This window comes from Oncorhynchus kisutch, linkage group LG5, assembly GCF_002021735.2.
Source record: "Oncorhynchus kisutch isolate 150728-3 linkage group LG5, Okis_V2, whole genome shotgun sequence".
Taxonomy (NCBI): Eukaryota; Metazoa; Chordata; class Actinopteri; order Salmoniformes; family Salmonidae; genus Oncorhynchus; species Oncorhynchus kisutch.
The window spans coordinates 41,211,326-41,788,041 of record NC_034178.2 but is presented as its reverse complement, the minus strand read 5'-3'; the positions used below and the strand labels follow the sequence as shown (position 1 = coordinate 41,788,041).

Here is a 576,716-nt window from a genome sequence, read left to right as displayed (position 1 = left end):
GATTGGCAGTAGCATTGTTGACAAAATGATGGCATTGCATCAGAACTAGGAAGCTGCCTTGGGAAAAGAGAGTGGCATAGAAGGGAGTTACAAAAAACAGGATCCGTGCTCCAGTATTCCCTTAGGGAGTTCTTCACTATTCCCATGAGAAGGACTGTCACCAGGAAGGTTTACATTTCATTAATTGTGGTTGTCACCCATTTAGTGAGCTTCACCGTCCCTCCGGCTCTCTCTTCTACTGTAGCTCCAAGGCATAGTGATTGGTCTACTCCATTATTTTCTCCCACCAGCTCCTCTGTCAGAAACAGCACTCTGCCTCAAAGGGAGATGGCAAGAGGCTTTACACTCCAGAGTGGGACTCAAAGCCAACAGCAGGGCCAGGAGGTGTGAAATGGCTGGCAGCCTTCCAGCTACCGCAGACCTGCCATACTTCACTCTCTACTTGTCTGCCTCCATCACTATCAGCATTTTCAGAGGGACCTGGGACTTGGTTGGTTGGCAAGGGGTCCTAAGATTCAGGGTTCACAATGGCCACAAGTCTGGGCGGCTGCTCCTTACTGTCAGAATATGATTCCTGACTTTCAAACTCCGACTCAATTTACAAAAATATCCAGAATTTCCGCATTTGTGAGATGTCTCCATTTGAATGACATTTCAAATGCTACAGCTACATACATAAACAACAACACTGAATGGCTCCGAGGGAGTGTCAGAGGTTACATGATTGACTGCCGGCACACGTCAATAAACCATTATCAGCCAATGGTTTGTGTGGTAATAATATATTTATTTAATTTATTCTTCACGTTTTCAAGTACTGGTGACAAATCATGCATCCAGTGTCTTGCATAGATTATAATAGACACATGATGTGCGTAAATACTTTTTTAAAGGTTGTACTGATTATGATGAGCTAATGCCAAGCTAATTGCCACCTACAGTGCATTCAGAAAGTATGCAGACCTATTGACTGCTTCCACATGTTGTTATCTTACAGCCTTATTCTAAAATTGGTTAAATAGTTTTTTCCCCTTATCAATCTACACACAATTCCCCATAATGACAAAGCAAAAACAGTTTTTTAGAAAGGTTTGCATTCAAACCCTTAACTCAGTCCTTTGTTGAAGCACCTTTGGCGGCGATTACAGCCTCAAGTCTTCTTGGGTGTGACACTACAAGCTTGCACAACTGTACCTAGGGAGTTTCTCCCATTCTTTTCAGGTCTCTCCAGAGATGTCGGATGGGGTTCAAGTCCGAGCTCTGGTTGGGCAACACAAGGACATTCAGGAACTTGTCCCGAAGCCACTCCTGCTTTGTCTTGGCTTTGTGCTTAGGTTCGCTGTCCTGTTAGAAGGTGAACCTTCTCCCCAGTCAGGTCCCGGGCCCTCTGGACTAGATTGTTGTACATTGCTCCGTTAATATTACCCCTCAATCCTGACTTGTCTCCCAGTCCCTGCTGCTGAAAAACAGCCCCGCAGCATGATTCTGCCACCACCATGCTTCACCGTAGGGATGGTGCCAGGTTTCCTCCAGATGTGACGCTTGGCATTCAGGCCAAAGAGTTCAATCTTGGTTTCATCAGACCAGAGAATATTGTCTCTCATGGTCTGAGAGTCTTTAGGCTGTCATGTCCCTTTTACTGAAGAATGGCTTCTGTCTGGCCACTCTACCATACAGGCCTGATTGGTGGAGTGCTGCAGAGACGGTTGTCCTTCTGGAAGATTCTCCCATCTCTACAGAGGAACTCTAGAGGTCTGTCAGAGTGAGACCCTTCTCCCCCGATTGCTCAGTTTGGCCGGGCAACCAGCTCTAGGAAGAGCCTTGGTGGTTCCAAACTTCATCCATTTAAGAATAATGGTGGCCACTGTGTTCTTGGGGAGCTTCAATGCTGCAGACATGTTTTGGTACCCTTCCCCAGATCTGTGACTGAGACACAATCCTGTCTCGGAGCTCTACAGACAATTCCTTCAACCTCATGGCTTGGATTTTGCTCTGACGTGGACTGTCAACTGTGGGACCTTATATAGACAGGTGTGTGCCTTTCCAAATAATGTCCAATCAATTGCATTTACCACAGGTGGACTCTAATCAAATTGTCAAACATCTCAATGATGATCAATGGAAACAGGATGCATCTGAGCTCATTTTCGAGTCTCACAGCAAAGGGTGTGAATATTTATGTAAATAAATACTTTCCGAATGCACTGTATGTGTGGAGACTTTTTTAAAAATCATAAATTGTATTCTGGGTCTTGTAAACGTTTGTCAGACCAAAGAAAGTATAACGAAACGAGGTGAAGGGAGGATTCACTCGTCTTTTGAATAAACTTCCGGTAGATAATGGTAGACAACACACCCACTTCAACATGCATACTGAAAGCAGAACCAACTCATCATGTGACCTCTTCTTGTATTTGATGGACGCGAATAAACAAACATGGCGGCGAACACAAACTCTACGCCCTGCCAGTTTTCTTTCGACTTTTACTCAATCATTTCGATCACTGGTGCGCTCATCCATCGATTTGATGAATTGTAAATAGCAATTGCTATTAGCTAATTCATATTCTAGTTTCTGTCAGTTGAGTTAGTAGAATGTTCACACCCATGTTCTCGTACATTATCTGGTTTTACCGTCATCCATGGCTGTCGTTAACATTTAGTGGTCACTTTCTCCGGCTTCTCCCCGGCTAGATAGTTATCTAATAGTGGTTGATAATTGTTCTTGCTTCATCTCAGATTGCCCCTTACAGGATAAAACGCATTCTTACAGTTACAGTTGAAGTCAGAAATTTACATACGCTTAGGTTGGAGTCATTAAAACTCGTTGTCCCGAAGCCACTCCTGCTGAGATATCAACCACTCCACAAATGTCTTGTCTAAACCTCTTGGAACTACCCCTCCCGGATCTGGGAGAATTGTCATCAACTGACGTCTACCAACATAGACAGGGCTCTAACTCCTCTAGCTCCACAATGAAATAAGGTGCAGGTCAGGCAGCAGGCTGTTAGCCAGCCTGCCAGCATAGTGGAGTCTGCCACTAGCACAGTCAGTGTAGTCAGCTCAGCTATCCCCATTGAGACCGTGTCTATGCCTCGACCTAGGTTGGGCAAAACTAACCATGGCTGTGTTCGCCTTAGCAATCTCACTAGGATAAAGACCTCCTCCATTCCTGTCATTATTGAAAGAGATCATGATAGATGCAGGAAAATTATTCCATGCTTTTGTCACTTCTAGGTTAGACTACTACAATGCTCTACTTTCCGGCTACCCGGATAAAGCACTAAATAAACTTCAGTTAGTGCTAAATACGGCTGCTAGAATCCTGACTAGAACCCAAAAAATGTATCATATTACTCAAGTGCTAGCATCCCTACACTGGCTTCCTGTCAAGGCAAGGGCTGATTTCAAGGTTTTACTGTGAACCTACAAAGCATTACATGGGCTTGCTCCTACCTATCTCTTTGATTTGGTCCTGCCGTACATACCTACACGTAGGCTACGGTCACAAGACGCAGGCCGCCTAATTGTCCCTAGAATTTCTAAGCAAACAGCTGGAGGCAGGGCTTTCTCCTATAGAGCTCAATTTTTATGGAATGGTCTCCCTACCCATGTGAGAGACGCAAACTCGATCTCAACCTTTAAGTCTTTACTGAAGACTCATCTCTTCAGTGGGTCTTATGATTGAGTGTAGTCTGGCCCAGGAGTGTGAAGGTGAACGGAAAGGCTCTGGAGCAACGAACCACCCTTGCTGGCTCTGCCTGGCCGGTTCCCCTCTTTCCACTGGGATTCTCTACCTCAAATCAAATCAAATTTTATTCGTCACATACACATGGTTAGCAGATGTTAGTGCGAGTGTAGCGAAATGCTTGTGCTTCTAGTTCCGACAATGCAGTAATAACCAACAAGTAATCTAGCTAACAATTCCAAAACTACTACCTTGTAGACACAAGTGTAAGGGGATAAAGAATATGTACATAAGATATATGAATGAGTGATGGTACAGAGCGGCATAGGCAAGATACAGTAGATGGTATTGAGTGCAGTATATACATATGAGATGAGTATGTAAACAAAGTGGCATAGTTAAAGTGGCTAGTGATACATGTATTACATAAGGATGCAGTAGATGATATAGAGTACAGTATATACGTATATATATGAGATGAATAATGTAGGGTATGTAAACATCATATTAGGTAGCATTGTTTAAAGTGGCTAGTGATATATTTTACATCATTTCCCATCAATTCCCATTATTAAAGTGGCTGGATTTGAGTCAGTGTGTTGGCAGCAGCCACTCAATGTTAGTGGTGGCTGTTTAACAGTCTGATGGCCTTGAGATAGAAGCTGTTTTTCAGTCTCTCTAACCCTATTACAGGGTCACTGGTTTACTAGGGCTCTTTCATACCATCCCTAGGAGGGGTGCGTCACTTGAGTGGGTTGAGTCACTGATGTGATCTTCTTGTCTGGGTTGGCGCCCCCCCCTTGGGTTGTGCCGTGGCGGAGATCTTTGTGGGCTATACTCGGCCTTGTCTCAGGATGGTACGTTGGTGGTTGAAGATATCCCTCTAGTGGTGTGGGGGCTGTGCTTTGGCAAAGTGGGTGGGATAATATCCTGCCTGTTTGGCCCTGTTCGGGGGTGTCATCAGATGGGGCCACAGTGTCTCCTGACCCCTCCTGTCTCAGCCTCCAGTATTTATGCTGCAGTCGTTTATGTGTCGGGGGCCTAGGGTCAGTTTGTTATATCTGGAGTACTTCTCCTGTCCTATCCGGTGTCCTGTGTGAATTTAAGTATGCTCTTTCTAATTCTCTCTTTCTCTCTTTCTTTCTCTCTCTCGGAGGACCTGAGCCCTAGGACCATGCCTCGGGACTACCTGACATGATGACTCCTTGCTGTCCCCAGTCCACCTGGCCGTGCTGCTGCTCCAGTTTCAAATGTTCTGCCTGTAATTATTATTATTTGACCATGCTGGTCATTTATGAACATTTGAACATCTTGGCCATGTTCTGTTATAATCTCCACCCAGCACAGCCAGAAGAGGACTGGCCACCCCACATACCCTGGTTCCTCTCTAGGTTTCTTCCTAGGTTTTGGCCTTTCTAGGGAGTTTTTCCTAGCCACCGTGCTTCTACACCTGCATTGCTTGCGGTTTGGGGTTTTAGGCTGGGTTTCTGTACAGCACTTTGAGATATCAGCTGATGTACGAAGGGCTATATAAATACATTTGATTTGATCAACTACACTAATTAAGCATAACGCAACGGATAAAAAATCTTACTAGAAAATATTCATATTCATGAAATCACAAGTGAAGTACAGTGAAACACAGCTTAGCCTTTTGTTAATCACCCTGTCATCTCAGATTTTTTAATTATGCTTTACAGCCAAAGCAAGACAAGCATTTGTGTAAGTTTATCGATAGCCTAGCATAGCATTATGTCCAGCTAGCAGCAGGAAGTTTGGTCACGAAAATCAGAAAAGCAATACAATTAAAACGTTTACCTTTGATGAGCTTCGGATGTTTTCACTCACGAGATTCCCAGTTAGACAGCAAATGTTCATTTTGTTCCATAAAGATTATTTTTATAGCCAAAATACCCCCTTTTGTTGTTCACGTTTTGTTCAGAAATCCACCGGAAATTGTAGTCACGACAACGCCGAAACAATTACAAATTAGATCCATAATACCGACAGAAACATGGCAAACGTTTTTGATAATCAATCTTTAAGGTATTTTTCAAATATCTATTCGATAATTTATCAACCGGGACAATTGGCTTTTCAGTAGGAGCGAGTGGAACAATGGCTGCCTTTGTCTATTACGCACAAATCCCTCTGAGAGCCACCACCTGACCACTGATGCAATATTTTCGTTCACGCTTATTTTTTCAAAATAAAAGCCCGAAACTATGTCTAGTGGCTGTAGACACATTAGGGAAGCCATAGAAAAAGGAATCTGGTTGATATCCCTTTCAATGGTCAATAGGGATGCATAGGAACGCAGAGGTTTCAAAATAAGAGTCACTTCCTGATTGGATTTTTCTCAGGCTTTCGCCTGCAATATCAGTTCTGTTATACTCACAAACAATATTTTTACAGTTTTGGAAACTGTAGAGTGTTTTCTATGCTAAGCTGTCAATTAGATGCATATTCTAGCATCTAGTCCTGAGAAATAGCCTGTTTACTTTGGGAATGTTATTTTTCCAAAAATGAAAATAGTGCCCACTAGCCTTAAACTGTAGTATTGGCAAGTCGGATAGGACAACTACTTTGTGCATGACATAAGTAATTTTCAAACAATTGTTTACAGACATTATTTCACTTATAATTCACTGTATCACAATTCTGGTGGGTCAGAAGTTTACATACACTAAGTTGACTGTGCCTTTAAACAACTTGGAAAATTCCCCAAAACGATGTCATGGCTTTAGAAGCTTCTGATCAGCTTCTCAGGCTAATTGACGTAATTTGAATCAATTGGAGGTGTACCTGTGGATATATTTCAAGGTCTACCTTCAAACTCAGTGCCTCTTTGCTTGAAGTCAAGGTGAAAATCAAAAGAAATCAGCTAAAATTGTAGACCTCCACAAGTCTAGTTCATTCTTGGAAGCAATTTCCAAAAGCCTGAAGGTACCACGTTCATCTGTACAAACAATGGTATGCAAGTATTAACACCATGGGACCAGGCAGACATCATACTGCTCAGGAAGGAGACGCGTTCTGTCTCCTAGAGATGAACGCACTTTGGTGCGAAAAGTGCAAATCAATCCCAGAACGACAGCAAAGGACCTTGTGAAGATGCTGGATGAAACAGGTACAAAAGTATCTATATCCCAGTAAAATTAGTCCTGTATCGACATAACCCGAAAGGCCGCTCAGTAAGGAAGGAAACACTGCTCCAAAAACCCCATAAAAAAAGACAGACTATGGTTTGCAACTGCACATGGAACAAAAATCGTACTTTTTGAAGAAATGTCCTCTGGTCTGATGAAACAAAAATAGAACCTTTTGGCTATAATGACCATCATTATGTTTGGAGGAAAAAGGGACCCCAAGCATACTTCCAAAGTTGTGGCAAAATGGCTTAAGAACACACAAAGTCAAGGTATTGGAGTGGCCATCACAAAGCCCTGACCTCAATCCCATAGAAAAGTTTTGGGCAGAACTAAAAAAGCGTGCGCGAACAATGAGGCCTACAAACCTGACTCAGTTACACCAGCTCTGTCAGGAGGAATGGGCCAAAATATACCCAACTTATTGTGGGAAGCTTGGAGAAGGCTGCCCGAAACGTTTGACCTAAGTAAACGTTTGTAAACTTCTGACCCACTGGGAATTTGATGAAAGAAATAAAGGCTGAAATAAATAATTCTCTCTACTATTATTCTGACATTTCACATTCTTAAAATAAAGTGGTGATCCTAACTGACCTTGGACAGGGACTTTTTACTCTGATTAAATGTCAGGAATTGTATTTAAATGTAATTGTTTAAGGTGGATGTAAACTTCCGACTTCAACTGTACCTATGAAATAGTTATTTCATCTTTCATTCTCGCTGTAGTGATCATGAAGCATCAGGTTAGGCAACATCTTAGGAGTGTACTATATTTTAGGATAGTAGGTTAAGTAAGTTTATGCAAGTGGGACGCTACAGTACATGCGCTGTTCAGCAGTCAAGCAGTGTGATATCTTGTGCTAGTTGGATGGCGTCAGTCTGCCACCGGCTAAACATTACTGTATCCTTTCCATCATTTAAGCATATATTCACAGGAGTACATCCTCATTTTAAATGGATTACTGCTGCCTAACTATAATCATAATCCTTATTTCCTCAGATGCAAAATTATTACCTTGGACATTAGTGGGGAAGCTGACGCTGTATAGTCGTGCGATGACTAATCAAGGCTCGCTATAGCGTTCAGCTATGTTGGATGGGATGTTGATACTAGCATTACCTAGCATGCACTGGGCTTGCAAAACATCCACATGGGCATCAGCTGTTGGCGTGCATTGCCTCTAATGGAAATGTTTTTTTACAGAGCTATTTCAGACAGTCATGCAGGCTTATTCAAGTAATATATTGGGTATTTTCTTCTCATTATTAGGTCATCGTCTTTTCTTCTTTCAAAGCTTACACAGGGTACAGTATGCCATTAGACATAAACCTTCAGCTAGACTATATTGTAGGTCTAGATTTTTAGATTGTCACTGTGCACTCTTTGCATATGCTGCAGATGTGCCAGTTACTGTTGAGCAGAATCAGTAGGACGTTAGACTATTTACACTGGACAAAAATATAAATCCAACATGCACATGTAAAGTGTTGGACCCATGTTTCATGAGCTGAAATAGAAGATCCCAGAAACATTTTCCATACACACAAAAAGCTTATTTCTCTCAAATATTTTGCACAAATTTGTTTACATCCCTTTTAGTAAGCATCCAGTTCCTGACGATATCCAGCAACTTCGCACAGCCATTGAAGATGAGTGGGACAACATTCAACAGCCTGATCAACTCTATGCAAGGAGATGTGTCACGCTATATGATGATACTGAATGGTTTTCTGATCCATACCCCTACCTTTTTTAAGGCATCTGTGACCAACATATGCATATCTGCATTCCCAGTCATGTGAAATCCATAGGTTAGGGCCCATTGAATTGATTTAAATTGACTAATTTCCTTATATGAACTTTAACTCAGTTAAATCTTTGAAATTGTTGCATGTTACGTTTACATTTTTGTTCAGTATAGATAGTGCAGGTGGTTATGTAGCTAACATTTAGTTGTGTTTTTGGGTGTTTGTTGCTATCAGTGGAGGCTTCTGAGGGGAGGATGACTCATAATAATTGCCGGAAAAGAGTGAATGGAATGGCATCAAACACATGGAAACCAGCCATTACCACAAACAATTAAGTTGCCACCAACCTCCTGTGGTTCGTATACTGTATGTTGTTTTATGCTCTATCATGGTATGTCATGGCTGAGCTGTACCGCTCTGTAGCAGTCTATTGTCTGCTCTTCTCTATGTACAATGTCTTCTGTGTATATAACCATGCATGTCTTTTCTATTCCAAATTTCAGTCAGGCAAATACACCCTTTCTTATTATGGTCCAATAGCAGGGATTCAGTTCATATTCGGCATCCACTCTGCTCAGGAATCCATCTGTCGGCCTACTCTTTATAGCCTACAGAGAAGAAATTAACATGCATATCGAAGATTCTCTCCTCTCTCAGTATAATAAGTTTCAGTTCACGTTAAGGCAACAGAGTCCTGTGGTGGTCCGCATACTGGCTTTTATTGGTTCTTCAGTCTGTCCCTTCCCTTTAACCTTGCATTATCTCTTCAGTTTTGTTTGCACAATGGGCACTCACATGTTAACCATACTCTCAAACAACCCTAGATGAAAGAATTAGCAGGGCTTTCAAACTATCACGGATTACAAAGGGAATCCCATCCGCGAGTTGCCCAGTGACGTGAGCCTACCCGATGAGCTAAATACCATCTATACTCGCTTTGAGGCAAGTATCACGGAACCACGCATGAGAGCACCAGCTGTCCGGGATGACTGTGAGATCACGCTCTCTTTAGCCGATGTGAGTAAGACCTTTAAACAGGTTAACATTCACAAGACCACAGGGCCAGGTGGACTGCCAGGTGGACTACTTCACACACACTCAAATGATTGGCATCTTACATTCAAACAGTGAATCCTGAGCTAGGATAACTTTTTAAAACAAATGATTTGGCTTGCTCTAAAAGGATTTGGCTAAAAGGACTTTGCTGACCAGCTGGCAAGTGTCTTCACTGACATTTTCAATCTCTCTCTGACCCAGTCTGTAATACATACATGTTTCTAGCAGTCCACCATAGTCCCTGTGCCCAAGAACTCCAAGGTAACCTGTTTAAATGGCTATTGTCACGCAGCACTCACATCTGTAGCCATGGAATGCTTTGAAAGGCTGGTCATGACTCACATCAACACCAGCATCCCAGACACCCCGAACACACTAAATCACATACTGCCCCAACAGATCCACAGATGGTGCAATCTCTATTGCACTCCAAACTACCCTTTCCCCCCTGGACAAGAGGAAAACCTATGTGAGAATGCTTTTCATTGACTACAGCTCAGCATTCAAAACCATAGTGTTCTCTAAAGCTCATTGCTTAGCTAAGGACCCTGGGACTGAACACTTCCCTCTATAAGTGGATTCTGGACTTCCTGAAGAGCCACCCTCAGGTGGTGAGGGTAGTCAACAACACATCCGTCACACTGACCCTCAACACGAAGGCCCCTCAGGGATGTATGCTTAGTCCACTCCTGTACTCCCTGTTCACACGACTCCAACACCATCATTCAGTTAGCTGAAGACATGAAGGTGGTAGTCCTGATCACAGACAATAATGAGACAGCCTATAGGGAGGAGGTCAGAGACCTGGTAGTGTGGTGCCAGGACAATAACCTCTCCCTCAACGTCAGCAAGACAAAGGAACTGATCGTGGACTTCGCCCCCATCATATCGACAGGGTTGTAGTGGAGTGGGACAAGCGCTTCAAGTTTCTCTGTGTCCACATCACAAAGGATCTATCATCATCCTCACAAACCAACACAGTTGTGAAGAGGGCACGACAATGCCGTTTCCCTTCAAGAGGCTGAAATGATTTGGCATGGGCCCTCAGATCCTCAAAAACTTCTACAGCTGCAGTATTGAGAGCATCTTGAATGGTTGCATAACCGCTTGGTATGGTTAATGCTTGGCATCTGACCTCAAGGTGCTACAGAGGGAAGTGCATATGACCATATATGTACATGATTGGGGTTGAACTCCCTGCCATCCAGGACCTCTATAGCAGGTGGTGTCAGAGCAAGGCCCTATAAATTGTCTAAGACTCCTGTCACCCAAGTCATAGACTGTTCTCTCTGTTATTGCATGGCAAGCGGTACCAACAGGTGAACAGCTTTTAGCCCCAATCCATAAGACTGCTAAATATAGTTAAATAGTTAACCAAATAGATACCCAGACTATCTGCGTTGACCCTTTTTGCACTAACCTTTTCAAATATGCTGCTGCCACGGTTTATTTTCTAGCCTGTTGCCTTTATTTTCTATTCCTCAATGTGCTTTCAGTATTCATACCCCTTGTGTTACTCTACATTTTGTTATGGTACAGCCTGGATTCAAAATGGATTAAATAGGTGTTCTATTCAAAACATGTTAATGTCTAATTTGCATAAGTATTCACACACCTGAGTTAATACTTTGTAGATACACCTCTGGCAGTGATTACCGCTGTGAGTCTTTCTGGGTAAGTCTTTAAGAACCTTGCACACCTGGACTGTACAATATTTGCACAAAAAATGTTCAAGCTCTGTCAAGTTGGCTGTTGATCATTGCCAGACAGCCATTTTCAAGTATTGCCATATATTTTCAAGCCAATTTAAGTCAAAACTGTAAATACTGTAGGTGGGTTTTTTCGCAATATTTGTACATTATTTTGTACATAATGTTTCTGCAACCGTATCTTACGGCAGAAAAGAGCCGATCACTCACTTCAGATTAGACAAAGACTTTTTTCAACAACAAGCAGGACTCACACGATATTCTCCAAAGATCCCACAGGGCAGACATCCCAATTATTCGCAAAAGGAAGCGACGCAGAGGACGAAGAGCCTGATGCCTCGTCCGGACCCGCTGAAGGCGAGTAGGAAAGCTGCCGTTACCGTCAATATTACTCGCCAACGTGCAATCATTGGACAATAAACTAGACGAGGTATGATCATGAATATCCTACTAGCAGGACATCAAAAACTAGAATATCCTATGTTTCACAGAATCGTGGTTGAATGATGACATGGATATTCAGCTAGCGGGATATACGCTGCACCGGCAGGATAAAACAGCACACTCCGGCGAGACGAGGGGGGGGGGGGGGTCTGTGCATATTTGTAAACTACAGCTGGTACACTCCACCCCCCCTCCCGTTCAGCTGAAAAGGTGGCGCAGGGAATTCAAAAATTCTATTTCGAAATATTTAACTTTCACACATTAACAAGTCCAATACCTCAAATAAAAGATAAACACCTTGTTCATCTACCCATCATGTCAGATTTGTTTAATGTTTTACAGTGAAAACACAACATATATTTATGTTAGACCACCACAAAACCAAAGAAAAAACGCAGTCATTTTTTCCAGCCAAAGATAAAATCACAAAAGCAGGATTAGAAATAAAATCAATCACTAACCTCTTGAAAATCTTCATCAGATGACAGTCATATGACATGTTACACAGTACATTTATGTTTTGTTCGATAATATGCATTTTTATATCCACAAATCTCGGTTTACATTGACGCCATGTTCAGAAATTCCTCCAAAATATCCGGAGGAATTATAGAAAGCTACGCCAGATAACAGAAATACTCATCATAAACTTTGACCAAAGATACATGTTCTACATATAATTAAAGATACACTGGTTCTTAATGCAAACGCTGTGTCAGATTTTTTTTAAACGTTATGGAAAAAGCCTAACATTGCAATAATCTGAGACGGCGCTCAGACGTAACAATATTTCTCCGCCATGTTTGAGTCAACAGAAATATAAAATTACAACAAAAATATTCCCTTACCTTTGATGATCTTTCATCAGAATGTAGTGCAAGGAGTCCTAGTTCCACAATAAATCATTGTTTTGTCCCATAATGTCCAATACTAGTGTCCAAGTAGCTGCATTTGCTATCACTTTCAGCTCACGTGCCCAAAAACTGACTGCTGGTCCAAGATAACTTGCATGAAAACTTCCAAAAGATATATTCCAGGTCGAATAAACTGGTCAAATTAAGTACAGAATCAATCTTCAGGATGTTATAATCATATATATCCAAGAAAGTTCCAAACGGATCATTCGTTTTCATATGGGGCTGATTGGAACAGCCGTAGCACTCACAGAGAAATGCGCCACAGCAAAATGGCATTCTGTTGCGACACCGACTATTTTCCCTCCCATTTGGTCAAAGTTCACAGCAAATGCTCCATTACACGTTCAACTGAATGAGGACATCTAGTGGAAGGCGTAGGAAGTATTTCCCGATCCATGTCTTGTTGGGAAAGGAGGGGGCGATGACGTCAAAGTTGCCCCAACTTTCAGAATTTCAAAACTTGTTTGGAAGATTGCCTGCCCTATGAATTCAGTTATACTCACAGACATAATTCAAGCAGTTTTAGAAACTTCAGAGTGTTTTCTATCCAATAGTAATAATAATATGCATATATTAGCAATCTAGGACAGAGTTTGATGCAGTTCACTATGGGCACGCAATTCATCCAAAGTGAAAATACTGCCCCCTATCCCCAACAAGTTAAATCCGTTCTACCAAGTTTCTACATTAAATTCGCAACCAGAGGGGAAACAATTATTGATCACCTGTACTCCACACACAGAGACGCGAACAAATTAAAGAAGGAAGCACTAGTGACTCAGTCTATAAAAAAGTGATCAGATGAAGCAGATGCAAAAATACTGGACTATTTTGCTAGCACAGACTGGAACATGTTCCGGGATTCTTCCGATGACATTGAGGAATACACCACATCAGTCACTGGCTTTATCAATAAGTGCATTGAGGACTTCGTCCCCACAGTGACTGTACGTACACACATTACAGGCAACATCCGCACTGAGCTAAAGGGTAGAGCTGCCGCTTTCAAGGTGCGGGACCCGGAAGCTTACAAGAAATCCCGCTACGACCTGGGACGAACCATCAAACAGGCAAAGCGTCAATACAGGGCTAAGATTGAATCCCACTACACCGGCTCGGACATCGTCGGATGCGGCAGGGCTTGCAAACTATTACAGACTACAAAGGGAAGCACAGCTGTGTGCTGCCCAGTGACACGAGCCTACCAGACGAGCTAAATCACTTCTATGCTCGCTTCGAGGCAACCAACACTGAGGCATGCATGAGAGCATCAGCTGTTCCGGACGACTGTATGATCACGCTGTCCGTAGCCGATGTGAGTAAGAGATTTAAACAGGTCAACATACACAAGGCTGTGGTGCCAGACAGAGATTACTGACCAACTGGTAGGTGTTTTCACTGACATTTTCAACATGTCCCTGATTGAGTCTGTAATAACAACATGTTTCAAGCAGACCACCATAGTCCCTGTGCCCAAGAACACAAAGGCAACCTTTCCTAAATGACTACATACCCTTTTGCACTCACATCTGTAGCCATGCAGTGCTTTGAAAAGCTGGTAATGGCTCACATCAACACCATTATCCCAGAAACCATAGACCCACTCCAATTTGCATACCGCAGATCCACAGATGATGCACACTCCACACTGCCCTTTCCCACCTGGACAAAAGCAACACCTATGTGAGAATGCTATTCATTGACTACAGCTCAGCGTTCAACACCATAGTACCCTCAAAGCTCAACACTAAGCGAAGGAACCTGGGACTAAACACCTCCCTCTGCAACTGGATCCTGGACTTCCTGACGGGCCGCCCCCAGGTGGTGAGTGTAGGTAGCAACACATCGGCCACACTGATCCTCAACACTGGAGCTCCCCAGGGGTGCGTGCTCAGTCCCCAACTGTACTCCCTGTTCACCCACAACTGTATGGCCAGGCACGACTCCAACATCATCATTAAGTTTGCTGACGACACAACAGTGGTAGGCCTGATCACCGACAACGACGAGACAGCCTATAGGGAGGAGGTCAGAGACCTGGCCGGGTGTTGCCAGAATAACAACCCATCCCTCAACGTAACCAAGACTAAGGCGATGATTGTGGACTACAGGAAAAGGAGCACCTGACACTCCCCCATTCTCATCGACGCTGTAGTGGAGCAGGTTGAGAGCTTCAAGTTCCTTGGTGTCCACATCAACAAAAAAATTGACTGGTCCAAACACACCAAGACCGTCGTGAAGAGGGCACAACAAAGCCTATTCCCCCTCAGGAAACTAAAAAGATTTGGAATGGGTCCTGAGATCCTCAAAAGCTTCTACAGCTGCAACATCGAGAGCATCCTAACCGGTTGCATCACTGCCTGGTACGGCAATTGCTCGGCCTCCGACCGCAAGGCACTTCAGAGAGGTCCTGGATGGCTGCCTGCCTCTACACCAAGCGGTGCCAGAGGAAGGCCCTAAAAGATGTCAAAGACCCCAACCACCCCAGTCATAGACTGTTCTCTCTACTACCGCATGGCAAGCGGTACCGGAGTGCCAAGTCTAGGACAAAAAGGCTTCTCAACAGACCAAGCCATAAAACTCTTGAACAGGTAACCAAATGGTTACCCGGAATATTTGCATTGTGTAACCCCCCCAACCCCTCTTTTTACGCTACTGCTACTCTCTGTTTATCATATCTGCATAGACACTTTAACTATACCTACATGTACATACTACCTCAACAATCCTGACTAACCGGTGTGTCTGTATATAGCCTTGCTACTCTTATTTTCAAATGTCTTTTTACTGTTGTTTTATTTATTTATTTACCTACCTACACACGCACACGCACACATTTTTTTTGCACTATTGGTTAGAGCCTGTAAGTAAGCATTTCACCATAAGGTTGTATTCGGCGCACGTGAACAAATAAACTTTGATTTGATTTGAGAATATAAAAGTAGCAACCCTTTGCCTTGATGACAGCTTTGCACACTCTTGGCATTCGCTCAACCAGCTTCATGAGTTAGTCACCTGCAATGCATTTCAATTAACAGTTGTGCCTTGTTAAAAGTTAATTTGTGGAATTTATTTCATTCTTAATGTGTTTCAGCCAATCAGTTCTGTTGAGACAAGGTATGGTTAGTATACAGAAGATAAGCCTATTTGGTAAAAGACCTAGTTCATATTATGGCAAGAACAGCTCAAATAAGCAAAGTGAATTGACAGCCCATCATTACTTTAAAACATTGGCTCCCATGTAGCGCAGCGGTCTAAGGCACTGCATCTCAGTCTTAGAGGCGTCACTACAGACACCCTGGTTCGAATCCAGGCTGTATCGCAACCGGCTGTGATTGGGAATCCCATTGCGCACAATTGGCCCAGCGTTGTCTGGGTTTAGGCCGTCATTGTAAATAAGAATTTGTTCTTAACTTTCCTAGTAAAATAAAGGTTAAATTTAAAATGCTATTATTTTTTTAATTAAAAAATGAAGAACAATCAATCCGGAAAATTTAAAGAACTACAAGTGCAGTCGCAAAAATATTCAAGCGCTATGACGAAACTGGCTCTCATGAGGAAAGGAAGACCCAGAGTTTACTCTGCTATAATTCTGTTATAATCTCCACCCGGCACAGCCAGAAGAGGACTGGCCACCCCACATAGCCTGGTTCCTCTCTAGGTTTCTTCCTAGGTTTTGGCCTTTCTAGGGAGTTTTTCCTAGCCACCGTGCTTCTACACCTGCATTGCTTGCTGTTTTGGGTTTTAGGCTGGGTTTCTGTACAGCACTTTGAGATATCAGCTGATGTACGAAGGGGTATATAAATAAATTTGATTTGATTTGATTTGCTGCAGGATAAGTTAGTTAGAGTTACCAGCCTCAGAAATTGCAGCCCAAAAAATTGCTTCACAGAGTTGAAGTAACAGACACATCTCACATCAACTGTTCAGAGGAGACTGCGCGAATCAGTCCTTCATGGTCGAATTGCTGCAAAATAAACAGCAATAATTATAACAGACTTTCTTGGGCAAAGACACACAAGCAATGAACATTAGACCAGTGTAAATTTGTTCTTTTGTTTGATGAGTCCAAATTTGAGATATTTGGTTACAAACGCTGAGTAGGTGAACGGATGATATCCGCATGTGTGGTTCCTGCCGTATAGCATGGAGGAGGGGGTGTGATGGTGTGGGGGTGCTATGCTGGTGAATTCAAGGCACACTTAACCAGCATGGCTACCACAGCATTCTGCAGTGATACAATGACCCAACACACATCCAGGCTGTATAAGGGCAATTTGACCAAGAAGAAGAGTGATGGAGTGCTGCATCAGATAACCTGGCCTCCACAATCACCTGATCTCAACTCAATTGAGATGTTTTGTGATCAGTTGGACCCCAGTGAAGGAAAAGCAGCCAGCAGGTGATCAGCATATGTGGGAACTCATTCAAGACTGTTGGAAAAGTATTCCAGGTGAAGCTAGTTGAGAGAATGCCAAGAGTGTGCAAGAGTCATCCAGGCAAATGGTGGCTACTTTGAAGAATCTAAAATGTAAAATATATTTTGATTAATTTAACACTTGTTTGGTTACTACATTATTCCATATGTGTTATTTCATAGTGTTAATGTCTTCACTATTATTCTACCAGACATCAAATAGTCCAAAAATATATATAAACGAATGCGTAGGTGTGTCCAAACTTTTGAATGGTACTGTAAGTATTCAGACCCTTTTCTTTGAGACTCGAAATTGAGCTCAGGTGCATGCTGTTTCCATTGATCATCCTTGAGATGTTTCGACAACTTGATTGGAGTCCACTTGTGGCGATTTCAATTGATTGGACATGATTTGTAAAGGCGCACACCTGTCTGTATAAGGTCCACAGTTGACAGTGCATGTTCTTCCATTCTTAAATGGAAGAAGTTTGGAACCACCAAGACTCTTCCTAAAGCTGGCCGCTCGGCCAAACTGAGTTGTCGGGGGAGAAGGGCTGGGATGTTGTTCAGCTGCAGGGACCGGGAGCAAAGTACAGAGAGATCCTTGGTGAAAATCTGCTCCAGGGTGCTCAGGACCGAAGGTTCACCCTAAGCACACAGCCAAGACATTGCAGGAGTGGCTTCAGGAAGAGTCTCTAAATGTCTTCGAGTGGCCCAGCCAGGGCCAGGACTTGAATCCGATCGAACATCTCTGTAGGGAAATAGCTGAACAGCAACGCTCCCCATCCAACTTGACAGAGCTTGAGAGGATCTGCTGTGAAGAATTTGAGAAACTCCCCAAATACAGATGTGCCAAGCTTGTAGCGTCATACCCAAGAAGACCCGAGTCTGTAATCGTTGCCAAAGAGGCTTCATCAATGTGTGTTGCATCTGAATACTTATGTAAATGTGATATTTCCATTTTGTTTTTAACCTGTTTTGTTATGTCATTAGGGGGTATTGTGTGATAGGTTTAACTCATGCCCTCGTCCTTGAATTTTCCTAAATAGGTCTATTTAACACACTGCCATTTGTTAGAATCATAATACCACAAACAGAACTGGAGTTATAACCAGTTTTATGAGAGCTTGTCATTTTTTAAACGTTTTTTCCCCTCCTTCTCCCGACAGTAGGGCCTGCTCCGCTCCTTCTCCCGACAGTGGAATGTGCCATGCCCAGTTGATAATCATCCCGATAATTGCCTCGAAACTGAACCTAAACTTTATCTAAACTAATTTCACACATATAACAACAGATTAAATAAATTAAGTAAAGTTTGATGGGGAGAATGGGTGAGTTGATAAGCAAGGGGAAGCGAATTATGCATAATTATGTAACCACCAGTGAATGAAGAACAGGGTGTGCCATTTTATTGCATTGGTATATTCAAATTATAATCTGAGAATGGTATGTGCCCTATATCAGTCCACCAAATCCAAGCAGTTTTATCAGTCTACTTGGAGTACACAGTGAGAGCATGTGTAATTTGGCAAGAAGAACAAGACGAATGGATGCGCATGCTGCTTTAGCGCAGCTACAAGATACAAGCTACAAAAATAAATGAATCATGACATCTCTGATTATTATTCTTCTGATTCTGAGCCTCAGCCTGAATAACCTACACCTACGAGGCCTAAGAGCAAAAAAGCCAAAAACGGTGAGCACTGAGCAGGTGCCCGCACCACTACCAATTGAAAGAGTGATTCAAGAGAGAGGAAGGGGTACCAATTAGATAAAGCAAGCAACTGAAAATGCGAAAGGACCAATTATCAGCACAAAATATGATCACAACATTAGCAATGCACTCACAAGCTTTTGATGTTTATATGACAGCATTCAGGGACTGTACTGTGGCTAGGCACGCAAGGAGACACTGTCAGGGATCTGTCTGTTGATGAGTTGGAAGCATTTATTTCAACCCTGTATGTCCGTGGAGCATTCAGTAAAAAGAGTGTGTATATGGAGAGCTTCTGGTCAGATATGTATGGCATACTTATCTTTGGAGGAACCATGTCACAGGATCGCTTCAGAGAGATCATATATTACCTCCACTTTGATGACAAAGAAACAGACACATTTGTCATGGAATCTGGCGTATAAATAGTTTACTATTTTTTTACTGCTGTCATATTGACACTTATATGAATTTGAATGCCATTATTGCTTTTGTGCTGAATTTCACTATTTATCAAGCACACTTGTCACTTATAAAGATGTTTAGGCTACTGATATGTTTATCATTTGACCGCTTGTCTTGCTGCCCGTGCGTCTTGTTGGTGGTTGGGGTAAAACAAAAACAAATAGTAGTTATAAAAATAAGCTGTTACCCTGTTCCAACACATATGCTTTATGTTTCTGTTTCATAGTTATGAAAAAACTCATTCCACAAATAAAAGTGATTGAACATTTGAATTTGGGTGTTTTGTTTACATGTAGCCCACAGGAACAAACTGATAAAAATGCTATTGTCTAATGTTACCTTACCTTAGATCTTCATATATGCAACCCAAATGAATTTTTTTGCGATAGCATATATGAAATGTATTAATTACACTGTCAGTATGTTGCACTCAAATTGACTGCTCATTAGCTTGAAGGGGTGTCCCCCGAGGCCCAGTGGTTTAAGACTATTATTGCACACAGAGTGAGTCCATGCAACTCATTATGTGACTTGTTAAGCACATTTTTACTCCTCAACTTATTTAGGCTTCCCATAACAAAGGGGTTAAATACCTTTTGACTCAAGACATTTCATTTTTTCATTTTTTATTGATAATCCATTTTAAAATGCAGGTTGTAAGACAACCACATATGGAAATACTCAAGGGATGTGAATCCTTTCTGAAGGCACTGTACATACTGTATCTCAATTACTAAATTACTTCATACCCCTGCACATCGACTCAGTACTGGTACCCTGTGTAAATAGCCAAGTTATTGTTACTCATTGTTTATTTTGTGCTAATACTTTTCTATTGTTTATCTATTTTCTTTCTCTCTGCATTGTTGGGAGGGGCACATAAGGTAACATTTCACTCTTAGTCTGCACCTATTGTTTACAAAGCATGTGACAAATAACATTTGATTTGAGCTATGGGCCGCTCAATTCATGCAATATGATCATGATTGTGTCAGCTCCGTGGTCCAGTAGGTAGAATATCCTGATATACCAAACTGACAGCGCATCCTGCCTCACGAAGCCACCCGGTGGTTAAATCTATTTTGGCTAAATTCATGGCAAGCGGGTTCATACTATATACGGTTGCCTATTTAGATAGGTTGAATATTTCCCATGTATCAAGATCAATAATTCACATTTATTTATAAAGCAATTTTTACATCAGCAGATGTCATGCCTATACAGAAACCTAGACTAAAACCCCCAAAATAAATGTTGGATTGTTCTTCTCCTCAATTAGGTTGGAAAAGTAGGCTGATTGAGCAGCAGTGAGGGCTCTTCAATATTGCACGGTATTGTCTTTCCAAGCTAGTTCGAAGACTTCCAGTTTGGTGGAGTGCCATTTCTGTTGCAATTTTCTGGAATTTTCTACACCAGGGAGCAAATTTTTTGTGACAATTTTTGCTGTTGTTGTTTTTAGGGAAGCGACTGCATCTAGGGTATTATGCAAGATTAAATTTAGATCCTCAGTTAAGTGGTTAACTGATTTTTGTACTTCGATGTCCTAGGGTAGGTGGAGGGAGTCCAGAAGGGCAGAAGATCAATACCCGACATGTTGCCGTCTTTGCTGACAACTTGATATAAAGTACATGGCATGTAGCTGCAGGTGGTTGGTTGGGTCATATTGCTTAAATGGGCCATCTGCAGTTGCTACATCCATTTTTGGACTAAAAACTAAAATAGTGCTATGTACCAATTGATTCTTGAAGAATATAATTTATAATTCCTCCTGTGCTTAGCAGTCAGACGTCTTTGTCCTGTCGTGTCCCTTGTATATATAGTTTTTTACATATTTTTCTTCTAATATCTTTTAAAATATTTTGCTAAACCTCAACATCTAAATTACTCTCCTGCAACCCGCCTCACCCAATGTAGCGTGGATCTGCTTTTTTTTCTTCCAAAGTATCTATATTTACTTCGGATCTGGAATCCCTCAACTGAAGCTAGCCTGCTAACTACCAGCTATCAGTCAGCAAACCATTGCCAGTGGTCATCAGCTAACCTTCAGCTCGAATAGCTCTCGCCAGTTCGAACAACGTGACTCTAACCAGAGCATAACGGACCTATTATTTTTATCCCCAGATTCCCACCGCAAACTGAACATTTTCATCTGGATCTTCACAACTAGCTAACCGCAACCCTGGATGACTACTCCTGGCTAGCGTTTCCATCCACTTAGCTTGAAGCTAGCTGTGCTACCACCGAAGAATACTCCTGGGCTACAATATCCGGACCCCTTCTACTGCCGGTACGGGGTAGCACAGGAGCTCCGCAGATACCCTACGACTGGAATACCGACATAATCTGCCCGAGGACTCCAACAGGCCTCGCAGGCATGACGCCAGCTGATAGCCAATTATGCTAACCAGCTAAGCCTGCTAGCTACCTAGAGCTACTACTGCTAACTGTCTGAATCGCTGTGTCCCCAGCCAGCCCAACCACTCACTGGATTTTTTTCTTTTTTCGATTATACCTTCCATTAACCTGCCTCACCCAATGTGATATGGAATCGCTATTATTTTAAATTTTAGAATACATTCAAGAACCTCCAGAAGCTACAAGCTGTTTAGTCATTGTTAGCCACTGCTAGCGGCTTTTACCTTCTGCACAGCCAGCCCTGTTTTTAGCCTGGATAATACTCGCCAGTCTACCAGTATCGAATTGTCTCTCCACAACAACGCCGGATTCCTGCCGTAATCCCTGGACCACTACTTCATATATTCACAGCTAGCTTGCACCCAGCTAGCTTGCATCCAGTACCGAAGCTATCCCTGAAGCCCACCTCCCCACCTCCCGGCCTACTCAGCTGTTCACCCGAACCCCACTCATACACGGCTAGAGCCCGATACTCCACCGGATCCTTGCTGTAAACTCTGGACCTTGGCTAACGCCACTGCCACGAAGCTAGCACCAGTTAGCCGTGAGCCAGGCACATCTCCCTGCTAGCAAACTAAATTCTACAATACCTCTTTCGCCATCTGGCTTGGATTCTCTGTCGACATGGCCCCCCGCCGCACCACCACGACTGGTCTGTCGACGAATACTCCATCCGCTGTGCCTTCAACCGGCCTCCGTCTGAGCAGACCCCCCCCCCCCACCACCCCCGGCCTACTAACTTTAAACGCTGTGTCGCGTGCTAGCGTAGTGGCGACTTCCCTGTTCCATCTACTGCTGCCCCCTGGACACTATGAGCACTTGGCTACATAGCTGATGCCTGCTGGACTGTCCATTAATCACGGTACTGCATTCTGTTTATTTATGTTTTATCTGTCGGCCCCAGCCGCGAACTCAGGCTCTGAGTGTAGTTAATCCGAGCCTCTCTGCCTAGTCATCACCATTTTACCTGCTGTTGTTGTGTTAGCTGACTAGCTGTTGTTGTCTCACCCGTTGTTTTAGCAAGCTCTCCCAATCAAGACATGCGATTACTTTATGCCTTGCTGTATGTCTCTCTCAAATATCAATATGCCTTGTATACTGTTGTTCAGGTTAGTTATCATTGTTTTAGTTTGCAATGGAGTCTCTAGTTCCACTCCTCACACCTCTGATAGCTCCTTTGTCCCACCTCCCACACAATGCGGTGACCTCACCCATTATAACCAGCATGTCCAGAGATACAACCTCTCTTATCATCACCCAGTGCCTGGGCTTACCTCCGCTGTACCCGCACCCCACCATACCCCTGTCTGCACATTATGCCCTGAATATATTCTACCACGCCCAAAAAGCCTTGGTTTCATGCATGTCAACATCAGAAGCCTCCTCCCTAAGTTTGTTTTACTCACTGCTTTAGCACACTCTGCCAACCCTGATGTCCTTGCCGTGTCTGAATCCTGGCTTAGAAAGGCCACCAAAAATTCTGAGATTTCCATACCCAACTATAACACTTTCCGTCAAGATATAACTGCCAAAGGGGGAGGAGTTGCAATCTACTGCAGAGATAGCCTGCAGAGTTCTGTCATAATTTCCAGGTCTATGGCCTAACAGTTCGAACTTCTAATTTTTTAAATCTCTCACTGTTGCCGCCTGCTACAGACCCCCCTCAGCTCCCAGCTGTGCCCTGGACACCACCTGTGAATTGATCGCCCCCCATCTAGCTTCAGAGTTTGTTCTGTTAGGTGACCTAAACTGGGATATGCTTAACACCCCGGCAGTCCTACAATCTAAGATAGATGCCCTCAATCTCACACAAATCATCAAGGAACCCACCAGGTACAACCCTAAATCCGTAAACATGGGCACCCTAATTGACATTATCCTGACCAACTTGCCCTCCAAATACACCTCTGCTGTCTTCAGTCAGGATCTCAGCGATCACTGCCTCATTGCCTGTATCCGCTACGGGTCCGCGGTCAAACGACCACCCCTCATCACTGTCAAATGCTCCCTAAAACACTTCTGCGAGCAGGACTTTCTAATCGACCTGGCCCGGGTATCCTGGAAGGATATTGAACTCATCCCGTCAGTCGAGGATGCCTGGTCATTCTTTAAAAGTAACTTCCTCACCATCTTAGATAAGCATGCTCCATTCAAAAAATGCAAAACTAAGAACAGATATAGCCCTTGGTTCACTCCAGACCTGACTGCCCTCGACCAGCACAAAAACATCCTGTGGCGGACTGCAATAGCATCGTATAGTCCCCGCGATATGCAGCTGTTTAGGGAAGTCAGGAACCAATATACGCAGTCAGTCAGGAAAGCAAAGGCCAGCTTTTTCAAGCAGAAATTTGGATCCTGTAGCTCTAACTCCAAAAAGTTCTGGGACACGGTAAAGTCCATGGAGAACAAGAGCACCTCCCATACAAATTGGCTGGGCTTGACTATCTGGAGCCTCTATTTCTGAAACTGTCCGCCGCCATTGTCGCAAAACCCCTATTACCAGCCTGTTCAACCTCTCCTTCGTATCATCTGAGATCCCCAAGGATTGGAAATCTGCCGCGGTCTTGAAGAGGGGGAGACACCCTGGACCCAAACTGTTACAGACCTATATCCATCCTGCCCTGCCTATCTAAGGTCTTCGAAAGCCAAGTCAACAAACAGATCACTGACCATCTCGAATCCCACGGTACCTTCTCCGCTGTGCAATCCGGTTTCCGAGCACCTCAGCAAAGCTCAAGGTACTAAACAATATCATAACCGCCATCGATAAAAGACCTTACTGTGCAGCCGTCTTCATCAACCTGGCCAAGGCTTTCAACTCTGTCAATCACCATATTCTTATCGGCAGACTCAGTAGCCTCGTTTTTTCTAATGACTGCCTTGCCTGTTTCACCAACTACTTTGCAGACAGAGTTCAGTGTTTCAAATCGACGGGCATGTTGTCGGTCCTCTGGCAGTATCTATGGGGGTACCTCAGGGTTCAATTCTCGGGCTGACTCTTTTCACTGTATATACACTGCTCAACAAAAATAAAGGGAACACTTAAACAACACAATGTAACTCCAAGTCAATCACAGTTCTGTGAAATCAAACTGTCCACTTAGGAAGCAACACTGATTGACAATAAATTCCACATGCTGTTGTGCAAATGGAATAGACAACAGGTGGAAATTATAGGCAATTAGCAAGAAACCCCCAATAAAGGAGTGGTTCTGCAGGTGGTGATCAGACCACTTCTCAGTTCCTATGCTTCCTGGCTGATGTGTTGGTCACTTTTGAATGCTGGCGGTGCTTTCACTCTAGTGGTAGCATGAGACGGAGTCTACAACACACACAAGTTGCTCAGGTAGTGCAGCTCATTCAGGATGGGACATCAATGCGAGCTGTGGCAAGAAGGTTTGCTGTGTCTGTCAGCGTAGTGTCCAGAGCATGGAGGCGCTACCAGGAGACAGGCGAGTACATCACGAGACGTGGAGGAGGCCGTATGAGGGCAACAACCCAGCAGCAGGACCGCTACCTCCGCCTTTGTGCAAGGAGGAGCAGGAGGAGCACTGCTAGAGCCCTGCAAAATACCTCCAGCAGGCCACAAATGTGCATGTGTCTGCTCAAACGGTCAGAAACAGACTCCATGAGGGTGGTATGAGGGCCCAACGTCCACAGTTGGGGGTTGTACTTACAGCCCAACACCGTGCAGGACGTTTGGCATTTGCCAGAGAACACCAAGATTGGAAAATTCGCCACTGGCGCCCTGTGCTCTTCACAGATGAAAGCAGGTTCACACTGAGCACATGTGACAGACGTGACAGTCTGGAGACGCCGTGGAGAACGTTCTGCTGCCTGCAACATCCTCCAGTATGAACGGTTTGGCGGTGGGTCAGTCATGGTGTGGGGTGGCATTTCTTTGGCCCTCCATGTGCTCGCCAGAGGTAGCCTGACTGCCATTATGTACCGAGATGAGATCCTCAGACCACTTGTGAGACCATATGCTGGTGCGGTTGGCCCTGGGTTCCTCCTAATGCAAGACAATGCTAGACCTCATGTGGCTGGAGTGTGTCAGCAGTTCCTGCAAGAGGAAGGCATTGATGTTATGGACTGGCCCGCCCGTTCCCCAGACCTGAATCCAATTGAGCACATCTGGGACATCATGTATCGCTCAATCCACCAACGCCACATTGCACCACAGACTGTCCAGGAGTTGGCGGATGCTTTAGTCCAGGTCTGGGAGGAGATCCCTCAGAAGACCATCCGCCACCTCATCAGGAGCATTGAGGAGCATGGGTGGAGATTATAACAGAACATGGCCAAGATGTTCAAATGTTCATAAATGACCAGCATGGTCAAATAATAATAATCACAGGCAGAACAGGTGAAACTGGACCAGCACGGCCAGGTGGACTGGGGACAGCAAGGAGTCATCATGTCAGGTAGTCCTGAGGCATGGTCCTAGGGCTCAGGTCCTCCGAGAGAGAGAAAGAAAGAGAGAAAGAGAGAATTAGAGAGAGCATACTTAAATTCACACAGGACACCGGATAGGACAGGAGAAGTACTCCAGATATAACAAACTGACCCTAGCCCCCCGACACATAAACTACTGCAGCATAAATACTGGAGGCTGAGACAGGAGGGGTCAGGAGACACTGTGTAAGATCACATCAGTGAATCAACCCACTCAAGTGACGCACTCCTCCGAGGGATGGTATGAAAGAGCCCTAGTAAGCCAGTGACTCAGCCCCTGTAATAGGGTTAGAGGCAGAGAATCCTAGTGGAAAGAGGGGAACCGGCCAGGCAGAGACAGCAAGGGCGGTTCGTTGCTCCAGAGCCTTTCCGTTCACCTTCTCACTCCAGGGCCAGACTACACTCAATCATATGACCCACTGAAGAGATGAGTCTTCAGTAAAGACTTAAAGGTTGAGACCGAGTTTGTGTCTCTCACAAAGGTAGGCAGACCATTCCATAAAAATTTAGCTCTATAGGAGAAAGCCCTGCCTCCAGCTGTTTGCTTAGAAATTCTAGGGACAATTAGGAGGCCTGCGTCTTGTGACCGTAGCGTACGTGTAGGTATGTACGGCAGGACCAAATTAGAGAGATAGGTAGGAGCAAGCCCATGTAATGCTTTGTAGGTTAGCAGTAAAACCTTGAAATCAGCCCTTGCCTTGACAGGAAGCCAGTGTAGCGAGGCTAGCACTGGAGTAGTATGATCACATTATTTGGTTCTAGTCAGGTTACTAGCAGCCGTATTTAGCACGAACTGAAGTTCATTTAGTGCTTTTTCTGGGTAGCCGGAAAGTAGAGCATTGCAGTAGTCTAACCTAGAAGTGACAAAAGCATGGATACATTTTTCTGCATCATTTTTGGACAGAAAGTTTCTGATTTTTGCAATGTTACGTAGATGGAAAAAAGCTGTCCATGAAACAGTTTTGATATGTTCTTCAAAAGAGAGATCAGGGTCCAGAGTAATGCCGAGGTCCTTCACAGTTTTATTTGAGACGACTGTACAACCATTAAGATTAATTGTCAGATTCAACAGAAGATCTCTTTGTTTCTTGGGACGTAGAACAAGCATCTCTGTTTTGTCCGAGTTTAAAAGTAGAAGGTTTGCAGCCATCCACTTCCTTATGTCTGAAACACATGCTTCTAGGGAGGGCAATTTTGGGGCTTCACCATGTTTCTTTGAAATGTACAGCTGTGTGTCATCCGCATAGCAGTGAAGGTTAACATTATGTTTTCGAATGACATCCCCAAGAGGTCAAATATATAGTGAAAACAATAGTGGTCCTAAAACTGAACCTTGAGGAACACTGAAATGTACAGTTGATATGTCAGAGGACAAACCATTCACAGAGACAAACCGATATCTTTCAGACAGATAATGGTATCAATGGTATCACAAGCAGCACTAAGGTCTAGGAGCACGAGGACAGATGCCATTAAAAGGTAATTTACCACCGTATACATTTGTTTGTTTTCAGGAAGGCAGTGAGTTGCTGCGCAACAGCCTTTTCTAAAATTTTTGAGAGGAATGGAAGATTCAATATAGGCCGATAGTTTTTTAAATATTTTCTGTGTCAAGGTTTGGCTTTTTCAAGAGAGGCTTTATTACTGCCACTTTTAGTGAGTTTGGTACACATCCGGTGGATAGAGAGACGTTTTGTATGTTCAACATAGGAGGGCCAAGCACAGGAAGCAGCTCTTTCAGTAGTTTAGTTGGAATAGTGTCCAATATACAGCTTGAAGGTTTAGAGGCCATGATTATTTTCATCATTGTGTCAAGAGATATAGTACTAAAACACTTGAGTGTATCTCTTGATCCTAGGTCCTGGCAGAGTTGTGCAGACTCAGGACAACTGAGCTTTGAAGGAATACGCAGATTTAAAGAGGAGTCCATAATTTGCTTTCTAATAATCATGATCTTTTCCTCAAAGAAGTTCATGAATGTATTACTGCTGAAGTGAAAGCCATCCTCTCTTGGGGAATGCTGCTTTGTAATTAGCTTTGCGACAGTATCAAAAAGGAATTTCGGATTGTTCTTATTTTCCTCAATTAAGTTGGAAATAGGATGATCGAGCAGCAGTAAGGGCTCTTCGATACTGCATGGTACTGTCTTTCCAAGCTAGTCTAAAGACTTCCATTTTGGTGTGGCGCCATTTCCGTTCCAATTTTCTGGAAGCTTGCTTCAGAGCTCGGGAATTTTCTGTATACCAGGGAGCTAGTTTCTTATGAGAAATGTTTTTAGTTTTTAGGGGTGCAACTGCATCTAGGGTATTGCGCAAGGTTAAATTGGGTTCCTCAGTTAAGTGGTTAACTGATTTTTGTCCTCTGGCGTCCTTGGGTAGACAGAGGGAATCTGGAAGGACATCAAGAAATCTTTGTGTTGTCTGTGAATTTATAGCATGACTTTTGATGTTCCTTGGTTGGGGTCTGAGCAGATTATTTGTTGCAATTGCAAAAGTAATAAAATGGTGGTCCGATAGTTCAGAATTATGAGGAAAAACATTAAGATCCACAACATTTATTCCATGGGACAAAACTAGGTCCAGAGTATGACTGTGACAGTGAGTAGGTCCAGAGACATTGAGTCGATGATGGCTACAAAAGCCTTTTGGAGTGGGTCTGTGGACTTTTCCATGTGAATATTAAAGTCACCAAAGATTAGAAGGTTATCTGCTATGACTACAAGGTCCGATAGGAATTCAGGGAACTCAATGAGGAACGCTGTATATGGCCCAGTAGGCCTGTATAGAGTAGCTATAAAAAGTGATTGAATAGGCTGCATAGATTTCATGACTAGAAGCTCAGTAGATGAAAACGTCATTTATTTTTTGAAAATTTAAATTTGCTATTGTAAATGTTAGCAACACCTCCGCCTTTGCGGGATGCACGGGGGATATGGTCACTAGTGTAGCCAGGAGGTGAGGCCTCATTTAACACAGTAAATTCTTCAGGCTTAAGCCATGTTTCAGTCAGGCCAATCACATCAGAATTATGATCAGTGATAAGTTCATTGACTATAATTGCCTTTGAAGTAAGGGAACTAACATTAAGTAGCACTATTTTGAGATGTGAGGTATCATGATCTCTTTCAATAATGGCAGGAATGGAGGAGGTCTTTTTCCTAGTGAGATTGCTAAGGCGAACACCGCCATGTTTAGTTTTGCCCAACCTAGGTCGAGGCACAGACACAGTCTCAATGGGGATAGCTGAGCTGACTACACTGACTGTGCTAGTGGCAGACTCCACTATGCTGGCAGGCTGGCTAACAGGCTTCTGCCTGGCCTGCACCATATTTCATTTTGGAGCTAGAGGAGTTAGAGCCCTGTCTATGTTGGTAGATAAGATGAGAGCACCCCTCCAGCTAGGATAGAGTCCGTCACTCCTCAGCAGGTCAGGCTTGGTCCTGTTTTTGGGTGAGTCCCAGAAAGAGGGCCAATTACCTACAAATTCTATCTTTTGGGAAGGGCAGAAAACAGATTTCAACCAGCGATTGAGTTGTGAGACTCTGCTGTAGAGCTCATCACTCCCCCTACCTGGGAGGGGGCCAGAGACAATTACTCGATGCCGACACATCTTTCTAGCTGATTTACAAGCTGAAGCTATGTTGCGTTTGGTGATCTCTGACTGTTTCATCCTAACATTGTTGGTGTCGACGTGGATAACAATATCTCTATACTCTCTACATTCGCCAGTTTTAGCTTTAGCCAGCACCATCTTCAGATTATCCTTAACGTCGGTAGCCCTGCCCCCTGGTAAACCGTGTATGATCGATGGATGATTAGTTTTAAGTCTAATACTGTGGGTAATGGAGTCGCCAATGACTAGAGTTTTCAATTTGTCAGAGCTAATGGTGGGAAGCTTCGGCGTCTCAGACCCCGTAACAGGAGGAGTAGAGACAAGAGAAGGCACGGCCTCTGACTCTGACTCGTTGCTTGGGGAAAACCGGTTGAAAGTTTCTGTCGGCTGAATGAGCGACACCGGTTGAGCATTCCTACAGCATTTCCCTCCAGAAACCGTGAGAAAGTTGTCCAGCTGCGGGGACCGTGCGAGGGGATTTATACTAACGTTGCTATCTGTACTTACTGGTGGCACAGACGCTATTTCATCCTTTCCTACACTGAAATTACCCTTGCCTAACGATTGCGTCTGAAGCTGGGCTTGCAGCACAGCTATCCTCGCCGTAAGGAGATCGTTCTCCTGTATATTATGAGTACAGCGACTGCAATTAGAAGGCATCATGTTAATGTTACTACTTGGCTTCGGCTGTTGGAGGTCCTGACGAATCATGTCCAGATAAAGCGTCCGGAGTGAAAAAGTTGAATGAAAAAAAAAGGTTGAGGGATAAACCAAAAATATAAACGGTAATTAAAAAGTAAAAACCGTAAAGTTGTCAGGTAGCAAAGTAAGGTTGGCAACAAAACGCTCAGCAACACGTAAACAAGTCTGATCCTATGGTTCAACAATGCATTTAGCCTTAAGATGATGCTTTTGGGAGGCCTTTCTAATCGACCCGGTCCAGGTAGCCTGGAAGGATATTGACCTCATCTGGTTATTCTTTGAAAGTGCTTTCCTCACAATCTTAAATAAGCATGCCCCACTTAAAATATGTAGAACCAGGAACAGATATAGCCTGTGGTTCACTCCAAACCTGACTGCCCTTGACCAGCACAAAAACATCCTGTGGCGTACTACATTAGCATCGAATAGCCCTTGTGATATGAAACTTTTAAAGGAGGTTGGGAACCAATATACACAGGCAGTTAGGAAAGCAAAGGCTAGCTTTTTCAAACAGAAATGTGCATCCTGCAGCACAAACTACAAAATGTAAAGTCCATGGAGAAAAAGAGCACCTCCTCCCAGCTGCCTACTGCACTGAGGCTAGGAAACACTGTTACCACTGATAAATCCATGATAATGTCGCAGAGTCAGAGTTCAGACCTGAGCCAACTCCCTCTGTTTATAGTGAGGAGCCAAGGAGGAGACCAGAACCAGAGCCTGTGTTAGAGGTGAGCGAAGCAGAGACTGTGAAGGAGTTAATGGGGAAATTGGAGGAGAGAGTAATGAGGGAGTTGCTAGTTTGGTGCTTTAGGTACGATATTCGTCCGACGGAGCGAGTCGGGGATTTGATGGCACCTGGGTCAGTGCTCCATACTCGTCCTGAGGTGCGTGTTAGTCGGCTGGTGAAAATTGTGCCAGCCTCACGCACTAGGCCTCCTGTGTACCTACCTAGCCTTGCATGTCCTGTGCCAGCCCTGCTCTCAGGCTCTCCAGTACACCTTCACGGTCCGGTCCATCCTGTGCCACCTTCACACACCAGTCCTCCGGTGGCAGCTCCCCGCACCAGGCTTCCTGTGCGTGTCCTCGGTTCAGTACCACCAGTTCCAGCACCACGCACCAGGCCTTCAGTGCGCCTCGCCTGTTTAGCGCTATCAGAGCCTTCCTCCTCTCCAGTGCTGTCGGAGTCTCCCACCTGTTTAGCGCTGCTGGAGTCTCCCGCCTGTTCAGCGCAGCCAGAGCTGCCAGCCTGCATGGAGCAGCCTGAGCTGCCAGCCTGCATGGAGCAGCCTGAGCTGCCAATCTGCATGGAGCAGCCAGAGCTGCCAGTCTGCATGGAGCAGCCAGAGCTGCCAGTCTGCATGGAGCAGCCAGACGTGCCAGTCTGCATGGAGCAGCCAGAGCTGCCAGCCTGCATGGAGCAGCCTGAGCTGTCAGTCTACATGGAGCAGCCAGAGCTGCCAGTCTGCATGGAGCAGCCAGAGCTACCAGTCTGCATGGAGCAGCCAGAGCTACCAGTCTGCATGGAGCAGCCAGAGCCGCCAGTCTGCATGGAGCAGCCAGAGCTGCCAGTCTGCATGGAGCAGCCAGATCCGCCAGTCAGCCAGACTCTTCCAGATCTGCCAGTCAACCAGACTCTTCCAGATCCGCCAGCCAGCCAGGATCTGCCGGAGCAAACTACCTGCCTGAGCTTCCTCTCAGTGCTGAGCTTCCTCTCAGTGCTGGGCTTTCCCTCAGTGCTGGGCTTTCCCTCAGTGCTGGGCTTCCCCTCAGAGCTGAGCCTCTTCTCAGTCCAGAGCTGCCCCTCAGTCCCGAGCGGCCCCTCAGTCCCGAGCTGCCCCTCAGTCCCGAGCTGCCCCTCAGTCCCGAGCTTCCCCTCAGTCCCGAGCTTCCCCTCAGTCCCGAGCTTCTACCTCAGTCCCGAGCTGCCCCTCAATCCAGTGGGGTCCTTGGTGAGGGTTATTAGGCCTAGGTCGGCGGCGAGGGTCGCCAATCAAAGGACGCGTTACAGGGGGACTAAGACTTGGTTGGAGTGGGGTCCACGTCCCGAGCCGGAGCCGCCACCGTGGACAGACGCCCACCCGGACCCTCCCCTATGGGTTTTAGTGTGCGGCCGGGAGTCCGCACCTTGGGGGGGGGGGGGGTTCTGTCACGCCCTGGTCTTAGTATTTTGTGTTTATATATTTATTTGGTCAGGCCAGGGTGTGACATGGGGTTATTTTGTGTTGTGTTGTGGTATTGGGGGTTTTAGGAGGTATTGGGATTGTGGCTGAGTAGGGGTGTCTAGCATAGTCTATGGATGCCTGAGGTTCTCAATCAGAGTCAGGTGATTCTCGTTGTCTCTGATTGGGAACCATATTTAGGTAGCCTGGGTTTCACTGTGTGTTTGTGGGTGATTATTCCTGTCTCAGTGTGTTTGTTTTCACCAGACAGGCTGTATTAGGTTTTCACATTTCCATTTGTTGTTTTTGTATTTAGTTCGTATTTTCATTCATTAAACATGTATCGAACTAACCACGCTGCATTTTGGTCCGACTCTCCTTCAACGGAAGAAAGCCGTTACAGATAATTGATTTCAATAAGCATTTTTCTACAGCTGGTCATGCTTTCCACCTGGCTACCCTACCCTGGTCAACAGCCCTGCACCCCCCACAGCCCCTTACCCAAGCCTCCCATTTCTCCTTCACCCAAATCCAGATAGCTGATGTTCTGAAAGAGCTGAAAATCTGGACCCTTACAAATCAGCAGTGCTAGACAATCTGGACCCTCTCTTTCTAAAATTATTAGCCGAAATTGTTGCAACCCCTATTCCTGTTCAACCTCTCTTTCATATCGTCTGAGATCCCCAAAGATTGGGAAGCCGCGGTGGTCATCCCTCCCTTCAAAAAGGGAGACACTGTAGAACCAAACTGCTACATACCTACATCTTACACACCATGCCTTTCTAAGATCTTCGAAAGCCAAGTTAACAAATATATCATCAACCATTTCGAATCCCTCCGTACCTTCTCCGCTATGCAATCTGGTTTCAGAGCTGGTCATGTGTGCACCTCAGCCATACTCAAGGTCCTAAATGACTTAATAAGCTCCATCGATAAGAGACAATACTGTGCAGCTGTATTCATAGACCTCTCGAAGGCTTACAACTCAGTCAATCACCACATTCTTATCGGCAGACTCAACAGCCTTGGTTTCTCAAATGACTGCCTCACCTGGTTCAACAACTACTTCTCAGACAGAGTTCAGTGTGTCAAATCGGAGGGCCTATTGTCCGGACCTCTATGGGGGTGCCACAGGGTTAAATTCTCAGGACGATACTTTTCTCTGTATACATCAATATTGTTGCTCTTGTTGCTGGTGATTCTCTGATCCACCCCTACGCAGATGACACTGTCGTATCTTTGGCTATGCCAGATTAAGTGATATGACATGCTATTCTATAAAATCCTTTCTCCGTAATTAATATTACCTGATTGAGCTAATCATGTAAATGTAATTAACTAGAATGTCGGGGCACCACGAAAGAACATTTATAGAGCCGTTATCTTCCGAATAAACTCTTAGACCTAGTAATATTTTAGATCAATAGCAGTCAATATTAATCGTCACCTTATTTCAGTCTCATCTGAAAGTTGTACATTCTTGGTTATCTTCACGAACCCTGGCTAACAAGTTGAATCAGCAATGCAAAATTGTGTTTGATTAATTATTTACCAAATACCTAACTAATCAAACCGAATTACATATACACAGAATGAATCATACCTTGATTACAAATTATGTCATAAAGCAAAACATCCCTAGCGGACGGAGCAGATATGACAGCTGGTTACACAAAGGAAAGTGGGTTGGGATTGAGTGAAAGAGCGGGAAGACTGAGGAACAAAGGGAGAAGCCGTGCTATCGTAAATACAATATCCTATGCATTCTAAATTACCGCCCATTTGGAAAAGGAAAATGTAATAAATATTCACTCTGAGCTGCGCTTCAATAGGTTGGTGGTAGATGGAAGGCCGTGTTACCAAACAGAGTCCTTTGAAGAGTGTCTCTGGTGGTGAACGGGAAATGTTGTAGTGTCGTCGTTGGGTGGTAGACGGGATACTCTGTCTGTCCTTTCCTAGCCCATGTTTTTAACTGCTGTTGATAAATCAATGACTAGGATGTCTCAATTCTTTAGTGAATAAGAGTTCAAAGTTCATACCATTCACAACCAAAGCTCACGCTGAGGTTGGCTTAGTTCTGTAGTTGACATGTTATTCCCTTTTAACGTATAGACCGTCGTCCTCACGTCCTTGGAACAGAAGGTTACATTTTCGTCAAGGGCTTATATAGTGGAGGGAGAAGGGTGTGTTTTCATAGTTTTATAACCCATGTCTCTTCACAGGTGTGGGCCACTGATTGAGCAGAGACCTAACCTTATGAAAACCCACATCTCTCATTTGGAAGCTAAAATTACATTTAATCTTTTCACTAATAATGCTATATTCAAACATTTAAATTGTGCAACAATTCCATGTGCATCTGATGACTATAATGTGTAGACTTTCCACTGTACCGTTTATGTCATCCTATCATTGATGAGAATGTCTCAGATGACAACCGAACTGACATCATATTCATTAAGTACCAACGCATATGTTCAGCTGGTTGGATTCCCAAAATCTCTGTTTAAGAGAGGTAACCTCTTGGTGTTAGGGGGCAGTATTTTCATTTTTGGAAAAAAGACGTTCCCGTTTTAAACGGGATATTTTGTCAGGAAAAGATGCTAGAATATGCATATAATTGAGAGCTTTGGATATAAAACACTCTAACGTTTCCAAAACTGTAAAGATATTGTCTGTGAGTATAACAGAACTGATGTTGCAGGCGAAAGCCTGAGAAAAGTCCAATCCGGAAGTGGCCCAGGTTTTGAAAGCGCTGAGTTCCAATGAGTCTCTATTCAGCTGTGAATGTACCATCAACGAGCTTAAGCTTTCTACGTATTCCCCAATGTGTCTACAGCATTGTGACATAGTTTTACGCATTTCTGTTGAAGAATAGCCGTAGGCGGCCACATTGCGTAAGTGGTCACATGGTCGCTCCGAGAGAGATTCTCGCGTAAAATACAGAGGTAGCCATTACTCCAATCTATCCTAGTGAAAAACTAATTGTCCCGACGGATATATTATCGAATAGATATTAGAAAAACACCTTGAGAATGGATTCTAAACAACGTTTGCCATGTTTCTGTCGATATTATGGAGCTAATTTGGAATATTTTTCGGCGTTGTGGTGACAGCAATTTCCGGGCGATTTCTCAGCCAAACGTGAAGAACAAACGGAGCTATTTCACCTACAAAAATAATATTTTGGGAAAAAATGAACTTTGGCTGTCTACCTGGGAGTCTCGTGAGTGAAAACATCCGAAGTTCATCAAAGGTAAACGATTTAATTTGATTGCTTTTCTGATTTCTGTGACAAGGTTGCCTGCTGCTATCAAGGCATAATGCTATGCTAGGCTATGATAAACTTACACAAATGCTTGTCTAGCATTGGCTGTAAAGCATATTTTGAAAATCTGAGATGACAGGGTGATTATCAAAAGGCTAATCTGTGTTCCAATATATTTCACTTGTGATTTTCATGAATAGGAAGAGTTTCTAGGAAGATTTATGTCCGTTGTGTTATGCTAATTAGTGTCAGATGATGACAACGGTCCCGTTCACGGGATGGGGTGTCCCTACAGGTTAACCAAGGATATTCAAGAGTCCCTCTGTAGAGTCAAGAGGGAGAAAGGTATTTATGGGGGGGATCATAAACCTTACCCACGGGCCAACGTCTTGACAACACCATTCTGTATACAGCTGGCCCTTCTTTGGACACTGTGCTAACAAACCTCCAAACAAGCTTCAACGCCGTACAACAGTCCTTCCGTGGCCTCCAACTGCTTTTAAATGCTAGTAAAACTAAATGAATGCCCTTCAACCAATTGCTGCCCGCACCCTCCTGCCCGACTAGCATCACTACTCTGGAAGGTTCGGACTTAGAATATGTGGACAACTACAAATACCTAGGTGTCTATTTAGACTATAAACTCTCCTTCCAGACTCACATTAAACATCTCCAATCCAAAATTACATCTAGAATCGTCTTCCTATTTCGCAACAAAGCATCCTTCAGTCATGCTGCCAAACATAGTCAGTTTTACCAGGGTATCTTACCGATCCTTGACTTCGGCGATGTAATTTACAAAATAGCCTCCAACACTCCACTCAGCAAATTGGACGTAGTCTATCACAGTGCCACCTGTTTTGTCACCAAAGCCACATATGCTACCCACCACTGCGACCTGTATGCTCTCGTTGGCTGGCCCTCGCTTCATATTCGTCGCCAAATCCACTGGCTCCAGGTCATCTATAAGTCTTTGCTAGGTAAAGCCCCGCCTTATCTCAGCTCACTGTTCACCATAGCAGCACCCACCCGTAGCATGCGCTACAGCAGATATATTTCCCTGGTCACCCCCAAAGCCAATTCCTCCTTTGGCGCCTTTCCTTCCAGGTCTCTGCTGTCAATGACTGGAACGAATTGCAAAAATCACTGAAGCTGGAGACTCATATCCCCCTCACTAACTTTAAGCACCAGCTGTCAGAGCAGCTCACAAATCACTGAACCTGTACATAGCCCATCTGTAAATAGCCCATCCAACTACCTCATCCCCATGTTATTTTTGTTGTTGTTGTTCCTTTTCACCCCAGTATCTTTACTTGCACATTCATCTTCTGCACATCTATCACTCCAGTGTATAATTGCTAAATTGTAATTATTTCGCCACTATGGCCTATTTATTGCCTTACCTCCCTCATCTTACATCATTTACACAGACTGTATATAGACTTTTTCCTATTGTGTTATTGACTGTATGCTTTTTATTCCATGTGTCTAACTCTGTGTTGTTTGTGTCGCACTGCTTTGCTTTATCTTGGCCAGGTCACAGTTGTAAATGAGAACTTGTTCTTAACTAGCCTACCTGGTTAGATAAAGGTGAAATAAAACAATAAAAAATAAAATATTCTTGCTAAATATTTGCCATCGATCCTTCCATAGTATTGATTTCCTCAAGCAGCTGAGCAGATTCTCTCTCTCAGGCTTTTGTCCTTCAGCAACAATGTTTGAACAGCACCTATTGAAACTGTAATCAAGTCAACCCTCTATGATACCACTTCCATGCCTACACTCTGTAAGGGTATGTTCTCATGCACAAACCCAAGAAAGCTGTCTAATGAGAAATATTACAGACACACCCCCTTGGGCACCATGGGTGGAAAAACTACCCAATTGTCATACTAGAGTAAAAGTAAAGATACCTTAAAATAAAAAGATGCAAGTAAAAGTAAATGTCACCCATTAAAATACTACTTGAGTAAAAGTCTGAAAGTATTTGTTTTTAAATGTACTCAAGTATCAAAAGTAAATGTAATCACTAAAGTACAAATATTTTCACATCCCTTTTATTAAGCAAACCAGATGGCACAATTTTCTTGTTTTTTAAATGTACATATAGCCAGGGGCACATTTCAACACTCAGACTTCATTGACATGCGAAACGTTTGTGTTTAGTGAGTCAGATCAGAGGCAGTAGGGATGACCAGGGATGTTCTCTTGATACGTGTGTAAATTAGACAATTTCTTGTCCTGCTAAACATTCAGAATGTAACTAGTACTTTTGGGTGTCTCGGAAAATGTAAGGAGTAAAAAATACATTATTTTCTTTAGAATGTAGTGGAGTAAAAGTAACTGTTGGCAAAAATATAAAGAAAGTAAAGTACAGATACCCCAAAAAATGACTTAATTAGAACTTTCAAGTATTTCTACTTACACTTTTTGACAATTGCGTACACATGATTTCTCTGGACTCTACACACAAAACCCCAAAACCAAGCACTTCATTCAAAACAATTTCAACTCTCTCATAATGGTGTCTAAAGACTATCTCAGTTAATCCCTACCATTGTTACAATGAGTCATCATAATGCTGCATCAAATGTACATGATCGTAGGGGCATTGGAAAACACAATGTAAGTCATTTAATTGATGTACCATAATTGCACCGAATATATTCGGTTTATCCTACAGCTATTGTAAAACGTAATCATGAGCCTATAGGGTTACACTGTTAGTACTGAGAAGGTGTGCAATAGTAGGAAGACCACTTCATGCACCTTATCCTGCACTATCAGCTCCAATGTAAATAACATGAGTATGTCTACCTCTGATAAGGTTCTCGGTAAAGCATTAAAAACAATCAAGCAACCAAGTGCTAAAAATAGCCCATATTAACATATGTAGCCTAAGAAACAAGGTCCGTGAAGTCAATAACTTGCTTGTAACAGATGACATTCATATTCTGACTATCTCTGAAACTCACTTAGATAATACCTTAAATGATACAGTGGAAGCAATACATGTTCACAACGTTTACTGAAAAGTCAGAAATGCCAACGGAGGCGGTGTTGCGGTCTATATTCAGAACCACATTCCTGTAAAGCTTAGAGACAATCTAATGTTAAATACTGTTGAAGTAATATGGCTACAGGTTCATCTGCCTCACCTAAAGCCCATTCTTGTGGGAAGCTGCTATAGACCACCAAGTGCTAACAGTCAGTATCTGGATATTATGTGTGAAATGCTTGATAATATATGTGATATCAACAGAGTATATTTTCTGGGTGATTTTAATTATTGACTGGCTATCAAGCTGCCAACTCAGGAAAAAATTCTAACTGTAACCAGTGCCTGGATCAGGTTATCAGTCAACCTACCAGGGTAGTTACAAACAGAACATTAATTAAATCATCAACATGTACGCTGCAGATATTTGCTTTGAAGCAGTATCCAAATCCATAGGATGTAGTGATCACAATATAATAGCCATATCTAGGAAAACCAAAGTTCCAAAGGCTGGGCCTAAAATAGTGTATAAGAGGTCTTTTGTAGTGATTCATATGTTGGTGATGTGAAGAATATTTGCTGGTCTGTGGTGTGTAATGAGGAGCAACCAGACCCTGCACTTGACGCATTTATGAAACTACTTATTCCAGTTACTAATAAGCACGCACCCATTAAGAAAATTATTGTAAAAGCTGTTAAATCCCCTTGGATTAATGAGGAATTTAAATGTTGTATGGTTAAAAGGGATGAGGCGAAGGGTATGGCAATTAAGTCTGGCAGCCCAACTGATTGGCAAACTTACTGCTAATTAAGAAATTATGTGACTAAACTAAACAAAAATAAACCACATTATGAAATAAAGATAAATTGTATAAATAATGATAGTAAAAAGCTTTGGGGCACCTTAAATTACATTTTGGGGGAAAAAAAGCCAAATCGGCTCCTTCATTCATTGAATCAGATGGCTCATTCATCAAAAAGCCCATTCATATTGTAAACTACTTTAATGATTTTTTCATTGGCAAGATAAGCAAACTTAGGGATGCAATGCCAGCAAAAAACACTGACACTACACTTCCAAGTATATGGGATCAATTTATGAAAGACAAGAATTGCACTTTTGAATTCCGTAAAGTCAGTGTGGAAGAGGTGAAAAAATGTGTGTTTTCTAGACCAGGTTCTGACACTCTAGATGGGAAATTACTTAGGATAACAGCAGATGATATTGCCACACCTATTTGCCACATCTTCAATTTAAGCCCCCTAGAGAGCGTGGCCTGGAGGGAAGCTAAAGTCATTCCGCTACCCAAGAAAAGTAAAGCCCCCTTTACTGGCTCAAATAGCTGACCAATCAGCCAGTTTACCAACCCTTAGTAAACTTCTGGGAAAAAATTGTGTTTGACCAGATACAATACTATTTTACAGTAAACAAATTGACAACAGAATTTCAGCATGCTTATAGGGAAGGGCACTCAACAAGCACAGCACTTACACAAATGACCGATGATTAGCTGAGAGAAATTGATGATACAATGATTGTGAGAACTGTCTTGTTAGACTTCAGTGCAGCTTTTGACTTTATCAATCATAGTCTGCTGTTGGAAAAACGTATGTGTTATGGCTTTACACCCCCTGATATAATGTGGATAAAGAGTTACTTGTCTAACAGAACACAGAGGCTGTTCTTTAATAGAAGCCTATCAAATATAATCCAGTTAGTATCAGGAATTCCCCATGATAGCTGTTTAGGCCCCTTGCTTTTTCAATTTTTGCTAACGACATGCCACTGACTTTGAGTAAAGCCAGAGTTTCTATGTATGCGGAAGACTCAACGTTATATATACGTCAACTACTACAGCGACTGAAATGACTGCAACACTCAACAAAGAGCTGCAGTTAGTTTCAGAGTGGGTGGCAAGGAATAAGTTAGCGCTAAATATTTCTCAAACTAAAAGCATTTTATTTGGAACAAAACACTCAATAAACCCTAAACCTCAACTAAATCTTGCAATAAATAATGTGAAAATTGAGTAAGTTGAGGTGACTAAACTGCTTGGAGTAACACTAGATTGTAAACTGTCATGGTCAAAACATATTGATGCAGTAGTAGCTAAGATGGGGAAAAGTCTGTCTATAATGAAGCGTTGCTCTGCCTTCTTAACAACAAGGCAGGTCCTACAGGCATGTCCTACAGGCCCTAGTTTTGTCTCACCTTGACTACTGTTCAGTCGTGTGGTCAGGTGCCACAAAAAAGGACTTAGGAAAATTGCAATTGGCACAGAACTGTGCAGCGCGGCTGGCCCTTGAATGTACACAGAGATCTAATATTAATAATATGCATGTCAATCTCTCCTAGCTGAACGTGGAGGACTGCTTGACTTCATCACTACTATTATTCATGAGAGGTATTGACATGTTGAATGTACCGAGCTGTCTGTCTTAAACTACATACATACCTCACAAGACATGCCACAAGAGGTCTCTTCACAGTCCCCAAGTCCAGAACAGACTTCAGGAGGCACACAGTATTACATAGAGCCATGACTACATGGAACTCTATTCCACAAGTAACTGACGCCATAAGTAAAATTAGATTTAAAAAACAGATTAAACAAACTGTTTATGGAACATTGAGGACTGTGAAGCAACACAAACATTGACACACACACACACACACATACACACACGCACATAGGATAGGATAACATAGTACTGTAGATATGTGGTAGTGGTGGAGTAGGGGCCTGAGGGCACACAGTGTGTTGTGAAATCTGTGAATGTATTGTAATGTTTTAAAATGGTATAAATTGCCCTTGTTTTGCTGGACCCCAGGAAGAGTAGCTGCTGCTTTGGTAGCAGCTAATGGGGATCCATAATAAATACAAATACAAAATACCTGTTAGTTTGAATGATGTGTCTAATGTAGATAAATGTGTTTAGGGTTTTGCAAAAAGTGTGTTTTACAATTGCAAACTGAGAGTAAAGCAGATAATGTGTTTGCAGTTTTGCAGACTTGGTCTGAAGATTAGGCACATGCATTAATAATGGTTTCACTGAGTGTGCCTTTAAGCGATTGTAAAAACGGTACTTTACACCACTGCTTAGCACCAATGTCAATTCAATGTCTATTCCATGTTGGTTCAATGTAATTTAATTGAAATGATGTGGAAACAACATTTATTCAACCAGTGTGTGCCCAGTAGGCAGGTGCCATATCAAATGCTGAACCAGATTTTCCAATATGAAGGGATGAGATGGAAAGGATGAGATGTTGGGCATTAAATTAAAAACAAGGAAAATGTTATTTCAGTGTGTGTTCGTTGTTTTGATTGCCATCACTTTCTTACATGTGCAAATTCCAAAGTGACTGCCGCAGAGACCATCTGGTCTTTCGTTTTTCATGTTGATTCCTCTAGGGTTTATTTGAATATCAATCAGGAAAGCATGTTTTTTCCAAACTCTTTATTTGCTTCATCTTGCTCACCTTCTTTGTCTAACTTTGATTTGGCATGAATGGCTATGAATACTCTGGAACAGCTTTTAATGAGAGAATTATCATTGTACCAGTGTTTCTATATTTCAGTGTTTTAGCTCATTAACTAACAGAATTACATTATTTATCATGACAGAAAATACATTATTGGTTACTTTATTAATTCATAACTTTATTGGTGCATAACTTTATTGATACATCACTCTTAATTAATATTATATGATCTGTATATTCCAGAAGTCTGTGTCATCTTCAATCAATCCTGGTAACTGAGTTCACATTTGCATTACTGATTTTTATTCCATTATTGTTAACATTACTTTGAAGAGGGTTTTCTGTGTAAGGTGGTCTCTACACTGTGCGCTGATAGTGAAGGTTGAAGGCAGTGGAGCAAGCAATGTTGTGTGGAATAATTGATACCTGGCTAAATAGATTTTCTCTAATATTAATAAAATATTTGGACATTGTTTGCTAACCGTGGAGCAGGGCTGTCGGCAGACATGCAGTGTGAAAAGACAGAATCATCATTTCTCAGAGGACCATGGGCAAACAAGCCATCAATTGTGCTGAAAGGAATTACGTTTTTATGCCATTGGGATCTCCACTAAATGCTGCAATTTACTTTGATTAGCAGATCATCGTTTAAGTACAGATTTTTATTGCAAGGAAGTCATCCCTAACATAAATAACATTGGTTTTTAAAGTGTGAAAACATTTGTTAGAAAATATAAATCATATCTTGACACCAAAACGATGTTTGATCTGGTGCTTTCTGTACAAGCTTTGACCCCACTGTATGTTCCCTTTTTATTTAGTGTATGTCTTTGGTTGAGTTTCCTGGGAAAATGTATCACATCACATCAAAAGAATGGCTGGAAGCCAGTTTTTCACTTCTCTGCATTAGACCTGATAACCAGAGGGATCTATTAGTTTTAGGAAAGTGAAAAGAGCAGCTGTCACGGTAAATTACGGTGACCATCTCATGCACTGCTTCTGCTAAACTTTGTTCAGTGTCAGCCCATTGGACTCTTAATTAATAATATTGGGGAGGCAATCAACAAGCTGTTGGATGTCTGCATTATGCAAGTTACAGAGCTAAATTATTACTACATTCTATTTAGCCATGAAACTAAAACTAAACGAGTAGCCTAAAGCAACTATAACTACTGGTTAGACTAATTATTGCTCATTTCATAACATTACCAGGAATAAAGACCATGGGAAAAAAAGGAGTGGGCTTTTAATATTCCCCTGTTTCTGTACATCCATGTCATTAAGCTGTCTACCCTCCATAATTTAGTACGCCTGTTTTCAACACACACTTAATTAATATTTTGGAATGAACTCCAAGACCTCCATTAGTCTGATGTGTTTTGACAGGGCATTGTGTAATAATGTCCTCCTCAACATCACAAAAGACATTCTCCTTCTCTTCTGAAATAATGGAAGCCATTGTCACCATCCATCATCGTCCAGGAGACCTGGCACTCTCTCTGGTGTCACCGTCACCACGCTTCCATTTACTCAATGGATGTGACTTTCACCTCCATTAGGGGTTTCTCTTATTGAAATACTAATGAACCATTGTTGGATGCCAGTGTCAGTAGTTAATGTACTGCATAGACATATGCTGCATAAAAGGGGCATAGGTACAACAAGACCAGTAAAACCTTATAATGAAACAACTTCTTACAACGTTTGTATTGTGCATGGAACTAGGCTATTTGTCTTGACCTGCAACACTATCACTGTCCTTGTATACCATCTCCAGTAAGTTGTGAATGACTGTGAATTGAAACCTACAGTAGGCCTCCATTTTCAATCAGCAAAACACAGATTACAACAAGTCTGTCTATGTTGCTATTTTTCACATTTAAGAACACAAAGCACTGGTTTGACCTTAAAAAAGGAGCTACACTGCCTCACCCAGTTTTCAAAACTTTAGTTATAGTTATTGATCAATCACAAAAACACATTTAGTATGGCACTACAGGGCCATACACATTGTAAATAGCCCAAGACTTACCCATTAACTGCATTTGAAATGCATCTTAAAGTGTGACATTAAATACTGCCTACTTCTACAAGCCCTACTAAAATACTAACTGTAATCAGTTACGTTACCAGCTAAAATATTGTAATCAGATTACAGATAATTTTGAAAAACGAGATGATTTCTTCTTGGATTACTAGTAAATTCAGAAAATATTTTTGCAAAAAAAAAATACATTATGATACCTTTCTGTTTTCTCAATGACATTCAATTCTGTATTGACAAAAGGTAAACGTTTAAATTTGTTCAGCTATGAGACCACTATGACGACACACCAAATCCATTTGATGGATCCTTTTTGTCTTCTTCTAATGCCTCTTAAGAGGAAATTAATTGAAAGTAACTGAAAGTAATCAAGTTACATTACTGATCAAAAATGTTGGACAGGTAACTAGTAACTGTAACAGATTACATTTAGAAAGTAACCTTCCCAACACTGAACCAGGGAATATACTCTCTAACAGACAGATTTAGTATTCTTTGTCCAGGGACCCTTTTACAGATCTGTCTCTGCACAGGCTAAATAAACACAAGTGCTTGGTAATGTACTGCAGTGGGCTAAATCATGGTCAAACAAAGTGTTTCTTGGTAGTCGTAAACAAATCTACTTTGGAACAAAAGTTTACACCTCACACACATGGTTATGGGCTTAAAAAGAAGAAGTCACCTGTGCCATGTCAGATATCGAGTTGAAATATATTCCATTTTGAGTTTGCATCCCAATATTACACTTAACATACATCACAGAAGACTGAAATATAACATAACCGTTTGACATAGAAACACTACATTCATATTTAATATTTTTGAATAATCTTAATAAATTATGACATTTGAAAAATATTAATAACATTTCACCTATTAGGCCACTAGGTCATTTGAATTCAGGAAAGGGCTACAGTCCTTCAAATAGTACAGTCATGGCCAAAAGTTTTGAGAACTTGACCACAAGTTCTCAATGGGATTAAGGTCTGGGGAGTTTCCTGGCCATGGACCCAGAACATCAATGTTTTGTTCCCCGGGCCACTTAGTTATCACTTTTGACTTATGGCAAGGTGCTCCATCATGCTGGAAAATACATTGTTCTACGCCAAAATGATCCTGGAAGGTTGGGAGAAGTTGCTCTCGGGGGATGTACCATTCTTTATTCATGGCTGTGTTCTTAGGCAAAAATGTGAGTGAGCCCACTCCCTTGGCTGAGAAGCAACCCCACACATGAATGGTCTCAGGATGCTTTACTGTTGGCATGACACAGGACTGATGGTAGAACTCACCTTGTCTTCTCCGGACAAGCTTTTTTCCAGATGCCCCAAACAATTGGCATGGGGATTCATCAGAGAAAATGACCACCCCAGTCCTCAGCAGTCCAATCCCTGTATCTTTTGCAAAATATCAGTCTGTCCCTGATGTTTTTCCTGGAGAGAAGTGGCTTCTTTTCTGCCCTTCTTGACACCAGGCCATCCTCCAAAAGTCTTCACCTCACTGTGCATGCAGATGCACTCACACTTGCCTGCTGCCATTCCTGAGCAAGCTATGTACTGGTGGTGCCCCGATCCCGCAGCTGAATTAACTTCAGGAGACGGTCCTGGCACTTGCTGGACTTTCTTGGGCGCCCTGATGCCTTCTTCACAACAATTGAACCACCCTCCTTGAAGTTGTTGATGATCGAATAAATGGTTGATTTAGGTGAAATCCTTCTAGCAGCAATATCCTTGCCTGTGAAGCCCTTTTTGTAAAAAGCAATGATGACTGCACGTGTTTCCTTGCAGGTAACCATGGCTGACAGAGGGAGAACAATGATTCCAAGCACCACCCTCCTTTTGAAGCTTCCAGTCTGTATAACAGAGTGATCTCCAGCCTTGTCCTTGTCAACACTCACAACTGTGTTAACAAGAGAATCACTGTCAGCTGGTCCTTTTGTGGCAGGGCTGAAATGCAGTGGAAATGTTTTTTGGGGATTCAGTTTATTTGCATGGCAAAGAGGGACTTTGCAATTAAATGCAATTCATCTGATCATTCTGGAGTATATGCAAATTGCCATCATACAAACTGAGGCCGCAGACTTTGTGAAAATTAATATTTGTGTCATTCTCAAAACTTTTGGCCACGACTGTACACTTCAGTGACGTGACCTGCCAATCCATCTGAAAAGGTTGACTTTCTACTAGCTTCTGAGTGATGCAAATGAATAAAAATAGTGTGCACACTGACATGTACATAATTTTGGTGCATTGCTGTCATTAGTTTACATACTAATTCAATTTTCACGTCTAGAATGGTAACAGGTAGATTACAATTGGCTTGTTCTCTGGTTCCTTTCATAGATTATGTGAACTGGCTTTTCGATTCACAATTAGCAAGTTAATTTCATGCAGGGAGATTGGAATGTTCCATTAACTTCTCTGGCCGGTCATGTGTCCAAATCAACTACAGCCATTATACCAATTCTGAACATTAGCAGGAAGGCAATTTGAAGAAAAATATCCATATATCATATGTGAAAGCTTTTAACTGTCCTTCAGGGAACACATTTGCAGGTAGGGAAAGGTGAGTTAGATTAGTTTGTGCATCATATAGAAGACGAACAACCAAGACAAGTGCCAATAGAGCTGTGCTGGAGGGATTTTAAAAAAAAGAATCTCTGTATATCCATGGTTGGTGCCTAAAAGTAACATGCGTGCACGTGTATGTGTGCACTCAAAAACATATGCATGCACACACACAGACACAAGCCGTATCCTTACAGCTCCATTAAATATGAATCCAAATAAATATTCTGAGGGAAATATTTAACCTCACAGTCAGAGACAATCTGCCATTGTTGGATATGGATGAATTAGATTTCTGATATCTTTCCGCTTGATATAGACTTTCATAAGACTTCATCAGAATGCATGTCTTTCACAGCAGATGTTACATTGCAACTTTGTTTTGAAGAAGAAAACAAAATAAGCAAAGAGAGACAAACCAACCATCTGCTTCTCAACAACACTATTTTATAAGTCATTATTCAACTCTTTCCTTGTCTTTCAATGGGGATATGAGAAGGTACATGCTTTTGGCTTTGTAGATGCTGTATTACTTAAAGCACAATAACTTGACCACAAGGGGTATTGTAAATATAGTAATGGGACTCATGGACTAAAACCAGTTTACAAAAAATGTGTGCATTTGTCTAAATCTACTATGGCACCACTCCCAAGAAGGTCTTTCAAAAACCCGGAGTATGCCTTTGTATAGTAAACAGAACACAGTGCAGGATGCCTGGATTGGATTCCGTGGGGAACAGATGGGCAAAAGAGAAAACTTCAGAGGTAATTAGATACATTCAGTCAATCACTCCCCCTCATTCGCCGTAAGGGAAGCATGCTTCATGAAACATGTTTTACAAAGGTAATGGCTGCAACAGAAAAATAACATCATTACAGTAACAACCTAGCCTGGCTGACACAACCCCACATGGCTCACAGCTAGGGTTGCAAAATTCCTGGGGCCTCATTTATCAATCATGCATAGGCATAAATCTGTGCGTAAACCATGTGTGGGATCATTTCCATGCAAAGTGTGAGATTTATCAACATGAACGTTTCCTTGAGAGTGTGGTAAATGTACGCACAGCCATTACTATGATTACGCACAGTACCAAGTGGTGAAATAAGGGAACTGCTTGTCAAGCGTAGCCTAGTGAATGGAGAAAATATACTGTATGTTGAAACATTTAGAAATTGTGAGAGCAATAACTAAATAATTTTTCGATTTCATTGTTTTGCCATTGTGAATTCGTGCAACATCTTGACAGGCTACATCTAACAATTGCACCACATCAGTGCATTTGTTACAATAGTAATCCATATAATGTACAGAAATGTGTTGAATTAGAGGCACGTATGAAAGTGAAACCAAAAGACTGAGATAATGAGAAATCGAATGAGAGGCTGATATTGCTCTGTTGGACGATTTGGCACATGCTGCATTTCCCAGAGAGTGCATTTTTAGAGACAGGCAGGTGTGATTTTTTTTTTACAGAAAGTACTGAATGGCTCATCAGATATCGTTTGCTAAAACCAATCTTACATGATTTTTGCAAGGATTTAAGACCTACTTTAGAAAGTCAAACACATGACATTTCTGTGCACATCCAAGTGCTATCTGCATCCCTCTATGAGCCTATGTTTTGGATGCAATCATCAGCAAAACGAACAGTTACATACAATTTCCATACACCATTGCACAACAGGTTGAAGTCAAGAGGGACATCAATGCCTTCCCAATTATGAACGTAGCAATAGACGGCACCAACATCACCATTAAAGCACCATCCTAAAACTATTTGAAAAGAAAAGTCTGCCACTCTTAATGTGCAGGTGATAAGTTATTGTGTAAATATGCTGCTGAAAATGGTGGCAAGGTGGCACGCACGACTCATTCACTCTGCAGAGCAGCAATGTTGGCATATAAGCCGACAGGAGGGAGCTGTTGAGGATTGATGGCTTATTGTTCTCTAATCATTGCAGTACTTTATATTTGCAATTGCTAAAGCAACTTTAATAGTCCTAATGGTCTTCTCTTTGTAGCTATGTTTTTATTTTTGCTGGAGAAACTACAACTGAGCAAGCAAAATAAAACATTTTGGTTGTACTCAACACTAGCACCTCCAGTGCATCGAGGATGTCTCTTATGACTGAAAAGAGCTTCTGGACATCAGAACTGCGATTACTCACCTCAGATTAGATAAAGAGTTTTTCATAAATGAGTCGGACGGTAGGGATATACTATTGACACCCGACCAGGCCCAGATTCCCGTCATTAGCTGGAGAAGGAAACTGAGATTTTGAGGAAAAAGATCAGGGTGCCTTGTGAGGATCAAGCAACGAGTGGCTAATCTGCCTTTGCCTTCCGTCCTGCTAGCTAACATTCAATCATTGGAAAATAAATGGGACAAATTTATAGCACGTACAGTGGGGTAAAAAAGTATTTAGTCAGCCACCAATTGTGCAAGTTCTCCCACTTAAAAAGATGAGAGAGGCCTGTAATTTTCATCATAGGTACACTTCAACTATGGCAGACAAAATGAGAAAAAAAATCCAGAAAATCACATTGTAGGACTTTTAATGAATTTATTTGCAAATTACAGTGGAAAATAAGTATTTGATCAATAACAAAAGTTTCTCAATACTTTGTTATATACCCTTTGTTGGCAATGACAGAGGTCAAACGTTTGGCTTAAATGTACTGGCTTAAACAGGGGGACACATCTGGCACTGCAGGATTTGAGTCCCTGGCGGCATAGTGTGTTACTGATGGTAGGCTTTGTTACTTTGGTCCCAGCTCTCTGCAGGTCATTCACTAGGTTCCCCCGTGTGGTTCTGGGATTTTTGCTCACCGTTCTTGTGATCATTTTGACCCCACGGGTGAGATCTTGCGTGGAGCCCCAGATCGAGTGAGATTATCAGTGGTCTTGTATGTCTTCCATTTCCTAATAATTGCTCCCACAGTTGATTTCTTCAAACCAAGCTGCTTACCTATTGCAGATTCAGTCTTCCCAGCCTGGTGCAGGTCTACAATTTTGTTTCTGGTGTACTTTCACAGCTCTTTGGTCTTGGCCATAGTGGAGTTTGGAGTGTGACTGTTTGAGGTTGTGGACAGATGTCTTTTATACTGATAACAAGTTCAAACAGGTGCCATTAATACAGGTAACGAGTGGAGGACAGAGGAGCATCTTAAAGAAGAAGTTACAGGTCTGGGAGAGCCAGAAATCTTGCTTGTTTGTAGGTGACCAAATACTTATTTTTCACCGTAATTTGCAAATAAATTCATTAAAAGTCCTACAATGTGATTTTCTGGATTTTCTTTTCTCATTTTGTCTGTCATAGTTGAAGTGTACCTATGATGAAAATTAAAGGCCTCTCTCATCGTTTTAAGTGGGAGAACTTGCACAATTGGTGGCTGTCTAAATACTTTTTTGCCCCACTGTATATCCTACCAACGGGACATAAAAAACTGTAATATCTTATGGTTCACCGAGTCGTGGCTGAACAACGACATTAATAACACACAGCTGGAGGGTTGTACACCATATCGGCAGGATAAAACAGCAGCCTCTGGTAAGACACGGGGCGGGGCCTATGCATACATGTAAACAACAGCTGTATCTCATGATAAGCTGTAGACCACACTATCTATCTAAAACCGCACTCAATGAGTGTCACGACTTCCGCCGAGGTTGGTCCCTCTCCTTGTTCGGGTGACGTTTCGCGGTTGACCTCACCGGTCTTCTAGCCATCGTTGATCCACCTTTCATTTTCCATTTGTTTTGTCTTGTTTTCCCGGCAAATCTCATTTGCATTCCCTCATTGCTCGTCTTGCATCTCACCCTCTGTTTCCCCCCATGTCTCTGTGTGAAATTGTTACGTGTAAATGTATGTGTGTGTTTAGTTTTGAGTGCCGTGTTTTGTTCGCCTCAATAAAGGGCTCCGTTTGCTACACATTTCTGCTCTCCTGCGCCTGACTTCCCTGCTGCCAGTTACGCACGTAACTATTTGTTATTCTGATCTCTTACTTTTTTGAGGGGATATTTTCTTAAAACTGCATTGTTGGTTAAGGGCTTGTAAGTAAGCATTTCACTGTAAGGTCTACCTGTTGTATTCGGCGCATGTGACAAATACACTTTGATTTGATTTGAGTCTTTTTGAAAGTGCTAATCTCTTATCTTTTTTTGGTTGCACCATTGTATTTCACATTACGGCATTGTATATTCCCCACAGGCTTTAAAGGAATGATTTTGACGATATATGATTAATTACGGGCGTTCTCAGCACTGATGCTGAGAACATTGGTATTTATCAATGGTGATCTCCTACCTGTGTGCGCATAACGCTCGTAGGATTTTTTTATAAATCACACTATTTATATGCTAACAAACATTCTAAATTCCATTCATATAATGTATTTTAGAAAAGTCTATATGCAATATTGATAAATGAGGCCCCTGGAAGGTTTAATAAATTCCCTGGTTTTACCGAAATCGCGGTTGGAGGGTTCCCAGAATCAAGACGGAGTAAGCAGGAAATCCAGAATACCAGGGAAAACCAGGGAATTTATTGAAAGTTAACGGAATTTTGCAACCCTACTCACAGTGCAGGGAGAGCTGTGACACACTGGTCTGGAAAGGAGGTTGTTTGTTAATGCAATATTCGCTCAGAAATTGTGCAATGGGTTTGATTGGTTCTCTAAAATGTTTTTTACTTTCTTTTGGCACACTATGGTATTGCACACGATGGAAATGTAAAGTCTGTGGGCTGGATTTATTAAGCCTTTTAAAATGATGCAACGTTTGCATATCAGTACTGGTGGGGTCATCCAGTGCTCATATGATTGTTGATTAGATTTATTTATCAACTGTTAACTCGCTCCACATAGCTGGACATGTACTTTTGAACATGGTGAATCTACCTTTCACCCAATCTCTCTGTTTCCAAAGTGTACAGACTGGGAGAATTTCACACCTGACATTAATCTGCCATTTCTAGTGCTACTAAAAGTGTCATGACAGAGATGGATAGGCTAAATAAAATAATGGTACATTCTGATAAAAGAACATCTTCGTTGACTATCAGTTTTGCTCTCAATTCCCTCTAAATGTCAAATAACTACAGGGTATGTACTGCTCCTGGTCCCTACCAAGGTACCACACTAAGAGCACAAGAGACACTTGACATCTCCTTCTCACACTCTCTGGGACACTACCAGCAGGATGCGTTGGTGTCTACCATCACTGTAAGGCTTGATGCTTAGCATCGTGAGTACTTGTTATATTAGCTCAGGTATACGCAAGAGCAGAAAAATATGGTGGAACTGATAAACAAATATCTTCTTTGTCTGTTCCAAATGTATCATCATCAAGCAGCTTAGGGAAGAGATTCTCCGGCTGCTAGCTCAGCTGCGGGAAAAACAAGATGTGCTTTCTAAGTACTTTGATGCAGCCCAGGCACACAGAATTTCAGTTCTGAATGCCTCCTACATGAAGATGGTCGATGAGTTGGATGGTACTGACCTGCTCCAATTGACTGGACAGATGGTAAGCTCAACTCTGTGGCCAGTGGAAGACAGGACACTGGCACGGCAAAGAAGGGCAGGTGGGAGGCAGTATGGTTGGCCTACATATATCCTAGAAGATCAGATCCAGCTACTAAACAGCTTTGCAGGCTGGAGGCGGATATACCAGCCCCGGTAGTCAGCTCTGATCCTGGGAGTACACGAACAGCCAGCAGCCATCCAGGGGCACCCTCCACAGCTCAGCCTGTCGCTAACCAAAGGAAACAAGGTTTTGGGACCTCCTCCATCCCCCCGAGAATTCAGACTCCATCCGCTTCTGCTGGTACATGTGCGGTGAGTCAGGCTGGCTTGGGTCGAGGCAAACCTCCTCACTCCTGCCCGAGGTCCCTCTGTTCCCCCTCTTCCTTCCCCATTGGATTCCATCACGACCACCGTCATCGTGGGCAGCTCGATGGTGAGAGATTTTGAGACCTGTGGGCCGACCAAGTTCCACTGTCACCCAGGTGCCCGTGTCCAAGACATTAACTCCCTCCAGTTAGGCTCAGCGAGGATCTCATGATGATGTGGATGTAATATTGCTGCAGGTCAATCCGCCTCACCTAAAGCCTATTCTCGTAGGAAGTTGCAATGGACCACCAAGTGCTAAAAGTCAGTAGTTGGACTATATGTGATATCAACAGAGAGGTATATTTTCTGGGTGACCTAAATATTGACTGGTTGTCATCAAACTGCCCGCTTAAAAATAAGCTCCAACTGTAACCATTGCCATTAATGTCGTTCAAATCATCAGTCAATCTACCAGTGTATTTACAAACAGAACAGGAACTAAATCATCCACGTGTATTGATCATATCTTTACTAAAGTTGCAGAAATCTACACCAAAGCACTATCCACACCCATCAGATGTAGTGATCATAATATAATAGCCATACCTTGAAAAACTAAGTTTCCGATATTTGACCTAAAATTGTGGATAAATGAGGTTTTGCATTGATTCCTAATTCCTAATGAGGAACATGCAGACACTGCACTTGAAGCATTTATGAAACTGCTTCTTCCGGTTAGTGATAGGCATGCGCCCATCAAGAAACAAACTGTTAGAACTGCCAAAGCCCCATGGATAGATGATGAATTGAAAAACGGTATGGCTGAGAGAGATGAGGCAAAGGGAAGAGCAAATAAGTCTGAAACACAGCAGACTGGCAAACATACAGTAAATTGAGAAATCATATAACAAAATAAATAGAAGAACCTGTAGTATGGAACGAAGATAAATTCTATAAAGAATGATAGTAAAAAGCCATGGAGTACCTTAAATGAAATTTTAGTCAAGAAAACAAACTCGGCTCCGTCCTTCATTGGGGCAGATGGCTTGTTCATAACAAAACCCTTTGATATTGGCAACCACTTTAATAATGTTTTAGTTCACAAGATTAACTTAGGTATGACATGCAAACAACAAATGCTGAGCCTTCATATTCATGCATAATGGACCAAATAATGATAGACAAGCACTGTAATATTACTTGAGTAAAAGTATTTGGTTTTAAATATACTTAAGGATCGGACCCTATTTTCATCGATGCACTTATTGATGAAGCCAGTGACTGATATGGTGTACTTCTCAATGCCATTTGAAGAATCCTGGACATATTCCAGTCTGTGCTAGCAAAACAGTCCTGTAGCTTAGCATCTGCGTCATCTGACCACATCCGTATTGAGAGACTCACAGGTACTTCCTGATTTAGTTTTTGCTTGTATCATAATTGGTCGTTGTGTGAGATATTGATGTATTGAAGAACAGTTTGCAAACATCAATCTTATATATTTTATTTGTTATCCCTTTTTCTCCCCAATTGGTAGTTACAGTCTTGTCCCATTGCTGCATCTCCCGTACGGACTCAGGAGAGGCGAAGGTTGAGAGCAGTGGAGGTTATAGCTTGTATGGCTCCCTGGGCGAACCCTGCCTTCACTAACTGTAATTTTTATTTAGACATTTGGAACAAAACAAATAAATAATCATAACATTTATAAATTTACAAAAATATACAAAAATAAGACTCAAATATCAAAAAGAAGTAACACAGACAAATAGAAACAAATTTGTGTTGATTTGATTTGGCACTCGAACATCAATACATTACTGTCAACCAAGAGTCAAGACTTAACCAATTCACCTTGGTGGTGTGCAGACTGGTTTTATATTGTTCTTAACTATTTCGCACAAACCAGAAATAAATGCAACAATATATCTGTGAAACTATATATTCACAGTATTATGAATAAATTGTGTTTTTTTTGGTAGCATTTTGTAATGTGACGGATTTTACTAATTGCATTAGAAACTGTACAAAGTTAGAGGTGTGCTACTTGATAGATTCCCCCGATCCCCCTACCTCGTGCTTCCAGTGGGGAGATCTGAGGTCAACCTACTCCCGCCCCCCTCCCCATCCCATACTTCTGAGTGGGAGACCTTCCCAAGCAGTGGCCTGCCTAGCTCACAAACTAGAATCAGGGCGCCCACTCCGACAAGGTAATTGTCCCACACGATGACATAATATCATTGACGTGAAGTGCAAATGAGCAATAGAAAACCAATCCCGCAAATGTCACCATTCCAATGGTTTTTGTACGGGCGCCCACGCAAGATGCCGCCAAGGGCGGCTGCCCATGTCACCTATACCTAAATCCGCCACTGGTCGAGAGACATATTTCCTCTGAAACATGAACCTGCCAAGCCACACTGCTTCGTGACACACTGCTCACTTAACCGGGAAGCTAGCCGGACCACTGTGTCAGAGGAAACACTACACAACTGTCCACTGTGTCAGCATGCATGCGCCCGGCCCACAACAGGAGTCGCTAGAGTGCGATGATGCAAGGACATCCCGGCCGGCCAAACCCTCCCCTAACCTGGACGATGCTGGGCCAATTGTACGCCCGCCTCATGGGTCTTCCGGTCGCGGCCGGCTGCGACACAGCCCAGATGGAACCTGTGTCTGTAGTCTGCGATGCAGTGCTTTAGACAACTGGGCCACTCGGGAGGCCCCATCAGTGATAGATATATCAGAAATAAGGGGATAACAGTTTGTTTAGCTCTGAAAGTCTATTACTCTATAATGCCTCATTAGGTGTGCTGAAATTTAAATGGCTACACACATTAAAAAATATGTATTCAATTGAACGAGCCTTTCAACTAAATTAATGAAGATTATGTGTGTAGCCATTTAAATTATGCTTGGGGCTTTTAACACTTTCTATTTCAAAAAGTTGTAATAAAAGCATCAATGAGCAGTTGCCATGACCAGTAAGATTACTCAGACATAGTCTAATAAAACATACAGTAAAGAGAAGTGATCAGACCTATATGGAGAACACCTGGTCTAATTCAACTCTTGACTAGTTAGTCGGTTGATGTAAGCCCCTACAGACTGACCTCTACCTCAACTCTGAGACAAATGGCAGAAGGAATGATTGTGTTCTGCCATATCCAACTTGTATGTACATACGGACACAAATCATCCAGAGATAATGCATTCCATTTGTGATTAGCAAAAAATTGGTGATAATGCCATATCTACAAGGCGATTCAGAGGCTCTTACAAGATGTCTGCATTTTGCAGAGTTTCGTTAATTGGACTGTTACCATGAATCAACAATGTCGAATCTGAGAGGGGCCATTTGAAGTACAGCAAAGGCTGCAAGGCAGGATGAACTGTCCTAGAATTGTAAGGAAAATCATGAAGTTTAATTTTACACAAATAACATGGAGGAGGTAGGAGCTTGTCTAAAGAGAGACAAAAATTATGATTTATGTTATACTTGTTGTTTGACATTCTTGATTTGTATGATTTTTAAGGGGATAGATCAGCTTTAATACTGAGATAGATTGTAAATTCCATCAATGTTATTGTCTGCATCATTTCCAATCCTCCATGTATTTTTTGGTATGTATATATATATATATATATATATATATATATATATATATATATATATATATATATATACGTGTATTTATAGTTGAAGTCGGAGGTTTACATACACCTTCGCCAAATATATTTAACCTCAGTTTTTCACAATTCCTGACATTTAATCCTAGTAAAAATTCCCTGTCTTAAGTCAGTTAGGATCACCACTTTATCTTAAGAATGAGAAATGTCAGAATAGTAGAGAGAATGATTTATTTCAGCTTTTATTTCTTTCGTCACATTCCCAGTGGGTCAGAAGTTTACATACACTCAATTAGTATTTGGTAGCATTGCCTTTAAATAGTTTAACTTGGGTCAAATGTTTTGTGTAGCCTTCCACAAGCATCCCACAATAAGTTGGGTGAATGTTGGCCCATTCCTCCTGACAGACCTGGTGTAACTGAGTCAGGTTGACCGAGACCACCAAACGTTCCATGAAAGCCGTCCACACCCTGGACGTGAACTGGGGACCCCGATCAGAAACAATGTCCTCAGACACCCCGTACTGCTGGAAGACGTGAGTAAACAAGGCCTCCGCAGTCTGTAGTGCCGTAGGGAGACCGGGCAACAACAGGACATTGAAAACCGATCCACAATGACCAGGATCGTGATGTTGCCCTGTGACGGAGACAGATCGGTCAGGAAGTCAACCGACAGGTGTGACCAAGGCCGCTGTGTAACGGGAAGGGGTTGTAACTTCCCTCTGGGCAGGTGCCTAGGAGCCTTGCACTGAGTGCACACCGAGCAGGAGGACACATAAACCCTCACGTCCTTGGCCAAAGTGGACCACCAGTACTTCCCACTAAGACATCGCACCGTCCTACTGTTGCCCAGATGACCAGAGGAGGGGGACGTGTGAGCCCACCAGATCAGCCTGTCCCGAACCTCTAGCGGAACGTACACCCGTCAAGCTGGACACTGTGAAGGAGTAGGCTCTACACGTGACTACTCTACACGAGACTAGTCTCTCGATGTCTGAGTCCACCTCCCACCTCACCGGTGCCACCAGACAAGAGGCCGGAAGGATGGGAGTAGGATCAATGGACCGCTCCTCTGTATCATACAGTCGGGTCAGTGCGTCTGCCTTAGTGTCCTGGGAACCTGGTCTATAGGAGATAGTAAATCTAAATCGAGTGAAAAACATAGCCCACCTTGCCTGACAAGGGTTCAGTCTCCTCGCCGCCCGGATGCACTCCAGATTACGGTGGTCAGTCCAGATGAGAAAAGGGTGTTGAGCCCCCTCAAGCCAATGTCTCCACACCTTCAGAGCTCTGACGACAGCCAACAACTCCCAATCCCCCACGTGATAGTTTCGCTCCGCCGGGCTGAGCTTCCTCGAAAAGAAATCACAGGGGTAGAGCTTCGGTAGCATACCAGAGCGCTGTGAGAGCACGGCTCCAATCCCAGCCTCGGACGTGTCCACCTCCACTATGGATGCCAAAGAGGGATCCGGATGCGCCAGCAAGGGAGCCGAGGTAAATAGCCTTCAGCCGACCAAAAGCTCTGTCCGCCTCAGCCGACCACCCCAGACGCACCGATCCCCCTTCAGCAGCCACCTGCCCAAAACCCTGCATAAACCTCCGGTAGTAGTTGGCAAACCCTTAAAACTGCTGCACCTCATTTACCGTGGTTGGAATCGGCCAATTATGCACGCCTGAAATGAGATACCCAAGGTAGGAGACAGCCTGTTTGAAGAACAAGCATTTCTTAGCCTTGACGTACAGGTCATGCTCCAACAGTCGCCAAAGTACCTTGCGCACCACTACGCCGTCATGGATTAAGATCCTGCAGCACACGCAAGGTCTCCCTGCTCAAGCCAGCACATGTCCAGGCCCGTCTGACGTTTGCCAATGACCATCTGGATGATCCAGAGGAGGAATGGGAGAAGGTCGTGTGGTCTGATGAGAAAAAAATAGAGCTTTTTGGTCTAAACTCCACTCGCGTGTTTGGAGGAAGAAGAAGGATGAGTACAACCCCAAGAACACCATCCAAACCGTGAAGCATGGAGGTGGAAAGATCATTATTTGGGGATGCTTTTCTGCAAAGGGGACAGGACGATTGCACCATATTGAGGGGAGGATGGATGGGGCCATGTACTGCGAGATCTTGGCCAACAACCTCCTTCCCTCAGTAAGAGCATTGAAGATGGGTCGTGGCTGGGTCTTCCAGCATGACAGCAACCCGAAACACACAGCCAGGGCAACTAAGGAGTGGCTCCATAAGAAGCATCTCAAGGTCCTGGAGTGGCCTAGCAAGTCTCCAGACCTGAACCCAATAGAAAATCTTTGGAGGGAGCTGAAAGTCCGTATTGCCCAGCGACAGCCCCAAAACTTGAAGGATCTGGAGAAGGTCTGTATGGAGGAGTGGGCTAAAATCCCTGCTGCATTGTGTGCAAACCTGGTCAAGAACTACAGGAAAAGTATGATCTCTGTAATTGCAAACAAAGGTTTCTGTACCAAATATTAAGTTCTGCTTTTCTGATGTATCAAATACTTATGTCATGCAATAAAATGCAAATTAATTACTTAAAAATCATACAATGTGATTTTCTGGATTTTTGTGTTAGATTCCGTCTCTCACAGATGAAGTGTACCTATGATAAAAATTACAGACCTCTACATGCTTTGTAAGTAGGAAAACCTGCAAAATCGGCAGTGTATCAAATACTAGTTCTCCCCTCTGTAGGTAGTGGGCCGTGTCAGCGGCACTGTATTGTCCTCATAGCGATCAAAGAAGTTGTTTAGTTTATCATGGTCTGCGACGGGGCTGGTTTTTCTTTTGTAGTCCATGATTGACGGTAGACCCTGCCACATACCTCTCGTGGCTGAGCAGCTGAATTTTGACTCTACTTTGTCTCTATACTGACACTTAGCTTGTTTGATTGTCTTGCGGAGGGAATAGCTACACTGTTTGTATTCGTTTCCGATCACCTTGCCTTGATTAAAAGCAGTGGTTTGCGCTTTCAGTTTTGTGCGAATGCTGCCATTAATCCACGGTTTCTGGTTGGAGAATGTTTTAATAGATGTTGTGGGTACAACATCACCGATGCACTTGCTAATTAACTCGCCTACCGGATCAGCGTGTTCGACGCTATGCGGAACATATCCTAGTCCACGCGATCGAAGCAATCTTAAAGCGTGGAATTCGATTGGTCGGACCAGCGTTGAACAGACCTGAGCACGGGTGCTTCCTGTTTTAGTTTTTGTCTATAGGTTCGGAGCAACAAAATGGAGTCGTGGTCAGCTTTTCCGAAAGGGGGGAGGGCCTTATATGCGCCGCGGAAGTTAGAATAACAATGTTCCAGGGTTTTGCCAGCCCGGGACGCACAATCGATATGCTGATAAAATGTAGGGAGCCTTGCTCTCAGATTAGCCCTGTTAAAATCCCCAGCTACAATAAATGCATCCTCAGGATATGTGGTTTCCAGTTTACATAGAGGCAAATGAAGTTCGTTCAGGGCTGTCGATGTGTCTGCTGGGGGGGAATATACACGACTGTGGTTATGATCGAAGAGAATTCTCTTTGTAGATAATGCGGTCGGCATTTAATTATGAGGAATTCTAAGTCAGGTGAACAAAAGGACTTGAGTTCCTGTATGTTGTTATGACCACACCATGTCTCGTTAATTATACGTGTGCTTTTACGCATGAATCATCTTCTCTTTATGATTTAGGTTCACAGTCAGGACACAGCTTAGAGGCTTTGTGTGAGCAAGCGCCACAAACAAATCAGTTGAACTGCATACTGTTTTCATGGGCCTTGTTCCGTGTGCACCTGCCGCAGGTCCCGCGTAATCTCTCTGAAGTGGTTGCGTGGTATGGTCTCTCTGAAAAAGTCCACCCCATACCTATCAGACCTAAAAGACTCAACATCCATGTCTTTCTGCCGTGTGCCCTGCGGATATACAAGAGTGAAATAAATGCTTTGAGTTCGTCCATAGACATGTCCAAAGTACTGTTTCCTTTTCAGTTCGCACGAGCAACAATACAATCTCTGATGTGTTGCAACATCTGCATGTCACATAAACTCATCACTCTTTTCTACCCAAACTGTGCCATCCCTCCCAGACTACTGTCTCATCGTGGCAGTTGGGATCACCATCTTAGTTGGCTCTGTTTTTGTTTTTCTGCGGTGTGGCTTAGGCATCAGAGGTGGAGGCTCGAAGTCAACAACCCGAATCAGATGAAGACTCTTCATCAGCAATGTCGATTTCAAGCTCAATATCCGACCATCCACCCAACTCCAACTCACCGAAATTTGTGTGTGTCAATTCGGTTGGTTCGGCTCGCCATTGTGAACAACACACATTGTATGTGGTACTCAGTGTCTTATTTGACTCTCTAAGGAGAAATTATAACCATTTCCAGCCTTTCATAATAAAATAATTGGTCCGCCCACAACACCAACAATTCTTCATCATCATTACAATATTGTTCTAAATTCAATCATCCACTTCACTCTCATCATTCAGATCAATCAAGTTAAATTGCTGTGTTCAACCTCCTTATCATTCAGCTCATTGAAGTCAAATGCACCATTATCAGTTCTATCTGGTTTCTATCGCCCCTTCATCCATTGACAACAGAATAGCATATTTCAATTTTATTATGTTACTAGTTTTTGATTAGTAGCAAGAGCAATGCTGCTGCGCGAGTGGTCATGTGGTGAATGCATAGACAGCACCGATATTCTTGGAAAAAGTAACATTTGGAAATAGAGCTGCACCTCTTGAATTTTGAGAGTAATTTGACAAAGGTAAGTTCATAGAAACTGCATAATATGCTCTTTCTCATCTTTCTCATACTACATAGAAATCAAAACGTTTTACCTACATGTGACTCTGAAGGAGAATTTGATAAAGTGATGCTCCTTTCCCTGAATCTGTCAATTACAAGATGTGCACATCTCTTCATGTACAATTTGACAACTGATAGGCCTAATATTGTCACTCATCAGATTATTGTCAATTGAATATTGTCTATAGCCTAACTCCTATTATGTGTGAAATTAGTTCCGGTATTGCTTAGATGTAGTTTTGATGGGCTGGCTGTGCAGGCTGACTAGCATCATTTGTTTCCTGCTTGTCAACTTGGATAGAGTCAAGGATATGTTTTACATTATTCTAAAGGACTACAGCAACACGTATAATGTTTCCCTTATAATACAATTAGTAATAGAGTTACAATATATAAAACAGTCAATGCTGATAAATAACCATAGCACAAGCTCATCATTACACTAATGTTGTTCTAAATTAAATCAACCTCTTCACCCTCATTCAGTTTGGCCTAATTTAAATTAGATTGTGAAGTAACTTGCACAATTATCACCCATTCCATCCATTTGTCATTCATTCAGTGGGCTCGCATTGTTTGCTTCCCTGGATAGTCAAGGATTAAGTTTTGCATTATTCTAAAGACCTACTGCAACATGTCACATGTTTTCATTTCACTTACAATACATTTGATTAGTAAAGAGTTACAGTAAATAAAATTATACCATAACAGTTTATTTTTTACATAGTAAAATACGAAAGAGAGTGGTATCAATCTGCAAGGCGTGCGGGCAAAATATCAGCTTCTGATCAATAGGCATAACACAAACTCACAATTATACTATTGTATTCCTAAATTAAATCAACCTCTTCACCCTCCTTATCATACCGTTAGGCCTAATTTAAATTTAATTGTGTAGTATGGTGCCCAATTATCACCCATTCATCCATTTGTCATTCATTCAGTGAGGAGAGAGAGATGCATTAGTGCCTGGAAGGGTACCAACATTCTACAACACATTGTCTTGGCAGGTTAAGTTGGAAATAGGTGTGAAGAAAACAGGTAAAAAGGCTCTAAATGCTTTTCTGTTTGTGATTTCAAAATTAGTGTGTAAAATACAACCATTTAGGAAAAGTCAGGGAAGGAGCAAGACACAGCTTTTTTGAGGGTCAGATGTTTTTATTTTTTTACAAAATCCAGCGTCCAGTGGCCATTGGCCTATGGCGGTTCTAGTGTAAAATCAAATGTATTTATAAAGCCCTTTTTACATCAGCAGATGTCACAAATTGCTATACAGAAACCCACTCTAAAACCCCAAACAGCAAAGAATGCAGATGTAGAAGCACGGTAGCTAAGAGAAACTCCCTAGAAAAGCAGGAACCTAGGAAGAAACCTAGAGTGGAACCAGGCTCTGAGGGGTTGCCAGTTCTCTTCTGTCTTTGCCGGGCAGAGATTATAAAAGTACATGGCCATTAATGCCAGATTGTTCTCCAAGATGTTCAAACGTTCATAGATGACCAGCAGGGTCAAATAATAATCACAGTGGTTGTAGAGGGTGCATCAGGTCAGTAAATCAGGAGTAAATGTCACTTGGCTTTTCATACCTGAGCATTCAGAGGTCGAACAGCAAGTGTTGTAGAGAGAGTGAGTTGAAAACAGCAGGTCTAGGACAAGTTAGCACATCCGGTGAACAGGTCAGGGTTCCATAGCTGCAGGCAGAACAGTTAAAACTGGAGCAGCAGCACAACCTGTGTTGCACGCTGCTGTGTTGCTGGTGGTGAAACTTCTGCAGCCTCGTACTCAGCCTAATCTTTATCATCAGCTAGTGTTGAGACACACACCAGGCTCATATCTGTGCACCTCTCTTAGGTCCTACAGAAAGATAAATTAATGCTAGAGGTGTCATATCATCTAGAGAAATGTTCATATGTGCCCTCAAAGCAGCAAGGTTTTACAGTTGCCCCTGGGGCAAAAGATGTTGAGCTTTATAGAGAAATGTTTATAGGTGCCCACAAAGCAAGTAGGTTGTACAGTTTCCCATAGGGCAGAAGAAAGATGAGCTAGCTAGAGCAGGGGTGCCCAACCAGTTGATCGCAAAGTGCTTGCCAGTCGATCGTGAGATGATTATACATCTACTAAAATTCAGCCACACAAATAAATGTCTGTAATCTCTTTCTGTTTTAATGTTCACAGCAATGTCTGAAAAGTCACATGATTTACATAAAATATGACCAGTCCCTGCCCACTTATTTACGTATGCCTGGTTAGTGCGGTCAGATGCCACCCGCCAACTCCAAGTCGAGGTAACGGTAACGCCAGGCAGGAAGCTAGCAAGCTAACTTTGTAGCCAGATTCATTCTTAAATTGTTCTTACGTTGTGTGGTCGACAGCAGCAATAATGAGTGAAGGGAAGGATACAAATAAACTGAGTGTGAGGAGGATTATTTTTTCGTCATGTCAAACTCAAAATGTGTGTGCTTCATCTGTCATAATAGCATCGCTATCCCAAAGAAAGGTAACAATTGAACAACATTTTAAAACCACACACAAAACCCAGGAAAGAGATGTTCCAGCAAAGACTGAATTACATAGAAGAAAGGTACAAGAACTAAAAAAAACAACTGGCAGCGCAGCAGTCAATTTTCACAAGGCCTGTGACCAAAGGGAAGGCAGCAACCATAGTATCTTATCGTGTGAGTCAGGTTTTTGCAAAGCATAAAAAGTTGTTCAAAGATAGGGAGATGATCAATGAACCATTTATGGAGGCTGCAGACTCGCTGTTTTGGTATTTTAAGAATAAGACTGAAATTATGGCTGCCATCAATGACATTCAGTTGACCAGAAATACGGAGACAAGAAGATGAGGGAATAGCGGAGAACCTCGAGTATCAACTGAAGAAGGATATTGACAACTACGAGTGTTATTCCCTGACGAGTCCACAGATATGATAGATGTGGCACAGATATACAACATGAGTACAAAATAAGAACTACTAGTCATTTTCAAAGATAATTCATGAAAAACCTCAAAAACTTCACTGTTTCCCATGCTTGTTCAATTAACCATAAACAATTAATGAACATGCACCCGTGGAGCGGTCGTTAAGACACTGACATGTTACAGACGGTAGGCAATTAAGGTCACAGTTATGAAAACTTAGGACAATAAAGATGCCTTTCTACTGACTGAAAAACACCAAAAGATAGATACCCAGGGTCCCTGCTCATCTGCGTAAACGTGCCTTAGGCATGCTGCAAGAAGGCATGAGGACTGCAGATGTGGCCAAGGCAATAAATTGCAATGTCCAAACGTGAGACGCCTAAGACAGCGCTACAGGGAGACAGGACAGACAGCTGATCGTCCTCGCAGTGGCAGACCATGTGTAGCAACATCTGCACAGGATCGGTACATCCGAACATCACACCTGCGGGACAGGTACAGGATGGCAACAACAACTGCCCGAGTTACAGCAGGAACGCACAATCCCTCCATCAGCGCTCAGACTGTCCGCAATAGGCTGAGAGAGGCTGGACTGAGGGCTTGTAGGCCTGTTGCAAGGCAGGTCCTCACCAGACATCACTGGAAACAACGTCCCCTATGGACACAAACCCACCATCGCTGGACAAGACAGGACTGGCAAAAAGTGCTCTTCACTGACGAGTCGCGGTTTTATCTCACCAGGGGTGATGATCAGATTCACGTTTATTGTCAAAGGAATGAGCATTACACCGATGCCTGTACTCTAGAGCGGGATCGATTTGGAGGTGGAGGGTCCGTCATGCTCTTGGGCGGTGTGTCACAGCATCATCAGACTGCTTGTTGTCATTGCAGGCAATCTCAACGCTGTGCGTTACAGGGAAGACATCCTCCTCACTCATGTGGTACCCTTCCTGCAGGCTCATCCTGACATGACCCTCCAGCATGACAATGCCATCAGCCATACTGCTCATTCTGTGTGTGATTTCCTGCAAGACAGGAATGTCAGTGTTCTGCCATGGCCAGCGAAGAGCCCAGATCTCAATTCCATTGAGCACGTCTGGGACCTGTTGGATCGGAGGATGAGGGCTAGGGCCATTCCACCCAGGAATGTCTGGGAACTTGCGGTTGCCTTGAGGGGGGGGGGTGTAACATCTCAAAGCAAGAGCTGGCAAATCTGGTGCAGTCCATGAGGAGGAGGTGCACTGCAGTACTTAATGTAGCTGGTGGCCACACCAGATACTGACTGTTACTTTTGATTTTGACACCCTCCGCCCTTGTTCAGGGACACATTATTCCATTTATGTTTGTCACATGTCTGTGGAACTTGTTCAGTTCATGTGTCAGTTGTTGAATCTTGTTATGTTCATAGAAATATTTACACATGTTAATAACCTGTTTGGGATAGGGGACAGCATTTTTGCGTTTGGATGAAAAGCATGCCCAGAGTAAACTTCCTGCTACTCAGTCCCAGTTGATAATATATGCATAGTATTATTCGATTTGGATAGAAAACACTCTGACGTTTCTAAAACTGTTTGAATGATGCCTGTGAGTATAAAAGAACTCATATGGAAGGTGAAAAACCTGAGAATAATCCAACCAGGAAGCGCCGGAGTGAAGGACAACTCCGGCAGCGCCGGACAGGCGGGAGACTCTGGCAGCGCCGGACAGGCGGGAGACTCCGGCAGCGCCGGACAGGCGGGAGACTCCGGCAGCGCCGGACAGGCGGGAGACTCCGGCATCTCCGGAGTGATGTCCGATTCTGGCATCACCGGCGTGACAGGCGGCTCTGGCAGCTCCTGGCTGACTGACGGCTCTGGCAGATCCTGGCTGACTGATTGCTCTGGCAGCTCCTGGCTGTCTAACGGCTCTGGCAGGTCCTGGCTGACTGACGGCTATGGCAGTTCCTGGCTGACTAACGGCTCTGGCAGCTCCTGGCTGACTGACGGCTCAGGACAGACTGGCGAATCTGGCGGCTCAGGACAGACTGGAGACTCTGGCGGCTCAGGACAGACTGGAGAGACTGGAGACTCTGGCGGCTCAGGACAGACTGAAGTCTCTGGCGGCTCAGGACAGACTGGAGACTCTGGCGGCTCAGGACAGATGGGAGACTCTGGCAGCGCTGGAGAGGAGGAAGGCTATGGCAGCGCTGGACAGGTGGGAGCACCTGTAGGGAGAAGACAGAGAGACAGCCTGGTGCGGGGGGCTGCCTTTGGAGGGCTGGTATGTGGAGGTGGCACCGGACAGACCGGACCATGAATGCGCACTGGAGCACTTGAGCACAGAGCCTGCCCAACCTTACCTGGTTGAATGCTCTCCGTAGCCAGGCCAGTGCGCGAGGTGAAATAGTCCGCATTGGGCTGTGCTGGCGAACTGTGGACACCATGCGTAAGGCTGGTGCCATGTACACCGGCCCGAGGAGACACACTGGAGACCAGATGCGCTGAGCCGGCTTCATGGCACCTGGCTCGATGCCCACTCTAGCTAGGCCGATACAAGGCGCTGGGATGTACCGCACCGGGCTATGCACACGCACCGGGGACACCGTGCACCTCACGGCATAACACGGTGCCTGCCCGGTCCCTCTCTCTCTCCGGTAAGCACGGGAAGTTGGCGCAGGTCTCCTACCTGCCTTCGCCCCCCTGACTTCGCCCCTACCTGCCTTCCCTCCTACCTGCCTTCCCTGACTCCAGCTCAGCCTTGGGGGTGCGATATTCTCCAGCCTGTGCACATGGTCCCTTGCCGTCCAGAATCTCCTCACATGTCCACGAGTCCTGCGATCGCTGCTGCTGCCCGTTACCATGCTGCTTGGTCCTTTTTTGGTGGGTGTGTCTGTAACGGATCTCGTCCTCCTCTTCTGAGGAGGAGAAGCGAGAAGGATCGGAGGACCAAAACGCAGCGTGGTAAGTGTCCATTATGTTTATTTTAAAACATAAACTGAACACTACAAAATACAAAACAATAAATGTGAAATGAACGAAACAGTCCCGTGTGGTGACGAACACCCACGAAAACATAGGTAGCCTTTTTCCACCTAAGTATGATTCTCGATCAGAGACAACTAACGACACCTGTCTCTCATTGAGAATCATACTAGGCCGAACACAGAAACCAAATATAGAAAAACGAACATAGACAACCCACCCAACTCACACCCTGACCATACTTAAAGAAAGATATAATAACAGAATTAAGGTCAGAACGTGACAATAATGCTATTTCTGACTAATGTTGACTCCACAACATGGCGGATATTTCTTTGGCTGGTTTGGTCTCTGAGCGCTGTACTCAGATTATTGCATGGTGTGCTTTTTCTGTAAAAATCTTTTGAAAATCTGACACAGCAGTTGCATTAAGGAGAAGTCTATCTTTAATTCTGTGAACAACACTTGTATCTTTTATCAATGGTTATTATGAGTATTTCTGTAAATTGATGTGGCTGTCTGCAAAATCACTGGATGTTTTGGAAGCAAAACATTACTGAACGTAACGCGTTCGTGACCTAACATAATCGTATGTTGTGCTTTCGCTGTAAAGCCTTTTTGAAATCAGATACGATGGGTAGATTAAGGAAAAAGCAAACCATGCAATAATCTGAGTACGGCGCTCAGAGACCAAACAAGCCAAAAAGATATCCGCCATATTGTGCAGTCAACAGAAGTCAGAAATAACATTATAAATATTGACTTACCTTAGATGATATTCATCAGAATGACAAAGGAGAAAACACAACAAAAACGAAACAGTCCTATTAGGTGACAAAACACAAAACAGGAACATGTTTGGGGCTGCCTCTGGTGCCTGTTGCCCTGCCTTTTTTGTGTCGCCAACTCCATTCTCCGGTATCTCCTCCCAAGTCCAGGAGTCCAGAACCCTCTGCTCCTGGTTACCACGCTGCTTGGTCCTTTTTTGGTGGTGGGTAGTTCTGTAACGGTTTTCCTCCTCTTCTGACGAGGAGTATAAAGGACCGGACCAATGAGCAGTGTGGTAAGTGTTGTGTTTGTTATATTTATTAAACTGAACACAAAAATAACAAAAGAGAAAACACGACAAAAATGAAACAGTCCTATTAGGTGACAAAACAGGAAACAACTACCCACAACCCATAGTGGGAAAACAAGCTGCCTAAGTATGGTTCTCAATCAGAGACAACAATTGACAGCTGCACCTTATTCATCCAAGCTACTCAATACTGCCCCCAGTCATAAGAAGCAACAACACACAACAACACACATCCGCCAACACTGTCCCTCAACATGGAGGCCCCCTCAGTGGTGCGTGCTTAATCCCCTTCTGTACTCCCTGTTCACCAACGACTGGCCACACACATCTCCAACACCATCATCAATACAGTTGTGAAGAAGGCACAACATCGCTGTAGACGACATCACTGGCGCCGAGCTCCCTGCCATCTTTAAAATTCAGGCTGTAACACAATATAATGTGGTAAAAGTCAAGGGGTGAGAATACTTTCTGACAGCAGTGTATATCTTGTACAAGGTCTAAATTTGCTCTTAGATATAATCAGAATCACTTAGGAGCCAGTTGTCTGAAATAAAAGACTTACTCATTGTCATCTTCTATTCAGTCATACCAAACATTAGGAACACCTTCGTAATATTTAGTTATTCCTTATGTTTTGTATACTCAGTGTATTTTCAGAACATTCAGTGCAATTTTTACTGTTATTCTTTTTATTATGAACATCTCAGACCAACCCATTATGTACAATAGATACTCAGCTGATGTAAAAGAAATTCAACATTTGATTTCTTTCTGTTCTTCAGTTCCAATATTTATTTTTAGGTTGACAGATGTTATGATGGGATTGTACTCTAGGATGCTAGCAAAACCATAACATAACATTTTAAATACATTTCAATGCATGAATTCCTATGCAATGTGTATTCTTAAACTTGGAATACAAATGTAATTAGAGAGGAACTCAGTATTTTATTGTTTTACGCTGTACTTAAAAAAAACATGTACTTACCAATGGGCATGTTTCTTAATTCAAACTTTCTCTCCGGGTAGTATTTATTTGTACACAAAAAAGTGCTATCTAGACAATCAAGAGTGGCTATGGAAGTCCACTCCGACTTTCACTAACATTAAACAATTGAACTGTCACAGTAGAAACAGAAGGACCAACAGTATATGGCTGCGTCTCATTATAGTGTGGGTCCAGCGGGATGGCCCAGGTTAACCTCCACTACCTCTCACTGTTCTCCACTCTAAGCTGACACTTTAATCAGTGTCACCATGTCAGCATCAGCAGCTGTAGCACCAGCAGACAGTCTTGAAACGGAGAAGTTAAACTTGCCAAATGGGGATCATTTCTTCAGTCAGGCATAAACAACTTAGTACAAAGGAATGCTCCTGCATTTAAATCTTCAATGAATCATTAATCATTCCTTTTGTATGGAACTCTCTTCCGGCCACCAAGTCATAACTTGAATCTGTAATGACCTAGTATGAATGTTTGATTTGAATTAGTATTCATCCAACTGTTTAATGTTAAAATAAAATAAAAAGCTTCTATATACGAAACAAGTGACAGATGACGGTGACATATGACAGATGGCAGTGAAGTGTTTTCTTCATTTCAGTTGATACAGTGACTAAAACAATTTTTGCGGGACTTTTACTCCTTCTGACAGATGTGTCACTGAAACAAACACAGGGAACGATGCCCAGAGGGAGAGAGCCACGTCCCTGGCTCAACTGACTCATTGATTTCCTATTCTTTTTAACTGTTTCATTTTACCTCTCAGGCCCCATGCGTTAGCTCCCTTGGCCGCACAGTCATTTCTCTGAGTCAATATGGTCCACACAGCAGCTCTGTATGGACACCAAGCCTATGTATTTACTGCCCAGGGCCAGATCTATCCCACCATCTGCCCTGTGTTCTATCACCTGACTGACGACAACAGTAGGATCACCAGTCTTGTGGGCCATTACTGATAGAGGTTGGTACATGTAATGCAGCCAAAGCTCTACAGACTCAAGACATCTCTTGCTTTAATAAAGGAACATGGATTGCTTGTTCTAGATGTTGGAAAATTCATGGATCATTCCACACTAACTCGCCTCTCTGTAGCCGATGTGAGTAAGACCTTAAAACAAGTTAACATTCAGAGCATGCACTGATCAGTTGGCAAGTGTACTCACTGACATTTCCAACCTCTCCCTGACCCTGTCTGTAATACCTACATGTTTCAAGCAGACCACCATAGTCCCTTTGCCCATGAACGCCCAGGTAACCTGTCTAAATAACTATAGCCCCGTAGCACTCACATCTGTAGGCATTAAATACTTTGAAAGGCTGGTCATGGCTCACATCAACACCATCATCGCCGACACCCTGGACCTACTCCAATTTGCATACCGCTCAAAGAGATGAACAAATTACGCATTCTCCATTACAATCCATTCTGCCCTTTTTCACCTGGATAAGAGGAACACCTATGTGAGAATGTTGTTCATTGACTACAGCTCAGCGTTCAACACCATAGCGCCCTCCAAGCTCATCACTAAGCTTAGGATCCTGGGACTGAACACCTTCCTCTGCAACTGGATCCTGGACTTCCTGACGGGCCGTCACCCAGGTGGTGAGGGAAGGCAACAACACATCCGCCAACACTGTCCCTCAACATGGAGGCCCCTCAGTGGTGCGTGCTTAATCCCCTTCTGTACTCCCTGTTCACCAACAACTGGCCACACACATCTCCAACACCATCATCAACACAGTTGTGAAAAAGGCACAACATCGCTGTAGACTACATCACTGGCGCCGAGCTCCCTGCCATCCAGGACCTATACCAGGCGGTGTCAGAGGAAGGCCCTAAAAATGTTCAAAGACTCCAGCCACCCAAGTCAGACTGTTCTCTCTGCTACCACATGGCAAGTGATACCAATGCAGTATGGAACCAACATGACCCTGAACAACTTCTACCCCCCAACTCATAAAACTGCTAAATAGTTAACCAAATAGCTATCTGGACTATCTGCATTGACCCCCTCTTTGAACTAAATATTTTGACTCAAGCCATATGCTTGTAGGAGTTTTAGTTATTGTAAGACCCCTAAGGGGAGAAGCTATTAAAAGTGGTTCAGTCAGATGTCGAAACAAAATGGGCAGATGCAAGAGTTTAACACGGAGAGGATGCTGGCGAATGTGACTGACCGTTCGGAAAATAAACTTGTTGACATTTAAGCATGTAAGTTAGGTCAGTGAGAAAAGTTATATCCTGGAGCCATTGTGTGTCCTCTAGCTGTACATATGCTGCATGTATGGAAACCTTGAGAAACTCCTTGATTTCAGGTAACAACTCACTGAATCTCGCCAGAAATATACCTTGGCTCAGCCACCAGGTCTGCAGCAGGTTTGTGTGTTCCGCTTCAGTCTCTTTTAAAACTTATTCGAGATCGGTGTCCCGGGGTATATCTTTAAGAGATTAACTTCTTAGGGCTGAGATCCCGCTAACGGGATGAATATGCCAATAGCCAGTGAAAGTGCAGGGCGCCAAATTCAAAACAACAGAAATCCCATAATTAAAATTCCTCAAACATAGAAGTATTTCACACCATTTTAAAGATACACTTCTTGTTAATGTTCGATTTCAAATAGGCTTTACGGCGAAAGCACCACAAATTATTATGTTAGGTCAGAGCCAAGTCACAGAAAAACACAGCCAAAGAGTGGAGTCACAAAAATCTGAAATAGAGATAGAATTAATCACTAACCTTTGATGATCTTCATCAGATGACACTCAGAGGACTTCATATTACACAATACATGTATGTTTATTTCGATAAAGTTCATATTTATCGAAAATAATCTCAGTATACATTGGCGCGTTATGTTCAGTAGTTCCAAAAACATCCAGTGATTTTGCAGAGAGCCACATATATTTACAGAAATTCTCATAATAAATGTTGATGAAAATACAAGTGTTACACATGGAACTTTAGATACACTTCTCCTTAGAGCAATCACTGTGTCAGATTTCAAAAAAGCTTTCAGAAATGTTTACAAATTAAGAATAAAGGAAAGGTCTTGATTCAAAAAGTATTCAACGCCTTTGTTATGGCAAGCCTAAATAAGTTCAGGTGTAATTATGTGACTTGTTAAGCACATTTTAAGGTGCATGGACTCACTCTTCAAGCAATACAAATGTTTAATAGGAGTTTTGAATGACTGCCTCATCTCTATACCCCACACATAAATTATCTGTAGGGTCCCTCAGTGGATCAGTGAATTTCAAACACAGATTCAACCACAAAAACCCGGGAGGTTTTCCAATGCCTCGCAATGCCTCTACTGTTGGTACAGTAGATGAGTAAAAATAAAAAAGCAGACATTGAATATCGTTTTGAGCATGGTGAAGTTATTAATTACACTTTGGATGTTGTATAAATACACCCAGTTACTACAAAAAATACAGGCGTCGTTCCTACCTTGGTTGCCAGAGAGGAAGGAAACTGCTCAATTATTTCACCATTAGGCCAATGGTAACTTTAAAACAGTTAGCGTTTAACCTTTTGCGTGTAGGGGGCAGTATTTTCGTTTTTGGCTAAAACACGTACCCATATGAAACTGCCTATTTTTCAGCCCCAGAAACTAGAATATGCATATAATTGTCATATTAGGATAGAAAACACTCTAAAGTTTCCAAAACTGGAAAAATATTGTCTGTGAGTATAACAGAAATGATATTGCAGGCGAAAACCTGAGGAAAATCCAATCAGGAAGTGCCTCTTATTTTGAAACCTCTCTGTTCCTATGCATGCCTATCCTCAATTTAAAGGGATATCAACCAGATTCATTTTTCTATGGCTTCCCTAAGGTGTCACCAGTCTTTAGACATAGTTTCAGTCTTTTAGTTTGAAAAATTAGCGTGAAAGGTCACATTGCGCAAGTGGATAGGTGTGGGCTCTCAGAGTGAGTTTTGCGATACAGAGTAAAGCGGCCATTGTTTCTCCCGGTGTTTTTGAAAAACCTACACACCCGTTTGATATATTATCGAATATATATTTTAAAAACAACATGAGGATTGATTATAAAAAACATGTTTCTGTGGACATTATGGATATTATTTGTCTGCTTTGTCGTGACCGCTCTTTCCTGTGGATTTCTGAACATAATGCGACAAACAAACGGAGGTATTTTGGGTATAAAAATTATCTTCATGGAACAAAAGGAACATTTGTTGTGTAACTGGGAGTCTCGTGAGTAAAAACATCCGAAGATCATCAAAGGTAAACAATTTATTTGATTGCTTTTCTGATTTTGGTGACCAAGCTACTTAATGCTTAGTGTACATAATGTTATGTTATGCTGTCGATAAACTTACACAAACGCTTGGATTGCTTTCGCTGTAAAGCATAATTTCAAAATATGAGACGACAGGTGGATTAACAAAAGCCTAAACTGTGTTTTGCAATATTGCACTTGTGATTTCATGAATATCTTTTAGTAATATTATTTGACTGTTACGCTATGCTATTCAGCGGTTGCTGACGAAAATGATCCCGCTAAAGGGATGGGTAGCGTCAAGAAGTTAACAGCTGTGATAGGTGAAAATTGAGGATGTATCAACAACAACATAATAACCTAAATGACAGAGTGAAAAGAAGGAAGCCTGTACAGAATTCAAATATTCCAAAACATGCATTCTCTTTGCAATAAGGCAAAGTAAAACTGAAAAAAATGTGGCAAATAAATTAACTTTATGTCCTGAATACAAAGCATTATGTTTGGGGCACATCCCAACACATCACAAGAGTACCACTCTTCATATTTTCAAGCATGGTGGTGGCTTCATTATGTTATGGGTATGCTTGTCATCGACAAGGACTAGGGAGTTTTTTTATGATAAAAGAAACAGAATGGAGATAAGCAGAGGCAAAATTCTAGACGAAAAACTGGTTCAGTTTTTCTCCCAGGCAGTGGGAGACAAATTCACATTTCAGCAGGACAATGACCTAGAATTACAGTTAATTACGGCCTAATTACAGTTTTGACTTCAATCGAATTAACAACCAACTTGACAGAGCTTGAAGAAATAAAAAAATAATAATGTGCAAATATTGTACAATCCACATTTGAAAACCTCTCAAAGACTTAGCCACAGAGACTCACAGCTAAAGTGTATTGACTCAGGGGTGTGAAAACTTATGCAAATGAGATATTAGTGTACCTCGCTCTCAATAAATTAGCAAAAATGTTTAAACACATGTTCTCACTTGTGTGTAGATGGGTGAGAAGATAAATCAATTTAATCCATTTTCAATTTAATCCATTTTGAATTCAGGCTGTAACAACAAAATGTGAAATAAGTCAATGGATATGAATAATTTCTAATGGCACTGTATCTGTTAAAAGATATAAGAGGGATAAAAAGGTCATTATTGTTACTAGTATGTATTATATGGGCAGGGCCATCTCCAGGCATAAGCATCATAAGCGGTCGCTTAGGGATGCAGGACGCAAGGGAGCCCAACCTCCCCCCAAAAAGAATAGTAGAATACATAAGGTGCAAGTTCGAAATGTGGTAGTGCATCAGACATTTGTATCTTGTTATGTCAGTCACTGATAATCACTCAATAACCATGCCAGCTAACAATTTTTCAAATGGTAAATTAGTCTAGCCAGCTATCAAAATTTGTAGTAATCATAGCCAAATACCAACCAGTCACGCAGGTTACGTTCCCAGGGGCCCTGGCCATCAGGGTCCCCCATTGATTCTGTTAGGCACTCTCACTCAGATATCATTAACATGGCATAAGTTATGGCAAAATGTGTAGTTTAGCTGTGCAGGAAATTTCCTTAAACTGAAAAAATGTATCTCCACCGCATGGCAAAATGGGTAGACTTGGAGGAAATTAAATGTAAAATTACAAATATTTTCTTTCTGCCCCATGGCAAAATTAGTAGAATTACATTACATTTTTTATAAAATTGCTTAAATGTATCTCCACCCCATGGCAAAATGTATAGAATTGCAGTAAATACACTTTAAAACGTAAATGTCTCTGCCATCAAGGGAGGGGGGGTGGTCACTAAAATGTTTTGCCCATGATGTGGGGAGGGGCCCCCAACCAAACCTTGCTTAGGGTAGAGCCGGCCCTGTATATGGGTATACCATTAACTTTATCAATCAAATCAATCAAATTTATTTATATAGCCCTTCGTACATCAGCTGATATCTCAAAGTGCTGTACAGAAACCCAGCCTAAAACCCCAAACAGCAAGCAATGCAGGTGTAGAAGCACGGTGGCTAGGAAAAACTCCCTAGAAAGGCCAAAACCTAGGAAGAAACCTAGAGAGGAACCAGGCAATGTGGGGTGGCCAGTCCTCTTCTGGCTGTGCCGGGTGGAGATTATAACAGAACATGGCCAAGATGTTCAAATGTTCATAAATGACCAGCATGGTTGAATAATAATAAGGCAGAACAGTTGAAACTGGAGCAGCAGCACAGTCAGGTGGAAGTTGAAACTGGAGCAGCAGCATGGCCAGGTGGACTGGGGACAGCAAGGAGTCATCATGTCAGGTAGTCCTGGGGCATGGTCCTAGGGCTCAGGTCCTCCGAGAGAGAGAAAGAAAGAGAGAAGGAGAGAATTAGAGAACGCACACTTAGATTCACACAGGACACCGAATAGGACAGGAGAAGTACTCCAGATATAACAAACTGACCCCAGCCCCCCGACACATAAACTACTGCAGCATAAATACTGGAGGCTGAGACAGGAGGGGTCAGGAGACACTGTGGCCCCATCCGAGGACACCCCCGGACAGGGCCAAACAGGAAGGATATAACCCCACCCACTTTGCCAAAGCACAGCCCCCACACCACTAGAGGGATATATTCAACCACCAACTTACCATCCTGAGACAAGGCTGAGTATAGCCCACAAAGATCTCCGCCACGGCACAACCCAAGGGGGGGGCGCCAACCCAGACAGGATGACCACAACAGTGAATCAACCCACTCAGGTGACGCACCCCCTCCAGGGACAGCATGAGAGAGCCCCAGCAAGCCAGTGACTCAGCCCCTGTAATAGGGTTAGAGGCAGAGAATCCCAGTGGAAAGAGGGGAACCGGCCAGGCAGAGACAGCAAGGGCGGTTCGTTGCTCCAGAGCCTTTCCGTTCACCTTCCCACTCCTGGGCCAGACTACACTCAATCATATGACCCACTGAAGAGATGAGTCTTCAGTATAGACTTAAAGGTTGAGACCGAGTTTGCTTCTCTGACATGGGTAGGCAGACCGTTCCATAAAAATGGAGCTCTATAGGAGAAAGCCCTGCCTCCAGCTGTTTGCTTAGAAATTCTAGGGACAATTAGGAGGCCTGCGTCTTGTGACCGTAGCGTACGTGTAGGTATGTACGGTAGGACCAAATCAGAGAGATTGGTAGGAGCAAGCCCATGTAATGCTTTGTAGGTTAGCAGTAAAACCTTGAAATCAGCCCTTGCTTTGACAGGAGCCAGTGTAGAGAGGCTAGCACTGGAGTAATATGATCAATTTTTTTGGTTCTAGTCAGGATTCTAGCAGCCGTATTTAGCACTAACTGAAGTTTATTTAGTGCTTTATCCGGGTAGCCGGAAAATAGAGCATTGCAGTAGTCTAACCTAGAAGTGACAAAAGCATGGATTAATTTTTCTGCATCATTTTTGGACAGAAAGATTCAGATTTTTGCAATGTTACGTAGATGGAAAAAAGCTGTCCTCGAAATGGTCTTGATATGTTCTTCAAAAGAGAGATCAGGGTCCAGAGTAACGCCGAGGTCCTTCACAGTTTTATTTGAGACGACTGTACAACCATTAAGATGAATTGTCAGATTCAACAGAAGATCTCTTTGTTTCTTGGGACCTAGAACAAGCATCTCTGTTTTGTCAGAGTTTAATAGTAGAAAGTTTGCAGCCATCCACTTCCTTATGTCTGAAACACATGCTTCTAGCGAGGGCAATTTTGGGGCTTCACCATGTTTCATTGAAATGTACAGCTGTGTGTCATCCGCATAGCAGTGAAAGTTTACATTATGTTTTCGAATAACATCCCCAAGAGGTCAAATATATAGTGAAAACAATAGTGGTCCTAAAATGGAACCTTGAGGAACACCGAAATTTACAGTTGATTTGTCAGAGGACAAACCATTCACAGAGACAAACTATCTTTCCGACAGATAAGATCTAAACCAGGCCAGAACATGTCCGTGTAGAGCAATTTGGGTTTCCAATCTCTCCAAAAGAATGTGGTGATCGATGGTATCAAAAGCAGCACTAAGGTCTAGGAGCACGAGGACAGATGCAGAGCCTCGGTCCGATGCCATTAAAATGTCATTTACCACCTTCACAAGTGCCGTCTCAGTGCTATGATGGGGTCTAAAACCAGACTGAAGCATTTCGTATACATTGTTTGTCTTCAGGAAGGCAGTGAGTTGCTGCGCAACAGCCTTCTCTAAAATTTTTGAGAGGAATGGAAGATTCGATATAGGCCGATAGTTTTTTATATTTTCTGGGTCAAGGTTTGGCTTTTTCAAGAGAGGCTTTATTACTGCCACTTTTAGTGAGTTTGGTACACATCCAGTGTATAGAGAGCTGTTTATTATGTTCAACATAGGAGGGCCAAGCACAGGAAGCAGCTCTTTCAGTAGTTTAGTTGGAATAGGGTCCAGTATGCAGCTTGAAGGTTTAGAGGCCATGATTATTTTCATCATTGTGTCAAGAGATATAGTACTAAAACACTTGAGCGTCTCTCTTGATCCTAGGTCCTGGCAGAGTTGTGCAGACTCAGGACAACTGAGGTTTGGAGGAATACGCAGGTTTAAAGAGGAGTCCGTAATTTGCTTTCTAATAATCATAATCTTTTCCTCAAAGAAGTTCATGAATTTATCACTGCTAAAGTGAAAGTCATCCTCTCTTGGGGAATACTGCTTTTTAGTTAGCTTTGTGACAGTATCAAAAAGGAATTTCGGATTGTTCTTATTTTCCTCAATTAAGTTAGAAAAATAGGATGATCGAGCAGCAGTAAGGGCTCTTCGATACTGCACGGTACCGTCCTTCCAAGCTAGTCGGAAGACTTCCAGTTTGGTGTGGCGCCATTTCCGTTCCAATTTTCTGGAAGCTTGCTTCAGAGCTCGGGTATTTTCTGTGTACCAGGGAGCTAGTTTCTTATGAGACATTTTTTAGTTTTTAGGGGTGCAACTGCATCTCGGGTATTGCGCAAGGTTAAATTGAGATCCTCAGTTAGGTGGTTAACTGATTTTTGTCCTCTGGCGTCCTTGGGTAGGCAGAGGGAGTCTGGAAGGGCATCAAGGAATCTTTGTGTTGTCTGTGAATTTATAGCACGACTTTTGATGTTCCTTGGTTGGGGTCTGAGCAGATTATTTGTTGCAATTGCAAACGTAATAAAATGGTGGTCCGATAGTCCAGGATTATGAGGAAAAACATTAAGATCCACCACATTTATTCCATGGGACAAAACTAGGTCCAGCGTATGACTGTGACAGTGAGTGGGTCCAGAGACATGTTGGACAAAACCCACTGAGTCGATGATGGCTCCGAAAGCCTTTTGGAGTGGGTCTGTGGACTTTTCCATGTGAATATTAAAGTCATGTTGGTAGATAAGATGAGAGCACCCCTCCAGCTGGGATGGAGTCCGTCAAGGTCCTGTTTGTGGGTGAGTCCCAGAAAGAGGGCCAATTATCTACAAATTCTAACTTTTGGGAGGGGTAGAAAACAGTTTTCAACCAGCGATTGAGTTGTGAGACTCTGCTGTAGAGCTCATCACTCCCCCTAACTGGGAGGGGGCCAGAGACAATTACTCGATGCCGACACATCTTTCTAGCTGATATGCACGCAGAAGCTATGTTGCGCTTGGTGATCTCTGACTGTTTCATCCTAACATCGTTGGTGCCGACGTGGATAACAATATCTCTCTACTCTCTACACTCGCCAGTTTTAGCTTTAGCCAGCACCATCTTCAGATTAGCCTTAACGTCGGTAGCCCTGCCCCCGGGTAAACAGTGTATGATCGCTGGATGATTCGCTTTAAGTCTAATACTGCGGGTAATGGAGTCGCCAATGACTAGAGTTTTCAATTTGTCAGAGCTAATGGTGGGAAGCTTCGGCGTCTCAGACCCCGTAACGGGAGGAGTAGAGACCAGAGAAGAATCGGCCTCTGACTCCGACCCGCTGCTTAATGGGGAAAACCGGTTGAAAGTTTCTGTCGGCTGAATGAGCGACACCGGTTGAGCGTTCCTACAGCATTTCCTTCCAGAAACCGTGAGAAAGTTGTCCGGCTGCGGGGACTGTGCCAGGGGATTTATACTACTATCTGTACTTACTGGTGGCACAGACGCTGTTTCATCCTTTCCTACACTGAAATTACCCTTGCCTAACGATTGTGTCTGAAGCTGGGCTTGCAGCACAGCTATCCTCGCCTGAAGGCGAGTACAGCGGCTGCAATTAGAAGGCATCATGTTAATGTTACTACTTAGCTTCCGCTGTTGGAGGTCCTGACGAATCGTGTCCAGATAAAGCGTCCGGAGTGAAAAAGTTGAGGAAAAAATAAATAAATATATGAACGGTAATTAAAAAGTGAAAACCGTAAAGTTGTCAGGTAGCAAAACAGGTTGGCAACAAAACGCACAGCAACTCGAAAACAAGCCTGCAAGTTGTGACCGGAAATGACGTTCCTATTTCCTGGTAGCAGACAGCAGACTTTATCCTCTATTTTTCCAGTGTTAAAGTGATGTACATTGCCAAGGGGAGGCTGACTGCTGATAACACAGACCATTGTTTGAGGGAAGAAGTATTCAACTTTCTTGTGGCATTTTAGACTCCTCGAATGTTGAGTCTCCTCTGCTGGGTGTGTTATGTAAACGTAACCTGGGACCTGGGTGGCAAAGTGATTGGGCATTGGCAATGACAGAAATACTGATTGAAAATGAAGTGCTGTTGGACCGGTAATTAAAACACTGATGGGCATTGAATCAAGTGTGTTAGTGCTCATTAGGGGTACTGGCCAGCGGTTGCGTTTACAAATGAACAAGCAACCTTCTCCAGGGGCCCTTTGGCGGAAATATTCCCAGACGCTTCAAATCAAGTTTGCCCCTCCAAAACAACAATTGCTTTTGGCACCTGTTCGATAGTTAAGCAATCCTTAGGTGTTGGCAATAAATGTGGCAATGTAGTGGTGTAAAGGACACATATCTATACATTACTTTACTATTTATATTTTTGACAACTTTAACTCCATTACATTCCTAAAGAAAATAATGTACTTTTTACTACATACAATTTCCCTGACACCAAAAAGTACTCTTTACATTTTGAATGCTTAGCAGGACAGGAACATTTTCAAATTCACACACTTATCAAAAGAACATCCCTACTCCCTCTTATCTGGTGGACTCACTAAACACAAATGCTTCATTTGTAAATGATGTCTGAGTGTTGGAGTGTGCTGCTGGTTATAAGTAAATAAATAAAAAACAAGAAAATCATGCCATCTGGTTTGCATAAAGGGATACTTTAGGATTTTGGCAATGAAGACCTTTATCTACTTCCTCAGAGTCAGATTAACTCGTGGATACCATTTTTGTCTCTGTGTGCAGTTTGAAGGAAGTTGCTAACAAGCGTTAGTCCTATTGCTAATCAGCATTAGTGTAATGACTGGAAGCCTATTGTATCTATAGCGCATTGACTGGAAGTCTATGATAACTGCTAGCATGCTAGTAGATACACTAAAAGTATGTGGACACCTCCTCGCCGAACATCTCATAATATGGAATTGGTTACCCATTTGCTGCTACAACAGCCTCCACTCTTCTGGGAAGGGTTTCCACTAGATGTTGGAACATTGCTGTGGGGAATTGCTTCCATTCAGCCACAAGAGTATTAGTGAGGTCAGGCACTGATGTTGGGCGATTAGGCCTGGCTCACGGTCGGAGTTCCATTTCATCCCAAAGGTATCTCGACAAACTATTTCTGTATGGACCTAGCTTTGTGCACGGGGGCATTGTCATGCTGAAACTGGAAAGGGCCTTCCCCAATCTGTTGCCACAAAGTTGGAAGCACAGAATCGTCTGGAATGTCATTGTATGCTGTAGCATTAAGATTTCCCTTGAATGGAACAAGGGGCCTAGCCAGAACAATGAAAACAGCCCCAGACCAATATTCCTCCTCCATCAAACTTTACAGTTGGCACTATGTATTGGGGAAGTCTCCTGGCATCCGCCAAACACAGATTCGTCAGTCGGACTGCCAGATGGTGAAGCATGATTCGTCACTCCAGAGAACGCGTTTCCACTGCTCCAGAGTTCAATGGCACTCCAGCCAATACTTGGCATTGCACATGGTAATTTTAGGCTTGTGTGCAGCTGCTCGACCATGGAAACCCATTTCATGAAGCTCTCGACTAGCAGTTCTTGTGCTGACGTTCCTTCCAGAGGCATTTTTTATTTCGGTAGTGAAGGTTGCAACTGAGGACAGACTATTCTTATGCGCTGCGCGCTTCTGCGGCCCATTCTGTAAGCTTGTGTGGCCTAACACTTTGCGTTCGAGCCGTTGTGGCTCCTAAACATTTCGACTTCACAATAACATCACTTGTGTGTATTAGGTAGTTGTTGACAATTTTTTGATTACTTGTTACATATTACTGACTAGAATATTACTGATAGATATTACGGACTAGATATTACTGAACTAGAAGCACAAGCATTTCGCTACACTCAAATTAACATGCTAACCATGTGTATGTGACCAATAAAATGTGATTTGATTTGACTTACAGTTGACTGGGGTAGTTCTAGCAGGGCAGAAATTTGTCGAACTGACTTGTTGGAAAGGTGGTATCCTATGATTCTGCCACTTTTAATGTCACTGAGCACTTCTGTACAGGCCATTCTACTGCCAATGTTTGTCTTTGGAGATTGGAAGGCTGTCTTCTTGATTTTACACACCTGTCAGCAATGGGTGTGGCTGTAATAGCAGAATCCACTCATTTGAAAGGGTGTCTACATAGTTTTGGCCATATAGTGTACCATAGACTTCCAGTCATTGCGCTAGTTAGCATTGGCTTGCAAAACTACCACTAACTTCATTCAAACTGGATGCAGAGACATAAAACGTTATCCTTTAGTTTAAGGAATTTTAAATTATTTACACTTTGATACTTAAGTATATTTTAGCAATTACATTTTTCTTTTGATACTTAAGTATATTTCAAATCTAATTTTAAAAAATGTCAGACTTTTTTGTATGACAATTGTGTGCTTTTTCCACCACTGGGCAAATGTTACTGATATGGGAAGGAACTACACAGATTGTATAACCTGCTGAGCTCTCATGTGCTTCCACCATCTCAGAGCTGGAGTGGACAGACTGCCTGAGCAGTGGGAGATTACATCACCTAGCTAATTTGATCAGGTTTAACCTCAAGCCCCTGGTCATCCATGCTGAACATATGGCTGCTCTGGGTACTCATTCGACACCTCTGCTTGTTACCCAGGGACCTTGCAATGCCTTATCTGTTTAGATAATTAAATTCAAGTGGAAAGGACCCTGCTGAATCCACACAAAATGTGCTTTCATATATATCCAGGTGTAGACAGTTCATGGGATGATATCTGTTATTTGGTGACTGTCAGTAAAAATGTAAATTCTCATTAAGCTCTATTATGGCACAGAAGCTAGCACCTCCATTGAGACAACCTTCAAGCATATCATTTCCTCATCTGACAGACACTTAATAACACAATATTAAGCTATTACTACTCAGATGATCTTTTATCCGTGTAGTTTTAGAATCATTGAGTATATGATTGACTAGAGGTATTTTGAGAGAATGGGAGCGAGATTGAGTGATTTAATGAAACAGTTGTGTACCTCTGTAACTAGCCTCATTTCAGATATGCCAACCAAGACCTCCATAGCAATTATAAATCATCAAGAACATGCGATTTGAACAGATGGCAAGGTAAAACACTACTTACTTCCATGAAAACTGAAAGCATTGCTCCATCAATCACATTTCAGTTTGTTTTCATGTAGCTCAGTGCTGATTTACATAGGTACAGTAGGCTACCTACTTAATTAAACATAGTCCATCTGCATCTTTTCAGTAACTTTGTTCTGTTTATGACTCAGATTAAACCCACCATGTAGGCTATTGTGGGTATACCACTATAGTAACGGTAATAATAATACTTTAGGAATAACTGTACAAATATAGTTTGCCAAAAAACTCCTGGTAGTTTGGCAAAACCCCACATCTGGCAAGGAACATAGCTTAGACACAGACATCATTTAACCTATTGGGGCTAGGGGCAGAATTTTCACTTTTGGATAAATAGCGTGCCCAATTTCAACTTCCTGCTACTCGTGCCGAGAATATAAGATATGCATATTATTCATAGATTTGGATAGAAAACACTCTGAACTTTCTAAAACTGTTTGAATCATGTCTGTGAGTGTAACATAACTTATGTAGCAGGCAAACCCAGAGGACTAACTGTTCAGAATATATATATATATATATATTTTCTTTCCTCTCTCTGTTCCCTGTCTTGTTATTGCCAAGGGATATTTCATAGGAACCTGTTTTCAGTTCCTACCGATTCCACTGGATGTCACCAGTCTTTGGAATTTGGTTGAGGTTATTCCTTTGTGCAATGAAGAAGTAGGCCAACTAGGAACTGGGTACACTTTTGTGAGTTGCGGCAAGACGTGAAAAGTGGCGCTGGTTTGTTTTCATTCCTGTATTGAACACAGATTGCCCAGTATACAATTTGGTCGATTATTAACGTTTAAAAATACCTAAAGTTGTATTACAATAGTAGTTTGAAATATTATGGCAAAGTTTATAGGCAACTTTTGAAATATTTTGTAGTGACGTTTTTTGTAAGCAATTTTTTTCTGGATCAAACGTGCTTTATAAATTGACATTTTGGATATATATGGATGGCTTTAATCGAACAAAAGGACCAACTGTGATGTTTATGGGACATATTGGAGTGCCAACAAAAGAAGCTTGTCAAAGGTAATGCATGTTTTATGTTTTATTTCAGCGTTTTGTGTAGCGCCTACAGGGTTGAAATATGCTAACTCCTTTGTTTACTGCTGGTGCAGATGGTGCAGGCTATCAGATAATAGCTTCTTATGCTTTCGCCGAAAAGAATTTTTAAAATCTGACATGTTGGCTGGATTCACAATGAGTGTAGCTTTAATTGAGTATCTTACATGTGTGATTTAATGAAAGTTTGAATTTTATCGTTTTTTATTTGAATCTAGCGCTGGAAGCTGTGTCTGGCATTGCCTTGTACAGGAAGATGTTGAACTTAGGGGAAGTTCACATACCTGAATGGGCAATTGATTGAACGTGAAGAGCTTGTTCGAGAAAGAGAAAGCCAACTTGTGTTGGTCACGAGGGTCGACTGTCATGGTCCAGAAACCATTCGCCTCATTGACGGTGGAGAAGTGCTTGGCATTTGCCACCTTTGGCAACTCTTGGTACAGCTGTGTAATTTGCCAACGAGACAACGGAACCAACTTGTTGAGTTGTCTATAGCCATTTACCTGTTGGTTTCAGAACTGATTATCGGTTTAGCTAATAGGGAGTCGATAACTTCTTGGACCGCTGCGTATGCTGCGTACGCTGCAAGCGGAATTTTGTATTGTCTCACAAACATAGGAGCTGCTCCAGGTGGCTTAGGAATACGCATCACATGAATGCCCGTAAGACTGTCGACCAGATCTCACTGTGTTTGTTAACCTCTCTCGGATATGTGGGACGCTAGCATCCCACCTGGCCAAAAGCCAGGGAAAATGCACACATGCAAGATAGCAAATTAAAGCTACACTTGTTGTGAATCCAGCCAACATGTCAGATTTCAAAAAGGCTTTTCGGCGAAAGCAAATGATGCCATTATCTGAGGAAAGCACCTCCGTAAACAACGATAGAAAAACATATTTCAACCCTGCAGGCTTCTTTTGATGGCACTCCAATATGTCCCATAAACATCACAAATGGTCCTTTTGTTCGATTAATTCCGTCAATATATATCCAAAATGTCCATTTATTTGACGCGTTTGATCCAGAAAAACACTGGTTCCAACTTGCACAACGTGACTACAAAATATCTCAAACGTTACCTGTAAACTTTGCCAAAACATTTCAAACTACTTTTGTAATACAACTCGTATTTTTTTACGTAAATAATCAATCAAATTGAAGACTGGGATGATCTGTGTTCAATACAGGAGGAAAACAAACTGTAGCTAGCTTTCTGGTCCCGCGCCTCTATCTAACAGTACACTTCAAGTGACCCTCGTTCAAGATGGCCGTACTTCTTCATTACACAAAGGGAAAACCTCAACCAACTTCTAAAGACTGGTGACATCCAGTGGAAGCGATAGAAACTGCAAGAAGGTCCCTTTGAAATCTGGATTCCCAATGAAAACTCAAAGAGAAAAGAGAGTGACCTCCAAAAAAAATGTGAATGGTTTGTCCTCGGGGTTTCGCCTGCTAAATAAGTTCTGTTATACTCACAGACATGATTCAAACAGTTTTAGAAACGTCAGAGTGTTTTCTATCCAAATCTACTGATAATATGCATATCTTATCTTCTGGCGATGAGTAGCAGGCAGTTGAATTTGGGCATGAATTTCATCCGGATGTGAAAATACTGCCCCCTGTCACCAAGAAGTTAAACAATTCTCTCAACTGATGTCGTTCGATGTCATTGACAAGTGCATCAGCCTCCGACAGTTGTTGTACTACCTGTGCTTGGAAACTAGGATATGGTTCGGTAACATTGTACAGGTCTTCATTGGGAGAATCATCGGTTGTTACCTCAAAAAAGGTGTACCTCACATGCAGGAGGAGATGCAATATCGTCCTCCATGATGATGGAGTATAATAACAGGTTGTTGTCAGAATCGACATAGAGCCTGAAAGCCGTTGTGTCGTGAAGTGGCAATACGGGAGTCATTGTATACCATCCTTGCCCCCTAGGTCTAGAGAGGACGGAAGAGGCCAAATCACGGGAACAGCAAGTTAAAATCATGGAAGAAGTAATCAGTCAATGTTCCTAGCTGAGTGTGCCGAGGAATGGAAATATCAGCTTGAGTCAGATTCTGTACCAGGAGGGAAGTTGATCTAGCGTTTAGTTCCAACAGCGGGTTGCCATTGATAGTTAGCTCCAAGTCAAAGAGTCGCGGAGAGGGTTGTAAAAAGGCAGTGGTGCCTTCCATCCGGTATCCGGGCGCCAGGTTCAGTCTTACAGAAACCTCTGTGGTTCTTGCTGGAATCAACATAGCGGACTCAGTTATCACCTTGCAAGCTTCAGCTATAGTCTGCCCAGATGCCATTTGCACTGGGTCAAAAGAAAGGCATGTTTGTTTGGCTGCGCCAAAGTACTTGGTGTATGGTATCGAGTTTAACACCCAATCTTACCAAAATTGTCCGCTCCCACATAGACTGTATGTGGGAGGTCCATGACAATCAGTAGGTAGTGAGATGCTTCCTTGGTTCCAATGTGGATTGATAGCGCACACACCCCTATAGCAGTGAGTGTCGTCTGGGGAGTCGTTCCCAGGGGAAATCAGAACATTTTCGGAACAAGGGGATGGCAGTTAGCCGTTTTCGAAATGAACATATCCAAACTGATTGTGGATGTTTCTGACCAGGTTTCCAGTGTGGCATCCTAAACCATAGTGCAGTTTAGGCACACGTCACCTATCAGAGCAGGGTGGTAAGTGTCGGCTGGTGAATCACCCAACCCACACAGGAAAACCTCATGCTTGGTTAAGTTCCGAGTTGAACTTGTCTCCTTGTCATTTGCCACCAATGGCGGACTCATGACTAATTTCACCGAGGTTGTATCCCACATCGTTGCACAATGTGAGGCATTGGCCTTGGAAGAATGCAGTAAAGCCAATGGAGTTGGCATAGTTATTTGTGACCAGATACCAAACGGTCAATTAAAGCTATCCCAATCAGCATCCGTTCGGTGTCAATGCTAATCACGTACACAGGGTGGATCAGTGACACGCTTTCCAATTTGAGTTTAAGTAGGAGACGCTTGGTTAGAGGTGAGGTAGCTTGAGTGAAACTTCGAAGTTTCGTATCGCAAAGTTCTGTTTTCAACAAACGTTTTGCTGGGTCCAATGCCCTTTGAGTTCATCCAGCGAAGTTTCAGATATGAGGGAAATTGTTGAACCTGAATCTATCAGAGCATCACAGGTCAAACAGTCATCCAAGACTGCTCTAAGGTATGGCCTGCTCGAGTTGGTTTTTCTTGTCATATCCCCCAACAAAGTGGAGTGGTTTGGAAGAACAGGGCAGGAATGGGAATGTTTTCCAACTTTCTCACTTGGTCTTTCTCATCCTTCATGAAATCAGCGACTTCGAGGAGTTCTGCTGTTTTTTCATCCAGCTTGGTCAATGTGTTCATTAACTGATCATCTTTGGTCTGCAGCTTTTGGAATAGAACATTATTGCTTTGAGTGGTTTAATTCAAAACCATTTGCAGGGCATCAAGTTGCTCACCCTTGTTTTTAGCTAGCTCGTCAGATTCATTTAGTTTTGCATGGACTTCATCGTATTTAGTTTTTGCTAAAACGAGTTGCTCCTTTAGAATACGGACTTGGTCAAGAGTTTGTTTGAGTTCTTTGTCATAAGAGTTAGCCAGATATTTCAGTTGATCTGTTCTTAAATGCAGTTCCTCGGCTAGCAGTAGCTTGCCTTTTTCGGCTTTTAATGCCAACTTCCTGGTTCTCTCCAGCTGTCCCTTGAACTCCACAGCTTCCTGCTCGTGCCTCTGATGGGGACTGAGGTATTGGACCACTGTCCATATCTACTGGTGGGCATAATTTAGGGTTAAACTGGAGAGAACCTTCAAAGGGCCTCCACCTGATGGTTAATGTCAGAGATCGTCTGTCGCAATGTCTGCATTTTTTTTTGCTTATGGCATCGAAATCTATCATTTTCAGCCCCTCGGCATAGTTAAGATATGCATCGCTGCTGAGGTCAGCGATCAATCATTCCGTGGGTGCAGGTTAACTTATTAGAGGGGGAATGTGTGGAAACACATCTGATAGCTTGTTCATTATTATGATTATGATTATCAGTTATTTACATTTTTCAAGTTTGGGTTTTGAGTTGGAATCTGCAAACACGATTTAAATCAGTTTATAAACGTCAATGAATCATCAAGACTGGGCCAGTAATGTGGAAGTTGGGCTATTGGTGAATTTGCAAAAGTAGATTTCATTGATTAATACATTTTAATGATAAATCAAACCTGTATAGGCTATTTGCGTTAGCTTAGATACAAGCCTTGTTGTATCTAAGTTAATGTGGAAAAGTTCAACAATGTCTCATTGGTTGGAACACATCAGTTTGTGTATTATCCCAATAAACGACCTGAAAAGGTAGTATGGCAATTTAACCTATGTAATAAATTGAACAAGACAATGGTATCTAATCCTCTGAGAATGGTTGGATACCATCCAGTGCAACCTGAATTATTTAAAAATAATACTGGCTATTCTTCACCAGAGGTCACTGGTAGAACCAGCTAAAATTGACGGGGGACCAGCAAAGGTGGGATTTCACAAAACTGTTAGTAATGTGGTCGTAGACACCAATGAGTTGGTAAAAGCAATTTTAATCAATGAATCATACCTGTCTAGGCTATTTAGGAATTAAACTTAAATGAACCTGAAAGCATTGTTTTTTTAAGTTAATGTGGAAAAGTTTAACAATGTCTCATTGGTTGGAACACATCAGTTTGTGTATTATCCCAATAAACGACCTGAAAAGGTGGTATTTCAATATCACTCAATATAAATTGAACGAGACAATGGTATCCCCCAAGGCAGTTAACCCACTGTTCCTAGGCCGTCATTGAAAATAAGAATTTGTTCTTAACTGACTTGCCTAGTTAAATAAAGGTAAAATAAAAAATAAAAATCCAATCAGTTGAGATTTGTTGGACACCATAAAGTATAACCTGAATTATTTAAAAACAACTACTGGTGATTCTCCACCAGAGGGCACTGATTGCACAAGCTGAAATCACACGGGATTCCTGCCCGGCCGGCGTTTCATTTTCAACAAAAGAGGAAAACAAAAATGACAGCACCTCTTTGTTAGCTTAGCATCCCTTTGTTAGCTTAGCATCTGGTGCAATGCTTAGCTTCACTTGTGCAGGATTTCCACTTTCAAACACAAGGAGAGTTCCCCCTCAACAAGGGAACAGGTTTACTAAGTGACGTCTCACGTTCAACCCTTGAGCTCTTCACGTTACCAAGACGCGAGAGGTAGAGAGATAATGACTGTGCTTCGGTCAAACGAATATATCTATTCAAATTCCCGTATTGGCAGGCTCATATGTCCTCTGCTCTAGAAATTGCTTATGACCGAGTCTAATCGCTCCTGAAAGCGAAAGACAGAAATAACACTACCTTGGGCACAACTAGTATTATTCTCAGAATACCTGCATCGCCTGTTACATATGCCCTAGCTCGTAGCATTCAGTAAATTCCCCCTACACACTGACTTTCGTCAGATATACTACACAGGAATGGTTCTCTCCCTACCAGTATCTGGGTGAAAAGGAAAACCACTCACATGGCCCTCTCAACAATAATCCTGCCTAGAGCTATTATTGGTATATATGTATCTTGCTACACAATTGGTATGGAATTAACCCAAAAGTGGGGCTTAGTTTTATCTTAGAATCCTCACAGGGGGTGCCATATATGTCGTAAAGTTTTATTGATGAATGTGATGACTGCTGTTCATTGAATGATTAATTGTTTATAATTACGTGATTAAATGAATCAGGTAATTATTAACTCATTAACCTGGGGCACCATGGGAAAGTTTGGATTTATTTTGTTTCTATTTAATTTAAAGAATATCAGAATATCGATTTTACAACAATCGCTAATTAATCAATTTCCTCTAAAGTCTCATTCTGAACGTTGCATAATCCGGGAATCTGCACAAGCCCAAGTGTCACTAATTAAATCCGTACCACACCAGTTGAGTTGACTATTTATTATTAACTAACAAGTTAAAATGATAATATAAGATACACGTACACAAACACACAGTCTAGGCTATTGATTAGAGCTAAGTACAATGAAATAGGTCCCTAGCGGACCAACACAATATATGTGTTACACACAATGGAGAGAGAAAGAGAGAGTGCCCGAGAGAAATGGTACACTAGGGTACATTTGTGAGCTATGCTTAGTTTAACCATAAACTTTCCCTGAACTGCCGCTCTTATGGGTCAGAAAATAATTATGTAATTACGTGTCGAAGGTCTCCGATGGGATGTCTCTTCGTGGACCGGGTTCGCCTTCTCTGATGACGGCCTTTCTTCGGTTACCCGGTGTAACTCTCTGTTTGTCCTCATGATGTCAGTGTCCTTTCTCTTTGTGTTCTGTTTCCTCGCCCTTGTCCTGAAAGAGGGGTCTTCTAAGGACAGCTAATCAGCAGTGTAGATGGTTCAAGTGTGGGAATGAAAACAGTGTAGAAACACGATTCCTTGGAGAGAATAACCGGGTGGTCCTGCTTGAATTCACTCTCTTAGACACAGATACTCATCCGTAGCATGGATTGTTAAAAGGTTCCTTTGCCTTTCTTAAGCCTCGCGTTTCATTTTGAGTTTACAACTAATCTACAACTAAACTAACATAACAAAAACTATATTCATTTTCATATTCCATCTATCGTAATTACTATCATTTTAGCTGACTAAATATATTGTCCAAAGTCCATTTATTGCATGTTACTGTTCTGAGGTAGGTTCTTCATAGGCCCACTATACATTACATTCCTCCATACTTAGAGGACAAAGTGATTTTTTTCTGCCACCTTATGTTTTACAATGGGCGGGTGGTGTCATATGAGACTCAAAATTGAGCTGAGGTGCATCCTGTTTCCGTTGATCATTCTTGAGATGTTTCTACAACTGGATTGGAGCACCTGTGGTAAATTCAATTGATTGGACATGATTTGGAAAGGCACACAACTGTCTATATAAGGTCCCACAGTTGACAGTGGATGTCAGAGCAAAAACCAAGCCATGACTTTGAAGGAATTGTTTGTATAGCTCCGAGACAGGAATGTATTGAGGCACAGATCTGCGGAAGGGTACCAAAACATTCATGCAGCATTGAAGGTCCCCTAGAACACAGTGGCCTCCGTCATGCTTAAATGGAAGAAGTTTGGAACCACCAAGACTATTTCTAGAGCTGTCCGCCCTGCCAAACTGAGCAATCGGTGGAGAAGGGTCTTCGTCAGGGAGGTGGACCATGGGGGTGGCAGCATCATGCTTTGGGGATGTCTTTCAACGGCAGGGACTGGGAGACTAGTCAGGATCGAGGCAAAGATGAACAGAGCAAAGTACAGAGAGATTCTTGATGAAAACCAGCTCCAGACCTCAGACTGGTTCACCTTCCAACACACCCAAGACAATGCTGGAGTGGTATCAGGACAAGTCTCTGAATGTCCTTAGTGGCCCAGCCAGAACCTGGACTTGAACCTAATCAAACATCTTTGGAGAGAGACCTGACAATAGCTGTGCAGCAACGCTCCCCATCCAACCTAATACAGGTGTGCCCAGCTTGTAGCTTCATACTCGAGGCTGTAATCGCTGTCAAAGGTGCTTAAACAAAATACTGAGTAAATGTGATATTTCCATTTTTTTATTATTAATAAATCAGCAAACATTTAAAAAATATTTTTTGTTCCCTTGACATTATAGGGTATTGTGTGTAGATTGATGAGAGGGGGGGGCAATGTAATACATTTTAGAATTAGGCTGTAACCTAACAAAATGTGGAAAAGGTCAAGAGGTCTGAATACTTTCCAAAGGCACTGTATATCTCCTATTTACAATGTTGGTAAAAAAAATGTGACACATCAGATTGACACATCTATGCACTCCTCATTTTTGTTTCGGGGGTTTTAATGTGAAACATTGCCAGTGTGTTGCAGAATTTGATGAATTACTAAACGTTTTAAAACAGCATAATTTTCAAGCAAATGTATGCCCCGCACGAGTTGGTCCTGTTCTTTGTCCCTGGCTTTTTCCTATAGCTTTATTGGCTCTTTCACATGCATAGTTGTTGTAGTCCTTGCTGGTGGACACTGGAGCTTGGAAATAACAGTTGTTCTCCTCTTGCGCCATGTTAATGTATGATTGCATGAATTCCTTCTCATCCGCATGTATATATCAGCACCTCCCTATGGAACCTGTTGTCTTTAATTGCTTTAGGTTTCTCTCAATTCACCTCAGCCAGTAATTCTACATTTTCTGAACATTGTAAAATATAATTAGATTGTTAACACTAATACTGCCAAAGCACTCAATGTATAATGTCATTTTGGCAAGTGGGATAATAAGCTACCATGAAAAGCAATAGGCTATTGTTAATAAGGTAGTTACCCTTTATACATTAATAAGCATCAATCTCAGTCTGCTTGCAGGGTACTATTATTCAATTTTTTTGTGTGCACACTAGGTGCCCTTAGAGGAGATGAAAGTAGTGCTAGCTAGAGAGGCATTTATAGGTGTCTTCAAAGCAGCTGGGTTGTACCAGCAGTTACCCAAGAGCAGAAGAAAGTTGCACTTGTTAGAGGTATGTTTATTGCTAGTTGCCCTCAACGCTGCAAGGTTGTACAGTTTCCCCCAGGGCAGAAGAAAGTTGAGCTAACTTAGTAGCTGTTTATATGTGCTTAGTATATGTTTATAGGTACCCTCAAGGCAGTAGGATTGTACAGTTTCCCCCAGGGAATTAGAAAGTTGAGCTAGCTTAGCTTACTTAGTAGGCAGATGTCTATGAAATGTGGAATTCCAAGTAGGAAGTCTGCTTATGGTATCTAATTTACTAGCTCAACATTGTAAACCAGAATAATGTACTGATTAGCTAGCTAATGTAACAAAAGACAGCTAGCAACCGGAGCCATTTCGTATCTAATCAATAAAAAGCTAGCTAAAACCCAGTTCAAAACAAACAAATGTGAGAACTTGCTAGCTTAACATTATAAACTTGAATATTGTAGCTAGCTAACTAGCTAGCAGCTTGCCAATGTAAGCTAGCTAGGTGCCTTCAGAAAGAATTCACACACTTAAATTGAGATTTTGTGTCACTGGCCTACACACAATACCCCATAATGTCAAAGGGGAATTATTTATTCAGACATTATTACAAATTCCTTGCAAATGAAAAGCTGAAAAGTCTTGAGTCAATAAGTAAGTTTAACACCTGCATGGTGTTAAACATGATTTTTTTATGACTTCCTCATCTCTGTACTCCGCACATACAATTATCTGTAAGAACACTCAGTTGAGCAGTGAACTTCAAACACAGATTCAACCACAAAGACCAGGAAGGTTTCCCAATGTCCCGCAAAGAAGGGCACCTATTGGTAGATGGATAAACATTTAAAAAGCAGGCATTGAATACCTCTTTGATTTGATTTGATTTGGATCTCTTTTAGTCCCCATTTGGACTAATCTTCCAAGAGTCCTTAAACATTAAAATACAATTTATAATATGAACACATTTTCACATGTAACACACTATTACAAACATACAGTGCCTTGCGAAAGTATTCGGCCCCCTTGAACTTTGCGACCTTTTGCCACATTTCAGGCTTCAAACATGAAGATATAAAACTGTATTTTCTTGTGAAGAATCAACAACAAGTGGGACACAATCATGAACTTTTTTAACAAATCAAAAACTGAAAAATTGGGCATGCAAAATTATTCAGACCCTTTACTTTCAGTGCAGCAAACTCTCTCCAGAAGTTCAGTGAGGATCTCTGAATGATCCAATGTTGACCTAAATGACTAATGATGATAAATACAATCCACCTGTGTGTAATCTAGTCTCCGTATAAATGCACCTGCACTGTGACAGTCTCAGAGGTCCGTTAAAAGCGCAGAGAGCATCATGAAGAACAAGGAACACACCAGGCAGGTCCGAGATACTGTTGTGAAGAAGTTTAAAGCCGGATTTGGATACAAAAAGATTTCCCAAGCTTTAAACATCCCAAGGAGCACTGTGCAAGCGATAATATTGAAATGGAAGGAGTATCAGCCACTGCAAATCTACCAAGACCTGGCCGTCCCTCTATACTTTCAGCTCATACAAGGAGAAGACTGATCAGAGATGCAGCCAAGAGGCCCATGATCACTCTGGATGAACTGCAGAGATCTACAGCTGAGGTGGGAGACTCTGTCCATAGGACAACAATCAGTCGTATATTGCACAAATCTGGCCTTTATGGAAGAGTGGCAAGAAGAAAGCCATTTCTTAAAGATATCCATAAAAAGTGTTGTTTAAAGTTTGCCACAAGCCACCTGGGAGACACACCAAACATGTGGAAGAAGGTGCTCTGGTCAGATGAAACCAAAATTGAACTTTTTGGCAACAATGCAAAAACATTTGGCATCAATGATGAGCTGTGATGCTTTTACGCCAAACATAACGTTTGGCGTAAAAGCATCACAGCTCATCACCCTGAACACACCATCCCCACTGTCAAACATGGTGGTGGCAGCATCATGGTTTGGGCCTGCTTTTCTTCAGCAGGGACAGGGAAGATGGTTAAAATTGATGGGAAGATGGATGGAGCCAAATACAGGACCATTCTGGGAGAAAACCTGATGGAGTCTGCAAAAGACCTGAGACTGGGACGGAGATTTGTCTTCCAACAAGACAATGATCCAAACCATAAAGCAAAATCCACAATGGAATCGTTCAAAAATTAACAAATCCAGGTGTTAGAATGGCCAAGTCAAAGTCCAGACCTGAATCCAATCGAGAATCTGTGGAAAGAACTGAAAACTGCTGTTCACAAATGCTCTCCATCCAACCTCACTGAGCTCGAGCTGTTTTGCAAGGAGGAATGGGAAAAAATTTCAGTCTCTCGATGTGCAAAACTGATAGAGACATACCCCAAGCGACTTACAGCTGTAATCGCAGCAAAAGGTGGCGCTACAAAGTATTAACTTAAGGGGGCTGAATAATTTTGCACTCCCAATTTTTCTGTTTTTGATTTGTTAAAAAAGTTTGAAATATCCAATAAATGTCGTTCCACTTCATGATTGTGTCCCACTTGTTGTTGATTCTTCACAAAAAAATACAGTTTTATATCTTTATGTTTGAAGCCTGAAATGTGGCAAAAGGTCGCAAAGTTCAAGGGGGCCGAATACTTTCGCAAGGCACTGTACATAATATACTAACATAATGACACAATAAATACTCAATCTAAAAATGCTGATTCTTCATCTACTATAGTCCCACAACATTTCTATGTATTATATTAAAATAGTTTTAAAATAATGTTTACATTTATATATTGAAAGGATTCTAGTTTGCTCAGTTAATTTATTCAATTTCTTCATTGCTCTAAATTGAAATGTTCTATTGCCTATTTCTCTTTTCTGTCTGGATAACGCATAGATGGTGGACAATCTATTCCTAGTATTTACGGAATGTCTGTCTCTTACCAACTGAATACTGTTGTGAATAGAACTTGGCCGTCTTAAATGATGTATATTGCAACAACTGTTGGTGCAATTATTAGAAAATGGAAGAAGTTCAAGATGACGGTCAATCACCCTCGGTCTGGGGCTCCATGCAAGATCTCACCTCGTGGGGCATCAATGATCATGAGGAAGGTGAGGGATCAGCCCAGAACTACACGGGAGGAACTGGTCAATGACCTGAAGAGAGCTGGGACCACAGTCTCAAAGAAAACCATTAGTAACACACTACGCCGTCATGGATTAAAATCCTGCAGCGCACGCAAGGTCCCCCTGCTCAAGCCAGCGCATGTCCAGGCCCGTCTGAAGTTTGGCAATGACCATCTGGATGATCCAGAATGGAATGGGAGAAGGTTGTGTGGTCTGATGAGACAAAAATAGAGCTTTTTGGTCTAAACTCCACTCGCCGTGTTTGGAGGAAGAAGAAGGTTGAGTACAACCCCAAGAACACCATCCGTAAGAAGCATCTCAAGGTCCTGGAGTGGCCTAGCCAGTCTCCAGATCTGAACCCAATAGAAAATCTTTGGAGGGAGCTGAAAGTCCGTATTGCCCAGCAACAGCCCCGAAACCTGAAGGATCTGGAGAAGGTCTGTATGGAGGAGTAGGCCAAAATCCCTGCTGCAGTGTGTGCAAACCTGGTCAAGAACTACAGGAAACATATGATCTCTGTAATTGCAAACAAAGGTTTCTGTACCAAATATTAAGTTCTGCTTTTCTGATGTATCAAATACTTACTGTATGTCATGCAATAAAGTGCAAATGAATTACTTAAAAATCATACAATGTCATTTTCTGGATCTTTGTTTTAGATTCCATCTCTCACAGTTGAAGTGTACCCATGATACAAATTACAGACCTCTACATGCTTTGTAAGTAGGAAAACCTGCAAAATCGGCAGTGCTTTAATTACTTGTTCTCCCCACTATATCTTCTCGATTGATGACCAACTAAGAACACTGCGCATGACTGCAACAGAAGAACCATGTATCCACCTTAAAACCATACTTGCTGCTTTGTTCTGTGCATTCTGCAGCCTCCTAACTTCAATTGATGATGCATTTTTCCAGACCACAGAACAGTAGATCACCCGACTCTCAATTAATGCTTGTTATTTGCTGAATAATTTTTCCTGGTAAGTATTTAGCTATCCTTCTGATTATTCATGCTGTTTTTTTTTTATTACATAGATTAGTTATTTGTGACAACCATGATAAGCCGTTGTCTAGCTGCACTCCAAATTGTTTGGTTTCTGCCACTTCTTCAATTTGTACTCCTCCCATACATAACTGTATCCCATGCTGTTTTGGCCTAGTTGAACAGACCAACATAACTTTGGTCTGGTTATTAATTGAAAAATGTAACCCATCAAGGTATTTTTGCCTAGCAGGAGTTTTGACAGTCTGTATATCTGTGATTGAATAGAAATGCATTAGTCATAGTAAGCCAAATAAATACCAATACACCCAGCCACTACAAAGATACAAGCGTCTTTCCTAACTCAGTTGCTGGAGAGGAAGGAAAACGCTCAAGAATTTCAGCATGAGACCAATGGTGACTTTAAAACAGTTAGAGTTTAATGGCTGTGATAGGTGAAAACTGAGGATGGATCAACAACATTGTAGTTAATCCACAATACTAACCTAAATAACAGGGAAACGAAGGAAGCCTGTACAGAATAAAAAATATTTAAATACATGTATCCTGTTTGCAACAAATGAGACAAGGATATGAAGTTTTTGCCCTGAATACAAAGCATTTTGTTTCGGGCAAATCCAGCACAACACATCACGGAGTACCACTCTTCATATTTTAAAGCATGGGGTGGCTGCATCATGTTATGGGTATGCTTATCATCTGCAAAAACAAGGGAGTTTTTAAGGATGAAATTAAACGGAATAGAGCCAAGCATATGCTAAATTCTAGATGAAAAACTGGTTCCGTCTGCTTTCCAACAGACACTGGGAGACACATTCACCATTCAGCAGGACAACAACCTGAAACGCACGGCCAAATATGCAGTGGAATTTCTTACCAAGACAACCATGAAAGTTCCTGAGTGACCTAGCTACAGTTTTGACTTAAATCGTCTTGAAAATATATGGCGATTTGAAAATCGCTGTCTAGCAATGATCAACAACCAACTTGACAGAGCTTTAAGAATTAAAAAATATATATAATTATCAAAAAAATGTTTTACCATCCTGCTGTGCAAAGCTCTTAAAGACTCACATCGGTAATCTCTGCCAAATGTGATACTAACATGTATTGACTCAGGGCTGTGAATACTTGTGTACATTTAGGTATTTCTGCATTTCATTGTCAATGAATTTGCTGCAATTAAAAATACATTGAAATGTTTTTAAAAAATCACTTCATAATTATGGGGTATTGTCTATAGATGGTTGAGAAGAAAATGTATGTAAGCCATTTTGAATTCAAGCTGTAACAACAAAATGTGGAATAAGTCAAGGGGTGTGAATACTTTCTCAGGGCACTGTAGATAGCTGGGCTATCTTGTTTCCTAGGTAGCTAATTAGCTAATGTATTAAGATATACCACAAGCAGTACATTTACCTCACTGTGCTATTAACAAGTTACGAATGCATGGGCATGAATGAAGTTCAAAGACTATATACTAACATGATAAGCAAACATATATTATGCATTTGTACTGCAAGAAGTGGTATGTACACATGTAATGTAGCCTACTCTATGTGGACCGCTCGTCAGCAATCCTTCAATGTTAAATATAGATATTTTAGCCACCCTGTCATTCATATTGGTAATTTCAGGGTTGCTCAAGGTGACCTGTGAACAAGTCAAACACTAATGAAATGAGGAAATCCATCTGCAAGCAGATAGCTTACTCTGAATGTCAGCAGGAATTCCATTAAATCCTGGCAAAGGAGACTGATACCCCATGTCTGAGTCAAAGACAAGTGGCATGAATGTTGAATGTGTCACTGGGAAAAATGTAACCCATCAAGGTATTTTTGCCTAGCAGGAGTTTTGACAGTTTGTATATCTGTGATTGAATAGAAATGCATTAGTCATAGTAAGCCAAATAAATATCTGATTTACACGTGTAATTAGATTTAGCATCATTGGATTTTTGTCTTTTCCCTTTTTGTTTATTTATCATTATTTTAGCACTTATTTGTGAATGTGCGCTTTGATAAGAACTGAAAATCAATAGCATTTATTTTAATGAATGTATTTACTGTTCTGTGAGTTCTATGCTTATCTTCTTCTATTCGTGAATATATTTACAGAACAACTCTTCTTTTTCCAATATGATTGCTTCAAATAATAAAATGTTTCAACTCTGGTTACTTTTTGCTCAACCAAGATGTGAACAGACCATTAAGACATATAATTGCATATTATACAGAACAAGATTGTGTAATTATGTTGACAGTGTAGGTAAAAATAAATAAATAATTCTGAACATGCACTACAGTATAATGCAAATCGAATTTAATACCACTCACACTATGAACATATCCTTTGTGTATGAATGGTGCGTTTTAATTATGCTTTTTGCAGAAGGGCCACTTTAAACAAGGCCTCTCCTCATGACTGTTATTACTGTATAAATAGCTTTAGCAAACTCATCAAATACACAATTTTCCTGCTTTCAATTCTTTGATATGGAGAGAGGATAAAAAACACAATTCTCATCTTGTATAACTGATTTCTATAGACTTCTCTAAACTTGCATTCAAATTATGTTGAAGTGTGTCCAATAGAGTGTCAAATAAATTCATATTTAATTAAACTCTGTTATATTAATAAGATATCGCTACAGAAGTCCACCATGTCAAGCATGTCTGGACCACGACTAGGGCTGTTGCAATGACCATATTACCGCCACATGAGTCATGAGTCATGACCGCAGTAAAATTCCATGTGACAATTGAGTCACGGTAATCTCCTTTTATGCACTCTAGACATGGTTTGGTAGTACTGTACCTAACTTGCTAACTACCATTAGGTATTAATGGCCCGGTACTCATGCTTTTAAAACTCACCTGACTGTGATGATCAATTTGAAGAAAGAAGATCAACAGCAGGTTGAAATTGAATGTAAAACATAGTTGTTGTGGATGTTGTTTCAAAGCCTAACACAACAAAAACGGACAGTGTTTTCTAAGGTGATGATTAATTCAAAACACTCATATGCATATTAGAGTTTATGCATAGGCTTATGAGCCCAAGCCTGAAAACCTCCCTGATAAAAATGTTGTTTGTGCTGCTACTGCATACAATGCATAGCCTACACATTTTTTTTTAAATAACAAAAAAAGATTTAAGATCACTTTGGTACATAATTGGTGTAGCCTATACTCCAAAATTAAACAAATTTGAGTAATTGCCTATGAGTGTGGACTGTATTTTTATTCATACTGGATGGACTGGTTACCTTATGCTAAAATTTCTATCTATGAGTCTGGGAGAGAATGTAAAACCCTAGGCATTTTAAAAATTTTCATAATTAATTGGTGACACATTATCTTTAGATATACCGAATATCTGTCACAATCGTGTGTATAGGTGGCAGGGAAGTCAGGCGCAGGAGAATTAAACTAGGTAAAATGGAGTAATTTAATGAAACAAAACAACTCCAAAACCATAAATACTGTACAAATGAAACAAATTGGGTACGAGGACCCGTCGTGCACCAAATACAAAATAACACGAACATAAAACAATCTCTGACAAAGACATGATGGGAAACAGAGGGTTAAATACACAACAGGTAAAGAATGGGATTGAAACCAGGTGTGTAGGAAGACCAGACAAAACCAATGGAAAATGAAAAATGGATCAATGATGGCTAGAGAACCGGTGACGTCGACCGCCGAGCACCACCCGAACAAGGAGAGGCATCAACTTCGGCAGAAGACAGTACCACCCTTGAAGCGCGGCTCCAGCAGCGCATCGACACCGGCCTCGGGGACGACCTGGAGGCGAGGCACAGGGCGATCCGGATGAAGACGGTGGAATTTGTTGCAGAATGGAAGGATCTAACACGTCCTCCACCGGAACCCATCATCTCTCCTCCGGACCATACCCCTCCCAGTCCACGAGGTACTGAAGGCCCCTCACCCGACGTCTCGAATCCAAAATGGATCGAACGGAGTACGCTGGGACCCCTTCGATGTCCAGAGGGGGCGGAGGAACATCCCGCATTTCAGCCTCCTGGAGCGGGCCAGCCACCACTGGCCTGAGGAGAGGCACATGGGAACGAGGGGTTAATACGGTAATTAAGGGGTAGCTGTAACCTATAACATACCTCATTCACTCTCCTCGGGACTTTAAACGGCCCCACAAACTGCGGACCCAGCTTCCGGAAGGGCAGGCAGAGGGGCAGGTTTCAGGTTGAAAGCCAGACCCTGTCCACTGGTGCGAACACCGGGCCTCACCACGACAACGACTTTCTGGCGCATGATGGCGCGCTGAAGGTGGACGTGGACTGCCTCCCAGGTTTCCTCCGCACGCCGGAACCAATTGTCCACCGCAGGAGCCTCGGCCTGACTCTGATGCCATGGAGCCGGCTGATACCCTAATACACATTGAAAGGGAGAAAGGTTAGTGGAGGAGTGGCGTAGTGAGTTCTGGGCCATCTCTGCCCAGGGCACGAATTTCGGCCACTACTCCGACCGCAGAAACCTACCCACATCCTGGTTAACTCTCTCCACCTGCCCATTACTCTCGGGGTGAAAACCTGAGGTAAGGCTGACCGAGACCCCCAGACGTTCCATGAACGCCTTCAGACCCTTGACGTGACCTGGGGACCCCGATCAGACACTATATCCTCAGGCACCCCATAGTGCCGGAAGACGTGTGTAAACAGAGCCTCCGCAGTTTGTAAGGCCGTAGGGAGAGCGGGCAACGGGAGGAGACGACAGGACTTAGAAAAACGATCCACAACGACCAGGATCGTGGTGTTACCCTCTGAAGGAGGAAGATCAGTTAAGAAATCCACTGACAGGTGTGACCACGGCCGTTGTGGAATGGGTAAGGGTTGTAACTTACCTCTGGGAAGATGTCTAGGAGCCTTGCTCTGGGCGCACACTGAGCAGGAGGAAACGTAAATCCTCACGTCCTTAGCTAAAGTGGGCCACAACTACCTCCTATCAAGACAGTGTACCGTCGGACCTATCCCAGGATAACCAGAGGATGGTGACGTGTGGGCCCAATAGATCAGTTGGTCATGAACAGCAGACGGAACGTACAGACGCCCACACTACCGGCGCTACCAAACAAGAGGCTGGGAGTATGGGAGTGGGATCCATGGACCGCTCCTCTGTGTCATACAGCCGGGACAGTGCGTCTGCCTTCACGTTCTGGGAGCCTGGTCTGTAAGAGAGGGTAAATACAAAACGGGTGAAAAACATGGCCACCTTGCCTGACGAGGATTCAGTCTCCTCGCTTCCCGGATGTACTCCAGATTGCAATGGTGAGTCCAGATGAGAAAAGGGTGTTTAGCCCCCTCAAGCCAATGTCTCCACGCCTTCAAGGCCTTGATGACAGCCAACAGCTCGTGATCCCCCACATCATAGTATTGCTCTGCCGGGCTGAGCTTCTTCGAAAAGAAGACACAGGGGCGGAGCTTCTGTGGCGTACCTGAGTGCTAGGGGGGGCACTGCTCCTATCCCAACTTCCCAGAGTATATCAGAATGTCGTCGATATACACCACTACACCCTGCCCGTGCAGGTCTCTGAAAATCTCGTCCACAAATGATTGAAAGACTGCATTCATCAACCCATAAGGCATGACTAGGTACTCATAATGCCCTGAGGTGGTACTAAATGCCGTCTTCCACTCGTCTCCCTTCTCCCACTATAAAACCAAAGTAGCCTACCCGGCATGTGGTCCCAATTCGCTAAACAGGTATTTGTTCCCCTGCTCCTGCCCATTTAATAATGGGCAATTCTAAATCAAAACTAACTTTACATATTAGCCCAGACAAGATAAAATTGAGAATAGTCTGATGTGTGAAAAGATGATCAGTTGATGAGAGAATGGTTGTGCAGACTGAGGCAAGGAACAGAGTGCAAGCTTTTTAAAAACTTTTTGCAGCCCGTATAAATTATGTTTTGATTTCTAAGACATTCTAAAGGTTTGTATAATTCACAATGAACATTGCCAAATAACTCTAAATCTAGCACATAGGACCTGTTTCAAATGATCACTTTTACGCTCAATGTAGTCACTTCATATGAGCACTCGCTCCAGAATGGGAAAAATATCCTTTCTATTTTATTCAGCTAAGTTCTACTCATCTTGATATTGTTCCCGTACCCAACCAATCACCCCATAGCACTCACTTCTGTCATCATGAAATGCTTTGAGAAACTAGTCAAGGATCATATCACCTCTACCTTACCTGTCACCCTAGACCCACTTCAATTTGCTTACCGCCCCAATAGAGTCACAGACGATACATTCACCATCACACTGCACAATGCCAAGTACCCAATTGTCATACTTGAATAAAAGTAAAGATCTCTTAACCTCTCTGCGCACCGAACCCGGTAGCGGGATGAAATTCGACAACATCGCTACAAAAATAGTCATATTAAACATTCATGAAAATACAAGTGTCTCACATGTTTCGAAAGCCTAGAATCTTGCTAATCCAACTTCGTTGTCAGAAGTTGGATTACGATGCGATTATCTGAGGATAGAGCCCCTATCTGATGATAGAGCAATAAAATAAATTGTTTACCTTTGACGATCTTCCTCTGTTTGCAATCCCAATGCTCATTGTTACACAATGAATGGTCTTTTGTTTGATAAAATCCATTTTTATAGCCTAACACAAAACATTTTGTGAACTGCTTGTGTCGTGAATTCCATCTCATTCCATTTTCGACGACACATTCGAGGTAAATACACACACAAAACGTGACTTTTCCAGTCATGTTTGGTTTCATTGCAATCAACTGGTTTGTTTGTAACACAACCAAACCTGATGGGTAATTTCGTGGGACGTATTGACTGAAAGAAACCGATTTGAAGACAACAAGTAATGCCATCATTGTGCACAAATGATTTGCCCGCTGTTTCGTTGATTGACTGTATTTTAACCCAATGACCACTGATCGTCTTGAAATCTAGCTGGGTAGATAGCCAATGAGCTGAGGTAAACGGCAATATGTAATGTTTATGTGTTGGAAGACCAACCCATGTAGTAAACTCCAGCGTAAAGAGGTTCATTCGCCATTGAAGTTTCATACCGGAAGGAGCAACGCATGTTACGCACAGCGTTGTTTTGGTAAAGCGCGTCTTCAGCTGTTTATATATCAATCAGTATGGCGACTAAGTCAGGGAAAGCTAAATCTAAGTCTAGATATACAGATGTACACACAATTTTAGAAGAAATTGATATGGAAAATGAGACAGAGATTGTTGGAGGACGATTCATTTAGCGATTCCCAAATGGAGGAATATTTTTTGAATGGAGAGGACATCGTTTTGGACTGGTGAGTTTTTCTCATGCCAATGCCGTTGTTTGAAATTAATAATATAAAATATTATTTGTGAAATGAAATAGCCTATTTGAGGTTGTTGAGGGGAGGGCAGGCCCACAACAATTTTTTTATTTATTTATTTATTTTACCTTTATTTAACCAGGTAGGCAAGTTGAGAACAAGTTCTCATTTACAATTGCGACCTGGCCAAGATAAAGCAAAGCAGTTCGACAGATAAAACGACACAGAGTTACACATGGAGTAAAAACAAACATACAGTCAATAATGCAGTATAAACAAGTCTATATACAATGTGAGCAAATGAGGTGAGAAGGGAGGTAAAGGCAAAAAAAGGCCATGATGGCAAAGTAAATACAATATAGCAAGTAAAATACTGGAATGGTAGTTTTGCAATGGAAGAATGTGCAAAGTAGAAATAAAAAAATAATGGGGTGCAAAGGAGCAAAATAAATAAATAAATAAAAATTAAATACAGTTGGGAAAGAGGTAGTTGTTTGGGCTAAATTTTAGGTGGGCTATGTACAGGTGCAGTAATCTGTGAGCTGCTCTGACAGTTGGTGCTTAAAGCTAGTGAGGGAGATAAGTGTTTCCAGTTTCAGAGATTTTTGTAGTTCGTTCCAGTCATTGGCAGCAGAGAACTGGAAGGAGAGGCGGCCAAAGAAAGAATTGGTCTTGGGGGTGACTAGAGAGATATACCTGCTGGAGCGTGTGCTACAGGTGGGAGATGCTATGGTGACCAGCGAGCTGAGATAAGGGGGGACTTTACCTAGCAGGGTCTTGTAGATGACATGGAGCCAGTGGGTTTGGCGACGAGTATGAAGCGAGGGCCAGCCAACGAGAGCGTACAGGTCGCAATGGTGGGTAGTATATGGGGCTTTGGTGATAAAACGGATTGCACTGTGATAGACTGCATCCAATTTGTTGAGTAGGGTATTGGAGGCTATTTTGTAAATGACATCGCCAAAGTCGAGGATTGGTAGGATGGTCAGTTTTACAAGGGTATGTTTGGCAGCATGAGTGAAGGATGCTTTGTTGCGAAATAGGAAGCCAATTCTAGATTTAACTTTGGATTGGAGATGTTTGATATGGGTCTGGAAGGAGAGTTTACAGTCTAACCAGACACCTAAGTATTTGTAGTTGTCCACGTATTCTAAGTCAGAGCCGTCCAGAGTAGTGATGTTGGACAGGCGGGTAGGTGCAGGTAGCGATCGGTTGAAGAGCATGCATTTAGTTTTACTTGTATTTAAGAGCAATTGGAGGCCACGGAAGGAGAGTTGTATGGCATTGAAGCTTGCCTGGAGGGTTGTTAACACAGTGTCCAAAGAAGGGCCGGAAGTATACAGAATGGTGTCGTCTGCGTAGAGGTGGATCAGGGACTCACCAGCAGCAAGAGCGACCTCATTGATGTATACAGAGAAGAGAGTCGGTCCAAGAATTGAACCCTGTGGCACCCCCATAGAGACTGCCAGAGGTCCGGACAGCAGACCCTCCGACTTGACACACTGAACTCTATCAGAGAAGTAGTTGGTGAACCAGGCGAGGCAATCATTTGAGAAACCAAGGCTGTCGAGTCTGCCGATGAGGATATGGTGATTGACAGAGTCGAAAGCCTTGGCCAGATCAATGAATACGGCTGCACAGTAATGTTTCTTATCGATGGCGGTTAAGATATCGTTTAGGACCTTGAGCGTGGCTGAGGCGCACCCATGACCAGCTCTGAAACCAGATTGCATAGCAGAGAAGGTATGGTGAGATTCGAAATGGTCGGTAATCTGTTTGTTGACTTGGCTTTCGAAGACCTTAGAAAGGCACGGTAGGATAGATATAGGTCTGTAGCAGTTTGGGTCAAGAGTGTCCCCCCCTTTGAAGAGGGGGATGACCGCAGCTGCTTTCCAATCTTTGGGAATCTCAGACGACACGAAAGAGAGGTTGAACAGGCTAGTAATAGGGGTGGCAACAATTTCGGCAGATAATTTTAGAAAGAAAGGGTCCAGATTGTCTATGGCCAAAGTGAAATGGAGACAGTAGATACAGCTGGTCTGTTGTAATATAATAAATACAGTAGATCTAGCTGGTCTGTCATAATATAATAGAGACAGTAGATCTAGCTGAAATGTCATAATATAAAATAGACAGTAGATCTAGCTGTTCTGTCAAAATATAAATGAGACAGTAGATCTAGCAGGTCTATAATAATATATTCAACCTTATGTTCCCTGTACTCTATATATATATGTTTATTATACCAGTTGATACAGGGCTCATATGTGAAACTATTCTAACTGAACATTTTCTTTCACAGTGACACTGACTCCGAATGGGAGCCCCCAGTGCCAAGGTGTCCATCCCCCACTGAAGCTGGTTCATCCAGCTCCTGCCACAAGTGGTGTTCATCTGCCCAAATGTATTTCTGCAGGCATGGATGTGCCTCAGGGCCAAAGGGCACAGCATGGAGGCGTCGCTATGTTCTTTACAAAATGAAGTCCCCCATCACCTGCACCATATGCTTGATGACCCTCTGCTTTACAGCAGAAAGAGAAGGCTATGGCACCTGGCATCAGCAGCACAATATGTAATTGTGTAGAGGACTGAGGGTCTTCCAAATATTGAAAGTGTTATAATGTAAATGTATATATATTTTTTATGTTTTTTCTCCATTTTTTTGGGGGGGGGGGGTGTTAGAATACCATTTTGGTATTTTGTACATAGTTATTCCATTGAAAATGTATAACTTCACCAATTTGGCCACTTGGATACATTTGGGTTACTTGTGTGGGACACCTGGGTGACTTCATGATAAATGTCATGTAGCACACTCATTTAGGAAGTTATCATTCTGAAACTTTGCACAAGTACTGTTGCCCTCTTATGTTTTTCACTGAAATTGTTCCCCATCATCCTATCTGTATGTTTGTTTTGTCTTTTTCATTTTAAAGTTGATATAACAACAAAACATATGTTTTTTTCATTGTATTATCTAAACCAGATCTATTGTGTTATATTCTCCTACATTCAATTCACATTTACACAAACTCGGGGTGTTTTCCTTCAAATGAAATCAAGAATATGCATATCCTTGGTTCTGAGCTTGAGCTACAGGCAGTTAGATTTGGGTATGCCTTCAGGCGGAAATTGAAAAAAGTAGGGGGTAGCTCTAAGTTAATAGAAAATGACTCAAGTAAAGTCTAAAAGTATTTGGATTAAAATATACTTAACTTTCAAAAATAAATGCAATTACTAAAATATGTAAAAGTATAAATTATTTCCAATTCCTTATATTAAGCAAATTCCCTTATATTAAGCACATTTACGGATAGCCGGAGGCACACTCCAACATGCAGACATCATTTACAAGCGAAGCATGTGTGTTTAGTGAGTCCGCCAGATCAGAGGCAGTAGGGATGACCAGGGATGTTTTTGGACCATTTTCCTGTCAGCATTCAAAATCCACCGAGTACTTTTGGGTGTTAAGGAAAATGTATGGAGTAAAAAGTACAATATTTTCTTAAGGAATGTTGTGAAGTAAAAGTAGTCAAAAATATAAATAGTAAAGCAAAGTACAGATACCCCCAAAAACTACGTAAGAGGTACTTTAAATTATTTTTACTTAAGTACTTTACACCACTGCCTATCCCATGTGGACAAGAGGAATACCTATGTAAGAATGCTGTTTATTGACTATAGCTCAGCATTCAACACCATAGTACCCTCCAAGCTCATCATCAAGCTTTAGGCCCTGGGTCTGAACCATGCCCTGTGCAACTGGGTCCTGGACTTCCTGATGGGCCGCCCCCTGTTGGTGGAGGTAGGAAACCACACCTCCACTTCGCTGATCCTCAAGGAGGCCCCACAAGGATGAGTGCTCAGCCCCCTCCTGTACTCCCTGTTCTTCCATGACTGCATGGCCAAGCATGCCTCCAACTCAATCATCAAGTTTGCAGACAAAACAACAGTAGTAGGCTTGATTACCAACAAGAATTAGACAGCCTGCAAGGAGGAGGTGAGGGATCTGGGAGTGTGGTGCCAGGAAAGTAAGCTCTTACTCAACGTCTACAAAACAAAGGAGATGATCATGGACTTCAGGAAACAGCAGAGGGAGCATCCACATCAATGGGACAGCATTGGAGAAGGTGAAAAGCTTGAAGTTCCTTGGCGTACACATCACACATCACAACCTCAGGAGGCAAAAGAAATTTGGCTTGGTACTTAAAACCCTCTCAAACTTTTAAAGATGCACAATTGAGAGCATCCTATCGGGCTGTATCACCACTTGGTACGGCAACTGTACCGCCCGCAACCGCAGGGCTCTGTAGAGGGTGGTTCGGTTTGCCCATGGCATCACCGGGGGCAAACTACCTGCCGTCCAGGACACCTACAGCACCCGATGTCACAGGAAGGCCAAAAAGGTAATGAAGGACAACAAACACCTGAGCCACTGCCTGTTCACCCTGCTATCATCCAGAAGGCGAGGTCAGTACAGGTGCATCAAAGCTGGGACCGAGAGCCTGAAAAACAGCTTCTATCTCAAGGCCATCAGACGTTAGATTGTCATCACTAGCACCTAGAGGCTGCTGCCTATATACATAGACTTGAAATAACTGTCCACTTTAATAAACTGAACACGAGTCACTTTATTAATGTTTACATATCTTGCAGTACTCATCTCATATGTATATACTGTATTCTATACTATTCTACTTTATCTTAGTTTATGCCGCTCTGACATTTCGTCCCTATATTTATATATTCTTAATTACATTCCTTTACTTAGATTTGTATGTATTGGGTATAGGTTGTGAAATTGTTAGATATTACTTGTTAGATATTACTGCACTGTCGGAGCTAGAAACACAAGCATTTCGCTACAACCGCAATAACATCTGCTAAACATGTATATGTGACCAATACAATTGATTAGATTTTATTTGATTTAATGAATTTCCTCATCTCAGTATCTCCATTAATGGGAGGTTTTAGAGCTGCACCCGTTCTTTTAGGCAGGTTGACATTTATTGTCATGAGTCTCGTCCTGGAGGCATAACTGAATGATTTTCCCTTAGATAGGCTAGCGGCAAAGTCTGTCCATAATAAAGTGCTGCTCTGCCTTCTTAATTAACAACACTATAAAAAAGGAAGGTCCTACAGGCCCTTTTGTCGCACCTGGATTACTGTTCAATGGTGTGGTCAGGTGCCACAAAGAGGGACTTAGGGAAATAGCAATTGGATCAGAACAGGGCAGCACGGCTGGCCCTTAAAAGTACAGAGGGAGCTAACATGTCAATCTCTCATGGCTCAAACTGGAAGAGAGATTGACTTCATCACTACTTGTTTTTGTAAGAAGTGTTGACAAGCTGAATGTACCGAGCTGTCTGTTTAAACTACCAGCACATAGCTCGGACACCCATGCATACCCCACAAGACATAATCTAAAAGAAAAAGAAATGCACACCTATTTAGGCGAGGTGCTGGCTAGCGGAGTAGAAAACTTGAAAATTAAAGAGAGCCGCACACTCTAGGAGCTCAGAAGCAAAAAATTAATTATTTTTTAATTACATTTTTGCATCTGAGCTCCTAGAGTGTGCGGCTGTCACGACTTCCGCCGAAGTTGGCTCCCCTGCCTGTTTGGGTGGTGCTCAGCGGTGACGGCCTACTAGCTGCCACCGATCCCTTTTTCGTTGTTTGTTTTGTCTTATTAGTTGCACCTGTGTCTTTTGTGTGTGCTTGATGGGCTTCCTTATTTAAAGTAGGTTTACCCGCCCTTGTTTTGTGCGGGAGTAATTTTGTGTTACGTGTGTACCTTAGTTAGTTGTGTTCGTGTTCTGGACCTGGTACCCTGTGTTTTTGGGTGGTCCATATATTTCCGCGCCCTGTGTTGTGTGCTTGTTTGTTTGTGCCGTATTAAAGTGCACTTTATCCCTGTGGAACTATCTGCGCCTGATTCCATTCCTCACACACCTAGTTCCCCGTGACAGCGGCTCTCTTTCATTTTCAAGTTTTCTACCCCACAAGACATGCCACCAGAGGTCTCTTCACAATCCCTAAGTCCAGAACAGACTATGGGAAGCGGCACAGTACGACATAGAGCCATGACTACATTGAACTCTATTCCACATCAGGTAACTGACGCAAGCAGTAGAATCAGATTTGAAAACCAAGTAAAAATACACCTTACGGAACAGTGGGGACTGTGAAGAGACACACACAAAGGTTCAGACACACGCATACGCACACAAGCGCTAGCAGACACACTCTACACACATCTACATTGTAATATTGTTGTATGCTGGTATTATACATTTTGTATTGTAGATATGTTGTAGTGTAATAATGTTATATGATGTACTGTTTTCTCTTTTGCATTATATGTAATGTAAGTGCCTTAATGTGTTTGGATCCCAGGAAGAGGGGTCCCCATTGGCAGCAGCTGATGGGGATCCCTAATAAATATATATATTTTAGATATATGGTACAAAAAAATTTAAACAAACATTTGCTTTTTGGTGTTAATTTAAGGTTAGGGTTTGGCATTAGGATTAGCAGTGTGGTTAAGGTTAGCGTTAAGTTTAGGTTTGTTTAGGATGTTGTGTAAGCTAATTATCACTTTGCAGTGCTGCCTCCAGAACAAGATTCCATTTTATGTCCAAAACTGAGATTTACGGAAGTGTTACATTTCTTGGAGTATTTTTATTTATTTAAATGCTGCTCACTTTCCCACTAACACAGGATGGCGATTGGCGATATGTTGCCTAGGGAGAATTGTCATGTACGGGGAAACAGCAGTGCTGATTGTGCTCTATCCTATCGTAGCAGCAGAACCTCCAGACAGTGACACAGACCTGCCCGTTAACCTCAGACTTGTTTACATAAGACAACATATCGCCAATGTTATGTTGAAAGAACACGTGGCCCCTAAACCAAGTGTTTGATAGTGATCACTCCAGTCTGCCACTGTTTTGGGCAAAATGAGAATTGAGACGATGTGCACTTGCATCCCATCTACGACTTGTCAATATTCCAACATTTGAATGTCACGTTTCTTCAAAATCGAACCCAGAAGCAGACCAGGACAAGGAGAGTAGGAAGAAGGTGAGTATTTATTTACAAGTGAATGTGAGTGGGTAGATACATCCAGGTGGCGTAGCGGGCAGCGGTGGTGAGTTGATGGGAGTAAATAGGTGGATCCAATGGGGAAGCGGAATCCTCCGATGACCAGGCGGGAATGGGGTAAATGATCCGGGTGAGTAACTGAAGACAGAACAAACGGAGGTAAGTTGAAGGCAAGCAAGACGTACAAAACAACAAAACAAATTCTATCCAACTTGAGGCTGACACTATGGCACAACATACTGTTCATGGCTAACGATCCGGCAGGGAATGGATGTCAGGTCAGAGCTTTTGAAGGGGAGAGGTGATGATCAGGACAGGTGTGCAGATTACTGATGGGATACAGGTGCGGGTGAACATCATCTCCCAACAAGCTAATCTGCCCGGCAGATTCCAGGTTCCAGGACACCGGAAACACACTCCAGGACAGAAACACAGGCAAACACAGACTCAGGAAGCGGGGTTCGTGACATTGAAACCCATTTAAGAGGATCTTGTGTCCCGCCACAATCTACTTTATAACATGATTAGCATGAATCACTGCCAGACATACGCACACTCCTGTAATCTATAGTGAGAAAGCTGGAAAAACTAAACGTACTGAAGCACATATCGCCACTCGCCTGTGACTTGATAAGCTGATTCAGCTAATGCAGCTTACCTGTTAAGTGTGCCTGCTAGCTTCTAGTTAACTTCATTGACAAAAACAGAGATTGAATTTAGTTATCTGGAAAGATATTTTGGGCACTGATAAACAGCGTGTAGTTTGTCCTTTATTTACAATAGTTTGATAGCTTGCTGATTTAAGTTGTAGACATGTTCTTAGAAATCAGTCCTTAGCGCATCAGCAGCTGACTTGATACTAGAGTTCATGCAAACAAATTACATGAGAAGTACTGCACCAAAAACCTTAACAGATGTAAAATTGTGCAATTAAGACCTCTGCAAAAACATACAAATAATACATTAATTTATCTATTTTGAAAGTGAAATGTTGCTACCATCACTCAAGAGGGACAAACAGCAATAACTTCCAGGGTACGATATAGCGAACATAACACACCGACATCCAACCACACCCCCAAGGTGTACATTATATATTTTTTTTTGATCAGCAGAAAAGCCCAGGCATAATCGATGAGTTCAGTCACCTTTTAAGGGCATTCTCTGGGGACCAACCTATGGGTTCTTTCTTCTCCGTGCTTTAGTACAATGAAGTTAACTTAGATTCAGCTTCTATGACAGGAACAAAGTAAGGGAATGCTCAGGATGAGAGAACCTCAGAAGTCACTTTGTCAGCACATCTTTCGCTTTTCAGGGTATATTGAAATAGATTTAAAACATAAACAATGGGGCAGATTTATCAAAAGTGAAACCAGAGGACATGGAGTCAATAAAGCATCTATCAGTATACAGTGTGTTATTAGTATCTATGAGTAAAGCCTTTGCTGCAACGAACACAAGATAATTGTAGGTTCTTGCTGATTGTGGAGTGTTTGGCACATAGATTAGTTGCAGTGCCTCCAGAAAGAATTCACACCACTTGACTTTTTCCCAATTTTGTTGTTACAAGTTGGGATTAAAATGTTTTAATTGTTATCTACACAAAATTCTAAAATTTGTAAAGACAAATATGAACAATAGAACACTAATATATTGTGATTACATAAGTATTCAACCCCGAGTCAATACATTGGCAGCGATTCAGCGATTCAGTATTTCTGGGTAAGTCTCTAACATGCTGACCGCTCGTGTCGCGCCGCGTGCTTGCAAAATAAATGTAAACATGCATGTTATTCAATTATTGTACCCACACTGCTCGCGTGCGCCAGCGAGCGTCTGCGTTGCCAAGCGCTAAAATAGAAGTCCGTTCTATTTGTGATGCTGAACACCTGCCTCTCCCATCTCCTCATTGATTTATAGAAGCAGAAACCCATGTGCCATCTCCTCATTGGCTATACCCATGTGGGTGATTGAAAGATGAACTGATGTTGGTCGTTGTCATGGTAATGCTATTCGATGCCAATCGTCATATAAAGTCCAGAGAAGAAAAAGCCTGGAAGGTGAGGTTGGTCGTCGTCATGGTAAAACGATTCGTTTGACCATTTCATGTGTGGATTAATTGTCAGAGTAGAGGACCTTGTGCATTTCAGGCAAAATAACAACTCAATGTTTATGTCCCAGGATAAATTAGCTAGCAACAACAAGCCAGCTAAATAGGACAAATTAGCTAGCAACTGCAAGCTAGATAGCTAAATTGCCATAAATGTTTAATGCTTTTCGATCTGTCCCCAAATTAATATAATTGATTCAGAGTTTGTTTTGATATTTTAACCTGCTTGTCATGATCGCGTTTGGTGTGGGGGAACAAAATCAATTTGCGCACAATGGCACACGCTCTCGGCCGGTTTGGGAACGGCGTAAGAGTTTTGCACACATGGATTGTACAATATTTGCATATTATTATTTTTTTTATTCTTCGAACTCTCAAGTTGGTTGTTGATCATTGCTAGACAGACATTTTCAAGTCTTGCCATAGACTTTCAAGCCCATTTAATTCAGAACTGTAACTAGCAACATCCCCATCTTGGTAAGCAACTCCAGTGTATATTTGGCCTTGTGATTTAGGTTATTGTCCTGCTGAAAGGTGAATTTGTCTCTTGGAAAGCAGACTGAACCAGGTTTCCTCTAGGATTTTGAATGTGCTTAGCTCTATATTACATGTATTTGTATCCTAAAAAACTCGCTAGTTCTTGCTGATGACAAGCATACCCATAACATGATGCAGCCAACACCATCTTTGTTTTTAATAGATACCCTTATTTGTGAGGCACTGGAAAATCTCCCTGGTCTTTGTGGTTGAATCTGTGTTTGAAATTCACTGCTCGACAGAGGGACCTTACATATCATTCATTGTATGTGTGGGGTACAGAGATGAGGTGGTCATTCAAAAATCATGTTAAACACTAGTATTGCACACAGAGTGTCAGTGTAAATTGTCATTATATCATATATTAAGCATTACTCAGATAAATTAGACATTGAACTTGAACCCTGTAGAGGTTCTTGGATCTAGCGGTAGGCCTACCTTGAAAATCAGACATTTTGTCAATTTGGTGCTTAGTTATTTGAATTATTATAGCCAATTTTATAAGTTCTCCTGCTCACTTATAATTATCCATGATTTCATTTTTTATCTGTTTTTGTGAGAGATGTTGTCACTTTTGTTTGTTTCCAGCCGCTTCAATTGAAGTGCGTTGCGCTACACTGTTGTGGAAAAACCATGTACTGTTATTATTGGCTGGAACCTGTTTTTTGGTCACTTTCTCATTATAAAAAACAGTGACGGTGTAATTCAAATGGTGAGATTAATGCTACCGCTATTCATGGCTTTATTATGTGTGCCTGCGTCGGCCACATAGTCTACAGTAAAACCGCTGTGCTTGCATCCAATCTATTTAGTCAAGCACTGTCCACATTATTCTCACATATCTTAAAATCTAATAATAATTTGAACATCAATGCATTGGCATTGATATATCAATGCATTATTCTTAGTGGTAATGGCCTCTTTTTTGTACACTTTTTTGGGGAGGGGGGGGGTTCTATATTGGGCCCTATATGTACAATTATATAAATTATACAATTGTATAACATTCAGGTCCTTGAAAATTACAATTAAGTGCTTGAAAAAGTCCTTGAATTTGACTTGCCAATGTCTGTGTGAACCATACTTAAAGGATGTACAGCATAGTCCTAGGCCTATGTTGTTATATAGTTGGAGTTATGGGCCAATTTGAATATACTCACTTTTACTCATCTAGTCCATAGTGCACAGATAATGTACCTTTTTGCTTTAATCTTCGTGTACCCGAATAAAAATCTAAGGCTCAATGTGTCCATCACATTTTCAACGCTTTTTAAACTTTTGCGTTGAATAGCAAATGAGCTTATTCTGGTCTTGGCACTTGCCCAACAGCTCACAGATACAGTGCGGATAGGCTGTGCTGGTAGGCTAGCCTGCATGATGAGATTATTATGGATATTTGTATTTTTCAAAACGGCAAGTATCGATCATCATGTCACCAGAAAAAGACACTCAATATTTACTGGAAAGGAGCATCTAGATCACCATGCAATTTCACCACCATGTGAAGTTCATCGGAACTTATTTAATCTTTAGCTTGATAAACTGCACTGCTTCCTGAGTCATAGTGGGAGAACAACACAACATGTCATCGTGTGACTCCAAGTTTAGTTGTATTTGTGCATAAAGGCTTTTCCACCACCATTTCTTGCATAATTAATATTACAGACAAAAAAAGATCTCATCATGTCCAACGAACAAAAGATCTGTTGACATTTATAGAATTCAACTGAAATGACCTGTTTCCAATACAGCTGTTGTGATTTCTTTTTTATAGGGAACAACTTTACTTGCATAAAAACTGTGGATGGAAACATGGTTTATGAGAGCTTTTAAAGAGGTTTGTAGCTAATAGGACTGTTGAGTACTACTATCTGAAGAAAGCGCCATAATTACTCATCAGAAGTCTGGCACACTCTCTATCATCCCAGGTTTGCAAAACATCCTCTATGGAAAACTCTGCCTACCACCAATCACTGTAGATCCCAGTGGAGACAGTGATACTCATGAAGATGCCCTGGATGCGGACTGTGCAATTGCCTGAAACAATTGACACCAAATTATACTGAGGGTGACTGTGTGTAGAAAGACTAATAGAGACCATCCATGAGATGATTTTATGTAGCCTAAAGACTTTGGATGATCTTGGACTGATCACATTATTACATAATGCACTAAAAATGTTCTCTTCTTTTTCATAGACATATGAGCACTGTCCAAAATGTCAATGGTGTTTTTAAACTATTGTATAAAGGATGTATTTATAAACTAAGGAGTGATAGCTATGCCTACTTGCTTCATCAGAACTCTTTATTTCCCCTGCACCTCCTCTCATACAGTAAGGCTCTATTTTAACAAACCTAAGGCAATGGTAAATCTTAGCGCTGGCGGTAGGGCTATATAGGTCTGGGTGTGTGTCAGAAATATTTTTACTGCTGGAATTATGAGCGCAATAGCTGGTGGTGGTGCAAAAGGGCTGGGTTTTAGTTAATAAATACATTTTAGGTGTGAGGAAGGCTTGGCCAATTTTCATAGCTTAATACTGCATGCCCTTGTCTCATGTTTTGTAGGTTATTTGCCGTCTTTGTGTTCTCATCAACTCCAATTCAGCTGGGGACACCAAATATTATCTTCACAGTCCATTTTGGATCGATACAGTTGATTAAATAGCTTAGGCTATAGTAACGAGTAATTGCAACAGTAAAAAAAAAAAACATCTAGTGTTTGCTTAATATGTGTGTTGACAGTCAACATTGTTGTAATTGACTTCAACAAGTATGGGCCTTTACATATCGCACTTCTCCTCAAATAAAAAAAATCAAGCTTCGGTAAATTGTATTGTATGTGTGAGGCATGTTCTCAATAAGCAAGTTATAGCCTAGGCCTACCGTTGATATGGTGTTCAGGGCTATAACTACATATAAGGACACCGACCTCTGTACTGCTCTCAACTTACTGTTTAGCGTTAGTACACGCAAGGTGCAATTTCAAAACTTGGTTGTGCATCAGCAATTTAGATATTTTTATCTGTCACTCACTGACAGTCAGTCATTGGCATTATAGGACTGAATCATTTGAATATGTTTGGAGGAGCGAGTCTTTGGTAACCAGACAAGAGGCTCTTTGGAAATGGGGCTAGATACAAGCCAAATGGAGTAGTCTATGCACTGCAGGTAGGCCTATGTGAATTGTGAATAATGCAAAAGCATGACGGCAAAGCCTCAAACGTATTATTTACGTGTGAGAAACTTAGAAACTCTTTATGGACAGGCTACTTTGCTAATGCATGGCCAGGATAAGAAAGACACCAGACACATTTCTGTTAAACCAGCTTTCGTTATAGTAGGGTAAGGATAGCCTATAAGGGTTTTTAAATGGGAGTGCCACCTGATCATCTCATCTCTTGTTATATGATGGGCATATAGCCGACATAGTTTTTCTTACGCACATCCAAAATAATAACAAGAGCTGGCTAAAATATTGTACAATAGCCTACATAGATGAAAAGGGGATGCTCCGAAACTTGATCTTTTAATAAAGCTTCGGTGATTTCACATTTTCTTTAAAGCGGTTTCATGAGCCAAAACCTTAATGATATTCTTGACTAGGCCTACTTGCATTGGACAGGACAAAAAAAAAACTTCACTGGTTTTTAATCAAATGGGGAAAAAGCATTAGTGTTTTAAGTTTCTAGATACAAGGTGTACGAGCACAAATACACATCTCTCTTGTTTCATGTGCACATGGGCTTCCGTTGTCAAAATCCATGCCACAACCAACCACGTTAGTGTAGTGTGGTAATATTTTATATGTAACTATTTATATATACTGAGTGCACAAAACATCAGAAATACTTGCTCTTTGCATGAAGGTTAAAGGGGTTCAACTCAACATTAGGAAGAGGTGTTCCAAATGTTTTGTACACTGAGTGTATATACCTCACCTGCGACCCGTAATAAGACTACGCATAATAAATATGTTTATCTGACTTCATTTACCATTACAGTAAAATATGTGCAATCAAGTATTATGCATTTAGCTGACTAAAATCAAGGAATGGTCATGAGAAGCCAATATCAAAGCAAGTATTATGAAATAACTGTCACGAATATCACCGAAGGTGGCTCCCCTTCCTGTTCGGGTGACGCTCGGCGGTCGTCGTCGCCGGTCTATGAGCTGCCACCGATCCCTTTTTCCTTTTCGTTTGTTTTTGTCTAATTGTTTTCACCTGTTCCTTGTTGGGGTTTTGGGGTGGGTATTATTTAAGTTTGTTTAGCCCGCTTGTGGTTGTGCGGGCTTGTTGTTATTGTACCCAGGTGGTATATTGTTGATTTTGGGTTTTCGCTGTCTGGTTTATGTAACAGTGGTCTTTGGGTTGTGTTTGCGCCTGTGTTTTGGCTTCACCCATTTTTGTACCTGTTCCTGTTTACTGAGGACATGAAAGAGTTTTTTCCCATGAAACTTCTGCTCTACACACCCATCACTCTCCAGACGTTACAATAACTTTGTAACATGAATGGATTTACATATAAGGCATAAAGCTTAAGTTACAGGGCAATACTAACATTAACAAAGCATAATTCTGGACATATAGATTCTAAGGTTAACTTACAAGACAAAGCATGAACTAATCAGACCTACTCAGGCCATGGGCAGCTTACAAAATAAGCTTTTCCATACAATCTTATTCCATGGGCAAGATACAGGAGAAGGCAGAACAAAGGCATTTCTTTCCATTTATAACATCTGAAGGTGTAATTCTTTCAAACCTAAACCATTTGCCAATCAAACAATACCAAGTTGAAGTAACCTGATCACCCAGGCCACATCTCCACAGGATGTCACAGCATCTAAAGGCTTGTGTGGGGGATGAGACCATTGTAAATAAGGCAGAATTCCTAAAGACAATAAACCCCTTCTGCATAAAGTAGCTCACCCTGTACAGATACAAGTTACCACAGAGATCATGCATCCATATAGGTGGCATCAGAGTCCTCCTCGGAGGTCAAGTTTTAGATACATACCAAAAATGGATGCAATAGCATCTGTTACAGGTGTTGGTTTTTCATTTATATTTACAGGTTGGACGTTAGCACAGCACGTGGGGCTCATAGATTAATGCCACCTCGTTAGTCGGAAGGTTTCTCCTGTGCTGGTCCAGTTTATATTTATTAAGAGTGGCTGGCACAGTGCTCCAGTTGTATCGAGAGATGTGGAGGGTTAACACGTTTAGTTGGCTCTCGCTATTTAATTTCTAGAAGAAAAAAAATATTATCTGATCATTCCCTGTTTTCGTTTTTGCTCCACTTTCTGGTTTGCTTCCTGTCTTCAAGTTTGGTTTGGGTTTTTCTTTTGTTTGCCTCTTCTTGGTCAAATTTAGTGGGCCCTCATGGTGGATGTAGTTTAGGTCCCAGTTGTTGTTGCTAGTCCAAATGTAAGTGGATACCCCTGTGAGTGTCTTTCAGAACCCCTCCTAAAACCTCTCTATTTCGTTTTGGTTGTTGTCAGTGACCCTTTGTTAGTTCCCCCTTCTGTTTGAGCGACATATTTTGGTTTTCTTGCTAAAGAACATAACACATCACTAGCACACATTTCAATAGTCAGTCTACTGGATACTGTTACAGAGAGAGAGAGATACAGTTTGGGAAGGTCATACTGGCCCATAAATCATTGTCCTTTCTGTCTTCCTGGGCCGTTTGCCATGCAGCCCTACATACAGTGCATTTGGAAAGTATTCAGACACCTTGACTTGTTACGTTACAGCCTTATTCTAAAATGGATTAAATTGTTTTTGTTCCTCATCAATACACACAATACCCCATAATGACAAACAAAAAGCATATTTTTCAGAAAAAAATAGAAATATTACACTTATATAAGTATTCAGACTCTTTACTCAGTACTTTGTTGAAGCACATTTGGCAGCGATTACAGCCTTGAGTCATCCAAGGTATGACAATAAAAGCTTGGCACAACTGTATTTGGGGAGTTTCTCCCATTCTTCTCTGCAGATCCTCTCAAGCTCTCAGGTTGGATGGGGAGCGTCGCTGCAGAGCTATTTTCAGACCTCTCCGGAGATGTTCGATTAGGTTCAAGTCCAGGCTATGGATGGGCAACTCAAGGACATTCAGAGACTTGCCCCAAAGCCACTCCTGTCTTAGGGTCGTTGTCCTGTTGTAAGGTGAACCTTCGCCCCAGTCAGAGGTCCAGAGCGCTTTGGAGCAGGTTTTCTTAAATGATATCTGTGCTTTGCTCCGTTCATCTTTCCCATTATCCTGACTAGTCTCCCAGTTCGTGCTGCTGAAAAATATCCCAATTGCATGATGCTGTCACCATCATGCTTCACCGTAGAGATGGTGCCAGGATTCCTCCAGATGTGATGCTTGGCTTTCATGCCAGAGTTCAATGTTGGTTTCATCAGATCAGAGAATCTTGTTTCTCATGGACTGAGAGTCATTTAGGTGCCATTTGGCAAGCTCCAAGCGGGCTATCATGTGCCTGTTACTGGGGAGTGGCTTCCGCCTGATTAGTGGAGTGCTGCAGAGATGGTTGTCTTTCTGGAAGGTTCTCCCATCTCCACAGAGAAACTGTGGAGCTCCGTCAGAGTGACCATCAGGTTCTTGGTCACCTCCCTGACCAAGACCCTTCTCCCCTGATTGCTCAGTTTGGCTGGGTGGACAGCACAAGGAAGAGTCTTGGTGGTTCCAAACTTCTTCTATTTAAGAATGATTGAGGCCACTGTGTTCTTGGGAGCCTTCAATGCTGCCGAAATGTTTTGGTTCCCTTCCCCAGATCTGTGCCTCGACACAATCCTGTCTCGGAGCTCTACAGACAATTCCTTCAACCTTTTGGCTTGTTTTTTGCTCTGACATGAACTGTCAGCTGTGTGACCTTATATAGACAGGTGTGTGCCTTTCCAAATCATGTCCAATATCAGGAATCAAGATAAGACCCAGATTCAGACACATCGAATTGACAATGGTTTAATATTCCAAACGTGGCAAGCAAAAGACAGGTCAAAGCAGGCAGTGGTAAGTAAACCAGAGGCGGGTCAACGGTACCGGCCGCCAGGCAGGCTCAGGGTCAGGGTAGGCAGAGGTCAACAATCCAGAGGTGGGGCAAAGGTACAGGTCAGCAAGCAGGCAGAGTGGTCAGGCAGGCGGGCTCAGAGTCAGGATAGGCAAGGGTCACAATCAGGAGGGCGAGAAAAAGAGAGACTGGGAAAAGCAGGAGCTGAGACACAAAAACGCTGGTTGACTTGACAAAGAAGACTAACTGGCCACAGACAAACAGAGAACACAGGTATAAATACACAGGGGATAATGGGAAAGATGGGCAACACCTAGAGGGGGGTGAAGACATTCACAAGGACTGGTGAAACAGATCAGGTTGTGACATCCATTCAATTTTGATTTACGACAGTTGGGCTGCAATCAAGTTGTAGAAACATTTCAAGGATGTTAAATGGAAACAGGATGCACCTGAGCTCAATTTCGGAGTCTCATGGGAAAGGGTCTGAATTCTTATGAAAATTAGGTGTTTTATTTTAAATACATTTGCAAACATTTATTAAAACCTGTTTCTGCTTTGTCATTATGGAGTAGTGTGTGTAGATTGATTTTAGAATAAGGTTGTAACGTCATTTGTTTTGAAGAAGAAGACTAGGGGTCTGAATAATATCTGAATACATTGTATATTATGACCGAGCCTACATTACCGTTAAGACCAGCTTTCGAATGGTCTTAAATATCCCAACCAGCACATACTGATATTGGCACTTTGACGCACGTTTTAAGCACACACCTCAGATATTGCTACCCCTCCCACCTCAGTTTAAGGAGCTCATACAAGACCGGTAAATTACAAATCCTTGCATTAGGGGGTTGAAAATAGACAAGCACCGGCTTCACAGGTCAAAATTGCAAATGAACGTGCGTTTGAGAATTGCTTTGGCTTAACGCCAGCCAAAAATAGAGCCCCCTGTGGTATTGCTGGGGTTGAAAACAAGGAGCCTGGAGGTGCCACTGCTGCTGCACTCTGACGAACACATTCCATTAATTATCTTTATAATTTATAAGCCAGGAGCTGTTTGATGTACCGTGACAGATTGTTATAATAAAGATGGAGCACAGTGGACGGGAGCTGTGCTGTAAAGCCTGTTTTATTAAAACAATGCAGGCTCCTCTCCTTTACTGTGGTAACAGCCACTTCAAAGCAGGCTTCAGGAACTTTTAAATAATAAACTATTAGCTGCTGTTCCAGAATTTATTTCTCCTCAATCTGTCAAACACAGAGTGTTTTGCCAGAGAACAAGTTGGGCTGAGAATGTACGGAAGTTCCTCAGGAAAGTAATGGCGAGGCTTTTGAGACCTGATGCCACTTGACATCTTCTGGTCTCAGCACAGTTACACCACCTGGGGTTTAGTGACTAACGGGACCTTTTGAAGGGTAAAGAGCCCATTTTGACTATGGATAACGTTCCTTTGGAAATCTGCATTGACTGGAATCACTTTCATACTTTCATCACATTTGCATTATTATCATACTCAAATGTGGCAAAATGAGACTACATTTCTTTGTATTTATTTTAAACATCCTGCTAGGATATTTATTGGACATGCTGCTGTCAGTGGTGCACATTGTCCACACTAGATTATCTATTCTAGAGTATCTTTGTTCACTGAAACTTCAGACAAAACATTAGTACAATCTGTAAATAAAGTTGATTTTAGAGCATGCTGTGCTTGCTGTTGGGTCTAGTAATAAAGACCACTCGGGGCCCACCACCACCACCTGATGAGCCTGCATCTCTAACCCTTATGACAGAGACTCACAAACACCGCTGAGCAGTGCCTCCTCCATCTCCTCCTGGCTATACGGCCAGTGCTGTCACTGGACTGAGAGAGAACCAGCTTTACTAAGCCTGTCCTGGCTTTATGTATATGTCAAAGTATCCATGCAGGGGCCATGATACATCATTGGGAGCCATTGTAGTGCGCAAAAATCCCTGCCTCAGCAGCTAACTGCCTAGAAGAGGGCAAGCCTACACTCCTCAGCTCCAAGGCTAGAGCTTGGCTACATGTCGTGTGCACAGTACATGCCTACATTTGATTGTCTCCCAGACATTTTAGGTTTCCCATGCCCTCAATGTCTTTATAACTTTATATGGAAGCTTCCATGGAGTTGAGGTTGGCACTTTATCATCCAGTCCAGATGGTACAGTGAAGACCCTATGTTCATCTATCACCACAGGTTAAACTTAGGTTGTGGGTGTCAACCCAGACAGTTCTCTGGGTGCTGGCATGTGTCACTTCATCTCATTCCATTGTCACAGCCACAAGCTGGCCACCAGGGATTACATGTACATTTGAAGTCGGAAGTTTACATACACTCAATTAGTACTTGGTAGCATTGCCTTGTTTAACTTGGGTCAAACGTTTTGGGTAACCTTCCACAAGCTTCTCACAATAAGTTGGGTGAATTTTGGCCCATTCCTCCTGACAGAGCTGGTGTAATTGAGTCAGTTTTGTAGGCCTCCTTGCTCCCACATGCTTTTTCAGTTCTGCCCACAAATGTTCTATAGGATTGAGATCGGGGCTTTGTGATGGCTACTCCAATACCTTGACTGTGTTGTCCTTAAGCCATTTTGCCACAAACTTTGGAAGTATGCTTGGGGTCATTGTCTATTTGGAAGACCCATTTGCAACCAAGCTTTAACTTCCTAACTGATGTCTTGAGATGTTGCTTCAATATATACACATCATTTTCCAACCTCATGATGGCATCTATTTTGTGAAGTGCACCAGGCCCTCCTGCAACAAAGCACCCCCACTACATGATACTGCCACCCCTGTGCTTCACAGTTGGGATGGTATTCTTCGGCTTGCAAGCCACCCCCTTTTTCTTCCAAACATAACAATGTCCATTATGGCCAAGCAGCTCTATTTTTGTTTTATCAGACCAGAGGACATTTCTCCAAAAAGTATGATCTTTGTCCCCATGTGCAGTTGCAAACCGTAGTCTGGCTTTTTTTATGGAGGTTTTGGAGCAGTGGCTTATTCCTTGCTGAGTGGCCTTTCAGGTTAATATAGATACTTTTGTACCTGTTTCCTCCAGCATCTTCACAAGGTCCTTTGCTTTTGATCTGGGATTGATTTGCACTTTTCGCAACAAATTACGTTCATCTCTAGGAGACAGAAAGCATTCTCCTTCCTGAGTGGTGTGACGGCTGCGTGGTCCCATGGTGTATATATTTGCGTACTATTGTTTGTACAGAAGCATGGTACCTTCAGGCGTTTGAAAATTGCTTCTGAATTCTGAGGACTTTGCTGATTTCTTTTGATTTTCCCATGATGTCAACTAAAGAGGCACTGAGTTTGAAGGAATGCCTTGAAATACATCAACAGGTACATTTCCAATTGACTCAAATTATTTCAATTAGCCTATCAGAAGCTTCTGTGAAGACACAGTCAACTTAGTGTATGTAAACTTCTGACCAACTGGAATTGTGATACAGTGAATTATAAGTAAAATAATTTGTCTGTAAACAAAGTTTGGAAAAATAACTTGTGTCATGCACAAAGTAGATGTCCTAACCGACTAGCCAAATCTATAGTTTGTAAACAAGACATTTGTGGATTGGTTGAAAAACGAGTTTTAATGACTCCAAGTCACGTTTGTCGTAATGATCAAACCAAGGCGCTGCATGAGTAGAATTCCACATAATTTTAATAAATTGAAACTCACTGAACAAAACAACAACCAAACAAAACGTGAACCTACTGATGTGCACTATGGCTACTATACATAGAAAATATCCCACAACACAAATGAGGAAAATGGCTACCTACATATGATCCCCAATCAGAGACAATGATAAACAGCTGTCTCTGATTGGGAACCATATCAGGCCAACATAGACATAAAAAAATCCCTAGACATTCAAAAACTAGAGTACCCACCCTAGTCACACCCTGACCTAACCAAAATATATAGTAAAACAGAGATATCTAAGGTCAGGTCGTGACAGTACCCACCCCCAAAGGTGCGGACTCCTGGCCGCAAACCTGAACCTATAGGGGAGGGTCCGGGTGGGAATCTACCCTCGGTGTTGGCTCCGGATCTGGACTCAGCCCCCCCTCCTTAGGCTGATCCCTCCGCTTCTGTGGAACCGGACCGTGGATCATCACCGGAGGCTCTGGACTGCAGCTCGTCGCCGAAGACTCTACACTGCAGCTCGTCGCTAGAGACCTCGGACTGGGACCATCGCTGAAGACCCGGGACTGGGGACCGTCGCTGGAGACCCCGGACTGGGGACCGTCGCTAGAGACCCCGGACTGGGTACCGTCGCTGGAGACCCCAGACTGGAGACCGTCTTTGGAGGTTCCGGACTGTGGACCGTCTTTGGAGGTTCCGGACTGTGGACCGTCTTTGGAGGTTCCGGACTGTGGACCGTCTTTGGAGGTTCCGGACTGTGGACCGTCTTTGGAGGTTCCGGACTGTGGACCGTCTTTGGAGGTTCCGGACTGTGGACCATCTTTGGAGGTTCCGGACTGTGGACCGTCTTTGGAGGTTCCGGGCTGTGGACCGTCTTCGGAGGTTCCGGACTGTGAAACGTCGCCGGAAGCGCTGGACTGGGAACTGTCGCCGGAAGCTCTGGACTAGGAACTGTTGCCGGATGTTCTGGACTGGGAACTGTCGCCGGAAGCTCTGGACTGTGGAGGCGCACTGGAGGTCTGATGCGTGATGCCGGCACTGGTGGTACCAGGCTGATGACACGCACCTCAGGGCGAGTGCGGGGAAGAGTCACAGGACATACTGGACTGTGGATACGCACTGGAGACCTGATGCGTGGTGCCGGCACTGGTGATATCAGGCTGTTGACACACACCTCAGGGCGAGTGCGGGGAGGAGACACAGGACGTACTGGACTGTGGAGGCGCACTGGAGACCATTATGCGTGGGACCGGTACAGATGGTACCGGGCTGTTGACACACACCTCAGGGCGAGTGCGGAGAGGAGGCACAGGACGTGCTGGACTGTGGAGGTGCACTGGAGGTCTATAGTGCAGAGCTGGCACAACCCTTCCTGACTGGATGCTCACAACAGCCCGGCAAGTGCGGGATGCTAGCACAGGACGCACTGGGCTGTGAAAGCTCATTGGAGACCTGATGCGTGGGACTGGTACAGGTGGCACAGGGCTGATGACATGCACCTCAGCACACCCGCTCTGTAGCGCTCTCAATGCCAGCACCTCTCTCCGGAATCTTGCGTCGAGCTCCTCACTCGACTCCCTGACTGGCTCCATGTGCGCCTCCCCAAAATTCTCTTGGAGTTGCCTCTTGTGCTAGCTCTGTTGAGCTATCTCCTCGTATCGTTGCCGTTCCGCTTTCACTGCCTCTATCTCCTCCTTAGGACGGCGATACTCCCCGGTCTGCGTCCAGGGTTCTTTTCCAACCAGGATCTCCACCCAAGTCCACTCCTCCTGTACACGCTGCTTGGGCCATTTTTTGGTGGGATCTTCTGTCACGTTCGTTGTATGGATCGGACCAAGGTGCAGCGTGAGTAGAATTCCACATAATTGTAATAAATTGAAACTCACTGAACAAAACAACAAACAACCAAACGAAACGTGATGCTACTGATGTGCACTAAGGCAGCTATACATAGACAATATCCCACAACACAAATGAGGAAAATGGCTACCTAAATATGACCAATCAGAGACAACGATAAACAGCTGTCTCTGATTGGGAACCATATCAGGCCAAAATAGACATACAAAACCCCCTAGACATACAAAACTAGAGTACCACCCTAGTCACACCCTGACCTAACCAAAATATATAGAAAAACAGAGATATCTCAGGTCAGGGCGTGACACTTCAACTGTGTCCAATAACTAGGTAAAGAATCACATATTGGCCATTCTGTAGAAGATTGTACTACCTAGCTTCCACTTGCTATGGAAATAATATTTTGTTTACAGCCCAAACTCCAAGGCTTATATGTTCCCAGCCTTGAGCTTCAATTACATCTGCTGCTCTACCTAAAGATCCAATAATACCACTATAATGTATTCGGGTGCTGGGAATATGAATATGAAAGCACCTCATCTCCTCTCCAACAGTTGAAAATTAGCTAATGGTCCAAACCTACTCGGATGCAATAGCAGAGATACTTTTAGTTAGAGCTGAGATGGATACTCTGAGGGTAATATAAAACATGTGATCATTTAGACTACTGAATGATGGCAGCATAGCCTAGTGGTTGGAGCATTGGACTAGTAACCGAAAGGTTGCAAGATCGAATCCCCGAGCTGACAAGGTACAAATCTGTCGTTCTGCCCCTGAACAAGGCAGTTAACCCACTGTTCCTAGGGCGTCATTGAAAATAAGAATTTGTTCTTAACTGACTTGCCAAGTTAAATAAAGGTAAAATTAAAAAAATACAAATGATTGAGGATACAGGTGGATGAGAAGAAACAATGACATACAATGTAATTTGCTGTAGATTTGCAATGTACTGGAAGTTTTACAGTAGGTACAGTATACTCTCTGGAGACAAGGCCTCCCCTGAGCTTGGCCGGCCCTTGTGTCTTACAATAAATATTTAAACGTTTGACAGAAAAGGTCTGTTTTAACTCGTGACTGAAATATGATTTAAATAAAATCTCTAAAGTACAGTGACACCACCAAAGGCTCCCCCTTGAGATTGAATTAAAGAATGGCGTGTCCCAAATATTTAATTAATCTAACAACTCAAAATGTAGTAATTATTTGACTTTATAAAATGTACTCTTACTTAATTGCTGTCACATTTTCTATGTAGTTATAAACTGTACATAACAATCAGTGGATTTTCTAAACTACAGAAGGATAAGTTGTGGTCATTTTAAGTGGGTGGAGACATAAATCTATGTTCAATTGGCATCTTCCCTGGGCCCACCTTGAATTAAACCAATTGAAGGCTTTAGGTAAACAGTATTCACTTAAATGAATCCATACTCCACCCACTTACACACACACACACACACACACACACACACACACACACACACACACACACACACACACACACACACACACACACACACACACACACACACACACACACACACACACAGACTCATACATTTGATTAATCATTTCATACATGTGATTAATCATTAATGGACTTTGATGATGATCTCATGTGTTGGTCATACTTTATCTATGCCTGCTTCCTGTTTCTCATTTGCAGAGAGCATTCTGGGCATTGCCACACCAACTATCAGTCTGATAAATAAAATATTCCTTGCTCTCCTTGTAGTACAGCCCATGTATAGAATGTATCAATGAAGTTAATTGTATATATTGCATTTAAGCCCAAATTACATCTACAATTTAGATTCTAGAAAATTGTGTCAAACTCTCAGGTCAGATCCATGATCCATCTGCTGGATTAGAAAATAAAAATAATCCAAACGGATTGTCTTTTGGTCCATTCACTGTTCTAATGAATATTCAGTGGCTATCCTCAGCCACTGTGTACTCTGAGGGGGAACACAGGTGGAAAAGGATCTTTACATAAAACACAAATGAATAAAAGTGCAGCATGATTGTCTCCAGGGCCCTATACCCCCATCTTCAGATTCAACTCTGCCCAAGGGCAAAACAACTGACAACAGCACACTGAAGTGTGCAGAGGAAAATGCAAAACGACTGAGTACATATTCAATGTTAAATTTCATCCCATCTGGTAAACATGCATTACTATACAATATGGAGGGGGCGAGAGTTGTTCAAGCTAGATTCCCTGGCACTTATTGGCCTGAGTTCTATGTTATGAACATGAATGCTTCTCTCAAATGGCATTGCACTGAGTGGTTAAATGGATGCATACATTTCCAAGATTTCACACAATAATCTGTTGGAGGTATTGTGTCTCTTTTGTCAAGATGCTGTTTTATCCATCACTTGAGATGTGTTGTATGTCCAGTATGCGAGGAATATGATACCAAGCCAGCAAGATACTTCACAATGATTTAACAGCTGCAGATTTGCATTGTAACTCGCTTACCCTTGAGCCATGTTTGATTCACGAGTGATTTTAATTTATTGGACAAAATAATACATTTGGGCTTCAAGGGCACTTGGAAACTGCCTTGATTAATTCATAATTGGTATTTTTCCCCTCAGTGTCACCTTCCATCATTCTGAAAACAGTGAACTCCTATCAACTTTCTGTTCACAGGAATGAATAATACATAATATACTGAATGTGGAGGATACTTTGTGGGTGTAATGGGAAATTATTTGATTAATTAATTTGAGTCTATAATTATCTGTTGTAACTAATTACTGATGTTCCTACCTTTTTGACCTGTTTAACTGCCAGTATCAAATGTCTAACAGTGTCGAATGTTATGGTTATAGTTTGATGCCAGACTGAACCGAGGACACACTGATATCTGTGACACTGTGTGATTCTGTATCAGCTGATGTTGTGACTTCCTACAAGCCTCTCAGGCTGGTGTTTACAAAACAAATCAAATCAATATTTTTTGGTCACATGTTGCGAATACAACAGGTGTGGACCTTACCTTGTAATACTTAGTTACAAGCCCTTCACCAAAAATGCTGTTCAAGAAAAAGAGGTAAGAAAATATTTACTAAATAAAATAAGGTAACAAAACAAGTAAAAAATAACACGATAAAATTACAATAACAAAGCTATATACAGGGGCTACCGGTACCGAGTCAATGTGTGGGGGTACAGTTTAGTAGAGGCAATTTGTAATGTAGGTAGGGGTAAAGTGACACCATCATTAAGTTGCTGTTGCAGATGACGCAACAGTGATAGGCCTGATCACTGACAACAACGAGACTATAGGGAGGAGGTCAGAGACCTGGAAGGGTGGTGCCAGAATAATAATCTATCCCTCAACGTAACCAAGACTAAGGAGATGATTGTGGACTACAGGAAAAAGAGGACCGAGCCTGCCCCCATTCTCATCGACGGGGCTGTAGTGGAGCAGTTTGAAAGCTTGAAGTTCCTTGATGTCCACCAACAAACTAGTAGAGTGGTCCGGACAACAGGCCCTCCGATTTGACATGCTGAACTCTCTCTGAAAAGTAGTTTGTGAACCAGGAGAGGCAGTGATTTGAGAAGCCAAGGCTACTGAGTCTGCTGATAAGAATGCGGTGATTGACCGAGTCGAAAGCCTTGGCCAGGTCGAAGTACCTACAACCTCAATTAGCCTGACTAACCGGTGCCCCCGAACATTGGCTAACCGGACTATCTGCATTGTGTCCCGCCACCCAGCACCAGTCAACCCCTCTTTTACGCTACTGCTACTCTCTGTTTATTATATATGCATAGTCACTTTAACCATACCTACATGTACTGTTCATACTACCTCAATTAGCCCAACTAACCGGTGCCTGTATATAGCCTCTCTACTGTTATATCCTCACTACTGTATATAGCCTCGCTAGTGTTATTTTCACTGTCTTTTTACCGTTGTTTTTTATTTCTTTACTTATCTATTGTTCACCTAATACCTATTTTGTTGCCTAAGAATTGCACTGTTGGTTAGGGCCTGTAAGTAAGCATTTCACTGTAAGGTCTACCTACACCTGTTGTATTCGGTGCATGTGATAAATAAACTTTGATTTGATGTGGTATCCAATGCCATTGGATGAATCCCATAACATATTCCATTCTGTGCTAGCAAAACAGTCCTGTAGCGTAGAATTGATTTCATCTGACCACTTCTGTATTGAGCGAGTCACTGTTCATTCCTGCTTCAGTTTTTGCTTTTATGCAGGAATCAGGAGGATAGAACTATGGTCAGATTTACCAAATGGAAGGCGAGGGAGACCGTTGTGTGCGTCTCTGTGTGTGGAGTAAAGGTGGTCTAGTGTTATTTTTCCTCTGGTTGCATATGCGATATGCTGGTAGACATTAGGTAAAACACTTAAGTTTGCCTCCATTAAAGTCTTCTGGATGAGCTTCTGGATGAGCATTTTCTTGTTTGCTTATGGCCTTATACAGCTTGTTGAGTGTGGTCTCATTGCCAGCATTGGTTTGAGGTAGTAAATAGATGGCTAAGAAAAATATAGATGAAAACTGGTAGATAGTGTGGTCTACTGCTTATCATGAGGTACTCTACCTCAGGCGCGCAATACCTTGAGACTTCTGTGCTGTGTCATTAATATATAAATGCCTTTTCAGAAAAGGGCTGTTAGACATTTGTGACTTGTTTCAGATAACTAGGCATATGTCGCACGTCACTACTTCACAGAAGCTCCATTTGAATGTTTTTTGGCAGAAATGCCTTCTGGAACATGTGAACTTCCATGTGCCTTAATATCAAATTGATGTGCCATCTGTAAATATGCAAATACAGTTTTTAAATTGCGAGCCTAGTTGGTTTAGCCACAGAAAAAAAACAGAAACCTTCCCAGTAGCCATGATTGGCTGAGATAATGAGTGGGCTGGGTATACCGAAATATGAATTTGGATTGGTCTGCCATGTAGCTCGCTTCTGTCTATAACATGAGCTGGTCAGTATGTGTAGGTAATCCTTTCTAACATGGCTTTTTTCAACGATATCACGTAGTAGAACTGCATAAGTGTTGCTCTCCACTTTCTGGAGAACCGAGTTTTGAAATCAGTGGAATTGGAGTATGATCGCTAAGGAGATGGTGAAAATTCTGGCATTTGATTGCAAATATGCAGATGGAGTTGAAAAGAAAACACACAGAGGGCTGTTGTATAAAACACCTGTCTCCAGAATACATCTACAAACTAAGGGAAACCATGGCATTCGTGACAGAGTGGGAGAAGCGTCTATCCATGTATACGGTAAGATAATCTAGCTAGCACCATTTTCAGATATTACACGTTTCTAATTTTGTCAGAGTCGTTTTCATTTCCAGTTAAAGTGCAGTGTTAGGTAGCTAGCTAGACATATGTCGCACATCACTACTTCACAGGAGCTCCATTTGAATGTTTTTTGGCAGAAATGCCTTCTGGAACATTGAACTTCCATGCTTGCTAGCTAGCTAACGTTACATGTATGATCTGTGTAGTAGTTTTATTCGTATCTCAGAGCCATTTGCATTGCTAGTTATAGCCTAATGTTAGCTAGCTAAGAGATGGGTGGGGCTAAAACTTAAGAGGGTGTCAACAATGCTGAATGGGGGTAGATAAAGAAAAGCTCTTCAGTAGGTACCAAGGGCCATTCAAGGGCCATTTTCTCAAAAGTGAGTTACAAGTTTATCAACTTCCAAAGCAGAATTACTTTCCCATTGTCTGATGTACAATTTTCTGAGTCTCTACTTGTATCCAATGTAAAAAAAACACAATTTCAAATATTTCTACATAAGACCAGATCGGTCACATTTTCTCTGCTTCTGTTCTGGAGGTGTCTCCCTGTAATAAACCAGATAGATTTTTGATTGATATTATCACAACTGCTCTCCTTTTTATTTACCTGAAAATTCTCTTTACAGTGGGTTACCATTGCATATAATGACATTTACAATACAATACTACATGGTCTAACTTGCTTTAAATAACACAGCTGGTTTCATAATTGTATTGCTGACCTCAATTACCAGCATTTATATATGATTCAATGCAAAATCAAATAATGTTATATCGACTTTCAAGAGGCTTTCAGCAGAACCAGTAACTCCCATGCTGTTAGATTCCATCCTGTTTCATTGAGCGTATTAAAACAGGGAGGGAGAAAGAAAGAGTCTGTGCTTCAGTTTGCTTTTTATTAGCTAACAGAAAGCAAAGGGCAGGGATTTTGAAAGGGATATTTGTAGTGCTATGATTAAGAGACGTAAGACTTCAGATGACTAATTAATGAGGCTTATAATTAAGTGAACATGTCATAAACAAAAATGTAATTGACCTCCCTCTCGACCACGTTATACCAGTTTACTTATACCAAATGTAACTATGCATGGTCTTTGTGCTTACTTAGTAATCACATATTGCATTCGGAAAGGATTTATAACCATTGATTTATTCCACATTTTGTTGTGTTACAACCTGGATTAAAGATGTATTTAATATATTTCTCTCAAACATCTACACAAAATACCCCAAAATGACAATGTGACAACTTGCTTTTAGACATTATTGAAAATGTATTGTAAAATGAAATACAGAACTATATCATTTACATAAGCATTCTCAACCCTGAGTCAATACATGTTAGAATCATAGCTGTGAGTCTTTTTGGGAAAGTCTCTAAGAGCTTTGCACACCTGGATTGTACACTATTTGAACAGTATTCTTTAGAAAATTCTTCAAGCTCTGTCAAGTTGGTTGTTGATCATTGCTAGACAGCAGTCTTGCCATAGATTTTAAATCAGAACTGTAACTATGCCACATTCAATGTAATTTTGGTAATCAACTCCAGTGTATATTTGGCCTCGTGTTTTAAGTTATTCTACTTCTGAAAGGTGGACTGTGTCTGTTGGAAAGCAGACTGAACCAGGTTTTCCTCTGGGATTTTGCCCATTCAAATATCCCTAGTCCTTGCCGATGGCAAGCATACACATAACATGATGAAGCCGCCATCAAGTTAGAAAATATGAAGAGTGGTAATCAGTGATGTGTTGTGTTGGATTTGCCCCAAATATAACGCTTTGGATTCAGGACAAAGTTAATTTCCTTTGCCAAATCTTTTGCTTATTTACTTTAATGCATTATTGCAAAAGGTTGCATGTTTGGAAAATGTTAATTCTATACAGGCTTCCATCTTTTCACTCTGTCATTTAGGTTAATATTGTGTAGTAACTACAATGCTGTTGATCCATCCTCAGTTTTCTATCACGGCCAATAAACTCTTTTAAAGTCACCATTGGCATCATGCTGAAATCCCTGAGCGGTCCCCCCCCCCCCCCAACTTCACCATGCTCAAAGGGATATTCAATGTCTGCTTTTCTTTTTTTACTCTTCTACCAATAGGTGCCTTTCTTTGAGAGGCATTGGAAAACCTCCCTGTCTTTGTGGTTGAATCTGTGTTTGAAATTCCCTGCTCGACTGAGGGACCTAACAGATCATTGTATGTGTGGGGTACAGAGATGATGTAGTCATTAAAAATCATGTCAAACACTAGTATTGCACACAGAGTGAGTCCATGCAACTAATTATGGGACTTGTTAAGCAAATTTCCTATTACTGAACTTATTTGGGTTTGCCATAACAATGGTGTTGAAAACTTATTGACTCAAGACATTTCAGCTTTAAATTTAAAAAACAAACATAATTCCAGTGGTGTAAAGTACATACAGTTGAAGGACCCTGGGCTAAACCAGGGGAGTGTAGCCGCCCAAGGGAGCAGCAGGAACAGAGGCAACAGAGGCAGCAGCAGCAGGAGCAGCAGCTGCAGTGGGAGAGGCTGCACCACCTGGATAAATGGACATGGGAGGAGGAACTGGACGGTAAAGGACCCTGGGCTCAGCCTGGAGAATATCGCTGTCCCAAAGAAGAACTAGAGGTGGCGAAAGCTGAGAGGCGCAGATATGAGGAAGCAGTACGGCAACGCGGATGGAAGCCTGAGAGTCAGCCCCAAAAATGTCTTGGGGGGGGGCTCACAGGGAGTATGGCTATGCCAGGTAGGAGACCTGTGCAAACTCCCTGTGCTTACCGGGGGGCTAGAGAGATCGGGCAGGCACCGTGTTATGCTGTGGAGCGCAAGGTGTCTCCAGTGCGGGTGCACAGCCCGGTTCGGTATATTCCAGCTCCGTGTATCGGCCGGGCTAGATTGAGCGTCGAGCCAAATACCATGAAGCCAGCTCTACGCATCTGGTCCCCAGTGCGTCTCCTTGGGCCGGCTTACATGGCACCAGCCTTGCGCTCGGTGTCTCCGGTTCGCCTGCATAGCCCAGTGCGGGCTATTCCACCTCGCCGCACTGGCAGGGCAACCGAGAGCATTCAACCAGGTAAGGTTGGGCAGGCTCGGTGCTCAAGAGCTCCAGTGTGCCTGCACGGCCCGGTCTATCCGTCACCACCTCCACGCACTAGTCCTCCGGTAGCAGCTCCCCGCACCAGGCTTCCTGTGCGTGTCCTCGATCCAGTACCACCAGTTCCAGCACTACGCACCAGGCCTTCAGTGCGCCTCGCCTGTTCAGCGCAGCCAGCGCTTTTCTCCTCTCCTGCGCTGCTGGAGTCTCTCGCCTGTTTAGCGCAGCTAGAGCCTTTCTCCTCTCCTGCGCTGCCGGAGTCTCCCGCCTGTTCAGCGCAGCCAGCGCTTTTCTCCTCTCCTGCGCTGCTGGAGTCTCCCGCCTGTTTAGCGCAACCAGAGCCTCTCTCCTCTCCTGCGCTGCTGGAGTCTCCCGCCTGTTTAGCGCAGCTAGAGCCTTTCTCCTCTCCTGCGCTGCCGGAGTCTCCCGCCTGTTCAGCGCAGCCAGCGCTTTTCTCCTCTCCTGCGCTGCTGGAGTCTCCCGCCTGTTTAGCGCAGCTAGAACCTTTCTCCTCTCCTGCGCTGCCGGAGTCTCCTGCCTGTTCAGCGCAACCAGAGCCTCTCTCCTCTCCTGCGCTGCCGGAGTCTCCCGCCTGTTCAGCGCTGCCAGAGCCTTTCTCCTCTCCTGCGCTGCTGGAGTCTCCCGCCTGTTCAGCGCAGCCAGCGCTTTTCTCCTCTCCTGCGCTGCTGGAGTCTCCCGCCTGTTCAGCGCTGCCAGAGCCTTTCTCCTCTCCTGCGCTGCTGGAGTCTCCCGCCTGTTCAGCGCAGCCAGCGCTTTTCTCCTCTCCTGCGCTGCTGGAGTCTCCCGCCTGTTTAGCGCAACCAGAGCCTCTCTCCTCTCCTGCGCTGCTGGAGTCTCCCGCCTGTTTAGCGCAGCTAGAGCCTTTCTCCTCTCCTGCGCTGCCGGAGTCTCCCGCCTGTTCAGCGCTGCCAGAGCCTTTCTCCTCTCCTGCGCTGCTGGAGTCTCCCGCCTGTTCAGCGCAACCAGAGCCTCTCTCCTCTCCTGCGCTGCTGGAGTCTCCCGCCTGTTTAGCGCAGCTAGAGCCTTTCTCCTCTCCTGCGCTGCCGGAGTCTCCCGCCTGTTCAGCGCAGCCAGCGCTTTTCTCCTCTCCTGCGCTGCTGGAGTCTCCCGCCTGTTTAGCGCAGCTAGAACCTTTCTCCTCTCCTGCGCTGCCGGAGTCTCCTGCCTGTTCAGCGCAACCAGAGCCTCTCTCCTCTCCTGCGCTGCTGGAGTCTCCCACCTGTTTAGCGCAGCTAGAGCCTTTCTCCTCTCCTGCGCTGCCGGAGTCTCCCGCCTGTTCAGCGCAACCAGAGCCTCTCTCCTCTCCTGCGCTGCCGGAGTCTCCCGCCTGTTCAGCGCAGACAGAGCTGCCAGTCTGCATTAAGCAGCCAATCTACATGGAGCTGTCAGTCTGCACGGAGCTGTTAGTCTGCACGGAGCTGTCAGTCTGCAAGGAGCTGTCAATCTGCAAGGAGCTGTCAGTCTGCAAGGAGCTGTCAGTCTGCAAGGAGTTGTCAGTCTGCACGGAGCTGTCAGTCTGCAAGGAGCTGTCAGTCTGTAAGGAGCTGCCAGTCTGCAAGGGGCTGCCAGTCAGCACGGAGCAGCCAGAGCTGTCAGTCTGTAAGAAGCCGCCAGAGCTGTCAGCCTATATGGAGCAGCCCAGCGCCGCCAGTCTGCCCAGCGCCGCCAGTCTGCCCAGCGCCGCCAGTCTGCCCAGAGCCGCCAGATCTGCCATTCAGCCAGACTCTTCCAGATCTGCCAGTCGACCAGACTCTTCCAGATCTGCCAGTCACAGACTCACTGTAATGTAAAAAGTAATTTCCTTTAAGCTGAACATTTAGTATTTCACACAACAATACTGTAATAAATGGAATTGTATGTTGGCAATTTATCATCACTGCATATAGCAAATTATTACAGAGCCTGGCTATTTGAACAGCCTAGAGGACCTAAAACAGATTTGCTAGAAACATAATATAAACATACAGTATGAGCAGAATAGATACATTATAGAATAAAATCAAACACCAAGCTGAAAAGGAGTTTTACTTGGACAGTGTAAGTAGTGATGTTATTATGGGACTTCAAGATGGACTCTGTGTTCTGGCAACATATGCCATTAGCCTAACTGCTGCAAATGCAATGTTTATCATAGACACTCCTCTCTCCTAGAGTCGAAGTCCACGCCCTCATTCCCATCAAAATCTGTCTGTTTAAGCTACAGATATCTGTTTTTTTGCATGGGTTGCGTCTCAATCCACCCCATCAGCCGATGTCGGCCTTCCACATCTGCAGTGGAAGATGGCAGAGCTACAGTGGTGTTTGTCAGACCAGAACAATCAATCTTCCAATGAAAACGTCTGTAGCGTGTGAACGGTTTGACCTACAAACTGATATGACCCCTCTATGGAAAGAACTACAGTACATATCGATTGATTTGATCCAGGATGCCTAAATATGGGTAAAAAATATATATTACAAATCTTATATCTCTCAAATATAGGACAGACACTTCAAAACATACATACTTTTTATTTTTATTTTATTTCACCTTTATTTAACCAGGTAGGCTAGTTGAGAACAAGTTCTCCTTTACAACTGCGACCTGGCCAAGATAAAGCATAGCAGTGTGAACAGACAGCAACACAGAGTTACACATGGAGTAAACAATAAACAAGTCAATAACACAGTAGGGGAAAAAAAAAAAAAAAGGTCTATATACATTGTGTGCAAAAGGCATGAGGAGGTAGGCGAATAATTACAATTTAGCAGATTAACACTGGAGTGATAAATGATCAGATGGTTATGTGCAGGTAGAGATACTGGTGTGCAAAAGAGCAGAAAAGTAAATAGCAGAAGTTTAAAGTTGGTGAGGGAGATAAAAGTCTCCAACTTCAACGATTTTTGCAATTCGTTCCAGTCACAGGCAGCAGAGAACTGGAAGGAAAGGCAGCCAAATGAGGTGTTGGCTTTAGGGATGATCAGTGAGATACACCTGCTGGAGCGCGTGCTACGGGTGGGTGTTGCCATCGTGACCAGTGAACTGAGATAAGGTGGAGCTTTACCTAGCATGGACGTCTGGCGACGAATATGTAGCGAGGGCCAGCCGACTAGAGCATACAGGTCGCAGTGGTGGGTGGTATAAGGTGCTTTAGTAACAAAACGGATGGGACTTTGATAAACTGCATCCAGTTTGCTGAGTAGAGTATTGGAAGCTATTTTGTAGATGACATCGCTGAAGTCGAGGATCGGTAGGATAGTCAGTTTTACTAGGGTAAGTTTGGCGGCGTGAGTGAAGGAGGCTTTGTTGCGAAATAGAAATGATATGAGTCTGGAAGGAGAGTTTACAGTCTAGCCAGACACCTAGGTACTTATAGATGTCCACATATTCTAGGTCGGAACCATCCAGGGTGGTGATGCTAGTCGGGCGTGCGGGTGCAGGCAGCGAACGGTTGAAAAGCATGCATTTGGTTTTACTAGCGTTTAAGAGCAGTTGGAGGCCACGGAAGGAGTATTGATAAATGTTTTGACTGTTTTGCCATGTATTAATATGTGGTCCTGCTTTAAATTATGTTTAGCATGTAAAAGATTCATAAAGCCTTCTTTAACACTACAGAATATGTCACAAATGTCACCATATGTCATGCTCATATGTCATAAATGTGGCATAACTGTGTGACATAACCACCAATGTAAAATGTGACATAACACACTAGGGTCAAATATGACAAACCTGTGCTTTATAAAGTGTGGCATAAGCACTGCTTAATAAAAGTTTAAATCATATTAGATTGAGGCTTCACAAAACATTTCTAACCTTGTACTGCAGCTTGGTAGAGCATTGCAATGCCAGGATAGTGGGTTCGATTCTCGGGATCACCCATACGTAAAAATGTATGCACGCATGACTTTAAGTCGCTTTGGATGAAGGTGTCTGCAAAATTGTATGTATTATATTAATCCCCAAAAAATGTAGGATGGCCTAACCTCTTTCCCTCCTGGGTACATAGCCAATATTGGACCTGACCTAAACGTTCACCAAAATGTGGTGCTGCAGGAAAAGAAGCACGCTAAAATGCAGTTATACACAGCAAAAGACATTGGTAGGACCTATTAAAATTAATTTCTTCCCAAATCCTGTTTTCTCAGTTTTGTTTTTCCAGGTTTCTGATTTCTGAGTCTGGAAGGAGAGTTTACAGTCTAGCCAGACACCTAGCCAGACACCACGTAAGTCAGAGCCGTCCAGAGTAGTGATGCTGGATGGGCGGGCAGGTGCGGGCAATGATTGGTTGAATAGCATGCATTTGCGTTTTAGAGCAGTTGGAGGCCACGGAAGGAGAGTTGTATGGCATTGAAGCTTGTCTGGAGGTTAGTTAACCCAGTGTCCAAAGAAGGGCCAGATGTATACAGAATGGTGTCATCTGCGTAGAGGTGGATAAGAGAATCACCAGCAGCAAGAGCGACATCATTGATGTATACAGAGAAGAGAGTCGGCCCGAGAATTGAACCCTGTGGCACCCCCATAGAGACTGCCTGAGGTCCGGACAACAGGCCCTCCGATTTGACACAGTGAGCTCTATCAGAGAAGTAGTTGGTGAAACCAGGCGAGGCAATCATTTGAGAAACCAAGGCTGTTGAGTCTGCCAATAAGAATGTGGTGATTGACAGAGTCGAAAGCCTTGGCCAGGTCGATGAATACAGCTACACAGTAATATCTCTTATCGATGGCGGTTATGATATCGTTAAGGACCTTGAGCGTGGCTGAGGTGCACCCATGACCAGCTCGGAAACCAGATTGCATAGCGGAGAAGGTACGATGTGATTCAAAATGGTCAGTAATCTGTTTGTTAACTTGGCTTTCGAAGACCTTAGAGATGCAGGGTGGGATAGATATAGGTCTGTAGCAGTTTGGGTCTAGAGTGTCTCCCCCTTTGAAGAGGGGGATGACCGCAGCAGCTTTCCATTATTTGGGAATCTCAGACAATATGAAAGAGAGGTTGAATAGGCTAGTAATAGGGGTTGCAACAATTTCAGCAGATCATTTTAGAAAGAGAGGGTCCAGATTGTCTAGCCCGGCTGATTTGTAGGGGTCCAGATTTTGCAGCTCGTTCAGAACATCAGCTATCTGGATATGTGTGAAGGAAAAATGGTGGGGGCTTGGGCGGGTTGCTTTGGAAGGTGCCAGGCAGTTGACCGGGGTAGGGGTAGCCAGGTGGAATGCATTGCCAGCCGTAGAGAAATGCTTATTGAAATTCTCAATTATAGTGGATTTGTCGGTTGTAACAGTGTTTCCTAGCCTCAGAGCAGTGGGTAGCTGGGATGAGGTGCTCTTTAATTCAGTGTACATGCCCAGCAATGTTGTTTGGTTAGCGGTGTTTCTGTAGCACAGTAAAGCGCACGTGATGAATTTTCAAATCAAATACCCACTTTTATTTATTGTAATATATATTTTTGTAGTAGCTTAGTATTAAATTAGATTACATAGCTACCTCAATCAGTATTTCAAATAGTTTTGTTGACTTCACAGCAACTGTTTGTTAGCTTGGTTATGAAATTTTGCGCGGCCCTTAAATTGTAGCTCGCAGTGATTTTCCTATTTTCAATTCATAATACATAACAACTAGACAATGTCAATTCAATGTGTTTAATGTAGGCCTGAATCACTAAATTGAATATATATATTCTTCCCTGGACGGCAGATAGATGGCAGTATAGCGCAACTGTTGAACAGAAAGGCCAAAATAGAACGTTTGTCGAAATCGAATTCAACTGATCAGCTACAGCGACCGACACATATCAGTTTGCTAGCTAATTTTGCAGTCTGGTAGACATGGATCAATTTATTGTAAAAAACACATGTAAATCTTTTCACAATGAAAATAAGGGGGAAGAGCTGGAAAACAACGTGACAGCTATGAACAAACAACCACCGGAGAACCAGGAAAATCAGGTAGATGGCGGCGGGGAAATGCAGCTAGCTAACGTAGCTAACGTGGCTCTGGTGGCTAAGAGAAGGATACGGTTGATTTAAGAAGAACACAGAAAGTTCAAAGAGGAATGGACAGACAAGTATTTCATTGTACTGCATGAAGAAACTAGCTCACTTTGTCTTATTTGCCAGAAGGCAGTCAATTGTTTTAAATTAGCAAATTTAGAGCAACATGTCCAGTAACACCATGCCCACTTTGACAAAACATATCCTCCACAAATCAACCTCAGAAGCAACAAAATAGCGCAACTCAAAGGACAGCTCAATGTACAACAGAGGAAATGACAGAGGCAGCATATATATGAGATTGCTTGGATACTCGTGAGAAACAAGAAGGCATTCACACACGCGGAGATTGTCAAATAATATTTTTGGGCCTCAGACGAAATATTGTATGCTGATTTCACAAACAAGGAATCTATTTTAAAGCAAAGTAAGGGACTGCAACCCTCAGACTCAACCATGACAAGATACATAGAAGACATCGGCGAGGACATCGGTAAGCATTTGATTACTGACATATCTGTCGCGCCGTGTTTTAGTATTGCGTTTGATGAAAGCACTGATGGACAGTAAGTGGCATTGGCCAATTATGTGTTTGGGTCCACTTCCCTCAAAACGGGTCATTCAGAGAGGAATTTTTATGTTTACTGACCCTACAGGGACAAACACGAGGAGAGGGTATTCTGAAAAACCTTTTTTGCTGATAATAATATTGACTGGTCAAATCTGGCATCTGTGTACACTGATGGCAACCCAAACATGTGAGGGAAGGAGAAGGGACTCAACAATGAACATTGTGAAATAAAAACATAGAAACAGACTGACCAATGCACACCTGGGTTGCCTCACAAGGATAGAAACAACAAACTATACATTTAGAATGAATTCAGTCAAGGAGCAGAAGGGACATTTTCATTCATCCAACTACTGGGGTAACCCTTAATATGGGTCGAATACATGTGATGTAGCCTATTTGATGTGTGTATGTATATATTTGTGATGTGCTGTATACAATCAATTGCATGTGCTCTATTGCTATGAATTTGCTCTCAAGTGATAACTGATAATATTGGAAGAAAACAAATTAAAGATCTGTGCGGCCCTCTGTCTCAACCCAAAGTGGCCCCCTTACAAAAAATGGTGAGTAACACTGACCTAGATACAGCCACTTTTCATAGTCATTTCATGAGATTTGAATGGAGTTTCCCATCTCCCCATTTACAGTATTTGTGGCGCAGTATAGAAATTCCCTCATTGCGATGGTGTGACAAAGGCATTTCCTAACAGATCTGCTAACTTTTTTTGTTTTTACTTTTAAGGTTGTAACCAACATGCAGTACCTCCAGTGGGCAGAGAGGCAAGAACGATTAGTCCGCCTGTGTAATGTACAATGTAATTGCTGTCACGCCCTGAGCTTAGTTATTTTTCTTTTATTTATTATTTTGGTCAGGTCAGGTTGTGACTAGGGTGGGTGTGTTAGTTTTGCATTGTCTAGGGGGTTTTGTATACAGTGGGAGGAACAAGTATTTGATACACTGCCGATTTAGCAAGTTTTCCTACTTACAAACCATGTAGAGGTCCGTCATTTTTATCATAGGTACACTTCAACTGTGAGAGACGGAATCTAAAACAAAAATCCAGAAAATCACATTGTATGATTTTTAAGTAATTAATTTGCATTTTATTGCATGATATAAGTATTTGATCACCTACCAACCAGTAAGAATTCCAGCTATCACAGACCTGTTAGTTTTTCTTTAAGAAGCCCTCCTGTTCTCCACTCATTACCTGTATTAACTGCACCTGTTTGAACTCATTACCTCTATAAAAGACACCTGTCCACACACTCAATCAAACATACTCCAACCTCTCCACAATGGCCATGACCAGAGAGCTGTGTAAGGACATCAGGGATAAGATTGTAGACCTGCACAAGGCTGGGATGGGCTACAGGACAATAGGCAAGCAGCTTGATGAGAAGGCAACAACTGTTGGCACAATTATTAGAAAATGGAAGAAGTTCAAAATGACGGTCAATCACCCTCGGTCTGGGGCTCCATGCAAGATCTCACCACGTGTGGCATCAATGATCAGCCTAGAACTACACGGCAGGAGCTGGTCAATGACCTGAAGAGAGCTGGGACCACAGTCTCAAAGAAAACCATTAGTAACACACTACGCCGTCATGGATTAAAAGCCAGCGCACGTTCAGGCCCGTCTGAAGTTTGCCAATGACCATCTGGATGATCCAGAGGAGGAATGGGAGAAGGTCATGTGGTCTGATGAGACAAAAATAGAGCTTTTTGGTCTAAGCTCCACTCGCCGTGTTTGGAGGAAGAAGAAGGTTGAGTACAACCCCAAGAACACCATCCCAACCGTGAAGCATGGAGGTGGAAACATCATTCTTTGGGGATGCTTTTCTGCAAAGGGACGACTGCACCGTATTGAGGGGAGGATGGATGGGGCCATGTATCGCGAGATCTTGGCCAACAACCTCCTTCCCTCAGTAAAAGCATGGCTGGGGCCTCTACATACTTTGTAAGTAGGAAACCTGCAAAATCGGCAGTGTATCAAATACTTGTTCTCCCCACTGTATACCTAGGGGGTTTTGTATGTCTAGGTGTATGTAGGTCTACGATTGCCTGAATGGGTTCCCAATCAGAGGCAGCTGTTTTTCATTGTCTCTGATTGGGGACCATATTTAGATAGCCATTTCCATAGGGTATTTGTGGGTTCTTATTCTATGTTTAGTTGCCTGTCTGCACTATGCATATTAGCTTCACGGTTCGTTTTGTTGTTTTGATAGTTTGTTCAGTATTCCTTCTTTAATTAAAGAAGTATGTACGCTTTCCACGCTGCGCCTTGGTCTCCTCTTTACGACGGCCATGACAATTACATCGCTGGACATTTTAATGTATTTGTATTGTTTTAAAAATGTAAAAATAAAATGAAGTGTAATGGTTTAAACATGTCTTTAATGTTTATTTTGTTTTAGCTGATAGCGATAATTCCTGAAGTGTTAATACATTTGTTTTTGTATCATTAAGCCTTTATGTTTGTGCTATGAACGACCAAAGGTGTCTGACGTCATAGTAAGTACAGCTTCATATGATATAAGGCATTTATGTATGTGTTATAAATTACCAAAGGGGTCTAACTTTAAAGTAAGTACAGCATCATCCGAGTCTTTATGCATGTGTTATGAATTACCGAAGGTGTCTCACTTCAAACTAAGTATTACTGGACATTTCGTTTGTGTCAATGAATAGTTTATTAACATTCTGCTGATTTATGAAAGACATCCACAAGTCATAATTTTGGCAAAATCCTGCCCATTTCCACAACGTATCTTGTTAAAATATCATTTTAAACCTAACCCTAACTAATGAAGGACAGGTTTGATGCCTTGGTCCACCAGGTCTTCCGTGCATTCGGGCAGAAGTCAGTTAGGCCACATTTAGGAACCATTTATAAAGCTTGATGTATGGTTATAGATGCTTTGTAACACATTAATTTGGAATTTATGAACGCATTTTGGAGGCTTTATGAAGCCTTTTTGAGCTTAATGTCATTTAAAGTGGGACCGAATATGTTATTTAATGCATTTCTATGGGCAAATAGCAAATATGGACAAATAGCCAAATTCAATGTTTCATCCCCCCCAAAAAATCTATATGTTTTTATATGTACAGGGGTCCTACAATTCTAAATAAAAGAGCCAAATTTTAAAACAATTCTGTGTGTTAGCTTAGTAGAAGCCCAGTCCCTGGCCCTTAGAAGATTGAAAAGTAAACAGGATAAAGGTATTAGCTGTGCTTAGCCTAGAATCAAGGCCTCAATAAGTGATAGTAACATGGCTGAAACACAAATTGAAGTAATTACCCCATTACATGGAATAAGAGAAGTGATTCAGACCATTACATTTACTTCTCAGTCAACCACGCAGAGTTTTCTCCCTGCATTACATACCTATTCCAACAGCTAATGGAATGTTTAAAAAAGTTGCATATGAATTCCCTAACAGTTGTTGGCACTTGAGGGAGTTCAGCAGAGAACAATGGGTGGTATTTTAAACCCAGCCCACATAAGTCTTCTATTCAGTAGGCGATGGCATAGGGTTCCTATGACTTTACACTCAGGTCAGGGGATGTCTGACGACCCTTATAAGTGGATTAGGTATAAGGTAGGGAAGCAGGTTGCACCAATTAAATGGCAGTATTTTCCAACACACTTCATTTTCAACTCCACTCTTCTGCAGAAGAATGGCGCACTATGAGACACAATTGCTAATTGAGTGAACCTTGTGATAATAAAGGAATTTCATTGCACACTTAATATCTTTTCGTGATATTCAATGTGCCATTATGAGAACCCAATTGGGGAGAGAAAAAGGTAATAGGTCTGTGAAAAATGAGTAGTCATTACAAATGTTCCCGGGTAACGTATTTCTCAACCACAACTTGTATTCTCAGATCAGCTTCATGTGAAGGATTCATTGGCAGAACATTGAGCCTACATAAAAAATAAATAAAAAATAATTTTTTTATTTGTTCATTTTTTTTCTTCTTGTTTTTACCTTTATTTTACTAGGCAAGTCAGTTAAGAACAAATTCTTATTTTCAATGACGGCCTAGGAACAGTGGGTTAACTGCCTGTTCAAGGGCAAAACAACAGATTTTGTACCTTGTCAGCTCGGGGATTTGAACTTGCAACCTTTCGCTTACTAGTCCAATGCTCTAACCACTAGGCTACACTGCCGCCCCAGTGGTAGTGTATTCAATGGTAACTATAAAATGAATAACTGATGTATGACCTTGTAGCAGGTATGTACTGTATACATCCACGTACCTGTTAATTCTGATTTTCACAAACATAATTGTTTTACCATACAATTGTTCTACATGTACTAGCTACAGTGCAATTGTTTAATTATTAACTGTTACTTATTTTGTTATACTTTGGACAATTTTTAACATCCTTGAGATGTTTCTACAACTTGATTGGAGTCACCTGTGGTAAATTCAATTGATTGGACATTATTTTGGAAAGGCACACACCTGTCTATATAAGGTCCCACAGTTGACAGTGCATGTCAGAGCAAAAACCAAGCCATGAGGTCCGAGACAGGATTGTGTCGAGGTACAAATCTGAAGAAGGGTACTGATCTGAAGAAAAGTTTGCCAAAAGGCATCTAAAGGACTCTCAGACCATGAGAAACAAGATTCTCTGGTCTGATGAAACCAAGATTGACCTCTTTGGCCTGAAAATAGCTGTGCAGGAAAACTCCCCATCCAACCTGACAGAGCTTGAGAGGATCTGGAGAGAAGAATGGGAGAATTGCCCCAAATACAGGTGTGCCAAGCTTATAGCATCATACCCAAGAAGAATCAAGGCTGTAATCGCTACCAACGGTGCTTCAACAAAGTACTGAGTAAAGGGTCTGAATACTTATGTAAATGTGATATTTCATTTAGCAAAAATTTTGAGAAGCCTGTTTTTGCTTTGTCATTATTTGGTATTGTGTGTAGATTGATGAAGAAAACAATTGAATAAATTTTAGAATAAGGCTGTAACGTAACAAAATGTGAATAAAGTGAAGGGGTCTGAATACTCTCCGTATTCACTCTAAAAACATTTTTGTTGTTGTATATGTGTGAGTATGGGTGGCTTTATGAAGATAACTCATGATTCAGCTGTTCTGGAATCAGAGGGTTTAATTGCTGCAGATGGAGGAATGACCTATTAATTTGGTCCATATTAGATTGATTACCTGCAGGTTCCTTGACGTAAGTGCAGAAAGCATAGTTGTTAAAGACAGTACAGGACCTCAGAGTTAGCTAAATCAATCAACCAACAAACTCTTTAAAGTGTGCAATTGGTACCTCCTATTAGGTTATGCGGTACTCTGCCCCCCCAGCTATTATTCAAATGCTGTTCTAGGCCCTTGCATTTCAAAATGACCCTTGAAAGACTCCTTTTAAAAGGTTCCCAAGGAAGCCACAATCCATCTTCCTTAGCCAGTGCTACTGTATGTTCACCTCCCCATTCATGCTCTCTCAGACTTAAATTAGAATCTCTCAAGCTCTGGCCAGGGGCCTTGCAGAGAAAAAAGGAAAAACATTTTCACCACTGGACGGACTGAAAACGCTTCTGGTCATGTGAGATACGAAAGGAAAGAGTGTAAAAAGATTTTAAAAAGAGAAATAATCGTTTTTACAGATATATTATTATCCTTACCAAACGCTTTATTAAAAATGTATCACTGAGCTTCAGGTGTAGCCATCCATTCTCCTAAGGAATTCTATGCTGGTCATATTCTATCCCTGTCATATTATTCCAGAGGATCTGTGTCAAATTAAGTAGTACTGGGTCAATATATTTGAATGGCATTTTAAAAATAAATACTATACAGTATATCAAAAATCTGCAGATAGGTTGGTGAATATTCTTCCTGGAACCCTTGCCCATTGTGCTCATGATTGTTCCTGGAATGCCTGCCAATATTGTCCTGGGATGTCCAATTTCCCCTTCTTACCACTGGCAAAAATTGCCACTGATCTCAAACTGTGTTTTTAAGACACAATGAAATTAAACAGACTACCCCTTGCTAATCAGGAGTCTCTCGGGTATGTTGTGGTGCATTGTCTGTCATTAAAATTGCTTCACAGGAACCTGGTAAAATATTGTGTGGCTAGCCATTGGATGGCATGCAGACAAAGTTACTAACAACTTTTGTGGCTAACTAGTGCTCTCAAATTGTATCCTGATGTCGATAGCACATAATAATAATAATAATAATAATAGTAGTAGTAGTAGTAGTAGTATAATAATACATTACATTTTTATAAATAGCGCTTTTCATTACAAACAAGAATCTCAAAGTCGCTTGAAAACAAAAACAAATGTAGGGATCTGTCAGTTCATGGCTGATGGTCTTCCACAGCTTCAGATGTCAAGGCGGTTCAGAAAGGCAGTCAGCAGCAGTAGCTTGAGTGGAGTGAGCATTGATGAGACAGACAGGCAGGAAGAAAACTTCATTCAGATACTGGTAGACAGGCCCGTAGCTCTTCATCAGGCACGTCGTCTCTTCCTCCTCCGTAAGTACGCTGGATCATCCACTATCAAAGTGTAACACCCACCAGGATGATGCTTCGGCGACTGTAAGAGCACCAGGAAAGACCACCACACCTCTACAGTAGTCTTGAACAGTCCCCTACAAGGCCTTTTTATACAAGATGATAGTTTTATTCATAACATAGCTAACTTAGCTAACATACATTTAGAAAAAAACTGGTTATTAACTGACTAGCTAACGTTAGCAACGTTGGGTGGTCTGAGCTAACTACTTAAACTACTGAGCTCGCAAACAATGTAACAAAAGTATAATTTTGGATTAAAAACATTAAAGCAGGAAGCACCAGTGACTCAGTCTATAAAAAAAGTGGTCAGATGAAGCAGATGCTAAATTACAGGACTGTTTTGCTAGCACAGACCAGAAAATGTTCCGGGATTCTTGCGATGATATTGAGGAGTACACCACATCAGTCACTGGCTTTATCAATAAGTGCATCGAGAACAGTGTCTCCCAGTGACTGGACAGTGGCTTGTGAAAGTATTCACCCCCTTGGCATTTTTCCTATTTTTTTGCCTTACAACCTGGAAATATTTTTTGGGGTGGGTTTGTACCATCTGATTTACTTTTACGATGCAAAATGTTTTTTATTGTGAAATAAACAAGAAATAAGACCAAAAATCTGAAAACTTGAGCGTGCATAACTATTCACCCCCACTATTCACCCTCTCTTGGGGTATGTCTCTATAAACTTGGAACATCTAGCCACTGGGATATTTGCCCATTCTTCAAGGCACAACTGCTCCAGCTCTTTCCAGTTGGATCGGTTCCGCTGGTGTACAGCAATCTTTAAGTCAAACCACAGATTCTGAACTGGATTGAGGTCTGGGCTTTGACTAGGCCATTCCAAGACTTTTAAATGTTTCCCCTTAAACCACTCAAGTGTTGCTTTAGCAGTATGCTTAGGGTCATTGTCCTGCTGGAAGCTGAACCTCCGTCCCAGTCTCAAATCTCCAGAAGACTGAAACATGTTACCCTCTCGAATTTCCCTGTATTTAGCGCCATCCATCATTCCTTCAATTCTAGCCAGTTTCCCAATCCCTGCAGATGAACAACATGCCCACAGCATGATGCTGCCAACACCATGCTTCAATGTTGGGATGGTGTTCTCGGGGTGATGTGAGGAGTTGGGTTTGCACCAAACATAGCTTTTTCCTTGATTGTTTTAAAGCAACATTTTTGTCTCATCTGACCAGAGTACCTTCTTCCATATGTTTGGGGAGTCTCCCACATGCCTTTTGGCGAACATCAATCGTGTTTGCTTATTTTTTTCTTTAAGCAATGGCTTTTTTCTGGACACTCTTCTGTAAAGCCCAGCTCTGTGGAGTGATTGGCTGAAAGTGGTCAAATGGACAGATACTCCAATCTCCGCTGTGGAGCTTTGCTGCTTCTTCAGGGTTATCTTTGGTCTCTTTGTTGCGTCTCTGATTAATGGCCTCCTTGCCTGGTCCGTGAGTTTTGGTGGGCGTCCCTCTCTTGGCAGGTTTGCTGTGATGCCGTATTCTTTCCATATTTTAATAATGGATTTAATAGTGCTCTGTGGGATGTTCAAAGTTTCTGATATTTTTATAACCCAACCCTGATCTGTACTTCTACACAACTTTGTCCCTGACCTGTTTGGAGAGCTCTTTGATCTTCATGGTGCCGCTTGCTTGATGGTGCCTCCTCCTTAGTGGTATTGCAGAATCTGGGGCTTTCCAGAACACTGAGATCATGTGACAGATCATGTGGCACTTAGATTGCATACATTTGGACGTTATGTAATTTATTATGTCACTTCAGAAGGTAATTTGTTGCACCAGATCATATTTAGGGTATTCATAGCAAAGCGGGTAAATACATATGCACACACCACTTTTAAAATGTTTTTAAATGTTTTTGCTTTTTAAACAAGCTATTATATTCATTTCACTTCACCGATTTGGACTACTTTTTTTTTTTTTTTCACCTTTATTTAACCAGGTAGGCTAGTTGAGAACAAGTTCTCATTTGCAACTGCGACCTGGCCAAGATAAAGCATAGCAGTGTGAGCAGACAACAAAGAGTTACACATGGAGTAAACAATTAACAAGTCAATAACACAGTAGAAATCAAAGGGGGAGTCTATATACAATGTGTGCAAAAGGCATGAGGAGGTAGGCAAATAATTACAATTTTGCAGATTAACACTGGAGTGATGAATGATCAGATGGTCATGTACAGGTAGAGATATTGGTGTGCAAAAGAGCAGAAAAGTAAATAAATAAAAACAGTATGGGGATGAGGTAGGTGAGAAAGGGTGGGCTATTTACCAATAGACTATGTACAGCTGCAGCGATCGGTTAGCCGCTCAGATAGCTGATGTTTGAAGTTGGTGAGGGAGATAAAAGTCTCCAACTTTAGCAATTTTTGCAATTCGTTCCAGTCACAGGCAGCAGAGTACTGGAACGAAAGGCGGCCAAATGAGGTGTTGTCTTTAGGGATGATCAGTGAGATACACCTGCTGGAGCGCGTGCTACGGATGGGTGTTGCCATCGTGACCAGTGAGCTGAGATAAGGCGGAGCTTTACCTAGCATGGACTTGTAGATGACCTGGAGCCAGTGGGTCTGGCGACGAATATGTAGCGAGGGCCAGCCGACTAGAGCATACAAGTCGCAGTGGTGGGTGGTATAAGGTGCTTTAGTGACGAAACGGATGGCACTGTGATAGACTGCATCCAGTTTGCTGAGTAGAGTGTTGGAAGCCATTTTGTAGATGACATCGCCGAATTCGAGGATCGGTAGGATAGTCAGTTTTACTAGGGTAAGCTTGGCGGCGTGAGTGAAGGAGGCTTTGTTGCGGAATAGAAAGCCGACTCTTGATTTGATTTTCGATTGGAGATGTTTGATATTATTCCATTACATGAAATACAAATACAAATACAAATCAATTTAAATTACAGGCTGTAATGCAACAAAATGCAACAAAATATGAAAAACGCCAAGGGGGATGAATAATTTTGCAAGGCACTGTATTTACATACCCCAACCAGAAGCCTTTGATTACGGGCAACATTCATACTGAGCTAAAGGGTAGATCTGCCACTTTCAAGGAGTGGGACTCTAACCCTGAAGCTTATAAAAGATCCCGCTATGCCCTCAGACGAACAATCAAACATGAGAAGCCTCAATACAGGACTAAGACCGAATCTTACTACACCGGCTCTGACGCTCGTCGGATGTGGCAGGGCTTGCAAACTATTACAGACTACAAAGGGAAGAACAGCCAAGAGCTGCCCAGTGACACAAGCTTACCAGATGAGCGAAATAACCTATATGCTCTCTTCGAGGCAAGTAACACTGAAACATGCATGAGAGCATCAGCTGTTCCGGACGACTGTGTGATCAAGCTCTCCGCAGTCGATGTGAGTAAGACCTTTAAACAGGTCAACATTCACAAGGCCGCAGGGTCAGATGGATTACCAAGACGTGTACTTCGAGCATGTGCTGACCAGCTGGAAAGTGTCTTAACTGATATTTTCAACCTCTCCCTGTCTGAGTCTGTAATACCAACATGTTTTAAGCAGACTACCATAGTCCCTGTGCCCAAGAACACTAAGGTAACCTGCCTAAATTACCACCGAACCGTAGCACTCACGTCTGTAGCCAAGAAGTGCTTTCAAAGGCTGGTCATGGCTCACATCAACACCATTGTCCCACAAACCCAAGACCAACTCCAATCTGTATACCGCACCAACAGATACACAGATAATGCCATCTCTATTGCACTCCACACTTCCCTTTCACACCTGGACAAAAGGAACACCTATGTGAGAATGCTATTCATTGACGACAGCTCAAAGTTCAACACCACAGTGCCGTCTAAGCTCATTACTAAGCTAAGGACCCTGGGACTGAACACCTCCCTCTGCAACTGGATCCTGGTTTCCTGATCCCCAGGTGGTAAGGGTAGGTGACAACATATCCTCCACGCTGATCCTCAACACGGGGACCCCTCAGGGGTGTGTGCTCAGTCCCCTCCTGTACTTCCTATTCAAGCATGACTCTAACACCATTATTAAGTTTGCTGATGACACAACAGTGGTAGGCCTGATCACCGACAACAATGAGACAGCCTATAGGGAGGAGGTCAGAGACCTGACCGTGTGGTGCAAGGACAACAACCTCTCCCTCAACATGACAAAAGACAAAGGAGATCATCAAAGGAGATGATAGTGGACCTAAGGAAAAGGAGGACCAAGCACACCCCCATTCTCATCAATGGGGCTGTAGTGGAGCAGGTTGAGAGCTTCAAGTCCTTTGATATCCACATTACAAACAAACTAACATGATCCAAGCACATGAAGACAGTCGTGAAGAGGGCACAACAAAACCTATTCCCCCTCAAAGATTTGGCATGGGTCCTCAGATCCTCAATAGTTTATACAGCTGCACAATCGAGAGCATCGCTGCCTGGTATGGCAACTGCTCGGCCTCCGACCGCAAGGCACTACAGAGGGTAGTGCGTACGGCCCAGTACATCACCGGGGCCAAGCTTCCTGACATCCAGAACCTCTATACCAGTCGGTGTCAGAGGAAGGTCCTAAAAATTGTGAAGCGGTACCGGAGTGCCAAGTCTAGGTCCAAGAGGCTTCTAAACAGCTTCTACCCCGAAGCAGACTCCTGAATCAGACTCCTGAACAGCTAATCAAATTGCTACCCAGACTATTTGCATTGCCCCCTCACCTTTTCTACGCTGCTGCTACTCTCTGTTATTATCTATGCATAGCCACTTTAATAACTCTACCTACATATTACCTCAACTAATGGGTGCCTCCGCACATTGACTCTGTAACGGTACCCCCTGTATGTAGCCCCGCTATTGTTATTTACTGCTGCTCTTTAATTGTTTATTATTCTTACCTAAAAAAAAAAGTAAGATATATTTTCTTAAAAATGCACTGTTGGTTAAGGGTTTCACTGTAAGGTCCACACCTGTTGTATTCGGCGCATGTGACAAATAAAATGTGATTTGATTTGATACTCCAGCAGGCTCTGTTTTTTCAGGAAGTAACTCTGATGCACTGTTCAATTATTATTAAGCAATTGAAACTATTTGTTTTTTTAATGAAAACTTGTTTTTGTAATTCCCTCAATGGCTTTCATGTGTTGTGAGCTTGTCTGAGGTGTTGGACTGGACGACAGTTGCTCTCCATTGGAGTGCTACGATTGGTTGTCCCAAATTCTGGGTAGAGGCTTAGCTAAGGGTCAATTGATTCCAGAGTTAAATTTCCAGAGAAGTGTGAAGAGATCAAACACAGAGAGGGGAGAAAATAAATCTAGATCTGAATTCCAATCATGGCCACTTTTGTTACATTACATGTTGTTGATGTTTTTTTCTCCTTTTTTCCTTCTCTGTTTCTGATTAACACATTCACGGCAAACTTAGTAATTCCAGATGGGAGACCATTGTGTTCTCCAGACATGAAGATGATGCACATTGTGTCAAGTGTCCTGATTGCCTATTGAGCGTAACATCCCTTGTAAAATATGGACACTGGAAAGAGGCATAATAGTATGAGTGCAAAACTAACATGACTACGTGTCCTGTTATCTGTAATCTGAGGCCTTAAGGGTTCCCACTTATCCTCCCGTGTTTCAATGAGTAAATGAAAAGTATGACACTCTCTTTTGAAATCTGTATCATTCCTTCAATCGATATGATGCTTTGGTTGTCAACATGGCCATCATCATATCTATTCAGGAAGACCATTTTACACTACACAATTAACACTCAAATTCTGAATCTGGAACAGCTCTGTGTGTGTGGAGATGTCGTTTTCTTGTTCCCTCTTTCTCTCCTGAAATGAATTATAATTTGTGTTGATTCGTATAATGTTCTGAGATTGCATAATGTTTTTGAAAAGTGATCCCTAAACGCATCACTTAGATACCCCTCATTCATCCCATTTACAGTACAAGAATATCCTCTACAAAGTCATTTAGGCAAATAATAACAGTGATGCCAGGATCTTAACATGACTACGGTATTCCTTTATTTGGTTGTAATAACATTGCACAGTATGGGTGACCATTTAACGTGAAAATAAGCTTTAGGGCTATTATGGATGGCTTACTATTATCTCAATTTGTCAGTACTGGGAAATTCAAGAAGCATGCAGAATTTGCATATTGCTTTGTTTGGATTAATGGTGTTGAGGTCCAGTGCACACACATTCATGCAGTTATTGCTTACTATCAATAAGAAGATGAGGGGAGCGAGATGAGTGGGTCTGGTCCCTTCAGTGCATTTAGTCTGATAAAGTACGACGGAGACAGCGACAGAGGTACGGATAGAGATTCTATGACGGATAGCAGAGAAATATGAAAGCCAATGTAGATCTGTGATGCAGGCAAGCAACCGATGCTGACAAAAGGCATTGCCAAGTAATGTGTATAGTGCGTGGGGGATCTTCTCCTATAAGAGCTTCCGACTGAATTGTGTCTCAATTGTTGTTTTCAGCATAGTGATAGAACAATGGATGAATTGTCAGCCACAACCTCATCCCATGATCATTGACTAAAAACCATGGGTAGTCTGTACTTGGCAAGTATCACAGTCATAAACATCGTGTAGCAACACAAGGGGAATTTAAGGGGTCTGTGGCATTGAGAGATACACCATGGACTGTTCTCTGAAATGCAGTGTTACTGAAAATATCTAAATTTAGCACCATGGACAGCGCCATGTAACGCTACTGAACAGATCCAGATTCAGCATCATAGACAGTTGTAATCAAAGCAGTGTTGCTCACTAGATATGGGCTCAACACCATGGACAGTTCAGTACAACACAATGTTGCTGAATAGAGACAAGACCAGCCCCATGGACAGCGCAGCTCAGTGTAGCACCACTCTGACAAAAGACAGCACTTCTTTCCAGGATTCCTAGAAGCCCACTCCTTTCCTTAGTCGTAACATTCACAGTATATTTTTTAAATTACATTTTAGAAGGTATGTTTTGTACATGTCACGTTTTCTCTTATTTTATAGAATACACCAATCAATAACCACATTTCTAACCAGTTTCTATGCGAGTAAAGTCAAAACATATTAAAAAAACAGCTGTAATGGAAACAGGAATTTTATAAATGCCAACAATAATAATGTGTGTGTTCGACATATTTTTTTTTCTGTAAAATTAATTATGTGAGAAATGGTGGTGGAATCTATTTTATGCGCAAGCATTGATATAATAACCATCATATTGAAGTAAACTTGTAGTCACAAAATGATATGGTGTGTGGTCCTCCCACTATGACTTGGAAAACCATGCAGTTTATTAGGCTACATATTAAATAAGTTATGATGAACTTCACAGGGTGGTGAAAGTGCAAAGCGATAAACTTGATGCTCCCTTCCAATAAATATTGAGGGTCTTATTCTGGTGACATGATGATCGATGCTTGACTGCTATTTGACAAATACAAATATTCTTTCTCTCATGATCATGTAGACCCTCAAACATTACAAACATTACAGCGTACCCACACTGTATCTGCGAGCTGTTGGCTAGAGCACACGTGCCAAGACCACAGGAGGCACATTTGTTATCTAATGCACCAGTTTTGTGAGAGCTGAAAATGCAATGGAAACACATTGAGCTAAAAATGTAAGTGAAAATGTTGTGTGCACTACGTCATCACGCACTTATTTTTATCCGCAAAATTCTGTTCGATGGAAACACCACTGGTGGGGAAAATGTGCATGTTTTCTTTAAGCAGATGTTTGAATATTTGCATGAAAATCTGTAGCCTATGGATGGAAACCTAGCAATTGACTGAGAAAATACTGGTCCTGTCTTATGTCCTCTTGTCCTTATTCAGTATGTTATACTCCAAGAATGTCAGTGCATCACAAAGGTTGGCTAGGGAGGCACAATTCTTGTTGTACTTCCCAAATGGAGTTCTCAGAAATAGAGGACATATCCAACAAATACATATAATTTTACTTAGGATTATGTTTAAAACAGGACACACATCTGAGAATACATATGAGCCATGACCTTGGGAGAACTAATAGGAATAAACATAAATCCCACTGTGGAGCTCAGCTCACTTTTCTTTGGTATTTGAATTTCTCAACCTAAAGGGTTTTTTCTGCCCAGTGCATTTTCTTTTCTTGTACATTTCAGGATAATTCAATCAGTTTGATGTACAGTGGGCCCTGTTAAGGGGCACTCAGTGAGACTAATGTAAAGGTGACCCTCAGGAAAGCTGGTCCATTGGTCAATACTGCCTTGCTAGTATTATCTTGAGGTGCAGTGCCCAAATATGGAAGACCTGTCCTAAAGCTAACTGCCTGTAATCTGTTCAGCATCCCACATTATGGAAACACCCCTCATGTTTCCAGTGGATTGCCACTAATCAACTATGACAGATTTTATTTTATTTTAATAACAACATGGATTTCCTGATGAAATGCCAGTTAGAACCTTGCAAAAATGTGGCCATCACAAAGCCCTGATCTCAATCCTATAGAAAATTTGTGGGCAGAACTGCAAAAGTGTGTACGATCAAGGAGGCCTACAAACCTGACTCAATTACACCAGCTCTGTCAGGAGGAATGGGCAAAAATTCACCCAATTTATTGTGGGAAGTTTGTGGAAGGCTACCAGAAACGTTTGACCCAAGTTAAACAATTTAAAGGCAATGCTACCAAATACTAATTGAGTGTATGTAAACTTCTGGGAATGTGATGAAAGAAATAAAAGCTGAAATAAATCATTCTCTATACTATTATTCTGACATTTCACATTATTAAAATAAAGTGGTGATCCTAACTGACCTAAGACAGGGAATTTTTACTAGGATTAAATGTCAGGAATTGTGGAAAACTGAGTTTAAATGTATTTGGCTAAGGTGTATGTAAACTTCTAACTTCAACTGTATGAAAAGCTTGTGATTGTTGATTTTCATTTACTATTAAGGTTTGGCATTTGAAAATGTCCTAACAAAATATGAATCATACACTATACTCTAGACTGTTACTTTTCCTTATCTGATCAAAAAAAGTATTATATCAAATTCACTCTAAGAGCTCAGATGGCACTGTTATGCAAATCAGGAGCAATAACATACCTTTCCTAGTAAACAAATAAATTGCTTTTTGTTTTTTGTTTTAGACACTGTAAATACAGTTGGTTGACTCCCCTCAAATACTGTTGAGACCTTCAGAGTAAGACGGATACTGTATGTGTGCCAGCAGTCAAAAAGGAACTGTGTAAAGATTGCTATAGCAGGAATGATTGAATCTGGCCCTATAAAGCCATCCCCTGCACCCCAATCTGACATCACAAAGAGATACATGTGTTCTTGAGAGTTCCCATGTAGGCCAACCCAACCAGTGGGAGTGGGAGGCTTTTCCAGTGACACATTCTGTGATTTAGGACGTTAACATGTGATTAAGACCCGTTGAAGATATCCAGCTGGTTTGACAAAAGGAAAGAAGGTACAGGAGAGTACAAAATACCATTAGGGTACATTAGTACAGATGCTCAAGTGCATCTGTAATGCTAACATTTGAATGATCTATTTAGATCATCCTGTAATATTTCCAATTAATAGAGGTCTTACAAACTAATTCAGTTAGCGAAATAGCCACAGCTCAATCAAATGTACATGACTATCACAAAAACAGTATAAAGCATAATACCTTTCTACAGGTCATGTGAGGTAGCATGTGAGGTAGCGGGTCTAGGAAAAACCTTAAGCTGACATCAAGGTTTTATTGTCTGTACCTACACAGGCTGCTTGACGTAAAATGTTGCAGCTCCAGCATGTCTACAGCTGGTTCTGACCTGGTCAACCCCTCAAGCCTGATCTCGTTCCATTTTCAGAAATCAGTCCTAATCTTAGGTGATGGTACGGGAACATTGCAACGTGTTTCCTGCTGGCAGACTTCTGACTCGTCCCCCATACATAATATGCATGCAATTCTGCCTCTCACATGTGCTTGAAAATTAGCATTTGCACCATGTAAGAGTCTCAAAGCTGTGAGTGTCAGGAGTAAGAGGGAGGAAAGGACAGAGGCATACTATACTGCACTCATTCCCTTGCTTTTGAGTATGGAATGTGTTCTTTGATGCAAAAATCTACATCTTAGAGTTTAACCAATGACATTTTACTGCTGGTTGAAATTTACACATTTGAATAATATGTGAACTTCACAAACACAATAGTTGAAAATCCCCTATATGGGGGACTTTGAGCGGTTCTGGACTGGGTCCGACTGATATTTTGGTGTACAAAGGGCTCTGTGATCGCCGTAGGGTCCCATGCCTTTTAGTGCCAGGAAGCCCCATCTGTCTGCTCTCCTCTTCCACTCTCTCAACTGAGCTGACTTGAAGAGTCTGGTTTCACACCCCACATTTGCATAGGGAGTGACGTGTCACATTTTGCCTATCCAGACAAATAATCGATTTGCTTCTCCTCTGAATGACGACCAGCCTGGGAGACATGATATGGTGAAAAAGATGACAGTCTTGTGAAAGCCATTGTGGTTTCATCTCACTGTGATATTCTCAGGTGGGAATACACTAAATCATTTTATAGAATTGAAACAAGACCACTTATCTTGGTCACAGACGGACAAAATCACTTTGTGCTTAAAGCTGAAGTTGTAACGAGTCTGCACACATTTGAATGGTGTCTCTGTGCATCTCATTTGACGTATAGGAGAAAACTCTCTGGCGGCAGTTACATTAAATAGTGTGGTAGCTGACAGCGTAAAGTTATGCCTGTTGTATACAAGTGCATTTTTAGTACAGGTGTCAATGAAAACATGATATTGACTTTTTTTATTATGACTAGGATATCTGGGACAAGAAAAAACATGATTTAGACTCAAGTCTATTTATCTATCTGCTGTCCTTCAGTCTACAAATAAAGGAATAAACACCATTTATGGTTTATCGAACCAAAGGCTTCCCTTTGTGTCCCCTAACTTAATGTTGATTGGTATGAAACCTGTGCTGGCAACACCATACATGACAACAATAGAAGATGTGTATCCCCTAAAGACTGGAGACCCCTCTTTGTTCATGGGGCAGGTGCCATATAGACAGGAACACGTTTGGCTCTGTTGCCTCAATAATTTGCTGTTTACACTGCCCTCTAGAGATGTGTGATACTGCATTAGTACTGCAGAACTTATCCTAGACAGCCTTAGAGCATTAGTACTGCAGACCTTATCCCAGCAGCCTCTAGTTCTCTCTTTTTATGTAACATCTCTCCTTGCTAATTCATTTTGGGGAGAAGCGTTGTATAGGAAAGGTCATACAAGATCCAAATCTCTTTATAGAATACACTGACCAGAGAGGATAAATAAGCCACCATTTGTTGTTTATTCTACTGGTATATATCAAACTGCATACTTTATGCTCCATAATATTGAAGGATTGCAAACTGGTACGTGGGTGGAAGTGAACACCTTGTGTGGACCTTGATGCAGCTTCAGGTGTTTCTGTGTTTGTTCAGTGTGAAAGCGGCAAACCTGGTCCTTTTACACCAGGCTGTACTACCATGTCATCTTCATTTGTTCTAGTGGAAATGCTGTCTCTGAGTTAAAAATCTAACTATAACTATTTTTGTGAGCACCTGCAGTGAGTGCATAACCCTAGAGAATTGCATGGTAATGCTCATGCCTGAGTCACTCTATTGTGTATTATTTTACAGAAATGGACAATGGATCACTTACCAATAATGTATTTGTGGACACAAAATCCACAATAACCTCAATGACTCATTTGTATTTGAAGGGACTTGTGAAAAAGAGTAAAGGAGGGGACTGAAATTGACATCATTGAAATAGTAGCATGGCACACAGGCTACTAAAAAACGAATAGTGGGGCAGGTACAAATCGGGGTAAAATAATACTGTTGTCCATGATGAGTGGCAGATAAAGATGTTGAAACTATCCACGTTCATTGCTGTTAACTGTAAATCATCACAGTATATGGGAGGTTATAATAATCTTTAAAAAACCTTTTCAACTAAGTAAAAACAAAATCCTGCAGAAATAAATCGGATTAGTGGGCAGAATTAGAGGGGAAGGGTTTGGGGACAGGGTCGGATTAAGGAAAATTGTGCGAAATAAAGAGCGAGTGATCAAGAGTGACTGTGTGCGTGCGTCTGTGTCTGGAGGGCAGGATGATAGAGCGCGCAGGAGAGCGAGAGAGAGAGAGAGAGAGAGAGAGAGAAAGAGGGAGATACGCATTGACTGAGAAACATAGATTTTCATCCAACCTATCTGTTTTTTCTAATCCTCGACTGCACTGCTTAACGTTGATTGTCTAGCAGGACAATATTTTGTATTAGCCTATTACGTCGTTTCTTTTGACGAATATTGGTCCTCATTGCTGTAATTTAAGTATATTTGTGGCGAACTTCTCATATTTCCCATTTATACTTAAACTGCATCATGAATAGTTTGTGGGCACCTCTCGATCTCATACCTTTGGAATGGTGGGGATTACACAGCCGAAAAACGGGGAGCATGTAAACGCGGATGGAGTTTGGGATTTATTGCAAAATAAGGGAAAGATGACTGTCTTCTCTTTGTGTCTCCTATTGTGCGCAGATCTACTGGATTTAGCTGTTGGTAAGTCATTATTTCTGCATAAAACAATCTGTGTGAGTAGGATACAAAAGCCTCTCACATATTTCATCATTCGTGAGGTCATCATTTTAGAGACGAGTGTGGAAAGCAGATGGCTCAGTCCGTGTACATTTTAAGCACTTTTAATGTTGGTGGCTCATATTATGAACCATAGCATTCAATATGTATCATATCCACATACGATTGTCTCAACTTTTGCCCCTTCCGATGGAGTGAATGGTTTCCTTAAGACCCTAAAATGATATTCCTCCGCAGCTTCAGTTTTGACTGCAGGCATTCTCCGATATGATACTCAACTAGGGTTGTGTAAAGGAGGGGGCGGGGGGGTTAAATACACACACATCAAGCTATTTATTTGTAATGGTCCATAAGCTTTACAGTGTAAAATTAAGTAATATTCTTCTTGTTGTTAGTATTTTGTTATGATTATTATCATTATACTGTTATTACTTGTACCATACCACTAGCCTACTACTTTTGGTCTACCATGTTTTGCAATGTGATATAAATCAGCAACAGATCGCTTTCTGTTGCTGCCTTTGAATAATGGCATTCAGCTACAGTATAGGCTACCGATATGTTTAGGGCGCTTGGGCGACTCACATTAACTGCATCCTTAGCTCAACTGCTCTCCATAGTAAGGACCAGACTTTAAAAACAAATGAGCAATAGCCTATTATCTGTGGTTAAAGACAATTGGAACAGGTACATATCTCCCACATATAATAGTTAAAATGGTGAATGGGAAACAGATTAATCCCAGGATGCTGCAACTTTCTGATAAGATCGAGACGTTGTGTACTGCTGCATATTTTATAAACATAATCGAAGGCTGTACATGGGCTCCAGAGGGTTTGCCTTAAGCTTACATATAAGATGTGGATCAATAGCATTTACTACATCACATTCACCATGAGAATAGATTTTGTTTATTTGCCTGACACTCAACGATTTGGCAAGATTTCACAGCATTTAAGCTAGTAATGTGTAGTTCGCTATCAAATAGTTATTTTTGATAGACTCTTTTGACTGACTCATTATTATTCGTTGTACTGAGTGACTCTTTCATTTTAGTCGTTCGTTTGGCCTGCTGGTCGCAATTAATTCCACAGCAGTATTAATATGCGCTCCTCTGGTGACTCCGGAGACGTGCTTAGACCAACAACTGTCTGTCATATATGCACGCAGGCAAAATCGATCATGCTGAGGCAGCAGGAGGCATAGAGAAGACAAATACATATTAAGAACCGATAATTGATCATATGGTGCAATAATGAATCCATGAATTGATTATTGAATGTTATGATCTTTGTAGAACCAAAACATTCACAGCCTCAACAAACTCGAACTCGAGAACGAAACGTTTGGGGTGCTCTGGTCCCTCATGGCATTTAAGCAATGCATTTTGCCAAGTCGTTCACCATCTAGTTCGATTGTGGCCACAACTAGGCCTTGTTTCAAATGTAAGCTGCCAATCAATCAACAAATGTACATAGTTTAAATCACGATTTTACAAGTATCGGTCCCAAATGACAGCTCAAATAGGCCCATTAAGGTGAACAACATGTGAAAAAGGCTTGTAGAATCATGAATATTTCGAGTTTCCAGTGTATGTTTGCCAGTAGAGGTCCTGTATGCTCTGGGTATTATCGACCACTTTGCATGTGCACAGTATTCCGGATAATGGTTAAGGAATTATACTGGAGAACAGTTTACATGCACCTTTCATATCCCGCTAACGAGCATTTCTGTATCCATGAATTAGCAGAATATTCCTAATTTGCCTAGTTTGCGGAAAGATTTTATGACTTGCGGTGCGAATTCTAACAAATGTAAGCATCATTTAGATATTTCTTTGCTTATAATTTTCAGACATTAGATTGGCTATTTGTTAGGCAACTTGTCTATAATTAGATGCATGCAGCTTCTCTTCTGTCATTACTTAGCGCTCTAGAATACTAAATAATGCCTTACTCACCAAAATAATGTAATAAATTGATTGAGTAAATCATCAACAATCTAGTAAATCATCAACAATCTAGTTGACATCAGTAAAATGTTGCCTTTCATTTCTGCTTTACTCGCTGAACAAAGGAGTTTAGGGACTGGGGAGATTTTTCCGTGCAAAATTCCCATATTACATCAGTTTGTTGACCGGTTTTAATTAAGGAAATGAAAATCTTTGAAAATGACTTCTGTTCCTATTCCAACTATTGCTGTTCCTATCTGAACTGAGCCTGCGCAAACCGCGAAAAATAACATCAAATGCAATAAGGTATTTACATGCCACAGTATCCAGTCTATGATCAGCAAATCCCAGGTATCTTGTTCGGGTTTCTGAAAATCGGGATAGGAGCTATTAGGGTTATTGTAAAATGGATATGATGTTTATATGCGTCAACTCAAAAACACAATACTTTAGTATCCCGAATAATGATGGGATATTTGTGTGCATGTAAATGTGGTCACCGACTCGAACGAAATGAGTCGAAACATTCGCTCTTTTGACTGCACAAGTCAAAAAGATCAGAGTCAGTAAAAAGAGCCGACCTTCCCATCATTTTTTGAAGCAAGCTACATTCACACGTTGGCCTTCACATATGTAGTCTATAGGCTGCCTCTTGACTGTCCTGTCCCATTCATACAATGTTAAAATGACTTTTTTGCTAAATAAGACGTTTGAAATACAGTGACTGAGCAATCTAACCAACTGGTCACTGAAAGCAATAGATGGTGACAAAATATTATGTCATTCATTTTCAATGGAAGGTTTGAGATGAAAAGTTTGAGGAAAGTTGAACTTCACGCAAATCATCAATAATGCTGCTGCACAATAACCAATTGAGGGGGTGAAGACTTTGACACTTTCCTCTTGAACCGAGGGTGATACTCATTTTGAAGTCGCAGGCAGGGCTACATCATCTCGACACCATGAGCCAGATGTATATCTTCTATATTCACTCCCCTTTGACCTCCTCCCCCATGAGAGATCCTCCCACAGTTGGGCACCATTGTCATGGGCAGGAAATGAACCCTAGTCTCACATGGGAAAAATCAACATGTTGACCATTTGATGAGGGTAACACTGATTTTGAAGTTGCAGTCAGGGATACCTCATCACAGGACCATGAGTTTGACTCATGTTGACTCATGTCCGCTACACAATGTCTGGAAATGGCATCAGCACATGATTTGGTCGCACCAACCTGAGGAGATAATGACCTAACCTGGGTCCCATAATGTACCTGCATTTCATACAGAACCAGGCTAATAATGACTAGTCCTTTTTTTAATTAGCATGCCCCTATGTTCTTACATTGATTTGGATAGATCTTCTCAGGTTTCAATGTAAACTTTTTTTTAATCACTGTCAGTTTATAAATGCATTGGGGGCCTGTAATTTTATGTTTAAAAAGTAAGCCATTTCATCTAACATATCCAGGGAATGCATGATTGATATTTTGATGTGCAACCTAGCAAACGAAAGTCGCCTCTTCACTGTTGATGTTGAGACTGGTGTTTTGCAGGTACTATTTAATTAAGCTGTCAGTTGAGGACTTGTGAGACGTCTGTTTCTCAAACTAGACACTCTAATGTACTTGTCCTCTTGCTCAGTTGTGCACCGGGGCCTCCAACTCACTCTTTCTATTCTGGTTAGAGATAGTTTGCGCTGTTCTGTGAAGGGAGTAGTACACAGTGTGGTACGAGATCTTCAGTTTCTTAGCAATTTCTCACATGGAATAGCCTTCATTTGTCAAAACAAGAATAGACAGACAAGTTTCTGAAGAAAGTCCTTTGTTTCTGGCCATATAGAGCCTGTAATCCAACCCACAAATGCTGATGCTCCAGATATTCAACTAGTCTATAGAAGGCCAGTTTTATTGCTTCTTTAATCAGGGCAACAGTTTTCAGCTGTGCTAACATAATTGCAAAAGGGTTTTCAATTAGCCTTTTAAAATTATAAACTTGGATTAGCTAACACAATTTGCCATTGGAACACAGGAGTGATGGTTGCTGATAATGGGCCTCTGTACGCCTATGTAGATATTCCATTAAAAATCAGCCGTTTCCAGCTACAATAGTCATTTACAACATAAAAAATGTCTACACTGTATTTCTGATCAATTTGGTGTTATTTTAATGGACAAAAAATGTGCTTTTCTTTAAAAAACAAGGACATTTCTCAGTGATCCCAAACTTTTGAACGGTAGTGTATATAAATATCTATATAAAAGAAGTATAATTATACAGATGATCCTAGATTTCATTTGCAGTATATTGTACTTTTCAATGGATCTCCAAACATTTTACATTGAGAAACTCACCACATCCAGCACCAATGTAAAGCACCTACCTGGTTAATCCATTTTAAGCATGACTACTCACCACACATCAGCTATCACAGTGGAGAGGTGAGCGGTTCATTTTCCAATTGGAATCACAGGATTATTAGATGGCCATGATTGTATGAGGGGCCAGGTTGGAAGTCTTTCCCACAGATATACACATACAATTGCCATGGTATGGATACACAGCAATAGTTTGTCATGTTGTTCAGTATACTCCTTTTGCATTCCAATGCAGCTCTGTCTTCAATGTTTCTTGGCAGCGTTGTCCAACTGTGGGCATGTGTATTCTCACCTAAACGTCTTGCTCTCTTTTGTTTTCTGTGAGTCAACTCTGCCAGAGCAACTGAACGCCTAGTGGCTCTTTTTTTGTCTAGCTGGCCACTTTGTATAAGTACCCCCCACGTGGAGAGACTTTTTTAGTCACCTATTTTTATGTGCACATTGTGGCAACACTCTATTGTCTATTATTGCTGAATTCCAAATGCTTCAGATGTATTTAATTTCTGTTCATGTCATGTGTGAGTCTGTGGAGAAGACACAAGCCAAATGATATTTTGTATTGATTTGTAGCTTGCTCTAATGTATTCCATGTCAATTCTTTAGGTCATAGGGCAAAGTTGAACCTTCTACATTGAACTAGCCATAATCCTATTTACCCACGCTGCCCTCTCCTCCACAGGATCAGGGTGTTAATGCAAACAGAATCAAAAATCGATTGGAAACAGTTCCAATGGAGAGGACACATTTTGTCAGCATACATTTTGCATGAGTGATTTAGTTATTGAATGCTTTATACAGTTTACTAAATTGTTTGTAAATACCACAAGACAAATTGATGAATTTGACTAAATTGATATTATAAGATCATTATTACGTGATCTTGGTAATTCGATATGAAACCAAACCAATTTGAAACCAATTCAATATGAAAAAGGAAATCAAGTGGAAGGGTCCATTCCTCTGCCTAGGCGTTGCTGATGCATGCCAGATCTTACAACATGAGGTATTTTACATATAAGCTAACCACATCAAATGTTAAAGCAATCTCTCATTCACTGACACAGTCAGTGAAGTGGCACACAACCATTTGTTGATGCATGCAAAGTCTGAGCGAGATAACAACATGAAATTTAAACTCTGTGGGTTTAAAGGGCAATGTGGGATGAACAAAGCCCTTTTTTAAAATATTTGAATCAAGAAATGGGATGTGGTCACATGTTGTGCTGCTGGTTGGATCTGATAGGAACATCTCTCCATTACAGGGTTAAGTATAGTAATAATCGCTGTTTAGGCACACCAGGGACAGAGGGCTCACGGATACTGAACATCATGTGTTATTCCAATTCCACAGACACAAATATTGTGTGGTGGCTACGCACTGTAGTTGCATCTCTGCTCTGTTATAGGCCAATGTACTGATTCAATTTTATCAACCCACATCTTGTTAAGACTGATAGTGAAATATTTGAAATCATAGTTTTACATGCAGCATTCTTGTTTGTTTTGGCTTGTAGTCTGTTTAGACTCTTTCTAGTTCTTTTAGACTACAGTATAAGTCATCTTAGATGTTTACTTTGATGGCTTGATTCACTTCAGTGGATCATAACACAGGGGGCAGATTTAGTGGAGAATGAAAAAGCTGTGTGTTGGAGCTGATCTGAGGCTTTTCTGTGCACTGTCCACGTCTGCTAGTGACAGCTGGGCTTGACTCACAGGAAGTAAGAATAGATATTGGCAGGAATATGGGCTTTGGTGGTGCCTACATCCACCAATCACTGGGCTTTATTTCAGGGCCGCTTTCAGCAGTTATATAAATGATTATGAACAAATCCGAAGCCTACCCTCTTTGTGGTTTAATTTGCATGTTATTTTGCTATTGTGTCAGCGCAGCTTCCTGATTTATCTGATATGTGTCTTCTTTACATGCAGGGTCATGTAATGTGGCAACCATGCATTGTGATTCCTAAAACATGTTTGCGATTACAGTGGGCACTGTTACGAGCAATATACGAATGATATCCTGAACAAAGTTTAAGTAGAGGTGCTTTTGTTCCATCCATCTAGATGGAGAACAATGTTTTCCTGTTGAATTCTGAACCTTTTTAACCTTGCAATTTGGATCTTCTGAAGCCTTGTGACCCCTGTAAAAAGAGAGGTATAAGAAACTACAAAGACCACAGTGACTCACACATTACGAAGATTTTCAGCTTTTTACCTCTACGTAGACCAATGGACTGCAAGTCATTTGGCTGTTATAGAAAATCAAATTGACCTAACATTGCCTTTCTAGTGTTGTGTAGCTCAAAAAGCTTTCCCCCAGTGAAATAGCTTTGTGTTCTGTCAATGATAAGGAAAGGAAAGGAAAGAACAGAGATGAAAGAGGAGGCAGGGCTGGAGGCTTCTTCCTAATTAACTGTAATGTGTTGTTTAGATTCCACCAATACACAATGTTCCGAACTGCTGCTCTATAATGCTGCTCAGCTGTCATATAAAACAATTTTATAAACCGGTGTGGACCCATCTAGTTTACAATCATCAAATGTTTGGCCACACTCAATCATGTTTTGCATTATTTTTGTTTACTCTCTTCTTCAGACAGTGCTATAGTTGAGAGCAATTGCCTTACTTTACTTTTTAGTACCCAATCACAGATTCTTTAAGATTCATGCCATGATATGGCAACATATGAATTTGTTTGATCTTTTATGGCACAATATTGAGCCACATACAAAAAAATTAACTGTGTATACCACCAAAGCTCATAGGCTCTTTGTAGTGGAGGCTGCCCATTAGGGTGTTAGGGGCTGCGCTCCACTTGTGATTGGTAAAAAAGTATATATAAATGATATATATTATGTAATTCATGGATTAAGTTTTAAATGCTCATAAAAGTGTGGTAAATGTGTAAATTTTCCTGTTTCAAAAATATATTGTTTAAAGCTAGCCGGCTGAGATTCGGGGCACTCGGCTGAGAGTGAGACTCGGCCGACGTCATGTGGCCCGAGTCTGGACCGCATTTGGCAGTAGTACTTATGGCTAGGATGCGGGGATTGAGCTCGGGTCAATTCCGGTGCGAGTCATCTTGCCCAAATGTATTACTTGGGGCTTGGGACGATTCCGGTGAGAGTTATCTGTCCCAAATGCATATATTACTTGGGGCTCAGGCCGATTCCGGTGTGAGTGATCTGACCCAAATGTATTATTTGAGGCTCGGGCCAATTCCGGTGAGAGTTATCTGGCCCACATGTATTACTTGGGGGTCGGGCCCATTGGGTGTCAAGGAATAACGATGGAGAGGAGAAGCAAGTACGGGGAGTCAAACATTTAATAGGGAATGGACATAGAACGATACAGCACACGGGTAACACAAACAAAATACAATCAATGCAGCAGAGCTGGGGAACTGACAAATATAGGGGAAGTAATAAACAGGTGATTGAGTGAGTCCAGGTGAGACCAATATCACTGATGCGCGTGACGAGGGAAGGCAGGTGTGCGTAAATGATGGTGGCAAGAGTGCGTAATGCAGGGCAGCCAGGCTCCCTCGAGCGCCATCGGGGAAGAGCGGGAGCAGGCAGTACTCACCCCTCTAAGGGCGCCACCCGGCTTCCCACCTGGGCGAACCAGCCGAGATATGGGCGCTGGGTAAGCCGGCTGGGGGTAAACTCCCCACAAACCGGCAGAGGCGTGGGAGCCTGGAAAGCTGGCTGAGGCATAGGAGCCTGACAATCCGGCTGAGGCAAGGACGCCTGTCGATCCCGCTGTAGCGTGGGAGCCCGATGATCCGGTGGAGCATGACGTCAGATGGAAACCTGCTGAGCCAACCGAGGCAAGGAAACCTCTCGAGCCAGCTAGGACGTGGAAGCCCGACAAGCTGGCTATGCACCCCCGGTTCCATTGGCGGCGACCCAGGGCCGACGTCACCACCAATCGGAACGCCAGTACTCCCCAATGCTTCCTGTATTGGCTGCTGCATTCTGTCAAGGGATGACGCTGGAGAGAAGCAAGTACGGGGAGTGAAACATTTAATAGGGAATGGACATAGAACGAGACAGGACAGCGTCAGCACACGGGTAACACAGACAAAATACAATCAATGCAGCAGCGGGGAACAGAACTGGGGAATTGACAAATATAGGGGAGGTAATAAACAGGTGATTGAGTAAGTCCAGGTGAGTTCAATATCGCTGTTGTGCGTGAAGAGGGAAGGTAGGTGTGTGTAAATGATGGTGGCAGGAGTACGAAATACTGGGCAGCCTGGTGTCCTCGAGCGCCAGGGGGGAAGAGCGGGAGCAGGCGTGACATTGGGGCTACACTCTGGCAGATGATTACACGGGCTGCTTTATATAATTAACATTTCATTACTTATTTATTTTTTCCATATTTTCCTAATTGTTTCTGTGATCAAAAAATACAATTAACGTTTTAAAGAAATTCTTTGAGTCCAGTGTAGTATTTTAGTATATTGATACTTTGTGCAAGGCAATTTGATAAGCTTTAAAAACTTTGTAGATGGAACCTCCCGAGTGGCGCAGTTTACTACACTGCAGTGGTTGCTACAGATGCTGGTATGAGACCCGTGCCGTCCGTGACTGGGAGACCCATGAGATGACACACAATTGGCCCAGCATTGTTCGAGTTAAGGGAGGGTTTGGCTGGCCGGGATGTCCTTCTCCGATCGCGCTGTCGTAACTCCTGTGGCGGCTAGGAGCATGCACTCTGACACGGTCACCAGGTGTATGGTGTTTCCTCCGACACAAAATGTTTTTTTTGTGGATGGGTATAAACGCTGCCCCTCTGTGACCCTGCCAGCAGCTGCGAGGCCACGTAGGCCGTGCGAACATTGCTTGGATTGTTTTGCTAGCTATTTGCTATGATGGGGAACTGCCCCAATTAAATCACAGTGTTTGATAGCATAAATTATAACAGCACAAAGGAAATTGACCATCCTGTCACCTCCAGTCAGAACCTCTGGGTCTGCTCTAGTCTCTCTCTCAATAAGTATCTTCCGCCAAACGGCACAATTCCGGACGTGAGACTAGATCAGGTACAGATCGTGCTAAAGCAAAAATAATAATGTAATTAACTTGTAAATAAATAGTCATTACAGTCATTGGAGCTTGGGACCTGAGAAACGGAACATCTACACTATGTATACAAACGTACGTGGACACGCCTTCAAATTAGTGGATTTTGTTATTTCAGCCACACCTGTTGCTGAGAGGTGTATAAAATGGAGCACGCAGCCGTGCAATCTCAATAGACAAACATTGACACTAAAATGGCCTTACTGAAGAGTGCTGAAGTGCGTAAAACTCGTCTATCCATGGTTGCAATACTCACTATGAGTTCCAAACTGCCTCGAAGCAACGTCACACAAGAACTGTTCATCAGGAGCTTCATGAAATGGGTTTCCATGGCCGGGTAGCCGCACACAAGCCTAAGATCACCATGCGTAATGCCAAGCCTCGGCTGGAGTGGTGTAAAGCTCGTCACCAATGGACTATGGAGCAGTGGAAACACATTCTCTGGAGTCATGAATCACACTTCACCCTAATGTGGTTCCGAAGGACGAATCTTGGTTTGGAGGATGCCAGGAGAACTCTACCTGCACAAATGCATAGTGCCAACTGTACATTTTGGTGGAGGAGGAATAATTGTCTGGGGCTGTTTTTCATGGTTCGTGCTAGGGCCCATAGATCCAGTGAATTGAAATCTTCACGCTATAGCATACAATGACATTCCAGATGATTCTGTGCTTCCAACTTTGTGGCAACAGTTTGGGGAAGGCCATTTCCTGTTTCAGTATGACAATAGCCGGGCGTTGAATGCTGGCTAGCGCATCATGCTGTGTGACATCATGTTAGCTAGCTACAGTATCTTCAGTTAGATAATCTACTTTCTCTTATTGCATCTGCATGTTTGTTGCTATCTCCCCGGTGCACTCATTCGTTCATTAGCTGGCTGCTCATTCTAAATATGCTGAACAAAAATATGACTGGAACGAATTGCAAAAATCACTGAAGCTGGAGACTCATAGCTCCCTCACTAACTTTAAGCATCAGCCGTCAGAGTAGTTTACAGATTATTGCACCTGTAAATAGCCCACCCAACTACCTCATCCCCATATTGTTATTTTTTTCTATCCTTTGCACCCCAGTATCTCTACTTGCACATTCATCTTCTGCACATCTAACACTCCAGTGTTTAATTGCTAAATTGTAATTATTTCACCACAATGGCCTATTTATTGCCTTACCTCCCTAATCTTACTTAATTTGCACACACTGTATATAGATTTTTCTATTGTGTTATTGACTGTGCATTTGTTTATTCCATGTGAAGCTCTGTGTTGTTTGTGTCGCACTGCTTTGCTTTATCTTGGTCAGGTCTCAGTTGTAAATGAGAACTTGTTCTGAATTGGCCTACCTGGTTAAATAAAGGTGAAATAAAATATATATATAAAAAAATGCAACATGTAAAGTGCTTCTCCCATGTTTCATGAGATGAAATAAAAGATCACAGAAATGTTTCACAAATACACTCAAAAAACACATTTGTTTACATCCCTGTCAGTGAGAATTTTTCCTTTGCCAATACAATCCATCCACCTGACAGGTGTGGCATATCAAGAAGCTGATTAAACACCATGATCATTACACAGGTGCACCTTGTGCTGGGGACAATAAAAGGCCACTAAATTGTACAGTTTTGTCACACAAGACAATTCCACAGATGTCTACAGTTTTGAGGGAGTGTGCAATTGGCATGCTGACTGCTGGAATGTCCACCAGAGCTGTTGGCAGAGATTGTAATGTTCATTTCACTTTAATAAGCCCACTTTAATTTGGCAGTACGTCCAACCGGCCTTACAACGACAGACCACGTGTAACTTCACCTAGGGCAGTAGCAGTCATGAAATTTCATCAGCCGGTGATTGTCAAGCAAATAACTGTCGGTCTCACTGTAACTGACTGTTAATTAACATAAACACATTTAGCATCTCCTGGCTATCACACATAGCCTACTAGCCAATGATGCAGACTTTGGGAACATCTACATTTTTTTTAAAGTATAGTGAATCCATGTAATATAGCTTACCCTTCACAATAAATCCATAATTTTTTAAAAATACAGTTGAAGTCAGAAGTTTACATACACTTACGTTGGAGTCATGAATACTTGTTTTTCAACCACTCCACAAATTTCTTGTTAACAAACTATAGTTTTGGCAAGTCGGTTAAGACATCTACTTTGCATTTTTCCAACAAATGTTTACAGACAGATTATTTCACTTATAACTGTCACTCCCTGACCTTAGAGATCCTTATTTATTCTATATGTTTGGTTAGGTCAGGGTGTGACTCGGGTGGGAGAATCTATGTTTTCTATTTCTTTGTTGTTTGCCTAGTGTGGTTCCCAATCAGACCCAGCTGTCTGTCATTGTCTCTGATTGGGGATCAAATATAAGTTGTGATTTTCCTTTTGGGTTTTGTGGGGAGTTATCTTCTGTTTAGCTGTTTTGTTGCCTGACAGAACTCTGCGCTTTTGTTTTTTCTACTTTGTTATTTTGTTGTGGTGTTCAGTTGATTAAAAACCATGAACGCCTACGACGCTGCAATTTGGTCTCCTTCTTCAACCCACGAGAGTCGTTACAGAACTCCCCACCACAAAAAGACCAAGCAGCGTGGTCAGGAGGAATGGACGTGGGAGGACATTCTGAATGCTAAAGGATCCTGTACGTGGGAGGAGATCCTGGCTGGGAAGGATCGCCTACCATGGGAGCAGACTGAGGCAGCAAGGAGGGAGCAACTATACAAGGGGTCACGGCCAGCACGGAAGTCAGAGAAGCAGCTACAAAAAAATGTTTGGGGGGAGCACACAGGGAGATTGGCGGAGTCAGGGTTTAGACCTGAGCCAACTCCCCGTGCTTACCTTGGGGAGTGTGTGACCGGTCGGGCACCGTGTTATGCGTTGATGCGCACCATGTCTCCAGTGTGCAGTCACAGCCCGGTACGCTATATTTCAGCTCCCCACATTGGCCTGGCTAGAGTGGGCATCCAGCCAGGACAGATGGTGCCGGCTCAGCGCTACTGCCCTCCGGTGCGTCTCTTCAGCCCATGATTTCCTGCGCAGGCTCGTCGCACTGTGTCTCCGGTGCGTCTGCACACCCCAGTGCGTTGTGTGCTAGCGCCCTGCATTTGCCGGGCGAAAGTAACAATCCTGCCAGGACGGATTGTGCCAGCTCTACGCTTGAGACCTCCATTGCTCATCCACGGCCCAGTGTATCCGGTGCCTGCTCCACGCACCAGGCTTCCAGTGCATCTCCCCAGTCCGGTGAGACCTGTTCCGGTTCCACGTACCAGGCCTCCAGTATGTCTCCCCAGCCTGGTAAGCCCTGTGGCAGCTCCACGCAACAGGCTTCCAGTACGTCTCCTCAGTCCGGTGAGACCTGTTCCGGCTCCACGTACGAAGCCTCCAGCGACGATCCATGGCAAGGAGCCTCCAGCGACGATCCATGGCACAAAGCCTCCAGCGACGATCCATGGCACGGAGCCTCCAGCGACGATCCATGGTACGGAGCCTCCAGCGATGATCCATGGCACGGAGCCTCCAGCGACGATCCATGGCACGGAGCCTCCAGCGACGATCCATGGCACGGAGCCTGCAGCGACGGTCCCTGTCCGGAGCCTGCAGCGACGGTCCACAGTCCGGAGCCTCCAACGACGGTCCCCAGTCCCGAGCCTCCAGCGGCGATCCACAGTCCAGAGCCCCCGGCGATGATCTACGGACCGGAGGTCACGGCCGGCGACGATCCCTGCACCGGAGGCGCCACCGAAGTGGGGGGAGCCTAAAGCAGGGCGGGGTCTGCGTCCCGCACCGGAGCCCCCACCGGGAGTAGATGCCCACCCGGACCCTCCGCTATAGGTTCAGGTATGCAGCCGGAGTCCGCACCTTTTGGGGGTGGGGGGGTACTGTCACGCCCTGACCTTAGAGATCCTTATTTATTCTCTATGTTTGGTTAGGTCAGGGTGTGACTCTGGTGGGACAATCTATGATTTCTATTTCTTTGTTGTTTTGCCTAGTGTGGTTCCCAATCAGAGGCAGCTGTCTATCGTTGTCTCTGATTGGGGATCATATATACGTTTTTTTTCTCCGGTTGGGTTTTGTGGGGAGTTATTTTCTGTTTAGCTGTTTTGTTGCCTGTCAGAACTGTGCGCTTTCGTTTTTTCTACTTTGTTATTTTGTTGCAGTGTTTATTAAAAATCATGAATGCCTACCACGCTGCCCCTTGGTCTCCTTCTTCAACCCACGAGAGCTGTTACAATAACTCACTGTATCACAATTCCAGTGTGTCAGAAGTTTACGTGCCTTTAAACAGCTTGGAAAATTCCAGTAAATGATGTCATGGCTTTAAATGATGTCATGCTGCTGCTCCAGTTTCAACTGTTCTGCCTTATTATTATTGGACCATGCTGGTCATTTATGAACATTTGAACATCTTGGCCATGTTCTGTTATAATCTCCACCCGGCACAGCCAGAAGAGGACTGGCCACCCCACATAGCCTGGTTCCTCTCTAGGTTTCTTCCTAGGTTTTGGCCTTTCTAGGGAGTTTTTCCTAGCCACCGTGCTTCTACACCTGCATTGCTTGCTGTTTGGGGTTTTAGGCTGGTGTTCTGTACAGCACTTTGAGATATCAGCTGATGTACGAAGGGCTATATAAATACATTTGATTTGATTTAGAAGCTTCTGTTAGGCTAATTGACATCATATGAGTCAATTGGAGATGTACCCGTGGATGTTTTTCAAGGCCTACCTTCAAACTCAGTGCCTATTTGCTTGACATCATGGGAAATTGAAAAGATCTGGTTCATCCTTGGGAGCAGTTTCCAAATGCCTGAAGGTACCACATTCATCTGTGCAAACACCATGGGACCATGCAGCCATCATACCGCTTAGGAAGGAGACACGTTCTGTCTCCTAGAGATTAATGTACTTTGGTGCGAAAAGTGAAAATCAATCCCAGACCAACAGCAAAGGACCTTATGAAGATGCTGGAGAAAACAGGTACAAATGTATCTATATCCACAGTAAAAACGAGTCCTATATCGACATAACCTGAATGGCTGCCACTACTCCAAAACCGCCATAAAACAAACAGACTAGTGTTTGAAGGCCTACAGTAACCCCCCCCCCCCCCAAAAGGTTCCCAAAGGACTCTCGGCCGCAAACCTAAACCTATATGGGAGGGTCTGTGTGGGCATCTAACCTCGGTGTCGGCTCTGGTTCTGGACGCCGCCCCCCTTCTTTACACTGAGTCCGCTCTTGTAGCACTGACCTGTGGATCATCGTCGGATGCCCCGGGCTGGGGACCCTCGCTGTGTGGATCATCGCCGGATGTTCTGGACTGGGGACCGTCGCTGTGGACTCCGAACTGGGGACCGTCGCTGGAGACCCTGGACTGGGGACCGTCGCTGGTGGTTCCGGACTGGGGACCGTCGCTGGTGACTCCGGACTGTGGCCCGTCGTTGGAGGTTCCGGTCTGTGTACCGTCGCCACATGCTCTGCCCTGGGTAATGTCGCCGGACGCTCTGGACTGGGTACTAGTCGCCGGATGCTCTGGACTGGGGAGGCGCACTGTAGGCCTGGTGCTGGTACTGGTGGTACCGGGCTGGGGACACACACCTCAGAGCGAGTGCGGGGAGGAGGGACAGGGCGTACTGGAGCCTGGAGGCACACTGGAGGCCTGGTGCGTGGTGCCAGAACTGGCGGTACCGGGCTGAGTACACGCACCTCAGGGTGAGTTCAGGAAGGAGACAGGACGTACTGGACTCTGAAGGCGCACTGGAGGCCTGGTGCGTGGTGCCGGAACTGGTGGTACCGGGCTGGTGACACGCACCTCAGGGCAAGTGCAAGGAGTAGGAACAGGACACACCTGACTGGGAAAGCGCACTTGAGGGAGAGTGCGAGGAGTTGGCACAGGATGCACTGGCTCTTGAAGGTACACTGGAGACCTGGTGTGTATAGCTGGCATCAATTGTTCAGGAACTTTAACACACGTTTCAGGACGAGTACGGAGAGCTGACTCAGGTGGCACCAAACTGACAACACGTTCTTTAATTCCAAATCCGTGAGTCCTCCACCAACTCAACAACTGCCCCATTTCTCTCTCCTCCGAATCCTCCTTCTTCTCCCAGACTGGCCCAGGTTTACTCCTCGGCTCCGCAGACTGCTCCATGTGCCTCCCCCCAAAAATTATTTGGGTTTCGGTGGTTTCCTTGACTCCTCGTATCATCACCTTTCCTCCTGTGCTATCTCTACCTGCTTCCATGGCAGAGTCTTGTCCCCTGACATTACCTCCTCCCAGGTCCATTTTTCCACAAAGCGCTGTTCCTCCCTTTCACGCTGGTCGGTAATTTTTTTGTGGGTTATTCTGTCACATTCGTCATAACGAGGAGGCCAAGGTGCAGTGTGATATGAATACATTCTTCTTTATTAAAACAAAGAACACTAAACAAACTACCAAAATAACAAAACAAATGTGAAGCTATATAACACAAGTGCTGACAGGTAACTACACATAGACAATAACACACAAAACCAAAATGGAAAATGGCAACCTAAATAGGATCCCCAATCAGAGACAACGATAAACAGCTGTCTCTGATTGGGAACCAAATCAGGCCACCATAGACCTACATTTACCTAGACAATCCCAAAACCCCATAGACATACAAAATCCCCTAGACAAGACAAACACACATACCACCCTCGTCACACCCTGACCTAACCAAAATAATAAAGAAAACAGAGATAACTAAGGTCAGGGCATGACAACAGCGAATGGAGGACACTTTTCCTGTGGTTCATTTTCATGCCAGCCAGGTAGAAGAAATGTGCTTAATATTTGCTTAATATTAGGAAAGTTGAGAAATCAATATAGTAGGCCTAGCCTATAGAAAGCTGAATGGATCCTCCACTTTTTAAAAGAGACAATCAATTTATTAAAGTAAAGGGGTCTGACTACTTTCCGAAGGTACTGTATCTAGTTAGAAAACTTGACATCATATTTCTGTCATGCTGCTTTGTTGACTACTCCAAACACCCCGCACCCCAGGTATTCAGCCAATCAGCATTCCCATTGGGTACTTGCATGAATGTCAGATCTATTTGCCTTTCAGATAATGGTAATCCCTAACCATACTTTTGCCATTTTGGGACCAGCTTTAAGTGCTCCATTTGTTGAAAACCAGTCGTGGTAATATAATTTGCATATTTTATTAACAGTGAATCCACTGAAATGGGTTCTGCATACAAGATCACTTTTTACAGAGTTGCCTTACATCATAGGGGACCACTCGAGGACTTCCCATACTGCAAATAATGTAAAAGAAATCTGTAGCCATTATACCAAATATGTCCTCCCTCGCTGCCATCATACCCGCTTCTTGTGTAGTGGGGGAAAATCAAAGGTAGATGAACTTTGCTTGGCCTGTATTGCTACAGTGCAGTCTCCCATCTCAGGCAATGGCTTTGGATATGATAAAAACTATGATTAGTGGAGACAAGTAAATGCTAGGGGCAAGAGAGTTCAAACAGCATGGTAACTTCCCCCTTGACCCAAAGTCCTGCACTGTGTGCTGTGTTGAAGAGAGCATGCTTGCTGCTGAGATTAGCACGTGTGTGATTTTTAAGGAACTCTGATTCCTCTAGCACAGTGGTTCTTAACCTTGTTGGAGGTACTGAACCCCACCAGTTTCATATGCGCATTCACCGAACCCTTCTTAATTGGAAAAATAAAATATGATTTTTTCAAATTCAAAACATAGGTATATATTTTACTGGTGTACAAAATGAACCGTGCATCAACATCACTGTGTTCAAAGAACAAAATCATCAAAACATGATTTTCACACAAACAAAAACATAATAATTAATATTTACTGCAAATCAGTTTGACTTCTGCTGTTGCCTTTCAGAGACCAGTTCAGAAATGTGCGGCTTCACCTTGGCAAGTGCCACTCTCATGTCATTTTCGCAACAAAGTCTGTTCCTTTTCTTCATTTTTAAGTCCAGCATCCTCGAAAAGGATTGCTCGCAAAGATATGTTGTAACAAACGGTATGAAAATCTCCAGAGCTTTCTTAGCAATAACAAGGTACGTTACCATTTGTTGACACCAAAACGTTGAAAGCGTTGTTGTTCTGAAGAGTTGCTGTTGAACCTGGCTCTGCTGAATTTCAATGATTTCATCGAGGTATTCATCATTGACATCTGTTGTCTCAACACTAAACATGAACGGCTGTCTCACCCATGCTGGATATGACTCTCTTGTAGGGAAGTATCCGTCGAGAGACTTTGCAAGCTCATCTAAGTGCGTGGCAATTGCTTGCTTCAGTTCCGCGGGTACAGAAATGTCTCCGATTCCAGATACATCTTCGATCTTACTTACACAGTCATCCAGCAGGGGAAAGTTTGCGAAGTTATCGTTCTCTGTTTGTCGTTTCCATAACGGTAGCTCTTTTTGAAAAGCCTTCAGGTTTTCCTCCGCTTCGATGATGTTGACTCCACCGCCCTGCATCTTTTGATTGAGATGATTGAGAGCTGCAAAGATATCAGCCATGTACGCTAAAATGAGAATGAACTCAGAATTTTTGAAGCAATCTGCATGACAATGTTGGTGCTCTTGCAAAAACAGGGCTAATTCCACACGCACGGCAAAAACACGATTCAGCACCTGTCCCCGGGATAACCACCGAACGTTAGAATGGTACAGAAGTACCTCGAATTCAGAGCCCATTTCTTTACACAGCTCACTGAAGATGCGGTGCCTCAGAGCACTAGTTCGCACATAGTTCACGCATTCCACTACAATTTTTAATACTTCTGCCAGTTTTGGAGGCAAGGTTTTTGTTCCTAACGCATGCCTGTGCAGAATACAATGTGTAACAATGACGGGTGGTGCATCGGCTTTCACTAGCGCACCAAAACCAGACTTTCTTCCCAGCATGACTGGAGCCCCGTCCGAACAAACTGCAGAAACCATATCCCACGAAAGATTGTTGTCTTTGAAGAAGTCATCCACAAGTTTCTTCACATCGGCTGCCTTAGTTGTTGTTGTAAGAGGCTTACAAAACAAAAAAAATCTTCCTTTATCACGTCGTCTTTCACATGGCAAACGAATACAGCAAGCTGGCTTAGATTGGAGACGTCTGTGGTCTCGTCGAGTTGAAGGCTGAATTTTGCCTGGCTTGAAATCAGATCGGCAACTACTTGAGCCAAGATGTCTTTGCTCATGTCCTCTATTCTGTCGCTGATGGTGTCATTTGAAAGAGGAATTTGGGATAACTTAACTTCAGCCTCTTTTCCCAGCATGATATTCGCCTTTCTTCAACACAGCTGGTTTTATGAGTGTTTCACCAATGGTGTGTGGTTTGCCCTGCTTTGCGATCAGGTAAGCAACTTCGTACGATGCTGTGAGGATCGGTTTGTTGATGGGTACAAAGCCGAGAACAGGCAGAGTAGCCTTTTCATCGAATCTGGCTCTCTTCACCTTGAATTCAGCGAGCGTTGTGTTCTTGTATTTTCCATCTCCATGCAGCTTAAGGAAGTGTTCTCTTAGTTTTGTCGGTGCTAGACTAGAATTGCTCAACTTGGCATTGCAAATCATGCAGTTAGGACGCTGACTCCCATCACGTTCCGTTATACATGTGAATCCATATTGTACATATTCGTCCGACCCCTTTCTTTTTTTGCCCGACATAGTAAGTATGAAGGGATTAAAATATTAAGAAAGAAATCACAAGACGTACCATCACGACAGTCACAAGTCGACTACTGAGCACACCAAATTCCCTGCAGCACAGATAGGCCAAACGATGTAGCGTGATCACCTGCGGCCAATGATGGCCAAGCGGGGTGTTTCATCACGAATCATATGAGTCGGATGTGTGTCTTTACCTCCGCCGAACCCCTGAGACTGACTCACCGAACCCCTGGGGTTTGATCGAACCCAGGTTAAGAACCACTGGTCTAGGGTGTCTGGTAAGGTGGAGGTGATATGGTCCTTAACTAGCCTTTCAAAACACTTCATAATGACAGAAGTGATTACTTCGGGGCCATAATAATTTAGTTAAGTGACATTCGCTTTCTTGTGTACAGGAACGGGACATCTTGAAGCAAGTGGGGACAATAGACTAGGATAGGGAGAGATTGAATAATCTGTAAACACTCCAGCCAGCTGGTCTGCGCATGCTCAGAGGACTCGGCTTCTGGGCCGACAGCCTTTTGGGGTTTAATATTCTTTAATGTCTCATGTTGACCTCGGAAAACGAGAGCTCACAGTCTACCAGGCCGTTTTCGTCTAAACAGGTGAAGAAGGTGTTTAGCTAGTCCTGGTTTTCTTTTATAATCCATGATTGTCTGTAGACCTTGCCACGTATGTCTTGTGTCTGAGCCGCTGAATTGCGATTCCACTTTGACTCCGCACTTATGTTTTGCCTGTTTGACTGCATTACGACTGAACTGTTTGTACTCATAGTATATCATCCCTATATACTTCCTCATTAACTCAGTCACCGTGTCAGTGTATACTATGTAAGAATGCTGTTTATTAACTACAGCTCAGCATTCAACACCATAGTACCCTCTAAACTCTTCATTAAGCTCGAGACCTTGGGTCTCGACCTCGCCCTGTGCAACTGGGTCCTGGACTTTCTGACGGGCCGCCCCCAGGTGGTGAAGGTAGGAAACAACATCTCCACCCCACTGATCCTCAACACTGGAGCCCCACAAGGGTGCGTTTTCAGCCCTCTCCTGTACTCCCTGTTCATCCATGACTGCATGGCCATACACACTTCCAACTCATTCATCAAGTTTGCACATGACACTGCAGTGGTAGGCCTGGTTACCAACAACGACGAGACAGCCTACAGGTAGGAGGTGAGGGCCCTCGGAATGTGATGTCAGGAACATAAACTCTCACTCAATGTCAGCAAAACAAAAGAGATGATCGTGGACTTCAGCAGAGGGAGCACCCCCCATCCACATCGACGGAAGCGGAGAACGTTTTATGTTCCTCGGCGTACACATCACAGACAAACTGAAATGGTCCACACACAGACAGCGTGGTGAAGAACAGGAGGCTGAAGAAATTTGGCTTGTCATCTCAAACTTTTACAGATGCACAAGAGGTATGGCAATTGCACCGCCCTCAACCGCAAGGCTCTCCAGAGGGTAGTGCGATCTGCACAAAGCATCACCAGGGGCAAACTACCTGCCCTCCAGGACACCTACTGCACCCGATGTCACAGGAAGGCCAAAAAGATCATCAAGGACAACAACCACCCAAGCCATTGCCTGTTCACCCCGCTATCATACAGAGGGCGAGGTCAGTACAGGTGCATCAAAGCTGGGAACGAGAGGCTGAGAAACAGCTTCTTTCTCAAGGTCATCAGACTATTAAACAACCATCACTAACATAGAGAGGCTGCTGCCAACATACAGACTCAAATCTCTGGCCACTTAAATAAATGGACTGAATAAAGGTATCACTTGTCACTTTAAATAACGCCACTTTAATCATGTTTACATATCCTACATTACTCATCTAATATGTATATATTCTACACCATCTACTGCATCTTGCCTATCGCTCATCCCTATATGTATATATATATGTATTTATCTGTACAGTCGTGGTCAGAAGTTTTGAGAATTACATAAATATTAATTTTCACCAAGTGTGCTGCCTCAGTTTGTGTGATGGCAATTGGCATATACTCCAGAATGTTATGAAGAGTGGTCAGATGAATTGCAAAGTCACTCTTTGACATGCAAATGTACAGAATCCCCCAAAAACATTTCCACTGCATTTCAGCCCTGCCACAAAAGGACCAGCTGACGTCATGTCAGTGATTCTCTCGTCAACACAGGTGTGAGTGTTGACGAGGACAAGGCTGGAGATCACTCTGTCATGCTGATTGAGTTTGAATAACAGACTGGAAGCTTCAAAAGGAGGGTGGTGCTTGGAATCATTGTTCTTCCTCTGTCAACCACGGTTATCTTCATGGAAACACGTGCCATCATCATTGCTTTGCACAAAAAGGGCCTCACAGGCAAGGATATTGCTGCCAGTAAGATTGCACCTAAATCGACCATTTATCGGATCATCAACAACTTCAAGGAGAGCGGTTCAATTGTTGTGAAGAAGGCTTCCAGGCGCCCAAGAAAGTCCAGCAAGCACCAGGGCCGTCTCGTAAAGTTGATTCAGCTGTGAGATCGGGGCACCACCAGTACAGAGCTTGCTCAGGAATGGCAGCAGGCAGGTGTGACTTCATCTGCACGCACAGTGAGGCAAAGACTTTTGGAGGATGACATGGTGTCAAGAAGGGCAACAAAAAAGCCACTTCTCTCCAGGAAAAACATCAGGGACAGATTGATATTCTGCAAAAGGTACAGGGATTGGACTGCTGAGGACTGGGGTAAAGTCATTTTCTCTGATGAATCCCCTTTCTGATTGTTTGGGGCATCCGGAAAAAAGCTTGTCCGGAGAACACAAGGTGAACTCTACCATCAGTCCTGTGTCATGCCAACAGTAAGACCATTCATGAATAAAGAATGTTACCAACACATCCCCAAGAGAAACTCCTCCCAACCATCCAGGAACAATTTGGTGTCGAACAATGCCTTTTTACAGCATGATGGAGCACCTTGCCATAAGGCAAAAGTGATAACTAAGCGGCTCGGGGAATAAAACATTGATATTTTGGGTCCATGGCCAGGAAACTCTCCAGACCTTAATGCCATTGAGAACTTGTGGTCAATCCTCAATAGGCGGGTGGACAAACAAAAACCCGCAAACTCAAAGCATTGATTATGCAAGAATGGGTGCCATCAGTCAGGATGTGGCCCAGAATTTAATTGACAGCATGCTAGGGCGGATTGCAGAGGTCTTGAAAAAGAAGGGTCAACACTGCAAATATTGACTCTTTGCATCAACTTCATGTAATTGTCAATAAAAGCATGAAATGCTTGTAATTATACTTCAGTATTTCATAGCAACATCTGAAAAAAATATCTAAACACACTGAGGCATCAAACTTTGTGGAAATTAATATTTGTGTCATTCTCAAAACTTTTGGCCACGACTGTACATATTATTTTCAGCCCTTTACAATTGTGTGTATTTGTGTGTATAAGGTAGTTTGTTTGAATACTTAGATTTTACTGCAGTCAGAACTAGGAGCACAAGCATTTCACGACACTCGCATTAACATCTGCTAACCATGTATGTATGTGACCAATAAAATTTGATTTGATTTGAAAGTCACTGAGCTCTTCAGTTAGGCCATTTTACTGTCATTGTCTGTCTATGGAGATTGCATGGCTGTGTGCTCGATTTTATACACCTGTCAGCAACAGGTGTAAATGAAATAGCCGAATCCACTCATTTGAAGGGGTGTTCACATACTTTTGTATACATAGTGTATGTGTCCCAAAGATTCATGAAGAGTGTGAAAGTGTGCAAATCACAGCCAAAGAATTGAATGTCTTTCTCTCCTAAATGGGATTAGAGTTTTAAAGCAGTATAACTTACCCATGTTTCCTCCAAATAAAGTGTATGATATGCAATTTTCAAGCTCTAAGTCTATTTTTATACAATGTTAAAAACACCATTTCAAATTTTGGAACATAGTATTGAAAAGAGACGGTGGCTCACATTTTTTTTAATTGTAAAAACATACCCTAAATTCCCTTGATGCTCTTAACCAGCGACAGTTTATTGAGTTGCTGTGTTTGGAATATGAAGATCATCTTTTAAATCTCAGTTTAGGTCTGTTTTTGCAATGTTGTCATATACTCACATAAACCACAATTGATTTTCTTAAAAGTAAGGATGTTTACAAAAATGCCCTGCAGACTAGTATATAACTTAATGTTAACTGCAAAGTCTGTTTGCACATCGCTAATGATCCACAAAATAAAGATTGGGCTCAACCTCTTATATAAATGAGCATCATGCATGAGAATGAACAATAAATGATGTACTCTGCTTTGGCCCTGCATATTGAGACACAACGATAACACATCTTCCCATCATTATTCACATTAAGTGACAAAGTGTTCCATACCAGATGTACTTCCACAACAACTGCTAGACCTGAACAAGTAGTGACACATCAGTACAAGGTAAAGACAGTTTTGAAAGTGTCAACATTAGCATTATCCATCACGTGGCAGGAGCCATTTGTTAACGTTTATTCATATTTCCACTGAGTGTCACCATGAGAAATCTAATTTGCTCATGGGAAATTAACTCAGTGATCTTGCGTGTCAGGTCAAGCAATGGATCGAAGCTTTTAGTGAGCTAGGTGAACATTGTACTAAATGACAGATGTTATGTGATGATTATGTACTGTAGGGCTTATATAGACTCCTTCAATAAAACCCTTCCCAAATACTGTGGCTAAGACCTCAAGTGGCGGAGGATTTGGCTAAATTATGTTTTTATGATTTTTGGTAATGCGTCGCTGGGAAGAAACGCCTCGGGACTGCAATCCCCAGGAAAGAAAGCTTGTCTATGGCTCACAGGGAAGAAGTCGCCATGCATAATGGGGGGAAAAAAGCCTGTGGTCATAAGACGCACTGCCCACACAATCCCCCCCCCCCCCCAACCATCCCGTCCTGCGCAGCTCCTGCACATCCAGACTGACGTCAATGTGCAAATTAGGATACTACTCCTCTTTTTTTCTATCTCTTATTCCCCCTTCTCGCCTAATCTGAATGCAGGACTTTAAAAAAAACAGAGATGGTGCATTCTCTGTAGGGAATATGGGTTTTAGATACTGTAACTGGAGATGTAAGTAACTGGGTTACCTCACTAAGGCAAACTTAATGTCACACCAAAAGCACTGATATACAATCATTTCAGCTAGAATCTCAGGCTATTGGAGACAACAATGCTAAGTTGATGGAAATGCAGACAGATCAATAATACCCTAATGTAACGTAGCTAAGGAAGGCTTGAGGTAACATCAACTCTGGGATGGGGCAGGAATCATAGAAATGGTAGGGTGGATATGGCAGGTATCACTCTGTCAGGGCAGAAGATGAAGGCAGAGTTGGAAAGATAAATCGTTTCAACACATTAATGTCACACACACTTATAGGGTGCTGTAGGGTTCATTACAAGGGAGGGCTTTAGCCTGCAATGGTGATAGTACCAGCAGTATTTGTCAGATATTTGAATGTGCGTGCTCAAGCACATTAAGACACTCCCTGTCATGGAGACCTAAAAATCTTTGAGGATGTTCCTTGAAGAATATTTTTTCCTGTAAATGTGCCAGTCCTTTCTTTTCTCCATGTAATTTCCACACACATATTTCCTTTTTAGAACAGGCACTGCAGCGTGAAGACATATTTCCCATCTTATTATCTCAGATTTGACATACTTTATAAATGCTAATGGATTCCATGCCGATACTTTATTATGTGCATTTCTACTCTTGATATAGCATGCATCAATGAAATGCAGAAGCATATTGTTTAAAGCTGAGGTCATGGTGACGCTGAATACATCTAGTGCTTCCTGGTAGGTAGATGTTCTAGTCTCTTGGGGAATGTTATTGTATGAATGGTAGAAGGGAAAAGGATAAGAATGAGTTAAGATGTTGACAGAGATGAAAAATCCTCAGTGCTTAGGAGTGCTATTCCTGGAGGCTTAAGCCCCCTGTGATGAACCATGAACACAGAGATAAGTGGCACACTGTATTGTAGGCTGAGGTACTTTACCAAGCCTCTAATAAGAAGCCTAATGTGGGGACACAGTGGGACAGCAATTTTTATTGCTCAGCAGCCATGTTTGAACACAATAAACAAGACCAGATAATACATATTAGGATGTAGGAAACAATGAGGAGAGATTTCAGTGAAACTGCTGATCAAGACATCCCAGGTTGTGACAGTCACTAATCTCACTAAAAGTAACTGCATAGATAAGGATATTCTGCTATTTTGACCAATCCACAAAGCTGTCATGTACATGATGTACACGACTCACAGATACAAAGTTATCACGGGTGAAGCTTGTTGTAAATTGCTAAAGATGTATGCCATTTTCTATCAAAGGAGGGGAACCTACCTCTAAATTCCACCATGTGCACTATAGAGATCATGGACAAGAGCCACACATTTTGTGCTTCACTGTTGGACCCTCTGACATCACAGCCTATCCACTCATTTGCACCACCAGCTGCTAGAGCAGTGGTTCTTAACCTGGGTTCGATCGAACCCCAGGGGTTCGTGAGTCAGTCTCAGGGGTTCGGCGGAGGTCAAGACACACATCCGACTCATATGATTCGTGATGACACGCCCCGCTTGGCCATCATTGGCCGCAGGTGATCACGCTACATCGTTTGGCCTATCTGTGCTGCAGGGAATTTGGTGTGCTCAGTAGTCGACTTGAGACTGTCGTGATGGTACGTCTTGTGATTTCTTTCTTAATATTTTAATCCCTTCATACTTACTATGTCGGGCAAAAAAAGAAAGGGGTCGGACGAATATGTACAATATGGATTCACATGTATAACGGAACGTGATGGGAGTCAGCGTCCTAACTGCATGATTTGCAATGCCAAGTTGAGCAATTCTAGTCTAGCACCGACAAAACTAAGAGAACACTTCCTTAAGCTGCATGGAGATGGAAAATACAAGAACACAACGCTCGCTGAATTCAAGGTGAAGAGAGCCAGATTCGATGAAAAGGCTACTCTGCCTGTTCTCGGCTTTGTATCCATCAACAAACCGATCCTCACAGCATCGTACGAAGTTGCTTACCTGATCGCAAAGCAGGGCAAACCACACACCATTGGTGAAACACTCATAAAACCAGCTGTGTTGAAGAAAGGTGAATATCATGCTGGGAAAAGAGGCTGAAGTTAAGTTATCCCAAATTCCTCTTTCAAATGACACCATCAGCGACAGAATAGAGGACATGAGCAAAGACATCTTGGCTCAAGTAGTTGCCGATCTGATTTCAAGCCAGGCAAAATTCAGCCTTCAACTCGACGAGACCACAGACGTTTCCAATCTTAGCCAGCTTGCTGTATTCGTTTGCCATGTGAAAGACGACGTGATAAAGGAAGATTTTTTTTGTTTTGTAAGCCTCTTACAACAACAACTAAGGCAGCCGATGTGAAGAAACTTGTGGATGACTTCTTCAAAGACAACAATCTTTCGTGGGATATGGTTTCTGCAGTTTGTTCATACGGAGCTCCAGTCGTGCTGGGAAGAAAGTCTGGTTTTGGTGCGCTAGTGAAAGCCGATGCACCACCCGTCATTGTTACACATTGTATTCTGCACAGGCATGCGTTGGGAACAAAAACCTTGCCTCCAAAACTGGCAGAAGTATTAAAAGTTGTAGTGGAATGCGTGAACTATGTGCGAACTAGTGCTCTGAGGCACCGCATCTTCAGTGAGCTGTGTAAAGAAATGGGCTCTGAATTCGAGGTACTTCTGTACCATTCTAACGTTCGGTGGTTATCCCGGGGACAGGTGCTGAATCGTGTTTTTGCCGTGCGTGTGGAATTAGCCCTGTTTTTGCAAGAGCACCAACATTGTCATGCAGATTGCTTCAAAAATTCTGAGTTCATTCTCATTTTAGCGTACATGGCTGATATCTTTGCAGCTCTCAATTATCTCAATCAAAAGATGCAGGGCGGTGGAGTCAACATCATCGAAGCGGAGGGAAACCTGAAGGCTTTTCAAAAAGAGCTACCGTTATGGAAACGAAAAACAGAGAACGATAACTTCGCAAACTTTCCCCTGCTGGATGACTATGTAAGTAAGATCGAAGATGTATCTGGAATCTGAGACATTTCTGTACCTGCGGAACTGAAGCAAGCAATTGCCACGCACTTAGATGAGCTTGCAAAGTCTCTCGACGGATACTTCCCTACAAGAGAGTCATATCCAGCATGGGTGAGACAGCCGTTCATGTTTAGTGTTGAGACAACAGATGTCAATGATGAATACCTCGATGAAATCATTGAAATTCAGCAGAGCCAGGTTCAACAGCAACTCTTCAGAACAACAACGCTTTCAACGTTTTGGTGTCAACAAATGGTAACGTACCCTGTTATTGCTAAGAAAGCTCTGGAGATTTTCATACCGTTTGGTACAACATATCTTTGCGAGCAATCCTTTTCTAGGATGCTGGACATAAAAATGAAGAAAAGGAACAGACTTTGTTGCGAAAATGACATGAGAGTGGCACTTGCCAAGGTGAAGCCGCACATTTCTGAACTGGTCTCTGAAAGGCAACAGCAGAAGTCAAACTGATTTGCAGTAAATATTCATTATTATGTTTTTGTTTGTGTGAAAATCATGTTTTGATGATTTTGTTCTTTGAACACAGTGATGTTGATGCACGGTTCATTTTGTGCACCAGTAAAATATATACCTATGTTTTGAATTTGAAAAAATCACATTTTATTTTTCCAATTAAGAAGGGTTCGGTGAATGCGCATATGAAACTGGTGGGGTTCAGTACCTCCAACAAGGTTAAGAACCACTGCCCTAGACCCACTGATATTTGCATACTGCACCAATAGATCCATAGATGCTGGTCATTGGTCATTGACTACAGATCAGCCTTCAACACAATAGTACCCTACAAGCTCATCATTAAGCTCAGGCCCTGGGTCTGAATCCCGCCCTGTAGAACTCGGTCCTGCACTTCCTGACAGGTCACCCCCCCAGGTGGTGAAGGTAGGCAACAACACCTCTACTACACTGATCCTCAACACAGGGGTCCCACAAGGGTGCGTTTTGAGGCCCCTCCTGTACCCCCTGTTCACCCATGACTGTGTGGCCTCACACGTCTCCAACTCAATGATCAAGTTTGCTGAAGACACAACAGGGGTAATGATTACCAACAATGATGAGAAAGCCTTCAGGGAGGAGGTGAGGGCCCTGGCAGAGTGGTGCCAGGAAAATAACCTCTCCCTCAACGTCAACAAAATTAAGTAGCTGATCGTGGACCAGGAGACAGCAGAGAGAGCATTACCCCCACCCACATCAATGGGCTGCAGTGGAGAAGGTGAAAAGCTTCAAGTTCCTATGGGTACACATCACTGACATTCAGAACCACACAAACAGTGTGCCTCTTCAAACTCAGGAGGGTGAAGAAATTTGGCTTGGCCCCTAAGACCCTCACACACTTTTATAGATTCACCATCGAGAGCATCCTGTTGGGCTGTTTCACTGCCTGGTAAGGCAACTGCACCGTCCGCAACCACAGGGCTCTCCAGAGTGTGGTGTGGTCTGCCCTCCAGGATATCTATAGCACCCGGTGCCACAGGAAAGCCAATAAGATCATCAAGGCCCTCAGCCACCCGAGCCAATTTGAATGCATAGAGATACCGTGACATAGAGATCTTGAGGCCCATTGTCATGCCATTCATCTACTGCCATCACCTCATGTTTCAGCATGACAATCCACAGCCCCATCTCGCAGGGATCTGTACACAATTCCTGGATGCTGAAAATGCCTACATACTCAACAATCTTTACTAACGTCATGCCACTTTGAGTAAAGCCAGTGTGTCTATGTATGCGGATGATTCAACACTATACATGTCAGCTCCGACAGAGTCTGAATTGCTACTACAGCGACTGAAATGACTACAACAATTTTTAACAGAGCTGCAGGTATTTCCAGAATAGGTGGCTGAGAAAAAGTTTGTCCTAAATATTTCAAAACCAAAAGCATTTTATTTGGGACAAATCTTTCTATAAATCCTAAACCTCAACTAAATCTTGTATCTTTGGGGTGGCAGGGTAGCCTAGTGGTTAGAGCATTGGACTAGTAACCGGGTGGTTGCAAGTTCTTAACTGACTTGACTAGTTAAATAAAGGTAAAATGAATACTGTGGAAATTGAGCAAGCAATTGTCATGGTCAAAACATATTGTTACAACAGTAGCTAAAATGGGGAGAAGTCTGTCATAATAAAGTGCTGCTCTGAAATCTTAACAACACTATCAAAAAAGCAGGTCCTACAGGCCCTAGTTTTATCACACCTGGACTAGTGTTCAATTGTATGTTCAGGTGCCACAAAGAAGGACTTAGGAAAATTGCAATTGGCTCAGAATAGGGTAGCACAGCTGGCCCTTAAATGTACACAGGGAGCTTATATTAATGACATGCATGTCTCAAAGTGGATGAGAGATTGACTTCATCTCTACTTGTTTTTGTAAGAAGTGTTGGCTCACAGCTCAGACACATGACAACATGATGCTGCCACCCCTGTGCTTCCCGGTTGGGATGGTGTTCTTCGGCTTGCAAACCTCCCCCTTTTTCCTCCAAACATAACAATGGTCTTTATGGCCATTATGGGCATTTTTGTTTCATCAGACCAGAGGACATTTCTCAGAAAAGTACGATCTTTGTTCCTATGTGCAGTTGCAAACCGTAGTCAGTTTTTTTTATGGTGGTTTTTGAGCAGTGGCTTCTTCCTTGCTGAAATAATCTGTCTGTTAACAATTATTAGAATAATTACCCGTGTCATGCACAAAGTAGATGTCCTAACCAACTTTCCAAAACTATAGTTTGTTAACAAGAATTGCAACTGTATCTATTCCCAGTCATGTGAAATCTATAGATTAGGGCCTCATGAATGTATTTAAATTGACTGATTTCCTTATATGAACTGTAACTCAGAAAAATCTTTTGAAATTGTTGCATGTGCGTTTACATTTTTGTTTAGCGTATATTAGATATGATAAAGATAGATATATAAACTTAGCTGAAATATAATGTAAATCCTGTGCCTGAGGTCACTCGGTGTCACTGTGAATCTTTTAAGTGGGAAAGTGTTAGTAATCCTCTCAGTTGGTTTAAAGTAATTTCTTCAGTTAGACTAACCTATGTTTTCAGATGTGCAGTTTACCCGTGTGACTGCCTCTTTTCTAGGAGACTGGCACATGATGGAAGGCTCACATTAGTCCTGGTCACAGCTGACTGAACATCACATTCTGCAGGGTTCTGAGACCTCGGTCATGTTGCAGTAGCACGCTGGAATGTAAAATGGCAGTTAAAGTATGCGTTGGGATTGTAGATAACCCCATTGGGCGTCCTGTTTACTATATTATCCATTCCCCCAGACCGGGCTCATGAAAATGAATGCACACGTTTCACAGTAATAGGAATAAATAATGTATCATATTGTATATGTTTGTAGCTTTGATCAGATTTATGGTGATATGGGTGGCTTCAGTTGTTAGATATCTGATATATGATATTGACAACAACAATAAGACCACTGTCATATAATTAGAAATAACCTATTTTGATTCCATTCAACTAAAAAGGACGGGCAGCCCTGCACACAGGAGCAGCTAAGCATGACTCACTGGGTTAAGGGATTATCCTGTTAGGCTCACCCCGAGTCATTTTTCTGGATGGAAGGAAGGACCAATGGTCAGTGCCCCAGATTCCTAGTGTGGCAGAGCAGATAATGCTTTAGACAATATCAGAGAACACCCAATTTGCTTGAATATTTGTACAGTGCCTTCTGAAAGTATTCATAACCCTTGACTGCCTGAATTAAAAATGGATTAAATAAAAAAAAATCTCACCCATCTACACACAATACCCCCAAAATACAAAGTGAAAACATGTTTTTAGAATCTGTAGCAAATTTAATGAAAATGACAGACAGAAATATCTCATTTACATAAGTATTCACACTCCTGAGTCAATACATGTTATAATGACTTTTGGCAGTTTCTAAGAGCTTTGCACACCTGTATTGTACAATATAGGCACATTATCCTTTTAAACATTCTTCAAGCTCTGTCAAGTTGGTTGCTGATCATTGCTAGACAGCCATTTTCAAGCTGATTTAAGTCAAAACTGTAATTAGGCCATTCAGCAACATTCAATGCCATCTTGGTAAACAACTCCAGTGTATATTTGGGCTTGTGTTTTAGGGTATTGTCCTGCTGAAACACTATCAGTGTTTGTTGGAAACTGAACCAGGTTTTCCTCTAGGATTTTGCCTGTGCTTAGGACTATTCCATTTATTTTTATCCTAAAAACCTCCCTAGTGACAAGCATACCCATAACCTTATGCAGCCATCATTACAGTATGCTTGAAAATATGAAGAGTGGTACTCAGTGATGTGTTGTGTACAAATTGCCCAAAACATAACGCTTTGTATTCAAGACTTAAAGTTATTTTCTTTGCCACCTTGTTTGCAGTTTTCCTTTAGTGCATTATGGCAAAAAAACGTTTTAGAATATTCTGTACATTCTGTACAGGATTCCTTCTTTTCACATGCAGGGCGTCAAATTCAAAACAACAGAAATCCCAAAATTAAAATTCCTCAAACATAGAAGTATTTCACACCATTTAAAGATACACTTCTTGTTAATCCCACAACAGTGTCCAATTTGAAATAGGTGTTACTGCGAAAGCACTACAAACGATTATGTTAGGTCAGAGCCAAGTCACAGAAAAACACAGCCATTTTTCCAGCCAAAGAGTGGAATCACAAAATCAGAAATAGAGATAGAATTAATCACTAACCTTTGATGATCTTCATCAGATGACAATCATAGGACTTCATGTTACACAATACATGTATGTTTTGTTCAATAAAGTTCATATTTATATTAAAAAAATCTCAGTATACATTGGCACGTTATGTTCAGTTGTTCCAAAAACATCCAGTGATTTTGCAGAGAGCCACATATATTTACAGAAATACTCATCATAAATGTTGATGAAAATACAAGTGTTATACATGGAAAATTTGGATACACTTCTCCTTAATGCAACCGCTGTGTCAGATAAAAAAAAATTAAAAAAGCTTTACGGAAAAGCAAACCATGCAATAATCTGAGTACGGCGCTCAGAGCCCAAACAAGCCAAAAAGATATCCGCCATATTGTGTAGTCAACAGAAGTCAGAAATAACATTATAAATATTCACTTACCTTTGATGATCTTCATCAGAATGCACCCCCAGGAATCTCAGTTCCACAATAAATGTTTGTTTTGTTCGATAATGTCCATCAATTATGTCCAAATAGCTACTTTTGTTAGCGCGTTTTGTAAACAAATCCAAAGTCACGAAGCGCGTTCACTAGGAGCAGACGAAATGTCAAAAAAGTTGCGTTACAGTCCATAGAAACATGTCAAACGATGTATAGAATCAATCTTTAGGATGTTTTTAACATAAATCTTCAATAATGTTCAAACCAGAGAATTCATTTGTCTGTAGAAAAGCAATGGAATGCGAGCTACCTCTCTCGTGAGCGAGCGTCACGAGTTTGTGGCACTCTGTCAGACCACTGCCTCAAAGTGCCCTTATGAGCCCCTCCTTTACAGTAGAAGCCTAAAACAAGTTTCTAAAGACTGTTGACATCTAGTGGAAGCCTTGGGATGTGCAACATGACCAATATCCCACTGTATCTTCAATAGGGAATGAGTTCAAAAATGACCAACCTCAGATTTCCCACTTCCTGGTTGGATTTCTTTCTCAGATTTTTGCCTGCCATATGAATACTGTTATACTCACAGACATCATTCAAACAGTTTTAGAAACGTCAGAGTTTTTTCTATCCAAATATACTAATAATATGCATATATTAGCAACTGGGCCTGAGTAGCAGGCAGTTTACTTTGGGCACTCTATTCATCCAAGCTACTCAATACTGCCCCCAGCCATAAGAAGCTAGCAAACGTAGCTACAAACAATAATACCAAAGACAATATCAGCATGTAACGTAACAGCTTAGCTGTAAAATATTCTAAACAAACTCCACTGTCAATTTAAGAGTCTAGAATCTCACCATGTTCAACCAGATCGATGTGCCTGAAAGAGTGGAGTCTAACATTCACAAAGCCAGATATACTTTTGAGGAGATGGGAAACATTGCCCATGCAATGTCAATAGGCCAAGTAGTGCATTCCGGGACAAGGAGCACTCTCCTTCAAGGAGTGAATGGGATTCTATTGGTTGCTAGATCAAAAAATCAAGATTAGCACGAATTTCATCAACATTACAAATATTTTCCCGCAATGTGAGACAATTAACTTGCTATCTGTAGTATCGAATAGCTTTGGAATCGTGACATATAAAAATATGATTAATCACTCATTCGAGAGAAGACATCCTCTCGGCCAGTATTGAAATCTGACATGTATTCCTATTAACTTCAAGTGTACTGTAGTGATAGCAACTTTATCACAATGCTACCAGCCGGATTTCTGCCTGCTTGAATTCATTATATTTATTTATTTAACCTTTATTTTATTTCAACCTGGGTATCGATAGAACATCACTCAGAGATGCACAAAAACAATATACAATTCTAAATGGGTGAACTTTTCCTTTAAGCAAATGTTTACTCCTGAACTTATTTCGGCTTGCCATAACAAATGGGTTGAATACTTATTAATATTTTGATTATTTCCATCATGCTTTAAGAAATCCTTGTCAGGAGCTTACAATCATGTGATTTTAAGCATATGTTTTTTTCCATAAGCCTTGTCTTACTTTTTGGCTAAAGAAGCAGGATTTTTTGTTTTGTTTTGTAGGCCTACAGCAGCATTAAGTAATTCTTCAACTGTTTAGTGAATTTGAGCAATTGGAAAACATCCAATAAAAATTCTGTAACTTTATTTTCAACTGAGAACAGTGCAATGTTTCTAGTACTTTTCAAAGTTGTCTTTGCATTCACAATTGAATTCAATTTAGGGACATGACTGTGATCTGAAAGCTTACTGTTGCGTAACTACACTTCAGTCAGACTTCTTTGCTCTCTTATTAAACAACATTTCCATAAGGATAGAAAACACACTTTGACTGAGAGGCATTTTGTGTCTTTATTTTCTGTCTTGAAGATGGCAAATCACGTAATAATTCCTACAGCTAAATGCTTTCCAGTTTCGTTGCTGAGTATGATGGAATCATTAATCTACTGATGTTAAGAGCTGCATTATTAACTGCTGGTGGCTAATTGCTGATGTCTGTGTTTACAGTGTGTGGCATTTACCATCGGTTTTGATGATATACGCACCAAAAGGCTTTTTTAAATGTCAGTTACATAGGTCTACCTCACATATTTTATGTAGCTTAACAATATGACATCTCTGATGAAAATGAACATGGGTCAGTCTATACTGTCAGCTAATTCCAAGATACATCACAGAAAGAAAGACAATGTCATTTTTGTCAGAACAGAATGGCCACATAGATAGATACCATGGTAGCAATTAAAGGGGAACAGTTTGGGGATTATAGGAAAATTATTAGACTGAAGGTGAGGAGACAACAGTTCACTTGACACAAGACTGAATCCAAACATTACACTGTTGATTTCATGTGCATTTTATATTCCCTGTACTTTTTTACTGCATTTGTTGATAATAAAATACTATCAGTACATTCAGTTACATGTTAAGAATATTATTTTGGGGTAGGTGCAAAATGCACAGTTCGTAAGTAATTGCAATGCACTTTTATGACTCAAAGAAGAGTCTTCAACTATGAGGTGCTTTTTTAAGCTCACCGATCTGCAGTTGCAACCTCAGAGCATTTCGTATTATTCTGTGTATGTAAATCCGAGACACTTCATTTAGTTTGAATTGTTACGTTTGGTATGGTTACATAAGACAGATGGTTGCTTAAGGCGGGAGGGTGGTTGGTTCGGGTGAACTGGTCAGCATGTAATGTGAATGTCTAGCAATTCAAAGGTTGAGAGTTAAAATCTCATCACAGACAACTTTAGCTAATTAGGAACTTTTCAACGACTTACTACTTTTTAGCTACATTGCAACTACTTAGAATGCTAGCTAACCCTAACCCTAACCTTAACCCTTTTAGTTAACCCTTCCCCTAACCCAAACCTTAACCCTTTTAACCTAACTTCTAAACTTAACCCTAACCCCGAACCCTAACCCTGAGCCTAGCTAATGTTAGTGAGCTAGCTAACGTTAGTCACCTAGCCACCTAGATAGAATTCGTAACATCATACATTTTGCAAATTCATAACATAATATTCATTTTGCATAACGTTTAGTAAATTGGTAACATATTGTACGTTTAGAAATGTGCTAATTCATTACGTATAATACAAATTGTAATTTAAAACAAATTATATAACCTTTATTTAACCAGGTAGGCCAGTTGAGAACAAGATCTCATTTACAACTACGAGCTGGCCAAGATAAGGCAAAGCAGTGCGGCACAAACAATAACACATAGTTACACATGAGATAAACAAACGTACAGCCAATAACACAATAAAAAAATCTATAAACAGTGTGTGCAAAGGTAGTAAGATTAGGGAGGTAAGGCAATAAATAGGCCATAGTGGCGAAATAATAAACAATTTGCAATTAAACACTGGAGTGATAGATGTGCAGAAGATGAATGTGCAAGTAGAGATACTGGGGTGCAAAGGAGCAACAAAAAAAAATAGCAATATGAGGATGAGGTAGTTGGGTGGGCTATTTACAGATGGGCTGTGTACAGGTCCAATGATCGGTAAGCTACTCTGACAGCTGATGCTTAAAATTAGTGAGGGAGATATAAGAATCCAGCTTCAGCGATTTTTGCAATTCGTTCCAGTCATTGGCAGTAGAGAACTGGAAGGAAAGGCAAACAAAGTAGGGGTTGGCTTTGGGGATGACCAGTGAAATATACCTGCTCGAGCGTGTGCTATGGGTGGGTGCTGCTATGGTGACCAGTGAGCTGAGACAAGGCGGGGCTTTACCTAGCAGAGACTTATAGATGACCAGTGGGCTTGGCGATATGAAGCGAGGGCCAGCAAACGAGAGCATACAGGTATGAAGCGGTGGGTAATATATGGGGCTTTGGTAACAAAACGGATGGCACTGTGATAGACTGCATCCAATTTGTTGAGTAGAGTGTTGGAGGCTATTATGTAAATGACATCGCCAAAGTCAAGGATTGGTAGGATAGTCAGTTTTACGAGGGTATGTTTGGCAGCATGAGTGAAGGATGCTCTTTTGCGAAATAGGAAACCAATTCTAGATTTAATTTTGGATTGGAGATGCTTAATGTGAGTCTGGAAGGATAGTTTACAGTCTAATCAGACACCTAGGTATTTGTAGTAGTCCACATATTCTAAGTCAGAACCGTCCAGAGTAGTGATGCTAGACGGGCGGATGCAGGCAGCAATCGGTTCAAGAGCTTGCATTTAGTTTTACATGCATTTAAGAGCAGTTGGAGGCCACAGAAGGAGTTGTATGGCATTGAAGCTCATCTGGAGGTTTGTTAGCACAGTGTCCATAGAAGGGCCAGAAGTAGCAGTGGATCAGAGAATCACCAGCAGCAAGAGCATCATTGTTGTATACAGAGAAAAGAACCGGCCCGAGAATTGAACCCTGTGGCACCCCCATAGAGACTGCCACAGGTCCGGACAACAGGCCCTCCAATTTGACACACTGAACTCTATCTGAGAAGTAGTTAGTGAACCAGGCGAGGCAGTCTTTTGAGAAACCAAGGCTGTTGAGTCTGCCAATAAGAATGCGGTGATTGACAGAGTCTAGCCTTGGCCAGGTCGACGAATATGGCTAATTAATGACATATAAAAAGAAAAGGGTGATGGACATCCACAAATTAATACATACCATATGAAATTTAACATATCATACTAAATGGAGTGTTTTGGATTTACATACAGAATAATATGAAATGCTCTGAGACCAGGTTGGCTGTTGAGGAACTGGACCAAGCACACTTTTATTTGGACCTACATCCCTGCCTTTACACAATTACTGTTGTTGTTTACACAATCCAAAAATGGTCCATTATAAACCGTAATCTGGGTCAGGTGGGCATAATTTGAAAGTTTGTTATATTGTCAACATGCTAAATGATCAAATATGATCTTACAGTGTTAGGCTTTCACAAATTAATTCAGAGAAGCAGATTGTAATTTTGGTGCACATAGAATGAGTGCAATCAGATGTGTGGTCCGGGGCAAATTTTCTTCACAATACAACAAACATACGCTCACTCTGTTCAGGACAACCCCGGGGTATGACGCCATGTCATCTTGTAACTGTACATCAAACACAGTGATCATAAACCTTGACACTGTATATTACATGAGTTTTATTATATGGAGATGTGAAGCACATATTTCTAAATTTTTGGTTCGCTTGTATGACATCAAAGTAGTATTTATTATAATCCTCAATGTCTCATTGTACAGCAAATCCTATTAATTTACAGCATTTTCCTCACTCAGATTTCAAGTTTTTTTTTCAAAGATACCAAGTTAGCAGGAGGGAAGGGGGCAACTTCTTGTTGCGTGCATGCGGTGCTCAAGTTCAGAACATCTGTCTGTCAAAACCCTGTGAAGAGACACTGAGCTCTGATGTCATGTATTGCATGGTACTGTACAGCCACTGCGTTCCAATTTAGGTGATTATCAGTGTCCAAATCTGGCATATTCAATGGGTACGAGTGTAAAGGGCTATGAAAAGAGTGGCAAGGAAAACCCAGATAAGATACGTCACATTTTCTGCTCCTCCATGTTCTAATAAAGGACTGACAGCTTGCACAATGGTGGTGGTGCTATCCTTTAATTGTAACTAGGGGGCAGTATTTTCATTTTTGGAGAAATAACGTTCCCAGAGTAAACAGGCTATTTTGTCAGGACAAGATGCTAGAATATGCATATAATTGACATCTTAGGATAGAAAACACTCTAAAGTTTCCAAAACTGTAAAAATAAAATATTGTCTGTGAGTATAACAGAACTGATATTGCAGGCGAAAGCCTGAGAAAAATCCAATCCGGAAGTGACTCATGTTTTGAAAGCTCTGCGTTCCGATGCGTCCCTATTGAGCAGTGAATGGGCTATCAACCAGATTCCTTTTTCTACGTATTCCCCAATGTGTCTACAGCATTTTGACGTAGTTTTACGCATTTAATGTTGAAGAATGAGCGTAAGCGACTATATTGCGTAAGTGGTCAGCTGATGGCTCTCAGAGTGATTCTTGCGGTAAATACAGAGGTAGCCATTTTTCCTCTCGGTCCTACTGAAAAGCCAACTGTCCCGGTTGATATATTATGGAATAGATATTTGAAAAACACCTTGAGGATTGATTATAAACAACGTTTGCCATGTTTCTGTCGATATTATGGAGCTAATTTGGAATATTTTTCGGCGTTTTCGTGACCGCAATTTCTGGTCGATTTCTTAGCCAAAAGTGAAGAACAAACGGAGCTATTTCACCTACAAAAATAATATTTTTGGAAAAAAGGAACATTTGCTATCTAACTGGGAGTCTCATGAGTGAAAACATCCGAAGCTCATCAAAGGTAAACGATTTAATTTGATTGCTTTTCTGATTTTCGTGACAAAGTTGCCTACTGCTAGCTGGACATAATGCTATGCTAGGCTATCGATAAACTTACACAAATGCTTGTCTTGCTTTGGCCGTAAAGCATATTTTCAAAATCTGAGATGACAGGGTGATTAACAAATGGCTAGCTGTGTTTCAATATATTTCACTTGTGATTTCATGAATAGGAATATTTTCTAGTAATATTTATGTCCGTTGCGTTATGCTAATTAGTGTCAGATGATGACAACGATCCCGGTCAAGGGATGGGTAGTTACAACAGGTTTTACAGTAACTTTTTCTTCTGATTTGGACCTTTTTTGTATATTGTTTTATTTCCAAAACGCTATATGTATTTTTTCATCTGAAATGATTGTTTATGGGTACTTTCATGTGTGTGTAAAATATTACTGTTCTCATATTTTTTATTAATAGATTTTAGATGTGAATTCAAATTGCTTTTCTTTGGAAAATGCTATATATCCATTGTTTAACTGGAATGGAATGTTGTTATCCTGTATATTTGACTGTGACATGTGGTTGTCTCACCTAGCAATATTAAGATGAATGCACTAATTGTAAGTTGCCCTGTATAAGAGCATATGCTAAATGACTAAATGTTTTATTTACTGATCTAATATTACTGTATTGAATAAAACATTATCTCTATATTCAGGACACAAATGTATCATTTGTAAAGTTCTTTATAAAAAATGTAGTTATGTGTTAGATTTGACTAGCAATGCTACTTATTTCTTTGAGAGTGAGGCAGAAATAGAGCATTTATTATTTGTCTCTCTAAAATGAAAGCATCAAGTGATAGATTTTAAACTAATACATGTCTGTTATTGAACAACCCTGATTAGATAGTGAAAAAAAACACCAATCTCTTTCATAAGTTCCTTAAACTTATGATATATAGCATTTCTGAAGTGTGAATGAATTCCCATTACTTTTATCGAAAAAATTATATAATTTATTGGGACATATAGGCTATATGAGCTGTTGAAAGTTGCACATTTAAAACAGGAAATTACATTGTGATAGGGTGGACTCAAATGAATCTCACAACCATCAATCCAGGATGACATTGTTATAAGGTTTTCATTTTCTAGAATAACAAGATAGTCGATATAAGGAAAGCAAATGTGATAGGTGACTGTGCCAATTGGTAATGAATATTGGCGTGTTTCTCTGAGTGAGTCTACTCTGATTCATAACTTTCAGCGTGCAGTCAATAATTAGTCACTGACACAATATTGTTCCCTGAAATCTGAGCTTTAATAAGAAATAAGGAAACAGGACTGATGATGATGATGACGAACGGTGTGAAATGGTATTGATTGGTCGTGATCAAATACAACACAACTGAACTAATGATCCTAACAGTAGTCTGTAGATATAACACAATAACTTCAACTGGAAAATATATATCGATTCAAATTGTATTTCAGGTTTGCTTTATTATGGATGTATTGTTAAAATGTAAGGAAACTACTGCTTCAGACCTGTGACGAGAGCAGAAGCACTTCTTAGCCATAGCGGATCAAGCTGAGGAAATAGGGTGTTTTGGTTATACATTGGATGACATGTCAGTTTATCTATGTCTATAGTACATTAACTTACATCACTTGAAATTGATTATATATTATGTAACCTCACTACTGTAGCAGTATTTATATTTCTAAATTAGATATGTGTGAACATGCAGTGTATACAGTATATAGGCTAAGTGAAAATGTCAGATATTTACAACCAAATTGCATTAACAATATGTAATGAAGCAGCTAAGATTTAATCTGCTCTCACTGCCAAGGACATGCGCTCTGCAGAAATAGATCTAGGCTAATATTGAGACGGAGTTGGCTGAGCAAGTCATCCTGATAAAATAAATGGTGAGTCTAAGAAGTCCAAAACCCACATTTCTTTCATCAGGCCTACCTCTAATAAACCTCTAGGCACATAGTCTCCTCGGCAGAAACAATCTCTGTATTAATTCCGTATGTCTGATTATGCCTGAAGTTCCCTCAACCTTTATATGTCTCACATAAATATTGTAAATATTTATAAATAGTATATAAATAGTAAATACTATTGCCTTGTCCCCCACTGCATTAGTGGTTATTTTGTCAAAGCCCTGGCTAGGTGCCATAGGAATAATCGGAGACAGTTAAACTAATCTCATATAAATTCCATGTTCCAAGGGCTGTGGCCAGACAAGACTGTGATATATGAAGTCAGTGGCATGGAAAAGGGCAGGTGACGAAGCTCAGACTGTTTGATATTCAGATGGATAGTTTTCCTCCAGATGACCTAAGTGGGCAGTAAAATGCCCTTGCAGTTGCGGGGAAAGGGACAATAACAACGTGATGAGACTTTAAAGTCTAAATGTCAGTCGTTTTAGCAATTTCAGACTTTTATTGTGTTGGAGTTTTTGTTATTGGGATGATAGGTATGTGGGGTGAGGTCATATCTGCTTGCATGCTATTATGATATTACGTATGTATATTTTGACATGCTAATCTCTGAATGAGTATGGAGATTCCATAGTTTGAGTTATATTAAAATGTTTGTGTGCTCTCAGCACCACACAGTAATATTAAAGTCTGCCTCCAGGTGTTCTGGACACCGTGATATATGACAGTGTTTCATGTGAATGCTAAAGTCAAACGACCAGGGGCAAGGATGAGTGTATTGTTTGAAGCTGACCTTGGCTAGTCCTCTTGGCTAGAACTCAACATGTTTTTGTTCTGTTTGCACCATCTTCATTGTTTATGCCCACTGCACATATGAGGGTTTAATGCAGTTAGAGATGCTATGTAGATTATTTTTGAATGTAATTTCTAACTTTAGGAAGGTTGATACATAAAACCATTTAGAGGTATTTAACTGTCTTAACCATTTAACACCATCATTGATTTGCAGTAAACGTAACTGTTCTTGTATCACGAGGCCAGTCGGACAGGTGCTTATATGAATTGAGAGAGGAGGGGGACTAGAGTACATACATACTGAATGTGAGCCAGTCCAGGGTTCCCAATGTCCTCCTCATCAGTGTGAAATGTCAGCCTATCTGGGAATCTCCAATAGGCGTTTTACCACATGTATTTCTTCTCTGAAGACACCCAGAGAAAATCAACTTCCTCTGCTGCAAAGTGTACGCATTGGGCAATCATTACACATTTACAGAGGAAGGGAAAAACATTTCACAGCCATCAGCATGTGTTTGTGTGCTTGTGCATCCTAACAGTCATTTAAAGGAACCCACTTCCTGTATATCTTGAAAGTTTATCTCAAGCATCATTGTGACATTGTTGTGCTTTTTTAGTTTCATATTTGACATTTATTCAGACAGTTGGAAAGAGAGGGAGACAGAAGGAAGTGGATGAAAAGTAGAGAAAGTGTCAGATTCGATCCTCCACCACAGTGACTAATTGGGGGTGGATATGAATGTCACTCACATGGAGAGTACATGTAGGATCTTAACTTGAGCCAGTTTTCTACAGCAGACAAAAAATCCTGCAGCAATAGGAAATGTGGATTATAATGAGTGGACATTTTTGTAGGGGTTGATACATTTTTTATTAGGGCAAATCAAGTGTAAATTACAAACTTTAGAAGCTTTTTTAAAACTCAAATATAGTACAAGTTTGCATTTCCTGCTGTGCAGCGAAATTCTCAGCAACAAAAGAGTGATCAAATACATCTGTACAGTTGCAGAGCTAACCTGGGGCGGCAGCGTAGCCTAGTGGCTAGAGTGTTGGACTAGTAACCAAAAGGTTTCAAGATTGAATCCCTGAGCTGACAAGGCACAAATCTGTCATTCTGCCCCTGAATAAGGCAGTTAACCCACTGTTCCTAGTCTGTCATTGAAAATAAGAATTTGTTCTTAACTGACTTGCCTAGTTAAATAAAGGAAAAATTAAACCTTTGCTTTGTCTGAGTGTGAAACAGCAGGATAAGATATGGGACTGGCTGTTGGTTAACAAGGACATTTCTTTTTAAAGGGAGTCAAAAGCACTAACATGTGTCAAGCAGGGAGTTCCTAAGCTGTGCGTTTCCTAAACACACGTCATACTCATTAAAGTCCCTCCTCCACTATACCACTAAAGCCACTCCAAAAACAAGTCTGATGCCAGCAGCCTAATAAAATCCTCTGCATTCAAGTAAACACTGATAAATGTGGATTGTAAGGGCAATTACATTTCTCATTTATCCTGTATACATTAAATAGAAGATGTTATAGCACCTTTTTTGTTGCTCTAGATACTGTTATATGTGTTCAGGGGACAGTTCAGTGCATCGGTCTTGTTCAAAGACTTTGCCAGCTGTAAAAGAAAAGAACAGGTTGAATTACTCTTGCTCAATCTGCCCACATTATAAGAGACCGTTTGATCGCTCCCCCGTGTTCCACACTCATAATTCTAACCAAAGCAGGGTTTTCCAATCGAGGGGCAGCTACTTGAAATATAAATCTTTCAGTGTTTGTCTGGTGTGTGAACACGACTTATTTTGTCAGACGAGGCAGTGTGAAATAAAGGAATAACATTAGAGGGGAATAGTATGGGAATTGGATTAGACAGCAAAGTCCGAGGAAATAGTTCCGCAATCTCGACTGAAGGATGAAAAAGAAAGACAAAACATTGTGGAGTAAAGCCTTGAAAAGTAGTGCAACTAAGCTGAGATTTTGGGTTTTGAAGGAGTTTGAATGTAAACCCAATGTAAGTGTTATGATACACTGAATATATTTCAAAACAGAATGGAAGTTTTGTGAAAACACTTTTTGGTGTTTCAGTGCATGTACAATAATTATAATTATAATATGTTTATTTCATAAATATAGAATGATGATTTTCAGTCAATGTTTTGATTAACATTTTAAAGAAGAGACTGGGAAATTAATATGTTTCCTTGGTTAAACTTTGACACCTATTATAAGCTACAGTTACCAGGCCCATTGTGAGATTATAAATAATTTTACAACAGATTAGAAACAGGAGGAGACAAAGAAGGAGTGAAAGATGGACAGGTGAAAGTGGGAAATGAACCCCCAACGTACTGTGTGAAGAACTTGGGCCACAATATCAGAAGCCAGTCTGTGGCATGGAGGTGGAGTAAGAACATGCGTGGCAGGTGTACCCTCTAGATAACTCTATGGCTTTCCCCTAGTTACCACAGCCACAAAGTCATAAATTGGCTATATAGTAAAAATTTATGAAAACAAAAATGTGCTTTTTGCTCTTTCATTTAAGGTACGAATTCGGCATATGGTTAGAATGGTTAAGTTAATGTGGTTAAAATCACATTTTAGGATGAGAAATTGAAGAAATAGGCAGGATTTATGACTTTATGTCTGTGATAACTATGGTCAAGTATAAAAGCAGGAACATTTGCAGGCGCCTCCACTGTATTTGGGACCTGCACGAACTCAGACAGGTGAGAGCCGAGCAAACGACCAGATGAAACTCTCCAAAAGAATCCAAGAAAGTATGTGTCGATTAAAATGTGAATACAAAATGTTATCACACAAGAATTGAGGTTTTCCAGACAATTTTGTGGAAAATAGGTTCATTACTGGAGGCAAGTATTTTGGGGTGCCGAGATTCTTTTTACCAATGCGTTAGGGTTGGGCGGGTTGGGTGGTGATGCAGGAAAAAATGTATTGCCCGTGCTACAGAAGTAACAAAGACAAATAGAAACAAATTTGTGTTGATTCGGCACTCGAGCATCAATACATTTGCCATCGACCAAAACTGTCAACCAAGAGTCAAGACTAAACCAATTCACATTGTTGGTGCGCAGATGGGTTTTATATTATTCTTAACAATTTCGCACAAACCAGAAAAAAAATGCAACAATATGTCTGTGAAACTATATATTCAGGGTATTATGAATTAATTTATTTGGTAGCATTTCAGTGTGTGACTGATTTTACTAATTGCATGAGCACTGTACAAAGTTAGAGGTGCGCTATTTGATAGATTCTCCCGCTCCACCTACCTCGGGCTTCCAGTGGGGAGATCTGAGGTCAACCTCCCCCACACCCCTCCCCATCTCGTACTTCTGAGTGGGAGACCTTCCCAGGCAGTAGCCTGCCTAGCTCTCAAACTATAATCAGAGTGTCCACTCTGACAAGGTTAATTGACCCACAGTCCCACACGGTGACATGATATAATTGACGTGATGTGCAAATAAGTGATTACAAAAATAATTGCACAAATGTCACCTTTTCAAACAATTTTGTGCGGGCGCCCCATGCCGCCCCCAGCAAGATGCTGCCCTGGGCGGCTGGTCACAAACCGTAGCGCAGGCCCAGTTTAGCCTTTTTGTCTTCTACCAAACCAATAAGGTAGTTGCTGGACAAAATTAAGCTTCGGACGTATTTGATAACATGCTTCTGAAAAAGAGAAACAGGCATCGATACACTGCTTCGAAGTACACTGCTTAGTGAATTCAACTCATGCCTCTGAGCTCCGGTATGAAACATAACATCATTACATGAAAGGATTCACTCAAGAAGAACATTTGTTTTGTGTAGCATTTTGTCCGCTAATGCTAATAGTCTTGAGTCCAACAGCCATTTTGATTCATTGATCAGTTTTCATGATGTTATGTGCAGTTCTTAATTTACACCAGTCATTGTTTGCACCTTTCATGCAATTGTTTTATATACAAATTGAGTCCTGCTTTTTAGTTAATACTGCTGGCTTATCTGGCTACTAACATTATGAGCTTAATCAATTTTTTATGTATGACCCACATGTTATATGCTACACTAAATAGCTGCTGCCAATTTATCCTGCTCTAGCATTGACCTACCACACCACATGTTATCACATCCACTTTTTTATATATTTTTATTTCTTTTTACCCCCTTTTTCTCCCCAATTTCATGGTATCCAATTGTTAGTAGTTACTATCTTGTCTCATCGCTACAACTCCCGTACGGGCTCAGAAGAGACGAAGGTTGAGGGTCATGTGTCCTCCGATACACAACCCAACCAAGCCGCACTGCTTCTTAACGCAGTGCGCATCCAACCCGGAAGCCAGCCGCACCAATGTGTCGGAGGAAACACCGTGCACCTGGCAACCTTGGTTGGCGCCACAGGAGTTGCTGGTGCGCGATGAGACAAGGATATCCCTACCGGCCAAGCCCTCCCTAACTCGGACGAATTGTGCGTCGCCCCACGGACCTCCCGGTCGCGGCCGGTTACGAAAGAGCCTGGGCGCGAACCCAGGGTCTCTGGTGGCAGTATGGCGCCCTTTGCCACTGCGCCACCCGGGAGGCCCCCACATCCACTTTTGACATTCATATTGGTTTATTGTTGGTAAATTTGCATAGCTTAATCAAATCAAATGTATTTATATAGCCCTTCGTACATCAGCTGATATCTCAAAGTGCTGTACATAAACCCAGCCTAAAACCCCAAACAGCAAGCAATGCAGGTGTAGAAGCACGGTGGCTAGGAAAAACTCCCTAGAAAGGCCAAAACCTAGAGAGGAACCAGGCTATGTGGGGTGGCCAGTCCTCTTCTGGCTGTGCCGGGTGGAGATTATAACAGAACATGGCTAAGATGTTCAAATGTTCATAAATAACCAGCATGGTCAAATAATAATAATCACAGGCAGAACAGTTGAAACTGGAGCAGCAGCATGGCCAGGTGGACTGAGGCATGGTCCTAGGGCTCAGGTCCTCCGAGAGAGAGAAAGAAAGAGAGAAAGAGAGAATTAGAGAGAGCATACTTAAATTCACACAGGACACCGGATAGGACAGGAGAAGTACTCCAGATATAACAAACTGACCCTAGCCCCCTGACACATAAACTACTGCAGCATAAATACTGGAGGCTGAGACAGGAGGGGTCAGGAGACACTGTGGCCCCATCCGATGACACCCCCGGACAGGGCCAAACAGGAAGGATATAACCCCACCCACTTTGCCAAAGCACAGCCCCCACACCACTAGAGGGATATCTTCAACCACCAACTTACCATCCTGAGACAAGGCCGAGTATAGCCCACAAAGATCTCCGCCACGGCACAACCCAAGGGGGGGCGCCAACCCAGACAGGAAGAGCACATCAGTGACTCAACCCACTCAAGTGACGCACCCCTCCTAGTGACGGTATGAAAGAGCTCTAGTAAGCCAGTGACTCAGCTCCTGTAATAGGGTTAGAGGCAGAGAATCCCAGTGGAAAGAGGGGAACCGGCCAGGCAGAGACAGCAAGGGCGGTTCGTTGTTCCAGAGCCTTTCCGTTCACCTTCACACTCCTGGGCCAGACTACACTCAATCATATGACCCACTGAAGAGATGAGTCTTCAGTAAAGACTTAAAGGTTGAGACCGAGTTTGCGTCTCTCACATGGGTAGGCAGACCATTCCATAAAAATTGAGCTCTATAGGAGAAAGCCCTAACTCCAGCTGTTTGCTTAGAAATTCTAGGGACAATTAGGAGGCCTGCGTCTTGTGACCGTAGCGTATGTGTAGGTATGTACGGCAGGACCAAATCAGAGAGATAGGTAGGAGCAAGCCCATGTAATGGGCTTAATCACGTATGCATTTTGCAATTAATATGTTTAATCATTTTTACGTTTTAGTTATTTAGTTATTTAGAGTGACTTACAGGAGCTTTTAGGGTTAAGTGCCTTGCTTAAGGGCACATGGACAGATTATTCACCTTATTCAGTTACTGGCATAACACTCTTAACCACTAGGCTACCTGCCACTCCTATAATTATGCACTCAAGCACTATAATTATTGCTTTTTCATATTTCTTTTATTTTTTTATTTTTTTTATTTTTTTTAGATACTTGAAAAATACATTTAAAAAAACTGTTTTTACTTTGTCATTATGGGGTATTGTGTAGATTGAAGAAAAAAACTAAAACAATTGAGTCAATTTTAGATTAAAGCTGTAACGTAACAAAATGTGGAAAAAGTCAAGGGTCTGAATACTTTCCGAATGCACTGTACATACTACGTTACCCATTGGCTGGCCAATCCTAACCAAAGACAAAAATCACAGACTAATTCCAACTGAACTGTAAACTGTCAATCATATCATCTAACTCAACTGTACTGTGATTCAATCCATTTGAACAACCTTCCATGCCATGTACCATCATCTGAATATAAAGACTCAGTTCAGATACACTAGTATAATGGATGACTGGTAGATCGTGTTGAGCACTGGGATGAAATTTGTATAAGTGCTCAGGGCTAGCGTTAATGCAGTAGGCTGCATTTTTCACGCAGAAAGGAAAAGATGAAACACAGGAAAAGTATTTTTACGCAGATATTAAATGCTTCTTATTGTAAATTCTGCTCCGCTTCAGTCAGGGTTCACTCCAAATCACAAATGGAAAAGGAAAAATGTTGCACTTCTCCACTCGGATGAACCATAGTCATTAGACAGCGCTCTGACTGATGTATAGGCTACTTTTCTCTGGAACTTTCTTTCTGTGTAGTTTTTCTCTGATAGCAAGATTAACTTCAAACAAAACATTAGGAAATGTAGCTATATTTATTTAGTAAATACTACAAATATGATGCCCATGCATTGTTTTTGCAAAAAAATACTTTGCTTTTTCATTGTAAGCTAATTTACTTATGTGTGGCTGCTAGCCAAATAATAATTATATTATTATTATTCAAAAAGTGTTGCACAGTTGTTTGTCATCTGATGAAAATTATTTTCTGCTGAATGTGTTGCACTAATGTATTTTGTGGGAAGAAAAACTACAGTTGCATGCCCCTTATCACTCTATTGAACCAAACAAACACTGGACTTTCAATTTGAAACACAGGTGAAATAGTTTTAAAAGGAGATTTTTTTGATCGTCTGTATTCCGAAAATGCTAACTTCTGAAAGGTAAATCAACCCCTGAGTACTACTGATTACAAGTTTTGTATAAGTGCTACTGCTGACATTAGCAGTCATTATGCTGGTTTCCATTGACCCATTTAAAATATATATATTTTTTTACAAAATCAATGACGGAAAAAAAAAACATTACGACGTGTAATGGAAATGGCAGCTATAAGAGAAATGTTGAAAATATTAACAACAAAAAAACTTCCTTCATATTTCTTTATTAAACTTTGATGGAAACAATGTTTTCTGAATAAGTTCTCGAATAAGACTCGAAACCCCATAATAGTGTTTTCAACCTTTTCCGAGTTAGTGCTCCCAGTCTCTGGCAAGGTGTTGCACAACTCTTGATTAGGTGATGTTACAACACACCATGTCATGTTTCAGAACACCTCAGGATGAATATTTCAGTACACCATAAATCTGTCCCAATAATATCACAACCGTGTATTATAATACTAACTCAAATTTCAGGTTTCGGTTCTTATTTAAGGTCAATGTTGCTGTTAGCTCAGTTGCCACTAGATTTAGTGTTACAGAGCATTTAATTTTAACAGTGTATTTCAACAACAATGGAAACGTAAAAATGATTTATAGTGTGGACTCTGACTACATTAAATGTAATTTTTTTACTGTAATGAAAACAGTGGATGACATTTTTAAGCACTCATTATATCCCAGGATATGCTCATACATACTGTTGTTTACATTGTTTACAATGCTTCATTTTGAATGCCCACCTCAGAACTATTTAACATACATGTTGGTGTGGTTAGCAGTGGAAGTTTACCTTAGGTTTATTTTATGAAATGCAGCTTCTCTCTGTCTCTCTCGCGCTCGCTCTCTAGTGACAGGGTCCCTAAAGAAGACCACCTGCCATTAAACACGGAGCGCTACAGAAATGGACACAATTGATCAAATGAACATATCCCATGTTAATATTAAAGCAATAATAAAGGCATCTGGGAATCATTATTAGCTATAATGGTATTTTTTTCTTTAATTGGGATTGATTGGCTTTGATTGTTAATTTGATTTGAAGATTAATACAGGATTCTCTCTCTCTCTCAATTTATTTTTATTCAGCCTGGATTGAACCAAATATGTTCCAGTATCAAAGCACATATTGAATACCTACCATTGGTATCTCATCGATAGTAGACTTTTTTTAAATCTATGATTGAATGAGCCAGGCTGTCAGGTTGCTGTGCTTGGCTGGGTTGAGTGAGAGACGAGAGGCCTAGAAGAAGACCAAAACAGTGAAGCTACACAGCTGTACATGGTGAATTGATTAAATGCTCGATTAAACTCTAGGCAGAGCAATCTGCTGGGCTAATTAAAAGGCACATGCAAATAATCTTGTTTTGCATATTATTGCCCTCTTGCAAACACTCACACACACCTCATGGTAAATTTAAAAGAGGCTAAGGACAGTATGTTGTTGAGGAATACAACTTGGCAAGTGAGTTTCCACCTCAGGGAAACCTTTTTGTCAACTATATTGTGTGCCTCAGGGCTCAAATTACAAAACAGCACTGAACTGTGCAAAAATGCTAGAAAACTCACTAAACTATATAAGAATGCATAAATTGCAAATACAGTGCATTCAGAAAGTATTCAGACCCCTTGACTTTTGCACATTTTGTTACGTCACAGCCTTATTCTAAAATTGATTAAATCGTTTTCCCCCTCATCAATCTACACACAATAGCCTATAATGACAAAGCATAAAATTTATCAAATAAAAAAAACGGAAATATCACATTTACATACTGTAAGTATTCAGACACTTTACTCATTACTTTGTTGAAGCCCCATTGGCAGCAATTACAGCCTCAAGTCTTCTTGGGTATCATGCTACAAGCTTTCTGTATTTGGGGAGTTTCTCTCATTCTTCTCTGCAGATCCTCTCATTCTCTGTCAGGTTGGATGGGGAGCCCCGCTGCACAGCTATTTTAATGTTTCTCCAGAGATGATTGATCAGGTTCAAGTCTGGGCTCTTGCTGGGCCACTCAAATGTTACATATGCATCTGCCACACCCTCTACTTCTCATCCTGTCTCCCTAACCTGCCGCCACTCCCCCAGTGCTCTCTCCCTCTCTCTCTCTATGTGTGGGTGTATCTGACTGTGTGAGTGGAGACGTGTCCTGGAGTCAGAGCAGATCCCCACCAGCTGCAACCTGTTCCATAATCAAGACCTCTACAAATACTGAGCCCTGCCACTTCTACGCTGTCAGATCGTAGCCTCTCCTCAGTCAGTCTGCATTTCAAGCCGTTTGTTCCTGCATAGATTTTGTTATCCTGTGGTGCCTGTTTTCCCTAGCCTGACGCTGCTTTTCTCTCCGCTACAGTTCCATCCACTCTGACTCTGGTTCCTGTCTCCAGTCCCTTGTCTCGTCGGTCCTGCTTCCCAGCCCTGGAACCTGCTCTACTGCTTCCTTGGATTCCACTCCTGACCTGCTTTCCCTGACCCTACTCCCCTTAACCCGACCGCAGCCTCAATTTCTAGTTCCCTGCTACCCGCCTGGGCTCCCCGCTTTTCAATAAATACCTTGGTTACCTTATTCCTGTCTCCTTGTCTGAGTCTGCACTGCTCCACCCCACGTAACATCTAGGACATTCAGAGATTTGTCCCGAAGCCACTCCTGTATTGTCTTGGCTGTGTGCTTAGGGTCGTTGTTGGAAGGTCAACCTTCACCCCAGTCTGAGGTCCTGAGTGCTCTGGAGCAGGTGTTCATCAAGGAGCTCTCTGTACTTTTCTCCATTTGTCTTTCTCTCAAGCATGACTAGTCTCCGAGACCCTGCCGCTGAAAGATGTCCCCACAGCACCATGCTTCACAGTAGGGATGATGGCAGGTTTCCTCCAGATATGACACTTGGCATTTAAGCCAAATAGTTCAATCTTGGTTCTGTCAGACCAGAGAATCTTGTTTCTCATGGTCAGAGTCCTTTAGGTGACTTTTGGGAAACTCCAATCGGTCTGTCATGTGCCTTTTACTGAGGAGTGGCTTCAGTCTTGCCACTCTACCATAAAGGCCTGATTTGTGGAGTGCTGCAGAGATGGCTGTTCTTCTGGAAGGTTCTCCCATCTCCACAGAGGAACTCTAGAGCTCTGTCAGAGTGACCATTGGGTTCTTGGTAACCTCCCTGACCAAGGCCCTTCTCCCCCGATTGCTCAGTTTAAACTTCGTCAATTTATGAATGATGGAGGCCACAGTGTTCTTGGGGACCTTCAATGCTGCAGAAATGTTTTGTTACCCTTCCCCAGATCTGTTCCTCGACACAATATTATCTCGGAGCTCTGCAGACAATTCCTTCAACCTCATGGCTTGGTTTTTGCTCAGACATGCACTGTCAACTGTGAGACCTTATATAGATGGGTTTGTGCCTTTTCAAATCATGTCCAATCAAGTTCTAGAAACATCTCAAGGATGATCAATGGAAACAGGAAGCACCTGAGCTCAATTTCAAATCTCAAAGCAAAGGGTCTGAATACTTATGTAAATAAGGTATTTCTGTTTTATTTTTATTTTTAAACATTTCCATAAATACCGGGTAGAAACTACCATGCAGTATGGAGGTAGAGAGCCTAGAGAGAACAAATAAAGACTTGACCAAACTCCTAAATCCACAAAATTAGAGAATTAAACAATATTTCTACTTTTGAGACTGTGGGAATGGTCCGTGGACACTTAAGGGACCGTCATGTTGAGTGTGTTTCATTTGGTGATCTCATTGAAGGACAGGAAACACACAACTGTACTTCTGATTGTGTACATTTCTCAATTATGGGGTTTGCATCTAATTCCTGTTTAAAATGAATGAGTAAAGATGAAACTATGAGAGAATTGTCTTCCATGTAAAGTTGAACTAGTCAGTGGCCACGTAACTTCCCTTTTCTCTGAAATGTATAAAACCTCCCATGACGAAATGTACATTTCATGCCAAAGAGACCCACAGTAAGCCGGACTTCTTAAATGGTTAAGACCACGCAAACCACGGTGTAAACTAAGTTTGGAAATGGTTGAATTTCTAAGACCAAAGCATGCCAGGTGACGCTGGTGTGTGAAGTGGTTTAAACTACAACAAGCCAATATTATGCTAGAAATTACGTAAACCTAGAACAAGAATACCGACAACTGCTGAAGCATCTATCGTATGAGAACATTTATGAATGGTACTCTGAAGTATCTATTCTAACCACGAAAGACTGTGTGACTTCAATGAAAGTTAACCAGAGACTATGATGAACCCTACAAGATGATTGGGCATTCCAACAGAGAAGAAAACAACGACATACGGACATAAATATATATATTTTGCAATTATTCTCGAATGGGCGGCCGTTCATGTGCAAAGGATTAGCATTTCAATTAATATAATTACAGACTGTGTGTGAGGAAGACATGTTGTCTTTCCCGCTCTTTCTCAGTCCACACCCTCTTCCCTTTGTCTACCAAGCCATCATATCGGTTTAGCCCACTAGGGATTTTTCCATCAATGTTAGTAACCAATATCTACTGTTTGTTTGTTATGTAATTCTGTGTGATTATTTAGTTAGTTAGTAAATAAATAATAAAGCCAATTTGTATATTTCTGATTCATCATGGAAACTAGGGTTTGTGCAGATAACCAAGAATTTTATGAAGTTTGGAATGAGAACTGATGAGGTAATAATTCATTAATAGAAGACTAATTGATCAGATATAAAAATATTTGAGAAGTTATATTCAGAAAATTATAACTTTGTAATGTCAACATTTTTCGTGGTGCCCCTACTTCCTAGTTAATTAATATTTGTGATTAGTTTAATCACGTAATAATTAAACCTAGAGAACTGATTTGATATAAGTCTTCACATTTTATGATAGTCCAGACACGACAGTGTGAATACTTTCCAAATGCACTGTATGCTTAAACACTTGAGGCTATAGATGGCACCAGACATTGAAAACACCTTGTTGAAAAAAGCGAATAAAAGTTTATATTGGTACATTTATTCTAGTACGCTTGTTCAGGTGATTTGTTTTATATGAGCGCATAAAATTTGGCTCTTCTTTCATTTTGGCTGAGTTGTCTGATATAATGAAGCCAGTTTAGAAGTAGACAGATGTGTTCTCTGGAGATCCACCAGAGAATCCTTACACCTTATCCTGCAGTCTTTAGCCTTTGTATTTAAGGAAATGCAAAACTGAAGAGCTCAGCTCTCCCTGGAGCTGCTAAACCAATAGGAAATCCTTTCATTAACAAAATCAATACGCTCCCCAGTTTCTGGGTGGTCATAGATCTCACTATCCAGACTTATTTGCATATTAAGAGTGTGGAAACTGGGCCCCACTTTGGTTTTCAGTGCCTATCCCTTCACTTGTACTTTCATGTTTCCTCCAGTTTTCTGTACAGCATGTGAGCAGCTGTACGAGTCTTATGAAATGGTTTCTGTTGAGGTTAAGTTTGTGTCAAGGTCAAGAAAGATCAATGGAAGCAAATTATGTTACTCTCTGTTGTTGCAGCATCCTATACACTCTTCTGCTCAAGATCCCCCTTTACTTTCTCATCTATTAATACACTTTCTCTCTACATTGTGTGAATGAGACTCCCTAAACCAAAATCACTCCACATTGCATTATTGTCACATAGCTAATTCAATTAGACTAAGTAGCATTAACACATGCCTAACATACAATTTTTACAAAATGATAATATTTAATTAGCTAAAGAGCCTTATATTTAACAAATGCATGTCATGCTCTTGCTGGAGAACAGAGAGGGGAATTCAATGGGTCATTTTAATATTAAAACCTCTTTTTTCTGCATGCAAGCTTTGAGATTTTCTTACTGAGCAATGGTAGAACAAATTTCATTTAATGCACTCTTGAACCTTATTGAATAGATTAAAAACATCTGAATATGTAACAAATTATTGTTAGTTTCTACATCTACATCTGAATGCAGAGAGTTTTAACAAATGATTTATATTGCATCGTCATAATAAACATATTTGCTTAATAAAACAGTAACACAATAGCCTGAAACTCTTTCCAACATGGAATCAAGTGGATCTTTCATTTTGCAAGGCTAGCATAATAGTTACATTCTGCTGGAAAAATGGAAATAGGTCTTCTCTTAAAATGATTTGACAAGCACAGGCATTATTGCCTTTCTCTGATTAGCCCCATAATGCATTTGTTTTATATATTTCTGCTAGGTCTATCTTCCACTGCAAACGTCTTTAAAATGATATATTCTGTTTTACAGAATTGAGACAGGGGACTAATATGAATCTCAGAGAATTTTTGGGATAAGATGGGGATGGATTTCTGTGAAACACAATAGTTAATGACTCATTATTGAGGTCAGCCACTGAAAATAGATGAGATAAACATTTTATCCTTATTAACATCCCTAATGGGTTTGCCCATAAAACCAAACTGCTCCTTCAATGATGCATGCTGAGCCTGTCTCTCTTGTAGTTTTAGATCGATAATGCACATGCTAATCCATCAACATTGACAGTGATGATTAGAATAAGGGAAGCAGACATTTGATATGAACCCTCCTGTGGCTGTTTCCAGCAGAGTGAAATTGTCTGAGACAGTCCGGCTATCAGGAATCAAGTTAAGACCCAGGTGTATCAACAGGGGTAGGCAAAGACAGGTCAAGGCAGGCAGGGGTCGAAGATCCAGAGTAAGGCAAAGGTACGGCACGGCAGGCAGACGGACAGACTCAGGGTCAGGGACAGGCAGAGTTCAGTAATCCAGAGGTGGAGCAACGGTACAGGACGGCAGGCAGACTCAGGGTCAGGGACAGGCAGAGAGGTGAGGCGGGTACAAGGTCAGGACAAGCAGAGGTCAAAAACCAGGAGGACGTGGAAAGAGAGGCTGGGAAACGATAGGCGCTGACAGGAAACCGCTGGTTAGCTTGAAAGAAGAAGATGAACTGGCAACAAACAGACAGAGAACACATGTATAAATACACAGGGGATAATTGGGAAGAGGGGTGACGCCTGGAGGGGGTGGAGACAAGCACAAAGACAGGTGTAAACAGATCAGGGCGTGACACCGACAGTGTTGACAGGAGGAGACAATAATGTGGTAGAACTTTCCTCATCACTAAATTCATCTTGATTGAGTTCCCACTTTCAGTTATAAACTGAAATACTTTTCTCAGGCCTGTGAGTGTGTAGTATATTTTGACTCAATATAATGTAGTCTACCTGCGCCTATGCTTCAGTAAAGATAAGCTCCACAGTAGAATCAGCAGACACATTATTAACACAAATTATTATTCAAGTACTGTGTGGGACAACTACAAATATTTTAATCTGATTACTCTTGTCCTTCACTTTGCAGATAGAATAATTAGGGACAAGGTTGATGTAAGGCCATTCCAGTTTAGTCGCAATTACCCTTGATTGTAGAGTCATACCGTCTCATGACTGGGATAAGTTCACCATTTTACATTGTTTTCATGATAATTTATATGAAGGGGGTATACATAACATCTCCCTAACATATGACATAGCTACTTCATAGCACCTTAATAAATGTTGTCAGCCTTTATGAAGTATTTATGTAACATCCATGCAATTTATGACATGAATGCAGAACAGTGTGTTAGATTATTCTCAATATTATTTCAAAATAAAAGTCCCCATAAATCATACTGTTTTCTGTAAAAATGTTAACCATTTTAATTTGTCAGGTGTTCTTATTATAACAAACTTACAGTATGTTGCAATCAGTGGAGGGTGAACAATATTTGCATAGATACTCGAATAACACAATAATAACTTTTCAAAATAACATCATCAAGCTGCACACATTCTAATAGTTTGTAATTGCACTCATCATGATTTAAAGCAGGCAAGTTATTGTTGGATTCTATGAGAGTTTGCAGATGAGTATTGTTTCTAGAGAGCTCCTTACCTTTTATTGTGATATGTAGGCATTCATATAGACAACAAATGCTCTCTAATGAAATGAAATGCAGAAAGAACTTCAGCTCCAATGTGGTATTGCAATTGTATTCTTTCGAGCCATTTTTCAGTGGATCGTTTGAATTGAGTCCTTATACAGTAGCTGCTTTTGAGTGGTAAAAAAAACTGTTTCCATGCAAACAGAATACACTGAGTGTATAAAACATTTAAGGACCCGTGCTTTTACCATGACATAGACTTACCAGATGAACCCAGGTGAAAGCTATGATCCCTTATTGATGTCAGTTGTTAAATTCACTTCAATCAGTGTAGATGAAGGGTAAGAGATAGGGTAAATAATAAGCCTCGAGACAATTGAGACTAGGATTGTGTACTTGTACCATTCAGAGTGTGAATGGGCAAGACAAAATATTAAAGTGCCTTTCAACAGGGTATCGTAGTAGGTACCAGGTGGAATGATTTGTGTCAAGAACTGTAACGCTGCTGGGTTTTCACACTCAACCGTTTCCCATGTGTATCAAGAATGGTCAACCACCCAAAGGATATCCAGACAACTTGACACAACTGTGGGAAGCATTGGAGTCAACATGGGCTAGCATCCCTGTGGAATGCTTTCGACACCTTGCAGAGTCCATGCCCCGATCAATTGAGGCTCCACACATTTTCTGTATACGTTTTTGCTCCACTCCATTCATACAGGGTATTAAAGGCAATGGTAAAATAATGTATAATATATATATTTTTGTTGTTGTTGTTATATTCATTATATGTTTTATTGTGATTTATCAGGAGGTGCTGCAGCAGCCTCACCATCCCTACTTCCCGCAGCTATGCATTTATTTTAATTTAATATAATATTTATATTGGTGCCTGATATGAGAGCTATCCATTTTGCTTTCAAGGGCCACTTTGTAAGCTTAGTTCCGTGCATTGATATAGATACCCTCTTCTATCAGTAGGCAAAGCAAAATATATTTTCCTCATGCTCAGGCAAAATCACTATTTGAATTATAGCTCTTATACTTACCCTTCAACTCCACTTAAATTTAAAATAGTAAAGCCATTTCAAATTGAATTAAAGTTTATTGGTCTTGAACACAGATTTGCAGATGTTATTGCAGGTGCAGCGAAATGCTTATGTTTCTAACTCCAACAGTGCAGTAATATCTAGCAATTACAATGATCAAACAGTAATATAAACTAGGGTACCAGTGAGGAAGTCCTACACTGGACAACTTGTTACCACTGTTGTTAAGTCACTATTAATAATCTGCCAATGTTTAAGGGGGATCATAGCTATATTCAATAAATGTAAAACTTATGTTTAACTTTATCATGGTCTTGATGGATTTGTCCAAAATCGTGTGACATAAAATATAGCTTTTCTGTCCTTGCATGTATGACAGTGTAAGTGGAAGACAAATCATATATTAATCATTAATCAGTTAAATTGAACATTGAACTTGAACCCTGTAAGAATCCTGGATCTAGCTGTTGGACAGTTCTTTGTATAAAGATCTCAAATGCAGTGAATATCTCCTTATGTAAATGGAGTTAAAAAAAAATCATGGGCACACAAATCCAAAACAATACATGCGATTGCAAAATCGAATGCTTCTAACCAAAAGAGTCATCTTGTCTTGATACTTAATCACAAATCGATACTGTCCAACGTGGTTCTTCAATCATTATGCATAACACTTCTTGGATGCGCATTTGGTGACCAGCTGATTAGTTACTCATCTAATCCAGGAAGGAATTTTCTGAATGACAGTCAAGTAGGATCAGCTGTTGTGAAAGCGCATGTGATGCAACAACAGCACAGATGCTGGATTTTTTTTTGTTTGTGAGTAATGTCTAGAATACTTGCTTCTCATTCGTTATGCAGGTGAAGACAGTTGTGCCTGGATCCACATTGACTCTAACATCCCTAGCGAATTGAAGGTGAATCACGAGTTCATGTTATCATATGTTTTGTGTCTCGGATTAGACACAGAGTGTACTGTTTGCCGTTGTGTAGGATAGACTATTGAGCAACACCCAACGTTATTCCTATGAATTATTCTGGAAATAATGACAACAAATTACATAGCCTAGTGGGTTTATTCGCAATATAATCTGGTAATGAAATACCATGACAAATACATTTTGATTTCCATGTTACACCTGTAATTTTTAACAATAAAATGGGCTTGAAGTAGCCTACATGAACTTGAATTTGGAGCTCAGAAATTCAAGTACTGAAATAGGCCTACCTTGAAAATCAGACTTTTCCTCAATTTGGTGCATGAAAAGTCATTGTAGTAAAGATTAAGACTAAAAGTGTTGAAATAAGGAAAAATTTCAGGTAAACAGAAAGTAAAAAATATAATACATAAAAATATTTAATAAATATTAGATGACGCTTATCCAGACACACTAAATTGATGGGTCATGTGAAAGAAATGCTACAACCCCCAGCCACATCTCGATGGGGGCGATAGTAATTTAGTTCAGTTACCTTCACTTTCTTGCATACAGGAACAATGGTGGACATCTTGAAGCAAGTGGAGACAGCAGACTGGGATAGAGAGAGATTGAATATGTCTGTAAACACTCCATCCAGCTGGTCTGCACATGGTCTGAGGACATGGCTTGGCATGCCGTCTGTGCCGGCAGCCTTCAAAGGTTAACACGCTTGAATGTATTACTCACGTCAGTCACGAAGATCAGGAGCACACAGTCCTCGTGAGCATATTGGGTCCACATCAGTGGCTCTGTGTTGTTTTCCTCGAAAACGGGCAAAGAATGTGTTTAAATTGTCTGGGAGTGAGGCATCGGTGTGAGCGACGTGTCTGGCTTTCACTTTATAGTCCGTCATTGTCTGGCGTCCCTGGTACTTGCATCCCGTGTCTGAGCCATTGAAATGCAACTCCACTTTGTCCTCATACTGCGGTTTTGGCTCTTTGATTGCCTTTCAGAGATCATAGCTGGTCAGTTTGTGCACGTCCATGTTCCCCGTCACCTTGCAGCGGTTGAATATGGTGGTTCGCATCATCAGTTTTGCACTACTGCTGCAATCTATCCAAATTTTTTTGGTTTGGATGAGTTCTAATCATCACAGTAGGACCAACATACTCTATGCGCTTCCTGATGAACCTAGTCACTGACTCAGTGTATATGTTGATACTATTCACAGATTTTATTCTTCTTAGATTATTATTTCATAATGATATGAGTAAACATATAGTGCATTCAGAAAGTATTCAGACCCCTTGACTTTTTCCACATTTTGTTACGTTACAGCATTATTCTAATCAGTCTACACACAATACCCAATAATGACAAAGCGAAAACAGGTTTGTAGACATTTTTGCAATATATACAAAAATATAGACAAAAAACTGACTCGAAATTGAGCTCAGGTGCATCCTTTTACATTGATCATCCTTGAGATGTTTCTGCAACTTGACTGGAGACCATCTGTAGTAAACTGAATTGATTGGACTTGATTTGGAAAGGCACACACCTGTCTATATAAGATCCCACAGTTGACAGTGCATGTCAGAGCAAATGCCAAGCCATGAGGTTGAATGAATTGTCAGTAGAGCTCAGAGACAGAATTGTGTCGAGGCACAGATCTAGGGAAGGGTACCAAAAAATGTCTGCAGCGCTGAAGGTCCCCAAGAACGCAGTGGCCTCCATCATTCTTAAATGGAAGAAATTAGGAACCACCAAGACTCTTCCTAGCGCTGTCCACCCAGCCAAACTGAGCAATCGGGGGAGAAAGGTATTGGTCAGAGAGGTGAACTACAACCCGATGGTTACTCTGAAAGTGCTCCAGATTTCCTCTGTGGAGATGGGAGATCCTTCCAGAAGGACAACCTTCTCTGCAGCATTCCACTAATCAGGCCCCTATGGTAGAGTGGCCAGATGTAACACACTCCTCAGTAAAAGGCACATGACATCCCGCTTGGAGTTTGCCAAAAGGCAACTAAAGGACTCTCAGACCATGAGAAACAGGATTCTCTGGTCTGATGAATCCAAGACTGAACTATTTGGCCTAAATGCCAACCGTCACATCTGGAGGAAACCTATCACCATCCCTATGGTGCAGTATGTTGGTGGCAGCATCTAGTCAGGATCGAGTGAAAGCTGAACAGAGCAAAGTACAGAGAGATCCTGAATAAAAACCTGCTCCAGAGAGCTCAGGATCTTAGACTGGGGTGAAGGTTCATCTTCCAACAGGACAATGCCCCTAAGCACACAGCCAAGACAATGTAGGAGTGGCTTCGGGACAAGTCTCTAAATGTCCTTGAGTGGCCCAGCCAGAGCCTGGACTTGAACCCGTTCTAACATCTCTGGAGAAACCTTAAAATAGCTGTACAGTGACATCTGCAGAGAAGATTAGGAGAAACTACCCAAATACAGGTGTGCCAAGCTTGTAGCGTCATACCCAAGAAGATTCCAGCCTGTAATTGCAGCCAAAGGTGCTTTAAGAAAGTTCTGAGTAAAGAGTCTGAATACTTATGTAAATTTTATATTTCAGTTTTTTTTTAAATATATATATATATAAATTAGCAAGAGAATCTAAAAACCTGTTTTTGCTTTGTCATTATGCGGTATTGTATGTAGGTTGATGGGATGAAAAACAATTGAATACATTTTAGAATAAGGCTTTAACATAACAAGGGGACTGAATACTTCCCGAATGCACTGTATGTAACACTTTCACCACTGAGTTTTTAATATGCTATAATGAAGAGACCTCCATGGTAGTTTCAATAGCCTAGAGCTACACTACATCTGTACCATTTTCAGGCATGGCACATTATTTCATGAGTTTATACCCATGAATTATGAATTGACTCGTGTCCCTGTAAATTAAAATAACATAGGGATAGGACCATAAAGAGATCATTGTTATCTCAATTACAATTATCAGTCCGAAAATTTGCTCTTCCCTGCTCTTCTGAATTGACAGTGAGTAATTTATAGAAAATCACAACCAATTTGTGACACTTGTCACATCTGGTTTGCTTGATGGAGGAGGAATTCTAGTCAGCAGTACTCCAATCATCACCCATGCCTCTATAGAATAGTATGCCTCATAATTCTGTCATGTCCATTGTTTCCCTTAGGTCACAGTGGGGTGACACTCCTACTATTGTAAAATGTATTCGAGGAGGATGGGAAGAAAAAATCTTATACTATGTTAATAACTGACTTGTGCAATGGTTTGCTCTACCATTTCGAATTGGGAAACAACATTCTAAAATACCAAATAAAACAGATTCATTTCAGCAGATAAGTCAAATGTTTGTACCCGGAGCGCATCGTGAAACTGCAGACTAGCGACTAGAGACAGGAAGATTAAAACACTCTCGCATCTACGGAAGACTATTTTCAAAATGTATTTTTCAAGATAAAAATGTGTCTCCAAGCTCCCTTCCTTTTCTCGCACAGACAAGTGTTTTAATTTAGCTGTGCTTTGCAAATGTTCCCGTATGCAAAATAACACCATTTCAACTGAAGCTTGCTCGATCAGTTTATTTCAAACAACACAATGTGAACTTGGTGCCAGAGGCAGGGGGTGCATACAAAACAGCCACCTTCCTTTCGAGGGAACATAAAGGACAGGGTACAGCAGAAGAGTACAAGGTGTCCCTTCAGTTGGGCCGACAAATCACTTGATTCAAAGTCCCCACTGGATAAAAACTGGTTGCATCAATGTTGTTTCCACGTTATTTCAACAAAAACATCTATCTGATGACATTGAATCATGGTAGAAAACTGATTGGACTTGCAAAAGTCATCAACAAAAAAGAAATGTCATATTTTTTCACAACTTTTAACGTAAATCCAATGGCATAGTGACATTTTGTTGTTGATTTCATGTTGAATACACGTTAGTTGACATCTCAACCAAATGTAAATCAAAACAATATGTTGAAATTACATCTGTGCCCACTGGGTCCTCTCCATGTAATGGATAATGTATCTGTCAGACAAAGCAGGGGGAGTTGGGGATAACATTATTAAGGTAGGCAGAATATTACCAAACTTTGATTGTCTGATAAACTTTTCTGATTTATTTGACATAGATCAGTGATACTTTGTGATACTTTTTAAACTGTTTTTGTAACTCTACAACCATCCCTCTCCTACAGTCCTTGACACATAAATTACAGCCCTCAAGGAATTGCCTCAAAAATGCCAAGCCTTGCACTGTGGTCTCCTTCTCTCCAGCAATGTGTCACATTGTGCTGAACCACCTCATTAAACCATATAAGTGGAGTGGCTGTCATGGTTGACACAGGTGTGCCTGAGTCCAGGGCAGAATTGTGCTTGTGTTGGCACCCTGTCTTGAATCATCATGATGATGTGGACGGTGACACTTTGCTTCTTCAAAGTCCAATATCTTGAAAACTTGACTATTGACATGCAAAACTTTTGGGACTGTGTCAACAGTGAACTATTGAGTGGATTTTCAGGTAGCCTAGCAGTTACGAGCTTTGGGCCAGTAACTGAAAGGTCGTTGGCTAGAATCCCCTAGCCAGCAAGGTGGAAAAATCAGCTGTTCTGCCCTTGAGCAAGGCAGTTAACCCCTATTAACAACTGCTTCTCAGACGCCGTTTACGTGGACGTCGATTAGGCAGTCCCCCGCACCTCTCTGATTCAAAGGGGTTAGGTATAATGCAGAAGACAGATTTCGGTTGAATGCATTCAGTTGTGCAACTGACTAGGAGTCCCTCTTCCCTTTCCCCTTTCCCCTTTCCTCAGTCAAGCCAGGATTTGCCGACGTCTGTATTCTGCCCCAGACTGTGTTCCTCTGTGTGGGATGGAGAGAGACGAGAGGATACAAGGAGATTGATTGGCAGATATTTATGTGTCGTCTCACACCACTGGCTCCCAAAGAGCAGAACCCTAATAGCTTAAGTTAAGTGTGATTTCCTTGGAGACATGGTAAAAAGTATATTTTGGCAAGTGAGTAGACATCAAATGACTCAATGAATCAATTCCTGTGCCAAACTGAAGGCATTTAGAATATGTTGTTTCATCATAGCTCGCCTGCTGTTGCTCATTACATTTATTTTTGCACCTTGAAATGCTCCCTGAATCTCAATTATTAGATGGTGTACTTCCCATTCATAACTAGATCAGGCATCGTCCTATATACTGCAGTAATGTCTTTCGCAGTTATTGCTGCTTATTTTTTGACTAACTGTCCTATTCTTAAATGGGATAGTCAAATGGAGTGTTGTATCCATTTTGGATAAGCAGTTTGGTTTTTCAATGAATGCTGAGTGGCCAGTAATGTATTGCAACAATGTTTCCAAATTACTGCCCTGCAAACAGTGGGACTGCAGATGCTACGTTGCCTGGTGCCTTTCTCAGCTGAGTTTCAACGATCCATTATCTCCTCATTACATCCATTTGTCCATTTCAATGTAAATGTTCTGCTCGCCAGACCAGCCGTGCCGGCCTTTGGAAATGTATTGAAAAATGAAATTATAGGGATTTCAACCATTGTGCCAGCCTCCATTGTTGCTGGTATATCTGTGAAGACCTTTGAAAACAAAGTCTGAATGAATATATTCAGAGATTTTAAGTACAAGCTGCACTTACTCCGAACAACAGACCACTTTCACTGAAATTAGCAGAAAATACATAATATGTTCAACTATAATATTTTAGCAGTGCTGGAATTACAATATTAAATTAGTCCCACGTGCTGTAAACAATTAGGTTCATTAGCATGTGTTTGCATCATTTTGTTAGAACATGCTTTCATATAGGAAACAAAGGAAGTTATAATGATTCTGAATCAGTAGTCTACTAATAATTTCTCTGCAAGCAATTGCATTACACTATGCTCTCTAGCTCCGAACAATGATTATTCCAAATGAGTCATGAGAACCACAGAACAGCTCTATCCATCACTGAGTTCAGTATGCCACAGTCTTCCACTAGCCCCCTCTGTTTGGTCTGATGAATCTAGGTACCCTTTTTTCTGAAAGAATTATGACATACTGGGTTATGTGTTCCACTCTGGCTCTGCACTAGAACCACCGTATTTCATGACTTGGAAGCAAACTTGTAATAACAAAGATTTCAAAGGAAATCAGTCATAATAGTGAAAGTACTGTTTGGTTAGTCACAAGGCCCTACACCCCTTATTACAATGTTGTATTAGCCACTCATGATACAGTTTTCTGCATACAGTAACCAGGTATGAACAAGCTCTAACAATTTGTAAGTCAATAGGCCTACATTGCTTTTTCAAAACCCTTTCACTTTAAGCCAATTTGTTCTATAGCGCATTGTATTCGATGGGAAATACAGCAAAGTTAGTCTACTACAAGGGATCGTCCAAGAGAATGATCTCCCCTCAGCCAAACTGTGTGTATTTTCAGGTTCCATAATTAATGCACAGCTCTAATGGCATGCTCTACTTTCCTGTGGTTGACCTAAAGTGGTTGAAAGGTCAGACCCAAGAAAATGTGTCTTGCTGTCTGACCACTCTGCTAGGTTACATAAAAACACAGATACTATCAGATTGAACCAGGACAGCCCTGGACCTCCAAAGTCTCTCACAATACCCTAGTAGACCAATAAGGCCTTGCCCAGAAGTGAAGAGAGATACAGGAACAGAAATGAGTGACCATGTTGTTCCCCATCTGTAGACACACGTCACTCAATAAGCACTCTGTAGCATCATTACCTGCTCTTGATCCATGAAGAGGTTTCATCTGAATAGGTTTCCATGGTATAATGCTTTTGTGAGTTATTTGTTAAATAATTTAATGACTGGCTCTTGGGGCCCTTTGGTATCAGACAGATGAGTGTGGAGACACTCCTCACATCCATTCATCTTGTCTGGAACACAGAGGTTTATTCCTACTCATTAGAGGTGTACTTACGCGCTAATGAGGAGGCAGGAGGGACGCTGGCCATGGGGTGGAGACGTTCAGCGGTCACTTTATTTTTATTTGAAGGTGACCACCAGTTCTTAATGTGAGCTAGTGTGTGATCAGACTCCCCTGAGCTGTTTAACCCAGTACTGTGTCAGAAGGGTTGTGTGAAATGAGGAAGACACATTTCAGTTGAATGCTTTGTTGCTGTCTCTCTGTTCCTCTCCTCCTCTCCCTACATCTGCTTCTCCTTCACCAGTGCTGAGGTGTGTGCGTGTGAAGGAGAATCTCCCTATCGTGAATAATGTGCATCAACAGCAGAGGTCGAATGGAATGGGTTTCTAGAGATAATGACTGGAGTGATGGTACCTGGGTGCCACCAGATTGCAGAGTGTCTGAGCCTGTCATAAAGCGACAGAGGAGGAGGGCTTTGGATGCTCGCTGTGTCCTTTAGCCATTATGAATGTCAAGAGAGGACAATGTCAAAACAGTCCTGTTTTTCATCCCCTCCCTCCCTACCTCCACTCCTCCACTGCTCCATCCATCTCAAGCAATCCCTTTGTCATTTTCTCCTTCACCCAAGCAGAAAAAATCCCCCAGTTCATGCAAGGGTCACGCATCTATATACCACATTTACCTTACACACTCAATGAGTGATTGACGGCCAATTCGGGCAGCTCAGTGTCATCATCTTATGCAGCATATGTCTTCCTGAGCTAATGTTTATTGCATCTGTCTTCCTGTCATTGGCTGACATTGATGCTCCTTTCCTATGCCACAAAGTCAAAATGATCTCCTCAGTCTCCCCTGTAGTCTGGTAGGCCTCCCTTGACTGTTGTTCTCTATATCTCCTACTGCTATATGTTTACAAGCCTCAAAGGAGCCCATGTCAGCGGTGAGGAGGAACAGGGGCAACACTCATCTCCCCCTTTACCACCACACTGCTCAAAACACTGAAATGCTGCTCAAATTGCATCCTATTAAAAGTCAATGAGGCGTTGTCACAGTATTACAGGCCCCAAACCTGACAGCTCGCAAAATAATCTATCAACAGACATGCCCATGAGTCACTTTGTTGCTTTTGCAGTGAACAAGATTAAACTTGATATTTGGGACAAGCAAACTAGTGTACAATTTTGAGGTTGGAGACATCATGGAATCATTTTTAGATACAAAATAAGGTGAATAAATGAAATGAGGGCAGATTTGAACCTGGAAGCCTATTTCTTTTTTTTTACCCAGGTGAATGTGTGTATAGTGACTTTGCAGGCAGGTGGAATGGATAGTGGGAAGAACCAGAGAGAAAACAAAGCCTACGTATCTGTCAGATCTCTGTCATCTCTCCTAGTATCCCATTGACCTTCACTGGATATGGCTAGTCTGGATGGCACTATCACAAGCTACCACAGACAATCATTATTATTTCCACCCAATGCTCCCATTCAGCTGTAAAGGTGTGTGTCCTCACCCGACAGGGCCTCAGGGAGGGGACGCCTTGCCACGGAGAGAACTAAATGATGTATTGATCTCTCAATTTTTCTGGCGACTTAAGTAAGGATTACCTCATAAAGACAATTAAAGGACCAATTAGAAAATCAATGAAATGTGAACCTTGGATATCAGCCTCTTCTGCAAAATAACCAATTAGTAGAAGCATATCATGTAGCCTATTGAGCTCCATCAAAGCAGTGTGTTTGTGTTAGAGTTAAGGAGTATTGGCTTAGCTCCCTCATCCCTTTTTCCACCCAGACCTTTGTTGGCCTCACCCAGCCTCTCTACCCTCACGACTGCCCAGTGGGCCCCTGGAGCTGCAGCACCATGGAGCCCAGGGAAAGCTCTCTGAGAGCAGATGTTCACACCTGATTGCTCCAGACTTCCTGACAGTAGCCCAGGGCCCCTATGGGATGGCTGACCTTGTGGAGAAGTTCAGAGCCACGGCAAGGATGCGTCCTGTGTTCCTTATTTAGGTTGCTTTTGTCAGGAGGAATCAGAAACAAAAGAGTGTTCTGTAAGTTGAACCTACAGCAGGGATTTTCATACATTTTATCCCCTCTTGGAAATGCTTCTTACCTGTGCATATTTAGGACTCTGTATCAGCTTTGCTCATGTTCAGTGCTATAACCATAAGCACATGCTGCTTTTACCAAAGTTAGCAGAAAGCAGGGCGTTAGGTTTTCTGAATGAGCAAGTCTAGGTGTAGATAGTGAGAAGAGATTGTGAGAGACCCCTGTTGTGTGCAGGGACATGGGGCCTGTCTCTCATTGCAGTGGCTGACAGAAAGGGTAGCTGGAGCACAGTGCTGCTGAGGGAGAGGCAGCTGCCATTCTAACCTGGCTCACTGTTATAATATATACCATTGTGCAGATGCTTTTATAAAAAGCAACTTACACTCATGTACATATTTTTTTTCATATGGGTGCCCCCAGGAATCAAACCCACAACCCTGGCAGTGCAAGTGCCATGCTCTACCAACTGAGCCACAGAGGACCACATATTTAAAATGTTCTCTGGACCTTAAATTGTTTCTGTGCTCAGACTTTGGTTATTTAGAAGGGACATATTTTTCTGGCAGATATGTATTGTTTGAAACAAATTCAATTATTTATGACACGCTGAAAATAAATAAGCACAAACACAAGCCAAAGAAAATGGTAGCAGTGTAACCATCAAAAGTAGCCAAGCGTTTAACAGCCTCTATGTGACACATGTACCTGTCCTTTGCCGCTGAAATCCCCTCATCGCACACAATTATTGCCTTCTCAAAGGCGTGAAAGGAGCTGTCAAAAATAATATTGTGTTTTGATGTTGCTGTAAAGAAAACTTTTAAGATGTTTTTATTGAACAGTTTACAGCTGAAGTCGCTGAAGTAAAAGACAAAACAGTGTCAGTTTAAGACATCCAGACAAAACACTACTCATTTATATCAAGACCATCATGCAATTATTGCAGCTTAAAGTGGAACTTACACCGTTTTAAATATACGAAACAGGCAATCATAATATCAGTAAAATATATACAATTCCCAGTTTATTCTACAAAACAAACTGAGGTTTTAAAAATAGGTTCTATGGAACTCAATTCCATGACGTACAGTAAAGTATTGGATGCAGTTCAATGCATGATTAATATAATTCACCAATACATTTCTTGGAAGTCCCCAAAAATTGCCATCAGGTTGTAAATCACAGCTGGCCTGGTACATTGTTTTCTGCCTCCACCCATTTGGGATGCACTGTTTCAATTACTCAATTTTTTGGGATAAAAATGGACAAAAACTAATGTAACTAAGGCTGGGAATGTCAATACAATACAAATATTCAGGATGTGTCCTTGGGTGGTGCGCTTGACCCTGGTTGCTCTGGATGGGAGTGTCTGCTAGTGTAACGATTCTCTTGTGGTGAAGGAGAGTCGGACCAAAATGCAGCATGTAGATTGCGATCCATGTTTAATCAACAAACGTAAAACACGAATCAATACAAAAAACAAAGCACGTAACGAAAACCGAAACAGCCCTATCTGGTGAAAACACAGAGACAGGAACAATCACCCACAAACACACAGTGAAACCCAGGCTACCTAAATATGGTTCCCAATCAGAGACAATGACTAACACCTGCCTCTGATTGAGAACCATATCAGGCCAGACATAGAAATAGACAAACTAGACATAGAATGCCCACTCAGCTCACACCCTGACCAACCAAAACATAGAAATATACAAAGTAAACTATGGTCAGGGTGTGACAGCTAGATGATTGAATGTTATGCAATTTTGAGCAGTTTCACTGCAGGTGAATAATATACTACTCCTAACGAGCTCTGCTAGGGTGAGTAAAATGATCAGAGTGAGGTATTCTCTCATTTGTGTCTGGAAGTAGCTAGCAAGCTAGCCAACTTTAACCAGTTATCTTTGGTGCTTGACTGCCACTGTGGAACGCTCAAATCAAGTCTACTCCTCGGCCAGAGCGTCTAGTGTCAATAGTGCAGTGTGCGCAAGGACAGTGAACGCTCTAAATTTACGAACAGACAGTCTGACAATGTTATGGTTTACGAACGCAGAGCACACTGGAGGCAATTTACGAATGCACCCTTAGTTGTCAATCAAATGTATTTGGCATTGACCAAATCGGCAGACAGGCAAGTTCCCATTCAATTGTCAAAACGTGGGTTGGGAAAAGCATGCATTAGTAGGCAAGATGCAGAAGGATGAGCAGGTGTAATGAATACTCGGGGAGAAAAAGGTGTAAATTCACTCCCAGAGCAGTGTTTATTTCGCCTTCGCAGAAGGAATCCTGGAATCCTGGTCACAGGCAGGCAATGGTCATATACAGGTAGGTGAAACAAAACTAGGACTGAAAGCTGAAACTGGTTCTCACAAACGAGCTGGGAAAAGGCTTAGTAGAGTCAAAACAAACAATACCTCACAAAGGCACAAACAGAATGAACTGTACTAAATAAAGAGCTGATGATACCAGGTGAGTAACTAACACAGGTGAACTAAAATGAAACAGGGCTACGTTCAAGAACACAAAGAAACAGGCCTATGTTCAAGAACACAAAGAAACAAAAGGTTGACAAAGAAAATAAATACAGAACCTTACAGCAGGCTACTATTCCACATCGTTTAGAATTGCAATTTTGATGGCCAACTAGCTGAAAAAGTTTGAGAGGGTTTATCTAATGTTGTCTTATTAGATTTTTGCTTATCTCACTCTGGCTAGTATTAGCTGTTGATCTTGTTATTGTGCATAACTGAGGGAGAGAGAGCCTACCTTTTTCATGGTTATTTGATCAATAGGGTCGTGAAGTTCCCAAATGTAAGAGGACTCCCGTGGTATTTAGTGTATATATTTGCAGAAATACATTCAGGTGGCTTTTGGAGAATGTGTTCTGATTATATCAAGTCAAGCTATTTCTAAGGCCTGTTAACAAATACACAGTCCAGTTCAAAGTGAATGATGGCAGGCCTGTGTGGCAAATGGCTTATTTGCATAAAGGTCTACTGTAGCTCTGATTGGCTATGGCGCACCGGTGTGATTGGCTATGTCACACCAGTGTGATTGGCTATGGCGTACCGGTCTGCGTAGATGCCACTCCTGGACGCGGCAGGTTTTTTGATGAGGTTTTATTTACTGAGGTGTCTATTAATTGTCCAAACGCACGGCTGATTTCCCCCTCTATATTGCTATAGAATTTTCACAAATGCCTTACTCTACAGTACGTCATTCCTAAACATTCAATGAATTCATGAAAATGTGAAAAGGACCATATTTAAGTGGTCGCTTGTCAGAAAATGTAAAATGCGTTGTCATATTCTTCCTGGGGGTTTATATGAACAGATTTGAATAAGATCTCATGTTGCTAAAACAGTCAGTTCCACTTAAAGTGCCTTGCTTGGTCTAAAAATCACCAGTCTTTCATATGTTTTGTGTTTGATTGCAACCAACACTGGCAGCAACCAACTACATGCTCTGCCTCCCTCTGTGTATAATTATTCCAAATAAGTACACAGGGAGTAGGAACAGTTTTTTATTTTGGTCCAAGTATACAATAAGAGAAAATTAATAATAATTAGATATTCTTTTTTGGCTTAAGATGAATATGATTAACCATTCATGTTAGTTGCTAGGACACAGTACGACTCAACAGGCTGATATGCAGCAAATTGTGGAAAATTCTTGAAGTATATCAAATAATGGTTGCGGAATGTTCTATTTTTCAGCCATTGTTTAATTTCAAGATGCAGGATGCTTCAAGATATTTTCTTCCATATCAACATGTTGAGTGTAATGGTGTGCTTTCTACATACAGTGTACCACCTATAATATTTCACTACAGGAGAGGGACTATAAGGATAAATCAATCATGTGTATATGATAACAATTTAAGCCTAACTTCCTGGTATTAAACAGTTCCTACAGGATGAGATCACCCAGTATCTTTGCCAATGCATCTTTTTTGTATGAGTTGTGTTTGAAAATGTTGACCATCAGCCTGTGTTCAGTGCAACCATATTATCAGCCATAGGCACTGTGTCTTGGCAGTGAGGCTCCACTGGAACATAGCTCAGGCTAGTGACAGGATCCCTAGAGAAGACTACCTGCCATTAAACATGGAGCTCTATAGAAATGTACACAATTAATTTAGAGAATTAACATATCCCATGTTAATATTAAAGAAATAATTCAGGTATCTGGGAACCATTATTAGCTATAATGGTAATTTGTTCTTTAGTTGGGATTGATTGGCTTTGTGAAGCCACCTGCATTGTAAGAGGCATTTCACAAATTGTTAATTTGATTTGAACATTGATACTTTCTCTCTCACACACATTCATACACACACTGTCTCACACACACACAAAAAGAGAGAGAGAGACACATCAGCAGTTGAATCGTGACAGTGGTTGCTTCAGCTTGAGGATTAGCTTGGTTTGATTTTACGGTTACATGGGAAATAAAGATGTCGTAACACGTGTTTTCAGACATTGATTTGTGAGATGTACTGTAGAGATGGACATGGATGTTTACTGTCTGGGTGTCTCTGTAGATCTACTGTACATGATTACTCGAGTCACGACCATCAGATTGCTACAGTATAACATCACACGTTTCATGGTTGTTATAAGGGGGTAACTCATAAGCCAGACACTTGGAAATAAACGGTGGCTTCTCTTTATGAAAGACCCAATATAACTGTGTTGTCACGCGTGCTCCTGCTCCCCCTCTATAATGATGGCAGCGCATCATTATACACACCTGCCACCATCGTTACGCGCGTCAGCGCTTTATGTGACTCACCTGGACTCTATTACTTTATTGATTGCCTCCCCTAACCATGTCACTTCCTCAGTTTCTTCCCGGTGTCTGCGTTATTGTTGTTACTTTCCCCTATCCATACGCTGTCTGTGTTTGTAATATGTTGGTTATTTATTAAATCTTCACTCCTTGTACTTGCTTCTCGTCTCCCGGCATCTGTCCTCACAGAATGCAGACACCAATATTGGAAGCATCGGGGTGCCTCAGCTGGCTCGTTGGGCTTCCATGCCAGCTGGCTCGAGAGGTTTTCTTGCCTCTGTTGGCTCGGCAGGCTCCCATCCCACGTTATGCCTCAGCCGGCTCGTCAGGCTCCAACGCCTCAGCCGGCTCATCAGGCTCCCATCCCACGTCATACCTCAACCGGCTCGTCGGGCTCCCATGCCTCAGCTGGCTCGTCGGGCTCCCACGCCTCAGCAGGCTTGTCGGGCATTCCACGCCTCAGCCATCTTGTCCGGCTCCCACGCCTCAGCCATCTTGTCCGGCTCCCACGCCTCGGCAGGCCTGTCAGGCTCGCCCAGGTGGGACGCTTGGTGGCGCCCCAAGGGGGGGGGGGGGGGGGGGGGGGGGGTACTGTCATACCTGCTCCCGCTCTCCCTCTGGCGCTCATCCAGAAGGCGAGGTCAGTACAGGTGCATCAAAGCTGGGACCGAACCGAGAGGCTAAGAAACAGCTTCTTTCTCAAAGCCATCAAACTATTAAACAACCATCACTAACATAGAGAGGCTGCTGCCAACATACAGACTCAAATCTCTGGCCACTTAAATAATCAGAATTAATAAAGGTATCACTAGTCACTTTAAATAACGCCACTTTAATAATGTTTAAATATCCTACATTACTCATCTCATATGTATATACTGTATTCTACACCATCTACTAAATCTTGCCTATGCCGCCCGCACACCATCGCTCATTCATATATTTATACGTACATATTCTTATTCATCCCTTTACATTAGTGTGTATTTGTGTTTATAAGGTAGTTGTTGTGAATTTGTTAGATTACTTGTTAGATTTTACTGCATAGTCGGAACTAGAAGCACAAGCATCTCGCTACGCTCGCATTAAATCAAATGTATTTATATAGCCCTTCTTACATCAGCTGATATATCAAAGTGCTGTACAGAAACCCAGCCTAAAACCCCAAACAGCAAGCACAGTGGCTAGGAAAAACTCCCTAAAAACTCCCTAGAAAGGCCATCTGCTAACCATGTGTATGTGACCAATACAATTTGATTTGATTTGATCTGTCACTTCCTCAGTTTCTTCTCCATGTCTGCATTAATGTTGTTTTGTTCCCCCTGTTGAGACGCTGTTCTTGTTTTGTTATATGTCCGTTTATTCATTAAATTTTCACTCCCTATACGTGCTTCTCATCTCCCAGCGTCTGTCCTCACATGTATAACATACCGACACGCACTGTAGGATTTGCTATGTGGAAATAGCACACATAGTGATTTTAATGTCGATTTTTTTCCATTAAGTAGAGCAAGCTGTCCAGTGCACCAGATACAAACAGAAAATAAAACGCTACAGAAACACGCACTGTACGTCTTCTTTGATCTCATAAACCTGACAGATGTGATTAATCCATTCCTGCTTAGAGCCGTGCATTAATTTCCCCTTCCCTCCTAATGCAGTTTAGCCCAATTAACACAGTGGCTCTTTTACTAACAGTGTGAGGGAAGATGTGCATGTGTTAGGGCTGCAGTTGGCCGCGGCCAAGTGCTGAAGGAGATCCAAAATGGAGACATGTCTGTGAATACCAATGCTTCCCATTTCCCCTCACTAGAGGCAAGTGGTGATGGCGGAGTCATCTCTCTCTCTCTCTCTCTCTCTCTCTCTCTCTCTATCTTTTTGCCACTGCTCCATCTTCATGCTAAGTTTGTGAACCAGCACCTATAAAAAATATAAACAAAAAGAGCTGCAGAAGCACTAGACTAGAGCTAGGATGGAGGAAGTTAATTGAGGTTCATAAGATTAGGAAAGTGGGTCTGACATAGTAAAATAAATGTAGCCAATTCAGCCCTGCAGAAAAGTGAAAACTAGAACTGCCAGCCAGTGAGATTCCCCTCTATCTTGAAACACACTGGTTGGTAATATAATGGAGCGATCTCTTTTAGCTGTTTTCAGATTGTCCACTCCTCAATTCTAAACCTCTGCACTTTGATCCCCAGGCTCTGCCTAGACTGGCATCCACTATTACTGTTATCACTGTCAGTTCTCTGTATTTCTAATCCTGAGTAGGATCCCTACAGGATAAAGACAAAGTAGCTCATCTCACATTCATACCTGTGTATCAGGGGAAGGAGAGGGGGGGGGGGGGTGGATATGCAGGTGAAAGGACAGCAGAATTATACATGTGACCCCAAAGGTCATGAAGGCTGATTAATGTTAGGTATACATGTAGCCACAGAGTAAATGTGTTGAAAGATGATCACACCAGTGTCTGTCTAATCAGTACTGATGCCCTTGGTTCAAGTCAAAGTAGGTAGGACAGCTGTAGGGATGGGATGCATTGACATCCGTCAGAACACTGGGACTCTAACGGTCAGTGAGTGGGGAAAGACGTGTAGTCGATTTGCATAACCAAGAAGCAGTAATCTCCTTGCTATTGTGACATGTTGATATTGTTTAGTTGAAGGGTTATGATACCTGGCATGACTCCTATTTGCGACAAACATGTTTTGTTGTGTGTGAAAAGCATACAGTATTTATATATGACCTGCTAAGAAGAATTCTGGTGTGGTTTCATCACAGTTATATAGACATGCTAGATCCTCTGCAGATGTTCCTCACAAGTTTAGAACCTGTATCTATCATTTGAACCACAATGGCAATTCTTGCTTACAAGAGCAACTTAGATTAATTGTAGGCTAATCATAAAACACATATAGGCTACTGAAGTGTATGATGATTTCCGTCCAATAACATCCTTTGTTATCTGTCCTCTAACATTTCAGTGAATATTACCAACAAACGTGCAGTCATGAAAATTACTGTGTTGTAAAAGTGCAATTTCAGCCATTCTCCGGAAGTTACATGGCAACAGTACCTTATACAAGTACGGTAATAAGACTTCTTACTTTCAATTCTTGCTATGTGACAAAACTAGTTTCAGTCTTCACATGTAGCCCTCCCGCTCTGCCCCTGTTACTGAAGCCTGGAACTTGGTGTGAAGGTCACAGTTTTGGCCACCAGGCAGGACCTTCTATTTCCTACAATGGAGAGCAGAGGAGCTGCAGTGGCAGGCTCTAATCCTCTTTAATTTGTTTTCAGATGGGGTTTTGGAAATACCAGCCTGCTCCCTAAGCAGAGATCACATAAGAACGTGGGCAGGGACAGCTGTCTCCTCTTCAGGCAAATTTTAATACAGGTCCGCTTGCCGCTGCCTTCCCTTCGTAATGAATAATTCCAGCCTGGGCTGAGTAGTTACTTTGGATTTTGCAACCGAATTGAATGATATTCTCCACAATACAAAAGCATGGCAGGACTGGTTGTAGACTGCAGTGTAGGAGAAATACAGAAGGGGATGATGGTGGGGTGATGGGGGGTGGTTATGATCTATCAGTATGCATGTGGGCCTCTGTTTGAATCAAAACAAACCCTGTAATTGGGTTTGGGTGTGCTCCTTTCTCCTTCATATGAAGGCAGAGGTTGAGTTATGAAAAAAGCTCTTTACTCTTCTCACCAGAATGCTTATGTACCTTGATAGAGGTGATTTGTATCAATAAGCAGAGCGTTCTATCTCTGCTCCGCCATGCAATTCTTTTTCTGCGATGTGGGTGAGAAGAAGGCATAATTCTACTGAAGTGATGAAGCACATCTTGAGAGACAGAGGGGGTTTAAAAGCTGCTGAAACAAAGCAAGCCGGCAGCAGGTTGGCAACGCAGGCAGGAGGCTGGCAGTCTTTTAATCCTTGCCGCAGTGCTGATAAATCGGCATGCGTGTTTCATTTTTATCCTCCTCACCAGTTTGCCTGGCCCTTGAGTGATGAACAAACCCCCACTCGCCTCTCAGGCCCTTTGATCAAATATCCAACCCCAGATTACCCCCACTGCCTCGCGACAGATTGGTTGAGGGGAGTGATGGGCCAGCAGGTGCATGGTCCTGTGGTTCACTGGATCACTGGGGAGTGGTGCAGCTTAAAACACAGCCAGAACGTTCCATCTCACTTCCGGACACACCAAGATCACTCCTCCCTAGCTAACCAAGCACAGCCAATAAAAGCTACTTGGGATCTCTCCTCCCTTCTCTCTCACTCTTTAAAACAATGAGAGACAGAGTGCCTCAAGTTTTGCACCTGAACTCTGCTTGACCTCTTACCCGGTGGCACAAATGGAGAGGTTAATCATGACTATTGTTGTATGGCCCCGAAGACTGTGGTCCAGAGGTATAATAATAACAACTCTCGTTGTGGTTTGAATTGATAATTTCGCTGATTCTTTGAAACAGGTATGTTAGGCCTGGTCTGAAACTAAAGCCTCTCCAACCTGTAACCCTATAGAATAAGAATTGTCCACCTCTATATGGAACAACATGGGGAACTTCCCCTTCCTACCTTCAGGCTAAGAACATCTGCTAAATTACTAAAATGTACAGAAAGTGTTGCTGTTTCACCAGACCTTAAACCAGGTCTTTTCAGTCTTTGCAGACCATCTTTATTTTTTCTCCTTGTTGTAATTTTTAATAATCATAGCTGCACAGTTTAATTAGCCCACTGTTTGATGTATTCCTGTCCAATATGTCAACCAAACCCTCAGAGTATTTTTGTATTTGGGAAGCACATAAGGCCAGGCACCATGTCGTCATAGGGTATTTTTTCCCCAACTGTTACCAGTTGAATGTCGACACAAATAATACTTTTTTATATGTATTTTTTGTTGAAAGATTGTATTAACATATGCAAATGAGGACTGGACTTGTCCAGAGAAGATTGTTGATAAATACTTTTTCCGTCTTTGTATCTGTAAAATACTAAAGACATATACGCAAAACTTATTTCTCCAAAGAAAAACGCAACTGAATGCTTTCATGACTTTCTATGCGCACCACAGTTATCTGTTTCCCTGAATTGCATTGTGAAAGCTTAACGCTGTAATATCATATTTTATGACTTTGCTAGTCATGTTGGCAATAGAACAAGCGTTCAAATGATGCCCATGTGACTCAGATTGTGATTTATAATGGGCCATTTTTCGATTGCATGAAACAACAACAGTAATTGGTGATGGTAGGAATGTGGAGTTGTGTTCCAAACAAAACTACTACAAGTTTGCATGCTCTAGCTCCTCAACGGCACAGCTAGGAGAGCTCAAAAAAGCACCTTATAGCTGAAGACTCTTCTTTGAGTCATAAAAGTGCATTGAAATTGTTCCTTTTCAGCTGCTACCATGGCTATGCATTTCATATTTATTCTGTAAGAAACATTTAAATTTACCCCTATCCAATTAGGCCAATTTCTACCAGTGTAAAAGGTTAAAGACAAGTACACTGAACTTAGACTTTCAAACGCCAGTATGCTTAGACCCAATCACTATCTCTTCAAATTAAGTTACTAAATATAGTCCAGTGGTTAACATTTTCTATGAATTGGGCTTTTCAATCATGTGTAATTTAATGTAGTGAGCTTTGAAATGATTGATGTATGTCAATTATAAAGCAGTTAAAATTCATTACAATTTTGATAACGGTAGTATGATAAACTAAAGAAAATATACATTTTTATCAAGTTTTTAACATTTTTATGTTTACTTTTTGAAAACACTAATATTAATGGAACAAAATACCATCAAATCTCAAACTTGATAGGTAGATGCAAAAAAATGTAATTTCAGCCTGGCCTTATAGAAAATAATGTAAGTGTTTTTCCTGTGAAATAGTCGACATCCTCTCTCTCTCTCATTTTATAAATTGATTCCAGCACCCCCTAAGCTGCATCATGATTGTGTAGGCGTAGATTGTAGATTATGCGATCCAGTTCTTCATTACGTCAGGCACAATGTGTCTTTTGTGTCCCCATTTAGATGGAGAGTGGATAGAGTTTTTTTTCCAGTGGTGTCTTGTAGCATTGTTTCAGTATGAGAGGGAAGTACACATTCAGGGCCATAAGCAAAGAGACAAGGATCCAACTTCAGGGAAGTTTGTTTTGGGGGCCAAGCGAGTTAATAGAAATACATTATACAGCGCAAGGGAGATGAGCACTAGCAACACTGCAACCCGGCAAGGCTCACTCAAGCACACTCGAAAGGCGGTTTGATCTCATAATTGAGGCCAGTCCCCGAACATTGGTTTTTCTATTCTTTGGACACATCAAGACAAGCTGGAAATACATTGTTTTCACCCTCAGTAGTTGTGTGGTTTTTAACTGTGAAAGACTACTTACTGCCTGTGGTCTTTGGATGTGACGAGTGTGGTACTTTATTTAGAGTGAGGCATGCAAGAGAAGGAAGTGAGAAGAGCACACCATTGGAGAGATTGCAAATGAACAGTGAAACAGGGTTCACTCTACTCCATGAAATGTAACAGCAGCAATTCCACTTTGATAGATGGACTCTGCAGTTTATGTTCCTGTATGCAGCATGCGTTCCTCGAATCTGCCCATTTGACAATTGAGAATGGCAGTTTCTCTACACTGCCCCCGTCTCCTCTTTCATTTCCTGCCATCGCTCATGACCTGTAGTGATGCAGAGGTCTCCAGATTGTTCAAGTTCAAGTTTTATTTGTCACATGCACAAGTACAGTGAAATGAGTAACTTGCAAGCCCTACCCAATGCAGTATTGAATATCAAAAAAGTACAACTAATAAGAAAAGAAATCAAGAGAAATAAGAAAGAAGAGAGGAAGCTATATACAGGGTCAGTGCCAGTACCAAATACTGGAGTATTGAGGTAGATGCAGTATGTACATGTAGGCAGGGATTTGGAGAAAGTGGCTAGTAGCAGGATTAATAATAATAATAATAAACAGTATGTGGTGGTGGGTGGGTGTGCATGGTGGTGAGTGTGTGTGTGTGTGTGTGTGTGTGTGTGTGTGTGTGTGTGTGTGTGTGTGTGTGTGTGTGTGTGTGTGTGTGTGTGTGTGTGTGTGTGTGTGTGTGTGTGTGTGTAGTGTCAGTGTAGTTATGATAGGTGGATATACATGTAAACAAGGCTGAAAAGTAACTGGTAGCAGGAATATATAATTATGACTACTGGTAATATATACATGTAAACAGGAGTAATAGTGACCAGTAGCAGGATATATAGGTAGATTCTAATGGTAATGTAAATCAACAATCAATAAACAGCAGCATAGTGGTAGTAATACATCTAATCACTAATCATTTTAGCAGCAGCATAGGTGTGAGGGGGAGCAGATTGAATGCACAAACAGTGATTGATCTCTCTGGGTTACCGGGACAACATGCTCCCTGGGTAACTGTGGACTGACTGGCTTGTCGTTAGGTAAGAAGACTGGATTTATCGTAAAGTGGGGTCCTTTTTACCTTATTAAAACAGATTGGAATGTCTATTTGCAAGGCTCTTCCCAGGCTCCATGTTGGTTTTAATTTGATAAGAAATGTGTTTTTTAGGGCTGTTCATTGAAAGATAAAAAATGTTGAACACAAGTGTTAGGTTAGAGGTCAATATGGTGCTGTGAAATGCTATCGTTATGGTAAGGAAAACCTTGTATACTCGATGTCTGAGCAAAAGGTTTTGATTGAGTGTAGTAGACCATCTTTATCTCTGGATGTTTACTCACAATTCTATTATGAGATGTTGTGACAGGTTTCTTTAGGCATGTTCACACCACACCTTAGCCCAGGGCTAAAGCTTAACAAAAAGGTTAACAAATGCTTGTGTGAACACAGGATAAGCTAGCTCCGGGCCAGTCTTAGCCTAGGGCTAAGATAGCCCGGGGCTAAGAACAATACCGTGTGAAAAGGAAGCCATTGCCATTGTAATCCATCCATTATTTATTTTCTATTTCTTCAGCAGATACAGTGATCAAAATAGTAATTTTGTTTTCATACATTTTGTATTTCAGAAAATAATTGCCAATGTCAAGACAAAGAAGCAGCCTTTTTTCTCCCCTACCTTTATGAGTTTTGACTGTTTCATACACTGAGACAAAATTGCTTGGGAAAACCTTCTCCAAATCAATCTCGGTTTGCCTCAAACTGTCTATCTTTGATTTCCCTGGACTGTCATTTTTTGAAGGCAATCTGTTTTCTTTTTTCTTGTACTGTAGGTCCATAAATAGAAATAAACCCATTTGCATAGCAAAAAAACCTTCCATGCCACCCCAAAAAAGACCTCAACTTTCCACTTGCCTAAACAGATTATATCATCCATTAGAGTTGAGTTGTTTGCATTGGTACAATCTCCAGAAAAAGGCACACAAGCTTAGGGCTCATTTGTTTTGCACATGCAATACCATTTTTTACTCCTCCAATCAGACTCAGCAGTCTGAGAATGATTTGCACCTATTGGGAGAAAACTTGACTCTCACAGTCCCTGGGGAACTTTAGCACGTCATACTAGTGGTCATCCGCGAACATACTCTGGGAGTCAGGCTTTTGCAAAAATTGAGGAAGAGAGGGGGAAAAAGGAAAAAAGAGAGACAGAGGGAGAGAGAGAAGAGAGAGAGCTCTGTGGTTTCATTAGACTGTGCCTGGTCAGCTGTGCCATTGGCAGATATGCCAGTGCATCGAGGCACACATGGCCAAGTAGCCTGCCTGGCTGCGCTTCCCTACTGCCCCAGACTCCTTGTACTGGCGACGGAGAGATAATTCCACTCGCCCAGGGCTCTTCAGAATGAGGTCCTGGTGATATGAGTTCTTCCTGATTGCTATCCACTGTGGCAGCATGGGCCTGTGGGAGGGGGCAGGATTACAGCGGACGGCGCTGACACTCTCCAAGCTGAAGCGTGTCATTAAACAGTAAATCACTCTGATTGAAAAACGCATCATCTCCCAGCATCCTGTTTACAAAGCAAGACCTGCTCCACAGGCCCAGATTGTGTTCTTCAGCAGCATAAATCAAGAGCCAGTCATACTCCTGGTTCACACCACTCAGAGCACTCCTCAACCAAACCCTTTGGAAATTGATTCAATGACAAATCATCACATGCTGAACCCTATTATTTGGGGGATAAAAATGTACTTTTCATGGAGTCATACTAGTCATGGACTCATCATGATTCTCTTGGTGTTTGTAAGATATGACAAACATAACGCTCAGTCATGCAGCAATTATGTGTAGCATCATTGTGCTTTCAGTTATAATTTGCTGTCAGGAATGCCATTTAGATTGTTAGTGCCACAGGAAATGAAGCATTTTGGAGCAAAAAGATGCACTCTACATTTAGGCTTTTATAGAGACTGATGCTTATAATGTTACAATAACCAGTTTGAGTTCTTTAAAATGGTTATGTCCACATAACAGACTGTTACAATAATGTTACAAAGGACAACCACTCGACGCCGGAATAACTAAACCACTTTCTAAAATGTTATAGATTATATTCAGTTACGATATCATGATAGTTGGATTATATCGGTGAAATGTTCTTCTTCTGATCTCATTTCTCACAATGTTTTTCTTTCTGAGTTGGAGTTGACTTTCATTGACCCACTCTAATGTGCAGATTGGGCTGAGAGACAAGACGCAATGTTCCCAGCATCAGCTCAGCCCCTTCTCTACTCAACAGCTTTAATTGACACCAGCGAGTGTCTCATATTACACATTATCAGAGTGTGTAAAGTCTGCATCTAAATTTTATATTTATAGATTCACATATTATATTCAGACTAAGGCCTTGGCTGCATAATAAAATAGCTTACCATTTAATGGAACATATTGACCAGAACTAGTATTTCTGCTAATTACATGTATGCCTTTCACCATAAGTGAAAAGGCAGGAGTGAACAAATTACCAGAAAAAGACTTGCTGCTTAGAAGTCATTGAAGTGGTGAAAACACGCAGAGCCTTCTGGGCATTCTGTTGTATTAATAGAGTATTAATGCCATATTATATAGTTGCTCAGTACCCATCCCTACTCCCTGTTTTTGTGGGCAAGCTTATGTTATACTGCAGTTCAAAAGAACACAATGTAGGTGTCAGCTTAACATCGACTGAAACAATACATGAAACATGGACCCAATACATTTTGTGGTGTCCTGCCACTATTGCATCACCAGTCTTTGTTCTCAACAAGCATCATCTACATGAAACACTACATATTGTCATTAGAGTTTCTGCTCTCACTCTCCCCCTCTTTTGACATGATATTGCTGAAATATGTCCTAGACACTACAAATCAGGTCTCCTTTCAAAGCAGGGAGAAGGAGCACAAACTCTGCCATACATTTTTCTCATAGAGTCAGTAGCACTGGCTTCTATGTAGTAGAACATTTTGGGCCGCACGATAGCAGAACATTTTGGGCTGGTTCATCATTGGGAATGGTTTTGTTTTCTCACTGCAGTTGAGCAAATTGCTGTTAATAATGGAAGAAAGCATAGTTTGCAGCCCTCATTAGATGTTGTTCTAACAACGCCTCTGATGGAGCGCCTCAGACGGAGGCCTCGTCTGCCTCTACAACCAGTTAACATGAGCCAATTAAAGCCATGCACTCTGCAGCCTCTCCACAGTGTTTTATGTTGCCCAACAATGATAATGCAGTCTGCCGCTTTATTGCACAGAGCTTTTGATGTTATGGAGGTGTACACTTACACTACTTTACACTTACAGTAGTTTATGTTTAGCGTTTTAGTAAGGGATCTGCGCCGATGGCAGCAGTTCGTATCAACCCAGCACCACACCAGTTCCATGGTATTATGACTACCCCAGTTGTTCATGTCAGTCTGGAGACACTGTGCTTTAGTCAATGCCTGAGGAGCCATGATGGTGTATTCACTGTGCTTGGCTGTGTGACATCTGATGGTAAAATCAGTCCAACTGAACTACTGATTCATAAGGATAGGAACAGATGGTGGTGAGAAAGGATATAATTGTATCTTCTCAGCTTCCTCAGAATGTAGGGCTTATGGCACTTGAAGGATCAATATTGTGCAGTACTAGTATTAAAACAGAATGTAAGCCTCCCTGTTGAATTTAAGCCCAACTAAACCTGAGGTGTTTCTACACAGACAGACAGACCTTGTCAGAGCTTACTGGAGATATCCACCACATGACACTAAAGATGGAATTTCTTCCACTGTAACTTGGTATTATGAAGTAAATTCGAATGTGGAGCTCATATTGAATAGTACCTTCCTAAACAAATGCAATTGTCTCCAAAGGAAATTGATTTGCCCAGCTTCTGCCTGGCCTATGTCTAAATCCTGCAGCTGCCCCTCTTCAACTTGTACACAAGACACAATGAATGTTATGTTTATCAGGAATGCAGTGATGGGGGGAAATATCAACACAGTTACATATCACAATGTTATTTTAGACAATATTGCATCGATACTTTGACTCCAAGTGTGTGTTTATATACAGTACCAGTCAAAAGTGTAGACACACCTACTCATTCAGGGGGTTTTCTTTATTTGTACTATTTTCTACGTTGTAGAATAATAGTGAAAACATCAAAACTATGAAATAACATACATGGAATCATGTAGTAACAAAAAAAAGTGTTAAACAAATTCAAATATATTTTACATTTGAGATTCTTCAAAGTAGCCACCCTGTGCCTTGATGACAGCTTTGCACACTCTTGGCATTCTCTCAACCAGCTTCACCTGGAATACTTTTCCAACATTCTTGAAGGAGTTCCCACATATTCTGAGCACTTGTTGACTGCTTTTCATTTACTCATCAGACTAAAGGACAGATTTCCACCGGTCTAATGTCCATTGATCGTGTTTCTTGGCCCAAGCAAGTCTCTTCTTCTTATTGGTGTCCTTTAGTAGTGGTTTCTTTGCAGAAATTTCGACCATGAAGGCCTGATTCACACAGTCTCCTCTGAACAGTTGATTTTGAGATGTGTCTGTTACTTGAACTCAGCATTGGGCTGGTAACTCTAATGAACTTATCCTCTGCAGCAGAGGTAACTCTGGGTTTTCCTTCCCTTTGGCGGTCCTCATGAGAGCCAGTTTCATCATAGCGCTTGATGGTTTTTGCGACTGCACTTGAAACTTTCAAAATTCTTGAAATTTTCCGGATTGACTGTCCTTCATGTCTTAAAGTAATGATGGACTGTAATTTTTCATTGCTTATTTGAGCTGTTCTTGCCATAATATGGACTCAGTCTTTTACCAAATAGGGCTATCTTCTGTATACCACCCCTACCTTGTCACAATACAACTGATTGGCTCAAATGCATTAAGAAAGAAAGAAATTACACAAATGAACTATTAACAATGCACACATGTTAATTGAAATGTATTCCAGGTGACTACCTCATTAAGCTGGATGAGAGAATGACAAGAGTGTGAAAAGCTATTGAGGGACAGCTATTGCGGAACTGTGGAGGGATCTTGGAGGTTTCGGGTTCACGTTTTCTGGTATGATGTAGCTGTTGAGCAGCTTCAATGCAAGTATATTGTATGTTTCAAATATTCAATGAATATTAATTTTTTTACATTTAAAAAAAAAGAGTGTAAAAAGCTGTCATCAAGGCAAAGGGTGGCTACTTTGAAGAATCTCAAATACCAAATATTTTTGGATTTGTTTAACACTTTTTTGGTTACTACATGATTCCATGTGTGTTATTTCATAGTTTTGATGTCTTCACTATTATTCTACAATGTAGAGAAAAAAAATTGAGAAAAACCCTTCAATGAGTAGGTGTGTCCAAACTTTAGATTTGTGCTGTATATACAGTGCATTCGGTATTCAGACTCCTTGACTTTTTTCACATTTTGTTACGATGCAGTCTTATTCTAAAATGGATTAAATCATTTCCCCCCCTCATCAATGTATACACAATACCCCATAATGACGAAGCAAAACAGGTTGTTAGATTTTTTTTTACAAATGTATAAAAACATCCACTGAAATATCACTTTTACATAAGTATTCAGACCCTTTACTCAGTACTTTGTTGAACAACGTAGGCAGCTATTACATCCTCAAGTCTTCTTGGGTATGACGCTACAAGCTTGGCACACCTGCATTTGGGGAGTTTCTCCCATTCTTCTCTGCAGATCCTCTCAAGCTCTGTCAAGTTGGATGGGGAGCGTCACTGCACAGCTATTTTCAGGTCTCTCCAGAGATGTTCAAGGACATTCAGAGGCTTGTCCCGAAGCCACTCCTATGTTGTCTTGGCTGTGTGCTTAGGATCATTGTCCTGTTGTAAGGTGAACTTTCACTCCAGCCTGAGGTCCTGAGGGCTCTGTAGCAGGTTTTCATCAAGGACCTCTCTGTACTTTGCTCCGTTATTCTTTCCCTTGATCCTGACTAGTCTCCCAGTCACTTTTGCTGAAACACATCCCCACAGCATGATGCTGCCACCACCATGCTTTACCGTAGGGATGGTGCCAGGTTTCCTCCAGACGTGACGCTTAGCATTCAGGCCAAATAGTTCAATTTTGGTTTCATCAGACCAGATCTTGTTTCTCATGGTATGAGAGTCCTTTAGGTGTCTTTTGGCAAACTTTCATCTGGCAGTCATGTGCCTTTTACAGAAATGTGGCTCTACTCAGCAAACTGGATGTAGTCTATCACAGTGCCATCAGTTTGTTACGAAATCACCTTATACCACCCACCACTGCGACCTGTATTCTCTAGTCGGCAGACCCTCACTACATATTCGTTGCCAGACCCACTGGCACCAGGTCATCTATAAGTCTATGCTAGGTAAAGCTCCGCCTTATCTCAGTTCACTGGTCACGATAACAACACCCACCCGTAGCACACTTTCCAGCAGGTATATCTCACTGATCATCCCCAAAGCCAACACCTCATTTGGCCGCCTTTCCTTCCTGTAATCTGCTGCCAGTGACTGGAACGAATTGCAAAAATCGCTGAAGCTGGAGACTTATATTTCCCTCACCAACTTTAAACATCAGCTATCTGAGCAGCTAACGGATCGCTGCAGCTGTACATAGTCCATCTGTAAATAGCACACCCAAACTACCTACCTCATCCCCATACTGTTTTTATTTACATTTCTGCTCTTTTGCACACCAGTATCTCTACTTGCACATCATGATCTTCTCATTTATCACTCCAGTGTTAATCTGCTAAATTGCCATTCTTTGCTTCTATGGCCTATTTATTGCCTACCTCCTCCTGCCTTTTGCACACACTGTATATAGACTTTCTTTTTTTTCTGCTGTGTCATTGACTTGTTTATTGTGTTTTTGGCTTGTTTATTGTTTATTCCATGTTATTCCATGTGTAACTCTGTGTTGTTGTCTGTGTCACACTGCTTTGCTTTATCTTGGCCAGGTCGCAGTTGTAAATGAGAACTTGTTCTCAACTAGCCTACCTGGTAAAATAAAGGTGAAATAAAAAAATAGTTGGTTATACCTGTGCCAAAACTGGTATACACTGAGTGCCCAAACCATTTGGAACACCTTTCAAATATTGAGCTGCAACCCCTTTTTCCCTCAGTATATCCTCAATTCATCGGAGTCTGGACTCTACAAGGTGTCGAAAGTGTCCACAGGGATGCTGGCACATGTTTACTCCAATATTACCCAGAGAGATGTGTCAAGTTGGCTGGTACTGGACCTCTACTCCGAATAGCTTGTTTCATCTCATCCCACTGATGCTCAATTGGATTGAGATCTGGTGACTTGGCAGGCCACTGTAGTAAGCTGAATTCACTTCCATATTCATGGAACCATCCTAGCCTTGTGGCATGGGGCATTATTCTGCTGAAAAAAATCTATTTGCAGATGGATACACTGCTGCCATGAAGGGATGCACCTGATTGGCAATGGTGTTCAGATATCCTGTGGCATTCAAACGTTGATCCACTTTTATCAAGGGGCCCAATATGTGCCATGAAAACACACCCTCACATCACCAGCCTACAATGTTGATATGCGGCATGATGTACTCATGGTATTCTCCATACTCTAGTCCTCCCATCAGCGTGAAACAGCAGGCACCGGGATTAATCAGACCAGGCAATGTTTTTCCAATGTCCCGTGTTTTCATTCCTTAGCCCTTTTTTGCTGAATGAAGTGTAACTCCAGGGGGTGCTGAGGAGATTTTTGTCAACATAGCACCCCTGATAAATTTAAATGTATTAGTGGGGTGCTACTGCACCCTCAGCACCCCTACTTGTCATGGCTATGGCTCCATCTCCTTTCTTTTTATCCGGACAAATTCCTCAGTCTTTGCTGATGTCAAGCATACCCTTAGCACGATACAGTCACCACCGTGCTTGAAAATAAGGAGGCAGACATTGAATATACCTATGAGCATGGTGAAGTTATTAATTACACTTTGGATGGTGTATCAATAGACACAGTCACTACAAAGATACAGACGTCATTCCTAATTCTGTTTCCGAAGAGGAAAGAAACTGCCCATGGATTTCAGCAAGAGGCCAATTGTGATTTTAAAACCGTTACAGAGTTTAATGACTGTGATAGTAGAAACCTGAGGAAGGATCAACAACATTGTAGTTACACCAGAATACTAACATTAATAACAGTGAAAAGATGGAAGCCTTTACAGAATATAAACAATCAAAAACATGCAGCAAGGCACTAAAGTAAAACTGCAAATGATGTGGCAAAGAAATTATCTTAATGTCCTGAATAGAATATGTTATATATTTGGGGCAAATACAAGACTTTACTGAATACCAGTGGTGGTCAGTGCCATTTAAGATGAGGGTGTACATTACATTTCTTTCATGAGCATGGCCTTATTTCTATTACAGCATATTGGATGACTGTCATTCATATTTCATTCAACCAGTTCAATGTAACGTTGACAGGTTTAGGCTACATAATACTCACATTTTCCCTATACCCACCATGAGGTTTCTACAACCTAGCCTATGAATGAAAGCTTACAATGTAGATGCACACAGGTTGAGAGAAAAATTTGAGGCTAACATAGCATCCCCCTATTTGAGCCGGGTGTTTGAGTAGGCTTAACTAGCCAGCTGCATTTGCAGTGAAAATAAATGACCAAATCTCTCTTTCTCTCTCTCTCTTGCTTCTCCTTCATTTTTAAAGAAATGAATTTGTTGAAAACTGGTCAACTATTGTCTCTCTCTTTGAGTCAACTACTCACAACATTTTATGCACTGCAGTGCTAGCTAGCTGTAGCTTATGCTTTCAGTACTAGATTCATTTTCAGAACATTTGATTGGGTGGACACCATGTCAGTTCATGCTGCATGAGCTCTGATAGGTTGGATGACGTCCTCCGGAAGTTGTCATAATTACTGTGTAAGTCTATGGAAGAGGGTGAGAACGAAGAGCCTCCTAGGTTTTGTATTTGTATAGGTTTTGTATTGAAGTAAAAGTACCAAGAGGAGGACTGAAGCTTGCTGTCACCTGCCTAAATGACTACCGACCCATAGCACTCACATCTGTAGCCATGAGGTGCTTTGAAAGGCCAGTCATGACTCCCATCAACACCATTATCCCAGAAACCCTAGACCCACTCCAATTTGCATACCGCCCCAACAGATCCACAGATGATGCAATCTCTATTACACTCCACACTGCCCTTTCCCACCTGGACAAAAGGAGCACCTATGTGAGAATGCTATTCATTGACTACAGCTGAGCGTTCAACATCATAGTGCCCTCAAAGCTCACCACTAAGCTAAGGACCCTGGGACTAAACACCTCCCTCTGCAATTGGATCCTGGACTTCCTGACTGGCCACACCCAGGTGGTAAGGGTAGGTAACAACACATCTGCCACACTGATCCTCAACATGGGGTCCCCTCAGGGGTGCGTGCTCAGTGCCCTCCTGTACTCCTTGTTCACCCATGACTGCATGGCCAGGCACGACTCCAAAACCATCATTAAGTTTGCAGATGACACAACAGTGGTAGGCTTGATCACCAACAACAATGAGACAGCCTGTATGGAGGTCAGAGACCTGGTGGTGTGGTTCCAGGATAACAACCGCTCACTCAATGTGATCAAGACAAAGGAGATGATTGTGGACTAAAGGAAAAGGAGGACCGAGCATTCTCATCGATAGTAGTGTAGTGGAGCAGGTTGAGAGTTTCAAGTTCCTTGATGTCCACATCACCAACAAACTATCATGATCCAAACACACCAAGACAGTCGTGAAGGGGGAATGACAATGCCTATTCCCACTCAGGAGACTGAAAAGATTTGGCATGGGTCCTCAGACCCTCAAAAAGTTATACAGCTGCACCATTTAGAGCATCCTGACAGGTTGCATCACTGCCTGGTATGGCAACTGCTCGGCCTCCGACCACAAGGCATTACAGAGGGTAGTGAGAACAACCCAGTACATCACTGGGGCCAAGCTTCCTGCCATCCAGGACTTCTATACCAGGCGGTGTCAGAGGAACGCCCAAAAAATTGCCAGAATCCAGCCTCCCTAGTCATAGACTGTTCTCTCTACTACCTCTGGGCAAGCTGTACTGGAGCACCAAGTCTAGGTGAAAAAGGCTTCTTAACAGCTTCTACCCCCAAGCTAAAAGACTCCTGAATAGCTTATCAAATCGTTCCCGGACTATTTACATTTCCCCCCCAACCCCATTTTTACGCTCCTGCTACTCTCTGTTTATTATCCATTTATAGTCACTTTACCTCTTCCCTTCCTATGTACATATTACCTCAACTACCTCAACTCACCGGTGCCCCTGCACACTCACTCTGTACCGCCGCCCCCTGTGTAAAGCCTTGCTACTGCTATTTTATTGTTGCTCCTTAAGACTTTTTTGTTCTTATTTTTCTTATTTTTTATTTAATTTACTTATTTTTTACTTCAGTTTATTTTACAAAATACACATGCTGTATTCTGCACATGTGACAAATACAGATTGATTTGACTTGATTTGGATGTATCTGTATCAGCTTTGCACATATGGATTTGGTGATTTTCTCCCATTCTTCCTTGCAGATTTTCTTAAGCTCTGTTAAGTTTAACAGGGAGCATCGATGAACAGCAATCTTCAAGTCTTTCCACAGATGTTTCATGGGATTCAAGTCTTGGCTTTTGCTGGGCCACTCAAGGACATTCACATACTTGTTCTGAAGCTATTTCAGTGTTGCTTTGGCTGTATGCTTGGGGTCATTGTCCTGTTGAAATGTAAATATTTGCCCCAGTCTAAGGTAATTTGCACTCTGAAGCGGGTTCTCATCATTGATTTTCCTGTATTTGGCTCCATTCATTGTTCCCTCTATCCTTACCAGTTTCCCAGTCCCTGCTGCTGAAAAGCATCCCCATAGCATGATGTTGTCACCACAGTGCTTCACTGTAGAGATGGTGTTAGACGGGTGATGAGCTGAGCCTGGTTTACTCCAGACATAGTGTTCTGCATTCAGACCACAGAATCTTGTGCCTTATGCTCTCAGAATCTTTCACGTGCCTTTTTGCAAACTCCTGGTGTGCTGTCATGTTTTTCTAAGGGGTGGCTTCTGTCTGGCCCCTCTCCCATACATCCCAGGTTGGTGAAGTGCTGTAGAGTCTATTCTCCTTCTGGCAGATTCTCCCATCTCCACCAAGGAACTGTAGTTCTGTCAGAGTGGTCATTGGTTTCTTGGTCACCTCCCTGATCAAGGTCCTTCTTACCCGGTTGCTCTGTTTGGTCGGATGGCCAGCTCTAGGCAAAGTCTGGGTAATTCCACATTTTTAATTCCCAATGCTGGAGACCACAGCACTTTTGGAAACTTTCAACACTGTAAAAAATAATTATACCCTTCCCCAGATATATAGTATGCCTCATTACAATTATATCACTGAGATCTATGGACAGTTCCTTGGACTTCATGGTATAAGTTTTGCTCTGACATGCAATGTCAACTGTGGGACCTTCTGTAGACAGGTGTATTTATTTCTAAATAATGTCCAAACAATTGAATTGGCCACAGGTGGTTGTAGTGACATCAAGTTGTAGTGACATCTCAAGAATGATCAATGGAAATTGGATGGACCTGAGCTCAATTTGGAGTGTCATTGCAAGGGGTGTGAATACTTATGTAAATTAGATATTTTTGTAAAACGTGTTTTACTTTGTCATTATGGGGTATTGTGTGTATATGGATGCAAAAACTATATATATTTAATACATTTTTTATTCTGGCTGTAACACAACAAAATGTGGAATAAGTCAAGGGGTATGAAAACTTTCTGAAGGCACTGTATGTGGAACTGCATTATTCATACAGTGCTAAGTTTCCACAGCCTCTACTGTGACATTTGCCATTTAGACAAGGCATGATAGACTCTTTCCCCTGGTGAGTGACATTGCATCCCACTGACTCAGTTGACATTTCCATGGTTACATTTTTTATTTCCCTTCAACATGTGAGAGTTGCATCCATTTAAAGAGAACTCACAGGGAGGGAGGCCAGTACTGTACGAGCCGTGGCTGGGCTCCTCATGTCTTAGAGAGCAATGTGGAGCGTCGGTACTAAGTGGTTGGGATTTGCTCGAAGAGCATCATCTCGTGTTAATGACCTGCAGTCTTCAGCAGGGCTTATCCATTCAAATCAACTCCACAGAGAGGATTTCTCAAGTCTGATGATTAAAGTAAGATTCTGTAATAAGTGTATGGAGGTGCTTTAAAAAGGAGAGACCTTAGTCTTTCCTCAAGCTGTGGAGCTTAATCGTTCCATCACAGGTCTCTGTGGTGTCACTTTAAGGGCCTGTTGACTATGACAAGCAACACACTATCACAACTAATGTGTGTAGAATTATATTACAGTATGTCAGACTTACCACATGTTTAGTTGCATAGTTTGGATCCTTCTAAATAGTCTTCTAACATACATTAAACAGTTGGCTTTCCATAGCAAACATACAGCTAGAGACATTTGAAAACTGAGATGAGGGTTTTCTACACAATTGCATTGGCATCACTCATCAAATCAAATCACATGTATTTATGAAGCCCTTCGTACATCAGCTGATGTCTCAAAGTGCTGTACAGAAACCCAGCCTAAACCCCCAAACAGCAAGCAATTGGAGGTGTAGAAGCACGGTGGCTAGGAAAAACTCCCTAGAAAGGCTGGAACCTAGGAAGAAACCTAGAGAGAAACCCGGCTTTGAGAGGTGGCCAGTCCTCTTCTGGCTGTGCGTGGTGGAGATTATAACAGAACAGTAATGTGTGACTTACTGTAAGTGACTGGAGGGAAGAAGAGAGCTCCTTCCCACTGTGAGTCTGTTAAGATAGAAAATCTGGCAGCCCAGTTAGCTGGGCTTTGAGCAGCAACAGTTGAGTCATACATTTGATATTTATTTAAAACATGTTTTACTTTGTCAATTTTGGGTATTGTGTACATAGATGATACAAAAAAATATTGAATACATTTTCTTATTCTGGCTGTAACAAAACATGTGGAATAAGTCAATGGGTATGAATGCGTTCTGAAGGCACTGTATGTGCAAGTTGGTGCTGCTTGAGAGAGGAAGTTAATCCAATGTCAAACAGCCTGATATGTTTTTTTCTTCTAATTTTACACAGACAAAGCTGTTATACTGTATATAAGAATGTTCAAAGTATAGCTGAGCAAGGTTTATGTTGTTTCAGTAACATTTGTTTCACTTCAGCTGTTTCTTCTCTAGTTATCATAACATAAGCGAAAGTCGCTGAAACAACATACAAAACATGCAGAGCTTTGCACAGACTAATTTTATTTTGGTTTGGTTTTGGTTGGTTTTGAATCCATGTATTTGTCACTGTTTTTATCTATTGGGACCTCAAACATTTGAGAAAACTTTGAATAAATCATGTTGGGCATTCAATCAGAAGTAAGAGATATTGGTTTTGGATGTTTACTGTGGTGTAATCCAAATCTATTTAAAATACAGGAATAATACATGTGTATACAGTACCTTACACTGCTTTTGGTCCCTTTTCTAATTAATTTAAATGAGAAGTGTGCAATCCCCTGAAAATGTATTCCCCATACATGTAGTAATGAAAAACAAAACATGTCAATACATTATATAATCTGTTTCAGATCAAGTCAATATTTAGAAAGTCCCACTGAAATAGACTCTATAAGTATAATAATACAACATTTCGTCAAACTAGACATATTTCCATGTTTGAAACAATCATATCAATATGCATGTGCTGATGTTCCACTAACAGGGATCAGAGTTTGATCTACCATTGAATTGTTGATACCAAGCTTCCTATTACAGAGCCTTCAGAAGGTATTCCTACCCCTTGACTTATTCCACATTTGTTATTACAGCCTGAATTCAAAATGGATTAAGTATTTTTTTCTCACCCATCTACGCACAATACCCCTTAATGACAAAGTGAAAACGTGTTTTTAGAAAATGTTACTAATTTATAGAAACTTAAATACAGAAATATCTCATATACATAAGTATTCACACCCTTGAGTCAATATTTTGTAGAAGCACCTTTGGCAGCGATTAAACTTGTGAATTTTTCTAGGTAACTCTCTAAGAGCTTTATCATTGCTAGACAACCATTTTCATGTCTTGCTATAGATTTTCAAGTGTATTTAAGTCAAACTGTAACTCAGACATTCAGGAACGTTCACTGTCTTCTTGGTATGCAACTCCAGTGTAGATTTGGCCTTGTGCTTTAGGTTATTGATCTGCTGATAACTGAATTCATCTCCCAGTGTCTTGTGGAAAGCAGACTGAACCAGGTTTTCCTCTAGGATTATTATGCTTGTGCTTAGCTCCATTCCATTTATTTTTTATCCTGAAAACTCCCCAGTCCTTAACGATTACAAGCATACCCATAACATGATACAGCTACCACTATGCTTAAAAATATGGAGAGTAGTACTCAGTAATGTGTTGTATTGGATTTTCGCAAAATATACTGTAACACTTTGTATTCAGGACATGCAGTTAATTTCTTTCCCACATTTTTTGCAGAATTACTTCAGTGCCTAGTTGCAAACAGGATGCATGTTTTGGAATATTTTTTATTCTGTATAAGCTTCCTTCTTTTCCCTCTAAAATGTAGGATAGTATTGTGGTGTAAGTACAATGATGTTGATCCATCCTCAGTTTGTAACTCTTTTAAAGGTACCATCAACCTAATTGTGAAATCCCTGCGCAGTTTCTTTCCTCTCTGACACCAGAGTTAGGAAGGACACCGGTATCTTTGCAGTGACTGGGTCTACTGATACACCATCCAAAGTGTAATTAATAACTTCACCATACTCAAAGGGATATCCAATATCTCCTTTTTGAATGTTTACCCATCTACCACTAGGTGCCATTATTTGCGAGACTTTGGAAAACCTCCCTGGTCCTTGTGGTTGAATCTGTTTTTGAAATTCATTGCTCAACTGAGGGACCTTACAGCTAATTGTATGTGTGGGGTACATAGATGGGGTAGTCATTAAAAAATCATATTAAACAATCCATGCAACTTATGTGACTTATAGAGCACATTGTTACTCCTGAACTTATTCAGGATTGCCATAACAAAGGGGTTGAATACTTATTGACTCAAGACATTTCAGCTTTTCATTTTGTATTAATTTGTAAAAAATGAAGAAAAACATCATTCCACTTTGACATTATGGGGTATTGTGTGCAGGCCATTTCAATTCAGGCTCCAACACAACAAAATCTGTAAAAAGTCAAGGGTTGTGAATACTTTCTGAAGGCACTGTATATAGTCATGAAGTGACGTTACAAACCATGCTCATTATTTCTGTCTTCTGCCCTATAGGATATTTGACAGTAACCATTGAGCCCCTTCCTCCTGTTGTTGTGGGAGAGACTGTCACCCTGAAGTGCAACTTCAAGACTGATGGAAGACTTCGAGAGATCGTGTGGTATAGGGTGAGTAAAGCTGCAAGCTCATACACTATACTGTATATGCATGCCATGTACACCAGCCTTTCAATACTAATCAGTGTTACTTAATCCATTTTATTTTTATTTCATATATTTTATATGATGTAGGTATTTAACTCTTGACCAAATACCAATTAGCCTCTCTTCCTCTAGTGGTATAGTGTGACAAATTCCAATTTTAAGAATTAATAAGGGCCAGGTAATTCATGCCAGGTGTGAAGGGTGTCACTCTGGCTTTTGGTTAGGAATATGATTTTACTCTCAGTTATGCCCGGATATTTTGCATAAAATAGAAGCTAATGTGACATTAATAGCAGATGATTACAGTTCAGAGGTTTTATCTACTGAAACAATGGTGTTCCAAAGAGGTCACACCGAAGCACTTGGATGGATGTCAATGCAGCAACAGCTGTTAGCTCACGGCCTGATTATTTCATTTACCCAGAACTCCCCAATTATGCGCCGGTTAGAATTATACAAGTACGCAGTATGAAATATGCTATATTTATTCTGTGTAATTCTGCAGTCATAGACTGTACCCTGGCTGATACAGTTTAGACAAATATATTTGCAGCTTTGCACTTTTCTTAAATCAAATCAAATCAAATGTATTTATATAGCCCTTCATACATCAGCTGATATCTCAAAGTGCTCTACAGAAACCCAGCCTAAAACCCAAACAGCAAGCAATGCAGGTGTAGAGGCACGGTGGCTGGGAAAAACTCCCTAGAAAGGCCAAAACCTAGGAAGAAACCTAGAGAGGAACCAGGCTATGTGGGGTGGCCAGTCCTCTTCTGGCTGTGCCGGGTGGAGATTATAACAGAACATGGCCAAGATGTTCAAATGTTCATAAATGACCAGCATGGTCAAATAATAATAATCACAGGCAGAACAGTTGAAACTGGAGCAGCAGCACGGCCAGGTGGACTGGGGACAGCAAGGAGTCATCATGTCAGGTAGTCCTGAGGCATGGTCCTAGGGCTCAGGTCCTCCGAGAGAGAGAAAGAGAGAATTAGAAAGAGCATACTTAAATTCACACAGGACACCGGAGAGGACAGGAGAAGTACTCCAGATATAACAAACTGACCCTAGCCCCCCGACACATAAACTACTGCAGCATAAATACTGGCGGCTGAGACAGGAGGGGTCAGGAGATACTGTGGCCCCATCCGATGACACCCCCGGACAGGGCCAAAAAGGAAGGATATAACCCCACCCACTTTGCCAAAGCACAGCCCCCACACCACTAGAGGGATAGCTTCAACCACCAACCTACCATCCTGAGACAAGGCCGAGTATAGCCCACAAAGATCTCCGCCACGGCACAACCCAAGGGGGGGGGCGCCAACCCAGACAGGAAGATCACATCAGTGACTCAACCCACTCAAGTGACGCACCCCTCCTAGGGACGGTATGAAACGGTATGTACGGCAGGACCAATCAGAGAGATAGGTAGGAGCAAGCCCATGTAAGGCTTTGTAGGTTAGCAGTAAAACCTTGAAATCAGCCCTTGCCTTGACAGGAAGCCAATGTAGGGAGGCTAGCACTGGAGTAATATGATCAAATTTTTTGGTTCTAGTCAGGATTCTAGCAGCCTTATTTAGCACTAACTGAAGTTTATTTCGTGCTTTATCTGGGTAGCCGGAAAGTAGAGCATTGCAGTAAATAATTCCCTATTTCTTGTAAAACAAGTTGAACTAAAAATTCATTTTATTGGATTTTCAACATTGCAAAACCACATTTATTTTTGTAAACTTTAGCTTACAATTTTTTTTTTTTAAATAAGAATCAAACGGACAAAATTATTGGCACCCTGTAGCTAGTGATTGGTTGCACAGCCAAGATAAATCCCAACAAAAGCAAACTGCTGATTTCAGCTTTCGCTATAGGATATGAATGTAATTCAGATCTCTGGACTCTTTGCTGGCCACTCCAGAACATACCAGCATTTTTTCTTGAACCATTTTTTGTTGCTTTGATGTGTGTTTGGGGACATTGTCTTGCTGGAATATCCACCACCTTCAACAGAGACCCAGTTTTTGGACACTGGGTTAAACATTCCACTCCCCAAAAATCTTGATAATCTGATGATTTCATGATGTTTTGCACACATTCAAGGCCACCAGTACAAGAGGCAGCAAAGCAACCCCACAGCAGTATCGAACCTCCCCCATGTTAGATTGTTGGGAGGGTGTTCGTCCATTTGGTCACTGGTAAACATAAGAAGACCCCACTGCTGAACGAGACACAAGAAAACCTTATTGAACTTCTTAAAAAACAACCTAAACAAGTCTAAATCCTGGGGGAAATGTTGTGGACACACCGCTGTTTCGCTAAAAAGCACAGGGATAGTGATTGATAAATGTAACCACTCTCAAGTTCATAGACATAGATCTGGATGCAAGGACTGACCGTCCATTATATTAAAAAATTGTTTTAACCATGTTTTGAGGCTATACAATGTTTGCTACATTTAGCTAAAACAAGATAATATTTAGCATATTTTGCAATCAATGGGTACATATCATTCATTTATAAGTCCAAAAACGGATGTATCTACTGCAGATTGCCCATTTAATTGCCCATAATTTTCCAATATGAACATCCTACATTTTGAAAGACGGGTCATTATTCTAAATGTAAATCTGTTTAAATAGAAGTGCATCAATGACCAAGTTTAAATAAAATGTCTACGATAAATAGACTTGATGCTATTCCCATTCACCTTTGTTCACTTAACTGCACTGCCTCAACATTGCTGATTATTGAGTCAACCTACAGTGCATTCGGAAAGTATTCAGACCCCTTGACTTTTTCCACATTTTGTTACGTTACAACATTATCCTAAAATTAATTTTTGTAACGGTTTTGTTTAGGTGAAGTAGAGGCGGACCAAAATGCAGCGTGGTGGTTATTCATGTTCTTTAATTTATAAAGACACTACACATGAGATAACTAACAAAAACAACAAACGTGAGAAAACCTAAAACAGTCCTATCTGGTGCAAACACAAAGACAGGAACAATCACCCACAAACACAAAGTGAAACCCAGGCTACCTAAATATGGTTCCCAATCAGAGACAATGACTAACACCTGCCTCTGATTGAGAACCATATCAGGCCAGACATAGAAATAGACAAACTAGACATAGAATGCCCACTCAGCTCACACCCTGACCAACCAAAACATAGAAACATACAAAGCAAACTATGGTCAGGGTGTGACAATTTAAAAAAATATATAATCAATCTACACAAAATACCCAATAATCATAATGCGAAAACTGCTGCAAATATATTAACAATAAAATACCAAAATACCTTAAGTATTCAGACCCTTTGCTATGAGACTCCAAATTTAGCTTTCCATTGATATATTCATTTTTCCATTGATCATCCTTGAGATGTTTCTACATCTTGATTGTATTCAATTGATTGAACATGATTTGGAAAGGCACACACGTGTCCATATAAGGTCTCACAGTTGACAGTGCATGTCAGAGCAAAAACCAAGCCATCAGGTCGAAGGAATTGTCCATAGAGCTGCGAGACAGGGTTGTATCGAGCTACAGCTCTGGAGAAGGGTACCAAAAAATGTCTGCAGCATTGAAGGTCCCCAAGACCACAGTGGCCTCCATCATTCTTAAATTTAAGATGTTTGGAACCACCAAGACCCTCCCTAGAGCTGGCTGCCCGGCCAAGCTGAGCAATCGTGGGAGAAGGACCGGTGAAGCATGATGGCTGCAGCATCATGCTGTGGAGATGTTTTTCAGCGGCAGGGACTGGGAGACTAGTCAGGATCGAGGGAAAGTTGTTTCGGGACAAGTCTCTGAAGGGCCTTAAGTCATGTCTTTGAGCTGGACTAGAACCCGTTCAAACATCTCTGGAGAGACCTGAAAATAGCTGTGCATCGACACTCCCCATCCAACCTGACAGAGCTTGAGATGATCTGCAGAGAAAAATGGGGAAACTCCCCAAATACAGGTATTCCAAGCTTGTAGCTTGGCTGTAATTGCTGCCAAAGGGGCTTCAAGAAAGTACTGAGTAAAGGGTCTGAATACTTATGTAAATTATATATATAAGTATTTGTAATTTTTTGGTTGCAAAAATGTCTGAACACTTGTTTTTGCTTTGTCATTATGGGCTCTTCTTGTGTGTAGATTGATAAGGGGATTTTTTTAGAATAAGGCTGTAACACAATGAAGTCAAGAGGTCTGAATACTTCCCGAATGCACTGTATATGGCTGAGGCAGTGACACTTCTATTATGAGATTTACTGTGAGATTGTTTCTTTTATATAGCCTTTTCTTGGAAGAAAACCTTTTCTCTAGATTCATCTTTACAAATGCTGACATTTCAAGACAGGACACAAAAAGACACTTTACATATCAACCTCAGTATAATACATAATGTTTTGCGCTTTGAAAATGTCATTGAATCAGGAAGGATTTTGAGGGTTTAGTTAAGTTTATATGGAGTCCTTACCTTTGTCTGGCTTTTAAGTTTCTTGCTCTCAAGTGTTATTCTACAATGTTTACATTTGGTGCAGATATGAATGCAGAGTATTTTAAGTAATTTAGTTTCTCTTGATCAATGCAATGCTTTTTACACAGTGAAACTGTCTTCTCTTTGGGGAAATGGGTTTGGAAGAGGAAAGTTAATAGAATGCACATTTACTCAATAATAGATCATTTTTAATGGAGTCCTCACTATCGTTTTTGCCAGGCAGGAACCAGACTGTCTTGGGATTTACAGCTGTAGTGTAAAACAAACTCCACTCACTGAGAGTTAGGCTGTCCACATCAACTATTGGTTAGTGAGGAAAATGCAGAGGTTGTAAAGAGAAACCAGCCTCATGTCTCATGTGCCCACTACTCAATGCAACAGCTAATACATTATATATAAATGATCCACACTCGGCTGCCAAAGTTTCTTTAATCTCAGTCTTTTATTTGGCTAAACTGTCGACTTCTAATTTCCACCCCACTTTCAAATGTAACTGGGGTTGACACCCACCTTGGGAATCATCATATCTAATCAAAGTGTGGCCAACGAGACAGAAGCTGAATGAATTAAATACCTCAGCTAGCCTCATTCATTACCAGGGTGCCGTTATCTTAACAGATTCTGTTTGAGGATTCTGTAATGCACACCAGTGGCAGCCTGCTTCTTGAAACCATGCACATCCTTAGCATTGCTAAGACCTAGTGTAGCCACTCAAGATAATCAAGATTGCTATTGAGAAGCTTTCAGGCTGGCCTAATAGAGTACTACTGCGCAGTATTTTGGTACGTAGAAAGATATACAATAGTAATCTCTTCTTAATTACATTGTTAAAAGCTTTTACTACTATTCAAAACTTGTTCATTAGATTTTTTTCAACAATTCATGTGTGGCATTTGACATTTGGCACACACCTGATAAAGATATTTGTGAACATCACATAGTCAGACAAACTGCATATACTGATGGAAGTTCAATGTGCTTCTTTTTTTTGTATCGTTTTCTGCGTGCCTCTTTTTATAGTTTGGGAATGTAATATTGTTTATTTGCACCTTATAAAGAAGCTATTCAGATCAGCACAATGCCAGATATCTCCCAGGAAGGTAGAGCAGATTTGCATCATACTGTATGTCAACACAATGTTTATGTTAGGGTTTTCTCTGTGAGAGGATATATAAAGCCCCTGAATCACACAAAGCTCAGCTCACTTGGAAGAAACCCCATTTGGGGCTAAAAGTAATTTTGGGGTAAATATTGGAAAATGGATGATTACTCCAACATCCAAGATTTTTGTTTCAACAATACCAATAATGCAAAAAGGCAATTTATACCATTTTTATCCAAAAGTAGAATCGGAAGAATCTTCAATTAAATATTTCTAGTGGTCTTGGTGCGGTAGCTCTAGTGAAGAGCAAAAAAGTATGGAAAAAACAGGTGGGCTATCATACATGAGAGGGCTCACTCAACAATGAGTGTTTTCCCATCTATTGGATGTTTAAATGTATTAGTCAGACCGAAGCACTAATGCTCCTGAAGCAAACACATAAAAGCATCTTGAGTGCATGTTATATTCCACTGAGAGCCACATTCATGTATTGTGCAGTGGGTTCTGTCAGGCCATGGATTAGGCACTGTGGATATGTAATACCATCAAGCTGTCCTCAACATTGTAATAGCATTTCATCCTGATGGGGCTACAGATAGAGTGGAGGAGAGAATCTATATCAGCTCTGAAACCATTCTGAACATGTGCAGTAGGGACATGGAGGGATAAGATGCTGGCTGGGAAGGCCTGTGGAGACTTCTCCTCACTGAGACTCATGGCAGCTCACCTAATGCTGTGCTTGTTCTGATTATGTCACTCTAATGAAGAGATACCCATGACCCTCTCCCTATGGGGACCTCAGTAGTGCTGGCGGTGACGGTGCAGGGTTTCCGCTTGGATGCCTGTTGAGTGTCATTCTGCATTACGCTTAATCTTCCCTAAGTTAACCTCTCTCTCTATATCCCTCATCCCCCTCTCCCTAGTCCCCTGTCTCATTACCACATCTCTCCACCCACTCTGACAGCACTCTTATGGGATCATCTCTCTGGCCAGCATAGCCAGCATAGCCTAGTGCTCTAAACGTGGGCCTTTTACCACTGACCTATCTGATAGGCTCATGCGTGTGAATGAATGCTATCTCACTCATATGGTCCACATGGTTCAGGCATTTTAACCTCAGCCTGTTCCATTATAATGACTCAGGTCAGGTCTTCAACATGCTCTTTGTTAATTTGAGCTCTATTCTTACCCTCATAGTTAATAATAGTAATGCTTACAGGGGAGAGAGAGAAGATGCTGTTAAGATACTGTTTTGCTTTCAACAGTGTGATTATAGACATGGCAAGCAATCTGTGATGTTTAAGTTCAAGTAAATTATATGAAAATAATTTTCATATGAGCCTTGTCTTGATTAAGTTCAATTCTAGAGTATTGCCGTGTGCATTTGGTTAGACACTTGCTATTGTTCCACTTGAATAGATCACATGGACTCTCATGCAGAAATTACTGTTGATTGACAAGTAGAGATTGCAAGGAGAGAGAGGCGATTTAAAGACAGACAAGGAGAGAGAGGCGATTTAAAGACAGACAAGGAGAGAGAGGCGATTTAAAGACAGACAAGGAGAGAGAGGCGATTTAAAGACAGACAAGGAGAGAGAGGCGATTTAAAGACAGACAAGGAGAGAGAGGCGATTTAAAGACAGACAAGGAGAGAGAGGCGATTTAAAGACAGACAAGGAGAGAGAGGCGATTTAAAGACAGACAAGGAGAGAGAGGCGATTTAAAGACAGACAAGGAGAGAGAGGCGATTTAAAGACAGACAAGGAGAGAGAGGCGATATAAAGACAGACAAGGAGAGAGAGGCGATTTAAAGACAGACAAGGAGAGAGAGGCGATTTAAAGACAGACAAGGAGAAAGAGGCGATTTAAAGACAGACAAGGAGAGAGAGGCGATTTAAAGACAGACAAGGAGAGATGTACAGTAAGTGCTGCTCTTGTAAATAGAGGTAGGCTGTATTGAAAGTAAGCCTTTCTCAGAATTTCCTTACTGAAAGGACTTTGATGTTTGCTGTCACTAGTTCAGTGCGCTGCAATAGGAGTAGCACTTATTTGGTGTGGAATCCATTTTCTTTTTCACTGATTTTGCTTTTCTTCTGTGTAATAGATTACAGTCTCCCACGAGTGCTTCACTTGGGACTATTAGACAATGAGAAACCAGTTATTTGAGAGAGGTAGCATAAATTATTAGGATATATGAGAAGAACATTGAATAATATTTATCTCTGCTAAATACAGTGCTATGAGCATGAACAATGAACCTATAACTACCCAAGGAGTAAACAAAGGAACGCAAAGCCGTCATTCTCTGAGAACTTATATTCAAATGTGATATACTGATCAATACTGTACCTCCCCCTCAATAACCGTCCCCCTGATGACTATCCAACCTTTTGTTGGTAAATGTTAGCTAACTGCTTACAAATCTTTCAAATATGGAAACATGGAAGTTTCCTGGAAATATATATTATTAAAATACATTGTTTCAGTCCTTCTGTTTGGTTTCCTTAGAGAATTAATACAAAAAATAAGTGTTTCCTAACACACTGTGACCTGATTCCTGCAGTCTAAGCTGGAACATAAAAGCAATCGTGGCATGATGATGAGACTGAGAGAGTTGCTGCTGCTGCCCACACAGACTCCCCCTGCACCTCATCCTATTCTAATATCTCTTACGTTTACACTGTCTTTGTTTGTGCATCAGATTTAACTTGTGGCCCACATTTCTGTACAAATCCCATTAAAGATATTGACACTGAAAATGCACAAGATCATGGGTATGCAAATTACTTTTCACTTGGCAGTAATACAACACCAAGTGCATTGCCTAAGGGCAAAATCTATAGCTGGCTGGACTATTCAGTCCAGAGTTAAGTGGTTCTGTACAGATACATGTACATTTGAACAGGGAGAGGATGGCTTATTTGATACTTGACGCAGAAGTGGTGTGTTTCTCTCTCCGGTAATCCTGTTTCCTGACTGCGGAGAGACGGAGGGAGGCGTCACATTCCAAATCCGAGTTGGAAAAACTCAGAGACTGGGTTGCCCAGGCAACAGGAATCTGCGAGCACAGTAAAGAGTTCTCTGACTGTGTACACACAGCACACTCCTGTGGGTTTTTTTGTGTGCCCAACTTCCTGCTGCTTTAAACCCCCAAGTGTAATTGTGTCATTGTAAAAATGGCTCAGTTAGTTGGAATATCTTGATTGTATTCGGATTCACCCAAAACTATATATATATATATATATATATATAAAGTGTTCAACAAATCTAAATATTTTACATTTTAGATTCTTCCACCCTTTGCCTTGATGACAGCTTTGCACACTCTTGGCATTCTCTCAAACAGCTTCACAAGGTAATCACCTAGAACACATTTCAGTTAACAGGTGTGCCTTGTTAAAAATTAACTTGTGGAATTTATTTCATTCTTAATGAGTTTGAGCCAATCAGTTGTGTTGTGACAAGGTAGGGGTGGTATACAGAAGATAGCCCTATTTGCTAAAAGACAAAGTCTCAAATAAGCTCAAATAAGCAAAGAGAAATGACAGTCCATCATTACTTGAAGACATGAAGGTCAGTCAATCTGGAAAATGTCAAGCACTATGATGAAACTGGCTCTCATGAGGACCAACACAGGAAAGGAAGACGAATAGTTACTTCTGCTGCAGAGGATTAGTTCATTAGAGTTACCAGCATCAGAAATTGCAGCCCAAATAAATGCTTCACAGAGTTCAAGTAACAGACACATCTCAACATTAACTGTTCAGAGAAGACTGCGTGAATCAGGCCTTCATGGTCAAATTGCTGCAAAGAAACCACTACTAAAGAACACCAATAAAAAGAAGAGACTTGCTTGGGCCAAGAAACACGAGCAATGGCCATTAAACCGGTGGTGATGAGTCCAAATTTGAGATTTTTGGTCCAACCACTGTGTCTTCGTGAGACACAGAGTGGGTGAACGGATTATGTCCACATGTGTGGTTCCCACCGTGAAGCACGGATGAGGAGGTGTAATGGTGTGGGGGTGCTTTGCTGGTGACACCGTCAGTGATTTATTTAGAATTCAAGACACACTTAACATCTGGTTTGCGCTTAGTGGGACTATCAATTGATTTTCAACAGTACAATGACCCAACACTCCTCCAGGCTGTGTAATGCTATTTGACCAAGGAGAGTGATGGAGTGCTGCAGCAGATGACCTGTCCTCCACAATCACCCGACCTCAACCCAATTGAGATGGTTTGGGATGAGTTGGACTGCGGAGTGAAGGTAAAGCAGCCAACAAGTGCTCAGCATATGTGGGAACTCCTTCAAGACTGTTGGAAAAGCATTCTAGATAAAGCGGGTTGAGAGAATGCCAAGAGTGTGCAAAGCTGTCATCAAGGCAAAGGGTGGCTACTTTGAAGAATCTAAAATCTAAAATATATTTTGATTTGTTCAACACTTTCTTAGGTATTACATGATTCCATATGTGTTATGCCATAGTTTTGATGTCTTCACTATTATTCTACAATGTAAAAAATAGTAAAAATAAAGAAAAACCACTGAATGAGTAGGTGTGTGCAAACTTTTGACTTGTACTGTATATATACATTTGAAGTCAGAGGTTTACATACACTTAGGTTGGAGTCATTAAAACTAGTTTTTCAACCAATCCACACATTTCTTGTTAATAACAAACTATAGTTTTGGCAAGTTGGTTAGGACATCTACTTTGTGCATGACTTGTAATTTTTCCAACAATTGTTTACAGACAAATTATTTCACTTATAATTCATTGTATCACAAATCCAGTGGGTCATACACTAAGTTGACTGTGCCGCTAAACAGAAAACGATGTCATGGCTTTAGAAGCTTCTGATAGGCTAATAGACATAATTTGAGTCAATTGGAGGTGTACCTGTGGATTTATTTCAAGGCCTACCTTCAAACTCAGTGCCTCTTCGCTTGGCATTACGGGAAAATCAAAAGAAAACAGCCAAGACCTCAGAAAGAAAATTGCAGACCTCCATAAGTCTGGTTCATCCTTGGGAGCAAATTCCAAACGCCTGAAGGTACCATGTTCATCTGTACAAACATTAGTACGCAAGTATAAACACCATGCACCTATCACACCGCTCAGGAAGGAGACGTGTTCTGTCTCCTAGAGATGAACGTACTTTGGTGCAAAAAGTGCAATCAATCCCAGAACAACAGCAAAGGACCCTGTGAAGATGCTGAAGGAAACAGGTACAAAAGTATCTATATCCACATTAAAACGAGTCCTATATGGACAGATCCTGAAAGGCCACTCAGCAAGGAAGAAGCCACTGCTCCAAAACCCAAATAAAAAAGCCAGACTACGGTTTGCAACTGCACATGGGGACAAAGATTGTTCTTTTTTGAGAAATGTCCTCCTGTCTGATGAAACAAAAATAGAACTGCTTGGCCATAATGACCATCGTTATGTTTTGGGGAAAAAAGGGGGAAGCTTGCAAGCTGAAGAACACCATCCCAACCGTGAAGCAGTGGGTGACAGCATCATGTTGTGGGGGTGCTTTGCTGCAGGAGGGACTGGTGCACTTCACAAAATAGATGGCATCATGAGGTAGGAAACTTATGTGCATATATTGAAGCAACATCTCAAGCCTTCAGTCAGGAAGTTAAAGCTTGGTCGCAAATGGGTCATCCAAATAGACAATGACCCCAAGCATACTTCCAAAGTTGTGGCAAAATGGCTGAAAGACAACAAAGTCAATGTATTGGAGTAGCCATCACATATCCCTGATGTCAATCCAATAGGAAATTTGTTGGCAGAACTGAAAAAGCGTGTGTGAGCGAGGAGACCTACAAACCTGACTCAGTTACACCAACTGACCAGAGAAATGAGCCAAAATTCACCCAAATTATTGTGGAAAGCTTGTGAAAGGCTACCCGAAACGTTTGACCCATGTTAAACAATTTAAAGGAAATGCTACCAAATACTAATTGAGTGTGTGTAAACTTCTGACCCACTGGGAATGTGATGAAATAAATAAAACCTGAAATAAATAATTCTCTCTACTATTATTCTGACATTTCACATTCTTAAAATTAAGTGGTGATCCTAACTGACTTAAAACAGGGACTTTTTTCTCGGATTAAATGTAAGGATTTGTGAAAAACTGAGTTTAAATGTATTTGACTAAGGTGTATGTAAACTTCCGACTCCAACTGTATATAGTGATGGGTGAATCTGAATAATGTGTAGCAGCTTAAAAATATATCTGGATTCTTAACCCAACAACTGATATACACTGAGGTATACACTGAGTATACAAACATTAAGAACACCTGCTTTCTACATGACATAGACAGACCAGGTGACTTCAAGTGAAAGATATGATCCCTTATTGTGGTCACCTGTTAAATTCACTTCAATCAGTGTAGATGGAGGGGAGGAGACAGGTTAAAAAATGATTTTTAAGCCTTGAGACAATTGAGACATTGATTGTGTATGTGAGCCATTCAGAGGGTGAATGTGCAAGACAAAAGACTAAAATTGTCAGAGTCGTGTGTATAGGTGGCAGGGAAGTCAGGTGCAGGAGAGTAAAAACGAGTGTAATGGAGTCCTTTTAATATATGTCCACTAAACATGCTCCAAAACACTAAATGTACATACATAAGAAACAAGGGTACGAAGACCCGTTGCGCACCTATACAACCACCTATACAACCACCTATACAACCACCTATACAACCACCTATACAACCACCTATACAACCACCTATACAACCACCTATACAACCACCTATACAAACATAAACAACACTGACATAAAACAATCTCTGACAAAGACATGAGGGGAAACAGAGGGTTAAATACACAACAAGTAATGAATGGGATTGAAACCAGGTGTGTAGGAAGACAAGACAAAACCAATGGAAAATGAAAAATGGATCAATGGTGGCTAGAAGACCGGTGACGTCGACCGCCGAGCACCGCCCGAACAAGGAGAGGCAACGACTTCGGGTGAAGTCGTGACAAAAATGCCTTTGAAGAGGGGAATGGCAGTAGGTGCCAGGTGTACTTCTTTCTGTCAAAGCTTGGTTTTTTCAAACTCAACAATTTCCTGTGTGTATCAAGAATGGGTATACTCAGTGTAGATCATACGGTGCAAAGACACATTGCTGTATTAACAAGAATAGGACATATTCAGGCAGTGAATGTGATTTATTTGGATATTGTCTATAACTCTCCACATAAATGAGTGAGTACTATTTTAGAAAGACCAATGCAATTTGTTCCAGTTGGAAGTTCTTCTGAACATGGGGCTGAAATCCATGTTGACTCTTTTGGTTGTTCACTGATCCATTTATGTTTGAAGCTGGCCCAGTGGAGTCGCATACAGCGCCCTGATCATGAATCTTGCAATCAATGATCCAAGTAGTTGTTTGACAAGCTCAGATGTTTAAAGACAGTTTAGCATTTGTTTAATAGACTTTAACTTTCAGAGATGCATTGTTGACCTATTATCCTCTATGGGATCGGTGTCCTTAAACCGGCACAGTTGTTGCTCAATATGCAATAATGTGACTAGAATGACATTGTAAACAACAGCCAACTTTCCAGGACATAGACATGTCTTATATGGGCAGAAAACTTTAATCATTGTTAATCTAACTGCCGTGTCCAGTTTAAAGAAGCTACTACAGCAAAAAAAATACACCATGCTATTATTTGAGAATAGTGCACAACAACAAAACACTTTTATCACAGAAACTGGTTTGAAACATTCACCTCTGAAGGTAAACATTCAGTAATCTTGCTCTGATTTGTCATCCTGAGGGTCCCAGAGATAAAATGTAGCGTAGTTTTGTTTGATAAAATCAAGTTGTATGTTCAAATGTAGGAACTGGGTTCTGCAGTTTGACCCCACTGCTATCTCTGGCTCCACACCCACCCTGCACAGCCATCATGATATGTGAAGGTTAGTGTATTTTCTGTAAGGAAGCTAATGATCCATCATGTATGACATTCCTGGGAGTGTGTAGCCTCACATTTTTTATTACCATAACATTTTTGTATGTTCTCCATAGTTATGTACTTGAAAATATAGAAATTGACCAATTCGGCACATTTGGGTAAACTCCTGGCAAACTTGATACAAAATATTGTCTAGTGATGTAATTCTTCACTGGATCAGTCTGACATTTTGCAGACATGCTGCTGCCATCTTGTGGACAGCATCTAAATTACACCTAGAATCCTTCATCACTGTCTGGTCTTTCTCTTGCATTTCAAAGATGCAAAAAATTATGGAATGTTATTATTGTTTGTTTTTTGTTTGTATTATCTTTTACCAGATCTAATGTGTTATATTCTCCAACATTAATTTCACATTTCCACAAATTTCAAGACTATGCATATCCTTGCTTCAGGGTCTGAGCTACAGGCCGTTAGATTTGGGTAAGTCATTTTAGGCGGAAAATTGAAAAGTTAGTGTCCGATCCACTCAGATATTTGGGTCCTCAGTCACCACTAATTTCATCCACTGAAGGTCACACTATGTAGATGACCCCCCCAACATAATACTATTTACTAATGAGTACTATCCTTATTAATATGTTGTGGAAATTGCAATTAGTTCTAGTTAGATAGGCGGTGGAACGATATGCATGATCTATGTTTCCAAAAGAAAAGGAAATCTTCTAAATACATTGGAAGTTTTATTATTACGGTCTGTTATAATGATTTTCCTGGTCTGGCTGGTAATTATATGAGCATGTACAATTTAAATAGAAACAGGGTATAATGGGACATATGAAACAGCACTGATTTCTAATCAGTTCCTTTGCTGTTGATTTTTATCCCTGGGTGTTGCAAAGTAGTTATACATTTGTCATCACATTTCTGCAGTGAAAATCATCCAGTCATGCTTTTGATCTGAGACTTTGGCAATGTTTATTTAAATAAAAATAACTATTGCAGTGTGTTCCTTTCCGATGTATACTTTACATGAAAATAGAAAACTTACTTAACTTACTTATAACAGTCCACAGCCTGTTCCTAACAAAAGCCTCTGTCATCATCTCAATCAGTCTCTTGCTCTCTGGTGAATCTGGGCCCAAGGGGATAGTGGAGATAAGGTGATATAGATCACTGCACCACAGCCTTCCCTTTTGAGGATGTCACCATGGCAAATAAGCCGCCTGTCCTATATTACATTATAATTACTCTGCTGTGTCAACAAACTGCAAGAAGTAATTTTTCACTCATGATGCTGGGACCGAAGGCATTACATCTATATGTTTCAAATGTAATTAGGGTAAAGCATGGTATTGTTGCACTGTTATCAGTGAATAAGAACCATCTCCTCATATTGAATTCCTTTAGATCGCCCAGGATTCTGACATAATCTAGTGCTACCACCATTTTACAGGTATACTTACAGTACTGTATATAATTCATTACGTTATACCTCTATGAGCATTAACCTAATTGGATGACTCATTGAAACATACTTTAACTGTTTCCGAAGTTCCCGTGTAATCTTACACTACTCTCCATCTCAATACTTACAATTTATATAATTCCTCCCATGATGCAATGAACCATATTCATGGATTATAGTGGTGCAGACGACAGGTCCAATTCTGTATTCCGTTCCTCAGTGGTTTGTGTTATCTAATGATGCTGAAGAAAAACATGGCATACTCCTCCTCTCCACAGAAACATAAAGCTCTGGTAACTTTTAGAAAGCTTGGACATCGACAATCTCCAAAGTAAAACCACAGCAGATTTTCTAAATCCATTTTGCTATCACAGAATGATCAAACATGAAAGTGATTACTTAGCGATTAGGAGTGGATCAGGGGCTGATTGTGACATTTGCCTTAGAGGGGGAAGAGATTTCCATGCTTTTGAGTCTTAGCAGTAGCCTGTTTGTAAATACAACTAAGTGAGTTCCTCTGGGGACATTGGAAAGAGAGACTGGTTCCGGGAATGAATGCCAAACACCAAAATAAAAAGAGCGAAATACTGAACACAAGGATGTCATGGCAACCTCCAGCAATGAGAGAAGAGGCATTTGAACCAGACAATATACCAGACAATTTACAGGATAACAGGATAAATGCATTAGCTTATCTTTAGTGTGTGTGTGTGTGTTTGTTTGTGTTGTGTGTGTATGCATCAGTAAGAGTCCACAAATGCTCCCCTTATTTACAGTAGATCAGCCACAAATATTAAGTTAGGAGAGGGAGCTTTCAGAGGACCACTTAATCTGGGTGAGGCCGAGGGAGACATGATGCCGCTGCTTAAATCCTGCAATTTGCCGTCAGAGGCTTTTGGACATAGTCGTTTGCACTTTGTCATTTTAGAGGGATAGGGAGGTCAGCTGTGTCAGTTGTTTGGGCTCTTTGTTGTCTTTAAAGGCCGTTTAACATGGGTATCATGCTGAGACCTCCATCTCTGCTTTCAGAAGGGCCAGCAGGGAAGAGAATGGTGAATAGCCCATATTTTTGTAAGGCATGATGTATGACGTTGTCCAACTTTTATAGAGGCACAGAATAACAACACTAAATGGTTGTTACCACCATTTAATCCACCCTTAGTAAAAAACATTGTTGGGGATTTGTTGTGTGTATTTCAGCAAGAGATTGGTTTGAAACTCCTTTTGATAGAAACTCAAGTGAGTGGTTAAGTCAAGTGTTGGTGACTGACTGGAATCGATCATTGCAGCTGAGGTCCAAGCCTATAATTGGTGAGGTGAACAATAATTTCCTCCTCGTTAGTCCTCTGGTCACTCCAGAAGTTACTCCTCTGCCCTGCACCACTCATGCACTGACTGTATCTACTGTATGACTTTATAAGTTTCACTCTCTGGGGTTGTTAATTTCTCTTTTAATCTGGCCCTAACTTTAGCATGCCCTTCCCCAATGGATGCATCTCTTGTGGCCTTTCTTTGAAATAATCCAGTGGCTGCCTTATCCGACCTTTACAGTTTCCTCAACTGTTTCCATGATTCACTTTTTAATACCCCCTTATCAGCACTACAACCATGTGACTTTTAGAACCAACCAAAGTGCAAAATGACTCTGTGTAGTGTCACTCAGCGAAATAAACACTACCGTTCAAAAGTTTGAGGTCACTTAGAAATGTCCTTGTTTTTGAAAGTAAAGCACATCTTTTGTCCATTAAAATAACATCAAATTGATCAGAAATACAGTGTAGACATTGTTAATGTTGTAAATGACTATTGTAGCTGGAAACAGCAGATTTTCTTATGGAATATATTTTTCATATTATTTTGCTTTACACTGTTACCTTAGTGTTGTAACAAAAATCATATTCCCCCTAATCTATGCACAAGAACCACAGCCGTTTAACACAGGAATTGCATCATCTACAATGAGTAGGGATGATAAGTGAAAATGAGTCACATTAAGCACCAAAGCATGCGTGAAATGGACAGAGATGCATTGTTGTATTTAGCTTCTTTTTTTAATTATCAATGGACACTATTATAGTATAACGATTTTCTCTGAGATTGTGTCACTGGTTTTATAGTCTGATATGTCCATTAAGGATGAGGTAGGGCAGTGTGTGTGTGTGCTCTGTAATGTGAATAATTCTTCAGGCATTTTGAATCATTATATTTTTCTATAGACTATTTGTCCATTGTTTTTATCATACTAGGACTGATCTTGACAAGCTTTCAACTATTTATACAGATGGCTATTCTCTGTCCTGTTGTGTAAATGGTTTCTCACTGGTTGCGGTGAATCATTGTCTGTATTATAGCTTGCCTGGCAGACCCCTTATGTAGTTCAAGGAATAAGGAAACAAGATGACAAATGCCATGACAATTATAAAAACTCCTTGACTGGGCTACCTGAAAACGTCATATTTGTTTCCTGTGTTTATTTTGTTCCAGCAACTTTCAGCCTGACAAATGGAGAGAGATAGATATCTCAGTCTCCCCATGAGCTAGACCAAAGTAATATTCCTAAGGTCAAATTCATCCATTGTTGGACTACCCCTGATTCAATATTGTGATGATAAAGAAGCAATATTCTATATTCAAGTACTATTTTGTGTAGAAACATGCATCCATTTAGTAAAACCTGGATTAGGTATACAAATACTTCCTGGTATGTGAGAATGATGTTATTCCCCGGGACTGATGTGATCCAGAAGATTAGCCACTTCCAAACAAAGATGTCTCTGTAATTTAGGCTTCCGTGGCCTCTCTTCCCTGCTGATGTAGCTTATGTTGACTCGTTTACGATCGATCATCCACTGAGACAAAGTGTTATGTTAGTTTTCCCATTACTGCGGCACTGAAGTATTGACAAGCTGCTCGCCCGCTCTATATTTCTCACCCTGGTATTGGTGATTGGTGCAAGGGCCATCATGAACCTTTTAGGTAAAGTTAGAATCACGAAAAGGATTATTGTGACCAAATACTCTTTCATTAAAATGACTTTGCATGTCTGAAAATACTATCACCTAAATTGGAGCTGGGGTGACTAAATTGCCATAACATACATCACAACACTTGTTTCACAAATAGAATATATCAATGCAAATTGATATGCATGTACATACACAATTCTATAGGGAGATGCGGGTAGTTTTACTTAATTTCACTTATCTCAAATGTGGATTTTCCTGTTAGTATATTAATGTATGCGATAAGTAAAGGAGAACATTGATTTGTTGATAAAGGTGTTAACAGATTGTAATATATTAAGGCAAAGTTTTCTGCTGCTACTATTTAGATAAATAAGCACCTCCTCTGCAGAAAAAAATTATGAAATAGAGAAGTGTCCTAGTTAAGATGAAAGCTTGCTTTTAGCACCAACTAAAAAAAATATGAGCGTACCCTAATTTCTATTACAGCATATTGGATGACTGATTCATATTTCATTAACCCAGCTCAATGTAAATTCTATAGATTTAGGCTACTCCATGATACTAAAATTATCCCTGTACCCTTCATGAGGTTGCTGCAACATAGCCTATGTTGTAAACTCTTATTGAGACAATTTTGAGTAATCAAGGTGACAGACAGTGACACATTCAATACCACCTTGCACACTCTTGTCTGCATTTAGCTGATCTAGGGTATAATCATTAGTCCAACAGTTGCAAATGAGTGTTTTTAGTGGTATGTTTAACGTTCTGGTATGTTTATCCTCATTTTATTCAATTTCAGACCAGAGAATCTTGTTTCTCATGTTCTGAGAGTTCTTTAGGTTTCTTTTGGTAAACATCAAGTGGGCTGTCATGTGCCTTTTACTGAGAAGTGGCTTCCGTCTGTCCACTCTACCATAAAGGCCTGATTGGTCAAGTGCTGCAGAGGTGGTTGTCCTTCTGGAACGTTCTCACATCTCCACAGAGGATCTCTGGGGCTCTGTCAAAGTGACCATTGGGTTCTTGCTCACCTCCCCTGACCAAGGCCCTTGCTCAGTTTGGCCGGGAGGCCAGCTGTAGGAAGAGTCTTGGTGATTCCAAACTTCTTCAATTGAAGAATGATGGAGGCCGCTGTGTTCTTGGGGACCTTCAATGCTGCAGCATTTTTTGGTACCCTTCCATAGATCTGTGCCTCAACACAATCCTGTCTCGGAGCTCTACGGACAATTCCTTCGACATCGTGGCTTGATTCTTGCTCTGACATCCACTGCCAACTGTCGAACCTTATTTAGACAGGTGTGTGCCTTTCCAAATCATGCCCATACAATTGAATTTATCACAGGTGGACGCTGTAGAAGCATCTCAAGGATGATCAATGGAAGCAGGATGCACCTGAGCTCAATGTCAAACAACATATAAGGATCTATAAGAAAAGCTGTTATCATGAGTGCTTTTATAACCTGATTGTGGGTTTAAACACTCCAAAACTCCAAACACAAAGCAAATGCTTTATGATCTACTTTAAGGCATTTTGCCACTACTACCCAGATGTAATGATAGAAACCCCACAGCTTTCATCTCTCCTTTCTCTTTAAATGTCAATGGTATAGCCTTTGGAATCTACTAGAAACCCGAAAGCTCTCTTTCATCCATGGTCTTTGTCATAATTTTGGAGCGAGACTGTGATTCCAGGCTTTCTTTGCGGACCGGTATCTCAGCCGGGATTATCTATGGTCTAGTTAAACCCTTTTCCTTATGAAGCTAATGATTGAGACATGCTGAGCCAAGTGGCATCAAACATTTTTTAATCCTTCCTTTTTTTTCAAGAAAAAATACACTGCCAAATGTATTCAGATTATTAGCCTTTTTTGTATTTCAACACAGCCTTAATTTGTCAACAAGAAAGCTTACTGAGTTACGTACATTATGCTGTTTGTAGGAATCATATTCAAATCTAATTTTATTTGACATATGCTTTGTAAAAAAACAGGTGTAGATTAAAAGTGAAAAGCTTAATTCCGGGTCATTTTCCAACAATGCAGAGTTAAAGATAATTACAAAAAAATGTACATTTAAATAGTGACACACACAAGGAATAAATAAAAAGTAAAAAAATGAATAACAATAACAAGTAAAAATAACATGCTAGTAGTAGTACCAGGTAGTACCAGTACTGAGTTTATGTGCAGGAGTACGAGATAATTAAGGTAGCTATGTACTATACATAAGTGATTAGGCAAGGTAGATAAGAGAGTAGGTGCGGCAGTGTATGTGGTGAGTGTGTTTGTGGGTGTGTGTGTGTGGCGTCAGTATGCATGTGTCCGGATGTTTTGTGTGTGTGGGCGTGTGTGTGTGTTTGTGTATATATACACATATATATATATATATATATATATATATATATGTGTGTGTGTGTGTGTGTGTGTGTGTGTGTGTGTGTGTGTGTGTGTGTGTGTGTGTGTGTGTGTGTGTGTGTTCTGGTGGCAGTGTAAGTATGTGTGAGTGTGTGGGTAGAGCACAGTGTGTGTGCATAGAGTCAGTGCAAGAGAGTTAGTGCAAAAAAAAGTCAATGCAGGTAGTCCGGGTAGCTATTTGAATAGATATTTAGCTGTTCAGGGTCCTGTTGGCTCCAGACTTGGTGCTTGCAGTCTATGGCTTGGTTGGCTCGAGACTTTGACATTTTTGGGGGCCTTCCTCTGACATCACTTGGTATAGAGGTCCTGGATGGGAGGGAACTCAGCCCCAGTGATGTACTGTGTAGTATACACTACACTGTGCCTTGCGGTCGGGTGCCTTGCGGTCGGGTGCCTTGCAGTTGCCGTACCAAGCAGTGATGCAGCCAGTCAAGTTGTTCTCAATGGTACAGCTGTAGAACTTTCAGAGGATTGAAATCCCGCATTTGTCCTGAGCTACAGTGTGTGTGCTAGTGCCTGTAATGTTTTAATATTTTCTAATGGCATCTTCATGCTTTTTCATACTCCTGAATGTAGACTTGATCATCCAATTCCACCCACTCTGTGATTGCTAAAAATAGCTTCAAAATGATTGCCTCATAAAGTATTGTAATTCAGTCTAGCCATGCTTCAGGACATATGTACATGTAGATTAAAAATAGGAGACAATGTATTTAAATTCATGAAAACAAACCCATCAGATGTACAGTATAATGTTTCATCACCATGTGGCCCGCCCAAGATACAGTACGTTTCACATTGGTGTGTGTATGTTGTATCCTTGATTTACTGTAGGTCCAAACATGCCCCGGAATTGAGTTTATATTTGTATTTATTATGGATGCCCATTAGATGCTGCCAAGGCAGCAGCTAATCTTCCTGAGGTCCAGCAAAATGAAGGCAGTTATTCAATTTTAAAAACATTACAATACATTCACAGATTTCACAACACACGGTGTGCCCTCAGGCCCCAACTCCACCACATATCTACAATACATAATCCATGTGTACGTGTGTGTTTATGCATGTGTCTGTGCCTATGTTTGTGTTGCTTCACAATCCCCACTGTTCCATAAGGGGTATTTTTATCTGTTTTTAAAATCAAATTTTACTGCTTCCATCAGTTACTTGATGTGGAATAGAGTTCCATGTAGTCATAGCTCTATGTAGTACTGTGCGCCTCCCATAGTCTGTTCTGGACTTGGGGACTGTGAAGAGATCTCGTGGCATGTCATGTAGGATATGCATGGGTGTCCGAGCTGTGCGCCAGTACTTCAAACAAACAGCTGGGTGCATTCAACATGTCAATACCTCTCATAAATTCAAGTAGTGATGAAGTCAATCTCTCCTCCACTTTGAGCCAGGAGAGATTGACATGCATATTATTAATGTTACCTATCTGTGTACAACCAAGGGCCAGCTGTAATGCCCTGTTCTGAGTCAATTGCAATTTTCCTAAGTCTGTTTTTGTGGCACCTGACCACACGACTAAACAGTAGTCCAGGTGCGACAAAACTAAGGCCTGTAGGACCTTCCTTGTTGATAGTGCCGTTAAGAACGTAGAGCAGCACTTTATTATGGACAGACTGCTGTTGTATCAATATGTTTTGACCATAGCAGTTTACAATCCAGGGTTACTCAAAGCAGTTTTGGCACCTCAATTTACTCAATTTCCACATTATTTATTACAAAATTTAGTTGAGGTTTAGGGTTTAATGAATGATTTGTCCAAAATACAAAGCTTTTAGTTTTAGAAATATTTAGGACTAAATTATTCCTTGCCACCCACTCCGAAAATAACTGCAGCTCTTTGTAAAGTGTTGCAGTCATTTCAGTCGCTGTAGTAGCTGACGTGTATAGTGTTAAGTCATCTACATACATTTACTCAAAGCCAGTGGCAGGTTGTTAGTAAAGATTGAAAAAAGTAACAGACCTAGACAGCTGCCCTGGGGAATTCCTGATTCTACCTGGATTATGTTGTTATCAGGAATCAAGGTAAGACCCAAGTGCAGACTGTGTGAAGTAACAATATTTATTGTAACCACAGGGGCAGGCAAATGACAGGTCCAGGCAGGCAGGGGTTGATAATCCAGAGCAGAGGCCAAGGTACCGAACTGCAGGCAGGCTCAGGGTCTGGTCAGACAGAGGTCGGTAATCCAGAGGTGGAGCAAAGGTACAGGACGGCAGGCAGGCTCGGGTTCAGAGACAGGCAGTAGTCAGGCCGGCGGGTAAAGGTTCAGCTCAGGCAAAGGTCAAAAACCAGGAGGACGAGAAAAGAGAGACTAGGGAAAACCAGGAGCTGAGACAAAACGATTTTACAAACAAGACAAATTTGCAACAGACAGACAGAAAACACAATAATAAATACACAGGGGTAATGGGGAAGATGGGCGACACCTGGAGGGGGGTGGAGACAAGCACAAGAACAGGTGAAACAGATCAGGGTATGACAGTTGTAATTTACAGAAACGCTTGATATTTCTAATTCAATTGATACTTTTACTTTTTTTTATGAATACTCATTTGACAAATACAGTTAAGGCATGTAGTATCAAAGTACAGAAAAAAATACAAACAATTCCTTTGAAGTAGAATCCTTAAAGCATCCTGGAAGCATAAAGAGGAGTAAAAATGAGCACAAGTCATGGCCACTGTTTTCATTTATCTCCAACAGCCAGCCTGTTACAGTAGTCTATCCAGTGGCTGCCGTTTAAGATGAGGGAGTATTATAATTTTTTTATGAGCATGGCATTATTTCTATTGCAGCAAATTGGATGACTGTCATTCATACTCCTTTCACCCAGTTCAATGTAACAGCGATAGATTTAGGCTACTACATGATACTCAAATTTTCCCTGTACCTATCATGAAGTTTCGATAACCTAGCCTATGAAAGAAAGTTTACAACATACAGTGAATTCAAAAGTATTCAGATCCCTTCCCTCTTTCAACATTTTGTTACGTTACATCCTTATACTAAAATTGATTAAATAAAAAAATGTCCTCATCAATCTACACACAATACCCCATAATGATGAACCGAAAACAGGTTTTTAGAAATGTCTGCAAATATATTAAAAATAATAAACAGAAATAACTTATTTACATAAATATTCAAACCCTTTGCTATGAAACTTGAAACTGAGCTCAGGAGCATCCTGTTTCCATAGATCATCCTAGAGATGTTTCTACAACTTGGAGTCCATCTGTAGTAAATTCAATTGATTGGACATGATTTGGAAAGGCACACAGCAGTCTATATAAAGGTCCCACAGTTGACAGTGCATGTCAGAGCAAGAAAAGCCATGAGGTCAAAATAATTGTCTGTAGAGCTCCGAGACAGGATTGTGATGAGGCACAGATCTGGGGAAGGGTACCAAAAAACATTCTGCAGCATAACTTCCTGCTTTTACTTTCTGATTTGCTCCTATGGGTATTATGCTGTCAATGACTTGAAGGGGGATGCCTGTTCTATTCATTTTATTTATATGACAGCACATGCAGTCGGGAGCAGAGGAGCAGAACGTTTGTATCTTTTCTTTCCATGAGACTTGCGACAGCAAATGTCCCACTTTAAATCTTGTAAGAATTATTTTGGACTTATAGCTACTATTATTTAATGGGTCCCTCTTCCGACTTATCCCCCTCCAGCCCAGAGAGTACTTCATCAACATCCCACTGTTAATGTTATGTGGCATTGATATGAAGAACAACATGCAACCACAGCTGATGTGAACTTTACAGATTCGGTCTATTCATCTATTCACTCTGATCATTTCATTTGAAATGTTCACCTCTCTTATGTAATGCAGATAGAACAGATAGTGCCTATTTGAAAAGTTTGACAATTATGGGACAATTATGTTTTCAAAGTATTAAAAAAAAAAGTTTATCCCTGAATATGATCTCATTTGGAAGTGAATTACTATTAAAATGGATACCATGCTCTAAAATAAATAAAAAAATAAAATAAAAATTCAGAGTAAACCTTATTTGGCTTGATTTTATTTCTCCTGTAATTGTAGTGAACATATTATTTTGATATAGAGTGCCCTGCCCATGTCGGGATTCCCATGAGGGAGGAAGAGCATCCTCAGGAGTGCAGTTAGTATTTAAAAAGGCCTGTTGTTTACTGGTTCCCTATTAATTACAGTCTCATAAAAGGCAGAGATACATAAACATCAGTTGAAATTCATAGCATCAGATAAACCTGTCACTGGGTTTCTTCATGCGTCTATTAAAGGTTGTTAAGATATCTCTAAGTCAAGCCATGTTCCTTCCTATCAGTACAATTCAGTGAGTGAATGAATGGCTGCAGAGTAAAAGCCCTGATGAATTGAGTTGAGAACAATGACAGAAAGATAGACTGAGATGTAGAGCAGCTGTGATGCATTGATAGTGCTTTGACATCCCTAGTCCTTAGCTGACATCTCCAGTGGGCCGCTTTTGAATAAAACAAGACATTTGATTGGATATGTGGATGTGGTTGTGTACTGTATGTAGTCTAACCACTGCCTCCCTCCCCTGGGGCCTCTTGGCAACATGGTTATTGCTCGGCAGATTCTGGTGTTGCACTAGAATTGATATCTCTACATACAAGCTCCACCATTATAGTAAAAAAATCCACATTGAAGCAACAACTGAAGAATATGGAGCTTAAGCTTGTTCCATCATAAATTTTTTTATTATCTATCATGCATTTTAGCTTTTTTTATGTTTCAGTAAAATCATGTCACTTGTAACCTTGGCCTTGGAGATGCTAAAATATCTGAAAAACCACTCAACATCCTGCTGGATAATTTTTTATAAACACAAAGCTCTTGTTTAGCCTTGGGAGCATATGGGAGAAAAAAAAAATGTTGTTTTGGGTTAATACAAATGTTTATTTTCAGATAGTGTTTTTTTTTATATAATCTTAGAAACATTTTACCATATAGGTGTTTCTGAGTCTGATATTCACAAAAGATGCCAGCACCATCAGGAGTATTTATAAACCTTTCACATCTTTGTTTTGTCTTTCCTTCTCACCTTTTCATATTTTTCTAAGGATTTCCTATGAGGACAAGGACATGATAAGCAGCTTATTCTTATTTCATTCTGTTTTGACTCAGTCTATTGAATGTGATGCAACTAACTGATGTAAGCATGTCTGGAAAGGTATGGGGCGAGTAAAAGGTTAAGGTACTTTTAATGGATCCTCCTCATTCCAGCTCAGTGTTACTGTATAAGCATCAGGCTTTGTGACACACTCACACAGATATCCCATGGCTATTTGTAGCCTTGTTTTAGATCTTCTCATCAAACCTAATCACTTATGTGGTTGTAAAAGACAGATAGCCAGTCAGTTACGGCGCGACACGGTTTTAGCCATGGCAGATTTATTAGACCTCTTCAATTGCCCGCCAACAAAACAAAGCATTTCTCCTTTAGCTCACAAAGGTCAGGAATCTGTGATGCGCGAAACAGTCATGCCGTTTGAGCATCATTTTTCCCACTGCCTCTCTTTGAACCATTCAGCATTGTGGTCCGTCTAAAAAAAAATACATTATTTCCTTGCCTACTCAACCATAAAAACATAGTATAATTCAGAGGAGAAGGGTTACTGTTCATGGCAAAGCTGTTTATCACATTTTACTGTTGGAATGAACAGGTCATTTTTCCTCAGCCTGACCAGAGCTAGACCAACACTAATCCAGTTGCAACAAGAGGAGAAAAACACAAACCCCAAGACCTCTTACAAGAACATCCATTTTGACAAAGACTTTAGAATCACATCAATGTCTGCAGAAAGAAGTTGTCAAGGACATCTCTCATCAGGTTATTTATACAGTACAGGGCTTTCGATAAGTATTAAGAACTCTTGATTTAAAAAAAATGTAGTTTCATTCTAAAATGGATCCTCAGCAAAATCCTCGGCAATCTACACACAATATCCCATAATGACGGAGCAAACCCTGTTAATTTACATAAGTATTCAGACCCTTTGCTATGAGAATCTAAATTGAGCTCCGGTGCATCCTGTTTCCATTGATCATCCTTGAGATGCTTCTACAACTTGATTGGAGTCCACCTGTGGTAAATTCAAGTGATTGGACATGATTTGGAAAGGCACCCATCTGTCTATATAAGGTCCCACAGTTGACCATCCATGTCAGAGCAAAATCCAAGCCATGAGGTTGAAGGAATTGTCCGTAGAGCTCTAAGACAGGATTGTGTTGAGACACAGATCTGGGGAAGGGTACCTGCAGAATTGAAGCTCCCCAAGATCACAGTGGCCTCCATTATTCTCAAATGGAAGATGTTTGGAACTACCAAGGCTCTTCCTAGAGCTGGTCGCCCGGCCAAACTGAGCAATCGGGGGAAAAGGGTCTTGGTCAGGGAGGTGACCAAGAAGCCGATGGTCACTCTGACAGAGCTCTAGAGTTCCTCTGTGGAGATGGGAGAATCTTCCAGAAGGACAACCATCTCTGCAGCACTCCACCAATCAGGCCTTTATGGTAGCGTGGCCAGATGGAAACCACTCTTCAGTAAAAGGAAGATGACAGCCTAAAGACTCTCAGACCATAAGAGGCAATATTCTCTGGTCTGATGAAACCAAGATTGAACTCTTTGGCCTGAATGCCAAACGTCACATCTGGAGGAAACCTGGCACCATCCCTATGGTGAAGCATGGTGTTGGCAGAATCATGCTGTGGGGATGTTTTTCAGCAGCAGGGACTGGGAGACTAGTCAGGATTGAGGGGAAATATGAAAGCGCAAGGTACGATGGCCACAAGAGAGATCCTTGATGAAAACCTAGTCCAGAGTGCTCAGGACCTGACTGGGGCGAAGGTTCACCTTCTAACAGACAGCGAACCTAAGCACAAAGCCAAGACAAAGCAGGAGTGGCTTCGGGACAAGTGACTGAATGTCCTTGAGTTGCCCAACCAGAAGCTTCCAGAAGGACAAACATCTCTGCAGCTCTCCACCAATCAGGGCCTTATGGTAGAATGGCCAGACGGAAGCCACTCCTCAGTAAAAGGCACATGACAGCCCGCTTGGAGTTTGCCAAAAGGCACCTAAAGACTCTCAGACCATAAAAAACACGATTATCTGGTCTGATGAAACCAAGATTGAACTCTTTGGCCTGAATGCCGAGCGTCACGTCTGGAGGAAACCTGGCACCATCCCTATGGTGAAGCATGGTGGTGGCATGTTTTTTCAGCAGCAGGGACTGGGAGACTAGTCAGCATTGAGGCAAAGATGAACAGAGCAAAGTACAGAGAGATCCTTAATGAAAATCTGCTCCAGAGCGCTCAGGACCTCAGACTGGGGCGAAGGTTCAACCTTCAAACAGGACAAGACCCTAAGCACACAGCCAAGACAATGCAGGAGTGGCTTCGGGACAAGTCTCTGAATGTCCTTGAGTGGCCCAGCCAGAGCACGGACTTGACCCGATCGAAAATCTCAGAAGAGACCTGAAAATAACTGTGCAGCATTGCTCCCCATCCAACCTGACAGAGCTTGAGAGGATCTGCAGAGTAGAATGGGAGAAACTCCCCAAATACAGGTGTGCCAAGCTTGTAGCATCATACCCAAGAAGACTAAAGGTGCTTCAACAAAGTACTGAGTAAAGGGTCTGAATACTTATGTAAATGTCATATTTCCGTTTTATTTATTTATAAATTAGCAAACATGTCTAAAAACCTGTTTCTGCTTTGTCATTATGGGGTATTGTGTGTAGATTTAGAAGCCTGTAACCTAACAACATGTTGAAAACATCAAGGGGTCTGAATACTTTCCGAATGCACTGTTTAATAATGTTTCTCTGTGTCCAGGTAGTAGGTATGACTTTAATGTTTGTGGAGCTTTATTTATGGTAACATTTTATTATCTTGACTAGTCTGACAGTTTTGTTCCATATTTAGTCTGTTAGACCTCCCATGGGGAATGTTTGGATGCTTTTAGCTTTCAGGCTTTCCCAACCCCACTGAAACATTGTTATAGCTACCTTTTATGCTTTGAAGATCAGTATGGAGAAGAAAACATCTATTCACAGACAAAAATCACTGCACCAAGTGTGGGCTCTACCTTGAGGACAGCTAACCTCATGTAATGGTTTTCTTCAGAAGACAGACACTGTTTTTCGCCTGCTACCTCATGTGAGTTTTACAGTTGCAGTGTGTGATTTGACTGTGCTCTGGAATCTTTTCCCAAGACCTCCCTCTAAGGAATCAATAGTTTTCTTTAACACTTTCATTTGACAGCTCTTGCTTGCAGCAGACTTGATATGTTGTGCACAACACTAGGAAACAGACTAATGAGAGGAGATTTGTTAAGTAGAGAGAGGAAAGAAAGAAAGAATGAGATAGATAGAGAGAGACTTTTCCTCCATCCCATTTACACCTTACACCCTCTCTGCCATGTGATGTGTCTCTCGCTTCATTAGCCAGTGCCGCTTGATCACAGGGCTTTGAAATCCCCCCAGCCCTCGCCAGACGACCAAAATGCCTCTCAAACACGGTTCATATTTCTCTGGTCCCGAGACAGTAACAAGTTGTCCACCGCACGATTTTGCTCCACCCCATCTCCCCTTAGCTGTGACACTCATCTGAATCAAGGCCATGTTTAATGTTCTCATTGCCACAAGTAAACATTTCCGCCATGGACACGCTCATCGTTTTCTCTCTGCTTCTTCTCTCACATTGGGAGCCATTACTACGTCTTTACAGTGGATAGTAACACCAGTCCCTTTTAAAGATCCTTTTTGAATGAGTCTCCATAGACTGGAGGAGGGGGGAGGGGTAGTGACGTGGCTACTGGTGTAGTTAGGGGTCAACAGATCACACGTGTTGGATGCCCCGACTTATAAAGTGTGAATTGTGATCAGTGGAGAGGTTACTGCCTGCTGCTCATCATTAGACCAGCTGATGGCTCTTTGCAGTGAGAATGTTCCCTGCAGGGAGAGGGCAGAGATCAAATGGCTGCCCAGTCTTCTTCCCAGTCCTGTCGGATTAGCCGTCCTGTCCTGTCCAGACTCCTCTCACAGTGGGTCACAGAGGGGACCGGAGTCCCTGTCCATCACAGCAGACTGGATGATGCAAGGACAGACAGATCTGGTGCCCAGGGGCACAGTTTTGATGCTGTTATCCCTCCACCCAGAGCCCTGGATCGGAACTATTTTGGACTACCATACCAGGGCTGTATAAAATGTGTTGCCTCAGCAAAAGCATGGCTGCTGCTTCAGAAGCCCTTTAATGTCAACACAGCTGGAGGCCTCATAACCCTGGGGGAATATTTATTTATTTAGATACAAGCAATATCTTCTTCTAGTGGCCTGGGGGTGCTTAATTTATGGAGTAGCTTTGCATGCGTGTATGTGTGTTTATGGAGGTTTACTATCTTTGTGCCACATAAGAAATAAGGAATATTCGCCGGTCCCCACAAGGAAAAAGGCTATTTTTAGGCTTACGGTTAGGGGTTAAGGATAGGTTTAGGATTTAGGGAAAATAGGATTTTGAATGGGAATCAATTGTTTGTCCAACTGTACCTCAGTAACTCACACTGTGATTGTATGATGCCTTACTCCTCATACCAAGCTGGCCTTCTGAAAATCCTTCACTTCAAATCACATACCATCCTGCAATATGTTCAATCACTTTGCAGTCAAATTGAATAATTCTTTATCTTCCTCCATCCTCCATCTCCCTGTGACATTTATTCCACATAGGGGACAAAATCAGATGGTTGAAGACAACCATTGTGTTTGCCATGTACTGAATGCAGTGTTAATGACACATTTTACTTACTGTTAAGAAGCTTTGAAGGCCTTGAAAAATCTCCCTGTGACAAGAAAACAAGGCTATTATGTTACTGTTTTATAGGTCATTATAAACAGGTTTCTCCTGCTAATAAGAATTTACCCCTTGATTTGGTTTACTTGTCATGTCATAGGCAATTAACATATTTTTGTAGCTGTCAGGTTTGTGTGCTCCAAATGGCTACTCTGGCTACTCAGTGCCAACGTTGTTAATTAGCATCTTGTTATTTGAGAGCCATCCTTTTAATTAAGAAATGCCGGTTAGCTGTCCTGGATTTAATGTGGGATGGAAAGCTGAGCTATTTGGTGAAGTGCAATGTGATTGTTTCAAAGCAACACACCAAAAAACATTTGGCATATTTTTCTCTCTGCTAGAGCAGGTATAAACCAGGATGATTAAAGTTGTTGATTGCATTAAGGGAAGGTTCTCAGGGAATTGTCAATGTTGTTGTTAATGAACTCTCTTGATATGTGATAACTCAACTTGCATCATGTACTGTACTGGAGGAATTATAAACAGTGGGGAGAACAAGTATTTGATACACTGCCGATTTTGCAGTTTTCCTACTTACAAAGCATGTAGAGGTCAAAAATCCAGAAAATCACATTGTATGATTTTGAAGTAATTAATTTGCATTTTATTGCATGACAAATATTTGATACATCAGAAAAGCAGAACTTAATATTTGGTACAGAAAGCTTTGTTTGCAATTACAGAGATCATATGTTGCCAGGTTTACACACACTGCAGCAGGGATTTTCGCCCACTCCTCCATACAGACCTTCTCCAGATCCTTCAGGTTTCGGGGCTGTTGCTGGGCAATACGGACTTTCAGCTCCCTCCAAAGACGTTCTATTGGGTTCAGGTCCGGAGACTGGCTAGGCCACTCCAGGACCTTGAGATGCTTCTTAGTTGCTCTAGCTGTGTGTTTCGGGTCGTTGTCATGCTGGAAGACCCAGCCATGACCCATCTTCAGTGCTCTTACTCAGGGAAGGAGGTTGTTGGCCAAGATCTCGCGATACATGGCCCCATCTATCCTCCCCTCAATACGGTGCACTCGTCCTGTCCCCTTTGCAGAAAAGCATCCCCAAAAAAATGATGTTTCCACCTCCATGCTTCACGGTTGGAATGGTGTTCTTGGGGTTGTACTCATCCTTCTTCTTCTTTCTTCTTCTTTGGAGTCTGTTTGATTGAGTGTGTGGACAGGTGTCTTTTATACAGGTAACGAGTTCAAACAGGTGCAGTTAATACAGGTAATGAGTGGAGAACAGGAGGGCTTCTTAAAGAAAAACTAACAGGTCTGTGAGAGCCGGAATTCTTACTGGTTGGTAGGTGATCAAATACTTATGTCATGCAATAAAATGCAAATTAATTACTTAAAAATCATACAATGTGATTTTCTGAATTTTTGTTTTAGATTCCGTCTCACACAGTTGAAGTGTACCTACGATAAAAATTACAGACCTCTACATGCTTTGTAAGTAGGAAAACCTGCAAACTTGGCAGTGTTTCAAATACTTGTTCTCCCCACTGTAAATGGAACAGTTTACAGATGAAAAACACAGAGACCTTAGCGCTCATCAGTGCTGCATTATGGCAAGAAACACTAGGTAGCCTACTGTCTGGAAGTTGGTCTCTATTTAGATCACAGCATTACATGTAATTTAAAGCACAAGTCTCTTAGGTGTGCACTTAGCTGTCAGAGAATATCCCCAAAGCGCCAAAGCTCTTCAGTCAACACCACAAGAAAAAAAGATAAACAGTGGAACATCAGATTAGACGTGTGGTGAAAATGAGAAAAATGTAACTATTTGATATTGAATGACGATTTTTGTTTCATAATTAAGTACTGCACTCAGTTCAATGGGGATGCAAAGTCACCCTGAAAACGTGCATTACTAGTAAATAATGTGTACCACTGTCTGCTTCCTCAATTTAACTCAAGAATGTCTTATTAAACTTGAAATAAGGGCCCACGACACATTAGGGATTAGAAAGTTGATGTATTTAAGCATGAAATGAGCCCCTGTGCTGAACACATTGCACATTGATTAATATTTCCCCCAACCCAGGAAGAATCCATATTCAGTGGTTGCACTGGGAATGTGAAGGAGGATTGGTGCAAATATTTTTTGTTAATCCCTCGGTAACCTGCTTGACACCTCATCACAATTTAATAAAAGCAAAATTCATCCACTGGATTACTGATAAACTTCCCATATGGGGAGGCAATGCTGCCTTTTAATAGGTGTAACCTAAAATAGCTACAACAGATTAAATTCATCATTGATTTGGAAATTGTATAAAAAATATATATTTTTACCATGCAGTAATGAATTATAGGCAGGATTTAGTTTTTTCATCTGCAGATTAATATTGAAGAGCTGAAATTGTTATTTAGTCATTGGTAAAAAAGTAACAAAGTGTTATTTGAGCGTACAAGATGGTGCCCTACTGTATGGCTGGCGTCTTGAGAGCTCCGACCCAACTTTTCCATTTTGTAATTATTTTGGCATTTATCTTTACTATTTTTGCACAAAATGTATTCGCTATCATTTCTTATGGTCCGAAAAAAATACTTTTGAACATCATATCGGCACTTACTAACCTCAATTTCGACTTCCACTTCGATTAATCTGCCCTGAGCTCTTTATGTACCTCCGATCCAATCTTCGGGGCACCCAAGAGAAAACGTAGACGAAAAAGAGGCAAGAGATTTTTCATCCTGTTGAGACTAAGGCGAAGGGGAAACCAGCCACTACTTCCCTCCATTCTATTGACCAATAGTCACTGGATGACCTCCGATCGCGGAATTGCTTTTACAGCTGCTTTTACAGCTGCACCGTTGAGAGCCTGACTGGTTGTTTCACTGTCTGGTTGTTTTCACTGTCTGCACCACCCATGACCGGAATGTTTTGAATTAACTGTATAAAACGGTTGATTAAGAATGAACAAAGAGACATTTAGCTGCAGCCCATGTCGAAAGTGGTTCGAACTCAATCTCAACATGAGAGACGATAATGTCACGTCCCGGACAATCACTCGTATGGCTGAGTAGCTGTACTAAGTAAAATATCTAGAAAAGAGAATTTATGCGGGACCATTCTACTACTCTTCAAACCATCATATTCTACTAATCTCATCACCCCACTGAGAACCATCAATACATCTGGCTAGCCTATCTTCAAAGAATCATCTTCCATAGCGAATGGAAGCAGAGTGAGCTCTGTAGTTCTGCTCAGGACTGTTTCAGGACTACATCTGTTTCAGGACTACATGTTGGGTTGCCGGATGCCGGGCGACAGAAGAGGAGAGCAACAGTAGAATAAATGGGTCGGGACAACTTTTGGAGAATCACAGCATTACAAGCGAGCCGTGGAAAGGTCCAACCAAGTCCCTTTCTAAGAAGGCTTGGTTCTGACAGAGATACCTGGCAAACCAAGGCCTTTACATGTAAACATCTTCATGATTTCTTACTCCAATCGGGCGGCGGTTTGTTTGCAATGTATATGATTACTGTGAGAGTAGCTTCTAAATGTACCAAAGTATTCTCTCTCGCCCTCTCTCTCACCCTCCCTCTCGCCCTCTCCATCTCGCCCTCTCTATCTCCTTTGTAACAAGCTGCCATGTTCTGTCAGTCCGCTAGGGACCCGTTTATTTGTATTAAGTGTGTATGTTTCTCCTGTGTTACCATTTAGTTAGTTAGTAAATAAATAATTCAACCAATTTGTGTAGTACTGAATCATAAGTAAGGCTGGGGGGTTTGTAGATGCAGGAGGTTACAACTGTTCAGAATGATGATATGATACGAGGTTATGATTAATGCATTGACTGTTTTATGGATATGATAGGTAAGATGGGAGCTCTTTAACAACCACTCTTCTGGTGCCCCAAATTCCTAATGAGTTAATTGTTACGTTATTAATTGAATCGGGTAACAATTAAACATAGCTGATTAGATAAATACAGTCATCAGATTATTGGAAGTAAAGTCACAACAAGTATCTATATTATTATTATTATCACTGTATTGTTGGGAAAGAGCTCTCAAGGTGAGAGTTTCATTTGACTGTTTTACACCTGTTGTGTCCTGTGCACTTGGCGAATAAACATTAAACCTTGAAACACGTTAAATACATAAGCATTACAATGAAGTATAGAACTGTGCAAACTAAGCAAACCTTCACAATTACTTAAACACCAAATCTGTTTCAGTCCTTTGTTCAGCCAACCTGCTCTTTTTCCATGTAATGAATAACAACATCTTAATATTGTGCTACCAACAGTTGCAGATGGGAAATGTAGCCTACTAGAGTGTATAAGGCATAGAGGGGGGTGGATAGGAACTGTATAGCTCCAAAATATATGCAGACTTGTCATGTCCACAGTGCCCCGATGTCTTTTAAACCATCTGTATTCCATTGCACACGCCTTTGTGAGCCCGCACCCATCTGCAGTGGTGGGAGGAAAATAGGAGAAATAGTATACAGTGGGGCAAAAAAGTATTTAGTCAGCCACCATTTGTGCAAGTTCTCCCACTTAAAAAGATGAGAGAGGCCTGTAATTTTCATCATAGGTATACTTCAGCTATGACAGACAAAATTAGAAAAAAAAATCCAGAAAATCACATTGTAGGATTTTTTATGAATTTATTTGCAAATTATGGTGGAAAATAAGTATTTGGTCAATACTTATTTTCACTGCACCTCCTGGGTGGCTGTACTGCAGCGCCAGCTGCACCACCAGAGACCCTGGGTTCGCCGGGTTAGGGAGGTGCGCGCTAACCAAGGTTGTGCGTGCTAACCAAGGTTGCCAGGTGTACGGTGTTTCCTCTGACACATTGGTGCGGCTGGCTTCCGGGTTGGATGCGCGCTGTGTTAAGAAGCAGTGTGGCTTGGTTGGGTTGTGTATCGGAGGACGCATGACTTTCAACCTTCGTCTCTCCCGAGCCCGTATGGGAGTTGTAACGATGAGACAAGATAATAGCTACTAAAACAATTGGATACCATGAAATTGGGGAGAAAAAGGGGTAAATATATATATATATATATATATAAAAAGTGTATCTCAATACTTTGTTATATACCCTTTGTTGGCAATGACAGAGGTCAAACGTTTTCTGTAAGTCTTCACAAGGTTTTCACAATGTTGCTGGTATTTTGGCCCATTCCTCCATGCAGATCTCTTCTAGAGCAGTGATGTTTTGTGGCTGTTGCTGGGCAACACAGACTTTCAACTCCCTCCAAAGATTTTCTATGAGGTTGAGATCTGCAGACTGGCTAGGCCACTCCAGGACCTTGAAATGCTTCTTACGAAGCCAATCCTTCGTTGCCCGGGCGGTGTGTTTGGGATCATTGTCATGCTGAAAGACCCAGCCACGTTTCATCTTCAATGCCCTTGCTGATTGGAGGTTTTCACTCAAAATCTCACGATACATGGCCCCATTCATTCTTTCCTTTACACGGATCAGTCGTCCTGGTCCTTTTGCAGAAAAACAGCCCCAAAGCATGATGTTTCCACCCCCATGCTTCACAGTAGGTATGGTGTTCTTTGGATTTAACTCAGCATTCTTTGTCCTCCAAACACGACGAGGTGAGTGTTTACCAAAAACTTCTATTTTGTTTTCCTCTGACCATATGACATTCTCCCAATCTTGTTCTGGATCATCTTAATGCTCTCTAGCAAACTTCAGACGGGCCTGGACATGTACTGGCTTAAGCAGGGGGACACGTCTGGCACTGCAGGATTTGAGTCCCTGGCGGCGTAGTGTGTTACTGATGGTAGGCTTTGTTACTTTGGTCCCAGCTCTATGCAAGTCATTCGCTAGGTCCCCCCGTGTGGTTCTGGGATTTTTGCTTGTGATAATTTTGACCCCACGGGGTGAGATCTTGCGTGGAGCCCCAGATCGAGGGAGATTATCAGTGGTCTTGTATGTCTTCCATTTCCTAATAATTGTTCCCACAGTTGATTTCTTCAAACCAAGCTGCTTACCTATTGCAGAGTCTTCCCAGCCTGGTGCAGGTCTACAATTTAGTTTCTGGTGTGATTTTACAGCTCTTTGGTCTTGGCCATAGTGGAGTTTGGAGTGTGACTGTTTGAGGTTGTGGACAGGTGTATTTTATACTGATAACAAGTTCAAACAGGTGCCATTAACACAGGTAACGAGTGGTGGACAGAGGAGCCTCTTAAAGAAGAAGTTACAGGTCTGTGAGAACCAGAAATCTTGCTTGTTTGTAGGTGACCAAATACTTATTTTCCACCATAATTTGCAAATAAATAAATTAAAAATCCTACAATGTGATTTTCAGGATTTTCTTTCCTCATTTTGTCTGTCATAGTTGAAGTGTACCTATGATGAAAATTACAGGCCTCTCTCATATTTTTAAGTGGGAGAACTTGCACAATTGGTGGCTGACTAAATACTTTTTTGCCCCACTGTATATAGAACTGAATAAAAGCTCATTGCTGAGATTAGGCTTGGAAAAGAAGGGTATATTACTAGAAAAGTTCTAAGTCTAACAGTAAACTACCAGAAATTTCAAGGAATATGTGGAATTTTACTGGATTACATCTAGTGTCCTTTTTGGGCACTACAGATCATCACAGGTGTCTATTAATATCTCTGGCCCTCTCTGTGGCCTTCTTACATGTAAAATATATATTTTTTAAATTTAATAAGGTGACTCTCAAAAAACAATGACAAAGCCGAATGACAAAGCCGTTAAACATTATCCTAAATATAAACCATCATTTTAGTGAATACCATTGGTATATTTCAGATATATATATTTTACAAATGTTTATTTATGTTACTATGTCAATATGTCTTTGTTGTAAATGTTTTGGGGGCAAACTGGTGGTAGTTGTGAAAAAATGCAATAGTTGGACAAGTTGCAGAGTTAATAGAAAAGAATGCCATTGTTAATTAGATCATTTTTTCATTTATCAGGCCATTTTCTTTTGAACCATGTGGTTTATCTACTATATGGACAACATGAACACAGATAGTGTCAAAAAAATATATACTGCGCAAATATTAATATATATATTTTTTTTTATCATTAAAGTATTAATTACCAAAGTTACCATAGACTGCCATAGATTACCTGTTACTTTAGTAAATTACTGGTAGCTTTGCAAGCCTTGCTTTGATACTTAGTTCAACTTAAATGGATCCAGACTTCATGTAAGCCCAGTGTGGAACGCGCTGACTCCATAAGTCTAGTCCTCTGGTGACATTGCTGCTGTACGTGGAGATGAGAGAGAGAAGACGTCCACTGGATGTCTGATGATTAATTCTAAATTAGAGGAAGGTGTATGTGTTTAGTCCTGGGTTCACTTAATTAGTGCTCATTGATTAAACAGATTAAATTGGTAATATGTAACTTTTTTGGAGAGTTTTAGCAGCCAGGAAATGGTGGAGCGATTTCTGCTTAGTTCAACTTTAAGGACAAGTGCACAAAATGATGTTTTCACTTTGCCATGAAGCTGCATTTCATTATCCACCTGTCCTTGATCATCCACTTTGTTTTCAGATAGAAACACTGTATTACACAACATATCATTCACTTCTGCAGTTATGTAAGGCTTTCTTGTTTTTCCACTTTAATGTTATTATTTGTGACCTACTGGTGCTGCTTAATATGTGATGTTTATTAGAGTTGCTGAGGCATTTGTAAAAAATCCTTGGTCTAACTTGGTTCCCCAAGGACAGAAATTCAAAATAATGTGATGTTAGTAATGCACCAAGGCTACATTTTCGGTCCGCTAAGTAGCACCAAGTCGTATATTACTCACGGTATTTGCAGCAGTATACTGTATTTATTCAACCCTCTCTTTACGATATCCATGGGATGGCAGAGTTAACTTTTTGATAGGTGTGGAAGCTATTTGGAACTCATTTTGTGTTAGGTGCCTTCCGTTCTACAGCTAAAGCACTGTTGCTGCCAACTTTGGCTCGGATTTCATTTGAAAACAAAATGCTGTTTCTAGAGTGAGGGGTAGGGTTCATATTGTTCTTGCTCTGGTCCAACTCTCTTTTTGTCAGGGGGTTAAGTAGAGAGTCATGGTATACGCATAATATCTGATCCAGACCAGCAGTCTCCTTCAGGTCTGGTTTGCTTTGATCTCATTGCACGCTAAATATCTGGCCACAGTCAGGCTGTCTCCCTCTCACTGACAACATTAATAACCACTTCTCAATTGCCTTGTCTAATGGCTGTAGATGGGCACTTTTAGTAGGCCCTTGTGCATTGTTTTTCAACCTGCATGTCATTCCCTGAAATAGGTTGGTTGACCTCCACACTGCTTCCCCCAACCTACCTCTGCCTCGCCCACACATGGTTGCAAACAAGGCTTGGTCCTCCCTGTTGGTGACAGATTTATGAAGCCACAGCTTTAATCCCTGCATGCCAATCTGCCAAACCAAGCCTTAGGCAATCGCAAGCCAGTGCTACTCTGTTAAATTGGGATGAAAATGAGTGATAGCATGCAGAGAGAATGTGACATAGATAACAGGCGAGCGAAAATATCCACCACGCTGATAGTCATCTCTGGCTGGTGTATTTGCTCACACTAAGGGATCCCAAGCAATCACGCTCATGTTTATTTACATTGCATTGAAAAAAGTCAGTTGCAGTAGTTGGCTCTATATGGAATAAAGGACCGCAATGTGCATCAGAATCCCTGTTGCTTTCTGGTACAGACATAAAAGCAAAACTCCCCTTTCTTAGTTCACGTGTGGCATGACTGAACTACCGCACCACCAAAGCCTTTTTATCTGTCAAAGCACAGACCATCTTTGTCAGAATGATAGAGTAGGGTCACCAACATCTATGTGAATGGAAGAATGTGTGCGTCATCTATGAAAAACATGGTTTAATTAGCATATTTTCCTTCCTGCGGGGAGCAGAGACCGATAGATGGTGGGAGGAGAGGAGGTAAGTAGGAGCGGAGCGTGCCATCTGGTCCGTGAAATCCCCTTAAACAGGTTGTGTGACACTCAGGGCCCAGTAGGAGGCCACAGGCAGCAGACAGTCCAGTACATCTACAGGTTAACAGGGTGGAGCACTAACTAGGTTGGATGACTGTACAGCTGCACAATGTTTACTTACAGGATTCATTACCCAGCACCACACGTACTGAGTAAAGCATTGCAGCACACCCCATCTTAACAGGATCAGTGGACAACCCACTGCAGCATTCTGTGTTGACAGCTGTCACCACTGACTGCCATTAAGGTGAAGGTCTTCTGCTTTGTATAAGTGAAATGTTTTATCGTTATCGCTGTCCCTTAACAAATGATTTCAGAGAATATAGCATGTCTTGTTATACTGGTTGTTTTCTTTGTTTAGTGTAGCTTCCCATTTAGGCCTCCTTTGAGGCCTCAGTTGAACAGCTAAATGGAGCTCAAGAGTTATTTTGACTGCTCTGTGTCTTATCCCCATTCATTATTCACAACTAACAGCCGATTGATCCAGAAGCTACTATTGCTCCGCCTCCCTGTAGATTTAAAAATACCAAGTGAGAACTTTTGTAAAAGTACAATTTCATGTGAAATGTTCCCAGAAAGTAAGTGATCCTTTCCATCTATCCTCTCAGCCCACACCTAAGTTATAGTAACAGCAGTAGAGGAGACTGCATGGGACAGATAGAACAATGAGACAGATTATTCACCAGATGTCTAAATGTGAAGCATCCACCTGGCGTTTCCACTCACTACCAAATATGGTAGTGAGAGGAAGCCCTCTGGCTGGCAGTGGGAGAAGATGGAATGAGATGGATTTTGTCCGACATTCTGCAAATATTCTCATCGATGGAACATTTGATCTCAATACAGTTTTCTGTTCCCAAAAGTATAATCTGTTATGAACAGAGTGGACTAAGTTTTGTAAACTTTACCCTTTTAAAACATTGCATTGCACAAGCGAATTAAGTTTGCATTGCACACGCACATTGCACACGCACACTTCACAGAGGAGGTGTTTCCTAACGGAAATATGCAGATGTATGCTAGAACGCACAAAAAGGATTTTGCTAGCTCGCGCTTGGCTCTGCCCACCTCCTTGCTTCTTCTGCCCACTATGACTAATTTGTTCCCATTGGAAATGACAGGCTGTGGTCTATCTTTGTTTAGTTATGAAAGTCTTTGTCATGGTTGTGATGTGAAAGAATGCCAGATTGACCTGAAGTGTTCTGGTTTATACTCCTCAAGTTAGACGGCAGTGTTACTGTAGCTAGTTCGCTGTATTCTCTCCTGTGACTGATTCAGCTGCGGCCTATAAATAAGCACATCTCTGATGAGCTGAGTAAAAGGGGTTAACCCCAGAGACCTGGGCCTCCCTCGCCTGACCTCAATAATGGAGCAGCATCCTAACAACAGGGAGCACAGCAGAGAGAGCAGGTAGGATATGGTTCACTCTCCATCTGGAGAGATCACTGCACTATCATATCTCTAGGTCACTGTAGGACCCTTTGTAGCACTCTCTACTGTGTGTGCCCAAACCTCAACCCCTGTCAGCTACCTTTTCCCCTCTCCCCTTTTGGTCCCTTGGTCATTCCTGGTCACAGAGGGAGGAAGAGAAGTGGCGTGCCCACCCGTGCCTGTCTTTTATAAATCCAGATGGCAGAGGTGTTGGGGTAGGCCTTGATGCCTTTGTTCGTGCCTCGGTAAATCACGGCCTGGAATCAGCAAAACAGCTGAAGGAAAGCTTTGCTTCCTCCAACAGTGTTTTTCTACCATCAAAGAGTGCTCCTCTACCTCTCGCCTTCGCCCCTCACTCTTGCACAGCATTTGTCTGTCTCCATATCTCTTTCTCTCACTCTCTCTCACTCACACCATAAAGCTGTCCCTTCTCTGGGAACAGGGGTCTGTCCACTGATGAGTCCATTGTGAGACAGGTGTTGTTTTGTCTATTGGATTAGATGGACTGTGAAAAGAGAGAGGGGCTGAAAATGTCAATTTTACACACCTCTGTACAGTACTTCAGGGCCCAGAGAGCATTATCATTAGGCTTTTTGAAAGAAGCCTCATATGACTCAGCACCAGGGACAGTGTTACTGTAGTACTGGGAGTGCAGTGAGTCTGTTCCTATAGGGGAGTTGTAATGTTGCCATGATACTTTCATACTGGCCCTGGCCTTGTGCACTTGTTGTTGATGCACATACTGTAGAATAAAGCTTATTTTGCACTTTCTGACTAAGCACATTTATGCAAATGTTTCAGGTGTGTACAATACACCCTTCTATGTTATGAATGCTGTATTTGTCATTGACCTGAACTTGTCATTGAACTTGCTAAATAATTGTCAACAACTCTGCTAAATGTCATATTATTGTATGATAGCTAACTTTTAGATCTCAAACTAATCACATTTCCCTGAGTTTAACTTACCATCGTCATGTTTCTGTCCACTCACTCAGAACGGATATATTTGTGTTCAGTTGCACAGAGCACTTGTACTTTTTCCATGCTTTGTTGTACAGTGATGTCAGACAGAAACAATCCAGGAACAGAGCAGGTTGGTGAGAAAGCACAATTTTCCAACATGGCTCTGCTTTTAACGGCAAACCTTTTGCTGTTGCCTCTCCCTGTAAATCTCAGAATGATGCCACTTTGCCGGTGTGCCTCTACATCACTGAATTGACATTTAAAAGAGGAACAGATGGCTATAATAATCATGGGGCCTTGAGTGTGGTGCCAAAGCATTCATTAGGAAAAGGAAGGAAATTCTGTTTGTGGCCAAGCCAAGTGAACACTTTTTACCTGTGGAGGGTCATGGTCCCTAGCCCTACCAGTGGGTCCTGGTGAATTTCACTGATTACACCTCCCTGCAATTCATCTTCCATAGCAATGAACATGTGATGTCACCCACCCCACTGGTCACACACTGGTCGAATAAACATTGTTTCCATGTCATTTCAATGAAATTATGTTGAACCAACGTGGCATAGATGTTGAATTAGGGTTAGAGTTAGGGTTCTGAACAGGCTCCTGAAAAATTCTATCACCATGCCATAAGATTGCTAAATAGCTAACTAAATAGCTAACAGAATGGCTACATGGACTATTTCAGTTGCCTTTGTATTTTCTTATTGTTTTTGTCTCTATGCACACTCACAGGGCCCTACACACTACACACACTGATACTCCAACACACAAACACTCACACCATTGTTTGCTTACACACACACATAATAAGCACATACATTTATACTGAGTCTAAACACACCTACTCAGATACAATCATCATATACGCTGCTGCTAGCAAGACAGCCATTTCACTATGCTTGTACATGTGACATTAAAACTTGAACTGACGTCTGTGCCTAGTGGGACATTTGTTACAGGAGAGAAAAGTAAATGTAATCCACTAATGCCACCTACATGCGTGTAACTGTTCTGCATACCCTAAAACCCACCCACAGTATTTGTTGTTCCAGCACGTTTACCTCTCAGCTCTTCTACCTCTGTGTACCCCATCATTTAGCAACAGCCTGAGGTATTTAGCTCCCTTCCCTAGAGGCAGAGAGGTGATGAGTTGTCCCACAGACATTTATGGGGCACCGGGAATTATTCACTCAAATAAAGTAATTACCCAGTACTGTCCCCTCGTGAGGTGTTGTGTACATTATGCAGGAACTAATCACATAGGCCTTATTTACCTCTGAGGGGATTGGATTAGGAAGCGGGCGATGGCATTTTCAGTGGCGAAGGGAAGAAAGATCCCTAGCCCACCAACAATTTCCTCCTTCAAAGCGGCATTAGCGGCTCCATTAAAATCCTGTCACCCTTTTTCTTTACGTCTGTCTGTGGCGCTGAGGAGTAGAGAAATCAGTCATTCAAATGCTAAGTGACTTCCTCTCCCCTGTGAATATTTTTAAGGAGAGTATTGCTCCATCATTTACTCTGCAGCACACAAAAAAAAAGTGGATGCAAAATGAGACTATGGTGTTTTGAATATATCCCCACCTTCGCAATATCTCATCACAAGCCAATACCTCTGACTCCTTGACACCTACAGAACGCTGCAGAGCATCACTCTTTATTAAGACTCGGCTGTATACATGGGCACATACCTAAAGCTATATAAGTGAGTGTCACACTGATTTCATATGTTGGCCATTTTCAGAATTAGCTTGAAAGGCTCTTCCTCACTCCCCCTTTAAGATAGAAAAAACACCTTAACATGGCATTAAATTGATAAATTAGATAATTGATGGCCAGGGTACTAAGTTTGCCTCTGAGCAAAGTTTTATAATATATTTAATTGGAGCAGAACACAGGTTTATGCATAGGGTAGGTCTGTGGGTATAGAAATATCTGTTCCATGTATTATAGACCATATTATTTGATTAATTCTTTCTCTTTTCACTTGACAGGTCACAGACGGGGGCACCATTAAGCAGAAAATCTTCACCTACGATGCTATGTTTAATACCAATTACTCTCATATGGAGGACTACCGCAAACGGGAAGACCTTGTCTACCAATCTACAGTCCGGTAAGCATCACAACCAATTACTGTTAGTTTGTCCCTTGCAGTTTATCATGAGGGTACATGCTGAACTCGGAACAATTTGTTGTTTTTAATGTTAAAAAAAAGTTTTTCCTTGAAAACATGTTTGTTTACTAGCCTACCTGTTTAATTTGCGACACGGTTAGCCTCAGTTGCTGGGTCCGCTTCTACTTGTCCCAGGATACTGCCAAACCCTTAAGTCTGAAGAGCTGCTGCTAGGTGAAGCAGCTAGCCTAGCTGCTAGCTATCAAGCTAGCCAGGTTTCCTTGGCAGTTTGAACACAGCCCGCAACGCGGTTAGCCCTTTTGTGGCTGGGACCGCGGATAGTCCCGGGCTTGTGGCTGATTAAATCCCTGCTGTTTGTTGCTGTTTCCATCGGCCATTGCTACCATCATGCAACCGAAAGTTAAAGTAGGTTGGAGTAATGGAGAGGACAGTGTTTCGCTATCACAGGTGCATGATCTTTTAAATAAACAAAAAGATGTCTACAAGCAGTTGTTACAGCAACAGGAAAATAGCTTCAAGAGCTTTGTCCAAATACTGGTGGACTCAACTACCAAAATAATGGATGATCTGACCAGAAATGTCCAAGACCACAAGAACCGTTTGCAGTTCTCCCAGGGAGAGGTGGGGGTCCTGAAAGAGACTTGCAACAAGATGACAACAAACTGTAAATCCATGCAAGATGACATCAGCACTGTCTGTTAATCATTATTACAGATGACTGAGAAAACAGCAGTGTTGTAAGTAAAAGCGCTTTTAAAACACTACTTAAGTAGTTTTGGGGGGTATTTTTGACACATTTTATTTTTGCTTCACTACATTCCTGAAGAAGATAATGCACTTTTTACTTCATACATTTTCCCTGATACCCAAAAGTACTCGTTACATTAGCAGGATATTAAAATGGTCCTAATCATGCAATTACCAAGAGATCACCCTGGTGTGCCCCTGGCTATCTATATCTGTAAAACAAATGAAGATTGTGCCGTTTGGTTAATATAAGGATTTTGAAATTATTTATACTTTTACTTTTGATAATGAAGTATATATTACGTTTATATAATACGTTTACTCTTGATACTTAAGTATATTTAAAACCACATGCTTTTACTCACGCTATTCCATAGACCTTTAAACCGAATATTGCGGTGATAATTAATGGCTGCAGTCATTTTTGTTTGTTTTTGCTGTTGTCCAAATAACATTTTATAGTTTATAAATTGTGTAGAAATGCAGTATGCCTTACCCAAGATTTAGCTATGGTACTACTGCGAAGCGTTGCTAGTTCCTTCCTACTGTACCATCTGCTGCGGGTGATACTGGGCCTGGATGTGATGACCCCGATGGAGGGTCAACACATCCTCATCTTGGCAGAAATAGGGAGGGGATAGGAAGTGGTGAGGCTCTACTCAGCCAATCTGCTGCTCAGGATGTACATTTCAGTGTTGAACTCTGACTGAACAGCTAGCCAGACCAATCGTTATTGCCACCACAGAGCTGCATATTTTCCAGGTAGTGTGGTTCAATTTTGGCACAGCTTGGGGCAGTACTACTGCATGGAGGCCTATGCTGCATGCGCATCACACTTCCTTACCCTCACACACATACTGTACATATACAGTCCTGCCGATGCCAGAATAAAGAGCCCTGCTGTTTATGCATGGGCAAGTTTTACGAGAGGGATGCGCTAGAAATCATCTGGCTCTTGTTGGGTAGATTACACGTTTGAGGAGTCCTGGGGACTGTCTTCCTATACCTTAGGTCTCAACAATATGGCTGGCATCTGCTCCCCTCCTTCTCCCTCTCCCTCTCTTCCCTGTCTTGCTTTCTCCCCACTTGCGTTCCTTCCCTCCATCCCTCTCTCATATTGGCACTCATTCATTGTATAAAGGAGTAATAGAAGCCCACACACAGCATCGGTCTGTTACCATTTCTCTGTAATGTGTGTATGACCCATGCTGATTATAATGCTTTTTTTTTGCATTATTCCAATAACTTTCTACCTCTCTCCTTCCCTGCCTTTTATTTGCTCCCCATATCATTCCTTTCCTCTTTCTTCCCACACTTTCATCACTCCTTATTTTCATGTTTTTTTCCTTCGCTGTCTTTTAGGGCTACACGATACCACGTTCGCGATACGTACGTACGTGCCAATACGATATGTTTTGCGATTCGATGCTGTGATTTTATTGGGATTCGATGTTCCAAACATATTGCTCAAAATGTGTCTTCTGCAGAGGGACAAGAGAGAGCCATGAGAAAACATGAAAACATTGTATTTACTTGTTACCCCCTTTTCTCCACAATTTCATGATAACCAATTGTTTTGATCAGAATAGGAAATATAAGTGCGAAAACAAAATTGCCTCCATATTTAAAAAGAAGATGGAGAACAAGCTATGAAGAAAAATACTGGAGTTTTTGTGCAGGTACAGCCAACAAGTGCAAAAATAGTATTGCAATATTATTGTCAAAACGATACAGTATGTAGTCAAAAATAATATCCCGATATGTAACTGTATCGATTTTCTCCCCTCTATCACTACTCTTTCCTCCACTCCCCCCCCCCCACTTTTCCTGTCCTCTCTCAAATGTATCTTTTATTTCTGAGCTACTGAGCATTTCCCGACTGAGTACGATGTGCTCAGAAAATCTCACAGTACCTTCAGGGGAGTAGTCATCATCAGAATGAACTATTTTACACATGTACTCACACAAGAATACAGACACAACTGTGCACACACACACACACACACACACTGACGCACTCAGTAGGATTTGAATCAGCGGACCCAGCATGAGAAACAGTTCGACGGGTACCTGCTCTGACCTGTCTGTTTGGCGTTGTGCTTAGCCAGTGTTCGTCAAGCAGAGAGGTAAAGAGGCTACTGCAACAGTCACACAAGACCAGTCAGGAGGAATCTGAACTCTCCCTTATGTATCCCATGCCTTCCTCTATGGCAGAACACAGAGCTCAACAGCAAAGAGGGATGTGGAACATAATCTCCCATTTCCACCTGAGAGGGGTAAGTCTTCCCTTCAAAGCCCTGGCATTCTGACAAATCCAACCGTATGACCACAAATGAAAGCTGTAACATTGTAAATTTAACAGAAAGCCCTAGATTCTCATAGAAGTCTGTCTTTTCCAGAATACAGTGTTAAATATCACGAATGTGCTGTGCTTGTTGTGTCTATATTACTGGTGTAGATTCATAAACAGAAAGGGAGGTCCCAGCTAGAATATCATGTTCTGAAAACCATATTTGTTTTTAGAGCTGGGTGAGAGCGCGATTAATTATTTTTTATTTTATTGAACCTTTATTCCTATGGTGTTTTGTATACAACCTTCCCACAACTTTATGGGAATAGTTCAGGATAGTTGTTTAGCTTTGGAACATTCTCAACACATTTAATGCAACCGCTGTGTCAGATTTCAAAAAAGCTTTACAGAAAAAGCAATAATCTGAGTACGGCGCACAGACACAAAAACAAGCAATGCAGATACCCGCCATGTTGTGGAGTCAGTAAAAGTCAGAAATAGCGTTATAAATATTCACTTACTTTGATGATCTTCATCAGAATGCACTCCCAGGATTCACAGTTCCACAATAAATGTTTGTTTTGTTCGATAAAGTCCATCATTTATGTCCAAATGCCTCCTTTTGTTAGCGTGTTTAGTAAACAAATCCAAACTCACGAGGCGCGGGAAAGTCATGGCGAAAGTTCAGAGGAAAAGTAAAAAAACGTATATTACAGTTCGTATAAACATGTCAAACGATGTATAGAATCAATCTTTAGGATGTTTTTAACATAAATCTTCGATAATGTTCCAGCAGGAGAATTCCTTTGTCTTTAGAAATGCAATGGAACGCAGGTGATCAGCTCATGCCACTCTGCCAGACCTCTGGTTGAATCAGCTCTCATTCGCTCCTACTTCACAGTAGAATCCTCAAACAATGTTCTAAAGACTGTTGACATCTAGTGGAAGCCTTAGTGAGTGCAATATGACCCGATAGACACTGTATATTCGATAGACGATGAGTTGAAAAACTACAAACCTCAGATTTCCCACTTCCTGGTTGGATTTCTCTCAGGTTTTTGCCTGCCATATGAGTTCTGTTATACTCACAGACATCATTCAAACAAAATCTTTATTTGCACCGCCCCTTCCGTAATTTGACCACCCATGTCCTAGGTGAATGTTATCATTAAAATTCAACTCTTTATGACAATACTGTCACGCCTTGGTCTTAGTATTTTGTGTTTTCTTTATTTATTTGGTCAGGACAGGGTGTGACATGGGTTTATTTTGTGGTGTGTTTTTGTATTGGGGTTTTAGTAGGTATTGGGATTGTGGTTGAGTAGGGTTGTCTAGCATAGTCAATGGCTGCCTGAGGCGGTTCTCAATCAGAGTCAGGTGATTCTCGTTGTCTCTGATTGGGAACCATATTTAGTTAGCCTGGGTTTCACTGGGTGTTTGTGGGTGATTGTTCCTGTCTCTGTGTTTGTTGTCACGAGATAGGCTGTATAGGTTTTCACGTTCCGTTTGTTGTTTTGTATATTTAGTTATTTCATGTATAGTTAATTTTTTCATTAAAGATAATGAACAACCACCACGCTGCATTTTGGTCCGCTTCTCCTTCTACAGACGAACGCTGTTACAAATACATTACTTATATCATAAAGGCTTACTTTAAAGGAATAATAATGGTTGTGGCCTGAAAATAATGGTTTACAGGCCCCATCAGGCCTGCAAGGCACATTATGCTGGCTTGCAAGTGATGTGTAATTCCTATTTGAATTCAGCCAAAGTTAGAATATCCAACAGTTGGAATTTTTTATTCACCCACAAAAGGAGACTACCTAAACCATTTAAACTGGAACAACCATTTCAGTAACTGATGCAACAAATCTAACAAACTGAAAAATGTGTAAATTAACTTTAAGTAGAATACTGTAAGATTAATCAATCAATATCCAGTACATGCAAAAACACATGTATTAAAAACAACCATTAAAAAATATATCTGCAGCAGAGTATGCAGGGAAATATGATAACTATGGGCGTGGTTTTGATGAGAATGTTGTATGCTTCGTTCATAGCTAAGTTGGAAATGAGTAATTACCAGTTGTGAAGTCGTAAATACCAGTTTGATGCATTCACATGCTTTGAACTCGTTGAAAATCACTATTGGCTAATGGCCAACAAGCTGTGTCAACCATAAACTAAAAGTCCAGCTATCATTCTTGTAAACAAACTACAGTGTTAAAAAAACATTAATATATAGCTTTTTATAAATAATGTTTTGTTTCGTTTAATTGCCGAAAATGCTTTTATCTTACAAAGTTCATTTAATTCCTGTAATCAACACTAGAAATGTTACACAGAAAATTATAAACTAGGTTACACTGGCCAATTTGCTGTGTATCTGCTCGCTTGATAAAAAATAATTGAGTTGTAGCAATTGACTGATGTTGGAAGAGAAAAGTTTGAAAAGAAAAGGTTTTATTTTAATTTATCATAGCATCATAAACAGGTATACATTGATCTCGGTTTGTTGTTAGAAATGTATATACCAAAGATAAGTTACCTCCATATTCTTCAATTTAAACCTGTAATATGTAAAGTTTTGTATTTTTTATGTTAAAAAGCTCCAAAATCACTAGTGGTCATCCAATGTAATGCAACAATAACAATAGTGTGCCCCTAGCCTGCTTGAGAACTGCTGTATTTGCTGGTATTCATTTTCCCAGTCGAGTCAAATTTTCCCGCCAGATTTTGTGGCGCGCAGAATGAGTGAAGTGTTTTCTGTGAGTGAGGAGGCAGTGTGATAGCTTGCTAGTTGAGCCCATAGCCAACACTTGGCTAATGGCTATCAAAGATAGCTAGCTTACAGACATGGCAGATATGGGGGGAAAATACCCGACCCAACAGCAAATACTCCTCCATCTAAGCCAAAGATACAGATACATTTGGGGAGTGATAGAGCCTGGGCCAAGACAGAGTAAACCTCGGATTTGAGTTCACAAAGTGGAGAGAAGTAAGGAAGTTGAATGGGTTAAAAATCGACCCAGAATTTACATTTTGTTGCTTAAAACTTCTACTGACTCCCCATCCCGCATGCGGGAGCGTAATCATCGCCTGACACTAATTAGCATAACGCAACGGACATAAATATCCCTAGAAAACGAAAACGGCAAAAAATATTCAAAATTAGCTCCATAATATCGACAAACATGGCAAACGTTGTTTATAATCAATCCTCAAGGTGTTTTTCAAATATCTATTCGATAATATATCCCTCGGAACAATTCGTTTTCAGTAGGACCGATTGGAGTAATGGCTACCTCTGTATTTTACGCGAGAGTCACCCTGGGAGCCATCAGGTGACCACTTACGCAATGTAGCCGCCTACGGCTATTCTTCAACATAAATGCGTAAAACTACGTCACAATGCTGTAGACACATTGGGGAATACATAGAAAGCGTAAGCTGGTTGATAGCACATTCAAAGATCAGTAGGGACTCATTGGAACGCAGCGCTTTCAAAATATGGGGCACTTCCGGATTGGATTTCTCTCAGGCTTTCGCCTGCAACATCAGTTCTGTTATACTCACAGACAATATCTTTACAGTTTTGGAAACGTTAGTGTTTTCTATCCAATGCTGTCAATTATATGCAAATTCTAGCATCTTGTCCTGACAAAATATCCAGTTTAAAACAGGAACGTTTTTTTCCCAAAAATGAAAATACTGCCCCTAGAGTCGCAACAGGTTTTAAGGAACTTGACTGATTTGACATTGGAAATGTTATCAAATTGTTCAGAGAACGTCAAGAAACAAAACATTTCTGTGGGAATTTCAGTACTTCAGCCTAACGCTTCCCAAAGTTTTCCTCGTGATAACTTCCACAAACTGTTCCAAGAATGTTAAAAATAACATTCTATGGGAATTCCAGTACTTCAGCATAATGTTTCCTACAGGTTTCCTCTTGGTTCAATTTAAAGTCATGTTCTCCGAACATTATGAAAAATGTCAATAAAGACCACAAGAAAACATTAGTAACATTCAAAGAACGTAATAAGAATGTTATTTAAAAACATATGCATTCCATTCTCAGCGTTGACAAAACTCTCTCTGGTTAGCTGACAACATCACAAAAACAATGCACGCACTTCAATGGGGCAGAAGTTTGTGTGTTGTTGTGATTCTGGATGGCCAGATAGCTAGCAACAATGACAGGAAGCTACCATGTGAGGAATTGTAGGTGGCTCGTTTCAGCTCAATACATCTTGTTATTGATACAATGTCTTGTTTTGAAGTGGTTGACTGATGTTACAGCTTTGCCAATATGGCAAAAAATTGCTAGCTAGGTAACCAACAACTTTAACAATGTATTTGAGATACAACAAGTGCTCATTGTCACGGATTGCCCGCTCATTAGGCATGATTAGGCCGGCAAATTAACAGTTATTGTCACGCCCTGGTCGAAGTATTTTGTGTTTATCTTCATTTATTTGGTCAGGCCAGGGTGTGGCATGGGTTTGTGTATGTGCTGTGTATGTATTGGGATTGTAGCAAGTGGGGTGTTCTAGTTAAGTCTATGGCTGTCTGAAGTGGTTCTCAATCAGAGGCAGGTGTTTATCGTTGTCTCTGATTGGGAACCATATTTAGGCAGCCATATTCTTTGAGTGTTTCGTGAGTGATTGTCCTTAGTGTCTTGATGTCCTTGTTCTGTGTGTATGTGCACCAGTATTAGGCTGTTTCGGTTTTCGTTACGTTTATTGTTTTGTAGTGTTTGTATTTAGATTCGTGTTACTTCAGTTTAATAAACATGGATCGCAATCTACACGCTGCATTTTGGTCCGACTCTCCTTCACACCTAGAAAACCGTTACAGAATCACCCAACACAAAAGGACCAAGCAGCGTGTCAACAGGCAGGAGCAGCCCAAAGAGGAGATACGTAATAAGGATTTCTGGACATGGGAGGAAATCCTCGACGGGAGAGGACCCTGGGCTAAACCAGGGGAGTGTAGCCGCACCAAGGTGCAGCAGGAGAAGAGGCAACAGGAGCAGCCCAAAGAGGAGTACATTATGGACTATACTTCTTGGGAGGAGATAGACAGGTGGGCAGTCGACCCAGGGAGAGTGCCGGTGCCCGCCTGGGATTCGATGGAGCAGTGCGCGGAAGGTTATCGGAGAATGGAGTTGGCGAGGCAAGCACGGCGGCGTGGACGGAAGCCCGAGAGTCAGCCCCAAAAATGTATTGGGGGGGGGGGCTCACAGGGAGTAGGGCTACGCCAGGTAGGAGACCTGCGCAAACTCCCTGTGCTTACCGGGGGGCTAGAGAGACCGGGCAAGCACCGTGTTATGCAGTGGTGCGCACGGTGTCCCCAGTGAGGGTGCATAGCCCGGTGCGGTATATTCCAGCTTCGCGTATCGGCCGGGCTAGAGTGGGCATCGAGCCAGGTAAGGTTGGGCAGGCTCAGTGCTCAAGAGCTCCAGTGCGCCTGCACGGTCCGGTCTATCCAGTACCACCTCCACACCCCAGCCCTCCGGTAGCAGCTCCCCGCACCAGGCTTCCTGTGCGTGTCCTCGGTCCAGTACCACCAGTGCCAGCACCACGCATCAGGCCTACAGTGCGCCTCTCCAGCGCTGCCGGAGTCTCCCGCCTATCTAGCGCTGTCAGAGCTTTCCTCATCTCCAGCGCAGCCGGAGTCTCCCGCCTGTTCAGCGCAGCTAGAGCCTTCCTCCTCTACAGCGCTGCTGGAGTCTCCTGCCTGTTCAGTGCAGCCAGAGCTGCCAGTCTGCATGAAGCAGCCAGAGCTGCCAGTCTGCATAGAGCAGCCAGAGCTGTCAGTCTGCATGGAGCAGCCAGATATGTCAGTCTGCATGAAGCAGCCAGAGCTGTCAGTCTGCATGGAGCAGCCAGAGCTGCCAGTCTGCAAGGAGCTGTCAGTCTGCAAGGATCTGCCAGTCAACCAGACTCTTCCAGATCTGCCAGTCAACCAGACTCTTCCAGATCCACCAGTCAACCAGACTCTTCCAGATCTGCCAGTCAGCCAGACGCTTCCAGATCTGCTAATCAACCAGACTCTTCCAGATCTGCCAGTCAGCCAGACTCTTCCAGATCTGCCAGTCAGCCAGACGCTTCCAGATCTGCTAGTCAACCAGACTCTTCCAGATCTGCCAGTCAGCCAGACTCTTCCAGATCTGCCAGTCAGCCAGACCCTTCCAGATTCGCCGGTCAGCCAAACTCTTCCAGATCTGCCAGTCAACCAGACTCTTCCAGATCTGCTAGTCAACCAGACTCTTCCAGATCTGCTAGTCAACCAGACTCTTCCAGATCTGCTAGTCAACCAGACTCTTCCAGATCTGCCAGTCAACCAGACTCTTCCAGATCTGCCAGTCAACCAGACTCTTCCAGATCCGCCAGTCAACCAGACTCTTCCAGATCCGCCAGTCAGCCGAGATCTGCCATAACTGCCAGTCGGCCAGGATCTGCCAGTCGGCCAGGATCCGCCAGTCGGCCAGGATCCGCCAGTCAGCCAGGATCCGCCAGTCAGCCAGGATCCGCCAGTCAGCCAGGATCCGCCAGTCAGCCAGGATCTGCCAGTCAGCCAGTCAGCCAGGATCTACCAGTCAGCCAGGATCTGGTAGATCCATCAACCTGCCTGAGCTTCCTCTCACTCCTGAGCTTCCTCTCACTCCTGAGCTTCCTCTCACTCCTGAGCTTCCTCTCACTCCTGAGCTTCCTCTCACTCCTGAGCTTCCTCTCACTCCTGAGCTTCCTCTCACTCCCGAGCTTCCTCTCACTCCCGAGCTTCCTCTCACTCCCGAGCTTCCCCTCAGTCCCGAGCTGCCTCAGTCCCGAGCTGCCCCTCAGTCCCGATCTGCTCCTCAGTCCAGTGGGGTTCTGGGTGAGGACTACTAGGCCATGGTCGGCGGCGAGGGTGGACTATCCAAGGACGCGAGGAGAGGGGACTAAGACATTGATTGAGTGGGGTCCACGTCCCGCGCCGGAGCCGCCACCATGGACAGACGCCCACCCGGACCCTCCCTATTGTTTTGAGGTGCGTTCGGGAGTCCGCACCTTAGGGGGGGGGGGTTCTGTCACGCCCTGGTCGAAGTATTTTGTGTTTATCTTCATTTATTTGGTCAGGCCAGGGTGTGGCATGGGTTTGTGTATGTGCTGTGTATGTATTGGGATTGTAGCTAGTGGGGTGTTCTAGTTAAGTCTATGGCTGTCTGAAGTGGTTCTCAATCAGAGGCAGGTGTTTATCGTTGTCTCTGATTGGGAACCATATTTAGGCAGCCATATTCTTTGAGTGTTTCGTGGGTGATTGTCCTTAGTGCCTTTGATGTCCTTGTTCTGTGTGTATGTGCACCAGTATTAGGCTGTTTCGGTTTTCGTTACGTTTATTGTTTTATAGTGTTTGTATTTAGATTCGTCTTACTTCAGTTTAATAAACATGGATCGCAATCTACACGCTGCATTTTGGTCCGACTCTCCTTCACACCTAGAAAACCGTTACAGTTATGGCGTCAGATTGAAGAGGGCAGCATTTTCTGAGCTAAACTGACCAAGATGCACCTCCAACAACAACATATAATACCTCACATAAATCTGCCCAAAAGCAATGACAATTTCTCTCAACCAGTGGCATATTGGATTTTAGGTGCGCGCTGATCCCACCCTGTGATTAACAGTGCCCACTTGGTCAAAGGCATGGTAGAGGAGCAAAATATTTTGCTTGTCCATTACTAGTGCCCCTCTCCAGGGTCCTGCTAGAGAAACACATCGCTGCGGTGCTCCACCAACATTTCGTCCAAAAAAGAATCTAACATAAATCATGTAGCAAATATAGGATATGGTAGAAAGTATGTGGCTTTTTGTGTAGCCTACAGGCTGGAGATAAAAATGTATGACTATGTAATAAGACAGACACTTTTTACATCATGCAGGTTTCTCCAGTCAAATAAAAAATGTGCTGTCATGTTAACAAACAACATATCCTAAAAACAGGACAGGTCAGTGTAAAATGGACAATATGGAATGGACAATCACAACTGTTGTCCAGGAGTTTCACCTCATTGTCATAATCAGTGGTTTCAAGTTTGTCAAGCTGACAAGCTGATCATAGCGAAAAAGAAAATTATTCTGCATTTCCCACTCTGTAAGCACATTGCAAACAGGCTCAACTCATTTTTATTTATTTATTTTACCTTTATTTAACCAGGTAGGCAAGTTGAGAACAAGTTCTCATTTACAATTGCGACCTGGCCAAGATAAAGCAAAGCAGTTCGACAGATAAAACGACACAGAGTTACACATGGAGTAAAAACAAACATACAGTCAATAATGCAGTATAAACAAGTCTATATACAATGTGAGCAAATGAGGTGAGAAGGGAGGTAAAGGCAAAAAAAGGCCATGATGGCAAAGTAAATACAATATAGCAAGTAAAATACTGGAATGGTAGTTTTGCAATGGAAGAATGTGCAAAGTAGAAATAAAAAAATAATGGGGTGCAAAGGAGCAAAATAAATAAATAAATAAAAATTAAATACAGTTGGGAAAGAGGTAGTTGTTTGGGCTAAATTATAGGTGGGCTATGTACAGGTGCAGTAATCTGTGAGCTGCTCTGACAGTTGGTGCTTAAAGCTAGTGAGGGAGATAAGTGTTTCCAGTTTCAGAGATTTTTGTAGTTCGTTCCAGTCATTGGCAGCAGAGAACTGGAAGGAGAGGCGGCCAAAGAAAGAATTGGTCTTGGGGGTGACTAGAGAGATATACCTGCTGGAGCGTGTGCTACAGGTGGGAGATGCTATGGCGACCAGCGAGCTGAGATAAGGGGGGACTTTACCTAGCAGGGTCTTGTAGATGACATGGAGCCAGTGGGTTTGGCGACGAGTATGAAGCGAGGGCCAGCCAACGAGAGCGTACAGGTCGCAATGGTGGGTAGTATATGGGGCTTTGGTGATAAAACGGATTGCACTGTGATAGACTGCATCCAATTTGTTGAGTAGGGTATTGGAGGCTATTTTGTAAATGACATCGCCAAAGTCGAGGATTGGTAGGATGGTCAGTTTTACAAGGGTATGTTTGGCAGCATGAGTGAAGGATGCTTTGTTGCGAAATAGGAAGCCAATTCTAGATTTAACTTTGGATTGGAGATGTTTGATATGGGTCTGGAAGGAGAGTTTACAGTCTAACCAGACACCTAAGTATTTGTAGTTGTCCACGTATTCTAAGTCAGAGCCGTCCAGAGTAGTGATGTTGGACAGGCGGGTAGGTGCAGGTAGCGATCGGTTGAAGAGCATGCATTTAGTTTTACTTGTATTTAAGAGCAATTGGAGGCCACGGAAGGAGAGTTGTATGGCATTGAAGCTTGCCTGGAGGGTTGTTAACACAGTGTCCAAAGAAGGGCCGGAAGTATACAGAATGGTGTCGTCTGCGTAGAGGTGGATCAGGGACTCACCAGCAGCAAGAGCGACCTCATTGATGTATACAGAGAAGAGAGTCAGTCCAAGAATTGAACCCTGTGGCACCCCCATAGAGACTGCCAGAGGTCCGGACAGCAGACCCTCCGACTTGACACACTGAACTCTATCAGAGAAGTAGTTGGTGAACCAGGCGAGGCAATCATTTGAGAAACCAAGGCTGTCGAGTCTGCCGATGAGGATATGGTGATTGACAGAGTCGAAAGCCTTGGCCAGATCAATGAATACGGCTGCACAGTAATGTTTCTTATCGATGGCGGTTAAGATATCGTTTAGGACCTTGAGCGTGGCTGAGGTGCACCCATGACCAGCTCTGAAACCAGATTGCATAGCAGAGAAGGTATGGTGAGATTCGAAATGGTCGGTAATCTGTTTGTTGACTTGGCTTTCGAAGACCTTAGAAAGGCACGGTAGGATAGATATAGGTCTGTAGCAGTTTGGGTCAAGAGTGTCCCCCCCTTTGAAGAGGGGGATGACCGCAGCTGCTTTCCAATCTTTGGGAATCTCAGACGACACGAAAGAGAGGTTGAACAGGCTAGTAATAGGGGTGGCAACAATTTCGGCAGATAATTTTAGAAAGAAAGGGTCCAGATTGTCTAGCCCGGCTGATTTGTAGGGGTCCAGATTTTGCAGCTCTTTCAGAACATCAGCTGAATGGATTTGGGAGAAGGAGAAATGGGGAAGGCTTGGGCGAGTTGCTGTTGGGGGTGCAGTGCTGTTGTCCGGGGTAGGAGTAGCCAGGTGGAAAGCATGGCCAGCCGTAGAAAAATGCTTATTGAAATTCTCAATTATGGTGGATTTATCAGTGGTGAAGTTGGGTAGCTGATATTCAGAGCTGAATGAACAGCCAAATTGATTATTCACAGAAATAAGGACTAATAAAGCCAATAAAATGGCCTGTTTTACAAATGGTGGACATACCATTTACGTATTCATAAAATTCCATTGTGGCCGCCATAGTAGGCTACACGCCAAGAAACACGAGCAGGCGTCTTTTGGACGTCTTTTCTTTGGTGCAGTCCAGACCGGCCTTGGTTTCCACATACACAGACATTGGTTTTTGGTCCAGTCTGGACAAATTCTGAATCAATCATAGACGTCCAGATTTTGTCCGATCTGGATCAGCCTTGATTTGGCTCAAACATAGACATGTATAAAATTCTTATTTTCTACTTTAAATCAGTATTTTCAACATCTTCAAAAACATTGAAAAAACTATTTCAACATCTGGAAAATCAGTATTTTCAACTTTCATTCAGAACCGAAAATGAACCTGATTTCAACATCTGGAAAATAAGTATTTTTCAACATCCGGAAAAGACGCCTTTTCAAAGTCCGGGAAAATATGGATTTTAAACCAATGGAACATACATCTTTTCATCTTTCATTCAGAAATGTAACCTAACTTCAACGTCTGGAAAATATATATTTTACATGTCTTTTCAATGTAATTTTGCTTACTGTGACTATTCTAGTTTTGCGGGGGAGACCTTTTCTGGTCTCTCCTAGGGTGGCAGAACAGCAAGGACTGGCCATGGTCATTGTGCAAATGTTTTTGTGTTCTCAATAAACATTGGAGCCTGAATATAGTTTACATGTAGTCAACAATCTAGGCCAACTCCGTCTGTTTTGCCCCATAGTTCCATGCATCGATTTTGTTGCTAAACAACCAACACATCTATCCTTTATCTTGTTAAGCGTGTTCAAGTGTGTTGGCCGTGCTCCCTAATTGGCCAAAACTGATCTTTATCTTAATTTCCTTTGAAATGGGGTCTGTTTGAATAGACTAGAATTCACAGCTTTGTATAGGTAAAAAAAAACACGCTATGCTGTGTTCATTCTGGTGGCGCAGTAGACTAAACTATGAATAGAGAACAGAAGATCATATGACGCCTTGCCAGAATAAAAAATACATGTTAGAGCTAATTCATGCCTAAGCAAATTCATATCCATGTGTCCTATCTGTGCTTGGAGTTGAAAACAGTTAACACTTCTTTCTTAGTTTGGGTTATTAAAAGTCTTAGCAACCTTAATAACCCTGTCACGTTCTGACACTAGTTCCTTTATTTTGTCTTTGTGTTAGTATGGTCAGGGCCTGAGTTGGGGTGGGCAGTCTGTTTGTTTTTCTAGGTTGTGTTTATTTATTTGGCCTGGTATGGTTCTCAATCAAAGGCAGGTGTCGTTCGTTGTCTCTGATTGAGAATCATATTTAGGTAGCCTTTTCCCACCTGTGTTTTGTGGGTGAATGTTTTCTGTTTAGTGTATGTCACCTTTCAGAACTGTTTCGTTTCATTCTCCGTTGTTATTTTGTTTAGTGTTCTGTTGAATAAATTAACATGGACACGTACCAAGCAGCATATTGGTCCGATCTCTCCTACTCCTCCTCAGACGAGGACGACGAACGTTACAAACCCTTTCATTTCTGTTCTCAGAACACTAATAAAACCACTAGGAAAACCTTTTTGGAACCATAGTAAAACGTTTTCAGAACCTCCCTGCAACCTAAAAATGAACATTGACAGAACAGACTAAATGTTCACTTCCATTCTCAAAACGTTTAAACAACTTCAGTTTTATCGGTCAGGAAACGTATGGCTTCATTCCCAGAACTAATGGGACACCAAAAATGTACATTCTCACAACGTTCAGGGAACCAAATGTACTAGCTGGAGGGATTTTTTTATGTTTATTTCTATTGTCATCAACTGCCACTGGGCTTAGAATTAGACAGCTATTGTAGCTGCTTAACAAAATGGCAGTGATAAAGACCATAAGGTAAGGACGAGTTGACTGCTTTTTGATAAATAAATAAAAACCTTGTGGGAAAAGATGAATGACAATTAATATGTAAAAATAAAAAAATAAAAAATAAACTACATTCAAAATGCCAATTTAAAGATTGTTTCTTCATGTGCACAGCCTTTGACTGTTTATGTAACACTGTCATGGAAAAATAAGTTGAAGATGTTTGAAATGTAAATCCATCAGTCTGAATATTTAATAGGAATTACAATATTATGCATCATACTCATTTTGTACATCCTTTTCCCTTTTTCCCCATTCCTAAATCTGAAGAGCAAGACCCGCTGTTATTCTTCAAGAGGCTTCACAGACAGGCTCTTACTTAGGACAATAACTTTGTGTTGTGAGGTTTCTCTGTGACCCTTTGCCACTGTTTCACCTATCTCTCCATGCCTTGCACCATCTTGTTTAAGAGCTGTCTTTTCAGAATATTCCTCTGTTCTTGTGTGAGTTAGGCTCCATTTAGCATCCAGGCTTGTGGACAGCAACAATATACAGCTTTGAGTATAAACACAGACATGGGCCAGATCTGCATATATGTTACACATAGTAGCCTGCAAAGCCATCTCCCTCTCCCAGCACAAAGACTCAGTGTTCACATCAATGGCATTGTGTTTATAATAGGACTTTCCCCTTTCATGATTATCTCCAGAAGACACAGTGTGCCTCTGCCTTACTACCTTACACACCTCTCTATTCTCTTCATATTTCTGTCCTCTAGGCTAACAGTCTGTGTTTGTCATATACTTAAATCAGCCAATCCTCCCACTAGTCAGCCTTAATGCAGGGATACAGGGTGCCTGCACTTAAGGCTAAGAAGAGCACAGTGAAGCAGAAGCCCAGTTCCTGACACCACGATAGCTGATTTGCTGAAGAGATTGTCTGGCTGAGCTAACAGGGCCTGCTCTGTGCAGTGTTCTGTCAGGACGACTCTCTCTCTCCCTCCCTGTCCCTGTAACACGGCACAGCTGGCAGGCATGGACAGCACAGAGAGGGCCACAAGAAGAAAACACAGAGTTAAAGTTAGAGGCTACTCCCCAGGGAGGATTGATCTCTCCCTCTCTTTCCCACTCCCTCTCTTTTGCTTTTGCTGCTCTTCTGAGAGGCCATCGACCCTATCCTTGTGTGTGTATGTGTGTGTGTGTGTGTGTGTGTGTGTGTGTGTGTGTGTGTGTGTGTGTGTGTGTGTGTGTGTGTGTGTTTGTGTTTCTAAAGTGTGAATAAAACAGTACATAGTATGTTTTTTCGCCTGTACTGTGCTCAATCAATTAATTATACGCCAATGAATGAGGAATGACACAATTTTGGCATCAAAATTGTATCAGTTGCTGATTAATGAGCCATGGGTTTTAAGGCAGTATAGAGAACTTCTGGAAATGCTAAATGCTCTAAAAATACACTGTACTCACAATGCATCATCGGGAGGTCATGAGCAGATGAGCACCTGCATTGTTCTGCATGTTTTTACAAAAATATAGATAAATATCAAGGCACAAGGCGAGACCCAAATGCAGACACAGGACGCAGAGGGTTGGAGTCTTACAATGTTTATTAATTCAAAGGGGTAGGCAGAAGAATGGTAGTGGCAAAAAGATCAAAACCAGATCAGAGTCCAGGAGGTACAGAGTGGCAGACAGGCTCGTGGTCAAGGCAGGCAGAATGGTCAGGCAGGCAGGTACAAAGTCCAGAAACAGGCAGGGATCAAAACCAGGAGGACTAGAAAAAGGAGAATGCAAAAAGCAGGAGAACGAGAAAAATGCTGGTTGACTTGAAAACATACAAGACCAACTGGCACAGAGAGACAGGAAATGAAGGAATAAATACACCTGGGAAAACAAGCGACACCTGGAGGGGGTGCAGACAATCACAAGGACATGTGAAACAGATCAGGGTGTGACAGATAAACTTGGATTTTATTAAGGATACTACCCTCCATAACATAACCTTCACTCCAAATCTAAACTCCAAACCTACAACCTGATTTTGAACAAAATCACCTGGAAGGATAACTAATACCAAAAATAATTATTTCCAAGCTTCACAGCAAATGCTCTGGAAAACAAACAACAGAAACCTGAAAACACCATCCAACCTGTAACTGAGTGAGTGACGTTCAGTCTGAAACTATTTTAAAGCCAAGAAGAAAAATATATTACAGTTATATGTTTTACTTTATAGGGACTGAATGCTAAGTTAAGGCTACCAAGCTTGCAAGGACAGAACAGATATAACTTCAATTAGCACTGACGTTTGAAGTGAGAGGTGTCAAAGCCCTTGAGCCCAACAATGGCAGGAGAGTCTTAAAGCCTAACCCACCCAAATGTAGAGGCCTTTGAAGCCCCCTCCTGCTGTTCAGAGGTAATTACAATACAGTACCCGCTGGATGTAAAAAATGATAAGGTACGAAAAGAGTACAAAAATATGGTCCTTACGGAAAGTCCAGAGATACTTTTTGCTGGCTATTATAAAAATGGGAACATAAGCAACTGTTACCGATGGTTGCAAACTCAAGATACTAGACAACGAGGACTCTGAGTCAGCCAATGTAAACGTGTACAAATCTGGAACATCTGTATTGGGCAATCCCATACAGTTTCAGCTAGACCTTCACATTATCAAAGAGATAGCTCAGCAGGATAAGATCTCTCTTGAGAAAGATACCCCCACCCCGAGCGTGTCAGACCAGACCTCTTCATTACACAACCCCACAGATGAGCAACCCCAAGTAGAAAGTCAACCTTTCAGCACAGAGTACTACTCACCCAGCTGGTAAGACCGGTGGAGCTGGAACAGCAGGTGAATACACTCCAGTCAGCACAAAAAATAGTCCAGCTCAACAACACCCTCTCAAACAGACCTGGAGAGCTGGAAGTGGATAGAGACATACCTGCACTCTGGACTGTGGTGAGACAACATCAACAGGAGAAAGAACAGGAGAAGGAGAAGAACAGAGCGCTAGAGGAGAGGATCAGAGTGCTGGAGGAGAGGGTGAGGGGGCTGGTGTGTGGCAGAGAACAACCCAGAGAGCTGGCCATCCCCGCATAGAAGCCAGCAGAACAGCCCAACTCAGCCCCGTACCAAAGTCTTGACACCACAGCAGAACAGTCCACCCAGACACTGACCATATCCTCAACATCACAGCAGGTCAGACAAATGAAGAACTCCAAGCCCAGGCGATACCACCCCCTCTGAGCACCCCCCGTCAGCCACTCTGATAGCCCTCCTGACAACCCCCCCACACCCACTGAGGACATACACAAGCCGCAGATTGTACTCCTTATGGACTCAAATGGAAATATATACAAGAAAATAAACTTCTTCCTAAACACAGTGTCTAAACTCTGGTGTCCAAACACTCAGCGCGCCCTTGACCTTCTGTCTGAGGACCAACTAGGGTCACCCAGCCACATATGAATACACAAAGGCACGAACAACCTGAGAGCACAGTAAGAAAGGGTGGCCACAGCAGTCAACGGAGTGATTGAATAAGTGTATTATGCACAAGTGGTTATCTTCACCATGCTACCACAAAAATATTTCCACCCTGCTACCATACAGCGGGTAAACGCAAGTATTTCCCGTGACTGTGCCTCAAAACCAAAGGTTTACCTGGCCCTCCACTCCACCCTGGACTTGAACAGCATTTACAACCAGGTCCATCTATAAAATGTATCAATCAAATGTATTTATTAAGCCCTTCTTACATTAGCTGATGTCACAAAGTGCTGTACAGAAACCCGGCCTAAAACCCCAAACAGCAAGCAATGCAGGTGTAGAAGCACAGACAGCCGTGCCCACCTTCACCCGGACCCTAAAGGACATCGCCCTCAACCGCAACCACAACACCTCACACAGGAGCAACAGATCAATAAACACCCCGTTCAGACCAGCAAGACACTCTCCCAGACCTGCGGGACCCCCCTCCTCGGACCTACACATAGAGGACTCACGCCGAGAAGACCCTACATCCAGACCACAGCACCCCCAGCCACATCCACACCCCCACCCCAACCAATCAACACCCCCCTCATGTCAACCATGCCCACACCCCATTTACGCCTCCTCAGGTCAGACATTTGCTGCACCTGCCCATTCCATGCCCCCCACGCCCGCAAAGAGGGCCTCAAAATGAAAGATATGATATTACACATATGCCAAAGCCGTGAGCAGGCAACCAGGCCCAACCCCCACTCTTACATTAGGCCGAGCCAGTGGCATGTACCAGATGCTCAGCAGGCTCTGCTTACACTTACTGGTCTGAGGCCAAACCACACAACTAACAACATTGGACACATTGGAACACAAAGCCTTCACTTTCTCATCCTGGAATATCCAAGGCCTGAGGTCATCTTGGCCTAAAGAGCAGGAACCTGGATTTCATCAAAGAAATCTGAAATACAGACATTGTCATCCTACAAGAAACATTGTATAGAGGAGATGGACCCACTGGTTGTCCCCTAGGTTACAGAGAGCAGGTAGTCCCATCCACCAAACTACCAGGTGTGAAACAGGAAAGGGACTCAGGGGGTATGCTATTTTGATATAGAACAGACCTAACTCACTCTATTAAATTAATCAAAACAAGAACATTTAATATTTGGCTAGAAATTCAAAAGGAAATTATCTCAATTGAGAACAATGTCCTCCTGTGTGCTACCTATATCCCCACACTATAATCCTCATACTTTAAAGAAGACAACTTCTCCATCCTGGAGGGGGAAATCAATCATTTCCAGGCCCAGGGACATGTAATAGTCTGTGGCGAGCTAAATGCCAGAACTGAACAAGAACCTGACACCCTCAGCACACAGGGGGACAAACACTGATCTGGAGGTGACAGCATTCCCTCCCCCATATGCCCCCCTAGGCACAACTACTACAACATAACCAACAAAATGGGTCACAACTCCTGCAGCTCTGTCACACGCTGGGTATATCCAGGCTGTATCACATCCGCCCGTGATTGTGAGTCCCATAGGGCAGCACACAATTGGCCCAGTGTCGTCCGGGTTTGGCCGGGGTAGGCCATCATTGTAAATAAGAATTTGTTCTTAACTGACTTGCCTTTTTAACCTTTATTTGGCGACCAGCAGAACAGCCCACCCTCCCCATTTGGTTTCGGGTTTTGCAGCCAGAGTCCGCACCTTTTGGGGGGGGGGGGGGGGTACTGTCACATCCTGACCATAGAGAGCCCTTGGTTCTCTATGGTTTAGTAGGTCAGGGCGTGACGAGGGAGTGTTCTAGTTTATATTTCTATGTTGGTGTTTTGTATGGTTCCCAATTAGAGGCAGCAGAAGTTTCACGTTAAATAGAGATGTGGAACTCTACTCTAAGTTTATTTAAGTGCTTTTTCTGGGTAGCCGGAAAGTAGAGCATTGCAGTAGTCTAACCTAAAAGTAACAAAAGCATGGATAAATTTTTTTGCATCATTTTTGGGCAGAAAGTTTCTGATTTTTGCAATGTTACGTAGATGGAAAAAAGCTGTCCTTGAAACAGTCTTGATATGTTCGTCAAAAGAGAGATCAGGGTCCAGAGTAACGCCGAGGTCCTTCACAGTTTTATTTGAGACGACTGTACAACCATCAAGATTAAATGTCAGATTCAACAGAAGATCTCTTTGTTTCTTGGGACCTAGAACAAGCATCTCTGTTTTGTCTGAGTTTAAATGTAGAAAGTTTGCAGCCATCCACTTACTTATGTCTGAAACACAGGCTTCTAGCGATGGCCATTTTGGGGCTTCACCATGTTTCATTGAAATGTACAGCTGTGTGTCATCCGCATAGCAGTGAAAGTTAACATGATGTTTTCTAATGACATCCCCAAGAGGTAAAAATATATAGTGAAAACAATAGTGGTCCTAAAACGGAACCTTGAGGAACACCGGAATTTACAGGACAAACCATTCACAGAGACAAACTGATATCTTTCCGACAGATAATATCTAAACCAGGCCAGATCTTCTCCGTGTAGAAAATGTGGGTTTCCAATCTCTCCAAAAGAATGTGGTGATCGATGTTATCAAAAGCAGCACTAACGTCTAGGAGCACAAGGACAGATGCAGAGCCTCAGTCTGACGCCATTAAAAGGTCATTTACCACCTTCACAAGTGCAGTCTCAGTGCTATGATGGGGTCTAAAACCAGACTGAAGCATTTCGTATACATTGTTTGTCTTCAGGAAGGCTGCGCAACAGCTTTTCAAAACGTTTTGAGAGGAATGGAAGATTCAATATAGGCCGATAGTGTTTTATATTTTCTGGGTCAAGGTTTGTCTTTTTCAAGAGAGGCTTTATTACTGCCACTTTTAGTGAGTTTGGTACACATCCGGTGGATAGAGAGACGTTTATTATGTTCAACATAGGAGGGCCAAGCACAGGAAGCAGCTCTTTCAGTAGTTTAGTTGGAATAGGGTCCAGTATGCAGCTTGAAGGTTTAGAGGCCATGTTTTTTCATCATTGTGTCAAGAGATATAGTACTAAAACACTTGAGTGTCTCTCTTGATCCTAGGTCCTGGCAGAGTTGTGCAGACTCAGGACAACTGAGCTATGGAGGAAAACGTAGACTTAAAGAGGAGTCCTTAATTTGCTTTCTAATGATCATGATCTTTTCCTCAAAGAAGTTCTTGAATGTATTACTGCTGAAGTGAAAGCCATCCTCACTTTGGGAATGTTGCTTTTTAGTTAGCTTTGCGACAGTTTCAAAAAATAATTTCAATTAAGTTGGAAAAATAGGATGATCGAGCAGCAGTGAGGGCTCTTCGATACTGCATGGTACTGTCTTTCCCAGCTAGTCGGAAGACTTCCAGTTTGGTGTGGCGCCATTTCCGTTCCAATTTTCTGGAAGCTTGCTTCAGAGCTCGGGTATTTTCTGTATACCAAGGAGCTAGTTTCTTATGACAAATGTTTTTAGTTTTTAGGGGTGCAACTGCATCTAGGGTATTGTACAAGGTTAAATTGAGTTCCTCAGTTAGGTGGTTAACTGATTTTTGTCCTCTGATGTCCTTGGGTAGGCAGAGGGAGTCTGGAAGGGCGTGGTTAGAGCATTGGACTAGTAACCGAAAGGTTGCAAGTTCATATCCCCGAGCTGACAAGGTGCAAATCTGTCATTCTGCCCCTGAACAGGCAGTTAACCCACTGTTCCTAGGCTGTCATTGAAAATAAGAATTTGTTCTTAACTGACTTGCCTAGTGAAATAAAGGTTAAAAAAAAATTGCACGACTTTTGATGCTCCTTGGTTTCGGTCTGAGCAGATTATTTGTTGCGATTGCAAACGTAATAAAATGGTGGTCCGGTAGTCCAGGATTATGAGGAAAAACATTAAGATCCACAATATTTATTCCATGGGACAAAAAAAGTTCCAGAGTATGACTGTGACAGTGAGTATGTCCAGAGACATGTTGGACAAAACCCACTGAGTCGATGATGGCTCCGAAAGCCTTTTGGAGTGGGTCTGTGGAATTTTTCCCTGTGAATATTAAAACCACCAAAAATGTGAATATTATCTGCTATGACTACAAGGTCCGGTAGGAATTCAGGGAACTCAGTGAGGAACGCTGTTTATGGCCCAGGAGGCCTGTATACAGTAGCTATAAAAAGTGATTGAGTACGCTGCATAGATTTCATGACTAGAAGCTCAAAAGACGAAAATGTCATTTTTTTGGTAAATAGAAATTTGCTATCTTAAATGTTAGCCACACCTCCACCTTTGCGGGATGCACTGGGGATATGGTCACTAGTGTAACCAGGAGGTGAGGCCTCATTTAACACAGTAAATTCATCAAGCTTAAAGCCATGTTTCATTCAGGCCAATCACATCAAGATTATGATCAGTGATTAGTTCATTGACTATAACTGCCTTTGAAGTGAGGGATCTAACATTAAGTAGCCCTATTTTGAGATGTGAGGTATCACGATCTCTTTCAATAATGGCAGGAATGGAGGAGGTCTTTATCCTAGTGAGATTGCTAAGGCGAACACCGCCATGTTTAGTTTTGCCCAACCTAGGTGGAGGCACAAACATAGATGAGCAGACTACACTGACTGTGCTTGTGGCAGGCTCCAGCAAGCTGGCAGGCTGGCTAACAGCCCTGGCTAACAGGCCTGCACCCTATTTCATTGTGGAGCTAGAGGAGTTAGAGCCCTGTCTATGTTGGTAGATAAGATGAGAGCCCCCCTCCAGCTAGGATGGAGTCCGTCACTCCTCAGCAGGTCAGGCTTGGTCCTGTTTTTGGGTGAGTCCCAGAAAGAGGGCCAATTATCTACAAATTCTATCTTTTGGGAAGGGCAGAAAACAGATTTCAACCAGCGATTGAGTTGTGAGACTCTGCTGTAGAGCTCATCACTCCCCCTAACTGGGAGGGGGCCAGAGACAATTACTCGATGCCGCAACATCTTTCTAGCTGATTTACACGCTGAAGCTATGTTGAGCTTGGTGACCTCTGACTGTTTCATCCTAACATCGTTGGTGCCGATGTGGATAACAATATCTCTATACTCTCTACACTCACCAGTTTTAGCTTTAGCCAGCACCATCTTCAGATTAGCCTTAACATCGGTAGCCCTGCCCCCCCGTAAACAGTGTATCGCTGGATGATTCGTTTGAAGTCTAATACTGCGGGTAATGGAGTCGCCAATGACTAGGGTTTTCAATTTGTCAGAGCTAATGGTGGGAAGCTTCGCCGTCTCAGACCCCGTAATGGGAGGAGTAGAGACAAGAGAAGGCTCGGCCTCTGACTCCGACTTGCTGCTTAATGGGGAAAACCGGTTGATAGTTTCTGTCGGCTGAATGAGCGACACCGGTTGAGCATTCCTACAGCATTTCCCTCCAGAAGCCATGAGAAGGTTGTCCGGCTGTGGGGACCGTGCAAGGGGATTTATACTAACGTTACTATCTGTACTTACTGGTGGCACAGACGCTGTTTCATCCTTTCCTACACTGAAATTACCCTTGCTTAACGATTGCGTCTGAAGCTGGGTTTGCAGCACAGCTATCCTCGCCGCAAGGCGATCATTCTCCTGTATATTATGAGTCCAGCAACTGCAATTAGAAGGCATCATGTTAATGTTACTACTTAGCTGTTGGAGGTCCTGACGAACCATGTCCAGATAAAGCGTCCGGAGTGAAGAAGTTGAATGAAAAAAAAGTTGAGTGAGGGAAAAACTAAAAATATAAACAGTAATTAAAGTAAAACCGTAAAGTTGTCAGGTAGCAAAGTAAGGTTGGCAACAAAACGCACAGCAACACGTAAACAAGTCTGCAAGTTGTGACTGGAATTAACAGCACACTAAAAACAATGTACTGAGCAAATGTCAAATGGGGTATTTACCAAATTACGGTACGACTGACAACATATTCACCCTGCACACCCTGATTGACAAACAAACAAACAAAAACAAAAGGCAAAGTCTTCTCGTGCTTTGTTGATTTCAAAAACATTTGACTCAATTTGTCATGAGGGTCTGCTATACAAATTAGTGGAACGTGGTGTTGGGAGAAAAACATACGACATTATTAAAATCCATGTACACAAACATGTGGATAGCGGGGTGCTCCCTCTGCTGTTTCCTGAAGTCCACAATCAGCTCCTTTGTTTTGTTGATGTTGGTTGAGAGGTTATTTTCCTGGCACCACACTCCCAGGGCCCTCACCTTCTCCCTGTAGGCTGTCTCGTCATTGTTGGAAATCAGGATTACCACTGTTGTGTCGTCTGCAAACTTGATGATTGAGTTGGAGGTGTGCGTGGCCATGCAGTCATGGGTGAACAGGGAGGGGGCTAAGCACACACCCTTGTGGGGCCCCAGTGTTGAGGATCAGCAAAGTGGAGGTGTTGTTTCCTACCTTCACCACCTGGGGGCGGCTCTTCAGGACTCAGTTGCACAGGGTGGGGTTCAGACCCAGGGCCTCGAGCTTAATGATGAGCTTTGAGGGTACTATGGTGTTGAATGCTGGGATATAGTCAATGAACAGCATTCTTACATAGGTATTCCTCTTGTCCAGATGGGAGAGGGCAGTGTGCAGTGCAATGGCAATTGCATCGTCTGTGGATCTATTGGGGCGGTAAACAAATTGAAGTGGGTATATGTCACGCCTGCTCTCACTCTTTCCTTCGCGCCAGGCTCCCCAGCAATGCTCACTCCTGCCATCATCATTACGCACACCTGCCTTACCCCCATCACATGCATCAGCGATTATTGGACTCGCCTGGACTCACTCATCTCTGTCATGACCTTCCCTATATCTGTCTGGTTCCCTGCTCTGTTCCCTGCTTTCTGCATTAATGTTTGTATGTCTTTGTATACCCATGTGCTGATGCTGTTCCTGTCCTGTTACCTGTCTGTTCCTCATTAAATGTTGATTCCCCGTACCTGCTTCTCATCTGCAGCGTCGGTCCTTACAGAATTCTTCAAATGAAGCATCGGGGAGTGCTGACATTCCGGTTGGTGGTGACGTCGGGTCAGGGGCCTGACACTGATTGAACCGGGGGTGTCTAAGCCAGCTCGTCGGGCTGTCACGCCCTAGCTGGCTCGAGAGGTTTCTTGACCCGGTGGGCTCGGAAAGGTGCCCATCCCACGTCCGGCCTCAGCCAGATTGTCAGGGTTATACGCCAGGCCGGCTCCTCAGGCTGCAAGCCTCCGGCGGATCATCGGGCTCCCACGCCTCAGCGGGATCGACAGGCCTTCATGCCCCAGCTGGATTGTCAGGCTCGTACGTCTCAGCCGTTTCGTCAGGGTTTCACACCCAGCCGGCTTGTCCAGCACCCATTGCCTCGGTCGGCCTGTCAGGCTCGCCCAGGTGGTACGCCGGGTGGCGCCCCTAAAGGGGGGTGGTGTCACGCCTGCTCCCACTCTTCCCCCTGGTGCTCGAGGGCACCAGGCTCCCCAGCATCATGCACACCTGCCTTCCCCCCGTCAAGAGCATCAGCAATTCTTGGACTCACCTGGACTCAATCATCTCTGTCATTACCTTCCCCAAAACTGTCTGGTTCCCTGCTTCTGCATTAATGTTCATTGTCTTTGTATACTCGTGTGCTGACACTGTTCCTGTCCTTTTACCAGTCTGTTCCTCATTCAAATGTTGACTCCCCATACCTGCTTCTCAGTGGTAGTCATTTATCTCAGTTACCTTTGCTTTCTTGGGTACAGGAACAATGGTGGACATATTGAAGCATGTGGGGACAGCAGACTGGGATAGGGGGATATTGAATAGGTCCATAAACACTCCAGACAGCTGGTCTGTGCATGCTCTGAAGACACAGCTAGGGATGTCGTCTGGGCCCGGCAGCCTTGCAAAGGTTAACAAGTTTAAATGTCTTACTCAAGTTGCCAACGGAGAAGAAGAAACCACAGTCCTTGGGCCGCGTCGGTGCCACTGTGTCATCCTCAAAGCGGGCTGTACATACTCAGACAGTATATCCCGAGAGAGCCTTGTTTCAGTGAAACAGAGTATGTTAAAATCCCTGATGTCTCTCTGGAAGGAAATACTCGTCCTGAGCTCGTCAACTTTATTATCCAGACACTAAACATTAGCGAGTAATATACTCAGAAGCGGTGGGTGGTGTGCGCACCTCCTGAGTCGGACTAGAAGTCCACTCCGAGTACCTCTCCTCCGCCGGAATGTTTTTGGTCAGCCTCAGGAATCAGTTCAATTGCCCTGGGGGGGGGTATGAACAAAGGAACTGATTTGGGAAAGTCGTATTCCTGGTCATAATGCTGGTAATGCTGATAACTTACCACCGCTCTGATATCCAAAAGTTCTTCCTGGATGTATGTAATAACAGCAAAACATTTCTGGTCTAATAATGTAAGAAATAACATTAAAAAAACAAAATACTGCAAAGTTTCCTAAGAGCTAGTAGCAGCCCTATTTGTCTGTGCCATTTTGTTGTAAGACTGACCCACAAAGACTTAGAATTAAAGAATTAAAAAACAAATCCAATTATTATTAACTCCCATATCTATTGGGTGAAATAACAGTGTGCAATCACAGCAAAAAGATGTGTGACCTGTTGCCACAAGAAAAGGGCAACCAGTGAAGAACAAACACCATTGGTAAATACAACCTGTATTTATTTTTGATTTATTTGCCTTTATTACTTTAACGATTTGCACATCATTACAACACTGTGTCGTGTCTTTGGCTATGCCGGATTAAGTGATATGACATGCTATTCTATAAAATCCTTTCTCTGTAATCAATATTACCTGATTGAGCTAATCATGTAAATGTAATTAACTATAAAGTTGGGGCACCACAATATAATATTTATAGAGCTGTTATCTTCCGAATAAACTCTTAAAGACCTAGTAATATTTTACATCAATAGCAGTCAATATTAATCAGTCTCATCTGAAAGTTGTAAATTCTTGGTTATCTTCACAAGTTGAATCAGCAATACAAAATTGGGTTAAATTATACATTTTTTGGAGCTGCGCCTCAATAGGTTGGTGGTAGAGTCCTTTGTCCTTTGAAGAGTGTCTCTGGTGGGGAACGGGAAACGTTGTGGTGTCGTCGTTGTTTGTTACACTGGATACTCTATCCGTCCTTTCCTAGCCCACGTTTACAGTGGCCGTTGCTAACTCAACGGCTAGGAGGTATCACTTCTGTAGCGAATAAGAGTTCCAAGTTCATACCATTCTCAACCAAAGCTCACGCTGAGGTTGGGTTCGTTCTGTAGTTATTATCTGAATCCTTCTGACATTGGATCGTTATCCTAATGTACCCGGAACAGGAGGTTACATTTTCGTCAATGGCTTATATAGTGGAGGGAGATAAGGGTGTGTTTCATAGTTTATAACCCATGTCTCTTCACAGGGGCGTGGCACTGATTGAGCAGAGCCCTAACCTTATGAAAACCCAAATCTCTCATTTGGAAGCTGAAATTACACTTAATCTTTTCACAAATAATTTTATATTTAAACATTTGAATTGCACAACAATTCCATGTGAATCTGATAACTATAATGTGTAGACTTTCCCAGATACAGTTTAGGTCGCCCTGTCATCAGTCATAATGTCTCAGATGAAAACCGAACTGACATCATATTCATTAAGTACCAACGCAGATTTTCAACTGGTTCTATTACCAAAATAGTTCCTTTCCCTCCACTTGTTTGATGTTCCCAGACTCTCTATGTTTAACAAAGGCTATTCAAGAGTCCCTCTGTAGAGTCAAGAGAGAGGGAAGGGAGAAAGATATTTATGGGGGGTCATAAACCTTACCCACAGGCCAACGCCATGACAACTGTGTTGACGTGACTATCATGAATGTGATGACTGTTATTTATCGAATCAAGTAACTATGTTTAATTGTTTCTCGATTAAATTAATCATGTAACAATTAACTCATTAGGAATTTGGGGCACCAGAGAAGAAATTGTTTAACCAGTTACCATCTCCCTAATTAACTCAAAGATATATATTTAAATCATATATTGATAACAGTCACATTAATCATTACCTCATATCAGTCTCATTCTGAACGTTGCATAATCCTGGGATCCGCAAGAATCCCAGCCTTTCTGAATATTCAGTAATACACAAATTGATTCAATCATTTACAACACTGCTGAATGCTGAAAGCTGAACGAGAGACCTCGGTTTATAGTTTTTGTAAAGCTGATAGTTTTTTTTATATACATTTATTTTATTTGGGATTCTGTGGTTCTGTTGGGCTTAGTTGCTGTGAGCGCTGCTGTCTTTCTCGGGATCCCTCCAGATTCCGGAGAGGGGTGAGAAACAGAAGCCCAGCTAGCCTAGCTGACTCAGCGGTCTCAAATGTAGGTCGCTATTGAACGTTTCAAGCGCTGCAGGAGCTGTGTTTACTTTGTTTTGTTTCCCTGGACAATGTGGACCGCGCTGACTTTCAATGTAGCAACTGCTTGCTTGAGGAGTACTACATGGGTGAAGTGGCTACTCTTAGTAAGCAAGTAGCAAACCTACAAAAACTACTGGGGAATCCACACCCGCCTAGTTTTTCTTTCACCCCAGTAGCCAGACGCCGCTCTAGTGGAAGTGTCACCGCCGTGTCGGCTCTCCACAGTCACTTTTATAGATAACTTTGACACCTTCTGGAAACAGAAGATACTCAACAGGAATGACATCCATGATGGAGTCCATCCAAATCATCTTGGTTCCTGGACTCCTGTCCACCCATTTCAAGGCTGCGTTAAAACAATGACTTATCAATGACCCAAGACCAGCTCAGCTAATCACTATCATTGTGACAATGAGTCATCATAATGCTGCATTAAATGTACATTATCCCAGGGGTGTTGGTAAACACAACGTAAGTAACTTAATTTATGTCACCCTAATTACGCTTGATACATTTGTTAATCCTACAGCTGTTGGATGCAGTAATCATGAGCCTATGAACCAGAGTTATTACACTGTTAGCACTGAAGCAGTGTGCCCTAGTAGGATGACCCCTTTGTGCAGCTCACCCTGCACCATCAAGTCTACTTCTGATAAGCTTCCCAGTAAAGCATTTAAAAACAAGCAAACAACCCAGAAGAGTGCCTAAAATAGCCCATATTAACATATGCAGCCTGAGAAACAAGGTCCATGAAGTCAATAACTTGCATGTAACTCATATTATGACTATCTCTGAAACTCACTTAGATAATACCTTTGATGATACAGTGGTAGCAATACATTGTTATTTCACTTACAGAAAAGACAGAAATGCCAGCGGGGGCGGTGTTGCGGTCCATATAAATAAGCACATTCCTGTAAAGCTTTGAGAATATCTCATGCTAAATACTGTTGAAGTAGTATAGCTACAGGTTCATCTGCCTCACCCAAAGCCCATTCTGGTGGGAAGCAGCTGTAGGCCACCAAGTGCTAACAGTATCTGGATAACATGTGTGAAATGCTTGATAATGTACGATATATCAACGGAGAAGTATTTTCTGGGTGATTTAAATATTGATTGGCTCTCATCAACCTGCCCATGAAAGAAAAAACTTCAAACTGTAACCAGTGCCTGCTACCTACCAGGGTATTTACAAACAGCACAAGAATGAATTCATCAATATGTATTGATCACTTCCTTACTAATGCTGCAAAAAATTGCTTTAAAGCAGTATCCAAATCCATAGGATGTAGTGATCACAATATAATAGCCATATCTAGGAAATCCAAAGTTCCAAAGGCTGAGCCTAATATAGTGTTCAAGAGATCATACAATATGTTTTGTAGTGATTCATGTGTTGATGACGTAAAGAATATTCGCTGGTCTCTGGTGTGTAATGAGTAGTAACCAGATGCTGCACTTTACACATGTATGAAATTGCTTATTCCAGTTACTAATAAGCACACATAAAAAATAAAGGAGAGCTGCACACTCTAGGAGCTCAGATGCAAAAACATTTATGTCCAACGTTTCGACAGATAAGCGGCCTTCATCAGGGTATAATGACAACACTGCGGGATGACTCATTTATATGGTGTCAAAAGACAGGGTGACATGTTCGATGCCAATAAAACGTAGAGTCATTCCGCAGTGTTTGTCATTATACCCTGATAAAGACAGCTTGTCTGTTGGACATAAATCTTTTTGCATCTGAGCGGCTGAGTGTGCGGCTCTCCTTTATTTTTTAAGTGTTCCACTCCGCTAGCCAGCACCTCACCGAAATAGGTGTGTGTTTCTTTCGCCTCTAGACTAATAAACGCACACCCATTAAGAAAATTACTAAAAACTGTTAAATCCCCTTGGGTTGATGAGGAATTGAAAAATTGCATGGTTGAGAGGGATGAGGCAAAAGGTATGGCAAATAAGTTTGGCAGCACAGCTGATTGGCAAACATACTTGAATTTAAGAAATCATGTGACTAAGCTAAATAGAAATACAAATCAACTATACTATGAAAGAAAGATAAAGAATGATAGTAAAAGCTTTGGAGCACCTTAAATTACATTTAGGGGAAAAAAGCAAAATTAGCTCCATTAGCTCCTGATTCATTGAATCAGATGGCTCATTTATCACAAAACCCACTGATATTGGCAACTAATTTAATTACTTTTTCATTGACAAGATAAACAAACATAGGGATGACATGCCAGCAAAAAACGCTGACACTACACCCGTGAAGGCTGGTGACTTAAGGAGGATGGGTGACAAAAGCTTCTATAATTTCTAAACGGTTTATCCGGTATCTATCAAAATACCCTCAAATTAAAGCTGACAGTCTGCACTTCACCCTCATTGTCATTGTATCCTTTCAAACTCATAGTGCTAGAGTACAGAACCAAAATAACAAAACAATGGTCACTGTCCAATGAATTATGGTGCTCACTGTAAATAGCAGATACATTCCATTACAGCTGCGCCATCGTAGGTTTGTACAACGAGTTTCTCTATGAACTTAAACTTAGACATCTCAACATTCGTAAGTCAAACACAGACTGCGCATCTCGCTCACTTGACACATGAAAGTGGCCCAAGAAACGTTCCTGAATAAAGCCCTGATCATCCACATACCTGATGATAACTGACAACTGCAAGCAGACTGTTGCCACCATAGGTCACAGGGCGGTGGGGCAATTTTTACCATCTGGGGCCTGGAGTTTTTCCTTATATGTTAACCTAACTATGAAAACTGTAGTTAGAAAAAAAAATTGACCTCTGTCATTGCCAACAAAGGGTATATAACAAAGTATTGAGATTAACTTTTGTTATTGACCAAATACTTGTTTTCAACCATAATTTGCAAATAAATTCATAAAAAATCCTACAAATAATGATTTTGTCTGTCATAATTGAAGTGTACCTGTGATGAAAATTACAGGCCTCTCTCATCTTTTTAAGTGGGAGAACTTGCACAATTGGTGGCTGACTAAATATTTTTTTGCCCCACTGTATACCCTTTGTTGGCAATGACAGAGGTCAAACGTTTTCTGTAAGTCTTCACGAGGTTTTCACACACTGTTGCTGGTATTTTGGCCCATTCCTCCATGCAGATCTCCTCTAGAGCAGTGATGTTTTGGGGCTGTTGCTGGGCAACACAGACTTTCAACTCCCTCCAAAGATTTTCTATGGGGTTGAGATCTGGAGACTGGCTAGGCCACTCCAGGACCTTGATATGCTTCTTACAAAGCCACTCCTTCGTTGCCCGGGCGGTGGGTTTGGGATCATTGTCATGCTGAAAGACCCAGCCACGTTTCATCTGCAATGCCCTTGCTGATGGAAGGATGTTTTCACTCAAAATCTCACGATACATGGCCCCATTCATTCTTTCCTTTACACGGATCAGTCGTCCTGGTCCCTTTGCAGAAAAACAGCACCAAAGCATGACGTTTCCACCCCCATGGTTCACAGTAGGTATGGTGTTCTTTGGATGCAACTCAGCATTCTTTGTCCTCCAAACACGACGAGTTGAGTTTTTACCAAAAAGTTATATTTTGGTTTCATCTGACCAAATTACATTCTCCCAATCTTCTTCTGGATCATCCAAATGCTCTCTAGCAAACTTCAGAAGGGCCTGGACATGTACTGGCTTAAGCAGGGGGACACGTCTGGCACTGCAGGATTTAAGTCCCTGGCGGCGTAGTGTGTTACTGATGGTAGGCCTTGTTACTTTGGTCCCAGCTCTCTGCAGGTCATTCACTAGGTCCCCCCGTGTGGTCCTGGGATTTTTGCTCACCGTTCTTGTGATAATTTTGACCCCACAGGGTGAGATCTTGCGTGGAGCCCCAGATCGAGGAAGATTATCAGTGGTCTTGTATGTCTTCCATTTCCTAATAATTGCTCCCACAGTTGATTTCTTCAAACCAAGCTGCTAACCTGTTGCAGATTCAGTCTTCCCAGCCTGGTGCAGGTCTACAATTTTCTTTCTGGTGTCCTTTGACAGCTCTTTGGTCTTGGCCATAGTGGAGTTTGGAGTGTGACTGTTTGAGGTTGTGGACAGGTGTCTTTTATACTGATAACAAGTTCAAACAGGTGCCATTAATACAGGTAACGAGTGGAGGACAGAGGAGCCTCTTAAAGAAGAAGTTACAGGTCTGTGAGAGCCAGACATCTTGCTTGTTTGTAGGTGACCAAATACTTATTTTCCACCATAATATGCAAATAAATTCATTAAAAATCCTACAATGTGATTTTCTGGATTTTGTTTCTAATTTTGTCTGTCATAGTTGAAGTGTACCTATGAAGAAGATTACAGGCCTCTCTCATCTTTTTAAGTGGGAGAATTGGCACAATTGGTGGCTGACTAAATCATGTTTTGCCCCATTGTACAGTGCTATTTCACTGTAAACAAATTGACCACAGACTTTCATCATGCATATAGAGAAGGACACTGAACAAGCACAGCACTTACACAAATGACTGATGATTGGCTGAGAGAAATTGATGATAAAATGATTGTGGGGGCTGTCTTGTTAGACTTCAGTGCAGCTTTTGACATTATCGAGCATAGTCTGCTGCTGGAAAATGTGTGTGTTATGGCTTTACACCCCTCTCTATATTGTGGATAAAGAGTTACTTGTCTAACAGAACACAGAGGGTGTTCTTTAATGGAAGCCTCTCAAACATAATCAATGTCGAAGCAGGAATTCCCCAGGGTAGTTGTTTAGGTCCCTTGATTTGTTTCAATCATTACTAACAACATGCCACTGGCTTTGAGTAAGGCCAGTGTGCCTATGTATGCAGATGACTCAACACTATACAGGTCAGCTACCACAGCGACTGCAATGACTGCAACACTTAACAAAGAGCTGCAGTTAGTTTTGGAATAGTAGCAAGGAATTACTTAGTCCTAAATATTCCCAAAACTAAAAGCATTGTATTTGGAACAAATCATTCACGAAACCCAAAATCTCAACTACATCTTGTAATGAATAATGTGGAAATTGAGCAAGTTGAGGTGACTTAACTACTTGTAGTAACCCTGGATTGTAAACTGTCATGGTCAAAACATATTGATACAAAAGTAGCTAAAATGGGGAGAAGTCTGTCCATAATAAAGCACTGCTCTACCTTCTTAACAACATTAACTACAAGGCAGGTGCTACAGGCCCTGGTTTTGTCGCACCTGGACTACTGTTCAGTCGTGTGGTCAGGTGCCACAAAGAGGGACTTGGGAATATTGCAGTTGGCTCAGAACAGGGCAGCACGGCTGGCCCTTAAAAGTACACAGAGAGCTAACGTTATTGACATGCATGTCAATCACTCATGGCTCTAAGTGGAAGAGAGATTGACTTCCACATTACTTGTTTTTGTAAGAGGCGTTGACAAGCTGAAGGTACCAAGCTGTCTGTTTAAAATACAAGCACACAGATCAGACACCCTTGCATACCCCACAAGACATGCCAGTCTTGTCCAGAACAAGTCCAGAACAAACTATGGGAGGCGCACAGTACTACATAGAGCCATAACTACATGGAACTCTATTCCACATCAGGTAACTGATGCAAGCAGTATAATCAGATTTAAAAAGCAGGTAAAATACACACACACGTATACATGGATTTTGGGTTGTAGATATGTGGTAGTGGAGTATGGGCCTGAGGGCACACACTTAGTGTGTTGTGAATTATGTAATGAATGCATTGTGATGTTTTTAAAATTAAATAACTGCCTTAATTTTGCAGACCCCGGGAAGAGTAGTTGCTGCCTTGGCAGCAACGTATGGGGATCCATAATAAATACAAATATAAATACAAAACTAACTAAATAATAACACAGAACACACATACACACTTACATGAGATAAAAGTCCCTAGTGGACTGACAAGATATGACGGCTTGTTACACGCATGGAGAGGGGGGTACAGAGAGGAAGAGACAAAGAGAGACAACACTTGGATACATTTGGACCCTAAGCTCAAAGGCATAGTAATACTTTGCACATGAACCACAGTTCATTTGGATAAGAAATGTGATGTATATATTTACGTGTAGATGTCTTTCTTTGTCGTCTCTCTGTTGAAACCAATCGATCCTTCTCTGGGGAGTGGCTCAATGTAAGACTCTGGTTGTCCACCAGAGGTCACAATGTCCTTCTTAGTTGTTGAGCTTCTTTGATAGTGAAGTGTTTGTTTGACAGATACTTCAGATGCATCAGTGATAGTCTGAGATGAGGTTTCTTGCTTCCAACCTCGTGACTTTAGTGTAAGTTCTAGGTCTCTTTACATGCACAGCTGCAGACTGTCAAATGTTCTGGTCTAGTTTTTATCTTATTCTCACATGTTGCGTGTCTCACATGTCTCACATGTTGCGAGATTCTAACCATTTCAAAGTGTAGCCACCACTCCATGCTTTCTGGTCTGGTAGTTTCAGCCATTTGTAACGTCCGGCTTACACCGTCCGTCTGCTTGGTCTAATGTAAATTTTGTTACCAAGGCTTTTATCCTCGTGTAAAAAGGGGGTGTTCCATTACGCCAACACAATGTCCGTGCTCACTTGGGCATGGTTATTGACTGAGCAAAAGTTTTGAAGAATAAAATCACATTTCTACCTTCACAAAAGTGCTCTCATAATGAATCATATTTTTTATACAACACTTAGATGTAAACTTGATAAATAGAATGTATACTTTCAGAGTTGCAGTTATTTCATTATACATGTTGGAAGGTGAACCTTCACCCCAGTCTGAGGTCCTGAGCACTCTGGAGCAGGTTTTCATCAAGGATATCTCTGTACTTTGCTCCGTTCATCTTTCCCTCGTTCCTGACTAGTCTCTTAGTCCCTGCTGCTAAAAAACATCTGCACAGCATGATGCTGCCACCACCATGCTTCACCTTAGGGTTGCTACCTGGTTTCCTCCAGACATGATCTTGGTTTCATCGGAACAAATCATCTTGTTTCTCATGTTCTGGGAGTTTTTAGCTCCCTTTTGGCAAACTCCAAGCAGGCTGTCATGTGCCTTTTACTGAAGAGTGGCTTCGATCTGGCCACTCTACCATAACGGCCTGATTGGTGGAGTGCTGCAGAGATGGTTGTATTTCTGGAAGTTTCTCCCATCTCCCAGAGGAACTCTAGATCTCTGTGACCTAGGTGACCATCTCTAGGTGACCATCGGTTTCTTGGTCACCTCCCTGACCAAGGCCCTTCTCCCCTATTGCTCAGTTTGGCCGGGCAGCCAGCTCTTGGAAGAGTCTTGGTGGTTCCAAACTTCTTCCATTTAAGAATGATGGAGGCCAATCATGTTCTTGGGAACCTTCAATGCAACAGACATTTTTTCGTACCTTCCTCGGATCAGTGCCTCGACACAATCCTATCTCGGAGCTCTACGGACAACTTCATGGCTTGGTTTTTGCTCTGACATGCACTGTCAACTGTGGAACCTTATACGGACAGGTGTTTGCCTTTCCACATCATGTCCAGTCAATTGAATTTACCACAGGTGTACTCCAACCAAGTTGTAGAAACGTCTCCAGGATAATCATTGGAGACAGGATGCAACTGAGTTCAACTTCGAGTCTCGTAGCAAAGGGTCTGAATACTGTAATGTAAATAAGGTGTTTCTGCCATTTTTTCATTTTATAAATTTGTAAACATTTCAAACAACCTGTTTTCACTCTTTCATTATGGGGGGATTGTGTGTAGATTGCTGAGGGAAAAAAACGTAATTGATCAATTTTACAAAATAACAAAATGTGGAAAAAGTCGAAGGGTCTGAATACTTTCCGAAGGCACTGTATGTTTCCCATGCCAATAAAGCCCCTTGAACTGAAATTGAATTGAGAGAGCAAGAGAGAGCGAGAGAAAGTCAAAGACAGAGAGCACAAGAGAGAGAGAGAGAGAGAGAGAGTTAGAGAGAGGGCAAGAGAGAGAGAGCAAGAGAAAGAAAGCAAGAGAAAGAGAGCAAGAGAGAGCAAGATAGAGAGAGAGACAAAGAGAAGAGATGTGCTGGACTGGAGTCACTTGGCAGTTGGTGGGCACAGCTCGTGGAGCCAAATTTATTGAGAGGGATGCGAGGGTAATGCCAGCATAGGTATCACCGGTGCCAGGGCTCATCACAACATAATAATCACAGTTTGACAAAGTGCCCTCAAAACTAGAATTAGTGGGGTGAAATTGCATACTACTCCTAAAGGAAACGTTTTTTTTTTTTTTGTGGTCATCTTTGTTATTATTCATTTGTGAAAATAATTCCAGTACAATGCATATTTGATCAAGATTCATAGCATGTGATCTGACATGATGAAAAAAAATGTTTGGCTAAATCAGAGCAATGTTTATGAGATGCACAGCGGAGTCCACTCAATACAAATCAGCCTACTGTCAGTCAATCATCACGTGACTATCATCTTGGTGTAGTTGTTTAAAGCTGGAGGCCTTTGTTGAAGGCAGCATTTACACAGCCCTGTCATGTAGTAGTAGTAGGTTTAATTGGTTTCTTGCAACCATAGACTGAATTGTACACCAATCATATACTGTCAACTGTAATTATCAAATAGTAAAATCTTAATCTAGCAAACACTTAATAAAATACAATGTTAATGTAGGTTTAATTGGTTTCTTGCGGTTCTGAGGTTCTATCAGTCAGCATCTGCAGCCGTGACCCAATGGGGACTCTTCAAAGTGACTGTGGACATGTTCTCTATATGGGCTGGGGGTGTGAAGGGTGCATGATTGCCCCACACAGGGTTGACTGTTCACCAACAGAATGATCACCTCTTACCCTCCACACTACACACACACACTCAGCACTGCTGAACTCATTCGAGTTCCAGCGCTCTGGGTGCCCTGCCGTTGTTCCAACAGAGGTCTCCACCTGAAACCGCCGGGCAGGAAGGACAATTGTTCCCGTTTTGTGGTAATGAATCACAGGGCCTTAATGCTACTGGTAATGTCTCACTTTGATTATTGCTGTTGACACATTAGTTGGGCACAGAATACAGATTGAGCTTCCAGACCTTTCAGAAATGGTCGTATCACATCTGCTGGCTGGCTGAATAATTGTTTGGTTTCATTTATTTCTCCACACAAACATGGAGGCTTAACTCCTGAAAAAGAATGAGGTTTTGGTAAAATTATTTATTCCTGAATTCAAACAAATTGAGTGTTCTGAGTATACCTGCTGTTCACCTCCTTTCAACATCATTCAATAGGGACATTTGGAGGAAAACCAGGAACACAATAAAGGACATTGTCATGCAATTTGCAAGTGGATTGAAAATGTCCAAACTATTTCCTGTGAAAATGATATATTATGAAAAAATGTCTATGTATTTCATTTTTATTCAAATGTTTGCCTCTTCTCTGCAGGCTCCCGGAGGTACGGATCTCGGACAATGGACCGTATGAATGCCACGTGGGCATCTACGACCGAGCGACGAGAGAAAAGGTGGTCTTGGCATCAGGAAACGTCTTTCTCACCGTTATGTGTGAGTCATTTTTACTCTGTAGTCAGCCTGTGACTGTGAATATGCAAAAATGGCTAGCTCTGCTCTACTCTGACATCCTGCAACATTAATCAGTTCTATCTCTTGGGTGTTCTGCTGTCTTTCTAACGGGATTGACTTTAGATAGCTAGAAATGGAAGAAATAACACATTATATAAGATAAATGTAAAGGGGAAATACTTTAAAGCAGCAAAAAAATGACAAGTAATCTACATTGGCACTCCTTGTGAGTGAAGGTAAGAGACAGCCATGATGATAGTGGGACTGCTAGAGGAATGTCTAAGAGATTCAAGAGTAGACAGAGGCAGTGTTTTTTGGAGATTGTACTATATCATGCTGTAACACAATTTCACTCTCCTTTCTTCAATCCCAAGTTCCATACGGCAAACATGACTGGAGCAACAACAATAAAAATACTAAAAAATAAAACTGAACCGTTCCCCTCTCTAATGACATCTAATGCTGCCTCTGAGACCACTACTTGATAGGGATTTGAACCAGTCTCGATCTGTATAATTGCAAACCTACCCTATTTTGGAGAATTACTTGTTTCTTTGTTCCCATGTTTCTGTCAGTGACCTGAGGAGCTGCTTCTCTCGCTCCCTCTTTGTAGTAATTGTTGGTGCAACTTTCTCTAATGACAGCTGGCTCACTTCTCTCTGGTGTTTGAAGTCCAGCAGCAAGGATTTCTATGTACAGCCTATCGCTAATTACCAACAGTAACATTTCTCGGAAAAACATGAGAGAGAGAAACACAAGGACATAATTAGTCCATTTGTTCATTTTGTTCCCTCACCGTATTGCCTGCCAATGGCTCTTGACATTGGGCTGCAGGTGTACCCAAAGACTAGTTTTGGTTCTCAGAGCTCCTCCGCTGACCTTCACTTTCCCATAGTAACATAAAACCATACAATATACAAGAAATACCAAACCAGATGAACTCTTCACAGACCTAAGCGAACAGAGCTTTATCAATGGGAGAGGATTCACCCAAGTTAACCCATTAATCATTAAGGGGTGGTGGTCAAGATATAAGAACGATATAGCCAGGGGAAAGTGTGGGAACTCTCTCTCAGCTGGGTGTTAAATCTCCCCTGGTGGAGGAGAAGAAGAATGGCCTCCGGCATTGTGGCTAATTGCCGTCTAAGCTGAAACAGAATTATTCATAACCTATTAGTGTGCCAAGTTCACTGGGAAGTGAGAAAAAAAGGAAAAGGGAGAAAGAAAGAAAATGAGAGAAAAAAGTAAATTAATAGGAAGCAGTTTTTTTAAAGGGCTTCATAAATAAGAATTATAATTTTAATGAATCCCCTGCCAAGAAATTCAATCACTCAGTTTCAGAAGGCCAAACCTCGAACTCTTGGTACTTCTGCCACTCTCCTTCACTCAAGGAAAGTTTATGTTCTTTACTTTTATCCTCAACTCTGTAAATTCACAATGGTTTGGTGATGCCTCAAGGCATGGGAGACTTTTGCCCTGAGGATTATTAAGGCAATGCTATTATAATCAATGGTTATTCACAGTTAACCACTAAAACTATATCTCAAAGGTATGCTCAAGATAACAAAAAACTTGTTCTTCTGATGTCTCTTTTCTCCATTGGAGTAAAATAGTTCACAGGTTAGAGAGTGCTGGAGAAAACATTTGAGTCATCTTATGTTTAAAGTAATGTTGAAAAAACATATACATTTGACAGGACCATTATGAAATATCAGAAAATTAACATAATCTCCTATTCACCAGTTCATCTGTAGTTTAACATGGCCATGCAGTTACTTCTATATACTTTGATCTTGCAAACTTGTTGTAGGGTGACAATGCATCATATTCATTGCTACAGCTGCTTCCTCTTTGTCCTCTTTACTGGTTGGCTAGTGCTCTGTCACATACAGTATTATGCATAAAGATTTGATTCAGTGCATGTGTTTCACACATCTCTCTACTGAGCCCATAGTGCCAGTGGAAATGTAGCCAGACAGGGAACATTTTAACACCAATACAAGTGATCTTAAAACGATCACTAGTTCAATTTTAGCTCACTTGAGCAAATTATGACATCAATTAAATCCAAGAGCTGGGTTTTGAAATGGAAATCAGAGAACCCTTGGGTACTGTAGATCTTAAACTGTATGACCTCTTCAGTCATTTTTTATTCATTTATTTTGTCCATATTTGAATAACTAATGAATCACGAGGTATAGAAAAGTCATTTAGTAGACATGTGAAATGAAAGGGAAGTTTCAGATACAGTGATTGGGTTGGTTTTGATGTTTCACAGCACAGGAGGTTCAGTTACTGACTGCTACTGACTGCTACTAACCACAAAAGATTAAAGAATTTCATTTTACTAGAGTTCCAGCGACATATCAATCTCCTGTAAATCGCATGCAAAGGTCATAATTCCAGACATTGCTAAATGAAAAAAATCAATAGCTCTTTTCCCAATGGTAGAAATAGAGTCATTATTTGTTATTACCTCTGTGACATTTCAAATATTAGGAGTAGTAATTTATGTCTTAGAGATCAGACTGACCTTGGCTCAGCACGCCAATGCAGCTATTGTTTATCCAGTATGTACATGTGGTTGTCCAGCACCTCAGAGGAACCTTGAGAGCCATATTAAGACAACTGTCTATTGATCTGTTGACCTCCTGTGTTTCAAGTGTCGGTTATAAAACACATCAACTGAATGAATGTCAGGCTTAGATTCACCTTCTTGATGAAGAGCATCTCGGCACCTCGGGCACAAATATGGAATTTAGAGGATACCCTTCATGAGGCAGCAGGGCTGTTATTTACAGTTGAGTCGGACGTTTACATACACTTAGGTTGGAGTCATTAAAGCTAGTTTACCAACCACTCCATAAATTTCTTGTATACAAACTATAGTTTTGGCAAGTCGGTTAGGACATCTACTTTGTTTACAGACAGATTATTTGACTTATAATTCACTGTATCACAATTCCAGTGGGACAGATGTTTACATACACCAAGTTGACTGTGTCTTTAAACAGCTTGGAAAATTACAGAAAATGATGTCATGGCTTTAGAAGCTTTCCAAACACCTGAAGGTACCACGTTCATCTGTACAAACAATAGTATGCAAGTATGAACATCATGGGACCACGCAGCCGTCATACCGCTCAGGACGGAGACGCTGTGTCCTAGAGATGAACGTACTTTGATGCATAAAGTGAAAATCAATCCCAGAACAACAGCAAATGACTTTGTGAAGATGCTGGAGGAAACAGGTACAAAGTATCTATATCCACTGTCAAACGTGTCCTATATCGACATAACCTGAAAGGCCGCTCAGCAAGCAACTGCCATAAAAAAGCCAGACTACGGTTTGCAACTGCACATGGGGACAAAGATTGTACTTTTTGGAGAAATGTCCTCTGGTCAGATGAAACAAAAATAGAACTGTTTGGCCATAATGACCATCATTATGTTTGGAGGAAAAAGGGGGATGCTTGCAAGCCGATGAACACCATCCCAACCGTGAATAATGGGGGTGGCAGCATCATGTTGTGGGGGTGCTTTTCTGCAGAAGGCACTGGGGCACTTCACATAACAGATGGCATCATGAGGTAGGAAAATTTTGTGGATATATTGAAGCAAAATCTCAAGACATCAGTCAGGAAGTTAAAGCTTGGTCGCAAATGGGTCTTGCAAATGGACAGTGACCCCAAGCATACTTCCACATCTGTGTCAAAATGGCTTAAGGACAACAAAGTTGTATTGTAGTGTCCATCACAAAGCCCTGACCTCCATCCTATGGAAAATGTGTGGGCAGAACTGAAAAAGCGTGTGCGAGCAAGGAGGCCTACAAACCTGACTCATTTACACCAGTTCTGTTAGGGGGCATGGGCCAAAATTCACCCAAATTATGGTGCGAAGCTTGTGGAAGGCTACCCAAAACATTTGACCCAAGTTAAACAATTTAAAGGCAATGCATCCAAATTTTATTTGATTGTATGTAAACCTGTGAACCACGTTGAATGTGTAGAAATAAAAGCTTAAATAAATCATTCTCTCTACTACTATTCTGACATTTCACATTCTTAAAATAAAGTGTTGATCATAACTGACTGAAGACAAGGACATTTTACTAGGATTAAATGTCAGGAATTGTATTTGGCTAAGGTGTATGCAAACTTCCGCCTTCAACTGTATATACCCATGAACAGTGAGATGAGCTCTAAGGTGTATAGGACTAATTACTCTCATCCTATAAAACTGGGATACCTTCTTTATTAAGAACTGTAATTAAGCACTGTGTATATTTAGCCACTCGTTTATAAATGACTTGGATTAATGACCTTCCAGTCATTCCCAAACACAGCAATGCCTGCAGACACAGCAGTAAGGGTTAAAGCTCAGACACGGCGGTAGATTTGTCAAACATTTGCTTGTCGACAGTATTTAGCGCCTCTGAACAGGGAGTCGGCAATCAATCTCTTTTGTGTTCACATAGCATAGACCATGCAAGTCGTCAGCCACTCAGCCTTGTTTAAATACTCCAAACCAGAAGGTGGCAGTAGCATTGTTTGGCAATGCATATCCATGCATATTGATTATGGTCTAGATTTGAAGCTATCTACGATAATGTTGTTATTCTGTAGAAAGCCCTTGTTGATGGTCACAGCCAGCCCAAAAACAAATCTGCCCCAGGACAGAGTTTTGGAAACCCTGCCTGGTGTGTTCCTCGGACCTGCCTGGTGTGTTCCTGGTTCTTCATAATGCTCTCTGCGCTTTTAACGGACCTCTGAGACTATCACAGTGCAGGTGTATTTATACGGAGACTTGATTACACACAGGTGGATTGTATTTATCATCATTAGTCATTTAGGTCAACATTGGATCATTCAGAGATCCTCACTGAACTTCTGGAGAGAGTTTGCTGCACTGAAAGTAAAGGGGCTGAATAATTTTGCACGCCCAATTTTTCCGTTTTTGATTTGTTAAAAAAGTTTGAAATATCCAATAAATGTCGTTCCACTTCATGATTGTGTCCCACTTGTTGTTGATTCTTCACAAAAAATACAGTTTTATATCTTTATGTTTGAAGCCTGAAATGTGGCAAAAGGTCGCAAAGTTCAAGAGGGCCGAATACTTTCGCAAGGCACTGTACAGTAATTACCCACAAGAACAAATCTGAAATTGTTTGTATTGTCAAGGAGCACTTACATACACATTCATATTTGTACAACTGCCTTTTGACTTGATTCCTAAACTAGCCGTGACTAGTTTTGAAGGGTATACTTACATAATGTTTTGCTATCCCTGGTTAGATGTCCTAGTTTTTACTTCCTTACATGTACATTTTAGTAATTTAGCTGACACTCTTATCCAGAGCGACTTACAGTTAGGTGAAATTGTACATTGACTCAAGATTTTACTCCTTAGGTCTTACTTTCTATGTTGATGATTTGCAGACCTGTGCTGTTGTTGCAGTTGATAACCAACCCGACTTTCTGTCCATAGGACTGACGTCTCTTTCTTCTCTTCAGTATGTGTTGGTATGTCTGTTGGTGTATGAGAAACGGGCAAGGGCATCGGCTCTTCATCTGCTTTCTATTCCTCATGCTTTGTCTTGTTAAACTGCATGGCCTAGTTTAATGAAAACAAAAAGAAAGATACGCTGAACTAACATACTGTACTTGTCTATAAAAGTTTGTCTAGTTGTGAAATAACATTGCTGTTGAACCACTGAATGATGTTTACAATACGGGCAGATGAGCTACCACTTACTACCATGTGCTGCAATGCTCAGTCGTGCTCATTGACACTGGTTAGAATGCCCCCAAGAGCAAAATCCTGGTATTTTCAGCTCCTTCCTTTACTGAAATCAGCTTGTTTATTGCTGGTCAATGGTTGATAACGTGGCGTGTATATTGTTTTCTTCTCGGTATAGATCAAAGTGTGATGTTCCGTGAGGCAGCAGGTAGCCTAGTGGTTAGAGCGTTGGACTAGTAACCAAAAGGTTACAAGATTGAGTCCCTGAGCTGACAAGGTAAAAATCTGTCGTTCTGCCCCTAAAAAAAGGCACATACCCCACTGTTCTTAGGCCGTCATTGAAAATAAGAATTTGTTCTTAACTGACTTGCCTATTAAAAAATGTATTTAAAAAAATGGTGTAAACCAAAATGTGATGTTCCACGTGTTGTTGCAGTTTGATAGTGAACCCTTCTGCGTTCGATTTACAGCTACATGTCTAGGTTTGAATAGAATACATTTGAATAGTTCTGCATCAAGGTTGTAAGCAGCTTTCCCGTTCTTTAATATTGCAGTGATATTTGTCGTTGTTGATGGGTTTGTGCTGATGTCAGGACTGTATAGGAAGTCTTGACACATTGCCATTGTGAATAATATGCATTGAAACCAATGTCAATCTCTTTTAACTAGTAAGCAGTAGCATTGACAACCATATGAAAACAAAGAAAATAGAGTACATGTCTCTACATAGTAATTGATGAACCCAACCCCTCAATCCAGCACCTGTCTTTGAAAGTGTTTGTGTACTTCTCCGTACTAAGTGTACTTATCTACAGACAAGGGATCCTGCAGGCACATAAATGGTTCACTTGACTTTTCAGTGCCCTGAGTAGGACCTGCTGTGTGTTCTCCCCCATGCAGGGCTATTGTTTAACAGCATGCATTTAGATTGGGCAGCCCTGTGGAAAAAACACTATTATTTTCACAGCGTGAGCCCAACGACTCTTTATTAAAGGCTGTAGGATGCAGAATCCTCAAACTACCCAGTGTTAATCTCAGATAATCTCTCTAACCTCCCTTGTATAGAGTTAATTTATATGTTTATGAGTCGTTATTATGAGTTTGCACTTAATGCTTTCAAACAAAAGGATCTGAATCACAATATCAACATGACCCTTATTAATTATTCACACTTGGGTGATAACTGGCGATAATCATATTCATGCAGACATAGAGCCACTCTTGACAAAAAGTAACTTTCAGCAAAGTTTTAGGAGGAATACAGTTAAAAACCTCTGAAAGTATTCATCTTCAAATAGTTCCCATACTCCTTTAAAAAAAATACAAAAATGTTTTGCTTAAAACATAACCTTGTGATGTCTTTTATGATGCAGCTCTTTTCTGTTTTCCTGAGTAGCATTCCTCCCTTCATCCTGCTGTCTGTATCTGATGTGTGTCTGATATTGTGTACAGTCCTCTCCTGACGTCTCATCAGTGTGAGGTTTGGGTTTCATTCCTGCTGTAGAAGTGTGTCTATCTCGCTCCCCTCCCAGGATGTCTCTATCACTGCCTCGACTCTGCTCCCAGCACCCTACCAACTCCCGCTCCCCGCCAAGGTCCCCTCTGTTGAGCAGGGGGGCGACAGTGGAGATACAGCTCCTCCACAGAGATACGCTGATTGTACCCGAAGATGAGAAAATATATCTATTTTTTCATATTACCTTTTCCCTCTGTGTGACAAGCTATTTTATTGGAAGCCTGAATATCACTGTGCATAATAACTTTCCCTTTCCTCTAAACTACCTCCTCTTAAAATAGTCCCTGACTTTATAAGTTCAACAAAAGTTTACTGTGTCAGAAAATGTTTTAATTTACAATTGAAATAAAACCAACCATGTGATATTATCGGCATAACCATGGAGTGTTGTAGCTTTCAGTTGGAGGTCTTTACATAAAGCCAATGTTCTGTGGCACAGCCAGCACAACTATACAATAGTAGGGGTATAGTTGATGGCATAGCTGTTACCAACTAGTGAGGTTCAAATCCTAGTCCTTTTCAAACATCCTGAGCTCATACTGTACATGACACTTGGTATGGCCAACCTTTAACAGGCCATAGTCTGAGAGGGACATGTGGCAGACATTTTGGAGCATTGCTGAGCACCCCTTGACAGTGGTCTTAGATATTCCACACTCATCTCTGGCGGCTGCACAAAAGGCAGCAGGACCATTTGTGCAGATGGAAGAAATACAGGTTTAGGAGCTCCTGAAAGCAGCCTATGGGCATGCATCTAATGGATTTCTTTCCACTATGCCCATTTTTCTAAACTTGAATACAAATTAGATGAGGGGAGCGAAAAGGGAGACATTAGAAAGGGAAATTCAGCCTGAATTTGAGACCTTACTTATCAACTGCGGAATCCATCACGTTAGACCATGAGGGTGGGAGGGTATTTTAATTGACTAAATGGAAAAGCCATGTACAAGATGTCTGGAATGTAACTACGAGGCTGCACTGGAGTGAGAGATGTGTAATGACTCCTCATGGGAGAACAACACTACTGGCTTTTATCTATTACATATTCATGTAGTTTATGTGTGGCCTCTCACTGTAACTTGAGCAAACTCTGTCACAAATGGTGAGCTCCTCAGGCAATGTCAATGACACGGCGCAACTATTTCTGTGTACTTATGAAGTACCATTACTGTTATTGAATTATTAATGTACTCTATGGCACATTCCAATCATAAGAGCATGAGGTAGTGGTTGGAAAGAGTTGTGTCTGTATGCCACATATCCATACATGACCAACTATTGAATAACAGAGGGATGCTAATGTAATCTGCAATACTCTCGCATTACTTGTGCTGAACACACTAAAATCCTGTCACGCCTGCTCCCGCTCCCGCTCCCTCTCCCTGGCGTTCAAGTGTGCCAGGCTGCCCATAATCATGCGCACCTGTCACCATCATTACGCGCATCAGCGCAATATTGGACTCAGGAGATGGTATAGAATACAGTATATTCACAGGAGATGAGTAATGTAGGGTATGTAAACATTATATAGAGTGGCATTGTTATGTATAAAGTGACTCGTGATACATTTATTACATTCAATTATTTATTATTAAAGTGGCTTGAGATTTGTGAGAATGCAAGAATGTTCACCGACAACAACTCAGTGTTCAACACCATAGTGCCCACGAAGCTCTTCACTAAGCTAAAAACTCTGGGACTAAACACCTCCCTCTGCAACTGGATTCTGGACTTCCTGACGGGCCGCCCCCAGGTGGTAAGAATAAGCAACAACACGTCTGCCATGCTGATCCTTAACACTGGGGCCCCTCAAGGGTGTGTACTTAGTCCCCTCCTGTATTCCCTGTTCACCCACGACAGTGTGGCCAAACACGACTCCAACACCGTCATTAAGTTTGCTGATGACACAACAGCGTCACAACCTGATCACCGACAACTATGAGACGGCCTATAGGGAGGAGGTCAGAGAACTGGCAGTGTGGTGCCAGGACAACAACCTCTCCCTCAATGTGAGCAAGACAAATGAGCTGATCGTGGACTACAGGAAAAAGCGGGCTGAACAGGCCCCCATTAACATTGATGGGGCTGTACTGGAGCGGGTTGAGAGTTTCAAGTTCCTTGGTGTCCACGTCACCAACGGACTATCATGGTCCAAACATACCAAGACAGTCGTGAAGAAGGCACAACAAAACCTTTTCCCCCTCAGGAGACTAAAAAGATTTGGCATGGGCCCCCAGATTCACAAAAGGTTCTACTGCTGCACCATCGAGAGCATACCAACTAGTGAGGTTGCATCACCGGTTGCATCACCGCCTGGTATGGCAACTGCTCAGCATTTGACTGTAAGGTGCTACAGAGGGCAATGCTAATGGCCCAGTACATCACCGGGGCCAAGCTTCCTGCCATCAGGACCTATAATATAGGTGGTGTCAGGGGAAAGCCCATAAAATTGTCAGAGACTCCAGTATAGGCTGTTTTCTGTGCTACCGCATGGCAAGTGGTACCAGAGCGCCAAGTCTAGGACCAAAACGCTCCTCAACAGCTTCTACCCCAAGCCATTAGACTGCTGAACAATTCATAAAAATCGCCACCGGACAATTTACATTGACACCCCCCCCTGTAAACTGCTGCTACTCGCTGTTTGTTTTTTACCCATGCATAGTCACTTTACTCCCATCTACATGTACAGATTACCTCAACTAGCCTGTACCCCTGCACACTGACTCGGTACAGGTGCCCCCTATATATAGCCTCATTATTGTTATTCTTATTGTGTTACTTTTTATTATTTATTTTTATTTTAGCCTACTTGGTACATCTTTTCTTGTTCTTGAACTGCACTGTTGGTTAAGGGCTTGTAAGTAAGCATTTCACGGTAAAGTCTACACTTGTTGTATTTGGCGCATGTGGCAAATAAAGTTTGATTTGATTTGACGCCTCAGCCGGGTTGTCAGGCTCCCACGCCTCAGGCGGTTCGTCCGGCTCCCATGTCTCGGGCCGGCCCGTCAGGCTCGCCCAGGTGGGACGCTGGTTGGTGCCCTAGGGGGGGTAATGTCATGGCTGCTCCCATAATTACACATACCTGTCACCATCATTACGTGCATCAGCGCAATATTGGACGCACTTGGACTCCTTCACTTTGTTGATTGCCCCTTCTATAGCTGTCTGTTCCTCAGTTTGTTCCCTGTGTCATCATTATTATCGGTATGTTTCCTCTGTTCCGACACTGTCCTTGTTTGCTTTTTGTCAGTTATTTATTAAATGTTCACTCCCTTTACTTGCTTCTCGTCTCCCAGCGTCTTCTTCCCGAAGACTCGTCTTCTTAAAAATACCTATGGTCGGAAAATCCAAATATTTTATTATACCATATTGTAGTCAATTGATGTAGTTGTATTATACATTTAAATTCTGTTTCTTTTGAGACCTGAAATACCTTCATTGTAATGTTGACACCCAAAATGGTATGAGGTGCATAAATGAAGGTATCTTTCTACTGAGCCAAGGTACCTCTGAAATCATATTAGGGCATAATGGAAACTAGGTGCAGAAATATCTGCAGCCTCAAATGGTGTCAAAGTCAATATGTTTGTCAGATTGCCCCTGAACAGAGTAGCCCGGCTCCATAAATGATACCTTGTTCCATATAATGAAGACTCTTTCACTTGGCACTTGCTATTGGCTGTGACTTTGCCCGAGAGCATATTCTCACTTGTTCTAACCTATTGTGACTGAATGACTGTCGAATAGAAATGGGCTCACAACCTGACTTACAATTATAGCCAGGCTATTCCTGTTAGGACGTGAGGGGTTGTCTCTGCCCTGGCTTTATGCTCTACTGATCTGAAGAGAAATACATGGAGAGATGTATAATGGTGGTGTTTTTCTTCTTTCTCCAAACAGAATATAATGAAGTTAACTGACCCTGGTGAAGGTCAATGAAATCAAGGAGAGGTGAAGATTACCATCTATCATGTCTTTAATGCATAATTACATTCAAACCAGAGTAGCTAATATTATGCATTTTGCCTTTAAAGTTTTAGATGACAATTCAAAAAGTGAATTTCTTTTCCCCACTGAAATTCTCCTCATATTTCCATGATTTATTGTCATTATCTTTTGACAAGTAATTACCTAGCAGATTTATATCTAGTAGCTTGATTTCACAGAAACTTATGAGAATCATCCATCCATTATTAATGATATGACTGCAGCCCCACTGTAACAGCCGTCGTCGGTGGAATAAGGTGAGGACCAATGCGCCGCGTGGTACGTGTTCATCTTTTTAATAAAGTAAACTGAACACTGAATAACAAAACAACAAAGAAACGACCGGAACAGTTCTGTCTGGTGTAGACACACAAAGACTGAAAATAACCACCCACAAAACACAATCGAAAACAGGCTACCTAAATATGGTTCTCAATCAGGGACAACGATTGACAGCTGCCTCTGATTGAGAACCATACCAGGCCAAACACAGAAATAGAAAATCATAAAAAAACTAACATAGACAACCCACCCAACTCACGCCCTGACCATACTAAAACAAAAGACAAAACAAAGGAACTAAGGTCAGAACGTGACAGTATCCCCCCCCCCCCCCACCTAAACCTATAGGGGAGGGTCTGGGTGGGTGTCTGTCCGCGGTGGCGGCTCTGGTGCGGAACGTGGACCCCACCATAGTCCTTCTCTGCCTCTCTAACCGCTTCCGTGGCCTCTTTAACGCGGCGCCCCTCGCCGCCGACCTCGGACTGGAGACCCAAGCCACGGGTCCCGAATGAACGAGAGATTCCGGCAGCACCGGACGAACGGGAGATTCCGGCAGCACCGGCGTGAAGGGCGATTCTGGCAACTCCTGGCTGACTGACGGCTCTGGCAGCTCCTGACAGACTGCCGGCTCTGGCAGCTCCTGACAGACTGGCGGCTCTGGCAGCTCAGGACAGACGGGCGGCTCTGGCAGCTCAGGACAGACGGGCGGCTCTGGCAGCTCAGGACAGACTGGCGGCTCTGGCAGCTCAGGACAGACTGGCGAGCCTAACTAACATAGACAACCCACCCAACTCACGCCCTGACCATACTAAAACAAAAGACAAAAGGACTAATGTCAGAACGTGACACCCACTGCCAGTTGACAGATGACACAATGGTAATGTGTCAGCCAGGCATTAGTGTCATTCATTAAGAGGTATTATATGGACATATCAAGATTCGTAATCCACACTGTTGTCCTTCAACACAACATGTTACATCAGTATGCAAGGATTTTCACTGTGGTGGGTGAATTAGGGATGTCCTTGGATTCAATGACCAGCAGTGTGAAGTTCACCTTCAACCTTGTGTGACAGTGTGTTAGTGTTGGTTGAGCTGACCTTAGAGGCTGGGCTGAACCTTCAGAGAATGAACTTGACTACATCAGTGACCAAACATATGAATGAAAGTGGCTCATTGTCTAAAGAATGTAGAACACAAATTACCCATCTTCTGAAGCTCTCCTCTGATAACTTTACTCATGTCAACTTATAATTTCCATGTTCCATTTGTAATATGAGAAGAGGATGATAATTATTCCTTTGATATATTTTCCCTATTGAAACGTACAAGCGAAGAGGATTGCGTGACACAGTCTGGCCCTGTAGTTACACTGCATAGAAGAGTAGCGTCTAAGAGTGACAAATTACTATGTTTAGCGGACACACAACCCCCCCCCCCCCCCCCCCCCAACAACAACAACAACTCTACAGCCCCCAGGGTGAATCAGAGCAATCTGGTCTTCCTAATTATTGCATGTTGTATCAGTGACAGGCAGGGGATTGAAGCCAGCCTTTAATCACAGTCACAGACAGACATACAGGAGAGTTCAGGGAGCGCTCTGCTGATGATCAACATAAGGTTCATACGGAGACATTTCTATGCACATTCATGACCTTCTGATCAAAGACAGTGTGTGCAGTAGGCATGTACTCTATACTGTAAATGTACATTCAGTCTCAACCTATTGTCATGAGGAAGTAGAGGGGGCCTTTTTTATTTAGCCTAAATCTATACTTTGTGACAGCTTAAAGTCATATGGTTTTCCATGTCCTTTTGGTTGGTTCTGTCCTCATACTGCTATACTGTAGGTTGTCTGCTTTAGGAGTAAGGGGTGGAAACATCAATTTGTGTGTCTGACAAGCTTAGATATCAAACTCCAAAGTGAGTTTTTTAAGAGAGAATATTTAGCACCAACTGGGGTTGGGGTGTGGATATAAAGTGGTAATCTCACAGAGAATACATTAATGTGCTGCTGTCCCCTGTTCCTGATATTACACTGATGCTTTATTATTGAAATGATGTCAGTACTGCCTACAAGAAAAATACATGCTGGGGCTCATAATATAAGCCCAGAGTCATGTAATTAAGCTTTTGCTCTGGCTCAGAATACATCAAAGAACCCTTATCATGCTTTACACACACACACACACACACACACACACACACACACACACACACACACACACACACACACACACACACACACACACACACACACACACACACACAGACACACACACAGACACACACACACACACAGACACACACACACAGACAGACACACACACACAGGCACACACATACACATGCGCACAGACCACAGAGGAATGCACTTCAGTGAGATATTCCTGTTATTTTCATTCACAGCACATTTCTACCTGCTCAACATATAATTACTTTTCCTCTCCATTGCTCTTTTACTATTATAGCATTGCCAATACTACCATAGCCACTGGGTTTATGACAATAAAAGGCTCACTTGGGAGATGAAATTCTGAAGTATTTGAGTAATGAAAGGCACCCTTGAAACCAAGTATCTCATGTCCAGAGGAAAACGTATTCAGATAACAGATTCAATTTAGGATGTTTGGCAATCTGCTGAGAGTGAAATATCTCAGGTGGAAAATTGCATTTTTTTGTTCTTCAGATTGAGGAGGGGTTGATGATGACAAATTCCCAGTGCTGCAGACTTATATACAGTTATCCCAACGGAATACCCTATTTTTGCAACTAAATGGACACTACAAATAGATAGTGGATACAGAGGTTGACAAATGTATTTAAATATTCCTACAAACTCCCTTAATTTGTTTTCTTTCATTAATTCCCCTGTGTCTGCTTCTTCTAAAACATATCAGCAACAAAGATACTCAGGGATAATTCTTAATTGTTCTTTCCTTGTTTTATGCTCTGCTAAGAGGGCCAGCTTTTCAGTTATAGGCTTAAATGAACAGAGCTGTTCTCAGTCCCCAACACAATGTGCTATTTACGATATAAGAGACAATCCCAACACCTCTACAGCATCCATGTGAAATTCTCTGGATGCAGATGGAAAATATCCCCATGAAGAATTCATGAATGGATTTCCTTGCTTATGAATTAATTCCCAGTCCGATATTATGTCGTAACCACCATCCCTCCCAAAAATAGACCTAGGCAACATTTCCCTTTGCTTAACACAGGAAATGTGCAGATCTAGCAAGAAATAGAGCTTTTCAAGGTGGAAGGGTATTTTGTCAAAGCAGTACATGTACCTATTCAGGAAATAACAATAAGACGTTGGATGGAAAAAATATACAAAATAACTACCATTATTAGCGTGACTACTGCATTTCCATATCCTGATGACAACATTTACGTAACATCTAGGCTGACCAGTTGTGTTATGCAAGAGGGGGAGTGCAAGATATAAAGTGAACAGTTGATTTGCAGGCAGATCGGCACACTCTGGGTCGAACTACATCAGTGGATTCTCAAGTGTAAATATTTTATATGCCATTTATTTCAACAGCCTCTGAAGTTGTTTCACAGAGCTCTTTGGTTATTGTGGGCAACCAGTGAGAGGTAATATTGGCAGAGTTTCCAATCAGTGCTGCCAACACCACCTAGGGTGACTTCACCATTTTAAATGCTTTAGCACACACACACACACACACACACACACACACACACACACACCGGTTAGAGCATTGGGCCAGGAACCGAAAGGTTGTTAGTTCGAATCGCCAAGCCTACCAGGTAAAAAATCTGTCAATCTGCCCTTGAGCAAGGCTCTAATTTGCTTTGCTAGTGCTGATTGGAAAATGTTCCGCCGTTAACGTCGACGAGCTGACCACCATCCTTAGTAAGGCAATGCATCGTTGTCGTTGTCCCCACAGTGAAGGTTTGCTGCTTCCCCAGTCAAAAGCCCTAGATTAACACTGAGCTTGTAGCAAAGCTAAATGACAGGGCTACCACACACAGGGCTATCACAGACAACCCTGAAGCTACGGCTGAGGACAGGAACAAGTACAAGAAGTCCCACTATGTCCTCCACAGAGTCATCAAACGAGCAATAGGACATTATAGGAATAAAGTGTAATCATATTACACAGGCTCTGCACACAGTCGTGAAGAAGGCACGACAGCGCCTCATCCACCTCAGGAGGTTGAACAGGTTTGGCATTGTCCCTCAAATCCTTAAAGAGTTCTACAGCAGCACCATTGAGAGCATCTTGACTGGCTGCATCACTGCTTGGTATGGCAACAGCAACACCCTCAATCGCATTGACCTACAGAGGGTGGTGCAGACAGCCCAGTACATCACTGGGGACGAGCTCCCTCCTATCTAGGACCTCTATATCCCGGAAAATCTTTAAAGACTCCAGCCACCCAAACCATAGACTGTTCTCTTTGCTTTCACACGGCAAGCGGTACCGGTGCATCAAGTCTGACACCAATAGGCTCCTGAACAGCTTCTGTCCCTAAGCCACAAGACTCCTTGACATACACAATCAGACATGGGAAAATGTAATAGACAGTGCCATTTTGCCATAATCATTTAATTAATTATCGATTTACAGAGGTGAAACAAAGTTTGTGTTCCATGATACCACTGAGGCAGATACACAGACATCCACTCAAAATGTGCTATTGCTCCTTTCTAATGTTACCTGCCACCTATTTTCTTCACTACACTACCAAAGGAATTCTTTAAACAGGTTCTGGGGATACAGAATTTCTAGTTTTGAAAATAACTCTTGGGTGCATTGTCATCCATCTGTCTTTGTTATGAGTTCATGGCTGTTCCCCATCAAACCCCCAGGCGTTGTCAGTTTGAAATATGAATTCCTCTGCCTGTCTGTCCTCGAAAGCTGAGTATACTACATGCCGACAGTTGGGGAGCTAGTGGCCGTCTAGCTGAGGGAATTTGATGTAAACTCTTTCAAAGACTTCTTTAGGGATTGCTCAAAAGATGGTCAAGGACCAACGGTGGAGAATTGAATGATAGATACTCCACCTCATCGTCTGACTGTCTTCGGCCTCATATAATTTTATGGCCCTATTTCCCCACCCCCACCCCCTGTATTGTAAATTAGGTGTCATAAAGAAAGCATCTGAACCAGGCCTTACAACCACACTGATCAACTAATTTGTCTGTGGGACCGTGGGCAGCAGGGAGCCCTAAAGGAGCCGGCAGGCCTAGACCCTGTAAATAACCAAGCTGCCGAAGTGAAGGGGACTGGGCCAGATGTAAAAGGGGGCCAAGTCAGAGCAGATTGCATAGCTTCCCCTAACCCTCCCCTTTCTCTCCATCCAAAAAGGAAAACATACTTTATGGATGAAGGTGCCAGTCGAGGCATTACTGATACTGTGCCATGTACTGGGTGCCCATCTGCCACTCTCTCTGCTTTTCACAAAAAATCCTTCCCTTTTGTCCATTCTGAACCAGGCCTTATTCACAGAGCTCTAATTCCACAGCTGGTTTTTACCCTCAGAGAGCTGCAGGCACAGGAGAGTGGAGTGACAATAAAGCTGTACACATCGTATGGGAACAGAGGGCGAAAACAGATAATCTCACAATTGAGCTTAAATGTGCAAATCGCTCCCTAGTAAAATAAAGCCATCCTTTGTAAATGTGTGTGCTCCTATTTGATTGGAAACGTTGAGAGGTTTTGCTCTGAAAGACTAAGAATTATCAATCCAAGGTGGCATATTTAAGAAACAATGGATTAAAAAAGAAGTCAATAGAGCTTTCTTTATCTGACAGAGACATATCCACCGCGATACATCCAAACACTGCAGACAGCAGGTAGGACTGGGCTTTTGGTATTTTTGGTTAAAAAAAGCATCAGCTACTCTTCCTGGGTGTCACGTTCTGACCTTTATTTCTGTTGTTTTGTCATTATTTAGTATGGTCAGGGCGTGAGTTGGGGTGGGCAGTCTATGTTTGTTTTTCTATGATTTTGGGATTTCTATGTTTCGGCCTAGTATGGTTCTCAATCAGAGGCAGGTGTCATTAGTTGTCTCTGATTGAGAATCATACTTAGGTAGCCTGGGTTTCACTGTTTGATGCACAAAGTAGATGTCCTAACTTACTTGCCAAAACTATAGTTTGTTAACAAGAAATTTGTGGAGTGGTTGAAAAATGAGTTTTGACTCCAACCTAAGTGTATGTAAACATCCTACTTCAACTATATGTCCTTCTTTGCCACACATGACCACACAGCTGGGCAGTTGTCCATTTGTAACAAAACTAGAGCCTGTAGGACCTGTCTGGTCGACTAAGATGTCAAGAAGGCAGAGCAATGCCCATCATCTACAGTACAGACCTCTTACCATTTTAGCAACCACTGAGTCTAAATGTTTTGACCATGAAAGCTTGCTATCTAGGGTTACATCCAGTAGTTTAGTCTCCTCAACCTGCGCAGTAGCCACATTATTCAACATTACATCTAAATAAGGTTTAGGTTTGAGCGAGTGATTTGTCTGAAAAGATTATGCCTTTCGTTCTGAGATATTTAGCACCAGCCTATTGCTAGTTACCCATTCTAAAACTGTCTGGAGCTCTATGTTAAGTGACTCAGTTATTTATTTTAATGTTGCAGCCAGTGTGTATACTGTTGAGTCATCAGCATACATAGACACACTGGCTTTATTTAAGGTCAGTGGAAGGTCATTTGTAAAAACAGAAAACAGTAACGGCCCTAGCTGGCTGCCCTGTGGTACACCACACTGAATTTGCATGAGAGTGGCTTCCATTAACGAAAAACCCTGTGTTGTATTAGATAGGTAACTCTCAATCCATAATACGGCAGAGGATGCAAATCCATAACACCAAAACATTGTCAGTAGTAGGATATGATCAATTACATCAAAAGCTGCACTGAAGTCTTAAAAAACAGCCCTCACAATCTTTTTACCATCAATTTCTTTCATCCAATTATCAGTAATTAGTGTCAGTGGTGAGCATGTTGTGTGTCCTTCTCTATAAGCATGCTGAAAGTCTGTTGTTAATTTGTTTTCTGTAAAATAACTTTTTATTTGATCAAGCAACATTTTTTCCAAAAGTTTGCTAAGCACTTGTAACAGGCTGATTGATCGGCATTTTGAACCAGTAAAGGTTGCTCTGCTCTTCTTGGGTAGCAGAATGACCTTTGCCTCCCTCCATGTCTGAGGGCGCACATCGTTTTCTAGGCTTAAATTGAAGATTTGGCAAACAGGAGTCACAATGTATTCCGCTACCAACCTCTGCAATTTACCATCCAGGTTGTCGGTACCAGGTGGTTGGCCTAATTTAAAAATAAAAATCACCTCTTCCACATCCAATTTGTGGAACTCAAAACTACAGTACTTGTCTTTCATTATTTGTTCCATTATTCATGCATATGAATGTAAGGTTTTGCTTTTCTTTTCTTAGTCAACCTTGTGTTCTTTTTTGTGTGTTCTTGAACGTAGCCCTGTTTCTTTGTGTTCTGGAACATAGCCCTGCCTTTTATTTTTGTTCATTGATTTCACCTTTGTTTGTTTCTAACCTGGTCTCTTCAGCTCCCTATTTAGTTCAGTTCTTACTGTATGGTTGTGAGGTATTGTTTGTTTTTGACTGTTGTTAAAGGATTTGAACAATTCCTATATGTTCATTAACCAATTAAATTATAACAAAGCATACCACTTTGTTCGTTTCATAAAATAGACAAAGATCAGTCTGAAAATAAATTAATAGCGTTTATTCCCGAGAGCTCTGGTCATAATACCATGTACATTGGTTTATATACATCACATTTCGTCATAGCGTCTTAAATGCCCCTCCTTCTCTCCGACAAGGACAAAGCAGCTTCAAAAGTCCATTCCAACCCACTAACGCACATACATTACACACTATATCTGGATTATCTCCTGAAGTCTAACCACAGTTTATTACCACTTAGCTAACAGTTCCAGTCCCCCCCCAGATACGGAAAACCCGGAGGGGCTCTCGCTGTCTTATTTTATGTCCACAGAGTTATAGCCGGGTCGGTTCAAACATAGGTTAAGGATTCTCTTTGCTTACTTGAGGCACACACATACATTCCTTCTTCCACAATGGTTATCATTTCCAATTACACCTTGTCCATGCTACATAACCTCTTTCTTATGAACTAACATTATTAATCAGATATAATAAAAACAGGGTAGAATTCAATTAGTTATAGTCCTAGTTAAATGAATACATTGTTCAGTCATTATTCATAAAATCCATAACAACTGCCTACCTGTGTTTGTCCTTTGCCTGCCTGTGACCACAATTCCTGCCTTCTGCGATGGTGTAATAAACATCTGCCGCGCCCTGTGTGTGAATCCACACCTTTTTCTCCCTGAGTATTCATTACAATGAAGGCTCAGCATGTGTGGTTTGCATGTCATACCTACATTTGCTAATCTTGTCAACAAAAAAGTTATTAAAGTGGTTGGCAATAGCAAAGGATTTTGTTATGCACTAGCCATCTGCCTCAATGAAAGATGGTGCAGAGTTTGCTTACATGCCTAGAATTCCATTTAAAATACTCCAGAGCTTTTTACTAATATTCTTTTATGTAATTTATCTTTGTTCCAGAGTGTAGTTTCTTCTTCTTTTTGTTGAGTTTAGTTACGTGATTTCTCAATTTACTCTGTTTGCCAGTCTGCTATGTTGTCAGACTTATTTACTATTCCCTTTGCCTCATCCCTCTCAACCATAAAGTTTTTCAATTCATCATCTATCCATGGGGATTTGGCAGCTCTAACAGTCAATTTCTTGATGGGTGCATGTTTATCAGTAACCAGAAGAAGAAGTTTCATAAATGGTTCAAGTGCAGTGTCCGGATGTTCCTCAATACACACATCAGAGAAACAAATATTTTTCACATATTTGAAGTAGGAATCATTGAAAAACCTCTTGTATGATCGTTTATGCACAATTTTAGGTCCAATATTTGGAACTTAGTTTTTTCTCGATATGACTATTATATTATTCTCACGGCATCCGATGGGTATGGAGACTGCTTTAGAGAAGACTTCTGCAACATTATTAAATATGCGATCCATACACGTGGATGATTTTGTTTCTGTTCTGATTGTAAATACACTGGTAGGTTGACTGTTGACTTGAAACAGATTGCAGGCACTGTTTACAGCTTGAGCTTCTTTTTGAGTGGGCAGCTTGATGACAACCAGTCAATATTTAGCTCTCCTAGAAAATGCCCCTTTCTTATGGTGTCACATATAGTACCAGTCAAACGTTTGGACACACCTATTCATTAAAGGGTTTTTCTTTATTTTTTACTATTTTCTACATTGTAGTGAAGACATCGAACTATAAAATAGCACATACGTAATCATATAGTATCCAAAAACGAGTTAAAGAAATCAAAATATATTTTACATTTTTGATTTTTCAAAGTAGCCACCCTTTGCCTTGATGACATCTTTGCACACTCTTGGCATTCCCTCAAATAGCTTCACCTGGAATGCTTTTCCACATATGCTGGGCACTTGTTGGCTGCTTTTCCTTCACTCTGTGTTCCAACTCATCCCAAACCATCTCAATTGGGTTGAGGTCAGGTGATTGTGGAGGCCTAGTCATCTGATGCAGCACTCCATCACTCTCCTTTTGTACAAATAACCCATACACAGCCTGGAGGTGTGCTGGGTCATTATCCTGTTGAAAAACAAATTATAGTCCCACTAAGCGCAAACCAGATGGGATGGCGTATCGCTGAAGAATGCTGTGGTAGCCATCCTGGTTAATTGTGCCTTTAATTCTAAATAAATCAGACATTATCACCAGAAAAGCACCCCCACACCATCACACCTCCTCATCCGTGCTTCACGGTGGGAACCACACATGTGGAGATCATCCGTTCACCTACTCTGCGTCTCACAAAGACACGGCGGTTGGAAAAGAAAATCTCAAATATGGACTCATCAGACCAAAGGACAGATTTCCACATCTAATGTCCATCGCTCGTGTTTCCTGGCCCAAGCAAGTATCTTCTTCTTATTGGTTTCCTTTAGTAGTGGTTTCCTTGCAGCAATTTGACCATGAAGGCCTGATTCCCACACTTCTCTGAACAGTTAATGTTGAGATGTGTCTGATACTTGAGGTCTGTGAAGCATTTATTTGGGCTGTAATTTTTGAGGCTGGTAACTCTAATGAACTAATCTTCTGTAGCAGAGGTAACTCTGGATCTACCTTTCCTGTGGCGGTCCTCATGAGTGCCAGTTTCATCATAGCGCTTGATGGTTTTTGCGACTGCATTTGGAGAAACGTTGAGAGTTCTTAAAATTGTCACGTTCTTTCAAAATCGAACCCAGAAGCAGACCAGGACAAGGAGAGTAGGAAGAAGGTGAGTATTTATATACAAGTGAATGTGAATGGGTAGATATATCCAGGTGGCATAGCGGGCAGCGGTGGTGAGTTGATCGGAGTAAATAGGTGGCACAACATACTGTTAATGGCTAACGATCCGGCAGGGAATGGATGTCAGGTCAGAGCTTTTGAAGGGGAGAGGTGATGATCAGGACAGGTGTGCAGATTACTGATGGGATACAGGTGCGGTTGAACATCGATCTCCCAACAAGCTAATTCGCCCGGCATCCAGACAGGGTGCGTTCCAGGACACCGGAAACACACTCCAGGACAGAAACACAGGCAAACACAGACTCAGGAAGCGGGATTCGTGACAGTACCCCCCATCCGACGAACGCCACCGGGCGGACTACCTGGAGCTCCAGGGTGGAGGCGATAGAAGTCACGAAGCAGGTCGTCATCAAGGATCTGACGCAGAGGAATCCAACTCCTCTCCTCTGGACCATATCCTTCCCAATCCACGAGATATTGGAAACCTCGACCTCGCCGTCTGGAATCCATTATGCGGCGCACCGTGTAGGCAGGACCACCTCCGATCATCCGAGGAGGAGGAGGACGAGTAGGAGGGGGCAACAGAGGACTGAGGAGAACCGGCTTGAGGCAGGAGACATGAAAGGTGGGGTGTACTCGAAGCGTTGCGGGCAATTTGAGTCGGACCACAACAGGGTTAATGATTCTCTCCACCACAAACGGACCAATGAACTTTGGTGACAGTTTCCTCGACTCAGTCCGTAGAGGAAGATCCCGTGTAGCCAACCAAACCTTATCTCCGATGATATAAGCGGGAGCAGGAATACGGCGACGATTCGCCTGGATCTGATACCGGTCAGAAACTCTAAGGAGGACCTTCCTGGCCCGATGCCAGGTCCGGTGGCAATGACGAATGTGGGCCTGGACAGAAGGAAACGAAAGATCCCTCTCCTGAGAAGGAAACAAGGGAGGTTGGTATCCGTACAGGCATTGGAAGGGGGACATCCCAGTGGCAGATGAAGGAAGGGTATTATGGGCATACTCGACCCAGGGTAATTGAGATGACCAAGAGGTGGGATCAGAGGAGACAAGACAACGCAGCGTGGACTCCATCTTCTGGTTGGCTCTCTCCGCCTGACCATTAGATTGTTGGTGAAATCCAGAAGTGAGACTGACTGTAGCTCCAATGGCCAAACAGAAGGATGTCCAGACAGCAGAGGTAAACTGAGGACCACGGTCAGAAACAACCCTGAAAACCTCCCTAACCAGGATCTCGGACGTCTCCGTGGCAGATGGAAGCTTGGAGAGAGGGACAAAATGAGCAAACTTGCTGAATCTGTCCACAATGGTCAGAATGACCGTGTTCCCAACAGAAGGGGGCAATCCCGTGACAAAATCCAGGGCCAGATGCGACCAAGGTCGCCGAGGAATAGGTAGGGGGTTGAAGAAGCCCAGAGCTGGGCCGATTGGTACTTTTGTTCTGAGCACAAACAGGACATGCGGCAACAAACCTCCGGGTATCTTCTCCCATGACAGCCACCAAAATCGTCTGCGCAGTAGCGCCATAGTCCGAGCAACGCCAGGGTGACAAGCTATCTTGCTGGCGTGGGACCACTGAAGAACAGCAGAACGGACCGACTCAGGCACGAACAACCCACCGGGTGGACCGTTACCGGGGCCGTGCTGCGTCCGAAGGGCCGCCATCACATCCTCCTCAATCCTCCATGTAACGGCTCCCACGACAAGGTTCTGGGGAAGAATCGTCTCAGTCTTGGCCCCACTCTCATCCGTCTTGGAGAACATCCGGGACAAGGCGTCCGCTTTGCCGTTCTTCGACCCAGGTCGGAACGTCAGGGAAAAATTGAAGCGTCCAAAAAACAAAGCCCACCTGGCCTGACAGGAGTTGAGACGTTTAGCCGATTGCACGTAAGCCAGATTCTTGTGGTCAGTCCAGACCACAAACACTTGCTCCGCTCCCTCCAACCAGTGACGCCACTCCTCCAAGGCAAGCTTCACAGCGAGAAGCTCCCGGTTACCCACATCGTAGTTTCTCTCAGCTGGTGAAAGACGACAAGAGTAGAAGGCGCTGGGATGGAGTTTACCATCAGTGGAGCTACGCTGGGACAAGATGGCGCCCACCCCCACATCAGACGCGTCCACTTCAACAACAAACTGACGGGAAGTGTCAGGTTGAGAGAGAATCGACGCGTTGGTGAATCGGCTCTTCAAGTTCAGAAATGCTCGGTCTGCCTCCGGAGTCCAACAGAAAATTCTGGTGCAAGACGTCAGAGCAGTTAAAGGGGCGGCCACCCGGCTGTAATCACGGATAAACCTCCGATAGAAGTTCGCAAATCCCAGGAATCTGGGATTAATCTCGTACCGGGCCGGGCCCAATCCCAAACCGCCCGAACCTTCTCTTCGTCCATCTTGATCTCACTCCTGGAGATGATGTACCCGAGGAAGGATGTAGTGTGGGCGTGAAAATCACACTTCTCTGCCTTCACAAACAGACGGTTCTCCAATAACCGCTGCAGGACCTGCTTAACATGCTGGATGTGGCTGGAAAGCTCCTTGGAGAAAATCAGGATGTCATCCAGGTAAACGAACACAAACAGACCGATCATATCCCTCAGCACGTCATTCACCAAACTTTGGAACACTGCTGGAGCGTTGGAAAGTCCAAACGGCATCACCTGGTACTCGAAATGTCCCATAGGTGTGTTGAATCCAGTCAACCACTCGTCCCCCTCTTTGATCCGAACCAGATGATACGCATTGCGTAGATCAAGCTTCGTAAACACAGTAGCACCCTGTAAAGAATAGAACGCGGAGCTCATCAAGAGCAAGGGGTACTTGTTCTTGACCGTAATATCATTCAACCCCCAATAATCAATACACGGTCGAAGAGAGCCATCCTTCTTACTCACAAAAAAAAATCCGGCTCCCAGGGGTGATGACGAGGGACGAATGAGACCTGCAGCAAGAGACTCCTTTATGTAGGTCTCCAGGGCTTCCCGCTCAGGTCGAGAAATACTGTATAACCGTCCCTTGGGAAAAGCAGCTCCAGGGAACAGCTTAATTGTACAATCATAAGGTCGGTGGGGAGGAAGTGACTGAGCTTTCTGCTTACTGAACACCTCACCCAACTCGTGATATGTTTCAGGAACCAGGGACAAATCAGGAGGAGCAGACTCACTGACCCGACTGGGGACAGCATGAGAACAGGCAGTCCTGAGGCAGTTAGCATGGCACTCAATGCTCCAACTAGTTACCTTACCAGTCACCCAATCGAACGAAGGATTGTGTTCTCTTAGCCAGGGGTATCCAAGAACCAGAGGAACATGGGGGGAAGGCAAAATGAAAAAAGAAATAACCTCTGAATGATTCCCCGACAACAACATCTTAACCGGTTCAGTCCTCATAGTGATCCGTGCCAGAATACTGCCGTTCAGAGTGGTTGCTTCAATGGCTTCCGGTAATTGATCCTTGGAAAGCCCCAACTGTTCCACTAAGTCGGCATCAATGAAGCTGTCATCGGCACCTGAATCGATGAAAGCGTTAATCGCTAAACTCAGATTCTTATTTATGAGGGTAGCAGGAAAACAAGGTCTGACAGGGCTCTTGAGAGGTTGAAACTGGCTCGCTAACAAACCTCCCAAACTTAACGAGCCAAGCAGTTTAACGGGCGCTGAGGACAAACGGAGATGTAATGTCCCGAGCTACCACAGTAGAGGCAGCTGTTGGTCTCACGTCTACGTTGGCGCTCGTCCTTAGTTAACCCGTGCCGCCCCACTTGCATAGGTTCAGGATCTGGCGGCAGGACTCCTCCACTAATCCCGTGTGAAGGAAAATGATCAACCCGTTCTGGTCCACTTCCTGACCCGAATGGTAACCGAGTCTCAGATTGATTAGATGGACCCCACTGCTTCTCCCTCCTTATCTCTCGGACTCTATTATCTACCCGAATAGCTAAGGTGACCAAGCTGTCTAGATCACTAGGCTCTGGATAGGATATCAGCTCGTCCTTGAGTTGCTCCGACAACCCCTGGTAAAAAGCCGCTTGTAGTGACTCCTCATTCCTACCACTCTCCACAGACAATGTCCTGAACTCGATCATGAAGTCTGCCACACTGCGAGCTCCTTGGCGAAGAGTGAACAAACGTTTAGCTGTGTCCTTACCTCGGACTGGATGGTCAAAAAGCTTTCTCATCTCTCCCGTGAACTCCTGGTATGAAGCCATGCAGGTCTCCTGTCGTTCCCAAACGGCTGAAGCCCATTCCAGAGCTCTTCCACGCAGCAGTTCAATAACAAAGGCTATCCTAGCCTTGTCAGTGGCGTAAGAATGGGGCTGCAGATCAACCACAAACCCACACTGCATAAGAAAAGAACGGCATCTTCCCAAATCCCCTTCATATTTATCAGGCGTCGGTACCTTGGGTTCACGGAAGGAAACCGCACCAGACACGGCAGGTGAGATGGGTGAAACAGGTGGTGAATGAATCGCCGGCAAACTGAGCTGATCCTGGATTTGTGTCAAGCTAGCAGATAAATTCTGGATTAAACCCGCTATCTCCTGTAGCGCCGTCTTGTGTTGTCCCAATGTCTTCCCCTGCTGGGTAATGGCATGGCAAACGGAGTCCAGGTCCGCTGGGTTCATCCTTGGCCGGATCGTTCTGTCACGTTCTTTCAAAATCGAACCCAGAAGCAGACCAGGACAAGGAGAGTAGGAAGAAGGTGAGTATTTATTTACAAGTGAATGTGAATGGGTAGATATATCCAGGTGGCGAAGCGGGCAGCGGTGGTGAGTTGATGGGAGTAAATAGGTGGATCCAATGGGGTAGCGGAATCCTCCGACGACCAGGCGGGAATGGGGTAAATGATCCGGGTGAGTAACTGAAGACAGAACAAACGGAGGTAAGTTTAAGGCAAGCAATACGTAAAAAACAACAAAACAAATTCTATCCAACTTGAGGCTGATACTATGGCACAACATACTGTTCATGGCTAACGATCCGGCAGGGAATGGATGTCAGGTCAGAGCTTTTGAAGGGGAGAGGTGATGATCAGGACAGGTGTGCAGATTACTGATGGGATACAGGTGCGGTTGAACATCGATCTCCCAACAAGCTAATTCGCCCGGCAACCAGACAGGGTGCGTTCCAGGACACCGGAAACACACTCCAGGACAGAAACACAGGCAAACACAGACTCAGGAAGCGGGATTCATGACAAAAATGTTCCGTATTGACTGACCTTCATGTCTTAAAGTAATGATGGACTGCCGTTTCCCTTTGCTTACTTGAGCTGTTCTTAACCATATGTCGTGTCTTTACTATCATTAACTGAAGACTGATAGTTTTTATCAAAGATTCTCTGTAATTAGTTATTACGTGATTAGACTGATTAATCATGTAACCGTAATTACTAGGAAGTCGGGGCACCAAGGAAAAATATTCAGATTACAAAGTTATCATTTCCTAAAATTACTTTTCAGATATTTTATCTGATCAATTAGTCTTCGAATTAATGAATTATTTACTTTACCTCACGTTAGTCTCATTCCAAATGTCGTAAATAGTTGGTTATCTCCAAGGACCCAGTCTTCACTATGAGTCATCCATACATCAATTGTCTTAAATTATTTATTTATTACTAACTAAGTCATTCACAGAAATGCATAAACAAACAAACAAGGTAAATGTGGTTACATGAAATGAGAATGTGCCCTAGTAGGCTAAACCAGCATGGCGGCTTGTTAGACAAAAGGGGAAGTGGGGGTCGACTAAGAAGTCACTACAAGTGATAATTATAACAATTGAAATGCTAATCCTTTGCACATGAACGCTCACTCATTCGGGAACAATTGCAATCAATATATATATTTACGCTCAGTGTGTCGTCTTGATCGCTGGTGAAAAGTTCATTTTTTTTGTAGAATTGTCCATCTCTCTCCCTCTCTCTCTCTGTCGTGGTTATAGTGGATAGTTCAGAGTGACATTAATTTGTCTCGTTATAGAATGGATGTTTCGGCGGTTGTCGTTCTTCGCGTTCTATGATACCGAATTCCTAGCTGCAGACTAGTAATTCATATCAAAGACTTGTTCTTATTCTGTCGGTATCAATAGTCTAAGAGTTTCACCACGTGGTATGGTTAAAAGATTCAGCAATGGTCTACAACCTTTGTCTTCCTAATGGAGAAAAACATGGTCTGCAACCTTTAGCCATCTCGTAATTGAGGTAAACTCGGTCTGCTGATCGAAAACCCGAGTGTTTTTTTCTTCTTTCGGAATGGCAGAAAAGGGCTGTCCCAGGATGTCTGACCCTAACTGGGCTCAGGGGCGGTCCTCTGATTTAGTTCAAATCCAATTCCCTTTTTGAGTTTTCCTTCATTAACTTCTTGACGCTACCCATCCCTGTAGTGGGATCATTTGTGTCAGCAACTGCTGAATAGCATAGCGCAACAGTCAAATAATAATACTTCATGTTCATGAAATCACAAGTGCAATATTGCAAAACACAGCTTAGCCTTTTGTTAATCCACCTGTCGTCTCAGATTTTGAAATTCTGCTTTTACAGCGAAAGCAATCCAAGCATTTGTGTAAGTTTATCGATAGCCTAGCATAGCATTATGTACACTTAGCATCAGGAAGCTTGGTCACAAATCAGAAAAGCAATCAAATTAACCGTTTACCTTTGATCTTCGGATGTTTTCACTGACGAGACTCCCAGTTACACAGCAAATGTTCCTTTTGTTCCATAAAGATAATTTTTATACCCAAAATACCGACGTTTGTTTGTCCCGTTATGTTCAGAAATCCACAGGAAAGAGCAGTCACCACAACGCAGACGTATATTCCAAATAATATCTATAATGTCCACAGAAACATGTCAAATGTTTTTTAGAATCAATCTTCAGGTCGTTTTAAAAATATATATTCGATAATATATCAACCGAGTGTGTAGCTTTTTCCATAACAGCGGGAGGAACAATGGCGGCGGGAGGAACAATACTCAATTACACACAAACTCACTCTGAGAGCGCCCACCTCTCCACTTACGCAATGTGATCCTTCACGCTCATTTTTCAAAAGAAAAGCCTGAAACTATGTCTAAAGACTGTTGACTCCTTAGGGAAGCCACAGAAAAAGGAATCTGGTTGGTATCCCTTTAAATGGAGGGTAGACATGCGTAGGAACAGAAGGGTTTCAAAATAAGAGGCACTTCCTGATTGGATTTTCCTCAGGGTTTTGCCTGCAATATCAGTTCTGTTATACCCACAGACAATATTTTAACAGTTTAACAATTATATGCATATGCTAGCAATTGGTCCTGAGAAATAGGCAGTTTACTTTGGGAACGTTATTTTTCCAAACATAAAAATAGTGCCCCCTAGCTTCAAGATGTTTTAAACAGTCCAAAATCACATTGTAAAATTGTGTAAACAGTATCATACTCACTCATTCATCTTATACAACAATTAGATGTAAACCTCATATCTGGGGCTATTATATAAACAGCGTTATGGTAATGTGGCCACACCATCTCCCATGAGCTTCCCCAAGTTGTGACAAACAGAACAGTTCGTAGCTGGATTCTTCACCAATCTTTTATACTTTCTCCGGAACACGAAATGTGTTCGTACCCCTTTGTTCTCCATGAAAATCTACTCTCTCTATACTGTGTGGCCATGTGGCATGGTCTTCTCAGCAATTTACAACCTCTGACCACAGCAACCTAGTTGAAGGTGGCAAAGGGGGAGGCAGGGAGAGGGGGATGGGGCTTGCTATACCCAAAGAGGCCAATGTCATGACACATAATATAGACTTGGTCTTGTATTAAATAGGGCTATCTTCTGTATATCACCCCTACCTTGTCACAACACAACTGATTTCTCTCAAATCCATTAAGAAGGAAAGAAATTCCACAAATTAACTTTTAACAAGGCACAACTGTTAATTGAAATGCATTCCAGGTGACTACAACATGAAGCTGGTTGAGAGAATCCAAGAGTGTGCAAAGCTGTCATCAAGGCAAAGGGTGGCTACTTTGAAGAATCTCAAATGTAAAATTTATGTTGATTTGTTTTACACTTTTTTGATTGCTACATGATTCCATATGTGTTTTTTCGTAGTTCTGATGTATTCACTATTATTGCAGAAAATAGTTAAAATAAAGAAAACCCTTTAATGAGTAGCTATGTCCAAACTTTTGACTGGAATGTATATTTTCCAACATCTTATACATACAGTGGCAAGAAAAAGTATTTGAACCCTTTGGAATTACCTGGATTTCTGCATAATTTAGTCATAACTGTCACGACTTGTCATAACTGTCTCCTCTCCTGTTTCGGACGGCGTTCGGCGGTCGACGTCACCGGTCTTCTAGCCATCGCCGCTCCATTTTTCATTGTTCCATTTGTTTTGTCTTGTTCCCCGCACACCTGCTTTACATTCCCTAATCACACTGCATCTATGTATTCCTCTGTCCCCCCCCCCATGTCTTTGTGTGGAAATGTTTTGCAGCAGGCAGGGCTCTCTGGCGTCACCCCAGGTGAGTCTGCACCACTCTCATCCAGAGTCCTCTGTTGTCCACCTGTTTGTTCATGTTTGTTTTCCTGAGTTTTCCCCTCATTCCCAGCATAAGGCGCTCGTCGATTCAGTTATGGCTGTGAATTTTATCGACAGAGCGTTCGCCCTTAGTTTAGGGATCCCCATTGTTCCTGTGGTTAGACCCTTCCCGGTACACGCTCTGGGTAGTCGACTATTAGGGTCTGGGTTAATCAGGGAAGCCACCATCTCCCTGACCATGGTGACGCAGGGGGGTCATGAGGAGAGGATCAGTCTCTTCCTCATTGACTCTCCTGCCTTTCCTGTGGTACTAGGCCTTCCCTGGTTGGCTCGTCATGACCCCACCATTTCAAGGCAACAGAGGCCTCTTGGACGAGTGTTGGAGCATGACCTGTACGTCAAGGCTGAGAAATGCCTGTTCTTTCAGCAGGCTGTCTCCTTCCTAGGGTATTGCATTTCCACATCAGGGGTGGAGATGGAAATTGACCGCATTTCAGCGGTGCGTAATTGGCCGACTCCCACCACGGTAAAGGAGGTGCAGGTGTTTTTAGTGTTTTCCAATTACTACCAGAGATTTATCCGGGGTTTTGGCCAGGTGGCTGATCCCATTACCTCACTGCTGAAGGGGGGTCCTGTACGTTTGCAGTGGTCAGCTGAGGTGGACAGGGCTTTTGGGCACTTAAGGACTCTGTTTACCTCGGCTCCCGTGCTGGCCCATCCGGATCCCTCTTTGGCGTTCATAGTGGAGGTGGACGCGTCCGAGGCTGGGATAGGAGTCATACTCTCTCAGCCCTCGGGTACGCCACCGAAGCTCCACCCCTGTGCTTTCTTCTCAAAGAAGCTCAGCCCGGCAGAGCGGAACTATGATGTGGGGGACCGGGAGCCGTTGGCTGTGGTTAAAGCTTTGAAGGCATGGAGACATTGGCTTGAGGGGCTAAACACCCTTTCCTCATCTGGACTGACCACCGCAACCTGGAGTACATCCGGGCAGAGAGTAGACTGAATCCTCGTCAGGCAAGGTGGACCATGTTTTTTACCCATTTTGTGTTCACCTTGTCCTACAGACCAGGTTCCCAAAATGTTAAGGCAGACTCACTGTCCCGAGGAGCGGCCCATGGATCAGACTCCCATACTACCGGCCTCCTGCCTGGTAGCGCCGGTCGTGTGGGAGCTGGACGGGGACATTGAGCAGGCTTTAAGTACAGAGCCCTCCCCCCTCCAGTGTCCCGTCAGGCATCTGTATGTTCCGTCTGCTGTCGGTGACCAGTTGATCTATTGGGCCCACACGTCACCCTCCTCTGGTCATCCGGAGATCGGTTGGAAGGTGACCTGCCTGAGTGGGAAGTACTGGTGGCCTACCTTGTCAAAGGATATGAGGGTTTATGTTTCCTCCTGCTCGGTGTGCACCCAGTGTAAGGCCCCTAGACACCTGCCCAGAGGTAAGCTACATCCCTTACCTGTTCCACAACGGCCTTGGTCACACCTGTCGGTGGATATTCTGACCGATCTTCCTCCCTCACAGGGAAACACCACGATCCTGGTCATTGTGAATCGTTTCTCTAAGTCCTGTCGTCTCCTCCCTCTGCCCGGATATCAATGAAACCATATGTTTACAAAGACACAAACACACACACTCACACATGCACTCACAGAAGCTCTCCAACACATAGTATGTGTACATCATTGGAGGCTCCTCAGAGGAGGAAGGGAAGGACCATCCTCCTCAGTAAATTTCATTAAGATATATTTTTATTTATTTAAAAGGATCATTTTTAGATAAAACTATGCTAAATATATTAATGTCACCAAATAATTGATTAAAACACTATTTTTCAATGATGGACCATGGTGTACTAGAGGACAGCTAGTTTCCGTCCTCCTCTGGGTACATTGACTTTAATACAAAACCTATTAAGCTGATGGTCAGCAGGGTAGACTGGTGGTTAGAGCGTTGGACTAGTAACCGGAAGGTTGCAGGTTCAAACCCCCGAGCTGACAAGGTACAAATCTGTCATTCTGCCCCTGAACAGGCACTGTTTCTTGGCTGTCATTGAAAATAAGAGTTTTTTCTTAACTGACTTGCCTAGTTAAATAAAGGAAAAATAAAAATGGTTCTCACACCCTTCCATAGACTTACACAGTAATTATAACAACTTCAAGAGGACATCCTACAACCTATCAGAGCTCTTGCAGCATGAACTGACATATTGTCCACCCAATCAAAGGGTCAGATAATGAATCTAGTACTGAAAGCATAAGCTACAGCTGGCTAGCACTGCAGTGCAAACAATATGGTGAGTAGTTGACTAAAAGAGAGAGATCAACAATAGCTGAATAAATTTTAACAAATTAATTTCTTCAAAAATAAAGGTAAAGCAAGAGGGAGAGAGATATTTATTATTTTTCACATTCAGTTTCACTTACTTAGCTAGCAAATGCAGCTAGCTAGTTTATCCTACTCAAACACCCTGCTCAAACAGAGGGATGCTATATTCGCTAGCTGGCTATATCTATCCAACACAACACGGGAACTCTTCTAAGTCAAGGTAAGCTTTTGGTTTTACTAATTCACTGTCACTGGGGCCCACCGGTGTAACAGCTTAACTGCTTAATGACTGACTGTACACTGTAATGTTACTGCATGATTGTAGCGGGTTTACTAATGCGTTATATCTGTTAGCCATGTTGACTATGATTACTTTAGCTAATATGGTGACAACAATGTAGGCTGTGTGTATTGGTTATGATATGGTTTGGCTTGGAAAGGTTTTTTCCCCTGGTCTCCTACAGCTGATGTGTTGTGCATTAGTCCACAAGCGAAGGGAAAGGGCGAGAGGAGGTGAGCGCATAGATGCAAAAAGGAATACAACGTGGCTGCCATGAAAGGGAACTGTGTTTATGCGTGATCAGGGGTGTATTCATTCTGCAGATTTAGTTGAAAAACGTTTCTGAAACGGAAGCAAACGGAACGAAACGGGGATAAACATACCTGAATTTGTCCAATAGAATCTCTGGTTTGCAACTGTTGGACTCATGATTACATGAAAATAAAAGAGAGCCGCACACTCTAGGAGCTCAGATGCAAAAATGTAATACTGTCACGTTCTGACCTTTATTCCCTTTGTTTTGTCATTATTTAGTATGGTCAGGGCGTGAGTTGGGGTGGGCAGTCTGTTTGTTTTTCTATGATTTGGGTATTTCTATGTTTCGGCCTAGTATGGTTCTCAATCAGAGGCAGGTGTCATTAGTTGTCTCTGATTGAGAATCATACTTAGGTAGCCTGGGTTTCACTGTGTGTTTGTGGGTGATTGTTCCTGTCTTTGTGTTTGTGGCACCAGATAGGACTGTTTCGTTTTTTTTTACGTTTCTTGTTTTGTAGATTGTTGTATTTTCATCTTTATTAAAGATGTACAAAACTAACCACGCTGCATTTTGGTCCGCCTCTCTTTCACCAGAAGAAAACCGTTACAAATACCAGTGTTTCGACAGCCAAGCTGAGTCACCAATACATTTAGAAATGGATGACGATGTTACCATTGAGGACGAAGGTGGACCAGAAATACAGAAGACACCCCTTGGAAACCAGGATTTAAGTTTCCTGCAACAAACTGTCGCATCTGAGCTCCTAGAGTGTGCGGCTCTCTTTTATTTTCAAGTTTCTACTCCACTAGCCAGCACCTCGTCTTTATAGGAGTGCGTTTTTTTTTTTCTGGACTCATGATTACACCCTAGATCAGCTAGATGCAGGCAAGACTGTACTAAGAGGTATTGAACGTGTCATTGTCTGTCACCTCAAATGTTTCTCTCAATCTGTGTGCACCTATGTTTCATTCATTGGCTAGGTTATATCAAACTCACGATGGGTATAGGGAACATTTGAGTATCATGTAAGCTCAGCAAAAAAAGAAACATCCCTTTTTCAGGACCTTGTCTTTCAATGATAATTGGTCAAAATCCAAATAACTTCACAGATTTTCAATGTAAAGGGTTTAAACACTGTTTCCCATGGATGTTCAATGAACCATAAATTATTAATGAACATGTACCTGTGGAACGGTCATTAAGACACTAACAGCTTACAGACGGTAGGCAATTAAGGTCACAGTTATGAAAACTTAGGACACTAAAGAGGCCTTTCTACTGACTCTGAAAAACACCAAAAGAAAGATGCCCAGGGTCCCTGCTCATATGCATGAACGTGCCGTAGGCATGCTGCAAGGAGGCATGAGGACTACAGATGTGGCCAGGGCAATAAATCCTCATCGCACTGACAGCCCACGTATAACAACACCTGCACAGGATCGATACATCCGAACATCAAACCTGCGGGACAGGTACAGAATGGAAACAACAACTGCCCGAGTTACATCAGGAACGCACAATCCCTCCATCAGTGCTCAGGCTGTCCACAATAGGCTGAGAGAGACTGGACTGAGGGCTTGTAGGCCTGTTGTAGGCAGGTCCTCACCAGACATCACCGGCAACAACTTTGCCTATGGGCACCAACCCACCGTCGCTGAACCAGACGGGACTGGCAAAAAGTGCTCTTCACTGACGAGTCACAGTTCTGTCTCACCAGGGGTGATGGTCGGATTCTCGTTTATCATCGAAGGAATGAGCGTTACACCGAAGCCTATACTCTAAAGCGGGATTGATTTGGAGGTGAGGGTCCATCATGGTCTGGGGCGGTGTGTAACAGCATCATCGGACTGAGCATGTTGTCATTGCAGGCAATCTCGACGCTGTGTGTTACAGGGAAGACATCCTCCTCCCTCATGTGGTACCCTTCCTACAGGCTCATCCTGACATGACCTTCCAGCATGACAATACCACTAGCCATACTGCTCGTTTTGTGCATGATTTCCTGCAAGACAGGAATGTCAGTGTTCTGCAATGGCCAGCGAAGAGCCCAGATCTCAATCCCATTGAGCACATTTGAGAACTGTTGGATCGGAAGGTGAGGACTAGGGCCATTCCCCCCCAGAAATTTCCAGGAACTTGTAGGTGTGCGTTTCCTCACCATGACCTTCATCCAGATGGTCATTACCCCACTCTCTTGGTGGAAGAGTGGGGTAACATCTCACAGCAAGAAGAGGCAAATCTAGTGCAGTCCAGGAGGAGGAGGTGGACTAGCTGTCCACCAGATACTGACTGTTACTTTTGATTTTGACCACCCCCCTTTGTTCAGGGACACATTATTCCATTTCTGTTATTCACATGTCTATCGAACTTGTTCAGTTTATGTCTCAGTTGTTGAATCGTGTTATGTTCATACAAATATTTACACAAGTTAAGTTTGCTGAAAGTAAAACGCAGTTGACAGTGAGAGGACGTTTCTTTTTTTGCTGAGTTTAGTAACCCAAACCTGTCGATGTTATATTGAACAGGGTGAATGGAAAATAAATGACAGTCATCTAATACTCTGTAATAGAAATAAGGACATGCTCATGAACAAAAAAGTGTCCTCCCTCATCTTAAACATCACCGACTGCCACTGGTGTACATGCTGCATTTTCAACAGCTTTTGGTTTGATTAATGGGCTTCCTAACTAGGAAATTAGTTCAAAGTGACACAAGCTTTTGTCTGTGTGTGTCATCCTCTTCCTCTTCCTGACAGTCACCAGAGTTGAAGGAGCCCCCTCTTACCCTCCCTCCTGCTCCTTGTTCCTGGTTCGTTAGTGGTGAGAGAACTCGATAAAAGCTGACAGCGCAGTTATGATGAATGCAAATGAAGGGGTGGAGGTAAATGCAAATGCTGAAAGCACAATGGAAAAGTGATTAAAAGTCATTTGAGTGGCTTTTATCTCCTGGTACTGCTCGTCCTGTGAAGGGGATTTCAAAGGCACAGACTTAGAGTGGGGAGAACAAGCATTTTATACACTGACGATTTTGCAGGTTTTTCTACTTACAAAGCATGGAGAGATCTGTAATTTTTATCATAGGTACACTTCAACTGTGAGAGACGGAATCTAAAACAAAAATCCACAAAAATCACATTGTATTATTTTTAAGTAATTAATTTGCATTTAATTGCATGAAGTATTTGATACATCAGAAAAGCAGAACTTAATATTTGGTACAGAAGCCTTTGTTTGCAATTACAGAGATCATACGTTTCCTGTAGTTCTTGACCAAGGTTGCACACACTGCAGCAGCGATTTTGGCCCACTCCTCCATACAGACCTTCTCCAGATCCTTCAGGTTTCGGGAATGTCGCTGGGCAATACGGACTTTCAGCTCCCTCCAAAGATTTTCTATTGGGTTCAGGTCTGGAGACTGGCTAGGCCACTCCAGGAACCTTGAGATGCTTCTTACGGAGCCACTCCTTGGTTTCCCTGGCTGTGTGTTTCGGGTCGTTGTCATGCTGGAAGACCCAGCCACAACCCATCTTCAATGCTCTTACTGAGGGAAGGAGGTTGTTGGCCAAGATCTCACGATACATGGCCCCATCCATCCTCCCCTCAATACGGTGCAGTCGTCCTGTCCCCTTTGCAGAAAAGCATCCCCAAAGAATGATGTTTCCACCTCCATGCTTCATGGTTGGGATGGTGTTTTTGGGGTTGTACTAATCCTTCTTCTTCCTCCAAACACAGCGAGTGGAGTTTAGACCAAAAAGCTCTATTTTTGTCTCATCCGACCACATGACCTTCACCCATTCCTCCTCTGGATCATCCAGATGGTCATTGGCAAACTTCACACGGGCCTGGACATGTGCTGGCTTGAGCAGGGGGACCTTGCGTGCGCTGCAGGATTTTAATCCATGACGGCGTAGTGTGTTACTAATGGTTTTCTTTGAGACTGTGGTCCCAGCTCTCTTCAGGTCATTGACCAGGTCCTGCCGTGTAGTTCTGGGCTGAGCCCTCACCTTCCTCATGATCATTGATGCTCCACGAGGTGAGATCTTGCATGGAGACCCAGGCCGAGGGTGATTGACCGTCATCTTGAACTTCTTCCATTTTCTAATAATTGCTCCAACAGTTGTTGCCTTCTCACCAAGCTGCTTGCCTATTGTCCTGTAGCCCATCCCAGCATTGTGCAGGTCTACAATGTTTTCCCTGATGTCTTTACACAGCTCTCTGGTGTGGAGAGGTTGGAGTCTGTGTGGAGAGGTTGGAGTCTGTTAGATTGAGTGTGTGGACAGGTGTCTTTTATATAGGTAACGAGTTCAAACAGGTGCAGTTAATACAGGTAATAAGTGGAGAACAGGAGGACTTCTTAAAGAAAAACTAACAGGTCTGTGAGAGCCTGAATTCGTACTGGTTGGTAGGTGATCAAATACTTATGTCATGCAATAAAATGCAAATTAATTACTTAAAAATCATACAATGTGATTTTCTGGATTTTTGTTTTAGAATACGTCTCTCACAGCTGAAGTGTACCTATGATATAACATTTTTTTACAGATCTATACATGCTTTGTAAGTAGGAAAGCCTGCAAAATCAGCAGTGTATCAAATACTTGTTCTCCCCACTGTAGGTCTTGGAGCCTTTCACCAGCACTCATTTCAACGTGCCCCCCCTCCCAGAGAGGACTTAATGTAGCTAGTTTTTTAGGCTGCCCTCCATCTTCTGCCTTATATCGTATCCCTTCCAAGTGCTGGACTTCTTAAAACTCTATATGCAAGCAGTTTGGCAAAGTTGTCGCATGTCATTGTCTCACTTAGCCCCACTCTAGTTTCATCTGAGAGAATTACTGTGATTGTGGAGGTGTAACTACAGTATACAAGTTTTCTTAGCTCTCAAGTGCATAGTAAGTCCCATCTGGAGAGCTAGTGTCAGTTATTAGAAAAGAGCTTCTGCTGTTTGTTGGTTGGTTACAATGGTAAATTCCCTGTAACATTAACATCTGTCTATGCTTCATTGTCTGCTATAGTGATGCTCTCGTCATCTTAGCATCTCCCACACACACACAGTGCTGTGAGAATTTATACATTTCTAAAGAGCGAATCAGACATTGGAATATGTGCAACAGCAAACTGCCTTCCCTGGAACTCTGACTCAGAAGTCAAGGACTAATATCTCCTAAATCTGCATGAACGTATGGAGACATTTATTTTTTTATTATGCCTAAGCTCGTTTCTGAGTCAGAAGAGGGTCTGACTCAAAATGCAAGTGTTACGTTGTGTCATTTTACAATATGAATAATGGATGCAGTCTTTCTTTTGGGGTCTAAGGTGTTCTCCTTCCAGTGGGTGGGCTTTGTCTTTGCTTGTCTCACTCCACTCTCATTCATGGCTTCATGCTGTGGTTATATTTAAACCTGAAAGTACAGCTCAATGTTCTTATTGCAGTTTCTTCTGTAGAGTAGGATGGTCTTAGAGGGCTGGGCGCAGTGGGAATTAAGTGCCTCTCCTCCATGCTCTTTAGGGTTCACCTTTATATCTCTCAAATGATCGTAGGCGAACAGCCTCTAGTAAACATGAGGTCAAGCGTATTGCCTGACTTGTGAGTGGGAGGGGACTGGGAAAGGGTAGGTAAAAAGAGGCAAGGAGGGGAAAGTGAGAGTTGGTAAGAAATTAATCGAAGGCAGATGATGGGAGGTTGAAGTCGCCACATTCTTGTTCTGAAAGCATGCTCAGACCAGTTGGCAAGTGTCTTCACAGACATGTTCAATCTATCCTTGTCCCAGTCTGTTATCCCAACATGTTTCAAGCTGACCACCATTGTCCCTGTTTACAAGCACTCCAAGGTAACCTGCCTAAATTACCATTGCCCTGTAGCACTAACATCTGTAGTTATAAAGTGCTTTGAAAGGCTTGTCATGACACACATTAACACCATCATCCCAGACACCCTAGACCCACTTAAATTTGCATACCGCCCCAACAGATCCACAGATGATGCAATCTCAATTGCACTTCACACTGCCGTCTACCATCTGGACAAGAGGGAACAGAACTATGTGAGAATGCTGTTCATAGACTACAGCTCAGTGTTCAACACCATAGTCCCCTCCAAGCTCATCACCAAGCTAGGGATCCTTGGACTGAACTCCTGCCTCTGCAACTGGATCCTGGACTTCCTGACGGGCTTGCCCCAGGCAGTGAGGGTAGGCAATAACACCTCCTTCACACTGACCCTCAACACAGGGGGTCAGTGTGACTGCATGGCTGACTGCATGACTGCATGGCTACGCACGACTCCAACACTATCATCAAGTTTGCTGACGACATGACGATGGTAGGGCTGATCATCAGCGATGATGAGTCAGCCTACAAGAAGGAGGTCAGAGAACAGCAACCTCTCCCTCACTGTCAGTAAGACCAAGGAGCTGATCGTGTACTATATGAGAAAGAGGGGAGAGTACACCCTCCATATCGACAGGACTGTTGTGGAGTGGGTCGATTGCTTCAAGTTCCTTGTCGTCCACATCACTACTGACCTAACATGGTCCACATACACCCGCACAGTCGTGAAGAGGGCATGGCAGTGCCTCTTCCCCAATCAGGAGTCTGAAAAGATTTGGCATGGGCACCTTGGATCCTCAAAAGGTTCTACAGCAAGACCATCGTGAGCATCTTGATTGGCTGCATCACCACTTGGTATGGCAAATTCACCACTCTTGACCACAAAGTGCTACAGAGGGTGGTGCAGCACAGTACATCTTCAGAGGAAGACCCAAAAAATTGCCAAAGAATCCAGCCACCCAAGCCATAGTCTGTTGACTGCCACCATCTGGCAAATAGTACTGTAGCATTGGCTCTCGGACCAACAGGCTCCGAGATAGCTTCTACCCCCAAGCCATAGGATTGCTAAATAGCCAGACTGACAAACAGTTAATAGCCAAACTATTTGCACTGACTTTAACTTGCACTGACCCTACGTACCCTCACTAAACTATATACTGTATACAAACCATATAAAAAGCTCACACACATTAAATTGACACTCAACTGCCGAGCAGTTGCCACACCAGGCAGTGATGCAACCAGTCAGCTTGCTCTCAATGGGGCAGCTGTAAAACCTTTTGAGGATCTGAGGACCCATGCCTAGTCTTTTCAGTCTCCTGAGGGGAAATAGGTTTTGTCGTGCCCTCTTCAACAACTGTTTTGGTGTGCTTGGACCATGATAGTTTGTTGGTGATGTAGATGCCAAGGAACTTGAAGCTCTCAACCTGCTCCACTACAGCCCCGTAGATGAGAATGGGGGCGTGCTCAGTCCTGCTTTTCCTGTAGTCTGCAATCATCTCCTTTGTCTTGATCACGTGGAGGGAGAGGTTGTTGTCCTGGCACCACAGTTAGTTCTCTGACCTCCTCCCTATAGGCTATCTCATCGTTGTCGGTGATCAAGCCTACAACTGTTGTGTCATCAGCAAACTTAATGATAGTGTTGGAGTCGTGCCTGGCCATGCAATCATGAGTGAACAGGGAGTACAGGAGGGGACTGAGCATGCACGCCTGAGGAGCCCCCATGTTGAGGATCAGCGTGGTGGATGTGTTGTTACCTACCCTAACTAACCGCCCGTCAGGAAGTCCAGGATCCAGTTGCAGAGGGAGGTGTTTAGTCCCAGGGTCCTTAGCTTAGTGATGAGCTTTGAGGGCACTGTGTTGTTGAACTCTGAGCTGTAGTCAATGAATAGCATTCTCACGTAGGTGTTCCTTTTGTCCAGGTAGGAAAGGGCAGTGTGGAGTGCAATACAGATTGCATCATCTGTGGATCTGTTTGTCTGGTATGCAAATTGGAGTGGGTCTAGGGTTTCTGGGATGATGGTGTTGATGTGAGCAATGACCAGCCTTTGAAAGCGTTTCATGGCTACAAACCTGAGTGCTATGGGTCGGTAGTCATTTAGGCACATTGCTTGCTTGAAACATGTTAGTATTACAGACTCAGACATGAAGAGGTTGAAAATGTCAGTGACCACACATGCCAGTTGGTCAGCGCATGCTCAGAGTACATGTCCTGGTATTCTGTCTGGCCCTTCGGCCTTGTGAATGTTGACCTGTTTAAAGGTCTTACTCACATCGGCTGTGGAGAGCATGATCACACAGTCGTCCAGAACAGATTATGCTTTTATGCATAGCAGTTATTCATCCCATCTGGTAGGCTTGTGTCACTGGGCAGCTCTCGGCTGTGCTTCCAATTGTAGTCTGTAATAGTTTGCAAGCCCTGCCACATCCGACGAGCATTGGAGCTGGTATGGTACAATTCGATCTTAGTCCTGTATTGTTGCGTTGCCTGTTTGATGGTTCGTCAGAGGGCATAGTGTGAGTTCTTATAAGCTTCCGGGTTAGAGTCACACTCCTTTAAAGTGGCAGCTCTACCATTTAGCTCAGTGTAGATGTTGCCTGTAATCCATGGCTTCTGGTTGGGATATGTTTGTACAGTCACTGTGGGGACTACGTCCTCAATGCACTTATTGATAAAGCCAGTGACTGATGTGGTGTACTCCTCAATGACATTGGTAGAATCCAGAAACATATTCTGGTCTGTGCTAGCAAAACAGTCCTGTAGTTTAGCATCTGCTTCATCTGACCACTTTTTTTATAGACCGAGTCACTGGTGCTTCCTGCTTTAATTTTTGCTTGTAAGCAGGAATCAGGAGGATAGAGTTATGTTCAGATTTGCCAAATGGAGGGCGAGGGAGAGCTTTGTACGCGCCTCTGTGTGTGGAGTGAACGTGGTCTAGAATTTTTTTCCCTCTGGTTGCAAATATAACATGCTGATAGAAATTAGGTCAAACTGATTTAATTTTCCCTGCATTAAAGTCCCCGGCCACTAGGAGCGCCACCTCTGGATGTTTGAGTGTGGCTTTAGTGCCAACCTTGGTCTGTGGTGGTATGTAGACAGCTACGAAAAATACAGATGAAAACTCTCTAGGTAGATAGTGTGGTCTACAGCTTATCATGAGATACTATACCTCAGGCGAGCAAAACCTTGAGACATCCTTAGATATCATGCACCAGCTATTGTTTACAAATATGCATAGGCCCCCACTCCGTGTCTTACCAGAAGCTGCTCTTCTGTCCTGCCGATAGAGTGTATAACCCTCCAGCTGTATGTTCTTAATATCGTCGTTCAGCCACGACTCGGTGAAACATAAGATAATACCGTTTTTTATGTAGTTTTAATGTAGGATATCCGTGCTTTCAGTTCATCCCATCTATTTTCCAGCAATTGAACGTTAGCTAGCAGAACGGAAGGCAAGGGCAGATTAGCCACTCGTCACCTCATCTCTTTCCTCAAATTCTACATTTCCTTTTCCGGCGAATCACGGGGATCTGGGCCTGGTCGGGTGTCTGTAGTATATCCCTTGCATCCAACTCATTGAAGAAGAACTCCTCATCTAATTTGAGGTGAGTAATCCCAGTTCGGATGTCCAGAAGCTCTTTTTGGTCATAAGAGACAGTAGCAGCAACATTATGTACAAAACAAGTTACAAACATAGCAATAGAACTAACAAAATAGCATGTTTGGTTAAGGCAGCCTTCCCCTCCTTTCCATTTCACGGTAAAGTCTACACCAGTTGTATTCGGAGCTTGTGACAAATAATATTTTATTTGATATGATTTGATCTGTGGGCACCTGTACATTGTTCACCATTGTTGTTGCTACAAGGTGGAACTGGTTCTGAAGTAATCACGAATGATTACATGATCAGCAAAGGATCATCTAGTGGCCTACATAGATCCACCTCCATCACATCAGGGCTCTTCAAAAACATTGTGCAGAAAGTGGTACCACTTAGATATGCATTTTTTGGTGGGGGGTTTCCTTTACTATGGGCATTGGTTTATTTCTGAATTGTTGTATTTAATTGCTTACTTGAGATTACTGTTTTCTAAATTCTTGAAAGAAATTACTCAGGAATAATAATAATCATAATAATTTGTCTCTGAATATACTGGTGCATATTCATTTCTGGATAAGCACCCAGCTTCATTTGATTATATACACCATGTTTTAATTTAACCAGGCAAGTCAGTTAAAGAACAAATTCTTATTTACAATGACTGCCAAAGAACAGTGGGGTTAACTGCCTTGTAGAACAACAGATAATTAACTTGTCAGCTTGGGGATTTGACCTAGTGACCTTTCAGTTACTGTCCCAATGCGCTAACCACTATGCTACCTGCCACCCAATAAATCTATGGTTACAAATGCATGATTTATTAACAAGCCTGAGTAATGTGCACATATCCAGTTTAAATATTCATTGGAAGATGAATGTATGTTTCCAACTCCTCAATAATAACTTTATACAAAGGTTACATTTTAGCACCAATTGCCACTTACAGGGAGGAGATACAGTATGTTACTCAAATTAGATCATATGGACACTTGGAGTCAGAACGCCCTACAGTCTGATAAGTAGCTTATCACCATCAATGACAGAGAGCTGTTATAGATATTATTGAGTCCAATTTTACACAGGAGGTTCATTTGTCAAGAAGGTAATTTGTCTGTGATTATGAGCAAGCCACAAAGGACAACACCTCTAACAATTTCTTGGGAGACTGAAACAAATGAGAGGCCATGCATACATTAAGACTGATTACTTTGGGACCCCTTAGCACATGATAAAAAATGTACAAATCCATTAAATAGTTATCACTAAATTACTTTCTGTGGAAAGGAGCCAAGAATGACCTCGGTGACCTTCTCCTTTTGTCCTTTCTCCCTCGAACCCTGGAGATGTGGACTTGAGACCTGCACGCTGAGTAAAAAGGGATGTTGGGAGTATGCCTTGTTCAAACACTGTCTACAGAGCACTAAATCCCTTAATTAGCAGGCCTGGGAGAGCAGTCCCCAGGGAGCTCTGTTAAACGTGGTCCTGCTCCACACACTCTCCAATCCCATTTGCAGTTTTTTTAAAGACTTCAGGGTAATGGTGCTTGAGGGTGTGCAGAGGAAGCGGAAGGAGGGAGAGGGGGGCTTGGACAGTTAGTGGTATAAACCGTTCTTGTAGAGTTGACTGAGAAGGGAAAATAAACAGTTTTCCACTTTGTTATATTTCTTTAGAGTTGATAGATGTAGGAGAAGGGGCTGTATCTTTGAAGGCTCTGACCTTGTCGTAGTCAATAAGTTCTGAGCAGAGTTTTACCATACACACTTTCAAATGAGGTGGTTGATAAGATTAATATCCTGGATTTGAGGGCCTTTGTCCTTTTGATTCTCTTCCCAGATGTCCTCTCAAACACGCTTTGCCTTTGTATTTAATGCCGTGATAAATATTGCTACTGAGGCTGTAGCAGTCGGGATGCAAAGGCACAAAGTTAAGCAGCATGTGCAAAGCACTAGAATGTGAGGCAGAGAAAAGGCAGAAATGTTCAATATTATTTGTGTTTAACGGCATCGAGGCCTGGTCTCTCTGGCTGGTCTATCCAGTTGCGCTCAGGTTTTATTTATTTTTTGACAAACCTCAGCTGTCAAAGACATTGACATCCTCTTCAAAGTGTAAATATTACTCTGCCCTGGATTTCTTACACAACAAGGGGATATTGTTTTTTAATATGAAATTAGTTGGTCACTGTTCACATGTCTAGAAAACTTAGCTGCTATGGCTTTTCCGCTTACCACATTTTACAAGTGTTTTTACATACAGTAGATTTTCTACCATGCAGTAGAAATTCTGGTTTCAATCTGGAAATGGAATGAAGATGAAGAGGAATTGTGAAATGCAGAAAGAGGAATAAAAACAATTGAGAACTGATTAGATAAATGTATGGCTACTGTACATTTAATGTTAGGCTCTACTGTTAGCCCTGGCCATCTGCACCTGTGATGCCTCTAACAGCTAATCATGCTCCTGTTTGAGACCGGCCTCTGTTAGACAGCTAATGGAGTTGTCTATAATATTCATTTCCAGCCATATGTCCTGCATCAATAAGCAATTAAGAGGTGTGGAAATGAAAGGCACTCTGTCCAGCAGACATTTCCCCCCTTTGTTTTAATCAATTAATCGCTTTGGCATCTTTGTTTGAAACCCCCAAATGGATTTAGACGTAAAAGTGACACATGAAACGTCTCTATTCCCAGGCCAGCACTACTGATGTGGGATCTTATCAATTGAGAGATTCATGGAGGAACTCCCACTGGGCTCTCTTTTAACCCTCTCCCCTGGTTTCACACACTGTTTCTATTTCCTATAAAGGCTCAGAGAAGTCAAACGGACCAGAACAGTGCTACTGCCGCATTCTGCTTCCTTTACAGCCATATGAAGGGAAATTCACAGGAAGTGTTTCATGTGATAATATAGCAGACAGAATATCTAATGCCACCCACGAGAATGCAGCAACTGGGAAAGCATTAAACATTCAGAGTAGCAAGGAAATGCAGATGTCTTAGACTTAGACATCCTCCTCAACTGATGTTGTCACTGTGACAGCCATCTGAATTTACATAGTGATTCATCCATTTATTCAACTCAACCCCTTTTCACATGCCTGGTCATCCACTTCTATATCAGCCTTGATTGATTTGTTATTGATTTACACATTCAGTGAAAGGTTGCTATCTTAGGAACTTGCATTCAAAAAAGCATCACCAGTATATTGTAATATGTATCACATGTTAAGCATCTCATTTGATGTGGGGTCTAGTTCCTTTTTTCCTCAGCTTAACTCCCATTGCTCCACTCTGCTGTGAAGTTGTGCTCACATGTTTTACTTTTGCAGTGACAAGCTTGTAGGTTTCCCCTAAGACAGCCAGACGATAGACTGCTGATACTGTATGATATGCATGAGCTACGCTCCACATCTTCAACCAGCCCCATTGGACCACAGGATCCCCTGTGTTCAGGTGATCCTGAACACAGCATAGGGCCCTAGCCAGCAGCCCTGCTTTATGACACAAACAATACTGAGCACACAGTGTCAATGTATTTAGCTGTCATGTGTTGTTGCCTAACCTGTCCTTTTCTCTTTCCACAGCACCTCCAAACAACATCTCAGTTTCGGCAGAGAACTGTCCAGCTCCATTCAGCCGGTACCAGGCCCAGAACTTCACACTGCTGTGCACTGCAAAGGGAGGCAAACCTGCACCTTCAGTGAGTCACATTTAGGCACTTGAACATGCTATACAGTGCACATACAGTGCAGTATATATAGGGACAGACACACATATGACTTGAAGCCAATTCACTGTTAACAATAATAATAATAATTCTGAAAGGTTCCAGTCATGTGTACCCCACCGCATTGAGCCATGACCACAGTCACGGTTGAAGCAGTATGAGGAGAAGTAGTTGTAGAGGGGGATGTTTGAAGAGATACATTTCTATGGAAGTTTGACTTGTGAATCATAATTACTACAAATACACCAGGCAATGTAATCACTATAGAGATGATTTAAAAAAAATATCAACCAGAGACACATGTGATCATTAATCTTATCACAAAGTGAATCATTAATAATGATTGTACCAGGAATTGCCATTAGACATCGTAATGGCCCCCAATGCTATTCCCTCAACTTTTTGAGATGGCAGACGGGGTAGTAGAGATAGCTGAATCCTCATGCTCCTCTGTCTTCTAGCATATGAGCTGCTTGAGTGAAGCCACTCGCTGTTCATCCCTACTGGTCCATTAATCATGGTCCACGGGTGTATCATAATGTATTCCAGATCCATCTCACAGCTTATCTCCTGCAATTATGAACCCAGTGAGAGGTGAATACAAGGTGAACATTATTTCCGTCTCTCAGGTACTGACTGACTGGTTATATAAAGCCACACGAGTACATTCAATGGTCTTCCTAGCACTCTGGTATAAGGATCCCACAGTCATTACACTCTTGCGCTGCTGGACTTCTCTACCAACCTTGTTGGAGGAAATGAGATAGATCTGAAAGGCCATCTCTCCAAATATGCCTGTACTCTGTTCATTAGACGCCCTGAGTAGCCCTAGTAATAGGGAGAATCAACTCATGCAATCGGTTAGAAATTTGGTTTCAGAGATGGTGATGACTCATCAAATCACTGATGCTTCTACGGACTTGGTCAGACTGTAATCTTCTGTCTAAATACATATAGAAGGTAGTATAAAGAGTAAATGCTGACCATGTATGGCCATTATTTGCTCTTCCTGCTCTGGAGCAAATATCAAATATCAAATCAAATTGTATTGGTCAAATACACATGGTTAGCAGATGTTACTGTGAGTGTAGCGAAAGGCTTATGGTTCTAGATCCGACAGTGCAGCAGTATCTAACAGGAAATATCTAATAATTCCACAACAAAAAACCTCATATCTAACAATTTCCACAACAAAACCTAATACGCACAATCTAGTAAAGGAATGACATGAGAATATATAAGTATAAAATATATGGAAGAGCAGTGACAGAGCAGCTAAGATGCAATAGATAGTAAAGAATAGATATTGAAGGATACAGTATACATGATACACTAATGAGATGAGTAATACGAGATAAGTAAACATTCTTAAAGTGGCATTATTAAAGTGACTAGTGTTCCATTTATTAAAGTGGCCAATGATATCAAGTCTGTAGGTAGGCAGCCGCCTCTCTGTGCTAGTGGTGACTGTTTAACAATCTGATGGCTTTGAGATAAAAACTATTTTTCAATCTCTCTGTCCCAGCTTTCATGCACTTGTCCTGACCTCGCCTTCTGGGTGGAAACTTGGTGAACAGGCCGTGGCTCGAGTGGTTGTTGTCCTGGATTATCTTTTTTTTTCGGGTGCTGTAGGTGTCCTGGAGGATAGGTAGTTTGCCCCCGGTGATGCTTTGTGCAGACAGCACCACCCTCTGGAGAGCCCTGCAGTTGTGGGCGGTGCAGTTGCCGTACCAGGCGGTGATATAGCCCGACAGAATGCTCTCAATTGTGCACCTGTAAAAGTTAGTGAGGGTTTTCGGGGGCAAGCCACATTTTTCAGCCTCCTGAGGTTGAAGAGGCGCTGTTGCGCCTTCTTCACTACACTGTCTGTGTGCGTGGACCGTTTCAGTTGGTCGGTGATATGTACACCGAGAACTTAAAACTTTCCACCTTCTCCGCTGCTGTCACGCCGATGTGAGAATGGGGGTGCTCACTTTACAGTTTCCCGAAGTCCACGATCATCTCTTTTGTTTTGCTGACATTGAGTGAGAAGTTATTTTCCTGACACCACACTCCGAGGGCCCTCACCTCCTCCCTGTAGGCTGTCTTGTCATTGTTGGTAATCAAGCCTACCAATATTGTGTCGTCTGCAAGCTTGATGATTGAGTTGGAGGCGTACATGGCAACGCAGTCGTGGGTGAACAGGGAGTACAGGAGGAGGCTGAGCACGCACCCTTGTGGGGCCCCAGTGTTGAGGATCAGCGGAGTGGGCATGTTTCCTACCTTCACCACCTGGGGGCGGCAAGTCAGGAAGTCCAGGACCCAGTTGCAATGAATGGGGTCGAGAGCCAGGGTCTCAAGCTTATTGATGAGTTTGGAGGGTACTATGATGTTGAATGCTGAGCTGTAGTCAATGAACAGCATTCTTAAGTAGGTATTCCTCTTGTACAGATGGGATGGAGCAGTGTGCAGTGTGATGGCGATTGCATCGTCTGTGGACCTATTGGGGCAGTAAGCAAATTGAAGGGGGTCTAGGGTGACATGTAGGGTGGAGGTGATACCATATGATCCTTGACTTGTCTCTCAAAACACTTCATGATGACAGAGGTGAGTGCTACAGGGTGATAGTCATTTCGTTCAGTTACCTTAGCTTTCTTGGGAACAGGAACAATGGTGGCCATCTTGAAGCATGTGGGGACAGCAGACTGGGATAGGGATTAATTGAATATGTCCGTTAACACACCAGCCAGCTGGTCTGCGCATGCTCTGAGGACGCGGCTAGGGATGCCGTCTGGGCCGGCAGCCTTGCGAAGGTTTACACGTTTAAATGTTTTACTCACATCGGCCACGGAGGAGAGCCCACAGTCTTTGGTAGTGGGCCTCTCTGGTGGCACTGTATTGTCATCAAAGCGCGCAAAAAGTTCCTCTGTCCAGTGTCTGTGCTCTTTTGCCATCTTAACATTTTATTTTTATTGGCCAGTCTGAGATATGGCTTTTTCTTTGCAACTCTGCCTAGAAGGCCAGCATCCCAGAGTCGCCTCTTCACTGTTGATGTTGATGTTTTGCGGGTACTATTTAATGAAGCTGCCAGTTGAGGACTTGTGAGGCGTCTGTTTCTCAAACTAGACACTCTAATGTACTTGTCCTCTTGCTCAGTCCCACTCCTATTTCTATTCTGGTTAGGGACAGTTTGCGCTGTGAAGGGAGTAGCACACAGCATTGTGATGCTCCAGATACTCAACTTGTCTAAAGAAGGCCAGTTTTATTGCTTCTTTAATAGTTTTCAGCTGTGCTAACAATAATTGCAAAAGGGTTTTCTAATGATCAATCAGCCTTTTAAAATGATAAACTTGGATTAGCTAACACCACGTGCCATTGGAACACAGGAGTGATGGTTGCTGATAGTGGGCCTCTGTGCGCCTATGTAAATATTCCATAAAATATCTGTCGTTTCCAGCTACAACAGTAATTTACAACACTAACAATGTCTGCACTGTATTTCTGATCAAACAAAAAAATGTGCTTTTCGTTCAAAAACAAGGACATTTCTAAGTGACCACAAATGTTTGAACGATAGTCTCGTGTTTGAGCCGTTGAATTGCGACTCCACTTTGTCTCTGTACTGACACTTTGCTTATTTGATTGCCTTACGGAGGGAATAACTACACTGTTTGTATTCGCCCATATTTCCAGTCGCTTTGCCATGATTAAATGAGTACGTGCTTTCAGTTTTACAATATGCTAATCATTATAGAAGGCTATTAGATTATTCACAGAGATTGATTCGATTGGGCTTGTTAATGCACTTTATGCCCTAACATATCCCGCTAAAACCTACCGAGGTCATTTTTACCATTCATATCTACAGTTGAAGTCGGAAGTTTACATACACCTTAGCCAAGTACATTTAAATTCAGTTTTTCATCATTCCTGACATTTAATCCTGATAAAATTTCCCTGTCTTAGGTCAGTTAGGATCACCACTTTATTTTACGAATGTGAAATGTCAGAATAATAGTAGAGAGAATGATTTATTTCAGCTTTTATTTCTTTCATCACATTCACAGTGGGTCAGAAGTTTACATACACTCAATTTGTATTTGGTAGCATTGCCTTTAAATGCTTTAACTTGGGTCAAACATTTCGGGTAGACTTCCACATGCTTCCCACAATAAGTTGGGTGAATTTTGGCCCATTCCTCCTGACAGAACTGGTGTAACTGAGTCTGGTTTGTAGGCCTCCTTGCTCGCACACACTTTTTCAGTTCTGCCCACAAATGTTCTATAGGATTGAGGTCAGGGCATTGTGATGGCCACTCCAATACCCTGACTTTCTTGTCCTTAAGCCATTTTTCCACAACTTTGGAAGTATGCTTGGGGTCATTGTCCATTTGGAAGACCAAGCTTTAACTTCCTGACTGATGTCTTGAGATGTTGCTTCAATATATCCACATAATTTTCCACCTTCATGATGCCATCTATTTTGTGAAGTGCACCAGTCCCTCATGCAGCAAAGCACCCCCACAACATGATGCTGCCACCCCCGTGCTTCATGGTTGGGATGGGGTTCTTCGGCTTGCAAGCATCCCCCTTTTTCCTCCAAACATAATGATGGTCTTTATGGCCAAACTGTTCTATTTTTGCTTCATCAGACCAGAGGACATTTCTCCAAAAAGTACAATCTTTGTCCCCATTTGCAGTTGCAAACTACACTCTGGCTTTTTGATGGCGGTTTTGGAGCAGTGGCTTCTTCCTTGCTGAGCGGCCTTTTAGGTTATGTCGATATAGGACTTATTTTACTGTGGATATAGATACTTTTGTACTTGTTTCCTCCACCATCTTCACAAGGTCCTTTGCTGTTGTTCTGGGATTGATTTGCACTTTTCGCATCAAAGTACGTTCATCTCTAGGAGACAGAACGTGTCTCCTTCCTGAGCGGTATGACATCTGTGTCCTCCCATGGTGTATATACTTGTGTACTATTGTTTGTACAGATGAACGTGGTACCTTCAAGCGTTTGTAAATTGCTCCCAAGGATGAACCAAACTTCTTCAGATTCTGAGGTCTTGGCTGATTTCATTTGATTTTCCCATGATGTCAAGCAAAGAGGCACTGATTTTGAAGGTAGGCCTTGAAATACATCCACAGGTACACCTCCAATTGACTCAAATTATGTCAATTAGCCTATCATAAGCTTCTAAAGCCATAACATTGTTTTCTGGAATTTTCCAAGCTGTTTGAAGGCACAGTCGACTTAGTGTATGTAAACTTCTGACCCACTGGAATTGTGGTACAGTGAATTATGAGAATAATCTGTCTGTAAACAATTGTTGGAAACATTACTTGTGGCATGCACAAAGTAGATGTCCTAACCGACTTGCCAAAACTATAGTTTGTTAACCTCTAGTGACACCCCATCCCAGGAGCGTAATCATCGACTGACACTAATTAGCATAACGCAACAGACATAAATATTACTGGAAAATATTCCTATTCATGAAAATCACGTGAAATATATTGAGACACAGGTTAGCCTTTTGTTAATCACCCTGTCAACTCAGATTTTCAAAATATGCTTTACAGCCAAAGCAAGACAAGCATTTGTGTAAGTTTATCGATAGCCTAGCATAGCATTATGCCCAGTTAGCAGCAGGTAACTTGGTCACGAAAATCAGAAAAGCAATCAAATTAAATAGTTTATCTTTGATGAGCTTCAGATGTTTTCACTCACGAGACTCCCAGTTAGATAGCCACTGTTCCTTTTTTCCAAAAATATTATTTTTGTAGGTGAAATGGCTCCGTTTATTCTTCACGTTTGGCTGAGAAATCGACCGGAAATTGCGGTCAAGAAAAGGCCAAAAAATATTCAAAATTAGCTCCATAATATCACCAGAAACATGGCAAACGTTGGTAATAATCAATCCTCAAGGTGTTTTTCAAATATCTATTTGATAATATATCCACCGGGACAATTGGTTTTTCAGTAGGACCGAGTGGATAAATGGCTACCTCTGCATTTTACTCGAGAATCACTCTGAGAGCCATCAGGTTACCACTTACACAATGTAGCCGCTTACGGGTATTCTTCAACATAAATGCGTAAAACTACGTCACAATGCTGTAGACACCTTGGGAAATACATAGAAAAAGTAATCTGGTTGATAGCCCATTCACTGCTCAATAGGGATGCATTGGAACGCAGAGCTTTCAAAGCATGAGGCACTTCCGGATTGGATTTTTCTCAGGCTTTCGCCTGCAATATCGGTTCTGTTATCCTCACAGACAATATTTTTACTGTTTTGGAAACTTTAGAGTGTTTTCTATCCTAAGCTGTCAATTATATGCATATTCTAGCATCTTGTCCTGACAAAATATCCCGTTTACTTTGGGAACGTTATTTTTCCAAAAATGAATATACTGCCCCCTTGTCACAAGAGGTTTTAACAAGAAATTTGTGGAGTGGTTGAACAATGAGTTTTAATGACTCCAACCTAAGGGTATGTAAACTTCCGATTTCATCTGTATGTATCATTCAACCGATTCAATAAATAACCTTTGAACATTTGTTTAACTGTTAGGCTGTGGGAAATTAGACAAGAAACCTGCCTTTTTATACTGAATATTATTTAATCCCATGTCTTTAAAAATAAATCATCACTAAGCCAGCCCAAGCATAGATCAGGGACTCAATACAAAAGCACTCAGAGCTTCAAGCATTAAGAGGAGGGAAGTAACATTCATGTTACGTTTTTCAGGATGAAGATTGAGAGGTATGAGTGGGCAGAGAGTGCTATGAGGAGGAAACTGGTTGACCAGGAGAGTCGTCTCCAAGGAAATGTAACCATTTCAGTCAAAGCAACTGTGCTTGAAGTACTGTATGAAAAATTTGTCTGTGTTTGTAAAATAGCTAAGCTATGATTCTAAGTAGTGGCGAATAATTTTGTTGACTCCAGAAGAAGTTGTAATGCCTCTGTGGAGAGTTAATCACCCTGCCAGAATTGCCCAGTGCTGTAGGACTAAATCAAACCCCAGTAAACATATTTTGACAGTGTTCAGAGATAGATTTTATAACAGGAGTGTCTCTTGACTCCTCAATCCTGCACATTTCTCTTTTTAATCTCCTTGAAGATCTAGTGCTGTGCTCCAGTGGATGAAAGCATTGATAATAATAAAAGTCAAATAAGAAGAAATCACCAGCATAGTATTTCCAATGTTTGCAACTTTTTTTGTGCATATTAGAAACTAACCAGAGGAAAACACAGGGATCTCACATGGTACCTTCCAGTACCTTTTAGGGCACATGTGTAGATAAAGAGAGTAATGGTACATTTTTGTAACCAACATTTTGAATATGAAGGTACAATAATCACACTCTCAAAAATGGGGTAAGGTGTGAAGCTACATTTCTGTTTCCAAGGGTACAAATGTATTTTGTGTACCCTCAGTACCCACCATAAGGTACAATGACACATGTTTTGCCACAGACAAGAAACTAACGGCTTTGTCACTGAGGTGGTACCCTTTGTACCATAATCATTATCATATTTCCTAGAATGCTCTACTGCACATAGATTTTTTTAATAATTGTTTTCAATATCTGCGTTTTTACATGTACATTGATTGATTGATTAATCTTATGCTACACAAAGATAAACAACATACATTTTTCTAAACTAATCCAATCAGTTAGTTAGATTTTATGCACCCATTACTGAAATGGTTGTTCCAGTTTAAATGGTTTAAGTAGTCTCCTCACAATGTTCCTAATCCCCATTATGAATGAGGGTTGCAGGTGAATCAAAATTCCAACTGTTGGATATCCTAATTCTGTCTGGATTCCAATAGGAATTACATATCACTTTGAAAGCAGTATAATGTAACTTGCAAGTAGAGTTGCAAAATCCTGGTAACTTTTGCAAATTTCCCACGTTTTCCAGAAATCCCTTTTGGAAGATTCCTGAAAATGGGAGGGAATAAGCAGAAAATCCATCAACAAGGAATTCTTGAAAATCTAGGTATCTCAGGAAAGATCCGGGTATCTTGCAACCCTACATGTATGCCTGATGTGCCTGAAATTGAATGAATTCAACAACTCTACAGTTCACTCAAAGGCAAGGCACACTGGGAAACTATATTGGAGGCATGGCTTAGTGTGGCTTTTTGTGTTGTACCTGTTTAAGTGGTCTATGGTGGAGGTACATTTTGTCACTTACATCCCACTGGGCACACGCTGGTTGAATCAGCGTTGTTTCCATCTCATGTTGAACCAACGTGGAATAGATGTTGAATTGACATCTGCGCCCAGTGGGATATGGCTTTGTCACTGTGGGGGTTCCCCAGTTCCTACCTCAGATATGAACTGGGGGAAATTATGTTCCTATAACTAAAGGTACAAAGGATGACCTTACAGGATACAAACCAAGTGACAAGCAGTTGTTCTCCTTTAAGAACAAATCTAAACCTTTTTTTCTGAGAGAATACTGAGGCCTTTCTGCCTTTTGGTGACACTCATTTTCTCTTTGTCAGTGCTGTTGCCTGGCATCTTAATACAAAACTAGCTGTTCTGTCATATCTTTGCAAGCCCAGTCTTAGATGCTTTTCTAAATGTTTATCAAAGCATGTTCTGTGTTTATACAAACACCATTTAACTGGTCAACAGTTTTGGTTAGCCTACATCCTTTCACATTGCAGCTTATGTGCTCAGCCGCCATTTGTTTCTAGGCAGGAGTTCTTTTAGGTTGAGGCCAGTTGTGTAGTGGAGGGTAAATGCAAGTTTACCCATAATTTGCAGAAAACTCAGTGTATTTTTTCACTGCAACTAAAGATCGTTTTACCCACATATTTTTGTACCACTACATCACTGGTTGAGACAAAATGTAACATGTAAGCGTAATCAATGGCTGTATACAAAGAGCTGTGCACTGACTGTGCATTCCTTTCTTTCACCAGTTATTCACCAGAATCCTTCATTTGTCTGCTTGTAGCTTATTATACAAGGAACAAGCGTGTTGTTGTTGTCACTAGGTACTGTAGAAGGTGCATCATCTTCCGTTTTAGATACTTTTAACAAGCTATTCACATAATAGTAATAGTTCTCATGACATCCATTACAGTATCCTCAGAGCACAAGTAACCATTGATTGAAAATGGGAAGGATAATGACAGCTAAATAATGAGAGGTGATTAAGCTTCTTTCTCTTTCACTGTCTCACTCTCATGTGCTCTCTCTCTCTCTGTCTCTCGCTTTTTTACTCTCTCTCTCTCGCGTGCCTTCTGACAGCGCCTTCTGGCAACATTAAGGTATATTTGGGCCATTGAGTGAAGAGAAAGGGTTATTGTTACTAGGGTTGCAAAGGGAGGGTATATTACTGGAAATGTTTTCCAGTAAATTACCAGAATTTGGGTATTTCTCAAGGATTGTATGTAATCTATAACAATACATCTAGTGGCCCTTTTGGGTAGTTATTATTTTTACAGGTGTCTGTAATTCTATATTTTTATTTAACTAGGCAAGTCAGTTAAGAACAAATTCTCATTTACCATGACAGCCTACCCCAGCCAAACCCTAACGTGCGCCATCCTATGGGACTCCAAACACAGCCAGTTGTGATACAGCCCAGGATCGACCAGGGTCTGTAGTGATGCCTTTAGCATTGAGATGCAGTGCCTTAGACTGCTGCGCCACTTCGGAGCTCTTTCTGGCCCTCTTTGTGGCCTCATCACATGCAAAATATATGAGATAAGATGATTTTCAAATAAAAAATAGAATGACAGAGCTGTAAAACAATATCCTAAATATAAAGCATCAACTTAGTGAATACCATTGGTATTTAATATGAGGGTTTCAACATTAAATATATATATATTTTTTATTTTAGTATGTCATGATGTATTTGTTGTAAATGTTTTGGCATCAAACTGGTAGCAGTTGTGAAAAAAGTAAAATGTTAGTCTATTTTCTCTTGAACCACATGGTCTATCTACAGACACTCATGGCCAATATGGACATATATATATATTTTTTTTTTTATATTTTATTTTATTTATTTTATTTAAGTTATTCAAGTATAAATTACCAAAATTATGATAGATTGTCTGTTAATTACCAAAATTACTGAAGATTCCAGTAACTTTGGTAAGGTACCGGTAGCTTTGCAACGCTAATTGTTATGTTTCAAATTAGCTTTGAAGTCATTCACAGGCGGAATGCAGAGCCTACCTCATGCCACATGCACCAGCTTCATTTTGCCACCACCAATGCATTGCGCTTTGGCGGGCGTTCAGAATGACTTCCTTGTTTGTTTGTCGAAGCTCTCTCGAATCGGACTGAAGCAGGTGGCGTGTGCTCTGACTCCATTGTCTGAAGCATTTGGGGATGTAGAACAGAGGCGTGATTGATAATCACTTAATTCCACTGTGAAGGGCCATGCATAAAGACCATTGAAAACCACAAACAGCTTCTCATTACACCACAGCCCACTGTCTAAATTACAGCCAGCAGCAAGACTCATATGCTGACCCCCCAAATAATTGCCTGCTCAAGACATCTCTATAACAATGGGGTTTTCATTGCCTTGAGCATGCTGATTAGGCCTAAACTAAAGTAAGTGAAAACTGGACGGTTAGGTATTTTAGGTAGGTGGATCAGTTTGACTTGTGAATATGAAGATATCTTCTACCTCTTTTACCTAAGGTGTATTTACAAATTTAAAGCAACGTTAGAGTGATCAGTGTATTTCTTTCATAATGTGACCGAGGATTTCATAAAAGGGAATCCATGAAATGTAACAAAAGGTATTTTTCCCACCACTAAGTAGTAATCCATTCTCCATTGTAAGCTATGCGTATAGTAAACCAATAAAATACAGAATAATTCCTATTCAATCATTGAAACTATTTTTAAAGCCTTCTATCTCCCAGAGAGTACCGTCTATCACGCATATGCAGTACCTGTGTGTGAATTATTGAGCCACTTCAAGATAACATAAGCAAGAATATAAAATAATAATGGGATTGTATATACATGTGTAATGATGCTCTCTCACTGGCACCTGAGGTTCATATGATGCAAACCTTCCAGGCCTAACACAAGGTATCCTCACTCTTACTGTCTTGGAGAACATGCAGGGAAACTAAGGCGTGAAAATTGATTCCTTTGGTACAAAACAACCTTGAGAGCAACAGTTTTCTCTGTCAAAATGTATAGTATTTTAATTAAAGAAAGCATAAATAAACTGAATGTACAGTAGTATTAACCTTGGAGATCACTACACTTAGTTTTTACAGCATTGGTTGAGTCCTTGTGACTTACAATGGGTACATCACTCACTTAATTGTTTGGGAAAGTAGGAGAGATAGTGCCCCACACTGGTCAGGAGTAGATACATAAGATGGGCCTGCATCAAATGTGCCATTGCTTCTGCAAATCTTGATCATATTTCCCCTCTCTGAATAGGAATGACATATCATAGAGCCTGTCTTTGTTGTATGTTCTGGATCAAAACAGTGGTGATTTATAGATTCAGAACTTTTTTAAATGTCAATGTAGCCAGCCATTCCATCACCAGTGACACTAATTAAATGCTTACAGCCCACACAATTTTTACCCAAGAGCAAACAAGCATTATTACATTATCCTTTTTCTCCACATTTCTTACCAAATTGGTTTTCTACAGTACCCAAACAAAATGATTTTTTATTGTGCAGGTAGGTAGTACAGAAGGTAATGGTGGGAGTAAGGTCAATGATTAGCTGATACTCTAGAGTTGTGAAAGTTGTTAAACGGAGTCAGTTTAGGAGGCGTTGAGGTCAGTACATACCAGAACCTACAGTGCTCTTAATCTCCCTTGATGTTTCAGGTATCGGTCTACACAGTGCAGTCAACACAGCACTGATTAGTTCATTTATATTCAAGGCTCTGTATTTGTATTTGTGTTACTACTGTACAATATACACTGTAGTACTACTGTATTATCTTGTTACTTACATGGATACTGTACATGCATTGTTGTGCTACACAAGGAGATATAGTACACCATATGGAGGAGTCGGTTTAATCCCTTGATCATTGTTTAACCAATGGCTGTGGACTGTCTATGATGTGCTGTAGGTGAAAGCCTATAAACCTGAAAGTGTTGTGTTCATGTTAGGAAGAGTGTTGGTTGTCTGTTTCCTCCCTATTGTTCACATGGAGCCATACAGAGTCAATCCCCAGGAGCATGGCCTTACGTCACAGTTGTTTACACAAATTACTGCTATTTACACAGCAGAGTGAAAAGCCCCTGAGGTGGCGTCAAATCAAAGCATGCCTCAACAATCCCCTTTAACAGAAAATCCAAACATTGGCGTAAAATGTACTATATAGGGTAACGATACTTTGATCTCGTGCAAATTGGTTCCAAATGTCCAAAGGTCCCGTAACTGACTGCGGATTACATTTTTCTCTTCAAATAAAGAAAAGTGAAAATCAAAAATCACGGTATGAGTAGGGAGCTTCACAACTGCCGATGCCAAGGGCAGTAGCTCTGCATCCTGATTTTTAAGCTAATATCTGGAGGTTATGTGTTAAAATAGGAGCTTGAATATCCTGTCAAGAGATTAACCAGCCGGAGATCATTATATCCTCATAATGATGTAAGGAAACTCCTGTAATATCATTGAAAATCCCTGCTGAACACCAGCACCGAGCAAACATCTGACATCTCCTCTTCACCAGCTCACTGGTGACTGAATAACCACATACCATTATCACAACTGGTTGTAATAAGACAATTGGAAAGGATATACTGTAATTCAACCCAAATCTCTCCTCTCTTTACGCTTTTTTGTTTGTCTCTCGATCTCTCCCCCTCTCCCCTCGGTCTCTCTCTCTCAGGTGTACTTTAAGCGGGATGGAGAGTTGATAGAGGTGATATCCTACATCCACCCCTCAGCCGAGGACGGCGGTGGCTCAGCAGGGGTGCGTGGTGCCAGGCCACTCATCAGCAGAGACCTAGACGACACCAAGCTGCAGAGGTCCCTCTCCCTGTTGGACCCCGAGGGCCGGCCAGCCCGCATGTTCACCGAGAGCCCTGAGCGTCGTTGGACCCCGGGCCAGCACACCCAGGGTCGGCAGCAGAAGGAGCAGCCCAGCCCTGCCACGGAGATCATTCCAGAGACAGTTGTGAGCCGGGAGTTCCCTCGCTGGGTCCAGAGCACTGACCCACTCTACTACTTCAGTCACACCCACATCTCCCAGAGTGATGGCTCTGTGCTGGTGCAGGCCAGACTCACCTGGACCCTTAACCCCCAGCTGGACAATGACGCCATGTTCAGCTGTGAGGTCAAGCACCCAGCACTCTCCATGCCCATGCAGACAGAGGTCACACTGGGTGAGTACAACAGAAATATCCTTCCCCTAACCCACTCCTCTCTCCTTGTTTCCCCATCGCTGTACTCAATCTCTGAGCTTCCTTATGTATCCCTCGCGAATCTACTCAGAACAACACTGATTTCCATTTGATGCTTAATTGTGTAGTGACTGACAAGGCAATTAATCGAGCTGTCTGTAGCTAAATTGAGTTAACTCACAACCGTTATTGAAGAAGTCAACCTGAATTAAGGAAGTCAAAAGAGAATTTGTACACAATCAGCCACGTGATGTCCTGTATTGGAGGAGGTTCTTGGATGAGGCGATGCAGTGCTGATATGATAAAGAGAAACATTAAGTTCACTGAGAAAAGAGTAAATGGTAGAGGGCGGAGTGTGGTGCAGTAAGGAGAAGCTGCTGCTGCTCGTACAGGTACAAGTTACACGTTGTGTGCACACTTAATTTCCTCAGAGCGCCAGCTTTCATCTCCTTCACACCTTTAGAGGGGCCTTCTCCTCCTGCTAGTGTCCCTTTCTCACCGTGGTGTGTTGATAGACATAGGGCGGCTCTAACCGCTCACACTTTAACTGTTTGAAGATTTTGGAGTTTTTCTGTTAGGACAACAACAACAGCGGAGCTAGAAAAACACTCAAACAACACAGAAGGACCAGTGTTTAGGGTCTATAAAGGAGTTACCAATCATGGCTAACAAGTGCCTATGTGTCAGCATAGAGCTAGCTCACTGCTTAAGGGCCTGCATACTGCAAATAATACACGTTCAATCTGCTTATAATTCTACCCTTGTATATTAAAGTAACTTCCCAGTGAAAATCTCACTTTTAAAAGTTCATATTCTGTTAACTCATCCAAATAATTTTATTGACTCGTCCCATACTCATATTTGTGGCCAAAGCAAAAATTGTAGAAGGAAAACAAAAACACAGACCATTTAAAAATGCTTGCTATTTCCTCGTAGAACAGGATGTCATGAGCTGGCAAATCACAGTTTAGAGAAGGATGATCTGGTCAATTAGAGGTCTATTTGCATGATTATTTTTAATGACCAGTATACGCCCACACCATTCTGTTGTTAGGATACACCCACACAATTCCAACACAAAAAAGCTGCTTTTTAACATACTTAATTGCCATATTTTGGAAGGAAAACTATTTCACAAGGATATACTGATATTATCTGTCTTCTCAAGACAGATTGCTGATTTTAACAGCCTCCTCTTTACTGTTGTTACATGTTGATGGTAAAAATTCTAGACCCAGAGGGGTGTAGGCCCAGAGAAAGCCTTGCTAACTGTCAATGGCTTTCATATTTTGACAAGGTTTTTCTATGCTGTGATTCAAGCCATTAATTTACCAGTAGCTTTGTTCTTTAAAGGGATGAAAACAGCTTCTGCAGACATTCGAGAACAGAAAATGTGCATTTGTTGATTTTAATTGGAGTACACTTGAAATTCAGAGCATTCATAAACCTGCTTGAAGCAGATTGAACCTGGGGTAGTATGAGTGAGAGCTGCTGTTGTTATAGAGTAGTAATAATAGCCAGTACATGTGTTCATATACTGTAGTAAATATCACGTATGGTTAGAATTATGTCACCACTTGAAAACATTATCTCTAATATACGTCTATCCTGGTTCGATGTAATAATCTAAAACTGGACACATTTTAAGTATTTCCCACAGACGGGCCAGAACCTATCTTTTGATTATACAGTTTAATCCAGGTAATTGCTCCTGGGACCTGTCATTCACTCCTGTCCCTTGGCCCTGGCTTTCAGAGCTGTGTTTGGTGAGGAAATGAAAAGCCGGCCCTCTGGGCACTGACGTCAATTCAACGTCTATTCCACGTTTGTTCAATATAATTTCATAGACATTACGTGGAAAGAACGTTGATTCAACCAGTGTGTGCTCAGAGGGAAGTTTTTGCACTGTCCATAAGTAATACATATTTCACTGATTTAATATCAAGTCAAAGCTTATTGGTCACATACACAGATTTGAAAATACTATCGCAGATGCAGAAAAATGTTTGTTTTGAGCTCCAACAATGTGGTAATACCAAGCAATAATAAAAATGTAAAAATCAATACACACATAATCCAGAAATATGTATTAATTCATTAATTAACAAATATCAGAACGAGCAATGCCAGAGACCTGAATATAAATAGATATACATATAATGGTGTGTAAAGACAGTATGGACAGTATATGAATAGAAAATGTGTGTACAGTGGTAGTGCTATAGGATGAACCATGATTGGAATACAGTATATATTAAGCGGGTAAAACAGTATGTAAACATTATTAAAGTGACCAGTGTTCAATGAATATTTACATAGGGCAGCAGTCTCTAAGGTGCAGGGTAGATTACCAGTTGATAGCCGGCTATAACAGTGACTAAGGTTCAGGGCAGGGTACTGGGTGGAGGCCGGCTAGTTGTGAGTGTTTGTTGTCCTGAAAATACAGTAGAAGCTGTTTCTCAGTCTCTCGTTCCCAGCCTTGATGCACCTGTACTGTCTCCAGCCTTCTAAATGGTCCTTTATGATCTTCTTCTTGTCCTTCCCATCTACACTGGCTGCTGTATATGTCCTGGAAGGTAGTCAGTGTGCCCCCGGTGATGCATGGGCTGACCGCACCCCCCTCTGGAGAGCCCTGCAGTTGCAGACTGTGCAATTTCCATACTAGGCGGTGATACAGCATGACAGGATACCCTCAATTATGCATCTGTAAAAGTTTGTGATGGTCTTAGGGACCAAGCTTAATTTTTTTCAGTCTCCTGAGGTTGAAGAGTCGGTGGTGCGCCTTCTTCAACATGCTGTCTGTGTGAAGGGACCATTTCAGCTTGTCAGTGATGATATTTTCCTGGCACCGCTACACCAGGGCCATCACCTCCTCACTGTAGGCGGTCTTGTCGTTGTTGGTAATCAGGCCTACCACTCTTGTGTTGTCAGCCAACTTGATAATTGAGTTGGAGACATGGGGGGCAACCAGACATGGGTGAACAGGGAGGACAGGAAGGAGCTGAGCATGTACACCTGTGGGCCCCATGTGGGAGAGTTGTTGCCTACCTTCACCACTTGGGGAAACCCATTAGGAAGTCCAGGACCCAGTTACACAGGAAGGGGTTCAGACCCAGGGCCTTGAGCTTAGTGATGAGCTTGGAGGGAATATGGTGTTGAAGGCTGAGCTGTAGTCGATGAACAGGATTCTTACATAGGTATTTCTTATGTGCAGGTGGGATAGAGCAGTGTGCAGTGCAATGGTGATTATGTCTTCCATGGATCTGTTGGGGAGATATGCAAATTGTAGTTTGTTTAGGGTGTTGGTTAAGGTGGAAGTGATAGTCGTTCCCTAGCCTCGCAAAGCACCTTATGATGACCAAAGTCAGTGCTACGGGGCTATAGTCATTTAGTTAAGTTACTTTCACTATCTTGGGTACAGGAACAACGGTGGACATCTTGAAGCAAGTGGGTACAAAAGACTGGGATATTGAAAGATTGAATATGTCTGTAATTAGGCTGGGGTGATGTCCAGATGATCATATTGTCATATTGGTCTTCTCTCATCCCGGGATTTACGGTATTATCGGCTAGCACACAAGGTGGTGCTAAAAACATAAGAAAATCCCATTGGGCCTCAATTCCCATAATGCTAACAAAATTAGCACAAACCAATAGCAAAAATCACAACAAACGAATTGCAAAGACAAGCAAATACAGCTCATAAAGTAATACAAGCATAGCTAATAGCTACCGATTGCCATTTTCGTTGAGTGTGGACATTTTCAAGCGAAAGGGAACTAGAGAAATTGTGCAAATTAACAAAGTTGTGATGGATGCTTTTCTGAAGGAAAGGAGCAGAGGGGAAAAGCTAGTAGGAAGAAATGACAACTGTACAGATAACTCATCCAGAGCTCTTTGACTTCTGGCAGTAATCCATTAGTGAATTGCATACAAGTGTAACTTGTCACCTCATGTGCGCCGCACAACAGGTATTTGCCGATAGATACAGAACAATATGGACTCACCATCTCCCGCTTTCTCCCATTGTGCTATAACAAAAAAACACGTGACTGGCTCAACTGTTCTGGGGAACTACGGTAAGCTTTATAACTGTAGTGCATTGCACAAGTTGACTGCAGGTATTTACTTATGAAGTAGCTACTAATATTCTAATTTATATAAAATCTTTGAAGAAATAGTTTTGACTGTATTGAAAAACCATCCCATGTTTTTTTCCAAATACCCCGGTATACAGTATATACTGTATACCGCTCAAGCATATCCATGAACACTCCATCCAGCTGGTCTACAAATGCTTTTAAGATAAGGCTTGGGTTAACATGCTTAAATGACTTACTCACATCTGACACGGAAAATGAGAGCACACAGTCCTAGTGACCATCGGGGGACCGCGTTGACGGCTCTGTTGTTTTTCTCGAAGTGGGCGAAGGTGTTTAGCTCATCCGGGAGCGAGGCATCAGTGTGGCTGGCTTTCCATTTATAATCCGTAAATGTCTGGAGTCCCTGTCACATACAGTACCTGTAACGGTTTTCTAGTTGTGAAGGAGAGTCGGACCAAATTGCAGCGTGTAGATTGGATCCATGTTTAATGAACAAACGTAAAACACAAATCAATATTAAACACTACAAAAACAAAGAACGTAACGAAAACCGAAACAGCCTATACTAGTGTAAACTAACACAGAGACAGGAACAAGGACACTAAGGACAATCACCCACGACACACTCAAAGAATATGGCTGCCTAAATATGGTACCCAATCAGAGACAACGATAAACACCTGCCTCTGATTGAGAACCACTTCAGACAGCCATAGACTTAACTAGAACACCCCACTAAGCTACAATCCCAATACCTACACACCACATACAAAAACCCATGCCACACCCTGGCCTGACCAAATAAATGAAGATAAACACAAAATACTTCGACCAGGGCGTGACAGAACCCCCCCCCCCCCTTAAGGTGCGGACTCCTGAACGCACCTCAAAACAATAGGGAGGGTCCGGGTGGGCGTCTGTCCATGGTGGCGGCTCCGGCACGGGACGTGGACCCCACTCAATCAATGTGTTAGTCCCCTCGTCCTTGGATAGTCCACCCTCGCCGCCGACCATGGCCTAGTAGTCCTCACCCAGAACCCCACTGGACTGAGGAGCAGATCGGGACTGTGACGCAGCTCGGGACTGAGACAGCTTGGGACTGAGGGGAAGCTCGGGAGTGAGAGGAAGCTCGGGAGTGAGAGGAAGCTCGGGAGTGAGAGGAAGCTCGGGAGTGAGAGGAAGCTCGGGAGTGAGAGGAAGCTCAGGCAGGTTGATGGATCTACCAGATCCTGGCTGGCTGGTGGTTTCGGCAGATCCTGGCTGACTGGCAGATCCTGGCTGACTGGCAGATCCTGGCTGACTGGCGGCTCTTGGCTGACTGGCGGATCCTGGCTGACTGGCGGATCCTGGCTGACTGGCGGATCTGGCGGATCCTGGCCGACTGGCGGATCCTGGCCGACTGGCAAATCCTGGCCGACTGGCAAATCCTGGCCGACTGGCAGTTCTGGCAGATCCCTTCTGACTGGCGAATCTGGAAGAGTCTGGTTGACTGGCGGATCTGGAAGAGTCTGGTTGACTGGCGGATCTGGAAGAGTCTGGTTGACTGGCAGATCTGGAAGAGTCTGGCTGACTGGCGAATCTTGAAGAGTCTGGTTGACTGGCAGATCTGGAAGAGTCTGGCTGACTGGCGGATCCTGGCAGACTGACGGATCTGGCTGCTCCATGCTGACTGGCGGCTCTGGCTGCTCCATGCAGACTGGCAGCTCTGGCTGCTCCATGCAGACTGACAGTTCTGGCTGCGCTGAACAGGCGGGAGACTCCGGCAGCGCAGGAGAGGAGGAAGGCTCTGGCTGCGCTGAACAGGCGGGAGACTCCGGCAGCGCAGGAGAGGAGAAAGGCTCCGACAGCGCTGGAGAGGCGAGGCGCACTGTAGGCCTGATGCGTGGAGCTGGTACTGGTGGTACTGGACCGAGGACACGCACAGGAAGCCTGGTGCGGAGAGCTGCCACCGGAGGGCTGGTGTGTGGAGGTGGCACAGGATGGGCTAGACCGTGAAGGCGTACTGGAGATCTTGAGAGCAGTGCTGGCACAGGACGTGCAAGGCTAGGGATGTGCACAGGAGGCCTGGTGCGTGAGGCTGGCACGAACTTCACCAGCCGACTAACAAGCACCTCAGGACGAGTATGGAGCGCTGACCCAGGTGCCATCAAATCCCGACACGTTCCGTCGGGCGAATTAAATGCAAAAGGCACCAACACAGCAACTCCCTCATTTCTCTCTCCTCCAATTTCCCCATTAACTCCTTCACAGTCTCTGCTTCGCTCACCTCCAACACCGGCTCTGGTTCTGGTCTCCTCCTTGGCTCCTCACGATAAACAGGGAGAGTTGGCTCAGGTCTGACTCCTGACTCTGCCACACTCTCCCTGAGCCCCCCCCCCCCCCCCAAGACATTTTTGGGGCTGACTCTCAGGCTTCCTTCCGAGTCGCCGTGCTGCCTCCTCATACCGGCGCCTTGCCGCTTTCGCCGACTCCAGTTCTTCTTTGGGGCGGCGATATTCTCCAGGCTGAGCCCAGGGTCCTTCTCCGTTTAGGATTTCCTCCCAAGTCCAGAAATCCTTATTATGTTTCTCCTGCTGTTGCTGTTGCTGTTGCCTGTTAACACGCCACTAGGTCCCGTTGAGGTGGGTGATTCTGTAACGGTTTTCTAGTTGTGAAGGAGAGTCGGACCAAAATGCAGCGTGTAGATTGCGATCCATGTTTAATGAACAAACGTAAAACACGAATCAATATTAAACACTACAAAAACAAAGAATGTAACGAAAACCGAAACAGCCTATACTAGTGTAAACTAACACAGAGACAGGAACAAGGACACTAAGGACAATCACCCACAACACACTCAAAGAATATGGCTGCCTAAATATGGTTCCCAATCAGAGACAACGATAAACACCTGCCTCTGATTGAGAACCACTTCAGACAGCCATAGACTTAACTAGAACACCCCACTAAGCTACAATCCCAATACCTACACACCACATACAAAAACCCATGCCACACCCTGGCCTGACCAAATAAATGAAGATAAACACAAAATACTTCGACCAGGGCGTGACAGTATCAGTCAAAAGTTTGGACACACCTACTCATTCAAGGGTTTTTCTTTATTTTTAATATTGTCTACATTGTAGAATAATAGTGAAGAAAAAAACAATTAAATAACACATATGGAGTCATGTAGTAACCAAAAAAGTGTTAAATAAAGTAGCCACCCTTTGCCTTGTTGACAGCTTTGCACACTCCTGGCCTTCTCTTAACTAGCTTCATGAGGTAGTCACCTGGAATGCATTTCAATTAACAGGTGTGCTTTTTTTAAAGTGAATATGTGGAAAGTGAATTTCTTTCCTTCTTAATGTGTTTGAGCCAATCGGGGGTGTGACAATGAAGGGGTGGTATACAGAAGAAAACCTGATTTGGTAAAACACTAAGTCAATATTATGGCAAGAACAGCTCAAATATGCAAAGAGAAACAACAGTCCAACATTACTTTAAGACATGAAGGTCAGTCAATACGGAAAATGTCAAGAACTGTTGCAGTCGCAAAAACTATCAAGCTCTATGATGAAACTGGCTCTCATGGGGACTGCCACAGGAAAGGACTACCCAGAGTTACCTCTGCTGCAGAGGATAAATTCATTGGAGTTAAATGCACCTCAGATTGCAGCCCAAATAAATGCTTCACAGAGTTCAAGTAACATACACATCTCAACATCAACTGTTCAGAGGAGACCACATGATTAAAAAAAAATATTTATTTTTATTTTTATTTAACTAGGCAAGTCAGTAAAGAACAAATTATTATTTTCAATGCCGGCCTAGGAACAGTGGGTTAACTGCCTTGTTCAGAGGCAGAGCGACAGATTTTTACCTTGTCAGCTCAGGGATTCAATCTTGCAACCTTTCGGTTACTAGTCCAACGCTCTAACCACTAGGCTACATGCACCCTGAATCAGGCCTTCATGGTCAAATTTCTGCAAAGAAACCACTACTAAAGGCCCCCAATAAGAAGAAGAGACTTGCTTGGGCCAAGAAATACGAGCAATGTATATTAGACCGGTGGAAATCTGTCCTTTGGTCTGATGAGTTCAAGTTTGTGTCAAATTTGTGTGTTTGTGTGATGCAGAGTAGGTGAACGGATGATCTCTGCATGTTTGATTCCCCCCATGAAGCGTGGAGGAGGAGGTGTGATGGTGTGTGGGTGATTTGCTGATGACGCTGTCTGTGATTTATTTAGATTTCAAGGCATACTTAACCAGCATGGCTACAACAGCATTCTGCATCCCATCTGGTTTGCGCCTAGTGGGACTATCATTTGTTTTCAACAGAACAATGATCCAAAACACACCTCCAGGCTGTGTAAGGGATATTTGACCAAGAAGGAGAGTGATGGAGTGCTGCATCAGATGACCTGGTCTCCACAGTCACCCAAACTCTCCCCAATTGAGATGGTTTGAGATGAGTTGGACTGCTGAGTGAAAGAAAAGCAGACAAAAAGTTCTCAGCATATGTGGGAACTCCTTCAAGACTGTTGGAAAATAATTCCTCATGAAGCTTTTTGAGAGAATGCCAATAGTGTGCAAAGCTTTCATCAAGACAAAGGGTGGCTACTTTGAAGAATCGAAATATAAAATATATTTTGACTTGTTTAACACTTTTTGGGTTCCTACATGATTCCGTATGTGTTATTTCATAGTTGTCTTCACTATTATTCTACAATGTAGAAAATAGTAAAAAATTAAGAAAAACCCTGGAATGACTAGGTGTGTCCAAACTTTTGACTGGTTCTGTACTTCTCAAGTCTAAGCCGTTGAAATGTGACTCCACTTTGTCCTTGTACTGTCGTTTTGCCTCTTTGATTGTCTTACTGAGTTTGTAGCTGGTCTGTTTGTCTGTTTGTACACATCCATGCTCCCAGTTACCTGTCTATGGGTAAAAGCGCTTTCATTTTTGCAGAAATGCTGCCATTTATCCACAGTTTTTGGTTTGGTTCTAATCGTCACAGTGTGAACAACATACTCTATGCACTTCCTGATGAACTCCGTCACCATGTCAGTTTATATGTCGATCTTGTTCTCAGAGGCGACCTGGAACATTTTCCCATTCCGCGTGATTAAAACAATCTTGAAGCATAGATTCCGATTGGTCAGCACAGTCCCCCAAAACGTTATTGTATGTTCTTGAATAGACTTTGAGGTACCTTTGCTCCGGTTTGGTGGGTGTGGCGAGGTGTGGCTTGAAGCAATGAATAATGTAAAGGGCAGTGACCATGCTGACAGCGTTCCCCAACCTGCAACCCAAACCCTTCTTATTTTTCAACTGGTCGTTCATCACAGCACTCTTTCCATTCAATTGAACGTTCCAGAACATAAAAACTTACTGAACGCAGCCCTGTTTAAGTTTCTTCCTATAGGTGGGGAGGACCAGAGTGGAGGCGTGATCTGATTTGCCAAAGGAAGGGTGGGGAGGGCCTTATGTAATGCTCACGGAAGTGAGCATAGCAATGATCCAGGGTCCTTGTTGTGCGTGTAGCACAGGAGATATCTTGATAGAATTTCTGTAGTGTTTTCCTAAGATTTTGTTTATTAAAGTTCCCAGATACAATAAGTGTGGCCTCAGGATATGCAGTTCACAGTTCAGTGTAAGCTTGGGGGAAGTATACACGGCAATGACGATGATCAAAGACAATTCTCTCAGTAGGTAATGCATTCGGCATATGTTGATGAGGTATTCCAGATCGGGAGAACAAAAGGATTTGAGTTCATGTACGTTACCACAATCACACCATGAGTTGATAATCATGAAACAAACCCCTCCACCTTTCTTTTGCCTGGAGAGTTCTTTCTTCCTGTCGATCCGCATAACGGATGGAGAACCTCACTGGCTGAATGGACAGGAACAATTTATATGTAAAAAGCCATGATTCCGTAAAACAGAGTATGTTACAGTCCTTGATGTCTTTCTGGAAGGAGATCCTCACCCTGAACTCGTCTACTTTATTGTCCAGGGACCGAACATTAGCGAATTATGTACTTGAAAGCAGTGGATGGTAGGCACACCGAATGAGACAGAGCGACATTCTGGCAACTGACCAAAGTTGTATTACATATCATGAATATTAACAAGCTGCTCTGTGCTCGCCTTACAAATTGATTTGGGATGGGGCCTTGGGAGCTTCTCAGAATGGGCCACACCTCTATGAGTTTCTTGCCTGGGTCTCACCATTCGCCTCAGTTCCAGAATTCATTAACTCAGTGCATCTGAATAATTAAAAGGACTGTACTCCTTTTATTTGCATGATCTATTATTCAGCAGCATGAAAAGACTGGAGGAATTATCATTTCATATACGATGCTGAAATATGATCCATGCCTGCGTCCACCAGTCATTTCCTCCCCAGACCATGATAATCACAGAGCAGATGTTCTATTTCAGGAGGGCTGGTGTACAGTTTGAGAGTGTCTGTCTGTGTGTTGATGTTTGTGGTGCGTGTGCGTGCATGCATGCATCTGTGCGTGCGTGTGTCTCTATGTTCACCTGTGTCTCATCTCCATATTTATCACACTCTCATCTTGGTATTGTAAGGAGTCCAGTGCAGGCTGCGGGTTGGATGTGTGAGATGAATGATAGTGTTGGATTGAGGATGACGCAATGATCCCACAGTCACCCCTTTTCAATTGTTTGTTATGTCTTCGCTCTCTCTCCCACACAGTGAAACCACTCTATATTTAAGCAATAAGACACAAGGGAGTGTGGTATAAGGCCAATATACCACAGCTAAGGGCTGTTCTAAGGCACAACGCATCGCAGAGTCGATTCCGCAATGCGTCGTGCCTTAGAACAGCCCTTAGCTGTGGTATATTGGCCTTATACCACAAACCCCCGGTTACCAGCTTAATTCGAAAAATAATACATGCTTTGTCATACCAGTGGCATACTGTCTAATATACCACGATTGTCAGCCAATCAGCATTCAGTGTTCGAACCACCCAGTTTATAAATGTGTACATTCATCAATCTGACTCTATTATTATGTGAATAAATGTAACAAGTCCTGTGCGAATCCTTGCATCACCGACTCAGTATGACTATAATGAACATGTGTCTGTCTTGCACCTTTGTGCAATTATTAAGAGGCTAGATACAAATAGCTAATCCTGGCAACCAGTGTTCTAGCATTAATTTATTGAGTCAAGTAGATCAGGGATGTCAAGGTGGAACCCAAGCATGTGCTATGTGTAGTGTAAATAACAACTACCTATAGACCTACTAAATTATGACTGTAAAGTCAATCAAATAATCACTCTGTAATATTAGGATATTTACTCAATTCAACTAATTGGATGTATTAGTCATGAAATAATTAACACTCAAACAATTACAGTGTACATGAAATACATTATGCGTTACAGAATAACAGAGTAAATTACTATCAACTAAATAAGATTTAACGTGGTTACACATGTCTTCAATTCAGAATAATCTCTAAGAGAAAGAAATGTGTGTCTGATACACACACGAGCTTGCTAACAAGTCCTCAAAGTATGAGTGAATTCACTGCCCTTTTAACCAAATTCAAGCAGTGCATCCCAACCTGAATTAAGATTTATTGGCAGTTTCCTAGTGAAAATAAAAGGCAGGAGCAACACATCCAGATTATAATCTAATAAACAAAATGTGAACGTTATGAACAGACAACAGGAATGTGCCTGATAACCAGTCAACCCAAAAAACATATAGCAACCAGAAAACATACAATGCAATGAGACATCGAAATTGTGTAGCTCTTTACAAGCTCTTGAAACAAACTAAACACGACAATTTAATTCACACAGTAAAATTAATTTCGCCAATTCAAGTTTTCATCAGTCGTCACACCTTTCCTGGCATTAGTGACCCCAGGACTTCCGTGGGAATGTCTAGTCCTGGATATTGCCACAGTAAAGGTATGGTTCTCTCCTGTGAGATGCAAATATACAACTAGCCATCCGGACAATGGCAAATTGAATCAACACGCCAGGCTAGTTACTAGACACCTCTTCGTCACTGGCCTTCATCATCGTTCACATTTGTTCACTCTTTCTATTTTTATCAACTACAGTAATCCCCCGTTTGGAACCATTGAGTTGTGAAATAACAGCATTGAACCAGTGTTATAGTTAGCACAAGCAGGCTCGCCAAGACGCATGCGTGATACACCAAGTCCCAGGTGTATGTGTATTTGACCAAGGCAGTGGAGGCACTCAAGAAGATGGTCGCCCCCAGCTTGGCTTGCATGAACTGCTCATCCATGGCAGTTACAGTCCTGGAGCTCTCCTCATAGAAGTTTTAGTCCCACCAGGGTGGAATGTCAGTCTTTAGAGGTACCCTGCATAGAATGCTCAGCTGTCCCATCGTTGAATCCTCCATCACATCAAGTTCTGAATGGACAAAAGGAAACAAGTAAAAAACAAGCACAACAAAAAACCATACCATCCAGCATCATTGCAAATAAAAATTCAAACAATATACGGTGACAAACAATTATTTCTCCCCCCCTTCAAGAGGGATGAGTTTGGAACAAATGAGAACACTCTAAAACAATCCTTATAGTGTTGCGCAAATAGTAACATACATTTTGTAAATTCAACTTTTCATCAGTCGCCACACCTCTCCTGGCATCAGTGACCCCAGTACTTCCGTGCTAATGTTTCGTCCTGGACATTGCCACGGCGAAGGTGTGGCTCCCTCCTGTGAGATACAGCCATCCATACGGATAATGCCAAATTGAATCAACACGCCAAGCTAGTCGCATCTTTATCACTGGCTTTTATAATCATTCACATTTCTTCCATCACTATTTTTCGACTACAACTCAACCAGACAATGCTGCAGATTCTCTGTCTATTTCTGAGTTATCGACAGTCATCCAAATCTGTAGAGTCAGAAGCTAGGCATGCTGATGTTTGGCTGAATCACAAAGCACACCTGATGCAGAGAGCGCTGTTGTTTACTAAGAGCACTGTGTGTCCACTGACCCATCCCACAGTGCTAACAGTTCCAGGCTGACCAGTGAGGAGGTTGGGTTGCTGGTCAACATCTTGGGAGAGTAGGGCTTATTTCCCTGTGAGGCCAATGCCCTCCCAGGTGCCGCAGTATGTCAGTCACATTGCATGCTGTTCTAATCAAAGGTGATGACGTTGGACGCCAACTGTCGTTGTTGGAGTAGGTCCCAGAAATTAGCCATCATCCTCTCAACGGTGCCAGCAAGCACTGTGACGCCATGACACCAGTACTGAAAATACCTTTCGGACGGGAAGTGGGAGGTGGGAAGCAGACAGTGTAGCAATCACACTCCCCAGGTAACTGGACAAGTGACATCTTCATCATGGACTTGAGACCACTTATAGTGTAATACTGTAATTTTTATGTGTATGATGAGCTTGATTCAATGTCAAATCTTTCATTTAGGGCTGATAATTGATATGTCTACTTTAGGCCTAACTCAATGCAAGAGCTGGACTATAGTTTCCCCAGTTCTGTCCAGTTCTTTCAGATAATTGTTTTTCCACATTTAGGTAGCCTGACTTAGATCCATTTCATTTCAACATAGTAACTGTAGGGAGTCGTTGTTGTCATTGAGGTATGTATTGACAAGCTTCTCTCTTGTCTTGCATCTATCTCACCACTCTGTGCTCTACGCGGTAACGCCACAATCTAATTCACATCTCTGGAAGATAGTAACAGAAGTAGAAGGAAGGAGATCATGTTATCTAAAAGGGTCACCTGACTTGATATACTGTACATTGAACAAAAATATAAATTTAACATGCAACCATTTCAATGATTTTACTGAGTTACAGTTCATATAAGGAAAGCAGTCAATTGAAATAAATTAATTAGCCACTAATTTATGGATTTCTCATGACCGGGAATACAGATGTGCATCTGTTGGTCACAGATAACTTAAAAAAATGTAGGGGTGTGGATCAGAAAACCAGTCAGTATTTGGTATGACAACCATGCTCATCTCCTTTGCATAGAGTTGATCAGGCTGTTGATTGTGGCCTGTGGGGTGTTGTCCCACTCCTCTTCAATGGCTGTGCGAAGTTCCAGAAACTGGAACACATGTCGATCCAGAGCATCCCAAACGTGCTCAATGGTTGAAATGTCTGAGTATTTAGGCCAGAACTGGGAAATTTTCAGCTTCCAGGAATTGTGTACAGATCCTTGCGCATTACCGTGCTGAAACATGAGGTGATGACTGCCGATGAATGGCACGACAATGGGTCTCTGTGCATTCAAATTGCCTTTGATAAAATGCAATTGCGTTCGTTGTCTGTAGCTTATGCCTGCACATACCATAACCCAACTGCCACCATAGGGAACTCTGTTCACAACGTTGACTTCAGAAAACCACTCGCCCACACAATGCCATACACGCTGTCTGCCATCGGCCCATTACAGTTGAAACTGGGATTCATCTGTGAAGAGCACTTCAGTGAGCATTTGCCCACTGAAGTCAGTTACAATGCTGAAATGCAGTCAGGTCAAGACCCTGTTGAGGACAACAAACAAGCAGATTCGTTTCCCTGAGACAGTTCTGACAGTTTGTGCAGAAATTCTTTGTTTGTGCAAACCCACAGTTCCATCAGGTCTCAGACGATCCCGCAGGTGAAGAAGAAGAAGATGTGGAGGTCCTGGGCTGGCGTTGTTACACGTGGTCTGCGGTTGTGAGGCCGGTTGGACGTACTGCCAAATTCTCTAAAATGACGTTGGAAGCGACTTATGGTAGAGAAATGAACATTAACATTTAATCCCTGCAGTCAGCATGCCAATTGCACTCAAAACGTGAGACATCTGTGGCATTGTGTTGTGTGACAAAACTGCACATTTTAGAGTGGTATTTTATTTTTCCCAGCACAAGGTTCTTGGCAAAGGAGAAATGCTCACGAACAGGGATGTAAATAAATTTGTGCCAAAAAATGTAGAGGATCCTTTATTTCAGCTCATGAAACATGGGACCAAACTTTACATATTGCGTTTATATTTTTGTTCAGATATTTTCAAATGTGATGGAAGATCTCCTAATCCATTAGCCAGATGCAGGGTAAGAATCAGTGTCTGCCCAAGAAAAGGCATGCTTCATTAGTTCCAGCCGACGCATTGTGACGTGATTTATGGGTGGAATTTAGGTCATTTATCTGTTTATTTATTTATTTTAGTTTCGCTCATCAATTGAAACAAGCACATTGTGATTTATATTGAGAAGAGTGAATTTGATTCATTGTAAGGTTCCTGAATAACTAGATGTTGGCGTGCATATCTGACCTATTTAGGATTCCCCTCGTCCAACCAAATCTCATTACTTCTATTTGGTTCATTGTCTAACATAAGGGATCAGAAAGCGTGCTATATGGTTATCTAGATGGAAATTGTCAGTCAACTGAAGCGAAGCAGAACCAGTTTATGCAGGCCCAATTTAAGCCCCTACGACTACCACATCACCACAGAATTACAATTTGTCCTCCTGCTACAATGCTGTATAGTACATCACTAAGGTTGCACAGTTTAATCTTAAATGGATGACACTCAATCTTAAAGCTGCAATATGTACATTTTTGGGAGACCTGATCAAATTCACATAGAAATGCGAGGTATAGATCTTACTGAAAGCAAGTCTAAGAAGCGGTAGATATGTTCTATGTACGCTATTTCTATGCTTCCCGTTCTTAAGTTTTGTTTTTTAGTCTTTTACTTTCAGTTTTGTACTCCAGCTTCAAACAGCTGAAAATACAACATCTTTGGTTATTGAACAGATATTTCACAGCGGTTTAGATTGTACAATGAGTCTCTACAAGTGTTTCCCAATCTCGGTCCTGGATACCCCAAGGGGTGCACATTTAGTTTTTTTCCCTAGCACTACACATCTGACTCAAATAATAAAAGCTTGATTATTTCTGCATATTGCACCTTTAAATCATATGCAAATCATTCAATGTCTTCATTCAATCTCTGCTCCATACAAAATCCATATAGGCCCCTCTGAAAGTGAACAATATGAAAGCTTCCCTGTCCCTTCTCCTGAAACTCCCATTGTTTCAATAGGAACCTAATGGATACCATCTGGGGGCTCCGTCTGTGCTAAGACAAGGGAATTAGTTCTCTCGCTGCCACCACACTCCTACTGGTGCGCTCCCATTCTCCTCCAGTAATGACTGTCTATCCAATTTAGTCCCCTCTCTCTCCAAGGGGGAATAAATCTGCAGTGGCCCTAGCTGTGGATGAAAGGACATCTTCCCGAGGAAATTGTATTCGCCTCGCTCTGCTCTTCTTCCCTCCAAACAAAATAGGTACCTCCTGTATTTACTTGATATGCCACTGGGTTGACACTTCTTTTCTCTTTTCTTTCTCTTTCTCTCTCTCTCTCCCAGCGGCTCCTAAGGGCCCCAAGCTTTTGATGACCCCCACCAGGGCAAAGGTAGGGGATACGGTGCGCATCACCGTGCAAGGATTCCAGGTAGGCGCTGGGGTTCCTGGGGTAAGTGCATGGGGGTTTATGAAACCGGAGGGCCATGTTCAGTTTGGGATAGGACGGGACAGGGGAGATGTGCAGTTAAGCCTGTCGAGTTTTCTGATATAGTGGCCATTCTTACAGGGTGAGAGATACCATACGTCTTCTCGGTCTAAGGCTAGCATACTGTTTCTTGTTTGGAAAAAATCATAAGTGCACTATTGGAAAAAGTGACTTGTTAGAATTTTTGGGGAATTGTTTTATCTTTTCACATGTATTTTTTCTATGTGGGGTTCTGACTATGCCTCAAGGCAATAAACTATTTCAATGAAAAATAAATAACCCATTCAAAATCTGTTTGTTTATGGATAGCTCCAATTCTCTGATGTTTCATTTTATTTTCTTAAGTCTATCTCCTTAAGGCATGCATCTCAAGCTAGCTGTTAGAGGATTGCTCAGCAGAGCAGAGTTTGGGTTTGTACCCGCTAGAGCATTCCAGTCAGGAGATTGTCCTTGTGTAACTATCATCCTCTGCCCCCAAAAATGATATGTTTCCAGTAGTAGCTGATCCCCATCTCAGTGACAGGAATAGGGATGCCACAGTGTTGGCGCTGCCTGCTAGAGCCAACCAGGTGGAGAGTACAAGGCAAATTCTGATAGGCCATGCTAATGGACCAGCACACCAATCACCTTTGTTACTTTTCATTCACTGCTTCATGAATTTCTGGGCATGATAGCGCTGTGTGTTTTTATAAAGTGTTTGTTTTTCATTGCTTTATTCTGGTTTGCTACTTTCAATCTAATAACGGCACTTATTCGGTGCCTTGGGTTTAGTGTAGCAGTTTAGAGTCTGGGCAGATGTATACGACTATCTCCACCCACTAATGTCATATTATTTGAAGATCTCCTTTGAATAGTGTTAAGAATGGTCACTATAAACAGGCTTGACTGGGACATACAGCCAATTGGGCCCTTGGGAAACAAACATCCGTGCATGGAGATTCATCCCAAAGAAAATCTCCCTTATCCTTCACTGGACTAAGGCTCTAGGGTTTCACTAGTAGATAAGATTTAGTGCTAAGACATATACCTCTCTTGTCTTCTCATTGTGTGATAAAAAAGATATCAGTATCCCCTACGGTTTATAATATCAGAATTATACATAATCACACAGGGTGGGCTTTTAGTTTTCTTTCCACTTGATATGCTTTGTCCCCACTCTGTATTAATCCATATGAAGATAAGAAAGGCCCTGGTGCTTTTATTGGAGCTGTCTTTTTCATTTAGGCTCTGTAATGCCGTTGGGGATATGTGATAGGACCTTTCATGTTTTTTATCTTGATAGAACCTTATGCCATGACTGCCCCTGATCAACAAACTACTTTCACTTCTGTCACCATGTGAATTCTTTGGTTTCAGAACTCTTATCAGGCCAGTCATTTTTAAAGGTTACACAAGTCACACTAGTTTAGTCAGAATGATGACACACCAGCTCCTTAAAGGCATACATTCAGTTCATTAAAGCATTTCTACAGTATGGGTCACACAGTGACAAGAGTCAAGTCGTGGTATTTTCTTTAAGACCCTGTGCAGTCAAAAACGTAATTTATCTGTGTTTATATAAATTTTCAATTGTGAAATGATAATAATGTCCTTGTAGTGTGCGAGTTGTTTGAAAAGACTACCTGAAATGTCAGCCTGTTTTGGTGGGATGGAGTTTTGGCCTGCCTGGTGACGTCACAAGGCGGCAAATTAGTTAATAGACCAATAAGAAAGAGAGTTTCTAACCTCTGCCTATAAAAGCTAGTTTTCAGTTTTCCACTCCCCACTCAGACCACTTTCAAACAGTCCTAGCTAAATTCTTGCTTGAGAAACTGCTCTTGCTAATAAGCAATTTTTTGATTTTTTTTTGACCATTTTCATTCAAAATAATCACGGTAATATACTTCATTGTTACCCTGAAATAATTTGATATTGAGATAAAAACGGTTGCATTGGGCCTTTATTAAAAGGGCTGGGAGGTCACATTTCAAAATGGTAAAATAAATTCTAGTCAGATTATCAATAGTTTATCTCAATGGAATTTCATTCTGTTGCATCACACTTCAGGAATAGACATCTATCTTGTTCTGGCCTTTTGCTCAAGATGTATGACAGCAACATACTTGGCCCTCGGCCCTGCAGTATAAACTAGATGAAACTGGGTTCCCTAGCTGGATTCACAGAAACAGAAGAAACGCCTGTCCTTCTTTGACAATGTGTGAAGTGATCATAATTCCTGATGGTGTATTGTTCCCTTTGAATAACATTTGAGCGCCACAACCCCTCGTTGCACTTTACTACTAAACGCCCTCTCCTCCCCTACTGACATGTTCTCCAGCTGTTTTGATTTGAATAACATGTCTGTATCCAGCAGATGGCAGAAAAGACATCCAGAGGAGTACAGCAGAAAGGCTTCTTCCCTCAGAGGGAGAATTATATGACATTTTGAAAAGGGGAATATTTTGAAACTGGGAAATTTCTTGAGAGGCATGAGCATCTGAAAACATTTGCAAATGTAAATCAAATCATATTTTATTTGTCACATGCTTCGTAGGTGTAGACTAACAGTGAAATGCTTACTTAGGGGTCCTTTTCCCAACAATGCAGAGCAAAAGATAAAGATAAAAAAATAAAGATATATATATATTTTTTAAATGGTAACAGAGAAATAAATACATAGTAAATAATGAATAACAATAAGGAGTAAAAATAACAAGGCTAAATACAGGGAGTACCATTACTGAGTCGATGTGCAGGGGAATGAGGTAATTGAGGTAGCTACTGTATGTACATATAGTAGTAGTAAGTGACTAGGCAACAGGAAAGATAATAGGCAGCAGCAGCGTATGTGGTGATTTCAAAAGTGGGTTTGTGTGAGTGTGTGTGTGGCGTCAGTATGTAGTGTTGATTATTAATTCATACTGCTAACGTACCATTGCATTAGGGAATTGAGCTTGTATTATTCATGTAGCCTTTGCTCTTAATCTCTTGACTGGGACTTAAACTTTTTCCCCTCTTGTCCAACCCTCCCTCACACACACTTGTGGTGGTCTGTTAATAGAATGAGGTGTTCCCTGAGCCCCTCTTCACCTGGACCCGGGTCGGGGGCCGTCTGCTTGACGGGAGTGCTGAGCGGGATGGGAAGGAGCTGATTCTGGAGCGAGTGCCAGCCGAACTCAACGGCTCCATGTACCGCTGCACGGCCCAGAATCCTCTGGGCTCCACGGACACGCACACCCGCCTCATCGTCTTTGGTATGTGTCCAAACTCATTACCATATTCTGTCATCCTAGAGGGCATTGCAGAGAATCACAAATGTAGTACTTGTTCTTGTTCATGGTATGTTTTATTCCCACTAGTCAAAGGAATATCCTCATTCAAATTTCAAACACCATTAAAATTGTGTTTCAACTGTTAATATTATGCATCCACATACTCTGAAGTATTAAGCAATGCATTTATGTAAAAAATATATATTTGTGTGCCCATTTTTAGATATGAATTATCAATGCGAACTAAGTGCATGAGTAATAAGTGATTGTATCACTAAATGACTCAGCAATGCCTCTAGTACAAAGGCTGATTTATGCAAGTGAGTAATGCCCCTCATGTGGGTGAGTAGAAATCCAACAGCCATGGGAATCCCACAAGCAGCATGTAATGTACCCGTTCTCTCCAACAATGACTACTAATAATCACATTAAAGGCCCATAATAGAATAAATGATCTTTGTTGTTGACAGTGTCATCTCTTTGTTCAACAACCCACCTTGAGCAAGCTAGATCAGTCTTTTCATGATGTGCTGCTATTTATCGCAGTTCCAAAGTCCTGAGTTTGCTTTAGTTGATGTGGGAGTTGGCTTGCTTGCTGACTCTATTACTGCTGTATGTCCTGCTGCCCTGGTGTGTTTGCCCTTGGGCCCTGTGGAATGACTGCTTCCTGCGTGAGAACTTGATCAGAGGCCTGTCAATCATGGCTGCTCTGTTTTAATCAAAACCGCTGCAACGAGGATGAAGGTCTTCTCCCCTGTATTATATATTATCTACTCTCGTGTTAGAGATAACTGCCATGCAAGAGTTGGAATTGATATATATATATATATATATATATATATATATATATGTTCCAGGGCTAGTTTCCAGGGTTAACATATGCACAGGACATGTGTGTAGCTGCCGCAGGACAATCAGAGGGTAAATCAGCTCAGGTCCATTCAGCAGAGAAGGCCATTCCACACAGTAATCTGCCTGCACTGCCATTAAGAAATTCTCTGTCCATCGTTTGATAAATCCGCACCCGGACATCCTCCAGTGAGCAATGTTTAAAAAATATGGTAGTGAAACTGTCACTTTGGGAAGGTGTTACCTTTGGGAGCGTTTTGGTAGAAAGAACACTAATGCCTATTTAACACCCTGATGCTACGTGCAGAATGTTGGCTGTCTGTGTGTCTATGTCTCTGTCCTAGTATAGATGGCTTCCACTCATGTTTAGAGGAGCAGAATGGTGATTGAGTGACCTTGAAACCGTCCCCCGCGGCCTTGAAATGGGACACTTCCCACTGGGCCGAGATCTCAATTCAACATCTATTCCACATTACTTCGGTGTAACTTAATTTAACAATGACATGGAAACAACGTTGATTCAACCAGTGTGTGCCTAGTGTGTTCTCTCTCCAGGGGCAGAGTGGATATTTGGAGCTCTGCTCTCTTGGCAAACTGTTCATTATACAACATCAAGTATAACAGAATATACTGATGGCATGATATTGAGACTCGCCACTGGCAGAAAGCAGTACTCATATCTTGATCATGAACATATCCACGTACCCTTGGTGATTACACTGAAGTGACTCATCAAATCAAATGTTATTTGTCACAAGCTTCGTAAACAATAGGTGTAGACTAACAGTGAAATACTTACTTATAGGCCTTTCCCATCCATGCAGAGAGAAAGAAAATTGATAAATAATACAAAAAGTAATAAATAACATGTAATAATAATAGTAATAATAAATACACAATGAGTATCGATAACTTTGCTATATACATGGGGTTCCAGTATCGAGTTTATGTGCAGGGGTATGATGTAATTGAGGAAGATATGTGCATACAGTGTCTTCAGAAAGTATTCATACCACTTGACGTATTCCACATTTTGTTGTGTTACAGCCTGAATTCAAAATGTATTCAATATTTTTTTTCCCACCCATATACACAAAATACCTCATAATGACAAAGTCAAAACATGGTTTTAGAAATGTTTGCAAATGTTTTGAAATTGAAAAACAGAAATGTATCATTTCCATAATTATCCACACCCCTGAGTCCATACTTTGTAGAAGCATCTTTGGCAGCAATTACAGCTGTGAGTCTTCCTAGGTAAGTCTCTAAGAGCTTTCCAAACCTGTATTGTGCAACATTTGCCAATTATTATTTTTTTAAGTATTCAAGCTCTTTCAAATGGGTTGTTGTTCATTGCTAGACAATCATTGTCAGGTCGTGCCATAGCTTTTCAAGTAGAGTTAAGTCAAAACTGTAACTCGGCCACTCAGGAACACTCACTGTCTTTTTGGTAAGCAACTCGTGTAGATTTGGCCTTGCGTTATTGCCCTGCTGAAAGGTGAATTAATTTGCCCGTGTCTATGCTTGAATGCTTGAATATATGGAGAGTGGTACTCAGTAATGTGTTGTATTGGATTTGCCACAAACATAACACTTTTGTATTCAGGACAAAAAGTTAATAGCTTTTTGCAGTATTTCTTTTGTGCCTTGTTGCAAACAGGATACATGTTTTGGAATAGTGTTATGCTGTACACGCTTACTTCTTTCACTCTGTCAATTATGTTAGTATTGTGCAGTAACTACAATGTTGTTGATCCATCCTCAGTTTTCTCCTATCACAGCCATTAAACTCTGTAACTGTTTTAAAGTCACCATGAGGCCTCATGGTGAAATCCCTGAGGGGTCTCCTTCCTCTCCGGGCAACTGAGTTAGGAAGGACGCCTGTATCTTTGTACTGACTGGGTGTATTGATACACCATCCGAAGTGTAATTAATAACTACACCATGCTCAAAGTGATATTCAGTGTCTGCTTTTAAAAAATTTCTCCAGTAGGTGCCCTTCTTTGCGAGGCATTGGAAAACCTCCCCGGTCTCTGTGGTTGAATCTGTGCTTGATATGCATTGCTAGACAAAGGGAACTTTCAGATAATTGTTTGTGTGGGGTACAGAGATGAGGTAGTCATTAAAAAATCATGTTAAACACTAGTATTGCACACAGAGTAAGTCCATACAACGTATGTGACTTGTTAACTAACTATTTAGCAGTGATATGGCTTGGGGTAGAAGCTGTTCGGGGTCCTGTTGGTTCCAGACTTGCATCTGTACCCCTTGCTGTTCGGTAGCAGAGACCAAGTATATGACTTGGGTGGCTGCAGTCTTTGACAATTTTTAAGGCCTTCTTCTGACATCGCCTGGAATAGGCGTCCTGGATGGCAGGGAGTTCGGCCCCAGTGATGTACTGACCCATACGCACAATCCTCTGTTTGGCCTTGCGGTCAGATGCCAAGCAGTTGCCGTACCAAGCGGGGATACAGCCAGTCAAGATGGTCCCAATGGTGAAGCTGTAAAACGTTTTGAGGATCTGAGTACCCACGCTAAACCATCTTGAGGGGGAAAATACATTGTTGTGCCCTCTTCACGACTGTGTTGGTGTGTCTGAACACGACACATTATATATGTGACTGGTTTCAGGAAACTAGGCGTATGTCACAAGTCACGACTTCACAGGAGATCCGTTTGAATGTACTTTTTTATTTATTTTTATCAAAATGCGTTTACAAGTTTATCAACTTTCAAAGCAGAATTACTTCCCCATTGTTCTTTGAAAATGACATACCATTTTGTAGATCTGAGTCTCTACTTTTTGACAATGTAAAAAAAAAACATTTCAAATGTTGCTACTTAAGACCGAATCCAGGTGGTGAGTCACATATGTAGAAACATTTGAAATAGTTTACAAATATCCTACATTACAGTATGTCTGCCATTTTGGAGTTGTAGTGCAAGTGATGTTTCAAATTCAGCATCGTTCACAGCCTCTTAAGCCTTAATGCTACAGAATAGAATGACATTGTAGATGATTCTGTGCTTCCAACTTTGTGGCAACAGTTTTGGGAAGGCCCATTCCTGTTTCAGCATGATAATTCCCCTGTGCACAAAGCGAGGTCCATACAGAAATGGTTTGTCAAGATCAGTGTGTAAGAACTTGACTGGCCTGCACAGAGCCCTGACCTCAACTCCATCGAACACCTTCGGGATGAATTGAAATGCTGACTGCGAGCTAGGCCTAATCACCCAACATCAGTGCCCAACCTCACTAATGCTCTTGTGGCTGTTTGGAAACAAGCTCTCGACCCGCTGCACTACAGCCCCATCGATGTAAATGGGGGTGTGCTCGTCCCCCCATTTCCTGTAGTCCATGATCAGCTCCTTTGTCTTGCTGATATTGAGGGAGAGGTTGTTGTCCTGGCACCACACTGCCAGGTCTCTGACCTCCTCCCTATAGGCCGTTTCATCTTTCCAGTGATCAGGCCTACCACCATTGTGTCGCCAGCAAACTTAATAATGGTGTTGAAGTTTGCACCTCAATGCAGACGTGGGTGAACAGGGAATACAGGAGGGGACTAAGCACACACCCCTGAGGGGCCCTCATGTTGGTGGATGTGTTGTTGCATACCCTCACCACTTGGCCCCTCTGGAAGTCCAGGATCCAGTTGCAGAGGGAGGTGTTCTGTCCCAGGTTTCTTAGCTTAGTGATGAACTTGGAGGGCACTATGGTGTTGAACACTGAGCTGTCGTCAATGAACAGCATTCTCACATAGGTGTTCCTCTTGTCCATGTGGGAGAGGGCTGTGTGGAGTGCAGTAGAGATTTCATAATCTGTGGATCTGTTGGGGCAGTATGTGAATTGGAGTGGGTCCAGGGTGTCTGGGATGATGATGTTTATGTGAGGTATGACCAGCGTTTCAAAGCATTTCATAGTTACAGATGTGAGTGCTAAGGGGCGATAGTCACTTAGACAGGTTACCTTGGAGTTCTTGGGCACAGGGACTATGGTGTTCTGCTTGAAACATGTAGGTATGGCAGACTAGGTCAGGGAGAGGTTGAACATTTCAGTGAAGACACTTTCCAGCTGGTCAGTGCATGCTCTGAATACGCATCCTGGTAATCCGTCTGGTGCTGCAGCCTTGTAAATGTTAACCTGTTTAAAGGTCTTACTCAGCAGTGAAGAGGCTGGCTGTCACAAACACACTGATTTATCTCTGTCTTTGTGGACTGAGTAGGGAAATCGCATGTGGATGCTAATAGATCAGCAGTTTATTTTCTGCTATTGCCCTCTTGCCCCACCTAACTGCTGCTCTAACTTACCAGAGAGCCCAATGTCCACAGCTCTATTAATACAGGCTCACCAGCGGGATGTCATTTAACATGAGCTTAAGGAACGTAGAGTTCAGCTTCATTAGACCCTCTACCCATGTCAGCTCACAATTTTCTCATCATCACTTTACTTCTTTTTCTGTCTGTCTGTCTGTCTGTCTGTCTGTCTCTCTCTCTCTCTCTCTCTCTCTCTCTCTCTCTCTCTCTCTCGCTCTCGCTCTTTCAATTCAATTCAAAGTGCATTATTGGCATGGGAAACATATGTTTACATTACCAAAGCAGTGAAATAGATAATAAACAAAAGTAAAATAAACAATGAAAAATGAACAGTAAACATTACACTCTCAAAGGTTTTAGTGTAATAGTATCATATTATGGCTGTACAGTGTTAAAACAATATCTCTCTCTCTCTTTCTGTTTACCCTCTCTCTATTTTCCCTTCATCTCTATCAACAGAAAATCCTGCCATGATGAAAAACACTCAGAATCCGAACAGTAAGTATGGCACCCATGAAGACCACTCACAGAGAACGTTTATTTTGTAGTCTTTTAAAGAGCAATTCTCCTTTTTGTTTGTTTAAATGTTGTTTTTCTCACACATTTTTTAAGATGTATTTGAATACATTTGAGATGACAAGCATGCAATCTGTATCCAAAATGGGACAGTAACAAATAACTAGCTACTAGCTAATTCTTGGTTAGGGTTTGATGGACAGACAAACTGACGACAGGTGAACACTGTCTGTCATTCTATCGTCAACAGAAATCTCTCCCCCTATGTTCAGATACAATACTCCTTCAGTCACTATCCACTTGTATACATTTGTGAGAACTGTGAGATTAGGGTTATTTCATACACACTGTGGGGCCTCATTTGCAGCGCCTCCAATTATCATATGTTAAGATGAGGGATTGTCAAAAAAAGCACAGAGGGATATGAGGGTTCTCTTTCTCAGTCTCTCTCTCTCTCTCTGCTGCTTTGCTTGCCATATCTTACGGATGTAAATTTGAATATGCAAATGATCCGGCAGGAGCAGGTTTGCCACAGCAAGGACAGAATCAGGTCAGTGAGGAAGGTACCGATCGCGGAGCGAGGCGCAGATATGCCTCGCATGCAAGTCAAATCGGTGTAGAACATGGCCCTGAGAGGTCGCCGCACACGTGTCTGATCGCTCAGTGGCTGATCTGCCAACTCCTCCCTCTGTGTGTGTGGGAAGTCCACCCTATCTGTCAGTCAGCACAGAGGCCACAACAGAGAACAGCAACAAACCACATACCTTTTAAGGGCCACCATCCATCTCTGTCAGAGTTTCAACCCTCTCGCTGTCCTAACAAATGTTTTAGAATATTGATGATAATGGAAATTAACTGAGGTATCCCCGCATGGGAAGTGGGGCAGTGGCCCGTAGTAGTTGTTTATTGCATTCCTACTTAAACAAGCGGAATGTGTAAGGCTATTACAATTGTAGTTCTAGAAGGAATATCATGTTTAGCATCATTAACATCAGTGGAGAATGTGGTTAAGTTGACATAAAAGCAAAGAGCCAGGATTCCCAATTGCCCTTGTTTTGAAAGGCTTTACCGAGACCTAATATCTGACCAGATCTGCTCTGGCAGTACATGATTTGGTTCCATTCATTTTTATTACGTAGAAAGGAAATTATGACCTGACCAAGAAGTAACTGACCAATCAGTGTTTTTATTGAGATTAAAATATGTTTTGTCTTGTGACTGGCAATTATAAATAGTGATTGTATCTGACTCTTCTCTCTTTTTCTGGCCCTTGCAGATGGAGCCCCTCGTGTGGATGTAGTCGGACTAATATGGATGGTGCTGTCCCTGGCCCTCACAGTGACTGTGGAACTGACGTGAACCCTCCCAGCCAACACACACTCTGTATACACACACAACACACAGTAGACCCACAGACACACACACACACAAACAATCCCAAGCCTTTCCAACACACATACACACACCACATACACATACCACAAGCCCAAAACACCACCACACCACAAACAGACACATACAACCACACCACACAGTCCTGCAAGCCTTTTCCAGTCATCCAACCTGCCCTCCATGCATCAGTCTTTCAGGAACCAGTGCCACCACCCGATGGGCCTCTACTCTGTTTTTAAAATGAAATAATAACAAAGATTATAATATAAAGAAAACAACTTCCTGAACATGAGAATAGCCACTTCCAGTATACCCCTTCCCCCGACCACTCCTTCTTTTTGTTTCTTGTCACACCTCTGCCTGTTGATCAATAAAATGAGTTGTTAAAAAAGGAAAATAAAAAGCATTTGGGTTTGTTTTGATATGTTCAAATGTTGCAAGTGTGAAGAGAGACACTGAGCCGACGAGTGTGGGAGGGCCAACCAGTTGTCCCATTCACTGGGCTGTGTTGTACCCAGTCTTTAAGCTACACATAAACAACTGGGAACAAATGTGAACGCTCAATGAGCACATTCTTTTTTTATCACGATTACAGGTATTTCTTTTCTTGGATGGCTTGGAATGTACAAGAGGACTAAACGCAAAGAGAAAATTGAAAATCTCCTTTTTGAGTGTATTTTGTGTACATCTGTGTAAATATTGAAGATAATCAAAGAGGTTTTATGGGTTCAGGTTAGGATTGGTTGGTGAAGAGTTGGGAGGGTTTGCAGCAGCTCACAGCCTTTGTTTGTATTTTCTCATCCTTTATCGCTGTTTCAAGAGATAATCCTATAGGCTGTCAGGACAGAACAGTTTACAGCCTTCTGATCCCATTCATTCAGTCTCTACATCTGTGTGACAAGTTTGAAAATGAGGACAGAAAAAACAATGCAATTATCCTACATTATGTCTGCCGTTTTGGATTTGTAGTGCATGTGACGTTTGACAATTCGTTCTCCTTTTCGTGTTTTGCAGTGGTCAACACTGCATCTCATTGTCACTGGCCTGTAAATCCAGTTATTTACTTGTTACATACTTAAGTGACATTGCATTATGTACAATATGTAACTCTTCCCCCTGACATCTCCTAGTAGGATCATGTTAGCCACCATTTCAGGAAGATGCTCACCTGAAGCAGAGTGCTAACAGGGTTGTTGCATTTGTTTCATATCACCTGTATTAAAATGGAGAGATTATCAAATAATCTGGCTTGACTTTACTTCTACAACCTAAGGGTGTTTTATATGACATATAGTAAAACTGCCTTACTCTCTTTACTATGGGAGATAGATAGGCCTACCTAATAATTTATTTGATCACATATTGGATAACAGGTTAATATACATACATGACCTTTAGAATAATCATATTCCAATATATGAGGAAAAATGAAGAATCTATGCAAATGTCCTCTCAACACATCAACTATGAGTTTCTCTACTTTGGGGCCATGACAAAGTGTATATGGAGGTATTTGGCAGGAATATTTGATGACCTTCCAGAGGTCAAGAGATTATCCCTTGGGCCTTTTCTTTACAGAAGATCTACAATAAAACTGCCAAATATTTCAAGTTCAGTTTCTGGAAATAATTAGGTTGGAATATACAGTATTCTGACACGGACATTAACCCCTTTATGCTGATCTGGATACAGTGGGGTCCAAAATGATTGACACCCTCATAAAAATGAGCCAAAAATGACTGTATAAAATAAATAATTCAAATACAGAGCTAATCTATATATACCAAAGCATGACAGGTGTACAAAATCAAGCACACAGCCAAGCAATCTCCATAGACAAACATTGGCAGTAGAATGGCCTTACGGAAGAGCTCAGTGACTTTCAGTCGTCTGTCCTCGGTTGCAAATTTCACAAATGAGTTCCGAACTGCCTCCGGAAGCACAAGAACTGTTCGGTGGGAGCTTCATGAAATGGGTTTCCATGGCCGAGCAGCCGCACACAAGCCTAAGATCACCATGCACAATGTCAAGCATTGGCTGGAGTGGTGTAAAGCTCGCCTCCATTGGACTCTGAAGCATTGGAAACGCGTTCTCTGGAGTTATGAATCACACTTCACCATCTGGCAGTCCGACAGACGAATCTGGGTTTGGCAGATGCCAGAACGCTACCTGCCCAAATGCATAGTGCCAACTGTCAAGTCTGGTGGAGGAGGAATACTGATCTGGTGCTGTTTTTCAAAGGTCGGGCTAGGCCTCTTAGTTCCAGTGAAGCGAAATCTTCAGAATACAATCTTCAGAATACAATTACATTCTAGATGATTCTTGCTTGGGGAAGGCACTTTCCTGTTTCAGAATGACAAAGCCCCATGTAACAAAGCGAGGTCCATAAACATTTCTTATGTAGAGATCGATGTGGAAGAACTTGACTGACCTGCACAGAGCCCTGACCTTAACCCCATCAAACACCTTTGGGATGAATTGGAATGCCGACTGCGAGCCAGGCCTCGTCACCCAACACCGATCCCGACCTCACTAATGCTCTTGTGTCTTAATAGAAGCAAGTCCCGCAGCAATGTTTTAACATCTAGTGGAAATCTTTCCCAGAAAAGTGGAGGCTGTTATAGCAGCAAAAGAGGGACCAACTCCATGTTAATGCCCATGATTTTGGCATGAGATGTTTGAAAAGCAGGTGTCCACATACTTTTGGTCATGTACTGTATACTGTTTTCTCAAAATAATTGGGGAATTATATTATTTTATACCGATAGAATTGCTCAGAGAAAGATATTTTGTTTAACAAGTTAAACGTATTTTTCTCAAGAAGGAAGGGGTCAAAATTATTGACACCCCTGTTTTCAATACCTCACCTTGCGAGGATAATGGCACTGGGCCTTTTTCTAAAATATTTTATGAGTTGGAGAACACATTGGGAGGGATCTTACACTACTCCACCATACAGAAACAATCCAGTTCCTTAATATCCTTTGCCTACACTTATGGAAAGCCCTCTTCAATTCAAACCACAGGTTTTCAATGGGTTTCAAGTCCTGAGACTGAGATGCTAAATGATTTTGTGACCAATTAACCATTTCTTTGTGGATTTTGATGTGTGATTGGGGTTATTGTCTTGCTGGAAGATTCACTGGCAGAGGCAACCAGGTCTATGGCTAAAATGTCCTGGTACTAGGAAAAGTTAATGGGGTCTTTAACCTTAATCAATCAATCACATTTATTTATAAAGCCCTTCTTACAACAGCTGATGTCACAAAGTGCTGTACAGAAACCCAGCCTAAAACCCCAAACAGCAAGCAATGCAGGTATAGAAGGGCCACAGGACCGTTGGATGCAAAATAGCCCTGTAACATCAAAGATCAACAACCATATTTTAGAGTAGGTATGGGGTTTTGTTCTGCTTATGCATTCTCATTTAGACGCCAAAACCACCTCTTATGTGCAAGGCCAAAGAGTTCTATTTTCATGTCATCTGACCAAAGCACCGGTTCAAAGTCCCAATGCTGTTTAGCCATATCCAAGCATTTACATTTGTTGGATGAGCTATGATTTATGCAAATTGTCTTTTAATGACTTGAATTATTCTGCCTGAATAAAATGCACTTCATTACTTTATTTACAAAATGATCAATACTGTGAGTGCATGATATACTCATTTGTTTTCCTATTTATTTTTCTCAGAGTCCATCTGAGAAAAGAACGCTTCCAGTCTTTAACTTACAAAAAGTACATGTGGATCTTCATTGAAGGCCATCCATGATAAAAGAGACAGTAGACCAAATTAAAGCACACTACATTGAATTATGAAAACTGTTTGACATCCTAGCTCTATAGTATGCATTTCTGCTGTGTTCACATTATTTGAAGGGCATGCATATCTGATTGCCAATGTAATCATTTTTGTGAAGTATGCAATAATAGTTTTTCATGAGTACATCAGTGCTTTTTCAAAGGGGCTCAGACCAAATGAAAAAAATATAGAGTATGGTAAATATATTTGCTTGAATTACATATACGCATCAATTGCTTTGTTTGTTCATACTTCAGTGCTAAACTTGTAATCAGAATTACCTTAAGGTTATTTCGTCCTCTGCTAGTCATGTAGCCACAGCGTTCACTTCCCCGTATCCTCCCTTTCATGATCTTAATCTATTACACAATCCACCCATCCTCCAAGAATAACGCTTGCAGTAGTATGGTTCACCTCAAATAGTTACGGCTGTTTAAACTGTTTACATTTCCCTTTTTCTGTCCATATGATATCACAGGAGGGGAAGAGGTGAAAGAGTCTCTGCACAACACTGCACATGCTGGCAATCATTTTGTTCTGCAGTGCTCCTGAATGGTACACCTGAGACAGCGGCGGCACAGAAGAGAAGGAGCTGCCTTTGTGGCACACCAGTGAATTATTCACGACTAACCTTGCCTGCTGAATCCAGATCCCTTTACGGGCCTCTGGAAGCTATGCTATCAGATGGCCAAATAGTGTCTATGTCACAGAGGACACTCGTTCAAATGGCTACCTGAGTGACACGTCTCCCTGAGTGTCACTGCATCGCTGCTGGACCAGCTCTTTGTTGTGACCCTGGACTCAGTCAAGCGTTATCGGCAACACAAATTCAAATTTGACAGCTCAACTGCAGTGACTGAGCGACAGGATTCCAGCGTGACAGAGATGTATGTGTGTGTGTGCCCATTCAGTCTATAAATATGGATGATATTGTCAGACTCATACAGTTAACACTCCTTTTTGGCATTGAGGCTCCGACGGTTGTCTGACTGCATCCCTCTTACATGATACAATACGTGTTCATCGGAGTGTGATAGAAATGACAACATCATTAATACTTTAACACAGTCATTTCGTTCGAAACTAAAAGTCTGTGCTTAAATTACCAATGTATGGTTACGCTTTATTTGGATAGTCCGAATTTTTCATATGTAGATGCTCTACAGATTGTCATACTATCAACAAACTATCTGTGGATAAGCAACTGTTTGCAAAGGTTACGATTAGATTTAGGTTTAGAATAAAGGTTAGAGTTAGGGTAAAGTTTATGGTTAGGATAAGGGTTAGTAGGTAGTTATTTGAAATGTTACTGATACTCTGTAGAGCATCTACACTCTAAAAGGGTTACCAAAAGGGTTCTTTGGCTGTCCCCACTGGAGAAACCTTTATGGTTCCAGGGAGAAACCTTTTTGGTTCCAGGTAGAACCATTTTTGGTTCCATGTAGAACCCTTTCTACAGAAGGTTCTACATGGAACCCAGAAGTGTTCTACCTGGAACCAAAAGTGTTCTAACTGCAACCAAAAGGGGTTCTTTGAAGAGATAACCTGTGGGGAGAGCTGAAGAACCCTTTTATGTTCTAGATAGCACCTTTTTTTCTAAGCGTGTACAGATGGACTATCCAAATAAAGTGTTACCAAATGTATAGTTACATTTTATATGAACATTACCCCTGGTCTCTTTCCCCTCTGTAGCTGAGCCAAAACCAATGTGTTGTATAGTGTGTGTTGCATAGTGAGAGACATTTGCTATTGGCTTTTGCCTGTGCAAACAACTGTATCCTGGTAATTATGGCCTCAAATGCCTCCAATCAGCCTTTCGCACGCCTTAGTCAATCCCTGTTCTCAGCAGATAGCAACCTGCCATGTGTTTAACTGGAGAGGGAGTGTGATATATCAATAGAGACATATGATCCAGGCCACAACATTAGGCTAAACAGCACAAATAGTCTGAATCCAAGTTTAACCTTGTGGTGGTATACAGTAGTTTCCAAGCTGTTAAAACACTTAAATACTCACTCAGTAAACAACATCATAAACTCATCTTGAGTTGAGTCAAAAAACATCCCGGTATGAATATGTTATTTTCTACATAGTGAAGGACAGAGCAAATATGATCACCTGCTGCAAGTAGAACATGACCGCTTTCCCACCCCTCCAGTGAGGGATGCAAATAGTGCTGCAAGTATCAGTTTACATGTTGTCCAGAGAGAGAAGAGAGAACAGACACAGTCATCAGATCTCTGCAGCACGCTGGGTGCCGGCTACCATTGGCTAAGATGCACTGAAAGAAATACCCAGACAAAAAGGTTGTTAAACTTGGCAACACGTCCGTTTATATATGCCCATAGCAGACCTGCTGGGTGTCCAGTTTGACATTCACCTGCTGGGGAGGCTGACGTGTTCATTGGCCGCTGTGCTGCTCATCTCCTGTGTATACAGATTCTACAGCCCCAAGGGTACAGGCCTCCTTCAGACGGGCCCACTGAAGCACCCAATGGAATCTGTCGGAACTGCAAGATGGAACTGCGGCCTCAAAGCACAGCCAAACATGACTCCAGAAACAATGGGGACAAACAGCCTGGCCACTCACAGATTAGCCCTGTGAGGGATGACCTGACACCTGACAACACCAATACAGGAACAGGGGAAGGAGAATTGCCCCAGCCTAAAGATGTTTGCCGGCTCGCAAACACTGAAGAAATGGTTACGCCGCAGGATGGATCAAATGTAGAAGACAACAGCTTGGAGTTGGAGGGAGAAGTCCCTGCTGTGTTTGTTGAGGAGGCTGAGATAGATATCCCCATGTTAGTTGAAGAGGCTGAGATTAAGATCAGATATTGCAAGTTTGGATCCACCTTGAAACTCCCTTATCCTAATAACAGTGGTCTGGCCAGCACGTCGGGCCATCTGTCCCCTTCCTTTCTGCAGAGGCTGGAGGGCAGTGTGTGGGTGGGTGTGGGCAGGGAACTGAGGCAAGACCTGGGGCTGCATGGGGCCTACTCCGCCTTCCTCTCAAAGGCAGAGATCACAGTGGAGGATGCCAACCTCGTGATGGAGGGACCTGAGAAGCAGAGCGTTGTGCGAGGAAAGATTTATGAATACTATGCGGAATGTTCCTCGCACTCCATCACAGACTCCATATTAGGTCTGTTTGAGGGGAATTCACTGGACTCACAGTCGGTGGAGTTTGGAAGATGTGGCAGCAGCCTCACTGAGCCTCCCCACTCTCGGGCCTCTTCATCCGGGGATCCCAGCCCTGTCAGCCCACTCAGTCCTACCACAGACACCAGGCACCCCCGTGCATGTAAGGAGCACAGCCTAGAAACCATAGCTGGGGCCAAATGTATAAATCTGCCTCCAGAGAACATGGGCAGCTCAGAGTTGGAGATCTTTAAGGCCAAGTTTGATTTGGGCAACTGCGTGGAGGTGGAGCTGTCTAAGAAGCATGGGCAGGCCCCTCTGCAGCAGTCAGCTCTTAGAGTGATGTCTGACAACTATCTCCAGATCCTCAGGGACCCAGGTCTGTATGGGAGGCTGAGAGCAGGTGATTAGGATGAGATCCAGAAACAGCGTATGAGAGGAAGGCAGTTCCTAATGGCAGGCAACATGGGCCCTCAGGACTGGGTGGGGAGTAGTCCTCAAGGGACAAAAAGGGAGCAGAGAGTCACCACCATACCATGTAGTGGTCTCTACTATTATGATGATTATAAAGACAGCTGGCACCCACTGTGTCCCATCCCTCAGGAAGTCATCTCCAAAGGCTGTGCCATGTGCACTATGGACAACTACTTATTTGTAGCAGTGGGGGGCTGCCAGCAGGGTGCAGATAGAGAGATGAAGCCTTCCAAGAGAGTGTTCTGCTACAACCCCGTAACATCAATTTGGAAAGAGATCAGTCCTATGAACGAGTCCAGGCCCCACTGCAAACTGGCAGCCCTGCAGGGCTACATCTATGCAATCGGAGGGGAGTGTCTGTCTACCGTAGAGCGCTATGACCCCCGCTCTGACAGATGGACTTTTGTGGCCCCACTGCCCAATGATACATTTGCTGTGGCCCATCATGTCACAGTGTGCAACAGGAAGCTCTTTGTTCTAGGAGGAACACTGAGATACACACTGTTGCGCTACAACCCAAATATCAACGTGTGGAGGAAAAGCAAAGAGAGAACCACTGAGATAGTGGGAGTGAGGAACTTCCTATATCGCTTTGATGTCAGCCCGCAGCTAGGCATCAGTGTGTACCGCTATCACACTGTGGCACGACTATGTTACGAGTGCTGCACCAAACGCCTTGACCAATGCCTCGCCTTCCAGTGTGTCGCCTTGGACGACACCATCTACTGCATGAGCCACCAGCTCACCATGAGCTTCCTGGCTGAAGAGATCTCTCCAAGATTTGTAGCAGATGATTTGAGTGTCCTCTCTGGAGCCAAGGGCATCCTTTTCCCGTTTCTCCTCTCACTTCCTGATACGAAGGCTCACCAGACCAGTGTGTAACCTGGAATGCTTCTCCTCAGCACAGACAAGGACAGAGCAGTGAGGGAGTATCTAATTTACTTGTGCACCAAGGCCATTTTTCAGAGCTGAGTGTATCCTACTGAGAAGCACAGCTGTCTTAATCAGAGGCAATGAAAGTAAAATATTAACATCATTAATGGTAATTCGATTACTGCTTGTTTAGATTTATTTAGGGTACACTGCCATAGAAATTATATGTATTGTGAAGGTGTTTTGTTCTTTTCATTTTCCTCCTGCCTTGCACTACATTACTCCTAAATCATGCAAGATGTGCACTTTCTCCCCTGTAATAATTCATAAAAAAATCTTAAGTTAATTCACTCTAGCCATAATGCTTTGGAGCAGTGGGGTAATATAGTAATAATCCATCACAGTTGGTTACTATATAGGGAACAAATATGACTCACACAGGGACTGGACTCAATACAATTACCCACATGTGATCTATAAATATGACATGAGGTAAAAGGTTGTGACTTACAGCATAATGTATGTGAGCTTCAATAAACAAAAGTAATTGCTCATTTTGAATCTCCTTGTTGTTGTTTTCAACATTGTTGATATAAGGATAGCACTGAACCATGTTCAGTTATTCATGTACCAAAATAACGAATGACTGTAATGAAAGTACACATATTTATCCTTACATTTGTACAGTATTAATCAACAGAAGAAAGAAATATGCAGATTTAATTGAAGGTTACTTATCTAAGCAGTCATACAACTCTGTTGGAAAAAAAACCTGTAAGCATTTTGTGGAACAATGTGCTAGCTATTATGTCATGTGGTTAAACATTATTAAAATTAAATTCATTTTCCTTCCAAACAGTGACAGATTTCCAATGATAAGTCATCAACAATCTAACAAACAGAGCTCTGTTGTGTGATGTGTCGTTTCTGACAGCAGACTTCATTAATGCATTTGTAGGAGGATAGATGTGGCTGTTAATGGATGTGTTGCGTAATTACATTGACAATATACATATTTGAAATAAAAGTATAATTCTTTGTTCATTTAAAACAAGCTGTTTGTTCTTACAAAGAGCAATCATAGACTAAGAACAACAGTGAGTGATACAGCACCCTTGCCTGGGATTTCAGTTTGTGACATGTCGCTATAGCGCCATCATGTGGTTTGGTCTATGTATATATACATATATATATATATATATGTACACTGTATATATAGACTCTGTGTCTGAATAACTAAACATGAAAATGCAAAGGAGTCATTTGCACTGTGTGTAGCATAACCAATAACACACAACCTACCCGTCTTCTGACTCACACAAAATCAGCAGTGCACTTAAGTATTGAGATGAGTAACAGAGAGGCAGGCAAAGGGCTTCAGCTGCACTGGCTGAGGCAGCAGCAGAAGAGAGACGCAGATGGTTGACCATCAAACATAAGCATCTTTGATTCCTCCTAATTAAACACTTTGATTCCCTGTAATTAAACACCTAATGGAATGGTCCCCTCAGAGTTCCCCTTACATGACTCGTGGCTCCTGATTTGAATGAATACCCAGGTCAGCTCTGACATCAACACTTTCTTTGATTTCAAAGTACCTAGGGTAGGGCACTACTAACAGCCCTTTAAGTAGCAAATATTAGATAAGTGTGAAGAAAAATAATTTACATGTGATTATCCTAAATTATCAGATGATTTGCGGACTCTCCATCCCTCCCTCTCCTGCACGCACGCACGCACGCACACACGCACACACACACAGAGACGAAGAGAGAGCCTAGACTTTAAGAGATTATAATGAGACTCCTGTTTAATTTTTACGTCTTTTGATTTCCCAAATGTTCTGCTCCATTAAATTTTTCATGCCTCAGACTAATAAAAAATGTAATCCTCAAACAGCACCACATTGAGTACGGCCCCTGAGTATCTAAACAGCTTGTGAGCCTGAGCTCTGTTACTACACCCAAGAGAGGGGAGGGAAGAGGCTGGCGGAGACCGAGTTGTCTTAGACCTGTCTACAGGACTGTTGTTTGATTTCCAGGTCCTTATTGTTCAGATTGGCAGGATGGAGCTTGCTGGAAAGGTCACGTGGCACACTGGCTAAGCGGGGCTGGCAGAATGCACTTAGTGGGTGCCTCTGGTACGCTGTCCTGTACACACTTAGCGTTGAGAAGGGGGGCTGGTGCTGGTCCAGACAGACCTGTCTAGACTCCACCAGGCCAAAGTTAGTTGGAGGTGGGAGGGAGAAGGAAGGGAAGGAGAGAGAGCTCAGCTGTTACAGTGATGCACTCATTAGTTACAGTATATCTGTGACATATTTGGAATAATCAAATGCCATTTATTCTGCCTAAACACTGCTTCTTTTTTTCTTGACTTCTTTTATTTACTTGACACCAGTTTGTAATTACAACTGACAAGATTGGATAACGGTGGTGGTCAGACTTCTCTGGCATCCTCGCCAGCCTGTCTGGATGCCAGGAGCACAATGTGAGCAGGGTGGAGGAGCCCTGGCGCCTGTACATCTCATCATAGAGGGTGACCAGGTAATGGGAAGGCAGTGTGCCGTGGTGGGAGAGGAGCATCTTGGCAGCAAGGCCCTGGAACACACCACAACACACTATTATTCTGGTCATCATGGCTTTAAAACAATGACAAGAGGGCACACTGTTCTTTGATTGATTAGCTCATTATCTCAGTGGATGCGAATGGTCTAGGTTTGGATTTTGTTCTAACAGACTTTTAGACCCAACTTCACTAGCTTTTTGCTAATGCTAATAACATCATGATCATGCTGTGTAAGGCTGACCTCAGCTTTCCACAGCGCCATTTGTCTCACGATGACGTCTGGCCCTCTGTGGCTGGTAGTCTGCACAGTTGGTGCTGTTGTGGCTGTCTTACACTCTCGGGTGAACTGTCTTGGACAGACAAGGTAAATAGACGGGAAGAGGAGGAGGATAGGGAGAGAGGAGGATGAGAAGAAGAGGGAATGCTCAGCCACTTAAGCTTGAGCCCAGCATGAGCTCAGCAAAACTCACACTTCACCATCGATCCATGCTGTTGTACAGTATTTCTAAAGTTATCCCTCTAGTCAGATCCTGAAGCAGCAGCCCATGGCCCTGCTTGGCATCAATGCAATTAGATTGACTCTCAAGTCTCTCACACTGGGAGTCTGTGCTGATGTAGATAGCTTAAATGAAGCCCTCTAATCATTTTTGTATAGATTTTGCAAACCAACTGAGAAGCAGCAGAACCCTTGGAAACCAGCCATTGAACTAGTTTGTTGAAGATCTTTGGCTACCGAAAGCAGGAGATACAGCACATTCTCACATTCAGTGCAGGTTTTTCTTGGGATAATCTCATTTGGATAGAAAGGAAAGGCTGCTGTGCCAACACTTTGCTGTAATTTAAACTCTTGATAATGACTGTTGATGACTCTTGCCAAATGTTGCATTATTTGATGAATTATCAACATTCATCACAGGCAATGCATAATAGCAACAACAATTGATAGAAGTTAGCTGAAAATCCCCAAATAAACTATGATTATAGTCGTAGTTTATATTAAAGGGACCATTTGCAATTTTTAAACAAATTTCAAATAGTGAATGTTTGCAACAGAGTTATCTAAGCATAACTCATTTTCATCGGCAATCCTAAATTAAGTTAATTAAATACATAAACACATCACTCACACAGTAGTATAGTGGGATATTTAAGTGATAAATACACAAGAAGCTGGGGTTTGGAGGATATATTGGCACGGGTGTGGTTAAGCCCGAGACGAAGTGCCGATATATCCTCCAAACACCGGCTTCAAGGGCATTATCACTTTTATACAACGGGTTACCAACCAACATATTCAAATAATGATTGACATATTTTCATTAAAAACATTATTCTGATTAATTAATTTATATTCCACAAGATTTAGTCCCGACACAAATCTAGGGTTGCTACCCAAGCCGGCTCGTCGTTCGTTCTATCGGTTCTGTTGCTAGAGATGCGACCCAGTCGTTCAGTCTTTTTGTTCTATAGCTATGGGACAGCTGGAGATCAAATTTGAATATTGAATCAATGTTGCAAATGTCGGAGAGACAGACAGCAAGGTTTATTCAAATCTCCGCAGTTGAAAACTAAATGTTAGTCTAAAAGAAATGTGAAATAATGTCTAGATGCTTATTATAGTGGAGGTCAAGTTTATAAATTGTTTGGCTAAACTGATGAGACAGTGGATTGTGCACGTCATAGATTTCGCTGGTGGTAATTTGTGGAATAGCAACCGTCTGGAATGCGGTTTTAACCAATCAGCATTCAGGATTAGACCCACCTGCACAAAACAGATTAAAACAAATACAGGAAACACAAAATAGAACAAATAATACCATATATACAGGACACTTGAAACTTGAGTGCAATAAGAATAAGTCAATGTGTGCTGGATTGATTCTCCTTGATCCACACTTTGACCTCCATGGAGGAGGATCTAAGTAACTAGTGATTAAGGTAGTAGGGAGGGAATTCCATTTCCTAATGCCTAGGGTGGAGAATGCTGAGTCCCCAAAGTTTTTTTCTTCTTTGAGGCATGACAGTCTCCTCTGAAAATGTAATATGTAATAGATTATAAACTCTACCTGCAGCTTCTCTTCCACCCAGTTTCCAATTAGAACTTTGTTTGCATACCTCTGCGCCATTCTCCAGCCAGGTTGGGTCCATTTTCCTGTTTACTGTACATGGTACTGAACATGATGTGTCACATGCAGCTGATCGATTTGGTCCTAATATCAGAGCATAGTTAGATCAAACAGAACGGATGATGGTGCATTCCTCCTGATCTTATTGTGATATAGGCACCAGACAGGTGAGGAAGCTCTGTTGTGATGGATACAGCAAACATTCTGTGACTGACAGACAGAATACTGGAGAAGTAGCGGAGGCAAATAGGAGGCACAGGACCTGCATTATAATAAGACTTGCATGCATACTTTAGAATTGCATTATAAAATGTATTATAAAATGTCAGAGAATTATGCAGCAGTTAGTCTATAGCTCATACATGGTATATATGTCTTAATTTAAAAAATAATGAATATTATTATATTTTCTGTAGAAATGAAAACAAATGCCTTAATTGATTAAAATAAGAGTAAAACATGTACTAAGCTGTGTAGGTGTTTATTTGCTTTCCCTTGCCAGGAACATGAAAGAGAGATCAAACTTCAACATCCATTTCTTAAAGTGTTTTGACATAGCTTACAATACTATTTATAGCTTGTGTTGCAGACGGGAAGGTTAGCCAGCCCTTTTTGAAAAAATCCAGAAGTCCATGGAAGCCGTCTGGAACATGATGCCATGTGACGTCCAGTCCCAGGTCCAACAGCCTCTTCCTGTACAGGATCCCATCATCCCTCAGCACGTCGTACTCACAGGTCAGGATAAAGGCCGGTGGGGTCAGACGGATAACAGCATCCTCCGCTAGAAGCGGCGAGACCTCCGGATCCAAACCGTCTTTGATTATGTGGTACACCTCTCCTTTGTAGTCTAAGGCTGAGTGTACCTGCTGGAGTTCGCCCCGCACCTTGCACTCAGGAGGGAGGTGTTCTGGGGAGAGCCACTCCTTGAAGGCTAGCCTCATCTCAGCAGGGATATGGTTCCCCTCCAGCAGGTCCTGGCACACTGACGTGTCCCCGTTGAGATACTGCAGGAAGTAGAATGCCACCCGGCCACGGAACAATATGGGCACAGCATGATTCTGCTGGTATGAGGGCAGGTTGAAATCTGCCATCTGCAGAGCTGGGTAAATGAGGACCTGGGCACAGGGAGACAGCAGATGTCCATCTTTTCTCTTGGCCAGACGTTGGCATAGTGCAGCTGCCAGGTTTCCCCCAGCACTATCACCCCCGACTGCCACTCTGCCTGGGTCCACCCCGAACTCTGCCTCTGCCACAGACAGGAAGTGGCATGTTGCAGCGTCACAGTCATCCAGCTGAGTGGGGTACCGATGTTCAGGGGCAAGCCGATATCTAAAAGGTATGAGGGTAGAGAAAGGAGCAACATGTCAAGTCTTTGACAGCTTCACAGGCCCTTTCACTGCATTAATCTGCTTTGGGATCACATTTTGAGGCAGTGAGTCAGAAAGTAAAAGTTACCCAACAGAAATCACAGTGGTTTCAGCCTCCTTGGCAATGTGCCTGCAGACGTCATCTGCAGTGTCTAATCACGAGAAACAGAAAATTAGTTTTAGGCTTAGCAAACAGAGGATGAACATTTTGCAAGACAAGCAATACTCCCAATCAGTAAGCCACGCCAGCCTGTCAGGAAAACAACCTGTAGTTACCTGGGATACCCCATTTGCTCACAGCAAAAACGTTACCTTTTTCAAACACAATTTTCTTGTTGTTTTAGTCAATTGTAAAACTACAGTTAAGAAAAGTATATGTCTAAAGATTACTTTTCAATATTGCCTGCTCCCAAGCTCTCACTACTTCGCAGAAAAAAATAAAAAAATTCATGATGGTGCTAGCAGCCACGTGAGTGAGTGCTAGCCACCAACCAGAAAATTAAGCTAGCCAAGACCAACAACACAGATAAACAGACTATACAGCTACAAGTAGTGAATAGAGTTACAAACAGATTAGACCAACCAAGTTAAATGTCTTACATGTGATTAAATGTTTGACACATACTGAGCTACAGTGCATTAGGAAAGTATTCAGACCCTTTGACTTGTTCCACATTTTGATACGTTACAGCCTAAATAGTCCCCCCCCCCCCCCCCCCGCATCAATCTACACACAATACACCAGAACAACAAAGCACAAACGTTTTATTATTTATTTTAGCAAATCTTTTAAAATAAAAAAAGATTATATTACATTTGCATAAGTATTCAGACCCTTTACTAAATACTTTGTTGAAGCACCTTTGGTAGTGTTTACAGCCACGAGTCTTCTCGGCTATGACGCTAAAAGCTTGGCACACCTGTATATGGGGAGTTTCTCCTATTCTTCTCTGCAGAGCCTCTCAACCTCTCAAGGTTGTATGGGGAGCGTTGCTGCACAGCTATTTTCAGGTTTCTCCAAAGATGTTCGATAGGGTTCAAGTCTGGGCACTGTCTGGGCCACTCAAGGACATTCAGAGACTTGTCACGAAGCCACCCCTGTGTTGCCTTGGCTGTGTGCTTAGGGTCGTTGTCCTGTTGGAAGGTGAAACTTCACCCCAGTCTGAGATCCTGAGCGCTCTAGAGCAGGTTTTCATCAAGTCTCTCACTGTACTTTGCTCCATTCATCTTTCCCTCGATCCTGAGTAGTCTCCCAGTCCCTGCCGATGAAAAACATCCCCACAGCATGATGCTTCCACCACCATGCTTCACCGTAGAGATGGTGCCAGGTATCCGCCGGGCATGACGCTTGGCGTTCAGGCCAAAGAGTTCAATCTTGGCTTCATCAGACAAGAGAATCCTGTTTCATGGTCTGAGTCCTTTGGGTGCCTTTTGGCAAACTTCAAGAGGGCTGTCATGTGCCTTTTACCGAGGAGTGGCTTCCATCTGGCCACTCTGCCATAAAGACCTGATTGGTGGAGCGCTGCAGAGATGGTTGTCCTTCTGGATGGTTCTCCCATCTCCACAGAGGAACTCTGGAACACTGTCAGAGTGACCATTGGGTTCTTTGTCACCTCCTTGACCAAAGCCCTTCTCCCCAGATTGCTTAGATTGGCGGCCAGCTCTAGGAAGAGTCTATGTGGTTCCAAACTTCTTGCATTTAAGAATGATGGAGTCCACTGTTCTTGGGGACCTTCAATGCTACAGACATTTTGCGGTACCCTTCCCCAGATCTGTGCCTAGACACAATCCTATCTCGGAGCTCTACCGACAATTCCTTCGACCTCATGGCTTGGTTTTTGCTCTGTCATGCACTGTCAACAGTTGGACCTTATATAGACAGGTGTGTGCCTTTCCAAATCATGTCCAATCAATTGAATTTACCACAGGTGGACTCCAATTAAGTTGAAGAAACATCTCAAGGTGTCACGACTTCTACCGAAGGTAACTCCTCTCCCTGTTCGGGCCCCGGTCTACTAGCCGCTACCGATCCCTTTTTCTTTTTCTGGTTGTTTTGTCTGTGTTCCTTTTCACACCTGGTTTTCAATTGCTTTGATTTCTGTTGGTATATAGGGCACCTGTTACCTGCCGTAATTCGTGCAGGATTAGATTTGTGTGTATTGCGCTCGATTGTATTTGATGTTTGTTGTTTTTTCGCTATTACGCACGTGTATGTAAAGTGTCGGAACTGTGTTTGTTCCTCCGTGTGTTTGCACGAGTATTCAGAGCGTAGTTTTGGGATTTTTTTCTGTGCCTTTTGTATTGGTGGACTATATTATTAAAACACGCTTCTCAGACATCCCTGCTCTCCTGCGCCTGACTCCTACACCTCTCACCAAGACGCATGTTATCACAGAATCCTGCACCAATATAATTATGGAGTCAGCAGGAGCGGACGCACTTCCAGGGTCCGTGGAGGAGCGAGTTCAACACCACACGGCAGTGTTACACCGACTGGGGACCGCCATGGATCAGGTGATGGCGACGATGGAGAGATGGGAGAGAGGTGGCCTTCCCACACCGTTATCAGCTACACCCCAACCAGTACCACTACCCTCTCCTTCATTGCCTGAGCACAGTGGAATTCGACTCGCCCTCCCGAGGGAGTATGATGGGACGGCGGCCGGGTGCCAGGGCTTCTTACTCCAGATGGACCTATACCTGGCGACTGTTCGTCCGGCTCCTTCGGGGGGTGAGAGCGTGAACGCCCTCGTCTCCTGCCTCGCAGGTAAAGCCCTGGAGTGGGCCAACGCGGTATGGAACGATCCTGACTCGGCGAGGGACCACTACCCAGAGTTCACCCGCCGCTTTCGGGCCGTGTTTGATCACCCACCTGAGGGTCGAGCGGCGGGTGAACGGCTGTTCCATCTGAGGCAGGAGAGGAGAAGTGCTCAGGACTTTGCTCTAGAGTTCCGGACCTTGGCCGCTGGCGCGGGATGGAACGACAGGGCCTTGATCGATCACTATAGGTGTAGTTTGCGTGAGGACGTCCGTAGGGAGCTGGCCTGTAGAGACACCACCTTGTCCTTGGACCAATTGATCGACATGTCCATTCGGTTGGACAACTTGCTGGCGACCCGCAGACGTCCAGATCGGGCTCTGTCAGTTCCATCTCCCAGCTCCACCACTCCAACACCCATGGAGCTAGGAGGTGCTTCAGCAAGGGCGACCGGAGGAGGGGGCCTTTCCTGTGCCAGCTGTGGTCGCAGAGGGCACACTGCTGACCGGTGCTGGGGGGGTCCCCCCGGGAGTCGAGACGCCAGGCCGAGCACTGCCCGGACACCTCAGGTGAGTCGGCACCAGGCTCACCCAGAGCCCCCTGTTGGTCACATGTATGTATGGATTGTTTTTCCTGAATTTTCCGCTCTGTCCCGGCATAAGGCGCTAGTAGATTCAGGCGCGGCGGGGAATTTTATTGACCGCGGTTTAGCGAACAGGTTAGGGATTCCCCTTGTTCAGCTGGACAAACCCTTCCCAGTGCACGCCTTAGATAGCCGACCATTAGGGTCAGGGCAAGTCAGGGAGGCCACGGCTCCACTGGGTATGGTTACGCAGGAGGGTCATGAGGAGAGAATTAGTCTCTTCCTCATTGATTCTCCTGCGTTTCCGGTGGTGTTGGGGATCCCCTGGTTGGCCCGTCACAACCCCAGGATTTCGTGGCAACAGAGGGCTCTACAGGGGTGGTCGGAGGAGTGCTCAGGCAGGTGTGTAGGAGTTTCCATCGGTGCTACAACGGTGGAGAGTCCAGACCAAGTCTTCACCGTGCACATTCCCTCAGAATATGCCGATTTGGCTATCGCCTTCTGTAAAAAGAAGGCGACCCAATTACCACCTCATCGACGAGGGGATTGTGCGATAAATCTCCTGGTAGGCGCTGCACTTCCCAGGAGTCACGTGTATCCCCTGTCACAGGAGGAGACGGTGGCTATGGAGACATACATATCGGAATCTCTGGGGCAGGGGTTCATTCAGCCCTCCATCTCACCTGCCTCCTCGAGTTTCTTTTTTGTGAAGAAGAAGGAGGGTGGTCTGCGTCCGTGCATTGACTATAGAGGTCTAAATTCCATCACGGTGGGGTATAGTTACCCGCTACCTCTCATTGCCACGGCGATTGAGTCATTTCACGGAGCACGGTTTTTCACAAAACTGGATCTCAGGAGTGCATATAACTTGGTGCGTATCCGGAAGGGAGATGAGTGGAAGACGGCGTTTAGTACCACATCCGGCCATTATGAGTACCTCGTCAGGCAGGTGGCAGCGGCCATTACGTCACTGCTGAAGGGGGGGCCGACGCGTCTGGGGTGGTCGGCTGAGGCGGACAGGGCTTTTGGTCGCCTGAAGGCTCTTTTTACCTCTGCTCCCGTGCTAGCGCATCCGGACCCCTCTTTGGCATTTATAGTGGAGGTGGACGCATCCGAGGCTGGGGTTGGAGCCGTGCTCTCCCAGCGCTCGGGTGCGCCACCGAAGCTAAAACTATGACGTGGGGGATCGGGAGCTGCTAGCTGTTGTCAGAGCCCTGAAGGTGTGGAGACATTGGCTTGAGGGGGCCCAGCACCCTTTCCTCATCTGGACTGACCACCGTAATCTAGAGTACATTCGGGCAGCGAGGAGACTGAACCCTCGTCAGGCAAGGTGGGCCATGTTTTTCACCCGATTTAGGTTTACCATCTCCTATAGACCAGGCTCCCAGAACACTAAGGCAGACGCACTGTCCCGACTATATGATACAGAGGAGCGGGCCATTGACCCTGCGCCCATCCTCCCGGCTTCTTGTCTAGTGGCACCTGTAAGGTGGGAGGTGGACGCAGACATTGAGCGAGCATCGCGTGTTGAGCCCACTCCTCCACAGTGTCCAGCGGGACGGGTGTATGTTCCGCTGGAGGTTAGAGACAGGTTAATTTGGTGGGCTCACACATCCCCCTCCTCTGGTCACCCGGGGATTGGGAGAACGGTGCGATGTCTTAGTGGGAAGTACTGGTGGCCCACTTTAGCCAAGGACGTGAGGGTTTATGTGTCCTCCTGCTCAGTGTGCGCTCAGTGCAAGGCTCCTAGGCACCTGCCCAGAGGGAAGTTACAACCCCTTCCCGTTCCACAGCGGCCTTGGTCACACCTGTCGGTTGACTTCTGTACATCCCCTGGGCGGAGATGGCCCAGAACTCACTCCCCCACTCCTCTACGAACCTGTCGCCCTTCCAATGTGTGTTGGGCTATCAGCCGGTCCTGGTACCATGGCATCAGAGCCAGACCGAGGCTCCTGCGGTGGACGATTGGGTGAAACGCTCAAGGGAAACCTGGGAGGCCGCCCACGGGTACCTTAAACGGGCCGAAGGGCGGCAGAAGGCCAGTGCTGACCGCCATCGCAGCGAGGCCCCGGTGTACACACCGGGGCCATACTGGACTCGAGGCGTCGGGTGGGGGGTCTTCAGTATCTCGTGGACTGGGAGGGGTACGGTCCGGAGGAGAGATGCTGGGTGCCGGTGGAGGACGTACTGGATCCACCTATGCTAAGGGAGTTTCACCGCCTCCATCCGGATCGCCCTGCGCCTCGTCCTCCGGGTCGTCCTCGAGGCCGGCCTCGTCGCGCTGCGGGAGCCGCGCGTCAAGGGGGGGGTACTGTCACGACTTCTACCGAAGGTAACTCCTCTCCCTGTTCGGGCGGCGCTCGGCGCTCGGCGTCGCCGGTCTACTAGCCGCTACCGATCCCTTTTTCTTTTTCTGGTTGTTTTGTCTGTGTTCCTTTTCACACCTGGTTTTCAATTGCTTTGATTTCTGTTGGTATATAGGGCACCTGTTACCTGCCGTAATTCGTGCAGGATTAGATTTGTGTGTATTGCGCTCGATTGTATTTGATGTTTGTTGTTTTTTCGCTATTACGCACGTGTATGTAAAGTGTCGGAACTGTGTTTGTTCCTCCGTGTGTTTGCACGAGTATTCGAGAGCGTAGTTTTGGGATTTTTTTCTGTGCCTTTTGTATTGGTGGACTATATTATTAAAACACGCTTCTCAGACATCCCTGCTCTCCTGCGCCTGACTCCTACACCTCTCACCAAGACGCATGTTATCACACAAGGATGACCAATGGAAACAGAAGTTCAATTTCATAGTAAAGCGTCTGAATACTTAGGTAAATAAATTATTTCTGTTTTTTATTTTAATACATTTGCAAATATTCCTAAAAACTTGTTTTCGATTCGTCATTATGGAGTATTGCGTGTAGATTGATGAGGATTTAAAAATATATATATTTTTAGAATAAGGCTGTGATGTAACAAAATGTGGAAAAAGTCAAGGCGTCTGAATAATTTCCAAATACACTGTACATATATACTGCTTGGACACCGGCTCCCCACCGGCTCCCCTTTCCTACTTGGACACAGGGCTCTTCTCACAGGCTTTACTTCCGTATGTGGGAGCATTGCGAACCGTATGTTGGGACTTTTGACCCAATTACATGTAAATTGCATAACACAGCAGCTTTTCGTCATCTTTTGTTACAGTATTTCTTTTACACTGGGGTCAATGGGAAATAATGTGTGGGCGTGGTCGAGGAGAATTCCTTATTATTACGTGAATATCGACTCAGCGTATTTCATCCAGACATTATTTTTGTCTTATCATATTACCCAAACAGCCCAACACCCATCCTCCTCCATGGAAATACACCAGTCCCCTCCTCAGGCCCAGTGAACCAGTCGTGGGCTCATACACTCTGACTGGCACCTCAGAGAAGGTCAGGTCTTTCACACGTAGGCCTGGGGGAACTGGTCTTATACGGACCAGGAACCGTCTTCTGAACCACCTGGTGAACCTGACCTGATGACACAGACCCAGACGGTCCAGGATACGGCCCTGACAAGACAGAGAAGGGAGGGCATATCTTGTTAAAGGACTAATACATTGTATGCAACTTTATTCAGGTGGCTTAGCCTATAGCCTACCTTAGAAATAAGGTCAACACAAACCATTGTGAGCTGGAATATTTTTCAATTACAACAATACAGCTTTTCTTGTTGCTTTCAAATTATGCTACAATGAATACAACAGCTCAGTTAATTTTAAGGAGCCTCTTCACACTTACTAAACATTGTAGAAATACGGTCTGTGACTCAAATGTAAACTTGGATACTTGCTACGTCTCAACCACTACCCCAAGAGGATGCGCACAACACTCATCCGACAGTTGCCCACCTTGATGCAGTGCAGTGTTGTCTTGATGAGACAACACTCCTACTGTATACACAGTACTTTTTCCTAATATTTGAGACTTATTTTGAGTTTTTACCTGAAATTGCAGTAACAGCCTGTTCTTTCTGAAATAATGACAGTAGCTGCCGGCTGCACTGAGCCACGTAAAACTATGGAAGCCCATCCCCAACATATATATAAATGTGTTGGATCATACAACTAGGATATGTTTTTTCATTTGTAACATTGTGTGGTGATTTCAGAGGTGGTACCACAGGTCCCAGAGTAGTTTTCTTAGTTTTATATGGGCTATGATGGGACCAGATCATTTTCTAATCAGGTTCAGGTCATACAGTAAAAAATTATCCTGGCTCTAGGGAGGATGAAAACATGAAAACCTTTTTCACAGACAGAGACAACAAATGTGATTGGTTAAAAACTAACGAGGCTGAGCTTGCTGTATGCAAGGTTGCATTGTGTCGGCCTTTGCACCTGTAACTAAAAAGATAGTCAGACAGCATATCATCACTATTGTGTTGATTGGTTCATTCCAGACAATAATTTGGTATTAAAAAGGCCTAGGTAGCATAGCCAACCGAAGTGTGAATATAAGCAAAATCACATTCACATTTTCTCAGAACACAAATAAATGGGCCTATTTTAGGCTATAACTACATAATTTAGGCTATGAAAACATGATGTTACATTTCCCCTGGCCAGATCCAGATGGGATCAGAGCGCATAGGCTTCTCTAGGCTACCTGCAGCTGTGGTTGTTATCAGTAGGCTATTGCTGATCAGACTGAAGCACAGACTAATTGTGCATGTTGACAAATCATGTGGCATGATATGTCAACATTTATATGGCTTCCATATAAAACAGCTCTTCACAGTGAATTCACTTATACCCACGTTTTCAGTTGCAAATGGATTTCACCACGTAAGGATTTGCATGATGTTGATAAAAATGAAGCCTGGTGTACGTTTAGATTACATTTTAGTAATTTTGTTGTAACGTTGTAAGGTAGGTTTGCTGTACTTTTAAATTCTTATGAGGGTTAATTGTTCATTTTTGATAGGTTAATGGTACTGAAGACATCCATTATAGCAATTCTGTGCTTTTGTCTTGAAGCTAAAGTGTAGCTGGGGTCGGTACCCGTGGTCTGCAGTTATGAGGCTGGTTGGTAGCACTGCCAAATGTTCTGAAACGATGTTGGAGGTGGCTTATTCAATTGTCTGGAAACAGCTCTGTTGGACATTCCTGCAGTCAGCATGCCAATTGCACGCTCCCTCAAAACTTGAGAAATCTTTGTCATTTTGTTGTGTGACAAAACTGCACATTTTAGAGTAGCCTTATTGTCCTCAGCACAAGGTGCACCTGTGTAATGATTATGCTGTTTAATCAGCTTCTTGATATGCCACACCTTTCAGGTGGATGGATTATCTTGGCAAAAGAGAAATGCTCACTAACAGGGATGTAAACACATTTCTGCACAATTTGAGAGAAATATGGAACATTTCTGGGATCTTTTATTTCAGCTCATGAAAAATGGGACAAAGACCTTACATGTTGCGTTTACATTTTTGTTCAGTATATATACATATTTACCCCAAAATAATATGGGGGATTGGAAATTATGCAGACAATAACATTGATACAAGCCACAATCTATTTGCAATATTGAAGCTGATCTAACCACAAAAAAAATGACATAACAATAATAATACAAATTATGTCGGATTTAATCAACAAATACAATAGTCCGTTTAGAAAGGGTTAAGGGCACAAGACTGTGTACATATGTGGCTGTGATGGCAAACTTACTAAATATCCTGTGTGGCTCAGTTGGTAGAGCATGGCATTTGCAAGGCCAGGGTTGTGGGTTTGATTCTCATGGGGGACCACTATGAAAATGTATGCACCCACTACTGTATGAGTGTATGTGAAATGACTAAAAATCCTGTTGAGGAGAGAGGCTGTCACAGTTCCAAGATCTCAAAGCTAAATCTGCTTTTAGATTGAAGTTTTATGCCTTGATATCAGGAGCTGAAAAGTTTGATTAAACAATTCAGAGACTGAAAATAATAAATCAGTGACAAATATTTAAAGAGACCGAATCGATATACAGTTCCCGAAATCAGACAGCTGTAACTGTCAATAGTAAATCGAAGCTTAAAACGATGTTTGAGTGAACCTGAATCCCGAAAATGAATTGTGAAGTCGCTTCCAGACACGGTAGACTCCTCCTCCTCACCACTCCAAGCTAGTATCGTGAAACTCTGCTGCTATGTCCTTACCCAAACAATGGAACGCCTGAATGACTTTGGCTTTTCATCATTTATTCAGACCTGTTCTCTTATCTACACACTTGACGCTTTATCAGTGTTTCGATTACAGAGAAAGGACAAGCATCTTTTAAAGAGCAGAGTTCTCTTTTAGTATTCAAGTACAAGCATGTTTTTGTTTTCACCAAAGAGTAAGAATAATTAATTATTTCTACAGACTTGAACATGATTTGACTTGCATAAAACATAAAATAATAAGCAATAACAATTCCGTAGATACTCACCACAATTGATATGCCAACAAACAAGCCATGAACTACATGCAGTTTCCCTCGATTTGCAACCCCTTGAGGAATGTCTGAATTCATCATCTCAGAGTACATTAGACCAATTACCAGAAGGAAGAAGGCTGCAATCACTGCAGCAAAGCCAATTATTAAAATTGCAGTGCTGATGTCCATGGTGCTGTAGTGCGATCCCAAGTAGGCTACAGTAGAAGTAAGTCATTAAGTGTGAATATGTTATCCAGCTGCTTGGGTTTCCTTGCCCCTCCTACAACTTTGTGTACACCCTGCTCTGACCTTGTTCTATCTAGATGACTTTGAGTGCCAGTGACAAAGGAACATTCATCATTTTATTCAATGTATTTTATGGACTAAAGCAATTACACATTAAACACATATTTCACAATTATATATTTTTATGAATATAGATTTGCATAAATACAATAGTAATAATTCCTTTTAAATGTCCTTTTAAATAAATCATATCATTTATTGTGAAGCAGAGGACACTGGTATCTGAACTTTTAATGTTAATCTGTAGATGGCAGTGATGCCTAGTGATAGCAGATGATGTTCTCCGTCAGATAAGATCTCTAGTCTAGACACATCTGTAAACAAAATGCATGGTATTTCGAATTGAAACCGTATAATGTGGTGGTGTTTACGAAACAATTTATGTTCATTATAATTCAGAATGAAATCTCTGAAAATACTTTGGTGTTTTATTTCAATGCATTATGATTTGTAGCTCTGTGAAATGTGCATGAAAATGACAGCAACTGGAGCTGTTTTCTAGGACTAGTCAACCTTTTAGCCGTCCCAAAGAGTCTCTCAGACTTTTTTCCGAGAAGCTGAGCCCAGCACAAAGCCGCCATTGTCAAACTGCTCTCTTAAACCCATCCCAGTTTCTGAAAAAGACCTCCATTCATCAGCTATACCCAGCAAAAATCACAGGCTGGAATATTGTCTGCAGCCCATGAATTTACTGGATTTGTTTAGGAGGTATTTATGCAGGTCCCTAATTCTTACCTTGCCAAGTTTCTGGGACTGACCCAATGCTGTATTGTCACAGAGAGAGATGTGTTTCAAGTGACAGATCACTAGATCAGGGGTCTTTATGTCTAGTCTTCACAGCGCCCCATCTTCTCATGCATTGAAATGAACGTTTATCACATGAAGTAGTGTGTAATTATGTATGCCACCGTTATATACGCCAAAAGCACCCTTTTTTCATGTCAGCTAGATTGACCAACTTTTACATCACATAGTAAAACCTGTGTATTTACATGTAATAGGTAGGCCAATGCAGATAGTAAAACCTGTGTATTTACCTGTAATAGGTAGGCCAATGCAGATGTAGCCAACTGGGTTTGAACTCGGGTCACCTGGTCACCACTGTGTTAGCCCACTGAGCTCAAGTCTAGACATTAGCTCAGGGAGCTCATGCAAGACTTAAGGTCTCAGGCAAGGTTACTCATCATGTGAGGGTGGTTCTCCAAAAAATCTATAGAGTATTCATCACTTGTATTCATCTTATCTGATACATTGTGATTATAGACAAAGAGATAGAAAGATACATGTAGAGAGAGAGCAAGAGAGAGATAGTGTGTGTGCGTGTGCGCGTGTGTGCGTGCGTGCGCGCGTGCGCGTGTAAAAATCTAATAAAAATGTATTGGTCACATGCACCGAATACAACAGGTGTTGACTTTACTGTGAAATGCTTACTTGTGAGCCCATTCACAACAATGCAGAGTTAAAAAGTACGTTAAAAACTTTCTAAATACATTTAAATAATAAGGAAATAGTAACGTAATAAAATAACAACGAGGATATATACAAGGAGTACCAGTACCAAGTCATTGTGCAGGGGTACAAGGTAGTTGAGGTAATTGAGGTAATACAGTATGTAGGTAGAGGTAAAAGTGACTAGGCAATCATGATATATAATAAACAGAGTAGCAGCAGCAGCATCACGCAGCATCTTATGTGAAAGTGTGTGTGTTTTTTTTAAAACGTTGATACTGGTACTGTAGGATACATGTGATGTAACCAAGCCCAACCAGTTTGGGTGAATGTTGTCTCATCAAACTATTCAAAGTAAGCTATCAAAGTATGTTACGGCACTTCTCAAGTGCATGAGAAACTTATCCACCTATTATTTCCCAGAGTGTCACAGCTTGAAGGAGAATTGAGAAACATTGGCACATCTCAAAAACCGTAAAACAGAGCATTTAGCTCACTGTAAACAACTTAGGGAGGAAGACAATTATTGATTTTAAGAGGACTGAAATACTGAAATATGACTTCACGGCATCACAGCAGTTGTGGCAGACGCCTCTCGGAGGTGGGTAGAAATAAAAACCAGTCACAGTCGACACACAGTAAACCAATATATTCCTCACCATTCAACCTGTCAATCAGGATTAATGGTATTTAAAAAAAAACTCCCTTCAGATCGCAGGTCTTTTTTTCAACACTGCGGGGACGGGTAGTCAGAGCGCTATAAAGTAAGCTATCGGAGTCAGAGGCGGTAACGGCCAAGGATAGGAACACAACACACTTGTTGTGTAGACGATTCAGTAGCGCATGCCTTCGAAGACACTCTCGCCTTCTTTAGGATAGTTGAAAAGTAACAGCGGACTACCGGTGTAATATGGTCATTAGTCAAAAATAATAGTTTGCCAATAAACTGAATAATCGATAAACATGCCAGAGCTCCGTATATTGACGCATTTCTGAGCTTTGGACATAATAGCCTAAATGTTATGAAACATTGACTTCAAGTGCTGCAGTTGGCTAGTTTGAGTTTGGTTTTAACCAGATATTTACCTAAAATCCGCTCTGCCAAGGACATCACGATTGGAGGATATCAAACTTATATCAAACTGTTTGTGTTCGAAAAATTCAGAGCATTTAGGTTACTGTAAGAAGAAGGAACATGGATTTTAAGTGTTTGAGCTGTATAGTGTTTTTCCCCATACACATTGTTTACTACATATTGAAAGCAAGTGTCTACTTAATTCTACCAAGTAGACGAAGAACCCTGATCAAGGAGGTGGTCCTGATCACAGGCGGGGGACGAGGTATCGGTCGTCACCTGGCTCAGGAGTTTGCCAAGCAGGGGGCTAAAAAGGTAAATAAAACACATGCATGCGTTTAGTTTTTGCACTTTATTAATTGTATTATGCAACTTGTTGAGCATCAAACGTGATTGGGTTCACTTAACCTTGAGCACTCCTAAAATAGCCTATAGTTTCCCAGACCTGTGCATGTTTTCATATCTTTTGAATTAGTACGCTCATTGATTAGGCTACATGGTTATAACGATAACTGAGTTGATACCCTGTACCCAACCTCTGAACACCTTCTGTGTGATACCTAGTATTTTTTATGCACACTTCTTTCCATAACTATTATTTGTATTGACGTATCCCGTATTCTCCTTAACCAAAAGCACCATAGGTTTGCAGCAGGTAGCCTACATTGCAAGGGCAACGACATTAGTTTGTCCACATGTTCCTCCAATCTATTGTTTCCTCTGTAACATGAATGGAGTAGATCATGCCAATCAGATTGCAGGACAGGGCCCTCAATTTTGGCACAACAGACTATTATTTACAATGACAGCCCTACACTGGCCAAACCCTGACGATGCTGGGCCAATTGTGCAGCGCCCTATGGGACTCCCAATCAAGGCCGGTTGTAATAAAGCCTGGATTTGAACCAGGGTGTCTGTAGTGACACCTCTAAACACAGAGATGCAGTGCCTTAGACCGCTGCGCCACTCAGGAGTAGCTCTGCAGAAGGGCAAAAGTCTCCCTCTGACCATTTGACCGCTGACGTATTATAGTGACTCACGGAATGATTTCTGTTCAGCCAAAGCTCAGAAAAAGGAGTTATGGCTTAACATTGATATTGGATGAGATCAAGCATCATTAATGTCCAGAATAAAGTTTTATTGTTGATGACTGCCAACAGGAGTGACCTTGAACAAGTGATAACATATCACTTCTATGGAATTGGGATGAACTTTTTCAACTTTCTGAAGAAACATGTTTAAAAGCTAATCACCTTATCCTCACAGGAGAAATGTTGTAGTCCTGCTGGGATTATCAGAAAAACACTAACTGTGCCAAGTGCCTACACAAGACATCACATTGCCATAATAAAACACTGATTCAGATGTGTTTTTCAAGCAAACCAGCAAGGCAGAAACTTAACCTTAACCACACTGCTAACCATAATTCCTAACCATAATTTAAGACCAAAAGCACATTCTTGTTTCCATGAATTTTTTAAATATAGCCAATTTTGACTTAGCAGCTGGCCTATCAAAGGAGAAATCGCCCAGTTCTGCCTCCAGGACAAGACACATGACAATAAACGTCAACCTGCTACCTTACACTGAGTTTATTATTGAGGTGAAATTAAGCCCACAGAGGAAAATGGCATGTTTCAGCTGCCTCACCCATCCAAAACATGCATCCGTCAGCCAAAGCTCTTATAAATAACCTGTTCCCACCATCCTCCTTAACAATAAACAGTCACTTATGCTTGAAATGCCCCAGTGACTACATTGACAGTCCCCGCCAGGCCGCCACTACTGGTCGGACTACCCACTATTCCAATCACAATACAAACATTACACAGCTGAGTGCATAGTGAGCCACCATAGTGTTCTGTTAGCTCTGAATTGTAATGGACAGAGTCTCAGACACACAGATGGAGACATAATCATTTCACAATGATTCCATGTGAATGCCACCAACCCACCCCACTTTATTTGTTTCATTATTATTTTTTACAAATGATTAAATAGCTAGTTGTATTTTCACCGATGCAACTTAGAGGAATAATTATAGCTTTATGAATTGTCAGATGGAGCACCACATGTAGCAGCTTTTGCATAGCCTTACATTATGTGTCCAAGCTAAAATATCCCATTTTAACTTTTAAGTGCTTTGGCCTTGCTCTTCATCCTTCCATCAACATCTCCTCAGGGAACAACCCACAAAAAAACTGTGGCTTTTAAAAGCTATAATTTGCAGCTGCACAACAAAGGAAGTCACCATTCTTGTCAGGACCCCATTGTTGGGTATTATCAAGGTGTGAAAGCTTTGAAAACAACACCTGCACTAATGTGCCTCACAATCACTCCCTGCCTAAGATATGCTAAAAAGAAGTAGGACATTCATCACAAATAACCTCTAGGAAAGACTTTACCCCAGTTTGAGGTCCATTGTGATTGGCAGACGGAATTTCTCTATTCTCTCTAGTATCTTTGCTGCTTTCACGGTAGGGAGTGCACTAGCCACAGCATTGATGAAAGAATGATGTGAGGTGAAAAGGAGAGACTGGTGAGAGGGGGATAGAGGGAGGTGAGAGGGGGAGTGAGGCCTTGTGTGTGTGTCGTCAAAAGAGCCGTTACAGAGTGAAGCACTAAAACAATAAACCACAGCAACTTTACAAAAGCTGAGCACCCAAGTTCAGAGAACAGAGAAAGAGGGAGGGGGCCTCTAGCACAACCACAATAAATGTTTCAGAGGTTGAAGCAACATATTCACATATGCTCTCAATGTACCCTATGCAATTCAAGTATATTCCACTGGCATCCCAAACCAGAAATCCAAAATCCCCTTGGTTAAAAATGTCAGCATGTAGAATTTAATAAGGTACTTAGTTGTGCATTTTGTTTTTGCGACTCAATTTGTGGATCATAATATTTTGAACATGTGGAGAAGAAAGTACAATTGAAGATAGTAAGAGATATTGGCATCGTTCTCAGCCCCGGCTACTCATTAGGAGAACTGGGAACATATGCCTCTACCCAGGTTGATAGTGGCTTTACACATTGGCAAACTCTATTGTGTGTGTGTGTGTGTGTGTGTGTGTGGAGGCGGGAAGCACACTGTTCCCAGCTGGGTATTGCCCTGCAACTGACCCTGTTGTCTCCGCACTAATTAGACAGTGGTAGGGCAGGCGACTGCCTCCTGAACTCCCTGTTTCCCCTCCCTGTTAGCCCCTATCCCCTACAACTGGTGTGAAGAAGAGGGTTCCTGCCCATCCTGGAACCCATTTTTTTCCTTGTGAAATATTATTGCGTTCTGTTGTAGGGATGTGGATGACGTCCACCACATCACCAGCTCATCATCGTTGCACCCTGATACACCAACACTTGGCGATTTGCAAGACTTAATGTCTTTGAATAAATCATGTCCTTGAACAGACCATAAATTTTACACAATTGGTGAATGTTGTATAATCTAGTCAGATATGGCACCTCAGACAGAGTAATCACTGGTTTATCAGAGATACTTAGTCACTCGATGTGAGGGAATTTAGAATTAGTTTTCCGTAACACTTAGGCATTCTAAGCTGATAGCTCTAGATTTGGCCAGCCATTGTTTATCCTGAAGCCCCAGTGTGTTGGGACTGGCAGATAAGCATAATGAATTAAATAACAGGAGAGCACAGGGTGAGTGGTGATTTTTAATGAGAAATGTCAGGTTTGTTTGTTAGGATGAAATCCTATTAAAGGCTTTCAGTAATTTACCTAGACCCATCCGTTCACCTCTGCTGACTACTTAAATGGGCTGGCAAACGAAGCAAACAAAAAAGCAATCGAAAGAAACTCAAACAAAGACTCATCCAGTGGAAAGCAAAACATTTTTTACTCTTGGAACTTGATCAAAACTGCATATCACGCAGATTGTGACCCTCCCGTATCTCCCCTAAAGCAAACATTCCGCTTTACAGTTTTAATGCAGTTTTAATGCTCCCATTATGCAAGTAAACATAAGCCCATAGGGACTAGCATCATTAAAACATTGGTGGGATCTGAATACACTGTCACAGACAGCTGCCCTAGATGTAGTGTTGCAGTAAAACAAGACAGATAGCGGCAAAATCTTCGGCAAGCTAGCTGAGCATGTTTAAGATGTTGAGATATACATTTACTATCCTCCTATTCATTTCTAAATAAATGAGTGGCTATAGCCTGGCTGGATGTCACTGTGACCTCTGCTGGTGTTTGTTATCTTCCTTATCTACATGTAGAATTAAGATTTGTTTGTATTCATACAATATTGATATCATATTGTAAGGGTGGATGAAAGGCACACACACACACACACACACACACACACACACACACACACACACACACACACACACACACACACACACACACACACACACACACACACACACACACACACACACAGGATCACTTTCCGGAGGACTTTCTGCAAAAATATTAACCTTGGTCACTGGCAACCAGCCAAGCCCTGCACTGGCCCCATCAGCACTTCACACACAAACTGTTTTCAGACTCCCTGACCAGAAATGACTGGGTTCATCTGCCCAACCGGCCGTGTAATCTCTTTGAGAATGTGTGTTTGAGAGATGAGGAGGGCTCACCCCCTGATTTCATTACCTTTCCCTGACCCCAAAGACTGACGGATCTAATTGCCCAATCGCTGCCCCCCACCTCCATCCTAGCCCATGTTCCCTGCTCAAATGACTGAGCTTAATTTACCCTCTCCAGGCTGATGAAGAGACGTTTCATTCACACTGCAACCCCACCCCCTTAATCTCACTCTGAAACTATTTGTTGCTTCTAAACATGGCCTCTCTGTTCTCTGAATGAAAGGAACATTTCAACCAAATTATCTCATCTCATCCTAGGGCCAAATGCTGCAAACATGAAATGTCTGTACACTTGTTGAGAGCATGTGTCATCGGCATAGTTGTTTGGCTTTGGCTACCCATGAAACGTATTTTAGCCATGTTTTCTCAGGATTTCGACAACAATAAGTGTACAGATAGCTGATTGTTGACTGATTGTTGAAAAGCAAAATATTACTATTCATTCAGCTGAGCTAATTGCTCATATTTTATTCAGAGCATATTACACTATTATGTAATTTTATAACCCTATTTTATAACCCTTGGCTAATGTTTACCCTCTACAGGTGATCCTGTGGGGCCGCACAGAGAAGTGTCTGAAAGAGACATGCGAAGAGATCTCCCAATTTGGAACAGAGTGCCACTACTTCCTGTGCGACGTGGCCAATCGGGAGGAAGTTTACAAGCAGGCCAAGGTGGTCAGGGAGAAGGTATGCTATTTAGATCTATTATAAATCAAATTTTTATCCACACATACAAAATATTGTTTGGAGCCAGTGAAACGCTCGTGGGTCAATGTTTCTCTCACTGCTGTTACTCCTGTCTACAGAACTGGCAGGGATTCATTGTATTTTAATTCCTCTCCCCATCTGACATACAGTACCAGTCAAACGTTTGGACACACACTACTCATTCCAGGGTTTTTCTTTATTTGTACTATTTTCTACATTGTAGAATAATAGTGAAGACATCAGAACTATGAAATAACACATATGGAATCATGTAGTAACGAAAAACGTGCTAAACAAATCAATATATATATTTTATATCATTCAAAGTAGACTTGATGACAGCTTTGCACACTATTGGTGTTCTCTCATGCCTTTCAATTAACAGTTGTGCCATACAGGTTACAAACTAAATGGAAAGAGATTTCTGATGTACCAATTTCATGGCACATGGGAAGAAAAAAAACTACACTTGATTCAACACTTCGAGTTTTTAATGTAAATTATTATATAAAATTCTTGCCACCAATAGAATGCTATATATATGGGGCATACAACATTCTCAGCTCTATAGATTTTGCTGCAAACAGACAGAATCAATAGATCATTTATTCTGGTATTGCCCCTATGTAGCTTGTTTCTGGTCACAGGTTAAGGAATGGTTAAAACATTTGGAAAGCCATAGTCAGTCAATAAATAATACTCATAGGAAAGGTTTTCATTTTTTACTCCTTTTTCTCCCCAATTCCTTGGTATCCAATTGGTAGTTACAGTCTTGTCTCATTGCTGCAACTCCCATACGAACTCGGGAGAGACGAAGGTCAAGAGCCATGCGTCCTCCGAAACACGACCCAACCAAGCCGCACTGCTTCTTGACACAATGTCCGCTTAACCTGGAAGCCAGCCACACCAATGTGTCGGAGGAAACACCGTACACCCGGCAACCATGTCAGCTTGTGTGTGCCTGGCCCGCCACATTAGACAGGTAAAAAAAATTATATAAAACATCACAGCACAATTGAGATATATATCGCACATGGAAACCAAACAAGGGTGGTCTATGGTGATAGGTAGGATTGGCTGAGAGTGGCTGAGGGGTGGGATTAAAGCGCTTATGTTTGGTAATGTATTATTTTTATTCAACTACTTTATATAAAAGTAACATGTATATAAAATGTGTATTCAAAATGTGCATGCAAAATATATATATAAAATGTATGTACAGTTGAAGTCGAAAGATTACATACACCTTAGCCAAATGCATTTAAACTCAGTTTTTCACAATTCCTAACATTTTATCCAAGTAAAAATGCCCTTTCTTAGGTCAGTTAGGATCACCACTTTATTTTAAGAATGTGAAATATCAGAATAATAGTAGAGATAATTATTTATTTCAGCTTTTATTTCTTTCATCACATTCCCAGTGGGTCAGAAGTTTACATACACTCAATTAGTATTTGGTAGCATTGCCTTTAAATTGTTTAACTTGGGTCAAACGTTTCAAGTAGCGTTCCACAAGGCTTCCCACAATAAGTTGGGGGAATTTTTGCCCATTCCTCCTGACAGAGCTGGTGTAACTGTGTGAGGTTTGTAGGCCTCCTTGCTCGCACTCACTTTTTTTCAGTTCTGCCCACAAATTGTCTATAGGATTGAGGTCAGGGCTTTGTGATGGCCACTCCAATTCATTGACTTTGTTGTCCTTAGGCCATTTTGCCACAACTTTGGAAGTATGCTTGGGGTCTTTGTCCATTTTGAAGACGCATTTGCGACCAAGCTTTAACTTCCTGACTGATGTCATGAGATGTTGCCTCAATATATCATCATCATTTTCCTACCTCATGATGTCATCTATTTTGTGAAGTGCACCAGTCCCTCCTGCGGCAAAGCACCCCCACAACATGATGCTGCCACCCCCGTGCTTCACGGTTGGGATGGTGTTCTTCGGCTTGCAATCATTCCCCTTTTTCCTCCAAACATAACGATGGTCATTATGGCCATTTTTGTTTCACCAAACCAGAGGACATTTCTCCAAAAATTACGATCTTTGTCCCCATGTGCAATTGCAATCCGTAGTCTGGCTGTTTTATGGAGGTTTTGAAGCAGTGGCTTATAGATACTTATAGATATACTGTAGATACTTTTGTACCTGTTTCCTCCAGCATCTTCACAAGGTCCTTTGCTGTTGATCTGTGATTGATTTGCACTTTTCACATCAAAGTACATTCGTCTCTAGGAGACCGAGCGGTATGATGGCTGCATGGTCCCATGGTGTTTATACTTAGGTAATATTGTTTGTACAGATGAACGTGGTACATTCAGGCGTTTGGAATTGCTCCCAAGGATGAACCAGACTTGTGGAGGTCTACTATTTTTTGTGGCTGATTTCTATTGATTTTCCCATGATGTCAAGCAAAGAGGCACTGAGTTTGAAGGTAGGCCTTGAAATACATACACAGGTCCACCTCCAATTGACTCAAATGATGTCAATTAGCCTACCAGAAGGTTATAAAGCCATGACATCGATGTCCTAGCTGACTTGCCAAAACTATAGTTTGTTAACAAGAAATTTGTGGAGTGGTTGAAAAATGAGTTTTAATGACTCCAAGCTAAGTGTATGTAAACTTCTGACTTCAACTGTATATGTAGCAGAAAAGCTGTAAAAAAAAACTCTAAAATATTTGTCCTCGGAGGAGGAGTAAATTTTTTTTTTTTAAATAAGGTGTGCCTTGTTAAAAGTTCATTTGTGGAATTTCTTTGCTTAATGCATTTCAGCCAATCAGTTGTGTTGTGACAAGCTAGGGGGGTATACAGAAGATAGCCATATTTGGTAAAAGACGAAGTCCATATTATGGCAAGAACAGCTCAAATAAGCAAAAAAAAACGACAGTCCATCATTACTTTAAGACATTAACGTCAGTCAATCTGAAAAATTTCAACAACTTTGAAAGTTTCTTCAAGTGCAGTCGCCAAAACCATCAAGCGCTATGATGAATCTGGCTCTCATGAGGACCGCCACAGGAAAATAAGATTGCTGCAAAGAAACCACTACTAAAGGACACCAATAAGAAGAAAATATGTGCTTTGGCCAAGAAACACAAGCAATGGACATTAAAAGGTGGAAATATGTCTGATGAGTCCAAATTTGAGATTTTTGGTTCCAACCGCCGTGTCTTTGTGAGACGCAGAGTAGGTGAGCGGATGATCTCCGAATGTGTGGTTCCCACCGTAAAGCATTGAAGAGGTGGTGTGCGGGTGTTTTGCTAGTGACACTGTCTGTGATTTATTTAGAATTCAAGGCACACTTAACCAGCATGGCTACCACAGCATTTTAAACCATACGCCATCCCATCTGGTTTGTGCTTAGTGAGACTATCATTTTGTTTTTTGACAGGACAATGACCCAAATACACCTCGAGGCTGTGTAAGGGCTATTTGACCAAGAAGGAGAGTGAGGGAGTGCTGCATCAGATGACCTGGCCTCCGCAATCACCTGACCTCAACCCAATTGAGATGGTGTGGGATGAGTTGGATCGCAGAGTGAATGAAAAGCAGCCAACAAGTGCTCAGCATATGTGGGATCTCCTTCCAGGCTTTTGGAAAAGCATTCCTCATGAAGCTGATTGAGAGAATGCCAAGCGTGTGCAAAGCTGTAATCAAGGCAAAGGGTGGCTACTTTGAGAATCTCAAATCTAAAATATATTTTGATTTGTTTAGCACTTTTTTGCTTACTAAATGGTTCCATCTGTGTTTTTTCATAGTTTTGATATCTTCACTCTTATTCTACACTGTAGAAAATAGTAGAAATGATGAAAAACCCTTGAGAATGAGTAGGCGTGTCCAAACTTTTGACTGGTACTGTATGATTCACCTCAATTACAATGTCAAGATGTCAATGTCAAGATAAGAATATGACTGTCAGCTCTACCACATAACTTCACATGAAAAGAAAGTAGGGAGAAAAAAGTGGATAAATCCTCTTAATAAAAAAACAGCAGTTTTGTTTCTGACATTTGTTTTGTTATTATTTTTACAGGTGGGAGATGTTACGATCCTGGTGAATAACGCTGCAGTGGTCCATGGGAAAAGTCTGATGGACAGCGACGATGACTGTCTTTTGAAATCTCAACATATCAACACAATGGGACAGTTCTGGGTAAGTGTTGTTGAGGTTTAGGAAGTGAGGTGCGTGCTTCCTTACAGTTAGATCAATCTTATCATTCTCCAAAAGTGCTTTTATTGGCAAATTTCCCTTCGTGTCAGTCTCAGGTTAATTTACAGGAGTGTTGGGGTATTTCCAAATTATAGGCTTACTGCTTCAGCCCCTGGGTAGAACATCAGAGGGCCTCTGAAACCTATAGCAGTCTCTGTTTGAATAGAGATCAAACTTTCAGGTTGCATAAATGCAATCATCAGCTAAAAAAAAATTGAAACTCAATATGTGGTTCCACTTGGGCCTGTTTCCTCTGTGTGTCTCTTTTTCATGTGTATAACTGTACATTTTCCCCAATGTCCCCCCCCCTTTCTTCTCCCTCATCCAGACTACAAAGGCCTTCCTGCCACGGATGCTGGAGCTCAAGCACGGCCACGTCGTCTGTATAAACTCCATCCTGTCCCAGTCGCCCATCCCTGGGGCCATCGACTACTGTACCTCCAAGGCCTCCTCCCTGGCCTTCATGGAGAGCCTGACTCTTGGCCTGCTGGACTGTCCCGGAGTGGGCTGCACCACCGTGCTCCCCTTCCACACCAACACTGAGATGTTCCAGGGCATGAGAGTCAGGTGAGCAAGCCTACGACATGGTTCTTCACAATCTAGTTTAGATTACACCACCACTACTGCTATGCACCATTTTCTACATGCATGTATTGTAGTTACTGTAAAGCTAATCTCTCTGGGTTTTCTGGTCCTGTAGGTTTCCAGCGCTCTTCCCTCCCCTCAAGCCAGAGACAGTTGCTGAAAGGACTGTGGATGCAGTCAGAACTAACACAGCCTACGTTTACATGCCCTGGACCATGCATGCTCTCGTTGTCCTCAAAAGGTAATGTCTCATATCATTTTGGCCTATTTAAAGTACATACAGTTGAAGTCGGAAGTTTACATACACTTAGGTTTGAGTCCTTAAAACTTGTTTTACAACCACTCCCCAAATTTCTTGTTAACAAACTATAGTTTTGGCAAGTTGGTTAGGACATCTACTTTGTGCATGACACAAGTAATTTTTCCAACAATTGTTTACAGACAGATTATTTCACTTATAACTCACTGTATCACAATTCCAGTGGGTCAGATGTTTACATACACTAAGTTGACTGTGCCTTTAAACAGCTTGGACAATTCCAGAAAACGATGTCATGGCTTTAGAAGCTTCTGATAGGCTAATTGACATCATTTGAGTCAATTGGAGGTGTACCTGTGGATATATTTCAAGGCTTACCTTCAAACTCAGTGCCTCTTTGCTTGACATCATGGGAAAATCAAAAGAAATCAGCCAAGACCTCAGAAAAAAAACTCCACAAGTCTGGTTCATCCTTGGGAGCAATTTCCAAACGCCTGAAGGTACCACGTTCATCTGTACAAACAATAGTACACAAGTATAAACACCATGGGACCACGCAGCCGTCATACCGCTCAGGAAGGAGACGCTTTCTGTGTCCTAGAGATTAACGTACTTTGGTGCCAAAAGTGCAAATCAATCCCAGAACAACAGCAAAGGACCTTGTGAAGATGCCAGAGGAAACGGGTACAAAAGTATCTATATCCACAGTAAAACGAGTCCGATATCGACATAACCTGAAAGGCCGCTCAGCAAGGAAGAAGCCACTGCTCCAAAACCGCCATAAAACAGCCAGACTACGGATTGCAACTGCACATGGACAAAGATTGCACTTTTTGGAGAAATGTCCTCTGGTCTATTGAAACAAAAATAGAACTGTTTGGCCATAATGACCATTGTTATGTTTGGATGAAAAAGGGGAAGCTTGCAAGCTGAAGAACACCATCCCAACCGTGAAGCACGGGGGTGGCAGCATCATGTTGTGGGGGTGCTTTGCCGCAGGAGGGGCTGGTGCACTTCACAAAATAGATGGCATCATGAGGTATCATCATGAATTATGATGATATATTGAGGCAACATCTCAAGCCATCAGTCAGGAAGTTAAAGCTCGTTCGCAAATGGGTCTTCCAAATGGACAATGACCCCAAGCATAATTCCAAAGTTGTGGCAAAATGGCCTAAGGACAACAAAGTCAAGGTATTGGAGTGGCCATCACAAAACCCTGAACTCAATCCTATAGAAAATGTGTGGGCAGAACTGGAAAAAAAAGCAAGTGCGAGCAAGGAGGCCTACAAACCTGACTCAGTTACACCAGCTCTGTCAGGAGGAATGGGCAAAAAATCACCCATCTTGTTCTGGGAAGCTTGTGGAAGGCTACCTGAAACGTTTGACCCAAGTTAAACAATTTAAAGGCAATGGTACCAAATACTAATTGAGTGTATGTAAACTTCTGACCCACTGGGAATGTGATGAAATGAAAGCTGAAATAAATCATTCTGTCTACTATTATTCTGACATTTCACATTATTAAAATAAAGTGGTGATCCTATCTGACCCGAAGACAGGGAATTTTTTACTAGGGTTAAATGTCAGGAATCATGAAAAACTGAGTTTAAATGTATTTGGCTAAGGTGTATGTAAACTTCCTACTTCAACTGTACATGTCTTTCACTCATATGTAACCTCATATGTAACCTCCTATCTCTTTACTGTCTCTACACCCTAGCTTCATGCCACAAGCTGCTCTTGAAGAGATCCACAAGTTCTCTGGAAGCTATACCTGCATGAATACATTCAAGGGGAGGACATAAAAACAAATGATCCTGAATGTCAATACATATCAGAGGAACCTCACTAAGTCTGGAGGATGTTGAAGGGAAGTATCCATGGGCTACAGGACATTGGGAAACAATGGATGCCCTTTGAAAGTATGCAGGAAGGTGTCTTGGAGACTTTAGCGTACTGTATATGGTTGCTCCGACGGGGTAGATTTCACTTTCACGCTGCTGGAACTTATCCTGGTCTCTTTCTTGATCTCCTGTGTGTAGTTGGACGGACTAAATACCATTCACACATTGAGCAGAAGCCATGCAAAACTAGTCTGGATAAACAGCAGTTTTTTTTCAAGTCTGTTTTTTATTATCCTTTGTTTTCTACCAATCATGTGTCTTTGAATGGAATCACATTAATAAATTGATGTTACAGACAACCAAAGTGTCTCTTTGTTCACATAGACTGGTGAATGTCTAGTGAGTCGTCAACACAGCAGAGCTAACCAGATGAAATGATAGAGAATGATAACACAGTTATGCCAAACAACAAATAAGCAACATTCTTTGGAAGGCAAAACAGAGCCGTACACTGTTAACTTATACATTGTAAAGTAGGTTAGGCCTGGAATCCAATCCAAAACAATGCTATAGTGCGCTTGACATTTTAAATTGCTTTTAAGAGCTGCATTGTCGACTTGCCACTCGGATTGAATCACGGCTCAAGTTGTTACATGCTGGAAAAAGGTTATTCATGAAACCATTAGATGTTTTATTGAGTAATCTAAAACATGATTCAAAAGGCCTTGCAACATGTATTCCTGAGATCATCAAAGATAACCTGTCCAAATTACAGTATATGTGGTGTGGGGAATACCTGATTTAGAAGAATGACTTTAATGATTAATGAATGGGCCTTGCTTCTGACTTTCACATACTGTATCATAGCATCAGAGGAAGAATGTACAGTTAGATTTCCACTCCTTGCTATGAGAGATAAACTTCACCCACTTAATGAAGTGATCTATAGTGTACAGACCTAGAGACCCAGAGCTGTGTTGTTGTGACATACCCTATGTCTGAGCACAAGTCAAGGCAAGCACACACTCACAGCCCCGGGCCAGCCAATAAGAGATGACTGTAAAAACGGGAATAGTGTCTGCCCTTTGGCTGCCAGACAAGGCTCATAAACATTCATTTGAATCCAAGCGAACCATAAATGCCCTCCTGTGCGCTCACGATAGGGCCGCTCATTGTGATCACTAGGTGACCCACACCAGGCTGGATAGAGGGAGAAAGGATGTGCTCTGCTGGGAGAGAACCTTAGCCTCTGTTAAGGGCCTGTTTTTCATTCCCTGAGTGGGCTATAGCTGTTGCGAAAGAGGAGGGAGAAGATAGAGGCATGTTGAGACAGAACTAGGTCGATGAGGGAGCCATGTAGTGCAAGTATGGTGGAAGAGGAGGGCTGAAATGGCTTGAGTCTCACGGGGCAGGTTCAGAGCAAGGTTAGCCAAATAGTGGATAAATCAGGAGGGGAGACAGGGGGGGGGGGCTTGGAAAGACACACACACTCTCTCTGAGCTTGATGGACCAGGTGGAAGCAGAGGGTTGACTAGGGTTGGGGTGTTGATGCATAGAGAGAGATTGAGAGAATTACAGTACATGTTACACTATTTGATTGACCTCATCCAGAATAACTCTACACTTATGACATTCTGGCATGAAGTAACCAAAGAAATAGGATGCAGAGCTTTGTAAAGTTACTAAAGTTTCAGTAATAGTAACGGTTTTTAGATTCAAATCAAGACAATAGCTGTTTTGTGTTCTTGGCTGTACGTTTGTTTATTCCATGTGTAACTCTGTGTTGTTTTCGTCTCACTGCTTTGCTTTATCTTGGCCAGGCCAGTTGGACATGAAAACTTGTACTCAACTGGCCTACCTGGTTAACTAAAGGTGAAATAAAAAAATAACAAGTTTCAATCGAAGACAGATATAGTCCACTGTCCTCTCTTTCACAGCCTTCTCCCCCATCAGCAATTAGGAACTATTGTTGTATTGATCTTAAATTAACTGTAATAATCTACCACATTTGTGCTTCACTTTAAAGCTGAAAGCCTAAGTGTACTTTCCTATATGATTTCCAAGCATTTGGAATCCCAACAGAAGGGCTTGGAAAGTCCCCCTCCAATGATCCATTAAATATGTTATAGGCCCTAGGATCTGGAGTCCATTTAGCTGGTTTTGCAGTGATGCCGAACGCATGTAAAATTCTGGGCAGTGGAGGATTCTGTCGTCTCTCACTTCCCATAATCTCATGGATCCCCTGACTCTGACTTTCCTGGCTGTAGGTTCCTCACAGCCCCCCCCCCCCCAAAAAAAAACTCCTGATAAGTGCTAGGAGTACAATGAGGAATGGAATTATCCTGCAATAAATATTCTGACTCAATGCAGTTATTGTATTCCAATGAGAGAAACAAATGTCTCAGATATGTCCCAAAATAGGAGGACCAAGAGTGCATTCATTGTATTACTTGCTGCACTGCCTTATCCTATTTCTCTGTTCGTTTTTGTTAGCATTCTTGCCACTCTGATGCTATGTTCATCCATCAAGAGGCAGGTTGGTTGTGTGATAAAAGGTTCAGTACTAACCCCCAGCAAGGGGCCAACCTCCAGCCTCGGTTGGCCTGTCAAACAATAAGAAATATTGAGCAGCAGGTTAGAGGTCAAAGGACCAGTGAGCTCAGAGGGTGTCGAAGGCCAGTAAATGCCTTTGGTTATAGCTGTGGCCGAACACACACGCTGTGGCCAAACTGTTTGTGTACACTGAAGGTGACCTGGCCAGCCATTCTGACAGTAATCAAGCAACTATACAGCTCCATGATGGTCAAATGTGAGTTATTTTCATTGCTTTACTACTTCATATACTACCTAACATTACTACCTAATTTAAAAAAATCTAAATCTTAAAGTATTTTCTTGATACTACTAAATGACTGAAAAGTGTACCAATTCAATACTAAAAGACGTACTGAGTACACTCTTAGAAATATAAGTGGTATCTAGAACCTAAAAGGGTTCTTTGGCTGTCCCCATAGGAGAACCCTGTGAAGAACCCTTTTTGGTTCCAGTCATAACTATTTTGGTTCCAGGTAAAAACCTTTTTGGGTTCTATGTAGAGCCCTTTCCACCAAGGGTTCTATTGTATATGGAACCCAAAAGAGTTCTGCCTGGAACCAAAAAGGGTTCTCCTATGGCGAGAGCTGAAAAACACTTTTGGAACCACTTTTTCTTAGAGTGTAGTGCAATTCATTATTGGCTGTTGGCCACACAAAGCCCTACTGGTCTCCCAACAAACTGTGCAGAACACCATATCTTCATATGATTTTTTTGGGGGGGGGGGGGGGGGGGGGGGGTTGGAGCCACACTGCAAACTTCCTCTCCTCTTATCTCTTGTTTTTCATGAAGGTTTATTTCTGGAACAGCTTATCACGTGGGCATATCTGATCAGGAACAGCAACCTTGTCACAGAGATCACAGAGAGCGCCGTGCCCAGCTGACAAGGAATTGCATAACGGAGTCTCGACTCTCGTGAAAGAAACTTGATCACTTTCAAGCGTCTCTGTGTTGAAACAGTCTGGCATGAAAGACCTGGGTTCGGTCAATCAATGTTTGCGATTTGTTTAAGTTTTTCTACCCTAACGTTGGATGGAATTTGTTAATCTTTCCTGATATTAGCTAAAGGCATGATCATCTTAAGGTCAAACTGAGAGGGGACTGGTGTGCGTGTGTCTTTGAATGTTATGCTTTTGAACATTGACAGTTAACTGAAGAAAGTGGGAGGTAAACGCTCAGGGGCAAACAAAGCAAAGTCTTGGCAAACTGTTGGAGGGAAGGGTGTGTGTAGGTGAAACACAGTTCACACTGTGTGAATGGGCCGGGGATATTTATAAAGCCCACCAGGCATCACGTCAGGAGGCTAGGCTGAAAAATGTTGTTCCCAGATGGACCGTCTCAGGCAGATTCTTTATTACTGAAATGCTTCCTTATATACTGAAACAACAATATAAACTCAACATGTAAAGTGTTGGTCCCATGTTTCATGAGCCAAAATAAAAGATCCCTGAAATGTTCCATTAGCACTAAAAGCCTATTTCTCTCAAATGTTATGCAGAAATGTGTATACGTCCCTGTTAGTAAGCATTTCTCCTTTTCCAAGATAATCCATCTCATGTGGATATATTCTTGATATGTGGCATATCAAGAAGCTAATGAAACAGCATGATCATTACACAGGTGCACCTTGTGGTGGGGACAATAAAAGGTCACTCTAAAATGTGTAGTTTTGTCACATAACACAATGCCACAAGTAGCTGACTGTAGGAATGTCCAACAGAGCTATTGCCAGAGAATGTAATGTTTATTTCTATACCATAAGCCACATCCAACATCACTTTAGAGAATTTGGCTTTACATTCGACCGGCCTCAAAACCGCAGACCACGTGTAACCACACCATCCCAGGACCTCCTCATCTGTCTTCTTCACCTGAAGCATCATCTGAGGAGGGGGAAAAGCTCTTTTGTGGTGAAAAAATCATTTTTATTTGCTGGCCCTGACTCCCCAGTAAGTGGGCCTTTGCCCTCCCACGCCCACCCATGGCTGCACCCCTGCCCAGTCATGTGAAATCCATAGATTAGGACCTAATTGATTTATTTCAATGGACTAATTTACTTCTATGAATTGTATCTCAGTAAAATCTTTGAAATCGTTGCATGTTGCATTTATATTTTTTGTTCAGTATAGGTTACGCAAAGGTGCACAGAATCAGTTTACTCTACTGTCAGATCTGCCTCAGATCAGCTTCTCCCTGCTGGGAGGAGGATACAGTCTTTACCACAGGGCCCTGGGCAAAAGCAGGGACCATCTTAAAAAGCTTATGCACTCTCTCTCTCTCCAAATCACGGCAGCCAAGTCACGACTGAGTGAGACACCAGATGTGAACTTTTGTGTGGACTTTTTTGGCCATTTGTTACTATTAACAGGAACGTTTGATGGAATAAATATCTCATTTTCTGGACTTACATAAAAAGGTGGTATAGTAAAACTGCACTTTTATTGCTGGCTTGGCATGGAAAACCTGTTAATCCATGCCAAGGCAATATTCCATCAACAAGGGCCTCTCACGTCCACGGCCTAAGCACTAGTCATGTGACCAGGGTTTGGAGGCGGCCTCTGTGAACTACACCTGAACCCAGCTAAATGGAAACAGCCCAAATACACAGAGTGCGTCATGATGAAAGCATTTCCCCAGAGAGCTGTTTGCTGGTGTTTTGAGGAGTGGATGTGGGTTATCAAGCAGTGCAGGACAGAAGAATAGCTCTTTCCCAGAGGAGTGAGTAGCTAAGATAGCTGTCTAGGCAGCAATATCACTGTGGAAAAACACAGTAAATATAGAGGTGATAATCAAACCACTCTGATCACTTTGGTACATAACCTTCCCTCCTTTTTCGCCACTGGCTCTGGACTTCTCCAATTGTTGAATTTGGACAGTCCACGTTGTTGCACATGGCAGCAGCTCCTACTTCACATTGGTTAGGCTAGCATTTCCACAACCCCTTTAAATATTTATTATCTTTATTTAACTAGGCAAGTCAGTTAAGAACAAATTCTTATTTTCAATGATGGTCTAGGAACAGTGGGTTAACTCTCTAGTTCAGGGGCAGAATTACAGATTGTTACCTTGTCAGCTCGGGGATTCAATCTTGCAACCTTTTAATTACTAGTCCAACGCTACCTGCCGCCCCAAATACTGACAGAGAGGATAGGGTAGGAGAACGAGAAGTCTACCAGACAGCTGAGCATGTATCGGGCATCAAACAGGAAAATGGAATCCCAACGTGGATATAAATTGTTCTCCAAAAACCTTGCACTAACAAATGTATAAAACGTATAAGTTTGTGCGTTAAAGAACACCCACACAAAGACTGAGAGCTTACAAAGTGTGGATGGTGTAAACAGAGCATCCTCCTACACATGGTGGTCCACTGACAGTGGAGGTGGTACAGTCATTTGTGAAAGTGCTTGTGAACACATAATGTACATGTACATGCACGCCCGCACATATGGAACATTGTAGTAACCAAAAAAGTGTAAACAAATTGAGACTGACATGCAGGGACATTGGCCAATAAAAGCACTTTTGGAGAATGATGAGATTACTTGCAACTGTAAGGAAGCACACACCTCTCTTCCTTAACCTCAACAACACTTACCCAGAACTGCCCCATTGTGTTGATATGTTGAGATTTCAAAAGAAAGTCATTGTCGCATCAGACTTTTCCCATGGACCACTGCCGCGTTATTCACCAGGATCGTTACATTTCTCACCTGGAAAAATAACAAAACAAATGTCAGGAACAAGACTGACATTTTTTTATTAAGAGGATTTATCCACTTTTTTTCTACCTACTATCTTTTCATGTGACGTCATGTGGTAGAACTGACAGTCATATTCAACATGCTTATCTTTTCTTATCCTGACATTGCAATTGAGGTGTAATCTATACAGTACCAGTCATAAGTTTGGACACGCCTACTCATTTAAGAGTTTTTCTTTATTTCTACTAAACTCAGCAAAAAATAAGTGTTCACTCACTGTCAACTGCGTTTATTTTCAGCAAACTTAACATGTGTAAATATTTGTATGAGCATAACAAGATTCCACAACTGAGTCATAAACTGAACAAGTTCCACAGACATGTGACTAACAGAAATGGAACAATATGTACCTTAACAAAGGGGGGAGGGGTCAAAATCAAAAGTAACAGTCCGTATCTGGTGTGGCCACCAGCTGCATTAAGTATTGCAGTGCATCTCCTCCTCATGGACTGCACCGGATTTTCCAGTTCTTGCTGTGAGATGTTACCCCACTCTTCCACCAAGGCACCTGCAACTTCCCAGACATTTCTGGGGGGAATGGCCTTAGCCCTCACCCTCCGATCCAACAGGTCCTAGACGTGCTCAATGGGATTGAGATCCGGGCTCTTCGCTGGCCATGGCAGAACACTGACATTCCTGTCTTGCAGGAAATCACGCACAGAACGAGCAGTATGGCTGGTGGCATTGTCATGCAGGAGGGTCATGTCAGGATGAGCCTGCAGGAAGGATACCACATGAGGGGGGAGGATGTCTTCCCTGTTACGCACAACGTTGAGATTGCCTGCAATGACAGTAACCTCAGTCCGATGATGCTGTGACACAGCGTCCCAGACCATGACGGACCCTCCACCTCCAAATTGATCCCACTCCAGCGTACAGGCCTCAGTGTTATGTTAATTCCTTCGACAATAAACGCGAATCCAACCATCACCCCCTGTGAAACAAAACCGCGACTCATCAGTGAAGAGGACTTTTTGCCAGTCCCGTCTGATCCAGCGACAGTGAGTTTGTGCCCTTAGGCGACGTTGTTGCTGGTGATGTCTGGTGAGGACCTGCCTTACAACAGGCCTACAAGCCCTCAGTCCAGCCTCTCTCAGTCTATTGCGGACAGTCTGAGCACTGATGGAGGGATTGTGCGTTCCTGGTGAAACTCGGGCAGTTGTTGTTGCCTCCTGTACCTGTCCCGCAGGTGTGATGCTTGGATATACCGATCCTGTGCAGGTGTTGTTACACGTGGTCTGCCACTGCGAGGACGATCAGCTGTCCGTCTTGTCTCCCTGTAGGGCTGTCTTAGGCGTCTCGCAGTACGGACATTGCAATTTATTGCCATGGCCACATCTGCAGTCCTCATGCCTCCTTGCAGCATGCCTAAGCCACGTTCATGCAGATGAGCAGGGACCCTGGGCATCTTTCTTTTGGTGTTTTTCAGAGTCAGTAGAAAGGCCTCTTTAGTGTCCTAAGCTGTAAGCTGTTAGTGTCTTAACAGGTGTGCCTTGTTAAATTTGTGGAATTTATTTCCTTCTTCATGCATTTCAGCCAGTCAGTTGTGCTGTGACAAGGTAGGGGTGGTATACAGAAGATAGCCCTATTTGGTAAAAGACAAAGTCCAAATTATGGCAAGAACAGCTCAAATAAGCAAAGAGAAATGACAGTCCATCTTTACTTTAAGACATGAGGGTCAGTCAATTTGGAACATTTCAAGAACTTTGAAAGTTTCAAGTGCAGTCGCAAAAACCATCAAGCGCTATGATGAATCTGGCTCTCATGAGGAACGCCACAGGAAAGGAATAACCCAGAGTTACCTCTGCTGCAGAGGATAAGTTCATTATAGTTATCAGCTTCAGAAATTGCAGTCCCAGTAAATGTTTTCACAGAGTTCAAGTAACAGACACATCAACTGTTCAGATGAGACTGTGTGAATCAGGCCTTCATGATCTAGTTGCTGCAACGAAACCACTACTAAAGGACACCAATAAGAAGAAGAACTTGTTGGTCCAAGAAACACGAGCAATGGACATTAGACTGCTGAAAATCTGTCCTTTGGTCTGATGAGTCCAAATGTGCAATTTTTGGTTCCAACTACCGTATCTTTGTGAGACGCAGAGTAGGTGAATGGATGATCTCCGCATGTGTGGTTCCCACCGTGACGCATGCAGAAGGAGGCGTGATGGTGTAAGGGTGCTTTGCTGGTGACGCTGTCTGTGATTTACTTAAAATTCAAGGCACACTTAACCAGCATAGCTACCACAGCATTTTACAGCGATATGCCATCCCATCTGGTTTGCACTTAGTGGGACTATGGGACTATTTGTTTTTTGACAGGTCAATGGCGCCAAACACACCTCCAGGCTATGTAAGGGCTATTTGACCACGGAGAGTGATGGAGTGCTGCATCAGATGACCTGGCCTCCGCAATCACCTGACCTCACCAGACCTGGGATGAGTTGGACTGCAGAGTGAAGGAAAAGCAGCCAACAAGTGCTCTGCATATGTGGGAACTCCTTCAAGACTGTTGGAAAAGCATTCCTCATGAAGCTGGATGAGAGAATGTCAAGAGTGTGCAAAGCTGTCATTACGGCAAAGGGTGGCTACTTTGAAGAATCTAAAATCTAAAATCTATTTTGATTTTATAAATACCTTTTTGGTTACTACATGATTCCTTCTGTGTTATTTCATAGTTTTGATGTCCTCACTATTATTCTACAATGTAGAAAATAGTGAAAGGAAAGAAAAACCCTTGAATATGTCCAAACTTTTGACTGGTACTGTATATATATTTAAAAAGGAATAGTTTCAACATATTAAAACTAGAGTTCAGTTCACATAACAGGGTTGACTTTAAAATGAGGGAAAGATGTAAATGAATGCCTAATCACATGAAATAAATAATAGTCTTCAGTAATGAGTTTGTCAAAGCACTAAAATAACTAGGGCTTTACAATGATTGTTTGATTTAATTTATTAGGATCCCCGACGTCAATGGTGACAGCTAGTCTTACTGTGGTCCAACACAAAACCAAAAAGACATTACAGGCAAAATATGTTACAATTGACATAAATTTTAAAACATGAATATGTAGTGTGTGTGTATGTGCATCTATAAGTTACACATACTGTACATGCCAGTACATACACACAACAGGTCACATGGGCTTTACAATAATGTTGAAAACATGGAGAAATGTTGGGGTTAAGTGGGATAAAAGAAGTCACACGGGATGCACAGAGGCTTCATTTTGCCATTTGCAAGTCTTTATTCATATTCAAAATCAGATTTATTACATTTTCCATGTGGTCTATATTAAAGGACATTTCAATTTTAAAATTCAATGTTGATGCACAATTTCTACTTAAAATACCAAAAGGACACAAAAGGTACTCTTTTCGTGGAACGACCCACACACACACACACACACACACACACACATACACACACACACAAAAACAGTCTGTGCCCCAAACAGAAGCTGAAATGAGTAATTGTCTGCTCAACACCTCTGAGGTGAAAGATCGACTGTGGAGGCAGGGGCTCTCACTATTTGTCGTAATTATCCTGCAGAGGACAAAATGAGTATTTTAACAACCAGCTTTGGGCATGTCTGAATTGGGCCCTGGAAGACCTTACAAGATGTCATCATGTCATCCTGAACATTCTGTTTATAGGTTAGTCTGTAATACTACAGTTTTTTCCAACTGCTTACACACAAAATCTTTTCATGTCACACAATTTTTGAAACCTCTTACTCAAAGTGCAAAACTACACACCAAATAATAATAACACCATAAGCTATTTCTCAGCCTTTGACTCAGTTATCAATTGCATAAAACACTTTTTTCAAAACACTACACACAATTCTCTACCTAAAACACAAAAATCTAACAGGAAGTGACTTGCTTTCCTTTTCCAAACACAACCAATCAAAATGCTACAATTATTCACCAGGTCACACACACAGGTCACACACACACTCCTCACATGTGCAAACACTAATAGCTTAACTCATCACTTACCAATCACTGCTTTACTGTAGTATAGGCCTAAATAGGTCAAAGGTCAGATTAACTGTTTTGAACAATGGATGCCAACAATGGACAGAGAGCAAGAGGAGTAGGAGGGAGAGGAAGAGGAAGAAGAGGACGGGGGCAAAGAAGAGAAGGAAGGAGAGCCATCTATGATAAGATTAGGGCAACACTTGTTGATCATGTGATCAACCACAGTTTGACCATGAGAGAGCCTGGACTGAGAGTCCAGCCCAACTTGAGTCGATTTATTGCATAAACATTTGTAACTCTAAGCCATCCATTTACTGCACTGCATTGAATGAATGAGGTTGGTTATCATGCTGGTCTACATTTTTTTTAACATTGTTTACAGCTCCTATGCTGAACACATACTGTGTTTGAATTCTTTACAGAGTGGAAAGGCAAAGACATCATGGAGGACGAGGACACTTGTTTACAGATGTACAAGAGACTGCAATTATAAATATGGTTTTGGCCAGCAATGCAATTAGGATTCGAGAGATAAGAGAGCATATCTTGAATAATGACACCATATTTAACAACATCAATGCTGTAAGCCTGTCGACCATACAACGCATCCTCCAACGGCACCGAGTGACGAAACAACTTTACAAGGTGCCATTTGAGAGAAACTCTGACAGAGTCAAGAATATGCGACATGACTTTGTAGAGGTATGTATTCAACACTACTTCCAGTACTTCAGACATACCATATTTACTCATCTGTATATCCTTTTGTCTGTTACGGAGAGTGTTGGAGCTGGATGCCCATGTAATTCGCCATTAATTTATTTATGTGGATGAGGTTGGCTTCAACCTCACCAAAACCAGGTGCCGCGGAAGAAATGTAATAGGACAGAGGGCAATTACCAATGTCCCTGGACAGCGTGTGGATAATATAACTGTGTGCTGCCATCACTCAAAACGGGGTTCTCCATCACAATGTCACACTGGGTCCGTACAACGCCGGCCATATGCTCACTTTTCTGGATGCAATTTACACAATGCTTGTCCCTGATCCAGATCAGGAGCCTGCTAGATTTGTCATTTTTATGGGATAATGTTAGTTTTCACCAGGCTGTTCTGGTCCAAAACTGGTTTGCCACCCATCCACAATTTGTAGTTTTGTACCTACCCCCATATTCACCTTTTCTAAACACCATAGAGGAATTCTTCTCAGCCTGGCGCTGGAAAGTGTATGATCGTCAGCCCTATGCCTGCATGCCGCTTCTCCAGGCAATGAAGGACGCATGTGGGGACATAGAGGTTGCCTCTGTCCAAGGTTGGATACGCCATGCTAGGAGATACTTCCCTCGATGTTTGGCAAGAGAAAACGTATCTTGTATTGCATTGTGGCCAGACCCAGGCCGGAGAAGAGATGAAGCATAACTTAGCACTGGTGACTGCCCCCCCCACCAATTCCTGGACTACCCCCCCGGGACCCCACACACACAATTGTGTTCTTTACTGTATTCTAAAGAATATACTTTTGGTTTACATATGTTTATGGTTTTGTTGTATGCTACTGTATACAACAGTAATGTTGTATACAGCAGATTACTTTCACTGTAGAACATTGTATTGAAATGTAGATATAAGCCTATGAAATACCAAAGAGCTTTAGATTTAGAACAACAGTGTTTACATGGTATATCCAAAAATGTACTATTATGAAAGCAGTGTTTGCCATTTGATACAAATGCTTCATTCCGACATGTGTTTTTGGCATTTTGAATGCAGTGTTACATTTTGAAGGAGATGTGAGGCATTTTGCATTTTGTGTGTGCAGTTTTGGGAATTGTGTGTAGAGTTTTGATGAAAAGGAGACAGTTTTGAAAACGTGTGTAAGCAGTTGGAAAAAACTGTAATGAAAAGACAGTCTAATGGGAAAAAGACTCCCACAGTTTAGCCAGTGTGATTTGGTATTTGGAGCACTTATTATTTAACTTATTTTATTTTTTGCCATTTAATTTAGTGACAACATTCTACACTATAATTTCAGTGATCTTAATGTAGTTCATATCTCTGAGGTCAGATAATACACCCAGCTCAATAGAAGAATAAGGCACAAATGAATGATACACATCCCGGTAATATAGTAGGTTCAAACTATTTGAAGAAAATTTATCAGTGCAGATTTGAGATTCACTCAAAACCGAACAAGTGATCCTCAACTCTCTATGACACAGTAATCAACCAGTCATACTGTATGGCAAACTAAGAATTTCCGCCCAATCTAACTTGCCAGTGGGATGAGTTTGTGTCTTCCATTGCTCCATAACTACCCTGACTGCCACTGCTTAACTGAGCCAGGCTGGGATGAGCCGGACTGGACTGGGATTGAACTGAGCCATGGAATTCCAACATCTGGCTTGTATCTGCAGCTTGCGGTCATTTGGATGCAGTTGATGGTTTCCAGTAGATCCACAAAGGCTGAATTGTTCTGGGTTATGGGCCCTGTCTGCCTCAGGCTCCGAGGGCGCGGTGCTCTGGCGCCTGACAGCCACAGCTGGGCCTGCCTGTCAAATACTCATGTGACAGAGGAGAGGAACGACTTATCCCTCGCCTGAGAATGAGGAGGGCAGGCCATCAGACGGATAGGCCTCTGAGGCACATAGAATATCAAACATATTTCACACCAACAGTACTGTGATTGTATAAGAATTGTGTGCCAATGGTTTTGTCCTGAAATTGTGCCTTTTCCAACAATAGAAATATATTTGGCTGATTGTGTATATTGAGCACAGCCAAATAAAATCACAAGGGACTCATAATGATTAAAACTTCCTGTACTCAACTTAGCCACACTCTTGCCCCTCCTCCCTCACCAAAGTCCCACACTACACTGCCAGTTTGACAATTGGGTTCAGCACCAGGTCAAGCTCTGGGTTTGACAATGGGCCAACCAGTCTTCAATGGGAGTAAAGCAGACAGCTTCCCACAAAGAGCTCATTAACACAGAGGGGATGCTGGCTTAGTGGCCTTTCCTATTTAAACCATACTGACTGGAAATTAGTGCAATCTTTCTCACAGTTCAAACCATGCGGCTCTTTTTACAGGCTACGGACACAAATATCAGTTACAGTATTAGTTTCACAGAAGTACCTTTTTTCCTGGAGCAAACAGTGCTGTTTACTTACTTTGCAGAGTTCATCAGATCATGTTGTTGTCTGCGTATTTATCATGTGTCATCATCCGTGTGATGCGTTGAGATGGTAGCAGCATGTTCTCTGTATGACTTGTTGGACAATGTGGGGCAATGTGTTATGTTTGCATGTGTGTATTTAGGTCTGCATCTTTCAAAGTTAAGCATATTGATAAGGTTTTATGTTTGTATCTGTGTTTGCCTGTCTGTGTTGAGCTCATGTTTGTGTGAGTGTGTGCTATGTGGCTGTGTTTCTGTGTATGTGCTGGTGTGCAGTGTGGCTGGGCTGGCTGGCGAGCGCTGACTGAAGGACATGGATCCTGCACATTGAGTGTGTGAACTCTGGCTGAACCCCTGGGTGTACTGTTTCAGGCACGCTCTCACAACCTCGCCCCGATGACCCGGCTCGCGACTGCACAGTTCACGGGGAGGTCCTCTCCTCACGCACAGCCCCCCTTCTCTCCCCTCTCCCTCCCACTCCTCACCCCCTTTCAGCTCCCTCAACACCCTCCTTCACCTCTTTACCCTCCCTCTCCCCTCAACCTCTCTCAATCTTTCCCTCTGTGCTCTGTTCTATTACTCACTCCCTTTCTTTCTTTTCCCTCTTTCTCTCTCCACCATGCCGTAGTTAACCAGACAGGAACAGCCTCTATGTTGGCACCTCAGGAAGACGGCTCCTACAGACATGCAAATGTAGAACAAATTACATACCAGACACTTTGTGTTATAACTCAACCACACAGATCAGACTCATAAAACAAATTTCAATAAGTTCATCCCTTGAAAAACCACATGATTTCAAAGTGTTATTTCATGTGGAACACTTCACATGTGATGATATTTCCCATGAAGTTTCCAGTGTGATCACCTAGCCTTTCACATGTGGTTAAAACATTTCACATTTTTAACATGAGATTTCACAGGTGATGCCTTGCAAACAAAAATGAGTTGTTAGGATGTCCCCAGAATGTCACCAAACAGTAGCAGTGTTTTCAACTTATATATTTTATTTGACATACGTGATTACATTGTCCTCACTTGGGATTTGGGACTCAGAAACTCTTGGTTCATGGCATTCTGATCTTTCTGTTGCACCACCATGGCTGTGTCAATGACTGATTTCACCCATATTCTTACATTTGACTTCCAAGTAAATCTCAGTTTTGTAAAAAATGCAATTAAGAAAAGCTATTATATTTATCATAGTGATTCAGAAGTAACATTAAAACAGAATAATATGTCCCACCAACATTAGACAACTATTCAGAAAACCCTTAAATTGCTGAAATAAGTAAATTAAATCAATGATAAGAGAAGTCAGATTAACTGATAACTAAAAAAGCAGTGCAGATGGCACTCTTTTGCTAAATGCAGAGATGTATTATAGGTATTGAATTTCTAGGGGACTTCTGAGAATGCGTCAGACTTTCTGGTGAAGCAGAAATATTGCCGTACTCCAAAGTTGTGAGTTAAAATCCCAATTGGAGTCATATTGAAAAGTCAGTGGTAGTTAAGTGTTAATGTAAAAGGTCATGAGCTTTGATTAAAGATATTAAAGCGTACCACTTACCTTAAAACCCCCCATAGCATTTAATTACTTCCCTTACAAGAAATATAATGTGAAATTTGCAGTTTCAAATAAGAATTTCACATGGAAAATAGCTGTTTTCACATGCTGAGTGGAAACCATATCTTCACATGTATTACATTTTGAGTTGACATGTTACCACCTTTTCACATGTGAGACGAATAACATGTTTTCACCTCACGTGAATTGCAGAAACTTTCACATGAAAATCAAATTAGAATTTTCACATGTGATAATTTAATTCTCACGTGTGGAATTGCAAGTTCACGTATGAAAAACAAACACGTGAAATCTCATTTGCAATTCCACATGTAAGAAACATTTACATGTGAAAATCTAACTCTTACATGTGGAACTGCATTTGTAGGTGTATTTTGAAACTATCACATATTTAAATTTTGCATCCCCATGTTGTCACATTTATTTCACATGATATCATGTTTTCACATGTGCTCAAATGTTTTCACGTGTAGTTTTCGCATGCCGTTTTCACAAGACAGGAACAGTCTCTACACAGCATGTTGGCACTTCAGGAAGACGGCTCCTACAGACATGCACATTCAGAACAAATTGCTTTACATACCAGACACCTTGTGTTATAACTTAACCACACAGACCACACTCATAAACAAGTTTCAGCATATTCATTCCTTACTGAAAAAACACATGATTTCACATGTGAAATGTTCACATCTTCGACATGTAAAATGTTATTTAATGTGGAATTACACATGTGAAATCATGTGAAACCATGTGGTTTTGGAACACTTCACATGATATCATGTTTTCACATGAGATCAAATGTTTTCAAATGTGTAGTTTCATGTGATCTATCATGTTGCTTTGACATGTTATCACATTAACTTCACATAAGATCACATGTCAAATGCATGTGATTTTTCCGTAAGGGATGTTATAGACACAGGCAAAATTACTTTTAGTTTTGATTGCATTTTTTAAAATTGATATACCTAAACTACTGTATGACCAGGTGAAGGTGGAACTTCCTGCAAGTTGTGCCTGCAGGTTTCTAAGCTCGACTGTTGGTGTTTGTATCAAGAGAAACTGAACTCCTACCAGCAAAAAGCATATTTTACTATTGTTGCAGAAAGCCCCGCCTACACCTTCATCAGGTGTAGGCTATGTCAAACTGCTGAACACAGTATTGTATTTAAAAAAGCAACTTACAACATATAGGTTTTTGAAAGAGACTGAAGATTAGAGGAAAATTCAATACAATTAAATCTATTCAACAATGCAGAGTAATCACATATTTTAATGATACAACTGACCCAGAGGATAGGGTAGCGATGCTCTGTTTCCTAAGTTGGAGCTTGAATGCTTACATTAGCCGTGATAGACGTAAAACAAATATGTTCATTCTGCAGGGAAAGAACAGGTCTGAACAGAAAGGTCAGAGTCCAACGCATGTTGAGTGCTCTGGATAAGATTTTTCTCTTGGTCTATAAATGGGTTGGGAGTTTTGCAACAAAACTGAATCGTGCATAACTATTAGGCAAAACAGATTGGCTTAGATTGTTGCCAACATTTAAACTATATTTCATCTCCAATGTTTATTGAAAACATAAAGAAATGTACACAATGAGAGCTTGTTGTCTCTAAAATACACCATTACAGTTGTTGGTTAGCTAGCATTTTTTTTTGCCATGTTAGCATAGATGTGACATCAGACAAAACACCTCCAAATAAGACATGGTATCAAGAACAAGATACAACTAGCTGGAACGAGCCACCTACGATTCCCCACAAAGCCGCTTCTTGTCATGGCTGCTAGCTATCTGGCCATCAAGAATCACAACAACACACGGCCTTTGCCCCCATTAAAATGTGTGCATCGTTTTCGTTACGTTGTCAGCTAATCCATCTATGACTTATATGTGAATTCAACATCACAGCCCTTCGTGGTTTTGGTTTTGCTTGATAAGCTAGACTACGGTAAGGATACCAAATGGAAGTAGTTGTAAGATAGTTACTGCTGAAAAAACATTCTGACAACTTGAAACATTTTATTATGCAGTTATAGAGCTGAACCCTCCCATTCCTGATCAGCCCACCACTCAACTCATTAACTCCCTGCCAACCTCTCCCCACCATCCTGGTACAGCCTTTACTCTTGACATAATGGGAGGGACCACTTATCCACTCAAAGAACCCATGCTGGGCTGTCTGTGCAAACTGCCTGATTAGTTGGCCACCCCTGACTCACTGTTGGCTCTGTGAGTGCAGAATAATAGATTGTCTCTCATTTGTCTCCATCAAAGACCGCTGGAGTCTCTGTGTCCATATGTACCAGTCATGTCTCCACCTGGACCTCCTGTCATTCCCTTTCAGTCATACGTGTGTGAGTATTTATGACTATTCATTTGAAAAATGAATATCATTTATCAAGTATTTTTGGGATAGAACTTCAAGTAAACTTATTCTATTATCAAATCATCATTGCAGCCATAACAAACTTAACACCCCAAAAAACGGACTGTTTTAGATTCCACTCTTCCCATGTCAGTGTGGCTCCTCTATAAGGACTTTTCTACTGAGCCAAAGCTTTTCTATTGAGAGTAACTGGAACCTTTACAGAGTGGGAAATAGAGATGGGCGCTTTAAAAAAACAGACCCTTATCTGTGAAGCAGATATTTATTGGTCGTGGTTGGCTCCCCACCCTCTCGCCCCTCAGCGTGACCTTCCCTAACCCATGGTGAGCCCAAATCCCCCACACAGCCCAGAGGACTGCTGGAAATGGGTTTGTGTTACAGGGACCCTGGGGGGCTCTCTGCGGGGGCTGGAGGCCGTCAGCCACGGACAGCTCCTCCACTCTCGTGGAGTCAGCGAGGGAAAGACCTGAACTTGGGATGACCCCACCAAGCTGAGTTCATCCACAGGCCACAGCTCCGGTTCCCCTCACCCCTCACATTTTCCTGCTCTTCTCTTTTTTTTGGTGTGTTTTTCCAACTAGGCCAATACATTTTCCAGAGCAGAATCAAACCCCTCCACCACCACCCCCACTCCATGTCACCTAGTTAGCTTTCTTTACTTCTCTTTCAGGAAGACGAGAGCCCTTTCAAGTGTATAGCCCCTCCCCTCCACTCCACTTCCTTACCCCTACATCCTGATGGTGAAGGATTGTGAGTGCATGTGGAGTGTGTGTGTCTGTGCATGCTTGCATGTGTACGTGCAAAAGAGGGAAGAGAATATAGAGAGAGCTGGATGTTAAACAGTGAGGGGTGAGGAATGTGGTATTAGTCCGTTCCAGTTCTGTCTAACATAGATCTCAAATAAGTGATGCATTGTAACGTAGACGCAGGGAGTCAGGAAGCAGGTGCAGTTAGTGAGTTTAATAACAACGAACATGGAATGATACAAAATAAGCGATGCGCCTGACATGAAAACACAAACAATACTACATGCTGACTGAACAAAAATTCTGCTAAATAAAGTGCCTTGCAAAATGATTCATCCCTCTTGGAGTTTTTCCTATTTTGTTGCATTACAACCTGTAATTTAAATGGATTTTTATTTGGATTTCATGTGATGGACATACACAAAATAGTCCAAATTGGTGAAGTGAAAATAAAAAATAACTAATATTCTAAAAAAATAAAAAGCAAAACTAGTGCGTGCAAACCCTTTTGCTATGAAGCCCCTAAATAAGATCTGGTGCAACCAATTACCTTCAGAAGTCACATAATTAGTTAAATAAAGTCGACCTGTCCGCCATCGAAGTGTCTCATGATCTCAGGATATATACACCTGTTCCGAAAGGCCCCAGAGTCTGCAACAACACTAAGCAAAGGGAACCACCAAGCATGTGGCACCATGAAGACCAAGGAGCTATCCAAACAGGTCAGGGACAAGGTTGTGGAGAAGAACAGATTAGGGTTAGGTTATACAAAAATGTCCAAAACTTTTAACATCCCACTGAGCACTATTAAATACATTATTAAAAAATGGAAAGAATATGGCACCACAGCAAACTGCCAAGAGAGGGCCGCCCACCAATACTCATGGACCAGGCAAGAAGAGCATTAATCAGAGAGGCAACAAAGAGACCAAAGATAACCCTGAAGGAGCTGCAAAGCTCCACAGCGGAGATTGGAGTATCTGTCCATAGGACCACTTTAAACCGTACACTCCACCGAGTTGGGCTTTACGGAAGAGTGGCCAGAAAAAAAGCTAATGCTTAAAGAAAAAAGGCAGCAAAAATGTTTGGTGTTTGCCAAAAGGCATGTGCGAGACTCCTCAAACATATGGAAGAAAGTGGTCTGGTCAGGTGAGGCTAATATTGAGCTTTTTGGCCATCAAGGAATATTCTACGTCTGGCACAAACCCATCACCTCTCATCACTCAAATCTCTAGAAGACTTAATTAAGGCTAGGGCAGAATACTGCCCCCTTTGGAGGAATGTATGCCCATAGTAAACTGACCAAAAATCTGTCAAAAATTGCTAATATATGCATATAATAAATATTATTGAATAGAAAACACTCTAAAGCTTCTAAAACCGTTCAAATTATGTCTCTATGTAAAGCAGAACTCACAGGGCAGCCATTCTTCCAAACTCTTTCTGTCAGCAGAAAAGTTGGCCCAAATTTGACGTCATCGCCCCCACCCTTCCCAACCAGCTACAGATCTGGGAACAGTTCCTATCTCTTCAGCGCGATGTCCTCTTTCAATGGGGTGCTTCATTGTGAAGATCGCGCGCTCCCTCACCCTTTGGCGCGAAGAAACCCTCGGGTCACGCAATAATACGTGCGCGCCTCGTTGTTTTTCTCTCTCCGTTCCAAGATCCACCAAACGATATAGGCTTGTCCTTTCGGGCTAAGGATTTTTATGTATGTTTATAACATGGTTTAGCTCGATTCTGAACTTAGTTTGACCAGTTTAGTCGACATATAATATGTAATTTTGAAGTTTTGATGCGCAACCCATAGAATTTTGGGTGCATTTCAGCCGAAATTAGTCGCGTTTGATAACCCAAAGACACACATTTGAAAGGCAAACGCTGGTTTTGGTAAGTATGACTTCTTCCACGACTTCTGATCGAACAACGGCAAAGGTAAGGGAATATTTATGTGGTCATTATGTGTTTCTGTGGACTCCGAAATAGCGGAGCCATATTGCTAATCTATGAGCGCCGTCTCATATTATTGAGAAGTGAACGAATTCTGTAACGTTAAAAATAAATGTAACACAGCTGTTTTATTAAGAAGAAGTGTATCTTTCTAACTATATGTAGAACATGTATATTTAGTCAACGTTTATGATGTGTATTTCTGTTATCTGGCAGAGTTATCATAATTTCTCCGGACATTCTAGTAGCATTTTTTGAACATGACGTTCAATGTAAACAGTGATTTATGGATATAAATTGCATATTATTGAAAAAAACATACATGTACTGTATAACATGTCCTATTCCTGTCATCTGATGAAGATTTTCAAAAGGTTAGTGAATTATTTTTCTTTTAATCCTGCTTTTGTGATTGCATCTATTGTTCTACAAATATGGCTATGTAAATTAGCCTATCTTTTCTGGTGGTTTGACATAAATATGTGCTATGTTTTCGCCGTAAAACATTTTAGAAATCTGACTTGCTGGCTAGATGAACAAGGTGTTTATCTTTCATTTGAGCTATTGGACTTGTTAATGTGTGGAGGTTAAATATTTCTAAGAATATTTTTGCGTTCTGTGCGCCACTGTGTCAGTTGAGCAGGGGGGGATGGTACCCCTAGAGGTACGTGTGGGGTGAACAGGTTAAACAGGTTTCCCTCAATAATTTCCCTGTATTTAGCGCCGTCCATCATTCCTTCAATTCTAACCGGTTTCCCTGTCCCTGTCAATTAAAAACATCCCCACAGCATCATCATGTTTTTAATTGGCAGGGACAGGGAAACCTGTTTAAGTCTTCAGAGATTTGAGACTGGGACGGAGGTTCACCTTCCAGCAGGACAATGACCCTAAGCATACTGCTAAAGCACCACTGAAGTGGTTTAAGGGGAAACATTTAAATGTCTTGGAATGGCCTAATTAAAAACCAGACCTCAATCCAATTGAGAATCTGTGGTATGACTTAAAGATTGGTGTACACCAGTGGAACCCATCCGACTTGAAGGAGCTGGAGCAGTTTTTCCTTGAAGAATGGACAAAAATCACAGTGGCTAGATGTGTCAAGCTTATAGAGACATACCCCAAGAGACTTGCAGCTGTAATTTCTGCAAAAAGTGGCTCTAAAAAGGCTTTGGATGGGTGAATAGTTATGCACGCTCAAGTTTACAGTTTTTTTTTGTATCTTGTTTGTTTCACAAGAAAACATATTTTGCATCTTCAAAGTGGTAGGTATGTTGTGTAAATCAAATGATACAAACCCCCAAAAATGTTAATTCCAGGTTGTAAGGCAAGAAAATAGGAAAAATGCCAGGGTGAGTGAATACTTTCGCAAGCCACTGTAGGTAATTAAGGGAATAATGAAGTCCATGTGTGACTGATGATGAGACACACGTGTTCTTAATGATAGTTGCCAGGTGTGCGTAAAGATGGGTTGTCAGGATCGGTGGTTGGTAGACCTGTGAAGTCGAGCACCGGAGCGGGAAGGCAGGAGTGTTAGTCCTGCTATCAAAGGTGATGCAATATTATCAGGTAAGAAGGTAAGACCCAGATGCAGACCACGTCAAATAAACAATAGTTTAATATTCCAACAGGGGCAGGCAATAGACAGGTCAAGGCAGGCAGGAGTCAGTAAACCAGAGGTGGGGCAAAGGTACAGGTTGACAGGCAGGCTCAGGGTCAGGGACAGGCAGAGTGGTTAGGCAGGCAGGCTCGGAGTCAGGACAGGCAAGGGTCAAAACCAGGATATCACTATGGGAGACCAAGCACCTCTCCTCCGGGCCATAACCCTCCCAGTCAACCAGGTATTGGAAACCCCTGCCCCGTGGTCGAACACTCAGGAGACATCTCACCGTGTACGCAAGATGGCCATTGATGACATGGGAAGGAGGGGTGGGCCTGGAAACAGAAGACAAAGGGCTGTGAGACAAAGGTTTAACACGGTACACATGAAAGGTGGGGTGTATAAGAAGGGTATGGGGCAAAAGAAGATGAACAGCAGAGGGACTAATAATTGTAGATTTGGGAAATGGGCCAATAAACCAGGGGGAGACTTTGTGCCATTTCTTCTGCCCGAGACGATACCTGGAGGTGGTCTTGAGGATGGCCGACCGGGCTCTCCTCCAGGTACGAAGACGGCGGCAGACAAACATCCTGCTCAGGGAAGAGCGGGAGCTGATAACCCAGGGAACATTCAAAGGGCAATAGGCCTGTGGCAGAGTAGGGAACGGTGTTGCGTGCATATTCCACCCACACCAGCTGCTGGCTCTAGGTGGTGGGGTTGGCAGAGACCAGGCACCACAGGGGGTCTCATGGTCCTGGTTAGCTCACTCGAACGGCCGTTAGACTAGGGGTGGATCCTGGAGGACAGGCCAACGATCCAATGAGGGTGCAGAAAGCCTTCCAGAACCGAGACGAGAACTGAGGGCTGCTATCAGAGACCATGTCCACGGGCAGTCCATGGATCCAGAAGACGTGCTGCAAAATGAACTGGGCCGCCTCCTTGGCAGATGGTAACTTGGGGAGAGGAATGAAGTGGGCGACCTTGGAAAAGCCATCCACCACAGTCAGGTGGCTGTGGTGGATGTTGCCATTAGACGGGGGAGACATGTGACAAAGTCCAGCAAGATGTGAGACCAAGGGCGATGAGGGATTGGCCGAGGTTGGAGGAGGCCAGCTGGAGCTTGTTGAGGGGTCTTGTTCCTTGCACAGACTGAGCTGGCGGTGACAAAGGCGGCAACGTCCGGAACCATGGTAGGCCACCAAAAGCATTGTCCCACGAAAGCCAGGGTACGCCGGGAGCCCGGGTGGCAGGCAAGCCTGGAGGAATGGCCCACTCCAGAACCGCGGAGCGGACAGCGTTAGGCACAAACATCCAGTTATCTGTCCCCCCCAGGGTTCGGCTGGGACAGCTGCGCCTCCCGGACTTGTTTCCCGATACCCCAGCTGAGATCCGTCACCAGGCATGAGGAGGGAAGGATGGTCTCTGCCTTCGGGTTGGTAGCCGTGGGGTTATAGCGGTGAAACAGAGCATAAGGCTTGACATTCATGGATCCCAGCCGGTAGGAGAGGGAAAAGTTGAACCATGGAAACAGCAGGGCCCATCTCGCCTGCTTGGAGTTGAGGCACTTGGCGGTGCGGAGATACTCCAGGTTTTTGTGGTCGGTCCACACAATGAACGGATGTTCCGCCCCTTCGAGCCAGTGCCTCCATTCCTCCAATGCAATCTTCACTACGAGAATCTCCCGATTGCCCACATCGCAATTCCTCTCCTTGGCGGTGAGGCCATGGGAGAAAAGGTGCAGGGATGCAGCTTAAGGTCCAGGGCAGAATGTTGGGAAAGAACAGCCCCCACTCTGACATTCGAAGCATCAGCCTCCACATCAAACTGACTGGAAGGGTCCGGATGAACCAGGATCGGAGCCAAAATGGTGTTTAACGTCCCGGAACATCCGGTCTGCAGCCGTGGACCACGTGAATGGAAATTTAGTAGAGCTGAGGGCAGACAGGGGGAGGCCAGGGTGCTGTAACCCCGGATAAAGTGGAGATAAAAGTTGAGGAACCACAGGAAGTTTTACAGCTGGATGTAGGCTGAGGCCAATCCACCCCGCTTTCACCTTCTCGGGATCCATCTTGACGCTCCCAGCAGAGATAATGTAGCCCAGAAAGGAAATGGTGGAGCGATGGAACTCGCACTTTTCCACCATAACGAACAACTGGCTCTCCAGAAGGTGCTGGAAAACCTGCCGGATATGGAACACGTGATCTTGGGGGGAGAGGGAGAAGACGAGGATGTCATGAATGTAGACGAAGACGAACCAGTTCAGCATGTCACGGAAAACGTCATTCACCAGAGCCTGGAACATGGCATGGGCGTTGGTGAGGCCAAAGGGCATGACCAGATATTCGTAGTGGCCGCTGGCCGTGGTGAAGGCGATCTTCCACTCGCCCCTGTCTCGTATCCGCACCAGGAGGTAGGCATTATGTAGATCCAGCTTGGATGAGAACCCAGTGGCCCCCTGGAGCAGCTCAAAGGCAGAGGAAATGAGGGGTAGCGGATAACGGTTCTTAATGGTTCTTAACAGTGATGGCATTGTGTCCCCGGTAGTCAATGCATGGGAGTCTTGTCATTCTTCTCCACTAACAAGAATCCTGCACCAGCAGGAAAGGAAGAGGGACGGATAAATCCATTAGCTAGGGAGTCCCCAATGTAGTCCTCCGTAGCCTTGGTTTCAAGATCCCAACAGCGAGTACAGATGCCCCTGGGGTGGAAGGGAAGTGGCCCGGGACTTGCTGAACACCTTCTGGAGATCCTGGTACTCCGGGAGAGATTCCGGAACCACCCCCGAGGAGCTAGGAAGACAGGCAGGTTGTGCCGACTTCAGACAATGTGCGTGGCGGAACGGACTCCAGCCAATGATGGCACCCGTAGACCAGTTGATGAGTGGGTTGTGTCGCTGGAGCCAGGAGAATCCCAAGACCAGAACTGAATGGTCTCGATGTGATTTCCTGACACCCGTAGGTTGATGGGTGTGGACGCTGTGGGTGACCCGTCCAACGCTCTAACATCCACGGGAATGGAGAGGGGCTGAGTGGGGATGTTCCGCCCAGAAGCCAGTGTGGTGTCCACCGCCCGGTCATGGTGTTCAGCCAACGTTTGGACCCCCTCCATCAGCTCACAAAGCAGTTTCTCGTGCCTACCAATGGAGGCTCCTTGGGAGGAGATGGCGTTGTGCAGCTGGTCCGGGTCTGCTTGGTCAGTCTTGGCCAGTTTGTACTATCAGGTATAAAGGTAAGACCCAGACACAGACCACGTCGAATAAACAATAGTTTAATATGCAGGGGCAGGCAATAGACAGGTCAAGGCAGGCAGGGGTCAGTAAACCAGAGGTGGGGCAACAGTACCGGGCGGCAGGCAGGCTCAGGATCAGGGGCAGGCAGAGTGGTCAGGCAGGCGGTCTCGAAGTCAGGACAGGCAAGGGTCAAAACCAGGAGGGTGAGATAAAGAGAGACTGGAAAAAGCAGGAGCTGAGACACAAAATGCTGGTTGAGTTGAACAAACAAGATGAACTGGCAATAGACAAACAGAGAACACAGGTATAAATTCACAGGGAATAATGGGGAAGATGGGCAACACCTGGAGGGAGGTGGAGACATAGACATATTTTTCTACTGTATTATTGACTGTATGTTTGTTTTACTCCATGTGTAACTCTGTGTTGTTGTATGTGTCGAACTGCTTTGCTTTATCTTGGCCAGGTCACAATTGTAAATGAGAACTTGTTCTCAACTTGCCTACCTGGTTAAATAAAGGTTAAATAAAATAAAAATTTAAAATAACTCAATTGAGAATACTGGCAAGATTCAAATTAGTGCCTGCTAAACATTGTCTTACATTTCTTGAATGCTATTACATTCTGAAAAATGTCTTCAATAATCACTTTTGATAAGACAGAAATTAGTATTGATGAAAGTGTAATGTTCATTGGGGAGTGCAAGTGTTTTGCCTGTAGTATCAAAGCTATAAAAAAATATATATATTGGGGGAAATGAACAAATTTCCTCCTAGCTCCCCAAGTGATCCCTACTTTTCCAAGGGATAAAATAAAATTTCCTGACAAGAAATTGGTCACTTTGTTAAAATTCCTTACAATAATATTTGATGGAAATCACATTTCCAGGAAGGTATTTTAAAGGAAAGGTTGCACGATATATATTCCACAAATCCAACAAAGTAGATTTACTATATTCCATCTAAAAGTTTTTTATGCAAAAATTGATCATTCGCAATTTGAATTACATTTATTAAAAACATATATCAATGTTGTGAAAATTTTGACCCAAAGGTTAAGGCAGAGACTAGAGGCCAGCATCCCGGAGTTGTCTCTTCACGGTTGACGTTGAGACTGGTGTTCTGCAGGTACTATTTAATGAAGCTGCCAGTTGAGGACTAGTGAGGCGTCTGTTTAGAGTACAGTATATACATTTGAGATGAGTAATGCAAGAAATGTAAACATTATTAAGTGAATGAGATATCATAGAATAGTATAGAAAACATTATATACATATGAGATGAGTAATGCCAGATATGTAAACATTAAGTGGCTAAGATACATAGAATAGTATAGAATACAGTATATACATATGAGATGAGTAATGACAGATATGTAAACATGATTAAAGTGACTAGTGTTCCATTCCTTAAAGTGGCCATTGATTTCTAGGCTATTACTATATGCAGCATCCTCTAATGTGCTAATGATGGCCACTTAACAGTCTGATCACTTGGGGATAGAAGCTGTTTTTCAGTCTCTCGGACCCAGCGTTGATGCACCTGTACTGACCTCTGCTTCTGGATGATAGCGGGATGAACAGGCAGTGGCTCGGGTGGTTGATGTCCTTGATGATATTTTTGGCCTTCCTGTGACATCGGGTGCTGTAGGTGTCCTGGAGGGCGGGTAGTTTGCCACAGGTAATGCGTTGGGCAGACCACACCACCCTCAGAAGTTCCTTGCAGGCGGTGCAGGCGGTGATACAGCCCGACAGCATGCGTTCAATTGTGCATCTGTAAATGTTTGAGAGGGGCTTTAGGTGACAATCCAAATTTCTTTAGCCTCCCGAGGTTGAAGAGACTCTGTTGCACCTTCTTCACCACACCGTCTGTGTGGGTGGACCATTTCTGTTTGTCAGTTATGTGTATGCCAAGGACCTTGAAGCTTTCCACCTTCTTCACTGCGGTCCCGTCGATGTCGATAGCAGGGTGCACCCTCTGCTGTTTCCTAAAGTCCATTTCGAATCCCACCATACCTTCTCCGCTATGCAATCTGGTTTCAGAGCTGGTCATGGGTGCACCTCAGCCACGCTCAAGGTCCTAAACGATATCTTAACCACCATCGATAAGAAGCAATACTGTGCAGCCGTATTCATTGATCTGGCCAAGGCTTTCGACTCTGTCAATCACCACATTCTCATCGTCAGACTCAGTAGCCTTGGTTTCTCAAATGATTGCCTCACCTGGTTCACTAACTACTTCTCTGATAGAGTTCAGTGTGTCAAATCGGAGGGCCTGTTGTCCGGGCCTCTGGAAGTGGGCCTCATGGGGGTGCCTCAGGGTTCAATTCTTGGACCGACTCTCTTCTCTGTATACATCAATGATGTCGCTCTTGCTGCTGGTGAGTCTCTGATACACCTCTACGCAGACGACACCATTCTGTATACTTCTGGCCCTTCTTTGGACACTGCGTTAACAACCCTCCAGACGAGCTTCAATGCCATACAACTCTCCTTCCGTGGCCTCCAATTGCTCTTAAATACAAGTCAAACTAAATGCATGCTCTTCAACCGATAGCTGCCTGCACCTGCCCGCCCGTCCAACATCACTACTCTGGACGGTTCTGACAACTACAAATACCTAGGTGTCTGGTTAGATGGTAAACTCTCCTTCCAGACTCACATCAAACATTTCCAATCCAAAATTAAATCTAGAATCTGCTTCCTATTTTTCAACAAAGCCTCCTTCACTCATGTCGCCAAACACTCACCCCGTACTGGAGGAATTCTTCTTCATCAAGCCAAACGGGAAGGATTTACTCCAAACACCCGACAAGGCCCTCGTCCCCGTCATTTGTAGGAGGAAAAGTAGGAGATACCTTTACCATCTGTCCTATTAGCCAATCAATCAATAATAAAATAGACAAACTACAAGCATGTATATCCTACCAAACTGTATATCTTATGTTTCACCAAGTCGTGGGTGAACGACAACATGATTAACATACAGCTGGCGGGTTTTAAGCTTTTTTGCTTAAAACAGCGGCCTCTTGTAAGACAAGGGGCATCAGCCTAGATATCTTTGTAAACAACAGCTGTTGCACGAAATCTAAGGAAGTCTCGAGGTTTTTCTCACCTGAAGTTCTCCACACAGAGAAGCATACAAAGCTCTCCCTCGCCCTCCAATCTCATGATTAACTGTAGACCATACTATTTACCAAGAGAGTTTACATCTATATTTTTCATAGCTGTCTATATACCACCGTAGACCGATGCTGGCACTAAGACCACAATCAATCAGCTGTATACGGCGCTCCTAGAGGCCGGGGAATTTTATGCAAGGAAACTCAAATCAGTTTTACCTCATTTCTATCAGCATGTTAAATATGCAACCAGAGGGAAAAAACTCCAGAACACCTTTACTCCACACACAGAGATGCGTACAAAGCTCTCCCTCACCCTCCATTTGGCAAATCTGACCATAATTCTATCTACCTGATTCCTGTTTACAAACCAAATCTAAAGCAGGAAGCAACAGTGACTCTGTCAATAAGAAAGTGGTTAGATGAAGCAGATAATAAGCTGCTCTTCCGATGGTATTGAGGAGTACACCACATCAGTCACTGGCTTCATTAAAAAGTGCATCGAGGATATCGTCCCCATAGTGACTGTACGTACATACCCCAACCAGAAGCCATGGATTACAAGCAGCATCCACACTGAGCTAAAGGATAGAGCTGCCGCTTTCAAGGAATGGGACTCTAACCCGGAAGCTTATAAGAAATCTCGCTATGCCCTCCGTCAAACCATCAAACAGGCAAAGCGTCAATACAGGACTAAGATTGAATCGTACTACACGGGCTCCAATGCTCGTTGGATGTGGCAGTCTATTACAGACTACAGAGAAATGGAAATGCAGCCACGAGCTGCTCAGTGACACAAACCTGCCAGATGAGCTAAATTACTTCTATCCTCACTTCGAGGCAAGTGTCACTGAGGCATGCATGAGAGCACCAGCTGTTCTGGACGACGGCTCTCCATAGCCGGTGTGAGTAAGACCTTTAAACAGGTCAACATTCACAAGGCCGCAGGGCCAGACAGATTACCAGGATGTGTACTCTGAGCATGCGCTGACCAACTGGCAAGTGTCTTCACTGACGTTCTCAAACTGTCCCTAACAGAGTCTGTAATACCAACAAGTTTCAAGCAGAACACTAAGGTAACCTGCCACAATGACTGCCGACCCGTAACACTCACGTCTGGAGCCATGAAGTGCTTTGAAAGGCTGGTCATGGCTCACATCAACATCATCATCCCAGAAACCCTAGACCCACTCCAATTTGCGTACCGCCCCAACAGATCCACAGATGATGCAATCTCTATTGCACTCCACACTGCTCTTTCCAACCTGGACAAAAGGAACACCTATGTGATAATGCTATTCATTGACTACAGATCAGATTTCAACACCATAGTACCCTCAATGCTCATCACTAAGCTAAGGACCCTGGGACTAAACACCTCCCTCTGCAACTGGATCCTGGACCTTACCACCTGGGGCCGCCCCAAGGTGGTAAGGGTATGTAACAACACATCCGCCATGCTGATCCTCAACACAGGGGCCCCTCAGGGGTGCGTGCTCAGTCCCCTCATGTACTCCCTGTTCACTCATGACTTTATGGCCAGGTACGACTCCAACACCATCATCAAGTTTGCCGATGGCACAACAGCGGTAGGTCTGATCACCGACCACGATGAGACAGCCTATAGGGAGGAGGTCAGAGACCTGGTAGTGTGGTGCCAGTACAACAACCTCTCCCTCAACGTGATCAAGACAAAGGAGATGATTGTGGACTACAGAAAAAGACCGAGCACGCCCCCATTCTCAGTGGAACAGGTTGAGAGTTTCAAGTTCCTTGGTGTCCACATCACCAACAAACTATCATGGTCCAAGCACACTAAGACAGTCATGAAGAGGGCACGACAAAGCCTATTCCCCCTCAGGAGACTGATAAGATTTAGCATGGGTCCTCAGATCCTTAAAAGGTTCTACAGCTGCACCATGAAGAGCATCACTGCCTGGTAATGCAACTGCGTGGCCTCCGGCCGCAAGTCACTACAGAGGGTAGTGCATACAGCCCAGTACATCACTGGGGCCAAGCTTCCTGCCATCCAGGACCTCTATATCAGGCTGTTCTCTCTGCTAGTGCACGGCAAGCAGTACCGGAGTGCCAAGTCGAGGTCTAAAATTATTCTTAACAGCTTCTACCACCAAGCCATAAGACTCCTGAACAGCTAATCAAAGGGCTACCCAGACCCTTCTTTTACACTGCTGCTACTCTCTGTTTATAATTTATGCATACTCACTTTAACTCTGCCTACATGTACATATTACCTCAATGACCTCTACTAACTGGTGCCCGTCACATCGACTCACATGTACCGGTAACCCCTGTATATATCCTCACTTGTTATTTTACTGCCTCTGCTTTATTATTTGTTATTATTTTGCTTTATTATTTGTTACTTTTTTTCTATTTTTTACTTAACACTGTATTTTTTTCTTAACTTCTTAAGGCATTGTTGGTTAAGGTCTTGTAAGTAAGCATTTCACCTGTTGTACTCGGCGCATGTGACAAATAACATTTGATTTGATTTATCTCTGAGTGACAGCCTATTCTTAAAATTATCAACATTATTTAATGACTAAACAGCCTGCAGATTTAGGATCTTAATTTGACCTAATAATTCTGCAGCAACAACATTTGAACGCTTAAATCTACAATATGTAACTTTTTGTGCGACCCGACCAAATTCACATAGAATGTGAGTTATAGATCTGTCATTCTCATTGAAAGAAGTCTTAGAAGCAGTAGATCTGTTCTATATACAATATTTCTATGTTTCTCGTTCTTAAGTTTTGTTTTTGCGTCTTTTACTTTCGGTTTTGGACACCAACTTTGAACAGCTGAAAATACAATATTTTGGGTTATGGAAAATATATTTCAGAGCGGTTTAGATGGTAGAATGATTATCTACACAATGACTGCTTGTGTTGTCATATAAACTGAAATTAGGCAAACTACTAGAATCTCTGCAACCAGGAAATGGGGGAGTGATTACTGCATATTGCACTTTAATCCAGAATGTTGCTTGATCAGTAGTTAGGCTATCAGCTGGCCAAAAGTAGACTGCATGAAAAGTGCAATAATGTTAACATAATTGTGTGTTAGTGTGGGTTTTCAGTTAATTTTAGTAAATCACAAATCTCATCTGCATTTCCTGCAGTGCAGAAAAATGATCAGCAACAAAAGAGTGATCAAATTAAGTTAACCTGTTAACCTGTAGAATCAATAAAACGTCAGCTGCACAGCTGACACGAGTGAAACCATATGTTTTTGCACCCCCTTGCGGTACAGTGGTGGTGGCACAACTGTTTGAGTTGATAGTTAAAGGACAGGTTCACCTTTTTTTTAGATATTGTACACATGAAATTGTGTCATTCTGAACTTTATTTGCAACTTTATATTCCATTTAGTTGGACTCAAGCGATACTTTTCCATTTGTGCATGCACGGGCTACACGGAAGTACACTGAATAAGTATTGCCACTTCTAAAATGATGTATTTGGGTGTTTAATCTGTGCCACTGCAACTGCAGAACGAGCATGAGGAAGTCCGTCGGTGGTGGGGTAAGTTTCTCAAAACCAAGAGAAATCGCAAAAAAAAGTGTCCGGACACTTTTATAACAAGAAAAAAGTTCTGTTTGAAATGTGTTCCTTTGGAGGGATTGAATACAAACCTGTATTCTTATCCAACCGAAGCTGTAAATGTTCTATAATCATTTTGTCAACAATATATATAATGTGGATTTGTGTTTTTTTCTCCTCTTATTTCTTTGTGGAATCCCTCTGGCTGTTATGTTTATGTTTCGCATGTTACTGTTTTATAAAAAAGGACTGTATCATGATAACGTACCTGCCATTCCTACATTGTTACAGTGCCCTCTAGTGGTGGGAATGAACCCTCTCTTTGTTCAACCAAACTCCAGGCTAACGCCAGCCTCTTATTTCTAATGAAATATTATCTACATCAGGCAAGCAAGCAAACATGCTTTCATAATTTTGTTTAATTTGCCTGGGCATTTAATTCTCCATGTTGCAGTGCATCAGTGTTGGGGAGTATACACCCATATTTTAACTACTAGTTTACTATCTTTTTCAAGTAACTTGATGGTATAGTTGACCTAATTTCAAAATAATGTTCCTAATTCAGTTGTACCTACCTGAAGGATATCTGTTTCTTTGCTGTAGCTAAGTAGGTTCAGAGTAGTGCAGTGTGGTCACAGAACCACATCACTAGATGGCAATCTTCTACCTATTACTGTACATCACCATTGTCATGCAAAATTGAAAAGAGATGGCATTAAGTTTAGTATGATTAGGAAACATGTTTCATTTCTCAATGTCATCATAATACATTTCATATCACAGCCTATAATAAAAAAGCTCATCAGAGTATGAACAACACATTCTGCAGATTATGTGTATGCAGTGGCGACCGGTCATTCAGGGCAGGTGCAGAGCCCCAGCTGTTTTGAGCCCCAGCTGTTTTGAGCCCCACCTGTTAAGCTAAAAAAAATGGCAACATCATACTTTCAAAACCTTAGCTAGCAAGCTAGCAGTCATCATCATGAATCAAGTCGACAATCTACTGGCAAATCCTTTTTAATCCTTGTCATATGAACAGAAATTATAGATAAAACATAGCTGTGCTCATCAGCCATTGGACATAAACATTGCACAACAAGTTGGAAATGGCAAATTCAACAAGGATGGAAGGAATCAGTGGCTAACTGCAAGCATTGGAAAGCAATCACTAGCCCTCTATTCAGTGGAAGTGTGTAGTCCAAGTCTAGGTTTAAGAGTATATTTTCCAAGCTTAAAAGGATAAACATTGAACATTGGCCAAGCTGTCAATCCAACATGACTTCTGCCACGCTCAAAACAACTGGAAACTCAGAACTGGGAAATGTCAGAATTCAGTGAGTTCAAGAGAACTGGGAAATTGAAATGAAATGAGCTCCGACTGGGAAAATACGTTTTGAGCAGTCATCCAACTCAGAATTGCAAGGTGGGGGAACTCGGACCTCTTTCTAGAGCTACGACATGAAGATCACTGATTCAACCTTGTTTTTTCCTGTGTTCCCAGTTGTCTTGAAAGCACCATAAATCCAGAGAATGCCAGACTTTGATGACAACGTTTGATGACACAATTTGCCCACGAAGGACCGCCACGCCACCTTCCTTTTCAACTGAGCACAGCACAAAAATGTATTGTACGCTGCTGCATAAATGATTTAATATGCCAGGGAGATATGTATGCTGTAGCTAAGAAAGTATTATTAAGTGTATGTTGTGTAGTAAGGTGTTAGTGGCCCAAGTGTCTCACCCTAATAATTTGGTCCCTTTTCCCCTCATAATTTAGCCTACTGTTCTGACTTGGTAAACTGGAAACCACATATCCTGAGGCTGCATTGATTGTAGCGGGGGATTTTAACAAGGCTAATCTGAAAACAAGACTCCCTGAATTCTATCAGCATATCGATTGTGCTACCAGGGCTTGTAAAACCCTAGATCATTGTTATTCTAACTTCCGCTACGCATATAGCGCCCTCCTTTCGGAAAAGCTGACCACTACTCCATTTTGTTGCTCCCTACCTGTAGACAGAGACTAAAACAGGAAGCTCCCACGCTCAGGTCTGTTCAACGCTGGTCCGACCAATCTGATTCCATGCTTCAAGATTGCTTCGATCATGTGGATTGGGATATGTTCCGCATTGTGTCAAACAACAACATTGACGAATACGCTGATTTGGTGAGCAGGTTTATTAGCAAGTACATCGGCGATGTCGTACCCACAGCAACTATTAAAACATTCCCAAACCAAAAACCGTGGATTGATGGCAGCATTCGCGCAAAACTGAAAGCGAGAACCACTGCTTTTAACCAGGGCAAGGTGACCGGAAACATGACCGAATACAAACAGTGTAGCTATTCCCTCCGCAAGGCAATCAAACAAGCTAAGCGTCAGTATAGAGACAAAGTAGAGCCGCATTTCAACGGCTCAGACACAAGAGGTATGTGGCAGGTTCATGAAGTGCTTTGAGAGACTAGTCAAGGACTATATCACCTCCAACCTACCTGACACCCTAGACCCACTCCAATTTGCTTACCGCCCCAATAGGTCCACAGACGACACAATCGCAACCACACTGCACACTGCCGTAACCCATCTGGACAAGAGGATGTGAGATGTGAGAATGCTATGTGAGAATGCTGCTCATCGATTACAGCTCAGCATTTAACACCGTAGTACCCTCCAAACTCATCATCAAGCTCTCAACAAAACAAAGGAGATGATTGTATACTTCAGGAAACAGCAGAGGGAGCACCCCCCTGTCCACATCGATGGGACAGTAGTGGAGAGGGTAGTAAGTTGTAAGTTCCTCGGCGTACACATCACGGACAAACTGAATTGGTCCACCCACAGCGTAGCGGAACCTCAGGAGGCTGAAGAAATTTGGCTTGTCACCAAAAGCACTCATAAATGTTTACAGATGCACAATCGGTCTGTATCACCGTCTGGTACTTCAACTGCTCCGCCCACAACCGTAAGGCTCTCCAGAGGGTAATGAGGTCTGCACAACACATCACCGGGGGCAAACTTCCTGCCCTCCAGGACACCTACACCACCCGATGTCACAGGAAGGCCATAGAGATCAAGGACACCCGAGCCACTGCCTGTTCACCCCGCTATCATCCACAATGCGAGGTCAGTACATGTGCATCAAATCAGGGACCGAGAGACTGAAAAACAGCTTCTATCTCAAGGCCATCAGACTGTTAAACAGCCACCACTGACATTGAGTGGCTGCTGCCAACATACTGACTCAACTCCAGCCACTTTAATAATGGAAAAATTAATGTATAATAAATAAATGTTAAATGTATCACTAGCCACTTTAAACAATGCCACTTAATATAATGTTTACATACCCTGCATTACTCATCTCATATGTATATACTGTACTCTATACCATCTACTGAATCTTGCCATCTTTATGTAATACATGTATCACTAGCAACTTTAAACAATGCCACTTTTATATGTTTACATACCCTACATTACTCATCTCATATGTAAAAACTCTACTTGATACCATCTACTGCATCTTGCCTATGCCGTTCTGTACCATCACTCATTATTATATTTTTATGTACATATTCTTCATCCCTTTACACTTGTGTGTATAAGGTAGTTGTTGTATAATTGTTAGGTTAGATTACTCGTTGGTTACTACTGCATTGTCGGAACTAGAAGCACAAGCATTTCGCTACACTCGCATTAACATCTGCCAACCATGTGTATGTGACGAATAAAATTTGATTTGATTTGACATTGATGAAGTAATGTTTTCTTTAAAATCCACATGTATAATCCCTCCACAGCCTCATAGAGGATCTAGATACTTTTTCTAACCTCTCTGGATTAAAATAAAATTATTACTACGTTATGTATTGGATCACAAAAAAACTTTTACATTACTGTGTAGTTTACCAATAAAATGGTCTGACATTGATATCCCGAAAGATATTTTAATATCTTTAATATATTTTAATAGAAACTTAGCAAAAATAGATAGGATCTTGCTACCATGGAAAGGAAAATACCTGTCTATTTGTGGAAAAATCATTAACAATTTACAATTTTGATTAACAATTTAGTCATATTACAGTTGACCTAATTGCTTATGGTTTTGCCTACACCTAGCGAAGTGTTTTTTTAAATGATATGAGCCAAAAATATTCAATTTTATATGGAATGGCAAGCCAGACAAAATTAAAAGGGCCTATTTTTATAATGAATATGAATTCATTATAGGAATTATTAAATATTAAAGCATTAGACCTCTCACTAAAGGTGTCAGTCATACAAAAGTTATACTTAAATCTGAACTTATTCTCTAGCAAATTAGTCAAAATGTCTCTCCCCATGTTCAAGAATGGCCTTTTTCCCTTTATTCAGAATACAACCCCTCACTTTCTGTTATTTGAAAACAAAATCATCTCCAAAATATTGTTATTTTTTAATTAAACAAGCCATAGAAAGTTGGTTGCAATTTCAATTTAATCCAACAGAAAAGACAGAACAAATAAGTCAACAAATACTGTGGTTAAACTCAAACATACTAATTGAAAAAAAAACATTTATTTAAAAAAAATATATATATATTACCATTAGGAACTTGTCTGTCAGCCCTGAATTAAAGACCAAAATTGGTTAAAGAAAATCGTGATGAAATATATACCAGTTTCATTTAAGGATTAAAAGATGGATAGCTGTTCCATATTGCAAAATAGTTGGGAAGAGATTTTTGATGTACTGATTAAATTGACATGCAAAACGATGCCATATTCAAAACTTTGAATTTTTCAATTAAAATTATTATGCAAATGTCTTTGCAACCAATAGAAGGTTATGTATGTGGAGGATACACCCTTCCCAGCTCTGCAGATTTTGCTGCAAGGAGGCAGAGTCATTAGATAATTTATTTTGGTACTGTCCATACATAGCTAGTCTTGGTCACAGGTCCAGAAATGGCTGAAGAATTGCAACATTTACCTGGAGCTAACGCTGCAGATAGCAATACTGGGTGATTTGAAAAGTCAGAATCAATCGATCAATAATATAATAACACTTTTAGCTAAATTGTTTAACTTTAATTTACAATCTGTTGAAACTATGAGAATAGAAAGGTTCAGAACTTTTGTGAAGCATCACAGCACAGTTGAAAAATATATGGCAAATAGAAATCCAAAATGGATGGTGTTAAGAGATTTTTTTTAAATGTTAAGAGATTTTTTTAAATTTTTTAAATTTTTTTAAATTTTTTAAATTTTTTTTAAATTATTATTATTATATTTTCTTCTTGGGCCTCTATAACTATATCTATTGTTTTTATTTTTGTTGTTGTTGTGTGATTTGGATTAATCCCCTCTACCACACGGAACCCCACTAATCTACTGACGGAACGTAAGGGGTGGCTAACAGACCTCCATCCTATGCTAGCTTGCTACCGATGCCCTGGCTAGCTGTCTAAATCACCAACCAACCTCTCCACTCACCGGACCCTTTTGATCACTCGACTAAGCATGCCTATCCTTAATGTCAATATGTCTTGTCCATTTCTGTTCTGGTTAGTGTTTATTGGCTTATTTCACTGTAGAGCCTCTAGTCCTGCTCACTATACCTTATCCAACCTATTAGTTCCACCACCCACACATGCAATGACATCTCCTGGTTTCAACGATGTTTCTAGAGACAATATCTCTCTCTTCATCACTCAATACCTAGGTTTACCTCCACTGTATTCACATCCTGCCATACATTTGTCTGTACATTATACCTTGATGCTATTTTATCGCCCCCAGAAACCTCCTTTTACTCTATGTTCCAGACGTTCTAGACGACCAATTCTCATAGCTTTTAGCCGTACCCTTATTCTACTCCTCCTATGTTCCTCTGGCGATGTAGAGGTGAATCCAGGCCCTGCAGTGCCTAGCTCCACTCCTATTCCCCAGGCGCTCTCTTTTGACGACTTCTGTAACCGTAATAGCCTTGGTTTCATGCATGTTAACATTAGAAGCCTCCTCCCTAAGTTTGTTCTATTCACTGCTTTAGCACACTCTGCCAACCCGGATGTTCTAGCTGTGTCTGAATCCTGGCTTAGGAAGACCACCAAAAATTCTGAAGTTTTAATTCCAAACTACAACATTTTCAGACAAGATAGAACTGCCAAAGGGGGCGGTGTTGCAATCTACTGCAAAGATAGCCTGCAGAGTTCTGTCCTACTATCCAGGTCTGTACCCAAACAATTTGAACTTCTACTTTTAAAAATCCACCTCTCTAAAAACAAGTCTCTCACCGTTGCCGCCTGCTATAGACCACCCTCTGCCCCCAGCTGTGCTCTGGACACCATATGTGAACTGATTGCCCCCCATCTATCTTCAGAGTTCGTGCTGCTAGGCGACCTAAACTGGAACATGCTTAACACCCCAGCCATCCTACAATCTAAACTTGATGCCCTCAATCTCACACAAATAATCAATGAACCTACCAGGTACCTCCCCAAAACCTTAAACACGGGCACCCTCATAGATATCATCCTAACCAACTTCCCCTCTAAATACACCTCTGCTGTCTTCAACCAAGATCTCAGCGATCACTGCCTCATTGCCTGCATCCGTAATGGGTCAGCGGTCAAACGACCTCCACTCATCACTGTAAAACGCTCCCTGAAACACTTCTGCGAGCAGGCCTTTCTAATCGACCTGGCCGGGGTATCCTGGAAGGATATTGATCTCATCCCGTCAGTAGAGGATGCCTGGATATTTTTTAAAAATGCCTTCCTAACCATCTTAAATAAACATGCCCCATTCAAGAAATTTAGAACCAGGAACAGATATAGCCCTTGGTTCTCCCCAGACCTGACTGCCCTTAACCAACACAAAAACATCCTATGGCGTTCTGCATTAGCATCGAACAGCCCCCGTGATATGCAGCTGTTCAGGGAAGCTAGAAATCATTATACACAGGCAGTTAGAAAAGCCAAGGCTAGCTTTTTCAAGCAGAAATTTGCTTCCTGCAACACTAACTCAAAAAAGTTCTGGGACACTGTAAAGTCCATGGAGAATAAGAACACCTCCTCCCAGCTGCCCACTGCACTGAAGATAGGAAACACTGTCACCACTGATAAATCCACCATAATTGAGAATTTCAATAAGCATTTTTCTACGGCTGGCCATGCTTTCCACCTGGCTACTCCTACCCCGGACAACAGCACTGCACCCCCAACAGCAACTCGCCCAAGCCTTCCCCATTTCTCCTTCTCCCAAATCCATTCAGCTGATGTTCTGAAAGAGCTGCAAAATCTGGACCCCTACAAATCAGCCGGGCTAGACAATCTGGACCCTTTCTTTCTAAAATTATCTGCCGAAATTGTTGCCACCCCTATTACTAGCCTGTTCAACCTCTCTTTCGTGTCGTCTGAGATTCCCAAAGATTGGAAAGCAGCTGCGGTCATCCCCCTCTTCAAAGGGGGGGACACTCTTGACCCAAACTGCTACAGACCTATATCTATCCTACCGTGCCTTTCTAAGGTCTTCGAAAGCCAAGTCAACAAACAGATTACCGACCATTTCGAATCTCACCATACCTTCTCTGCTATGCAATCTGGTTTCAGAGCTGGTCATGGGTGCACCTCAGCCACGCTCAAGGTCCTAAACGATATCTTAACCGCCATCGATAAGAAACATTACTGTGCAGCCGTATTCATTGATCTGGCCAAGGCTTTCGACTCTGTCAATCACCATATCCTCATCGGCAGACTCGACAGCCTTGGTTTCTCAAATGATTGCCTCGCCTGGTTCACCAACTACTTCTCTGATAGAGTTCAGTGTGTCAAGTCGGAGGGTCTGCTGTCCGGACCTCTGGCAGTCTCTATGGGGGTGCCACAGGGTTCAATTCTTGGACCGACTCTCTTCTCTGTATACATCAATGAGGTCGCTCTTGCTGCTGGTGAGTCCCTGATCCACCTCTACGCAGACGACACCATTCTGTATACTTCCGGCCCTTCTTTGGACACTGTGTTAACAACCCTCCAGGCAAGCTTCAATGCCATACAACTCTCCTTCCGTGGCCTCCAATTGCTCTTAAATACAAGTAAAACTAAATGCATGCTCTTCAACCGATCGCTACCTGCACCTACCCGCCTGTCCAACATCACTACTCTGGACGGCTCTGACTTAGAATACGTGGACAACTACAAATACTTAGGTGTCTGGTTAGACTGTAAACTCTCCTTCCAGACCCATATCAAACATCTCCAATCCAAAGTTAAATCTAGAATTGGCTTCCTATTTCGCAACAAAGCATCCTTCACTCATGCTGCCAAACATACCCTTGTAAAACTGACCATCCTACCAATCCTCGACTTTGGCGATGTCATTTACAAAATAGCCTCAAATACCCTACTCAACAAATTGGATGCAGTCTATCACAGTGCAATCCGTTTTATCACCAAAGCCCCATATACTACCCACCATTGCGACCTGTACGCTCTCGTTGGCTGGCCCTCGCTTCATACTCGTCGCCAAACCCACTGGCTCCATGTCATCTACAAGACCCTGCTAGGTAAAGTCCCCCCTTATCTCAGCTCGCTGGTCACCATAGCATCTCCCACCTGTAGCACACGCTCCAGCAGGTATATCTCTCTAGTCACCCCCAAGACCAATTCTTTCTTTGGCCGCCTCTCCTTCCAGTTCTCTGCTGCCAATGACTGGAACGAACTACAAAAATCTCTGAAACTGGAAACACTTATCTCCCTCACTAGCTTTAAGCACCAACTGTCAGAGCAGCTCACAGATTACTGCACCTGTACATAGCCCACCTAAAATTTAGCCCAAACAACTACCTCTTTCCCAACTGTATTTAATTTTTATTTATTTATTTATTTTGCTCCTTTGCACCCCATTATTTTTTTATTTCTACTTTGCACATTCTTCCATTGCAAAACTACCATTCCAGTATTTTACTTGCTATATTGTATTTACTTTGCCATCATGGCCTTTTTTTGCCTTTACCTCCCTTCTCACCTCATTTGCTCACATTGTATATAGACTTGTTTATACTGCATTATTGACTGTATGTTTGTTTTTACTCCATGTGTAACTCTGTGTCGTTTTATCTGTCGAACTGCTTTGCTTTATCTTGGCCAGGTCGCAATTGTAAATGAGAACTTGTTCTCAACTTGCCTACCTGGTTAAATAAAGGTAAAATAAAAATAAAATAAAAAGAGATAGATGGGAGGGGTTGAATGGAGCTGAAGGGTGGGACTAATAACGACAAGATAACAAATGTAAAATATACTGTGTCTGTAAAGTGTATATAGGTTCAGAACTTTTGTGAAATAACACAATTCCAAATATATGGCATATAGAAATCAAACTGGATGGACATCATAAATAGAGGAAGGCCAGGACTAAAAACAAACAAAATATAAATATTGTAAAATAGATTGTGTCTGTAAAATGTATATAGCATGTACAGTGGCTTGCGAAAGTATCCACGCCCCTTGGCATTTTTCCTATTTTCTTGCCTTACAACCTGGAATTAAAATGGATTTGGGGGGGGGGTTGTATCATTTGATTTACTTTGAAGATGCAAAATGTTTTTTATTGTGAAACAAACAAGAAATTACACAAAAAACAAATATCTTGAGCGTGCATAACTATTCACCCCCCCCCCCCCAAAAGTCAATACTTTTTAGAGCAACCTTGTGCAGCAATTACAGCTGCAAGTCTCTTGGGGTATGTCTCTATATGCTTGGCATATCTAGCCACACAAGGCAAAACAGCTCCAGCGCCTTCAAGTTGGATAGGTTCCATTGGTGTACAGCAATCTTTAAGTCATACCACAGATTCTCAATTGGATTCAGGTCTCGTCTTTGACTAGGCATTTAAAGCCATTTAAATGTTTCCCCTTAAACCACTCGAGTGGTGCTTTAGCAGTATGCTTAGGGTCATTGTCCTGCTGGAAGGTGAACCTCCATCCGAGTCTCAAATCTCTGGAAGACTGAAACAGGTTTCCCTCAAGAATTTCCCTGTATTTAGCGCCATCCATCATACCTTCAATTCTGACCAGTTTCCCTGTCCCTGCCAATTAAAAACATCCCCACAGCATGATGGTGCCACCATGCTTCCCTGTGGGGATGGTTTTCTCGGGGTGATGAGAGGTGTTGGGTTTGTGCCAGACATAGCATTTTCCTTGATGGCCAAAAAGCTACATTTTAGTCCCATCTGACCAGAGTACCTTCTTCCATATGTTTGGGGAGTCTCCCACATGCCTTTTGGAAAACACCAAACATGTTTGCTTATTTTTTTTTAAGCAATGGCTTTTTTCTGGCCACTCTTCCATAAAGCCCAGCTCTGTGGAATGTATGGTTTAAAGTGGTCCTATGGACATATACTCCAATCTCTGCCGTGGAGCTTTGCAGCTCCTTCAGGGTAATTTGTTGCCTCAACAAAGAGACCAACCCTGATCTGTACCCAACCCTGATCTGTACTTCTCCACAACTTTGTCCCTGACCTGTTTGGAGACCTCCTTGGTCTTCATGGTGCCACTTGCTTGGTGGTGCCGCTTGCTTAGTGGTGCATCAGACTCTGGGGCCTTTCGGAACAGGTAAATATATAATGAGATCATGTGACACTTAGATTGCACACCGGTCGACTTTATTTAACTAATTATTTGAGTTCTGAAGGTAATTAGTTTCACCAGATCTTATTTAGGGTCTTCAAAGCAAAGAGGGTGAATAGAAATGCATGCACGCACCACTTTTCCATTTTATATTCTTTAGGATTCTATGAAACCAGTAATATTTTTCATTTCTCTTCACCAATTTGGACTATTTTCTGTATGTACATTACATGAATTCCAAATAAAAATCCATTTAAATTACAGGTTGTAAGGCAACAAAATAGGAAACATGCCAAGGGGTGTGAATACTTTTGCAAGGCACTGTACACAGTATATATATATATATATATTTACCCCCAAAAATATATGGAGGATTAGAAATTATGCACACAATAATATTGATTGGAAGCTACAATTTATCCTCAATATTAAAGCTGATCTACCCCCTAAAAAACATTTTATGTAATAAAAAAGAACAGCCTATGTTCTGTATTCGGTCGCTGTACATTTCAAAAGTGCTGGACAAATAGTTATATTGACTTTCTCTGTCCTAGCTCGCACATTAATGTCTTAATCGAAATTACAGATTGCCTCTTATCCGCTCGTCGTCCCCTTATGCCATAGTTTGTACATCTCAATTGTAAGTAGAAACCACATTAGTTTAAGCAAGTCAGTCATATCAGCTATGTTTTTTTAAAGGGCAGCAAATGAGGCTAAATAAACTGATTTGCTACCAAACAAGACTCCACTGATAGCCAGGTGTAGCAGTGGTAAGGTGTTGGGACAGCTGTTGGGACTCTGCTGTTGGGAAAGATTTATGTAAGCCCTAACAATTTGTGGTCCCCGTTATAGTGCAATTAATGTATTGTTTAGTGTTGTGTTGTGGATTTGTGGGCATGCCTCCCACTTTTATTTACTTTTTTGCCCCATCAAGATTTACATTCTAAAATCACCACTGTGTTTATATAATATTTTCCAAATGCTAATATCTACATTTTTACATAGCAATTTTATTAACTTATGGCAGATTTATGGCTGTACATAAGATATTACTCTGTGTATGTATTTGATTTATTTTACACAGAGATATTAGTAGGGGAGAGTGGGATGCGTTGAGCCATTTTTTACATTTAGCATCACTCTGTCAAGTGAAATATGTCTTTCTCTAAACAATAGACAGCCATATCGTGTACAATCTATGCCCTCACCTTGTTCAATTCCCATGCTATTTTCAATGAACATGACAGCTCAAGATTTGCTCACCACTCAATGATGTTGCACCATTGTGATGGTTTGAAACTACATTTACTTCACCAGTATTTGCAGACCTATCCATGAGCTTCAGCACAGTCACTTTGATAATATTCCTTTCTCCTCCTTTGCACAAGTCAAGACATCTTGACATCTTGAGGCACGCGTTTCTCAAGTTAAAATTCAACCCATAGTTTTTCTTCCAATAAGCCCACACACTCACAGGGGATTTGCCATTCTGCATTATTAGTCCAGGAGAGGGAGCAGAGTTGCTCTGTTATGAAGCAGGGCCAGAGACTGTGTGCCTCTGTGTGAAGTCCTTCCTAAATACATGAATGAATAATTGAATACATCTGCACAAAGAGCATCTGAAGGAAGGCAATGACATGCTAAAAGCCAGTGAAGAGGATAGAAAGAGAGAAAAGAGGGAAAGTGTAGAAAGAGTGTGTGAGAGATGAACAGAAAGAATCACTGGGTAGATCCAATTATATCTACTTTCTGCCTCTTTAGATATTCTTGAAACATTAACTCTTAAAACCTCTCTGGGATATGTTGGATGGTAGTGTCCCACCTCGCCAACAGCCAGTGAAATTGCAGGGCGCCAAATTCAAAACAACAGAAATCCCATAATTCCTCAAACATGCAAGTATTTTACACCATTTTAAAGATAAACATCTTGTAAATCCAGCTACAGTGTCCCATTTCAAATAGGCTTTACGGCGAAAGCACACCAAATGATTATGTTAGGTCAGCATCTAGTCACAGAAAACCATAAAGTCATTTTCCAGCCCTCACAAAAGTCAGAAATAGCGATTAAATTAATCATTAACCTTTGATGATCTTCATCAGATGGCACTCACAGGACTTCATGTTACACAATAAATGTGTGTTTTGTTTGATAAAGTTCATCTTTATGTCCAAAAACCTCATTTGAAATTGGTATGTTATGTTCAGAAATGCATTGACCCAAACAAACAAACAAACAAACAAACATCCGGTGAAAGTGCAGAGAGCCACATCAAACTGCTCTCATTCTCTCCCCCTTCACAGCAGAAGCCTCAAACAAGGTTCAAAAAACTGTTGACATCTAGTGGAAGCCTTAGGATATGCAATATGACCCCATAGACACTGTATATTCGATAGACAATGACTTGAAAAACTACAAACCTCAGATATCCCACTTCCTGGTTGGATTTTTTCTCAGGTTTTTGCCTGCCATATGAGTTATGTTATACTCACAGACATCATTCAAACAGTTTTAGAAACGCGTTTTCTATCCATCTAATTATATTAATTATATGCATAATCCAGCTTTTGGGCCTGAGTAGCAGGCAGTTTACTCTGGGCACCTTATTATCCAAGCTACTGAATACTGCCCCCCAGTCCCAAAGAAGTGAATTAACTCTTAAACATTCTGTCTCAAACTTTACACAGATTGTGAATTAAGGGGGGCCCGCAACATCTCAGACCCCCTGAATTAATCATGAGCCCCCCTAAATGCAACAAAGTCCAACTTTGATAATTTAACCATTGTCCTCCTATATGTTTGAAATGCACTTTGTACTACTAGAGTGGTAAATATAAAAATTCAACCTTATTCCAAATTAAACACCCACACCTCTGTGTCATGCTTTAAACCATGTTTTTGTCCCGCATGTGGCTACAATTATCATCTCAGGACAGTTTCATATCTCAGCCCCTTTTCAGGTGTCCCAACTTTTTCTTTCGACAAAAAAGGTCCTTTGTCAGCAAGACGCATTAATTAGTACAGGCAATAAGAGCAAATGACAATCGCCAAATTTACATTACACTTTTTGGTGTTTTGTAACAGATGTCTCTTTCTATTCATCAATGGAGCAAGATTTTAAGTATTCTTTTATTTACAATAAGATGAAAACATCATAACTTTTTTTTACCATTAATTGACATGTCTTTACTATGCCATCACAAAAATGGTAAAACATAAAAAAAGAGACACAGTATAATTCACAATCTGACTTCACAGCTGCAGCACGCAAACTCTCCAACTAGTGCAAAATGTGAAGATTAACATAATCTGATAGATGTAATTATTCAGGATGGAGGGTGGTGAGTGGTGTGGATGTGGATGTCAGAGCAAAACAAAACAACCTATAGCAGGACAACACTCAATCCTCATTCCAATGCCAGTCAGAAATTGAACCATTGTGCTTCGTGACAACCTCCTTCTGAAAGGACACTTTGTCCTGTCTGCCTAAGGTCAGCAGGCTGGGAATGCTGACCAAGCATCCAGTGTCTCTCACATGTATACCTTGTAATTAGTCTCATTATTGATTCTAAGCTAAAATTATCGCCCTGATAAAACTTTATCATTTGATAGTGTCCTCCCTCATGCTGACCAGTGAACCCTTAGGGAAAGTATTGCTCTCTATGTGCCAAGGTTTCAATGTTAAACTTCCCTATAATTGCTGTTCTGCCCTCTCTCTGACCACCCTTGATTGCATTTAACAACTATTTAATAGATCATACAGAAAGTAATTATTCACCTCATAACATTCTCCTAATACCACAGCAGCTAAAGTTAGTAACAGCTTTGCGTAATGTTTTCCCTGAGACAGCAGTAGGAGACAGCAGTAGAAGACAGCAGTAGGAGTTGCTGCCATTGCTTTTGTGGTCACAGAGCTAATTTGTGTTACGCAGAAACATGCTGTCCGCTTTCTCATTGAAAAGTCTACACAATTGGTAAAAACTCCTAATCTTTGTCTGGATCTTCTCTGGTCTCTGAGCCCCTTCACCTGATGTCTCTTGAGGCTCTCCCAGATGGATGAGGATCAATCCAGACAGATGTGGAACACCCTTATGCCCAACGACCAGTCCTGTGTTGGCATTTCTGCTAGTCAATCCCATCCATGACTGTGGGCATGGTGATGGAGACTACCATCTGCTCCAACCCTCCACATCTGGGGTCCTGAAGCCCCTCCCCTACACCCACTCTATAGGCTCCTATCGGATCCATCAGCACAGGACAGGAGAGACAAATTCATGAACATATAGACTTACAGTTTTAATACTGTAATGTTCATTGAGGCCATGTTTAACCTGCAGTGAAAGCATAAGCCAAATTGATTGATAAAAACAACACGAATACATAATTTCACTGTAATTGATTATTTAGGTAAATCACATTGATTGTGGTTTGAGAAAGACAGACTTCTGTTCTGACATAACTGTTCGGTGGCGTACTTCGGTACATTATTCTAAACCCTTGTGTCCTTCGCCCCCAACAGTACTGCTAACTGTTTAATTCTTCGCCCCAATATGGGTGAATCCCAGGGCTGGAGTGCAGACACACAGTGAGGGTGTGCTTCAGAGGGGCTAGAGGGATCCACATGTCCATCAATAACAATAAATACAGTACCATCCTCCCTTCATCCTCCCTTCTTTATGTGACCAAGCATGACTTGCCCTTTACTCATGGACTCAGTGAAGTAGCACAAACAAGGGTGACCTTTTTCAGGTGACAACTGCTAACTGTTTCATTCTTCGCCCCAATATGGGTGGAGTGCAGACACACCGTGAGAGTGTGCTTCAGAGGGGCTAGAGGGATCCACATGTCCATCAATAACAATTAATACAGTACCATCCTCCCTTCTTTATGTGACCGCTGTAGTATAACTACATAAGGTATCATATCTTAGCAGTGTATTCACATAGCCTTTACCTTGACATTTACAGAGAAGCAAGAGAGAGCTGGCTAAACAGAAGGGGCGGTCCAGTGATTGAAGCGTAAACACAGTAAAATATACTCTGGCTCCAATCTCATATCGCTCATACGGTTCAGTTTTACTTTGCACTTTATTGCTGGCTCAATACAATGTCTCTGAAAAGTTTAAGTAGGCCATATGGAAACCTATATATTCATTGAATGTCACTAAAACAGTGTCGCTGTTCAGTTTGATGTATCTTGTTGGGTAATTCATATGATACCATCTTTTCCCAGGACAAAGGACTACGCAAATAATACATGTTTAATGGGGATAGAAAAGTACATTTGTTGTTTAACACAGCAGCTGCATATCATCAGGAAGGCCTATATGCACTTGTAACTTTTTTTTCTTCACTTGGGAACATATCATTTTCAAATGTATTATATTGTATTCCATGATATTGTTACAAAATAGATTTGTGTTGACTGTGATACGGGCATGGGAATATAAGAGCATCTGATAGGCTAAATTAACAAACTAGGCATGCATGGCTAACCACATGATCCTCAAACCAAAGACTGACCAAACTCATATTTCTAAAAGTGAATTCAAAGGAACTGTAGATTGACTGTATAGCCTAATAAGGCATTTTTTGTTTCATTATTTAATTCAAAGTCATTATTTGTATTTATTTTATTTCTATACAGCCTAAATGCGACATTTATAGGCATGTAGTTGATGTGCTTTTGAAATGCTGAGCACTCCTGCCAGCCTGTAGCATGCCACAAATGCTTCACAATTAGTTTCTTAAATGGCAGACTATAGCCTTAAAATAACATAATGTAGCCGAAATAATTCATTTTCATTCCTGCTTAGTGTTAGTGTGTTGTTTAATAGCTTTTTTGAAATGTTGAAAGTCAATTGATAGTGAAAGAGTCTCCTTGGCTATATATACTGTAGGTTGTAGTGCAGTGTCAGAATATCATCGACAAACCAAAGATATCCCATATGCATTGGATTCGCATCTTTTTGCATTTTACAACATTGTGGACTAAAGCGTTGGTATAGATCGCACTATATAATCAGGTCCATTTAACTTTTTTCTAAATCTTAAGATAACAAGGAGTAGGCCTATGCTTTTATCAATTGTATTTAACAAAAGCCACAATATCCTCACATCCTGTAACGTAGACACTGGGAGTCGGGAAGCAAGTGTAGGTGGTGAGTTTAACAATACATGACACAATACACGACACAATATAAGATATAATACAAGAAACAATACAAGAAACAATACAAGAAACAAGCGTTGCGTACGGACATGAAAGAACATCAATACAGCCAGGGGAATAAGGGAGTGCCAGAAATAGGGGAGGTAATGAGTGAGGAAATGTCCAGGTGTGCCTCATCATGAGGAGCAGGTGTGCGTAATGATGGTTGCCAGGACCGGTGGTTTAGTAAACCGGCGACGTCGAACGTCAGAGAGGGGGAGCGGGGGTAGACGTGACACATCCTCACAGGCAATGGCGTGTGAACAATTTTGGTGTACGATGAAAAAGAGCTACTATTTTTATTTCTCAACTGGTAATTGAAGCATGGGTATTGTGTGTAAATTGCTGGACATATTGTTTTATTTAATTCATTTTAGAATAAGGCTGTAATGTAGCAACATGTGGAAAAAGTCAAGGGGTCTGAATACTTTCCGAAGGCACTGTATACAAAATCCGACAATGGAAATGTGGAGGCAGTTATTTTTATAAAGCCTTCATAGGTGGCATGTGAGTTTCAAGTTTGGGCAAGCTTACAATTTGTAACATGCCAGTTATGATTTTCATATGTGCATTTTCATGGAATAGTTTTCTTTCAACAATAATATTTTTGTTTCTCAAAATCATTATCACATTGTTTAGCATAAAACATCCATTAAAATTATAATCTAAATGTTAAGTCTCTGCAATATGGACACATTGAGACGCCATGATCCATTGGCGGCTAAAGAAATGAGCACACGTAACTCATGGCCTATAGGCCAATGCATCAGTAGGCCTATAACTTCCGTTGCTCATTCACACCAAGGATTGGTGATTATCGAGTGGGAGATTGTGTAAAGATTTGTCAAATAGCTTACTGTGAGGAACTATAGTTTTTGTATATTATCATTAGCAATGGATGTTAAAAAAACACTTTCCTATATTTCCACACAGCAGGCCAGGTACTTCTATGCATGCTCAGGCATGCATGCTCCCTCAACAGAGAAACCAGACACATGCTCAATGTTCACATGGAGCGCTCCAAACAAAAGACAATCAAAAATTATTTATTTATGTACAGACAGAAATCTGCCCAGCAGAGAATCAGGGATTAGGGGCACACATGAGATACAATAATAAGAAACTAATTATCAAACTCTGAGCATTATCACATTTAATCGATTACAAATTATATGACCCTCCTCTGGACTAAATAAAAAAATACTGAAATTGAAAAAGCATGGCCCTTCCCCATTTTGCTCCAGGTAATAATTGTGTAAATTCTGGCTGCTCCCTTAGCCAAGTGAATGCTTGGATGTCCATTGCTACTGTAGGTATTCCTCCCAAAGCTTTGCAGTTTCTTTGCATATCCGCTTCGAATTTGTTGTTTTTCCTGCAGTCTGAACAGCCAAAAAGAACATGGAATCTGATATTTTAAGCCACATGTCAAACCACTTTTGTAGAGGGTTTTGAAATCAGATACAAATCTGATTCCTGGCCATGTGTCTGATTTATTTGTGTTTTTTAGACTGTTATTTGGCATACAGCATCTTGTTGCCAGCTACTCCGTTGACAATTTGACAAGAACATGGGGCAACACAAACAAATGAGTGAATCTGATAGAAAGCTAAACAGCTACAGAGCTAGTTAGCCAAAAAGGGCTTGTTTTGAAAGTTGAATAATCTTATCCTTTGACGCTTTAAGTGTTCTTACACTACAATTTCGACCATTCAAAGCAACTGGGAAACGTCCATGACAGGCATTGTTGTCATCTTAGCTTCTACAGTACATAACTTCTGTGTGATAGGAAGTATGAGCACCACCACCAATCAGCCTACACAACTGCGGACACACCCATCATTACTATGACAATTTATGTAGCCATGTCACCAAATGACTGCTGTCTGAACACACATATATTCGATTTGGTCACTTGTAAATTGTTGTTTTTGGACAGACACTATTCCAAAACAGATTTGAGCAGTAAGGTCTGCAGGGTGAACAAGGCTTTAGAAACTGACAATAATTGTATGGTCATATATAGACATCAGGATTTACCCACACTTTACTTTCATGAAGCTCTAGAGTTGAAACCACCCGTGTCCCTGTGCACTCAGGCCAGTCCTGGGTAAGCTAGTATGAGGAGACGCTCCTGTTACCAGTGTCAACGTGACACTCCTCCCTCACCTCCAATCCCACTGTGGGCCAGCATGCCATTATTCATTCAAACCTTCCTCCTTAAGCTGCAGAGTTTCCTGACACAGTGGTTTCCAGGTCATTGCATGGATGACAGTGATTCGGACTGGTGGCAGCTTAGTCACTTACAGTACATACAGTGGGATAAAAAAAGTATTTAGTCAGCCACCAATTGTGCAAGTTCTCCCACTTAAAAAGATGAGAGAGGCCTGTAATTTTCCTCATAGGTACGCTTCAACTATGACAGACAAAATTATTTTTAAAAATCCAGAAAATCACATTGTAGGATTTTTAATGAAATTATTTGCAAATTATGGTGGAAAATAAGTATTTGGTCAATAACAAAAGTGTATCTCAATACTTTGTTATATACCCTTTGTTGGCAATGACAAACGTCAAACGTTTTCTGTAAGTCTTCACAAGGTTTTCACACTGTTGCTGGTATTTTGGCCCATTCCTCCATGCAGATCTCCTCTAGAGCAGTGATGTTTTGGGGCTGTTACTGGGCAACACGGACTTTCAACTCACTCCAAAGATTTTCTATGGGGTTGAGATCTGCAGACTGGCTAGGCCACTCCAGGACCTTGAAATGCTTCTTACGAAGCCACTCTTTCGTTGCCCGGGCGGTGTGTTTGGGATAATTGTCATGCTGAAAGACCCAGCCACGTTTTATCTTCAATGCCCTTGCTGATGGAAGGAGGTTTTCACTCAAAATCTCACGAAACATGGCCCCATTCATTCTTTCCTTTACACGGATCAGTCATCCTGGTCCCTTTGTAGAGAAACAGCCCCAAAGCATGTTGTTTCCACCCCCATGCTTCACAGTAGGTATGGTGTTCTTTGGATGCAACTCAGCATTCTTTGTCCTCCAAACACGACGAGTTGAGTTTTTACCAAAAAGTTCTATTTTGGTTTCATCTGACCATATGACATTCTCCCAATCTTCTTCTGGATCATCCAAATGCTCTCTAGCAAACTTCAGATGGGCCTGGACATGTACTGGCTTAAGCAGGGGGACACGTCTGCCACTGCAGGATTTGAGTCCCTGGCGGCGTAGTGTGTTACTGATGGTAGGCTTTGTTACTTTGGTCCCAGCTCTCTGCAGGTCATTCACTAGGTCCCCCCGTGTGGTTCTGGGATTTTTGCTCACCGTTCTTGTGATCATTTTGACCCCATGGGGTGAGATCTTGCGTGGAGCCCCAGATCGAGGGAGATTATCAGTGGTCTTGTATGTCTTCCATTTCCTAATAATTGCTCCCACAGTTGATTTATTCAAACCAAGCTGCTTACCTGTTGTAGATTCAGTCTTCTCAGCCTGGTGTATGTCTACAATTTTGTTTCTGGTGTCCTTTGATAGCTCTTTGGTCTTGGCAATAGTGGAGTTTGGAGTGTGACTGTTTGAGGTTGTGGACAGGTGTCTTTTATACTGATAACAAGTTCAAACAGGTGCCATTAATACAGGTAACGAGTGGAGGACAGAGGCGCCTCTTAAAGAAGAAGTTACAGGTCTGTGAGAGCCAGTTATCTTGCTTGTTTGGAGGTGACCAAATACTTATTTTCCACCATAATTTGCAAATAAATTCATAAAAAATCCTACAATGTTATTTTCTGGATTTTTTTCTCATTTTGTCTGTCATAGTTGAAGTGTACCTATGATTAAAATTACAGGCCTCTCTCATCTTTTTAAGTGGGAGAACTTGCACAATTGGTGGCTGACTACATACTTTTTTGCCCCACTGTATATAAGGGGGTGGAAACATGTATTAGTATTTATATAGAATTTAATCCACTGCAATCTTTTTCCATACAGAGAATGTGTGCTGGGCATGTACTTGCAGGGACAATATATTGTGTATGATGTTGCAATCTTGTGTAAAAAGACGAAACACAGAGATGATTGGATGTAACATCTGTAATCTGAAATGATTAGGAGTATCTACTGATATGTGTTGCAGGATTTCTCTAATGCCAATATGGCACCAAAAAGCCTGATGCCAAAAAAGAGGCAAAGAAAAAATGACCTTAGGAAGCCTATTAGATGTCATATTGTAGAGGAGTCAGAGATTTGCAGGAGGTATATTAGTCGGAGTCAGGAGTCAGAGACCAGCTCACAGAGGCATAGTGATTTATGTGGACTTTTTTAAAATGCCAGGTCCAGTTATATCAGTGGGAGAGGGATAGGCAATGCAGACATGCTCAGGGCCATGCTCCACATCTCTCCCTCTCCTCTCTCCATTCCCACCTTGCATTCCAAGAGCACCAGCCTCTGGCTGTGTAGCCATGACAACCAAATGAGGTAAATAGTTGCAGGAGAATCCTCATCACCACCACCCTCCCTGGGCTCTGTTCATTGGCTCACACTAGGGTGATATACACACTCCATACTATTTATGCCCCTTCCTCGCATTTTGGAATTCACAAGAGATATTCTTCCCATTAATAGCCATGCTATGTCTCTGGTTGGGTTTGTGTCCTCTTTGCCTATAGGGTAATCTTGCTTTAGTCAGATCACTCTCCAGCCCTGTTCTTTTGTAAAGACAACCTCTGACAAACACTATAGGATATAATAGTGAGATACCTGCGTATGTGCCAGACGTGAAAAAATCTTCAAGGGAAAAAACACAAACCTGATTTCAGCCAACTGCCATGCCCTTACGACTTATATTCACCTGAGAAATCTGCAAAAGCAGCCCCACTGTCAGATGTGAAGTGAATCATTTATGTGTGGCATTCATTTGGAATTGTGCATTTCCTTTAGTGTGTTATACTTGGCCTCATAATACGTTTGTATAATAATAGTACATCCACCTTTATTCATCATAAATGACTTAAATCCTTTTGGAAGAATATATCTGGACCAACCAGCTCAAATACAGAATGGAGAGAGGGATACAATGGTTTGGTAAAATATCTTACTTCTCTGTTTCACAATTGCCAAAAATAGAGTAGTGTTTGCATACCCACTGTACGATAACAGTGTTGTGCTAGGTAACAAAGCCTGCAGTTACTACAGAGATGTTTACTGCAGAACACAGCAGGGCTCAGTGAATGGCTGAGCCCATACAACAAACCATTATTGGTATTCTTGGTATTCTTGACTGGTATCAGGAAATTGACTGTGTACTAGCCCATTATCATCACAAATTTAGTCCTTGAAAGTTAAGGTGGAGCAGTGAGTTGAGAGTGGATATAGTTGACCAAAGTCAGATGCTGCCTCTTCCTTCACCTCTCTGTGGAGTGTGGGATGCCGCATTCAATCTATTTTTGTATATTGCTGTGTACGATGATCGCAACAGGGGAAGAGTGTTATAGAAGAGTGTGTGAGATTGTGTGCATGTATGCCTGTGAGTGTGTGTGTGTGTGTGTGTGTGTATGCCTACTGAAAAAGGGAAAAAACAAGACATATTTATTTCAAAAATGCACTTTTTCAAGTGTTTTTCTTTTACTAAACATTGACACACACATGTACATTATACATCCTGCTTTGACAATGACGTTCATAACTTTTGATGTTGGAATTGCAAATCAAAATCAAATCAAATGTATTTATAAAGACCTTCTTACATCAGCTGATATCTCAAAGTGCTGTACAGAAACCCAGCCTAAAACCCCAAACAGCAAGCAATGCAGGTGTAGAAGCACGGTGGCTAGGAAAAACTCCCTAGAAAGACCCAAACCTAGGAAGAACTTAGAGAGGAACCAGGCTATGAGGGGTGGCCAGTCCTCTTCTGGCTGTGCAGGGTGGAGATTATAACAGAACAAGATGTTCAAATGTTCATAAATGACCAGCATGGTCAAATAATAATAATCACAGTAGTTGTCGAGGGTGCAGCAAGTCAGCACCTCAGGAGTAAATGTCATAGCCGATCATTAAGAGTATCTCTACCGCTCCTGCTGTCTCTAGAGAGTTGAAAACAGCAGGTCTGGGACAGGTAGCACGTCCGGTGAACAGGTCAGGGTTCCATAGCCGCAGGCAGAACAATTGAAACTGGAGCAGCAGCACGGCCTGGTGGACTGGGGTCAACAAGTAGTCATCATGCCAGGTAGTCCTGAGGCATGGTCCTAGGACTCAGGACCTCCGAGAGAGAGAAAGAAAGAGAGAAAGAGAGAATTAGAGAGAGCATACTTAAATTCACACAGGACACCGGATAAGACAGGAGAAGTACTCCAGACATAGCAAACTGACCCTAGCCCCCCGACACATAAACTACTGCAGCATAAATACTGGAGGCTGAGACAGGAGGGGTCAGGAGACACTGTGGCCCCATCTGATGATACCCCCGGACAGGGCCAAACAGGAAGGATATAACCCCACCCACTTTGCCAAAGCAGAGCCCCCACACCACTAGAGGGATATCTTCAACCACCAACTTACCATCTTGAGACAAGGCCGAGTATAGCACACAAAGATCTCCGCCACGGCACAACCCAAGGGGGGGGCGCCAACCCAGACAGGAAGATCACGTCAGTGACTCAACCCACTCAAGTGACGCACCCCTCCTAGGGACGGCATGAAAGAGCACCAGTAAGCCAGTGACTCAGTCCCTGTAATAGGGTAAGAGGCAGAGAATCCCAGTGGAGAGAGGGGAACCGGCCAGGCAGAGAGAGCAAGGGCGGTTCATTGCTCCAGAGCCTTTCCGTTCACCTTCACACTCCTGGGCCAGAACACACTCAATCATATGACCCACTGAAGAGATGAGTCTTCAGTAAAGACTTAAAGGTTGAGATCGAGTCTCCGTCTCTCACATGGGTAGGCAGACCATTCCATAAAAATGGAGCTCTATAGGAGAAAGCCCTGCCTCCAGCGGTTTGCTTAGCTTAAATTCTAGGGACAATTAGGAGGCCTGCGTCTTGTGACCTTAGCATACGTGTAGATATGTACGGCAGGACCAAAACGGAAAGATAGGTAGGAGCAAGCCCATGTAATGCGTTGTAGGTTAGCAGTAAAACCTTGAAATCAGCCCTTGCCTTAACAGGAAGCCAGTGTAGGGAGGCTAGCACTGAGTAATATGATCAAATTGTTTGGTTCTAGTCAGGATTCTAGCAGCCGTATTTAGCACTAACTGAAGTTTATTTAGTGCTTTATCCGGAAAGTAGAGCATTGCAGTAGTCTAACCAGGAAATAACAAAAGCATGCATTAATTTTTCTGCATCATTTTTGGACAGAAAGTTTCCTATTTCTGCAATGTTACGTAGATGGAAAAAAGCTGTCGCCAATGACTAGGGTTTTCAATTTGGCAGAGCTAATGGTGGGAAGCTTCGACTTCTCAGACCGGGAGGAGTAGAGACAAGAGAAGGCTCAGCCTCAGACTCAAAACGGGAGGAGTAGAGACAAGAGAAGGCTCAGCCTCAGACTCCAACTCGCTGTTTAATGGGGAAAACCGGTTGAAAGTTTCTGTCGGCTGAATGAGGGACACCTGAGCATTCCTACAGCATTTCCCTCCAGAAGCCATGAGAAAGTTGTCTGGCTGCGGGGACCGTGCGAGGGGATTTATACTAAAGTTACTATCTGTACTTACTGGTGGCACAGACGGTGTTTCATCCTTTCCTACACTGAAATTACCCTTGCCTAACGCTTGCGTCTGAAGCTGGGCTTGCAGCACAGCTATCCTCGCCGTATGGCGATCATTCTCCTGTATATTATTAGCACAGCGACTGCAATTAGAAGGCATCATGTTTATGTTACTACTTAGCTTCTGCTGTTGGAGGTCCTGATGAACCATGTCCAGATAAAACGTCCAGAGTGAAAAAGTTGAATGAAAACATTTTTGAGTGAGAAACTAAAAATATAAACGGTAATTAAAAAGTAAAAACCGTAAAGTTGTCAGGTAGCAAAGTAAGGTTGGCAACAAAACGCACAGCAACACAGCAAACGTAGCAAAACAAATATTGTGAGAACATTATTTTCCTATGTGAGAACATTATTTTCCTAAGTGCAGCCAACTGAAACATTCCGATTGCATATAGCCTACCATCAGATGTACAGCTGTATTACACATTTTACTGCATATGCCATTTGAAGAGTGACTAATTACCAGGTAACAATGTATTGATGCATGTAAAAGAATAAGAGGATGTCCAGGCCATGCAAATGCTAATGATTTATGTACTTAACACAAGATTACACAGCCTGAGAGAAAAATTTAATGACATGAGCAAAATAGTGCGCCTTTACGCGAGAAGGCTTACAGGTCTGGTAACATTACAAATACAGAAGAAGCCTAACTGACTTTGTCTCGTATGGTTTTAGACAGTCTTCACACTGACAAACCATTGTTACAATCTTTATGACATAGATTCACACCTTTCAAATGTTTGCAAACATACAAATTGTTTCAATAGCCTTGAAACCTCTTTCGACTCGAGTGACGTCTCATTTTATGTCGAGACAAACACATAGGAGAGTATCCATTGATGACGTGTTCTTCATGGTTATACAACCATTGTTTAGGTGAACTGGCATAGATAGCAAGGGGACCTCCCATGTGATATGTGAAAACACAGTAGACTTGCATCCCATAAACTTTAATAAAAAACTATACAAATGAATCTGGAAAGCAGAATTAAAAACTAGGGTTACATGCTTCTTTGTTTGTATCTATTGATACATTCGTTAACTTACAAATAATCAAAGGAATTAAATAAACGACATGCTGAAAATTTCTTCAAGCTAACAAAAATATTTGTAATGAATTTCACTGTAACTACATGGTAGTTAGAAGTAATCTGCGGTACTTACAAGGTGTATTTCTGTGGCTCTTAGGACCTCAACTTCCAATATTCTAAGGATTCATGTAAGATATATCCGGTATTGCACATTGTTACTTATTCATGGTAAAACGAAAAACAATACCTTTCACATTGCCCACTGTGGTGGTGGTGGATTATTAGTCAGGATAATTCATTGCCTTTATATTGAATATGATGAATGACAAACATGCTTGACAATTAACAGATTGCTATTATCGTTACTTCATACACCAGGCTATGTTCATAGGAAACTGCCTAAACAGACATATTGGTAACACATATCTATGTTATGCTACACGACGTACGATGGACATATAACAGGTTATCAGAAACTAACTATAATAAAAAATGTATGTAGTTGCCCAAAAAATATATGAACTTCATCTTCCCTGCTGTCCTTGGCAACCAACACTAATGATAGGAGATATCATATTCAGAGGATGAAAAACTATCATCTGAGGGCTGTAATATGAACTAGAATCTTCCTAGAATATATTCTACTGATCAACCTATCCCATTGGAAAAAAAAATCGGTACATAATCAACAACCAACGGCGGTATCTGAGAGCTCTTAAGTATGAATTTTATATGAATTCTCTGTGCTAAAAGTGTATGGGGCACATTGATTCCAATCAGTGTGCAAAGCTGTTATCAAGTCAAAGGGTGGCTACTTTGAATAATCTAAAATATATTTTGACTTGTTTAACAATTATTTTGCTTACTACATGATTCCATATGTGTTATTTCATAGTGTTGATGTCTTCACTATTATTCTACAATGTGGAAAATAGTAAATATAAAGAAAAACCCTGGAATGAGTACATGTGTCTAAACTTTTGACTAGTACATAAGTATTCAGACTCTTTGCTATGACTCTCGAAATTGAGTTCAGGCGCATCCTGTTTCCATTGATCATCCTTGAGATTTTTCTACAACTTGATTGGAGTCCACCTGTCGTAAATTACATTTATTGGACTGGATTTGGAAAGTCACACACCTGTCTATATAAGGTCCCACAGTAGACAGAGCATGTCAGAGCAAATATCAAGCCATTAGGTCGAAGGACTTGCTCGTAGAGCTCAGAGACAGGATTGTGTCGAGGCACAGATCTGGGGAATGGTATCCAAAAAAGTCTGCAGCATTGAAGGTCCCCAAAAACACAGTGGCCTCTCTCATTCTTAAATGGAAAACATTTGGAACCACAAAGACTCTTGCTACCTTGAGCTCTTCCTGCCAAACTTAGCAATCGGGGAAGAAGGGCCTTCGTCAGGGAGGTGACCAAGAAAAAGAACCTTCTAGAAGGACAACCATCTCTGCAGCACTCCAATCAGGTCTTTATGGTAGAGTGGCCAGACGGAATCCACTCCTCAGGAAAGACACATGACAGGCTACTTGGAGTTTGCTGAAATGAGGGCTTTCCATGAGAAACAAAATTCTCTGGTCTGATGAAACCGAGATTGAACTCTTTGGCCTAAATGCGAAGAGTCACGTCTGGAGGAAACATGGTAACATCCCTACAGTGAATCATGGTGGTGGCAGCATCATGCTGTGAGGACGTTTTTCATCGGTAGGGACTGGGAGACTAGTCATGATCGAGGGAAAGATGAATGGAGCAAAGTACAGAGAGATAGTTGATGAAAACTTGCTCCAGCTCGCTCAGGATATCAGACTGGGGTGACCTTCCATCAGGACAACGACCCTAAGCACACAGCCAAGACAATGCAGGAGTGGCTTCGGCTTCGTCTCCTTGAAAGTCCTTTAGTGGCCCAGCCAGAGCACGGACTTGATCCTGATCAAATATCTCTGGAGATACCTGAAATAGCTGTGGAGCGTCACTCCTCATCCAACCAGACAAAGCTTGAGAGGATCTGCAGAGAAGAACGGGAGAAACTCCCCATATACAGGTGTGCCAAGCTTGTAGTCTCATACCCAAGAAGACTTGGCCTGTAATCGCTGCCAAAATAGCTTCAACAAAGTACTGAGTAAAGGGTCTGAATACTTATGTAAATATAATGTTTCAGAAAGAAGGCCAGCATCCCGTTGTCACCTCTTCACTGTTGACATTGAGACAGGTATTTTGCGGGTACTATTTAATAAAGCTGCCAATTGAGGACCTTTGAGTTGTCTGTTTCTCAAACTAGACACTGTAATCTCCTTGTCCTCTTGCTTAGTTGTGCACCGGGGCCTCCCACTCATCTTTCTATTCTGATTAGAGCCAGTTTGCGCTGTTCTGTGAAGGGCGTAGCACACCACGTTTACAAGATCTTCAGTTTCTTGGCAATTTCTCACATGGAATAGCCTTAATTTCTCAGCACAAGAATAGACTCACAAGTTTTTTTTTTAAGTCCTTTGATTCTGAACTTTTTGAGCCTGTAATCGAGCCCACAAATGCTGATGCTCCAGATACTCAACTAGTATAAAAAAGGCCAGTTTTATTGCTTCTTTAATCAGCACAACTGTCACGCCCTGACCTGAGTATTCTTTGCTTTCTTTATTGTTTTGGTTTGGTCAGGGTGTGACATGGGTGATGTATGTGCTTTTGTACTGTCTAGGGGTTTTGTAGGTTTATGGGGTTGTTTATCATCTAGGTGTTTTATATGTGTCTATATTTGCGTAGATTGGTTCTCAATTAGAGGCAGGTGTTTATCGTTGTCTCTGATTGGGAACCATATTTAGGCAGCCATCTTCTTTGGGTATTTCTTGGGTTATTGTTTTGTTGTTTTGTTGTTTGTTTAGTGTCCGTCTTTATTAAAATGTATTCTAATCACGCTGCGCTTTGGTCTCCTCTTTACGACTGTGACAACAACAGTCACAGACTTTTGCAAACATAATTGCAAAAGGGTTTTCTAATGATCAATTAACCTTTTAAAATGACACTTGGATTAGCTAATATAACGTGCCATTGGAACACAGGAGTGATGGTTGCTGATTATGTAGATATTGATATCGATGTAGATATTCCATTAAAAATATGCTGTTTCCAGCTACAATAGTCATTTACAACCTTAACAATGTCTACACTGTATTTCTGATAAATGTTATGTTATTTTAACGGACAAAAAAAATGCTTTTCTTTCAAAAACAAGGACATTTCAAAGTGACCCCAAACATTTGAACGGTAGTGTATATTTAATCAGTCAAAAGTATGGACACATCTACTGATTCAAGGGTTTTTCCTTATTTTTACTATTTTCTACATTATAAAATAATAGTGAAGACAGTAAAACTATGAAATAACACTTATGGAAACATGTAGTAACCAACAAAAGTGTTTAACAGATTCTTCAAAGTAGCCACCCTTCGCGTTGATGACAGCTTTGCACCCTCTTAGCATTCTCTCAACTAGCTTCACCTGGAATGCATTTCAATTTACAGGTGTGCCTTGTTATAAGTTCATTTGCGGGATTTATTTATTTCTTAAATGCATTTGAGACAATCAGTTGTGTTGTGACAAGGTAGGGGTGGTATACAGAAGATAAACTGTTTGGTAAATGGCAAAGTCCATGTTATGGCAAAAACAGCTCAAATAAGCAAAGAGAAACAACAGCCAATCATTACTTTAAGATATGAAGGTCAGTCAATCCGGAAAATTAAGAACTTTAAAAGTTCCTTCCAGTGCAGTCGCAAAAACCATCAAGCGCTATGATGAATCTGGCTCTCATGAGGAACACCACAGGAAAAGAAGAACCCAGAGTTACCTCAGCTGCAGAGGATAAGTTCATTAGCACCTCAAGTTAGCAGCACCTCATATTGCTGTGACATGGCGAGGTTGGACCCAGGTGCAGAGAAGAGACCAGACCCAACAAGATTCCCTGCATCAATTACTATACCCTTAACCAATATTTGTATCCCCCATCCTTCCCTGTCACCCCTTGTCCTGATTCAGGACTACCCCCACAGTGAACCATCTGTGCTCCCTCCATTCCCAATTCTGTGAGTCACGGGAATTTAATTTAAAAATATATATATATAACCATCAGTGGTTAAGGATAAACATAAATACATTACTGAGAAACAGTAGCCACAGGATCACAGTACACTGGTAAAAAACTAACAAATACTAAGTCTCTAAAACTCACTCAGGAAACAAAAGCACATGTAAACAATTCAATCTTCTGTAAAGAGAAACGGAAAACACACCTCTTTTAAAGGGGAAATGATAATGAGTAATAGAGCGCACCGAAGTGTCATAATTGTCTCTAGGATGGTCGCTGATGCCCTCTGTTGACAAGTTGAACCATGACAATTGCAGTCCAAATAAATGCTTCACAGAGTTCAAGTAACAGACACTGTGTGAATCAGGCCTTCATGGTCGAATTGCTGCAAAGAAACCACTACTAAAGGACACCAATAGAAGAAGAAGAACATTGCTTCAAGAAGAAGAGCCTTGCTTGGGCCAAGAAACACGAGCAATGTACATTAGACCGGTGGAAATCTGTCCTTTGGTCTGATGAGTCCAAATGTGAGATTTTTGGTTCGAACCGCCATGTTTTTTGAGACGCAGAGAAGGTGAACGGATGATCTCCGCATGTGTGGTTCCCACCGTGAAGCATGGAGGAGGAGGTGTGATGGTGTGGGGGTGCTTTGCTTGTGAAACTCTCAGTGTTTTATTTAGAATTCAGGACACACTTAACCAATTATGGCTACCACAGCATTCTGCAGCAATACGCCATCCCATCTGGTTTGCACATAGTGTTACTATCATTTGTTTTTCAACAGAACAATGAACCAAAACACCCCTCCAGGCTGTGTAAGGGATAGTTGACCAAGAAGGAGCGTGATGGAGTGCTGCATCAGATGACCTGGCCTCCACAATCAACCGACCTCAACCCAATTGAGGTGGTTTGGGATGAGTGTAGGAAAAGCAGCCAACAAGTGTCAGTATATGTTGGAACTCCTTCAAGACTTTTGGAAAAGCATTCCTCTTGAAGCTGGTTAAGATAATGCCAAGAGTGTGCTGAGTAAAGCTGTCATCGAGGCAAAGGTTGGCTACTTTGAAGAATCTCAAATATAAATATGTTTTGATTTGATAAACACTTTTTTGGTTACAACATGATTCCATATGTTATTTCATAGCTTTGATGTCTTCCCTATTATTCTACAGTGTAGAAAATAGTAAAAAAGAAAGAAAGAAAAACTCTTGAATAAGTACATGTGTCCAATCTTTTTACTGGTACTGTATATAATGTAATTTTTCTTTGCATTTGAGGGAACACCAATAGCTGGAATGATCATTTTGAATAAGTAACCTATCCAAGGTTTGAGGCAATTTGCAATCTGCATGGAGACCATAAATAAGTGATTTTACAATTACATTGATAAAATGTTTGGTTATACTGCAGATTCCTTTCAAAGACCAACTCTCCTACACTGTACACAACATAATCCACATGTAAATTCCTAATACCAATTTCCTCTACACCTAATCTTTGGCAGATATAGGTAACACTCTATGAATTTATGGGCCAAACTCAGGTACAATGGTCACCATTTAAAGTGCAGTATTTGACACATCAATCCTATTTAATTCTCATTGTTTATGAGAATATATGCATGGAATTTTACACAATTCACAATTCTCAATCTTGGAAACATTTATCCTCTTTGTCTAACATTTTGTTACAATATTTCCATCGACACAGACATTTGTGGAGATATACTGTATATAAAACCATTTGTAGACCTATACATCGGAGTCTATCTGCATGTGTCAGATTCATTATATTGTCCATCACAGCACACCCCTCTTACCCAGGCTGCTGCCCTGAATCACTATCGCATGCTGAAACAGCAAAGCCATTTTTGTAGAACGCTAGCTAACTTGTGAAGCAATCTCAGAATAAAACATGTTGAAAACCTCCTTGAGAAGGTAGGACACTCCATATAGTGTATCATGTGTTTTACATGGCTGGCAGTCTAAGGCCCTGGTTCAATATGACACATACAGTATCCTCCTACAAACGTTTTCACTTGCTCAGTGCATTCATTTTGGGCTTTAAAAGAGCCTGCTGCTACTTATAGCTAGTGCTGTTAATACATTTCACAATTATTCACAGTTTGATGACTGTATAAACATCTTTAAGATGTAAAAATGTCAAACCTAAAATGTAAATAGTTTTCCTGTAAAGTCTGTATTATTTGCTTTTCTCTTCTGTCCATCCACTGTTTATTGGAGATGTTTCGTCAAAGAATGCATGTCTTTGTTTGAGTCTGTGCACCGAAAAGCTAACTCCAAAACATGCAATTCTTTCTAAACATTGTTTGAGATTTTTTCTACATCTTGGTGTTCCTATGGAATCATCAGCCACCAGTGAATTTGTGTGTATAACAGAGCTATACAGTATGTTTTCAAAGAGCAACCACAGTACACTCTTAGAATTAGTGGAGACTTCAGTAACCCTGGCAATCCCCAAGGAATGCTTGGAGTTCCTCAAGGAAGCATTGACGGTCAATGGTTCATATTTGCACCTTTGGTTAGTTGAGACGTTCTTGGGGGAACCTTTAATGTTTCAATGTAGCAAAGGGTTCTTCAAATAATCTTTTCAGAGGGGTTCCTCAGGGAACCTTTTTGAACGGGAAAGGTTCCACCTCTGTGGCAATTTTTAGAACCCCAAAAAGATATTCCAGACCTTTTTACTTCTAAGAGGGTATACTGTCAACAGCACAGACAGAGAGTATTGTATATTCTGTCTGTGACTATAATTCATACTAGGACATGTTTATATATTTTTTCCCACCTAGAGAGGACAATATCTCCTGCAATATCAGGGCTCTTATAAAACCCCACAATCCACTGCAAAATGTGCCACTAAAACAGTCTATCCCTCTCCCAGTTCTCTACCAGTGTGAGGCGGAAAGTTGTTGTTGGGTAGCAGCCTGGTCTAAAGGTTGAACCAGATGAAGTGTCAGTTCAGGCATGCTCTGGGGCTAAGACAGTCTCACTCCTCACTCTCCTCCTCATCTCCCTTAGAGGTTTTGCTTGTACGCTGGAAACAGTGGACAATGGAGGCCAGGAAAAAGCTGGTCATGATGGCCACTACAGACACAGAGATGCCAGAGAAGATGATGATAAGTAAGTCTGTTAAGGTAAGGGTGATCTGGCACTCCCGGAAGCTGTCCTGTGAGAGCTGGCTCAGGGACACCTGTCTGCCATCCATGGGTAGTGAACACTCTATGCCCTCCACTCCTACAAGGGGACAAAGAAGAGGGATATGTTTAGGACCAGACAGAAAACCCAACAATAGAGCCCCCATTATCATGTAAAACAAACCGTTCCTCTGGCAGAAACTATTATATTAACCTTCACAAATAACATCAACTCTAGAGATTTTGACCTCAAGATGCAATAACTTTTGTTATTCCAAGACACATTTTTTTTACGTCTTCTTTACAAAATGGAATGTCTGGATTATTTTCAAATTCTGTGAATTATGATCCTTGAGGTTAAATAGAAGTCAATTAACCAGATAAATCACTTGTCATAACCTCTGGTTTTTATTTACGGCATTGCTGGAACAGCCGGAAGGCAAAGAGCACCTTCACTGAACTCATCTCAAGATGTAAGCATTATAAATCGGTCTGTCATCCTCGCCAGTGTCCCAGTCGCTATGACATATCGTTTACCAATCATACAGAGGCTCTATGAAACCATCAATGACAACCATAGCTGAGGGAAGTAGGGGTGCTGGGGGTGCTGCACCCCCTGATAAATTGAAATAATTTTGCCAAAATTAGTCTGTAAAAAATTATTTCCCCAAAAATGATATAATTCCAGTCTGAACAGGCATAAATAAAATACTACACCAGAGATCATATTTTAGCTACAGTTGATCAATAGCTTCTAAAAAATAGTTTTATCACAAGCACTTACAGTCAGTAAAACCGCAATTTGGGCAGCACGTGCGCCAAATATAGAACAGCTTGTTGCGTTGTAGCCATAGATATAATCCACAGAAGGTTTTTGGAACCTCTAACCCTGGCACTTTGGCACTTCAACTCATGGGTAGACTAGCAGACGGCTGCCAGTCCTGACCATTATTGGTTGTGGCTGTCAGTTTGCCTTTCACAAATGTAGGCCTACTGTTCGGGAAGCAAATGCCTACTGCTAAAAAGAGAAGACTAATCTGTCTGTAGAAGCTAACAAACAATTCCCAACAACTTTTGAACAATTCTGAGCAAACAGTTTTTCAAAGTAGTTTATCTTGAGCACATCAGACATCACGGGTGAGTAGCCTATGCATCTTCATCAATGGGTGACTCAATGTCACTGGAAAGTTTATTTTGTAGCCAGGTGCTGGATAAGTGACTGGGAAGCTTGAAATTGATCAGACATTTGAGAAATGTACCGGTCATCCATGACCTATAAGGGAGTCAACCCATGCAGCCAGCACCATCAATAAATGAGGGCTACTGGCCAAATGTCTTTAAAACAGCCTATAACATATTACAAAAACACAATTTATTGTTTTTCGATGTGTAGCATAAGCAAAACTCTATAGCCTATTGTTTTATTGGTTTATAATAATAGGTATATAGGCTTAGGCGTCCGCTGTATAATATTAATACAAACAAATATATATAAAGGAAGTGAAGCAAGTTTAGGCCCCAGAGAGAGATAGAGGAGAGAGAGATAGAGATATGCATAATGCTAAAATACCAAGATGCATTTCTTTATCCTTGTCAGATAGGCTACTGTGTCTGCTGTACAGATATAGGTGTACAAAGGAGACTAATTTGTTAATTTCTGATCAGAATGTTTTTTATAAAGATAAGCATTATATTGTTTAGATTATAGGAGCAAATTTGGTAGACCTAAAGCATTCTTCCTCACCTCAAATTCAAATGTCGGAGTCAGTTGGAGCGCTGGTGCTGAACCAATGCTCTTAACCACTAGCCATGGTTTATAGGAAAATACGAGCACGATATTATATCGTGGCAAACACCACATTACAGTTGGAGCTTAATTTGGCCAAAGAAAATGTCTCAGCAGAATAAAACAAACACATGTGAAATGATTCAAACCTTTTTAACAGGCAATTACCAAGAAAGGCTGGTGCCTACAGTACAAAACAAATGAAAGCAATAGGCTAATAACATTTATTTTACAAAAGGCCTACTTATAATCTTAAACTAATTACAGAGCACACAATTTTAAAAAACAGATTGAATTAATTTATCCAACAAAAATGTCTCAACAGAGTGAAACAAAACACATTTCGCTTATTTAAAGAACTGGCAAGATCAAATCAAATCAAATCAAATGTTATTTGTCACATACACATGGTTAGCAGATGTTAATGCGAGTGTAGCGAAATGCTTGATACATAATACATGTACAGTGGCAAGGAAAAGTATATGAACCCTTTGGAATTACCTGGATGTCTGCATACATTAGTCATAACATTTGATCTGATCTTCATCTTAGTCGCAGAAATAGACAAACACAGTGTGCTTAAACTAATAACACACAAATTATTGTATTTTTCTTGTTTATATTGAATACATCATTTAAACATTCACAGTGTAGGTTGGAAAAAGTATGTGAACCCCTAGGCTAATGACTTTTCCAAAAGTTAATTGGAGTCAGGAGTCAGATAACCTTGAGTCCAATCAATGAGATGAGATTGGAGATGTTGGTTAGAGCTGCCTTGCCCTATAAACAGCACTCACAAAATTTGAGTTTGCTATTCACAAGAAGCATTGCCTGATTTGAACCATGCCTCGAACAAAAGCGATCTCCTAAGAAGACCTAAGATTAAGAATTGTTGACTTGTATAAAGCTGGAAAGGGTTACAAAAGTATTTCTTAAAGCCTTGATGTTTATCAGTCCACCGTAAGACAAATTGTCCAAACATTGAGAAAGTTCAGCACTGTTGCTACTCTCCCTAGGAGTGGCCATCCTGCAAAGATGACTGCAAGAGCACAGTGCAGAATGTTCAATGAGGTTAAGAAGAATCCTAGAGGGTCAGCTAAAGACTCACAGAAATATCTGTAAAACGCTAACATCTCTGTTGACGAGTCTATGATACGTAAAACACTAAACAAGAATGGTGTTCATGGGGGGACACCATGGAAGAAGCCACTGCTGTCCAAAAAAAACATTGCTGCACGTCTGAAGTTCGTAAAATAGCACCTGGATGTTCCACAGCGCTTCTGGCAAAATATTCTGTGGACAGATTAAACTAAAGTTGAGTTGTTTGAAAGGAACACACAACACTATGTGTGGAGAAAAAAATGCACAGCACACCAACATCAAAACCTCATCCCAACTGTAATGTATGGTGGAGGGAGCATCATGGTTTGGGGCTTCTTTGCTGCCTCAGGGCCTGGACAGCTTGCTATCATCGACAGAAAAGTTAATTCCTAAGTTTATCAAGACATTTTGCAGGAGAATGTAAGGCTATCTGTCTGCCAATTGAAGCTCAACAGAAGTTGGGTGTTGCAGGACAGGACAACGACCCAAAACACAGAAGTAATTCAACACTGTGAATGTTTACACGGTGTGTTCAAAAAAGACATGAAACCGTATAATTGTTTGTGTGTTATTAGTTTAAGCAGACTGTGTTTGTCTATTCTTGTGACTTAGATGAAGATCAGATCAAATTGTTTGCCAGAAATCCAGATAATTCCAAAGGGTTCACATACTTTTTCTTGCCACTATACCTACTTTAATAGCAATGATATACAATAAGAATAATGATAAAACAAGTTCCAAAATTGCATCCTACCTGAATAGCGTGTTACACAGTAGCCTGCATTTGGTTATTTGTGTGGTTTAAAAAAATATTCTGCTAATGTCTTCTATCATGTAAATTATGTAGAATTGCATGAAATGCTTTTATAAAAGGCACATTTTCTACCAGCCCTACAACAAAAAAATTCCCTTGTGTGGAATTCCTAAAACCTGGTCTGCTCCACTGTATGGTACTATGCAAATGAATCCCCATCTCAAAACATCTTCCTGTAGCTGTGATGACAACACAACACATTGTGGATTTCAAGGTTAGTTTTCACTCATCCCATTCATTTTAAGGGAAGAACAAACCATTGGTCTTTTTCCATTGTAATGTCATTAGTCTTAAGACTGAGTCCCAAGGTTACATGAGCTGTGGATCATCGCCTCACTGAACCAATTTGTTAACAGTGACTAAATATTTAAAGTGCCATTGACATGCCCTGTGCTGTGCTGATGGGATAACATTACGTGAGACGAGAGAGCTGGCTAGTTCACAGGCTGTTGTAGTTCCACTGATTCTACCTCCGCAAATGGAAGGCTTTTAGCTATGCGCTATGTGAGAGAGATTTTCAGGTGGCTTGGCTGCACAACTCCCAAAACTGAACAGAATAAAATGCTATAATGTATTTTGGCAACTTCAAACAACCTTATCATGCTACACACTTACAATCCAGGATTTCATTGCCAGCTGAGCTATTACTGCCTTCGTTTTTTCGTATGCTGTCGAGAATAGCAATGCAAAGTAATGAACAAACAAGCCTCTTGACAATTGTTGCTGCAAAAATGTTGGTTGACAAAACTACGTTGTTAAACAGCTGATTCATTGGTTTAATTAGCTCATGTATTGTGTGCTAAATTACAATCATGGCTGTTTATGAAGGATCTGATCATGGACTACAGGAGACTGCAGAGAGAGCACTCCCCCATCCACACTGACAGGGCCGCAGTGAAGAAGGTCAAAGCTTCAAGTTCCTCAACGTGCACGTCACTGAGGACATAAATTGTCCTCAGTGACGTGCCTCAGGAGGCTGAAGAAAGTTGGCTTGGCTCCTAAGACCGTCTCAAACTTCTACAGATGTACCATCGATAGCATTCTGTCGAGCTGTATCACCGCCTGGTATGGCAACTGCACCGCCCGCAACCACAGGGCTCTCCAGAGGGAAATCTACAGCACCCTGTGTCACAGGAAGGCCAAGACAATCATCAAGGACCTCAGCCACCTAAGCCGCAGCCTGTTCACCCCGTTACAATCTAGAAGGCAGAGACAGTACATGTGCATCAAAGCTGGGACTGAGAGACTGATAAACAGCTTCTACCTCCATCAAAATATTAAACATTCATCACTAGCCGGCGTCCACCCAGTACCCTTCCCTGAACCTTAGACACTGTTACTAGCCGGCCTCCACCCAGTACCCTGCCCTGAACCTTAGACACTGTTACTAGCCGGCCTCCACCCAGTACCCCAGCCCTGAACCTTAGAAACTGTTACTAGCCGGCCTCCACCCAGTACCCCAGCCCTGAACCTTAGACACTGTTACTAGCCGGCCTCCACCCAGTACCCTGCCCTGAACCTTAGACATTGTTACTAGCCAGCCTCCACCCAGTACCCCAGCCCTGAACCTTAGACACTGTTACTAGCTGGCCTCCACCTAGTACCCTGCCCTGAACCTTAGACACTGTACTTTAGTCAGATATGTTTCCCTATAAGCTAAATAAATCAAATCAAAGGGTACTGGGTGGAGGCCGGCTAGTAACAGTTTCTAAGGTTCAGGGCAGGGTACTGGGTGGAGGCCGGCTAGTAACAGTTTCTAAGGTTCAGGGCTGGGGTACTGGGTGGAGGCCGGCTAGTAACAGTTTCTAAGGTTCAGGGCAGGGTACTGGGTGGAGGCCGGCTAGTAACAGTTTCTAAGGTTCAGGGCAGGGTACTGGTTGGAGGCCGGCTAGTAACAGTGTCTAAGGTTCAGGGCAGGGTACTGGTTGGAGGCCGGCTAGTAACTGTTTCTAAGGTTCAGGGCAGGGTACTGGTTGGAGGCCGGCTGGTGATGAATGTTTGATACAAAGTGTCTTTTTTGCTTGAAATGCATTTTTATAGTTGTCTAACATAAGCTCTGTAGGCCACTGGTTAGTCACCGACACTGACACACTTATTGACCCCTGACCTCTACACTGTCATCGCTGTATTGTCGACCATATCCCTTTCTTCCCTCAATATTGTTGCACAGCACAGGCTATTATTAACACTGTTTAATAATCAGAACGCCTAGCAAAGGTATAAAATGAGAACTGCATTTTCCTCCTCAAACATGGTTGGCCGCTTGAAAGGAGAACCGTATGTACAGTAAATAAATAGCCTCTTTACACTGGGATGAAAAATCTAGACATATCTATGCAAATGTCAACTCCCAGGTGGTCAGAAAGGAAGCCTAGAGGAGGTGGGTGCATACTTACCATTGCCACATGCCAAAGCATGCACTCACAAACGCTTTCCCACACTCTCTCACATACACACACACATGCTCTCACACAGATAGCCCAGATTGTAGCAGCATGTTCTGCTGTCAACATTACAATCCACTCTGCTTTAGAACTTGCCATCTATGCAGTGTGGCATAATGCTGTTCTGCACAACACTTTGAAGTGCATGACCCCAGTAAAACTAGCTGTCACCATTGGCGTCGGCTAATGGGGATCCTAGTAAATCACATCAAATCAAATGAAAACTTACTTCGGCTTTTATAATGGGATTATATGGTCAGATGGAAAGTTCACATGGACAGCCAAATAATGTTTATAAAGAGGCTGCATATCAATTCAACTCATATCAATTCAACTCAAAGTTGAGAGGAGTTGGGTATAGTTTTGGGAATCTTATGCATTGCTTATGCCAGCTGTGTTGTCCACTTAAGTATGAGATTAATGGCCTCTATTTATATTCACACCCCACTTTAAATGGCAAACTCATCACCCAGGAGACCCAGCCTTAGGCTCTGAGATGGGCCTGTCTCTCTGGCCACTCAGTCCCAGCATCACCCTACACATTGATTAACGAGATTGGAGATCAAAGTTTGCCTGTTTAACAGGGTCCTGTTAGAGTTACTGATATTAACTTTATCCTGCTCCCTGTGGGGCAAGACGACAGGCCCCATTTCCCAGCACTAAATGAATCCCTGCTCAGCTGACAGTGGATATGTTTAATCTGTACTGATTATCCAGTGGTTTAACATGTTATTTTATACATTATGCAGGAAACCACAGACACTTCTTCGGTATGTGGAAATTACTGAAAATGGGTGAAATCAGTTTACACCGAAAACAATAGGCCTTAATTATTTTGCAATTGGAGCAGTATTATGGTATTATCATTTATTTAAAGCAGCAATCAGCAGTTGAAACAATAACAAAACGCACTGTTTTGGTAAAAACTAAGGGATTGAGCTGGAGAAATGTAACAACTATCAATAGTTTCATAGGTTCAACAATGTTTTGAGGCTATATAGGGTTTGTTGACATTTACTTTGTTTACAAACACTGGAGTAAATAAAACACGTTTGTATTTTGGGTTATGATGGGGGATGAGTTATGAGTCATCTAAGTTATATTCTTCAAGAATCAATGGGTGCCTATTATACATTTATCAGTCTAAAAATGGATGTAGTAACTGTAGATTGCCACTTTAATAGGACAAAAATGCCAATATTTGAACACTGTGCCCCAAATATTTGAACACTGTGCCCCAAATATTTGTGCAATTTACTGTACATACACTAAGCTTCAGTGGACACCTGTTACACAAATCTTCCCTATTATATCATTCGGACACGATAATTCTGACTGGGACGATCTCCAAAATACTGTCTGTCTCTGAGACAAACATCCTAGTTTGATTTCCTATGGATGACAGACAGCTCCTTTAGTTCCTGTCTGTCACAGGCTCTGTAGTTTCTTGTGACAGACTGATATGATTTGGTTCTGGGTGCTGGGATTACAGTCTCTGCAACTGGCCTCTAAACCTTAAACCACAAAGGTATTATGTGCAGATGTTACAGGACAGAACAGCTAGCCTCTTGAGCTAACATCCGTTTTACACTGTTTTGCTATGGGCTTATGGACATTGGCTTTCACCTGAACATAACACTTTCGACTCATATTATGTAGTACAGAATAAAAGTATAATAAACCATATACAAATATGATGATATCATAATGAATTCTTGACATGCGACTGAACGAGCCGTTTCATACTTTATAATATGTCTATATGTTGTTCAAATCAAATTAAACGTTATTCGTCACGTGCGCCGAATACAACAAGTGTAGACCTTAGCATGAAATGCTAACTCACAAGCCCTTAACCAACAGCGCAGTTCAAGAAGAGTTAAGAAAATATTTACCAAACATATTCAAGTAAAAAATTATCAAAAGTAACACAATAACATAAAAATAACGAAGCTATATACAGGGGGTAGTTAGTAAGTTAGTGTGCGGAGTTACGAGTTAGAAGTAATTTGTACATGTACTGTAGGTAGGGGTGAAGTGACTATGCATAGATAATAAACAGCGAGTAGCAGCAGTGTACAGAACAAATGGAGGGGGGGGGGGTCAGTAAATGTAATAGTCCGGTGGCCATTTGATTAATTGTTCAGCAGTCTTATTGCTTGGGGGTAGACTTTTGGCACTATACTTGGCGCTCCGGTACCACTTGCCATGCGCTAGCAGAGGAAACAGTATACGACTTGGGTGACTGGAGTCTCTGACAATTTTATGGGCTTTCCTCTGACACCGCCTATTATATACAGTGCCTTGCGAAAGTATTCGGCCCCCTTGAACTTTGCAACCTTTTGCCACATTTCGGGCTTCAAACATAAAGATATAAAACTGTATTTTTTTGTGAAGAATCAACAACAAGTGGGACACAATCATGAAGTGGAATGACATTTATTGGATATTTCAGACTTTTTTAACAAATAAAAAACTGAAAAATTGGGCTTGCAAAATTATTCAGCCCCCTTAAGTTAATACTTTGTAGCGCCACCTTTTGCTGCGATTACAGCTGTAAGTCGCTTGGGGTATGTCTCTATCAGTTTTGCACATCGAGAGACCGAAATTTTTTCCCATTCCTCCTTGCAAAACAGCTTGAGCTCAGTGAGGTTGGATGGAGAGCATTTGTGAACAGCAGTTTTCAGTTCTTTCCACAGATTCTCGATTGGATTCAGGTCTGGACTTTGACTTGGCCATTCTAACACCTGGATATGTTTATTTTTGAACCATTCCATTGTAGATTTTGCTTTATGCTTTGGATCATTGTCTTGTTGGAAGACAAATCTCCGTCCCAGTCTCAGGTCTTTTGCAGACTCCATCAGGTTTTCTCCCAGAATGGTCCTGTATTTGGCTCCATCCATCTTCCCATCAATTTTAACCATCTTCCCTGTCCCTGCTGAAGAAAAGCAGGCCCAAACCATGATACTGCCACCACCATGTTTGACAGTGGGGATGGTGTGTTCAGGGTGATGCGCTGTGTTGCTTTTACACCAAACATAACGTTTTGCATTGTTGCCAAAAAGTTCAATTTTGGTTTCATCTGACCAGAGCACCTTCTTCCACATGTTTGGTGTGTCTCCCAGGTGGCTTGTGGCAAACTTTAAACGACACTTTTTATGGATATCTTTAAGAAATGGCTTTCTTCTTGCCACTCTTCCATAAAGGCCAGATTTGTGCAATATACGACTGATTGTTGTCCTATGGACAGAGTCTCCCACCTCAGCTGTAGATCTCTGCAGTTCATCCAGAGTGATCATGGGCCTCTTGGCTGCATCTCTGATCAGTCTTCTCCTTGTATGAGGTGAAAGTTTAGAGGGACGGCCAGGTCTTGGTAGATTTGCAGTGGTCTGATACTCCTTCCATTTCAATATTATCGCTTGCACAGTGCTCCTTGGGATGTTTAAAGCTTGGGAAATCTTTTTGTATCCAAATCCGGCTTTAAACTTCTTCACAACAGTATCTCGGACCTGCCTGGTGTGTTCCTTGTTCTTCATGATGCTCTCTGCGCTTTTAACGGACCTCTGAGACTATCACAGTGCAGGTGCATTTATACAGAGACTTGATTACACACAGGTGGATTGTATTTATCATCATTAGTCATTTAGGTCAACATTGGATCATTCAGAGATCCTCACTGAACTTCTGGAGAGAGTTTGCTGCACTGAAAGTAAAGGGGCTGAATAATTTTGCACGCCCAATTTTTCTGTTTTTGATTTGTTAAAAAAGTTTGAAATATCCAATAAATGTCGTTCCACTTCATGATTGTGTCCCACTTGTTGTTGATTCTTCACAAAAAATACAGTTTTATATCTTTATGTTTGAAGCCTGAAATGTGGCAAAAGGTCGCAAAGTTCAAGGGGGGCGAATACTTTCGCAAGGCACTGTAGGTCCTGGATTGCAGGAAGCTTCGCCACCAGTGATGTACTGGGCCGTATGCACTACCCTCTGAAGCACCTAATATGCCGAGCAGTTGCCATACCAGGCGTTGATGCAACCGGTCAGGATGCTCTCGATTGTGCAGCTGTAAAACTTTTTGAGGATCTGGGGACCCATGCCAAATCTTTTCAGTCTCCTGAGGGGGAAAAGGCTTTGTTGTGCCCTCTTCACGACTGTCTTGGTGTGTTTGGACCATGATAGTTCGATAGTTCAAGGAACTTGAAACTCTCGACCCGCTCCACTACAGCCCCGTTGATGTTAATGGGGGCCTGTCCCGCCCGCCTTTTCCCATAGTCCATGGTCACCTCCTTTGTTTTGCTCACATTGAGGGAGAGGTTGTTGTCCTGGCACCACACTGCCAGTTCTCTAACCTCCTCCCTATAGTCTGTCATCAGCAAACTTAATGATGGTGTTGGAGACATGTTTGGCCATGCAGTCGTGGGTGAACAGGAAGTACAGGAGGGGACAAAGTACACACACCTGAGGGTCCTCGGTGTTGAGGATCAGCGTGGCAGACGTGTTGTTGCCTACCATTACCACCTGGATCCAGTTGCAGAGGGAGGTGTTTAGTCCCAGGGTCCTTAGCTTAGTGATGAGCTTCGTGGGCGCTATGGTGTTGAACGCTGAGCTGTAGTCAATGAGCAGCATTCTCACATAGGTGTTCCTTTGTCCGGGTGGGAAAAGGCAGTGTGGAGTGCGATTGAGATTGCATCATCTGTGGATCTGTTGGGGCAGTATGCGAATTGGTGTAAGGTCTAAGGTATCTGGGAGGATGCTGTTGATGTGAGTTACAATCAGTTTTAGGCACATCTATCCAAAATATTTAACCTTTTTATTACTTTACCCAAAATATCATGACATTAGTGCAAGTCAAAATGTATGACATTTGTGAACATCTAAATCAACATTTTGGGCATTTATTCAGCGTGTCCACCCTATCGACAAGGAGACGTTTTTTTTGACAAAATTACTTTTGTAATTTGTAAAAAAAAAACGTATTTTAGGAAGTGTGTAGGTCGCAATCTTTATTGTACAGCTATGAAAGTTATATATTTAGAACTGCCTGTTTCATAGGAATCCAGTGTCATGTCTGTGTAGTGAGCAAGTCAACCTAAAGAGCTGCTTTTCTAAGGACCGCCCCTTTGACGTGAAGTAGCAGAGATGACCAAATTGATTGTAATGATGCAGCCAACCACTAGAGGGGGCCATAGACACGTTTGTTCGACAGAGAGGCCTATGAGTGTCCTTGAACTGTCACATTTTTATTGTTCTGACTTATAAAACTGTGGGAAATTAATCAAATAAGTAATTTAAACATTATATCAGTAATTACCAGTAAATCTAGTGTCTGAAATCGGCCACTGTAGTCTTAACAGGCTAGTGTATCAAATTCTCAATCATTGCCAGAGCTATATCTTATTTCCACCAATTCTTTTATTTTTTTTATTTCACCTTTATTTAACTAGATAGGCTAGTTGAGAACAAGTTCTCATTTACAACTCCGACCTGGCCAAGATAAAGGAAAGCAGTGCGACACAAACAACAACACAGAGTTACACATGGAATAAACAAACATCCAATAATAAACAATCAATAATACAATTGAAAAAGTCTATAGTGTGTGCAAATGAGGTAGGATAGGGAGGTAAGGCAATAAATAGGCCACAGTGGCAAAATAATTACAATATAGAAATTAAACACTGGAGTGATAAATGTGCAGAAGATGAGTATGCAAGTAGAGATACTGGGGTGCAAAGAAGCAAAATGAATAACATAAATAACAGTATGGGGATGAGGTACTTGGATGGGCTACTTACAGATGGGCTATGTACAGGTGCAGTGATCTGTGAGCTTCTCTTACAGCTGGGGCTTAAAGCTAGTGAGGGAGATATGAGTCTCCAACTTCAGAGATTTTTGCAGTTCGTTCCAGTCAACGGCAGCAGAGAACTGGAAGGAAAGGAGGAATTTGCTTTGGGGGTGATCAATGAAATATACCTGCTGGGGCGCGTGCTATGGGTGAGTGCTGCTATGGTGGCCAGTGAGCTGAGATAAGGTGGAGCTTTACCTAGCAAAGACGTATAGATGACCTGGAGCCAGTGGGTTTGGCGACGAATATGAAGCGAGGGCCAGCCAACGAGAGCATACAGGTCGCAGTGGTGGGTAGTATAAGGGGCGTTGGTGACAAAACAGATGGCACTGTGATAGACTGCATCCAATTTGTTGAGTAGAGTGTTGGAGGCTATTTTGTAAATGACATCGCCGAAGTCAAGGACCGGTAGGATGGTCAGTTTTACGAGGGTATGTTTGGCAGCATGAGTGAAGGATGCTTTGTTGCTAAATAGGACGCCGATTCTAGATTGGAGATGCTTAATGTGAGTCTGGAAGGAGTGTTTACAGTCTAACCAGACACCTAGGTATTTGTAGTTGTCCACATATTCTAAGTCAGAACCGTCCAGAGTAGTGATGCTGGCCGGGCGGGTAGGTGTGGGCAGCGATCGGTTGAAGAGCATGCATTTAGTTTTACTTGCATTTAAGAGCAGTTGGAGACCACGGAAGGAGAGTTGTGTGGCATTGAAGTTTGTCTGGAGGTTAGTTAACACAGTGTCCAAAGAATGGCCAGAAGTATACAGAATGGTGTCGTCTGAGTAGAGGTGGATCAGATATTGGTGAGTAATAGCCATAGTCTATTACTGCTATCGCCATAAATACAGTATGGGCCACAAGAGTAAGGTGCACCAATATATAGTCATCCAGAATATGATACAGCTAGAAACCAATCCGGTTGGCCAGCATGCACAGGTATGGGCAACCACGCGGTTATGCTGCAGCTCGTGTTGCCTCGTGATGGATTACATTCAGGATTTACAGCCAGCCTTGGGAAAAGTGGTATCCATTTGTATCCAAATTCCTGTCTCCTGGGTGATTGATCTAGCTGGCAGTCGTAGGCTGATTTTGGAGGATTGTCTCTCCTCCCACTTCAACACAACAGTGGCTGTCGTGATTTATTCCAACGTCGATAGCAGAAGAGTGAGAATCATTAGATTGACCCATGGCATAAAGGCAATTATCTCATAATTCCTAATTAAACTGTGGAATGGGTATACATGTATTTTCTATTACTCAAAGACAATCACAGAGAAGAAATCAAAGAAAAATAAGAACAGAGTCAGAGGGAGATAGAGAGTGGGAAGAGACAAATAGAGATGGAGTAGAGTGTCTGAATGAACAAATTGACAACCCTTCATGTGACAGTGAGGCCAAGTGTGAGTCATTCAAATCAGGAGGGGTTTACCTTATGCACAGGGACTCAGTGATCTCATAGTCACATGGGGATACTCTCAGCACAAACATTTAGCACGGCTCATTCAACACACATGCGCACATAAAACAGACACACAATCCACAGCTGTAAAAAGCACTAGCTTGATCTTTCTTTTCTCAGAATGATATACTTGCCATTTAGACATCTATTACTCATAACGTAGCACTTTTTTGATTGCTTTCTAAGCTATACACTTCAATGTCAGCTTGAATTCATTCAATGTTAAATAAATATTAAATGGCCAAGGTCAAATACACTCTCTTCTCAAGTAAGTGAAATACTAATAATATATTTTCCCTGACATCCATGCCCGAGGCAAAGACAGTTGATGATTTTGTAATGTAATGCAATGTTAACTCCATACTGAATATAATATGAGACAGTGATGTGGAAGGCCAGTGAATTCACAGTGACGTCATATTTACAGAGCTGCTCATGCAGTGTGGTAACAGCACTCTGTGGAGTAACCTGATAGGCTGTGAAGGAACATTTTGACATTGACCCTGTCACATGAGCTGTGGATCATGAACAGTGTTGATAGCTGTCTTATTAGGCCTCAGACACTGGCCCATGGGACCTATGGCAGCTAGGCCGCCCTGCACTGCTATGCCCTGCTTTGGCCTGCCCTGTGGATGACTGTGGCTCTTGTTACCCAGCTAGTCACTGTGGTATCAGCCTGGTCTTATAGACTAGACGTAACATAGTAAATATAAATCCAGGGCACTCAAATTGTGTGATATGTTACGTTTGGTATGGTTACATAAGACAGAAGATTACTTAAAATGATACTTCTGGATTTTGGCAAGTCGGAGTCAAATTAACTCGTGGATACCATTTTTATGTCTCTGTGTCCAATAAGAAGGAAGTCAGAGGTAGTATTGCGAGCCAATGCTAACTAGTGTTAGCGCAATGACTGAAAGTCTATGGGTATCTATTAGCACTAGTTAGCAACTTCCTTCAAACTGCACACAGAGACATAAAAATGGTATCCATGAATTCTGGGGAAGTAGATAAAGGGTATCATTGCCAAAATCCCGAAGTATACCTTTACCTTTTAGGCAAAAACTAAGGTAGGGTGGATGGGTAGACATATAATGTGAACATCTAGCAACCAAAAGGTTTGCGTGTTTGATTCTCACTTTGGACAACTTTAGTATTTTAGCTAATTAGCAATTTTGCAACAACTTACAAATGTTTTCCTACTTTGCAACCACTTAGAATGTTAGCTAACCCTTCCCCTAACCCTAACCTTAACCCTTTAACCTAACCTTAAGCCGAACCTAACCCTATCCCCAAGCCATAAGACTGATAAATAGCTAATAGAATGGCTACACGGTCTATTGGAGTTGACCCTTGTATATTATTTTTGTACTGTCTTTATGTACACTCATAGAACTCTACACACTCACGCACACTGACACTCCAACACACACATAACATGCTCGCACATTTTTACTGAATCTACACACACGCAAACACAAGCACATACAATCATCATTTACGCTGCTGCTACTCTTTTATCATATATCCTGATCCCTAGTCACCTTACCCCATACATACAGTGGCTTGCGAAAGTCTTCACCCCACTTTTCTTATTTTGTTGCCTTACAATCTGGAATTAAAAGTACTCTTTTGTGGTTTGATTCACTTGATTTACACAACATAACTACCATTTTGAAGATGCTAAATATTTGTTATTGTGAAATAAACAAGAAATGAGACAAAAGTCAATACTTACAGCTGCAAGTCTCTTGGGGTATGAGTCTATAAGCTTGGCATAACTAGCCACTGGGATATTTGCCAATTCTTCAAGACAAAACAGCTCCTTCAAGTGGATAGGTTCCGCTGGTGTACAGCAATCTTTAAGTCATACCAAAGATTCTCAATTTGATTGAGGTCTGGTCTTTGACTAGGCCATTCCACGACATGTAAATGTTTTGCCTTAAACCACTCGTGTGTTGCTTTAGCAGTATGCTTAGGGTCATTGTCCTGCTGGAAGGTGAACCTCCATCCCAGTCTCAAATCTCTGGAAGACTGAAACAGGTTTCCCTCAAGAATTTCCCTGTATTTAGCACCATCCATCATTCCTTCAATTCTGACCAATTTCTCAGTCTCTGTCGATGAAAAACATCCGCACAGCATGATGCCGGCCACCACCCTTCTTCCCTGTAGGGATGGTGTTCTCTGGGTGATGGGAGGTGTTGGGTTTGCACCAGACGTAGCATTTTCCTTGATGGCCAAAAATTCTCAATTTTAGTCTCATCTGATCAGAGTACCTCCTTCCATATGTTTGGGGAGTTTCCCACATGCCTTTTGGCAAACAACAAATGTGCTTGCTTATTTTGTTCTTTAAGCAATGGCTTTTTTCTGGCCACTCTTCCGTAAAGCCCAGCTCTGTGGAGTTTATGGCTTAAAGTGGTCCTATGGACAGATACTCCAATCTCCACTGTGGAGCTTTGCAGCTCCTTCAGGGTAATCTTTGGTCTCATGGTTGCCTCTCTGACTAACGCCCTCCTTGCCTGGTCTGTGAGTTTTGGTGGGTGGTCCTCTCTTGGCAGGTTTGTTGTGGTGCCATATTCTTTCAATTTTTTTATAATGGATTTAATGGTGCTCCGTGGGATGTTCAACGTTTTGGATATTTTTTTTATAACACAACCCTGATCTGTACTTCTCCACAACTTTGTCCCTGACCTGTTTGGAGAGTTCCTTGGTGGTGTCGCTTGATTGGTGGTGCCCTTTGCTTAGTGGTGTTGCAGATTCTGGGGCCTTGCAGAACAGGTGTATATATACTGAGATCATGTGACAGAACATGTGGCACTTAGATTACACACAGGTGGACTTTATTTAACTAATTCTGAAGGTAATTGGTTGCACCACATCTTATTCATGGGCTTCATAGCAAAAGGGGTGAATACATATGCACGCACCACTTCTCCGTTTTTTATTTTTTTATTTTTTAAAGTAATTTTTTCATTTCACTTCACCAACTATAAACTATTTTGTTTATGTTCATTACATGAAATCCAAATTAAAATACAGTATAGGCAACAAAATAGGAGAGGCAACAAAATAGGAAAAACGCCAAGGGTGATGAATACTTTTGCAAGGCACTGTATCTAGCACTATCAGTCCAGTATCCCTGCACATTATAAGTGTGGTATTTGAACTGACCTGTTTGGAGAGCCTAGCTAACGTTCGCCACCTAGCTTACTTTAGCATTAGCGTTAGCCACCTTCACCACCTAGCTAACATTAGCCACAATATATTGGAATTGGTATCATGTCATACGTTTTGCAATTTTGTTAATATATTTTACAAATTGCAATTTGTAAAATATCATACGAAATGGATCATTCGAAACAAATGAATACTTACCATACAAAACCAAACTTATCATATTAATTGGAGTGTCCCAGATTTACATTTACTATGTTACCTGAGGCCAGGTTGGTGCTATAGAACTGTGTTTCTCTAAATGATACATGTTCCTCCTTAACCCAAGAGCCCTGGAGACAGCAGTGGATCATGTTGACACTCATTCCCTGATAAAACATTTAGGCACCTGATTGATGGCAGACAGGCAGACAGGCAGACCTGCGCAAAGGAATGTCCCCTCGGAAGAGTGGACTGACAAACATCTGATTACAAAGACTGTATCCTTGACAGGTTTATGGAGAGAGGTTGATTGATTTGCAAGGTTGGTAATCTTACATATTATGCAGATTAATATCTGTTATTACTCATTTTACAACAGTTACATTATCTACTGACTGACTATGGGGATCCACAGTAAATTGGGACTCTGAAAGAATACATCAATATGTATAATTAGATAATATGTGTCTTGGACATCTGTCAATTTGGTTAAAAAAAAAAGTAATCTGGACAGTGACCCTTTTAATCCATAAAAGCCCAACATATTTGGCATTTACAACACAGTTACCCAATCGGAGTTATGCAAACAGACTATGCACAATGTATGCTGTGTGCAGTGCAGTGGACTGGTACAATACAGTATGTCTATCACATGGGAAATCAGCATGTGAGAACAGGCACAAACAGGTCCGGAGCATGTCTACACTGCTGTTGCTAAAGTAATGCAAAACAGGGTCTAATCCATGATAACAGGATTAGGACAGAAGGGGAGATTCTTGGGTGGTGATTTGGGAAGGATTTGACGGGTGGAGGAATTTGTCTATATTTTCATTATTCCATGTTTCCATGACCACTCTATGGTAATATAAACTGACTGTTGATGCTGGTTGTGCATCCATCCTAACCATTACCATTTTAGCTCTGGATTCAAGGGTACCATTATTCTATGACAAATCATGCGCCCAAGGAGGATGCTGATGATGGTTCTGTGAAGTGTTGATACATGTTGAAGAGCTTATCAAGTCAGCCTTGTTCTATAAATTACTGTCCATCCTTTAATGTAGGAGTAATGGTGGTCATCAAACCTACCCCCAAACACAAAAACACATGCACACATGCACTCAAGCGTACACGCATGCACACACACAAACACACACAAACTCACACAGACACACACACTCACCACTCATGAATCAGGTCCTGTCATAATACTCAATACATTTTTGGGTGGTTTGAAGTTTTCACACCAATACATCTGTTCAGCAAGAGCAACTTGTTATTGTTAGCAGTGTGTAGGTGTGTCTGACTCTAATCTATCCTTTGGAACAGTTTCTGTATGTGTGGTTCACAACAATTCCTCCAAAATGTGAGCAGTTGAGAAGAGACTGGTTGAATCATACACAGATTTTCAGATACCCTGGTCCAATGAGAAATTACATTTACCTGAAAATACCTTTGGAGCAGCAGCCAGGGACTTGAAATCATAAGTTCTCCTTTGATTTCGAATGTACAGCTTTCTTAATTTTACCCATATGCATCAACAACATTTCCTCCTTTTAATGAGCACAGAGGCAGTCCCAGAATAATACTGCACCCCTATGCTCTACAAATTTCCTACTTGCAAATGCATTCATCAGTATGTACTGTAACGCATATGCCCAGTGCTGATGCAAACTGCATAGTGTTCTTCAGGTCTACTGCTAAATAAAGCTATAAAGTCTGTGTGTGAGTGTGTGTGTATGTTTGGTTGATGATGCTAAATAGAACAGGTCACTATGGTTTATTAATAGTTAGCAGGTGGTTTTGCCTCCTAGCCAGGTCACACAGCAAACACTGATTTGAATGTAAATACATTACATGAGGTGAGACGCTACACTGCTAACTCATTATGAGAGTGCATCTCGGGGCCCAGTTGGCAGGTATGCCAGAGGGGTTGCCTGACTGGGCCAATGGCCTGTTATTTGTTGCTGCTGATGTGTGCTTTTCCAGCATATCTAATAGAATTCATTACAGCCTGCAGTAGATAACACTGAGGACAAGTGATGAATGCATTTGCAGCTTCTTACCAGGGGGAATGAGATATTCCTGCCAATTTATCAACTTCTCTTTCTCACACAGACCCAACTTTTTGCGGATGCTTTCTTATTGAGGAGTAGGAGGGAGACAAACAAGGTTGACAATTGCATGGTACAGCACTAACTAAATGTGTGAGAATGTTTTTGTTAGTTGTCAGCAGTTTGCAATGTCCACCCACTGCTTGTGTCCACACAAGCCTCTACAAAACATAACTACTTGCAATCCTATGATTTAAAAAGAAAGAAGTGAAGTTACAAGAGATTTCTGAATGGTGCAGCGGTCTAAGGTACTGCATCGCAGTGTTGCAACATCACTACAGCCTGGGGTTCAATCCCAGCGTTGTCTGGGTTAGGGAAGCGTTTGACTGGGTGGGCTTTACTTGGTTTATTGCGCTCTAGCAACTCCTTGTGGAGGGCCGGGCGCCTGCAGGCTGGCTTCTGTCGTCAGTTGAACAGTGTTTCCTCCAACACATTGGTGCGACTGGCTTCTGGGTTACGAAGCGAGTGTTAAGAAGCGCGGTTTGGCAGGTCATGTTTCGGAGGACTCGTAACTTGACTTTCGCCTCTCCTGATCTCAATGAGACAAGATAGTTATCATGAAATGAAAAACAGGGTAAAAAAATAAGAAGTAAGGTTATGTGATCATGATGTTAATATTTACAGTAGCTCCGCACACAGACATAATGGATAGGATCCCTGGGCTTTTAGCAGCTTTACCCACTTTGCCTGAATTATAGATTGTATTAGTTTATCTTAGTAATACTTTCTCCATCAATCACCGGAAGAAATCATATTTTTTAAAGGATAAAAGCCTATTTAGGCTTTTATGGGACGATCTTTGTCCTTACATTGTGTTGATGTCCCATGTTTACGTAGATCGTCATGTAATGTCCCCCGTGGAATGACCTTGGCAGCTGTGCACGCTTATTTATGTACTATGTCTATTGGTTCATATGCCCACTTATGTATTAATGAAGTTTATGCTGTGAATCTTGGACTTGAATACTGTGCACATGTGCAGTATACTATATATCCACAGATGTCATCAGTGTATTACCACATTCATCAGGGGTTATTTTAGCAGACCTGAACTATTTGACCCTTCGTGCAAATATTCAAACAGTGTGCTGTATGTTAGTGGATTCTATATATTAACTGGTGGTCTATACACAGTCTTGCTAAAAATGATTATCATGAATAGATGTCCTCTGCGTTTTCAAGGACAATATCTAAATAATATTAAAATGGGATGTCAAGCAAACAACATATGGCTGTCCTATTGTTAGTAGCTCCATATACAACGATTGGTGATTGGAGTAATGTGGAGTAAATTCTTAAAGTGACGAGGTTGTAAAATGTGAAACTATTGAATTGCTATAGAGTAGGCTACTGTGAATCCCGTAGTCTGGGATTTGTTATGTTTCTATCTTGAAAGAGTGGAAGAAATGAACATCTCCACAATTGGGCTTTGTTTCCTTCTGCATTACTAACACATGAATCCCAGAACAATAACCTCTGGGTTTGGATGTTCAGTCTAATCATCTCCATGTAAGCAGACCCTTTGTGGGATACAGACTCCTGTGGGAGAATTGTCATCCCCTTTGTCTTTTGTTGTTTTCCAGATTTGCGTGCCTGAGACACAGAGAGAGAGAGATGGGGCCCACGCCAACACATCAATGCCGTAACTTTACCTAACTAACCCAGGCAGAAACACAATGGTGAAGGACCCGATGGCCTCCAGCCTCCACCACCAGGAAGGAGAGAGGAAGGGCTTGGATACATTGGTCATACAAACAGCACTCACTAATTGATTGATTTAGCACAACGTTAATAGACCACCTGCCTGAGGAGAGAGGCAGGTGTTTGGCATGGACGGTACACTACGCACACAGCCATGGCAACATCTCATGCTCAAGCAGAAAACGTGAGTTGTTGGTTTTCTGTTGTTGTGTTGCTGCTGTGGTTGAAGCTACAGACAGTCTGTTGTGTAATAAATCTGAGACCATCCCCCTGAAGGTCTCCCCCCAGAGCTCGTCTCTCATTCTCTTTCATTACTCTCACTGGCACTGTGGGTTTAGCCAGGAAAGAAGGAGGAAGCCAAAATTAGAACAGACGAAGAGGTTCCTCTTTCTACTGGGAAAATATAAATAGAACACACAGCAATAGCATGGCAGAACATTTGCTAAGATAATATTATCTTAGTGTTGCACGGCTTTCCTTTTTTATTTAGGTCAAGCAAGCTGTAAGCAAAGTAGCATCCCCCTGACGAAGCCACTTACCATTTGGAAGCTTGTGACTGTTTTCCTCCAGCCATGCAAACAGGTTGGCAAAGTTGCAGTTGCACACCCAAGGGTTGCCCTCCAGCCTCACCACCCGTAAAGAAGGCAACTGGCTCAGCGCCCCCACCTGAAGGCCAGACAGGGCATTACGCTCCAGCTCCAGTTCACGCAGCGAGGTGAGGCCCAGGAACGCGTCCTCGTTGACCATGCTCAGATAGGGGTTGTTACCCAGGCGAAGTTTGATCAGGCTACGGGACTGCCCAAAGGTGCCCGAGGGGATGTCAGTCAGGTTGTTGCTGCCCAAGTCCAGAAACACCAGCCTGGAAGAGGTGCTGAGGGTGCCCGGCTCGATGTGGGACAGAGCGTTGTTCCGCAGGTCCAGGTAGACCAGGTCACTGTAGAGCACTAGGAAGTCAGAGGGAATGCGGGGGATCAAGTTGTCAGACAGAAGGAGCCTGCGGACGTCCAAGGGGATCTCATCAGGAAGACGGGTGAGTCCACGGCCGCTGCAGTCCACAGTGTGGGGATCCGGGCACAGGCAGCTCGCTGGGCAGTTTTCCCCCTGAGCCCATAAGACAGAGGACAGCAAGACGAGGAGAGGCTGGAGCCAGCAGACACATGGCAACATGGTCAACAGGGTAAGAGCAGAGAGGAGGAATGGAGACTTGGGGTGAGGAAGAATGGGAAGGGGTGTCGGGAAAGAGAAGGGGGCGTGAGGGTCAGAGGTCAGGAGATTAGGAAAGGGGAGGGGAAGGGGAGAACGAGAGGGGAAAAGGTGGGATCAATCCCTCTGCAGGAGCATCTTGACGTTCTTGAGATGAAAATCTGAGAGAGCTCCGGCATCGAGCAGCGAGAGAGCAGCCTCGAGCGCTGTTTTCCAAGAGATCATGTAGCAAGCAGCCTGGAGAGAAAAGCAAGCTGCTGGCTTTGAAGAAGCTAGGGTAGGGAGATAGCAAGCAGTGAGAGGGAGACAGCGAGAGTAAGGGCGAGAGCTTTGCAGAAAGAGGAAGGTTACTTAGCTGGGGTAAATAGAAACTGGCAAAGCAGGAACAGAGCAACATTAGAGGCACAGACAGGGAGAGGGAGGCTGAGGAGGGGGCTCTGTCTGCCGGGTTAACCCACAGTCGGTCTTGGGGGATTGATTGAGGAGGACACATGGGTCTCTGACACAAAAGGATACGCGCTGGGGTGATTCAGTCTCAGGCAGATCAAGTGAAGAGGGAAATTGTTGCATCTCTCCATTTGTCTCTGGTATCTGCGTGGAAATGCTTGTCGATCTGCCTGCTGATCTAAGAGAGACAATCGCACAGTAACACAGCTGAAGTGAATGCAAGTTTTTTTAATTCTGTCTCTACCTCCCTGTGCTCTGCTCTGCCATTCGTCGGCAGAGCAGAGCTAGATAAAACACTCCCCAGCTGGGTCCCGACGCTCTGTTGCTATGGAGAGAGAATCCAAATATCCGTGGAGGAGTCATATTCACACGGATGACAATCCTGAATTTAGCACAGTAGCAGTCAATCGAATGTCTGTCTGTCTTAGAATGTGCTACCAGGGTTTATCTCATGCCCTCCTCCTCATTGCTATGAAGGAGGTGTGCCTTTACAATGTTGACAACACGTGATGTGACTTCCTACTGTGAAAATATGAGGGCCTATTCCCTATGAAAAATGATGCCAGTTTTTTATGTTACTGATGAAAATAAATGCATGATTAAATTATCTGGATTATTTGGGCGAATTAATCAATTCAACATTTATTTCAAGATAAAAAATCACTTATCGTTTATATTTCACTAATGAATCTGTAATGAATGTAATATTTTTTTATTTGTCCTAACACAAACACAATCTTACTTCTCTCTCCTTACAGTCTTATAATCCCTGAGTCTCTCACAATGACGAGAAATGCTTTGATAGACAGCCTCACAGTTACATCACCATTGCCGAGAAGATCTTGTCCCGGAGTGACAGACAGACACCATTGCACAACCTGCCCACGGCACAGTCAGACAGCTTCATTAGTTATCCCTGCAAATGGAGATGACCTGCACATAAAAACCTTTGCCCTTGTTTGTACTGTGAGCCAAACATCAGCACTTTTAGTCAGCTCAGGATATTAAACAATTATAATTTTGATGCACTGGCACGGAAGATTAGGCTACAACTGCTTCATACAGCCATCAATCCCCTGTGTGTCTAGAGTCTATATCCTTAATGGTAAAACACAAAGGGACCAGTGACTGCCTCTCAAACCATAACTGTGGAACAGATTTGAATTCAGACTCTAAATTAGATTTCCCCAATGGGATCTGTAGCAAAAGGGAAATGGAATTAGACCAAGGTTGTAGCACAGGGACAGAGTGGAGTAGAGGAGCGGGGTCCTGAGAGACTTGGAGGGAGTTGAAATAGTAGCAAGCTCGATCTGATGGGATGTAATGGGAGAATGTGGAGTATACTGTATATCAATGGGTAAATAGAAAAATTGCCTGATCCATTATTACCAATAGTGACCCATAACATGCATAGTGTTTGGCAATGCAAACAGCTCCAGGTGTCAGTGAATAACAGCAACTCATATACGGTGTACAGGACCTCGTCATCTTTAAATCAATATCTTACATCCCTGCTTTACGGTGTGAGCTGAAGTTTTTTTGACCTATTCCAGCACCATGATGTAGTGTTTCATATGTTTTGCAAGGGAAAAGCACATCTCTATTATACCATAAATGCCAAGCTTAATGGAGGCTGTGCATTCTTTCATTACTAGACTGATGATTTGTGTGAAGACTTGCCAGGCAGAGTATCTATGAGCAGTGTTACCCAGACTGTGGTCGGCAAGCCATCTCTGTATTCATAGCCAAGCCACAGATTGCTTATTAATAGTGCTTTGTGTTCTATTTAGGATTTAGCGCCGCTGTTATGAAAATTAAATAATAACACTGACAGGTTTTATATCAAAGACACTGAATGAGCTGACTTTTTTTGCATGTTTTTTTTTGACCAGGGATTTTGTATTAAACAGACCCAGGACTCTAAATGATTTACAGTGCATTTGGAAAGTATTCAGACACCTTAACTTCTTCCACAGTTGAGCAAAAACCAAGCCATGAGGTTCAAGGAATTGTCTGTAGAGGTTCGAGACAGGAGTGTGTTGAGGCACAGATCTGGGGAAGGGTACCAAAACATTTCTGAAGCTTTGAAGGTCACCAAGAACACAGTGGCATCCATCAATCTTAAATAAAATAAGTTTGGAACCACCAAGACTCTTCCTAAAGTTGGCCACCTGGCCAAAATGAGGCCTTTATGGTAGAGTGGCCAGACGGAAGCCACTCCTCAGTAATAGGCACATGACAGCCTGCTTGGAGTTTGCTAAAAGGCACCTAAAGGACTCTAAGACCATGAGAAACAATATTCAATATTCTCTGGAATATTATATATTCTCTCTCAGAATCTTGGCCTGAATGCAAAGAGTCACATCTGGAGGAGACATGGCACCATCCCTACAGTGAATCATGGTGGTGGCATCATCATGCTGTGTGGATGTTTTTGAGCGGCAGGGACTGGGAGACTGGTCAGGATTGAGGGAATGATTAACGGAGCAAGGTACAGAGAGATCCTTGATGAAAACCTGCTCCATAGTGCTCAGTACCTTAGACTTGGATGAAGGTTCACCTTCCAACAGGACAACGACCCTCAGCACACAGCCAAGACAGTGCAGGAGTGACTTCTGGACAAAACTCTGAATGTCCTTGAGTGGCCCAGCCAGAGCCCGGACTTGAACCTAACCAAACATCTCTGGAGAGTTCTGAAAATACAGTATATATATATATATTCATGAAAGTGTTTAGGATATTGCTTCCTCCCATCCTGTTGTGGCCTGTTTGTGCCAGCTGAGTAATTACCAAGCAGCTAAGAATAAAATGGACTGAGAGTTGAGAGGGATTTAATGCTCTATTCAACCTGTATTGCTGAAGTGTTACAGGTTGTGCAATAGAAATGTGAAGGTAATTTTCTAACTGACCTGACATATGCAGTGTTTACCTTTTAAATTTCAATCACGCTGTAACGCTGAACTTCAGCAATACTGATTGAATAGCGTCCTTAGTTAAAATGGAGAGGTTTCCACATTGAAATGCATCTGCAGCACCACTCCTAGCAGGTATAATGGCCTCTATCTCCCTGAGGACAGCTGTACTGTTTATGCTCAATCATAAAATGTTATCTTGTGAGTCGGAGGTGGACTGGCCATCTGGCATTTTGGGCAAATGCCAGATGGGCTGATTCATTTCCAGCTTATTGGGCCTGTCTAACTTTTTTGTTTTTTAGCTTAATAATCATTATTTTGCCAATAATGGGGGGGAAAAATGGGCCGTTGTGGGGGCCTCAAAGACAATAATGGGTGTATTTGAAATGCCAGAGACGATTTCTGGTCCCAGTCCGCCCCTGTTGTGTGTACATTCTCTTGGCTGTCTAATGCAGTGTAAGAGCAAGGCTGAGTAATAGGAACATTTGAAGGATCCTTGATTTTGGTTTTAAATTAGGCCCGATTACCATAAGATCAGTACAATTAGACCTAAACAACACCATCAAAGTGGTTGTTGAGGCTCATTCCTCCATGACCCCTGGGACAGTGGTCTCTTTTTCTCAGTGTGATAATGGTGGTGCAGTGTGGTAACTAGAGAGTGATGGCACAGGGCTTCAAGATCTTCATAATGGCTGCCAGAGAGAGGGAGATGCTGGGGTGTATTTTGGACAAGTCTACACATGTGGGCTGTTCAGCATTGTTCTACTAAGGCACAAATAGGCCATTCATATTCTGCAGATAATATTTGTCAAAGTCCATACTTATCTTTCACACTATAGGTTTATTGCTATCACAACTCCACTGTATCTCTGTATTATGCAGTGTGTACCGAGAGTACAGAACAGGATGATTTATGTAAGACTTTTTATCTAAAAACTGTGAGAAGCTATTTAATGTGTCAAAAGCAAGGCTGTATGAAACATCACATTCGTGACAGCTACGAGCACAAATTGATCCCCCGGTATTTAGACCAATGTCGATTCACTGAGGTGTTCAAGGTAGTGTAAATGCAACATGACAGAGAAATATCAGCCTGGGTTTCAGCGATCACTGTCCTTGTCTGCTGAGCACCAGAATTGATCCAGGTTTACCACGCTCCTCGTCCTGGGGGATTCATTTAGAAGAATAACTATCAGCGTGGCTGTCAATGACCTTGCCGTTAATGTAGCAGCCACAGTTGCGCTACTTAAGCCTCAATGCTCAATATATCATTGCTATTGCTGCTTATGCAGATGAATCAATCCCAGTCCAGATATAGATTAAAAACAGAAAAGCCATATTGGAGTGTTTGAGTCAAAACAATGTGTAGCTGTCTGTACTGAATACAGCACAAACTGTGAAAAGCCAATCTTTCCCATACTTGATCAAGATTGCGTTTTCACATTGACAATCTGTGTACCTCTATGCTCTTGTAGTGTAGCATCTCCCACAATGAGATCTCACTATCGATCTCACTATCCAAGGATTAGACCAGAGGTTGTGTTTGAGGGGATCTTCAATCAGTCGCACACCAGTCAAAGCCCTCTTCCACCCCACTCCAAGTTAGTGGATAATGACTGCACATCCTCCCCCTCAGCCTATAGAGCAGATAGTAGATAGTAGTAAGTAGGGAGTAACACGTAGGGAGTATTAAGTAGGGAGTATTAAGTAGGGTCTAGTGAGTATTAAGTAGGGAGTATTAAGCAGGGAGTAGAGACTATTAAGTAGAGAGTAGTACGTAACATGTACGGAGTAAAGAGTAGGGTGTATTAAGTAGGGAGTAGAGAGTATAAAGTAGGGTGTATTAAGTAGGGAGTAGAGAGTATTAAGCAGGGAGTATTAAGTAAGGAGTAGTGAGTCGGGAGTAGTGAGTATTAAGCAGGGAGTATTAAGTAGAGAGTAGAGCGTATTAAGTAGGGATTATTAAGTAGGGAGTAGTGAGTAGGTAGTATTAAGTAGGGAGTATTAAGTAGGGAGTGGTGAGTAGGGAGAAGTAAATTGGGAGTAGTGAGGAGGGAGTTGTGAGTAGGGACAAGTAAATTGGGAGTAGTGAGTAGGGAGTTGTGAGTAGGGACAAGTCAATTGGGAGTAGTGAGTAGGGAGTTGTGAGTAGGGACAAGTCAATTGGGAGTAGTGAGTAGGGAGTTGTGAGTAAGGACAAGTAAATTGGGAGTAGTGAGTAGGGATTAGTCAGTAGGGAGTGGTAAGTAGGGAGTAAGGAGTAAACGTAAGGAGTACTGTAAGTAGTGAGTAGGGAGTAGTGAATAGTAAGTAATAAGTAGGGAGTAGTGAGTATGGAGTAGTGAATAGTAAGTAGGGAGTAGTTAATAATAAGTAGGGAGTAGTAAGTAGGGACTAGTGAATAGTAGGTAGGGAGTAGTAAGTAGGGACTAGTGAATAGTAGGTAGGGAGTAGTGAATAGTAAGTAGGGAGTAGTAAGTAGGGACTAGTGAATAGTAAGTAGGGAGTAGTAAGTAGGGACTAGTGAATAGTAGGTAGGGAGTAGTAAATAGGGAGTAGGGAGTAGTAAATAGGGAGTAGGGAGTAGTGAATAGTAAGTAGGGAGTAGTGAATAGTAAGTAGGGAGTAGTAAGTAGGGACTAGTGAATAGTAGGTAGGGAGTAGGGACTAGTGAATAGTAGGTAGGGAGTAGTGAATAGTAAGTAGGGAGTAGTAAGTAGGGACTAGTGAATAGTAAGTAGGGAGTAGTAAGTAGGGACTAGTGAATAGTAGGTAGGGAGTAGTGAATAGTCAGTGGGGAGTAGTAAGTACAGAGAAGTAAGTAGGGAGTAGTGAGTAGTGAGTAGTGAATAGTAAGTAGTGAGTAGGGAGTAGCGTGTGGAGAGGGAAATTATAGAAAACCTCAGCAAGGCGTTAGGCAGGCAGCTGCGTGTCACCAGGGTTGTATAACCCCAGCATTGAGCAGAGGCCAGTGTGCTGAGTGTGGGGCCGAGGCAGGAGGGCTTTCCTTCCCCACGGTTCATCCACTATGTGAGGCTCTCCAGCTGCAATTAAAGCAGGGCATATCAATAAATGATGAATGTCAAGTGCAGCGTGTTATTTGGCTTGGCTAGTGCCCCATGTTGGGTCTTTGCCATTGCAGGGCAGGGGGACAGGGGAAATGAGGTAATGAGGAACAAGGACAGGAGGTAGGGGGTTTATAGGGGCCACACGCCAAATGTCACCTCCTTTCAATACTTCTGGGAATGTAATAGACGTACACTCAAGTTGCAGAGGGCAACTGTCACGTCTTAAGCTATCCGTTGGCATTTGGGAATCTGGGATGCTTGCCATGTGCCAGGCCAGGAAGGAAAGGGAGGTGGGAGAGAAAGGTGGTCTGTTAGGCAAGGGCACAGTGGACAGGGAGGCTCGGGTACTTCTGACTCCCCATCATGATGTTATGAGCCAGAATCACCCAGACATAACCTTTGTCCTCAACAGTGTCCACACAAGCTACCCCTGGTCTGCTGTCTGTCACTGTCATAAAGGCCTCACAAAATTACCCATTACCCAGCCAGCCCCAGTTATGAAGCTGATTGTTTCAGGCTCTTTATGATGAGCTCAGTCAAAGACTCTGGATCTTGATCTGCTCTTTCAGATTGGTGGTAGAATAATATCCAGTCCAGTGCATCCCAGAATTTAACATCTGATTAGCCTATGCATACCAGCATCTCCAATCAGATTGCTCAATGACTTAACAAATGCTTTCCAGTGTTATTTTTCCCTGAAATCTTGAGCTGTATATAGGAAGTAAAAATGTGCTACGTACTAGTGTTACATTTCATTGGTGCCTTGAATCTGAAGCTCAAACGCAAAGTGCTCTAAACAGAGTCAACCTCACACAAACACAGGTGGGAAAAGGGTACCTAAGTATGGTTCCCGATCAGAGACAACGATAGACAGCTGTCCCTGATTGAGAACCATACCCTGCCAAACACAAAGAAATAGAAAACATAGAACACAAAACATAGAATGCCCACCCCAACTCACGCCCTGACCAAACCAAAATAGAGACATAAAAAAGATCTCTAAGGTCAGGGTGTGACCATTTCTAGACTCCCGTCAAGTGGAAACAGGATGAGATGTTTACTGTAAGTGCCAGTTTGACACACACTGTACATAGGGGCGTAGGAGAAACTCTGACATTGGGGGGGAACATTTTGCTACGCTTTTTTGTTGTTGTTGGTGAACAATTATTTTTAAATACTAATTTCCAGTGATAGACAAAGCTTGACTTACAAATGGCCAAATGTACAAGACTAAGGGGGGACTTGCAGTGGGGCACCTACTCTGGTACAGTCCAAACAGTCTTAGGACCATGGCAATTTATATTGTACTGATTACCATTGTAACTGTTAATGTGGATATATTCAGTTAACCATTTTGTACTCTATCTCTGCTACTGTATGATTCATTTCCTAGTATTTTTCTCTCTTCCACTGTCAGGTTGTTAGTCCTGCTGCCCTACATACACAATTAAAAAGTGTTTAAAATGTTTTTAAAGTAGGCATGAAAGGTCAAACTGGAATTAATCAAACTCCACTCTACACAATTATCAAAAATAAAATATAATCATTGCTGCTTCTCTCCTGCATGAAGTGACCACATGCAATACACCCGCTGGACTTAAGCTGCTATACTTTTAAGAGATCATATGATAATTCAGATGGATCCACACTATAACAGATCACCAGTATATGAACTCTATTAGCTTGGAAAGGCACTTCTCACTATCTTACATGTTGGTTTGTGGCCTCTCTTTCTCTCCCTCTGCCTGTCTGTCTGTCCATCACTGTCACTCTCCTGCCATGATTATGAAACAAAGTCTTACATGGAACACACCTTCATGACCCATAATCGCTGTGATTATATTAAAGACTTTTTTAAGCTAAAGCGCTCAAATTTGCCAACTAGTTTGCCAGTGGTGGTGTACAGGCAGTTACCAAGAACCATACTTACAGTCCTTTGCATTCCTTCAAAAAATAATTGTTACGTCCTCTTTTTTCTCTCTTCTTGACTGGTGGCACATCCATTGCTAACTGTGATGAAGACTAAGACAATGATAGTGCAATTAATTCTGTAGCTAGCACGTATGGTTGGCTTCAAACATTCACTATCAGTTTTTCACACAGCCAGAACTACACAGAACTAGCTAGTTAGAGCAAACCTGACAGTTAAAAATGACTAAACTGTAAATGTAAAGCTAATTAGCTAATAGCCAGGAGAAAGTTAGTAGTTGCTCACGTTCATTCTAACATATGAAAGTGTATTCCCAGGAATACAATTTTTACTTACTTAAACGTACTTTGTTGCCAGTGGCAAACCATCATTCAGGGCAGGTGGGGCAGAGCATGTAATTCTGGAATTAATTTGTCACATATCAGTTTAGCAATATTTTAAATAATATCCTTGAGTTAAGAAAGCAGCATACAAACATGGTCTCTTCCATTGAGTAGGGCAGCTACAAAATGCAGCTGTTTCAGCCTAGCGCAGTACTTTCTGTGGTGGAGGTGTAGCCTTCTTCTCTGGTTGTGCCTTGACTGGATCAAGGTTCTGTCACTCATGCGGACACTAAGTCACAACAAAATCTACCAGAGAGCTAGACAGTTCAAGCCCCCTTGGATGCTGCCATAGATTTAGAGTAGTAGTGCCCATCCAAGAAGGCTCAAGATCATTGGCCACAGATCAAATTTGATCAAATCATGTTATATCTCCCGTAGCTTTGATTAGACTGATCATGTTAACATCACACTTCCAAAATCTTCTCTAGCAAGCCAGCTAGCTAGATAAACAGTCATCATCATGAACCACATCGAAAATCATTTTCAATCCTTGTCACATGAAGAGATATTAGAGATAAAAATCTCTTGGTGCTCTTCAGTCATAAACAAGTTGGAAATTCAACACTGAAAGGGGGATACCTAGTCAGTTGTACAACTGAATTCCTTCAACCAAAATGTGTCTTCTACATTTAACCCAACTCTGAATCAGAGAGGTGCAGGGGGATGCCAGATTTGTACCTTGTCAGCTCAGGAATTTGATCCAGCTACCTTTACAGTTACTAGCCCAATTCTCTAACCACTAGGCTTCCAATGAGTGGTTGGGATGGAAGCAGTGTCTAACTGCAAGCTTCACCAAAATAATAACTATTTAGCTTCCCCTGCCTGCAATTCGGTGAAGATAGTGTGTGGTCGAAGTCTAGGTTTAAGGATTTAAAACATTTATCTGATAGGGTCAAAACATGAGAATTGTGCATCACATTTAGGCAACGCTGTTAAACTGATTTAACAGGGGAAATAAAACGTTCTGGCTCAGCTAAACACCGCATATAGACAAGTCAAGACCTTCACAACCAACAAATAATATAATTAGCTCATCTGCTTTTCTCCATGAGGAGGGGGATACTATATAATGTGGTTGGGTCTGTAACCATGATTGCCAGTCACAGTCTTTTCCCATTCAAATATATTTGTTAAACAAAAAGTAAATTCATAGAACAATGTAATTCCTGTTCATGTTGCGAGGGTTGTTTTGTTTGTGCAATGCGCTTTCCGTGTGTTGGTGTATTGTCTTTAAAAGTGGATCTTAGTGATTGTATTTTCCTTTCTTTTTAGACCACATAATAAAATGTTTCGATAGGCTAACCGCTGAGGCCACACCCCCCCCCCCCCCCCCCCTCTCTCTCTCCCTCTGTGTGTGTGTGTGTCGTGAATTAAAGATGAGTAAAGTTAAGGCCTCAACATCTTGCTAAATGTATCTGAACTAACATCTATCTGAATTTCTGTCGGTGTCCATTTCGAAAATGCTGAAAGAATAGGCCTACCTTGTCGCAGCTCGTTTGCTTGCACTTGCTTATACTTAGATATAAGTGTTAATGATATACTGTAAGAACAAACATTATGAATTTACTGAACATAAATGTAATAATGTTTGTGTATGGTTCAAAATTCAAAACTCATGTCACCATTTGTTATTATTGAAGGAGAATGCTGTTCTTATCGTGTTACACAAATCCACAAGGAGTAAGAAGAAACCATATTTATTTAAGCAAGTCAGCCATATCGTCTATCGTTGTTAAAAAGGCAGTAAATGTGACTGAATGAACTGTTGAAATGTTTTGCTGCCAGATGAGGCTCTGCTGATAGGCAGGTGCAGCGATGGTAAGGATTCCCTCCATGCTGCTGACAGGAAAGCTCCACTGTTGGGACAGCTTTATGTAGACCCTAACAGTTTGTGGGCACAGTTTGTCACCTTTATAGTGCATTTCATGTATTGTTTAGTGTTATGTAGTGGCTTCACTGGCATGCATCTAAAGACATTGGTTGAGTTTGCCCCACCAAGATTTACATGCTAAAATCGCTTTAGTAATGATGGCACATGGTGCTGCACAGTGCTTTTCTCTCACTCACACACTGCCACACTGCTTGTAACAACCGTAATGGAGAACAAAGCAGTCAGTGGAGACGAGTGAAGTGACTCATGTTCCAGAAGCGGTGGCATTTTCAAAATAAAAGCCCTCAACGAATTAGGAGGCGACACGTTTTTCAGAATAAAAGTATCGTAGATTTATTTTTATTTGACCTTTTCACATGTGATTTCCAAATATCTCTAACCGTCGCCCCAGCGTGAGTTGTTTTATGCAGGTGATGTCAGAATGCACTCACTGTTGCAAAATGTGATTATTACGCAACAGGACAGTTAACACGAGCTGCCAACAAATGATCTATAGGCCATGTTTCAACTTGTCAATTTCTAATGATTTTCTAACAAGTTGTATATTCTAACAACAGTTTGAATTGTGTTCTGCCTCCTCATTAATTCACATAGAAGTAGCCCATTTCAGCGCTGCAGACAATTTACGTTTGAGGCTTTACTGAGCCAGAAACTTTGAGGAGAGCCCACCACACTTCACTCATGTTTGTGCAGATCAAGTATGCATATATTTGCGCAGTCTTGCAAGAATTGGAACATTTTCTTGCAGGCGCTCGCTTTGCCTTCCTTGTTTTCCTTACAAATAACAACTTTGGACATGTGTGCGTTACTTTGATAGCAAGTTCCTGATTTTCTGTATATCGTGTTATCATTTCTACTGTAGGCGCATACGGCATGTATGTATGTATGTATGTATGTATGTATGTATGGCGCATAATGTATTTACAGTTTTATTCACATGTTTTCAAGTACTTGTGACAAATAATGCATTCCGATTATTGCATCTATTGTAATAGACACCTATAATGTGTAAAATACTTTTTTGAAGGTTGTGCTGAGTATGGCCTCACATACTGATGTCAGCTATGTGTGGCGCCATGTTTGTTGACATTATACAATGCATTCTGGGTGTCATGTAATCTGTCAGACCAAAGATGTTATAATGAGGTGAAGGAATGGTTCACTCATGAACTTCTGGAAGTGAAAGAAGGGAAGTGGATGATCGTAGACGACACACCCCATTCAACATGCATACTATAGACCAAACTCATCTTGTCTCCTCTTATTATCTTTGGTTGATGCGGAGAAAACAAAAACATTCTGGCGCACACAAACTACCCATCGTCGGATTACTTTCAATTTCTGGAAAGTGTTTTACTCAATTATTTGAATCAATGGTGAGCTCACTCATGATGTGATTGATTATACATAGTAATTGCTATTAGCAAATATATATTGTAGGTGCATTAGCCAAGAGTTTGGGCGGCAGGTAGCCTAGTGGTTAGAGCATTGGGCCAGTAACCGAAAGGTTGCTAGATTGAATCCTTGAGCTGACAAGGTAAAACATCTGTTAAATTAACCCACTGTTCCTAGGCCATCATTGTACATAAGAATTTGTTGTTAACTAACTTGCCTAGTAAAACAAAATGTTATAAAAATATTATGTCAATCTTTCCTCAGTTAGCGCTAGGACAAATGTAGCCTACATTTTCCAGTTTGGATGATTGTGTTACGCTGTAGCTACGTTTGTGAATGTCTGAACATAACTTTGTAAGGACTGTGTTTGTGCAAAATGTTTCTGTGAAAAAAAAGTGTGGCCAGCTCAAATGCTGATTGTTGCATTAATCAAAATGGATGTTCTAAATAAGCATTCCAATCAAGCGCTCTAATCACACCGGTTTGATCGTACGCAACATGGACCACTTTAGAATGATCACACCCATTTTTTGGCACATGTGAAAAGGTTAAAACATTTTATTGGGGGGACGATTTAACCTGCTTCTAACATTGGGGGGGAACATGTCCCCCTTGTCCCCCCCAGCTCCTACACCCTTGGCTGTACAAAGTTCACTGATCTCTTACAGATTTGTGGGAGAGTACAGTATGACCTATCATCCGTTTGGTGAGCCATAAAGATTATACCATATTCTATATGACTGGAACCACTCTGAAGTACTTATGCACATTTAAAATGTGGTGACATAAGAGCTGCTGCCATGTCAGATTCAGATTCAGAAAATGGTAATGTCCTCAAAGGGGGAGGGGGAATCATGCCTGCCTTAGTTATTTGTCAGAACACGGCATTAGTTTCCCATCTGTATTCTATAGCTACTGTACAACACACATAGTTCAATATCTATATGCAGCTAAATGAACAGCCAGTGTGTGGTTGTGTACATACTGCAAGCATATGCATATGGGATCTGATGAAGGTGCATTCTGACCGGTTCTGCAAGATGTAATTTGTCATTGCTCATCCTGCAGAGGTCACAGCCCATGTCAGGTGTGTGTTCAAGCCAGTTGCAGTGGAGCAGCTCAGGCGTGCATGGGGAGCAGACTCAACACTGGAGCCTCACTAACGGATGCACAGAGTCTAAGGATTATGGGATATTGAATTGACAGGAATCACAAACATCTTGTCATATTCAACCATGGTGACAGACATATACACATGCAAGCACATGCACAGACACACAAAGATACACACACACATGTTCGCACAAACCCGCAAGAATGATGAAATGTGTACGTTAAACACATATAGTTTAAAAGAAATCTGAAAAGGTTGTGGGTCAGTTGGTAAGTGTGTGGAGCTGGCAACACCAAGGTTGTTGGTTCAATTCCCACAGGGATCACACACATACTGAAAAGGTATGCAGTTACTATACTGTCAGTTATGTTGGATAAAACCATCTGCTAAGTGGCATAAATTATTTTATTACACTGGTTAAGCAACTTGCTGAGTCACAGCATTCTGACAATCATGATGTGTTCAATATGTTCTATCACCCGGGAAAATAATGTTTCAGTTCATGTACACAACAACACAAGATCTGTAATACAAGCAACACTGCAGCTGTGTGGTGAAAATGTTGTGTGCATATAATTGCCCAGGACTCCATCAAGAGGTCCTGATCTTTTTGGAATCAGTGGCCGGTGGCGGACATTAGTCAGGGGAAACACACAACACTCACCTATCCCTCTAATACTACCCTCTAACCTCGGGACGACCAGTTAGTAACCAGGGCTTTCTAAGTGTGTCATATCTCAGCATGTATAATAATGGGAGTGGTGGGAGATAGTGACACCAGCCACCCTACACGAACACTGAATACAGCGAGAGCTGATGCCATGGACGGTCATACTGTACTGTATGGGAGAGATGAAATCTTAGGTCTGCAAATCTGCGAATCTGTTACAACTTTCCTTGCTCTCAACTCTGTCACGTTGTTTGCCACCCGTGGAAGTGTGCACAGTGCACCTGTCAACCAATGACTCTATCGTGACTTGTCAACATTCAACACACACCTCCCTCCCTTTACCAACTGCCAGGGCAGATGGGATGGCTGGTTGGTCGCTGGGTTGTATTTCCCCTACACAACAGGGTTTTATTTCCCCTGCACAACAGGGTTGTATTTCCCCTACACAACAGGGTTTTATTTCCCTTACACAACAGGGTTGTATTTCCCCTACACAACAGGAATTTATTTCCCCTACACAACAGGGTTGTATTCCCCCTACATAACAGGGTTGTATTTCCCCTACACAACAGGGTTTAATTTCTCCTACACAACAGGGTTGTATTTCCCCTACACAACAGGGTTGTATTTCCCCTACACAACAGGGTTTTATTTCCCCTACACAACAGGGTTGTATTCCCCCTACATAACAGGGTTGTATTTCCCCTACACAACAGGGTTGTATTTCCCCTACACAACAGGGTTTTATTTCTCCTACACAACAGGGTTGTATTTCCCCTACACAACAGGGTTGTATTTCCCCTACACAACAGGGTTGTATTTCCCCTACACAACAGGATTGTATTTCCCCTACACAACAGGGTTGTATTTCCCCTACACAACAGGGTTGTATTTCCCCTAAACAACAGGGTTGTATTTCCCCTACACAACAGGGTTGTATTTCCCCTACACAACAGGGTTTTATTTCCCCTACACAACAGGGTTGTATTTCCCCTACACAACAGGGTTGTATTTCCCCTACACAACAGGGTTGTATTTCCCCTACACAACAGGGTTGTATTTCCCCTACACAACAGGGTTGTATTTCCCCTACACAACAGGGTTTTATTTCCCCTACACAACAGGGTTTTATTTCCCCTACACAACAGGGTTGTATTTCCCCTACACAACAGGGTTGTATTTCCCCTACACAACAGGGTTTTATTTCCCCTACACAACAGGGTTGTATTTCCCCTACACAACAGGGTTGTATTTCCCCTACACAACAGGGTTTTATTTCCCCTACACAACAGGGTTGTATTTCCCCTACACAACAGGGTTGTATTTCCCCTACACAACAGGGTTGTATTTCCCCTACACAACAGGGTTTTATTTCCCCTACACAACAGGGTTGTATTTCCCCTACACAACAGGGTTGTATTTCCCCTACACAACAGGGTTTTATTTCCCCTACACAACAGGGTTGTATTTCCCCTACACAACAGGGTTGTATTTCCCCTACACAACAGGGTTGTATTTCCCCTACACAACAGGGTTTATTTCCCCTACACAACAGGGTTGTATTTCCCCTACACAACAGGGTTGTATTTCCCCTACACAACAGGGTTGTATTTCCCCTACACAACAGGGTTGTATTTCCCCTACACAACAGGGTTGTATTTCCCCTACACAACAGGGTTGTATTTCCCCTACACAACAGGGTTTATTTCCCCTACACAACAGGGTTGTATTTCCCCTACACAACAGGGTTGTTTTTCCCCTACACAACAGGGTTGTATTTCCCCTACACAACAGGGTTGTATTTCCCCTACACAACAGGGTTTTATTTCCCCTACACAACAGGGTTGTATTTCCCCTACACAACAGGGTTTTATTTCCCCTACACAACAGGGTTGTATTTCCCCTACACAACAGGGTTGTATTTCCCCTACACAACAGGGTTGTATTTCCCCTACACAACAGGGTTGTATTTCCCCTACACAACAGGGTTGTATTTCCCCTACACAACAGGGTTTTATTTCCCCTACACAACAGGGTTTTATTTCCCCTACACAACAGGGTTGTATTTCCCCTACACAACAGGGTTGTATTTCCCCTACACAACAGGGTTTTATTTCCCCTACACAACAGGGTTGTATTTCCCCTACACAACAGGGTTTTATTTCCCCTACACAACAGGGTTGTATTTCCCCTACACAACAGAATGTTCCTCCCACTCAGCTGTTCTATTGGTGGATGTGTTTGTGTTTAACCTCAGGCATCAAAGTTTGGATAATTTCTCCTTGCTAATTACTTTGTTACCATCTTTACATGGTGCCAGCACGAACAGAATGTGTTCTGCAATGTCACAGTAACGCTATCAGTGAGGTAATGTGTAATGTCAAGCCTGAGCTATTTTTAGTTCTCTCCCCCTGAAATAATGTTATTTGAACAAAGCTGAGCACACACTACACGACTTCTAAAACGTTAACAACTTGGACGTGCTCACTGATTTCCTTGTCCCAAATCTTTCATTCTGTCCGTCCTCAACCCCAGGACTTGGGTGCTCAAATGACACAATGATTCCCAAGTTGGTCCTGCCCTGCGTTTCTCAGTTGTCGTAGGAAAAAAATGCTGACATGTAAACAGTGAGCTACTTTATTAGTTGTGCATATTATGTGCAGAAACATTCAAAAAGTGACAGAGGCTCGGATGTGGACAATATGGACTTTCTATTCTACAGAGGGGATACAGCGAGGTAATATAACATGTTTACTATTGAAAAGGCAACTGCTTTCTCTATATGGCTCCACCAATATTTTGTTCACTTGGATCAACAAGAATGTCTTCCGTCACCTCAGTCCACACAATTCGTGTTGTTGTAGCTTTCCTTTTCACCATCATAGTTTTGGCCTCATACTGAGTGCTCATTGGCTATTGACAGTAAGCCTTGACCAATTGTGTCCTTGCCCAATTGCCTGTTCTCCTGGAATATGAAGTGTAGACTTGTTTCTAGGGATGGTGGTTATGCTGGGTGACATTTGGAGGTAATGGTGACAGCCTGAGGCAGGCAATCACCTTTATGCATCTTTTATGATGGCAGTATACTACAATCAGAGCCCCTGTAGCCCCTATAACCTGCACACTGACACACACACACACACACACTCACGCACAGGCACAGGCACACGAACTTGCACACAGACAGTTACTGTCTCTGGATTGAATAATCAAATCTGTATTGGTGCAATCCTTTTTTGCTTTTGGACTTTATGAGTAGCTGAGCCACCATGTCACATTATCGTTCATTCCATCAAACAATGGAATTTGAGAAACAAACTAAGGACAGCTCTACTCCCATTGTCCTCAGTACCGGTAGATGGATCAACTTTGCATGGAACTGGAAGTCTATGTCTGAAGATTGATTTACAAGGTGTCCGAAGGTTTTAGAGAGAACATTCAGCACAACTGTCAGTATCACATTTCATCTCAAGACCTCAAGACGTTGCAATAACCTTTGGCAATTGAGTCACATGAAATCAAGGGTACTGTGGATCAGTAACATAAAGCTTAAAAACCCTCCCTGTCTTTGTAAGGACAGACTGACAGACAGATGTCCCCCCCCCCTGACAGCTGTCCTAGAAGCCCAAGTAGTGGCTGTAACGATTTCCTAATTCGACTGCACTCAGAAGGCTCACCTGGGGAGCTCTGGGTCCCGATTAGGCCGCTCTAACGACAGGACCTTTCACAGCTCTTTGACCACTGTCTTTCTGTTTTGACAACCCCAAGACAAATCACTGCTGATAAACCAGCTAAAAGTCAGATTCTCTGTGTCAAAGCTGCTACATTTGAGGTCAAGAGGATCGACCGACCCATCCATTCATCCATCCATCCATCCGTCAAGCCCTATATATACTCTTATTTCAACCTGCTGAACTATGACTTTAAGCTGCATTCATGTATCATTAATTAGATTAGCCCTGAGTTAAGTGTGATACTGTCTGTACATATTCCTGTTCATCTGAGTGAACAAAAGGGAACAGGAAATTACGTTTCAAAGGAGAAACTATAAAGGGATGCAAACATGCCAATACGCGCGCACATGCACAGAGAGAGAGAGAGAGAGAGAGAGAGAGAGAGAGACACATTGGTGAGAAACAACATTGGCAAAAGGGTCAAGAGGTCCAGCTGAGAGATGGCTTAAAATGATGACATCTTTAGCATTATGCCACAAGTGATTCAGGGCACGAAGGTCCACTCTGTCTCACTGACCATCCCCAACAGACAGAACACACTGCTCCTTGGGCATCACAATGGAGACGTGATCGGCAGCATACGATGCTCCTGTTTCAGATTTCTGTGAACAAAGAAAGCATTAGAGAGGGCTCAATATGTCTCACTCAGACAGAATTAATCATTCCTCTTTTCAAAGGCACATTAACGTTGAAGCAGCTGATGGAAAAAAAACATGTTCTCAACCATGGCGAGTTGAAGCAGGGAGATAGTTGCTACGGAGATAGGTCCCATGAGCGTGAGCTGTGACCTGCATGTCACAGATTTCTTTTATTTATGTAGTATTCCTCCCTCTATCCCCATTCTGCCTCATTCCCTCTTTCCACCGGTCTTAAAGCTAGTTGATGCCCTGGTCACATGACTGGGCAACAGCAGCCACACTCCTCCTTCACTGCCTGTCAAAGAGGACGGAATGAGGTGTCAAACATATTTGGATTTTGTGACATTGCTTTTTTTCCTTCTGAGCTCCGTCAAAGTCATCGCTTCACATATGACGAGTGGGAGACACTATTTGTGAGTGACCCCAAAGAAGTCTCCCTCCTGTTCTCAGCTAGTTAGCAAGTTTAAGGACGTTCTGTCAGCACGTGCCGTGGCCAGCATCCTTCCAGACACTTGTGGAGAAATGTGATGACATTTAAGGTGTGTGTGGCATGTTACAACTTCTCCAACAGTGCCTGAAAGCTACATCCGAGCAGCGATGGATAGATTCAGTTCAGGGTGAAATTCAGATAGACTACATCTCTGAGTGGTTCAAACACACACACTCTCTCACTCACTCACTCACTCACACACACACACACACACACACACACACACACACACACACACACACACACACACACACACACACACACACACACACACACACACACACACACACACACACACACACACACACACAGTAATTGTCTTTATCAGATAACTTAAAGCTAGTTGATGTCTTATATATTCTCTTTCTCAACATGGTCTTGCTACATCTGCTCAATCAGTCTGCTGTTCTTCTCAAGGCATCAGGAAGGACTGATGAAGATGTGTGGAACAGATCAGGATTTTAGCTATGAGCAAACTGCAGAAATCCTGAACTCTACATATTTGGATTTTTAAGGTAGTTACTCCATGTGTTTTAACCCCATCCCACCTCCACAACACAAACTCATCCCACCTCCACAACACAAACCCATCCCATCCCACCTCCACAACACAAACCCATCCCACCTCCACAACACAAACCCATCCCACCTCCACAACACAAACCCATCCCATCCCACCTCCACAACACAAACCCATCCCACCTCCACAACACAAACCCATCCCACCTCCACAACACAAACCCATCCCACCTCCACAACACAAACCCATCCCACCTCCACAACACAAACCCATCCCACCTCCACAACACAAACCCATCCCATCCCACCTCCACAACACAAACCCATCCCATCCCACCTCCACAACACAAACCCATCCCACCTCCACAACACAAACCCATCCCACCTCCACAACACAAACCCATCCTACCTCCACAACACAAACCCATCCTACCTCCACAACACAAACCCATCCTACCTCCACAACACAAACCCATCCCACCTCCACAACACAAACTCATCCCACCTCCACAACACAAACTCATCCCACCTCCACAACACAAACTCATCCCACCTCCACAACACAAACTCATCCCACCTCCACAACACAAACCCAGCCCACCTCCACAACACAAACCCATCCCATCCCACCTCCACAACACAAACTCATCCCACCTCCACAACACAAACCCATCCCACCTCCACAACACAAACCCAGCCCACCTCCACAACACAAACCCATCCCACCTCCACAACACAAACTCATCCCACCTCCACAACACAAACTCATCCCACCTCCACAACACAAACCCATCCCACCTCCACAACACAAACCCATCCCACCTCCACAACACAAACTCATCCCACCTCCACAACACAAACCCAGCCCACCTCCACAACACAAACTCATCCCACCTCCACAACACAAACTCATCCCACCTCCACAACACAAACCCATCCCATCCCACCTCCACAACACAAACCCATCCCACCTCCACAACACAAACCCATCCCACCTCCACAACACAAACCCATCCCACCTCCATAACACAAACCCATCCCACCTCCACAACACAAACCCATCCCACCTCCACAACACAAACCCATCCCACCTCCACAACACAAACCCATCCCAGCTCCACAACACAAACCCATCCCACCTCCACAACACAAACCCATCCCACCTCCACAACACAAACCCATCACACCTCCACAACACAAACCCATCCCACCTCCACAACACAAACCCATCCCAGCTCCACAACACAAACCCATCCCAGCTCCACAACACAATCCCATCCCACCTCCACAACACAAACCCATCCCACCTCCACAACACAAACCCATCCCACCTCCACAACACAAACCCATCCCAGCTCCACAACACAAACCCATCCCACCTCCACAACACAAACCCATCCCACCTCCACAACACAAACCCATCCCACCTCCACAACACAAACCCATCCTACCTCCACAACACAAACCCATCCCACCTTCCGTAACCTAATGTCATCACAAAGTTGCCTGTGCTGCAAACATTCTTTTTGGAGAGGCTCCATGAATAAGACAAAATGTCCTCATCAATTCCCTTCTGATCTAATGAATGTCTCCAATGCATGAAGCACTCAGCAGTCGTTCATGCACCTCATCATCCCTCATCTCTCCAAGAGATAACATGCAATAGCTTATCGCTAACAGAATCAAGTGAGGTGTCTGTTTGGGTGTGTGTATCTACAGCATGTGGGTGTCTTCAGGGTCAGCTCTAGCCTGGTTAAGCCCCCCCCCCCCCCCACACCAAATCTTTTAGTGGCCCCCGTTTTGACGGCGGAGAGAAGAATGTCGTTTTCTAAGTTAATTTCCTGCAGTTCTACGCATTTTGCAATAGGGCAGATTTTTGTTTTTGGGGGGGGGGCAGATTTAAAGTAACATTTCTGCAGTTCTATATATTTTGCCATTAGGAGGAGAACCTTTTTTGCAATTTTCTAAAACATTTCATGCAATTCTACACATTTTGCCATGACTGATGCCATGTTAACAATATCTTAGTGAGAGTGACTAACATATAAGACTATACATGAAAACTATAAGTTTAGATAACTGGCTAGACTAACTTACCAATCTAATAATTGTTAGTTGACAGGGCTAATTGAGTGACTGTCAGTGACTGACAAAACAAGAGCAACACTGCTGATGTAACAACCACATTTAAAACTTGCACCGTGTGTATTCTACTATTCAAACTCTCAACAGTAAGTTGAGACCCAACCCGACTAAATGTACCGCTTATGTCGCTTATGCCTGGAGCCGGACCTGGTTGTCTTTCTGAAAGGGGGATTGAGGTGTATGAGTATGAGGTAGATTGCAGCTGTGAAATAGAGGCAGCAGGATAGCAACAGCAGAGAGGAGGACTTCCCTGGAAACTTCTCCCTCTGCCTGGATCAGTCAAAGCAATTCAATCCATCACATTCTCCTCCCCTCATCCCCTCCTCTCCATGGCTTCTCTCTCTCCATTCTGTCCTTAGGGTGTGATGGATGGCGCAGGCTAGACACAGGCAGGAAAAGAGGGAGGAAGACCCCCCCATGGTTCTTGGTCTGACTCTGTCCTCATCACATCCCCCTCCCCTCCTGCTGCCAATTATGCATGCTGGGAAGATCCTTTGGGCCAACAACCTTTCCTCATCAACCTTCCTTCTTCTTGTCTGTTCTTTTTAGTACTGTAGGAGAAGCATGGTTACTTTTTCATACAACAATTATTAAGGTACCATGTTTTAGGTATTATTCTGTTGTTCTGTCCATGTTCTGGTTTCACAGAGTTAACCTAACATGTGTCATCTGTTTCTTGAGCTTGATCCTATTAAATATTGGCTAGTCCATGGACCAATTCATCTCACATGGCTACTTTTTGATGTTCAATAACTCGACATTGCTGATCAAATACATGATTATCTGCTGCCTAGTTTGAAGCTTGAGATAATGATTCAGCTGATAATCTGATATCCACCTGATATAACCTTATAACACTTGTGGCGAGGGATGCTCAGGTGGGTTGCTTGAAGTGACTGTCATATCTCTAATATTCTCCAATCAATCATTTCACTGTACTCAATAATAAACATCCAGCCCATGTCACATTGGATGAAATGAAATGTGACCTGTGACCTTTGTCAAATCATAGAAAGGAACAATAATCTATTGGGACTTCAAGATACACCTCAGTGCCTGCCAAATGATTTGACCAGTGTCAGCACATATCCAGGGGGAGTAGGAGTTGAAATTTATTGCAATGTTTGATGGATGTCCAACCATGACTCTCCACATTTCCTTACAGCCCAATTGTTGACAAATCTAATCAGATCAAACTTGACAAGCTGTAAAATGTTCTGAATAAGCAAGTGGCTGTCGAGAGAGAGAGAGAGAGAGAGAGAGAGAGAGAGAGAGAGAGAGAGAGAGAGAGAGAGAGAGAGAGAGAGAGAGAGAGAGAGAGAGAGAGAGAGAGAGAGAGAGAGAGAGAGAGAGAGAGAGAGAGAGAGAGAGAGAGAGAGAGAGAGAGAGAGAGAGAGAGAGAGAGAGAGAGAGAGAGAGAGAGAGAGAGAGAGAGAGAGAGAGAGAGAGAGAGAGAGAGAGAGAGAGAGAGAGAGAGAGAGAGAGAGAGAGAGAGAGAGAGAGAGAGAGAGAGAGAGAGAGAGAGAGAAAAAACTAGGGATATACTGCCCCCTTGTGCTCTATCAATCACTGTACGGTTTAAGGCATGTACTGTACAATAAACCTCTGTAGAATGTAATCTAATTAAAAATGCAAACACTAGATATACCTCTAATCTTGGCTGCCCGACCTTAAATCCTTCATTTAATACATGGGTATCCCATATTCAGGTGCAAGGTGGGTAAACTATTGTTTGAGGTATTCATTGATTTATTTGTCTCACTTAAGGCACGCCATCAGCACAGGAGTTTGTATTCTGTCTCCAGAAAATCAAATGCCGGTTCACAAAAATAAAATAAGTTAAACAAATATTAGCCATCCTTCGGAGGAGAAAAGTAAATGACATATACATTTGACATGCATGGTACTTTTATACACAGTGATTAAATACAAAACATATTGTTTTTGGACAAACAGATCATGAGCTTTTAATATAGACGCATTTCAGTTGAACGTATTCAGTTGACTAGGTATCCCCCTTTCTCTTTCCCTAATCCCACCCCTCAACTAGTATTATGCTGGTTAAAAAGGAATTTGGGTGTTAGTTACCAGATGAGCAATGCTAAATCTCTGCCACTAGAGGGCATACAAGCCTTTCTTTTCAAATGGAGCAGCCTTACCCAGTAGTCTTGCAGCGATTGATTGGATACAACATTCTATTCCTCACCACCAGCATGGATCTGACCTTGTATTTCACACACAATACAATATCATTCTTCCACTCTTCCTTATTATTCATATTCAACCAAAGAGAGCGTGCAGAAAATGGTTTTGGTCTGTGAATAAGCTAAACTGAGGCTGAGCTTGGCCAGGCTGTGTCTATGTGCTACCAGTGAGGTGTCTGAGGTTTGAGAGTTCACAGTGTTATATAGGTCACACCCAGCAGATCAGACTCCCTTCATCCTGTCATCTCCAGAGGGCCTCACTTTCAATTATGCACATAGCCTCCTCAGGCATCTTCCTTAACACACCCCCAACCCCGCTGTGCTTCAGCAAGACTATGTCCTCTTCCCTTCCCTGTCATACTGGAGAAATCTAGCCCACAACAAGACTAATGATTCAGTGCTACAGTAGAGATAGTCCCTTTACTCCATGCAGCCCATGACCCAACATAACAGCCTCTGTATTTTACTGTACGAGATGAAAGTATGGTACACATAAAACAGAGGCCAGATGTTTCTGGGTGTATTTGGAGGTTTGAATTTAAGGGTGAAATGTTAGCAGCACTAAGTGCTGAGCTCCCGGCTCTAACACGAACCCTCTCCATCCTCTGTACCTGCTGGGACCGATTTACAGTTGTTCACCGCTGTCATTCCCTATGAGAATGAGACACCCCCCCCCCAAGTCAGGTCATACAGAACTATCCAACCCCTACCCCTTGCTACCTCAGACGTCCGTAGTCCTTGGACGCATGAATTCATTATTTCAAAACACACATTTTTTGGGCAGCCTGTAGTGCATTAGCCACTGTATCATAACTCAGGGAAAGTCTGGTTCCTGGTTGAAGCATTTAGTTTGTTGTTGATTAGGAGCAGTTGTGTAGTAATCAGACCCAGCTCTCCTTAGCCCAGTGGAACCTTGATGTCCTATTTCATTTTAATGCCACATTCTATCATTCTAACATGTCCTCAGCTGGGCCTGGGTTCACAACTCCTCCCCCTTCCACACAGTCGACTTTTGAACTGTACGCTATAGACTCAGAATGACCTGGTGACCTGAGAAGAGCTTTGTATCTGCACAAGGCTGTGATCTCTTAGACATCGTTATGGAAAACATCCCCTGGGACCGCCTCAGGAGTAGTGACATTTGCAGCGAGGCAGGTACAGCGGTAACAAACAAACTGATGATGAATGATCATTAAGCTACGCACAGAGAGAGAGAGAGATGAGATGGGGAGAGGTAGAGAGAGAGGAGGAGAGTTAGAAAGAGAGATTTAGAGAGAAAGAAAGAGAGAGACAGGCTGGGTTGGAGGCATGTTTTGATTCCATTGATCCCTATACAGCTGCTGCTGTTTCAACTTATAACACACAACAAACTCAAGAAAACACAAAGGTTGCTATTGTTAGGCAGTGGTAGTGAGGAACAATTTTCTTCTCCTCACTACAATGTTTCACTACCTGGGCAGACAAGACGTGCAACATCAAACAAGTGCAAATATTGTCAATGTTGTACAAATTTAGCATTTACTTTTTCCTCTAATTTTCTCTACAATACCACCCCACATACCCCTCTCCCCATTTTTCTGCCACACAATTCTGTCCATACATCTGCACAAGGCTGTGCCTAGTCACTTATACCCCTACCTACACGTACATATTACCTCAACTACCTCGTACCCCTGCACATTGACTTGGTACCGGTACTCCTGATATATAGCCTCTTTATTGTTATTTTATTGTGTTACTATTTCCTTTTTTATTTAGCAAATGTTTCTTGCTTTTTAAAGGGTTCATAAATCAACATTATGCAGTAAAGTCTCCACCAGTTGTATTCGGCACACATGAGAAATAACATTTGATTTGACATCAGAGATAACAGGCATTTCCCAACCTGCGCTCATGGTCGGCCCTACTGGGCCCAAAGTCATCACAGTTAACGGTGTGTAAAGAGAGACTCGCGGGTGGTCGAGATTAGAGGGAAGAACGGGTTTGGTGTGCCAGCGGGGTCTCACCACTGAACTCCGCCTCCTACTCACGGGGTAAACCTTTTAGCACACACGCCAGTCTCAGCGAGGTCACACCGAGGTCTCTAGCCTTTCACACGTCAACTGCTAATGAGGCCTCTAAAACTGAGAGGAAGGTGAAGAGAGTCTGACCTCCATTCAGGAACCTCAGCTTGGGGGGAAACTGTACAGTACTTTGTCCAAATGAATAAAGACATGGAAACTTTTTTTTTTTAAACGGAGGCTGTGTGAGTGAGGGGTTTTGGACACACAGTAGATTAGTGATGCATGAGGTGGACCAAAAATGTTAGGTCAAAACATTAGCAAAGAATAACACTGTCTGGCAGTTGTATGTTAAAAGTTTCATATGGAAAAGACATGGTTACAA

At 42.2% G+C, this 576,716-nt stretch overlaps 6 protein-coding genes across 7 annotated transcripts; 4 read left to right on the top strand and 2 right to left on the bottom strand.

Moving 5' to 3' along the window:
• Positions 1-160,368: 160,368 nt before the first annotated feature.
• LOC109891047 (immunoglobulin superfamily member 21) lies at positions 160,369-426,480 on the top strand. 2 transcript variants are annotated; one of them, XM_020483336.2, is made up of 10 exons: positions 160,369-160,800; positions 255,872-255,984; positions 299,621-299,742; positions 338,276-338,394; positions 384,751-384,866; positions 397,746-398,241; positions 414,773-414,879; positions 417,956-418,148; positions 423,789-423,827; positions 425,122-426,480. In XM_020483336.2, the coding sequence occupies exons 1-10, from the start codon at positions 160,662-160,664 to the stop codon at positions 425,202-425,204; spliced, it is 1,527 nt and encodes a 508-aa protein (XP_020338925.1). In that variant the 5' UTR covers positions 160,369-160,661; the 3' UTR covers positions 425,205-426,480. The 2 variants fall into 2 exon arrangements, with proteins under 2 accessions (XP_020338925.1, XP_020338926.1); XM_020483337.2 differs by having other exon boundaries at positions 160,370-160,800; positions 414,773-414,858.
• Positions 426,481-431,545: 5,065 nt separating this feature from the next.
• On the top strand, positions 431,546-434,079 carry LOC109890206 (kelch domain-containing protein 7A-like). The gene has a single exon (XM_031825093.1). It carries the CDS (start codon positions 431,557-431,559, stop codon positions 432,589-432,591), a length of 1,035 nt encoding a protein of 344 aa, XP_031680953.1. The 5' UTR covers positions 431,546-431,556; the 3' UTR covers positions 432,592-434,079.
• LOC109890207 (kelch domain-containing protein 7A-like) lies at positions 432,364-434,079 on the top strand. Its single transcript, XM_020482189.2, has one exon. The coding sequence runs from the start codon at positions 432,613-432,615 to the stop codon at positions 433,534-433,536; it is 924 nt and encodes a 307-aa protein (XP_020337778.1). The 5' UTR covers positions 432,364-432,612; the 3' UTR covers positions 433,537-434,079.
• Positions 434,080-438,683: 4,604 nt separating this feature from the next.
• On the bottom strand, positions 438,684-449,629 carry aadacl4 (arylacetamide deacetylase-like 4). Its single transcript, XM_020482187.2, has 4 exons — positions 449,379-449,629; positions 446,248-446,473; positions 439,674-439,737; positions 438,684-439,547 (listed from the first exon to the last, which is right to left on the bottom strand). The coding sequence occupies exons 1-4, from the start codon at positions 449,553-449,555 to the stop codon at positions 438,758-438,760; spliced, it is 1,257 nt and encodes a 418-aa protein (XP_020337776.1). The 5' UTR covers positions 449,556-449,629; the 3' UTR covers positions 438,684-438,757.
• Positions 449,630-451,837: 2,208 nt separating this feature from the next.
• LOC109890204 (short-chain dehydrogenase/reductase 3-like) lies at positions 451,838-464,773 on the top strand. The gene is made up of 6 exons (XM_020482186.2): positions 451,838-452,511; positions 457,352-457,495; positions 461,547-461,666; positions 462,052-462,290; positions 462,424-462,549; positions 464,291-464,773. Exons 1-6 carry the CDS (start codon positions 452,317-452,319, stop codon positions 464,373-464,375), a joined length of 909 nt encoding a protein of 302 aa, XP_020337775.1. The 5' UTR covers positions 451,838-452,316; the 3' UTR covers positions 464,376-464,773.
• Positions 464,774-527,020: 62,247 nt separating this feature from the next.
• Positions 527,021-551,534, bottom strand: LOC109890203 (leucine-rich repeat-containing protein 38-like). The gene is made up of 2 exons (XM_020482185.2): positions 550,128-551,534; positions 527,021-529,053 (listed from the first exon to the last, which is right to left on the bottom strand). Exons 1-2 carry the CDS (start codon positions 550,753-550,755, stop codon positions 528,806-528,808), a joined length of 876 nt encoding a protein of 291 aa, XP_020337774.1. The 5' UTR covers positions 550,756-551,534; the 3' UTR covers positions 527,021-528,805.
• Positions 551,535-576,716: the final 25,182 nt, after the last annotated feature.

What these genes read in the sequence shown, in the direction of transcription:
- LOC109891047 (XM_020483336.2), top strand. Translation starts at nt 160,662, where the DNA reads ATGGTGGGGATTACACAGCCGAAAAACGGGGAGCATGTAAACGCGGAT. An exon ending in GAGAGATCGTGTGGTATAGG is followed by an intron (nt 255,985 to 299,620) that starts GTGAGTAAAGCT and finishes TTCACTTGACAG; the next exon opens with GTCACAGACGGGGGCACCAT. An exon ending in GCAGACAGAGGTCACACTGG is followed by an intron (nt 398,242 to 414,772) that starts GTGAGTACAACA and finishes TCTCTCTCCCAG; the next exon opens with CGGCTCCTAAGGGCCCCAAG.
- LOC109890206 (XM_031825093.1), top strand. Translation starts at nt 431,557, where the DNA reads ATGGAACTGCGGCCTCAAAGCACAGCCAAACATGACTCCAGAAACAAT.
- LOC109890207 (XM_020482189.2), top strand. Translation starts at nt 432,613, where the DNA reads ATGAGAGGAAGGCAGTTCCTAATGGCAGGCAACATGGGCCCTCAGGAC.
- aadacl4 (XM_020482187.2), bottom strand. Translation starts at nt 449,555, where the DNA reads ATGGACATCAGCACTGCAATTTTAATAATTGGCTTTGCTGCAGTGATT. An exon ending in ATGGGTGTTGGGCTGTTTGG is followed by an intron (nt 439,738 to 446,247) that starts GTAATATGATAA and finishes TCTCGTGATTAG; the next exon opens with ACACTGCAGATGACGTCTGC. An exon ending in ACCACTGTGATTTCTGTTGG is followed by an intron (nt 439,548 to 439,673) that starts GTAACTTTTACT and finishes CATACCTTTTAG; the next exon opens with ATATCGGCTTGCCCCTGAAC.
- LOC109890204 (XM_020482186.2), top strand. Translation starts at nt 452,317, where the DNA reads ATGGATTTTAAGTGTTTGAGCTGTATAGTGTTTTTCCCCATACACATT. An exon ending in CCAAGGTGGTCAGGGAGAAG is followed by an intron (nt 457,496 to 461,546) that starts GTATGCTATTTA and finishes TTATTTTTACAG; the next exon opens with GTGGGAGATGTTACGATCCT. An exon ending in ACACAATGGGACAGTTCTGG is followed by an intron (nt 461,667 to 462,051) that starts GTAAGTGTTGTT and finishes TCCCTCATCCAG; the next exon opens with ACTACAAAGGCCTTCCTGCC.
- LOC109890203 (XM_020482185.2), bottom strand. Translation starts at nt 550,755, where the DNA reads ATGTTGCCATGTGTCTGCTGGCTCCAGCCTCTCCTCGTCTTGCTGTCC. An exon ending in CAGTCACAAGCTTCCAAATG is followed by an intron (nt 529,054 to 550,127) that starts GTAAGTGGCTTC and finishes GTCCCCTTGTAG; the next exon opens with GAGTGGAGGGCATAGAGTGT.